The sequence below is a fragment of the Heteronotia binoei genome, chromosome 9, assembly GCF_032191835.1.
Source record: "Heteronotia binoei isolate CCM8104 ecotype False Entrance Well chromosome 9, APGP_CSIRO_Hbin_v1, whole genome shotgun sequence".
Lineage (NCBI taxonomy): Eukaryota > Metazoa > Chordata > Lepidosauria > Squamata > Gekkonidae > Heteronotia > Heteronotia binoei.
In genome coordinates, this window is record NC_083231.1 from 84098218 (window position 1) to 84599998 (window position 501781).

The 501781-nt window shown below is 42.3% G+C and overlaps 2 protein-coding genes across 21 annotated transcripts; both read left to right on the top strand.

Moving 5' to 3' along the window:
• The first annotated feature begins 152794 nt into the window (after positions 1-152794).
• On the top strand, positions 152795-227268 carry ARSJ (arylsulfatase family member J). 2 transcript variants are annotated; one of them, XM_060246871.1, is made up of 3 exons: positions 152795-152854; positions 153515-153753; positions 225743-227268. In XM_060246871.1, exons 2-3 carry the CDS (start codon positions 153716-153718, stop codon positions 227127-227129), a joined length of 1425 nt encoding a protein of 474 aa, XP_060102854.1. In that variant the 5' UTR covers positions 152795-152854; positions 153515-153715; the 3' UTR covers positions 227130-227268. The 2 variants fall into 2 exon arrangements, with proteins under 2 accessions (XP_060102854.1, XP_060102853.1); XM_060246870.1 differs by lacking the exon at positions 152795-152854 and having other exon boundaries at positions 153233-153753.
• Positions 227269-263636: 36368 nt separating this feature from the next.
• Positions 263637-479790, top strand: CAMK2D (calcium/calmodulin dependent protein kinase II delta). Of its 19 annotated transcripts, none has more exons than XM_060246872.1 (21): positions 263637-263840; positions 265285-265379; positions 337229-337288; positions 387470-387524; positions 395994-396059; positions 401713-401785; positions 412757-412859; positions 413418-413501; positions 415018-415112; positions 417109-417231; positions 419069-419152; positions 420291-420333; positions 435907-435944; positions 437602-437634; positions 444741-444800; positions 446288-446329; positions 449741-449789; positions 465733-465808; positions 466578-466672; positions 469323-469551; positions 477796-479790. In XM_060246872.1, exons 1-21 carry the CDS (start codon positions 263776-263778, stop codon positions 477797-477799), a joined length of 1572 nt encoding a protein of 523 aa, XP_060102855.1. In that variant the 5' UTR covers positions 263637-263775; the 3' UTR covers positions 477800-479790. The 19 variants fall into 19 exon arrangements, with proteins under 19 accessions (XP_060102855.1, XP_060102857.1, XP_060102856.1 ...); XM_060246874.1 differs by having other exon boundaries at positions 435910-435944; XM_060246873.1 differs by lacking the exon at positions 401713-401785 and adding an exon at positions 402716-402788.
• Positions 479791-501781: the final 21991 nt, after the last annotated feature.

Below are 501781 nucleotides of genomic sequence, written 5' to 3' on the forward strand. Positions count from 1 at the left end.
GCTTCGATAATCGGATCACACCCAACCCGGTCACAGGGGTTAGTCCGGCAGAGCTCCTCATGGGGCGCAAGCTCATAACCCGACTGGACAGACTACATCCTGACCGGGCTTCAGACACCCGCGAGAGCCCCGAGGTCCGGGACGCAGTTAGGGGTTTCTTTGCGGGCGACCCGGTTTACGCCCGGAACTACGCAAAGGGGCCCGATTGGGTGGCGGGCCGAGTGCTATGGGTGACCGGGTCCCGCCACTACGATATATCAACCGAGGGGGGCCAGGTACTACGACGGCACATAGACCAGTTGCGGCGCCGCACGCTACCGGAGGAACCGGCGGACACAGAAGAGGCAAGATCCGGGGAGGAGCCAACCAGGGGCCGACCTGAGGACGCGGCCCCAACACCCATAATGCCGGCGCAGGAAGCACCGAAACCGACAGAGCCCGAAGGATCCGCAGAACCAGTCCCGCCGCCTCCGTCCGCACCAGGGCCCACCGAAGCACCAGCCATGGTAGCCGCGCCTCCCCCACAGGACCTCCCTAGACGGTCCACCCGGGAGCGCCGTCCTCCCGCGTATCTGCAAGACTATGTTCATTAACCAGGGGGGAGGGGTGTAGTGTATCAGTAACAACATGCGACCAGGAGCGGGGGCAACTGGGCTGTCCCAGACGCCCCCGCGCCGGGCGCGGAATCCCCCGCCAATCAACAGCTGTGGTGGGAAGTTCAACCGGTCAGGATTGGCCTGACCGGCCCAATAGGCTGTACCGGGAATTGTATATAAGTGGGACCCGGCCCGCGTGTTCCCTCTCTTGCAACGTGCTCCTAATAAACTATGTTGCCCTACTCTCGTCTCCGCTTCGAGTACGTTACATTTTTAAACCTGCCCAAGATCTAGAGCTGCATGGTGGCTATGGGGTGGGGCTTTCCCCACTGGCAAGCTGGCTGTGGGCAGAGGGGAAGTCTGTAAAACCAGGAGATCCCCCGCTGGGACCTGGGAATTGGGAAGCCTTGTATCAGGCCTGTACAGCCAGTTTCCCAGCCAATTAGTCAGTCAGTTTAGAGAGGAGGAGGAAGGAGAGGAGGAGGGTTGGTTTTGTACCTCCATCCTTCACTATCCAAAGAATCTCAAAGTGTCTTACTTTGGGTCCATTCAAGGAATCCCATTAGGGAATCCTCAGTTCATAGCCAAAAGCATGAATGTCTTCAAAATCCTCCAAATTCAATCTTCCATGGATCCAGCTTTCATAACAATGAGTTGGTACTCCTTTTTTCTAATTTCACTTAAATGCTTTGTCCAAGCTCTCCACTACAAGATAATTTCTCTGGCAAGAATGCTAACTGACACGTTACAGTCTCCTGCGCAGTAACTCAGTTCCTTGGGCTCTGAAATTTTAATAATATTGGTAATCCCAGTCATAGTGATGTGGTGAATGTTCTGTTATCAGAGTATGTATTATAAAATGAGTTGTATTGTAACCACAGAGAAATTTTATTGGTTTGATATATACTGCCGTTATTTTTTGTGAAGGCTGGTGCAATATGGGTAGGGACGGTGGCTCAGTGGTGGAGCATCTGCTTGGGAAGCAGAAGGTCCCAGGTTCAATCCCTGGCATCTCCAAAAAAGGGTCCAGGCAAATAGGTGTGAAAAAAACTCAGCTTGAGACCCTGGAGAGCCGCTGCCAGTCTGAGAAGACAATACTGACTTTGATGGACCAAAGGTTCAATATGAAGGCTAGTGCAATATGTGGTGGCACACCTGCTAACTACAATGTCTATGCAGGCACACATTCAGCCTGTTTTACACCAATTGCACTGGCTACTGATTGAACACTGGATCCATTTCAAGGGTTTGGTAGTGACCTTTAAAGCCCTATGCATCCTGGGACCAACAAATCTAAGGGACCACTTCTCCCCATATGTGTTCCAGAGAGCCTTGTGCTCAGCGGACAATCATTTACTGGTTGCCCCTGAGCCAAAGGATGTCAGCTTAGTTTCAACCATGGCCTTCTCCATCCTGGCCCAGTTTGGTGAAATATGCTCCCATCTGAGGTCAGGACCCTGCTGGACCTATTACAGTTTCACAGGGCCATAAAACAGAGCTGTTCTGCTGAGCCTTCAGTTGAGGCAGTGGGCACCCAATTATTCGGCCTCCCTTGCTGAAGCTTCCAATTGCACACTGCCCACATTAATAAGATCGTTACTCTTTTTTTTTTGTTATGGCCTCGTTGCTTCAAAATATTTGGGCTTGTTAAATTTATTAACTTACTTTTAATTGTTTTAATTATTTATTTGGTATAACTGTTTTAATGGCTTTGTAAATTATTGTTGTGATCCACCCCGAGCCTACTTTTCAGAGGGCAGCAAATAAATGGAAATGAATAAATAATACTATATAATTAATCTGTAAATTTGCTAATCTTCAATTTTATTTTTAAATATCAAATAAATACAGATACGAAGAGAGAATCAAAGGTAGGATGAGGTGCCTGGAAATGGATACAGAGAAAATGGTTTTGCCATGCAGAGTATTAACAGATTGCAAATGCCCAGGGGAGAAGAGGGGGGTTATAAATCAGCTCTGCTCACCTTTTAAAGCTCACCTGGGCTTTGGCTATAATTGTGGAAGTTTACTTCTACCCACTATTCTCCATGGCTAAATCATGGCAAATCTCTAAGAGTGCAAATCATTTAGGGTTTTATAGATTAAAGCCAGAATTTGGGAATGGTGGGTTTTCATATTTGATTTATCTGTCTTATTGATTTTAATTAGAGTCTTTGGCAGAAATTCAGAGCCTCATGAGTGCAGGGGTTTCCAGGGCTGGATGGCATTCACCCAAGAATTCTTGAAGAACTCAGATGAGAAATTGTTGATCTTTTCACTAAAATATGTAATTTATCGCAAAAAAGCAGCCTCATTACAAGAGAACTGGAAAGCAGCCAAAGCAATACCAATCTTTTTTAAAGAATTCACACGAGATCCAGGAAATTACAGACCTGTCAACTTAACTTTTGTCCTGGATAAATTGGTGGAAAGCATTAAGATTAGAATGGAAAAACTTGCAGAAGAATGAGCTTTGGTTAGAAAAATCAGCATGAATTCCAAAAGGGGAAGTCATATCACACCATCTTTTTAGAATTCACTGAGAGTATCAACAAGACGTTGATAAGGGTTTGTGTAGTGGCATTATAATTAGGATTCTCAAAAAGCTTTCCTTAATGCCAGATCAAACATCCACGAAGAAAGATTTGTGCTACTCTGGAGAAAATTATTTCAAGTGCATTGTGTCCCTTTCCACAAAAAATAGCCCACCACATGGTATCAGCTTCCACACTGAGCAATTTATAGTGGATTTCCACACACCACAAACTGATTGTTCAGCAATGGATTTTATGGTTTTGTTATGCTCCAGAAGAAATTAAAAAGAAGAGTTTCAGTGATCTGCATACATAAATCATGTAGTTTACAAGTAAAACAGATTATGGAGTATGTGACAAGTGGAGTGCCTCAAGGATCTGTCCTGTGGCCTGTTTTGTTCAACATCTTTATACATGATTTGGATGAAAGAATAGAGGAAATGCTTATTAAATCTGCAGATTATACTAAAGTGGGAGGGGTTGCAAATACAGTAGAAGACAGAAACAGGATATAGGATGATCCTGACAGGCTGGAAAACTGGGCTAAAACCAATAAAATGAATTTTAACAGGGATAAATGTAAAGTTCTACATTTAGGAAGGGAAAATCTAATATAGGACGGTGAAGACTTGGCAAGCGGGTTATGTCGCCTTGAGCTCAGTGGGGGTCCGTGGAACTTGTCTCTAGTGGCCCCTCTGAATCAGGCAGTTGGAGAGGTGCCACAGATGTGGCATCTCCTGGGAGACCCTGAAGGGGTTTCCTTTTGGCATGGGGTTTTGCAAGAAGCCAGGGGCACAGCGGCAGCTGTTCCTGTCTTTCTTGTATGCCCCAAAACTCCGCCGCCATGATCACCATCACAGCAGTAAGAGGTGAACACCCGACCGCTTGCTCTTTTTTCTCTTAACATGCTTCTGATGCATCACTTTCCTACCTCAAGCACAGCAATTCTACTTGGCAAGTAAGTTTGTTTTCAATACCACTGGCTAATGGGTCGTTTTACATAACAACAAATGAAACAGTTCAAAGGAAGGGAAATGAGGGAAACGAGACAGTTCAAAGGAAGGGAAAGAGGCGAATTCCCCCCACACACACACTTTCCCATGAATGAGGCTTTGAAAAGACAAAGAACAACTTGGCAACAATTTGAATTAGACTGAATATAGATACTCAAATTGACCTGAATTATAATTGAATATGTGTTAATGAGATTATTATCTGGCTATAATATGGTCTGAACAAAAACGAGATATATTTTAGAGAGATTTGTCTTTGCCGCCTGAGTGCAATTGAAATGGCAACAATCAAAACACACGGCTGAAGAGATCTGAGGGACAGACTAACTGGGTCTCTGAGTTACTTTTCAACTTTGATTAATAGACTGAGTTATTTGGTAGAGAAAAATGGCATTACCAAGCGAAATGTTTTATAAAAAAGATATAATGGATACCATAACTTCTCTAAAGCAAGACCTTTGTTCATTAACAGAGTTGATAAAAAAGCAAATGGGAGCTTTTATGTTGAAAGCTAGTGAAATCTCAAATCAACATGAGCAGAGTGTTAAAGAGATCTCGGTGGCGTCTGTGGAATTGGAAATGGAGAGTGATCCGCTGGGAAACGAACAGACCCCCTCAGTCTGGAGGAAGTTGACAGGATTCTTGTATCTGCTCGCCCAACAACTTGTAAATTAGACCCATGCCCTTCCTGGCTTATTAAATCTTGCCAGGGGGACCTTAGATATCCCGTGCGGGATATCATAAATAGATCCCTAACGGAAGGGCACTTTCCAACGCCACTTAAAGAGGCTGTGGTCCGACCCCTCTTAAAAAAGCCATCTTTAGATCCGGCCCAATTGACACACTATCGGCCGGTTTCGAATTTGCCCTTTCTGGGTAAACTTATTGAGAGGGCAGTGGCGAAGCAGTTACAGACCTTCCTGGATGACACTTCCGTCCTCGACCCATTTCAGTCCGGCTTTCGCCCGGGACACGGGACGGAGACAGTGTTGGTTGCCTTAGTGGATGACCTTCAACGGCATCTGGATCGGGGTGGCTCTGCGGTGCTGATGTTGTTAGACCTGTCGGCGGCGTTCAACACGGTCAACCATCGGCTACTGACGTGCCGCCTCGCCGACGCAGGGATTCAGGGGTTGGCCTTACAGTGGCTTTCCTCTTTCCTGGAAGGTCGGGGACAAAGGGTCGCAATTGGGGGGGAGCTGTCTCGGAGGCACTCACTTGATTGTGGCGTGCCCCAAGGGGCGGTTCTCTCCCCGATGTTATTTAACATCTACATGCGGCCTCTTGCCCAGATTGCCCGAAGGTATGGGTTGGGGTGTCACCAGTATGCTGATGACACCCAGCTCTATCTACTGATGGATGGCCAGCCTGTCTGCGCCCCAGAAAATCTTGACCAGGCACTACGGGCCGTGGCTGAGTGGCTCAGACTGAGTGGGCTGAAGTTAAATCCTACGAAGACAGAGGTCCTTTGCTTGGGCCGCCGCGGCCCGGGGAGGGGGATCCCCCTGCCGGCTTTTGATGGTGCGCCGCTCATGGCAGTGGACAGGGTCAGGAGCTTGGGGGTGCTATTGGAGCCTTCTTTAAAGATGGAGGCTCAGATAGCAGCTGCTGCCAAGTCCGCATTTTTTCATCTTAGACGGGCAAGGCAGCTGGCCCCCTTTCTGGAGCGCGACGACCTAGCAACAGTGATCCATGCTACGGTCACCTCAAGGTTGGACTACTGCAACGCCCTCTACATGGGGCTGCCCTTGTCTCGGACCCGGAAACTGCAGCTGGTGCAGAATGCCGCGGCCCGGCTGTTATTGGGTCTCCCAAAGTGGGAACACATTCAGCCGGGTCTCCGGACTCTGCACTGGCTTCCAGTGATATACCGAGTCCGGTACAAGGTGCTGGTTATTACCTTTAAAGCCCTATATGGCCTGGGACCTGCCTACCTGAAGGACCGTCTCTCCCCACATGTTCCCCAGAGAGCACTGAGGTCAGGAACACAAAATCTCCTCACTATCCCCGGGCCAAAAGAAGCCCGTCTGAAAGCCACCAGGGAAAGGGCTTTCTCCATTATGGCCCCCGTATGGTGGAATCAGCTGCCGGAAGAGGTGAGGGCCCTGAGAGACTTGGCGCAGTTCCGCAGGGCCTGTAAGACGACCCTCTTCCGGCTAGCCTATACCTAGCCTACATCTAGCTAGGATAACAACTTGAGGTAACTGGCCAGCCATCTGTTTACAGGAAACTGAATTACTCTGTTTTAATGTTTTTAACTGTTTAACTATTTAACTGTTTTATATTTGAAATTGTTTAATTTTAAGTTTGATTAATTGTTGGAAGCCGCCCTGAGCCATTCGTGGGAAGGGCGGGATATAAATCCCAAATAAATAAATAAATAAATAAATAAAAGAAAACCAAAATGGAACGTTATTGCGCAGTTAAAAAGAAGGACCGGAAATCTAGACTGATTTAAGTGTTTTTGAGAAGAACAAGTGCCGTGGGATCCTTACTATGTTTATCGAGAGGGATGACTGCACTAAGGAGAGAGAAGGTATATCTTAGCAAAAAAAATCAAGATGTGGAAAACTTTCAGGAAGAAGGGTTTTAAAACTGTTTCTCTCTGTGGGTAATTGGATATGGAACTCTCAACAAGAACTGACATGCGATTTTAAAAGGCCAAGTGAGATTTTTGGGACATATTAAGTTGTTCCTCCTAGAGCAATATGGATATAAGAGTTAAAGGATTGAAAAGTTTTGAAAAGAATTTTATATAAATAAATAGTTAACTTGGATTAATTTTTAAGAAGGCAGACAACACAATTATTCTGTAATCTGGTAGATCTGCTCTTAATATGTTTGTTTGGAGAAATTGTTTATACTGAGACAGATAAATTACTGTGTTTTTTCCTGCTTATCACTTTTTTATCTCTCTACGTTTTATGATATTTTAAATCTGATTTCTTTTTCTTTCCGTTTGAAGTAAGTAAGTTAGAAGGATAAAGATATTTGTTTCTTATGCTCATTTTAATGATGACATTGTTAAAATAACAAGTTAGTCTGTATTTTTAATATGGTTAAGCTTAGCCAGTTAGTTCTGTGTTGAGACTTCTCTGACTTTTTTATACTTAAATGTGCTGAAGAATAATAGTTTAGACTTGTATTTTAAGTAATAGTTTAGGAAAAAGTGTATAATGAAAGATAAAGGTGGTAAACTATAAGGGGAAAATTTAATACTTGCAGGTAGAAAGAATTGGGTATTTCATTTGGAGGTAGAAATGTAACTGATATATTTGCATTTTTCTTTGTTTCTCGTCTCCCCCTCTGTATCCACCCCTCCCCCTCTTTAATGCTTCTGTATCTATGCTTATGCTTTTTCTTTTTATAGTTATAGAGGTCTTGGTGGACCATATGCTGAACATGAGTCAACAGTATGATGCGGTGGCTAAAAAGGCAAATGCAATTTTGGGTTGTATTAACAGAAGTATAGCGTCCAGATTCTATGAAGTGATGGTATCTGCTCTGGTAAGACCTCACCTGGAGTATTGCATTCAGTTTTGGGCACCACATTTTAAGAAAAATATAGAAAAGCTGGTCCAGAGGAGGGTGACAAAGATGATGATGAGTCGAGATCAAGTCCTATGAAGAAAGGCTGAAGGAGCTGAGTATGTTTAGCCTGAAGAGGAGGCAGCTGAGAGGTGATATGATCACTATCTTCAAGTACTTGTAGGGCTGTCATATAGAGGATGGTGCAGAATTGTTTTCTGTTGCCTCAGAAGGTTGGACCAGAACCAACGGGTTGAAATTAAATCATAAGAATTTCCAGCTCAACATTCCTGACAGTTAGAGAAGTTTCTCAGTGGAACAGGCTTTCTTCAGAGGTGGTGGGCTCTCCTTCCTTGGAAGTTTTTAAACAGAGGCTAGATGGCCATCTGAAAGCAATGCTGATCCTGTGAACTTAGGGGACTTGTGAATTTCCTGCATTGTGCAGGGGGTTGGACTAGATCACCCTGGGATCCCTTCCAACTCTATGATTCTATGAAATATACTTATATCGGTATTGCCTACTTTGACTGGTAGCAACTCTCCAGAAATCACACAGACTATCTAAAATTCTTTAACTGGAAATGTCAAAAGTGAACTTGGGACCTTCCACATGCAAAGCAATACCATCAAACAATGCTCCTTAGAGTAGGATTGTAAAGGGCAGAGATGCTTTTCCAACATGAAATGTCCTTTCTCTTGCTGTAGTGCTACCCATGTTTTGCTTATAGTGTTCCAGTCAAACAGAGAAGTCTCTTATTTGGATTAGACTGCCAGTTTGGGCTTTCCCCAGAATTTTTGTCTCTTCCTTATGGATGTTAAAATGTCGTAGCACATTACTTCCCTGTCAGTTCTCACGGATCTTACCTATCTGATAAACATAAAGGCATCATTGTTCAAATGTGTTAAATTACCTAGAAGGCATTTGAAATATACACAGGGTTTTTTTCTATTTGAACATCTTTCATGGTTATGGAGATTAGTGTTCAATTTCACTTTTTCAAATGAAGTCAAGCCTTAGCATATTATTTTATGACATTAGCCAACCTGTATTTCACAATCCAACTGTTATTCTGTACTTTGCCTGACTTTTTCTGTGTTATGTGAAGAAACGTATGGTGGGGGGTACAGCAAAAAGTGTGCACATATGCCATCAGAGTGCCAGTAGGGGGGTTTGTAGACAATATGCTACCAGACAAAAGTTTAAAAATAGAGATCAACTTAAATGGTCAAAATTTCTTTTGTGGGTTTTCACAGTATGATATTTTGCTACTGCTGACTAACTATGAGTGGAACTTTCATATGAACAGGCTCTGTTCTCTGGTGATGCTGAGACAGCTGAGTGAGGATAATTGCATATGAAGTACTGGGAAAAGTTGAAAGTGCCTGAAATTGAGGCAGGAGCAATTAGAAAAACCTAGTGAAAGAACTAAACATGGATGCCTCAAGGCAACCACTTTCAAGTGCAACTGTTTATAGGTTGCAAGTGAAGGGCTGAAACCAGAGGCCTATGAGAAGGGAAGTGGGTGCTGGAAAGCAGTAGTTAAGCAATTAATGGCCATGACTACTATGCAATAAATGGGAAGTTTCAAATATAAATTAAAAATTATTAGATAAAATGTTGTCATGTTTGTTTATTAATTTTGATAATTTAAATGCCACCTCTTCAAAGAACCTGTTTCAGGAGCCTCATAAAAAGTAAATTGCAATCAAATAATAAAATAGCATAAAATAAGTACAATGAACAAACCATTAAAACCCAACTAAGCATAAAAAGAGCACAAAACATAGTAGTCTAAGAAGATCTTCATAAAATAGTTCTTATGCTAAAAGCAAACCGAGAAATTATGTAAAAAGATCAATGCCCCTTCATTAAAAGCCTGGGTAAAAAGAAATGTTTTGGCCTGGCACCTAAATGATAGTAGGGTATGCACCAGGCAAGCCTCAATGGAAAGGACATTCCAAAGCAAAGGTGTCACCACTGAAAAAGCCATCTCTGATTGCCACCCAAGTCACATCTGTATGTGAGGACAGATTAGAGTTGCCACCTCCAGGCTAGGAAACAACTGGAGGTTTGGGGGGGTGGGACCTGAGAAAGGAGGGATTTGGGGAGGGGAAGGACTTCAATGGGGCATAATGCCATAGAGCCTACTTTCCTTCTCCAAGTGAAATGATTTCTATCACCTGGAGTTCAGCTGTAATCACAGGAGATCTCCAGCTACCACCTGGATGTTAGCCACCGTACAACAGAGAGTGGAGCTTGTGAGGAGGATCTTAACTGTTTGGCTTAACAATACACATGGTAATCTAGAAAGTGTATTTGTATATAAAAATGAGACAGAGGCATGGAATTAAGAGACCTCCAAGACCAGATGTGATACTGGCTGAGCAACTGAGAATGAATGAATAAAAACTGCATGCTAGAATGGAACATGGCAGAACAAAACTATTTTTAATCCAATGGCAACATTGTACAATTCTATTGTTTGTCCTCAACTTCTGACAAGTTTAAAAACTGAAACAAATACATTCCATATTCTTAGTATGACAAGTGTGGCTTGATAAATGGAATTTTAATAAACCAACATGAGCACTTAAGCCAAATAACGCTAGTTGAGTCGTGTTGATTCATGAGCTTGTCATCAACTGGTACAAAAAAAAATTTCAGGGGCTGTAAATCATCTTATGCCACTTATAAGTTTTGAAACTAAAACTTTTCAAGAGGCCCCTATACCATTCCCCCCCCCCTCCCCACACACACACACAAAAACCCTGATAAAACAAAGTCACAGAAAGATATAGGACCTTTTCCACACAGTCTCCTACTCCATATCAGGTCAGGACGTGTGCCAGATTTAGTGAAGAGTTCCACACATTCTGCTCCTAATCAAATTTTTGGTCCTTCTTTTCTGCCTTTAATGTGGGTTTTCTGGACTCCTGATTTTTGCAGTGTCCAGAAAACCCATGTTAAAGGCAGAAAAGAAGGACCAAAAATTTGATCAGGAGCAGAATGTGCAGAACTCTGCACTAAATCCGGCGCACAATCCTGACCTGATTTAGTGAAGTGTTCCACACATTCTGCTTCTGCACAGTCTCCCACTCCGTAACAGGTTGCATACCAAAGCAGCACAGAAAGCTGCAGTTGCCAAAAGATTTGAATGGCTTCTATTTCTCAAGACTAATGGACAATGAAAACAAAGGAATGGTAGCTATTTTGTGGCCTCAAACTCATCCATCACAGTTAAGGTAATAAGAGTTGGATGGCATGGTGCTATGTTTTGAAAAGGGAAAGTGAAAAATTAGACTATTGACTTGAATTGCTACAAACCTATATTGAGATGTTAATACCAATAGCTTGCCCAAACATTCAGTTATCCTTTGAGGACAACATTTTTTTTCTTGGCTCTCTTGAGTATCAAATTGGTTCATAGAGTGATGAGTTAATCTCAGGCTACATCAGACTGAAAGCATGAAAGAAGAGAAAGAAGTTCCTTGGTATGGATAGGCTCTTGCTTTGGTTCTGATCCACATCAGAGAGGCAAGCTGATCGGATTCACATTAACTTGAAAATAAACTCTACTGTGTTGTAGGGTTTACTCCAAAGTAACAATACATATCCTGGATTGCCCAGGATAGCTTGATTTCATCAGATCTCATAAGCTAAGCAGGGTCAGCCCTAGTCACTTTGGATGGGAGACCGAAAGAGTCACTACCCAGATGCAGACAATGCCAAATCGCCTCTGAATGACTCTTGCCTTGAAAACCCCACAGGTCACCATAAATCAGCTGTGACCTGATGTGGGGGGGGGGAGTGTACATAGATTGGCAACCTCAGTGGTTCACATATCTATCCATTTTAACAATTATAGTGATATGTTAGTGATATATGATGGGTTTTTTTTAAATTTCTGCTTGAAGCTTTCATGTGACCAAGAAGCCCAACGATTCTTGCTAAGTAGTTACTAGTTTTTTGGACTGTGCTTCTCTCCACTACATAAAACAGTGTGCTTAGGTAAGCAAAGAGACATAAAAGTAACATAAAATTGGACTCAAAATATAATTTATTAGGAGTAAGAAAAATCACAGTCAAGGTAATTTATGGGGAATTAATGGCTCATACCTCAAGGCACAAATTCATTCCAGATCTTCACATTAATCCCCAGCAAATGCCATCTCATCTTTAATGTTTAATTAAAATGAAAGCAAGCTTGGCTACCCAATATTGCTGACATGAAACCAGCATTGGTTTTGTCAAGATGGGGGTGACTAGTTGTTAATTCCCAACTGGCACAGCATGCTTGCAATGCAGGACTGAATTAATGCCATTGTGAACCCAATGATTGTAGGAAACTCCTCATTTCTTCTGACAAAGGCAGTCTAATTCTGAGCTGTTCCTTCAGGGGCATAACTAGCCTTCTTTGATTGGTGAGACTGCCATGTTTCCAGATGCAGTTCCAAAGGCACCAGTAATTGCAGGGGGTGGGATGGTTCATCCCATAACCAACAGAAACATGCATAACTGGCAAGATCAAAGAAGGCCAGCTCTATAGTGAGAAGACCAGAGATGGTCTTTACAGATGGCAGACTGGGGTGGGTAACAACCTATTCCCTACGCCAGTCAGCTCGCCCACTTGTCCACCTTCCATCCCTATCCAGAAGGCTAGATGGCTAGATATTGGGGCATAACCTGTTTTTTCTCTAACTAAAGTGATGAGATTAAGTGTAGTCCTACTCTTCTGGCTCTCTTACCTCTTTTTGTGGTAACAGCCAAAACCCAAAAACTTATGCACATGACATATTGAAGGGGGAGTATGTATGAGTGTGCTGACTCTTCTTACTAATGCACAATTGCCCACTTGACTTCTGAGTACACAGTTTACAGGTATAGGAAAGTTATGCACAAAGGCCTGCTCCCTGTGCTCATAAATGCTTTTTCTAAGGTTTCCATTCAGAGAACCTACATATGTACACTTCCTATGAATGTAGACTCCTTGCTAAAGAGCAGACAATTGTGAATAGGGCAGGTGCATTGGAGGAAAGCAGCTGTGGCTTGTAGTGTATCAGTCCCCAATATCTCCTGTTGAAAAGATCATGTAGTAGATGGTTTTTAAGAGTCCCAGGAGAGCTGAGTCCCTGAGAGAGGTGCTGCCAGTCTGAGAAGACAGGGCTGACCTTAACAGACCAATGGTCTGATGCAGAAAGCTTTTTAAGTAAACTCTGAAGTAAACTCAGTATTCATGGCATGAGGACATGTCCTCTTGTGAATTAAAAACTGGTTAATTAACAGGAAATAGAGAATAAGACAATTTTCACAGTGGAAGGTGGTAAGCTGTGGGATACCCAAGGGCTCAGTACTAGATCTGGTGCTTTTTAACTTGTTTGTTAATGGTTTGGAGTTGGGAGTAAGCAGTGAAGTGGCTAAGTTTGCAGATGACACTAAGTTGTTCAGGGTATTGAAAACCAGGGAGGACTGTGAGGTGCTCCAGAGAGATCATTAAGGCTGGACAAGTGGGCATCAATATAGCAAATGAGGTTCAGTGTGAGTAAATACAAAGTAATACACATGGGAGCAAAAAAATCCCAACTATAAATACACATTGATAGGGTTCAAAATGGCAGTAAGTGACCAGAAGAGAGATCTTGGAGTCATGATTAGGGTTGCCAATCCTCAGGTAGAGGCAGGGAATTCCACAGTTTGGAGGCCCTCTCCCCGCTTCAGAGTCATCAGAAAGTGGCAGGGGGGAGGGAGGGAAATGTCTGCTGGGCACTCCATTATTCCCTATGGTGACTGATTCCCATAGGGTATAATGGAGAATTGATCTGTGGGTATCTGGGGCTCTGGGGGGCTGTTTTTTGAGGTAGAAAAACCAAATTTTCAGAATAGTATCCAATGCCTCTCCTCAAAACACCTTCCAAGTTTCAAAAAGATTGGACCATGGGGTCCAATTCTATGACCCCCAAAAGAAGGTGCCCCTATCCATTATTTCCAGTGGAGGGGAGGCATTTAAAAAGTGTGTGGTCCCTTTAAATGTGATGGCCAGAAGTCCCTTTGAAGTTCAATTATGCTTGTCATATCCTTGCTCCTGGCTCCACCCCAAAGTCACCTGGTTCCATCCCCAAGGTCCTCAGATATTTCTTGAGTTGGACTTGGCAAACCTAGTCATGGTAGATAACTCACTGAAAATGTTGATTCAGTGTGTGACTGCAATAAAAAAGGCAAATGATGTGCTGGGAATTATTAGGAAGAGAATTGAAAACAAACCAGCCAGTATCATAATGCCCCTGTATAAATCTGTGGTGTGGCCTTATTTGAAATACTGTGTACAGGTTTGGTCACCGCACCTTAAAAAAAGATATTATAACATTGGAAAAGGTGCAAAAAAGATCAACTAAGAGGGGATAGAATATCTTCCCTGTGAAGAAAAGTTAAAAAGATTAGGACTCTTTAGCTTGGAGAAATGACGACTGAGGAGTGACATGACAGAAGTTTACAAAATAATGAGAAGATACAGAAAGAGGGGGTTTTTTTCCCTTTCTCACAATACAAGAAGTCATGGGCATTCAATGAAATTGATGAGCAGTAGGTTTAGAACAGATGAAAGGTACTTCTTAACCGAAAGAGTAATTAGCACATGGAATTCACGACCACAGGTAGTGGTGGAAGCTACAAGCATAGACAGCTTCAAGAGGGGATTGGATAAACATATGGAGCACAGGTTCATCAATGACTATTAGGCACAATGTACAGCTGGAACAAAATGTCTGGGTCAGTGATGATCTGTATTCTTGGTGCTTGGGGGGCCACAGTGGGAGGGCTTCTAGAGTTCTGGCCCTGCTGGTGGCCCTCCTGATGATAGCTGGGGTTTTGATCACTGTGTGATATAGAGTGTTGGACTGGATGGGCCATTGGCCTGATCCAGCATGGCTTCTCTTATGCTCTTATGTTCAGTATGAAGCAACGTCATACGTTCATGTGGTAGTGCCAGTGTCCTCATGACAACTCCCTCATGCCCACATGTTGATTTTGAGAGTGAGAAAAGAAGATGGTTCCAATTCCAAGAAGTTGTGGGGGGCCGGCGGGATAGAGGCTTGTTGAAAATATTGTACCACCTTAAATGCAGACTATAGACTTTTCCCATGCTTAGCAGGATCCCTTTTTATTTAAAAAAAATACTAAGGCCACATGGATCAAATTCCTTCCACATGTCCCATCCAAGAGAAAGAACGCCCTGAGGGAGAAACAGTGATCTGTGTATATTTTAAACAGTTGCTTTATGGTTTTTTTTGTTTTTTTTTTAAATCACAGATGGGAAATCATTTATGCAGGCAGCTTTACTGTATGAAAATGAACAGATCCACATTAGTCTGAACATGTAAAGTGACTATAGAAAGGTGCCAAAGAAGAAGAAGAATTGCAGATTTATATCCTGCCCTTCTCTGAATCAGAGACTCAGAGCAGTTTACAATCTCCTATCTTCTCTCCCCACAACACACACCCTGCGAGGTGAGTGGGGCTGAGAAGCTCTCACAGCAGCTGCCCTTTCAAGGACAACCTCTGCCAGAGCTATGGCTAACCCAAGGCCATTCCAACAGCTACAAGTGGAAGAGTGGGGAATCAAACCCTGTTCTCCCAGTTAAGAGTCCACACACTTAACCACTACACCAAACTGGCAAAGTTGAACAGGTTGTACAATCAATGTGGCTGTCTTCCCATCTTCACTGCAGAAGGGTCTCAGCGCCTTACAACCAATATTCTTCCTGATACTTACTGTACAATACAATCCTGACCATCTGGATCATCTCAATTAAACTACCTTTTAAGACAATACAAAGAGGCTGATGCCCTTCAATTGTAATTGATTTCAAATCAAAGTATAGTTGATCATCCTTAAGGCTTAGAAGGCCATGTTCCCCACACTGAACTCATTTGGTAGAGGTGTGAATTATACCATGTACTGTGCATTATTACTTGGAAACATGAAAGAGTTTAATGAGGTGTAGAGAGGAATAATATTGGAGGAAAGTCAAGAGGGGGGAGATGAAAGGGTAGCTGCTCAAAGTCTGCCAAAAAATCCACAAACATTTTAAAAACATAGAGCTGAAAAAGCAGAAACTTTTAAAACATTTGATTTGGTGCTCCTAAGTTTATTTCTCATTTGGGATCTCATTTATTCAGCTGATTTCCTTTTTACAGGTTGTGCCCTGGGAATGAGATCAGATTTGACAAGGAAGTTTGAGATTAAAATGATTAAAGGCACTTTATCATTCCCTGTAATTCCCTGTAAGAGTAATAATTATATATTATGTACAGTTGAATAAGAAGAGGGCAGGATGGTGCCCTCTAATTTTCCATCTATGCATTGGCTACCTTGCTGTATTAAGGTATCCAGAACTTCCATCATATATATTCGTGACCTTACTGTTCAGGATAGTTAATTTTCTGTGACTACAGCTGGTGCCCGGTCCTAACAAATAAATGCCCACCACTGCTCTATCTTCCTTAAGGATGTCTCTAGTGATATTGGTATTGGCAAATGTGTCAGAAGGCCATCGTTTATCAGTAGCATGAGCAAGGTTGCCATCAAATATAGTGGAGTCCCAAACTATTTATGACACACATTTGATGCAGGTTAACACAAAATGTATTATTTCTAAAGCCATATTGTAGAAGTAGCCATGATGCTTTCCCAATGGCCATTGGCCATTGTTTTTGAACACAGTTTATGAGCATTGTTCACAGACAGCAACAGGAAGATATCATCAACCTTTCCAGGCTACTGGAAGCAGGAGATCTCCTGCTCCCAATGGGCCTTGCCACTGGCATTTGAGCAGCTGAAGGGAGAAAGATTTTTTAAAAACTGTTGTCAGTGACATCAGTCTCCTCTAGGAATGGAAAGAAAAGGTCCCCTGTGCAAGCACCAGTTGTTTTCTGACTCTGGGGTGACGTTGCTTTCACAACGTTTTCACAGCAGACTTTTTTTTTATGAGGTGGTTTGCCATTGCCTCCCTGTCTTTTACTCCCCCCCCCCAGCAAGCTGGGTACTCATTTTACCGCCCTTGGAAGGATGGAAGGCTGGCTACCTGAATCCAGCTTTCGCCGGAATCGAACTCAGGTCGTGAACAGAGTGTTCAAACTACAATACTTCAGTACTGCTGCTTTACCACTCTGTGCCATGGGGCTGCAAAGACGCACTGATAATTATATGATTTTACAATAGGGTTTCTGGCCAGTCCTAGAGAGGTGTGATGTCACTTCCTGCTGTTCCCAGAAGCGATGTCACATTGTTGCTGACAGCTTCCCCAGTGTCCCTGCCCCACCCCGTCTCCTGCTGGTTGCAAGGCAGGGCCAGGCAAGCCCATAATCAACAGAGCAGACAACGGAATGTGTGCTTTCCTCCCATCTTCTCTTTGTCTACTAAATTCTAAAATCCCTTCAGCTTCATAGAAATGCAATATGCATGTGTGTCTGGTATCATGGAACCCAGAAGCTGGAGTCAGCTGCTTTAGTGCTCTATCACAGGGGTGGCCAAACTTGCTCAATGTAAGTGCCACTAGAATAAATGTCAGATTTTTGAGAGCTGCAAGAAATGAACAAATATTACACGCACATTTTTTTCATATTTTCTTTGCATAGAAAGTTAAAAGGTAAAATACATATGTATGCACTTTCAACATGACTGTACTAGAAGGAGGCTTTTTTAAAAAACAAAAGCTGGGAATAACGGCCCCCATAAAACCAACATCAGGAAAGATTAGGGTTTGTTTGTTTTTGCAACTGTCTTGAGAGTCATTATCAATTGCAATTCAGCAGTCTTTCTAATCTCCTTTTAAAATTCCTGTATAAGAACACTGCTACTCTTAGGTCTGCAACTGAATGTTGTGGTTTGTAATGTCAGACTTATGTCCATTTATTCTGTGCATCCTCCTGGACTGAATCTTCCTGGATGGAAAAGAGACCTAGGTTACCTGTCCTGTTACCAATGCTGGCATCACCACATCTACTACCCTTCTGCATATCACACCTAATCCAATCAAACCAGCTATTGTCATTCACCTGTTAGTGCAATTTAACATCTGAGATCACCTTTATAAAGCTTATATCTCCGATACCTTGTGTTACATTTTATGGCATACATAGTCCAGCCAACAAAGTGGCACTAATGTAAAATCTGGTGCTTGTAACAAATGAGTTCAACATCTCTGACTTAAAGAATCATGAAACTTTCAAAAATCAGATTTCAATCTCTGGACCATAAAATGAAACATAAGTGTCATAAATCTTGGAAATGCCTGACATTATGTTATAAAAGATTGACTATTAGGAACAAGTATGATGAAAATAGATCTTGAAAAACAATGTGTTGAGTCCAAGCTAAACTTTTCTGTGATAGAATGGAATTTACCCCCTCTTACTGCCACCCACTGATCCCCAATAAACACTGTTCCTTGAGGGCAAAGGACCCTGAGGAATGGCATGGGGGGCACAGCAAGAAGAGGGAATCAGCGGAAACTGCAACTTAGTCTGCATATAAGTGTTTATGGGGAGAAATGACAGATATCAGCAGTGTTATCTTACATAGAAATTTGGATTGCACAATGCACACAAAAGCAAATACCCAGAATAAAACTTTGTTGGTCTTAAAGGTGCCACTGGACTCAAACTTTGGGATATGGCCTCTGGAATCAAATCTTAAGAACATAAGAGAAGCCATGTTGGATCAGGCCAATGGCCCATCCAGTCCAACACTCTGTGTCACACAGTGGCAAAAAAAAATTATACACACACACACACACACACACACACACATATATATATATATACACACACACTGTGGCTAATAGCCACTGATGGACCTCTGCTCCATATTTTTATCTAACCCCCTCTTGAAGCTGGCTATGCTTGTAGCCGCTGCCACCTCCTGTGGCAGTGAATTCCACATGTTAATCACCCTTTGGGTGAAGAAGTACTTCCTTTTATCCGTTTTAACCCGACTGCTCAGCAATTTTATCGAATGCCCACGAGTTCTTGTATTGTGAGAAAGGGAGAAAAGGACTTCTTTCTCTACCTTCTCCATCCCATGCATAATCTTGTAAACCTCTATCATGCCACCCCACAGTCGACGTTTCTCCAAGCTAAAGAGCCCCAAGCGTTTTAACCTTTCTTCATAGGGAAAGTGTTCCAACCCTTTAATCATTCTAGTTGCCCTTTTCTGCACTTTTTCCAATGCTGTAATATCCTTTTTGAGGTGCGGTGACCAGAATTGTACACAGTATTCCAAATGAGACCGCACCATCGATTTATACAGGGGCATTATGATACTGGCTGATTTGTTTTCAGTTCCCTTCCTAATAATTCCCAGCATGGCGTTGGCCTTTTTTTTATTGCAGTCGCACACTGTCTTGGCATTTTCATTGAATTATCTACCACGACCCCAAGATCTCTCTCTTGGTCAGTCTCTGCCAGTTCACACCTCATCAACTTGTATTTGTAGCTGGGATTCTTGGCCCCAATGTGCATTACTCTGCCCTTGGCCACATTGAACCTCATCTGCCATGTTGATGCCCACTCACCCAGCCTCAACAGTTCCCTTTGGAGTGCCTCACAATCCTCTCTGGTTCTCACCACCCTGAACAATTTTGGAGCTTGTTGCCCTTGCAATGTGGTAGTCCTGTCCCAGCATACAGCACCTTCAAATAAAAACTAAAAGGAAAGAGTTTTTTTTTCTTTTGAATTGATTTATTAGTTGCTCAGATACTTTCTTAAGCCAAGGTGCATGGCCTGCCTATGAACTTAGGTGGCAAATTTTGCCATCGTTTTTTGCAGTCATTGTCATATGCTGCCAACTGCACAGATACAAAAATCAGGCAACGTATCCGATGTAGGTAATCTAAAATACATCTAACTTTTTAGGCAGAAAGAAGGAGCTCATTAGATGTAACGGAGTGCTTGACAAGTATCACGCTTTAGTGACCTGATTATGACCATGGGAGATACACACCTCCTTCTTTGGTGATGAAGAAGGACACTCACAAGCTGCAAAAGATAACCCAACCATAACCAAGGAGTAGAAGGAATTATTGAATAAATGCAAAGCTACTTAGCAGGGCAATCAAGGCAAGTGTCGAATGATACCACTGAGACAATCAAGTGACTCAACTCCTGTATGAACCAGGAGGTTGATTACAGTAAGTCTGGTTGGTTGTCATGTTTATGCTGAAGGTTGCAGCATCCCTGGGAGGGAACATACACTTGAATTATGCAATCTGTCTTTCTAAACTAAGGAAACCAATACAGACCAAGGAAACCAGTTTGGTGCCGTGGTTAAGTGTGCAGACTCTTAGATGGGAGAACCAGGTTTGATTCCCAATTCCTTCACCGGCAACTGCTGGAGTGACCTTGGGTCAGTCATAACACTGTCAGAACTGTTCTGGACAGTGCCTATGGGATTGTTTTATAATGACTTAAAATATCTGCTTAATCTCGAATGCCTTTAACAGAAAAGTATTAATCTTCTTTTATTGCTGTCTGGCTTCCGATAATCAGTTATTTATCAGAATATGATGTTCTCCTACATAGATTGATTTACAGGCAAATGATGTATTTTTAATTTTCTTTTTTAGGTATTAGCTCCTATAGATATTATGAGCTGTATTAGATTAGTCTATATTTATAAGTTTATTTTGTATATTTTTGAATAATTTCATATTAGATTATTTTATATTGCTGTTATTTTGAGCTTGCTATTGAATTTTTTTTTTTTTAAAAGAACCGTTCTGGAAAGAGCAGCTTATGTCAGAGCTCTCAGCCCCACCTACCTTACAGGGTGTATGTTGTGGTGAGGAGATGGGAAAGGAGATTGTGAGCTGCTCTCTTTCGGGTAGTGAATGGTGGGATATAAATCCAATCTCCTCCTCCTCCTCCTCTTCTTCTTCTTCAGTAACCGTTCACTTGCTTTGTTTATTATCTTTACTTTAAATAATCATTGATTTTTTTATTTCTGTGAACCAGCCAGCTACAATCTTTCAAGTAGCAATCAACCTGAAGATAAGAAGCCTCAAGGTGAAGAACTTTAAAACCGTTTCTTACTTTCTCCTTTCTCCCCCTTTAAATGTACAGTTAAATAACTTGTGAGTGAATATTTCATCTTGGTGCGTTACAGGGAAGTGCCATGTTTTAGACAGGATGTTCTTCCCTCTTCCTTCATATAAAGTTCTTTCCTATGTTAGTTCCTTGAACAGCAGGTTCAAGATCCTGCAATGTGTTGGTTTTCCTTTGTAGACTAGCCATAGGTATTAACACATGGCCTGTGATAAATGTGCCCAGCTCACAGGCAATTGTAACAATAATTCCTTGGTTACTATGTAAACATCATAAATCTGAGCCAATATCCTTTCTTTTTGACAGAAGGGTTTGGGAATTTTATACCGGCAGAGAGCAAATTAGTGGTAAACCTGAAAAAGGAAAGCTGACATTCTGACTTTTTTCACCATTGTTTGAACCATTTGCTCATGCTTCCTACTTGTAGATGATTGAACGATTCTATAGGAAAAAGGCAGGAATTGGTGCAAATTTCATAGTATTTCCTAAAGTTGAATTAGCTCAGCAACTGGTCTCTAATATTCTTTCCTGATCACTCATATGTTCCACAATCTCTACTACCAATCTATTATTTTTAGTGAAACTTTGTTTACATAGAACTTCTCCACACTCAAACTAAATGCTGGTCTTTTTTCATAATATGCTGGAACAGAAGTATTTATACCCACCAGAAGAATTTGGTTTCTTTACATAAGGACATAAGTGGAGTATTGCTGGATCAGATCATCTAGTACAGCATCTTGTTTCACACAGTGGCCAACCAGTTGCTCTGAACAGTGAACAATCAGAGGATAGAGGCCAAGTCTTCCCCCTGATAATGCCTCCTAGCAGTGGTATTCAGAAGATTGCTGCCTTCATACATGGCTTCATGTAGGAGAGCCAGTTTGGTGTAGTGGTTAAGTGTGCGGACTCTTATCTGGGAGAACCGGGTTTGATTCCCCACTCCTCCACTTGCACCTGCTAGCATGGCCTTGGGTCAGCCATAGCTCTGGCAGAGGTTGTCCTTGAACGGGCAGCTGCTGTGAGAGCCCTCTCCAGCCCCACCCACCTCACAGGGTGTCTGTTGTGGGGGAGGAAGGTAAAGGAGATTGTGAGCCGCTCTGAGACTCTTCGGAGTGGAGGGTGGGATATAAATCCAATATCTTCTTCTTCTTCTTCTTCTTCTTCATGGCTCATTAGCTATTCCATGAATCAGTCTAAATCTCTTTGAAAGTATTCTGAGTGTGACCATCACTATATCTATGGACAGTGAATTCCATTATTTAGCAATGTCAACAAGTATTTCCTTATGCTTGGTTTTGAGACTGTTAAATTCAGGGCTTTTTTTCTGGAAAAGGAGATGCCAGAACTGTCAAGAGGAAAATGAAGGAGAAACACATAGTTGTCTTTCATGAACATTTAAACATTTGTTGAGAATTTTGTTTCCACTAAGAGGTTCCAGAACTCCATTCCACCGGGTTCTTCCAGGAAAAAAAAAGCCCTGATTAATTTCTAATATATTAGGGAAGCAGAAAAAACTGCCTCTCTGTATACGTTCTCCATTCCATGCATAATTATGTAAACCCCTCACATATCCCCCATTGGATATCTTTTTTCTAAACTGAGAAGTCCCAAAAATTTCAACCTTTTCTCATAGGAAAGATACTCCAACCCCTTGCTCATCTTCATTGCCCTCTTCTGCACATTTTCCAGCTCTGTAGTGTGCTTCTACGATGATATAGTGACTGGAACTGTACACAGTATTCCAAATGAGGCCACACAGGAGTATTACAATATTGACCATTTTATTTTCCCCATTCTAATAATTCTCATCATTTGTGTATCAGTTTACACTTCCCAACACTGGGCTTTATTGCCATGCTATTGGAAAGTCCTTCCTGGAGCTCTTCAAAACCAACTTTGGTTAAGAACATAAGAGAAGCCATGTTGGATCAGGCCAACGGCCCATCCAGTCCAACCTCTGCTCCATATTTTTACCTAACCCCCTCTTGAAGCTGGCTATGCTTGTAGCTGCCACCACCTCCTGTGGCAGTGACTTCCACATGTTAATCACCCTTTGGGTGAAGAAGTACCTCCTTTTATCCATTCTAACCCGACTGTTCAGCAATTTCATTGAATGCCCACGAGTTCTTGTATTGTGAGAAAGGGAGAAAAGTACTTCTTTCTCTACCTTCTCCATCCCATGCATAATCTTGTAAACCTCTATCATGTCATCCCGCAGTCGACGTTTCTCCAAGCTAAAGAGCCCCAAGTGTTTTAACCTTTCATCATAGGAGTTCCAAACCTGTAATCATTCTCGTTGCCCTTTTCTGCACTTTTTCCAGTGCTATAATATCCTTTTAGAGGTGCGGTGACCAGAATTGCACACAGTATTCCAAATGAGACCGCACCATCGATTTATACAGGGGCATTATGATACTGGCTGATTTGTTTTCAGTTCCCTTTCCTAATAATTCCCAGCATGGCGTTGGCCTTTTTCATCGCAATTGCACACTGTCTTGACATTTTCAGTGAGTTATCTACCACGACCCCAAGATCTCTCTCTTGGTCAGTCTCTGCCAGTTCACACCCCATCAACTTGTATTTGCAGCTGGGATTCTTGGCCCCAATGTGCATTACTTTGCACTTGTCCACATTGAACCTCATCTGCCACGTTGACGCCCACTCACCCAGCCTCAACAGATCCCTTTGGAGTTCCTCACAATCCTCTCTGGTTCTTACCACCCTGAACAATTTAGTGTCATCCGCAAACTTGGCCACTTCACTACTTACTCTCAACTCCAAATCATTTATGAACAAGTTAAAGAGCATGGGACCCATTACTGAGCCCTGCGGCAACCCACAGCTTACCATCCTCCACTGCGAAGACTGCCCATTTATACTCACTCTCTGCTTCCTATAGATTAGCCAGTTTTTGATCCACAAGAGGACCTGTCCTTTTACTCCATAACTCTTGAGCTTACTAAGGAGCCTTTGATGAGGAACTTTATCAAAAGCTTTCTGGAAGTCAAGGTAAACAATATCTATCGGGTCTCCTTTGTCTACATGTTTGTTCAGCCCCTCAAAGAAATGTAACAGGTTAGTGAGGCAAGATCTTCCCTTACAGAACCCATGCTGAGTCTTCCTCAATAACTCGTGTTCATCAATGTGCCTACTCATTCTGCCCTTGATAATGGCTTCTACCAACTTTCCCGATATTGAAGTCAGACTGACTGGCCTGTAGTTACCCAGATCTCCTATGGAACCCTTTTTAAAGATGGGGGTGACATTTGCTACCTTCCAGTCCTCAGGAACGGAGGCAGATGTCAATGAAAGAGTACATATTTTTGTCAGAAGATCCACAAGTTCAATTTTGAGTTCTTTCAGAACTCTTGGATGTATGCCATCCGGACTTGGTGACTTATTAGTTTTTAATTCGTCCATCAGTTGTAGGACCTTCTCTCTTATCACCTCAATCTGGCTCAGGTCTTTCAACACCCCTTCCAATAGAAGTGGTTCCGGAGCAGGCAAACACTTCTCATCTTCCACAGTGAAGACGGAGGCAAAAAATTCATTTAGCTTCTCAGCCATTTCCCTATCCTCCTTCTGTAATCCTTTGACCCCTTGGTCATCCAAGGGCCCCACTGCCTCCCTCGCTGGTTTCCTGCTTCTAATATATTTGAAGAGATTTTTATTCAGCATCCTGACTTGCATGATACTACCTTAAAATTTAATCACTATACTGCTCACCCCAATTACAACTCACTTTCCCCTGCATCCACTTCCCCACACTATTTTATTTTTTCCCTTTCCCTGTTGCCTTCCTTCCTTCTCACCCACCCACCAACCAACCATTTATCTGCCCTTCTATCTTCAGCTGTATTTTTTATTTATTTCTTCATTTATTTTATTATTTACTTCATTCAATTGAAACTGGATCTGCTGAGGCACAAATTACTGCTGCTGAATTTTCTGGATGTTTTAATGAAGTAATTTTAATATGTTGTGTTCACACCCTGACCCTGCTTGCAGGAAGGGTGGGATACAAATCTAAATAAATAAATAAATATTATCATGCCTCTGCAATGGGGACCTAAAGCAGTTTACATCATTCTCTCATTGTACCATAGAGTTTTACCTCCCAAATGGCTATAGTGTCTGGGAAAACCATAGAGTTTTCCTGGAAATGCCTAGAGTGGCCCTGCACAGGGTGCCACCATTTAGATGACATCACTTCCGGGTGACATCATCATGCCAGCGATTCAGGGGGAGGTTCCCGTCACCGGCCCAATGTTCCCCCCCCTCCGGACTGGGGGCTTGGCAGCCCTAGCACTTAAGTAGCCATATAGATAATTAGCTAAGTAGATAGAAACTGACCACCTTTGGACTTGCTGAGCTTCTGGATCATAATTTATGACCATTCATATGTTGCAGTTGAGAGAGGTTGTGTCTGGATTTCTGAGCTTTGCCTATCAGTCAGAGGTGACTTTCAGGTTCCCTTCCGTTCCTGAATGCACACTATAGAGCCCAATTCAGATTAGGACCATAATACATGGAAGAAAGGGCTTAAGCTTTCCCTTTGTGCCATTTTCCTGAAATAATCACTATTTGCCCCATTGGAGAGTTCCCAGTGGGACAAATAGCATGTTCTATGGCTATTTCAGATTGCAAAAACTGTTGGTGGAGAATAGATCCTCTTTTCCCTATGCATCATGGTTCCACTCAGGCAATGGGAAATTGGGGGGGGGGGCAGCAAATAATGCTTAATTGAATAGGAAATCAAGACACAACTTATGTAGACCATAACATGTGATTCTACTGCTCTGGTATCATAATACTAAGTTACTCCCTTGACCCTCATCTTTATCCTTCATATTCCTTTTCCTGCAGTGAAACTATGTATATAGTTAACTCTGAAGAAGATTTCTGGATCCTGAGATTCAAGAGCCTCAAAAATACTATCTGGATGTTATTGCCAAATGCTGACTCACCCAGAGTGTCATTTTCATTCATTACAACGGATGGTCCTGGGAGTCAATAGAGCCGTGATATAGTTCTTTAAAGAGAAGCGGGTGGGGGGGGGGAGTGCTGCAACTGTGTTCTGATGACGTATGTTTGAGTCCATATCTCTTGACTTTCAGCTTTATCTCTGCGTTCTGAGCTGTCAGTTCCATTAATCTTTCCTTAACAAACAAGCGAGCTGACTGCATTTCCATCCATAACCTACATACTTCAAGCACCTTAGCTATTGTGTAGAATATTCTATTTGGCAGAAAATAGACTGATATCAAGCTTCAATTGTACTATCACTATGCAAAGTTCATACAGTCTGAAAGACACACACTTTGTAAAACCAGGTTTAACACACTATTTGCTCTCTGCTGATTACAACTGGCTGTCGTTAGCTACTTAACATGTTCTTAAATATAAGCTGCACCAGGCCATTCAACTTCGGTGTTTGCATAGTTTCTCCATAACATTCTGTTTCTGCAAAAGATATAGTCTGGAAAAAGATTCCCAGAGCATCAATGATAACATCAATGACTCAAGGATGGTATTTTTCCAAGCTGGTGTTAATACAAGGCATATTTCACTCCTGAAAATTTTATTTTTCAAGCATTAAAGGCTTAAATTGACTCACCTCCTGGGCTTTTGCATGTCTAAAAGTGGCTTCTGATAGGAAGGAGTCAAGCCCAATATTGTAATGCAGCCTCATCTGAAGATGGGTAATCCTGCAAAGTTCTCAGCATCAGGTATGCCTGAATGGTCACATCATTTCTGAGATAGATCATAATCAGCCACTCCCAATGGATTGTTAGAATGAAGACACACACACCTGTTTGAAAGAAAGAGTCTTCACCTTACAAATGAAACTGGAGACCAGTACTTGGATAAAAGCATTATTCCATTCATACATTCAGCTGTACACGAATTGAACGTAACATGAGAATTATTCAGGTGGGTAGCTGTGTTGGTCTGAAGCAGCAGAATAAAGTTTGAGTCCAGTGGCATCATTAAGATCAACAAAGTTTTATTCTGGGTATAAGCTTTTGCATACATGCACAGTTCTTCAGATATATTGAAACAGAAGTAACTAACATATAGTTAGAGGATAAAGAGGTTATTGCCAAAAAGGGCCAAGAAGAGTCAAGATTCATAAGTCACTGAGCAGTATATATAGCTAAGACGGAATGAAGGCAATGGGTAAGATCTGTGAATAGCAGCAAATTAACATAATAAAGAAGTTTAAAAGATGCAGTAATTTAATGATGTTAGCATGTGTAGTGAGATTTTTATCTCACTACCCATGCTAATGTCATTCAGTTCTCACATCCTTTCACATAACATTCTAGGGCTGAATGCATATAGGGGGAAAGTAGGCTACTACAGTCTCCAAAAAATATCTGGACCACCTCTAGCAATCTGCTCCATATAGAACATCTGGACCACTAAGATATGCTTCACAGAGAACACCCAGCTGGAATAACAAGACAACACACTTAAGATCATAGCACCTGAAATGTCAATGTCTATGTTTTAAATTGTTTTTACTGTTTTAAAGTTTTATTGTATGTTTATATTCATGCATATGCATGACCATGTGAACTGCCCTGAGCCTGCCTCAGCAGGGAGGGCAGGATATAAATTGAATTAAATAAATAAAAATGTTAAAAATTATCTTAAAGTCCCTAAATGCATCCAAGAACATCTGCATGGGGATCAGGAATCCTGAAAAAGCAGAGATCTGGAGACACCACACTTATACCCACATAAGACCTTTTTGGATTTTTAAATAAAATGCATGTGAGTCCAAGGAGGAACTTGCCACCATGATGTTACTCCACCACCACCATCTACGTCCATGCAGCCTCCCTGGAATATTGTGCAGAAAGATCTAGTTGGGCATTCTTATGCAAATCCTGCAAGACAGCTAATTTTTTTTTGTCTTGAAGCAAATACTTCATATCAATTCTGCTCCACAAACAGACATAATATTCAAATCAGCCCTCAGATTAGACCTAGAAATAATAACACCTGTCCAACTGGTGTCACTGTCAACCCATGTCTACAGAGACATGGATTTCTAAGGCACTAGTCTCCTTTCTAAATGTCAGCTGATAAGGTTACAGACATCTGTAGTCTGTCTGATCGTTCTCCCCCCATCAGATCTGGTTTATCACCATAAGAATAGTGACAAACAGTTCCACTATGACCTTTTGTTAAGAAAGAGTTCAGAAATGTGTTATCAGCCCACACACAGCTTTCCACTCCTTCTGATGCTGCTTCCTATACTGGTTTAATATTGGGGCGGGGGGGGGAGAATGTTTGTGATAGAGGGAAAGAAGTGCAAAGAGCTCATGGGTGTTTCATTCAGTTTTCTGAGTTAGTAAAAATAGCATGGGGTATTCTAAAAGGACCTGATCATGTGGCTTGAGTTATCCAGGGCCTTCTCAATTAGCTCCTTGGAATCAATACACAGGCCTTTGGCAATCTTAGATCTCTTTTGATATCAGGCAGTGGAAACACTTTCATAATGTGGCTGTTTAGGAGGCAAATGATTCAAAAGTTTGTTCTGCCATCCACTTAAGTTTCCCAGGATGGTTTCTGTAATCTGTGAGATGGTTTGGTACTTCCTTCTTACAATGGACATGAAACAAAAATATAATGAAGAAATGCATATGTTGGCAGGAAGGAAACTCAGAAGGCAGAAAATACGCACATGATTGCAAATATTCAAAATCTAGTGACCACTGACACATAAATGCTGACAATTCCAGGTAAATGTCATAAATGCTCCAAACAGACATATTATCCTAACTTTTCAGATATTCATCTATGGCTTCTGACAATCAAGTTTAGGTGACTGCCAATTTTCACAGTGGTATAGTTGTGTTCGCATTTGTCTGGGATTGTCAAATTCACGCATTCACACTTCCCAAATTCACAGCATGCGACAAAGACAGATAGGTACACTGTAGGATTAACCAAGTTAGTAATGTAAGAACTGAAGATAGACTTGCCAATGCTGCAATAACATTGAATTCCAATATCAAGCAAATGGTCTCCATGTTTTCCAAAAGATACCACACAGCATCATAAAGCAGTCAATTTATGTCTCTCATTTTAAACATGCATCTATAAGTTGTGTTGTGTGGGGCTTCCATATGTCTCAATCAATTCGAAATTTTGAAATAGTAATGGAGCTTTCATTCCTTTATTGCTTGAGGATACTTTGTGTGACCTTTTTTTTAAACAGAATGAATATGTGCTAAGGTAACTGAAAAGAGGATAGATTTGGTTGTGGGGATCCATATTTTGAATGCCCTACTGTAGTGGTTTTCAGTCCTCGGAAAGGTGCTTCAGTTGTGAGCCTCTAGAAAGTTTTCATTGTTGCTTGCTTTTCGAAAGGGCCTGTGGCTAGCATACCTGTGCACAGGGCAATAACACTACACTTCATTTCTCTTCTTGGGTTTACACTAAGAAGAACAGCAAGACAGTAAGGCATCATCATCATCATCATCATCATCATATTTTATTTGTATCCCGCCCTCCCCGCCGAAGCAGGCTCAGGGCGGCTAACAGCAAGAATTCAATACATACATTGTATAATATAACATTTTAACTACAATTAATTAAAATCCATTAAAATTCTAAAAACAATAAAATTAATATTTTTGTGCTATTACCCGGATGGCAAGTTTTATTTAGCAGTTCTACTCAGTGAAGGCCATTTGGAACAGGATGGTTTTGCAGGCCCTGCGGAACTGTTCAAAGTCCCGCAGGGCCCGCATCTCTTCTGGAAGCTGATTCCACAGCTGTGGAGCCATGACAGAGAAAGCCCGAGTACGGGTACTCTGGAGTTTTGCCTCTTTTGGCCCGGGGATAGTCAGCAGGGTCTTCCCTGCTGACCTCAGTGCTCTCTGGGGTTCGTGCGGGGAGAGACGGTCCCTAAGGTAGGCAGGTCCTTGGCCATATAGGGCTTTAAAGGTAATGACCAGCACTTTGTAACGAATCCAGTATATAACTGGCAGCCAGTGCAGTTCACGCAGCCCCGGCTGTATGTGCTCCCACTTTGGGAGCCCCAGCAGCAGTCTAGCAGCCGCGTTCTGCACTAGCTGCAGCTTCCGGGTTCAGCACAGAGGCAGCCCCATGTAGAGGGCATTACAGTAATCTAATCTCGAGGTGACCGTTGCATGGATCACTGTTGCCAGGTCCCGACGCTCTAGGAAGGGAGCTAACTGCCTCGCCCGCCTCAGGTGAAAAAAGGCTGATTTGGCAGTGGCTGCTATCTGGGCCTCCATCTCTCAGAATTACAACTGATCTCCAACTACAGAGATCAGTTCCCTGGATGAAATGACAGCTAGAGAGAGCAAACTCCATGGCAACACACCCCTTCTGAGTTCCCCCCTTTCCCCAAACTCCACTTCCCAAAATCTCCAGGAGTTGGCAACACTATTGCACAACCCAGAGTGATCTACTTCAGATCAGGTTTTGAGGCTGTTTTCAGTATATTTTAATCCAGATACTTTTTAGGTGTCATCATGAATTTTGAATAAATTTAATAGCCCATTTTGCCATCTTACAATTCATATCATTAAAAATAATTGCACCCTGAGGGTTTAGAAAGCACAACCTATACCCACAGGTACTATCTAGCTGCAGTCTTTCAACGGGCAAATATGTGCACAAACCAATTACACTTTAAAAGGTACAGAAAATTGCTATACGCAGAAAGGGAAAAAAGCAAAAGAAATCCTCAGCTTCTAGATAAATCCCCAAGTGGCAGGCACCTTGGGAACTGTGAGTGAATGTGTCTAAAGAAGGTGTGTGTATCATGCAAGAGTAATTTAACTATAAAATGAAACAGGAGACACTTTTGGTCTCTCTTTCATGTACACAAAAGAATAATACAACCTAGATTTCTACTGCTTCTCTGATCTCCTGCCTAAGTTATGACATATGACTCAACAGCAGGGGTCATTTTGTAGAAAAAGAGGTGCTGAACCCATTGGCACAACTCATTTGCAAATGCCACACACCCCTGTCATCACTAGAAGATGTACTAAATTATATCAGCTCAGCATCTACCTTAAAATGCTTCTTGAATTATAATTGCCATAATAATAATAATAATAATAATAATAATAATAATAATAATAATAATAATAATAATAATAATAAGAAGAAGAAGAAGAAGAAGAAGAAGAAGAAGATGATGATGATGATATTGGATTTATATCCCGCCCTCCACTCCGAAGAGTCTCAGAGCGGCTCACAATCTCCTTTACCTTCCTTCCCCACAACAAACACCCTGTGAGGTGGGTGGGGCTGGAGAGGGCTCTCACAGCAGCTGCCCTTTCAAGGACAACTTCTGCCAGAGCTATGGCTGACCCAAGGCCATTCCAGCAGGTGCAAGTGGAGGAGTGGAGAATCAAACCCGGTTCTCCCAGATAAGAGTCCGCACACTTAACCACTACACCAAACTGGCTCTCCTAAAACCTTACTCCATCATACTTTTTACATTACTTTCTCCTATGTGGCCACAGTGGCATAAGGAAGATTTCCATTTGTTTGCTTTATATGTTTTGGTTATTTCCCCATTTTTGTGGGGGGGGGGAGTTAAAAAGTTTTCAGATCTTAGAGTTCAGCAAAATTCTCACAGGGGGTTTGAACAATGGAGCCCAGAAGCAAGTATTTTTTTTGTGGGGGGGGGGCAATAAGAAAGAAAGAGCACAATAAAATTTGGGTTCCAGAGCTCAACTCCTGTGAGCTGCTGCCCAAAATGAGGTCCCCTCAACAGTATTATTGGCAATGAGCTGTGTGACAAACAGGAGATTTCATCTAATCCAACTTGGCTTTGGAATTTTTTAAAAAAAAAAATTATTTATGTTATTTATCATCCACCTTTCTCACAGGGACTCAAGGCAGATTACACATAGTGCTGTCAACACAATGGGACATTCAGTAACCAATGCATTAGGATTTCAGAAGTCTGGAATCACCAGAAAGGACTGAAGCATAGCTAAGTATTTGCATGATACATTAAGTGGTACAGAAATTAATAAATAGGATCCTACTTACAATAAGCTATACACAGCAGTATAGACCACAGTTCCAATCATTTATCCAAGTAATTTTATGAACCAATTTGTATGGTGCAACCCTGTTACCTGAGCAGAAAGGCCCTCTTGGATAGTTCAGTTTTGCATAGTTTGCAGAAAGCCAGGAGACCAGGAGCATTCCTGATCTCTTCAGGCAGGTCATTCCACAAGGCAGGTGCCACAATGAAGAAAGCACATGTACAGCCAGTTGTTAATTTTGCCCATTTGCAAGATGGTATCTGCAGAAGCCCCTGCTGACATATGCCAAGTTGTCACGGTGGAGCATAAGGAGAGAGGCATCCCTGCAAATGAGAGGGAATAAGTACATGAAGGTCTTTGTATGTGATAGTTCATACCTTAAACTGAAAGCATATTGATGACAACCAACCCCTCAAACCGCAAGCCTTTTCCTTGTTAAATATGAGACTCCACATATACATAGAGTTACTGAACCAGACCTTTGCCCATCAAAGTCACTCACTATTGTCTATTCAGACTGACAGGAGCTCTCAAGAATCTTAGGCAGAAGTCTATCACATTACCTGCCGCCTGGATCTTTTAAATGGAGATGCTGGGGATTGAACTTGAGACCTTCTGCATGCCAAGCAGCAACTCTTCCACTGAGCCACACTCCTTCCCACTATGTTATAGAATAATGTACCCAGACATCTTTGGCTTTTGAGGGTAGATAGCTTTGTGGGTTAAGGGTGGAGAGACAGTCTTTTCAAAGGAGTACAATAGTCAGGTGAGGAGACTCTTGAAGATGCTTACATACACATTTCTCTTTTTTGACTTACTCAGTTTTCCAGGGATGGTAAATCACATAGAGATTACAGTTTCTATCTGCTGAGAACAGAATATTTTGTTCTTCAAAGCTGTTCCATATGGTCAGCCTTGAGACTGTTGATTGACTGAATTTAACTAATTAATCTGAAGTCATGTTCTGCATGCACTGGAGTCTGTACTGGGAAGATGCTGAGCATATTAATAAACTGACATTTCTAATATACAATCCGGAAACCATCTCTCTCTGTGTGAATAAACTATCACTTCCAGGAAACCCATTTTCATTGCTCAAGCAGTCCATAAGAGCTTTGCACAAGAGGAATCAAGCTGTGTCCAGATAATCTCTTCTATGTGTAGAATCCTATTCTCTACAACTTGCTGTGTATAAAGGTTCACATGGAACTACACATTTTTCTTAATGTCAGTGGTGATTAACCTGCAGTCCGATCCATAGTGGTGTCAGTTGGTTGTAAGCTTGTACAGCCATGGGCCTTGTTATATTAAATGGAAGGCCTGAAATTCTGAGGCATCCATTCACAGAATGTACAGAATTTCATTTACAAAGAAATCTTGGGTGGGGATGTAACATGTCATGCCCTGAATATTAGCGCCTTTAGCTAATCCCTTTGGGGCAGATAAATGATTCACATGCTTTTCAGTCCAGTGGAACAGCATCTTAATCTGCAGTTTGATTTAGTTACTTGGCATAGGTCATTGAAAGCAACCTCTGTGTGTACAGGTAGCATACAATAATCAAAACAGGACTAACAGGCTTTCAGGAGAGGATGTAGAAAACAAAAATGGTTTCATAAAGCAAGATGCAATATCCTAAAGCAAAGAACTAAGCTGAGGGGAGCAGGTTTTAAATTGAGGTGAATAAATAGAACATCTTCATAAATCTTCTCTATGTCTTACCATTATCAGAATAATTGGTAAATCAAAAGTGGCTTATTTAAAATAGATCAAATTTGGCATTTATATGATTGCCTTTTGATTTCTTGAAGAGTTTTACATTGACCAATTTAAATATCTTCACACCACATTTCCTTTCCTAAATTCCTTTTCCAAAGGCTGTTTCTGCAGCATGTTCGCTTCACCTGCTTCCAGAACCCTTACTGGGGAGGTGTTCTAAGCTCTCCAAGTGAGTTGTGGAGAGATCTAGGTGATATGTTTGGGATAGCCGGGGCTTTTTTTTTAGCAGGAACCTCTGCATATTAGGGAACACACCCTCGGATGTAGCCAATCCTCCAAGAGCTTACAGGGTTCTTAGTACAGGGCCTACTGTAAGCTCCAGGAGGATTGGCTATATCTGGGGTGTGCAGCCTAATATGCAAAGGAGTTCCTGCTACAAAAAAATGCCCTGGGAATAACCATGCTTCTTTCCCCCATATTTCCTTCCACCTGCTAATAGGTATGTGTTGCAAAAAAGGATTCAGACCACTATCCATGGGGCATGGTAGTTACAGGGTTTGGGGCATGCCACAGCCCTCTAAATAGACCTTCTGTTTCATTTTGTGAGTGGCTGGGAGCAGAATGACCTCAGGAAAGTATGCTAGCATTGTAGCACATTGGTGCTAACAGGGGAGGATGCATTAGTATTGTGCCCTGTGAATTAAAGCTGATGGCTGGAGAGCTCCTGGGATTACAACTGATTTCCAAGTGACAGAGATCAGTTCACCTGGAAAAAAATGGCAACTTTGGTAAGTAGATTCTATGGCATTATATCCCATTGAAGTCCCACCCCACCCTAAACCCGATCCTTCTTTGGCTTCACACCCCCCCAAAAAAAATCTCCAGGTATTTCCCAATCAGGAGATGGCAACCCAACCTGTGAATAGCAGATGTGGACAGATGTGAACTCCAATGTAGTTGCAAAGTTACCATCCCAGCTCCTTAAGACTGGACCGGGGATGGAGTCCATTTATTTTCACTACTGATAGGATATTAGTAAACTACATGAGTTCTGAACTGGCAGAAGGGACATTGCACTGTCTTCCAGTTGCTTTCAAGTTAGCAAGAAATTTTTCCTAGACTTCTGCACGAAAAAATGCAGCCTGAGAATCACCTGCTTATAAACTTAAAGAACAAAAGAAAAAAACATGTTTGCCTGTCAGCCAACTCTTTGTTTAAAGTCAGTCTTGGTAAATAGATGCCTAAACAAGATTTAAATTGAGTAGGCTATGGAATGCTGAGATGTGTGAATTCCTGCAATAACTCATTTGCAAAATGTGAAATGCTGACTATCAGAAATACTCCATCAATCAACAATTCTGTACGTAATTTTCCAGAATGCATTGTAAGCAGTTGGCATGAAGCTAGTTGTATTTATTCTACAATCACATTTCTTGCTGTACCTCTCTTTTGTTTCTTCCCTTAATGAATGACTGGTAGTTTTTCCAGCTTGTTCAAGTGCCTTTTCCGAACACATTCAGTGCCAGCAGTAAGTGGCCTTTTTCAGTGACATTTTTTCAGGCTCCTTCTAATTCTTTATTCAAATGAGAATCCAGAACCAAAGGCAGGGAGCCATGCAAAGGGAGCTCTTCTTGCTGGCCTCACCCCCTGCTTTGTCCTAGGAAAGCTCGATATCAGAAGCTTCAAAAATGTCAGTGCACAAAACAAGGGTGGAATGACATAGGCATGCCCTGTGTCATCCCCGAATGGGGCAACCCTGGGCAGAGACACCAACTAAAATCAGGAAAACTCTGCAGCAGATTTGTGGATAATATGATTCCATATTGGACATTCATAGAAAACTGGGAGTTTAAATGTAAACTGTGGAAACTTTCTCCACTTTCCTCAATTCTCCACAGCAATGGAGTCAAGCAATGGATTTGTATCTCATACACACCACCAAGAAAGAAGTCACTCGGGGTCGGCCTTAGACTGTCTGGCACTGTAGGCAAGGCTAACTTCTGGCATCACCACCACACTGCACTGAAAATGTTACTGAGTAACATGGGGTTTGTGTGTCCAATTTGGTGCCCCCAGAAGGCCGGTGCTCTAGGACATCACCTAGTTTGCCTAGTGGCAGGGCTGGCCCTGGAGTCACCAGATGGTGCCATTTCACTGTCTACCAATGCTCTTTTCCCTCAATGTGGCAAACAAATCCAGTCTTAAAATACAACTATTATTTGCTAGTTCTGATATATGGATTATGCCAAGGGAAGCTGTAGGATGCAGCAGAGCTTTCTCTTGGATTTGTGACATCTTGCCACTTTCAAGCTGCAGTTCCTGCAGAACTATCCAATCTGTACCCATTCCTTTTTGCAAAGAAGAGCATATACGGTGTAGGTGGGGGGAGCCATCTTTCAGCCTGCTTTCTTACTCCTTAAACAATCTTTATCCTGTCATTTCAAGAAACCTTGATTCTTGCTCCTTTGCTCACTGGATTTGTTCTTAGTCTTTGATGTTTATATGTATTGTAATGAGGACAATATATAGGAATACTTTTGTGATTTATAAATGAAGATGTGCCAAGGATGATATGAAAGTTTCTAAGATTTGTGATCAGAAAGCTGGGTTTTCTAGAGCCAGTTTGGTGTAGTGGTTAAGTGCGTGGACTCTTATCTGGGAGAACCGGGTTTGATTCCCCACTCCTCCACTTGCAGCTGCTGGAATGGCCTTGGGTCAGCCATAGCTCTCATAGGAGTTGTCCTTGAAAGGGCAGCTGCTGTGAGAGCCCTCTCCAGCCCCACCAACATCACAGGGTGTTTGTTGTGGGGGGAGAAGATATAGGAGATTGTAAACTGCTCTGAGTCTCTGATTTAGAGAGAAGGGTGGAGTATAAATCTGCAATTCTTCTTCTTTGTGAACAGCCTTAAATGAACAACTGCCACTTGGCATTTTCTCAGGCTTCTCAGCTGAAACTAAACAGATAGGGTCTGTTCACGGCCTTCATAGTTTCCCATGGAATTTCTAGGTAGGTCATCTTATTTAATTTTTATCCTACTTTGCTTCCAAGCAGCACAGGGTGAGGCAAGTGGTTCTTGCTGCCTCCATTTTTTTTCCCACTAGGCTACCAGACTATTTTCAAGGTGGTTCCTTCATGAAGCCTCAGTGCTTGTATCCAGTATGTATGGAGAGTGTTTTGGCCAGCAATGGAGTGGAAGGCTTCGCTCATGCTTCTAGTAAAAGGAACTGGCTTACTCCCTTGTAATATACAGCACAAGTGGAAGATATTATAATACTGATGAAGTGGGAACACGAAACGTGTCTATTATATTATTGTAACTAGTTACTTGTATGCTGTATTAGTAAATTACTATGGGCTCTGTTTATAAGGATTTAATTGTATCTTATGGTTGCCAATGTGGACTTTTGTGTCAAATACTTTGATTAAGTCTGAAGCAGTAAAAAGCATGTAAATATATTTTAAAAGTATTTAAAAGTCTGGTAGCCTTTTCATATCACAGACATGTTGTGTGTTTTTTGCATCTATCCTCACTGTGATCCCCTTGTTGATTATGCTAATCCCCAGGTGGGGGCAGAGGATCCCCCAGTTTGGAGGCCCTTCCTCATCTTCAGGGTCATCAGAAAGCGGGGGGAGGGGAGAGAAATATCTGCTGGGAACTCTATTATTCCCTATGGAGACTTATTCCCAAAGGAAATAATGGAGAATTGATCTGTGGGTACCTGGGGCAATGGGGGGGCTGTTTTTTTAGGTAGAAGCACTACATTTTCAGTATTGCATCCAGTGCCTCTCCCCAAAATACCCCCCAAGTTTCAAAAAGATTGGAGCAGGGGATCCAATTCTATGACCCCCAAAGGAAGGTGCCACTATCCCTTATTATTTCCTATGGAAGGAAGGCATTTACAAAGGTCTGTAGTCCCTTTAAATGTGATGGCCAGAACTCCCTTTGGAGTTCAGTTATGCTTGTCACACCCCCAAAGTCTCCTGGCTCCACCCCCAAAGTCCCCAGATATTTATTGAATTGAACTTGGCAACCCTAAATCACACACACTAAATAATGCACTTTCAGTGCACTTTCCAACTGGATTTTGCCAGTTCACACAGTAAAATCCAGTTGGAAAGTTCACTAAAAGTGGATTGAAAGTCGATTATTTAGTGTGTGTGATCACAGCCTCGAAGTTCCACATAAGAAAAGGAGGATACACACGTCATAAATAAATACTTCTCAAACTTGGAAAAGTTTCTTTCTCTTTCCTTCCAGTTTTGAACCTTTCTCTTTGCTTTCCTTTTGGTCTATCCCATTCTCCACTTCTCAGATCTTTAAGAAAGTATCTGGTAGGCTGTTCAAGGCTATCTGACCGCATATACTTCCCATTTTGACTGATCTTGGGTCATTCCTTTTCATTCACACATCTTTGTCATGTTCTCTACTGATAGCAGGAAATTATTGTCATTTTAGAATTTATACCTCTTTGATTATTTCCAAACATTTTACGTACATTATCTCACTGTAATCCTTAAAATTTGAAAAGACAAGGCTCACTGGAAAACAAAATAATGCTGAGAAAAGTTGAACAGAATACCTAAACCAACTTGTAATCAAATTACCATGAAACCAATATAATAATTTATTCAATGAACTTTATAAATATTGTTATGCATATTCATCCATAAGACAAAATTAATTCATTAATCAAGAAACCATATATACAAAATTGTGAACAGTTCAAAAATGGCATTAAGTCCAATATCTGTACCTGATTCTTGACTCAAAGATCGCAAACATGGACAGAATCCCAACTCTTTATAATAATGAAGTCCAATCCAAAAGTGTGCATATAATGGAGAATCATGAATAATTCAATATTTCACCTAAAGTCAGTCTCATTTCTTATGTGGATTCCCAGAGATCTATATTTCATATGGAATCCTCCTTTCTTATGCAATTATACACCACATCCATCAAAAACAATGCTCCAACTTTATGGGGCTGCTAGCATGAGTCAGCCATTTCACTATGCCACTTCATCAGGAGGTGGAACAGGACTGGTAATGTGTCAACTTCACTATCACACTTCCATAGACATTGAGTACAAGAACATACACACATTTCTTTCAAGTGCCCTGTGTCATTATTGCAGCTGGGACAACTGGAACTGGTACACACAACTTACTGAGCTAACAGCAGAGGTAAAATTCGCCACTACCTAGACTACCTTAAGCAGGACTTGTTTTGTAAAAAAACAAAGCAGGAACACATTTGCATATTGAAGAAGAAGAAGAAGTTATTGGATTTATATCCCGCCCTCCACTCCGAAGAGTCTCAGAGCAGCTCACAATCTCCTTTACCTTCCTCCCCCACAACAGACAACAGGGTGGGGCTGGAAAAGGTTCTCATAGCAGCTGCCCTTTCAAGGACAACCTCTGCCAGAGCTATGGCTGACCCAAGGCCATGCTAGCAAGTGGAAGTGGAGAAGTGGGGAATCAAACCTGGTTCTCCCAGATAAGAGTCCGCACACTTAACCACTACACCAAACTGGTTCTCCAGATCCCCTGACACCAAGCCAGCTGGAGCTACGTTCCTGTGCATTCCTGCTCAAAAAAAGAAGCCCTGCCCTTAAGCATTCCCTTTAGGGACATAACTACAATGCAGAATAATGTCTCTTGTTCTGTCCCAGGTCCTATCAACCAGACATAGGGTGTTCCATGTTGACACTTAATTCTTGAAGGCCAAATTCAGATCAGAACCACAGTGCATGGAAACAAAGTCTTAAGCCTACCCCATGCTGTTCTCCTTAACACAAAGCCCCAGGGAGATACTATTTTCCCCACTGAGGAAACTTACAAGTAGCCCATTTGTACATGTAGGTTTCCTTAATGGTGTAAATTGCCACTCTCTGAGGCCATTTCAGGTAACAAAAATGACATGGAGAAAAGGTTTACATTCCTCCCCAGATGACATAGTCCCAATCTGAATTACCCCACAGTCACACATGGTCAGGCAATCTGAATCAGAGTGAGAAAAGGGCTGCATTAGACTGGTGGGGAAAGGGCCACATTCAGCGTCCCCCATACCTAATATCAATTATGGAAGAGTTTCAAAATTCCAGTCCCCAGTCATCCAATTATAAATTACATAGTGAAATCCCAGAGACTAACTGTGCAATTTTATGCAGAATTACTCCAGTTTAAGATTAGACTAGAGCAACCTGTAGACTGGAGATTAGACTGAAGATCAGACTGAGAGCCAGTCTGGTGTAGTGGTTAAATGTGCAAACTCTTATCTGGGAGAATCGGGTTTGATTCCCCACTCCTCCACATGCAACTGATGGAGTGACCCTGGGTCAGTTATAACTCTCTCTGAGCTGTTCTGGAAAGAGCAGTTTCTGTCAGAGCTCTCAGGCCTACCCTACCTCACAGGGTGTCTGTTGTGGGGAGGGGAAGGGAAGGGAGATTGTAAACTACTCTGAGACTCCTTTGGGTAGTGAAGGGCAGGATATAAATCCAATCTCCTCCTCCTCCTCTTCTAACCTGTAGAAGCACTTCCAGGCATCACCTTTGCTAGATATTGTAGAACCAGGCCTAGAAATGGACCAGAACCACCCTGTAACAGATATAGCTATTGTCACACATGTTGGGATAGTGAGATGGATCATACACCTATCCTGCCACTTACTGAACAAGGTTTATTCATGTATTCATTTATGTTTGTAAATATTTATAGCCCAACTTTGGTTTTGGCTCAAGTTTGAAGTCCTCCTCCAATCTAAGGAGACTTCCTCCATCTTAAGTGACTCTTCCATTGGAGGAAAAGTCACTTATGTTGAAGGAAGAGCCACTTACTTGGAGGATGGCTACTTTAAAGGATGGCTACTTTAAAGGATGGCTACTTTAAAGGATGCCTGAATTCACCTGGATATTAATCATTTCAAGCAATGGTTGCTGCTTCCCTCCCATGCAGTTATTGCTAGCATGTTTGGTCTAGTGACAATAAGTATGGCGCTGACAGCTGGCTGGCAGGTGATCAAGACACTGAATCTTTATGCCACTAACTCCCATGGACATCTGAAAGAGTAAACATTAAAAGTAAGCATGATGGTCATATTCACTTCTGGTAAGAAATGTGCAACAAAAATGTGCCTTTTCCTTTGGTGATGTGAATTCAAATGAAATAACTTGTACTTAATGTTATTTCCATGCATTTAGAAACAAGACAGACTAGAACTGTATTAATTTCATTCAAGAAGAATATAGAACAGTGCAAAACTATCATGAATGCAAGAAAATATGCCCATTTTGAAATAACATTTGCATGAACACATAGTTCTGGAGCTCTGTTTTGATAATGTGTTTCTTGTTACTTCTAAACCGTCAGGCCTCTTAATTTCCTGAGAGCACTGAGGTTAATGATTTACATGAGTTTCTCCCCATCTGTGTAATAAACTAGACAGGAAAGGGGGGAGCACATACCCAAAAATTGAACATGAAAGCGCTGGGTTTTTTGATACCAGAAGTGGAACCATCATTACAGAAGTTTAATGCATCTGGATAAAATGTACTTGCTTGTATCACCAAGTAAATGGTGTAATCTTTTCTTTCACATAGCTAATAGGGAATCACAACATTCACTTAGGCTGATCTCTTATGATAGCTAAAATGTATTGCCACAATTGGGGCTAAACTGTTTATAACTAAATCTAGGTAACATGAGCTGCAGCTCTTCTGCTATTAGATATTAATGCCCTCAGTGTCCCACACATTCACCTTCCTGTGGAGGAAGGTGCATGCGGACTGGAAGTACATGCATAGGTTATCCACAAACATCATGGATGCAGATATGCTGGTTCTTTTTCAAGAACTTCTCTTTCTGTAGCACCATTTCAGAGAGTAGTTCTACAAGCAAGCATGAATCCTGGGCAAATGTTCATTTGTCAGAAATGTGGTAGCATTATTTCAACTGCAAATCAGCCCTAAGTATTAGGGTTGCCAATTTCCAGATGAGCCCTGCCAAAATTATGACTGATTTCCAGACTACACAAATCAGTTTCTCTGGACAAAGTGGCTGCTTTGGGGCATGAGCTTTATGGCATTTTACCTTGCCCAGGTCCCTCCTCTCCTCCAACCCTGTCTTACCCGAGGAATTTCTCAAAATAGAGTTGGCAATCCTATTAAATAGGGCAGATTAAGTGGTCTGTGGGTTACAGTTCTGCATTACAGTGGCTCATGTTTTCATGACCCATTGTGAACTGCCCTGCTGCTTCTCCTCCTTGCCATTCGTGCAGCTGCCACTCACCACCCTTCTTCCTCCCTCTGGCCCAGTAGAAGAATGCAAGCAAGCAAGCTGTACTAGGAATGAAGGGAGAGACCAGTGCTACTCACTCACTGTCTGCTCATACATTTGCCTGAGCAGGCCAGGAAGACCCCCATTCATCATTCCACAGAACATGCAGAAATGTTCAAGAGGGCAAGGGATTAGAACTGTAGTAGAAAAGAAGTCCAGAAGGGCATTTTAATAATGGAACAGGATTGGAGTCTACTGCAATTATTATTGTAGATATTGTCTTGATTTTTCCCAATGTCTTACACCTTTGTAATTCCACTTTCTGCATTATTTATAGCACACCACCTTACCTTAGGCAGTTTGTTTTTTTTCATTGTTTTCTAATTCTCTAATCCTGGCCCTATTGTGCAAGGGGTTGGAGTAGATGACCCTGGAAGTTCCTTCCAGCTCTATGATTCTATTGCGCTGTTTATTGGATGTCTTAGGCTGCCTCATTGTATTGTTTTATATTCTGCAATCTAGTTTAAGTCTTAGGGCAAAAGCAGGCTATAAATAAAGTCAACTAATCAATTAATCAGTCAAACAATCAATGTAAGAGTGCACTATAAGAATGCAAAGAACATGGAGGATTCCATATTATATGCACATGTTTAACAAGAAACACACAGAAACAGAAATGCATAGCTGGAAAGGGAAATGCAAATAAGAAACATCTTAGAAAAACAATACTCCATTAAGTCATTGCTGAAACAGCAGAATGAAATTGGACAGAGAGAAGGGAGCACTTTCAGCTGGAATAGGTCATACAGATAGGACAGACTGTCCACATGCACTTCATTTATTACTTTAAAGTCAACCGGGAGTAAGAAACAGCTGTAGGAATCTACAAAACAGGAAGAATTTGTAATTTTTTGCAGAGACAAGTTACCTAAATGCATGTCTATGAGATCCTGGACATTGTAAAGAGAAACAATGTTGAGTGTAGCCCCCTTGAGAGTGTTTAAACCAAGGGCATGGGGTGTAAACATTTTAAGCCAAATAAATACTTTTGTTAAGGTGTCAAAGCAAAGAAACTCCTCCTATTACAAGTGAAAGTTCTAAAGATATAGTTAATATTCTGATCGATTGTCTTATTCTGAAATATGTTCCATGTAAAGTACTGATGTAAGGTAGATATCACCAGGAATTCCCCGCCCCCTTCTAAAGGTCTATGTTTTCCACCCTCTTCTAGCAAGATGATCTTTGCTAACTTTTGACATCTACAGCAACTATTGCTGCATCTTTTGGTAGGTGTATATCTATACATACATAATTGTATTGTATCTAGAGACTCTGATTTTCTATATATATCCACTCCCTACTCCCCTGATTCTCACCACCAGGTGCTGTCTCTGTCCTGGTCCATATCCCTATCCATATCACTCACTCACTCATACACAGAGAGAGAGAGAGAGAGCTGTGTGACAAACTGTTTTTCAAATCAAGGAGTGCTTCAAAAGCAGCTGGAGCCATAGCATGGTGATCTACTGTTCAAAGAAAAAGAAAAGTAAAACAAATCCCATTTGATATACCTGAAGTAGATCTCTGAATACTGTCCAAGAACTGCAGTAGCTCTGATTTCCCATACACACATGAGTTTGGATCTTTCTTTCTTTCTTTCTTTCTTTCTTTCTTTCTTTCTTTCTTTCTTTCTTTCTTTCTTTCTTTCTTTCTTTCTTTCTTTCTTTCTTTCAGAACCCAGCATTCAGAAAATAGGAAATGCCCATTCAAATGCTATAATATAGTGGGTCCAACGTAATAAGGAGGTGAGATGGTAGTGATCGTAGCTTTTTTTGTCATCACAGCATAGTATAGGGCTGTGCTTTAAAACTACCTACTTGGCCAACAGGGCCAACTATACACTAAAGGTTCCCACACTAGCATGCTATTGGACCATTCAAACCAGCAGGGGGCCCGTGATTGAAGCAGGACAGCAGGGATTTGGATCCTACTGTCCATTGTTCCCAAGTCCCCAAGCTCAGTCCTACAGGCTCCAATGAACCAGGCAAAAACACTGTACATCATACACATTTCAGATCACATATACAACAAATGCAGAAAGTAAATGCAGTTTCTAGACCTCCAATAAATAAGGCTGTGTTTGTACCCTCCTTGATGTACTAGCCCTTAAAATCTTACCGTCCCCTTGTTCCTTTCCCCCAGTTTGCTCGTTCTGACTCTTGGTTTTCTTAAGCCTACCATAACTGTGTGATTGTTTTGAGGTCTTGAGAAGTGACTCCTATACTAATGAGGCCATATATGTCTGGCAGCCAGGACCTTCTGACCCACAGGTGTTTGGTGTGCTAGGCTGCATGAAGACAAGCATCAGAGCCCTGTTGCTGAAGAAGGAGACAGGAAAAGAAACTTGGTAACAAAAGGCACAGCGCTCTCTGGCTGCAGAAACAGCTCATTCTTGTTCAGCCATGTTTTTTGCTTTGTGAATATCTAGAAAAATAGCAGCCTATACTTGCTACAACTATTTAGAGAAGCAGAGATGTCCTAGAGTAGAAGCAAACATACCCATAATGGACCCCACTTGGATGTGAGATATAAGCAGTTTTAATAAATAAGTAATAAAATCCTTTGGACATATTATTGATGCTATTTGTCTAACAAAGAGAATGCAGTCCTTCACCAGAGAATATTTTACAGCTGTACATCTTCTTAGGACTGCTTAAGTATCATGGTATTGCTTCCAAAATTTATTCACTGGCCCTCTTCCAAAAACTGTTCTAAGCAAAAGCAAATTAATTGCCCCTAAGATTGTATATCAGCATTTGAAAAAGCCTAGAAACAGCTTCCAGGTATTTTTCTTCCTCCCCCCCCCCTTTTTTTTCTTTTTGCTCCTGGTCTGGGATTTTTTCCTTACATTTTTTCCTGATGGAACAGAGAAAACAATTGGGTTTACTTTTTGTACACTCAGCTCTGCTGAAAGAAATGATGCATAAATTGGACAAGAGGCCCTAAGTGTTATTTGGGGGGTACAGAACTTTCATATCTAACTATTTAGTAGACATTTTGATTGATCATTACTTAATGTTTTTTGGCCAATATTAGGGCATTTCCCTTTAATACTCCAATGGATTGGTCAAAAAATAGCTTGGTGAATTGTTGTGTTGGAGGATAAAAATATAAGGCATAATCCAGCCCGCACTTGGAAATCTCTTTATTATTAACATTAGAAAATTCAGCATGTGGTTAACTTTTGGTGGATTGTGTCCTAGTGTTTTAAAGTTTACTTTGTTAAATTCATCTGCTGCTTATATTGTTTATATTAATGAAAGGCAAAATTCCACGTGATGAGTCAAAGTGTGTTCTCAGTTATGCCCAGAATGCCATTACACTGGGCAGGAATGTACTGGCACTCTTTTCAGAAGATAGAGAACTCCAAATGTACTTTAGAACAGAGAAATGTATGATTCATGAATAGGTCCAGTGGATAATGGATTATAAAATCTAATTTGGATTTCACACTTAACTCACTTAATGCTCTTCTGCAACAGTTTCTACATGGCATCTGTACAGCTGTGCAACAACATACAAATTCCACTCTTTGACTCACATTTTAATTTCTGCATGCACTTCCAGCTGGCCGGTGCCTAGTCTGAAGGGGATTGGAGTCCCAGCCAATTTTACTTGGCTCAGATCAGAAAAGGCAAAGACTGAATGAGCAAAAAATGTGTACGCTAGGCAGAAGAGAAAATAAAGGTTATTATTCACTGTTATTTTTTCCCCTATTATGATCACTACTTTGAATTCTCCCCCCGCCCCCTTTTCTTTTTTTTACTGCTGAACAAGTGATGACAGCTACTAGGGATAACAGAACTATACAGAGGGGATAAATTTCTCTGTAAAAAGGTTTTGTGCCTACTTTCTTCTTTCCAAATGAATCTATCTCTATTTTTATTTTTACTTAATTTACATTCTACTGTACTTTAGAAAGTACAGAGCAGCTGGACACATTAATCAAGGCACACTCCATGTATCTTATAATAATAAAAGCAATAACCACCTATGGAAGAACGTGCCTGCTCTGGCCTGCAGATCCTATTCCACTCTGCTCTCCTAGGTGTTTCTTCACACCTGGAAGGACTTTTATTTCACTCTCTGGGTAACTCACCATCACCACTTGACCTTTTTCAGAAATTACCCACTGGGAGGGTCAGGACTCTCAGCTTTCTTTCCAAGATTGGAGGCCTTGCTTCTGTGTCTCCTGCTGCCCAGTCTCTGGTCACCATGGGGACAGTTTACTGTCTTGCATGCCCCAGGAGGAATAGCAACTTGACAACCACCTGCCTTCCCCTCAGTGCTCCTTTTAAAATAGACCTCCACAGGGCTTTTTTTGTAATAGGAACTCCTCTGCATATTAGGCCACACATCCCTGATGTAGCCAATCCTCCAAGAGCTTACAGTAGGCCCTGTACTAAGAGCCCTGTAAGCTCTTGAAGCATTGGCTGCATCAGGGGTGTATGGCCTAATAGGCAAAGGAGTTCCTGCTGCAAAAAAAGCCCAGGACCTCCACCATCTTGGACACACTATGGTACAGAGAACCATGAATAGCATAAAAAGTTATCAAGTATTTATTTAAAAGAAAATGTTTACAAGCGTATTTTCACACAGCACCAAAATGAGCAAGGAATACAAAAGAAATTGGTAAAACACAAATCCTCTGTCCCTCTCACTGTACATGCCCTAACCAGATGTTGAAATATAGGACAGGGTCTTTAAGCTTTGGAGTTACAAATCTGTACAGTTGCCATTACCTTGAAACATGCTTCAGCTCTTGAGGCAAGCATATGGTCAATAATTGCCTGGTTCCCAGTGGAGAGGTGTGTGTGTGTGTTCACGGATGCAGCAGCCAAGGAAATGACACAGCACTCTGTGGCAAGGTGGTTTTATCACATCTGTTTCTTCTCCCCTTGACCCCAGTCAGGCCAGGTCAAGGAAATATTTCATGCAGCTTCTTCCTGGAGATTATTCCTGGAGCCTTGCTAGCCTAAAGTTCTCCAAACCTCTGTTTCATGTTTGCAAGAAGAAAATTTTGACCTACTCATTATCTATCCTGCTAAATCTATTAGCATTCAAATGGAGGTAATCTGAGACTGGAAAGCAATTGTTCAGACTTCCCTCCCATGCCTGTTCTCCAACAAAAAAAAAATTGCTAAAACGCACAGTGGAGACTTTGCTCATCTCAAACTTCCCAAAAGGAACAACATTTCTTCACACCACCAAATTAAAAGACTCCCTATGACAGACAGGAGGCTGTCTGGACCCTGGAAGGAAAAACAGGCACTCAGTTGATTCATCCCTGAGCCTATGAGAGTGCTGTTCCAGCGTCCAATCATCTTTCGTGGGGGGGGGGGGGCGTGGAATGTTGTGGAGAAGTACAAAGTCAGTCTTAAATGAAGTCTGCCTCAGGGAGACTGCAATTTGAAGGGAAGCTATGCTTGGCAGCATGGCAAAATAGTTTACCTCTGGGAGGTAAGTACTAAGCTGTGAGTCCCATCTGTCATGATGAGCAGATCTCATACTATCTAGTCTGACTCTTGGGCAAGGACAGGCTGGCTTGAGTGGAATCCTGTGTGTAGTGGCTAATCAGTGAAGGCCTCTCTCTCTCTCTTTCTCACTTGCTCTCTCACACACAAGCAAGCACCAAAATTTCTTCTGGGATCCCCCTTGCTCCACCCAGATCCAACCCAAACATTATTATTTTAAAAAAAAACACCAGTGATTTTAAAATCAAAACTTTTTTTAAAAAAAATTGTGCTGACATATTACAAGATTTTAGGTACCAGGTGTGGGAGTTGCTAAGATACTCCTCCAAGATGCTCTGGGGAGGGGCAGACAGAATTTTAAAAATATATATTTGCTTTATTTACTGCCTTTTTCACTAAGAAGCAAGGTAGATTACACAGTGTAGTCAAATAGCATGAGGTATCTGACAAACAAGGATCACAAAATTTAGAAACAATGCCAACAAGTATCTGAAATATGTTATAAACAATGCAAAAAGAAGAATGGAATTACAAAAGTAGAAAGTAAGACAATAAGAGCAAAAGAATATATACAATAAACAATGGAATTGACTACAATTACCATATTTTTTGCTCCATAAGACGCACCTGACTATAAGACGCACCCCTTTTTTGCCCGCTGGTGTGCGATCTCCGGCTTTTTGGGGGAGGGAACGTCGGGCTATAGCACTATAACGCTATAGCCCGACGTTCCGAGAAAAAAAAAAAGCCGGCGATCGCGTGCCGGCGGGCGAAAACGGCTGGCACTGGTGGAAGAAAGATAACGTGCTCTTTTTGCAGTATTTGCTCCATAAAACGCACACACTTTTCCCCCCACTTTTTTGGGGGGGGGGAATGCGTCTTATGGAGCAAAAAATACAGTATGTACCTAGGTGAGTGTCCATCATTCTGTTATATTACAGCCTTTTCCCTTTATAAAATGCCCTCCTGAACAATTATGTTTTATACAGTTTATGGAAGGACAAAAGGCAGCTGGGAAAGGTAGGTACTGAGCACCAGTGGAACACTGTCCTCCCTTCCCTCTGCCACCTCATTCCCACCAACATCATTACCTCCTCCTCAATGCTAAAAGGGAAAGAGCAGTGTAGCCAGGACAGGTAGACATTGAGTGCTGCTGCCCTTCCATATATCTGCTTTCTGTTTCCCTGCATTTCCTCATCCTGGCTTCCAGGAGAGAAAGAAGAGGTTGGCAGAAGATGGTAGGCACTGAAAAACAGCTCTGTTTGGGCTGGGAGGGAGCCTTGCCATTTGCAGTTTGTGTGGGATATTTATTGTACATATGTAATGGAACAGCCTGCTCCTCGTCTAATATCTGTGTGACTTGATTTGGTCCCACTGGGTGAAGCTCTAGTTTCAGTTTCCAGGTTTTGTTTGCTAGCTGAAGTTGCTGGTGTTGGAGTTGTCTCGCATATTAATGGTTGATATTTTGAGCCAGCTTGTCTCTGCTGAATGGACCTAAGAACGAGTGCCTGCCTTAATATGGGAACCCACAGCCAACGGGGAACATTACAGTCAGCCTCCAAATCCCAGCAGTCCCTTCCTCTTCTGGGACTATGAAAGGATCTTGAGTCAGTTGAGTGCTGGCAATTTCTCAAAGGTCACTGCCAATGTTCCCTCTAAACTGCAGAGTCCTGTGAGCAAAAATTCTACTTTGTGAGCTACTGGCATTAATTTTGTGAGCTACTGCATAAATTAGTGTGATCTGGGGTCATCGTTCCTGAGCTAAGTCAAAAATGTGTGAGCTGGAAGCTAAAGATCTGTGAGCTAGCTTGTGCTAACTCAGCATAGAGGGAACACTGGTCACTGCTTATATAAGGCACTGGAAACTTGTGCTAGAAATTCCTCTAACTGGGAAAGGCCAAGAGCTTGGTATGTTCAAGTGGATGGCAGCTGGGTAAAATGGACTACTGAAGAAAGAGCTGAGATGTTTTTCCTGAGGAAGTAGAGGGTTTCTGTGGAAGAAGACATTCTTCCTGTAGAGCAATGGGAACAACAATTTGCAGAAGAGAAGCCATCTTTAGGCATAGAGTTGCCAGACCCTCTGGTGGAGGCAGGGGTTCCGTGCTGTCAGGCTCCACCTCCCCACTTCCAATCAGACAGCCAGTGGTGGGGAACTTACCTCAAAAAAAATGGAGATGCAGCAACAGCAATATGTCCATTTCACTACCCACAAGATCTAGAAGAAATGTCATCAAGTCCAGGTCATTGAGGCGACACTCTGGTATTTGGGCAAAAATTATCTGCTAAAAGCCAAATTTACCATAGAGATTTTGCCCAAATACCAGAGTGTCACCCCGAAGTCCCAGAAGTGATACTGTCACTGCTGGCTCACAAGGGCAGTGACATAGACATGTTGCTGCACATCAGATGCGCCTACTTGCTGCTCCCAGTAAGCCCCACCCCCCATCCCTTGCTTGTTGCCAGAATGGACCTAGTAACTCTAGGCATGTGCTTTTTGTTTTGGAATGTTCTGCTGCTGTGAGGAACAATTACTACTACATCCAGGCCTTCCTGGAGTATGTCAGATAGAGTCCAGAGACTGAGACATACATACTACCTTACTGTAGATTTAGGACAACTGTAGATTTAGGAGCGCTCTGCACTCCCCCCCGCCAGCCAAACCGAGGCTGCTTCTTACCAGCTTCAATGCTTCTTACCAGCCCTTGAAGGGCCCACGAGAGGAGACTTTGCTTCCCCTCGCTACCGGTTCCAGGAAGGAGGGGGAGTGAACTCTCCTTTCACAGGCCCTTCAAAGGCTTAGAAGCTGCACCAGCCACATTGAAGCTGGTAAGGAGCAGCCTTGGCTTGGCAAGAGGGCGGGGCAGAGCGTGGCGCTGGCTTGCAGTGCCGCAAAGGGAGGGAGGGCTGGGGTAGCGGGAGGGTAAGGATCAGCCTGGGGGCGTGGGTGATGGAGCATGGTGCTGGCTTGCAGCACCATGAAGGGAAGGAGGGAGGCAGGAGGGTAAAGATCAGCCTTGGTGGAGGGGGCAACAGAGCGTGGCACTGCCTTGCAGCACCACGAATGGAAGGAGGGTGGTCGTGGAGGGAGAGTGGCAGCCAAGAAGCCTGCCTGGGGCGCCACATGCCCACAGGCCAGCACTGGTTGCCAGTGAAATATGTACAGTACTATCACATTTTCCCCTTTTATTTATCTCATCTCAGAACACACAGAGGGTAACTGGCAATTATGAATGCGTACTGTTTACTCATTTAATTCAACTGTTGGCGTCCACTGTGTGTGCTTTTATTGAGATGTTCTCTTCATGGGTGGCTTTGTTTTTTTAAAATTCATCAGCATGATCTGGATAAATTCCCTATGCAGGTGCAACCAGCAAAGAACGTTTTTAAAATCAAAGTTACATTTTATGGCCTAAATTCATATTTGTCAGAGTTGGTTAGCATTATAACTGGAAGCAATTTGGTCTGACAGAGCCAAAAATAAAATGTTTCTCCATCTGGTACAGTGACTCCAAATTCCATCCCCTTGTTATTGTTAGGCTTATTAATTAAACAGCTAAGGAAGCTTTTTTCTCTTTAACCTTGGTCAAGTGGTCCTATAGAATGCACTAGGTTATTCCAAGTCTTTAATTGGTTAATGACAGATCAACAGGATTGCTTCAGGTCAATACACATCCTAGCTTAATGTGTTTTATTGTTTGGCTGCCAAAAATGGTGAAGACTACAGAGGCAATTTCAGAGGTCTGGGCCACCTTGAGTGTGCCAAGAAGCCAGGTGAGTGATGTGATTTATTTTCAAATGATGTTTTGGTTTGGTCTGTTGTAGTTATGAGCACAAACCACATTTTTGCAGTCCATGAACTCATATGAACTGAGAGGTTGATTCACAAACTGACCCAGTTTGTATAGGTTCATGGGCCATTTAAAGTTTAAACCACTGCTTTCTGCTCCCCATGGCTTTTTGAGGAGAGCAGAAAGCAGGGGTTTAAATGGCTTTCAGTAATTTAAACCAAACAGCTGTTTTTTCATGAAGAGCATTGCAACAAACTGCATCAAAATTGATGAAAGTTTGTGGCAGTTCTTCAGTTGGTGAACATTATTTCACAAGTCATGAACCGGCCAAAATTTGTGATGAACTTTAGTTCATCAGCTAGTTCATGCCTATCCTTAGTCTGGTGTGAAGGCGATCTGGAGGCAATAAATAGCCCTCAACAGCCCACGTTTTTTTGTAATATCTTTTGTAATATCACTGACATGTTTCTGACTGAATGTGTCTGTTTTTTGTAAATAGGCAGAAACAGAATGCAACTGCTAGTGATTGAAGTGAAACTGTGACACATATTCTTGCGAACTCACACTTTTGATAAAATGTGCCATCAAGTTTTGTGTAAAATGGGGAAGTGGGTTCTTCAAGCAAAAAGTCTGAGAAAATTTTAGTGGAAGCCAAAAGAGTTTTACAAAAACCAAAATATTCTCGGAGAATTCCACCTTAAGCAAAATTCAAAACAATTTTGGACATTTCTGATGATCAGATAATGCATAAGAAATTAAAGAGCTCAGTAAAACCTAGGGATGCCAGCCTCCAGATGGGACCTGGGCATATCCTGGAATTTCAGCTCATCTTCAAACTACAGAGATCAGTTCCCCTGTGGAAAAATTGATGCTTTGTAGGGTTGGCTCTATGGCATTGTACCCTACTAAGGTCCCTGTCCTCCCCAGACTCCACCCCCAAATCTCCACAAGTTTCCCAACCTGGATCTGGCAATGCTGCCCCCCCACCCCCCACTGATGGCCACCAGAAACTGTTTTCAGGGATATTTTGCTCACCCTTAAAGGGTTTGCAGCAATTTACTTTCTTTTAAAAATACACTTGGATGGAAAATAAACCCCATATAATCTAACAAAGTCTGAGTCCAATATACCTTTAAGACCAACAAAGTTTAATTCTGGGTATAAGCTTTCCCAGAAGAGAGTTTGAAGGTTAAAATTATTGTTAGTAGTGTATGGCAAAATATAGTTGATTGTTATAGCATTATACCTTCTTTTTACTGAAAATGAAAAAAAGCCCATGAGGAGTGGGGGAAGGAAAACAGTGGGCAGGAAAAGAAAGAACAAGGAATCACCCAGAGGTTGCAGTGGTAGTGAGTCCAAACTGGGAGATCAGACCCATCCAGAAGTCTTCAGAATGGTGAAACTGGCTCCCAAGGAAGTTCAGGTAACAAGTAATGATTGACACAGGAGCTCTAATCTCCAACATCATTCTAGAATGCACACCTTCATTAAAGGCATAATCCAAATGCCTTTTCTTTTGCCAGTCTCATACAACACCAATTGGACTGAGTCTTCATCACTTCTATAATACTTATTTAAACTAGACATTCATCCTTTTTTGTAGTTAGCTGTCATTGATGATTTCTTGGGGTTTGTTGCAGGCTAGTAAGTAATAAGCAGTGGTGTACCAAGGATGGGATGGAGGATGCAGTTCACCCCCGGTGCAACTTGCAGAACGCCTTTAAACAGGTGCCGTGCTGCAGCCAGCTGAATGTCTCTCCTTTTATTTTTAAAATGTGGTTCTGGCTGCAGCTACTAGTGACACAGGAAACTATAAACATAGCAAAAAGCATATTAGGATTGGCTAAATTTCCCATTCTCTGAGACTGAAGCAAACTTGCTTAACAACAACCGACCCAGCACACTGATGGCTGCTACAGTAACTGCCAGCCTTCAGGTCATTTTCTCAAGTAGTCTAGCCTTTTTCTTTCCCTTTCCTTGGATCAAGCTCAGCCAAATATTGCAAAGCAGTAGTTAGGGTGCTACAATAAGATAAAACAACTTTCTCCTCCTTTAATATCTTTCCCTCTTTTCCACATTTTTCTCATTCATTTCTGCCTCCACCTGATTTTTCCATGTCTCCCCCTCCACCCTTTATATTCACTTCTTGGTTTCAAGACCTTCTCATTCCTATCCTGCTTGGTGACACAATGTATTTAAGATTAGTATAGCAACAATCCTTTGTTATATTATGAACAGAAGGTGCTGGGTTTTCTGGGTACTGAACATTGCACTGGTTCTGCTGGGCTTCCACCACTACCCCCTGCTTGGACTATGATTCTGTGCTTGACATCAGACCTGTTGAGTTGGCATTGCCATAATGGCAATGGGTTCTTCTGGGCACCTTGTGACTGCACTGGGTGTTCTGGGTTTGCAAAAATGCTCCCCGTCAGTTTCTACTATAGAGATTCTCTGGTTTGACTTTAGTCCTTTGGTAATAATGGGGGCACCTTATTTAGGGGTAGTGTGTTTTTTTAACATCCAGTCTGGTGAAACTTGCAATCAGTATTTTATGATGCTTTGGCTAGTGCTAGTTAGTAAAATTTAGTACAAAGACAGACTCCTAGCTCTCAAAAATGCTTTGTAGATGTTTGAGATTGTAAGCTCTTGGGGTTCAAATGGAGAACAGAAGCCTTCCCAAGTGCATGTTCAGAACATGCATGGTGTGATGGAATTTTTTTCTGCCATCAAATTACAGCTGACTTATGGTGACCCTACAGGCAAGAGACTTCAAAGGTGATTTGCCATTGCCTGCCTCCACCTTGGCCCTGGTGATATCAGGCTGTCCTGGAGCTATCCAGGTCAGAGCTAGGCTGAAAGTAAAGTGAAGGTCAAGCTTCCATGGCAAGAGTGGGGATTTGTGAATTTCCTGCATTGTGCAGGTGGTTGGACTAAATGACCCTGAAGGTCCCTTCCAACTCTATGATTCTATGAACCTAGATTTCCTGAACTTTTCAGATCCTAGTCTGGCACTTTAACCACTCCACCACACTGGCTCTCATGACGAAATAGTGTGTTGAAATTGGATTTTTTTTTTCTGGCATGATTATATGTACAAAGTTAAAGAAAAAAACATTTTCACTGTGTTTCTTTTCTGGCCATTATTATTATTCATTTTATTTCATGATGATTACTAAAAATAATTTTGTCATATAGAAGAGGGACCCTGACCTTGTCAGATCTCAAAAGCTAAGCAGGGCTGGACTTCTGGGGCTGGAAAATACTGAGCTGAACTGCTTCTCAGAAGGGGAGCAGGCTGGAACTTCTGTTCGGGGTAGTGAAAGACAATCTAATGTCTACTGCCTACTTTTCTCAGTCAGAGATCAGTCCAAGATATGCACAAGAAACTTTGAGGAGATTTACCTTGGCTAAAAGGGAGTCCCGGGGAGGGCTCCTTTGAGGGGTCTCCGAGACGAGTTGCATTTTCATCATCTGCAGAAGTTTCCAGGGTCATTTATTTGACATAAGCTTGACAGGATCCTAATCTTCTTTGATACTGCTAAACATTTAAAGCTATACAAGACTGGTGTTGATCTGGATAACTACAAAAAAAATACAGATTGCTGTCTTTCATTCCGGGACTAATTAAAGTTAAACAAAATAAAATCAGAAGGTGGGAAATTGAAATCTAGAAAGCTTGGAAGAAGAAGGGGAGAAGGAGCGAAATTTAGACTTTGTAAATTTAAAGGACAGTGCTAAAAAGTGGAAAGGAATTTATTGTTTTGTCTAGATGTGGTTTTGGAGGAAAAGCCCCATTGTCATAGATTTGCAGCTCCCACAGCCAACACAGGAAATACGTCAAGTATCGTGAGATCTCTCTACCAGCGAAAACGGGATTTGGTGGCAAGTAAAGCAGGAAGTATCGGATGCAAAAGGGAAATCATTGAAGCAGTCAGCCTACTCTAGGACTATAATATCATAGAAAAACATTGGCGGCCATTGCTAGGAGGCTAAAATTTAAATAAAATTTTTAAAGTGTTCAGGACATTAAAAATTGGTGGAGCTGACAGAGGTGATGATTTTAAGGTAAATACTATTGGACATTACTGTTAATAACCATTTTAGAAGCCTCTAGAGGAAAAAGGAAATTTTTTTTAAAGTGAGGCAGAAAGTCGCGACCACCATTTTGAAAAAAATAAAAACTTTAAAAATTAATATCTGAGCCCAGGAGGCTCTGAGGACAGTGAAATTAGGCTTATTGAAAAGAGCAAGCCTCACTCTTTTAAATCTGATAGTTGAAATTTAATTTGGTGAGAAAAATTTCCAAAAGAAGATAGAACTATAATTTGGTACTTGCTTTCAGCTGCTAGGACATTATATGCGCAGTTGTGGAAGCAAGAAAAAATACCAGAGAAATGGGATTGGATTGTCAAAGTTATGACATGGAGTGAAATGGACAAATTAACAAGAATTTTAAGAGACTATGACTTAGAAGTTTTTAAGATGGAGTGGGAAAAGTTCAGAAGATATGTAGAAAAAGAGTGGAAAATAAAAGGACATTGGACAATTTTTGATAATGATTAAGTCTTAGAAGGAAGAAGAATGTAAAAAAAAAAAATTTATTAGTTAAGGGTACCTTTTAATATTAGTATTATAAGTAAATAACACCGGCGGGGGTCAACCGGGGGAGGGGTGGTTAGAAAGTAATATATGGGATAGATAAAAAGAAGTTATTAATGATGCAGTTATAAGATATTGTTACCATATGTTACTAAATAAAAATTGTTTTAACCTTAAAAGCTAAGCAGGGCCAACACAGAGACAGGCAATGGTAAACCATCTCTGAACATCTCTTGCCTTGAAAACCCTACAGTGATACCATAAGCCAGCTGTGACTTGATGGCAAAAAAAAATAGAGAGGGGTGTTAAAAATCATCTATCCCAGGTGATTAGGTTAGGTACACCACTGGCAAGAACATAAGAGAAGCCATGTTGGATCAGTCCAATGGCCCATCCAGTCCAACACTCTGTGTCACACAGTGGCCACAGTGCCATGAGGAGGTCCACCAGTGGGGCCAGGACACTAGAAGACCTCCCACTGTGCCCCCCCAAGCACCAAGAATACAGAGCATCACTGCCCCAAACAGAGAGTTCCAACAATATGCTGTGGCTAATAGCCACTGTTGGACCTCTGTTCCATATGCTTATCCAATCCCCTCTGGAAGCTGTCTATGCAGACTCTTCATTTGAAGCTGTCTACGCTGACTCTTCATTTTGTTAAAAAGCGTCAGTAAGCAGCTGTAGTAAGTCCCTGCTTAATACCACTGCTTACTCCATTCTATGATAGAAACTTTCCTTCAGGGGTAATTTTTAGTGAGACCCAAGCTAGTGTCTGTAAACCAAGTACTCCAGAGTCAGTGGTTCCTCATTACCAACTGTAATGCATATTGTGTCATGGCTTCAGAAGCAATTCTCAAAGGAACTCACATTAACCCAACAGTTTCATTTTACTGAACTAAGAGTTATACATCCAATAAACTCCCCACTGGAGTATGATTCCCAGGAACAGTTAGTGAGAGTTCCCTTTTGAATATGCCTATATTATGCATGCATTTATAAACAAGTTTGTCATATTGCGGCTCCCATCCGGAGGCAGGCTGCACAGCCTTGTCTCTGGGGGCCGTTTTGCTCCTCCATAAGGAGGAGGAGCAGGCAGGGCATTATGGGAGGTGAGGGTGGAGCAGGCACGCCATAATGGCTGCCTCCCAGTCTTTGCTTCGTGCTCGGTCCACCCTCCCACCCTTGAGGCAGTGTGGGCAATAGCTGGTTGCTCTTAATTTATAGGGGACCGGGTAGGAATTTTTTCATCTCTTCCTGTTTGGCTGTTGGAAGTGGTGTTTTTCATCTACCTCACACTGCTTGTAGAAGGGATTGTGGAATTGGGTAGGGTGTGGCTGGTTTAAGTAGGCTGGTCACTTTCAGGTTGACTGGGTTTTTTGCCTAACTTCCATTATGCAGCTCGGTGAGCACCAATAGCACCCCACTTTTGGGGCATGGGGTCTAGCTAAATCATTCCTGGCCCGTGTGGACTAGGTGAGTGATGAAGCGGATTGCCTCAGGTTTGCATGGATTGATCTGCCCTTCAGCCATGCGGATGGGGGCTGGAACTCCAGGGCATAACCTTTGCTAGGCCGGCCAGGTAAGAGCCATGCATTTTGGCTATATCTAGGGGCAGGGTGGCTCGCCCATCATGCGGCAGGGGAGGGGTATCTCGTCCCCTGGCCCTGCCGTGCTGCCTGTTATGTTTATAGCCCTTGTTGTTAATTTAATAATAAAGAAAGTGGTCCTTAGTTACCCAAACCCTTGTGTCCGTCTCTTCCTTCCGTCTGTGGGGGCAAATACATGCTAACATTTGATGTGTGTGCATAAAACATTTCATGCTGATACCTTCAAAACTATAACGAGTAACTGTATATCCACATAGACCCTGAAAGTAGATTAAAGTGGAGAATGAATAGGTCATGGTTTACTTTGGGCATATGGTTTAGCAGACTGCTGTTGCTTTGCTATGAACCCAAAATGCAAAAAGTCTTTGTACAAGCTGGCATTTAGCGGCCCCATTGTCATGGGTCAACTGGCAATTCTGAAAAACTGTTGTGAACTGTTCAGCTGTACTATACAAGTTTGCTTCTTGGTATATATAGGTTGTGTCAAATCAGCCTGCTTGGATTTGTTATGGCTACTTGTGTTTCAAATTATGTCAAGCATCAATGTGTCTACTGCTTGATTTTTTAATATTGGATTTTAGAGGAATACAATCAATAATGACGTTTTTGTACTAAGGAAGTTGGAATAGCCTGTTTCTTTTAATTTGGATAATACAGTGTTAGCCCACAGTAAAAAGTTAGGACTTGGCAGACAGTAAGACGTTCAGTCAACCAGATGGTTGCATGCTCAAACTTAACCCACATTCATTCTACCAGCATTTTAAGTTTTGTGTATTGAACTAGGCAAGCAGCAGGAATGTTCAGGGCTTCTTGGAAATGAGATGCAAGGGCTTTTTGGCAGGAATGGTATTTTGCCATGTACTTGGGCCTTAAATTCATATAAAATAAACTTGCTGTACTATAGAGAGAGAAACGCTGTACTTTAATGTATCCCTTTTGATTCTGTGACTAATAGCCTGGCACAGACATTAAGGAGGCCTGGGGAAAGCATGGAGAACTCCTTGGGGGCTTTGATGATGCATGGCCAGCCACAGTAATTAACATCCTCACCATTCTCAATTTTTTTTTTCTAAATCAGATGTAGGGAGCTTCCTTTGCAATAACAGCCACTCTCCTTGCCAGTTTCCTAAACACGTCTACTGTGTGGTCTGTGGCTTGTAAGAAGAACATTCTCGCTGACTCTTCATTTTGTCAGTATCCGACCAAAAATGTCAATCTGTGCAATGAACATGGATTAATTACATGTTCAAACTGTATTTGTACTATTTTCTGGTAAAAAGGAGTCAGTCTTAGCAACATTATAAATCATCTGAATGTATTCCTTGATCCATGTAATGAGTTTATGATAACAGCACAAGAGCTATGCCATTTTTAAAAAATATACTGCCTTGAGCCTCCCTTTCATTCCAGTGTCCCACCCCTATAGAACAAAGTTAGAGTCCAATGGGAACTTTTAAGTCCAACAAAATTGTATTCAAGGTATCAGCTTTCATGTGCATGCACATTTCTTCAGATACATAGAAATAGAAGATAACCAATTTTTTTTAGCAGGAACGCACAGGAATGTAGTTCCAGATGGCTTGGCATCAGGGGGTGTGGCCTAACATGCAAATGAGTTCCTGATCGGCTTTTTATACAAAAAGCCCTGTGTGAAACAATGGTGATGTCAGGGGTGTGGCCTAATATGCAAATGAGATCCTGATGGGTTTTTTTTCCCTTTTTAAAAGCCCTGATTAAGGGGGAACAAGAGTGGAGCAATAAATATGTCAAAATAGGACATGAATATGTAAAATAATCCTTTCTAATTGTGGGAAGTTAACTGAGACTCAGTTGCAATACTCCATTAGTCTACTTTCAAGCATGAGGGTAACAAACAGCATTTTTTCTTTTGTTGGAGCAGGGTTCAGAAAAAAAACTACTTTTTTCCTATTTTGACACATTTATTGCTTTACTGTTGTTCCTCCTTAAGTAAACACAAAAAACTGTTGGCCCTATAGATTTAACTTGTTCCTGTTTTGTCTCTGCATATCTTAAAATATCTTAATCGTTACATGCTAATAAGCTCATACCTTGAATAAAACTTTGTTGGTCTTAATGGCGCCACTGGATTCTTACTTTGTTCTAACCAACACAGCTGCCCACCTGGATCAACCCTATCCGTATGCTCTCCTTTCTTCTTCTTGTCCATGAGGAAACCAAGAAAAGCAGCTGCTCCTGGGCCAGTTGATTACTCAGGCTTCAAACTACCAGTACTAAGTCTGAAGTTCTTTTCAGTCATTATGATTTTGGCACCTTGCATATCAGGAGAATATGCTACATGTGATCCTCTCAATATGCACAGCTTTGGTGTGTGCAAATGCATACCCTCAAAAACCTAGCTTTCTGATCATGTATACCAAGAATGGAAAATACATGTGTTAGACTATTCACATACAATGCTAACCACATGTATCATCTCTCGGTACATGAGGCAAGACTACAATGAATGAATGAATGCAACCTTTGTAAAATATTTATTTACTTAATTAAATTTTCACTGCCCTTCCTGATAGCTGGGCTCAGGGCGGTTCACAACAAGCCAAAGTTCAAAACAGATTAAAAACCAGTTTGTAAATAGTAAAAACACTATAGTTCCCTAAAAGTAAGATGGCATCAAGTCCAGGTGGTGCCATTATCTCATGGGGGGAGTGAAAGTGGGAGTGCCAGATATAAACGGTAGCTGTCATCAGCCAAATGCCTGGCAGGTTTCTCTGCCTTGCAGGCCCTGTGGAACCTGCAGGGCCTGAATGGGCCTGAATGGAAGTTCTACCAGGTTGGGACCAGGGCAGAAAATGCCCTGGCCCTGATCAAGGACAGCCGGATATCTCTTGGGCCAGGGACCACCAGCAGATGTTGGTCACTGCAGCGCAAGACTCTCTTGGGGATATATGAGGTGGTTCCAAAGGTACGTGGGTCCTTGGCCATTAAGGGCCGTAACGGTTAATACCAACACCTTAAACCCAATCTGGTACTACACTGGTAGCCAATGCAGCTTCCACAGCACAGGAAAGATATGAGCTGAGCGTGGGGTCCCCAAAAGGACCTGGGCCACTGCATTCTGCACCAGCTGGAGTTTCTGGATAGGTCCACATAAAGCAATTTACAGTAGTCCAGCCTGGAGGTGACCTGGATACAGTGACCAAATAGGGGTGAGACAGGTACAGGGCCAGCTGCCTGACTTGGTGTGAACAGTTTTGCATTTTCTATCTATTCCTTCTTTCACCAACAGAAATAGAGAAAGCAACTGCAAGTAAGCCCCAGTGTATTTGCAGAAGTGGTTACACTGTGCTTGCTTGATTCACAGAGAAAGATAACTCCTTCACACATGGTCTCTGTGTCTCTTGACATGCTATTAAAAGGATTTGGGTTTGCATTTTCAGGAATCAGTTTCAGAGTAACTGCTGAAGAGATTCACTTAAAATCTCCTTCACAGCTCCTGTGGCTCAGGATTGTAGTCCAATGAAATAGTTCACCTTCATTTTCAAAGCAGTCAGACTTGTAAGTGATAAGACATCTTGCTTTAACTCTGGCTGCAGAAACTATTTTTGTCAGCAGCATGCTGTGAGTACACTTCTGCTTCCCAGAAAATATTTCCCCCCTGTTTCTTGGCAATTTAGTGATCTCTTACAATCCAGATTTTCATCTGCCAGGCAGGGCTACAGATCTATCTTTATCCACAGAACAGTCACCATGTGCAGGTCTCTTTATTCCTTCATCACTGCCAGGAAGAAGTGATACACAAGTTCTTTCCAAGAATAATCAGGCAGATGTGTCTCCTTATATGCATATATTTATATGAACATACAGCTGGTTTGTTAATTTATAGTGTGATCTGCTTTAAAGCCAGACTGTGTGGAACCCAGTTTTCAAAAGCCCCAATAGGAGCTGATTTAGGTTGCAATTTTAAGCACTCTAACTTTGACATATATGAGGCTTGGGTCTGGTGTTATTAATCAGAACTGGGAGTCAGTTTCTCTCCTGGTCAAGATTCATCCTCCACTCCTTTGTCACATGACCTTGCACATGAGGTGCAAATCAAGAAATCCATGGGATATATATTAATGTTGTGCACTTATTCAGATGATATCCCTATATTTATGTAGGAGGAGACATGCTATCTTGTTCCATCACAGATTGAAGTCTTCTACTTTTTGTATAATGCTGTGTCCAGACCTTGGTATCTCTCCCTAAGGTTGCTAGGGAATGAACTAGGATTTTGCAATTTTTTTTAATACACTTCACCTAATAAATACACCAAGAGGCAGAGAGAGCTGTCTTTGAAACTATGAGGACTAGTTACATTCTTAATACAGGGTTTGAATCTAAAGAGTCTTTAAAATACTGTTTTCTGGACCCTGTGACCATGTTGCTAACCCAAATCAAAGGGTTTTTAATGGAATATAGGCATTAAAAAGATAAACATAGTTTTAAAAATGTACGTAATAGGTACAAGGCCAATATGTCTACCTGGACCATAAAATCCTGTGATATTATAAACTCTATTTATCACACTTTTCTGCAAGATCTATTCTCAGCACAAACTTTGACCATATTAATTTCATCTGGAAGTATCTCTATTTGCTGGTAGGCTGTCAGTTTCTCTATTACGCAGGTCTCTTATTTCCATCAGCTAGTCATGAATTTGGGGCTCCCCCCACCCACCCTAGCAAAGACCAATCTCGCTGTGATAATCATATGCACAGCTTGAAGATTTTTAGGCATTTGGGGCATTTGGTTTATAGGGAATCTTTCTCTCCAACCCAAATTATATAATTTCTACCACTTGCTTCCAATAAGATATTGGATTTATATCCTGCCCTCCACTCCGAAGAGTCTCAGAGCAGCTCACAATCTCCTTTATCTTCCTCCCCCACAACAGACACCCTGTGAGGTGGGTGGGGCTGGAGAGGGCTCTCACAGCAGCTGCCCTTTCAAGGACAACCTCTGCCAGAGCTATGGCTGACCCAAGGCCGTGCTAGCAGGTACAAGTGGAGGAGTGGGGAATCAAACTCGGTTCTCCCAGATAAGAGTCCGCACACTTAACCACTACACCAAACTGGCTCTCCTATAATCTGTTGCCTGTTTACAAATCCACTACACGTGGAAAAAAATCTGCCCTCTCTTCCTCACAAAACCAGTACATACAAATCCCACTTCCATAGATCTCTGCTAGCCTGAAAATGGTTAGATGCCACTAACAGGTCATTTTCATGTGATCCTACCTCAAAGGGTTTTTGTGAGGATAAAATGGAGGAAATGTGGACCAATTCCTCAATAGCAGTTGTTCCACCCCTAGGTTTCTGCTTTCCCCGGCTAAAATGATCAGTTCCCCACCAGTTGCTGCATGGACACATTTTGATTCACAGCTCCCTCCAGTTTCCCTCATGACTTCCAGATATCTAAAAAAAAAGAAGAGCAGGAGGTGCAGGAAGCTTCAAGGGAAACTGGAGGGAGCTGCAGCTGTGCAGCAACTGGTGGGGCAATTGATTGCTTCAACTGGGGAAAGCAGAAGCCTGAGGATAGAGCAACTACTAGTGAGGAATCAATAGTGATATTGTAAGACACTTTTCTCCCACTGAGAAGAAAAACAGAGTATGACATTAGGTGGACAGATGGACAAATGGATGGATGGATCACCAAAGCCACTGCCAGAATTTGAAAATATGAACTGGGTGCAATCAGTGGATTCTTTTTTGACAGTGCCCCATCAAATATTTCAGGGAGCTTCACAAAGAGGACATGATGCCCATTTCCTGTACTTGATTCCTGAGGTAAATTTAAAAAAGCATTCTAGAATACATACATATTAACTTGAACAGTAAATGCTTCATTTCTTACATTTCATAAGGTGTTACATGACTGAACAAGGGTGTATTGACAGATGCTTATTGGATTATGCAATGGAGTCTACATTCTGTGTGTTCTGCTACATAAATGCATGCATTTCAGAAATGCATTTTATTTCCATCCAGGAAGTCTTGACATGTAAGGCATTTATAATTCAGAATGGAGTAATAATTTCAAAGTAAGAAAACTCGCTTCCTAATAAAATGAATGTTACAACCTGGGGAAGTTCAGGTTACAAGTCTATTTATTCAAGATTCAGCAACATTACTAGTTGGTACATTACAGTCCAGAACTGTCCACACTTTGTCTTTCAAAACAAAGGAAAAGAGAATAAAATACTGCTGGATCTCCAAGGAATAACTAACAAAACAAAAAACCTTAACAAGTGCTAGAGACAAGTTCCAGCATTAAGCTGCCAATAGGAAAATGTGTTTACTTTATATTAAACCTAATTCTTCAGAAGATATTTTATCATTTGAATTGGCTGGTTATGCAAAATTTACATTCCATAGAAAGGCCACAATAAAACTATTTTTAAAAATATTCATTATCATCAGGTAATTTGGGATTTGTCAAGATATCTTGATCCACACAAGTGGCAATTTCTTAAACAAAGTTGAATCCTTTAAGAGAACTGGTATGCTGCCTAAAAGTGTTTATTTTCATGCTTAAGCCATGACTTCATGTTCAGATTTTATTGCACAGTCTGGGAATTAAAAGGAAAGGACCAATATTAGAAAGTAATGTGAAAAACAGGCTTATTATGGATTAGCTATCTTCTTGATCTCAAGAAAAAGTCAGGGTTAGCATTTTGGGGCAGGGTTGTCACTGTCTTGCCATATCTGAAAAACTTTTAATTGTGCAGGGAGTGATATTTTTAACCCTCCATTTTATTTTAAGTTTTAAAAATTGTTAAAGACCTGATTTGTGTAGAAGCAAAGGCTTCTGTTGGGAATTGGGCTAAATCCCCAAATCTCAAAATGTCACCAAAGTAGCAGGATAGCTTCAGTTTAATCATTTCAGCTTCTAGGGGGAGTTTAAGCTTCATTTGATCTAGAATCATTGATTTGTCTTTTGATGGTCCATGGTATCTATACAACTCTCCTCCAATGCCACATTTCAAATGAATATACTCTCTTTCTGTCAGCTTTCTTTATTGTCCTTTTAACACCCATAAGAACATCAGAGAAGCCATGTTGGATCAGGCCAATGTCCCATCCAGTCCAACACTCTGTGTCACACAATGGCCTAAAAAGCAGGTGTCATCAGGAGGTCCATCAGTGGAGGCAGGACACTAGAAGCCACTGTTGCCCCCCTGCCCCCCGCAAGCACCAAGAATATAGAGCATCACTGCCCCAGACAGAGAGTTCCATATATGGTAATGGGGAATACTAAGGCATAAATTATCTTGGTCTTGGTCACCAGCAATACATCTTTATAATAATATGTACTAGCTCCATGGCCACCATTCCCAGTCTCAGCCTCCTTCTGATTTCTTGATTGTCTCCCTTTTGTTTGATGATGGAGCTAAGGGATAGAAAATCTTGAATACAGGCCTCTTTTTGGACAGGAGCTCACAGGCGTGGTGTTCCGGAACTTCTACATTTTATTGTGCTCTTTCTTTCTTAACCCTCCCCCCCCCCCGTACTTGCTTCTGAGCTCCATTGTTCAAACCCCCTGTGAGAATCTTCCTGAGTGCTGACAAACTTTCTAATTTTTTCCCCGCAAAAAATGGGAAAATAACCAAAACATAAAGCAGACAGATGAAAATCTTCATCATGCCAGTGTGGCCAAATAAGAGAAAGTAATTTGAAATGTATGATGGGAGTAAAGTTTTATTATAACCATTATAATTCAAGAAGCATTTTAAGGTAGATGTTGAGCTGATATAATTTAGTACACCTTCCCATGGTGTCAGGGGTATGTGGCATTTGCAAGTTAATCATCAAATGAGTTGTGCTAATGAGCTCCAGCAGCTTTTTTTCTACAAAATGACCCCTGCTTGAATTATTTCAATTTCTTCATTAACCTGAACACTGTGTCATTCCTCAGTAGTCATTACTTTGGTCTTCTTGAAGTTCAGCTGTAATTCTGCTTTGATACTTTCTGCTTTGAAATTCATCAGTAGTTATTTCAAGGCTTCACTATTTTATGCCAGTAAGAAATCCATACCCATAGTTGAATGTATAATGGTTTTAAAATAGGCTCCATCATCATTATGTATAACCTTGTTTGTTTTTTTAAAGACCACAGGAGAATAATATTACAGTATGATGGCTACAGGCCCTAGAGTGCATTCCTTTTAGCTGTCTGGGACCCACTTAAAAATTCCAAGAAATTTTATTCTTCCAAAAGCAAAGCTCTAGGGTGTGCATAGGAAACATTTTGGGAATGATTTTAATCAGGGCTTTTGTTCTGGAAAAGGAGGTGTCAGAGCTCTCAAGAGAGAAAATGAAGGAGAAACAACTCAAACATTTTTTGAGAATTTTGTTTCCACAAAGAGGTTCTGGAAACAGTGTTCCCTCTAAGCTGAGCTAGCGTGAGCTAGCTCACAGATTTTTAGCCCTCAGCTCACACATCTTTGTCTTAGCTCAGGAAGGATGACCCCAGAGCACACACTAATTTATACAGTAGCTCACAACTTTAATGCCAGTAGCTCACAACTTTAATGTTAGTAGCTCACAAAGTGCAATTTTTGCTCACAAGACTCTGCAGTTAGAGGGAACACTGTCTGGAACTCCATTCTGTCATGTACCCTCAGGGGGGAAAGCCCTGATTTTAGCTAAGATTAAGAGTAATGACTTGTTTTTTCCTTGAAAGATTGTCTTGTGCTATAGTCCTCAGGGTGATGTAGTGGCTAGAATATGAAGACACAGATTCACACATGCAACTCAGTGGGTGACTTTCAACCAGTCTCTCTCAGCCTAACCAACTCACAGCTTGGTTGTAAGCAAGGCTTTTTTTGTAGCAGGAACTCCTTTGCATATTAGCCAACACACCCCTGAGGTAGCCAATCCTCCCAAAGCTTACAGGGCTCTTAATACAGAGCCTGCTGTAAACTCTTGGAGGATTGGCTACCACAGGGGTGTGTGGCCTAATATGCAAAGGAGTTTCTGCTACAAACCCCCCCCCCCCTGGTTGTAAGGATAAAATGGAGGAGGAGATAGAATTGTGTATACTGCCTGAGCTCCTTGGAAGGAAGTGTAAGGTAAAATGTACTAAATAAACAAATAAGGAACTATTGAGAGAGCTTTTTAAAAATCCTGCAGAATATGCAGAAGATTGACAGTGAGAACTTTTAAAAAACATTTGCAGTAATACAGAAGTCGAGCACCTTGTGAAGCTGACAAACAGTAGATTCAAAACAGACACAAGGACACACTTCTTCACATAACAGTTAATTAAATAAAGCCCGACCTCCACTATATCTTTTCATTTGGTTTTTGGCCCCATGGGGTTTTCTGTTACTTTAAAAGGCCTTAGCACTGCCGGCCTCTATCATTATTGTATTGTCAATTATGTCTTGTACATAATCCTTATAACATATTTTTGCAAACTGAAAGATGGTGTAATACTTGGTGGCTTTGATCAGTTGACTAATTGCACCAAGTGCCCTTCAAGCAGCACACATTTTCTCCAGGGGAGCTGATCTCTGCCAGCTGGAGATCAGTTGTAAAAGTGGGAGATCTCCAGGCTCCACCTGGAGGCTTGTAACCCTAGGGCTGGGGGGGGGGGCTCTTTTGACACTTGGCACAGGCAAAAAAAAAAGATCACCTGGCCCTAATCACAATTAGTGTCAGGCTCTGTAACTCTATCATACTGAAATTATAGAATACTAACCAAATGGACTCTCCATACTAACCCACAGCCTTTTGTTATATTGTAGCTAGCATGCATATCAAAGGGGGGACGTTTGAAGTGTTAACTTTGTTTAGGTTGTAAAAGGAGCAAAGGAATGTGACCGTTAATAGATACCACTGTTGGCTAGCATCTTCCCAGAGGCAAAGAGATAAGCAGAAGCTCTCATGTGAAAGTTTGCACCTTCACTCCCTGTTGTTTTGAGAATAGTGTCTTTGTTTAGATATCACTTTGATGTAGATTCCATAAGACTAAGAGACACCCATTCCCAGGTATTAGTCTCAACTTTTGTTTCCAGCTATGAGTTTCCAATAAAGTATTACATTGTCTCAATGAATACCGCCTTGAGTTTCCATCGCCTGGCATCACTCTTGCAGCACTTTAAAATGGCCAAATCCTTCTTTAAAAGAACCCATGGATGCCATGTCTAGTTTGGTCTTCAGTCTTGCCCAATTTCCCTGCATACTACAGCTCTCAACTCACATGGCTTTTGTGCATCAATCAGTTTTTCTTGATTCTCAACAAAGATTTTTTGCAGGACAAAGAGGACCTTTCTTTTCTGTTTTCACCAGCAGAAAAGTGGGTTGCATCCAATCCTATGATCTTCTCATTGAAATCAGTGGCTTATTTAAGTATTCGAACAGCTGGCATGAAGAGTTAAAGTCACAACTAAACCAAGCCTCAAAGAACACAATTGGGGATCAAGTTGATGCTTTATTTTTATATCTTTGCTTGAAGAACAGTTTTAAAGGTACATGAAATTTTCCCCTTTTTTTCCCCTACTGACCCTATCTTGCCCCAAATACTTTTGTGCCGAGAATTTCAAGACAGTCATACAGAACTTGATGAAAGAAATTTGGCATATATTTGAAATGGAGAAGTGGACAGCTGTATTCAGGTATAATATAAGCTTGTTCTATGAGGGACCCAGTTTTAAATTCCTCCTTTTCTTCCTAAGCCCTTCTTAAAATACTGCCCATTATTTGTTTAGCTGCTTCTGATACAATGTGATCTGTAGTCTTTATTGCCAGAGGTTGCTATAGGATTCCTAGCTACCAAGTTGCTTTCTCATTGAATCACATTGCACCACCAGGCACTGGGAGACTTATAAATTCAGGGAGAAGTTTTAGGGAGATGTAAAAAGTTGGGGGAATGGAGAAGAAATACATTACTGCAGTCAGTTGCCATAACGTTGTCTCTCTAAATTATTAGAGTTCAATGTAAATTTTTCCAAGTTTTGGATGCAGATTGGGAATTTCAGATAAAAATAAAAATTTGGCAGATTCTATGAACCATGGTTCCAACATGCAACGTCTCTGTTGATACTGGGTTGGTGCCATGCTTCTCATTTCTATACTTTGAGATTAGCTACGGTTGCCTGGTGTGACAGGGACAGAGTCCATGTATTATTGCAGAAGATGATTTTGGCTGGTGCAGATCATTCTCTCATTGTGCAATAGGGAAAAGGCAACACCTGCCGAAATTACATGCATACATGAAACTCCCTTCTACTGAATCAATATGGGTCCACCAAGACCTAAACCATTGGTCTATCAAGTATGTTCAATATTGCCTACTCTGTCCAGCTGTGGCTCTTCAGAGTTTCCCATCACCCTACTACCTGATCTTTTTTTCTAATAGGAAATGGTGCCATGATTCCTCCCTCTTATTTGCAACTGAATACAGGAGTCTTGTCCTAGATAGATAAATAGCACCATATAGTGTTATAGGCCTGGGAAGACCCATACCAAAAACCTCACAGAGCTATAAAGCTTGCTGGACACTACTATCTCTTAGCCTAGCCTACATAGTTGTTGTAAAGATGAAATGGAGGAACAGCAAATTTTGTACACTTTGGGGGGGTGGGATAAAATGTAATAGATAGATGCCTGCATCTGAGCTCACTATTGACTTCTTTAAAAACATGCCATTCTCATCATGCTGCATCTTCAGATTGTCCTTTCATCTTGATCCTTATCTTTCTCATGAGAATACAGTAATGAGATCAGGTCTCTCTCACTGGCACTGTTGGCTTCCCTCCATCACTGTCTCTGCTTTTGCACCTGATTTTGTTGGTATTGCTTCTCTACCTGATCCTTGACTACTATGCTATTAAAGTCAAGCAAGGTATGAGAGATATCTCATTAATGCACAAGACATGGTTCTTTGACATAAAGATACAGGCCATAGCAACATCTTTTGAAAATTACCAGGATTTCAGAGAAAGGAGAGCAGGTAGCAAATAATATTTGATTTCAACGGAAGCAGGTTGCTAAATAAACAGGAGGAAACAATGAATGATCACTCATGGCCTAACAGTGACACTGAAGAATGTGGTGGAATAAATAAAACTGAGAGCTACCAGCAGGGCTGGCATTAACAGCTGTTATGCTTGAGCATCTGCTGAGACCAAAAGAATGAGTCTTGATACATGTGAACTCATGAAGTTTGTAAGCCAAAATGCCCTCAAAACGAGGTTGGGGAATTGTCAGGTGGGCACCTGGCTCACTCAGGATTTTTTTACCAGTGTATACAGGATTTCATGTCCAGAAAAGTAATGCTTAAAATATTGCGGACTCTAATTAAGTAAAACAATTAAGAAAAATATAGGCTTCCATACAAGATAAAATACTCACAAAAACACACATTCAGTCCTAGGAAACATAGATAGAGAGATAGAGGAACACATCGGTAGACAAAGAAGGGCAATATTTACCTATCGTAGTCTTCAAGGAAGGCTCCAATGGCGACGAGCAAGGAAGTGGGAGAAGGAACCCGAAACTTGGCCTTAGAATCGGGGATGGATCTATACAGCGGAAATTGGGATATGCTAGAAGCACACCTGTGGGTAGCTAGTCCACAGATTATAAGGACTCTCTTGAGCCCTTAGGGGATGGGAGGTACGAGGGAGGAGAAAGGTAGTCAGCTGGTTCATGACCTCACGAAAAGGGGAGGTTTCGCAGTGACCATAAGGGCTGGACTACTGTGACAACCAATAGAAAGTTCATTGGTGTCACCTAATTGGGTGCTTGCTCTTGACCAATGGACTTGCTTGGATCCTGGATACCTGAGTGAACTTTCAGGTTGAAATGGACCAGGGGGAGGCTCCAAAAATGACAGTTGGGAAGAAGAATAGAGAGATTACTTGGGTGGGGAGATACTTAATACTAATGGACTTATCTAAAAGGGTGACATTAGAGAGTCAAATTATGGCCTAGGTAACACCCAGTTCGTACAAAGAAACTTGGCTCCGGCTGAAGATGGTCTTCCTCTTCTTCTGTCTTCTTCTGGGCACCAGTCTTTGTCTAGAGTTCCGTTAAACAAAGAAAGTGGCAGTTGGACAATTAACCACTACTGGGGTGGGTAGGTTGCTTGCAGGCATAGGTGACATCTGGTGTGTGCATGAGCCATCCGCTTCGCTGTAATGGAGTCAAGCCTGGTAGGAAGATGGCTGCATGTGGTATTAAACCTCCATGGTGGATTCCATGGTCAGAACTTCAAAACCGTTCGCCTGGATAGCTCCTGGCGGCACAGTCTCTTCTGCTCCATGGCTGAAATGGATGTCATATGGAACGACGGGAAACCTTCCGTTCTCCTGGTGGGCACTCTTGTACTGGTCTAGAGTGCCTTTGTAGCGTTATGGCTGCTAGTACTTTTGCCCCTGGATAGGTTTACCCACACTCTCTGGCCAGATGTGTGTGAGTCACTTCTCCAGGTGCTCTGGCAACCAAGCTGGTAATCACAATATTCTGTAAGGGGGTTTTTCCTCACAAGTTGTCTTATACTGTGTAAAACCATTTGTATATCAAGATTAGAGTTTATTCAGACTGGCAGCAGCAGCTCTATGGAGTCCCAGGCAGAAGTCTGTTGCATTTCCTACTAATTTATCCTTCTAAGAAACCAAAGATGCCACAGACTGGAGCTGGGACCTTTGGCTTTTAAAATAGATTCCCTGTCATGGAGTTACAGTTCCCACCCCAACCCCCTGGGCTGAGAAGATTAAAGGATGAAGGATCCATTGCTTCCTGCAGACGATTGCTCCAGCAAGAAAGCTGGAAGAAGCAGAACATGATTCTTTTGCACTCTTTTAAGCCCTAAAATTATCATTGGGCTTCCTCTGCCTGCAGGACTGCTTGTGCATGCATGAGGGACTCAGTGGTAGAGCATCAGCTTAGCATTCAGGAGGTCCCAAGTTCAATCCCCTGTATATCCAGTTAAAAGAAGTAGTTACCAGGTGATATGAAAGACCTATATCTCAGACCTTGGAGAGCTTCTGTCAGTCTGAGTAGACAATATTGACCTTGACGGAGCAAAGAAAATTAATAGAATAAAGCATATGATGGTCCTGACCTGGGTAGCCAGGCAAACTGAATCTTTTCAGATCTCTGAAGCTAAGCAGGGTCAACCTTGGCTAGTATCAGAATGAAGGAAGTCCAGGATCTCAATACAGAAGCAGGAAATGGCAAACCACCTCTGTTAATTTCTTGCCCTGAAAATCCCAGAGTCACCATAAATCAACTGTGACCTGACAGCAAAAAAGTGCATGAATGCAAGCTGAATCACTGCCAACATTAAGTTCCCCTTAATCAATACACTGGAGAGCCCCCATCAGGTTGTAGGTGGGCTGACTATACTTAGGATGCCAGGTTCTTCCTAGCAACTGGCAGGGGAAAGGGAGGACTTATCAGGAGCTGGAGGGAGGCCCAAGCAATGTCACCGGCAATGTGTCAAAAGTGATGTCATCACATTGCAACATCAGTTTGGACAAACACTATAGTAAAAATGGCTTCTACTGCGTAGTTTTTGTCCAAGTACCATATAATCACCTGGACATCACCAACACGATGATGTCACTTCTGATGTATGCTGTAAGTGACATCACCACATTGATGATGATGTAGCTTGGGCCTCACACTCTTTCCTGGTAAGTCCCCCTGCTGGCCAGCTGACTGGTGGTTGGAGTACGTCCTGGTGGTAGAGGACCTCTGCCTCCACTGGAGGCCTGGTAACCCTAACTACCTCTTCTGGACAACCAAGCCAGTTCTAGCTAGTAGCTCCATTCCCTGTATATTCAGTCAGTAAAGTTAAAAGGAAGATCTAGTCAGGAGTGTCAAACATATGGCCCAAGAGATGGATCTGGCCCCTGCAGGGCTCGTATCTGTCTTGTAAGCTCACATATTCTTCCTCCTCCATAGCTGCTGCTGCTACCGCACCTAAGATCACTTTTCTCCAGTTCCCTCAATGGCTTCTTGCTTTCTGCATCCCTTCCCCCTTTCTCTCTCTGCCTCACACACAGACACGCACATGCACACACACACAGAGGGAGAGCATTCCCTCAGTGGCTCACACTTTCTGCTCTCTCTTTCTCTCTCTGTCACACTAACATATACACAGCTCTCTCCTGCTTCATGCGGGACAGACATAAAGCCAAGCCCTCCCTCATGCACAGGCACACTGTTCCTTCAATGGCTCCCTCCCCCTCAATAGAAGGAGAGGGAAAGATAGAGAGAACAAAGTTGGACTTCCATGCAACATTTTATTCCAGGCGTAAGCTTTCAAATGCATACACACTTTTTCAGAGAAAGGGTAGGAGGATGGATGGATTCTTCTGACAAGCACAATTTACATTGAGGAAATTATTTTGGTTTATTCTGGAAAGTTTTTCTTCAGATTAGATTGTGCCTATCTGGAAGTTTATTTTCTTTCAAAAAGACCCTGATTATGAATTAGAACACTTGGACTGGTCCTTCTATCTTGGGGAGTGCAGTGTTCAGATGCCAAATGACAATAGCACACAATAGAAGTCTTGAGCTTCATTATCAGTCACAATTCAGCAGTCTCTCTTTCTAATCTTCCTTTGAAATTCCTTTGTAAGAGAACTGCTACTCTTAGGTCAGCAGCTGAATGTCCTGGAAGGTTAAATGTTCCCCCACTGGTTTTTGAATGTTGTGGTTTCTAATGTCAGATTTATATGTCCATTTATTCCTTTCATCCTCCTGTACTGAATCCTCTGGGAATCCTAGCTTTCCTGTCTCATTAGCAGTGCTAGTATCTCCAAGTCTACTACCCTTCTACATATCACACCTAATGCAATCAAGCCTGCAATTGTCAGTCACCTGCTATTGCCATTCAACATCTGAAATCACTTTTATAAAGTTGTTATCTCTGGTACTCCATGTTACATTTTATGGCACACATGGTCCAGCCCAACAAAGTATAATTTATGTCAGATCTGGCCCTCGTAACAAATGAGTTTGACACCTCTTCAAGTCTGAGTTTTTCATACCACCACCCAGGTTTTTGTAGCAAATCATCAAGAAGATATTTTGTTTTTGCTTTCATCCAGAGAAGAAGTGCAGCCCTAGCACCTCATGAAGATGGATTGTCACCAACATATGCTTGGCAAGGGGACAAAATTGGACCCCATAGAGGTGTTCTGACACTGCCATAGGGTTGGATCCATATTTGTCTTGGAATCATATTGCACAAAAAAGATGTCGTATTCATCTAGCAGATGAGCTTTGTGTTAATTCTATAATGTTTACTTGAAAGTGTTCAATATGTCTTTTAAAGTAGAGAGAAAATACTATGGTGCCATTCCTAACACTGCAATTAAGATGGGATCAGCTTTTCCATTATATAAAACACTTTTTTGTGAGGCTGCAAATTCAGCTGTAAAATTCATTCCAGTTTGAAACTTGGCAAATGAAGCCTATGCATGGGGTGTATTTCTATTCATGAAATATGAGAAAAATGCAATTATTTGCCTTTATAATTTAAAAGGCCATGTAAAACACCACAGGTTAGGCTTTTAGGAAGACTATATATTTTGAAAGGAGAAATTTCAAAGTCAAATGGACCACCAGATCAACTGGAAATAAGGATGCCCAGTATGCTTTGAAAACCAGCCCTTCTAGACTCTGTTCTACAGCTGCTGCTGTTAAAGCCTCACAGATTTATGTCAATGTGACAAAACATCTGGGCAGCATTCAATCTATTTGCCCTTTATATAAAAGGAAAGAAAACTGATTCAACAATTCAAGTACTATGAACTGGATATAAAGTGTGATTATCTTCACCCACCTCAGGGGTACAACACACTACAAAGAGGAAGAGCCATGATACTGCAGCCTGACTTTTTGCCTAGGAATCTCCCTGAGACAATTCTTTTCCCTTTCTAGCTGCTGCTTCTTCTCCCTTCTGTCCCTAGCTGGCTTGGCTTTCCTTTCTGCTCTTGTGCCTTCTCTCTCCAACCAGCCTCCTCCCATTTCCCTTTCCTCTGTTTTTAAAACCTCCGGTTTCTCACCTGGACCTCCTTTTCTCCACCATCCTCTTCTCTGTTCCCTGCACTGCATGACCCTGTCCTGCCTTGAAACACCTGGGCGGGCCCAGAGAGCCATTGTTCTCCCATCCTTCCTTGCTCACTGACTCCATACCTTTTTGTCCTGTCCTGTATAGCCCAGGCTAGCCTGAACTTATTAGATCTCAGAAGGTAAGCAGGGTTGGCCTTGGAATACCAGGATCATGACGCAGATGCAGTCAATGGCAAACCACATCTGAAACATCTTTTGCTTTAAAAAAAGAATCTAGCACACCACCTAGTGGTGCATAATGCTAAAAGAGCTAGAACCTCTGGCTGCCAGACAATCTTAGGATCTGGCACACAATGCCATAAGATAATAACAATAATAACCCCCTTAAGGCCTTATATACATATGCTGGCTGCCAGTCTGTTTACGAGTTCAAATCAAGGTGCTGGTTATGACTTTCAAATCTCCTCTTGACTGGGACCTACATTCTTGAAGGACCATCTCCTTCCACATGTTCCTGCATGCCACCTACAGTTAGGGCTGCCAATCCCCTGTTGGGTAAAATAAACAACAAACACCATGTAATTATATGCTGCAAATAAATGCTTTAAACATTTGACTTTCCACACAAACTTCTAATAAATCCAAAGTTCATAACCACAATTCCAGTGCTTAATCCAACTCTGGAAATTTGAAAATAAAGTAACAAATTCTGCTGTCCATTACATCCTTCTCGTTGACAGACACAGGCAGTACCAATTATTAATATTCCTTCCTGAGGCAGCATTCAATCCAACAGGTACGGCTACACGAGTCCCAGGTTCATTGCCACTTCTACTGGAACTTATCTTTAATTCTGGAACCCATGCTTATGTCACAGCTCACAACTGCTTTCTGAACGTCTTTCTCATTTGCAAATGGAAGCAAATGCACAGATTATTTCACTAACCTGTACACTGTGGCTTCCGGTTTGTCTAATCCCCAGTTGGGGGCAAGGGATCTTCCATTTGGAGGCCCTCCCCCTGCTTCAGGATTGTAAAAAAGTGGGGGGCATGGAAATGTCTGCTGGGCACTCCATTATATCCTATGGAGACTGGTTCCCATAGAGTATAATGGAGAATAAATCTGTGGGTGTCTGGGGCTCTGAAGGTGTTTGTGTTGTTGTTTTTTTGAGATACAGGCACCAAAATTTCCAGTATAATATCTGGTGCCTCTCCTCAAAAAAAAACCCCACCCAGGTTTCAAAAAGATTGGATCAGGGGGATCCAATTCTATGAGCCCCCAAAAAAGGTGACTTTATCCTCCATTATTTCCAAATGGAGGGAAGGTATTTAAAAGGCCCTGGTCCCTTTAAATGTGATGGCCAGAACTCCCTTTGGAGTTCAATCATGGTAGTTATAACCTTGCTCCTGGCTCCACCCCCAAAGTCCCCAGATATTTCTTGAGTCAGACCTGGCAACCTACCTACAGCAATCTGGCAACCATCTGTTTCCTATCCCACCGTTAGGATAGCCCATCTGGCATCAACCAGAGTCCATGAGTTTTCTATATTGGCTCTTGCTCTGTGGGATGGGTTCTTTGAACAGGTGACGGGGGTCCTTCTTGGAGGCCTGCTTGTTACCAGGTCTTTTGAGGGGGTTGACTGGCAGGCATATTTCAACGGAGGGGGGAGATTTGGAGTTTACTATTTTATTATGGTTTTAACTGAAAATATTTTAAAATTATTATTGTAAGTTGTGTTAAATCATGAAGAAAAGTGGGATATGAATGCTTTAATTAATAAATAAATTATAGCATCAAAAGAAGATTTCTCCATTGACAAAGCAGAGTTGATGTGTTCAGAACACTGAGAGCTGAATGAAAACAAATTTGAGATTATCAAGGGTTAGACTATATCGTTTAGCAATGATAACCATTAATTTATTTTGAACATTTGAACAGACTTGGGGGCCCAAAGAACATAGCAGCAGTTTCCAGAATTTACTATCCCGTCCTAAGAAGGTCTATTCAGAATCTTGCTTAGGTTTATTCACCAGGACTTACTTCAAGCAAAGAGTTTATGGATTGCATTGGATTGAAGTACTTGGACTGCATTCTTATTTGGCAACTTAATATGGCTGTATATTACCTCACAGCACTATTGTGAGAATAAAATGGAAGACAGAACAATGTAAGCTGCTTTGGATCTCCACTGGGAAGAAAAGTGGAGCATAAATAAACGAAATATAAATATAAATGACCTAATGTTCAAAGCAGCCATTTTCTCCAGAGGAGTTGATCTCTGCCAACTGGAGATCGGTTGTAAAAGCTGGAGATCCCCAGTCTTCTCTTGGAGGCTGGCAACCCTACGTTATTATCTTTCTATATTTTATTATTACTTAGTGTAAATTAAGTACTCATTCCATAGTTCATAGCCTCCCTCTAAGCTTTTCATTTTTTAAAAAAACCCCACTTCCATAGACATGTCTGTTGAGTGCATGCCTTTTGACCATCTCTCTGATACATAAAGGACATACAAGTACTTGGATTGCACTCTTATTTGACAGCTTAATATAGTTGTATATTACCTCACAGCACTATTGTGAGAATAAAATGGAAGACAGAACAATGTAAACAGCTTGAAAGCAGCAAATATTCACTAAATGTATTGTGGGTTTCTGCCATCTCCCCCCCCCCCCAATTAATAGGCTTAAAAATAATTTATTTTTATCTAATACAGGTTTATCAAACTATCAGGCCCTGGGCATAATTCAGCACACCACCATCATCTATGCTTTGTTTCTTTGGTCTCATGGAGGAATAATAAAATTATAGTTGGAAGAGACCTCCAGGGTCATCTAGTCCAACCCCCTGCACAATGCAAGAAATGGACAGTCCATCCTACACTATTGAGGAACTATGATTATAGGATCATCGTCAGAAGAAAGAAAGATCCCTCCTATAGTGAAGTTGAATCAGCACCATAAAATGTTTTAAAATTGTGTTTTATTGGTTTTAAATTATAATTATAGATATCTGAACTGATTGTTAGTTGCCCTGAGTCCGCTTGTGGAGAGGGTGGGATAAAAATCTAAATAAATAAATAAGTTGAGGTTTTTTAAATGGGACAAAAATAAACATTTGCAAACAGCTGCCATGCAATCTAACTGTTCACCTGGTGGTGAAAAGGTGATCTTCTGAGAGATGTTGGAATGTGATAAAACTCAGAACAAACAAATTTGCTCTTGTCTTGTGCTCACTGCCACAGAATCACAAGTGAATAAATGTTCCATTTTTATACCAGACATTTTATATCTTCTATATTTCCTCAATATTTATTTATGAGTGATTGTAAATCTTTTGATATTATATTTTGATAAAAAAGTCCCCAAGACAACTTATAAAACATTTTTGAAATTTTGAAACAATAAAATTTTAAAAATCACACTTAGCCTAAATGACAAAACAAGAATTATCATAGGAAAAGCACTAATTAATTAGATATTGTTACATGCCTATGAGAAAATCCAAGGTTAACCTGGCATCCATATGCTGGGGTCATAGTATGCCACTCCTGAGGCCCTTCACCATCTGCTGGGATTTGCCTTTATTTCTCTATATGGCAGTTTTGCACTTCTCAGCAGGGTTTATTGCAACTATCTCTTCTATCTAGGGTTTCCTCTTCAACAGTACAGGCTTGGACCGTATTTGTGCAACAAGCTCCCAGAAGAGGTCAGAACAGCTCACACACCCATCTGACTTTTGGCAGGGCTGCAAAACTGAATTATTCCACAGAGCCTGAAGGGGAAGTTTGAGATTTTGGTATAAATTGAATGTTTTCTGGCTGCTGATACTATATTTATATGGGTTAGTTTAATGTGGTCTTAAAGTGTTTGATGCATATTGTATTTGAATTTTTTCTCTGGTTGTTAATTGCCTTGGGTCCTAACTTGTCAAGAGAAAGGCAGCTCTATAAATGTTTTAAATAAATACATAAATGAACACACGGCTTTTTCTGTGTGAATAGGGCTCATGAAAAATTATTAAAGTTTATGAAAATAATGATGACAGGAGAATAATAAGGAACAGTACTCATGGAAGTTAGAAACAAGCTTAGCATTATACTAGAATAGGAAAACCAAACATATCTTTCTCTGTTGTAGACACATTTTTCAAATAAAAACTTCTCAGTCTTTCAGTCCTTTGGTGATATCCCACAATGAAACCATAAAATTGTATTTCTGATAACTCTGCCTGTTGCTATGGAAACAATAATATTAATTCTTTGTCTTCAGCTGAGAATCCAGCTATGTCCATATGTACTGTACAAATGTGAATTAATTTAGTCTCACATCAACCATAGGCAGAAGGGAAGGATTTTGCAGATGGGAAGTATTAGGCACAGAGGAAGTTTGTGGCAGAGTTGGGAATAAAATTGCCAACTATGGCGTGTCTCTCAGCCCTCTCCTTTAACCACTAAATTATTGTCTTCCTTACCCTACAAATGTCAGACTATTATGTTAGTACAGGCTGAACATGAAATTTTGTATTGGTTAAAAATCTTTTTTAAAAATAAAGTTATATCTATAATATTCAGTTTTCTTTGTTTAACAAAACACAGCTTCTTAAGCCCTTTGGCTACCCTAAAGTCATGTGGTTGCTTTTTTTCCCCAAATAAGTTTCTGGATGAGACCACAAAAGCTATAAATTAAATTGTTCAGAAAAAATATACTGTCTGCCAAAAATCTTATTGTTTTAACCCTGCATCTCATGTTTCAGCTTTTATGCAAACAATACAACCAACACATTGGAGATGACAACTCAGTGACACAAATTGGTAATAGATAACTTAATCATTAGGACATGAAGAATACTCTACATAAGGCATGTAAGTTTAAGAATTCTGTGCTAGTCAGATCAGTGATGGCTTATAGTTTTGAAAAATTTAGGACCAGGAAGTGAAGAACATACTCTAGGACAGCCTTGGTTAACAGGAGGTAGATAATGGTTGCTGACTTCAGGGCTGATTTGTTTGTTAAGCGACAACAACCAAAGTTAAACTGACAACAGCCTAAACTGTGCCTTTAAGCCATTTAGAAATTTTTTTGCATCTCTGATCTAACCAAAGCTCTCTGGGCAGTTTACAACAAATATAAAACAATAAAATACAATAGATAAAACATTAAACATTAGAAATTAATTTAAGATAACATAAAAACATTAAAGAATGATAGACCTGACCCAAAAAGATCTGACCCAAAGTGAACAAAAAACACCTGGCGAATCATATTGGACCCCTGCATAACCTGTATAACCCCTGCATTAAAGGCCTCCACAGAGGGCTGTCTTAACCTGGCGCTGAAAAGATGGCAAATTTGGCATCAGGCAGGCCACAGCAGGGAGGCTGTTAGCAATGAATGTACCTCACTAAATTTCATTAGTGGATACCATATGGATTCCATATGGCCAATGAGCTTTAGTATTGCACCTTTTTCTATCTCACACCATCTACAGGATATAGTTGTGGCAATTTTGAACATTGTCTCTCTTGAAGTTGTCTAATAAAATAACAGATGGGAAGGAGGATTTGGATGTAAGAAAGATTATTGCTTCTACCACCTACAAGCTATATTAACCAGGGACATAAGGCAGGCTGCATTACAGCAGTGTGCATGATAGCCACAGTATAAGGAATTAATTCATCATCACTCATCACACATTACAATACAGTCCTAAGCAGAGTTACACCCCTTTGAAGTCCTAGGTGGACTGGCCATTATAGCCATGATGGAATTTCCCAATGCGCCAATGGCATGCCCCTGGGGTTGCCAACTCTGGGTTGGGAAATTCCTGGATATTTGGGTGGCAGAGCTTGGGGAAGGGAGGGACCTCAGTGGAGTATAATGCTATTTTCTACAGGCAAATTCATTTCTGTAGTCTGGTGATCAGTTGTAGTTCCAGGAGAACCACTTGGAGGTTAGCAGCTCTAACAAACCTATGTTGTAACCTACCCTGAGCCTGTCTGTGGAAATGGTGGAATAGATATTGAATCTAATAATTTAATAATACCTGCCCTCCACTTGGGCAGACCCAGTCTAGGGAAGAAGGGCCATGCATGGCCCAGAGAAGACCATTCTCAGCCCAGATAAACTGAGAGCAGTTCAAGTCAAGTTGCCAGCTCTGGGTTGGGAAATAACCTGGATATTTGGGGGGGGGGGTGGAGCCCTAGGAGGGCAGGGTTTGAGCAGGGGAGGGACTTCAGTGAGGTATAGTGTCATATAGTTAATCTTCTGAAATGGCCATTTTTTCCAATTGAACTAATTTCTGTCTCCTGGAGATCAGTTGTATTCCAGGAGAGCTCCAGCTAACACATGGAGGTTGAACACAGGAAAAATGAACAAACTGTGTAGCAAAGTCTCAAAATTACATTAATAACCCAATCCAAAAATTATACCAATCCACATGGAGGTTGGCAACCCTTAACTCAGAGAATGTATCACATGAGAGCTAGTCTGGTGTAGTGGTTAGGAGCATGGACTCTAATCTGGGAAAACCAGGTTTGATTCCCTACTCCTCCACATACACCTGCTGGTATGACCTTGAGTCAGTCACAGTTCTCTCAGAGCAGTTATCTAAAGAGTAGTTTATATCAGAGCTCTCTCAGCTCCACTTGCCTCACAGAGTTTCTGTTGTGGGGAGGGGAAGGGAAAGGAGATTATAAGCCAATCTGAGACATTGGGTGTTTTTACATTCAGTTTGATCCAGAGTTTTAGAGTCTTCAAATCACCTGCCACCGTTCCACTTTAATTATTTTCCTTTTACATTGGTGGATTTGCTCTGCTCATTTTGCATAGCCAAACTTCTATATTTCCTGCTGAAATCGTTTTGATTGGGGGGCGGGGGTCTCTGATCAGAGGGCAGATGGAATATCAGTGTTTAGTTAAATGTATACAATTGCTTGGAAATCATGTCAACACTGCAAAAACAATACAAATTTTAATTACAAGATGAGGCAAGCCATGATATGTAAAAATTTCAAGTGTTGTCAGTTCTCATGCAAATTACTGCACCTTGTAGCTTTTGGAGGAGTTTTTTAAAACACATGAAAACTTCTACAATACAAGTTTGAAACGCCTGTAGAGAAATTACCAGATCAAAACTAGTTTCGAGAAAAATGTTGCAGCAGCAGCTCCAGAACTCATCTCACTAAAACAAATGTAGATGCTTCGGGCAGCAACAATGCAAAACAGTTGTGAGAATGTTAGGTAATGTAAAAAGTGAGTTTCCAATGCGGTGATAGAGAGTCACAAGCTGTCTGTGTAAAAACACCCTCTGAGTGAAGAAGTCATCTCTTCTTCTTCTTCTTCTTCTTCTTCTTCTTCTTCTTCTTCTTCTTCTTCTTCTTCTTCTTCTTCTTCTTCTTCTTCTTCTTCTTCTTCTTCTTCTTCTTCTTCTTCTTCTTCTTCTTCACTCAGAATTGGTGAGATACACCCTGCCTGGCAACACCTGACCTAGGCAAGCCTCACATAGATACACCAGCCCAACAGGGCCAGGAGCAGCACACACCCAGGCCTGAAGAGCTCTTTTGCCCTCCCTCCTTTGTAGGCTGGGAGGCAGGGCCCTAGTTCGAGGCTATTTTGTCCTTCCAGTCCACCCTGACCTTGATTGGATTAAATGGATTTACAAGAATCTGACTGCTCTCTTTTTTTCTACAAAAGAGAATAAACAGTGCTCTCATTTTGTCCTGCACCAAAAAAATTATACCAACCAATTAGTTTCCCTAACAAACCTGACCATTTGAAACACAAACACACACACTTCCAGAACATGTCAATGGAAGAAGGCATGAAAAGATTTCAAAGCAGTGTTTAAATGTAGTTACAGAACATGAATTTGGCTTGAATCCAAACTACAATCTGTTAGCTATTCTAGAATGCTGTGGATAACTTCCCAGAACAGAGTGGGGAGGATTGAGACCCTACTAATGGCTGGGAAAGCAATAATTTCATTCTGTACATCATGACTAAAGTCTGTGGATGGTGTGTAAATGTCTATAGGGGGGAAAAACTCTTCTTGGAGAGATCACAGTTTACAATGACCTCATCTAGGAGAAATCTAAGTGCCATATGTTCTGTTGGCCTGGTTTTGATTCAGTGAAACCTTTTTTTCAAATGTGAATATTCTTGGAAGAACAACATTTTAGTAAAGTACTTGCAAGAATGCCTGTTCCTATGCCTCGTTTTGCTCGTGCTAATTTTTAAGCAGTTCCAGATACTTGCTATGATCTAGAAACAGAAGCCCCATATTTTCTTTTTTAAAAAAGAGAGGACCCAATTATGTAGTTTAACTGTTCTTTCTATGCCAGCAATACACTTTCTAATGTGAGGCCAGAAATGAAGGAAGATCAAGTCACCTAGAACCAAGAGCAAAACATCCAAATGCAAAACATCCTGAAATATCCAAATGATGCTGCCTAGGGCTTTTTTTGAGCTGGAATGCACCGGAATGCCATTCCGGCTGGCATCAGCAGCGTTCTGGCAAAGCCCAGGGAGCTTTGGGGGGGTTCAGCCACATGTGTGCAGCAGCCTTCCACCATCACGCTGTCCGGCGGGGGTCAGGAGGCCCAGCCGCGTGCACACAGCAGCCTTTCAGCCTCGCGCTGTCTGTAGGGAGTTGGGAGGCCCAGCCATGTGTGCATGGTAGCCTCCCACCCTTGCGCTGGCCAGCGGAGGTTGGGAGGCCCAGCTGCACATGTGCAGCAGCCTCCTGCCCTCGGGCTGGCCAGCAGGGGTCCAGAGGCCCAGCCATGCATGCGCGGCAGCCTCTCGCGCTGACTGGCGGGATTCAGGAGGCCCAGCTGCACCAGCGTGGCAGCCTCCCGATGATGCTGGGGTTCAGGAGGCCAAGCTGTACTGAGTTCAGGTAAGTTGCTCCCATCCCCTCTCTTTCCCCTCTTTCTTCCCCCTCTTTCTTTCCTTCCTTCCTTCTCTTTTTTCTTTCTTTCTTTCCAACTCTCTCTCCCCCTGAAGGCAAGAACACTATTGTGCATTTCATCCTGGTATAACTTGTTAGCAAGGACAGGGGTGAACATTGCTCACCTCAAACACTACTGCCATCAAAGGCAACCTTAACAGCACCAGGCAGCTCTATTTACTGGCTACCTGCTGGAATTACTGAACAGGAAGAATTGGCCAGATTTGCTGGTGGAAAGGGCTCTCAAGAGATTGTTTGCCATTGCCTGCCTCTGTGTTACTGTTTTGAAAGGTTGGCTTTTGTTTTTAACACTCAGTTGCTGTGGCTGTATTTCAATGTTTATTTTTCAAACTGTAGGCTGACATTGGTGTTTCAGCATAATAGCTAATGAGAAGACTTGTTCAGTTTAGTAAATAATTCGAACAGGCTGAATGTTATTTTCCAGGATACAAGCCAAGGTGATAAAAGCCTCAACCCTCTCTGAATCCTTTACCACTTCTCTTGAGAAACTGTAGGCTGACCCTGGTGTTCCAGAATAAAACCCATCTGCTGAGGAGGTCCCATAACCCCAGAAGATGAATCTACAAACAACAGCACAGTACTTTAAGGATAGGAATTTGAATCAGTCTGTCCATCAGCTCTGTGGTCCACATTGTAAGATGGTTAGGGTATCAAACTGGGAGAAACGTCAAATGCCCACTCAGCCATGAAGCCCCCTGAGTGACTTTGGGCCAATCATAGTTTGCTTGACATCACCAGCCTCACAGGATTGCTGTGAGAATAAAATTATGCACATATAAGCAACCCTGAGCTCCTGGGTAGGGGGACAGGAGAGCAATGGAGACAGAAGACACAAAAGAGGAAAGTCAAAGCACAGGCCCCGTCAGTTCCTTTCACTTGAGAGACAGGGTTCTGGCAACCAATTTATCTTTGGAGTTTGAGAATTTTGTTGGAGTAGCAAATACTGTTCCTGGATAACTTCCAAAAACCTGCAGTTTGTGAATCTACTTGTAACCAGCTCTCTGGAATCTCTTGCTCCTTGTGCTTTCCTCACAGCCCTCATTTTGAGATAGGTTCTCCATCCCTATACTTTGTCCTCCATTCCATAGACTTCAGTGTTATCAGAATTTGGTTCTTAAGACTGAGGTTCTGGGGTGCATTCTTAGGGCCCTCAGAATAGCTGTCATGAAATCAGGACCTCATGCGTGACAACTTCTTCTGAGGGACTTCAGTTGCTGCCTGCTTGCAATAACTTGCTCATGTGAGTTAGAAATAGGAGGTACTGATCTCACACAAAAAGCTCAGTTTGGAGCACAGTTACTTTCTATGGGTTGGATCCCACAATTTGTCCATGGGAGGGATAAGAATATGGGTTCTCATTAGGGTTGCCAATCCCCAGTTTGGAGCAGGAGACCCCTGGTTTGGAGGCCTTCCACCTGCTTCAAGGTTATCAGAAAGCAGGGGTAGGGAAGGGAAATGTTTGCTGGGCACTCCATTATTCCCTATGGAGACTGATTCCCATAGCGTATAATGGAGAATTGATTCACGGGTTTCTGGGGCTTGAGGGCAATGTTCTTCTAAGCTGAGTTAATGTGAGCTAGCTCACAGTTTTTTAGCTTCTGGCTCACACATTTTTGTCTTAGCTCAGGAAAAATCACCCCAGAGCAAACTAATTTATGTAGCAGCTCACAACTTTAATGCCAGTAGCTCATGAAGTAGAATTTTTGCTCACAAAACTCCACAGTTTAATAATAATAATAAATTTTATTCGTATCCCGCCCTCCCCGCCTAGGCAGGCTCAGGGCGGCTGACAACATTTTATACATATACAGTTTAGAGGGAGTATTGCTTGGAAGGGCTGGGTTTCTTTAGGTAGAGGCACCAAATTTTCAGCATAGCATCCAGTGCCTCTCCTGAAAACACCCCCGAACTTTCAAAAAGATTGGGCCAGGGGGTCCAATTCTATGAGCCCCCAAAGAAGGTATACCTATCCTTCATTATTTCCGAATGGAGGGAAGGCATTTAAAAGGTGTGTGGTCCCTTTAAATGTGATTGCCAGAACTCCCTTTTGACATAAATTGTGCTTGTCACACCATTGCTCCTGGCTTCACCCCCAAAATTTCCAGATATTTCTTGAGTCAGACCTGGCAACCCTAATTCTCATGGATTAGAAGCGAACTAAACAACAGGATTCAAGGAACAGGAGGAAATGGACAGTTCTTACAACAGTGGAAAGGCAATAGGCCTGTATGGAAAAGCTGAAATGCTGGAGAATTGGGATTAGATGTCAAGAAAGATAATTAGCTCCTTCATAAGCAATATGATACAGCAGCCCAGAGTGGTTCAAACTGGCCGTTACAATTTAATTTATCTCTGGCTGTGAAAGTTCATCTCTTTTTGTGCAGCTCTTCAGAATATAAGGAACAGTTCTTGATGTTCATTTAATCAGATGTATAAACTTTTAACTCTGGTATTTCAGGTCAAAGGGGGAGAAAGTTATTCAGAAGCATGAAAACAACTCTAAAATAAACCTTGCTGATTATCAAAAGGTCATTCAGAGCTGACTGTGGAGTTTGTGAGCTACCACAGGGAAAGAAGAAGAAGAAGATATTGGATTTATATCCCACCCTCCACTCCGAAGAGTCTCAGAGCAGCTCACAATCTCCTTTACCTTCCTCCCCCACAACAGACACCCTGTGAGGTGGGTGGGGCTGGAGAGGGCTCTCACAGCAGCTGCCCTTTCAAGGACAATCTCTGCCAGAGCTATGGCTGACCCAAGGCCATGCTAGCAGGTGCAAGTGGAGGAGTGGGGAATCAAACCCGGTTCTCCCAGATAAGAGTCCGCACACTTAACCACTACACCAAACTGGAAAGAGGTTGCATCTAAGGTATACAAAGCTCAACTTGCACATTAGCCATGGTATCATGCCCTAAATGTTTGACAGTGTTCTGTTATCCCTTTGTACATGATTTTCTGTTGCAGCATTAGTTGAGGGCATAGTTCATATAGCAAAGCATACCATTCCATTTCATTACATTACACTCTTAGGTCTTGTTAGTGTCAAGTCTGATGTTTCAATAACGAGACCTTCTTGATAAAAAAGTTTCTAGTTTATTGCAACATGTTGCAAGACTGTAGAAGCAGATTGAGAGACTGGCGAGCATGCACAAAGAGCAAACATTTAACGTATACATCAAAGGAATTCCTGAGGGTGGGGGCACTCTATGCAGGGCACATTCACACATTGTTATTATTTTATCGTTCTCAAGCACCGGCTGGCCTTGGGCGCTTTCTTAGCACCGGCTATCTCTGAGAAGGCACCACAATCTTGTTCCCATATTCTCATTTCCAAGCACTGCTACATAACAAAGGAGGGGAAGGAGGGGAGGAGAGTTTAAGCTAGCAGCATCTGAATACAGAGTGGTTTTACCCAGGATCCTTTTCCTGAACCAGAGTTTGGGTCTAAGCTACTCAAGCACCATAGCAGACTTGACAGTTAGGGGATAAACTGAACCTGAGGAATCCAGCATCTACTTCTGTTATGGTGAATGGTTTCCCATAGTTACCTTTGTTTTCTATAGAATCTGACTAAGCATCCACCCATGTTCTCCAAACTCTTTCACCTTGTTGCTCTAATGTTGTACTGGAGCATTTCCAGTTGCAGATTAAATTGTATACAAGTTGCTGTGGACACAGATACATAACTGAAAGGACTGATGATTGCAGACAGTGGCTAAGGTAAAACTGCTTTTTTCCCCTTAAAAAATTTAAATATTTCTTGCCCAGGATATTCAACAGACTTTTGGCCCTGGTCTACAACTAGAGGCCCACCTTTTGAGATGTGAGTGGTGGGTAGCAGGTCAAGCTCATAAAATAAAACAGGTAGCCACTCCTTTGTGGCCATAGCAACGCCTCTTTTTATAGATACACACTTACACTACTGGAATGGTGGCTGGTAATAGGGTTGCCAACTCCGAGTTGGGAAATTCCTGGAAATTTTGGTGTGGAGCCTGAGGATGGCAAGGGTTGAGGAAGTAGTTTAGTACCATAGCATCCATCCTCCAAAGCAGCCATTTTCTCCAGAGGAATTGATCTTTGTAGTCTGAGATCAGCTGTAATTCACAGAGATCTCTAGGCCCCACCTAGAAGTTGGCAACCCTGTCTGGTGAACCAGACTGTACTCCATTTGTAGGGGGTTGTGTGATGATGTTATTGAAGTGATTATGATGGGTAATCCCAACCTCTAGCAAAGTGTACAAATGGAGTGGGAATGAATAAATCATGATTCCTTTGTCATGCAAGCCTTGTCATTAAAGTCAATCTTTTTGAAAATGCATGGGGTGCTACAAAGTGAAAGATGGATTATCCAAAGTATCAAAGGCCAGTATCAAAGATTGGCATGATCTGCCCACCACTGACCAAAGACACTTGAGCCATCAACTCTCCAGGGAAGAGAGATTGCCTCAAAGACCCCACAATGTGGAAGTGGTCTCCCATTTCCCACAGAAAAGGCACCTAGAGGAAGCTATGGATAGCCCAGGTTAAACTGATCTCATCAGATCTCAGAAACTAAGGGTTGGCTTTGCTTAGTATTTGTATGGGAGACCATCCAGGATTGTGCTGCAGAGGCAAGCAATAGCACTCTATCCTTTGGGAGGGTTGTGTGAGTGCTTTTCTGTGTGCACAGAAGTGTGCCCTCATGTGCACAAGCATTTAACACACTTAGAGGGAGCACCAATGAAGAGTGTCTTACTAAGAGCTCCCCAAAAGCCTCTGGCTGGCCCCGTTTGATCCATTGTTGACAATCAAAGCCATCATATCAAACTTTCTTCCATTTTCTTTCTAAATCTTCTCTGACTACTGTATGGCTCAATTAAATCCATCTAAGCTAAACTTATGCAATTACATTACATTATATTATTAGTCATCATTATCAAAATTAAGTTTAGGCATTTTAATAATTATTTATAGATTGTCCAAACCTCTGGATGATAAATCTTCACTGGATACTGCTCCTTGTTGGAGCTGGCAAGAATGCCCCATGTTCTGGTTGTTTCATTATTACCCTTTGCCTAGCGCTTGCCTCTTTTAATTTAATGTGCACTTCCTTCCTTTCTTGCAATTTAGGACAGCCGATTTATTAAAACAGGGTGTGGTACATCATTTCTTGGCTGGTAGTACAGAGAAAAGTTAAGTACCTGCCCAGGAGCTGTTGGCTGCCACATGGAGGGGGATCCAGGCAACGGGTTTAGCTGAAGATTCAGTTTGCAACCAAACTGTGCAGGCAGGTTGCAACGAAGGAAACTAGAGGAAGGTCTGGCAAGACAGGGAGTGTCATGACTTCCCAAGAGTCACCTGCCAAGTTGCAACCTGAAGATCATGTCTGCTTCTTTAATAGATCCATACCTGTGAAAGAGGATGCAGTCATAGCTTCCCTTGACTTGCTCTGTACCCCCCAGTCCCTACAGTCACACTCCTGACCAGCTCTGGGGCAAAATGAGAGTGCTGTTTTTATCTAGCATAAAAGTGGGAGGAGCTGTGCTTGTATAACCTTTGCCAGAGTAGGCTCTATAGGCTACATTAGTAACAGAACTTGCAAGACAATGTAAGTTAATATTTTTTTAAGTCAAAACCCTCCAATGTACAGAACAATAGAACTGGAATTGTATAACTAAACACATAGGTGTAACAAAGAAAGTGAAACTTGCAGAGGATGATGTCTTTGAATTCAGTTAAACAACTGGTTATTGCTTGATACAACTTTGTGGTGAGCAAAGTCCAACATTTCTGGTCCATCAGGTGCTGAAGTCTTTCAGAACAGTCCTTTTGGAACAAGGAACCAACTAGGCATCAGACAAACCAGGCTTCAACATGAAACATACAGCCCTTCTAAAAAAAAAAAAAAAAGAAGAAGCCTAGAGCACAACTCCCTGGCAAAGCAACTCTTCCTCAGTTGCTAGCCTCATCCACAGGCTTCACTACTGCTGGGCTGACCCAATTAATTCCTGGGGGTTACCCTTGCATCAAGTGTGTCTCAGCTGTCTATATGATTGTTTCAAATACATTTTTATCCCTCCCTTCTTCCAAGGAGCTCAGGATAGTTCTCTCTCATTTCCTCCTCATAACCACCCTGTGAATAAAATGAGATTTTTTAAGTTATTAAAATACTTATACCTGTCCCCTGTCTTTTTATGCATGTAGCTCAACTTATGATTCATAATGAAAACTACATAATTCAACTGAAAACCATTTAAATTCCCCAAAATGTCTCTAGCAAATAAAATATGCCTCGTAAAAACCTCCTAAATGCCTCCTAAAAACCTCTAAGGATACTTTCCCCTCACCTCTTCAGAGACCCTATTTGGTATAGTGGAAACCATTATAGAGAAGGCATGAGTTTCCGCAAATGCTAAGCAGGCCACCTTAAGAAGGTGCTAAACCTACTAGACAACAGGATTGTCAGATTTTTATTTATTTATTTTTATTTATTTATTTATTTGGGATTTATATCCCGCCCTTCCCACGAATGGCTCAGGGCGGCTTCCAACAATTAATCAACTTAAAAGTAAACAATTTCAAATGTAAAACAATTAAATAATTTAAGCAGTTAAAACATTAAAACAGAGTAATTCAGTTTCCTGTGAACAGATGGCTGGCCAGTTTCCTCAGGTTGTTATCCTAGCTAAATGTAGGCTAGGTATAGGTATATTGGGTGGGTGGGGGGTGGGCTCCCTCTGGGAATCCTACCCCCCCCCCAGGGAAAGTGCATGCGCAATACATAGCCTCTCCTCTCCCGGTGTAGTGAACGCCGCGTGGTCACTGTCTGGCTATGCCTGGCAGATGGTCACTGCAATGGCCTCTCCTGCATTACTGCATCCGTAGCAACACCTTCTCGCTGGTCCCCCCCGTTTTCACAGAGTTTGCTACGTCATGGTGCGACCGAATGTCCGGCGGTATAACCGGATGGGCAGGCTGGGCCCACCAACCTCGCCAGCCTAAGAGAAGGAAAACTCTAACATCAAACCCGGGCAGATAGAGCTCGTTAATGTAACACCTACCACCTGGAGGACTCGCTGCCGGCGTCCCGGCTTACTGGGCCATGGCAGATGACCCCCAGGTGAAAGGGTGGAGCCAGTACCACGCACACTGCGCTTCACCTAAAAAATTCCTCTGCGCAGGCCTGAAGGGCATATCCACACACACAACACACAACGCATCAAGTCCTGCAGCGATGGGCAAGGGGCGAAACGGCAGGTGGAAGGTGCCACTGGAAGCCGCAGTCCCGATCCTGCATGTAGGCGGTTCAGGGTATTGGTCGCCTAATGCTAACCCGGAGACGAAAGCATTTTTCGGCAGCACCCTGAACGACCAAGCAGCCTTATCTAGGGACAGCACTGCTTGCTCCACACGGAGAGGGGCCTAGAAAAGGTGGCCTAAACAAAGCTCGTCTCCCCCACCCCAGTTGGCTAGCCACGGTCAACGGGCATCCTTACTTGCGGTCGAAAAATAACAACAAAGAAAAGGCATGCACCTGCCTCACAAAGTGTGCAAAGACTAAAGCTTGCGTGTTGGAACATCAGAACCATGCTTGACACAGTAGGCAGTGGTCGCCCTGAACGACGCTCTGCTCTAGTTGCCCACGAACTTCTCAGGTTGAATATCGACATAGCAGCTCTCAGTGAGGTCCGTTTCCCTGAGGAAGGTAGTCTTCAAGAACACGGTGCTGGCTATACCCTCTACTGGTCGGGTAAGTCAAAGGCTGAGAGCCGCCTTTCTGGCGTTGGCTTCATGGTCAGGAAATCCATTGCCTCCAAACTCGAAAACCTGCCAACAGGTCACTCAGATCGCATCATGTCCATGCGCCTCCCACTTCAAAACAAGCAGCATGCAACACTCTTCAGTGTGTATGCCCCAACCCTTCAAGCAGATCCTGCAGAAAAGAACAAGTTCTATGCTGATCTACGCAACCTCGTACGGAAGACCCCTACAGAGGACAAGGTGATCATCCTTGGCGACTTCAATGCCAGAGTAGGTAAAGACTCGGAAGCCTGGAAAGGAGTACTTGGCAAACACGGCATTGGCAACTGCAATGACAACGGGCGCCTCCTACTAGAATTCTGCATGGAGCACCAGCTCACCATCACCAACACTATCTTCCAGCAGAAGAACAGTCTGAAGACAACCTGGATGCACCCACGGTCCAAGCATTGGCACCTTATCGACTACATTCTGGTGCGCCAGAGAGACCTTCGAGATGTCTTACACACCCGAGTAATGCCCAGCGCAGAATGTCATACGGATCATCGTCTTGTACGCTGCAATCTCCGTCTTCACTTTAAACCCACACCCAGGAGAGGAGGTATCCCTCGGAGGAAGTTTCAGGTTGGCAGCCTCCAGTCAGCTGAAGTTAAAGCTGCCTTCCAGGCAAAACTCCAGTCAAGAATTGAGGACCCCAGTTGCCCCACAGACCCTTCTCCAGAAGCACTCTGGGAACACCTAAAAACTACTGTCCTGCAGATCTCTGAAGAAGTCCTCGGGTTCTCCACAAGGAAGAACAAGGACTGGTTTGATGAGAACAATCAAGAGATCCAAGAATTACTGGCAAAAAAGAGATCTGCCTACCAAGCACATCTTGCTCAGCCCTCCTGTCCTGGGAAAAAAGCAACCTTTCACGCTGCATGTAGCAACCTCCAGCGCAAGCTTCGAGACATTCAGAACGAGTGGTGGACCAAGCTTGCAGAGAGAACCCAGCTGTGTGCAGACACTGGTGATTTAAGAGGGTTCTACGAAGCCCTGAAGGCAGTATATGGTCCATCATATCAGGCTCAGAGTCCCTTGCATAGTGCAGACGGCCAAGTGCTCCTCACAGACAAGGCATCCATACTGAACCGGTGGTCGGAGTATTTTCAGGTTCTCTTCAGTGCCAACCGTGTAGTTCAAGATTCAGCAATCCACCTCACCCCACTTCAACCGGTGAAAACAGAGTTGGATGAGATCCCCACCCTAGAAGAGACTGTTAAAGCCATCAAGCAACTGAAAAGTGGCAAGGCAGCGGGAGTTGATGGAATTCCACCAGAGATCTGGAAGCATGGGGGCACAGTACTACATAGCTCACTTCACAAAGTACTTGTCACCTGCTGGGAACAAGGCAAATTACCACAGGACTTTCGCGATGCAATCATCATCACCCTATACAAGAACAAAGGGGGAAAGTCAGACTGCTCCAACTACCGGGGGATAACCCTGCTCTCCATCGCAGGCAAAATCCTTGCCAGAATACTCCTGAACAGACTGGTGCCCGCCATTGCAGAAGAACTCCTCCCAGAGAGCCAGTGCGGCTTCAGAGCTAACAGGAGCACCACCGACATGGTATTTGTTCTCAGGCAGCTCCAAGAGAAATGCAGAGAACAGAACAAGGCTCTGTATGTGACTTTTGTCGACCTTACCAAAGCTTTCAATACCGTTAGCAGGAAAGGCCTGTGGCAAATCTTGGAACGTTTAGGATGTCCCCCAAGGTTCCTCAGCATGATCATCCAGCTACACGAAGACCAGCGAGGCCAAGTCAGACACTGCAACGACCTCTCAGAGCCCTTCCCAATAGGCACAGGTGTAAAGCAAGGCTGCGTTCTCGCGCCAACTCTCTTTACGATCTTCTTTAGCATGATGCTTCAAAGAGCCGCAGTAGATCTAGATGATGACGACGGTGTATACATCCGCTATCGCACCGATGGCAGCCTGTTCAACCTGAGGCGACTAAAGGCACACTCCAAGACAATGGAAAAACTCATCCGAGAGCTACTGTTTGCTGATGATGCTGCACTCGTCTCCCACTCGGTATCAGCTCTGCAGCATATGACGTCCTGCTTTGCAGAGGCTGCCAAGCTATTCGGCCTAGAAGTTAGTCTGAAGAAGACAGAAGTTCTCCACCAGCCTGCACCCCAGGAAGATTATCACCCCCCCTGCATCACTGTGGGTGAATCAGTTCTGAAGACAGTCCAGCAGTTCAGCTACCTGGGGTGCATCATCTCCTCAGATGCCAAGATCGACAAGGAGATTGACAACAGGCTGGCAAAGGCAAACCGTGCATTTGGCCGACTGCACAAAAGAGTGTGGAGCAACAAGCATCTGAAAAAAGGCACAAAGATCAATGTTTACAAAGCGGTTGTGATGACAACCCTCATCTACGGCTCCGAATCGTGGGTTTTATACCGTCATCACCTGCGACTCCTTGAGCGCTTTCATCAGCGCTGCCTTCGCACCATCCTCAACATCCACTGGAGTGACTTTGTGACCAACACTGAAGTCCTCAAGCGGGCGGAGGTTACCAGCATTGAGGCACTGCTGTTGAAGACGCAGCTGCGCTGGGCAGGGCATATTTCTAGGATGGAAAACCACCGCCTTCCCAAGATTGCCCTGTATGGCGAACTCTCCACCGGTCATCGAAATAGAGGGGCACCGAAGAAGAGGTACAAGGACTCCTTGAAGAAATCCCTTAGCACCTGTCACATCAACCATCACCAGTGGTCTGACCTAGCCTCAGATCGCAAAGCATGGAGGCACACCATCCACCAGGCTGTCTCTTCCTTTGAGAACGCACGCATAGCTGGTCTTGAGGACAAAAGGAGATTGAGGAAGAATCGCACTGCTACAGGACCAACCCTAAATCAGACTTTTCCCTGCAGCCGCTGTGGCCGGACCTGCCTGTCCCACATTGGTCTTGTCAGCCACCAGCGAGCCTGCAGCAAACGTGGACTATTGCACCCTTCTTAAATCTTCGTTCGCGAAGCCAAGCTGAGAGAGAGAGATAGGCTAGCCGGAAGAGGGTCGTCTTACAGGCCCTGCGGAACTGCGCTAAGTCCCGCAGGGCCCTCACCTCTTCCGGCAGCTGATTCCACCATACGGGGGCCATAACGGAGAAAGCCCTTTCCCTGGTGGCTTTCAGGCGGGCTTCTTTTGGCCCGGGGATAGTGAGGAGATTTTGTGTTCCTGACCTCAGTGCTCTCTGGGGAACATGTGGGGAGAGACGGTCCTTCAGGTAGGCAGGTCCCAGGCCATATAGGGCTTTAAAGGTAATAACCAGCACCTTGTACCGGACTCGGTATATCACTGGAAGCCAGTGCAGAGTCCGAAGACCCGGCTGAATGTGTTCCCACTTTGGGAGACCCAATAACAGCCGGGCCGCGGCATTCTGCACCAGCTGCAGTTTCCGGGTCCGAGACAAGGGCAGCCCCATGTAGAGGGCGTTGCAGTAGTCCAACCTTGAGGTGACCGTAGCATGGATCACTGTTGCTAGGTCGTCGCGCTCCAGAAAGGGGGCCAGCTGCCTTGCCCGTCTAAGATGAAAAAATGCAGACTTGGCAGCGGCTGCTATCTGAGCCTCCATCTTTAAAGAAGGCTCCAATAGCACCCCCAAGCTCCTGACCCTGTCCGCCGCCATAAGCGGCGCACCATCAAAAGTCGGCAGGGGGATCCCCCTCCCCGGGCCGCGGCGGCCCAAGCAAAGGACCTCTGTCTTCGTAGGATTTAACTTCAGCCCACTCAGTCTGAGCCACTCAGCCACGGCCCGTAGTGCCTGGTCAAGGTTTTCCGGAGCGCAGACAGGCTGGCCATCCATCAGCAGATAGAGCTGGGTGTCATCAGCATACTGGTGACACCCCAACCCATACCTTCGGGCAATCTGGGCAAGAGGCCGCATGTAGATGTTAAATAACATCGGGGAGAGAACCGCCCCTTGGGGCACACCACAATCAAGTGGGCGCCTCCGAGACAGCTCCCCCCCAATTGCGACCCTTTGTCCCCGACCTTCCAGGAAAGAGGAAAGCCACTGTAAGGCCAACCCCTGAATCCCTGCGTCGGCGAGGCGGCACGTCAGTAGCCGATGGTCGACCATGTCGAACGCCGCCGACAGGTCTAACAACATCAGCACCGCCGAGCCACCCCGATCCAGATGCCGTTGAAGGTCATCCACTAAGGCAACCAGCACTGTCTCCGTCCCGTGTCCCGGGCGAAAGCCGGACTGAAATGGGTCGAGGACGGAAGTGTCATCCAGGAAGGTCTGTAACTGCTTCGCCACTGCCCTCTCAATAAGTTTACCCAGAAAGGGCAAATTTGAGACCGGCCGTTGCTCTGAAACACGCCTAGTTACCGGAAGCATGTCACATATCTTTTGAAGGCAACATCAACATACTATTGAAAATAACATCAGCATCATCTAAGCACCTCCTGAAATTGTGTCCTCACATACTGAAGAAATTTTCATCTTTCATGAACTTTATGAACAGATATGAGTATTACTTGAAAATTTCTACTCGATATATATGCCATCATTGAAGTCCTAGTTTTGTTATTATCAGTATGATTGTTACTAGCATCTTTAAAACATTGATTTGTTCAATTTGAAGCTATTATCCATAGCATTAAGGAAATCAGTACTGTGTGTTAAGTTTATTAAGTGGTTGTTTATGCTTGTTTATTAAGTGGTGTGTCTCAGCACAGTTATCTCTAGGGTCTCGACCTCACCGTGTTTTTTCCCCTTTATTTGCCACCCCTTAAGAAGGTGGCAACTTGAAGATTGTAATTGGCACACTGGTATATACGAAGAAAGAAGCTCCTTTAGATATGTGGGTCCTATGCTGTAAGGGTTTTATACTGACACCTTGAACTGAACTTGGAAATACTGATAGCCAATTTAACTGTTTTAAAATAGACATATCCAGGTGGGTAGCCATGTTGATCTGAAGCAACAGAATAAAGTAAGAGTCCAGTAGCACCTTTAAGACCAACAAAGTTTTACCTTGAATAAAAGTTATTGGTCTTAAAGGTGTTAACAGACTCTTACTTTATTTTTTATTTATTTTTTGTTTTAGTATATTTCTATTCCACCCATTTCCCGTAGGGCTCAGGGTGGAGCACAACATATAATAAAACAATAAAATACAATAAAAATATTTTATGAACAGACAACTCAGCAGCACTCAGAAAATTTCCAGATCATCACAATATTGTCCAGCCTGGCCATCTCACGTAATGACAAGATGTTATCCCATAAAGATAGCAGATATTATTCCATTTTATAGCACAGGTGACAATGCCAACAGGGGAGGCCAACCAGATCAAGAAATAGACAGCCTCAACTAAAACCCTGGCGGAACAGCTCCATTTTACAGGCCCTACGGAAAGCTAATAAGCCAAATGGGGCCCAGATCTCTGTAGGAAGCTGATTCCACCAGGATGGAGCCAGGACTGAAAAAGCCCTGGCCCTAGTTGAGGCAAGGCAGGCATCTCTTCGGCCGGGGACAGCCAACAGATGTTGGGAGGCCGAATGTAATGACCTCCTGGGCATATATGGTAGGAGATGGTCCCACAGGCATTCTGGTCCCAGGCTGCGTAAGGCTTTAAACATTAAAATTAAAACCTTGAAGTGGACCTGGTACTCAATAGACAGCCAGTGCAGATAACGGAGCACCAGCTGAATAACCACCTGTAAAGGTGATGCAGTCAGCAGGTGAGCTGCCGCATTCTACACCAGCTGCAGTTTCCAGATCAGTCTCAAGTGCAAGCCAGCATAGTCTGGAAGTGACCATTGAATGGATCACTGTAGCCAGGTCCTGGGGGGATAGATATGGTGCTAGCTGCCTGATTTGCTGAAGATAACAAAAGGCAGACCTGGCAAACATCGTGATCTGGGCCTTCATGGAAAGGGAGACATCCAAGATAACTCTCAAGCTCTTCACCTGTTGGGCCGGCACCAATGTGGGCACCATCCAAGGCTGGGAGCTGGATGCACATATCCACCCACCCATCCCCGACCCAGGTACATCTTAGCTGGATTCAGCTTCAGCCAGCTCTGTTGTAACCACCCAGCCATGTCTCCCAATGCCTCGGACAGCTGATCAGGGGCGGCGACTGGCCAGCCACTCATCAACAGATAGAGCTGGGTTTCATCATCATACCCAGCCCAAAACCTCAGGCAATCTGTGCAAGGGGTCACATATAGATGTTAAATAATATTCTGTTAAAATAGATATAAATAATATTCTGTTAAATATAAATAATAAATTATAAGTTATAAATAATATTCTGTTGAAATATATATGTTCCTGTCAGTTGTTTCTAATAATAATCAGGCAGTCTGATCCTGAATTCATTGATGTTTTGAGGTGGTCTTCAAGGGCAGCCCCACATAGAACAGAATCTGCGGGATTTACTTAAGTTTCGCAGGGCTGTAGCTCTTCCACCAGGCTTTCCCCAGCACTTTACTATCCTTGTGCTTGAGTTGGTCAAGGGTCTGAGTGGTGTCAATGACCTGAAGCTGTGTTAACCAGCTGAAGTCGTACCAACTGCTGAATGGTGGCTTCTGGCTGTGTTATTGTTGGAGTCGTGACCCTCTATTCTATGTATTATGTTTATGAGATATTTTAAATTTGTTGTGTTTAATTGGATGTTTTATTGTTACTGCAATGTTTTAATGTTGTAAGCCGCCCTGAGCCCACCTAGCGGGATAGGGCGGGGTATAAATCACAAATTAAATTAAATAGTCATTGCAGTAGTCCAGCAAGGTCCCTAAGGGTTGATTAATGTGGCCAGGTAAGCTGAACCTTAAAAAAGAGAGAGCAGGTGAAGCAAATACAGGTAATAGAAGGCCACTTGGCCACTACAGGGAACCTGCTTTTCAGACCTCAGGGATGGGTCCATGAACACTCCCAAGCTTTTAATGTCTCGTGACCATTGCATACTGGCTGCATTCTGAATCCCTGATACTGGTTCGTGCTTCTGCTGTGTTGCAGACAAGATATCACAAAATACAAGTTGTTGTTCTGCATAGGCAAAGTGTGATACTGTAGAAGGAATTTAACAAGATTTGAGAGGGGAGACCTTTCGTTCATTCCACATTTGTTACCATGCTTAACTAGAACAGCCATCTACTTTGTTCTACTGAAAGCAATGGGATACTTCGAAATAAATTCTGGAGGGGAAAAAATTCTACCTACTGAAAAGGGCTATTTATTGAGCAATGCCAGCAGTAGTAGCTATATTTTATAGGATGTTTGTGGTCACTTGGACAGCTAGCAAGTTACAACATACAAGCTGCTTCCACATCCTTCCTTTTTATTCATTGGCCCCAAATCTCCATGAACATTATTAATCTAATCAAGAACACTATTTGACTTATCAGTCATAGTTTTTACTAAATATACCGTAGCATTATTTTACAGGAAGCTTTGAATGGTGTTCTTTCTACTTTGTTGGCTACCTCCCATTTGACTTACTCTGACCATGACTGAATCTAAGAAGATCTTTGCCCTTAAGCTCTCCAAATTTATATAGTACAGAACTGTAAAAACTGCTATAGGCCTGTTGGTTGATCTTTGGCTCAGGACTTCAGACATTTCAGCACAATCCACATCTACTGAATTTAATTTTGACTTGCATAGACCCAGCTGTATCTTGAAGCTATATGAAACAGTGTTGGCAAAGGGTGAGGAGCATTTTCCTGCCAGTCTCCAATTTTAGGGTTGCCAACCTGAAGTTTCGGGGAGGCAGAACCTTGGAAAAACAGTATTGTGTACATCACAGCATTGCCTCCTGTGAAACCCCCAAAGGGGAATAATGGAATCTCACCAGTATTTGGAGAAGTCCTTGGTTTGCAGTTTGTTAATAGCTACAATTCAAAGGGCTGGTTTTTACCTTTAAAGTTCCAAATGGTATAAAGCTAGGATATGAGCCAGCACAGTGTAGCAGTCAGAGTACCTGTCAGTAAAACCCCATGTACCTCTAGACATCTGTGCAAGGATGAGAAGGCCTCAAACACAATGAATTAAGATTATTTTCTAAAAATTATCTTCCAAGCTGATCCAAACTTAGTAGTAAGAAGTACAATCTAGGGATCAAGTGGGAAAGGAGCAACTCTTTGTTAAACCCACAAAAGGGAATTTTATTCAGAACTCAGAGTGGTAAAATATCTTTCAGTGACATACACCATTTCCCATGAGAATTTAAAATCTGCCTAGAAAAGGAAGCAACCAACCAAACACTCCATGGACATGATGCTGTGAGGTACCAGTGAGATTTGCAAACACGCAACCAAGTGTGTCTGAAATTTTGATTTGTGTTACTACCAGGGCTTTTTTTTGAGCAGGAACACATGGGAACACAGTTCCAGCTGGCTTGGCATCAGGGGGTATCGCTTAATATGCAAATAAGTCCCTGCTGGGCTTTTCCTACAAAAAACAATGGTTACATCATGGGGTGTGGCCTAATATGCAAATGAGTTCCTGCTGGGCTTTTTCTACAAAAAAAGCCCTGGTTACTACAAAGCACAAACCATTTACTCTGCAGTATGTCTTGGCCCTGACCTGGATAGCCCAGGCTGGCCCAGTTTTGTCAGATCTCAAGCTAAGCAGGGTTGGCCCTGGTTTAGTATTCGGATGGGAACCATCAAGAAAAAGCCCAGGGTTGCTACACAGAGGCAGGCAGCGACAAAACCACCTCTGAAGTTTCTTGCCTTGAAAACCCTACAGAATTGTCATATGTTGGCTGCGACAACAACAAAAAATGTATCACTGATGATCAACTAATAATTCTAGGATTGCTCCAGGGTAATTGATCTGTAAAATGCAGCAGAGATAATATTCCTTGGAACTTTTGTTTCTTTAGGTGATAACAGTCTCATTACAAGTATAAGTGCAAGATTTGACTCACCTTTAAAATATGGGAGCACCCAAATTTACAAGCTGTAATGCTACAGAAGGAAGTAAAATAGAGTTCTTTCTCTAAGTTACAAGCCCTAGCAAAAGAAAATTACTGCCATGTGCAGTATACATTAGCTTTTAACAATGGAAGCCTTGAAAGTTCTGCCTTATATGTATTTTTTCCTACATAGGATAGGTGCCCACCTCCTAACACAACATGCAGTGTTAGGCATGCCACAAAACTCATTTTGCAGCATAAAAGTATCACTGTTCCATGTGTAAAATGATTTGTCCCTGGTGGGACCAAGCTTAATGACACTGTCAGTAACACAGTGTTGGCGACAAAGTATCTATGTGGGTAATTCATCCCAAATGGGAAGTGAGGCGACATGAGGTTTTCATTTCAATTACTGGCTATCCACACTGAAGGAAATACAAGCCCGCCTGGGAAGGTGGTGTGATTTTATTGCATGAGCATGTCTATCCAAGCCCCTCTCTATGGAATAAGTTTGCACATAAGTAACAATTCTTTGGTGCTGAATGTTTTGTGTATGGAGATCTTTAGTGAGGGATTGATAAGAAGTAATCCATGCTAAGGACTGTGGATGGGGAAGAATAATAGACCTTTATTGATGAATCCAGAATATATTTAAATTGGATTGTGGGTTTTTTAAAGTAAATCTGGAAAATGGCATACAGTTTCAGAGCAGCGAACAAGAGGACTAGATTAAAGTAAATCTGGATCCAGTTTTTTTAAATATAATTATGGCCAGAAAATTAACTAGATAACATTGCAGTTAACATTTGGATTTTTAGAAATGCCTTCATTTTTTCCTAGGTTACAAGGAGTCCTCCAATTAGTTTATATTCTCATAACACTAATGCTTGTTAATGTCTGAAACGCCCAGGTCTTCTGAAGCAACAGATAGAATCTCACAACTTAAGTAATTTAAAGCACTATTGTTATTATTTATAGCAATGTGGATTCAGGTTTCACTTAGAGAGAGAAATACTCTCAGTCTGTAGTCCAGAGCAGGGGTGGGCAAACTGCAGCTCAGGAGCCACATCTGGCTCTTTCACACATGTGTGACTCTCAAAGCCCCCACTGCCCTGTCAGCCAGCTTGGAAAAGGCATTTCTCTCTTTAAATAACTTCTCCAAGCCAAGCCAGCTAGCAGCTTGGAGAAGGCATTAAAAGTTGCTACCTCTACCTTCCCCATCTAGTTTCCTTCCTTCCTTCCTTGCAACTCTGATGTTTATTGTGGCTCTTACGTTCAGCAAGTTTGGCCATTCCTGGTCTAGAGTTACTAGCTCTGGCTTTAGAAATTCCTGGAGATTTAGGATGGCAGAAAGCAGAAGGGTTGGGGGCAGGGACATGCAAAGGTGTGTGATGTCATCTACACTACTAGATCACTTCCAGGATTTAGTAGATCTAGCAATTGCAGGAAACTCTGTGGTAAACCCATAGCATTTCTGGAAATTCCAAGAGCTACTCTATGTCACTTCTGGGTTTTCTTCAAAAGTGACATAGCTGTCCCTTGGAGTTGTTGTTGTTATTCAGTGCAATGCACATCATCTAGTTATCAATGACCTACAAAAATTATCCTCAGGAATTGGACATAGGGAAGGCCAAGAGAACCATAGCTGTCCTCAACCATTGGCCTGGTAGACCATCTCTGTTTTGCACACTCTGAAGAACTGAACTAAGTCCCACAGGATGCTGATGTTACTAGAAAAGGATGAATAGGTGACAACATTGGGGCACCCATAAGCACCCATGGTACTTCTGGGCAAGCTGTAATTTCCAGATCAGCCTCAAGGGCAGCCCTATATAGAGTGAGTTGCAGTAATCCAATCCTGAGGTGACCATTCCATGGATCACTGTGGCCAGATCCAGATTAGCGAGGAAGAGAAAGATGCTGGAAAAATACCAGCCTGGCAACGTTTGCAACCCATGTCTCCACAGATAGAGAGGAGTCCAGGAGCACACCCAGGCTCTTGATGGTCAGCACTGATGTCAGTGGTGCACCTCAGGTCACCCTCCCTGCCACAGGACCTCTGTCTTTGATGGATTCAGTCTCAGCAGATCTGTTTCAACCATCCAGTCATGGCCTCCAAACCCTCAATCAAAATAGATGGGGTGGCAGCTAGGCAGCCATCCATCAACAGATACAGCTGAGTGACATCAGCATACTAGTGGCAACCCAGCCCAAAAATCCACACCAGCTGGGCAAGAGGGTGCATAGGAGAGAGGACTGCCCTTGGGGTACCCTGCACATCAAAGAGCCGTAGGACAATACCCACTATCCTAGTGCCACCTCTGTCCCCAAATTTAGAGGAATGAAGTAAACCAATCCATTTAATTTCCTCCCAGCTCCCTTCCAGCTCTTGTTTTTTCAAGATCTGGAAGCTGCAAAGGAAATTGGAGAGAGCTTTGAATCAAAATGCACATGTGCAGCAACTGGTGGGGAATTGATCACTTGAGCCAGGAAAGCAGAAGTCCGGGGTAGAGCAACTGCTAGTGAGGAATCGGTCAAGGTGTGGTCACACTTTCACTTACAATTTGACTTGTAAAGAAAAGTAATAACTATACCCTGCTTCAGGGCCTTTTAAAAGAAAAAGTCCAGCAGGAACTCATTTGCATACTAGGCCACACCCCCTGATGTCACCATTGTTTTGTGCAAGGCTTTTTTGTAGAAAATGCCCAGCAGAAACTCATTTGTGTATTAGGCCACACCCCCTGACACCAAGCCAGCTGGAACTGTGTTCCTGTGCGTTCCTACTCAAAAAAAGTCCTGCCCTGCTTCATATACTTTCTGGAAAGAGAAAGCACGACAGCCAATCTGGTTTTTGAAGGTACTTTTTAGGAAGCTTAAATATTTCAGTTCTCCCTTCCTCAATTCATATTAGGTCATAATCATAATTACATACCTTGATGCCTTTACTGCTAAGAGATACCAGGGACAAAGTCCCTGTAAATCTAGACCAGGCGTTGCAAGCCGTGGCAGGTTGGCTTAGGCTGAGTGGGCTGAAGTTAAATCCAGCGAGGCAGAGGTCCTTTGCCTGGGTCACGATGGTCTGGGAGGGGAAATCCCCTTACCAGCCTTTGACAGTGTATCACTGGTAGCAGTGCGCAGGGTCAAGAACTTGGGAGTGCTACTGGAGTCTTCCCTGACAATGGAAGCCCAGATAGCAGCCACCGCAAAATCCGCCTTTTTTCATCTTAGGCGGGCGAGACAGTTGGCTTGCTTCCTGGAGCGTGGCAACCTGGCAACAGTGATCCATGCAATGGTCGCTTCGAGGTTAGACTACTATGATGCCCTCTACATGGGGCTGCCCCTGTGCCGAACTCGGAAACTGCAGCTAGTGCAGAACACGGCAGCCAGGCTGTTAATGGAACTACAGGGGGGAACATGTGCGGCCTAGGCTGCGGGAACTGCACTGGCTGTCAATTGTGTACAAGGTGCTGGTTAATACCTTTAAAGCACTATATGGCCGAGGACTTGCCTACCTTGTCTCTTTCCATATGTTCCCCAGAGAGTACTGAGATCTAGTTCACAAAATCTGCTGAAAATCCCTGGGCCAAAGGAGGCCATACTAAAATCAACAAGGGAGCGGATCTTCTTGATAACAGCACCCCAATGGTGGAACCAGCTACCAGAGGAGGTGTGGGCCCTGTGGGACCTTAATCAGTTCCATAGGGCTTGCAAAACCGTCCTCTTCCAGCTTGCTTTTTAAGGTGGAATTGTTGCATCAACATAAAACCATGTTCACATGTACATCAAGACTGTAGCACCATATTAAGTTATATTGTGGTTTAAAATTATTTAACTTAAATGTTGTTTTATATGTAATTGTATTTTAATTGTTATTGCTTTGAATTTTATTGTTGTATCATGGTACAAAGTACTATGTCTTGTGAGCCGCCCTAAGCCTGCTTCAGCGGGGAAGGCGGGGTATATATAAAAATTTATTATTATTATTATTATTATTATTATTATTATTATTATTATTATTATTATTAGAATATACCGTACTTGTTGCTTCCAAAAGGTTACCAGGTCCTGGGTGGGAGCTATATGGGAGTCTCAATCAGCCTGCTCCCTAGGTGGAAGTGACTCTGCTAGAACTCAGGGCTGAGAGATCTGAAGCATTGGCGTGCCTCATGTCTTTTCTCTGAAAGTTTTTTCCGGAGCCTGCATTGAACTCTTGAGATGGGAGGAGGAAAGCTTGGAGGAGATTGATCGTCAACAGTTGACACTGGTGCCTGGAGAGTGATTGATGGGCCAGCTGCTGTTTTTTCAGCTGAGGAACTGGCTGGCAACTCTTCCAGGTCTGTTAACCCTTCCAGCTCCTCCTCGCCAGGGCCCATGAAACCGAAGACCTCCAAAAATGTATATTTTTTACCAAGAGAGAGATCTTGGGGTCGTGGTAGATAACACTGAAAATGTCAAGACAGTGTGCGTTTGCAATAAAAAAGGCCAACGCCATGCTGGGAATTATTGGGAAGGGAACTGAAAATAAATCAGCCAGTATCATAATGCCCCTGTATAAACCGATGGTGCGGTCTCATTTGGAGTACTGTATGCAGTTCTGGTCGCCGCACCTCAAAAAGGATATTATAGCATTGGAGAAAGTCCAGAAAAGGGCAACTAGAATGATTAAAGGGATGGAACACTTTCCCTATGAAGAAAGGTTGAAACGCTTGGGACTCTTTAGCTTGGAGAAACGTCGACTGCGGGGTGACATAATAGAGGTTTACAAGATAATGCATGGGATGGAGAAAGTAGAGAAAGAAGTACTTTTCTCCCTTTCTCACAATACAAGAACTCGTGGGCATTCGATGAAATTGCTGAGCAGACAGGTTAAAACAGATAAAAGGAAGTACTTCTTCACCCAAAGGGTGATTAACATGTGGAATTCACTGCCACAGGAGGTGGTGGTGGCCGCAAGCATAGCCACCTTCAAGAGGGGTTTAGATAAAAATATGGAGCAGAGGTCCATCAGTGGCTATTAGCCACAGGGTGTGTATGTGTGTGTATGTATGTATGTATGTATGTGTATATATATATATATATATATATATATATATATATATATATATATATATATATATATATATATATATATATATATATATATATATATATGTGTGTGTGTGTGTGTGTGTGTGTGTGTGTGTGTGTGTGTATGTATGTATATATAAATTTTGCCACTGTGTGACAGAGTTTTGGACTGGATGGGCCATTGGCCTGATCTAACATGGCTTCTCTTATGTTCTTATGTATATACTTCTGTCATGATCCTGAGCCTAGCAAGACCTGAAGGTCCCAGGGAAGCCTGCTTAGGAGTTACTGGGGAAAGCCTACATCTCCCAGGAACCCCTCTGTCCCTCTGATTGGGTAGTAAGGGGTTTGGAGGGAAACAGGCTCAAAGAGGGGTGGGAAGAGGATATAAAGGCCAAGCCCAGGAAGTGGGTGTTTTTCCCTGGAAGGCTGAGCTGGAGGTAGGCTGTGCCTGAAGCGCTTGAGCCGGGGAAAGCTCCCTCACCCAAGGGAAGGGGTGAGTGCTGGTTAGTAGTTTAGGGACTGTAAATTCAGATGCGTTAGGACTTTCTTTTATTTTCCCTTCACCTTTTTACTGTTTCATGCACCTTGTTAATTTATATTGCACTGCAATAAACCTTTTTTTTGTTGTTCACTCTGCCTGGTCCTCTCACCTATTATTTGGCCTGAGCTACAGGAGGCCTGAAGGGCTTGGGAGGGGACTCTGGGCCTTCTCAAGGGAAACCCTTAACCCAGAGTGGTGGCAGCAATTGGTAAGACCCCCCTGAGTCCTGACAACTTCATACACAGAGTGCATATATCTATTCCATACATACAGCCAGGGCAGGCAAGGAGTACAATAGCACAGAGTACCAAGGAGTACCATAGAGATTTCAAGGATTCCTAGAATGTTGCCCAGAAGTGGTATCACGTCCAGGTTTTGCAGCAATCTGTCCCATCACTGTCCCACCGCATCTATGGTAGGTAAGCCCTGAACTACTGAGCTGGTCAGTGTCTCAGGGAAAGCCTGGCCTAGCCAGTGAAGGGGCACTTGGTCAAGCCCACCTAAAGCTGAAAAGAACCTATGCTGGATCAGACTACTAGTCCAGCTTCCTGTCCCAGAAAGTGGCTGACCAGTTACTCTGGAACTATCACTTTAGGGTTTAGAGGATAATACCTTCCCCTGATGTTGCCTCCTAGCACTGGTATTTAAAGATTTTCTGCCTCTGAACATAGAGTAGGCTTCCCAACCCCCCCCCCACCCTGCTGGGGGACCCCTGGATCAGCAGCCTTTTCCCCCAATCTCCAAAAACATGGAAGCGGGAGGGGTGGGGGGTGGGAAACGACGCGGCCTCCCTTCGCGAGGTGCATGCTGGGACTCGTAGTCCTTGAGTACAGACATCTCCTCGAGGAGTCTGGCCGGCGGAGGGGGGGAGCTCCGCCCCCAGAGGACCATGTGCGTTTCTACCTCCGGAGGCTTCAGTCGCTAATTGAAAGGCTTCCTCTTGGGATGGGGTTCTGTGTTACTTTGAAGAAGTTGGCAGCAACTCATGAGTAGAGAGGCCAGTCCCCCTTCAGTGTTGCCAGAAATGGGGGGGGGAGTCTGCTGAGAACATTATTCTCTATGTGGAGATCGATTCTCATAGGGTATAATGGGGAATTGATCTGGAGGTTTTGGGGGCTCTGGGGGCGCTGTTTTTTGAGGTAGAGGCACCAAAATTTCAGTATTGTTTTTAGTGACTCTCCCCAAAGTATCCTCCAATTTTCAAAACGATTGGACCATGGGGTCCAATTCTATGAGCCCCAAAAGAAGGTGCCCCTATCCTTCATTATTTCCTATGGAAGGAAGACATTTAAAAAGGTGTGCGGTCCCTTTAAATGTGATGGCCAGAACTCACTTGGAGTTCAATTATGCTTGTCACACCCTTGTTCCTGGCTCCGCCCCGATGTCTCCTGGCTCCACCCCCAAAGTCCCCAGATATTTCTTGAATTGCACGTGGCAACCCTAACATAGAGGTTCATTTTCGTTAGCATGGCCAATAGCCACTAATGCATAGGTTCTTCCCTCTGAACTAGACTATTACAAGCAAATACAAGTGGAGCTCATCAAGCAGAGCTCTAGCCAAAGGACCAAACAGTAGGCATATCCCATTAGCTCTGCTCCCACTGAGCTCTTCCAGGGTCTGCCCCCACTTTGTCCCTAGCTCACACAGGTACCAGAATTTTTGAAATAAAAAGCTAGCAACTTGATTTTTAATTAATACTGCTTGCATGTATGGATAACTTTGTAATTTTGTCATATTCTTCATGCACTCTGGAATTTTGTTTAAATTCAGCCATAAGCGTGTCAGAAAGCCACTGCCTCACATAATTTATACCATATTTTTTTAAAAAAAAATTAATCCACAACTTGGCAAAGATTAATAAGGGTGTAGGCAAGGTGGAGTAGAAAGGTGGAATGAAAGCTAGTAAAGAAACAAGTTACTGTGCATGTATTGTCTTGAAAGCACGCATTGCTCAAAGAGGCCCCAAGACATCTCTGACTTACGACTGGTACTTACACAGCTGAGGGAGTTGGTTATCGGCACCTTGAACAGAATCCCAGTGGTTGTATTTCATGTCTTGAAATAATTTATTGAAATAATTTATTTTTTGAAAAAGAAAAAACTCTCTAGAACATAAAACTGCATGCAGATATCATATTTATCTGTGACAACTCTATTAGCCTTCAGCCAGAATTGGAGAGACATTGTTAGCTATATCAGTCATTTTTTAGATGTTTCGCCCACCCTATTCTAAGTACTTCAGATGGATAAACATGCTTGTAAAGAAAGGTGAGGGGAACACATTTTAAACATGGGCACAATCCACTAGGACAAGGGCAAACAATCCCAGGATGCATACAAAATAATGGCACATCAGACCACCCTGCATTGTATGAAGAAGACCAGTTCTTCACTCAAGGGACCGAGGTCATCTCCTGAAGCACTGGGAGTCCTCCTGGGGCTAGGCTTGCTAAGTCCATCTCAGGAAATATCTGGTTCCTTTGAGGTGGAGCCAGGAGCCAGAATGTAACAAGCATGATTGAACTCTGAAGGGAGTTCTGGCCATTAGGGTGTGTTCACACTACATTAAATAATGTGTTTGGAACTGGATTTTTACCATGTGGGATAGGGCAGGATATGTTAAATAAAATAAAAAATATAAATAGATGTGTGTATGTGTGTGTGTGTGTGTGTGAGAGAGAGAGAGAGAGAGAGAAATAGAATAGAATAGAAATCAGGTTGCTAGAGATGAAGAAAAGGGATGATGATGAAAAGGGGTTTACATCTTGTGTGGAAAGAAGAGTTTGAGGGTTTTTGAGTTTAGATGTGCTTTAACAGATGTTTATAAAATTATGCATAGTGCAGAGAGAATGTACTGACAGAGATTTTTCTTCCTCTCTTATAGTTCTAGAACTTGCAGGTCACTCATTGAATGTGAACAGCAGTAAATTTTGAGGAGAAAAAAGGAAGCATTTCTCATAATTAACTTGAAGGTCACTGCCTCAAGATGTTGTAAAAAACATTAGTTCATGCCTTTGAAAAAAGATTATACAGATTTTTGCAGAACAGATCTTTCAACAACTACTGACCATGCTCATTAAATAAAACTTCAAAGCACAGGGGCAATGTCTCACTGAATGCCAGTTGCTAGAAAGTAAGAAGGCCAGGGCCCTCATGCCAGCTTGTGGGTTTCCTGGGAGCATCAAGGTGGAGTATTGTCAGGTCTTTTTACATTCTTGTGTAATAAAACCAAGGTTAAAATTTAAAACTTAAATTGCCTTTTTGTGATTGTTTTCTTTCTGATAATATCTGAGGTAATGTTATCCTGACAGGTCAAATAAGTTTTCCTCCTTTAGCTGACATACAGATAACATTGGTTCATTTCATTCCTTACACTAACCATCACACTGCCAGCAACCTGAGCAAAGAGACAGGTGTTTCTGAGGGACAGCCCACCTGTGAAGGGCCAGGGATCTCACCTCCCTTGCATGTAGGACACAAGCTATGCAAGGACATTATACACCAAGCCACTGAGATAATCACAGCAGCCTGTGCAGAGCTGGAATGCAGTAATAACTGTATGTACTCCTGGTAACCTGCTTGGTTTTACAGCAGGATTTTTCTTGTAAGCTCACTCCAGCAGGGCTGCAGAGATGAGCTAAATAAATAAATCAGATGGCATGCTACATTCTGCAGGGTCTTGCAGAATGCAGCAGTCAAGGGAACTATATTATTTATTTATTATCACTTTAAATTTCTATTCCGCCCTCTCTGCAAGTGGACTCAGGGCGGTTGACAACATTCATATTCTCAAGTTAAAACCAATAAAAACCAATAAAACATAATTACAATTACAATTTAAACTTTTAAAAACCATTTTGTGGTGCTGTGTCACTACAATATAAGCGAGTTCTTATTTTCTGACGGTGATCACCTGTATGATGTCGGGTGGCAGTTCTCTCTCGGTTAGAAATCAAAGGCCTATTGAAACAATTCTGTCTTACAGACCTTGCGGAAAGTGGAGAGATCCCACAGGGCCCTTATGGCCTCCAGGAGAGCATTCTACAATTCTGGTGCTGCCACCAAGAAGGCCCTAGCTCGCATCGAATGCAACCTAGTTTCCTTTGGTCCAAGGATGGACAATAGATTTTTTTTGTCCCTGAATGAAGTGCTCTCTAGGGAACATGTGGAGAAAGGGGGTCCTGCAAATAGACGGGTCCCTGACCATAAAGGGCTTTAAAGGTCAATACCAACACCTTGAAATGGACTCGGAACACAATAGGTAGCCAGTGCAGCTCTTTCAGCACTGGCCGAATGTGCTCCCATCGGGGGAGCCCCATTAACAGCCGTGCTGCAGCGTTCTGCACTAGCTGTAGTTTCTGAGTCAGTGTCAAGGGTAGCCCCATGTAGAGAGCATTACAGTGTTCTATTCTTGAGATGACCAAGGCATGGATCACCATTGCTAAGTCGTCATGCTCCAGGAAAGGGGCCAACTGCTGCACCCGGCAAAGATGAAAAAAGCAGATTTAGTAGTGGCTGCTACCTGGGCCTCCATTGTAAAAGAGGACTCCAGGAGCACACCCAAGCTCTTGACCTTAGGGGCCAGTATTAGTGACACCCCGTCAAGAGCCAGCAGAAGGATCTCCCCTCCCGGACCACCCCGGCTCAGGTAGAGAACCTCCGTCTTCGTCGGATTCAGCTTCAGCCGACTCAGCCTGAGCCAAGATGCTATGGCTTGAAGAGCCAGGTCTAGGTTTTCCAGGGTACAGTTGGGCTGATCACCCATCAATAGATAGAGCTGGGTGTCATCTGCATATTGGTGACAGCCCAGCCCATACCTCCTGACAATCTGGGCAAGGGGGCGCATATAGATGTTGAATAACATCGGGGACAGAACCGCACCCTGTGGCACACCACATATAAGCGGGTGCCTTTGGGATGATTCTTCCCCTATCACCACCCTTTGTCCCCAATCTTGGAGAAAAGAGGCCAACCACTGCAAGGCGAATCCCCATGTCAGCAAGGTGGCTAGTCAGTAGCTGATGGTCAACCGTATCAAACGCAGCTGACAGATCTAATAATAACAGCACTGCTGATCTGCCCCAATCCAGATGTCACATGAGGTCATCTATGAGGGCGACCAGAACCGTCTCCGTCCTGTGACCTGGTCGAAAGCCAGACTGGAATGGATCCAATGCAGAAGTGTCATACAGGAATCCTTGTAGCTGAGTTTCCACTGCCCGCTCTATAACCTTACCCAAAAAGGGAAGGTTTGATACCGGCCGATAGTTCACCAATATAGTTCGACCAGAAGATGCGCTCGGTGCCCCAAGTTCTTTCACTGTATCAATTATGGCGGGAAGGTCGCATCGGAGTGACAAGGCCTTATCTGCGAAAAAACTCGCAAAAGCCTCACAGGCAATTTCCAATTCTCTAACATTTGGTTTACCTTGCAGAAAAGTTGACCAAATTATACTAAACAATTGTGCTGAGCGCGAGGTCACAGACGCAATCCAGGACACAAATAATAATAATAATAATAATAAAATTTTATTTATATCATGCCCTCCTCGCCTAGGCAGGCTCAGGGCGGCTAACAACATATCCATACAACAGTTATACAAAACTTTTAAAATCAGCATTAGTCTTAAAAACCATTCTAATTTGCATTTAACAATAAATTAGCAATAACAGTAGGCATTTCTGGTGCTATTCTGTCAGTTAACATGATGGCGAAAGTCACTTAGGCGAATCCAGCAATCCTTCAATCAGCAGTCCACAAAGGCCATCCTGAAAAGGATGGTCTTGCAGGCCCTGCGGAATCAGTCAAGACTCTGCAGGGCCCACACCTCTTCCGGGAGCTGGTTCCATAGGTGTGGAGCTACAATAGAGAAGGCCCGTGTGCGGGTGTTCTGCAGTTTCACCTCCTTTGGCCTGGGGATAGCCAGCTTGTTCTTCCCTGCTGACCTCAGTGCTCTCTGGGGCTCATATGGGGAAAGTCGGTCCCTCAGGTAGCCAGGTCCTCGACCATATAGGGCTTTAAAGGTAATAACCAGGACTTTGTAGCAAACCCAGTATGTAACTGGCAGCCAGTGCAGTCCACGCAGCTCTGGCTGTATGTGCTCCCACTTCGGGAGCCCTAGTTAACAACCTAGCCGCCACGTTCTGCACCAGCTGCAGCTTCCAGGTTTGACACAGAGGCAGCCCCATGTAGAGGGCATTACAGTAGTCCAATCTTGAGGTGACCGTAGCATGAATCACTGTTGCTAGGTCCCAACGCTCTAGGAAAAAGGCCAGCTGCCTTGCCCGTTTCAGATGAAAAAACGCTGACTTGGCAGTGGCTGCTATCTAGGCCTCCATTGATAATTAAGGCTCCAGTAGAACTCCCAGGCTCCAGACTTGGTGCGCCGCTTTCAGCGGTACACCGTCAAAAACTGGGAGAGGTATTTCCCTCCCCAGAGCGCCGTGGCCCACGCAAAGGACCTCTGTCTTCGTCGGGTTCAACTTCAACCCACTCAGACTAAGCCAAATTGCCATGGCCTGCAGTGCTGGTCCAGATTCCCTGGGACGCAGTCAGGCCGGCCATCTATTAGCAGATAGAGCTGGGTGTCATCTGCGTATTGATGACAACCAAGTGCAAACCTCCGGGCAATCTGGGCAAGGGGGCGCATGTAGATGTTAAATAACATCGGGGAGAGAACTGCTCCCTGGGGCACCCCACAATCTAGTGTGCGCCTCTGGGACAGCTCCCTCCCGATTGCCACCCTTTGTCCCCGTTTTCTTTGTGACTCCGACTGCCATCTCATAGGTTCGCATAAATGACCTATAAGATGTTCTTGTAGCTTCATCACGAGCACGTCACCATTGTCTCTCTAGTCATCTTAATCGGCGTTTCATCGATCGCAGCTCCAGGGTATACCACAGAGCGGATCGTGAACGAGGATGAAGAGGACATCAGGGAGCAATCTCGTCGATGGCTGTAGAGAGCTGGTTATTCCAGATGTCCACCAGCTCATCCAGCGAGTCACCAGAGGGCCAGGGATCCCATAAAGCCATTTGAAGCCGCAAAGGGTCCATCTGGCTTTTCAGGAGAGTTAAAACTTGCTCACCGCCTAAACGGGGTAGGGGTGGGATATCTACACAGGCCCTCAGGGCATAGTGGTCAGACCATGGCACTGCCTCAGCAGAAATCTGATCCACTACAACTCCCGCCGCAAAGATCAGGTCTAATGTGTGTCTAGCCCGATGCGGGGGCGCTGTTAAATATTGGGAGAGTCCCAGTGCTGCCATGGAAACCACTAGGTCCGTTGCCCAAGTGGAAGCCATGTCCTCGGCATGGACATTGAAGTCACCCAGGTCTATAAGCCGAGGATTCTCCAATGCCCAGCCTGCTACAGCCTCCATCAGGGATGGTAAGGCACTGGCTGGTGCGTTAGGTGGATGGTACACCAGCAAGATTGACAAACTCTCCCCAACATCCCACATCAGGCCAACACACTCCATGCCCATGATCTTTGGCCGCAGAAGCACCCTGAAGGAGCAATCCTCCCATATGAAAAAGGCCACCCCTCCCCCCCGCCTGCTAGTCCGAGCCTGGTGAAGAACAGAGAACCCAGGCGGGGCTACTTGGGAGAGAGCAACCATCTCCCCGTCCCGCACCCAGGTCTCCATCACGCAAGCCAGATTCATGCCCTGCCTGATAAAAAAAAAATCCTGCAGGACTGAGGTTATATTATTTATGGACCTGGCATTGCACAGTACCAGGGATGGAGGCGAGTGTTTCCACTTGGCCCCCATACCTGCTATCCTTGGGATGGGACACAGGCTGGAAGGGGAGCGAGCCCTCTTGTGTCTCAGTCTCCTTCCATTCCAACTTTGCCTGCTCCCACCGCTGTACTTTCCCCTCCACAGGAGCACTGGAATCCCCTGACCAGACATCTCTTTCTGATGGTCTTCACAGAGTCTCAGATCACCAGCAGTGTGCACATCAGTGTATCCTGCTCCTCCCACTCACTCACTTAATCCAATACTCTATCCACTAATATTTCCTATGACCTAACTAAAACTTATTCTTACCACTACTAATTTTAACCTAGTCAATTAATTTAAAAACCCTCTCCCCCCCCCAATCTAATTAATCGGCAAAATTTATATATCAATTCAATTTAGCAGATAAAATATTCAATTAGGTCCAAATATAATCAATTTTTCCAAAGAAAAAAAGAGGGGGGGGGGAAGTAGCCAAGCTGCTTACAGGCAGTTTTTAGTCATGAAACTATTGGAAGCTATGGTCACACATATCACATACACAGACTAAAGACCAAATGCACAAGTGTAGTTTCCAGGACAATTATCAAGATTCTGTAAGCAAAGGAATGGGCTGGGGATTCCAATGCTCCTGGGGTGGGGAAAGTACAGTGGTGAGAACAGTTGTTTATCTAAGGGAAGTAGACTGAGATGCCAGAATGCTTAGCCTCCTTCCAGCCTGCGTCCCATCCCAATGGTGGCAGACAGTGCGGCCAAGCTGAACTACCTGCCTCTGACATTGGTGTTGTGTAACACCAGGTCTATTAATAATGAGACCTCAGTCCTTCAGGACTTTCTGCTGGAGCAGAATGCAGACCTGGCTTGCGTGATCGAGACCTGGGTGAGAGACAGAGAGACAGTTGCCCAGTTAGCTCCATCTGGGTTCTCGGTCCTTCACCAATCACAGATTAGTGGGCAGGGGGAGGGGTGGTTGTATTCATTTGGGAGGCTTACTCTTTTGGGGCTCTTCCGGCCCCTAAGATCACTGGCATTGAATGTGTCAGTATGGTGTGTGATGTTGCAAAGAGTTTGGCTATCTGGCTGGTGTACCGGCCACCCAACGCACCAGCCAGTGCCTTACCATCCCTTGTGGAGACTGTAGTAGACTGGGCGCTGGAACACCCAAGGCTTTTGGTCCTGGGTGATTTCAAAGTCCATGCCGATGATGGACCTGGTGTCATCCATGGTGGCATTGGGACTCTCTCAATGTGTAACAACTTCCACTCACCAGGCTGGACACATGCTGGATTTGATCTTTACAGCAAAAGTGACAGTGGACCGCATTGCTGCTAATGCAGTGCCATGGTTGGACCACTATGCCCTGGTCTGCATGAATGTTCCACTCCGACCCTGTTTGGGTGGCGAGCGCATTTTAGCTTGCCTGCGGAGCCAAATGGACCCTATGCAGCATCAGATGGCTCTTTGGGACCCTTGGCCCCCTGGTGACTCACTAGATGAACTGGTGAAGACCTGGCATACCAGGCTCTTCATGGCCATTGATGAGATCACTCCCAGGCACCCTCTCTACCTCCATCTCTGCTCAGGCGGCTAGAGAGGCAGTGACGGCATGCCCACAATGAAGTGACAAGAACAACTTATAGATCGTTTATGAGAACCTATGAGATGGCAGTCAAGGCTGCTAAGAAAGTCTATCTTACAGCTACAATTGCATCTGCGAACTCACACTCAGCGCAATTGTTTAGAACAATTTGGTATTTAACTACCCTACCACAGGGTAAATCAAATGCTAGGGAATTGGATATAGGCTGTGAGGCTTTTGCAAGTTTTTTCGCAGATAAGGTCTTGTCACTCTGCTGTGACCTGTCTGACACAGTTGAAACAGTACACGAACTCAAGGCTCTGTGTGCATCTGCTAGTCAGATTTTGGATTATTTCACTCCTCTCAGCCTGGAGGAAGTCGACAGAACACTCTCCACTGTACACTCAACCACATGTAGTCTGGACCGGTGCCTATACTGGCTAATAAAAGCAGACTGGGTTCCCTTGAGGGAAATTGTTAACTGGTCCCTATCTGAAGGGACCTTCCCTCAGTCTCTTAAGAAGGCAGTGGTCCACCCTCTTCTAAAGAAACCATCATTGGACCCAGCCATATTGGGAAACTATTGGCTGGTGTCTAACCTAACTTTTTTGGGCAAGATTATTGAGAGGCCAGTAGCAGTGCAGTTACAGAGCTTTCTGGATGACACTTCTGTGCTCAACCCTTTTCAATCCAGTTTTCGTCCAGGTCATGGGATGGAGATGTTTCTGGTCACCCTCACAGATGACCTCCAGAGGCATCTGGATAGAGGTGGTTTGGTGGTACTGATGCTTTTAGACCTGTCGGCTGCGTTCGACATGGTTGATCATCAGTTACTGACCCACTGCGTTGCTGACATTGGGATACAGGGATTGGCCTTACAGTGACTTTCCTCCTTTCTACAGGGTCGGGGACAAAGGGTGGCAATAGGGGAGGAGCTATCCTGACTGCACCCACTTGCGTGTGGTGTGCCACAAGGGGTGGTTCTCTCCCCGATGTTGCTCAACATTTACATATGCCCCCTTGCCCAGATTGCCCAGAGGTTTGGGCTGGGGTGCCATCAGTATGCAGATGACACCCAGCTCTATCTGTTGATTGGTGGCCAATTCAACTTCTCACTGGAAGATCAGACCATGGCATTACAAGCTGTGGCAGAGTGGCTCAGGCTGAGTCGGCTGAAATTGAATCCAAAGAAGACAGAGGTCCTGTATCTAAGTCATGGTGGTCTGGGAACAGAGGTCTCATTACCAACCTTCGATGGAGCACCACTTACGTTGGCGCCAAAGGTTAAAAGCTTAGGGGTGGAGGCCCAGGTGACAGCTACTGCCAACTCAGCCTTTTACCACCTTCAGCAGATAAGGCAGTTGGTCCCCTACCTTGAGCGCAATGACTTGGCGAAAGTGATCCATGCCATGGTCACCTCGAGACTGGATTACTGTAATGCCCACTACATGGGGCTGCCCTTGTCTCAAACTCAGAAGCTTCAACTAGTGTAGAATGCTGCAGCCAGGCTGTTAATGGGCCTACCCCTAAAGGAGCACATTTAAGCTGTGCTGAAAGCACTGCACTGGTTACCCATCACATACTGGATTTGCTTCAAGGTGCTGGTTCTTACCTTTAAAGTCCTATATGGCCAGGGACCTGCATATCTTTGGGACTGCCTTTCCCCACATGTTCCCCAGAGAGCACTTCAGTCAGGGTCACATAGGCTTCCCAACCCCCCCGCCCCGCCCTGCCGGGGGACCCCTGGATTAGCAGCCTTTTCCCCCGATCTCCAAAAACGTGGAAGCGGGAGGGGGGGAACGGCGCAGCCTCCCTTCGCGAGGTGCATGCTGGGACTCATAGTCCTTGCATCCTCTCCGGCTGCTACAGGCGTCTCCTCGGGGAGTCTGGCCGGCGGAGGGGGGGGAGCTCCGCCTCCAGAGGACCATGTGCGTTTCTACCTCCAGAGGCTTCAGTCGCTGATTGAAAGGCTTCCTCTTGGGATGGGGTGTCTGTGTTGCTTTGAAGAAGTTGGCAGCAACTCATGAGTAGAGAGGCCGATCCCCCTTCAGTGTTGCCAGAAATGGGGAGGGGGGGGAGTCTGCTGAGTACTTCATTATTCTCTATGTGGAGATTGATTCTCATAGGGTATAATGGGAAATTGATCTGGAGGTTTTGGGGGCTCTGGGGGTGCTGTTTTTTGAGGTAGAGGCACCAAATTTTCAGTATAGTATCTAGTGACTCTCTCCAAAGTATCCGCCAAGTTTCAAAACGATTGGACCATGGGGTCCAATTCTATGAGCCCCAAAAGAAGGTGCCCCTATCCTTCATTATTTCCTATGGAAGGAAGACATTTAAAAAGGTGTGCTGTCCCTTTAAATGTGATGGCCAGAACTCCCTTTGAGTTCAATTATGCTTGTCACACCCTTGTTCCTGGCTCCGCCCCGATGTCTCCTGGCTCCACCCCCAAAGTCCCCAGATATTTCTTGAATTGGACTTGGCAACCCTAGGGTCACAAAACCTGCTCTCAGTCCCTAGCCTCAAAGACACCAGGCTCATGATGACCTTAGCCAGGGCCTTTTCTGTTGTAGCTCCAAGCTGGTGGAACAAGTTCCCTGAGGAGGTTAGGGCCCTGTGAGAGCTCGCACAGTTCCGCAGGGCCTGCAAGATGGTGCTCTTCCACCAGGCATTTGTTAATTAGATCACATGCTACAACACACCTCGAAATATCTGGACCACCTCTAGCATGAACCTAAGGTCTGTTTTATATAGAACATCCTGCTGGAACAGGATAGGCAGCCATCCATTTTATTAAACAGATTACCATCTAAAGATCAATAGCACCTGAAATGTTTTTATATTTTCATGTCTACGCATTAATATGTAAGTCGCCCTGAGCCTGCTTCTGGCGGGGAAGGCGAGATATAAATCAAAATAAATAAATAAAATATAATTTTACTGTTTAGTGATCCTTTCTTCATTATAACCAGGCAGTATAAGTTACTGTGATTTTCAACTGTGTGGTATGCACACATTTCCCTTGTCTCACTAGTTCTTGACAGTTGTTTAATGTGTGTAGAATGAATGCACCAAGGAGTTGAGTGGGCTTGTGGCTGCAAGCTCTCCTCCTGATCTTCCCTGAGTCCCCTATTGTATATAAAGAGTCATATGTATGTCCTTAAACATATGTTTATATGTTCCCATGAACATATGTCAAGGTGGAATTTACCACCATATTTCTGATACCCCTCTCCCTATTTATGCCATTCTACTGTTCCCAAGAGGCTACTGTGACCTCCCTTCAAACGGGTTTTTCAAATTCTGAAAGCTCTTCAAAAGCTAATAGAAATGGTGAGGAATGAGTGTTTACACTCAAAGCCATGAATTTTCATATTAGCTTCCACTCTCTAAAATAACTATGATTCATCTGTCCCCCGATAGTAACTTACTGTGGGTGTTTAAAGATGTGTAATTGTGACCTTTTGAAAACTACTATAATTCCAGAAGAGTTTACTTCTAAAATTTGTGACCTTACCACCACCTCCAAGGTCTGATCCCCCCGCCCCTCCCTGCTGCTTTCAACATTGTGGTTCCTTACGAAAAGGGAGGACAGAATGGCCGCTGTGCTCAGTACATCTGTCTTGCATTTGAGCTCCATATCAAACTGTAGGCTGTGCACAACAGTCTTCCTCCACTCCCTGTCCCATTAAGAACCCCTTTGCAGGAAAGGGTGAGGCATGATTACTTTTCAGCCCTGATTGATTTTAAATAGATCTCTGGACAGTTGAATAAGAGCAGGAATGAGATAAGTGTTTGAAAAATATATGGAACTTTTTACACAATGGGCTTGTTTATTTTACCTTTAAGTAAATTCCAGTGGGTCAGAGTGCATTACTAGTGCTGTGGCAAAACTGGGAGACAAAACATTGATTGTCTCATATCTGTATCTTTTTAGCTAATGTATGTAATGCAAATCATGTTTGGCCACTAATTCAAACTCAATTTTCTTATTCTTGGTATATCACAGAGCAAGGGTGGTCAAATTTGCTTAACATAAGAGAGACATAGAATAAATGTCAGATGTTTGAGAGCCACAAGATATGAATGTCAGATGTTTGAGAGATGAATGGATGGGAGGAAGGAAGGAAAATAGATTGGAGAGGGAGGGGAGGAAGAGGTGGAAAGAAATGCATTCTCCAAGCCACCAGCTGGGTTGACTTGGAGAAATGATTTAAAGATATAAATGCTTTTTCCAAGTCAGCTGATTGGGGCAGTGGGGACTTCAAGAGCCACACAATATGTGTGAAAGAGCCACATGTGGCTACTGAGCTGCAGTTTGGTTGCCCCGTCACAGAGCATTTAAAGTTATAATTTCATGGAATGGTAGGTCTATCAATGGCTGCCATAATGGCTAGATAAAACTCAGGTGACACACCTTTGAACAGCATTGCTAGGGAAGACTATTCACTCCATACTTGTGGGATTCCTAGGATGTCTGATATGAGAAAGAGGATGCTGGACTGGATGTCCCTTTAGTCTGATCACCAGGGTTTTTCTTATGGTCTTAATACTATTAACCCAAGGTAGAGTTAAAATGGCCTCAAATTAACAGAAATAGATCTTGAATTGGGCCGTAACCCTCAAATACAAATGTGTAGACAGCTTGACACTGAATTGTACCAAGTTGACCCAGTGATCCACCTAAGTCAGAATTGTCTATTTAAATGGACAGTTGCTCTCCTGGATCTCAGACGCAAACAGGTCTTTCCCAGTAATTGTTACTTAAGATCATTTTAAAAGGCTATGTCAGTAGGGTTGCCAGGTCTATGTTGGGAAAATACCTGGGGATGTTGGGAGTGGATCTGGGGGAGGGTGGAGTTTGGGGAGGGGAAGGGGCCTCAGAATGTTACAATGCCATAGAGTCCAACCTTCAAAGCAGCCATTTTCTCTAGAAAAACTTATCTCTGTCAGCTAGAGATAAGTTCTAATTCTAGAGGATCTCCAGGCCCTACCTGGAGGCTGGAAAGCCTGCTTGGAAATCCTAACATTTTTTATATCTTCCAAGTGTTATGTGATTGGACCTGCTAGTCCTCATAGCAGTCATTTTGCCTTGGTGCCCACTACCTGTTCTCAACATTCCAAAAGTGTCCACATGTTCAACAGGATTGGGGGCCCTATTATAGATGCCAGGCAATGATCTAACAAAAAAAGGCAATGAGCTAACGAAAAGTGATGGTCATGGGGCAACATTAAAAAAGAGGCAGTCTTCAGGTATTGGTTCCAGTAAATGAAGGACTTTAGAGGTAAAATAATAATAGCTTAAATTGAACCTAGAAAGGAGCAGACAAGCAGTGCAAGTTGTGCAGCTATTATAACATTAGAATAATGAATGTGTATTTCCCATGCTGCTGCATTCCACGTAGTGTGTTAGGACAGGCTAGCCCACTCTGGACTTACATGGACATGTCCTTCTTTTCAATTTTTTAAAAGGGCAGGTTTTCCCCAGCAGGAAGACTTAGGGGTCCCAAATCCCCCGGTAGGCCTGGAGACTCCCGATTTGGAGCCTCCTCCCCCCGCTGGCCATAAAAGGGAAAGCGGGGGGGGGAGGGGGAGAATGGCAGCCCTTCCCACCCAGCCCCAATCGCAGCAGCCAGAGCTCTTCCGTTTTCTCAGGCTGCTTCCTGCCCCCAGTCAGCTGGCCGGTGAAGGGAGGGGAGCCCAGCCACGCCCCCAAAGGACCATGTGCCTTTGCACCTCCGGAGGTGAGTGAGTTCTGTCTCCTGCATCAGATTTCCCAGAAAGGGGGGGCGGGGGGGAGGGGGGTGGAGAGGGAAACGTCTTCTCATAGGGTATAATGGGGAATTGATCTGGAGGTTTCGGGGGCTCTGGGGGAGCTGTTTTTTGAGGTAGAGGCACCAAATTTTCAATATAGTATCTAGTGCCTCTCCCCAAAGTATCCCCCAAATTTCAAAACGATTGGACCAGGGGGTCCAATTCTATGAGCCCCAAAAGAAGGTGCCCTTATCCTTCATTATTTCCTATGGAAGGAAGACATTTAAAAAGGTGTGCTGTCCCTTTAAATGTGATGGCCAGAACTCTCTTGGAGTTCAATTATGCTTGTCACACTCTTGTTCCTGGCTCCGCCCCAATGTCTCCTGGCTCCACCCCCAAAGTCTCCTGGCTCCACCCCCAAAGTCCCCAGATATTTCTTGAATTGGACTTGGCAACCCTAGGAAGACTCCTGTCCTTGCTCCTTTCGTCACACTTACTCTCTTCCTTCTAGTGGGGAAGAGGGGCTTGAACAATTGGTGTGCTAAACGGGAAAGCCGGAATTATCCCCTCACTAAGTTATAATTCTTGTGCACAGATTTAGTTTCTTCTGTGCTGATCACTATTTCTCATTTTAAAAAGAGTACTTTATTTCCCTCTGACTGAGGGAAAATGTATGGGTATAATTAATCTTCCCTTAGTAAACAGAACAACATGTGCATACAGATAAGACAAGCAGGCCTGCCCCCTTATAATTAATTCCCACAAACCAGTAATCAGCAACTAATTGGGTTTTTTTTTAGTTTCTAGAACACAGGAGGCATCTTTCACTTAGCAGTTCCCTGTTTTCTAGGATAAAGTGTCTAAACTTAGATAATTTTCACCTTAGGACCAATGTTCCCTCAAAGCTGCAGAGTCTTGTGAGCAAAAATTCTACTTTGTGAGCTACTGGCATTAAAGTTGTGAGCTACTGGCTTAAAAGCTGTGAGCTGCTCAAACTTTTTATCTGTCTTTCAACTAGCCACAATAGTCTTTATTCTCTTACTAACTATGCTATTGGGGAAGTTGAATGCTGTAAGAGCAGCCTGATCTTGTCAGATCTTGAAATCTAGGCAGGGTTAGTATATGGATGGGAGATCACCAAGGAAGTCTTTGCAGAGGAAAGCAATGGCAAACTACCTCTGGTTCTCAATTGACTTAAAGACCCTATGGGGTTGCCATAAATCAGCTGCAACTACGTAGATGGCACTTTACACTCACAACTATGCTGTTAGTTTCTAGTACACTATATCAATAAACTATATCAGAATAGCAACATGGAAGAAATTTCATTGTACTGGAATATTCTGCTGCTGACCTCAGACATCATTTTCCACCTGGGACTTCAGTGGGAAACTCCAACATGAAATTTCTGAATTAAATTTAGAATGTATCAATAGGGTTAATTGCATTATGCTGGACTTAAACGTCAACATATTTCTTACACATTAATGGTATTTAATTAGCTTAATATAACTACTGTTATCACCAGTTATGTTGTGAATTATCACTGTGTTTATCTAGTAAAGTTTTTACTGAAATTTCAGAAAGTGCATTCCATGTCATTCTATCATCAGAGTTCACAATCCCCCACACCTCTGTATCCATGTATTGTAAGCTATGTCTGTAGACTAGGGGTGCTAGGTTCCACCTTGTCACCAGTGGGGGGATGACAGGTAAGGTTGCAAGGTCTAGGTAAGAAAACTCCTGAAGATTTGGGGACAGAGCCTATGGAGGATTGGGACCTTGGTGGGATACAATACCATAAACTCCACATACAACGCATCCATTTACTCCAAGGAAGCTGATCTCAGTAGTCTAGAGATCAGCTGTAATTCCAGGGGATCCCCAGGTCCCACCTGGAGTCTGGCATCCCTACCTGAGAATTCACTTCACATATTTGATGAACTGGGTATGCTTTGATAAATCTTTAATGAGCTGCAATTATTTTTATTTATTTATTTATTTTTGCTACAATAGAGTACCACCTGGAGAACTGGTAAGCACTTGTGGGGACACCTTATTTTCTTCTCCCACTTTCCTGAAAGCCCCCATAGCCTCTCCTCTTCTTTTTCTTCCTTCTCTCCTCCCACCCACCAGCCAACTTACCGTACCTATTTGTTGTGCTGTCTTCAGCTTTCCCTCTTGTCTTGACTGTTCATGTCTCCAATCTCTGGGTTTAAGTATGCACAGATTTGGTTATGTTGAGAATTAGATATACTGATGATCAACTGCTAATTTCAGCCTAGGAAATTCCTGGAGATTGGGGAACAGTGCTTGTGAGGGGGGGGGGGGATTTGGGGAGGGATTTCACCTAGAACCTACGGTATATTGAAGAGTTTGTCCTCTGAAGATACCATGTTCTCCAGGGTTCTATGGTGTCCTGCTGGTGCTTTTTAATATATGCAACCTTTGAAATAAGGTGTTACTTGTATGCTGCTGACCCAGGGTTGCCAGGCTGCAGTCTTGACTCCAGAAGAGCATTGTGGGGGAGGCACACTGGAATCATTAAGTAAGCAGCAGCTACTGGGCCAAATTAAAAGGTTGCGTACCAACACCAAGCTTTAACTAAGATTAGAAATCTCCAGCAAATTGTTCAACCCAATTCCAACTTCAAAAGGTGTACAGCAGGACTGTTTCCTGGTGCCTTTGCTCTTCAATTGTCAGGAACACAATATTTTCCAGTTAGGCTTGGAGAGAAAGTCATTTCAATACTCCTTTATGCCAATGACTCATTCGTTCACACAGGGTCTTGCACTGCCCATTGCCCGTTTTAAGATTACAGCAGTTATATTCTGCATAGAATGTGAACTTCTCTTTTAAATAGGGGGAAAAATAGAAGGAATGTTGCTGGCAACCCTATATGACATCCAGTTAGGTATTTTGCTGTCTAAAGTCAGCAGAGGCAGATGTCTCCATCTTAGGCTGCTATGTTGTCTGTGGTGAAGTGTCTGAAAGTAAACAAATAGAAGCTGAACCGAGGCAAAGTTAATATGGTGCTGATCGGTCAAGCTGAGGTTGGTAACACTGAGGGTATTATGTTCCTCACCTTGTGCTGAATTGTGTTGGATCCAAATCTTTTGATGGAAAAATAGGTCAATGTGCCAGCAAAAAAGTACCTAGCACAGATATTGGCCCCCTATTTGGACTCAGCGCATTGACCTCAGAGATCTAAGAAGGTAAATCTGCAAACAATGGCATTGTAAAACATGTTTTCTCTGGCTTCATAACTAGATCCTGAAGCTCTTGTCTACGAGTAACAAAACAAAAACAAATGAGAGTTGCATTTAAATATGTAGCAAAGACAGCTATTGGGAAGCAATCAGTTGCTGAGAAGCAATTTGTAGGTTTTCTGGGAAATGAAAAAAGTTCCCATACTACACATATACCCTTCCTCTTCCCATCAGTGTTCATTTAAATGTAAAGCATGGATATAAATGCATTTTGCTGTCCCTTCCATCACTGTCTAACTGAAATTTCAAATGCAGACCAATTAAAAGTGCCTTTAACAACTTTTGGCAGATCGATTTCAATGCATGTTAATATAATTATCATTATTTAAAAATAAGATGTCATTTTAGAACTCATTCTTTCTTCTTCTAGCTCACATTTTAGAATGTGAGATGATTACTCACTTTTGATACCATAGCTTTTTGTATATGCATTGTATCCAATTATTTCAAAAGGTGTCCTTGAAGCCCAAATTATTCCATTCTAAATTGAGGCGAGATATGTAAGGACCGCTGGAGCACTACAGCTGGCTATTGATGTAGAGATGACTCAGTGTGGTGCAGAGGTTTGATTAATACTGGGGGACCGTGGCCAGAAATCCTCACTTGGCTGTGAAGTTTGTGGATGATTGCCAGACACCGTTTTTTACCTTTGCTTTTTTTAAAAAAATAGGATTGTTGTGAGGATAAAATTGAGATGAGATAGATCATATGTCTGGGCACACAGCCTTTTTGAGCTAGCGGGCCCATTTGGAATTCTGTGGTAGACATATGGTTGCCAGGTCCCTCTGGGAAGCTGGCAGGGGATAGGGGGTGAGCTTACCAGGAGCTAGAACTTTCTTTGCATTTTCCAGCAACATGTCCATGTGACATCCAATGTGACCCAGAAATGACGTAGGGACATTGGGGTGATGCTCTGGTTTCTGGACAAAAAACTCTATCATAGAATTAGCTTCTCCCAAAGAGTTTTTGCCCAAAAACCAGAGTGTTGCCCTAATGTCCCTGATGGGCCTAAGTCACTTCCAGGTCACGTTGAAGTCACATAGGCATGTTGCTGAAATGCTAGCTATTCCTTCCTCATGGGGGAGGGGGTAATTTTCCCCCACTGGCCAGGTGATCTGTGGTAGAGAGGTGGGGCCTGACAGCAGAGGAACTTCTGCCATATACTCTGCCCTGAGTTTCTCAGAGGAACAGATGTATGATAATCTATCACTAGTTCAGGTGTTCAGATGGTGGATAAGAAGTACTCAACTGCCAGGCTTATGCCAAATGGTTCTTTACTGATTACTGAATTAGTTATTTACTGATTATCTTGATGTGGTGTGATGGCCATGTTGCCTTGAGCATTTATCTGTTTGCATATATAACAGAAGTGAGGGCTAGTTTTAGAGCTGTAAATGGGTGAATGAAGCTGAACCACATGTTCTCTTCCCTAAGTCTATTGCCCAAATATCTCTTCTCCCAAACCTCCTCTGATACTAGACATGGGCTAGTCTGAGATGAAAATGCTGGGAGCAATTACCACAACAAGATAAAGTGGGGTAAAAGGCATCCAGATCCCCAATCCATCTCTTTGAGGTTAAAATCAATTCTCCCTCTTCTGCCTTATAAATGAATGCCAAAAATTGATTAAATAAACATGGCTGCCAACATTTTGATCTAGTTTGGTCTTGAGAACATCCAATTGTCCTGGGCCATGTAACACTTGTAACAAAAGTACATGAGGTCCCATATCTTCCAAGCAGGCTTTGCTGGGGATTTAGCTTCTGAAATTCATCTGTGTGTTTATTGCTAGGCATATGAATAATATAAAAATACAGTGAGCATGTCATTGCATGACCACTATTGCAGGGGATTGGTACTGGCAAGCTCAGGAAATTTAGCAAAGTAATCTCTCACCATCACCTCTGCTGCATCCTCCACCAGGCATCAGGGAAAACATTTTACTGACACACCCTGGCATACAGTCAGTGTTACAGAGTGATGAGGAGCAAAACAATGCTGTTCATGAATTCGTACTGATCACTGGGTGGGCCTAGCAGACAGAGATAGATGTTTTGTGTTCACTGCTATGACTACAGGCAGTGCAGCATATGAAAGGATGGATAGAGGCAAATGCAACTCTTGCATTGTCACCCTACTGCCAGGCTGAATCTGCCATCTTTTTTCAATATTTTGAAACATTACAATCCATAAAACATAGGGAGACAGCCCAGGGGGCACAGCTGCATTAAGTTTCAAAGAAACACAAAACATGCATTGAAAGGATTTACACAGAATCTGTAGCTCTAGATCAGATGTGGCCAAACTTACTTAACATAAGAGCCGCATAGAATAAACGTCAGATGTCTGAAAGCCACAAGATGGGAGGGAGGGAGGGAGGGAGGGAGGGAGGGAGGAAGGAAGGAAGGAAGGAAGGAAGGAAGGAAGGAAGGAAGGAAGGAAGGAAGGAAGGAAGGAAGGAAGGAAGGAAGGAAGGAAGGAAGGAAGGAAGGAAGGAAGGAAGGAAGGAAGGAAGGAAGGAGGGAGAGGTGGGAAAAAGGCAACTTTAACTTTAAATGCATTCTCCAAGCCACTCACTGGCTGGGCTTGGATAAGTGTGGTTTTTGTGTGTTTGTGAATTAAGATTTTATTGAATTTTATATAAAAAAAGAACCATGCACCAAAACATAACCAGATTTTAAATAGTATAGCAGGGGTGGCCATCGGTAGCTCTCCAGATGTTTTTTTGCCTACAACTCCCTTCAGCCCCAGCCAGCATGGCCAATGGCTGGGGCTGATGGGAGTTGTAGGCAAAAACCTTCTGGAGAGCTACCGTTGGCCACCCCTGTAGTATAGCATAACAACATCAACAATTAGAACCAAATATGAAAAATAATAGCATGTAAAACTGCGAAGCAAAAATAGAGCATACCAATTTCATAACAAAGGGTAACTTTAACATAAACGAAAATCAAGATGTACAAAAATCACAGTTAAAGAAGTTACCATAGGTTCATATCACTGACTATATTAGGGCATTCATGATGACTCAATAAGTACTCTAAAATTGGATACCATATGGAAATTAAATATGAAGGTGAAGTGGGTTTTTCAAGAGATTTGACATGATCAGTAAGTTTCACTAAAATATATAGATCCCACAGCTTCTTGTGCCGCATAAAGAAGGTAGGTGTTGACGCAGATTTCCAGGTTTTTGCTGTAACACATTTGGCTGCAAACAAAAGAAAGGAGACCCTAGAAATTAAAGTATATGAGTGGAGTGTAGAAGCCCATCTATGTAAAAAGAGAGCCTCTGTGGATGGTGAAAGAGACATATCTAAAATTGTTTGAATTTGAGTAAGCACTGATGACCAAAAATTTGCAATCAAGGGACAGTGGAGCCAGCAATGAAGATAGTCACTAGTACCCCCACATTTCTTCCAACACAAAGGTCTTGAAGGGGGGGGGGGGGGTTGCGTGAGCTAGTTTAACTGGTGTGAGATACCAAAAAGAGATTTGTTTAAAATGTTGCAGCCTTACTTCAACAATGTTGGAATGAAACAGTGGTGATTACCACATAGAGCCCCAAAGATTCATAGGGAGAGTTGTGCCACATAATTTATTCCAGTTGAGTTTTATCCAACAATTTCTTAACTGTTCTACTGATCATTAAAATAGTTTACCCGGCCTTTCCAAGGAAGGTTCAAAGCATCTTACAAATGCAGGTGTGTGCCACATCACATAATCACATTGTGGGAAATGCTGTTAGGTCACAGCCAACCTATGGCGACCCCATAGAGTTTTCAAGGCAAGAGACATTTAGAGGTAGTTTGCCATTTCTTGCCTCTTTAGCAACCCTGGGCTTCCTTGGTAGCAGGGCTGGCCCTAGACTGTCTGGCACCCTAAGTAAGGCAAACTTCTGGTACCCTCCCCCCCCCGCACTGATAATGTAACCAAGCAACATGGGGGACACCCAATTTGGTGCCCCCAGAAGACCGTGCCCTAGGCAGTTGCCTAGTTTGCCAAGTGGCAGGGCCGGTCCTGCTTGGTGGTCTCCCATCCAAGTACTAACCAGGGGTAACCCTGCTTAGCTTCATGAGATCTCACAATAGGTTAGCTTGAGCCGTCGAGGTCAAGGTACAAACTCATTAAGCCATCATCAATTTAAGAACAAAAGTCAAAGAAGACATAAAACAGCTCAAAATATCAGTTGCCCCAGAGTGTCCCCTAAAGCCTTCTTTAACAAAAAGGCTTTGCAACGCCTTTGGAACTGGACCAAAATGGAAATCCTCCTTATCTCTTCTAGGAGCTTGTTACAAAGAACAAGTACCACTGCCAAGATAGACCTTGCTTGAGGAGTTGAAGATCTAATGGATTTCAGTGATGCAGCACTCAATACAAAGCTCTGGGAAGATTTGTTGGTGCTGCATAGGCTCTTACCAAGAAAGAAAGGCTGTGCTTCAGGTATATGTGTGTGAATTTATAGGTAAGAGCTATCATCCTAAATTTTATTTAGAAGTAAATAGGCAGCCACTGTTGTTAACAAATAATCAAGGTAATATGTGCAGTGTATGAACTCTAGCTAAAAAACCAACTGATTATTACACAACTATTGTAACATTATTTTAGCCATAAAACATGTAAGATTACTAATCCTTTTGGGCTTTTGAATTTAGACCAGTGGAAACTTATCTCACCATCATCACCAAGCTACTGAAAATAGCCATTGGTGTCTAGTGGCACCTTAAAACAGGGGTGTCAAACATATGGAGCAGCTGCAGGTATTCCTGGATGAAATATCCACCCTAGACCCATTCCAGTCCGGTTTCCGCCCGGGCCATGGGATGAAGATGGTATTAGTCGCCCTCACAGATGACCTAAGAAGACATCTGGACCAAGGTGGGTCAGCGCTGCTGATTCTTCTTGATCTATCAGCAGCATTTGACACAGTCATCTATGACCTATTGACCCACCACCTCGCTGTTGCCGGGGTGCGGGGAGTAGCCTTGCAATGGTTTTCTTCCTTCCTCCAGGGACAAAGGGTGATGCTTGGCAAGCAGACCTCCCTGCGACACTCACTTATATGTGGAGTGCCCAGGGGCGTAGCTAGGGCTTTGGGGTCCTGGGGCCCAAGATTTATATGGGCCCCCCTATGTGTGTGCACGCCGCCAGAAACAGGATATGATGTCACCTCCGGTGATGTCACTTCCGCAGGATGGCCACCACTTGCGAGGGAGCCCTGCTGGAAACAGGAAGTGATGGAGGTGGAGGTGGAAAGAAAGCAACTTCAACTTTAAATGTGTTCTCTGAGCTGGCTGATGGGGGGGGGGCTTTAAGAGCCACGCAATGTGTGCGAAAGAGCCAACATATCATATATATGTTTTAAACACCTGCAACGATGAAGGTTCCAGACCAAAATCCTGGCAGACTTGCGCAATGGCAGATCTACCGGCTGGCTGCACCGGCGGGGCCAGAGAGACCGGCTCCGCGGTCGGGAGGCACCGGCGCCACAGCCACCCCCGCCCCGGCTCCCACTCTATGACCTCGGCGGCTGGCAGCAGCGCAGGCCCCTTGCGCACCGCGTGGAGCGCAACAGCGCGCTCCCCGGGCTGCCTCGCCGGAGGCAAGGACCAGCTCGCCCTAGCAACTGGCGGCGCCTCCTCGTGGCACGCAGGGCAGGGAGGCCCTTGGGCTAGCAGGCGGGCGGAGAGAGCCCCCCTGTTGGAGCGGCGCAGCATGGCCCCGGCAGCCGCCCGTCTCGGCCCCGGCTGCCTCCGGCGCTAGGCGGCGGCAGCGCCCAGCTCCTCTCCTCACCTATGATCACCAGCATGAATGTGGCGCTCCAGTGCATTACACAATGTCCCATTATCTATCTATCTGTCTCTCTCACTCTCTCACTCACACGCACACATCTAAACTGAAAAGACCAAAATGGTGCAGTCTTTTCTAGTAGGGAAAACTCTTTGGCTTAGGTGGGAAAAATGGACCTAGTACTGGATTCTTTTTGAAAGGGAAACAATCTTCCTTTTTTGCAATGGCCAGGACTTCCTTCCGTCCAGAACATTTGATGTGGCTAGGGAAAGCTGACCCTCCCTTCCCTCTAACTCCATTCCAGCCTCTCTTTGGCTTCCTCTTCCCCCATTTTTCCCGTCCGGGGTGAAGGGGGAATTGACCCTGTCACTGCCGGGTAGGCATGAATCAAAGAGATTCAAAGAGCCGGTGGGAAGGGTAGCCTGACCCTTCCTACTGGGCTGCGTGCCATGCCCCCCACTCGGTTGCCCATGCTAAATCTCAGCCATGTAATAGGCTTCTAATGAAGCGGGCGAGGGGGGGGAAGGAGGGCTAGAAGCGCAATCTGTTTGGTTTAAAGTCACACCTCCGGGAGGTTTCCTTCACTACCGGGTTGGGAGAGGGAAAGGGAGAATACGAGCATATGGTTTGTGTGTGTGTGTGTGTGCAGGGGACTAATGTTTCGATCGGTTCACAGGAAGAGAGGAGTCACAGATCATCTCGGTAGCAACGTGAGTGGTGGCGGCGGGGACGCCAGGGAGCCGGCTTCTGAGGGGCTCCTTGGCATTGCCAAGGGGCCCCCCAGACCCTCCAGACCTGGGGCGACCCACCCCACCCCCCACCCCCCCTCCCTACACCACTGGGAGTGCCGCATAGAGATATTCTCTTTTCCATATTATTTAACACCTATATGCGTCCCCTTTCCCAGACTGCCTGAGGTTTTGGACTGGGCTGTCACCAGCTCTATCTGTAGATGGAAAGCAGACTGTCTTCCACCCCTGAACAGTTGTCCAAGGCATTAGGAGCCATGGTTGGATGGTTGCAGCAGAGTCGACTGAAGTTAAATCCAACTAAGATGGAGGTCCTGTACCTGAGTCAAGGGTGGGGGGTTGATGCATCCAGCTCCCAGCCCTGGGTGATGCCATTCTGGTACTGGCCCAACAAGTGAAGAGTCTGGGGGTGATTCTGGATGCCTCCCTCTCCATGGAGGCCCAGATCAGAGTGGCTGCTGGGTCTCCCTTTTTCCATCTACGGCAGATCAGGCAGCTAGCACCATACCTATCCCCCCCAAGACTTGGGTACAGTGACCCATGCAATGGTTACTTCCAGGCTGGACTACTGTAACTCGCTCTACGCTGGCCTACCCCTGAAACTGATCCAGAAACTGCAGCGGGTGCAGCTCGCCTGCTGACTGCATCACCTGTAAGGGTGAGCATACGGTCGGCACTCCATGACTTGCACTGGCTGCCTATAGAGTACCGGATCCATTTCAAGGTGTTAGTTTTGACTTTTAAGGCCTTGCGCGGTCTGGTACCAACATACCTACGGAGCTGTTCCACCAAGTCTTTAGACGAGGCAGCGGGCATCTATTTATCGATGGGTTGGCCTCCCCCCTACTGTTCTGCTGCTCTACTGCACTACTGTACTGTGATGCTGTATTGTGGTACTATTTTGTGCTCTACTACCTTGCTGTCGTACTTCACTCTGAGCCCCCAATGGGGGAATGGGAATAATAATAATAATAATAATAATAATAATAATAATAATAATAATAATAATAATAATAATAATAATAATAATAATAATAATAATAATAATAATAATAATACAGCCCAAATCCAGCTGAAATCCGGCCCCTGAGCAACTACCTTCTTCTGCTTCCTTTCCAGGGCTGCAGCTGCACTGTACTTGCTTTTCCCCCAGCTCCCTCAGTGGCACTTTGTTTCCTGCTTCCAGGGCTGGATTAACAAATAGGCCAAGTATGCACTGGCCTATGGGCTCCCATCCCTTTAAGGGCCCCGGGCTGGCTTCTCACCCTGGTTTCCCCCCTGCTTGCAGCACTCCCAGCCTGCATGCACAGCCAGCAATTGAGCCTCTCTTTGCCCAACTTGCCTGGTGCAACTGATGCTGGCATCATCGTCAAGGTTGCCTCTCTCCACCTCTCTTCCACAGTTCTGTCAAAGGGGCTTTAGAGAAGGTGCCTGCAGGTTGCAGCAGGTGCCGCAGGCTGCTCCAACTCTGAGATAATTTGCGAGGGGTGCCCCAAGAGTTTGACCTCCTAGGGGCCTCCACAGGGTTTAATCCACCCCTGCCTACTTCCTGCCTCTTGCCCCCCCTCTCTCTTACACACACACACAACTCCATGGCTGCTTCCTGCTTTGTGTAGAAGAGATAGAAAACAAGCCTCTTTCTCTCACTCTCTCTCACACAGACACACACACACATAAACTCATACAGAGAAAGCTTCTGTTTCCTTCTTCAGAGCTGCTCCTTCTTTTTTGGGGAGGAAGGAGGGGGAGAAATTTGGAGTCCCATCATGGCAGCTTTAAGACCAACAACATTTTATTCCATGTATTAACTTTCGTATGAAAGCATCAGGGATTTTTTTGTTGAAAAAAACCCAGCAGGAACTAATTTGCATATTAGGTCACACACCCCTGACACCAAACCAGTCAGAACCGTGTTCCTGTGCGTTCCTGCTCAGAAAAAAAGCCTTGGTTGTTTTCATAATTCTGTTTTTGTTATTATTTACCATTGGTTTCAATAGAAGACAATCCCCTTAAGTCTGTAGCTTCATGGTTTTCCATCCAAATCGGACAAAACTCAATAGGATTGCAACATTTCTAGGATATGCACACTGCCAAACTTCAGAGTAGACGCCCTTCTTTTTGAGGTTTTGAAGGCATCTGTGTTTAATATTAAAGTGTACAGGACAGAAAAGATTCCAGATAACACAAAGATTCCAGATAACACAAGCACAGCATTCAGTGAAGGAATTTGATGTTGCAGAAGCATCAAGAAGAGGCAGACTGACAAGACATGGACATTTGATGGTACAAGGAGGGCAAGGTATCTGGGTAAGAAGGCAGTAGCAGGAGGATCTTGAGATAGATTTGCTTGGGTGAAGGATAAAATTACAGTGAAAAAGAAAGGGAACACACTGAAAGGGGAAATTTGGCATAGCAAGGCAAGTAAAGTCCTACTCCATGTCCTTCAGGACTGGAATCCCTCACACATATACGTAATCCTAGTGGCTATAGCAGGGTTTTTTTAATAGAAAAAACCAGCAGGAACTCATTTGCATATTAGATCACATCCACCAATATCAACATTGTTTTACACCGGAATTTTTTGCAGGAAAAGCCCAGCAGGAACTTATTTGCATATTAGGCCACATCCTTATGTCACCATTGCTTCACACATGACTTTTTTGCAGAAATTCATTTGCATATTAGGCCACACACCCTGACACCAGGCCAGCCAGAACTGTGTTCCTGTGTGTTCCTGCTCAAAAAAAAGCCCTGGGCTACAGTTTATAGTCAGTCAAGAAAGTTCAGAGCCTTCCTCCTCCCACTTGACTTAAGGAATATGCCCGTATGCCATGAGTAGGAATGTGTTGGCTGGCTTATAAAAGTCAAAGTAGTTGAGTGGGTGGGGGGAAGATTTCCATAATGAAAAAAAACAGAACAAAACTAAAGACAATCATGGTGGTCTTTTCCTTCATATGCTGTTTACATTTGGGATTTTGTTTCATTTTTGTATTAATTATTATTATTAATCATATTAATTTCAAAACATCCCATTTTCATAATTATTGTGATTAATAACAAATGAAATACACAAATCAACTGAGGATATACATATATTTGCTAAAGTGGTCCATGAAAGCTTCTGCATAATAAATACGCTAGCCTTTAAGGTGTCACAAGACTCCATTGCCTTTTTTTCTGTAACACTCTGGCACTGCAATCTTAACCAGTTACACTGTACTAAATCCATTCAAGTCAATGGGTTTAGAACAAGTCAGTGTGTTGCACTTGAGAATTGTGCTCTTACACAGCTCCCCCTCTAGAATGTAATTTAAGGAATCAATGATTGTGAGACTTCCAAGTCAGTGGGTAGAACTAATAGGTAGGCCTTGAATAAACAGTTATTTTATAGCTCTCACCCAGAAAAAGCTTGGAAGCCACTCCTATATTTTGTAGACAGCTAATCTGACAAGCTGGCATCATATTGCATTCTTCTGTCAAATTACAGCAACTCCTTCAGGACCTAACACCTCTCTTTGCATACCCACAAAGGGGGGGGGGGATTCTCAAACTATAGAGCATCAGTGCATTGCTGCTTCTCTGAATTGATCTAATGAACATCAACCCAATGACTTTATCTTGCTAGAAATTATTATGGACTGCAGACAGACTCTTGAACCAGTATACCAAACCAGAAGTTTACTGCTAGGCATGGAACAGTTCATAATTTGGTGAATGTATCAAAATATAAATAATAGTGTAGACTTCCTTTGATATGGTAAGTGTTCTGCAGAGACAATGGGTTGGATCCCAATGTTTCCTACCGCTTGTGGAAAGTGTCTCCCACTCCCAACAAAACAGCTGTTTCATACCTTGCAAGTAGAAAATATACCCAAAGATGATCTTTCTTGAGCAAAAGAGTTTGCATATAGTTTTGCTCAGAAGGAAACATTTTTTTTAAAAAGTTAGCTCTGTGACCTTTTAGACACTATATGGGACAAAGAAAATAATCATTTTCCTTCTGTTCAGTGATCCAACTCAATATTTATAAAATAAGTAGAATTAAATTAAATCTGTAGAATAGCTTGTATCAGAAACATTTTGGTCTCAGTTAAATACAGAGGGAAAATCCAACAGACTTGTGTTAAGTTCTTCCATATTTATGCCTCTTTCTGCTGCTTACATCAAAATCTGGCCTGTAAATATCTATAGGGAATTGCAGAACTATGCAATACTGTATTAAATTTTTTAAAAGTACACGTTATGTCATAAACTTTAAAGCAGTTCACCAGTGGAACCTGGTAATTCATGAATATCTCTTCTAGGAATTACCATGTTCTGTCGGCAGCAAAAAGAATGAAATCACTCCCATGAATCATCAGATTTTTACTCATACTTGTAATATGCTGTTTTCTGCAATGACTGTTTGGCAGAAAGCAGAGCATCCACTTGGGAAATAGGTTTCTCTGTGAAATCCTTGAGTCCAGTTTCAATTTCTGTGTAAGGGAAGATCAAAGACAAATGGTGTGGAGCAACTGGAAAAAATGTTAACAAGCAATGAAGAAAAGAAAGACATCTCCAGTGTTGTTCACATTTTCAAAGTTTAAAAAAATCCAGCATGAGATTCATTCAGAGCTGATGCTGCATTATGTTTATGCATTTCAATAAGGCTGTCAGGAAAAAGCTCCATCAACTGAGGCTAAATAAGAACAGAGACTAATACATTGTACCCAGAGAGTTTTTATGCCCAGAACATTTGCACCTCATTACAAAATAGTCCGATTTATTAGAGCTGTTTTTTGACAAATCAAATCTGAACACATCAGGAAAACACTTCATCATTCTTGTTAAATAACTATCAAATAGCTCAAACTGGTTTTTTTCTATGTTGTGCAAAAAAAAAGTTTTCTGCAAAAAAGAGTTTTGAGAAAGTACCAAATGACTGCATCAGTACCCACTAATATGATTTAATTTTTAAAAAAGAAATGTGCATTTCTATGAATAATCCTTACAGAGTTGTAGACATAACACAAAAGTATTGCCAACATTTTTGGGAATTCCTGCTCGAGCAGGATATGGACCTGGGTGCGCGAAGGGGAGACCGTAGCTCTCTCCCAGATGGCGCCCCCAGGATACTCGGTCTTTCACCAGTCGCGGACTAGCGAGTGGGGGGGAGGAGTGGCACTATTCATACGAGAGGCTTACTCCTTTCAGTCTCTCCTGGCCATGGAGATCAAAGGCATTGAATGTGCCGGTCTGATGTGGGACGTTGGGAAGGGGTTGGCGATCTGGCTGGTGTACCGTACGCCTAATGCACCAGCTGACACCTTACCATCCCTGATGGAGGCTGCGGCAAGCTGCGCATTGGAGTTCCCAAGGCTTTTAATCTTGGGCGACTTCAATGTTCATGCCAATGACGCAGCCTCCAATCAGGCGATGGACCTGGTGTCATCCATGGTGACACTAGGACTCACCCAAATTGTTACAACACCCACTCATCAGGCAGGGCACGTTAGACTTGGTCTTCACGGCGGGAGTTTTAGTGAATGATATTACTGCTAAAGCAGTGCCATGGTCAGATCACTATGCCCTTAAGGCTCATGTGGATGTGCCACCCCAAGCCTGTTTAGGCGGTGAGCGTATTTTAGCTCGCCCGCGGAGCCTGATTGACCCAGAACGGTTCCTGATGGCACTGCAGGATCCCTGACCCCCTGGCGATTCCTTAGATGATCTGGTGGAGTCTTGGAATGATAGGCTCTCCAGAGCCATTGATGAGATCGCACCTAGGTGTCCTCTGCGCCCTCGTTTAAAGCTGACAACTTGGTACAACCAAGAGTTGCGGCAATTAAAACAGGGACTCAGATGACTAGAGAGGCAATGGCGGCATACTCGAGACAAAGCAACTCGAACATCCTATAGAGAGATTATGAAGTCCTATGAGATGGCAGTCAAAACCGCAAAGAAAACATATTTGCGACTAATATTGCGTCTGCAATTTCACGCCTGGCACAACTGTTCAATATAATTCGGACTCTTACAATGCTGCCACAAGGCAGACCAAATTCTAATGAAATGGAAATTGGCTGTGAGGCTTTTGCAAATTTTTTTGCGGATAAGATCGCGTCGCTCCGCTGTGACCTCCCTGCCATATTAGAGACAGTTTGCAAACCTGAGGCACCATGCCTGTCTTCGGATCATGTTCTGGATGGTTTCAGTGCTCTCAGCCTGGAGGAAGTTGACAGGATCCTCTTATCTGCATGCCCAACAACTTCCAATCCGGACCCCTGCCCCTCCTGGCTTATTAAAACCTGCCAGAAGGAGCATAGATATCCTGTGCGGGATATCATAAATAGATCCCTGATGGAATGGCACTTTCCAACACCGCTTAAAGAGGTGGTGGTCCATCCCCTCTTGAAAAAAACAACGTTAGACCCGGCCGAATTGGCACACTACCGGCCGGTCTCGAATTTGCCCTTTTGGGGCAAACTTATCGAGAGGGCAGTGGCAATGCAGCTACAGAAGGTATGGGTTGGGTTGTCATCAGTACATCCATGACACCCAGCTCTATCTGCTTATGGATGGTCGGCCTGCCTGCGCCCCAGAAAGTTTGGACTGGGCATTACAGGCCGTGGCTAGGTAGCTCAGGCTGAGTGGGCTGAAGCTAAATCTGGTGAAGACAGAGGTCCTTTGCTTGGGCCGTTGTGGCCCGGGAGGGGAAATCCCCCTGCCAGTTTTTGACAGTGCGCCACTAACAGCGGCGCACAAGGTCAAGAGTTTGGGGGTACTATTGGAGCCTTCCCTAATGATGGAGGCTCAAATAGCAGCCACTGCTAAGTCCGCATTTTTTCATCTTAGGTGGGCAAGGCAGTTGGCTCCTTTCCTGGAGCATGACGATCTAGCTATGGTGATTCATGCAACCGTCACCTCGAGGTTGGACTACTGTAATGCCCTCTACATGGGGTTGCCCCTGTTCCGAACCCAGAAGCTGCAGTTAGTGAAGAATGCCGCTGCCCGGCTGTTATTAGGGCTCCCAAGATGGGAGCACATTCGTCCAGGGCTCTGGGGTCTGCACTGGCTGCCAATAATATACCAAGTCCGGTACAAGGTGCTGGTTATTACCTTTAAAGCTCTATATGGCCTAGGACCTGCCTACCTTAGGGACCGTCTCTCCCCACATGTTCCCAGAGAGTACTGAGATCGGGCTCCCAAAATCTGCTTGTTATCCCCGGGCCAAAGGAGGCCCGTCTGAAATCCACCAGGGACAGGGCCTTTTCTGTAATGGCTCCTTACTGGTGGAACCAGCTGCCGGAAGAGGTGAGGGCCCTGCGGGACCTTGGCCAGTTCCGCAGGGCCTGTAAGACAGCCCTCTTCTGGCTGGCCTATAACTAACTGGCATTGGAAACTCTATAGAAGGTTGTAGTGTAGTATTCTGATAGATCGTTTGTTTTATATGTTTTATTATTTTACTGTTTTAACTGCTGTAACTTGATGTATTTTAAATTTAAAATTTATGTTAGATATTATATGTTGTGAGCCACCCTGAGCCACTTTGGTGGGAAGGGCGGGCTATAAATTGAAATAAACTGAAACTGAAACATTTTATTTATAATTAATTTGTTAGATTTCGCTTGCAAATGATTATTCAAATCCTCTTTGATTTCATCACCTCCCTGACCCTGCTTAGCTTCCGAGATTTGATGAGATTTTGTGCCTTCTCTCCACGGATAGATGTACCCTCCATGAATTCATCCAGCACCCTTTAAAACCATCTAAATATTTAAAGTGGACCTAGCTTACAGCAAGTACTCAGAACAGAGAACAGAGACAGCTTTCTGGTAGAAACAAAGTTAATAATGTTTTAACCCCACTCCTAACAACAGGAGATTAACCCTCAGGTTACCACACTAAACCAATTGCTAGAACCACATCTTGATAGTGTGAAGTCCTGTCTTCTCTCTGTCCTAAATACACTGCTACTCAATTTTATTGGAATACTAGAGTTCTAGTAGGGAGAGGGACCACACATGCAGTTTCTTTTGGTCCTCTTACTGCAACCTAATCCTTTTATAAACCTCCATCATGTCTGTTCATAGGATAGAATTACACATTAAATGTATCCATTTTGTAAAAGATATATGGTATATTTATTTCTCCTGATATCGGAGCTCAGATATTGCCACAGTGACAAATTATCTGCAAGTTGATCAAATATAAAGAGAAATGTTGTTCCAAGACCTTTGGCACTGATTTCCATGGAATGTTTCAAAGGCCGTGAAAGAGCCACTAGCATATGGCAGAACAGGAAAAAGTTCTAGGTGGGATCTCCTGTCATTGTTTCCATATACACCAAACTAACCCAGCTAACTGTAGAACAGAATAATAAAATGCATTAGGTTCACTGTATCTCAAATGTCTTTTATCAGGATCTCAGGAATAATTCGATGGTATTTCTTTGGTCGACATGTAAACATGAAAAACTGCATGCTTATTCCCACTACAGAGCCAGTATGGCATGAAATTTTATCACCATGTTGAGAGAACTGCAGGAATATTCCTATGTTTGAATTGTGCAGGAGGAAATACACATGAAAACATATGTGTTTTGAAGATCTCTTATAAAGCTTAAAGAATGCAAAATGTTGTATAACAACTCCAGTCTCATTCATTACTGTAACAAATTGGAACACTGACATCCTAGACTAAGTTTCATATGTCAAACTTCTGAGCTGCTACATCAGATCAGTTTGGATGTTTTTTTTTTCTTGATCTCCAGCCTAGCCAGCATCATTTTAGATGTCCTAAAAGTCAGGACAAAGGGTGCAATCTAGCAGAAGATGAAGGGGGTGATTTTTACTGCTTCCCCATTTCCCCTGCAGTTTTTTCACTCACCCTGGTACTGTTTGTGGGTGTCTCCTGTTCCCCCACCCATTTCAAGGAACATTTTGGGCCATTGCAGAATGGAAAAAGTGAGAAAGTTCAGTTCCATTGACAGAAATCCCTTATAATAACAGAAATCCTTCTAATAACAGAAATTACCCAATGCAAAATTCTCTCAGAAGAAACATTGAACCCGTTTTCCTTAGCATACACAGTTGTAATCAGAATCTGCATGACTATACGTATTCAACCCATGCATATTTGAGGCTTTTATTTTATGTTATATATATTGAAATATCAGGAAATGTAGAAAGACTGGTGTCATGCAAAACAGGAGTCCAACTATGCTCATGGGTAGTGTCATGAATTGAAAACTATCACAGAACAAGTGGGGTTCCATGATGCATCCACAGAAAGCACTGATAGCTGCTGGTGGACTGTGCTCTTCCCACCCCCTCACCTGCCATTTCCAGCTCTTGAAAGTTTATTTTTGGGGCTGCAGAATCTGTATGGAGTAACAGCCATGCTGGTTGGATGGCTGCAGTGAAAAGGGAGAAGGGGCTGAAAAGGCTCCTTGTCTTGCATGTGTGGACCTCCACGGACAGAAGGAGGAGGAAGAAAGGCATTTTGTGCCCCCCTTTCCCATTGCAGCCTCCTAACTAGGGATGCCAACCTCTAGGTGGGATCTGGGGATCCTCCAGAATTACAACTAATCTTAAAACTACAGAGATCAGTTCCTCTGGAGAGAATTGATGCTTTGGATGGTATCCTGCAGAGTTCCCTGTCCTGCCCAGACATCATCCCCAAATCCTAAGGAATTTCCCAACCAGGATCTGGCAGTTCTATGCCCCATCCCCTGCCAGTGGCAAGGGGGACCCGGCAACCCTACTCCCAACCTGCATGGCTATTACTTCATGTGGGACCTGCATTGCTGGGAATAAACTTTCTGGGTATTGGAAATGGTTATGGGGTGGGGGAGAAAGCTAGGAAGATCATTGTGCAGACCTCACAAGGGATTTGCACTGGATCCAACCCAAGATTTACTTAATTTGAAGCTGTCATTGAGAAATTCACAGTCATACCATTTTTAGAAGTTTCTGGAAATATTTTGGTGCATATACAAATTGTTAATCCAGAATAAATAGATGGCATTAGTTAATGCCTTTCATGTCTTATCAGCCATGTGGTATGTCAATGAATATAGGTTATTTTGTCCATGCATGCTTGCTCCAGTTTTTGTGAAAGTAACTTAAGTCCTTTCTCTTATTATTCTAAGATTTGACATGTATTTTCCAAGGGTTTTTTTTTTAATTCCAGTGTATAAGCCAAATAATTTTCGATGTGTGTTTTGGAAACTTCCCCAGTTATTCCTGATGGAGGTTCTTGCATTTTCCTACAAAATAATTACACATAGCAACATTAGTCAAAGGATCTAGACTGGGTTCATGATAGTGGAATCAGGGATTTTTTTTTAGCAGAAACACACAGGAACGCCGTTCCAGCTAGTTTGACATCAGGGTGTGTGGCCTACTATGCAAATGAGTTCCTGCTGGGCTTTTTCTACAAAAAAAAAAACCCTGAGTGGAATAATTATACTTATCTTAGCTATCCTCATGGTTTCAAATAGTAGCAGTTCATAGAATATTATTAGAAGCTTTGATTAAGTTTGCAGCAATTACAATTCCTTACAAAAATGCAAGGCTTTTTATTATAGGTGCAACCAATTAATTGAAATTGATTCAATAACATGGCTTAGTGTGAGGTTTTGCCAAATAACACTCAGATAGACTTCTACTATGAAGATATAAGAAAGTTTTATTGGTGTGTTACAAGTCCACACTTCTTCCTTGGAAGGCTTTGCCTGAAGTGAGAACATGAAGCATGGACAGCATTAAGTAATTCCAACTGACCTTGGTGCAGTTGGAAAAATGTCCGCCTGGCAACATTTGCAACCTGGGCCTCCATAGATAAAAAGGAATCCAAGACCACATCAAGGCTCTTGACAGTCAATGCCAGTGTTATGTGGAATATGTTCTGTTTTACTACTACTACTATTACTACTACTACTTTACTTTGGAACCTTCACAGCTGCTAACAACTTCTTTCCCTAGGAACAGTAAGTGGAGTTCATAGCTGACTAAGATCTCAATTAGGCCTTCCAACTTACAGCTAATTCGGTCCTTAACAATGGGTGCATTCACACTACACTAAATAATGCATTTTGCAAATGGATTTTTGCTTTACGTACACAGTAAAAATCCAGTTGCAAAATGCATTTTTAGTGTGGTATGAACATATCCATTGACTCTGTGCTGCCAGTTAAGAGGTATCTGCTGCAATCAGTGATGTGTTAACCATAATAGTAAATTAACAGCGCAATTCTAAGAACACTTTCCCAGGAGTAAGCACTATTGTGTAGACTTAGTAAGATTATGAGTAGACCTGTTTAGGATTGCACTGTAAATCTGCTACATCTAATTTACATCTTTCAGTAGTTTGATGTAAACAAGAAACCAGGTTGCTAATGTTATTGCTACATTTTCCAAGAATGTTTTTCATCGGCACCCGAAAGGGTGACAGTAAATCAAGCTGCTTTGTGGTTGAAAACAAATCCTGTACATTCATATTTTCCAGGTTGTGTGATGATATTTCATATACTGCAAACAAGATTTTTTCAGACTCCAGAAAAGGATGCTAAAATGATGTCAAGAGACATGGCACAATCAACTTCTACCAAGAAGAGAGAAGTGAGAACAGTTTGATGTTTACGCACAACGAAAATTAAACTAAATAGATATGAAAGGGGTTTGTAAAGGCATATGCTAGATCCACGTGACAGAAAGGAAAGGAACATAAAGGATTATTCAAGAATGCTAGCAAGATGCAAGAGTTATGTCTGCTCAGAAGACACAGCACAATCAAACAGAATGTGCAGCTCAACACGGTCTGCCTTGGAAACTATGATTACATGATCTCTCATTCTATTTAAAATATTGTATAATCCGAAAGCTATGAGTTCAGTTCAGCCAGTATTGGACTAAGATCTGAGAGACTCAGGCTTTTTCTGCACTCACCTATCTCCGAGCCAGGCTTCCATTTCTGGGCGGAGCAAACTGGCGATTTCGCACCAGTTGCTCCTCACCGGCATTTTGCACGGGGCAAACCTGCGATTTGCCCCACTGTTTTTTCAGGTTTACACTGCGGCAGGGCAAATTGCAGGTTTGCCCCGTGCAAAATGCTGGCGCGGAGCAACTGGTGCAAAATCACCAGTTTGCTCCATCCAGAAACAGAAGCCTACCCCGGAGAAAGGTGACTGTGGAATCAGCCTCAGGTTCAGATTCCCACTCTGCCACAGAAACTTGCTGGATGACCTTGCGCCAGTCACACACTCTCAGCCTAGCCTACCTCACAGGGATATAGTGAGAATAGAGGAGATGAGAACAATGGAAGCTCCTTTGGGTCCCCATTTTGGGAGAACAGTGGGGTAAAATTGAGTAAGCTCCTTCCTATATAGCTTGTTAGATGCAGGTGTAAGGTTTTGCCCAGTATCTTTCGCAAGACTTCTTGAGTAACTGCAGAAGCTTTAATGAAGAAACATATAGAAAACACTAGTAGCGTGTACATGCAAGGCTTGCTAGACTGATATAAAAACAAAACTTACAATACAAATATAGGTTACAAGTTAACGGCCCATCATACCTCCCGCCTAATTCTCCTGCTTAAAAGTCTTTGAATTATTTCTCAGGCTGCAGTGTTATTTTCTCTACAGCCACATTCCAACTTACAGACATCTTCTGTTGGTACCTATCTTCTGTTACTAGGGAGACGAGATTAGGCCCTTACTTCCCACAGTGGCTTACCCTTCACAGTGACCTCCCTTGTTACCAATACTATTCTACATCAAACCTTAAAAGAATACAAGGAGCATATCTAAGGGTTAGTGAATACTGATATTCTAATACATGGGTTACTGCAGTCATGAATATATGTGTATAGATACATGTATAACTACAAACAATACAGTTGTGGTTATATGAGTGCATTTTGGATAACTGGCTCTTCTTCAGCAATAACAATACTATTAGGAAAATCAGCAACATAAGCTTGAAACAAATCCTTGTCAGGGACTTGTACCTGACAGCAAATCTCATGATTTTCAGCTTCGTCTTTTTTATTAGGGTTTTTTTTTGTTTAGGGAAAAGAAAAGCTGGTTGGATCCAAACCCATCGCCTATTTTATTCCCTATAGCAGGAGTCTCCAACCCCTGGGCCGTGGACTGGTCCTGGTCCGTGGCCTTTTAGCAACCGGACTGTAGGAACGTCACATGACTCAGAGATGAGGTTCACGCACCAGTCTGTTCGATCAGTCTGATCTACAGTGGGTGCGTTGCTTTATTATACATTCTTTCTTACACAATCATTTACCAGCAACGTGCAGATTTAAGGAGACCAATGTTTACTTTAGCTGTCTACCCCAGATGGATATTCCAGGAAGGAGGTGAAAGGTCAGCACATTCCAAGACCCTCAGCATTTTTACGTAGGTCAAAGTACATGAAGGCTTTAATGCTGTCTTCTGAGTCTTAAGATGGAGGCAGAACAAGGTTGGCCAGGACGTTGCCCTTCCTTCATCTCACTCTTTTTTGGTTTTTGTTAAAAGGTATCTGACCCCTCACCATCACTCTCTGGAATCGATTGTATTAAAAGAGCGTATTGTCCCAGTTGCTTCACTAATACATATGCATGATTGGCTTGCAAGGTATATTCTTCTCTTGACGGTTTACATATTTTTGTACACAAGACACATAATCACCCTGAGATAACAATGCCGTATCAGAAGAATCACAGGTAGAGTCCAAGGGGACAGTTTCTCTGCTAATGCGTGAGGCAGAGAGTTCCATAAGCCAGGATCTTTGAGGGAACACCACAGCAAGGTGACTTAAACAACATACAGAAAGAGATATATTAGCAGGAATATAACTAAAAGTTTAATGGAAGCAAGAGAAAAACCAATCAGGTGATAAAGGAATATAGCCATAATTACTGGTTACATTAATTGTTGCATTAGAATTCCACAAAGGGGCACCTGTTTGCAGGCAACTGTACAATGGAATGCCCTAATTGGGTAAAGGTGCATAAGAGATCTGGGATTCATTTAAACATTTACCAAAAGCTGTATCAGTTCCTGGAGCCTTGCAAACAGGAATTAGACTTCTAATAACATATGTAAATCAGTGTGTTGTGTCAAACAAGATGTGAAACATTGTTAATGTTAGCTAAGTGTTCCCAAATATTAAACTGAAGATGATCTCCAAAACTAATAGCCTTGACAGGAGACAAAATACATAAACAAAAACAACGTTTGTTAGCTGTGCAAATACAGCAGCAACCAAGTTATCCAGGGATGGCTCTCGTCCAGCCTCTTCCAACGTTTGTTGAGCTGGGTTAGTTAGACGCTTCACATTCCCCCATGTGACATCATGTGTGTGTGGATTTCACCATCTCCTTTTTGAGGCTGAGATTGAAATTGGGAATCGGATTTGGGAGATCCTGATGCCATGCCATCTTTAGCTGGGCAAGCACAACGTGCCAGAACCCGCAAAGGACCTGTAAGAGAGAACACAGCAGCATGCCGGCACCCCTAGTTAACAAGGGGAACTGGACCATGCCAAGTTAATAAGACCAAATTCAATTGTTCCTGAACCTGCATTTGGGTAGGAACCTTCATTTTCACTCCTTTTACTTGTTTTTGAAGAGTGGTTTTCAATGTCTGATTAGCATGTTCCACAATAGCTTGACCTGTGGAGTTGTATGCATAGAAGAAGACATTGGATTTATATTCTGCCCTCCACTCAAGAGCTGCAGAGCGGCTCACAATCTCCTTTATCTCCCTCCCCCACAACAGACACCCTGTGAGGTGTGTGGGGCTGAGAGGATTCTCACAGCAGCTGCCCTTTCAAGGACAACCTCTGCCAGAGTTATGACTGACCCAAAGACATTCCAGCAGTTACAAGGGGAGGAGCGGGGAATCAAACCCGTTTCTCCCAGATAAGAGTCCACACACTTAACCACTACACCAAACTCTCACATATATTGGTCACTGTATGACACAGAGTGCTGGACTGGATGGACCATTGTCCTGATCAAAAGGTAATGAGAACTGTTTGACAAATGCTTTGGCGTTCTGGTGAAAATAGCTATGACTAAGTCAGGAAAGGTAAATAGAGACGTAACACCTTTTAAACCTTATCAGCATGCATCGCCCTGAGCAAGCACACCAGGAAGATTAGAATGGCTTGGAATGTGATCAATGAAAAAAGTTAACTCACAGCCAGAAATTAAAAACTGCAAGATTAAAAATATAGCCAATCAAATCAGAGGCAATTTGAGATATTATACATGCACCAGGAAGTCGATGAATCAAATTTAATGCATATAAGGTGTCAACTGTTAAGTTGAAAGACCTTTGTGAATAGAGTTTTTCTAGCAGCAACTTCAGCCTGTTGCACTGAGCGCTGTTGCAAAGTAAAGTGTGTTTTTTACACTTTCCCTCCAGCAAACTGGGTACTCATTTTACCAACCTAGGAAGGATAGAAGGCTGAGTAACCTTGAGGCAGCTACCTGAATCTAGCCTCCACCAGGATCAAATTCAGGCCGTGAGCAGAGCTCAAGACTGCAGTACTGCGCCACGGGGCTCTTTCTGAAGCCAAATTAGCATTTTCCTTGGCCAATTTCATCATCAATTCTCCTGCTACATCAAGATTATCACCCTGTCTTCTGATTGCTGCCTGAAGACAATTGATAAGGTCTAAATAGAGCTCTTGTGGTTTTTGACAGATAGTTGCAAAACTATGGGCTGCTCGCCCTGTAGGTACTTTGGCAAAGGTCTGTAAAGCATATTTAGACACAACAGCAAGGGTTGCAACAGGGAGCGCAGATTGCGCTTCAATAGTACTGAACTGTCCAGATCCATATAGTTGTTCAACAGTATAAGTCCCATTGGAGCCACACCCTTGAGCATTAGCCAGATTACAATATTCACTGTCCCATATTGTACAGGAGTTAACATCAGTCCCACCATATTTTCCCACTCTTGAGAAATCACAGTGTATCCATTAGAGAGTCCTCCTAAAAGACTCTGCACATCGGTTCCTCTTATGCCCACATCTCTGATAGCCTTTTGAATTTCACTCAAAGCAGAGTGGGGCAACACAGTACAGTTAACAACCTGTTGCCTATTCTCATTCTCTGCATATGCTACTGGGCATACCGATAAAAGGCCAGGCAACTCTTCCCCTGTCAAATGTTTAGAGCAAATAGACAACATTTCTGCCAAATCTGGGACATTTTCCAATTTAGCCTGATCAAATTCCTTCTCCAAAACTTCACAGACCATTTGTCCTGGGGCATTAGATAGTGGGCCCATGGATGGATCCGTTGGTGGAGGAGGAGGAGAAGGAGGAGGAAGAAGAGGAGGGGGAAAAGGGGCAGGGGGCACAAGTTGGACACCAGTAAGTGACAATCTTTAGAGAGCTGGCTTGTGTTAGAAACAGGCATAAATTTCTCTACTGCATACCTGCATTTATGCCAGGCTTGAAGCAATTCAACAGAAGCTCGAGGCTCTGTATGAAGGGTCTTCCCTATCTTCTCCCAGTCCCGAAGTTTAAAAGAACCTCCCTCAGGATACCAGGGGCATTGTTTACCGATCTCTTGTAAGAGAGTCTTAAGTTGCCCAGAAGTCATAGACCCGCCGGACTTCTGAATGAGGAACCGCAGCTCCTCCAAGTGTTTCCGCTGGGTCTGCAAGAACTGTCCTCCCATACTCACAAATGAAGGGGTTGTTTAGAACGACGGAGTGCACTCAAGGGGTCTGTTCCAGACGTTTGTGAGAGGGGTCCCTGCTCGCTGCGCCACATGTAGTAACATCATACGACTCAGAGATGAGGTTCACGCACCAGTCTGTTTGGTCTGTTCGATCAGTCTGATCCACAGTGGGTGCGTTGCTTTATTAAACATTCTTTCTTACACAATCATTTACCAGCAATGTGCAGATTTAAGGAGATCAATGTTTACTTTAGCTGTCTACCTCAGATGGGTATTCCAGGAAGGAGGTGAAAGGTCAGCACATTCCAAGACCCTCAGCATTCTTACGTAGGTCAAAGTACATGAAGGCTTTAATGCTGCCTTCTGAGTCTTAAGATGGAGGCAGAACAAGGTTGGCCAGGACGTTGCCCTTCCTTCACCAGGCCGCGGAGTGAGGCAGAGACCTTTGTCTACTCCTTATTTAAAGACCTCCATGGGGGGCAGGGATGGGGGTGTGGGGGCAGTCTGGGGCAGCAAAAACCCCAGTATTCCCACCCCCACCAGTCCATGGAAAAATTGTCTTCCACAAAACCAGTCCTTGGTCCCAAAAAGGTTGGGGACCACTATGTTGGGGACAACATAGTATTAGCACTTTTATCAATCTAATTTAACTTAATTTTAAACTTAACAAGAATTTTAACTGAAATGTTTATAATGTTTAAATGTAATTTTATTCATCTTTGTATAATTGAAACTTGAATGATGCTGTTAGCCGCCCTGAGCCTTCTCCGGCGGGGAGGGCAGGATACAAATAAAATGTTGTTGTTGTTGTTGTTGTCCTACAGCAACTGCAATTTTAAATTAATTTGACTGTTGTAGTCTTTTCTGGTTTTAATTTTCTGTTTAATTGATCAAGGTGAATTTCGTAAATGATACATTATTAGTTGCTTTTTGTTATTTTTAATTTTTTAAAAAACTGAAGCATGAGGATAAATGTATTTCAGGAACTAAAGAAATACATTGTCATAGCACTTTGAAAACTTCTTGATATGGTTACATATAATCTGCACACAAAGAAAAAGCATTTATTTACTCTTCAATCTTTGTCTCAAGTTATAAGCATCATGAGCTGATGGATTCTTCCCCAATGGAACTAGGGAGGAAAATGAAATTGTAATGGATTGATTGTATACTACCTTGTAAACTTTTGTGGAGAAACAGTCTATAAGTGTTTCAAATGTACATTAATATAAACATAAATGCATATACATATTACAAATTATTAACAAACAAGTGGATGTCTCTCTTATTGTTTGTGTAACTCAAAGGAAACTACTTATATCATGAATAGCAGTGGGATTTGCAAAATTCAACACTTCGCTATACTGAGTAGTGCCTTAAATACCCAATTGTTTACTCCAGCTTTTGATGTTTGCTGCTTTAATCTTCTGTAACATAACTGTCATTCTTCTTACAGCATTACTATTAAACACTGTTATCTACCTTAATTATTCAACTTTATCATTCCTATCATGGACATTATTGACCTCCTGTTCCATTAGTTTCACAGCCATCTCCAGCTATGCTAATTGTTTCCATTGCAAATCATTCTTTATCTTGTGGCATTCCTCTGCTTAATCTGGGCCTCTTGCTAACTCTCCTCCACATGCAACAAATTTGACTTCTTTCTTCCCTCCCCTCCCCTTTTTCATAGTCTACCTTTATTAGAATTATAGAATCATAGAGTTGGAGGTGACCTCCACGGTCATCTAGTCCAACCCCCTGTACAATGCAGGAAATTTACAAATACCTCCCACCACATCTACAGTGACCCCTGCTGCATGCCCAGAAGATGGCAAAAAGCCTCCAGGATCCCTGGTCAAACTGCCATAAAGAAAATTGCTTCCAGGCCCCAAAGTGGCAATCAGCATTTCTCTGGGCATGTAAGAAGGGGCCACAAGAACTAAGCACCGATGCAACCCTTCCTGCCCTTTTTCTCATGATCTGCCTAATTTCACAGAATCAGCATTGTTGTCAGATAGCCATCTAACCTCAGTTTAAAAACCTCCAAAGGAGAGCCCACCACCTCCTGAGGAAGCCTGTTCCACTGAGATACTACTCTGTTAGGAAGTACTTCCTAATGTTTAGCCAAAAATTCTTTTGATTTAATTTCAACCCATTGGTGTCAGGTTCCCTGACAATTGGGTTAGAAGGTCAGGTGGTTGTACTGCATTGTGGTGTTCATGCATGTTCAGTCATTCTTGGAATCTGATCTGAAAACAACTCCACACCATCCTCTATATCATAGCCCTTCAAGTATTTGAAGATGGTGATCATATCACCTCTCAGTTGTCTTCTCTTTCTTCTTTATGAGACTTCAGGCAGATCACACAACATTGTGCAGAACACATGCACAATGCAATATGGCCAAGATTACAGAATTAGTTAGAATTAGAAAAAAATGTGAATAACAAACTTGTGTTATCATCTATTTTTATGTAGTTAGAATCATAGAGTTGGGACCTCTAGGGTCATCTAGTCCAACCCCCTGCTCTCTCTCGGCTTGACTTCGCGAACGAAGATTTAAGAAGGGTGCAGTAGTCCACGTCTGCTGCAGGCTCGCTGGTGGCTGACAAGACCAATGCGGGACAGGCAGATCCGGCCACAGTGGCTGCAGGGAAAAGTCTGATTTGCGGTTGGTGCTGTAGCAGTGCGATTCTTCCTCAATCTCCTTTTGTCCTCAAGACCAGCTATGCGTGCGTTCTCAAAGGAAGAGACAGCCTGGTGGATGGTGTGCCTCCATGCTTTGTGATCTGAGGCTAGGTCAGACCACTGGTGATGGTTGATGCGACAGGTGCCAAGGGATTTCTTCAAGGAGTCCTTGTACCTCTTCTTTGGTGCCCCTCTATTTCGATGGCCGGTGGAAAGTTCGCCATACAGAGCAATCTTGGGAAGGCGGTGGTTTTCCATCCTAGAAATATGCCCTGCCCAGCGCAGCGCACAATGCAGGAAACTCACAAACACTTCCCCCTAAATTCACAGGATCTTCATTGCTGTCAGATGGCCATCTACCCTCTGTTTAAAATTGTTCTATCACCCCCTGGTTTGAAATTGTTGGGGTTTTTCCAGTAACCATTTGATTTTCTGACATTCCTTTTATAGGATAGCCAGCCCAGATGTAAGAGGACAGGTACTCACTTTTCAAAAAATGCATTCTCAAAGTGAGTCTAAACAGTTTTTCAAATGCATGAATAGAAAATACTTCTAAATTTGGGTTTAAAGTGGGGGGGATCGAGTATGACTCTTGAATGGAAATATAGTGTGGATTGGTAAAGAAATATGCTAGAAGGGAAGATGGTTGACATTTGAATCAGACAAGATGGGATTCTGCAGGTAGTGCCAGGTCTGGAATATTAAAAATTACTATCTTAGATGGGATCACAATTTGTTGCAAAGACCAGGCTTGTAGTTTGGGAGAGTTCTTCAACACAGACCTGCTTTAGGGTGGTTATATTGAAGCAATGACCGAGAGGATGTCTTATGAGCTTCAGCTGAGTTGTCTACCACACCTTATCCTGAAACAGAAAGTCATTATCTTGTTGGTGCCTGCCTGCGCTAGTAAACCTCTTGTTTGGACTATCGTAATGTGTTTTACCTGGGGCTTATAGGTTGGAAGCTACATTTGGTTCAGAATGCAGCAACCAGGTGAATTTGGGATGTCAGCAACTAATAGCATATGACACGAGCTCTTTAACGAATTTCACAGTTTGTAAATAGGTGTCTGGATTGAAGCCAACACACCGATAATGATTTTTTAAAGTTCTTTGTGCTTCTGACTGAATGCATTTGAGGGAAAGCCTTCACACATGTGTACATTCCAAGTCACAATTGGTGGGAGTAAGTTGCAGGTGGTTCCATCTTTCACCAGACTAGTGGCTCGCTTTTAAGCAGGCATTCTGTTTTAGGGACAGTAGCTTATGGAGGTTTGGGACTTCATTTTTTTTTATGGTCTTAAAAACCTATTTGTTTACTTAGACTTTTGATGTTTAAGTTATCTGTTGAATTATGGTTTGCTGACAAAAAATTATTTTAACTATTGATTTTGTTACTGTATTATACTGTTTAAGAATACTCTCTTGTTTTGAGAATACTCTCTTGAACTGTCATACATTTTTACTTGCCAAAGTCTTTTATCCTGCACAATAGAAAGGGGACGCACTGAAATGATAATAAAGAGAGATGGTGCTTTCATGGCATAAAGGTCTAAATAATATTTTTCTACAAAATTACAAAGTTTTGTTGCATTGGTACCTAACACCGCTTCATCTTTCACACATGTTCTCTACCATCTTCCCTTGGTGTTGGAAGGGCTGTGGTGAAAGGGGTGGTTCTGCTCAGTTGTGCAAAGGCTTTGGGCCTCTATATTGTCTGAAATAAAAAATATAACGGGTATTGCATTACCCCTTGAGCCACATATTCTCCTTTTGAATATATAGAAAGGTTTTAAAATTCATAATTCACTAAAAGAATTATGTTGACGTTGACAGCAGCAAAATGCACCATGGCTATAGGGTGGAAGGCAGTTGAGCCGCCAAGTTTAAGAACTTGGCGTACTAAACTTTGGAAGTACTTTGTTTGGGATAAGTTGGCTGATTCTATTGTTACTGTTAAAAAATCTGGACTGCATTCGTTATTAGATAAATGGGTGCCCTTCTTGAATTATGTGTTGGGCAAGGAGTGTCTGGGTGTGATGTACATTTAGATAGTACTGTATTATCATTATTGGTGTTTCATTAATTGTCAATACTTGGTCGCTTATTGTTTTTTCTGTACACTGTTCCATGTGTATTAATTCTGTAACTATTTATTTTTCAATAAAGCTGTTGAACAGGGTGTGTGTGTGTGTGTGTGTGTGTGTGTGTGTGTGTGGAAATAAAGGTCTAAATAAGGTCCCTTGACAAATATTCCCTCTGACCCCTCCTTCACATCATCACTACGGAAACCAAAATATCACCTGAAAGCTAACTGCATGACTAGCCCTCAATGGGCCTTCACAGTCACATTTTGTCCCACAGACTTACATTTACAGCCATAGTTCTAAATGATGACTCTTGTTGATGCCAACAAGATTTCGGGAGTATAAGCTTTCCAGAATTAAATCTCCCTTCCTCAGATAGGCCTCTGTATCTGACCGAGGACTCTCCAAACCTCTTCTTCTGAAAATCTTGTCAGTCTCTAAGATGCTACAGGATTTGAATTTAGCTGTTCTACTGTAGACCAATAGGGCTATCCTCTGAAACCACATTAAGTCTGTTGCAGCAAAATTAAACAGGAGTCCAGGGGCACTTTAGGGACTATAATATTTATTTCAGCAGAACCTTTCGCCAGGCAGAGCTCTCTTGGTTGCTGCTGCCATTGGCCTCTCCTTTAGCGTGCATCGCCTAGAGCGCTCTTGATAGAAAGACGACCAAAAATGCAGCTAGATAGAGGATGATTTCTCAGGCACGCAGCCGCAGTCAAGGGAATGGCGGAAGGAGGAGGGACAGTTGACCGCGAGAGGCCACCTCTCTCTCCCTCTCTCAGCGCCGGGACTTTCTGGCGGGTCAGGTCTAGCAGGGAGGCGTGCGCGTGCGCGCGGGGCCGAGGCGGGCAGGTAGGTTGGAGTTTTGCTTGGCGTGCTGGTCCGGGATGGGTGGGAGAAAGAGAGGCGGGAGAGAAGCGGAGCCTAGCAAATGAGAGTTGCCGGCTGGCCGGCGTTCAGGCAGGGTCCCCTCGGCTCTTTTCCTCCAGCCCGCAAGGACCCGGCGGCTTGTCTGGGGTTGGTCCCGCTGTGGGAGACGGAGCCAGGCGAAGGGGCGTTACTGAGGCGCTGAGCTCTCCGCGTCTGGCTCCCAGCAGCAGTAGCCGCCGCAGCGTATCTGCCAGAGCCAGCCTGCCCGGTCTGGGGCAAACGAGGGCGCCTTCCCTGCCTCTTCTAGGGTTAGGATGGAGAGGGACCTGGGTAACGTGGCTGGCCGGAGGCTGGCGGCCGTCCCGGGCATGCTCTGAGAGACCCTGGGCCGCCCCGTCCTCCCTCTTGCAGCTGACCTCGCACTCGGGGGCGCCTGGCATGGGCTCGCCACCCCTCCACAGCCCCAACGGGGCGTCGTCCCCGTAGTTTCGAGCCAACACCTCAGCCGAGCTTTGCTCCCCCGAGGCAGGGGGAGGCGTCCAGGGGTTGACCTGGCTTTGCCGAAGGAAAATGCTAGCCGGGGGGTTCCTGGCCGGCTTTTCCGTGCTCAACCTCCTCGCCTTTGGTTACCTGGCGTGGGAGCCAGAAGGCGTGAGCACAGCCGCCCGGCTGAAGGACAGGGCTGAGAGCGACCCCCCCACCTCCCAGCCGCACCTCATCTTCATCCTGGCGGACGACCAAGGGTTCCGGGACGTCGGCTACCACGGCTCGGAGATCAGGACGCCCACTTTGGATAAGCTGGCGGCTGAAGGCGTGAAGTTGGAGAATTACTACGTCCAGCCGATGTGCACGCCCTCCCGGAGTCAGTTCATCACTGGAAAGTAAGGCGGTTTTCTATTCGGAAGATAGGCTTTTCTTTCTTTCTGTCAGCTATGCTATTTAAGCTGATTCACTTTCCCTCTGTCATACAGCACGAGATGAAATGGCCCTTTTCACACTGAACATTGCTTGAAAGTTTTATTCGTAATGCAGGTTTGGAGGATTGTGGCTTCATATGAAATAAATCGAAATCTGTGCTCTGTTAAGCCGTCAGCCAATAAGGATTTGGCACAGAGAACTACCCACTTCATAATATTATGATAGCAGTTGATTAACGTGGATCTTGCACAAAGGCTTCTTGTCATTTCTTTCAGATAGAAACTGCCAGCAAGTGAGCATCTAGATCCCTTTCAGGGACTGTTTAACACAGCTGGGTGGAGGCGAAATTAATTTATACCAGAAGGACCTTGTTTGCAAAACTTCCCAGTAAATGAATGAAGTTAAAGTTCGTTGCCACAACATCTTTGCAAGTCATCAAAACACACTTCTGACAACTATAATTGGCCAAAGTTAATGAAGCTGAAATTGCTGGCCAAGATAGTTCTAATTTTAGTAGAAAGTTAGGGTCACTTTGACAAGAAAGCCTTAAAATGCATTTTTAATGCCCCTGCCTGTGAACTCATATTGTGCCATGCATTCAGATGTCAATGTTGTCAACATCTTAAACATTCCTTCTTGCCCTGTTCTGGCACACGTTTTTTAAAAGTAAGATTGGTTTCATTTCATAACGTATTAACCACATTACAAATGCTCATATTAAGAGCAAAATATTACTTTATTTGCCTGTGAAAGGACATTAATATGCAGCAGTTTATATAGAAATCATATTAGGTTCTATTTACCATGTATTTATTTACTTTATTTATAGGCCACCTTATTGAGACTATCACTTTCTCTATCTGAACCCTGTAAACTGCATTCTTATGTTTGCAGATTTCTAACTAGTTAAGATGTTTTCTGCAGTTTTTCTGAATAAATTCCATTTTAGGGTATTCAAAATTCTTAATCCGTCTCCTTATTGAAAATTATAACTATATTACCACTGTCACCGGAATTATAACAGGCAACCGCTCTGTTATAACAACAACATTTTAAATGTGTTGCATTTGACAACTTTTACCATTCATCCCAAAAACTGTGTGAAGTAGGTTGGTTCCTGTATCACTCTGCATGGCTTTGAGTTTAGGACATCCTGGTCTAATGTGATATTAATCAATCCACACTAGCTTCAGATAATCACCTACAAAACTGAATTTAATCTTGTTTGGGCAACTTCCTATAGAAGAAAAGCAGTATTATTTAAATGACTCTGTGAAATTGAAAACCTTGACATTCATTACTAATCCGAATCTCATTTCCAAGACTGTAGGGATTCAGAGTTATGTAGAGAGACCATATTAATATTCAAAAGCTATCTTTCCCCCTTTGTATTTTATTATTTATAACATGTCTGTCACTATAGCAGCTGCTATAAAATAAGAAAATGATGTCCCTTCCTGCAATTTAAAATCTAATTTTTTTTCTTCCAAACAATTCCTGTTCACAATTGAAATATCCCACCTTGTGGTAACTTTAGTAATTACTTATATTTACCTTGTCCACTCATTTTTGTGCCCTGGGCCAGAATCCCATTGCACTGAAAAGCAAGTTATCAGTATCTTTATATACTGTGTCCAGGAATGACTCCTTTGAATGTGTTTAGTGTTGTATAGAGTACAAAACATGAAGAACCATGGTAGTGACATGGTGCATAAATGTAACAATTTGTTGTCATATTACTATTAGTTGGGATATTTTAATAAATCAGAAACTGCTTTTACTTTTGTTGGAACAGCTGGAGACAAAATGAGAGCCAGTATTGTTAAACTATGAATAAATTCTCTGCAGATTGGATCCACAAGTCACAGTGTGGAAGGCAGCCTTTTCAGACTGTATCATAGTGATTTGTTCATGTAGCTATGCAGTATTTGAGGCTAGCTAATAATCTATCCATTTCAAATTTGTAGGAGGGTCAGGGCTCGGAAGAGAAGTGAATTGAAATGCAAAGGGATTTAGTCTGCCAATATAAATTGGTAACTATAAGCCACATACTGTTTAAATTAGACAAAGAGAGAACTAAAACAAATTGAAGGGTGGGGAATCATGATTTTAAAAATGAACTGTTCTATAAGTTATTCTGAAATTCCAGTTGGCGTACTTTTGGAAAATATTACAGGAAAACAGATTTCTCTATACTTAGTTCTCATTTTCTTTGCCGTTTGCTATATTGGCATGAGCCAAACTTCTTTGCCACTATTAGAACAAGGGTGAGTCTAGAAAAAAGCCACTGCTTGTACTGTTGTAGATCACAAGGCACATTAGTAGAAGAAAGTAGTGAAAGGGTGTGGTTGGAGAAGGTGTGACCTGATTAGTGAATTAACAGTATAGAACATGCTATTTTGTATGAATCCTAGGAAAGGGCAGAAATAATTCTTCTATTTTCTTCCACAACAGAGAAAAATAAAAATGTAGTAGACACCATTTTATTTTTGTTGACTATCTAGTTCACCTCACAGACTAAACTAAATTATGTACCATACCTATTTTTCTATTTGAAAGCCAGTGTTGCGTAGAGGATATAATATCAGACTAGAATACTGGAAGACCCTGTGTTGCATCCTTACTTCTTCTGGAACAGATCTTGAAACAGTTACATACTCTCAGCCTAACTCACTGCACAGGGTAGTTATTGTAAGAAAATGGAGGAACAGAGAGTGATGTTCTAAACTTCTTTGAGTCCTCATTGGGGAGAAAAGCAAGAAATAAAAAAATGCAAATTTCCTAAATCCCCATGATATATTCAGCCTCTCTAAGAACAGTCATATGGAATTCATACAAGATGCTCATGTACTAAGACTACTTTGATGACTAGACTCGTGCTTGCTCCCAATGAGAAATAATGATTATGGTAATGAAGGTCCCCATGGGATTAAGTGTTGTAGACACTATAACTCAGGGGTGTCTAATGTCTGCTCAGGGTTTTAATCAGGCCCATAGGGCCTGATGAAGTTCCCTCCTCTTTCAGTTCCTGGGTTCTTTCTGCCTTGTCTTTACTGGCTGTAGCGGGCATCAAAGATGCAAGGGAAATGTGGAATGGATTTTCTATTAAGGTCTCTGTGCCCATATAGACAGGGCCCATTTGTGTCAGATCTGACCCTTCTGACACATGAGTTTGACAGCCCTGCTATAACTAGTACCTTAAATTCAGTTTGAAAGGGATTCAGTTTAGATATTGTCAGGCAGCTACATGTGACATCAGTTCAGGCTACAGATCTCTGACATGCTAATTTATCACATATAGTGACTGAGGATCCAGTGTAAGTGAGATGTTGTGTCATACAGGTAACATTTTCTGTCCCACTAGCATGACATATAGGTCCCAGCTAATATACTTTCTGGAAGGGTTTGGGCTGCCAACATATCCTAGCTGAGACTTCTGAACAGTTCAAATAAATCTAGGACAATCCTACATAGAACTAATCATAGGTGAGGTCCACTTGGCTGAGTTCTAAATTAGTGTTGTTGTGCTTGTTTTTGCAGTGAGAGTTTGGAATAGATTGTTTCTCTTGAGAGAGAGGAAAGGAAAGGTCCCCTGTACAAGCACCAGTCGTTTCTGACTCTGGGGTGACGTTGCTTTCACAATGTTTTCACGGCAGACTTTTTACAGGGTGGTTTGCCATTGCCTTCCCCAGTCTTTTACACTTTCCCGCCAGCAAGTTCGGTACTCATTTTACCGACCCTTGGAAGGATGGAAGGCTGGGTCAACCTTGGACCGGCTACCTGAATCCAGCTTCCGCTGGAATCGAACTCAGGTTGTGAGCAGAGAGTTCAGACCACAGTACTGCTGCTTTACCACTCTGCGCCATGGGGCTGCTTGAGAGAGAAGAGGTGGTCAAATCACATAAATTATGAGCTTTCTGTTGAAGGTTGGTGGGAATCTGTCTTGAATGGGGATGTAGTTGGCTGTTAATTGTCAGATCTCTCTGTAGATACATTTTACCTACCTTTTCTTAAATTCTTTAGGGTTTCTCTTACCAAAGTTAGGATGTGATTTGGGGTAGAGGGGGACAATGTAAGGTTTTATATAGGGACAGTACTAGCTGTGTGATAAATAGAATCTGGGACAGGGATAGATACTGATTCCATTCCCAATCAGTATCTATGCCAAGGCTGTGATATCCAGAGCTGCACAGAATTCCTGACAACCATGGCCCTGCCTCAGTTTACATCTATATACTAATAAGCAAGTCAGCCAAATCTTTGGATATCTAAATCCGGCAATTTACAAGAGAGATCTTTCTACAAACCTGAAAAGAACCCCAGGTTTTCGGGGGGGGAGGGGGGTTGAAATCTAAAAAACACTGGGGGTTTAAAAAACTTGAAAATGATAAAAGGAGTGCTAATAGCTTTAAAAATGGTTTCCCTTGGTGGCTGTTGCTAGGCAACCACAGTATTCCAAGCTGTGTTCTGTCAGTAAAAGGGAAGGGGAGGGCCCTTTCCAGGCCTGTCTCAGCTTTTGAGAGAAGACTCCTTGAGATCAGGCCTGACTAGGATTGCCAGTGGCAAGTTAGGAAATTCCTGGAGAGTTTGTGGTGGAGTCTGAGGAGGGCAAGGTTAGGGGAGAGGAGAAGCCTCTGTAAGATGTATTGCCATAAAGTCCACCCTCCAAAGCAGTCATTTACTCCAGGGGACAGAACTGTGTTGTCTATGGAGTTCCATTGTAATTCTGGAAGATCTCCAGTCGCTCCTGGCAACCATAGACCTAGCAGCAACCTCTGAGTGACTTGCTACCACCCAACTTGCATGACTCAACTAGGCCTAGCTTCTTGCTGCTGTTTAACAGCAGCAAGCCACCCTATGAAAGCCAGTGTTCCAGATCAGACAGAACACAGAGTGGAGTCACACTGCAAAGGTACAAGCCAGCCAAGATGCAGGCACAATCTGTTGTAGCGTGGTCAGAATCCAGTCCCTAGATCATACACAGAGTCATTGACAGAAGCAGGCTCAGGGCAAATCCAAGAGTCTAGGTCTTGTTATAGTCCATGAGTCAGACTCACGGTCTGGAGATAGCCTAAGTGGCAGCAAGGTCAGGAGTGATTAGATGGTATTGCTTCCATAGCCTCTCGTTCCTTTCTCTGCCCCTATAGGAGAGACACTCGTCTCACAGCTGGGTTGCATTATGTAGGTGTGTGCGCTTGTCCTCCTTACTAATTCTAGACTCAGTAGTCTGGGCTGTGTCTGCTTTTCTGCATGTCATGGTGAACCCTCTTTCAAGCCTATGCTGTAATGGCTTTGGAGGCAAGGTGGATAGTGGAGCACTCTCTGGATTTGGGCCATGGGCTTGAACAACTGGGGAGCTACTGTCAGACTGTGAGTCACTTCTTGGCAGGTTGCAGTAGCTTTCTGCAGCAAGTCATACTCACATAACTGTGAACTGAGACCTTCTTTGCCTGTGCATTCTTCCTCAGAGACCTCTGTCTCTTTGGAGATGGCTGCGTCTGACTGATTTGTGACACCCAGTGAGGTATTGTGGTTAGAGGTCTCAGAAACCCAGGTTTGAATCCCCATCTTCCTGCAGAAACTGACTAAGTGATTTTGGACCAGTCACAAACTTTCAACCTAATCTACCTCACAGGGTTGTTGTGAGGATAAAAAGGAAAAGAGAATAATATAAGCGACTGTGTTCCCCACTATGGAGAAAAGTGGGGCATAAATAAAGCAAATAAATAATAAATATAGCTCAGGATAGGAGGCAGATGAAAGGCAGGTTGGTGAATGGCTGAGGAGGAAAGAATGAGGCAGGAAAAGTGAAGAGGATATGGGGATTGCCAGGGGGAAAAGAAGCAATAGTGTGGGGAAGGGGATACAGGAAAAAGTGAGGCACACCCCCCCCCCCCCCGCACAAGTCCTCGAGGGTTCCTTACTATGCAAGTGGCTGGCACCATATAATTGGGCAATAGTTTTCTTAGGCAGAGGCTGTTGGAGTGGAGAAAGGAACAGCTTATGACAGATGGACAGGTAAAGGTAGGTTGGTTGTTGGGTGGGAAGAAAACAGGATTGCCAACTCCAAGTTAGGAAATTCCTAGAGATTTTTAGGGAGGAGCCTGGGGACATTGGGGTTTGTGGAGGGGTGGGACCTCAGAAGAGTATAATGAAATAGACTTTACCCTCCAAAGCAGCCATTTCCTCCTAGGGCTAGGGTTGCTAATCTCCTGGTGCAGAATTAGATTGATCTCAAGATGACAGAGATTAGTTTTTCTGGAGAAAATGGCTGCTGTGGATGGTGGACTTTATAGCATTATATTTTGCTGAGGTCATTTCTTTCCCCAAACCTCATTGTCCCCCAAATCTCTAGGAATTTCCCAACCTGGAGCTGGCAACCCTAAGGCTTTGTAGTTGGGAGTCTGTTGTGATTGCACAAGATCTCCAGGCCCCACCTGGAGGTTGACAGTCTTAGAAGAGAGATAGAAGTGGGTGAGGGTAGGCTATGGGAGCTTTTAGGAAAGGGAAAGAGGAAATAGTGCAAGAGGTGGGGAAAATGAGATGCCTCCTGCAAGTCGTTGCAGGTACCCACATGTCAGCTGTAAATGTGTAGCAGCATACTCTTTGAATTTGGTGTTCTGTACATGTTGGGAGAACAATGTGGAGGCATTCTGTATGATGCTTTTGCCATGGATGAATGTCTGCCTGGTATGGTTTAGAATGAATAATGAAGATCAATGCTTCAGAAAAGAATAGTCTCAAAGCTAAAGGTGTGTAAAAAAAAATCCTCACCAACAGTTCTTTGGGGGTTTCTACCATCTGCTATGATTCTTGGAAGAAAGTTAAAACTTTTAAATCCCATTTTATAACATCTGTAAAATTTCAGCTTTAAAGATCACTATATAAGCACAAACTTTTTAGAAGACTGTCCCACACAATCATACAAAGAACACAAACACAGAAATAATAAAAATAACAAAGACAAAGTCCAATAGACAATGATCAGGACTACTACAGTTGTCCATTAAGTACTCAGTGAACATATTGACTACTGCATATTATATTATTGTCTCCAGCTTTCTGTAGTCCAAGTCATGAGTCCATTCTTAAGCATATTTCTTCTGTCCCCAGGTGTTTTTAACACAGAGAAAATGAATTCACTAATCAGAACTCACGCCTGTATTATATCACAAATGTAGTAGTATTATTAATACAAATGATCAGTCTCCAAACATATGAACATATGAAGCTGCCTTCTACTGAATCAGACCTTCAGTCTATCAAAGTCAGTATTGTCTTCTCAGACTGGCAGCGGCTCTCCAGGGTCTCTCAAGCTGAGGTTTTTCACACCTATTCGCCTGGACTCTTTTTTGGAGATGCCAGGGATTGAACCTGGGACCTTCCCTGCAGATGCTCTACCACTGAGCCACCGTCCTCCCCTTGAAACATGAAGACATGTGGTTACCATCATGCTGAGTTTAGTTTTTTTTTTATTAAATCTTTTATAGCTCTCATAAATGCTTCTTATGGCACAAGGTGCCTTCTGACAACTTCACTGCACAAGATCGTTTTGTCTTATTCCAGAAATTAAGACATTGTCTTAATTTTTTAAATTATGCACCTGTTATGGGAAAGAGTTGTTATTAATATGCTATGAGAACAGGCTGAAATAACCAGAGAGCCAGTTTGATGAAGTGGTAAAGAGCAGCAGACTCTAATCTGGAAAGCAGAGTTTGATTCCCCACTCCTCCACATGCTGGGTGATTTTGGGTCATTCAGTTTCTCTCAGAGCTTTCTCAGCCCCACCTACCTCACAAGATGTCTGTTGTGGGGAGAGGAAGGGAAGGAGACTTTAAGCTGCTCTGAGACTCCAAGTGCAGGGCAGGGTACAAATCCAACTCTTCTTCTTATAACAAAGCTCAAATTCAGTGGCACCTTTAAGACCAGCAATTTTTATTCAAGGTATTGTGCATGCACACTTTTTCTGATATACTGAAATAGAAGCTACTAGTCCATACATATAGGAAGAGGGTGAGCAGCAAATTAGCATGCACCAGAATAAAACCCAGTCTACGTTTGCTGCGCAAAAGCCACAGCACTACCTGTAAATCTGGCGCAGATAATGGGAAATCTGAAAGACGCTGCGGAGAGAACAGGAATGTGACCGTGTGGTAAGCTGTGTGCGAAAACGGTATGACTGTTCACCTTATGTAGAGAACTGCAGGGCATTGTTGGCATTTAGTGTTGTACAACAGAACAACACTGGACTCTGTTCTATTGCTTCAGAGTTCAGACCAACACAGCTACCTACTTTGATCTAGAATTATGCAATGCTTAATGTTAGAGTAATATAACTGTAATTATACAATGTTAGAAGATGAACAAGTGAATGAGCCTGAGATGCTCCAAGAGATCCTCATAAGTTGACTTGGAGCAATGCTCCCTAAACTCCTGCCCACTCATACTTGTCTTATACCTGCATTACACAGATGCCAGCTTGTTGTCTGGACATATGTTAAAGAAGCCCTGGACAAATTCCACCAGGTGTTCAAAAACTTTCACCCCACCATCAAGCTATCAAGTAACAAATCTATGCAAGAAATACATTTTCTGGACACTGTATAAATACATGAAGGATGCATGGACACTACCTTATAGTGGATACCTACTGATAAACAAACATATCTATGTGCATCCAGCTACCATCCTAAACATACCAAACAATCTATTTCCACAACCAGGCTCTCCATTACAACCCCATCTGTTCCAGTCATACAGACATAAATTCTCACCTTAGGAATCTACAAAAAACCTTTCTGGAATTAAAACATCCACCTGTGAAATCAAGAAATAGACTTACCAAAGCCAGAATGATACCCAGAGGAAGCCTGTTATAAGACAAGCCCAAAAGAGACAATAACACAACACCAGTAATAGTCACATACACTCTCAAGACAGTTCTCTTTAACAAGCACTGGGGGACATTTTCTTTCACACAGTCTTAAACAACTCTTCACTCATAATAATACAACATCTAATTTGAACGTGGACAATAGTATCAGAGCTTACAATAAACCCAGATGCCAACTTTGCTGCCACATGAGATCACAGGACCTAACAACATCAACGACACCATCTCAGGGTCATTCACTTGCTCACCTTTCCTATGCTAATTTGATGCTCAGTTTCTGCCTATATATGTATGGACTGGTAACTTCCATTCAATGCATCTGAAGAAGTGTGCATGCACAGAAAAGCTTATACCTTGAATACAATTTTGTTGGTCTTTAAGGTGCCACTGGACTTGAATTTTGTTCTGCTGCTTCAGACCAACAAAGCTACCCACCTGTATCTGTCTTCAGACTGGTTTAGCTTAGGAAAAAGATTATGAAGGCATACCTGCTCACAATTTTGAGGTATTTTGGAGACAAACAACTGCTTGGTATCATAACTGTAACAAAACAGCAGTTTTATGCTCATTGTGGTGAGCTTAGAATTCTGGCTGACACATTCCGTACCAAATTAACTTCAAAGGCAGTCCTACATCCAGCATGTTACAATATCCAGCCATATCATCAAGGCAGCCAGCTGCACTTTTTGCAGGCATTGCTGCAGCTGGTGAACCAACCTAAGCTGTCCCAAAGCAATCCTAGCCACCTCTGCGGCCTGTATAGCAATACTCAAAAGAATCCAGGAGCATTCCAAAACTGTAAGCATACTTTTTCAAGAAAGAGCACTTCGGAGCACTTTGTATCTATCACCTGTGCAGACTCGGAGGTACAGCAGTCAGACAGCTCTGCAGCTCTCCCAGCCATGCCAACTGGAAAATCCCTCAGAGCCGTCAGAAAACAATTCAAATTCATTTTCACAGGGGACATGTCTTTCTAGCCAATATTTTTTACTACCTTTATTCCTGGCTGATCAGAGAATAAACTTCAGATAGCAGTAATAAGGAACAGGGAGTTAAGAAGGAATGAAGCAATTTATTAAGAGCTTTAGAAGACAGCTGAATTATTAATTCACTGTAATATCAGTAGTATGTGGATCGGCTTCAGCAGTATGTGGATCGGGAACTGCCAGAAGTAAAAGCTGGGTTTTGGAGAGGTAGAGAAACTAGAGATGAAATTGCCAACATTCGCTGGATTATGGAGAAAGCACAGAAGTACCAGAAAAACGTCCATTTCTGTTTCATTGACTACACTAAAGCATTTGATTGTGTGGATCACAACAAACTGTGACAAGTCCTAAAAGAGATGGGAGTACCAGACCACCTCACATGTCTCCTGAGAAACCTCTAAAAGGGTCAAGAAGCAACTGTCAGAACAGGATATGGAACAACTGATTGGTTTAGAATAGGAAAAGGAGTTTAACAAGGATGTATATTGTCGCCCTACTTATTTAATTTATATGCAGAGTACATTTGCAGAATCACAAGCCGGAATTAAGATTGCTGGGAAAAACATCAACAGCTTCAGATATGCAGACAACACCACTGTAATGGCGGAAAGTGAAGAGGACCTAAAGAACCTCTTGTTGTGGGTGAAAGAGGAAAGCATAAAAGTTGGCTTGAAACTCAGCATCAAAAAAACTAAGATCATGACATCCAGCCCCATTACTCCTTACTAAATAGAAAGGGAATGGAAAATTACTACCAAAAAATATGAATTTATACACGATAAGCATGAATGAACAACATCAACAATTCATATGCACAAAATTGACAATATTGCCTCGAACCAAAAGTCATTAATCATGCCGCTCCACTGTTAGAAGCAAATTCCATATTTAAAGAACAATTGCTCTATTCCTTCATTCTCTTTGCTTGCGTGGAGAAAATGGCGACTGGGTGCGCAGTTCTTGAAACAGATGATAATTTCCAATGGTTGTTGTCTCCAAAGGGAAAACTAGTGCAACGGTGAACCAATAGTCAATCCGTTTTCCACAAATGCTTCATCTGGCACATACACACTGAATGGGACTAAATTTCCAGTGATACAATCGCATTGATTTACTCAAGTCAAATCTACAAAGTTGGCGTACAAAGCTTTTTTGTAGTAAAAGCCCAGCAGGAGTTCATTTGCATATTAGGCCACACCCCCTGACACCAAGCCAGCCGAAACTGTGTTCCTGTGCATTCTGCTCAAAAAAGCCTTCAGAACTGTAGTTCAGTATGAAAGTTCTAGTTATGGAATCAAATCATTATCCAGCTCATGTCACCAATGGCCAGGATGCATGTTGGTTATGTGAATTTCCCAGCCATGTACTAGTGTACAAAGAATGATAGGAAGATAGATTTTATGTTATAAGTGGACTGGTTCATTATTACAGTTCCTTTCCTAGGCCTCTTAATAGTCCCCACCCTAAGCCCTGGTAATGTTTATTTTTAACATCTCAACTGACAACTTTTCATGTTGGGAGCAAATGGGTAAGACCAACAGCTAGTATCCTGGTTTTCTCTCTTTTTGCTGCCACCTCATGGAATGGCTTGCCTGACAAGGTCAAGAAGGCTCCCACTCTCCTATTGTTCTGCAGAGTGTATAAAATGGATTTATTCAAGAGAGCATTTTGGCACATGAATATGGTTGTAGTTAACGTCAGTGGAATTGTCTTCGTTGTGTTTATTAGGCGGTGTGTATGGCATTCTAATATTGTTTTCTAATATTGCAATCTAGCTTTGTTTTGTTGTTCTATTGGAGTTGTGTATAGTACGTTTCATTGCTCTGTTCTCCCATCTTATAACTCTTGTTTTACTGTGTGTTTTTGCGCACTATTCTCTAATTTGATTTGCAGTTACTAATAGTCGGTTGCATGTACAGAATTGTACAGGAGCATCAAACTCATTTGTTACGAGGGCTGGATTGATATCTCTTCTCTCCTGTCTTCATGTCTACTCAGAGTGGGAGTGGCTCTCCAGGGTCTCAGGGTGTGTGTGTGTGTGTTTTTTTTAAAGGGCGGTTTGAGATAATTCTGGTTGTCCTCTTCTGCTAGGGTTTCCAATCCCCAGTTGGGGGCAACAGATCCCTGGTTTGGAGGCCCTCTCCCACTTCAGGGTTATCAGAAGGGAGGGGGGTTGAATGTCCACTGTGCATTCCATTATACCACGTGGAGACTGGTCCTCGTAGGGTATAATGGGGAATCGATCCATATCTGGGGCTTTGGGGGATGTTTTTTGAGGTAGAGGCTTCAGATTTTCAGCATAGCATGTGGTGCCTCTCCTCAAAAAAAACTCACCAAGTTTCAAAAAGATTGGACCAAGGGGTCGAATTCTATCAGTCCCCAAAGAAGGTACCCCTATCCTTCATTATTTCCAATGAAGGGAAGGCATTTAAAAGGAGTGTGGTACCTTTAAATGTGATGGCCAAAACCCCCTTCTGAGTTCAGTCATGCTTGTCACTCACAACCTTTCTAAGAGGCAGCTCAAGCTCAGAAAAGCAAGGACGGGCAGGGGAGGAGGGAGAGAAGAGAGCCCCACTTTCCAGGATTAAAGGCCTGGGCAGGCTGGTTGCGGGCTGTAGGTTTGACACCCCTGGTCTGTTATACTGTTCTTACTACATTGTTTTAGTTGCAGTTCACACTGGGTCTCAGCAAAAAAGAAAGACAATTTATGAAGTAGGTAGGAAACAAGGTGCTTCTGTATCCCTTTTATATTTGTGTACAGTCCATCATTCTCCATAGTCTGTCAATACATGAACAATTGAAAGGATTACAATATTTGACTCAAATGTAAAGCAGCAGTTACCCGCAAGATGTTTCTACCACCTTTCTAATTCTGTATTCTGTGAACAGTATTATGACACGTGGTTTCCCTGACTGATTCCACCCCTGAAGCTGAAACCTGATTTTGAACCAAAAGAGGTCCATATTAATACACAATATATGTCTAATAGTATAAGGTGTGTAACTTAATCAAGTCAGCAGACATCCTTTTAGCTTGCATAAGATTTAGTATCAAGGAGTGAATGGGAAATAGGTTTTCTGTTGTATTATAAATAGCTTAAAAATTGAGTGAGCTTGGTGTAGGGTTGCCAACTCTGGATTGGGAAATCTGGAGAGTTGTGTTGGAGCCTGAGGAGGGACCTCAGCATAGTATAATGCCATAGATTGTATCCTCTAAAGCAGGGGTGTCAAACTCATTTGTTATGAGGGCCAGATATGACATAAATGAGACCTTATTGGGCTGTGCCATGTGTGTCATAAAATGCCATGGCAGGTAGCAAAGATATAAACTTTTAAAAGAACACAGACAAACACAATTAAAGATTTTTAAACAAAACTTAAAACATGCTTAAAATACTAGCATGCTTGCAATATTTTGCTTATTTAACAGTCTTTGAGAACTGATACCGCTTGCTCTGAATTATTGCATCAAAATCAGGAGACAATGTCTGTGTTCTAGCAATTTTGAGTATGTTGTTCAGGTGTGTATCTTAAAATTGCAAACCTACTTGTGATTTATTGACATTCATTACAGAAATGTCATGGTCAATGTTTTGAACCTAAGACTCAGAGGAAAACATGAAATAGCTGGGCATTGTGAGCTTTTGTACATAAATTGCTTCTTGTGCTGGTCAGCGAATGGAGCAAATAGAGAGGCTTTGCTCTGTAGCTCTGTGTGTAGGGTTGCCAATCCCCAGGTGGGGCAAGGGATCCCCCAGTTTGGAGGCCCTTCCCCACTTCAGGGTCATCAGAAAGTGGGGGGGATGTCTGCTGGGTACTCCATTATTCCCTATGGAGACCAGTTCCCATAGAGTATAATGGAAAATTGATCTGCAGATATCTGGGGCTCCTGGGGATTGTTTTTAGAGATACAGGCACCACAGCATCTGGTGCCTCTCTTCAAAACACCCTCCAAGTTTCAAAATGATTGGACCAGGTAGTCCAATTCTATGAGCCCCAAAAGAAGGTGCCTTCTGATGGCACCTGTGTGTGTGGGGGGGGTTTTTGGTGGGGGGGTTGCTACTGTGTGACAGAGTATTGGACTGGATCGGCCATTGACCTGATCCGACATGGCTTCTCTTATGTTCTTATGTGCCCATATGCTTCATTATTTCCAGTGGAGGGAAGGCATTTAAATGGTGTGTGGTCCCTTTAAATGTGTGGGCCAGAACTCCCTTTGAAGTTCAGTTGTGCTTGTTACAACCTTGTCTCCTGACTCCATGCCCAAAGTCCCCAGATATTTCTTGAATTTGGACTTGGCAACCCTACTTGTGCGATTGAGCAAGCCTGGCAAAGCAAGCTGTGATGCAGAAGGAAGCATGAGAGGGAGAAGGAAGCTGATGACAGTGAGTTGCTCACAGGCCTCATAAGAGACCTCTGGGGTCCTGATACAGCCATTAGGCTGCACATTTGACATGCCTGCTCTAAAGCATGTTTTCTCTAGGGGAACTGGTCTCTATATTCTACACTCTGTTGGAATTCTGGGAGGTCTCTAGGCCCTATGGAGACTGGCAATCCTTGTTTGTTGAAATAAAGTAGCTGTGACCAGGAGCCATACAAAATGCCAGAGGTATACTCAAGAACAGGATTTGTGCATTAGAGTCCTTGGGATCAATCCTAACATTTTGACTTTTTAAAATATTTATTATATGCATTCCTCACCATCAAATAATTCTGACTGAAACAAAGTTTTGGATGGCTTACGATAAGTCTCTTATGAATCTACTGAGGATTAAATTTCTTTATATTGGCATTTAAAAAGCTTTGCAGAATTATGTGCTTCCATGGTTTATGTGGGAGTTCTTTAGATCATCTGGTAGGCTAATTCTGTTAGGAATTCCTGGAGTCATGTTAGACTATCCAAGCTTCTTATATTTGAGTGTGTTTTCGTGGCAAGGGGAGGAGGTAAAGACAAGGTAACATGACTAATACAAATATACTGTGCAGAATTTTAGCAGGTTTCTTCATTGTAGTTTTTTTAGGCATTTAAGGAGCACCAGAACATTTCAGCCCTGGCTTTTACTGTTGTCTTTCCATTTATACTTTCAACTAGCAGACTCAAATCTGTTTTCTCTCCTACACAATCTTTTTGATGTCAGTCTGAACAAATGTACTTCTGCCCTGAAAAGTTTTCTGAAGTTAAAAATAATATTTTCTTAATCAACAAACAGTAGCTGATGAATCATTTCTGCTTATCAAAAAAACCCAAACAAACCAATTAGCGTTATTCATAGGGCTAAAAGGACACATTTTAAAAATGTATTTTTATTTATGTTGAGTGAAATACAGGATATCTAAACAAAAGATGGTAATAGTAATAAATATAACAGCACTGAAGGTGATAACTTCAAATTAAGTTTTTTTCTAGTTCAAAAAATTTATTAAAATTAAATAAATAATTATAAAGTTATCACATTTAAATTATAGACAAAACAATTACCAATTCAAAAATGACAATGAATGAAACACCAGAAGTGATAACACATTATTATCTAGGTGTACATCCTGACCAGATACAAACTCCTTGCCTAATGTATAATTCAAGAAAGGCAACCGTTTTTCTAATAGTGAATACATTCCACATTTTTTCACAGTAGCAATAGTATCAGTTAATTTATCTAAAACAAAATATTCCCAAAGTTTAGAGCACCAAGTTGCCAATCGTGGCAATTCAACTGACTTCCACCCTACAGCCATTATACATTTTGCTGCTGCTAACATCAATATAACATACAATGAAGTTAGGACTGATTTATACTTTTTTAAGATTTTACAGAGTTTGTAAAATTCAGTGCACTGAATTTTTAATTTTTTTAGTAAACATATAACGTGGAGTGGAGATGGGGCAATAGACAAAGACCCCAGTGCAAAGATGGTGACAGGCAACTAGTAGCATGAGATTGGTAGGTGTTAAAAGGATTGCTTAGCTTTACATACCTGGCAGTTAAGATGGAAATTCTGTTGGATATTTTTCATTAGGTCACAGTGCTGATTTCCATCCAGATGTACATCTGTATTCAATTTGCATATTTGATTCTTAGTCCATCAAGGGAATCTGCACATGGAAGTGTGCGCCTTTGGACATATCCTTGGTTTATACATGAAAGGCTTGTGGGAGAGATCTGTGTGTTAGCACTTCATGCATTACAGTTTTTCCAGTTAGAAGCTCATATAAAGGGGGGGGAAATGGGTGTAAGGCCTGACTGGGATTGGTTTTACCTGAATATAACAGAAATTATATTAGCACACCAGTGAACACAGCCTAATGCAAGTGTATGCATATCTCCGTTTATGTGGGAATGGATCAGCTTCTTTGACATGGGGCATACTTAACAAAAACAACTTATGTCTGTTCTTTGAACACCCCCCCCCCTTCAGTTAAAAATGAGCTAGAAAGGGGAGACTTTTGCTGTCTTTAATAAATTTAGGTGAAAGACAAGTAGCTTGAACACCTGAAAATGCTCAGAACTATTTATTTATTAGCTGCCTTTCTTTCTTACAGAGCTTGACCGTAAGCCCACAACCATAGATATCCCATAGAATTAAATACATAAAACCACAATTTAAAATAACTAATCAGGACTGCTACTAAATTATCTAACTAAATAAATATTGAAAGTGTGTGATAGAAAAAAATATCTATCTTTTGAGGCTACAGTGTAAGATCATGTGACCCAGTTTGGTTCACCTTTTCTTCAAATCAATCAATGCTTCATTGATTTACTACAAGTGCTTGAATTCAGGTCTTTAGTTACTATAAGCTTTTCTTTGCCTTAACAATGTAATACAGTACTCTATACTTTGCAACCTGATATGAGATGGAAATTTGATGGGGGTTTTTTGAAAGGCAGATGTTTGGTTCACATGTATTGTATCTTAGATTCAAATCTGTTCAAACAATGAGTACGTTTGTTGGACCCTTCTTGTTAGAAATAGCCAGTGTGCCATTAAGCTGGGTAAAACAAATCAGGTTGATGGCAAGGGAGCCATTTAAGCACACTATTTAGCTCCTTCATATAGCACTCCCTGCATTTATATGTGTGCATGCCTATAAAAAAGAAATATATAGTACAGAAGAGATGTGTGTGTATGTTGGAATATATGAGGCAATGATACTGGGCATATATGGAATGTAGTACTACTTTATTTCTGTTAGTATTTCATGCTTCCTCAAAGCCTAGGGCTTGCAGTGAGATGAATAAAAAGTTATTGCAGTGTGCTAATGCAGAATGTAAAAATAGGTGATTTAAAATAAACACCTCTCTCTCCCTCAGCACAGCTTCGTGATAGTACTGCCAAAAATGGTGGAGGGCAAAGGAAGGGCATGGAAAGCGGAGGCCAGTCTTTTTTACCTGTGACGTCTTAGGGGTGGGGTACAGCAAACTTTCTTAGCCTCTGCATTTCTACTTGTGTTAAGCTTTCAGGTGTCAATTTCTGCCCTTCTTTCCAATGGGGACCAGTCTCCATAAAGTATAATGGAGTGCCCAGAGGACATTCAACACCTCCCTGATGCTTTTTTAAAACCCTGAAGTGGGGGGAGGGCCTCCAAACCAGGCAATAGTAGACTGTTTGGGCGTTCTTACCCTGTATCTGAAAAAGATTATGTGACGCTCATAGAAGCAAACATGAAATAAGGGCATAAGTACAACCTTGTTGCATTTATTGGACTGCTGGCTGCATCCCATAAGAGAGATTGGACTGCACTGACATCATCCTTTTACCTTGCTTTCTTCTACTTCACCACTGAACTTCCCGGCAAGAGACGGCATTGCGTTGCATTAAGAATCTTGGGACTTGTTTTTCTGGTGGTCTTCAAGACATTCCATTTGTTTTGTGTGAGAGACTGATTAGGTTTAATATTTATATTTGTATTTAACAATATATAAGTATTTCTTAGAGTTTCTTGCTGTTTAATTTTTTGAGGCCAGTAATCACGGAAGCCTTGTGCTTTTTCCCCTGTGACCCAACTGTAGATTGGCAACCCTAAGCAGAAAACACAGCAAATTACTCACAATCTCAGCTGTGCACATCACCAGAGTCTAAATGCCCAGTCTCTGTGAGAACAGTACTTGCAGAGGCAAAATAACCATATGAATTTACTGCTAATACATAATCAAGAAATCTCTCCCCCCACCCCCCAACCCCAGCCAGATATTGTTGATGGGAATAGTGAGAACAGAAAGTCCTGTAAAGAAAAATCCATTTTGTTGCACAATTGGAAATGTTCCTACCACTTTCACTGTCCATGATTCTCCCTGTTTTTACAAATTAACTTTCTAAACCAAATAGCCAGATGCTGTAATATATAAGGAATGGTAACTATAGGGATGGGCACAGACCCGAACCCAAACGAAAGTCCAGGCTGGACTTTGCCTGGTTTGGAGTTTGCAAACTGAGGTCTGGGAAAGTACGATCCCTAAACAACCTTTTCTGCTCTGCTTGTGGATTGACAAGCCGCTTCTGGGTGGCACTGGAACCTGCCACCATCAAGTCTGCATCATCTGTAAGCAATGCTTGTCATCCGCCCTGAGCCCATTTTTGGGAAAAGGCAGATTATAAATTGCCTAAATAAATAAATAAATGCAAGCATGTAGGCTACTTATAGGTAGTAGCACTTCTGGGTAACGCAGGCACACCAGGGCGGGGCTCAATGCCACCAGGAAATGATGCAGCTTGTGTCACTTCTGAACAATGTGGGTACTTCAGGGGCAAGGCCCAGTGCCACCTGCACTGGTTCAGTATGGACTTATTTGGGGGGGGGGGGTCTGGAACCACCTGGGTTCGGTCTGGGGCCACCTGGGTTCGAGTTCTTGGCCAAACTGGGCTTTTCTGGTCTGTGCCAACCCTAGTTAACTGTTTTTTTAAAAAAAAAATTATATACGTGTTTTAATAATATAATTATTATACCACCAGAAGTTACTGAGAGGACTGCAGTTGATTCATTTGGATTCTAACATTTTCCAGAGCAGCTAGTAACACAAGAACTCTTTGAGTATTTAATACCCAGGCATTCCTCCAGTGACTGTTTCAGTCTATCCATTTTGTAAGTCATTGTGAGAGTTTTTTTAAAGTTGAAAGAGATTAATAAATGTATTTTAAATGAATTTGACACTTGTGTCGTATTTTGATAAATTAGTCAGTGAATGGGTGTCCCTATCAGTAAGGGACTGGTGAATTGTATTTCTGATGTGAGCTGATGTAAATGCAAAAGCACCGGCTTCTGTAGTAGCTTTTAAATAATATGAGGAAAATGCTAGAAGCAGGATTTTATAAGTAGAAAGTGCCGAAAAGATTAATTTGGTAGTAAAAACATTTTATATAAGGAAATTATTTTAGTTTGGCTCAACATGACCTACATAAGTTTATGTCTAGCAGCTGATAAGCAAACAGCATAAGGCTTATGGAAAGTATTTTAATTCCACTGTTCTCTGACCTGTGTTATACCAGCAGTGCCTGTCACAGATAGCTTTGTAATGTGGTAATAATTACAATTTTTCTTCTGGATCAGCTGCTGTTTGAAATTATAAATTATATTATTCAATAGCTCCCAAGCAAAATAGGATCACATCAGCTTCTTAAATACAAAGTGTCCTACTTGCTGGTCTGGAGAAGTGGGTGACACATTGTTGTTTATTTTATATGATACCTTTTCTAACAAGCTATCTGAGCAATGATGGTACTAAACAACAAATTAAACTTTCAGCCTAGAACATCAGAATTGGTGAACTAAAGTATGTGTGTGGGGTCAATAAGGCAAAATCAAGAATTGTGAATAAAAAATATAATATAAAATTCTGGGGTTTTTTTCCAGTCAGAAGTATGTTATAAAAATCCCTGGCACATTTTGAAAATCATCCTAAGCCCCCCCCCCCCCCCCCCGCCCGCCGGCCGATAAAAGTAGCTTCTCCTTTCAGTCCAACAGAAGAGTTGTCTCCTTGGATAAAGAGGAAGTTTCATATCAGATTTTAATAACATCATTTTTGGCTGTATCTTTCACCTCTACACATGGTACTAATGGTGGACTGTCAAAAGGAGGGGAATAAGAGCTGAAGTAACAGATACCAAACTAGGAAAATTGCCAACATTCCGTTACACTTTAGGGTATCTTAAGAAACAGAACTTGGCATGGGTCTATGTAAAAAGCAGGGGGATTCCCCAAAGGCATAATAGATTTAGCACCCACCTTTGTGTTCTCACTGAGTTCATTCCTTTACTGCCTCCTACAGAAGTTATTCATTCTTACAGTGGAAAGTGAGCATTGAACTTAGGGACACAAACAAGAGAATGGGAGGAGTACTACAGAGAAATAAAACAGTCAGGAGCCTGAGGACAAACCAGCACCAGAGAAGTGTTGTGTCAGGGAAACAGAGAAACAGAATGGTGGTAGATGACAGTATCCTATAGCTTTAAGGCCTATTGGAACTGTAACAATGATTGTGTAACTCTTGCAAGCAGGTGTTAGGATGTAAGCATGTGAGAATCATGTGAGAATCATGTGAATACCATAAACCAATAAACAATGTGATTGGTTGAGGGGATATAAAAGCAGTAGCCCAATGTCTATCTAGTGTGGAGCTGATCAGACGGAGATAGAGAGTGGTGTGCTGTTGGCTTGATGATAAAGGACTGTGACTTGACTATTCTATTTGGACTGTGTATCTGTACCTTTGCCTGGCAGGACTGATTGTAAGTGAATGATTCTTGGACTGTGACTTGACTATGATATATGCCTAATCCCCATACAACTTTGTTGAACTAGCTGTATTTGTGAGTGTCTTCATTAGAGCAACAACTGAGACTGGTCTGACCAGAGTGGCCCTGAAGGACGCTTCCACTTTTACTCTGTCAGTAGAGAGGAGAAAAAGTCAGGTAAACATTCTGTGGGTGAGATTAGAAATCAGTATCATTTCCCATTACAAAAACATGGAAGTATGTATGCTTTGTGGGATTCAACTTGTACCCTCAGAAGATTCCAAAAGAAATCTTTTAAAAATTACACTAAAAATGGTAGCTACAACTCCAAATACGCTTTTTAAAAATCCTTGTGGACATTTGGAGCACCTTTATTTCTTTTACAAACCAAAACTTCTGTTTCTCAGTAAAGTAAAACAGAATGCTTCAGAAGGATAGATAGGTGTAAATGTTTAAATACAGAGGCAGATTATTGCAGTATCCAGGCATGATTGTTATTTAAGAAATGAGAATCACTTGCCATTTACATTATAAAAGGAAAGGTTATTTATTTAAAAATTTCTTGGGGAATAAGACACATACTTGCATAATTACATAATTTCAAGATATTTGAAGGGTTACCAGGTCAATGTTGGGAAATACCTGGAGACTTTGGGGTTGGATCTAGGAGAGGGTGGGATTTGGGGAGCAGCCATTTTCTCCAGGGGAGCTGATCTCTGCCAGGTGGAGATCAGCTCTAAAAGCTGGAGATATCCAGGCCCCATTTGGGGACTGGCAACCTTATAAAATGGATAAAGGGAGAATGCAGTAAGCCATTTTGGGCTTCCAATGAAAAGAAGCTTACTATATGTAAACTACCTCTTTAAGAGACTTGCTTAGGCCCTAAGTAGAACTCCCTCTCTTCACATGAATTGGTATGTCATCTGGAGTAAAATAGTTAGGACTGGTTTTTTGGTAGTTAGGGCTCCAGCCCTTGTTAAGTCTAAGTTGCTCCTTGCCTTGCTGTTCTGCACATTAAAGAAGGTTTTAAAGATATCTGATCCTGCCTGCTTAATCTCTCTGGCCACCTCCACAATGAGCCAGACCTTAAGGAGGAGCCAAACATTGCAAAGGCCAGGTATAAATTATGTAAGTAAACAAATTTCTAGAGCCAGATTTCAAAGTCTGGCAAGTGCCAAGACAAAAATTTTAGGATCAAGAGATATATCTCCATTGCATCACATTCCTGAAAAAATGAGTTCCAAGCTGGATCTGAAAATGTGAATCTCTTGAGCACTAGGAATTCCTACTACAAAAAACAAAAATAACAACAAAAACCTCTAGCCTCACACATTAATAAAAATATATATAAATATTGGGGAAAGGGTATCTACCCATATTGGATTGTGAACTATTACTTTTTCTAGACATAAGCAAGGGACAAGGTTTGTGAAAATTGGGAAATCTTACATTAAGAAGACACCATTTCATCCCAATTGATCTAAAATATATATCTGTTGAAAACATGTTTTGACGTGATCTATAAAACTTAATTCTATCTAGCTGAAATTTAGTATTCATCATCCCTCTGGTGGGGGGGCAAACTATGAACATTTCATTCAGATTGGAAAAACAATTTATAGCTTGAATCATGTAGCTCAGTACAAAAAAAAAGAAATTAACATATGTTACAACAAAAATGAATGGAATTTTGGAAACAAATGTTCAGTTTTAAAAAATTGCATGCCCCTATGTACTATTAAATAGTTCTGGAGTAATCCAGTAGATTAAATTGATTTTTAATTACAGAATTCAAAGAGAGGGATGTTTGTGTAATAGTCTACATATACCCCGATACAAGTCATAAATGGTAACAGAGTTCCATTGCTATCAGCAGTATTAGCAGGGCTTGTTTTGTAGAAAAATAGGTGGTGGTTTCTTTTTTTTCCCCCCCAGGCTATGTTGCCTTGAGCTCAGCAGGGTCCAGGGGTTCTCCTGCCTGCGGCCCCTCTGAATCAGGCAGGTGGAGGGGTGCCACGGATGTGACACCCCCAAAGAGACCCTGAAGGGGTCTCCTTTCAGCATGGGGCTTTTACAGTAAGACAGGAGTGCAGCGGCAGCTGTTCCTGTTCTCCCTGTATGCCCCGAAGCTCCCCCCGTCGTGATCGCCAATACAGCAGAAAGAGGTGAACGCCCGATCTCTTACTTCACTTCTTTTCAATAAGCTTTTGATCTATCGCTTCTCTACCTCAAGCATGACAATTGTATGTGGCAAGTAAGTGTGCTTTCAATACCACTGGCTAATGGGTCATTTTACATTACAACAAGTGGGCAGTTCAAAAGAAGGGAAAGAGGTCGATATCTCCAATTTCCCTGTGAATGAGGCTTCGAAAAGCTAAAGAACATTTTTAAGTACTGGAAATAATTTGAATTAATCTGAATATGGATACTTAAATCGACCCAGATTATAATTGGATATTTGTTAAAGAGACTATTATTTGGCTGCAATACAGTCTGAACAAAACGAGATATTTGTTAGAGAGATTTCTCCTTGTCATCTGATTGAAACTGAACACTCAAAACTCCAGCTGGAGGAGATTGGGAAGGATGGACTATCTGGGACTCTGAGCTACTTTTCAGCTTGGATTAATAGACTGAGTTTGTTGACAGAGAAAAATGGCTTTGCTAAGCGAAACCTTCTACAAAAAGGATATTTTAAGCAGTTTAAATTTTCTGAAGCAGGAACTTGGTTTATTAACAGAGTTGATTAAGAAACAAATGGGAGCTTTTGTGCTGAAAGCTAACGAAATCTCAAATCTACATGAGCAGAGTGCTAAAGAGAACCTGGTGACATCTGTGAAACTGAAATGGGAGAGTGAGTCAAACGAACAAAAGAAAATCAAAATGGAACCCTATAGCGCAGTTTAAAAAGACCGGAAATGGAGATTGACTGATGCTATGCTGAGAGGAACAAAGGCTGTGGAATTATTCCCACATTCTTCGAGAGGGATGATTGCATTAAGGAGTAAGAAGGTGCATCTTAACCAGAAAATCATGATGTGGAAATCTTTCAGGAAGAATGGCTTCTTGAACTAGATCTCTCTCCGTGGATAGTCGGATATGGACCTTGCAAGAAAATCTGATATGTGATATTAAAAGGCTAAGTGAGATTTTTTTTGGGGGGGGGGCTATAACAAGTTATGGACATAAAAGCTAAAGGACTGAAAAGAATTTCATGTAAAAATAGTTAACTTAGATTAATTTTTAAGGAGGCAGACAGCATAATTATTTTGTAATTTGGTAAACTTAAGTGAGATTTTTTGGTTATATTAAGTTGTTTTTTCTAGAGCGATAGGGATATAAGAGTTGGATTAATTGTTAAAAAGGCAGACAGCACAATTATTTTGTAATCTGGCAGATTTGCTTTTAATACACTTCTCTGGAGAAACGGTTTATATTGAGACAGACAAATTACTATGCTGTATTTTTTTAGCTTGTTAAGGATAAAGATATGAATTTTATGTGCTTATTCTAATGAGGATATTGTTAAACTAACAAATTAGTCTGTGCTTTCAACATGGTTAAGCTAAACCAGCCAGTTTTGTGTTGAGATTGCTCTGACTTTTTTATACTTATTTGTGTTGAAGAAGAATCGTTTAGACTTGTATTGCAAGTAATAGTTCAGTAAAAAAAAATTTATAATGAAAGACAAAGATGGTAAAATATATGGAGAACTTTATACTTGCAGGTAGAACGAATTGGGTATTTTATTTGGAGGTAGAATTATAACTAATATATTTGTATTTTTCTTTGTTTCTGTTTTTTTCCCATTCTGTATATGCCCTTCCCCCCTTTTATGTATCTATGCTTCTGCTTCTTCTTTTTGTAGTTAAAATCAATAAAAAGGTTCTAAAGGTTTTTATCTACTATTGTATGTTTTTATAAAATGTTGTTAGCCGCCCTGAGCCTGCCGAGGTGGGGAGGGCGGGATATAAATAAAATTTATTATTATTATTAAAAATTATAAATACCAGAAAAATATTTATGGTGGTGGAGCTCATCCAGGTGGTGGAACTCATCCAGGGATTGCCATGCAGCTGCAGATACTATTCAATGGACAAGGAGGTGGAACTCTCAGAAGGAGGAGTGGAACTCTCAGAAAGGTTCAGGAGCTGTGCTCCTGTGAGCGCCTACTGAATCTGAGGCCTGAGTATTAGTAAAAAAAAAAATCCCGCTGCGTGAGTAGGGGTGATGAAATATTCTTCAGAGATATTAAGCTCACAGTACCTCAACTGTAAATCCTGTGGCCATAACTCTTGGCTGCTCTCTTTGTTGGTGTACATTGTAAATAAGGTAAAAGGTAAAGGTAGTCCCCTGTGCAAGCACTGAGTCGTTACTTATCCATGGGGTGACGTCACATCGTGACATTTTCTTGGTATACTTTTTATGGGGTGGTTTGCCATTGCCTTCCCCAGTCATCTACACTTAACCCCCAGCAAGCTAGGTACTCATTTTACTGACCTCAGAAGGATGGAAGGCTTGAGCCGGCTACCTGAAACCAGTTTCCGCCAGGATTGAACTCAGGTCGTGAGCAGAGCTTGGACTGCAATACTGCAGCTTACCACTCTGCGTCACAGGGCTCCTTCATATTGTAGTGAGGTCTATCTCCCAAAGCTGCTCACTCAGGGTACTGACACAATCATGAATTACCCAGCTTTGCTGAAGTGATGTTTAATGTATTATTCTTATTTAGAAGCTCTTGTCTCTCATTCTTTTGTGCTTTTAGCTGCATAGTATCTTTCAAAGCATTGTGCACTTGCACTGAATTCCTTGTCCTGACCTGGATGGCCTAGGATAGGCTGATGTCAGAAGCTAAGCAGGGTCAGCCCTGGTTAGTATTTGGATGGCAGATCACCAAAGTCCAGAGTTGCTACACAGAAACAGGCAGAGGCAGAGCACTTCTGAACATCTCTTGCCTAGACACCCTGTGGGGTCACCATAGGTTAGCTGCGACTTGATGACAATTTCCACCACCAAATTCCATATTCCCGGTATCTGCAGTGCTGCTTCCCCACGTGTTCATATTTTCAGGGGGGTTTTTTCTGCTGCCTCTGGTACTTACCCTGGTGAAAAAGTTGGTATGCTTCCCCTGATGAACCTCTTTTCCATTGCTGTTAAAGTGCATTTGTGCAATGTCTCAGCTTTGCTGTAGTAGTGCTAAATAGTGGTTTAGTGATGGATGAATAATTCTTTTGTTCCCTCTCCCACTACCTCTTTCTTTTGCATACTCAAGGTCAATCAGTAACCACCAGTCTATCAGAGACCATAATTTGCCATTGTATCCAAAATGACAAACTAATTTGTGCTTCCACTCCAATCCAAGATTGCAGAACAGATTTATGATGTGGCCTTTGTTTCTCAATTGGAAGGGGGAAACACAAACCATGGTTTGCTGCTTCTGATGTAACGAACTGGTCTGCGCTAAAGCAGAAGTAACAAATTCAACAGCACTGAAGAAGAGGGAACATGTGAGCACATTGCTTGTTTTCATATTTTATTTATTAGGAAATCTCTGCCCTCATAATAGTTCAGCACAGCTTACAATAAACACTAAAACTACATTTATTTTGCAAGTTTCAATCCCAATATAAATAATCATTTTACAAAGAGAATACAGTCATCATTACGCATGACTTCAACATACTGCCCTCTCACTTGCATAGTTCTCTAAGTGCTGGGAGGGAAGGAGTTTCTCTCGCCACTTTTGGAAGTTCCAAAGGGTTGAATGACCATGGAAAAGACTCTTGAACATTTAATAGTAAGATGATGTAGTTGTGATCAATCTTCACTGAGAATGATGAGCTTTTCTCCCTTGAGTTCATGTTTAGAGTTGCAAGCACTCACATTCAATATTCTGGAAAGGAACTGGTCTATCCCAATTTTAAATTATGCTTTTTTAAAAAAGTAAAAATAATGTTTTGAGAAAAATTGTGAACAAATGGAAGAAAGCAATTGGACAATATTGCACAGATGAAATCTTAAAAGGCTAAATAACATTGGTTTCCATAGTAACTATAACTGTCTACAAATAAGGTTTAGGTAGTGTTTTTTTAAGTTTGTGTAATGGTTGAGAAAACATTTGGAAACATAAAATGTAGACATAAAGCTGATACACATGTATTTCCTGGGAAATTATGGATTTTCTGGTTCCCTTAACTTGACTTTATTTCTGCTATTTTTTTTAATAAACTATATTTGAAAGTCAAATATATAGACTGTATAGTCCATGTAGTTTAGTGTAATAGGGAATTGTGAGGGGAAATCATAGGTATATTTTAGGGTCCTTTTAATCCTTTTTTTTACTCTTCACTCTGAAGTACAAAGCAGAAAGGTTAGATCAGCAGAAGATTCCTGTATACTAGAGTCCTTGTATAGGCAAAAGTGTATTAGAAAGACTGCACTGGCAGCTTGTGCTAAATTAAAAATTATTGTATCCCTATATACATTTTCACTTGGCTCAAGACATTGTGTGCATCATTGCAGGTATTTCAGTATATCTAGTACTAGATCTCGTCAGAGCTTGGAAGTTACTTAGGGTCACTGCTGTTGGTATTTGGATGGGAAGCTGTCCTGATAGCAGCTTCTGCTGCCACCAACACTGTTGCTTGTGCAAGCGGAACTGCGCTGACTGTTTCTATTCCTGCATCGCTGGAATGTTTGGGTGCTTACCATCAGAAGCAGCTGATGATGATGATCCTTTTCCTCCACTGCTGCCAAGACCCATGTCTACTGCTCTGAGCTGGACAATATTTTCAGAGGGTTTCTTTTATTTATGTAAAACATTTATGTGCCATATTTCCAACCAAACAGGGTACTCAAAGCAGTGAACAATAAACATTTAAAACATTTCAATAAATTATATATTCAAATAAAAACATAAACTGACACAACACCAAAGATCAGGGAAGAGGCCAGTAACAGTTATTGGAGGTATTCCAAACAGAACAAAATTTCTTCACTTACTGTGGAAGACAGCAACAGAGGGGAGACAGACAAATATCTCAGGGGTGGGTGTCAAGTCTGCTGTACTTTCTCTAGAATGTATCTTTGGTTCAGGGAAAAGGATCCTGGGTAAAAACCACACTGTATACCAATGCTGCTAGCTTGATCTCTCCTTTCCCCCCTCCTTCCCTTTGTTGTGTAACAATGCTTTGAAATGGGAACAAGATAGTAGTGCCTTCTCAGGAGAGCGTGAGGGGAACTGGTGCCAAGAAGGCGCCCAAGGCCGACCAGGCCTGAGAACAAAATAGTAACAGCAATGTGTGAATGTTCCCTGCATAGAGTACCCCTCCCTCAAGAATCCCTTTGATGTATACCTTAAATGCTTGCCTTGATCGTATACTTGCCAGTCTTTCAATCTAACGCTATAGTCTAACAACATGTTACAATAAACTAGAAACTTTTATCAAGAAGGTCTCATTATTGAAACATCAGACTTGACAGTGGGGGGGGGGGGAGTTCCAAAGTTTAGGCACCACAACCAAGAAGGCCCTTTCTTGGGTTGCCACCTGTATAGCCTTAGATATTGTTCATTGCATTTTATTGGAGTATTTTTTTTGCAAGGTAGCTTTCTTCAGCCTTACCATTGTAACACTGGGGGTGATCATCATGGTTCTTCCCAATTGTTGTCCGTTCTGCTGGCCAGCTAACAGCTGAGTGGAAAGGATCCACACAATTCACCCATGTGGTTCTGATTTCCAGATGTGGCAGTGGCATGGAATGGAATAGAATGGAAATGTAGAAAAGCAGTTCTTATACTGATCATTAACAACTGAAAGAGGCCTAGTCTGAGAAAGGCACTCAATGTTATAAAAAAAATTGGTTCTTGATGATGGGGTGGGAACTAAAAGTGTTATTTGCAATGAACAAAAGTTCATAGACCTTTTATCTATAGACTTTGCATCCTACCAATATAATTTTGTTCCATGAAGGCTTCAGGAGATATCCATTTTTAAGTCACATCAGACTATTAACCACAGTTTATAAAACAAATGGGAAAAATCACCATAACCGAAAGAGTTTGACCTGGAGTTTCTGAGACATCTTGTAAGTGCATTCCTCAAGAGCTAAATAGGAGTGAGTTGAGTGGGAGGAAGCATTTTGTTTGGAAGCTAGATAAAAATTATACATATATATTATACTTTACATAACAGACTTCTTTCAGGAGGTGTCCTTTGTTCTCTGTGGTAAAAGAAACCTTTTCAGATCTGCTGTTCAGCTTGACTGACAACATGCACTGTGATACACTCCCACTTACACATGTTCTTTTGTTTCCAGAGAGATTGTCTTGCTGTAGCTTTCCTTTACTGTCTCATTAACACACTCTAAAAGTTTTTGGAAATTTAAGTGTCCTCTTGGAATTAGCCATTTTATACCTTATCTTAATAGCATGTCAGTGCCAAAAATCCATTTAAGCATAAGCAGTGTGGCACAAATAATTATCCACTATTCAAGTTTATAAAGATATTTTACATTTACTGTTAGGAAAAGGAAGAGGTATGGTACATAAGAAAAACTGAAAACTTTTTTTCATAATTGCACAGAGATTCATTATAACTATCTGTCGTGCCCCTGGCACCCCCCGGGGTTCCTTGACACGGCCGTATCCCCTCTGACTGCGACTGCCCCTTTTAGGTCTCTCCCTGATGTCTCTTGAGGTCTCAGAAATGGGGGGAGTGAGCCGGGTTACCGCACCTCAGGCTCCAAGTCCCCTCCGGCTGTACTTGAGCTCCTGTCTCTTTCTGTTGGCAGCCCCTCTACAGCATCAGCCAGCTTCCTCCCCGACCTCTTGGCCCTTGGGCCTTTTATCCCTCCTGGAGTTCCCTCCACTCTCCCCAGGTCCCACCCCTGGTTGGCTCTGCCTCTGTTGATAAGCCTGGACGCCGAAGAGAGGCGTTCTGGGGCTGCTGGGGCATCCATGGCCATAACGAAGCATCGGGGCGGCTCGGTCTGCAGACCCCTTTCTCTTTCCCTGCTGAGCTCCATCCACGTCTCTCTTCCCTCACCACCGCTGGTGCTGCAGGGTGGCCAATCTCTCTGCGCCTGGGGATGGGCATGCTGATGGTGTGGGCTGGTGGGTGTTGCAGTTGGTGTCACTCCACTCGCTGCCCTAGAGGTATGTTGGGGCTCGGCTGTGGGGGCTGCCAGCGTCGCCCTGAGTAACCCCCCGGTTGCCTGTGGGTGGGGAAGGGGACTAGCGGGCGGGGGGGCTCCCCACAGAGTCCTGGCCCAGACTGGGCGAGACATTATCCTCTTGAGAATGGAGTCTGATCAGATGTTTACTAAACCTAGTGTCAAAAGGGAATATCCCACTGCACCCCTTTGTCCTAGGTAGAAACCTGCTGGATAAAGTTTTAAAGACCTTGCTGAACCCACAGTTGGTGCCCAGATTGGATTTCTCAGGAGTATCCCACATACCAATAAATCTGGCAAAAGTCATCTGCTGTTCAACCACATCAGATACTGCCAATGGAGATGCAATCGGGAAAACAAGCAACAATGGTGATCCACTGAAAGAGTGCCAGTGCCAGTGTAGGAGAAAGTAGCAAACATGATTTATGCTTTTTATCACTTTATAGATGCATGCAGTCACCAACCATGTTCATGGTGAACCCCTGATATGCTTGGTGGCTGTGCCACTGAAGGTCAGCTTGCTCTTAGTGTGTCTGGCAAAATTCAACCTCCCCCCACACTTTGTTTGCTAGCCCACCAATACCTTTACCAACATTTGCAGATTTGACTGTATTTAATAGTCTCTATGTTTTTTTAAAAAAATCTTGAGTGCTTTTAAATTTGTAATTTATGCATTTTAATCTGTGTTAGAATCTTGTTAATTGGACTGTTATAATTTGTGTTCTCACAGGTACTCTTAGCCGCCTTGAATTGAAGGAGGGGCTATTGTTACCCCAAGAGGCAGTCTCATATTTAATTGGGAAAATTAGCTTTATGGAGACAGAGTGAGAAGCAGGTAACTGGGATTTCCACCTTTGTATGCAGGGATCTTTCCCTTGGAAAACTTAAAATAAAGCAATCTGATGTTAAATTGAACTAAGAATAAAAGGACAAAACGCATAGGCTAGCTAAGAGGAAATCAGGGAGAAAATGTCAGGGAAGGCAGTAGTTACTAATCTCAGACAGCAAGGTCCACAGAAGATTGCAGCAACACAGCAAGCATTTTCACAGAGTGAAGAGAGGTCTGAGGTTTGATGTTCAAACACACACCTGCTACAGTGCAGAGGGCTGACAGTTATAGGAAAATGTTCCCTGGGGCAATCTGACAATTTGATTGCTGTTTTGGAAATTAATAGTGATATGGGCAAAATCTTGAGTATACCTGAGGCTAACTAAAGATGTTAACATATCTTGATGACCATTTGAGTACTGGAAAGGAAAACTACCAGTTTGTGTTAATAGGGCTATTAGGGTAAATGGGTGAGGGAAAAACAAGGCTGACCTTATGAGAGCAGTCCAAGGGTGGGGAGATCTATCTTGGAAGACCCATTGTTCCCTAGTTATGCATCTCCTCAGAGAGGAGAGAGGGTCATTAGCAATGCTCCCTCTAAGATCCACAGTGTGGTGAACAAAAATTCTAACCTTGTGTGGAAGCGAAAATGCCTGATCAGCCAGCAAAAATTTTGTGCACCAGTGCCCCCTAGCACAACTTAGAGGGAACACTTATCATTAATCAGCTGCTTCTGACTCACCTCAGACATATTTTTCCCAGGCTTGTCTCTGACTTGGCATCCATTTTGTGTGTCCTTTTTAGGCCAGTTCAGTAACTGCTAAAATATAAAATCAAAAGTTAGTGAAACTGCCTTCAGATCAAGGCAAGGAGCTTCAAAGGACTTTCTAAATCACTTTCTATAGAATTGTTCATTTTAAAAAGAGGCAATAAAACTATGCTACTCATTCTTTCACAGGATGATGCTTGAAATATGTGGTGCTATGAGTCTATGGAGAGGCTGTTACGGTGGGTGAAGGACGAACTAATAAAATGTGCACTTTCTGGAAAAACTGTTGCTGGAAATGGACATGTATGATGGGCATGTTTATTATAAACATTTTTAATTTAACTCTGTAATGCATTTTAAAATTGTGGCATTTTTTAAAAGGTTGTGTTTACTCTTTGAATACTGTTGATAGGATGGATACATTGTATCCCAAGCAGGATGTTAACCTACTTTCTTTATATTAACTCTGGTTTGTTTTTCATCTAAACCATTTGCTGACATACATTAGACAAACCTGTTGTCAATTTGCATCATCATCACCATCAGCTGTAAATTAAAAGCCCTACAATGGTGGCAGTTCTGAGGATTTTCATTTGTTGGACGTGTAGGCTTCCCAATCCCCAGGTCCCAGCGGGGAAGAGGAGAGGAGAATGATGTACACCAGGGGTGGCCAACAGTAGTTCTCCAGATGTTTTCTGCCTACAACTCCCATCAGCTCCAGCCAGCATAGCCAATGGCTGGGGCTGATGGGACTTGTAGGCAAAAAACATCTGGAGAGCTACTGTTGGCCACCCCTGATGTACGCTGATGGCTGACGATTCCTCCCTATTAAACAGAACTGTTGGTCTGAAAGACCTCACTACAGACTTCTGAGGCAGAACTCATTGGCCACTCCAGGTTGGTGAGAAATTCCTGGAGATTCTGTTGTGGAGTTTGAGGAGGGCATAGGAGTTAGGGCTTCAGAGTGGGGTCTGCCAAACACATGTTCTTGCTGTGGAAGCTCTCTGAGTGATTTTGGACCAGTCACAGACTTTTAGCCTAACCCACCTCAAAAGGTTGTGAGAGGAGAATGATGCAAGCTGCTTTTGTCCCCCACCCCACCCCACACACACACACTGTGGGGAAAGGCAGTCTATGTAGAGGCTGCAAGGAGGCAGAAGGAGATGGAAAGCTGAAGTCAGATGAGCAGATAAAGGGAAAGAGATAGGTTGGCAACACATAGGCTTCCCAATCCCCAGGTCCCAGCGAGGTATCCCCTGGTTTTACAGGCTTCCCCCCTCCCCCAGCCAGCTGGCCGGCGGGGGAAGCTCCACCCCCACAGCCATTATGCACCTCCAGGAACGATTCCCATAGGGAATGATGGGGAATTGATCTGCGGGTGTCAGGGGCTCTGGGGGGGCTGTTTTTTGAGGTAGAGGTGCCAAATTTTCCGTATAGCATCTAGTGCCTCTCCCCAAAATACCTCCCAAGTTACAAAAGGATTGGACCAGGGGGTCCAATTCTATGAGCCCCAAAAGAAGGCGCCCCTATCTTTCATTATTTTCTATGGAAGGAAGGCATTCTAAAAGGTGTGCTGTCCCTTTAAATGTGATGGCCAGAACTCCCTTGGAGTTCAATTATGCTTGTCACACCCTTGCTCCTGGCTCCACCCCCAAAGTCTCCTGGCTTCACCCCCAAAGTCCCCAGATATTTCTTGAATTGGACTTGGCAACCCTAGCAACACCAGGTTAGGAAATTCCTGGATATTTAAGGGATGAGGCCTGGAGAGGGTGGGGTTTGAGGAGGGGTGGAACCTAGACAGGTAAAATGCCATTTCCTCCTGGGGAACCACTGGAGATCACTCAGATTTACGACTGCTTTCTAGATAGCAGCGATAAGTCTCCTTGAGGTGGGGGGAAGTTAATGCCTTCACTTGGGTGGATGAGAAGACAGCAAGGGTGGCGGGCACTTGCCCAAAGCCTCCTTCTAGAGCCCATTGTATTTTTCTTCACAACGAGCCTTACTTCTAGTCTCTTCCTAAAATTAAAACTCAGGTTATTGATGCTACACTATCTGTAGTTAATAAGGGCACCCTTGCCAAATAGCACTAAAGATGTTGTGTTTTTATTGTATTCTCGTTACATGCAATGTAACTCCATGAAAATATTTATGAAATGTTCCTGTCCCATTGCGGGTACAGTGCCTGCAGTATGGCACTCTTCTACCCCAGTGCACGTTCTAAAGCATTACCATCAGACATTAGAAAGAGAATTCCTGTTCACATATTTCATATCCACATCCAGCCTTCTTCTCTATTGCTTGCAACTTACACATTCAACACCACCTGAGTAACTTGTACCATACTGAGAGGGAGAGCAAGAGATGGCCATAGCCTCCTGTTTCCTATAATGGGTTGCTATAGCAACTGCATGCTTACTAAGGGGGAAAATGTTGCTCCATTGAGCTCTGTGAGTATTTTGTATGTGCAAGAGTACTGCATCCACAGTGAAAAAATATTTTATGGGCTTTTTATCATGTGGAATTGTGTTATACCAAGTAGAAGGAAAAGTAAGCAACATCTTTGATGTGCAGCAGTTGTTTTTTCAAAGAAAAGGTATTTGTTGCCTTTTGGGGGGGCTTCCTTTCCCCCCCATCCCCACTGGAAACCGTTCTGCTTTACCTTCAACTGAACATTGGCGTAGGTGAACCATAAATAAATATACTACAGTATTGTAGAGTTCAGATGAAAATTTCCATTTTCCCCACTGTATGATTTAACACAACATGTAGCATGGCTGAAGCTTTAATTGAGAGTTGTCATGTATAGATTGTCAGTACTGAATTATAATGTACACTGCTGTTTGTTCATTTCTTTTTTTATCAGAATTATTGTAGTAAAAAAGCAGAATACCCACCTGAGCAGCCACTAATTCATAGGATGGCAATATGTTCACTTAGTTGTTATGCTGTACATTTTCAGTGAATTAAAAAAAAAAAGAAATTTAGTGTCTTCCTCTTCAGTTAAACATTAGTATTCTCCCTCTTCAATGACCACCCATTTGCTGTACAATAAAAAAATCATGTGCAACACTGCTAGTCCTTACTGCATTGCTGAATCTTCATGGTCACCATCATTCTAGTGAAAACAAGTTAAAAAAAATAATCAGCAAGTGCTAGAACAGTGGAAACATAAGGTAGCCAGGAATTATCCCCACTGTGGTCATGACACATAGTGTGAGTCATGTATCATTCTGGTACATTATGGAGAAAGTTCCCATATGAGTGCTGTGAAACCCAAAATATGGCTTATGCTACATGGAAACTGTACCAAGAATCAACATGTGTTGGCCAGAAGTACTACATGTTTTAGCTGTGGTGTCATTCATCTGTCTGCATATAATGCCTCTACTGCGCCCTTCCAGATATAATAGAACAGCTCAACAGAGAAAGAAGAAAGTCAAATGTATGTTAGACAGCATCTAAGTTTTTGGTTTGGAGGGTGGATTCAGGCTTCATGTCAGGGCTGGTGCTAGGGTTTTTTGTGCCTAGGCGAGCTGCCCACTAGTGCCCCCCCCATTTTTTTAAAAACAGAGAATGGTAGGAGAAATGAAGAAACTTGAAAGTATTTACATTTTTAATTTACAGTTTTTTATTTTAAATTTTGATTTAAAAAAAAATAATTGTGAGATTAAGCAGAAAATTTGAGAATACTACTTGATCCTTTTAGCTGGAGGTGCCAGGGACAAGACTTTCACATGACCATTTCTACTTGATCCTTTTAGTTGGAGGTGCCAATGACAAGACCTTGTGCATGTGAGAAAGATGCTTACTGTAGAGATATGGCTCCCACTCCAAGGCTTTGTTAAAAAGCAGAGTAGAAAGAATGAGTGGCAGCAGGGGTCATTTTGTAGAAAAATACGTAGTGGAGTTCATTAGTATAACTCATTAGCTGATGCCACCCCCAGCCAAAAGCAACCCAATGCAAGAAAGGAGAGCCCTGGTCGAGCGAGTCCTGCTTGGGCTGACTAGAGATCCAGCCAGCCCAAGCAGGCCTCACTTGCCTGGGACTCTCCTGGGCTGCCCCACCCCCAGTCAAAAGGCCAGCAAGCTACCTGCCACCCAAAATCACATAAGAAGTGGAGAAAGGGTGGCGTGGGCTTTTCCAGGGGTTGATGAGAGCTGCTGGGGACGTGGCAAAGCTCCCGGAGGCTGGCTGGCTGCCCGCTCTCCTAATCCAGGGATTGTTATGCAGCTGTACCTACTATTCAATGGAAAAGGCAGGTGGAGAGCAGGAGGGGGAACCCTCAGAAAGGTTCAAGAGCTGTGCTCCTGTGAGCTCCTGCAGAATCTGAGGTCTGAGTGGCAGCATACAACTTCAGCAGGAGCCAGTTTTTAGAAACTGTAATTGGCTCTTCTTCAGCTTTTACAATTGGTTAATTTATCCCTACTGGGCTCCAAGGAGCACACTGCACAGGCACCATCCACTTTTGCATTTTCTGGGTCTGAAACAGACCCAGGGATTGAGAAACCAGCCAGGCAGTGTCTGCGCTCCATTGAGCCTGCTTTCCATTGAGGAAGGCAGACTCCAAGGAGCACACATGCTGCGCGTGGGGAGAGGGGGCTCCTGGCAATGACCCCTAGGTCAGGTGCTGCCCTGGGTGGCCGCCGACTTGGTGTACTCCCACGCACTGGCCATGCTTCATGCTAAACCAAGGTTTATTGTGACATCCCAGTGCTGGCCACCCCACTAACTCTGACTTGGATTCTTACTCAGTTTGTGAATCCTAATTTGTAGTAATTATGGTCAGTTGTTATGTCCAAACACAGGAAAACTGGCTTAATCTCAACCAGTCTGTTACCACTATCCCTAGAAAGCAGAATGGCCCAAAAAACACCCCTACCCTTACAGCTCCTGCTGCAGTCAGCTTTCATTGGCAATAAACAAATGTAGCTTTGAAGCCCCTTCCCAAGGCCAAGGTGAGGCAGAAGAGGTGGGACTTGCTGCAGCTACTGAAAAAAGAGCCAGCCAGCCTGTTGTATGTGCCCTCAGACATAAGAGTGTATGTGCCCTCAGACATAAGGGTGGAGCAGGGGAAAGCCATTTTGATAGTCTGGTATCTGCCTCCACACCTGTTTGTTGGAAATAGCATCACTTGCCCTCCTATAATTTTCGGAATAACCTCATCAGATAGTCACCCTGTTGGGGCCTATGTAGGGTTTGTTGTTTTTGATGGGGAGAGCAATGGTTTCCATCACACCTGTCCCTCCCTCCACGGTGCCAGCTGTCCTCCTTTTTGCCCTCCCCCCTATGGGGTAAGGTTAGAAATCAGTTTTAAGTGCCATCCTGTTATTGGAATTCTAACAGTTTACTGATTGATTGTGTTTTATTGAAATGTTGTAAACTGCCATGTGCAGGGAAGGGTGGTCTGCAAATTGAATTACTAAATAAATGTGTTTATAAGGTAAAGGGGCAATCCTTAGACCAGAGGTCTGGGTCATGCTGCCTTCATGGGGATGGGACAGTAATCCCTTGAGAGATGCCTCAATTCATAGACATCTCAGCTGGGGTAAAGGGCATGCTACACATCCCTCTAGCACTAAAGAATGCTTGGCAAAGTGGAATCTGAGCTGTAGACACTTGTTAGTGCTAAGAGCCAGGGCGGCCTTGCTTATAAAAATTAGGGATGAAATGAGATATGGAATTGGCTTGTTGCATGCTGCTGCTCTTTATGGATGTAAAATAAATAAAATAAACTTGGTTCTTGAATTATCTCATCCAGCAGTGTCTGATCTCCGTATTCTGCATCTACTTGCATCCAGGATTTCTGAGCAGACAAGTTAAATGTACTTATTTAAATTTGGGCATCTGCTGCCACTAACTGCAGTGTATTTAAATAATATCTGGAGGCTTTCTCAGGGTTACTTAATATAAAAGCCTGTAAGTACACTTCAACCATCCTATGAAATCTATAGCCAAGAGCAGAAAAGACTGAATGTTCTGGGTGACACACTGTGATATTACACAGCTTTTCAGTCCTCCCTTTGCTTCTTCTAATGAGGAGAACTTTTTGCTTATTGGCTGGTTTATGGCTTTGGCCTTATATTGTTTGGTATTTTAGGGGAGCAATCCAGTTCAATCAGTTCTATTTAATGTGGTTTATCCCAGGAAAGTGATTTTATAATTATAACAATGGGTAATGTAAATTAATACACTTTATATTATTGGTTTTAATTTTGCACACTTGTTGGAACACCTTTTGGAGTGGTGGTTAACAAATAGCTGGAATAGGGTTTTTTTCTTCTTCAGAAAATGAAAGAAAAGAAAGCAAATGGTGGTGGCTGCAGAAGAGAGCAGCTGATGGTGGGCTGGGGCAGGGGCACTTTGGCTACATTGTTTAAAAATCTTGTTAGGTAACTGGGACCTTTGATAACAAAATAGATTAAAAGTCTGGAGTTGATTGTTATTTATGAAGTTCAAAAGTAGATAGGGAAGGTGACATCCCATATTTCATGAAGGACATGGTACTAATATTGCAAGCTTTTATTACTTTGTCCCACACTGATGCGCCTCCCGTTCTATGATGTTCAACTGAGTATCCTGTTTGTATCCTTGTTGTCACAATAATGGATACACAGGTGAAAAGTATGAGTGTTGGCTTGAAAAGCAATATACTTTTTGTCAGAGAGCTTTGAAATAGTTCTATTCATGTTTAATCTTTTCTTGGAACAAAGTTCCGTTTCTTCAGAAGATTATGAACTAAATTCTGGCATGCATCCATCCCTGGGCATCTGTTGTAATAGCACAATGAAAGGGCATCTTCCTATATTGCAGTGCCAAGAATGTAGTAAAAAAATTACAGAAGCTTGGGTGGACATGATAATCTGGGGCATCAACCTTTATTAGCTTGTGCTAATGTTTTCCTAGTTTAGAATAAAAGCTTACTACATGATTTCATTATTTGCAAAACAAGGCAAATCCTACAATATGTCACCGACAGGTAGGATTAAACAGCATGTAAGGGTTCTGTTCTGACACATACTCCTTTGCTGATCCACCCATAAGCAGCTGCTGATATATGTAAACACAGGCAACTTATTTGGTCCACTGATTGAAAAAAAAAATACATCATCATCTTGTGAAGATGTTGGTATACTGGCAACAAAACTGGAAGGAGGAACAGGAGAACCTGGAGGACACCCTTAGGAAAAACAACAACAAACCTTCGCAGTACTGCCAGCATATCAGAGGTGCACCTTGGGCTTGGCTAGTGGATGTGCAGGTACAGAAGAAGATGATAAGCTGATAAGCTGTGCCTGTTGCCTTTCCCTGCACTTCTAGCCTGAGCAGTGGTAGCAGTGCCTTGGTTGCTCAGGTGGAGATGTGACCTTCAGTGCCAAGCAAAATGATCTGTTGTGCCATTTTTGGCATACATGCTGGGGGCTGTCTTCTCTGAAGTAACATTTGTAATGTTGGCCAGACCCTGAGTGAAACATCAGTTAGAATGTTAGGCTTTGATCAGAGAGATATGGGTTCCCCTGCCCATCCTTGCTTTTCTGAGCTTGAGCTGCCTCTTAGAAAGGTTGTGAGTGACAAGCACGACTGAACTCAGAAGGGAGTTCTGGCCATCACATTTAAAAGTACCACACACCTTTTAAATGCCTTCCCTCCATTGGAAAAAATGAAGGATAGAGGCACCTTCTTTTGGGGCTCATAGAATTGGGCCCCCTGATTCAATCTTTTCAAAACTTGGAGGGTGTTTTGAGGAGAGGCACCAGATGCTATGCTGAAAACTTGGTGCCTCTACATAAAAAAACCCAGCCCCCCAGAGCCCCAGATACCCACGTATCAATTCTCCATAATATCCTATGGGAATCGGTCTCCATAGGGAATAATGCTCAGCAGACATTCTTCCCTCCGCCCCGCTTTCTGATGACCTTGAAGCAGGGGAAGGGCCTCTAAACCAAGGGATCCCCTACCCCCACCTGGGGATTGGCAACCCTATTCCCACATAAGGAGAAAGTAAAAAAAAAGACTGAATATGATGGCAGCTTCTTCTTGTCAGCTCTTCCTCAGTTGTCCCTGTATAAAGTCTTCATTGGTTCATCCTTCCATTTAGAAGGCCAGGAAGAACAGCTAAGCAAAAAAATCAAGCCTTAATTCAGTTCAGCTGCTCTCCTGATCAGGCAGCAGTAAAATAATTGAAGCCTTATGAATAACGTTAGTTTAGTTACTGAGTCTTTTTATTGTGATGAAATGGTTGCATTGTTTTCATGATCAGCAATTTTGTTTTAAAAATTGCTGTATATTTAAAATATTTAACACTTTGTGACATCTTAGTGTGTGCTAATATTGTGTTATCTCATTTTTCTATTGCATCCTGCCTCCAGTGAGTTCAGGGTGGTGTATAATGGTACTGCTTTCCTCCATTTCATCATCACAACAGTTTCATAAGTTAGGTAGACGTTTTCTGTAGAAGTGAGATTGTTAGACATCATAAGTATCTGCACTGGAACAACTGGTAACAGAGCTAACCAAAAGGAAAGTGATCTTGGCCTTGATAGATATCATTGTAGCGTTTGGAAACTGCAGCTACAATGCTGCTAAGTTCAGCATTAATGTCAATGAAACATTACCTCTAAAGGCCAAAAGAGTAACATTTTATTTCAGTAGAGAGAATTTTCCCATAGGGGCTCAGAGCATCACGTATAGGGTATTTGAGCACCTCATAGTTTAATTCATATTTTAATCACCATTTGTGAGCAGAGATAAGGCCAATTTGATAGATTGTCTGGCTGCACAGGCCAATTTGATATATTGTTTGGCTGGAGTCCATCTTGCAAGTTACTTTTTTAATGTACTCGGGGCTTTTTTTGTAGAAAAAGCCCAGCAGGAACTCATTTGCATATTAGGCCACACTCCCTGATGCCAAGCCAGCCAGAACTGCATTCCTGCTAAAAAAAAAGCCCTGTAGATAACAGTAACCTGGTGGACTACTTGTACTTTCAAAAGGTTTTTGATAAGATGCCTCATTCAAAACTCCTGAGTAAACTTTGCAATTCTCTTATGGATTAAAAATTTGTTAGGAAGCAGAAAGTAGTTATAAATGGAAAGTTCTCACAATGGACGGAAGTAAGCAGTGTGGTCCTACAAGTATTGGAGTATTATTATTAATTTGTTCATAAGTGATCTGTAGCTCAAGGTGAGTAGTCAGTAAATTTGCAGATGGCACAGAATTATTCAGAATGATGATGAAGTTCATTGTTGGTAAGCATAAGGCGGTGCACAGTGGAACAAAAAAAAAAATCCCAGCTTTTGATACAAAACATGTGCTTCAAAACTAAGGTCACTCTGTGTTTTTATACTGCAGCCTCACATACATACATTATGCCCACAATATTACATAGTCACAACTAGAGGTGTGCAAAAACAAAACAAAACAATTTTTCTTCTCAGGCCTATTGGACTTGAAAAAAATGTTATGATTTCCAAAAAATCCCAGATCTGAATACCAGTACGGTATTTGGAGCTGGGATTTTTGGGAAACCTGATTTTTTTTTCAGATCCAGTGGACCTGAGAAGAAAAATAATAATGGCTTCTCCTAGCCAGGAGAGCCAGTTTGGTGTAGTGGTTAAGTGTGTGGACTCTTATCTGGGAGAACCGGGTTTGATTCCCCACTCCTCCACTTGCACCTGCTGGCATGGCCTTGGGTCAGCCATAGCTCTGGCAGAGGTTGTCCTTGAAAGGGCAGCTGCTGGGAGAGCCCTCTCCAGCCCCACCCACCTCACAGGGTGTCTGTTGTGGGGGAGGAAGGTAAAGGAGATTGTGAGCCGCTCTGAGACTCTTCGGAGTGGAGGGCGGGATATAAATCCAATATCTTCTTATCTTCTTCTTCTTCTACAGCTGTTCAAACTATGAGCCAGGAGGAGCTGGCCCCAGGAACTGCATGCGGCAGAGAGGTCTCTCACTGCTGCACACACACCTGGCTGGAAGGCTTCTCCTGCCCAGCAATTTAAATTGCAAGCCAGGAAAAGCTGGCCCCAGGATCTGTGTCCAGCAAGGAGGTCTCTCACCACCACATGCAGAACTGGCAGGAAGGCTTCTCCTGCCCTGCAGTTTAAAAATTCAGCTTTTATTTGGGCTCATCAATATTGATAGCCAATCAGATTATCTGATCTGATTTTGGCTTAAATAATACCTGAAAAGCTCAGTTTATGCTGAATGCACAAGCCTAGTCACAACCAACTTACAACAATGCTAGCAAGAGGCTTTCAAGGCAAGCAAGAATCTAGGTGGTTTGCCATTGCTTTTCTCTACAGGGGCTTCCTTGGTGGTCTCCCATTCAAGTCGTGATCCTACTTAGCTTCCAAGATCTAACAAGAGTGGGCTATACTATGCCACCTTCTCACTTGTATGAACTAAATTAGACTCTGTAAGCCTTTTGTAGAGTATTATGACTTCCTAACATGTTAATTAAGTTACAAATGTTATCTGTGAGATAATTCAGCAAAACATTCACACATACCCATAGTAATTTTTAAATTCTTTTTGTATAAATTATGAAGTTGTCAAAATTGGCTCCTTTATTATTTCAGCTAGAATGCCTCCAGAGGCATGCATTAATTTAAATTCCTAATGAGCCATATTTCTTGGCTGTGCAACCCAATCCTACACATGTTTACTCAGAAATAAATTGCACTAAGATCCCTTTTCACATCACAGCTTTTATCCTGTTTTTGAATCTGTTGTTGCCCCAAATTTTCTGATGCAAGATAGGAATGGTGGGGATGGTAATATATGACAACATTTAAATCTGTTTTGCAAGTGCCTGTAGATCACCATTTCCTTTTCAGACCACAGAGCTATTTGAATGTGAAGCTTAGAGATTTTTTTTTTCCTTTACCCCATATTGCCAAAAGGTCAAGGGTTTTCCCATCACTTCTTTCACTTTGCTGGTTGAAGCCATATATGTTTTCTTCTCAGGAGACAGACTCCAAGACACCTACTGTGCTTGGAATTTAGTTGTTATTTAGTCCATTTGTCTTTGTGTAGAAATGTCAATTTCTGTTACCAAAGAAAAATGGCCAAAGAAAGAAGTGGCACTTTAAAAGTGCAGCAGACCTTTCAATTGACAGTCTGCCAAGACTCAACAGTACAACAACGAAACCTTGGATCAAAGCAGGGTTTGAAAAACCTAGATTAAGACTTCATTAACTTTAGGAAGAAGCAATTTACCATTAAGGGTTGTGAAACCTTTTAAAAAAGGTTTTTGGCTTCAGAAACCAAAGCAGGTTAAAGAGACTGCATGAAAGTGCCCTAAATTCAACAGGGCTTATTCCCAAGAAAGTGAATCTAGGATTGCATAGGAAATTATGATGATGATAACAATGACGACGACGATGATGATGTTACAGTCTTGGGCCATCCAAATATTAACAGTTTCATTCTAGCATAAACTTTGGTGGATTACAGCCCCCTTAATCATACCTTTTAACTCAAGAGTTCATAGATTTTTCCCATTTTTATCTGTGTATAAAATCTTGATAACTAAGAATTTACTTCACTGCATCTGATAAAACTGACAGAATCTGCCATTTATTTTACAATAAATTTGTTAGTCTTTGAAGATGCCATGATTTTTGCTTATTATTGGCTGTAGCAGGCTAACATGGCTGCCCCTTCAGAATTGTTCATAATGTCTTTTCAAAAATACTAAAAATACAGATCAAAGATATACAACTTAAATTTTCTTAAACTAATTTTTGGCAATGCAAAGGATGTTTGATAAATCTAACATTGTTTGTGGAAAATTCCTGTGCTTCCTAGTTTACCAGTTCAGAATAATATATTCCCAAGACTAGAGAGCATCTGCTAAAAGCACCCTTTTCTAGCCTTATTTAATTTTGCTTTCAGAATCAATAGCAAGAGAAATTAAGGAATGAGCCTGTAAGTAATGCTAGTAAGCCACATCCTGAACTATGTTTGCAAGACAAGTCTGCGCATCCCTTAAACTCTGGAGTGGTGAGATCCTAGCAGTATACTCAGTTCCCATGAAGTATTGTTTCCTCATCAGCCAGAGATTCCAGACACTTGGTGCTGATATAGAGCTCATTAGAGAAGACTGATAATGGTTTCTAGATCTATATCTAATATATAGACTTACTAGCTGGAATTGGTATTTGCCCCCACAGATAGAAGGAAGAGATGGACACAAAGGTTTGGGTAACTAAGGACCACTTTCTTTATTAATAGATTAACAACAAGGGCTATAAACATAACAGGCAGCACGGCAGGGCCAGGGGACGAAATACCCCTCCCCTGCCGCATGACGGGCGAGCCACCCTGCCCCTAGGTATAGCCAAAATGCATGGCTCGTACCCGGTCGGCTAGCAAAGGTTATGCCCTGGAGTTCCAGCCCCCATCTGCACGGCTGAAAGGTGGATCAATCCATGCAAACCCGAGGCAGTCCGCTTCATCACTCAACTAGTCCACATGGGCCAGGAATGATTTAGCTAGACCCCGTGCCCCAAAACTGGGGTGCTATTGGTGCTCACCGAGCTGTATAACAGAAGTTAGGCAAAAAGCCCAGCCAACCTGAAAGTGACCAGCCTACTTAAACCAGCCACACCCTAGCCAATTCCACAATCCCTTCTACAAGCAGTGAAAGTTAGGCGAAAAACACCACTTCCAACAGCCAAACAGGAAGAGATGAAAAAATTCCTACCTGGTCCCATATAAATTAAGAGCAACCAGCTATCGCCCACACTGCCTCAAGGGGGGGAGGGTGGGCTGAGCACGAGGTGAAGACTGGGAGGCAGAAGTGGAGACAGCTGTTAAGGCGTGCCTGCTTTCCCCTCACCTCCCATAATGCCCTGCCCGCTCCTCCTCCTTACGAAGGGGCAAAATGGCCCCCGGAGACAAGGCTGTGCAGCCTGCCTCCGGTTGGGAGCCGCATTCTTGTTGATATTTCTTAGCCATTGCCATAACATAAACTTCCACTGAAGGATCAAAGGCTATAGAAAGAAGGAGGAAGAAGACTATAGAAAGGAGGAATAATTTTTTTAAATCATGGAACTTTCATTTGAAATGTCACCTGAGCTGAGGGGTATGGTATGGACGTGGATAATTAGCTAGAGGACAGCATGCCAAAAAACAAATTAGATTATTTTCAGATCCAGATTGGGGTAGCATTGGTTTCATCTCAGATTTTCAGGGGTGTCCTTACCAATCTACCATTTCATTTTCATTTGTTTGTTTCACATTCCAGAACTTCAGACCCATTTTTAAAATTCTCTCCCAGGGGTAGCAGGAGTGGAGAGGGAGAAAGAGAATTGGGAAGCTGATCTTGGCAAGCAGCTATTACATTTCTGTTCTCTCTAAATTTTAAAGGGTCATTAGTTTCTATGGGAAGGAGGAGGCCAGGTCTACTCCCATAGAAAATAATTGCCCTTTAAAATTTAAAAGGACCAGAGGAACGCCCTCATTGCACATACACACCAACAACTAAGCCAACTAAAAGCAAGCCAGGTCTATCCTCATATCTCTTTTAAGTTTAACAGGAAAGGAGGGATTTATCTGGCTGTATTAGCCTACTGGCAGCTCCAAGACTATGTTGCAAGCCTTTCTCCCAGTTATAGTCCCTACTGCTGGCAATGGAGGTTGGCAGAGCCTGCCCCAGTTGCTGGAAAATAGCAGGTGGACTCCTGCAAGATAAATTTCTGTTACTCTTGGAATTTCAGAATATCAGGAATTTTAGCTCATTTCAGATATCTCCAAGCTGACCTGAAACAGTGAATTTCAGGTACCGTATTTGCTGGCGTATAAGACGACTTTTTTGCCCTGAAAAACATGCCTCCAAGTGGGGGGGTCGTCTTATACGCCCAGTCGTTTTATACGCCGGCAAATACGCCGGCAAATATCTGCCCAAGTGTGCTTGCGCATGAAAACTTGGGCGCAGAATCAAACTTCCTTGGTCTTAAAGGTGCCACCAGCCTCGCCTGCTGCTCTTGAGCCAGTCTGTGCTGAATCTCCTCCAGGAACACTGACTTTTGAGCAAGCATGCTCACCACCAGCCTCTTTTAGCCCCGCGCTTCACCATTTAGTTTATTGGAGGTGAGGATAAGGAAGAGAGAAAACTCCACGGCGACCAGGAGGCGAGCGAGGGGTGTGGCGGTCGTTGCCCTCTCCAGGCATTCCTCGCGGGGCGGCGGCCCCTTTAAGAGCCGGGCTGGGCTCTCCTGGAGCGGCCGCGAGGAAACCAACCCCGCCGCCGGCCCTGTTTGGCCCTTCTCAGCACCTCCCTCCATTCCTCTTCCCCACCGCCCCCTCCACTGATTTCCCACAGCGCGGCAGCAGGAGCGCGCTCGCAAGGGCTGAGGAGAAGGCAAAGGAGCAGCAGAAGGGGCGCGGGGAACGAGGTGAAACCATCACCTCGGGGGCGCGCATTGAGCGGTGGGGTTCTTCTCCCATCCCCGGAGAGGCGCTAGGGCGGCTAGGGCAGCGCGGCCTGCGTGGTTTTTTTTCTCCCCCCCCCGCCTTTTCTTTCCCCCCTTCCTGCTTTTGCCGCCGCCTGAGGGGAAGCACCTGAGGAGAAGGAGGAGGGTCGATGAGATGAAAGTGACAGTGTGTTTTGGCAAGACGGGGATAGTGGTTCCCTGTAAGGATGGACAGATCCGGGTCAGAGAGTTAACCCAGCAGGCTCTTCAGAGATACTTACCATATTTGCCGGCGTACAAGATGACTTTTTTGCCCTGGAAAACATGCCACCAAGTGGGGGGGTCGTCTTATACGCCCAGTCATCTTGTACGCCGGCAAATACGGTATATTTTCAGTTCAGGAGCATCTGACCCTTCCCCCCCCCCCCAAAAAAAAAAACCTGGAAAAGCTGGCTGAGATACAACCCCATGAGTGAAAAGGCTGGCTGAATACAACCCCATGTATCTTTGTAGTGACAGTAGCTGGTTAATTGAAACCACAATGTAGTGGCAGCTGTTTAATTGAAACCACAATGACCCTGAAGGATGGATCCTGATTACATCCTGATGGATCACTCATTCCAGCCTCACCAGTAAGATCCCACAGTTGTTTCACAAATGGCTTCTATGTAATGTTCTTATTATAAGAAAAAAAAATCATCTCTTTACTCAGTAGAGCAACCAGTTAAAACTACTAAGTTGATCAATAGGTAGAGTCAAACCTTATTTTAGTGGAACCAATACAACAATGCTGTTGTTTTAAAGGTACATTTAGGACTGTAATAGGAAATGAAACTGAGAACTCTCTTTGTTTGCTGGAGCCTATGTAGGATCATTGAGAAAGCAGCAGAAGTCTGCCAAAGATACCCATAACCTTGCTCAGAGGAAGTGGGAATAGATTAATAGATGAGAGATTTCTTGGTGATGTGGGTAGAAAATAGTTATCCTTTGAGGTTTTGCCTCCTACTGATAAATCAGAAGTCCAACGGGACTATTCTGACAGCTTTTGTTATAAGCTGAAAGTTGTTTGACACTTCCTTCCATATCTGAAATAAGGTCATTGAGATTTTTGTAAATTGCACATTTATTTAAATATAATCAGTTGAAAGTCAGATTATACCCCTTCCTTTCCCTTTAATTAGGCAGTCATAGGAAAGGTGAAACTGGCCAAAAGAAATGCTATCTGGACACCACTTTTCAAAGTTATGGGTACCTTTGTTGAATAAATAGGCAAGTATACAAATAGGGTATCCTTCTCCATGAAGAAAGTTGGTAAATGACTTAATTTTATTCCATAGATTCCTTCTAATGGAAAAGCTCCTTGCAGCAGAGTAAAATGTAACCATTAGCTCCTGGAATCCAACCTCTGTGCTTACTATGAAGTTTCAGACCTCTTAGATACTAAAAGTGCTCTGGTTGATAGGAAGCAAGACTTGGCCATAGTGACCCATGCAATTGTCACTTCCAGATTAGATTACTATAACTCGCTCTACGCGAGCTTGCCCTTGAAGCTGATCTGGAAACTGCAGCAGGTACAGAACACGGCAGCTCACCTTCTGACTGCATCACCTATACCGGTGAGGATGCGGCCAGTGCTCCGTGCCGTGCACTGGCTGCCTATAGAGTACTGGATCCACTTCAAGGTGTTAGTTCTGACTTTCAAAGCCTTACGCGGCCTGGGACCACCATATATCTTCTTCCAGATTTTATTTGTGTGCTCCACCCTGAGCCCCCACGGGGGAATGGGCGGAATATAAATAAACTATTAATAATAATTAATAATAATAATAGGAGCAGTACCGTAGCCTGACCTCCATGCTGTTAAAAGCCCTCAGTTGTTATGTTGAATTATGACAGAGCTATACTTTTAAATAAAGATATGTATCTCTCCAAGTGCAGACACACATGTTGATAATTAAGGAAAGAAGTTCTTTTGAATCACTGTAGACATGCCAACACATTTATAAGACTTTCTATTCATGTGATTACCGCACAAGGACTACATAACAGAGCACTTTCTCTCTCAGACTGCATTTCTCATACTGAACAGAAAAGAAGATCTGCTTTCATTCAGAGTTCAGATTTCAGAGGAAAAGGGCCTGTACATGACAGACAAATATAAGTTTCTATACAAATTTCTCGGTTGTGTCATGTACATGTGTGTTCCATCTATATAGATTTTAAAATAAGTTAAGAGTGCTGATCGTGCAATCAGATATTTTTATTTTCAGAAAATGAACAATATTATTGGTAATGCTGTGAATGTTAGCTCCAGTTTCACAGATGAGACATACTTATGACAAATGAAACAATAACTGCTACCCTCTGTACACACATGCTTTCTATCTGTTCAACCAATACCATTTACATTGTCATCAAAGCTCTAAAGGGCTCTGAAACAGCTCTGAACAAACAGGGACTGCACGATTTTCACATCAGTGTTGTGGTAATGCATGTTCATGTACTGCTGCAGATATGGAACATTCCCCAATTAAAGCATTAACATGCCTGCTCTGGCACAGCTTTGTATATATATTGGAAGCCCTTTCTCTTGAACTGCTGGGTTGAGGAAATAGTTGGAGTTTCATCAGCCTTTGTTAGTAATGCACAAACAGGAGGATCCTATTAGGGTCTGGAAAGTCTCAAGGTGTTTTTAGTTATTAGTTGCAGATTGCTTATAAGGTGCAAATTAAATTTTTAATGCATGATAAGAATGAATACCAAAATCATTATGGAAACAGAAGAGGGGACTGTGGTACAAAACTCATTTGCATTTTTATTTGCAGATTTTGATTTATTGTCATGCAAATAAGTTTATATTGATTTTCATGAATGTAGTACAGCCTCAAGCATAAACTGGCATTCTTTCCTGCCTTAAATTCTTCAAGATACAGTATTCCAAAGCACTGCAAAGATAACAACCATTGAAGGATGCTTGCCTGTTGTGGGGAGAGGAAGGGAGGGAGATTTTAAGCCACTTTATGACTCTGAGTAAAGGGCGGGTTATAAATCCCACTCTCCTCCTCCTCCTCCAGATATCTAAAAATAAGTCCATACACAATTGTTGTCTATATGCCATGTTAATAATAATATTGAGAAGGTTCTAAGGTCTTCAGTTCATTGATTTTCAGGAGGTGGCATTTATCTCTCCAGTGTTGCAATACAAGTTTTTTTTTCACTGTAGTAAGGGCACAGAGAGTCCATTTTTGTTGACCATCTGTTAGCATCCAATAACCAGATAGATCATTTAAAAGTACATAAGAATCCTCAAGAGTTAATGACTATTCCAATAAAGAATTGATATAAGTAATAGCTTCCAGGAAAAAAATGAATGAATGGACATTTGCCAACAAGTAGACACAAATATCTTTTACTGAAGTGTTCCTATGGTCTCCAGTATATCCTAAACACTTTTTTTTTTTTTTGCTGAATAAGTTCCAACTGAAGATCCTTAGAGACAGCAGGTATAAACTTTAAGGCTGTATCCCATTGCTTTGGGGTGATCCCACTCCTTATTCCATTAATTCCTAAGACTGTGCCTATTGTATTTATTAATTGACAATATCATAGGTTTTGTTTTCTGCATTATTATTATTATTAATTATTATTATTATTATTATTTCTATTCCGCCCATTCCCCCATTTGGGGGCTCAGAGCGAAATACAACATAAATAGTAATAAAATCACAATTAAATTACAGTTTCCAGGAGCAAAGGGGACTCTGAGTCTCTTATTACTGCAGGATAATTTTTAGATACAAACAGATGTTGCACTTGTAAATACTGCCATTTAACATAAATTGATAAATCATACCTAGACCTCAGCTAAGAGAAGAACAAAAAAAAATCATCATTATAGTCTTATCAGCTGGTCCACTATAAAAATCATCCAGTCAGCCCAAGCCTTCAATGAAAAAGATTTCTTCCCCATTTTAATGTATAGATTGGTCATAATGTTAATTTAGCATGTAAAAATTTATCAGATTATATTGTTGTAACTTAATGCACCATAGTTCTCTAGCTGCAGATGTTGCAGGAGGAATGGGATCCACACTAGCATACATAGACTCCATGCATTCCACCTAAAGAGGGCCACCAGACAAGCAGCCTCCCAAAAATGTCCAAGATGGATATGTCATTATCTAAGACCTAGTGCAGCCTAGACAGCAGGGAGAAGCCTGCCTAGGAGTTGCTAGTGGGCCTACATCTCCCAGGACCCTTATGTCCCTCTGATTGTGTAGTACAGTTTCAGAGGGAAAAGTAGCCTAGATAGGGTTGCCAATCCCCAGGTGGGGGCAGGAGATCCCCCAGTTTGGAGGCCCTCCCCCCGCTTCAGGGTCGTCAGAAAGCGGGGGGAGGGGAGAGAAATGTCTGCTGGGAACTCTGTTATTCCCTATGGAGATTTATTCCCATAGAAAATCATGGAGAATTGATCCATGGGTATCTGGGGCTCTGGGGAGGGGCTGTTTTTTTGGGATAGAGGCACCAAATTTTCAGTATAGCATCTAGTGCCTCTCCCCAAAATATCCTCCAAGTTTCAAAATGATTGGACCAGGGGGTCCAATTCTAAGAGCCCCAAAAGAAGGTGCCACTATCCTTCATGATTTCCTATGGAAGGAAGGCATTGAAAAGGTGTGCCATCCCTTTAAATGTGATGGCCAGAACTCCCTTTAGAGTTCAATTATGCTTGTCACAGCCTTGATCCTGGCTCCACCCCTAATGTCTCCTGGCTCCACCCCCAAAGTCTCCTGGCTCCACCCCCAAAGTCCCCAGATATTTCTTGAATTGGACTTGGCAACCCTAAGCCTAGAGGGGGTGGGCCCTGGGAGGGGAAGCATAAAAGGCCTGGCTGGGAAGGAAGACCATTCTCTTGTTGGAAGGGCTGCAGTCTGGAGAAAAGGCTGTAGCTGTAGGAAGAGATCCCTTAGCTAAAGGGGGTGGTGAGTTTTTTATATTAGTAGTCAGTTGTGTTAGGGCTGTTTACTTATTTGTATTAACCGTTACTGTTTCTTTATTCACTGGTGCACTGAAAGTCTTTACTACTCACTTATTGTTTGAGTACTATAAATAAACTGTTGCTGTTATTGTAAAACTGCCTGGGTCCTCATGTCTCCCTCGTTATGATTAAATGGTATCTATTAATAAGGAAGACACAGGGGTTGGGTGGTTGCTCTGGGCCCCCCAGACAGACACCAGAGTGGTGGCAACCAGTAGAAGGCCCTTCCTGGTCCCCTGCTGTATGACATGACATACAACTGTGAAGACCAATCCCAAACAAGTTAAAATGCACCTGATGATACAAACTAAGCTCAGGGAAACCAAATCTGCCTTCATTGAATGGGAATTGCATCCTCATCAAAGAAATCCAAAGTGGTAAGAACCCCACATAAATTTCTGAAACAAAAATATTAATTCCATCTTGTTGAGGTGCTTGGAGGCAGAAGAAAGTGTTAGGATGTATGCTGAACTGGTTCAAGACATTCTTCATTAATTGCACTCAAAGGGTTGCTGTTGGAGACCAGTTGTCATCAGTGTGGAACATATCCTGAGGACTTCCACAAGGTGCAATTCTATTTCCCCTTCTCTTCAATCTCTATGTAAAAACCCTTAAGGCAAACCATTCCCAGCTTTGGGGTTGGATATCATTTATAAGCACATGATACCCAGCTCTATATATCCTTATCCAAATTCCTTGGCAGTGTGGTAGAGGTCCTGAATCGCTGTCTGGATGCTGTGGTTAAATTGATCTTGAAAGACGTTCTGCTCCCCATTTTTGATGAAATTCAGCTGACCCCTGCTGACTCAGTTAAAATCCTTGGAATTATACTAGATCCATCCTTATCATTGGACAAGGAAGTTAATGCAGCTGCAAAAAAGGCCGTCTTCCCTCTTAGCTTTGCCCAAAACATGGCTCCTTGCCTCAATACAGCTGATCTGGCCACCTGGATCCATGCCACAGTTAGATCAAGATGAGACAGCTGTAATGCACTGTACATTGGTCCCCCATCAAAATCAATTCAGAAACTCCAAATGATGTAGAATGTTGCAGCTCAGCTATTATTGGGAGCTAGATGGAGTACACATATTACTTCCATCTTGCAGGCTATCTGTTACTGGGCTCAATTTAAGTATTAGCTGCTGCTCATGGCCTTTGACCCTCATATCTGCAAGAAACCTCTCCCCTATGCTCTTCTGTGACAACTTTGCTCATCAAAGCAGGGTCTTCTGCAGCTGCCAACATGCAAATGGGCAAAACCAACAACTGCCCATACACATGCCTTCTCTGTTGTGGCCCCCACCTTATGCAATGGCTTGCCTGAGGAGGTCAGGAAGGTTCCCACTCTCCTGGATTTCTGCAAACTATGTAAAACTGAATTATTCAAGAGGGCTTTTCTACACAGGCAGTAGAGTTGAATTGTACTAAATAACAGTTTCACAAAGTTACTTAGATAAATTATTAGGACTGTGGTCTATATTACTGTATATAGTTTGCTGAATTAAGGATCCTACTATGTACTTTTTAATCATTTACTATGTCATGCTAATACTTATAATAATAATAAAAAATTTATTTTTGTATCCCCCCCCCGCCGCCAAAGGCAGGCTCAGGGCGGCTAACACGACACGGTATATACCATGATAATAAATACAATATTACAACAAACAATTGAGCGATTAAAACAAATAAAATTACATTCATACGTTAAGTTAAAATTAAATAAACAGTTAGACCATTGTAAAGGACCATTATCCTTTGCTTCAGTTCTGCTTTTATAATTCTGGTTGGTTCTGCAACACTATTCATATTGCATTGTTCACTGAATGTCCCAATGATTGTATTGATTCAGTGTGATCTGCCTTGAATCCAAGTGAGAAAGGTATACTATAAATAAGGTACAGCTTTTTAAAAAAAAATTATGAATGTATCTACAAGGTATATAAAAAAGAATTGTACATAAAATATAAATAATCCTATATATAATCATTTTAGTATATTTACTTTGCCCCATAAATAGAAGTTTAAAGTTGATCATCTGCCCAAATACAAAGATATATCACTTTATGCTTGTTAAAGTTTAGCATAATCATATGTGTAATATCTCCAGGATTGCTATTCAAAAATAAGTAATGACATCAGGATACCACCAAAAATATCCATAGGGATATAAACTCCATGATATATTGTCTCCCAGTGACATCAACACAGATTTTGTCCAAATGATCGAATAGCCAGACAAGTCTCCCAGTCCCAAAAGGTATCAGTCATATTCATTAATGCAGGAATGGAAAACACTGGTTCCAAAATAAACATTAAAAGATTCTCTCTGTGAAGAATAATTTTAAATTCCAAAGAATTACATACAGAGCTTATGAATATTAATATTTTGTCTGATGTAGGGTTGCCAGGTCCAACTCAGGAAATATATTTGGACTTCGGGGATGGAGACAGGAAACTTTGGGGATGGAGACAGGAACAAGGTTGTGACAAGCATGATTCAACTCCAAAGGGAGTTCTGGCCATCACATTTAAAGGGACTGCACACCTTTTACATGCCTTTCCTTCATTGGAAATAATGAAGGATGGAGCTCATAAAATTGGACCTCCTGGTCCAATCTTTTCAAAAATTTGGGGGGGGGGGTGCAGGAGAGGCACCAGGTGCTATGCTGAAAATTTGGTGCCTGTCCCTCAAAAATCAGTCCCTGCAGAGCCCGAGATAGCCATGGATTGGTTCTCCATTATACCCTGTGGGGGTTGGGGAGGGCCTCCAAACTGAGGGATACTCTGCCCCTAACTGGGGACTGGCAACTCTAGGATGGCACAAACCAGAAGTTTCAGATGTAGATGACACAGAAAATATACCGTTAGTCAGCACCCCAAATCTGGGAGATGAACAGAGAATTCTAATCCATGAGTAAAATTGAATTTAGTCAGTGTAGCAAAGATAAATATGCAGTATATTTTAACAAAACCCTTTTCAGCATTAAAGAATGACAATTTGATCAGATTTAATACCATTTAAAACAATCAAATCAGCGACAAGCCTAAAATTATCCATGTCTTGCCTACCTCATAAATCCTATCCGGTCTACATATATCATAGTTCTAACAACTTTTTGAAGTCTGTTAGCAAGAATAGCAGTTAGCATCCTAGCATCTGCATTCAGTTTGCACACTGAGTATATTATTTGCCAGGTTTTGGAATTGTAATAATATATGTATTGTAATGGCAATGAGTCAGAGTTGAAAATCTTATTATGCAATTCATATGGTTTGGGAATTAAAAAATCTGAAAAGGTTTTATACCATTCAGGAGGCAACCTATCTTGTCATGGAGACTCAGATTCATTATCGCTGCCTTAATTTCATTTATGTGCAAAGGTTTAGCAAGAAGCTGTTGCTGAATAATATCTAAACAAGGAAGGTCAAGGTAAGAGAAAAACGTTTCCAAATCTATTTCTGAATTCCCCCCCCCCCTTTACGATACAATTCAGAATACAGCTTATGGTTGTAAATTTATTTCAGAAAAGGCAGTATGTATTGTGTTCTTCTCAGCTTTGATCAAAGAAATATTCATATTCTTTTGCTGCCTTAAATGATATGCTAAAATTTTACCTGTTAAAGCATGTTCTGCCTTCACTGATGGTATATTATTTAATTCATACTTAACCTTTTTCAGTTTTCAATAAAGATCTGACTTGGAAGATAATAGCAAACTGACTTAACAAATATTTCAATCTATTTTTCAAAGTTTCTTCTTTCATCTAAGTTTCTTCTTATGAGAAGCATATGCAATCATTCTATCTTTAATAAAAATTTTACAAGCATCCCATTCAATAGCACAAGCACTAGCTGTTCCTTGCTTCATATTAAAATATTATGATAACCTACCTATCATGTGAATTTTAAAAGTCTAATCCAAGGGTGTCAAAGATGCGGCCCACAGGTCACATCCAGCCCAATCAACTGGCTGTGTCTTGCTTCCTTCTCCAGGCCACTATTGTCACCATGCTTCTCTTACTCCTTTAGGGAGGAAGTGAAGGGAAAGCAAAAAGAGAGCATAAACACTTGCAGCAGAGAAAGGTTCCCTCCACTGTGGCTGCTCTCTTCCAAGCCCCTCCTTTGGGGAGGAAACTAGAATTAGGGTTAGGGAGAAGGAAAAAGAGAGTGCATGTGCAACACTAGGACAAATCTCTCCCTGTTCTCTCCTTCCTCCACTGGGGCTGCTGCTGCAAGAAAAAGGACCTTAAGACCAACAAAGTTTTATTCCAGGTATTTCCTGTGCATGCATGCGTCTTTAGAGTGGGGGGAGGGGGAGGGAGATTCTTCTGACAAGCCCTGCTCTACTGTTTACTTTGAGACCTGATCACACACACAAGCACATTAAAAAAGGAAGGGGGGGAAGGAAAGAGATGTATCTGGGACAAGGGGAATTAAATGGAAATTATTTTGGATTATTCTGAAAAGTCCCCCCCAAGGGCCTATATGGAATTTTATTTTCTTTTAAAAACACCCTGATTAGGAATTACAATAGCTGGATTGGATTTCATGTTTTAATGACTGGAAATAGATGGCTAAGTATTTTAAAATACATTTATGGTTCCATATATTCCAGTTCAACACATGATATCCCTCTCTCCCCTTCCTCCTCACTGGCTGCCTTTTTCACATTAACCCCCTCCCTTCCATTTTTTTGAATTTTTTATTATCACTAGCAGCAAGTGGATTTTGTCCAGTCTGGAAGCACACATTATTTCACTTGGAGAGATCCCCCTTTCCAGTTTTAACAGATTAAAAATAACAATAAAAGAAACCTAACACCATAGCTTGTAATTATTATTGTAATTATTAGTAGAAGGGAGCAAGATCACCTTAATAACTAACAAAATTTGTGGCAGGGCATGAGTTCTCATGAGTCACTGCTCACTTCTTCAGGTACAGCTAGAATATGAGTCCATATGTCCTTATATCTTGGAGAGTGAAGTTATTTCAGGTGCCAAATAACATTAGTGTTGATACTTTCCTTGTGGCCACATAGTTTTCTTTTAATTGCTTCAAACTGTGAAGCAAAGTTATATTCAAACTGTGGTTCTTATATTTGGTTAGGGGTCCCAATCCCCCCGCTTTAGCGGGAGACTTCTGGGTCCCCAGCTTAATCTCCCGGTCTTCAAAAATTGAGAACCGGGGGGGTGGAGGGGGGGAGAACATACCTATAGAGCTCCTGAGCAGTTTGTAAAATCCCTGTCCCTTTAAGGCTGGGCAGGAAGGAGGAAACAGGAAGGGCTTCGGAGAACGGCCCCTCCCTTCTTTGCTTTCGTTTTCACACAGGCACAGTTCTCCGGAAGAAGACCAAGTAAGTATTTGTGTGTGTGTGTGTGAGAGAGAGGGAGGGGGCAGGGAGGGGGATTCCCTCGTATGGAGGCCCTCCCCCCCTTTAGAAAGCGTGGGGGGGGAGGGAAATGTCTACTGGGCACTCTATTATTCCCTATGGAGAATGATTCCCATAGGGAATAATAGGGAATTGATCCGTGGGTATTGGGGGCTCTGGGGGGGCTATTTTTTGAGGTAGAGGCACCAGATTTTTAGTATAGCATCTAGTGCCTCTCCCCAAAATACCCCCCAAGTTTCAAAACGATTGGACCAGAGGGTCCAATTCTATGAGCCCCAAAAGATGGTGCCCCTATCCTTAATTATTTCCTATGGAAGAAAGGCATTTAAAAAGGTGAGCTGTCCCTTTAAATGTGATGGCCAGAACTCCCTTGGAGTTCAATTATGCTTGTCACACCCTTGTTCCTGGCTCCACCCCCAGTGTCTCCTGGCTCCACCCCCAAAGTCTCCTGGCTCCGCCCCCAAAGTCCCCAGATTTTTCTTTAATTGGACTTGGCAACCCTATATTTGGTATATAGGTAAATCCCATAATGCCTGATGAAAGTAGAAAATGACAACCAGATGGCCTCCCTACAGACCTTGTCTATGGCTGCTGTGGTAGTGAAAGCTGCCGACGTGGCCACCATCCTTGTGGAATGGGTAGTAACACCCTGTGGTGTCCATAAGCCCATGACTTCATAGGTTGTTTGAATGCATAGTTTTACGCAAAGGGCTATGGTTTAACCCAAAGGGCATTCTAGCTTCCCATGCTAGCAGTGCCATGTGACACAAATAGGCTTTCTGTCAGTCTCAGTTTTGCTGTTCTGTTAATATATATAAGCGCAGGGCCCTGCACATGTCCAGCTTATGCCAGTCCTTTCCTTTCAGATGTGAAGGCTTGAGGCAAAAGGAGGGAAAAACTAGTTCCTGGTTTAAGTGGTAAAATAAATTCACTTTCGGAATAAGAGATGGGTCTGTTTTAAGCACCATGGAGTGTTTGTGGAACAATTATAGTTCTGACAAGGGCCCTAAATCTGAGATCCTCTTAGTGGAGGTAACTGCGACCAGAAAGGCACTCTTTCAAAATTGAAATTTTAATTCCATGGATTTTAGTGGCTAGAATGACAATGGTCAAGATGTATTTTAAGAAATAGCACATGCCATGCTAGTTCCATTACAGACAGTACTTATATTGATGAAAGCTGCAAAACTGTTGTAAAGTTTGCCATAGAAACATTGGTTAGCATTTCCTTGTTCTTTATAATCAATACCTAATTATGTAGCTCAGGCAATTCATCATAATATAGATTTTCATACTGGTGACTAATGTTTATCCAGTGCTTTATGGGACATCTAAATGTAAATAGTGTATTTAGATCTTAGCAAAAAAAAGATATGGTGTTTACCTCCAATTACACACAAAAATCAAGTTGTCAATAACTTTTAAAACTCATGAAGCCCATCATTTTAGAGGTATTTCTGTGGCTGTTGAAAATTTCTTCAGATGACCAGATCTGTGGAAATTGAGATTGCAGTGTTCTATACACAGTTGGTAGTAGGTTTCATTGAACTCAGTGCCAAGTAAATATTGAGCTGCAGTTCCCTTTCATTCTTAGGTTTTACGCCAGATAATTACATCACACCCATGTTGGATTACTGTAATTCCTTCTACACAGGGCTACCCTTGAGACTGACCCAGAAATTACAACTGGTTCAAAATGCAGCTGTGTGGGTACTTACTTAGAGCACATATTCAACCACTGCTCTACCAGCTGCATGGCTCCTGGTTGAAGACCAGATCAGGTTCAAGGTTTTGGTGTTAACCTTCAAAGCCCTAAACAGCCCGGGAACAGCATTCCTTCAGGACTGCTTCTCCTGGTGTCCTCCCCAGAGAGCATTGCACTCTATTGACCAAAATTTGATGCTGATCCCTGATCCAAAGAGCATCCAGCTGTCCTCAGCCGGAACCAGGGCCTTTTTGGCACTGGCTCCAGCCTGGTAGAACACTATTCCAGCTGAGATTTGGGCCCTGCGGGATCTGATACAATTCTGCAAGGCCTGTAAAACAGAGTTGTTTTGCTGGGCCTATGGTTGAGGACACTGATGGGTTCCATCTCTGATTGGCCGCCTCCTCTCCACTCTCCTTTTCAGGTCAGATTATACATCATTCCTCCCTGAATTTTATGCCATTTTTAAATTATGTACTGGTTTATAATATTATGTATTTTATTATATATTATTCAGTATTTTTATTGTATTTGCGTATTAGGAATGTTAAAACTGAACTGTCAAAAGTTTTTATCAGTGATGTTACCCACTTTGAGCCTGGACACAAGGTAGAGCAGGATACAAATCTAATAAGTCAATGCATGTTTTTCACTACTACATGTTTCTTTCCCACACTTACTTGTAGGGAGGCCAGGCACCCATCATCCCAGATTCATGGGGCAGGATCTAATGATGTCACATTAAATAATAGCAGTAGAAGTAAGGTAAAACTTCCACATACCATTAAGAATTGTATCATATGAAAAATAATACTTGCATAATCCTGGAGTTTGTTTAGATCATTAGACTGCCAATAATTTCACTGTATTCTGTCTCAATCTCATGTCTAATTTATGTTCCTTATATTTACTTTGTATATGCTTTGCTACATCAATAAACTTATTTTGAATTTTAAAAATTGTATTATATGTACTATTTATTTACTTACTTGCTAACTTACTTACTACTTCATTTATTCCCCAGCCTCCCGCTCCAATGAAAACCCCAAGTTGCTTATATTATTTTCCTCTGCTACATGTTATCTTTACAACAACCCTGTGAGGTAGGTTAAGCTGAGAGTATATGACTAGTCCAAGGTCACCCAACAAGCTCCCATGGCAGAGTGAGCATTCGATCCTGGGTCTCCAAGATCCTAGTCTGGCTCTCTAGACCGTATACTGGCTACACGCTATGACTGTCAGTAATCACAATTATGGTTTTGAAAAGATGGGCTATTCACCACATACTTTTAAAAATATGAAAATTTATTATACACCATGCATTAAACATAAAAAAATAGTTCAGCAGATAGTACTGAATTATTGCTACCATCTCCTGAATATTCAGTAGTTACTACAAGCAGGCATGCACAGAGGTCTTAAGTTTAAAACTGTGTAAGCCAGCTGATAGCCCTGAGGTTCCAGCCTACCGCCTTGAGGCCCTCAGAATAAACCCCCAAAACCTGAGCCTCAGGGCTAGGGCTGAGCACAAACCAACTTACAAACCAATGTTTATGATGAAGTGGGCCAGTTTGTTGGTTCATGAACCACAATTCTGGCAATCATGTTGATCATGACCACCCACAAACCACCATGTTTTTGTGGAGGTTAGTTTGGTTTGTATATCTGTTTAAATACCTTTCCTTCCCTCATGTGAGACCTGCATGCCTTCCCTCCACTCGCTGAGGCACACCACTGCAGCACACCTCAGCAAGGGAAGAGAAGGCTTTTAAAGAAACATACATGCCTTCCCCTTACCTGCTAAAGTGTGCTACCACCGTGCAATGTTCCCTCTAAGCTGCAGAGTCTTGTGAACAAAAATTCTAGTTTGTGAGCTACTGGCATTACAGTTGTGAGCTACTGGCATTAAAGTTGTGAGCTACTGCATAAATTATTGTGCTCTGGGGTCATCCTTCCAAAGCTAAGACAAAAATGTGTGAGCTGGAGGCTAAAAATCTATGAGCTAGCTCACGTTAACTCAGCTTAGAGAGAACACTGCCACTGTAATGCAGTTCAGTGAATGAAGGGAAGGCATGTAGGTCTCTTCCCTTACTTTTACTCCCTGAGTCACGCTGCCATGGTGGCACACCTCAGCAAGTGAAGGGAAGGCGTTTAAAGAGATGTCACACAGCAGGGGCCTAGGAGGGTCTTCTACCAGCTGCCACCACTCAGGTTAGTGTTGCCAATCCCCAGGTGAGGGCAGGGGATCCCCCGGTTTGGAGGCCCTCCCCCCGCTTCAGGGTCATCAGAAAGCGGGGGAAGGGGAGGGAAATGTCTGCTGGGAACTCTATTATTCCCTTTGGAGACTTATTCCCATAGGAAATACTGGAGAATTGACCCGCGGGTATCTGGGGGGGGCTATTTTTTGAGGGAGAGGCATCAGATTTTCAGTATAGCATGCAGTGTCTCTCCCCAAAATACCCTCCAAGTTCTAAAAATATTGAACCAGGGGGTCCAATTCTAGGAGCCCCCAAAGAAGGTGCACCTATCCTTCATTATTTCCTATGGAAGGAAGGCATTTAAAAAGGTGTGCAGTCCCTTTAAATGTGATGACCAGAACTCCCTTTGGAGTTCAATTATGGTTGTCACATCCTTGCTCCTGGCTCCACCCCAATGTCTCCTGGCTCCACCCCCAAAGTCCCCAGATATTTCTTGAATTGGACTTGGCAACCCTAACTCAGGTAAAGGTCTGCATGGGAGGACCCAGAGGACCCAACTACCCCTGTCTTCCTTATTAGTAAATTCTCTTAACAATGACCAAGGAGATGTGAGGACCCAGGCAGGATAACCACAAAAGGAGTTTATTATTATTGCTCTAAAACAATAAGTGGGTGATAAAAATTTAGTGCTATAGTGAATATGAAAACAGCAAAGGTTGGTGCAAATAAATAGAAGCCCTGATGCAACTAACTAGATATTCTTTTCCTCTAATATCAGAACTCACCACCTTGGGTAAGGGATCTCTCCTGCTGCCTTCTTTCCTGCAGCCTTTTCCAGAGAGAACCCACCCTGTCTGTGCTTTTGGCCATTTTATGCTTTCCTCCCAGGTTCCACCCTTCTCTGGGCCAGTTTCCCTCCAAAACTTTGCCACCCAATCAGAGGGACAGAGGGGATCCCAGGAGATGTAGGCTTTCTTTAGTAACTCCCAGGCAGGCTTCTCTGGAGACTGTAGGCCTCACTAGGCCCAGTATCATGACAGGAGACATACATACCTTCCCTTTACTGGTTGAGGTGTGCCTCCACTGCACAACTTAGCAAGTGAAGGGAAGGCATTTAAAGAAACCCACATGCTTTTCCTTTACATGCTGAGGCATGCCCCCTGCAGAAGGTCCCCTGAACTCATGAACCACTACCAACCTCCATTTTCCCATTTTGTGCCCATCCCTATTTAGAGCCAAAGCCTGGGACACGGCACCCCTAGATACTGGGAATGCATGCAGTTTTTGCCCATGTGTCTAGTAAAGATTTTAGGATATGTCATGCAGCAACACATCCTCTACATTGACGGTTACTGGTAGATACTCAGAAATTTTTGTTTTGTATTTGTTGGCATTATATTATTTATAGCTTGCCTTTCTCAGTGAGACTCAAAGCAGATTACATAATTGTAAATCAACTCAGTCAATTAATCAATCAAAACCTTTATTGGCATATAATAAAAGAACACATCATAAAAACCTCAAATTTTAAATATACAAAGACAGTCATCCCACCAGAGTTTTAACTTTGTATTCTCTAACCCTCATAGCAACAGAGAGGAACCTAGCCACTGCAAAGGTAATAGGGAGGCAGAGATTGGATAGAAGGAAGGATACAAGTCTCTCTTCTGAGCAATTGTGCCTATTGATCAAAGGGGGGCTAATTAAGACATTCCATATTTTGTTGTAGAATTTGCAACTAAGCAAGATGTGAAAAATCGATTCCGTTTTCCTGCTACTACACAGACAAATCCTTTTAGGGTAGAGAACATTTGCAAATTACTATAAAGAACCGCTGATGGTAAAGCATCAAAGCGAATCAACTCAGTTAATTGGATGATATATCTAAAACATCTAGTAAACAATGTGTAATAGGGCTAGAAAGCTGAAATGGTGTTGTTGTCTAAACATAGCATAAATATCAAACCTGATATGTTAAAGAATTCAGAATGTGGGTATTACATCAATAGAAACAGTAAATTTTACTGGGCAAGTATGATGTTGCCCTATTTCATTTACAAAAATTCTCTCATGAAGAATTCTGTTTTGCATCATTTGCAAAATGACAGGAACTTTGGAGCCTTCTTGACCTCCTCGAGCAGGCTGCTCCACACGGTGGGGGCAAAAATGGAGAATGCATGTGTACAGGCAGTTGTTAATCTTGCCCATCTATGGAGTGGTACCTGCAGAAGACTTTGCTGAGATGAGCAATGTTGTGGTGAGACATAGGTGGTAAGGTAGTCTTGCAGATATGAAGTTCTAAGGCTATGAATGGTTTTGTATGTGATAACCAGTACCTTAAATTGAGCTTGGCGGCCAGTGGAGCTTCTCCTAGCTTCTGTTAATAACCAAGCTTTTCTATTTTGTACCAACTGGAGTCCCCAAATTGATTTTAAGGAGAGGCCTATGTAGAATATATTACAGTAGTCTAGTCTAGTCTACCATGGCATGGATGCAGGTGGTCAGATCAGCCAAGTCAAGGTCAGGAGTCATTTTCCAGGCTAAACTAAGTTGGAAAAAAATGTGGCTGCATCAACTTGCTTCTCCAGCTAGGGTGGCCATAATGTCTGAAGGCCAGCCAGGGACACCTTGGGGAGGGGGAAGGTAGGGGTGCGCGCGCGAAGCGCGCGCGCCGCCGGAAACAGGAAGTGACGTCACTTCCGGTGACGTCATGCCACCGCCGGGAAAAGGAAGTGACATCACTTCCTGTGACATCATCCCCCGCGCCACCTGCCGGAAACAGGAAGTGACATCACTTCCTGTGACATTCCCCCCCCCCCGCGCCACCTGCCGGAAGCAGGAAGTGACATCACTTCCTGTGACATCACTTCCCCCAAATGACATCATTTCCCCCAAATGCCACTGCCGGAAACAGGAAGTGACTTCACAGCACTTCCTGTGACGTCCCCAAAAATCCCCCAAATATCACCGCCGGAAACAATTTTGTTCTCAAATCCTGTATATACTTCATCAGTATATGGGATAAGGCACTTTCTCAACTGTGCTGCATAATGCAGCCTATTTATTTTGTCCTGTTTGCTCTGTTGGCTCTATCTGCGCCACCTTCATCACTTTCGGGGTGTGGATCCCCCAGTGGGGTGGGCTCCCGACTCCCTCCGCCGGCTGTTTCTGATAGCCCTGCGCCCCTCTTTCATTTGATATGCGTCCCGTGCGGGTGCCACCCTCCCGCCGGGAGATGCCGCAAAATGAGCCCCCTTGAGGCTTATGGCGGCAGGGCTCGGGGGAAGCGAGCTAGACTGCTGTTCTTTTGAGGGGTCATAGAGTGTTTCGAGCCCGTCCCTGTGGCATCGGTCCCATCGTTGTGGGACCCAGGGGGCCGGCGCAGCAGCACGCCGAAGCAGCCTGTCACTAATAACACAGGTCGAGATGCAGGACAGGAACCCGGAAGTGACCGACAGGCTGCTTCAGCGTGCCGCTGCGCCGGCCCCCTGGGCCCCACAACGATGGGACCGATGCCACAGGGACGGGCTCGAAACACTCTATGACCCCTCAAAAGAACAGCAGTCTAGCTCGCTTCCCCCAAGCCCTGCCGCCATAAGCCTCAAGGGGGCTCATTTTGCGGCATCTCCCGGCGGGAGGGTGGCATCCGCACGGGACACATATCAAATGAAAGAGGGGGCGCAGGGCTATCAGAAACAGCCGGCGGAGAGAGTCGGGAGACCACGCCACTGGGGGATCCACACCCCGAAAGTGATGAAGGTGGCGCAGATAGAGCCAACAGAGCAAACAGGACAAAATAAATAGGCTGCATTATGCAGCACAGTTGAGAAAGTGCCTTATCCCATATACTGATGAAGTAAATACAGGATTTGAGAACAAAATTGCACTGCAGGCAAACACTGCCCATAACTCCTATCTGGCCTTTGCTGAAAGGATTTGGGTGGTATGTCTGAAAGCACCAGAAGACACAAACACAAAGCTCCCTTACACTGAATCAGTGCTTGGGTCCACCAAAGTCAGTATTGTCTACTCCAGGGGTGGCCAGAGTTGCTTAACAAAAGAGCAACATAGAATAAAGGTCAGATGTTTGAGAGCCGCAAGACATGAACATCGGATATTTGAGAGCGAAGGAAGGAAGGAAGGAAGGAAGGAAGGAAGGAAGGAAGGAAGGAAGGAAGGAAGGATGGATGGATGGATGGATCCTGGGGATAGCTTCTCCAGGAGAAGCACTCCCAGCCAAGTCAGTGTGCAGCAAGGAGTGATCTCCTTCCTTGCCACAAGCAGATCCTGGGGCCAGTTTTTCTTTAAGCACAATTTAAACCATGCTGCAAGGAGAAGCCCCAGAGTCAGGGCGGGTTTTTTTAAAACTACAGATATTTTTCTTCTTGGGTCTATTGGACCCAGAAAAAATTGGGATTTCTGAAGAATCCAGGATCCAAATACCATACCGATTCTGGGATTTTTCAGAAATACTGGATTTTTTTTAATCCTATAGACCTGAACCAAGAAATATGGGGGGAGGGGGTTTGCATACCCTTAATCAAGAGATCCATAGCTGGGAAGCATTTTAACATTTGCAAAGACACTGATATATTTGCACAATCTAGCCAGAGCTAAACACTTCAGTCCTATTAACTTCAATTAAATAGTTAAGCATGGTCTTAAATGGCATGCATCAATGCTTAATTTTAAAGTGCTTAACTTTATTATTGTTACTGACCATACAGAACTTAATGGAGCTTTCTAGACAGTAATTCCAAAGCCACAATCACAAGTAGTAAAACTACATGTCCATTAGTTGCATTCTGTAAGATAACCAACAGATTTCAGTATTATATATACTTTCAGTACATGTCTTCCCTTGCTCCTATAGTGAGCTATCAAGTATCTGAACATGTTCCTTGTTATTTGCCTCCTTTTTTCAACTGAATTTTTCCATCTACTCATGCTCCAAGCACAATAAATTTAGTTCCGCTTTACACACCTTCAGAAATTGCTACTGTAGTACGTTAATGGTATACTGGTACAAATTCTCCAAAACAGTAATTTCTGACTCTGTGGTGACATCACATCACAATGTTTTTCATGGCAGACTTTTTACGGGGTGGTTTGCCACTGCCTTCCCCAGTCATCTACACTTTCCCCCCAGAAAGTACTCATTTTACCGACCTCGGAAGGATGGAAGGCTGAGCCAACCTTGAGCTGGCTACTTGAACCCAGCTTCCGTCAGGATCAAACTCAGGTCGTGAACAGAGGGCTTGGACTGTAGTACTGCAGCTTTACTAATCTGTGCTGCAGGAATACCATATTGGCTGCTGACTTAAAATTTGTGTACAATTCTTAGATGGAATGGCCAATGGAATTACCAAGCAGCAATATTAAAACTCTGGTCAATGTTAATTAGATAACTGGAGTGGATGGGACTTTGCAAATTTCTACCAGGTTTGCAGCTGTAGGAATATGCACTTAAAGTAAAACCTCTGGGGCAAAATTTAAAAGAAGCAGGCAATCTTTTACTTTAAAAATTCATGTTGGAAAAACAACACTTTTTTCTGTTTTGGAAACAGATGTCTGAATCAATTTTATTGACACTAAATTAAAACAAAGCAAATTATAACTCTTATCATGCCACTATGCAAATATGAAAGAAAGGACTTAAGTAATGATCAAATAAAACTGGGATTTTTATTGCATGCCCAATCCATTACCTTTAGTTATGCAAAATTACACACAATGTTTTATAATGAGATGGAAATTCCATGTAAATTATTGTCTAACATATATGTATTTTATGCATCAGAGAAATGCATCTACCATAAGTGCTGGAAAGTTCAGTTAACAAGGAATGCTAAACCAAACACTGCAAATAGGCACATTTAACATATTAGAATATGACTACATTTGTCCCTGCAAAATGCATACCTAAGTGCCATGTTTATAAAAAATGTAGGGTGTGAATTGAGTCACAATACCTCCACCTTCAATGTATGTGCTCCCTGTATGGGCACTTCCTACTGCTGACCCCCTCCCCAGCAATCAAAGACCTCCTAAATCAGCAATCAAAGACCTCCTAAATCTGTGATAGAGCTAGGGTTACCAACTCTGGGTTGGAAATTCCTGGAAATTTGGATGTTGAAGCTTGAAGAGGACTATCCTGAGTGCTATTACACAGCAAGCACACAGAGGTAGTTTCTAGGCATCAGAGCTGATCTGAGTACAGTTCCAAAGTTCATATCAGTGCCAGTTTAAACCCTGTGGAGGCCGGGCCAGCTAGGGTTGCCAAGTCCAATTGAAGAAAAATCTGGGGACTTTGGGGGCGGAGCCAGGAGACTTTGGGGGTGGAACCAGGAGACATTGGGGGTGGAGCCAAGAACAAGGATGTGACAAGCATAATTGAACTCCAAGGGAGTTCTGGCCATCACATTTAAAGGGACAGCTCACCTTTTTAAATGCCTTTCTTCCATAGGAAATAATTAAGGATAGGGGCACCATTTTTGGGGCTCATAGAATTGGACCCTCTGGTCCAATCGTTTTGAAACTTGGGGGGTATTTTGGGGAGAGGCACTAGATGCTATACTAAAAATTTGGTGCCTCTACCTCAAAAAATAGCCCCCCCAGAGCCCCCAATACCCACGGATCAATCCCCCATTATTCCCTATGGGAATTGTTCTCCATAGGGAATAATAGAGTGCCTAGTAGACATTTCCCTCCCCCCCACACACACACGCTTTCTAAAGGGGGGGAAGGGCCTCCATACCAAGGAATCACCCCTCCCTGCCCCGGGGCCCCCTCCCTCTCACACACACACACAAACACCTACCGTACTTGGTCTTCTTCCCTCTGACTGCTGTGAAAACGAAAGCAAAGAAAGGGAGGGGCCGTTCTCCGAAGCCCTTCCTGTTTCCTCCTTCCTGCCCAGGCCAGCCTTAAAGGGGCAGGCATTTTACAAACTGCTACACCTACAGGTATGTTCTCCCCCCCTCCAGCCCCCACCCCCACCCCGCTTCCTGATTTCTGGAGACCCACCGGGGGATGAAGGGGGGGGGTTGGGAAGCCTAGGGCCAGCAGGGAAGGCGAGGAGGGCCTCTCCCTCGGCTACCAGCGCAGCACAGCTCCCCTCCCACCTTCCGCATCACCCCCGGACTTACCAAGTCCTTGGCTCGGAAGGCCAGCGCGCCTCCGCCGCAGCCATGCCGCCTCCTCCTCCTCCGGCCGCCTCCTTCTCCTCCGAGGCCGGCCCAGCATGTCCCTTGCCGCCCGCACAGCAGAGGGGCCGGGCGGAGAAGTGAAGCAGGCCCACGCATGCCGCCTTTGCCCCTGCAGGGAGTGGAGGGGCGGGGCGCAAGTCCGGCCTGCTCCTGCTCCTCCAGCGTTGCTGCTCAGGGTCCTAGAAGGACCCAGATTCGGGGCTTGCCACGCTTCTCCGCAGCTGCTCCTCCGAGATGGGCTCAGGCTGAGCCCATCTCGGAGGAGCAGCTACGGAGAAGAGGCAGCAGCAGCGCAGCCTCCCCCCGCTTCCTGGCCCCGCCCATGCCCGGCTCCTCTCGCTGGGTAAACCGGGACTTGTAATGGTCCCGGTATAGGCAGGCCGGGAGGCGGGAATTAGGACCCAGAAGCGGGACATTCCCGGGTGACCGGGACGGTCTGGCCACCCTATCTCCAGCAGTAATGCTGCGTCCAGTATAACCTTTAGGTTCTCAATTGTCAGCAAGGGTAGGCTGAACACCATCAAAATGGGGAACATAATGTCTTTTAAAACTGCAGACTTTTCTAGCCAACATTACTCCCAACTTAGTTGGATTCAGTTTCAATTTGTTCACTTACAGCCATATAACCACAGCTGTCACACAGTGGCTCAAAACCTCTACTTTATTACTAGGAGATTTTAGTAGAGTGATATAGAAGGTAGCATCAGCATATTGATGACATCCAGTTACAAAGCTATGAATGATTTTGCCAAAAGACTTTACATAGAAGGAGGAGGAGTTGGTTTTTATAGGTCTGGCACAGATATTTATGAAGCTAATGGCAACAGAATTTCACAAAACGCAGTCCTCCCTCATAATATCCCTAAGTTTCAAGCAGATTGAACAAAGGGGTTCAGTTTTACAGACCCTCCTGCGTAGCTGTAGTTTTCTCTACTGATTCCTAAAATTACAGTCAAGCAGCAGACTAGCAGGAGAGCTCCTGCTGGCCACAGCATTCAGCAAAACTGCCTGCATTAATTTCATTTTTCTACTTTTACAGTCACTGACTCACAATAAACATGTTTGCCTATCCACTGAAAACTCTGTATTTGGTGTTGTTCTTGTATGTTTCTTTTCAGAATGTGAAAATGGCTTCCTTGCAGACCCCCCCCCCCCGGTCCCTTTCTGTCAATGTGACATTCCCTTTGTGGGGGGAGTGGCTGTTATTCAACTGAATGACAACAAAATTAAGGCAGATTGGATGCAGTCTGTCTACTAAAGAATCTCTACGTTTAAAGTGAATTGAACCAAATTTTACAAGCCCCTGAACAAGGTCTTTCAGCTCTTTATTTTTTCAGCTTATAGTTATAGTTCTTGTAAGGAACAAAAGGCCTCCACCCCCAAAGAGGAGGGAGAGAAAGATAACTATGTTGCTGTGCTTTGTCTAAGAGGTGGTCGGCTGGAAGCACTCTGTATTCCTCCTTTGCAAGGATCCAGTTGAAAGGGGAAAATGCTATTACCCAGGAAATCAGTAGGTTCAAAGAACAGCATGAGCCCATACTGCAGCCAGGATGGTGGTAGAAAGTGCTATCACGTCTCAGCTGATATATGGTGACCCCATTGAGCCTTCAGGACAGGAGATGTTCAGAGGTGGTTTGCCATTTCCCGCCTTTGTGTAGTGACCCTCAACTTCCTTGGTGGTCTCCCATTTGACCCTTCTTAGCTTCTGAGATCTGAACAGAGAAGCTATTGAGATTTACAAACACCAGCACAACTTTAACAGAAAGGAAGAAGGCATTTCCATCCACCAATCTTGGTATCCAGCTCTGCAAAACGCCCTACAGACTGTAAATTGCAGAAATTCACAGAACAACCAGCATATTCCACAGAACAATCAGCACATTCAACAACCATCTTCCTTTTCTTCACACCTCTTCCAACCCTCCCAGCAATTAACACAGAACAATGGTCACATTCAACAGCCAGTTTCCTTATCACTATCCTTCCAGGAAGCCCCACCAAACAATGGGCACATCCACAAACCTATTGCCCTTTCACCACACCCCCTCCAGCCTAGAAATAGCAGCTCTCCAGCAGCCCTGGCCTCACTCAATGCACAGCAGCCAAGAAGGTCAGAGCACCTGCTCCGGTTGCAATGCCACTGAGGATGTTCTCCGCAGCCGAGAACGAAACGTCTGGAAGAAAAACTTTCTCCAGTAGAACACGGCACTTGAGCCCGAAAGATTCTACAAACCCCAATGATGTTACCAGCCGTAAAAACCTGAAATCTTTGAAAAATTGGAAGCCTTGGAAGGATATTCATCTTTATTAAGGCTATTCTTTCCATTAAGGATAGATTCAAATCATTCCATTTTTCCAAGTCTTTTTTAATTTCTTTAAGTAGTTTATCATAATTGTCTGTTTTTAAATTGCTACATTTATTTGAAATAAGGACACCCAGATATTTGATTCTTTTCTCATACAAAAACCCTGATTTTTGCTGAAAAGAATTTGTTCCATCATCATATTCTTTGTCAGAAATTTTGTTTTGTGGTAATTAACCTGCCCAGTAGCCAAATTGTTTAATCTTGTTTATAAGGCAGTCTATTGAATCTATTGGTTGCTCTAGTATAAAAACTAGGTCATCTGCAAAGGCTCTGAGTTTATATTGTTCATCTTTTATCACAGCTCCTTTAATACTTGTATCTTCCCTTATTTGGTTATTCAGTACCTCTAGGGATAAAATAAAAAGTAAAGGTGACAATGGACAGCCTTGCCTTGTACCTTTTTGAATATTAATTGCATCGGTTAATTCACCGTTCACTGACACCCTTGCACTTTGAGATGAATATATTGCTTCTACTGCTGTCAAAAAATTTTCACCACATTCCATACCTTTCAGTTGCTGTAGCATAAATTGCCAACAAACATTATCGAAGGCCTTCTCAGCATCCAAGCAAATTAGAGCCAATTGTTTCTCTGGGTGAGTTTCATAATATTCCAAGATATTACAAACTGTTCTGACATTATCTTCCAGATATCTTCTAGGAAGGAACCCTACTTGGTCATAATGTATTGTAGACTAAAACTTTCTTCAAACGTTGTGCCAATATCGCGGCAAAAATTTTATAATCCACATTTAAAAGGGAGATTGGATGATAGTTTTTAATATCTTTCAGATCAGTATCTTCTTTTGGAATTAAAGATATTGTAGCTTCTTGCCATGAAACTGGTATTTGGTCTTCCTCTTGAATCTTTTCAATAAGATGCTTAAATGGTAATAGTAAAGACTCCTCATAGGCTTTGTAGAATTCCACAGGCAATCCATCTGGACAACGTACACCCCTACTCACATGACCTCTGTAGTGGTAATCTAGATAATCTGAAAAGTGGTTGCTAATTATTTGGATTTTGCTCAGTTGTGTCTTTATATAGTCTTTGAGTATGGGGATATGTTTATGACTACATGATGCAAAACATAGTTTGGATTTACTAGTAAATTGGTAATAAAAAGTATCCTGATCAGCTTCTATTTCTGTGACTATTTCTGTTGTAGAAATCTCCAAATATTTGAATATCTTTAGCAGCACAGGATTTTTAAAATGAGGAAACATTGAATGATTAATTCAGAAATGATGGTAGGACTTGAAATAAAGATAAAGTTTTATGATCTTACATGGCTTATATTTCAAAAGTTTTTTTCATTAGGAAAGAGACCTATGACATTTAGGGTTTTTTTATTTTAGCCAAGCATATTTTGACTTTTAGTGTTTTACTTGATAATTGTCACATAATGAATCCATTTTTGTATTCATGTGACTGCTGTTTTTAATATAAATCACACACTTCCTGTGATTGCTCTATTTTACTATATAGTCATATGACATACTGTTTCAAAGACAGTAAACCTTTTTACCATTTTGAGATTGTTTGAGTGATGACATTAGGATATAAACTTACCAAATGTATATTTTACTATGAAACAGGCTAAACTTATGCTTAAGTGACAGTGTCTTTCAAGGATTCTCATATTTTATTTCAGTGAATCATCAAACAAACAAACCCCAGTATAAATAATGTTGGATTACTAATGCACTAATGATGTGGCTTAGCCACTGAAGAAGAAAATTGGGGGTGAAGCTTGTACTTGAGTAGGAAAGTCTAATAGATTATAAACACAGCATAAGAAAACAGCCAAGTGGCCTTATATTTTCTAAATTGAACCATTATGATTGTTTCATTTGTGTACAGGTGATGTTTACCTTCATTAGATAACAATTTATGTCAAATGTGGCTTTTGTGTAGCCCAGGCACAGGTAAATGTGATATGTAGACAGCAAAATCAGGAGTTTTCGTTGTGCTCTGCAAGCAAGCCTGAACCAGAGATGTTCACCTGACTCATTATTGCCTAACAATGCAAAAATTGTTCATTTGGTGTGGATCTCCCTGCAATTTCTTTTCTGGTCAGAGCCCAGAGTTGGGATGGCATGCTTACTGTATTTCCTCCTGGCATCTGTCAGGTCTACAATACAAAGCTCATCATGCCCTTGAGTCCTGAGTGTTTTTGAGATATATCCCCTTCATTTCCCCTTCATTTTTCTGCCTTGTCTAAAATGCAGTTTCTTTCTTTGTGTCTCTTTCAGGTATCAAATCCACACAGGTCTTCAGCATTCAGTTATAAGACCCACCCAGCCTAACTGTTTACCCTTGGATAATGCGACACTACCTCAGAAGCTAAAGGAAGTTGGCTACTCAACCCATATGGTTGGCAAATGGCACTTGGGCTTTTACCGCAGAGAATGCATGCCAACACAGCGAGGGTTTGATAGTTTTTTTGGCTCTCTCTTGGGAAGTGGTGATTATTATACTCATTACAAATGTGATAGTCCTCGAATGTGTGGCTATGACTTATATGAGAATGACAATGCTGCTTGGGACCATGATAATGGCATGTACTCAACACAGATGTACACACAAAGAGTGCAACAAATCTTAGCTTCCCATAACCCCAAAAAGCCTATATTTTTATATATTGCATACCAAGCTGTCCACTCACCACTTCAGGCACCAGGAAAGTATTATGAACGCTACAGGTCAATAAATAATGTAAACCGACGCAGGTATGCTGCTATGCTGGCTTGCTTGGATGAAGCTATTTACAATGTGACCTTTGCACTGAAGATATATGGTTATTATAACAACAGTGTTATCATCTATTCATCCGACAATGGAGGGCAGCCAACTGCAGGTGGAAATAACTGGCCTCTCAGAGGAAGCAAAGGGAGTTACTGGGAAGGAGGGATCCGAGCAGTTGGCTTTGTGCATAGCCCTCTACTCAAAAACAAAGGGAGTGTGTGCAAGGAACTTATACATATAACAGACTGGTTTCCTACTTTGATCACATTAGCAGAAGGACAGATTGATGAAGACACCCAATTGGATGGCTATGATGTGTGGGAGACCATTAGTGAAGGCAGACGGTCTCCAAGAGTAGATATTTTACATAATATTGATCCAATCTACACCAAAGCCAAAAATGGTTCTTGGGCAGCTGGCTTTGGAATATGGAATACAGCAATTCAGTCAGCTATCCGAGTGAACCACTGGAAACTACTGACTGGCAATCCAGGATACAGTGACTGGGTCCCTCCTCAGTCATTTAGTAATGTAGGCTCCAGTCGCTGGCACAATGAAAGGGTTTCATGGACTGCTGGTAAAACTGTGTGGCTGTTCAACATAACTGCTGACCCATATGAACGAGTGGACCTTTCCAGTAAGTTTCCAGAGGTAGTAAAGCAGCTGTTGCGCAGGCTTTCACAGTTCAATAAAACTGCTGTGCCTGTTCGATATCCACCAAAAGACCCAAGGAGTAACCCAAATTTTAATGGGGGAGTTTGGGGGCCTTGGTTCAAGGAGGACGAAAAGAAGAAACCAAATAAAAAGGCAGCAGATAAACAGAAGAAAAATAAAACCAAGAAGAAATCTAATAGAAAAAAGGGGCATTCTGTTGATTGTTTTGTGGGTGGATAGTTTCAACTGCTATTGTATGCTGCAGTCATAAACACAGTTGCAAAGAAAGAGCTGACAAAAGAAATCAGTGGAAACTTCTCCAGGTAAATGTGCTTAGGCTCAGGGTGCCATTGCTTAAAGTCAAATGGTCTCTAATAACGTTCCCCGAAGATGTGCCACAAATTGAAATAGAATTTTTACTTCAGTGTCATTTTATTTGGCCTTCTGTTGAGGTATCAGAAACATGTATGATATGCAGTTAATATCACTACCTATCCAGAAAAAAAACATCTATTTATTTTTGGAATTTATATCCTGCCCTACCCTGCTCTCAGCTCACATCTCTCCTATATAATAATTCCTTTAGCAGACTGGTCATGAATCAGATACTCTCCCATTGGCTGAGCTGCCTGTCACTGCTTTGCAGGGGAGAGAAAGAAAGCCTTCCCTCAGTTGGCTGAGGAGGGAGGAGGTGGGAAAGAGCCAGAAAAAACCCTCCCTCGATTGGGTGAGAAAAGAGGGAAAGAGCCAGAGAAAGCCTTCCCTTGTTTGTGTGAGAGCTCCTCCCTCTCCTCCTCTGGAAGGGAAACAGCCAGAGAAATGGTGTCCCATGGCAGCAGAGCAGATACGGGGACAGGGGGGGGGGGGAGGAAATCCAAAGAGAATGAACTCCCATGTTTAAGACTAATGTTATCAGAGAGACAATGTTGGTCTGAAAGGTATCACTAAAGGGAGAACTCATTGGACCCAGTCCTGACTAGGGATGCCAGTTCCAGGTTGGTGGGAAATTCCTGGAGATTTTGTGGTGGAGTTGGAGGAGAGCAGGGTTTGGGGACGGGAGAGACCTCAGTTGAATAAAATGCATAGGGCCCACCCTATGCATTTTATTGCAGTTACACTGAAGTCAGGAACTAGTTTCCAGAAAAGATGTGGTGTCTTGACCCCTTCCAATTCAGCACTTTTCACAGGAAACAGTTTATGAGATGGAATCTTTACACTCTCCACTTTTATACACCATAGTCAGATATTGTTGGGTAAGTGAGGAGTGGGGATAGTCCTGGAGAACTAGGCCTTTCTTTGACCACATGTTTTCCTGCAGAATTCGGCAGAGTGACCAGGGGCAGACACTGGTTTTCATGGCACCTTCTTTGCCTGTGTGTGTGATGGGAGAAAGGGAAGAATCCTGGTCATTCCCAAGCTAAGTGAGATCATGTAGCAGCTGCAGGAAAGATCCCCTGTGCAAGCACCAGTCGTTTCCCACTCTGGGGTGATGTTGCTCTCACAACGTTTTCATGGCAGACTTTTTACAGGGTGGTTTGCCATTGCCTTCCCCAGTAATCTACACTTTCCCCCAGCAAGCTGAGTACTCATTTTACCGACCTTGGAAGGATGGAAGTCTGAGTCAACCTTGGGCCGGCTACCTGAATCCAGCTTCCGCCGGAATCAAACTCAGGTTGTGAGCAAAGAGTTCAGACCACAGTACTGCAGTACTGCTGCTTTACCACTCTGCTCCACTCAGCTGCAACAGATGCCTAATTTCTTTGCACCAGGCCAAGGCAAGGTGGGATGGATTATGTGATAAAGTATTGCAATTTACAAAGCATACATGGCATAATTTATTTTGTCACAATTTATCCAATGACTTTTGTAGTTTTCAAGAGGGTATTCTGTTGTCATTTCTGAGATAACTGTATTTTATGAAACTTCATTTGAAGAGTACTGTAAAATCAAAAGTAACTGTAAAAAGAGGAGTTATTCAGGTGCATTATTTCATTCTGTGTTTGAATCCAAACATATCCTAGGTGACTGTTTCTGTACTCGGAATAGTCAGGTTCAGATTCCTTTACAATAGCAAAATCATATATGTTTGAAAAGGGGGAATGGGAACAGAAAAAAAATAATTTTATTTATATATCTATTAAAATAGTTTATTTTTATGGCAATAATTAAAACAGTCTGCCTTGTCATTCCATCTCACAACATCAAAAATCCAGTTTTAGATACTGAAAAGATCTCACAGTATTTATGTTGAAACAAAGGTTTGTCTTCATGCAATTTTCTTTTAGGCTGAAGTCTCCTTGTGGGTGAAAGTTAAACCTTCAGCTGTTTTTGCAAGTATGGTAATGAAGAATTATGGTATAATAGTTACAAAGTCTGCTCAGCTACCAGTGGGATCTATAAACGGCATTTGATATAGACATTTCCATCTCATTCACTTTTTTTCTGTGCCAGCTCCATAAGTTCTTTCCAGGACCAAGAACTGTTCAGGGTGGTGAGAACCAGAGAGGATTGTGAGGCACTCCAAAGGGATCTGCTGAGGCTGGGTGAATGGGTGTCAAAGTGGCAGATGAGGTTCATTGTGGCCAAGTGCAAAGTAATGCACATTGGGGCCAAAAATCCCAGCTACAAATACAAGTTGATGGGGTGTGAACTGGCAAAGACTGACCAAGAGAGAGATCTTGGGGTCGTGGTAGATAACTCACTGAAAATGTCAAGACAGTGTGCGATTGCAATAAAAAAGGCCAATGCCATGTTGGGAATTATTAGGAAGGGAATTGAAAACAAATCAGCCAGTATCATAATGCCCCTGTATAAATCAATGGTGCGGTCTCATTTGGAATACTGTGTACAGTTCTGGTCACTGCACCTCAAAAAGGATATTATAGCATTGGAAAAAGTCCAGAAAAGGGCAACTAGAATGATTAAAGGGTTGGAACACTTTCCCTATGAAGAAAGGTTAAAACACTTGGGGCTCTTTAGCTTGGAGAAATGTCAACTGCGGGGTGACATGATAGAAGTTTACAAGATTATGCATGGGATGGAGAAAGTAGAGAAAGAAGTACTTTTCTCCCCTTCTTACAAGAACTCGTGGGTATTCAATGAAATTGCTGAGCAGTCAGGTTAAAACGGATAGAAAGAAATACTTCTTCACCCAAAGGGTGATTAACATGTGGAATTCACTGCCACAGGAGGTGGTGGAGGCTAAAAGCATAGCCAGTTTCAAGAGGGGGTTAGATAAAAATATGGATCAGAGGTCCATCAGTGGCTATTAGCCACAGTGTGTGTGTGTGTGTGTGTGTGTATATGTGTGTGTGTGTGTGTATATATATATATATATATATATATATATATATATATATATATATATATATATTTGGCCACTATGTGACACAGAGTGTTGGACTGGATGGGCCATTGGCCTTATCCAACATAACTTCTCTTATGTTCTCTTGAATGTAACATCCATTCTCCAGGTTAAAGTTGCCAAGGCACACAAAAGGTGTTCTTTTTGGTCAGGTCTCAGCTGAGACAAGAAGGGAGAAAAACCCACCCTCACAGGTAAGTTGGCTTGACTCCACTAATATACAGCATTGTTATGCAGGAGTCAGAAGAGCTACACGTGCTGGAATTTCCTTTTCTATATCACCATTAAAAGTACAGTAACTCTGTCTTTGCCATCTTACCCCACGTATACAAGTTTTGTGGCTGGAAATCTCCTATCAACACTACAGTAGTAGCAGTGGAAGAAAAATCTATCAGTGGTGGGAGAATCAAGTGGTTGCTACTTAGTTCTAGCTCCATGCTGAAATTCAACAAATTTCTGCCATGCTAATCAACAAGAATAAAGAAAGAGTTTCCTATTGAGGAAGAGGGCATTGGTACTGGCCTTTAAGAACTGATAACTCCATACACATCATTGTTTTTTGTGTAATAGATGCAGCATTTGATTTAAGGAAGACTAATCAGACATGAAGTTCATGTTCTGTCTACCTAGCATACTTCACATGCATGCTGTTTTAAACTCTTTGGAAGAAGTATGATGATTTTTAAATATTTTTCGTTGTTTTTCTAGGTAGGATGGTGATTTAAGGAAGACTAATCAGACATGAAGTTCATGTTCTGTCTACCTAGCATACTTCACATGCATGCTGTTTTAAACTCTTTGGAAGAAGTATGATGATTTTTAAATATTTTTCGTTGTTTTTCTAGGTAGGATGGTGGCAGAAAGAAGCCCCAGGTACAATATGAATGGAAGTCTGCAAGGAAAGCTTTTCCATTTCTGAGTGTAGGGTTTTTATCATCATCTGAAATTAATGCTTGTCAGATATCTACGCTGAGCATAGAGTCCCCGGGGGTGGGGGGGCTGGTTAACCTGTTTCTGTATAAGAAAAATTAATGTGTGTAAAAGAATGAACTGACATGTTTAAGAGATAACTGATTCAATTCTGTGCTCTAAACTGATTTGACTAGATTCCGCTGCTGAACACTAGCATCCCTCTGGCAGAAGGTCAATGGCTCCAACTTCAGAAGACTCTGAGGAAAAACCACTGCATTAATTAGTATGGAACTCAATAGAAAAATTCACTAGCTCCCGGAGGGGAGGAGTGGCTGGCTGATCTAGATCACAGTAGATTATTATTTGAATAGTAGATTATTAGATTAGAGTAGATTATTATTTGAATAGACCCTGTAGGCTATCAAACTGAATTGTAGTGGAGTATAAACTTTATAACAGTAAAATGCCCTGCATCACGTTTATAATGGACACTCTGGTGCTTGGAGCAACTGACTGCATTGTGAGAGACTGACTTGTTCTCAGGATTATTAGCTCTCTGCTTAATATTGCACATCAGTTAGCAAAAGGCTGAAGTTGTTTTTCAAATATATTTGCCTTTGGACTTGGAGAATGGGCTGATGCTTGTGTTCAAGGGCTAGCAGGCAGTCCCTTGAACCCTGTTGAAGCTCCATCTGACATGAGATGTTAACGTAGAAGTATAGACATATTCTGCTAAAGAATGTTAATTTCTAGCATCTTTTCGAGCCACTGTTCCCTGGGATATATAGATGACAATAGGTCATCCTGACCAGGAGAAGTATATTCTTAGGCAAGTAATTAACTTAAGGCAAAATTCCTTTTTCTTGAGGCACTGCAAGGACCTAGGTTGAATGAGGAGTCAGAAATTGTGCCTTCTAATGCAGGCCAGAGTTCTAAGTGATAATTCCCTCTCATCCTTAGCTGTGCTTCAGTTATATTCTGAAATACACATTTATTTTAAACTGCAATCTGGAACATTTCAAAATCTGCCCTGAGTATATGCATGTTCAGCCATGCAAATGTGCATTTGATGCGGACATATGAAAACAAAAGGATTAAATTTGTTTGCACTGAGCTGTATGTATTTAAACGAATTTCCCAGATGAATCTGGACTTGATTAAGTAACCAAACTCAAGAAACAAGTCTGAAAAATGACATATGGCTTCAATATTGTCAGATGCTTTTCTTAAAACTGCAAATCATTCTTACCATTTAATGTGCTTTAGGTTTTTGACATTAAGGCTTGAAGCCCAAATTGGAAGACAAGGAGATAGTATTGATTTCCACCTAGCCCCAACAGGAAGCACCACATATTCTGTGTAGTCTACAGAGAGAGGAAATGTGGTGATAGCTGGCTGAGCTCCACAGAGGAGTTGTGCCTATGTGCACTACTGGGGTTCTGAGAAAGATAAGTGGAGAGCAGGGCTTTTTTTTGTAGAAAAAGCCCAGCGTGTACTCATTTGCATATTAGGCCACACCCACTGACACCAAGCCTAGTCTTGCAGGTGCTAGAGGACTCCTGGATAATTTTGCTACATCTCTGGAGTTAGTCAACATCTTCAAGACTTGGCCGGATTGTGGTAGGAAGATCCCGTACTGGGCCATCCACAAGCTTCTGTACAGTGGATTTTAAAGCGGGATAGCTAATTCAGGGCAAGCATAAATCCTGCATTGTCCTCTTCATATCTTCCAGCTTTTCTGATACTTACTTTCACTTCTCATAGTGTGTGTCACTCTCCTTTTCAGCAAATTTTGTTGCAGTTAAAGCGTTTCAAGCAAGCACATAAAATTGGAGCTAAGCTGCAAGGTTGGTGCCCATTATATTCAAACTGCACCTATTACTCAAACTTTCTAGAAAGTGACTGGAGTCTGTCCCTCTCTAACCTACCCTAGTGCTACTACTGCAACCCATCATCCATCATCTTCAGTACACCTCAAAGGGTGTGACAGCCACTCAAGGAAGACAAAGAGGAAAGTATGTGAAAGGTGATGGAGGAAAAAGAAGAGGGAATATGAACTAGGTGAGGGGGAACCAGGAACAGAAAGGAACTTGAAAGAGATATGAAGGTACATGTAAAAGAGGAAATAGGGCAGCAGGAAACGTGAAAAGGTGTCATAGCATTCATAGGTACAATACTGGGGATCATTGGCCTAACCCCTTGTATTACTTTCTGTAACATTTGTGCTGCTTTCTGGTAGGCCCAAAAGATAGTTTCCCAGTACAGCAGCAAGCAAAGTAAACTTGGTCATTGATTTCCATTTGTGGGAGCCTTCTATCCCTCAGGGAAAAGATGCTCTTGGTTGTTTCTGTGCTAAACTGGAAGTACAGGAGGCATCCATTCATAAAGGAAGTCTGTTTCCTTGAACAGACACTGAAAACCCCACCATGCAGCTTGCCCAATAGCTCTGATTATTAGTCTTGCATTTGCCCCATACACAGATCACTCATCCCTGCAGAATTTGCTGTGGAGAATCTTTCCCCCCTCTTATTCTTTCTTTTTCTAGTTGTTACAAATGGGTGAACTCCAAAAGCAAAATGTGTGCAATATTAGGCTTAACCCAAAGGTCACAAAGCAGCAGATGCAAGCTTTTGAGATTTCCAGCTCTCTGTATTAGGCTAGATGTTTAATACAATAAAAAGAGAGAGAGAACACTGGTTCCAGGCATGGTGGAATTGCCCATGTGTCTGCAGTTCCAAAGCCTTAAAATGGAATACAGACTGTTGCTGACTTGATTGAATTACTTGGAGCTGTTGTGAAACAGCTTTTGGACATCATCAGGATGGCTAGAACAGAGAAACACACACACACACACACACACCCAAAAAAACCCCTCCATGACCCACTCCTTTTGAAAAATAAAATCACCAGTTAACCAGATGTTTTCCTGCTCAAATCAGACTTCACGGATCCCTTATAAAGCAGTGGTGCAACTTGAAGAGATAGGTGAAAATCACAAAGACTGGTATGAAATTCTATTATAATCTGACATCTCCTATGTATTCCATTTTACCTCCCCTTTCAGGGGGTTGTAGAAGATTATTTTCTAAATTTCATCATCACAATAACCCTTGTGAAGCAGATTAGGCTGAAAGTGAGCAATTGGCCCAAGGTTACCCAACAAACTTCATGGTTGAGTGGGATGATCACAATTGTAGTCCAATACTCTAAGCAGTACACCACTGGATCTTTCATTCTATAGAGAATTAAGTGTATCAACAGTGTGGTGTAGTGGTTAGAAATAAATGAGAATGATGTAAATCACCTTGAGTAACCATTGGGGAGAAAAGATGCATGGAGGCCTGATTTGGATTGGAAGTGTGATGTATGGGAAAAATGGCCTTAAGCTTCCCCTCTATGCCATTTTCCTGACCTGAAATCACCCTTATGAAAAATTCAGGTATGCATTATCACAGGTAAGTAGGAATGGGAATGAATCAAGAAAGTTTGGTTTGTGGATCATGATCTATGGTATGCCTGGTTCATGCACCACTAATTGTCACAGACTTTAAGGACTTAAACAAATTTGTTTGGCTCATGAGGTTCATGATGTCATAGAACACCTCCCCTGGCATACTAAAGACACCAAATTTGCTGGGGATTTCAGGTTGCCCTCCAAATTTGGTGATGACTGGATTTACAGAGTCTAAATTATGGCCCTGCAAAGAAGGTTCCCTATCCTCCATTGTTTCCAATGGAGGGGGAGAACAGTAAAACAAGCAAGGGCAATAGAAGCCCAGCAAAACAGAATCAAAGTCCCAGAGAATCCCTGCAGTAGAAACTGAAGGGAAGAGGCATTTTTGCAAGCCCAACAGAACCAGTGCAATGTACTAATACCCAGCAGAATTAATGTCAGATCAACAGGACTGATGTCAGGTACAGAATCACAATGCAAGCAAGGGGGGCATTTTTGCAAGCCCAGCAGAGCCAGTACAATATACAGAGTTCCCAGCAGTAGCCAACACAAACGCAGAATGCTCAGCAGAACTCAGTGCCAGTGGCATTGCAGGCTTAAAAGGGCTGATCTCAAAGCACAGAATCACAAATTCAACCCAGGGGGAGGGTTCTATTTTGCAAGGTCTGTGCAAGAAAATAGGAAGTGAACACAAAGGAACCCTGGCAAAGGCAGCTGGAACCCTCTTGATACTAACATGACTAGTTTGAAACAGACAACAGTGTTTTGAAGGCTGGAGAATTCCACCTCCTTGCTTTGAAGTTTGGAAACATTTTGTTTGAGTGAAGACTCTTCACTAACCAGTATGACTTTCCTTTCACTAACCAACACAAACCTGCACAAACTGTTTGAAAGTTCATGGAAAGTTCATGCCAGTAAAGCTGCCACTAATTTCAGGTTATAAACCACAAACCAGTCAAAATTCATCGCAAATTTTCATTCATGAGATGGTTCATGCCCATCCCTACCTGTGAGTTTTCTCAAAGGGGCAAGCATCAGCTTTCTGAGCCCATTTTAGGTCAGGAAACTGGTGGGGGTAGGGTTGCCTGTTGAAAAGATATGGGGCAGTAAACACCATAGAGATCTGGGAAATTTCTAGAGCATGGTGCAACACTTCCCCCTTTTGATCCCATTTCTCCACTGCACAAGGGCAGCAGGGGTGGGAGGTTACCATGGTGGGCAACCTGGCAAAACAGGAAAAGCCCATTTTCCCTGGGTGCCATGGTCTGGATCTAAATGAGCCCCCTTGTATGTGTGAACTAAATTCCCAAGATGGGGCTCCACAAAACACAAATGATGCGGTGCCACCAGAGCAAAATCTATTGTGTACTTTTTAACATGGGAATTGATTCAGAGACAAGGTAGTTGATCACTACCCCCAGGCCTCGGATTCAGTGGGAGCTCACAGGAGCACAACTTCTGAACCTTTGTGAGAGTTCCACCTCCCGGAGTTCCACCTCCTTGTCTATTGAATAGTAGGTGCAGCTGCATAACAATCCCTGGATGATCTCCACTACCTATTTTTCTACAAAACGTCCCCTGACTACCCCACATCAAATCCCCAGAGAAAAAGAGGGGTCCTGCCCCATCATATATAACTTCATTCACTCTCTTTCCATAAACCTGCTGTTTGCTCACACACAGGCATGCATTTGCCTCTCTTTAAAGCTTAGAGGCGGTTACTGCCTTCAAGCTCTGACAGGTTCTTCAGTAGACCCATCAGAGAACTTTTTCCTAGATATTTGTTCTTCAGAAAATATCACATGTGGCAAGAAACATTCCCTTTCTTTTGTTATAGTTTGTGCCCCCCCTCCCATTGGTCCCTACCATAGGATGTAGATCATTCGTAGTAATAAGACTACAAACTCATTGTTCTTATGACAGTGAGATTCCAATCTGGAGGTTTACTCCTTCTCTTACAAACCACTAAATAAGAGGAAGACACAACAGCCATGGCTTCTACCACATAATGTTAGCTGCTCCTCACCTCTCCTTTGCTTATTTTGTGACCCATCTAGAGGCCCGTTTGTTTCAGCATGTGGTGGATGGAAAGACTGGGAAAGTAACAGGCAGGAAAGCTTTAAGACATAGGCTGCTGTGCCTCTCTCATGGATGATAGTTTTAAATGGACTACGCAGATACTGAAGTCTCAGCTTGTCATGTGGCAACTATGCACTGCTAGACTGGGAAAACATGGAGGACGCATACATGCAAATGTTGTAAAGGTCCAACTTTTTAAACAAAAATCTGCCTTGAGTGGCTGCTGTTTTTTGAGTAGGACATGCAGGGTTGCCAATCCCCAGGTAGGGGCAGGGGACTACCCAGTTTGAAGGCCCTCCCCCCACTTCAGGGTCATTAGAAAGTGAGGGGGGTGGGAAATGTCTGCTGGTCACTCCATTATTCCCAATGGAGATCGATTCCCATAGAGTATAATGGAGAATTGATCTGTGGTTAACTGGGGGGGGCTGTTTTTTGAGGTAGAAGCACTAGATTGTCACCATATCATCCAATGTCTTTCTTCAAAACACCCTACAAGTTTCAAAAGGATTGGACCAGGGGGTCCACTTCTATGAGCCCCAAAAGAAAGTACCCTTATCCTTCATTATTTCCTATGGAAGGAAGGCATTTAAAAAGGTGTGCAGTTCCTTTAAATGTGATGGCCAGAACTCCCTTTGGAGTTAAATTATGCTTGTCATAACCTTGATCCTGGCTCCTCCCCTAATATATCCTGGCTCCACCTCCAAAGTCTCCTGGCTACCCCCCCAAAGTCCCCAGATATTTCTTGAATTGGACTTGGCAACCCTAGGGACATGGCAAAAGATGACTTGCTCAATTCTTTCACCATTCTAAATCATTCCCTCAGGTTCCTTCCAGATTTGCAATTACCGTTATAAACATTTGTGCAGAAAAACAGCTAACAGGGAGGGAACCTCCCCCACTCTTCCAGTACAAATCATAGCTACCTAAGGCCACTTCATTTTTTTAAAAAAAACTGTCAGAGCTTTCTTACATTTTGTCTAACATGTCCTTTTGTCCCTTAATGGGTAGAAAAGGGGGTGGCAGAGAGAAAGAACCATTAGGAAAACAATTCCATGCTCAGTATCATTGTGCATGGAAATGTTCACAGCAAAAGACATGAAAATAGCCTCAAACACTTAATAGGAACCCTTTCAAATTAATTCCATGACATTTGCAACTGCTGTAATCACAGCTGCCTGGCATATTCTGTAAAGTGGCCCATTTCACTAGTATTCTGTTGCAAGAAAACATAATGTAACCAGCTTGGGTGCCCCACTTCCATAATTATATCTGATGCACCTGAAATATCACACTAACATAATTTGCAAGCACATATTTAAACTACAGCTAGGAAATGTCCATTTGAGTAAAAGTCATGTGTGTAATCAATTTTAAATTATGGCAAACAGAAGGCATGCAGAGAATGCTTGGTAATTTCCAGTATACTTTGTTTTAAGAGTTATTTGCATTAATTATAAATTTTTGTTTTGTTTCTTAAAATAGATTTTTAAACTTCATTTATTTTTGTTTACTTCATTTATATTGTGCCAATCTCCAATAGGGATCCAAGGATCCTTCTCTTTTCCTCTATTTTTAGCCTCACAAGTCTGAGAGGTATGTTAGGCTGAGATAGAATGGTCCAAGGTGACCAAGCAAGATTCCATGGTAGAGCTGGGGTTCCAACCTGGGGCCCCCAGATCCAAGTACAATACTCTTAACTACCGCGCCACAATGGCTTTTGGACTTTTTAAGTGTTCCATAGAAGACAGAACAAGACTAGTTGTTAAGCTGTGATTTAAAAAGCTACAAAGAAAGGGAAGTTGCATCCAACAGACTGTATGGACCTGACAGCTTGAGATAAATCACTTTATGTAATCCTATTACAAATTCATGTTGAGTAGACATAAATAAATCATGGTATCCTGGCTGTGTTCATGTTTACAACATTTTCATTCCCACAAAAGACAACAAGGAAACGTTTCAAGCTGGAATGTCTTGTCTCTTTCTTTGATTCCTTTTAATGTTATATATTTTGTGACCTACTCCACACACACATTCTTCCTGACTCCAGAATATAAAATATTCAGAGTAGAATTATTGGGAAATTAATATTTCTGCCTATCATTTGCTTTCAAAATACAGTTAATGATTTGTGCCATAAAACACTTAAAAGGATTAGGGATCTGACGGAACATAACAATAGGAAGTATTTTCAAATTTTGTTTTTGTTAAATGCAAAGGTAAACATAGTACAGAGTGTAGGAAAAATTATTAGGTCAATGCCAAGAGCACAAAGAAGGGGAAAACACAGCCTAAATCATGGATGGTAACAAAGAAACCCAATAAGCTATACGTATATCCAATTGTACACCTGTTTGACTGACTTTCCCCAGTGGGGCATTCACATGCCAGCTCCAAGGTAATGCCATCTCTGTGGTGGAGGTTTGTACTCCTTGCATAAAGATGCCATGGAATGTATAAACTGGAACTAGGCTTTAAGTGATTTGACCCCAGTGAGCCTCAAAAGCACTCTTTGTCTCAGCAACTCCTTCCCCATCAGATGAAGTCTAAATGTAAAGTACTTAATTTTAGGTCTAGAAAAGGGGACCCAAACGCTAAGCTATTATCTATACATGCACACACATAGGCAGGCAGAGGACCCACAATGACTTGCTGGAGCATCTCATTCTTTTCTGTATCTCTCTTCCATTGTGTCATTTTCCCATCCCTGAAAGCCCCCAGAGCCTTTTCCCTTTTCCTGCTTCCTTCTCTTCTTTCCACTCACCAGTCCACCTATCTACCTTTATCAGTTCCCCTGTCTTCAAATCCCTTTTTCACTGGGTGTACACACAGATGGTTTCAACTCCTGAGTAAATGTACATGTGGCAAGAGATATAGCATTCTTCATCTGTGTTGGTAGATACACCTTGTAGACCCACTACCCTGCAATGTAAAAGAAAAAGAAGACAAGATCAGATATATACCCTGCCCTTAATTTGGAGTCTCAGAATGGCCTACAATTTCCTTTCTCTTCTCCTCCCCACAACATACACTCTTTGAGGTAGATGGAGCTGAGAAGGTTCTGAGAGGACTGCTCTTGAGAGAACAGCTCTGAGAGAATTTGTGACTGGCTCATGGCCACATCAGCAGCTGCATGTAGAGGAGTGGGGAAATCAAACCCAGTTCTCTCAGATTAGAATCTGCGCTCTTAAGCATTACAGCAAACTGGCTCTCCATTTAGAACTTCTTCCCTACACATGCATGTGATGCCACCTTCCCTTTTTTCAAATGCATTCCTTTTTTCCCTAGGAGGACTTAAAATTAACCACTTAGTCCTCATTCCAAATGTAACCAAGTTCACCCTAAAGTAACCAAGTAAATGTGTAACCAAGTACCACCCTAAAGAGTTACAAATTCATTAAAGTCAATGGGTGTAGAAAAGTATATCTCTGTTTAAGGATTTCCCTATAAGCCTATGTAACTGTATTAGTTCACACTCGTTTTTTGCTGACCTTTCTCTCCCTGCTTTGTTCTTTTCCTCATAATTTTTTTTTTAGATTGTAAACTTCTTGGCTGCAGATTTGTTGTTTGGATGATTCTCGGTGAATGTGCAATGTACACAAATGGCACTATGTAAGTATTAGAATATTTGTGTAAGAAAGTGCCACACTCTCTTGTAATTTCTTAAAGACTACTTTATCACTGTTGCCCTCAAAACAATTTTAAAATTTGCAAGGAAATTAATTTAATCTGAAGACTATTTTAAGAATAGCTGCATCTCTTTGACTGAGGTACAAAGTTAGAACATTTGTTTGGAGGTACTTCTCTGGGACTAATATTAAGGGAGGGAAGTATGCTTGGCTTTAGAGAAATAACACCATTGAACTTACAGCACCCCCTACTGTCTGTGTATAGAAATTTCAAGAGAGTTTTTTTTTAAGACAGCCCACCTGCCTGTATGATATGTTGATTTATTACTTTGTAAGTTGGACATTATATTTTACAAAACGAAATATCTCATTTTAAATTGCCATACTATGAGGAGCTTGTTCATATTTTAAGGCAATAGGGAGATGGAAGTTCCTGTGCAAAAGAAATAGAATGGAAGTCGTCAGCGATTCTGTACAAGTTTAGCTTCATTCTGTATGTTACTGAGCAAAGGCAGGTAACCAGGAACTTTTGTGCTGTATCTAAGCATAGCTTTGAGCACATGAAACAGCTTCATTGGTTTATCAAAATAAGTGTTATCTATTCAGACTTGCAATAGTTCTCCAGGTTTTCAGGCAGAAGTTTTTCATGTCACCTACTATTTTTACCCTTTTAACTGGAGATGATAAGGATTGAATCTGGGTTCTTCTGCATGCAAAGTAAACGCTCTAGCATTAAGTCACAGCCCCTTTCCCTCCCATTTCTTAGAATGGTGTGAGAAATAAAAAGTGTGAGTTCTTTAGAGGCCAGGTGAAATGCTTTGGTCAGCTGGGTAAAATCTATAGGAGTTAGCTAACCATTCTGGCTTTTGAGTTCAGTCCAAATCCCAAAGTCAGTGGGGGTAAGGAAGTGTACCAAACAAGAGTCTGAATCCAGTGGTGCACAAGCAGAAATATAAATGGACTTTGCACAGTTCTGCTTGTGATTGAGCTTATGCAACACCTAATACATTTATCCCTTTCGATTATAATGCCCAGAAATTGTTTGCATAATATTTGGAGCAAGGCAAAATCCTAGTTAGGATACTATTTTGCTTGTGCTTTCACTTGTACAAAAGCTCAAGTCTAGTGCAAGCAGAAATTTTGTACTGGATCCAAACTGAAGTTTCCTAGAGCAACACTTGATGCTAGGCTTTGTTTCATACATTACCTGACACCTTTGTGCGATGGAAAAACTATGAGTTCATCCACTGCAACATGATTATCATATAAGTTGCACTTCAACACTAACACCTGAATGTGCAAATAGCCTGTTTACTTGATTCCTCCCCCTTCCTTCAACACAATCATGAATTTGCATAAAGGTTCCATTCAAACAATGTTGCCTACATGGTGGAGACAAAGGTTTGTATAGCTTCTCTACAATGCAAAAATTTCCAGCTATAAACCAGAACAGAGCCTGTAATCACATCCCTCCAATGAATCCAGAAAACACACTTTCACTGAGTTCTGTCAGGATTCTCCCTCCAGTGATCAACTAAGAGTGACGGTTTTAATTCTACACTGTTCCACTGTAGACTTAGGAAAGATTACTGAAGTTCCAAGTAATTTACGGGGTGGGGTGGGGGAGTTCATTATTCAAGAAGGCTCTGTTAACCTTTAGTAAGAGCAACAAGCATTAATTAAATGCATGGCTTTCAGTCTGCTCAGCCTCTCAGATTTCTCCAGCAACTCAAAGCCACCATACAGCAGTGCACCAATTTTGCCAGTCACATCAGCTAATTAGTCATCCAGCTGACCTCCTGGAAGATAAGTAGAGAAATCTCTGCTGTACCTCTCTGAATTCCCCCGCATCAAATACAGCCACAACCACCTTGCCATTGGCATTTCCCAGTTATTTTTCTGACTCTTGCAAGCAGCTACTAGCTATTGTCTTTGGTGACAATGTGTGACACATCTCTCCCCCTGTCATCATTCATGCCTGACTCACTTGATGTTTGTCTTAAAAGCTTACAGTTCCTGTACGTCTTCCTTTCAGAGAAACGCTGGCAATGGAACACTTGCCCAGGCCCATTTAAAATAAATAAATAGAAACATTCCTGTAGGATGCACCCAGAGGAAGGCTGTGCCTATCCAGTATTTTGAGGATGGATCTTGCTTTCAGCACTAATATGAGACTGGCAGGTATAGCACACAGTGCTCATTAGAAAATTTGGAGGAGAGCCTTGATTTTCAATAAATGGCAGTCATCTTGCTCACCTATCTCCCCCACCCTCAAATATGGCTAGCGTTTTCATAATAGCTCTTAGTCTGCAATAAAGCTTTTTTTTCTTTACAGTTTTGAAAGCTAAGTGAGCTCAAGTTTTATATTATTCTGGGCAACTCTAAAGGAAATCTATATGTTGTTAGGGGAAATGGTTTGACCATATATTTGGAAGTGGAAAACATAATAGATAAAGGGTCTAAATTTTAAAATATACTTGCTACTTGTAGGTTTAAATGAATCTGCTGTTAGAAGAGTTCTATCATCCTTTTAAATTGTTTTGGTTGTTTAAAGAGGAATGACTACTGCAAAAAAAAAGTGTCCTTGATACACACACACACACACACATATATATAATAATAATAAATTAATGCTATAGTTGAAATCCTAGGAATACTTTCTTGGGAGTAAACCCCATGGGGGTGGGGAATGAGATTTAGTGGACTTGGTTTAGATAGATCCTTGCCTTTGCTATTTTCATTAACCTAGCACAATACTGGTCTGCAAAATAAAATTGAAATTATTAGGAAAGATGTAGTTTGTGTTATTGGAGTACTTGAGTGGGCTATAATTATTAACAAATAAAATAGTGACTCAAACAGCTTTGAGTTTGTGAATGCCATCAGTGAATGTTAGATTGTTGCTTCTGGCAGTTTGGAGAACTGTGACTTACTAACGAGGAAAGGTTATTATATCTACAGTTCGAGGCATAATCCCTGCTGAAAAAAATATGTGCAGCACCTAAGGCACAACTACATGATATGCCTGACGCATGCTGGGTCATGGAAGTACAACCAGAATTACAGTCAGACATACATAGGGGGAAATCAGTGTTCATTTGCTTGACACTGCAAGGGGGAAGTTTCCCTCGCACCCCCACTTTTGCCAGTGGAAAAGGAGCTTGGAGGCTTTTTGCAGCTTTTTCACTGGCTCCATGTATCCCAGAAGGACCACTACCTCCCTGCCATTTTGTTTCCCTTTCCAGTGGCAAAAGTGTGGTAGAAGGCAAACGGGAAGCTTCTCCTCCTCCTTCAGAGCAAGTTACAAAGCTGCTGAAAGGAACCTAACATAATACTTATATAGAAATAGAAAGCTTTATACAACTCTGCCTTTTAGATATTGTATAAGAAAATACAAGGAAATGGAGCTGATGCTTTATGCACTATTAAAGCAATTATTCAGGATGATGAAAACCAAAGTTGACTGTGAAGAGCTCCAAGAGGATCTCCACAAATTGGGTGAGTTGGCAAATGAAGTTCAATGTTGGTAAGTGTAAGATGACAAACATTAGGACAACCCCCCCCCCCCACACACACACACACTTCAAGAATAGGCTAATGAGGTCTGAACTTGCTGAGACTGAAAGGGAAAAAGATCTTGGGGTTGCTATGGATAGCTCAATAAATGTGCCTATCCTGTGTGCTTTAGCATTGAAAAAATGTGCTAGGGTTTATTAAGAAAGGTTCTGAACATAAAATGCCTGATATGACAATGCCCGTGTAAAGCTCTGTGGTGCAGCCTCCAGGGCTGGATCTAGGGAGGGGTATGAAATCCATTGTATTCTATGGGACCATAAGATAGAATGGCCCATAAGGGGGCATTATTTTTTTAATTTTGCCCCCCCTCAAAAAAAATGTAGATCTGGTCCTGGCAGCCTCATTTGGAGTACCATGAACTGTGATGCACACAGTGATAGTAGGAGTGAGGGTGACATCACTTGCCCAAAGTGCTATATAACCAAAACATAATATTAACTGTATATCTTTGCTAATTAATAAGCTTACATTTCTCTTTCTAGAATGATTGTCTCTCATGCACTTTATAAGCTTCTTGGCTTATTTTTACACACCTCCTGGGACAACTTGAGCTCAGCGGTGTTTTGCTTGAAACTGAGCAGAAGGAGGTTCATTCTATAGAGAAAAAACTGTGTCTGTTTGGTTGATCAGAAACAGAATCTATCTTAAGAAAAATGTTGGCATTGAAGCCTTAGAACTGGCAGGAGATGCAGAAGTTTGATGAGCGAGATCCAACAGAGTCACAGAAATAAAATACTAAGTTCAAGGGATAAAAATCCTTCACTGCCTATGATTCCGCAAACAGCTTTCAGAAGAAGAAGATTGCCTGAGGTAAAATGAATGCCTGTCACACAAACAATGCAGAATGAGGAAGTACTCAAAAAAGAAGGACGCCAAAAATACAACAGTTCTTCCCAGGAAAAAAATGAAAAAAGACAAAAGGAAATAAAAATAAATACTTTAAAATGTTATAATTATTATATTATTAAGTTATAATCTAGTCTCAAAACTAAAAGAGGATTAATGGAACATGGAATACGGAGTACTTAAAATCAACATGCTAAATAAATGTGTGCAGATTTTTATAGCATGCTTTGAAAAAGTTGATTTGCTGTGATGAAGTAAGATGACTGAATTTATCAGAGGCCTCAGAATGCTCAGGTGGATCTGTGGAACATGCAACCACAGAACAGAAATTCATTCAGAAATGTGACTGTGCCTATAGGCCTAAAAACACTTTGCTGGGAATAAGGCTTCCTGATGAGAGCAACCTTGTTTTGTGCCTTTTCCCCATGCATAATCCTCACTGATAAAGATTTCTTCAAGAATCCTTGCATAAACATTCCAGCAATTGCTTTCCCCACCAGGATGAAGCAGCACATCCTAACAGTCCCATTGTGATGAAGTAGCCTGCAAAATAGCCCCAAGCACTATACATTAAAGAAAAAAGCTTTAAAGGTGTGAATGGATTTTCTTAACATTGCTTTCTATAAAGACTAACAAGGTCATACTTGAACAGTTATTTTCATTCAATTATGTGAATAAAAAAAATAAGCTTCCTTCCCAGTATTGGTACTGGTGTCCCCAGAAATTTTGACAACCCTTTACACAGCTACAAATTATCAATGGGAATTATAGTGGCCCTGTTTTATCTAAATTGCTGCTCCCACAAAAATAAAGATAATTAAAACTCAGCAGTGCCTTTGAGGATTGCCTTGGCCAGTGTTGGAGCTGGCAAAATAGCATTCAATACTCAAGGTAACATCACACCTATGTTTTTGCCAGCTGTACAGCTGTTGCTGATAACTTCTGTTGTGCCTCAGTGGTCTTTTTAATGACATAAAAGAAAATGAACAATTATTCTACTTATTGCACCATCAAAACACACCTAGTAACTTCAAAAGCAACTCTTTCTGTCTGTCCATCTAGCTATCAGATTTTCAGGCTGCCTTCCTTCAAAAATAGGGTTCAAGGTGGCTAACAATATTGTACTTGAACACCAAATATTTAAATACAAATATCTGGTGAAGTGTATATGCACATGAAAGCTTATGCCCAGAATTAAACTTTATTGATCTTAAAGCGGCCACGGGGCTCAGCAGCACATATACTAAAATTGAAGCAATACAGAAACAATTTTTGTTGGCATTGCTTTCTATATTGTTAATGCACCAAATCAATATAGTAAGGAACCCAGCTTGGCTGGACTTATCTGTCATTCCAACACATAGAAATGGCATAAGAATACTGGAATTCCCTCTACTGTTCGATAAATTTCATCCCATTAGCCAAACATCGGTTCAGGAAGAAATTCAGCATCTGTTGTGTAAGAAAATAAACTGCATATTCTCAGTGGTTGCATCTGACATTTAAAACCTTTGAATGCCTGCTGTGACAACATTTAATTGAATGTAGTTACACCCTAGGGAGAATTTCACTTTATGGAATGAAGTCAGAAGCTTGCAAATATCACACTAACTAATGTGTTAGCTTGAAAGTACTTCCCCAAGCGTTTTTGTATTTTCATCCACCCAGGCATCCTTGATAAAAATGGCATTCCTTCATTCCTCTAGTGTGAGTACACAGTCCTGATTAGATGTGATTACTTCAATATATCTTTAAAGGCTAGATAGGATATCACATTACTGAGAATAGTTCATTTTAGTTAGAAAAACTGAACAGCTTACTGAGTGGTTATGCACTATCTATAGAAGAATATTTCACTCTCACTTTGAGATTTGCCCCTGACAAATATCAAAGCTCTTTCCTGTATATACAAAGAATTAAACCCAATTTGTAAGGAGGAGAGAAAGGAGTGAGATCTCTCCTCTGTTGTTTCACATTATTATTCTGTGTTCAATAAGCAGAATTCATTAGGGGATGGAATATCCATGATCCATATTTTTGCATGGAACTCATAAAGGCTAGGGTTGTCAGATCCTGCCTCCTCCCCAGCAAGGGACTTTGGGACATGTTCTTGGATTGGTAGGGGACATTCCTAATGTGATGACATTAGGAGGGACGGTGGCTCAGTGGTAGAGCATCTGCTTGGTAAGCAGAAGGTCCCAGGTTCAATCCCCGGCATCTCCAACTAAAAGGGTTCTGGCAAATAGGTGTGAAAAACAGCTTGAGACCCTGGAGAGCCGCTGCCAGTCTGAGTAGACAATACTGACTTTGATGGACCAAGGGTCTGATTCAGTATAAGGCAGCTTCATATGTTCACAGATGACATCATCATGTTGGGGACCAGCACTCTGCATGCCTGAACTCTAAGCGGGGAATTTGGTGCTGGAGTTCAGCCGCTCTACTTTTTGCAAGCAGCATTTAAAAGGACCATTTGAATGTCCTTTTGATCTACATTCTATGTATGTTTTTAATCTGAAGTTTCTGTGCATTGTGTAGTAAACAGATGTATTTTGTTCTATGTTTTAGCTGCTCAACCTTCTAGGTTCATATGGCCGAGGCCCTGTCTACCTTAGGGACCGCCTCTCCCCACATGTTCCCCAGAGAGCACTAAGATCTAGCTCCCAAGGCCTTTTAAGGATCCCTGGACCAAAGGAGGCCAAACTGAAAGTAACAAGAGAGCAGGCCTTCTCCGTAATGGCCCCCCACTGGTGGAATCAATTACCGGAGGAACTGCGAGCCCTGCGGGACTTTAGTCAGTTCTGCAGGGCTTGCAAAACCACCCTCTTTATGCAAGCATATAAGGAGCCCTGAAAACGATATCCAGCCATCAAAACATATCTACTGAACATAGCACCTTAATTTATTGTAGTTTTAACTTTTTATGTAACCGTTTTTAATGTATGTATCAACTGTATTTTAAAATTGTTTTATGTAAATCATGGGATACCATGTCTTGTTAGCCGCCCTGAGCCTGCTTCGGCGGGGAGGGCGGGATACAAATAAAAGTTTATTTTTATTATTATTATTATGTTTTCAAAAATCAGGTGTCATATGCACCTGAGCTCCAGGTTTCATTGCTTGTAGTTCAGGCATGCATTTGATGGCCACCCCTCTTCTGCAAGATTTAAAGGGCCTTCCAGCTGATTGTTGGGCCACATGCTCCCACCAATTAGCTGGAGGCCCTTTAAATCTTGCATGGGGGGTGGTCACTCTTGGGGTTGGAGCCTCACCTACCAGCCAGGTGGCAAGTAAGAGCCCACATAATCAAGGGCAAATCAAATCCTAACGCCATCCCCACCTCAGGATTGGCATCCCTAGTAAAGGCTTTTAGCTGGGACTTTATGTGAGCTCCTGACTGTTTTTATTGTATTTTAACTGAGTATTCATTGTATTTTACTCTTTGATTGTCTTTAGTTGTGTTGTAAACCAACCTGAGAGCTTCTTTTAGCTGAAAGGCAGTCATTAAATTAAATTAAATAGTATCTTGGCTAGGGTTGCAGGCCCCCTGGTGGAGACTGTGGTCCCCTGCCACCAGGCCCTGCCCCCCAACTGCCAATCAGCTGGCAGGCAGGGGGACATACCAGTAGAAAAAGACCTAGGCCACATTGCTTGCATCACTTTTTCAGTTTTGGTTGACACATGGACACACATGGTGAATAGAGCAATGGCCAAGGACAGAATGGTTGTATAAAGCTCTCATCTTTGATGGATGTGTGTGTTTCTCAATGTATATAGGCCTGATTGACATCAGTACTTTGTAACTATTATTTGGAACTACAGTGTTCTGTTGATTCACGCACAACCTGCCTGGCCTGGAACAGATTTTTCATATTTACATTTCTGATGTGTGTTGTTACTTAGATCACTGAAGAAGGCCCTCTAGGCCTTGTTTGTCTGGTGGTTATGGTATGTGTAACCCAATATTCTGGTCTTAGTTATGTGCAACTTACATCTGTTGCTGTATGCTATGTGGATGTAATATGATACCCACTACCACTCTATTTTGATCTACATTCTATGTATGTTTTTAATCTGAAGTTTCTGTGCATTGTGTAGTAAACAGATGTATTTTGTTCTATGTTTTAGCTGCTCAACCTTCTAGGTTCATGTGTCACACAGGAAATGACATCATCATACCAGTGACTTCTGGGTGACATTCTGGTATTTGGGCAAAAATTCTATGGTAGAATCTTGTTTTACTCTAGTGTTTTTGCCCAAATACCAGAATGTTTCCTGGAAGTTGTTGGCTTGATGTCGCTTCCTGTGTGACACTGGCAATTTATTTATTATTTATTACTTTCAATTTATATCCCGCCCTCTCCACAAGCGGACTCAGGGCGGCTTACAACATCATAAAATACAATCAATCCAATAAAACATATAAAACCATAATTTACTTATATCAATTTTAAAACCATTCTATAGCGCTGTTTCAGTACAGTATAGGCAGTATTGAATTCTCGACTGTGATCGCCAGCATTCTATAAGATGTCCGGTGGCAGCCCTTTTTCAGTCAAACAGCAAAGGCCTGTTTAAACAGTTCAGTCTTACAGGCCCTGCGGAACGCAGACAAATCCCGCAGGGCCCTTATGGCTTCTGGAAGGGTGTTCCAAAGTTCTGGTGCTGCCACCGAAAAAGCCCTGGATCTCGTCACACACAGCCTGGCTTCTTTTGGGCCAGGGGCAGACAACAGATTTTTTGTCCCTGATCACAGTGCTCTCTGGGGGATATATGGGGAAAGGCAGTCCCATAGATAGGCAGGTCCCTGACCATAAAGGGCTTTGAAGGTTAATACCAACACCTTGAAGCGAACTCGGAACACAACAGGCAACCAGTGCAGCTCCCTCAGCACTGGCTGAATGTGCTCCCGTCGCAGCAGCCCCATTAACAGCCGTGCCGCAGCATTCTGCACTAGTTGTAGTCTCCAGGTTAGCATCGAGGGTAGCCCCATGTAGACAGCATTACAGTGATCTATTCTTGAGGTGACCGTAGCATGGATTACCATCGCTAAGTTGTTGTACTCCAGGTAAGGGGCCAGCTGCCGCGCCTGCCGAAGATGAAAAAAGGCAGATCTAACAGTGGCTGCTACCTGGACCTCCATTGTAAGGGAGGACTCAAGAAGCACACCTAAGCTCTTGACCTTAGGGGCCGATATTAGTGGTACCCTGTCAAGGGCCGGCAGCTGGATCTCTCCCCCCAGACCGCCTCGACCCAGGTAGAGAACCTCCGTCTTCGTCGGATTCAATTTCAGCTGACTCAGTCTGAGCCGAGAAGCCACGGCTTATAGCGCCAGGTCTAGATTTTCCAGGGTACAGTCAGACTGGCCACCCATCAATAGATAGAGCTGGGTGTCATCCGCATATTGATGGCAACCCAGTCCGTACCTCCTGACAATCTGGGCAAGGGGGCGCATATAGATATTAAATAGCATCGGGGATAGGACCGCTCCCTGCGGCACCCCACAACTAAGAGAGTGCCTCTGGGATGCTTCCTCCCCTATCACCACCCTTTGTCCCCGATCTTGGAGAAAGGAGGTCAGCCACTGTAAGGCAGATCCCTGAATCCCCACATCGGCAAGGCGGCTAGTCAGTAGCTGATGGTCAACCGTGTCAAAAGCGGCTGACAGATCTAATAACAACAGCACCGCAGAGCCGCCCTGATCCAGTGGCAATGTGGCCAAGGCCTTCTTCTTTCTACTGCCAGTTGCCAGGAGGGACCTGGCAGCCTTAATCTAAACCCATTTCAATCTGCCTCCAGTCCTAATTCTGCCTTATTTTCCCTGACTGATGCTGTTCAATAGGGGAGAGATACATTGACTGTGGAAACTTCCAAGTTTCACTGACTGTGATGGATACTGAATGCATTATGAATTCCAGCTCTATCTGTCATACTGATATCAGAAGATGTTACTGGAAGAGTAACAAAAACTTTATTTATGGAACTAACAAACTGGATAGGAAAAAGAAGAGAAAAACCTAGTTGCCTCACTAGGTGAAAGCGGGTTCTAGACAGTTCTGGAGAAAAAAGGCCCAATAATAGTATTCTGCAGTCCAACAATGAGAGTTCCATTTTTGAAGGAAGTTACTCCTCCTACTGTCCTGTCTAGCTCCAGCTTGCTGCCCCCTGAAGGATCTTCTTCTTTGTAAAGTAGGCATTGCTGTATTCTAACACCCTGTGGGCACCTGTTCTATGGGTTTGATCTTTGTGTTTAACATCCACATAAAATTGGTAACCATAATCATCTGTATATTTGGAACATGGTGTTATCAATATGCTAATGCCACCCAACTATTTCTCTTTTATCTGACTCAGCTGAGAGAGTGGCAATCCAGAACAAGTTCTTTGAGCTGACAATGAACTGGATGACAAATAACAAATAGGAACATTGTCTTGATAAATGACGTTTTGTCAGTTTGGTAGTCAATACAGCTAACAGAGGATTCTGAGTAGAGTTGCATTTATCCTAAGGGCACAGATTCACAGCTTCTGGATAGTATAACATTTTGTTTTATAGAGTGAAGCACATTTCTCCTCTGTGATTTATAATGACTCTACTCTAGTTAATCTGATGAATAAATTGCAGCTTTTTATTAATATGCAAAATCTGGTTACAGTTATTCATGTTCTGATCGTGTCCAGCTGAAGACCAGTTTATGTGAGACTGCTCTTAAAGCCTGTTTGGAAGTTTCCATTACTGCAAAACATAGCAACAAGGTTACTGTTTGGTAGGGGCAGGCAGAGACCAGGAAATCGAGGTTTGCGAACTGAACCACCTTGATTCCTGAACCAATTTGCAAACTGAATCCAAACTGGTTCAAATAAAAAATGCTCCCTGGGGACCTAGAGGCTTCAAAATCGCAGGGGATCTCCAGCTGACTCTCCTCTATGTGCACACTGGCTCATAGATTGGACTTTGGGGGTCCAAGTTACAGACACCCAAATAAGTTGTCCCCAGACAGTGTTTTTCAATGAGAGGTCACACGCAGGTTCATGAGTGTACAAAACAGACCTTGTATTAGCTCAGGCAGGTGGGGTAATGACTCAGCCCTACCCCACCTGCCTGAGTAAATATAAATTACCTGCCTACCAACTTCTTCTCAATTTGACCCAGAGAGAACTCCAGTTTTCTGGGTTACACCTCTGAGGATACTAGTTACAATTGCTGGCAAAACGTCAGGTCTCACAGTGCGAAGACCATGGCCACACAGCCCAGAAAATCTACAACAATCAACTTTCTGGAATGGGTTTTCTTCTTTGAGCACATCCAAGCCTCGGCAAAAAGCTCAGATAGGTCTGTGTCAAGCATGTGATTCCCAATCTGTGGGTCATGAACTTGGAACTGGGCAAAGTTTGGCTTAGAGTTCCAAGTCTGAACTGACTCATGCTGCCAATCCTTACTATTTGGTGTTAGATTCTACCAGTAACTAAAAAAGCTTTATTCACTATTGGGGAGGTCTTTCCCTGTGTGCTTCCATCCCCAGAAATGAGGTCAGTGACTCCTAAAGGCTTTCTCTGTGGTGGTGGTTCAACTCTGGAGCAAAATGATTAATATTAACAATCTCAGCTTAACCTACTGCACAGGGCTGTTCTGAGGATAAAATGGAGGAGAGGAGAACAATGGGGTGTAAATGATGTAAATTATACTGTAGCACTAGATATAAGTTTGGGGAGCCTGCCTTTCCTCTTCTAGTGCAACATGGTTGTACAGCCTGACTTTGTACCTTCCCTCTTCTGCCTTCTATTCTTATCCCATACACTGATCTCCACATTTCCTTCTTTATTGAATTACTATTTGTGTTACAAGTATTTGTTTTTGTTGACTATGCTATTAAGAAAACTCAGATTAAAGAAGGCATTATAGTTGTGAAAACATTATTTTAGTGCAGTATATGAATCATGCTTAATATGTTGATTAGATAATTGTCTTGCAGAAATGATTACTTTTTTAAAATGATGCACAAGTTTTAAATTACATTTTACTATTTTATCATTAAACCTTGAAGAAATGTGTTTGTTATTTTATTGTGTTTCATCTTTACCTTTCTCCTGCTTGCCTTTGTACAGAACTGCATTTTGCTGTTGCTCTTAAAAATTGGCTGCTGATTAATCTTGGCCAAATGTTTTCTCTGCCTGACTAATGACTCTCCTGCATTCAGGCAGAACAGGCTTGAACTCATCAATACCTCAAAGACCCGCATCCACAAGCATTCAGACATTTATTCCATTTCCTCTCTGAATCCTGAGCTGATTGTCTCAATATTTCACAGGCAAATGTTCTAACTGCTTTGTCAAGATATCAGTACCAAAATATACTGCAGCAAACAAATCTATTTTTTTAAAAAAAAATCTTGAGAATCCAGCAAGTTAAAAAAAGAGAGAGATGCTTTAGCACAAAGTCTCCTGGCCCACAGCCAGCAAAATGGCATTGCTCACAGGCTCATAAATCTTCATGAAGTTTCTGAATTCCCCTTTTGAGACTGAATAACCAATCTGATGCTCTTTACTACCATTATTGTTTGCCCTCTACACAGTAAAGGTAATTTAGATGAGGAAGTTGCATGCCAGAAGTTGCTAATACTGGCACTGAATGAGGACAGTCTTCAGGCAGCTGTGCAGACAAGTGAACTACCTCCCTTCAACATTTATACAATCTGGAATTTATGCTCTGTGTTCATATTATATAGTAACGAAACTGCAGCAAGATCTTCTTGTTCTTCTACAATAGGATTTTCTTATTCCGTACATTGTTGCCCATCTCCAGAAGAGGGGTTTATGAACAATAACTCCAGGTTAGCATTAGAACAAAGCAGTAGACAAGCTTCACCTTTAAGACCAACTAAGTTTTATTCAGAATGTAAGCTTTCATATGCCCTACGAAAGCTGCTGTGAGAGCCCTCTCAGCCCCACCCACCTCACAGGGTGTCTGTTGTGGCGGGGGAGAAGATATAGGAGATTGTAAGCCGCTCTGAGTCTCTGATTCAGAGAAAAGGGTGGAGTATAAATCTGCAATTCTTCTTTAAGCAGACTTCATCAGACAAAATTGGAATGGCAAGCAGCAGTTCTTAATATAAGTAGGCAATGAGTTAGTATGTAGAATCATGCGAATGTTTTTAGCAGATTAAAAAATCACAAATTGGGGTCTGTGTTTGTCAGTTAATGTAGTTAACTGGGCTGAAAAAACATTGGAGGGTGATAAAAAACAGATTGATGTTGTAGGACAGTCAATACTCAAATAAGGGATATTGGCTGTTTATCTTATTACATATATTAACTCATTCTCCACTGTATATTAATGTATTCCTTTTTTTTCTAATGGAAAGCCATAATGATGTTATAACCTCTTGAGTAACTATGCCCTCTGTTTAAACCCAAAACAAACAAAGCCAAAATCTTACCCAGATTTATGGCACTTCACACCTGATCTACGACATCCATCTGCTTTTTATCACCCTCCAATGTATTTTCAGCCCAGTTAACAACATTAACAAACACAGACCCCAACTTGTGTTTTTTTTAATCTGCTAAAAACATTCCCATGATTCTACATATCAACACACTGCCCACTTATATTAAGAACTGCTGCTTGCCATTCCAATTTTGTCTGATGAAGTCTGCTTAGAGCATACGAAAGCTTACATTCTGAATAAAACTTAGTTGGTCTTAAAGGTGCACTTGTCTACTGCTTTGCTCTATTGTTTCCTTCCTGTTAGTGTGCTACCACAAGTCAAGGCAATTCTCTTAAGGCATTAACATTGTTTTAATATGCTCTTGCTGCAGCTATTGGCTTTCAGCTTTGACCAGTGCTGCGAGTTTCCTACTTTTCATTTATTGCAAATCATGTTTCTACAGGTTTTTGTTAGCTTCCTTGGAAAAACTTGTTTCAAAAGGTGGGGCAGACATATAAAAAAATGTGAATGAATGGAGTAAACCACACAGATAAGAGGCAATGAATTGTGGAAAGGGAGGGGAGAGAAACAGCAGTAATGTGAGGACAGATCCAAACTCAGGGTAACTAAAGACAGTGAAACAAAACTGGGAATAGGCTGAGAAATGAAAATCTGAGGAAACAGTGACAATCTACGGAAAGAAGATAAGTTGAATTGGAACTGTACATTATGAGTAGGGGAAAGGTGGGCAGGCAAAGGAAGGAAATAAGGTCTCATAGGATTGCTAGCCTGGAGTTGATGATGACATTGAATTTATATCCCGCCCTCCACTCCGAATCTCAGAATGGCTCACAATCTCCTTTATCTTCCTCCCCCACAACAGACACCCTGTGAGGTGGGTGAGGCTGAGAGAGCTCTCACAGAAGCTGCCCTTTCAAGGACAACTCTGCAAGAGCTATGGCTGACCCAAGGCCATTCTAACAGCTGCAAGTGGCAGAGTGGAGAATCAAACCCGGTTCTCCTAGTTAAGAGTCCACACATTTAACCACTACACCAAACTGGCTCTTCTCTAACAAGAAATTCTTGTTGATTCCCTAGCAAGAAATTCAGCCAGCTGTGGTGTAACTGGAGCAACCATAAGAGGGAAACATTGGCTAAGAAAAAAAGCAGAGGGGGTGGCTAGGGTTGTCAACTTGGGGACAGGAAAATCCTGGAGATTAGGGGGTGGAGCCTAGGGTTGCTAGGTCCAACTCAAGAAATATCTGGGGACTTTGGGGTGGAGCCAGGGGACTTTAGGCTGGAGTGAGGAATGAGGGTGTGACAAGCATGATTGAACTCCAAATTGAGTTCTGGCCATCACATTTAAAGGAACCATGCTTCTTTTACAAGCCTTCCCTCCATTTGGAAATAAAGGATACGGACTGGTCCAGTCTTTTTGAAACATGGGGGGTGTTTTGAGAAGAGGCACCAGATGCTTTGCTGAAAATTTGGTGTCTCTACTTAAAAAAGCAGCCCCCTCCCCAGAGCCCCAGATACCCGTGGATCAATTCTCCATTGTACCCTATGGGAACTGGTCTTCATAGGGTATAATGGAGTGCCCAGCGGACATTTCCTTCCCCTCCACCTGCTTTTTTGATAATCCTAAAGCAGAGAAAGGCCTCCAAACCAGGGTATCCCCTGCCCCCAGCTGGGGATTGGCAACCCTAGCAGAGCCAGAGGAGGGCAGAAGTTGGAGAGGAGAGGGAGTTCAGCTGGGTGGAATGCCACAGAGTTTTGTCCTCCAAAGCTGCCATTTTCTTCAGAGGAACTAATCTCCATAGTCTGATCAGCTGAGTCTACAATGTTTTAAGTCTAAGGAATAATTTCTTAATCTACCTAACAGATCTCCAGGCCCATCTGCAGGCTGGTAGTCCTAGCACACCCCCCCCCTGAAATTTACATATTGATTTAAATCAAGAGTGTCAAATTCATGTTAGGAGGGCCAGATCTGACACAAATGGGACTTTGTGGGGCCGGGCCATGTGTGTCATAAAATGTAATGTGAGGTAGTGGGGATATAAACTTTATAAAGAACGCAAACACAATTAAATATATTTTATGTCTGACTAATTGTTGGGAGCCGCCCTGAGCCACTCGTGGGAAGGGCGGGATACAAATCATAAATAAATAAATAATTATTTTTTAACTTAAAATACAAACATGCTTAAAATTCTTGCAGTATTTTGTTTAAAAGGTAGGAAATAGTGGGATTTGGCAATGCAATTTTAAAAATAAACATCAAGAAAAAGCACAAGGATCACAGCTTAACTAAAAATATAAAATGTTCTGAGCCTGGGAAAACAATGAAATGACATTGCAAGTTTCTCCCCCCACCCTCCCCGGGTTTAATCAGATTGGCGTGGCTCATCTGTCCAGTGTAATATCCCCCTTTGGCTGTGAGTTCCCAGGTTAGAGTATTCACTAGATCAGATCCATTCAGCAGATACAAGCTGGTTCACAGCATCAACCCTTTATTTGCAAGAACACAACTCCAGGAAGCATGAGTTTCAGCTGGCTATAAGAACATTGAAACTGAGCTCCATTGCATCAAAACTCATTGCAGCACAGAAAAAGTAGCAAGGAAAACGTGGAATGGATTTTCTATTAAGGCCCCTGGGCCCTATATACAGGATCTATCCATTCAATTTTCCTTGCAACTTTGCTTCCTGCTGCAGCCAGCAAAGACAAGGCAGAAAGACCAGGAAACTTCGGCAGCCTTGGAGCTTCAAAGGGTAAAGACAGGAGGTTGGGAGAGAAAGAGCCCTGGGCAGGCTGGTTCTGGCCCATGGGCCTGACATTTGATACCACTGATTTAGAAGAACAAGTTCTTTGTTTGCAAGCATCTAGTATAATCTATTTTCAAAGACTTCTGAGAGCCAGTTTGGTGTAGTGGTTAAGTCCACGGACTCTTATCTGGGAGAACCGGGTTTGATTCCCTGTTCCTCCACTTGCACCTGCTGGAATGGCCTTGGGTTAGCCATAGCTCTTATAAGAGTTGTCCTTGAAAGGGCAGCTTCTGTGAGAGCTCTCTCAGCCCCACCCACCTCACAGGGTGTCTGTTGTGGGGGAAGGAGATAAAGGAGAGTGTAAGCCACTCTGAGACTGATTCAGAGAGAAGGGCGGGGTATAAATCTGCAGTCTTCTTCTTCTTGTGCTATGCAGTCTCAAAATACTGGTGTGGATCCATCAGACAGGATTGTCCAGACAAGATTTCCACCTGCTGAGAGCAACTTTCTCATCTTTCTTCTTATGCCATAGTGTGGACAGCATTTCAAGGAACATTTGGAACTACAAGTCACGCTCTTCATCCATTCATATAAATTACCTTGTATATCCAAGCCTCTATATTTCACTTCAGACATCTCCTTTGATACCTGTTTCATCACGATGATGGACCCATCAAAATGGATCTTGACTTAATCTGGACTTAACCTGACATAGATTCCTAAAAAATATTTCTGGACAATGTCAAATTTTTGGTAACCAATGCAGTTACATGGAAAAGTTATAATTGTCCCTAAATGTATGCTTTTTAATTGTAATGGGTTTTACCATGAACCTACATTTATAGATTGATATGGGCACTTATTGCTGCACAAATAATAGCTATCAGCCTAATGGTATGCCATATACATATTCCTGCTTTGGATATAAATAATTTTATATAGCCTTTCATTAGAATATGAGAAAATATTTCAACTGAGCCAAAAAGTATTGTTAAGAAGCCAAGGATGACTAGACTCATAAGCTGATAATTGCATTCACTTATCTTTTTTTAGTCATCATTACAGAAAGTGTTTAAAAAAATTTAAGTCCAGTTTTTGTTTGCCAGCAAGACAAATATCCACCATTTAAAAGGTTAACATTATAGTCACTTGTCTGTTTGCAAGAGAAAGTTTTTTAAAAGTAAAGTTTTTGCAAATAAATACTGAATGCAGCTTTCCTTCATATCAGAGCATTGTAAGGAACACTGAAACAAATACTTCCTCTTATTGAAATGAATTAGATATTAGACAGATTCATGGAGGATAGGACCATCAGTGGCTACCCATATGTCCCCCAGAGAGTACTGCGATCTGGCTCTCAAAATCTGCTCATAATCCTCGGGCCAAAGGAGGCCCGCTTGAAGTCAACCAGGGACAGGGCCTTCTCAATCACAGCCCCTTGCTGGTGGAACCAGTTACCGGAAGAGGTCAGGGCCCTGTGGGATAGTGGACAGTTCCACAGGGCCTGTAAGACAGTCCTCTTCCGGTTGGCTTATAACTGACCGGCACCAAAATACTGAAGGAAGTCTATAGATAGCACACTGTTGGATTGATGTATTGATATTAATGTTTTAATTATGTAAATTGCTATTGTATTTTTTGTATTTTAATGCTATTGTATTTTAATTTTGAATTTTATTGTTAGAACTTTTATGCTGTGAGCCGCCCTGAGCCCGCTTCGGTGGGGTAGGGCGGGATATAAATAAAAATAAAAAAAAATAAATACTAGCCATGATGACTAAAGGGAACTTCTGCATACAGAGGTGGTAATCTTCTGAATACCAATGTGAGGAAGCAGCAATTGGGGGGAGGCCCTTGGCCTCTATGCCCTGTTGGTTGGCTTTCCAGGACAACTGGTCTGACTCAGCTCTTCTCACCATCCATTTTCAGAACATTCATACTAAAGCAATATTGAAAAACGCCTGTCCTAAAAGTACTGAAAATCATCACAGTGTGGAAAAGGCTTTTGTGCTTCCTGTGAACAGAAATTCAGAAAATGATGAAATCAGTTTATCCTTTGCTACCTAGTTATCCCGTCCACCTCTCTTTTCATCAAGCCAACTTTCATCAGCCTTCCAGGGCCTGTTTCCACCAAAACTTTTGTTGTAACTCCCTCTCTCATTGCTCCTATTGGTGTTGCAAGAGAGCCATAGCCTCCATGCACCAGTCAGTTTCCCTCTACCTTTGTCCTCAATCACTAGATGTAAATGATTGCCTCTACTAGTCTTTGTGGCTAGTCAAATATTTAATGATGCTTTTACACACACACACAATTCATAGCAGCTAGCAACTCATTTTCTGTGCCTCTATGCAAATAAAGTCTCAAAAAGGGGTTGAAAATGTGTACGCTACAACTCACGCTCCATTGGCAGCGCAGAATAAATATTTCTCTTGTCTCCCTCCTGCTCTTCCAGCTTTCCTTCTCCTGCTGTGCCTGAATGTGCGCATCAAGGCTGTCCTATCCAGCTAACATGCAAGTTGGACTTAGCACCCCAGGCAGAACTACACGCTGTGAATAATTCTTGGGATTTTATTACAGTGGCAGGGAGAGATTTTAAAAGGCAGACCATCAGGACAGAGGAGAGACTATTTAACTCCTCTCCTGTTTTCAAGCTGAAAATCACCATTCCCCAAGCTGTTCTACCTATGAGGAAAAAATGTTTTCTCCACTGGGGTAAAAAGTAACTGGCAGATGCTACGTAAAATGTTAAAAATAGAAATTCCATATAAGCCAGATCTGTTCTTACGTAATATTATTTCGATTAGGATGGAAAAAGAAATGAAATATATGATTTTACATATAGTTACTGCGGCCAGAATTTTGTTAGCCCAACATTGAAAGAAAAAAGACATCCCTACCATGGATGAACTTATAGTAAAAATTTAGAAGATTGTGGAGATCGACACTCTGTCAAATCTGATAATGCCAGATAGACAGATAAAATGAAAGTGGAGATGGTTTTATGAATGGATGTGTAAAGTCTAAAATTGAGAAGTATCAAAAGGAGTATTGATTAATTGTGAGTTTTAAGAGAAAAAGGGTATCTTAAGTTATGAATTATGAGAAAAAAGAAAAGGATATATATTAGGGTTTGTAGAATCTTTCGGGCTCAAGTGCCGTGTTCTACTGGAGAAAGTTTTCCTTCCAGACGTTTCGTTCTCAGCTGCGGAGAACATCCTCAGTGGCGTTGCAGCCGGAGCAGGCGCTCTGACCTTCTTAGCTGCTGTGCGTTGAGCCAAGAAGGTCATTTCATCTGGGTTCTATCATTCCAGTCTCAAGACACATCTGCTACCCCCACTGACCATCATTCCACTCCATTCCTGCTACTCCCAGAGGCTGTCATTCCAGTCCCAGAGTGCTGAGCCTATTCCCAGGGGGTTCCATTCCACTCTGCACCCTGGCCTCCCAGTTCCAGAATGCTGGCATTCTACTCTAGGGCCTGTTATTCCAGTCCCAAATTGCACAGGAACGCAGTCATTTCCCATAAACATATGTGATTTTAATTAATACTTTGTTCTGAATGTCTGTATTCTTAAGGTGGAGTTTCTAAGCAGTACTCTAAGAAGGCAAGGTATATAAAATCCTAGATGCCATAACAGAGTTTTCTTTGGGGTTATCATGGCTTTGGGCGTTGTTCTGAATTGCATCAAAATGTACTTATACTCACTTATAGTCTATAAGTTTGAAGTGAGAAGACTGCTACTACTCTGAACTCTCTACATTGTTCAGAAATTTAGTGCACAGCAACTGTTTTGTATTCTGCCCTTGCATTTTAACTGGTACCCAAGGTTCCTTAGGTGCCAGCTGAAATGCAAGAGTAGTCTGTATTGAAAACATTAGCCTAGAGCACTGGTTCCTTTACTAAATACGACTAGAAGATTTTCTAACAGAAACATGCTTTTGAACCTGGGACAAATGTTATCGCATATGTAAATGATGGAATGAAGCGTCTTATTGTTGTCTTCATCACCTGTATCAATTGACACTGACAGCTGTTGCTGAAATCAACAGAGTACCGTACTTAAGCAGGCTGGTCCTCCTGTAGCAATTTCAGGCAACCAGGTGATAGAAAAGAAATTATGAGAGGCACCTCATTTGATTCCCCTGAGCTGCTCCAGGCAAGACAGTGAAAAAAGGGAAGGGAGGGGAGGTGGCCTGGCTGCTCTGGGTGAGCCAACTGACCTCCCCTCCCCTCCCCAGCTGGCTTGCCTAGAGTCGCTCTGGGTGGGTTAGCCAAGCTTTAGGGTTGCCAGGTCTGTGTTGGAAAATACCTAGAGACTTTGGGGGTGGATCTGGGAGAGGGCAGAGTTTGGGGGGGGGGGGGCGCTCATCATGGTACAAGGCCATAGAAGCCACCTTTCAAAGCACCCATTTTCTCCAGGGAAGCTGATCTCTGCCAGCTGGAATTCAGTTGTAAAAGCAGGAGATCTCCAGGCCCCACCTGGAGGCTGACAACCCAACCAAGCTTTGTGGCTCACCTGCAGCTGCTCTGGGCAGGCCCACTGTGGTTCCCCCCTTTACTCTCAACAGGTCACCCAGAGCTTGGCAGCTGGTCTGTGTAGAGCAACTGCTGCTGAGCTGCTGAGAGGGGGTGGGGAGCCTGGCCTCATTAACAAAAAAATTGCCCCCTTACAAAAAAAAATTCTGGATATTTTTGCAACTCTGTCCCCTGTAGGAGGATATACAGTGGTGCTCCATCCAAACAGTGGTTCTGGCACCACAAGCTTTGGAGAACCAAAGCTTCCTTTAAAGACCTAGCATTGGAATGCCTTTGGCCCAGCCCCACCCCGCCCCCATTGGGAAGTCTATGCCTCTGATTCTGGCCCCCCTCTTGAAATGAAAATGCATATTTCTGATTAAGTCTGCTTTAGGGGCCTCTCTGAATCTGGGACTTCCACCCAAGTCTTGCCCTGATGCTGTCAATGTCAGTGGGACCCATGCCAAGCATACAACCTTGCTTAAACACAAATCTAGGCTGCAGTTCAACAATCATGCATGTGGCACTGAAACCCACTGATTCGGGGGGGGGGCAGTGCCAGATTAAACCTTGTGGAGGCCCCCAGGCAGTCAAAATCTTAGGGGGGGGGGCTTGCAAATTATCTGTCAGAGCACCCGCCCCATTGCCATGGCCCCCGCTGCAGCCTGCGGGCACCTTCTCAAAAGTCCCTTTGACAAAGCTGTGGGGGAGAGGCAGAGGGAGACAAACTTGGCAATGATGCTAGCTGCAGCCTCACCAAGGAAATTGCTCAGAATGGCTCAGTTGCTGGCTGCATGTGCAGGCTCTGAGGGCTGCAAGCAGGATAGAAGCTGGAGGGGAGGAAGCCGGGCTGGAGCCCCTAAAGGCATGGGGCCCATAGGCCAGTGCCTACTTGGTCTAATTCTTAATCCAGCCCTGGAGGGGGGGGGATGGGCAATGCATAGCATCAGACTGTAAATCTCATAATAGCAAACTATTATGATAAAGCCATAGCCAAATACAAACCACTTAGCTGTCAGCAGGCTGTTGGTTTTCCTGATAGTTGACATAAAGCAATAAGGGCATCATGTGTAATCTTACCATGCAAGAGTATCTATGTATAGAATGGGATGTGCATATTTAAATGAATGTAGCACTTTACTGGGAACAGGGACACCCTAGCGCTGCCAGAAACCGTGTTCCCAGTTCCCACACGAGAAGCATCGTCCCCCGCATTTCATAAAAAGGTCCATCTGTCTCGCGAGAGTCTGGAAACTCCCCCCCCCCCCATTCCAGCAGTGTGGGACGCACGAGGCAGCGTGTCAGTTATGACGCCACTGAATGGAACGCGGGGCGGGAGGGGGAATCGCCCAGGGGGCGGGGCGGGGCGCCTTCCCTCCCAGCGAAGTGAAAGGGGGGGGGGGGGAGCGGATTCGTAGCGCTTCCCTTCGGGTGGCGAAAAGATGGAGTTGGAAGCCTCAGGCGGGGTCACTTAAAGAGCCAGAGCGGGGCGCGTCGTTTGGCAGAATGTCCCTGTCGTGCTCGGCCTGAGGAAACTGCAACGTGCCTCTCTTCGCATCGGTTCAGGAGAGAGCGCTTGGAGCCCCTCTTGTTGCTGAAGGCGCTCACCAGGGAATGACCCTGTCAATGTTCAGGCCCGTCTCCCCCCTGGGGCGGGGCTGGGGGGATTCTTAGCCCACTCCTTCCCCCCCCCCCTTCACCTTCCTGCTGGGGCGTTTTGTGGCAGGGCAGAAGCTCAGGCAGCTCGCCTTTCCCCGGCCGGCCCGCTCGTCGCTAGAGGGAGGTGTGGCACTGAGAGAGCCGCCGCCGCCGCCGCCAGGAGCAGGAGAGGGCAGGAAGGGGAAGCCTGCCCCGCCACTTCGCTCCCCCGAGCCTCTGGGCTCCAAGCAGCAGCGGCGCGGATCCCGGGAAGCCGTCGGGGAAGGGAGGACCGACCCGTCCTCGCCTCTGCCTCCTCCCCAGCTCCCCTCTCTTGCTTCCTGCCCCGGGTCGGGAACCGCAGCGCCTGCCGTCCTCGGCTGCTTCGGCTTTGGACGACTGCTGCCCGCTCGGGAGCCACTCCGTCGCCCCCAGGAGAGGAGGAGGAGAAGCCCGCCTCTCTCTCTTCCTTCCTTCCCTTCCGCCCCCCGACGAGCCAGCCGGAGAAGTAGCAGGAAGCCTGGCGGGAGCGTGACTGGGACGCGCCCGGAGGTGGAGAAGCGCCTTTGCCCTCCCCTCTCGCATCCTTCCCGCCTCCCTCCCGCCCGTTCCTTCCTCCCTTCCCCGCTTTTCCTCCTTCCCTTCCTGCGAGGCACCAGCAGCGCCCAGCCCGGCTCGACGATGGCTTCAACCACCACCTGCACCCGATTCACCGACGAGTATCAGCTCTTCGAGGAGCTGGGCAAGTGAGTGCGACGGAGGGGGGCGCCGGGGGCTTTGACAGCTGGAGGGAGGGGAAGGAAGCAGCTTGGAGCTGAGCTCTGCCCTAGGCGAGACCTTGGCGGTGGGGCAGGGCATCGCTAATCAGCTTCCCGCTGAAGCTTCCGAGGGGGCTGGGGGGGGGAGGGATTGAACTAAGGAAGGGGTCAATTGTCTGCACACATCCAGGGGGAAGAAATTAGCTTTGACATGAGGGGACACAGCTGTCCTCCCCCCCCCCTCCCAATAGTTTGGCTTGCGATTCTCCTTGAAGCCCTTTCCCAATTAGGTGCCACGTTTATTGAGGCAGAAAGTTCATCTGGGCATATGTACATCTTGCATATGCACACAAAACATCTTGCACTTTTTCACTGGGAGGGAAGGCGACCTGAAGCCCCGTACTCCCGCCCCTTCTTCCCCCCCCTTCCCTGCGATGTTGTTTATGACGAACTGCTCTGGCTGTCCTGAGCTTGCCCATATCAGTCTTATTGGCTGTATCAAGAAAATATAGGCAAGGGTATCCTCCACCATTCTGGTCTCTGCTGGGGTGGAGGGGCCAGAGCAGGGAGCGGAGAGAACCAACCATGACGACATGTGCCCCTGGGCAGCGTGGGTGGCTTACATTTTCATGTTGCCCAGTAAATCAGCAGCCCGAAATCTGGCAGTAGTGAGAGGGGCAACTGTAACTCAAGTCTTCAGAAATATAATATGCTGATTGTTATGTGTCTGGAGTGCATTGACTGGCTTGGCTCATGAGATCCCTTTTATTTGCATCTCCTCCTACCTTCCCCGGCCCCATTGAAAAAATTTAGTACTGTGTAGTTTTGTTATATAAATGACTCGAAAATGCTTGACTGGATGGCAAGAGTAGTATTAACATGGGGAACGTGCGAAGAGCAGTCTAATTCTAGTGCTCTTTTCTCTAGGGAAATAGCAAAGGAATACTCTGGCTCAGAACTGTGCCTATTAAGATTTATTGCATCCTTGGCACTCCAGCGAGGCTCAAGTGTTTATGCTTAAATAAACACCAAGTGGCATGTTTACCGGGCAAGAGCAGGGGGCTTCCCTCCAGAATCTTTTCTCTCTTTTTTTGTACATTCCATCACAAAGAACACATATTCCACACAGCATCCTTTCTCTCTGAGTCAGAGAACTGTAGGGGGAAATGGACACAATTTCTGCACATTATAGCTGTCACTTATAATTAGATGTACATTTCTGTCGTCGATGTAATGATATGGCTTGTGCTCACATTTTTAAATACCGTTTACTGTTCCAGTCCATCACGTTAAAGCTGATTGCCATGTCATGCTCATTCTCCTGTCTCCTGAATTGATCCTCAGATTGGTTAATACAGTAAAAATTAGGAGACCATTTTCTTAGGAGCACAGCCCAGTAGAAACTGACAGGTCTCTGTTTATTGGCTTGCAGGGGGGCGTTCTCAGTGGTGAGAAGATGCATGAAAATCACTACGGGACAAGAATATGCTGCCAAAATTATCAACACTAAAAAACTGTCAGCAAGGGGTGGGTATTCTTCAACTAATCTGGAATATATTTTAGCAGTGTTCAGTGAATTCTTGCATATAAGCATATTGACTAGATGGATACAAAACAGGCCCTGCTTTTTTTTTTTTTTTTTACACTGTGTGTTGGCAGGCCATATTTCCCTTCATTTTTTATATGAAAGCAGTTAGGTTGCTTGTAATACTAGTTAGAGGTTCTGCCTGCTGCATTATTATTCAGAATTCACTTCCCATGTTGTTAAGTTAATAACTTGCTGTACTGTTTTCCTTAAAAGTATAAATACTTGAGAACTTACAACAAATGCCAGATGGTTATGTGTGTGTACCTGTTAGCAGAAAACGTTTTTTTTACAGTCTTATGATATTGACTAGATTGCCTGCAGTGTTAGTTAGATATACTGTTTTGACTTGTAGTGTAGGCTTGAAATAAACCCTGTTATTTTGAAGAAATAAGTTGGTGTGTGTGTTTATCATAAAGCGATAAACGGGAGAAAAGTAGGTCAAATCTTAATTGAATCACTCTCTTCTATTGTATTTACACATGAATTTAATTCATTGCAGCGTATTTAACAAGAAAAAAAAAACCTTGAGAGGGAAATGACCTGTTTCCTTAACTCTTAAATTTTGGTTGAAAGCAGTTATCTGATCGAATTAAACATGTGTCCATGTTTAAAACAAGTATTTTTACCTTTCTTATTATGTGGAACTATTTATTTCTCAGTGATTGTATATGCTAAGTTGTTCTGTACCAGATACAGTATGAAGGGCTCAGTTTGTTTCTCCTGAGGGAGCCCCTTAGAAATGAATGGGCCTTGAGCAAGTATAGGCGCCCTTCTGATTTCAGAGTTGTGTGTACTAGAGAAATTCCCAATGGATTACATCCTATGTATGTATACATTTTGTCTGTCTGGAGTAATGAAAGTAGGTCTCATGGTGATATATTCTTGGAAAATCCACCCTGAAGTGCTTGTATGAGGATGCTGAGGATTTAGGGATTATTCTCTGTTAACATCTGTACTTTCATGTTAATTTCTGGCCTTTTCAGGACCACAGGAATGAGTGAAACTGTCAGTCCATTTGAAAACCTTTTATTTATATTCTGTTTTTGCTTTTTAAATAGCAGCAGCAACCGAGAATGAGCATTTGCTATTTTATGAGTTAGCTTTATGATGATGTTATCTTATACATTTAACCTGTCAAGCAGCTGTGTGTGGAAAGAAGAGTTCCCATGCTGCTGTCTACACTCTGTTCCTAAACATGCAACATTTTACACTTATGCTGAACATGGTTTCCCTGCATCCCACGTATTTTAACTGAGGCAGCTACTGTATGCCACTTGGTTAAAGATTTTGATTGTGAAAACAAATCAACTACAATGTTGTTAACCTCTAGGAATGCACATTTCTGGCCTGTGCTAAAAGGATAAAAGTTGAATAGGGAAGGTCGGTGGGTCAAGAGGAGAATAAAATGGAGATTCTATACAATTTAATGCAGCTGATATAATAACCAGTGAAGGAAGGAAAGTACATTTCAGGGTGTTGCCAGTGGGAGAGAGAAGAAATGAGGCAGATTATGATATGTGTTCAGTTCAGATGTTTGTTCTTCAGTAATACATTTGAGAGCTGTTTATTTTAATCTCTTGCATGACCCTTCCAAAAGAGGTATGAAACTCAAACTAATATGCACTGAATTTTTAAATATACAGTGTTTTTTTGCACAGGAAACACTCTGTGCTATCTCTTGAGTGTGGATGGAAATACAGTGTCTAGTGCCATGAACGCCTTGCATAAAGGCTGAGATAACACACATGAAATAACAAACCACCCTCCTAGGCATGAACACGTTCCCCGATGTCCTTTGTGGTTATGATCTGAAATGGAAGGGACAGCTCCGCACAATGAAGCAAGGAGGCCAGAACGTTCTGTTTGTGTTGCTTGATCAGTGATGGCTCATTCATACGGAGAAGTCATTCCTGGGTCTTAAAGTCATAAAGCGATAAATATGCATGGGTGAACCAGTCTTGAAACATTGTGAATGTTAGCCGTTTCAAGGATGTGTGCGCGTGCGCACAGGCTTACACTCTTCTTTAAAAGAAAAGAGTGCTGCTTCAATCTGAAAAAAATGTCTGTAGCAGCCTCATTTTAAAACTGATTCTTTAATTGACATGCTGTGGCTTTTTCTTTTTTGGAGCACTGTGGAAATAGGTAAAAGCGCCTTGGTCTTGTTGGAGTATTTTCAGTGCTTCTAAAACTGTCGGGTTTGGGTTGTTGTTTTTTCCAATAGGGAAGGGAATAGAATTTGTAGCTTGTTTCTTGGCATCCTGAGGGCATACTTTTCTGTGTCTCCAAATGGCTAGAGGCTACTGTAGGAATCACAAGGGTAAATCAAGGCACTCTGGCTCTGTTCTTCCATCAGTATTCTGTTTTACCTCTAGATTTCAGATGTTGTTTTTTGATCTTGGTAACACCTAGACATTTACAGTTTTGTGCACTTGCTCAAGCACTTGTGCGCATGATCCTCACAGTGTACAATGCTACAAGATGTCTCTCTACCTGTCCTTTGAAGATTTATTTTCAGTTGTTGATAAATAATATGTTCCCAGAAGATTCCTAGTGCTGTTTAATTCATAACATGAGAATACTCAGCCAGGGAAGCTAGCTGGGTGACTCTGGTCCAGTCACTCTCTCTTGGCTTTACCTACATCTCAGTGTTGTTGTGAAGAGGAAATGGGGGAGAAAAATATGTACACTGCTCTGAATTCCTTGGAAAACAGGCAGGATAAAAATGAGCTGAATATATAAATGAGAGTGAGCTTTGTAAAAAGTTGTGACTCACAAAAGCTCATGCTAGAATAAATGTTAGTCTTGAAGGTGACGCTGGACTTTTATTTGATTTGCGCAAAACCAGCCTTTTGAATAATAACCAGAAGGCATATGGATATGATAACAGCTCATGGCTGAATTTTTCTGTGGCACTTACTGATTTCTTGATTGAATGTTATTTCCCCCCACCCTTCCACCAAAGAACTGAGAGCAGCATACATGGTACTCCTGCCATTTTCTCACATCAGTCCTGTGATGGTAGTTTAAGGTGAAGATGAGTAACTGTCCCATTACATTCAACAAGTGGAGCTTCAAAAGATTTGTTGGGGAGGGATAAGAGAAGGGAAGCAAGAGTTCTTTGACTTTAACATTTCTTATTCTCCCCTTTCCAATTTTCCTATCCTCCCCTGCTCCTTGTTTTTTGCCTTCTGTGTTGCCCTTCAGCCTTGGGGAAAAGTTCACCTTTGATGGAAACCAGCTGCAAACCATCCCAGCAGAACAGATAAGAAGGAGAGGTGGGAAGGAGAGATATATATCTTGATTGATTCTGGGGTGTGAGTGGAACATTAGGTAGGCACATGAAACTTCCCAAATGGCAGCTTGTTGTGGAATGTGTTGATCAACTAAGCCCCAAGTGATTTCTTCCCCATTGTCTTTAGAGTAAGAGAAGTGTCTGCTTCAGCCCTGAAACTATCAGTTTGCATTGTCTTGGGCTTGGAGGAAGTGTACCACAGGTTGTGCTTCCTGTGAGACCAGACTGAACACCTGCTTTCAGTGGTTGAGGCTGCTCAGTAAGCACTGGCCTTTGCACCAATCCTTGGGGAAGAAGGGAACTTTTGGGGGGGGGGGCTGGGGAATAGCAATGGGTTTCTTCTGAACCACAAGAACTGCCTGACCAGTTAAGGGGGTTAATAATGCCACGCTGACCTCTATTGCAGTTTGGTGTAGTGGTTAAGTGTGCGGACTCTTATCTGGGAGAACCGGGTTTGATTCCCCACTCCTCCACTTGCACCTGCTGGAATGGCCTTGGGTCAGCCATAGCTCTGGCAGAGGTTGTCCCTGAAAGGGCAGCTGCTGGGAGAGCCCTCTCCAGCCCCACCTACCTCACAGGGTGTCTGTTGTGGGGGAGGAAGGTAAAGGAGATTGTGAGCCACTCTGAGACTCTTCGGAGTGGAGGGCGGGATATAAATCCAATATCTTCTTCTTCTTCTTCTTAAATATTCCATCTAGAATTGTCTGGGAGTTAATGTGAAATGTGATTTATTTTCTGCTGTTTCCCCCTGCCCTTTTCCCAAGGAGGTGAAGATGGCCCACATGCCTCTCCCCTTCATTTTATTCTCACTTTAGCCCTTTGAGGCAGAGCAGGGTGAGAAAGAGCAGTTGACCCAAGGTCACCCAGTCAGTTTCATGGCAAGTGGGGATCTGAACTTGGGTCTCCTTGGTCCTGGTCCAACAGTATAGCCATTGTACCGCACATTCACACAGGTTGGTGACCTCAAAATAGAACACCTTCAGTATTAGAAACATTTTTTGGCTTTCCAAAAACTCTTACAGCAAAGAAGCTTCCTTTCCATCTGTGCAAACAGATGGCACAGAGCAGGGATAGGTTTCTGTTCCAAAGATCCTACAGTTTAGATGTCAACAAGGAAGGAAGACAAGGGACAACAAATGCTGTTGTACACATCGGCATCACTTAATTATGGAACAGAACTCACTCTTCAAAGCAGTCATCCGGGGAAATACAGCTCTGTTCCCCCAAGATATCCTGGAATGAGCTAGAATGATTCAGAGACAATATCCTGGGGCTGCCAACTGATAACTATCTACCCAAATGGGGTTGTGAGAGAGCAGAGGGCTCCCTTGATCTGAGAAGTTTACAGTCTCCAATTTAGACATAAGTGCAAGAGGGGAAGATAGGGGCAGGGATAAATAGGTGAACAACGTATTATTTCTAGATACAGCTACAAAAATTTCACATTATAAAACATGGCACAGAATTTCCTGTGAAGCTAATTCCAGCTCCTCTGCTCTTGTTCACTGGTGCATCTGAGAAAGTGAAGAGCAATTACAGATTGAAGTGGAGGAGGGAGCCCCTCCAAATAAAATGCCTTCCTTTCACTTGCCAGAGCCCAGTGTGCTGTATTTCTCCTCAGAGACCTCTTAGAGTGCAGCGGTTTCACATTTTCTTTGCTGTTTTTACTTAATGCATATTCTCTCGCCTGTCAGGGCTCAGCATTCTCATTAGTTTTCAATTAAAGCAAAGCAACATCTTCATTAGGCTTCCTGTCAGGAAGATCAGTGGAATGCAACCATGTCCTGTTCCTGATGCCAGGGTTTACCTTATTGTGTGAGTTCCAGTTTTCCTAAAAACGAAGATGTGAGTGTGTTATGGAAGAATCCATTAATTACTTGCTGGTAGGCCTGGGCTAGCCTGCTCTTGTCAGATCTTGGAAGATAAGCAGAGTTGGTCCTTATTAGTACTTGTATGGAAGACTACCAAGGAAGTCCAGGGTTGCTGCACAGAGGCAGGCAATGACAAATGACCTCTGGTTGTATCTTGCCATAGGGTCACTGTAAGTTGGTTGCAACTTGATGGGACTTTCCACCACCATGGTTGGCTACTCCAGCCTCAGAAATTCCCAATGATATGGGGGCAATGCCTGTGGAGAATTTGGGGAGGCATTTTACCTGGAATCTATGGTATACCATAGAGTTTGCCTTCTGACCTTGCCACTTGCTCCAGAGGAACTAATTTATGTAGTCTACTGATCAGTTGTAATTTCAAGAGGACACCAGGCCTCACCTGGAGACTGGCCACCTTGCTCTGTGCTGATATTGAACTGGTCTTTTCTTAGACTGTCAACTCTTGAGAATGATTGATCACAATAATGTTGACCTGTGATATAATGTCTCCAAAACCTTGGAAAGAAGTTTGGAGTAAACATTTCAGTCCTTAGGAACCAGCCAGGCACTTTTAGAATACAGTAGGTTGTATCAGTATTGGCAAACGTATAGCAGACTTTGGGTTGGGTCCTATGGTTCTGTTTCTGCAAACAGCAGTGCTTTCCTGGGCACAGGGAATTTGTGCCCAAGCAAGAGACTGTTCTGTCAGTGGAAGAGATACTTGTGTTAGAAATCTCCTTGGGGTGAAGAACACTACCATGAACAGAATAGAGATATTGATTTATAAAATATTAATAATCCATGCTGTTGATTAAAAATGCCAGAGGCAGCAGACTTTAAAAACATATATGTAATCTTAAGAACATATAGCAATAAAACAATTAAGAAGAGCATGAAATAGCATCAGGTAATAGTTTTCCTATAAAACAGCATCTTGCAACATAAAAACAGAACAGAGAATTAAACTGTAATAAAACAAAAGGCCAAGGAAATAATAGTGAGATGGCAAGAAAATAGAGTTCATATGGGAGAGAACAGAACATCTGGGGATTTTTTTTTTTAAAGCTTTCCTCTGGAGTCTAAACTTTATAGCATTGGAGAAAGTCCAGAAAAGGGCAACTAGAATGATTAAAGGGCTGGAACACTTTCCCTATGAAGAAAGGTTGAAACGCTTGGGACTCTTGGAGAAACGTCGACTGTGGGGTGACATGATAGAGGTTTACAAGATAATGCATGGGATGGAGAAAGTAGAGAAAGAGGTACTTTTCTCCCTTTCTCACAATACAAGAACTCGTGGGCATTCGATGAAATTGCTGAGCAGACAGGTTAAAACGGATAAAAGGAAGTACTTCTTCACCCAAAGGGTGATTAACATGTGGAATTCACTGCCACAGGAGGTGGTGGCGGCCACAAGCATGGCCACCTTCAAGAGGGGTTTATATAAATATATGGAGCAGAGGTCCATCAGTGGCTATTAGCCACAGTGTGTGTGTGTGTGTATATATAAATTTGGCCACTGTGTGACACAGTGTTGGACTGGATGCTGGCCTGATCCAACATGGCTTCTCTTATGTTCTTAACTTTAATTAACTTGGTGCTTTGCAAACTAATGAAAGAAAGGAGTTTCAGGGTGTCTCAACAGGCCCTGTATGTGATGCCATCATCATATCTCTGAAGGATGGAAAGTGTAAAACAGGGTTTCTAGAAGTGTTTAACTAGTGGACAGCTCCATCAGTTGCCCTTCAAACGGCAGGCTATTGATATCTTGTTTTCTTCAGTATCAATTTTCTTTTTTCTAGTATTTATTTTCCTCCCCCCCCCCACCCCTTGGGTTAAAGAAATTCTTGGTTCCAAAGCAAATCAGTTTTTTAAATTCCAGTTGTAGCCCAGGAGAGACCCGTGCATTAATCAGGCATGTGTGTATTTATACGTATACTTGTAAGTCCACAAATCACAGATGTGCCTTGAATGCAGGGAAGGCCTTTGTTATGCTTTCCAGACTGTTAGCTTAGAAGCTCAATTTTGAATATCTTGGTATCCCTCCATCTGCTTAAAGCCTAAATGCATATTCCATTTTATGTTTTGTGGGTTCTATAATGAGGATCAGAAACACTCTCAAAGGCTGCTTCATGAATTCGAATTCTACCTGTGTATATTTTGCCATCCGGCAATCTGCATGGTAGTTGCATATTCTGTTTTACATGTGGAAAGTAACAACCAAGCTAAAAGAAATGCATATGCTGTGTAAATATTTCATGTGACGTTTAATATTTTTGAAGCTACTTGTTACAGAGAAGAGAATATTAATAATGGTCTAAGACAAGAGGGGGAAAGCTTTAAATGGGAGACATTTGAGAACAGAAGAGGTGAGAGAGAGTGCACATGTGTATTTTAAGAGCTTTGAGTCTTGTGAGATAAAGATCTTTTGAAGAGCTGAGGGTTTCCTGGCTTTCATGGAGCCAAGAACTCTTGAGGAGCTAGGGATGTTTTGAAAGGTGGTCAGTTTTGTAACAGTTGTGTATTTGCAGAAAAAGATGGTGCAGCTTGAAATACCTGAAGGTGTCTGAAACATGGTGGGGTGGGGGAGGGTGAGAGGGATTTTTGGCGTGTGGGAGCTGCAATGGAGGCGTCCTAGGAAATGAAGACTGATTTCTGAGGTTGTGGCGATATGTAAAACTGGTCTACAGCAGCCCTTGTTTTCAGCTGGTTGCTGGTATTTCTTGTCCCCCCTCTGCCCCCCCCCCATTGCTCCCTTAGCTGCATCTTTCATGGTGGGGGTGGGGGGGACACAAAGGCTTTTGCTGTTGGTCTGAAAGGCAATGGGACAGTTTCCCAAGAATTGTTAAAGATGACAATATGCAAATCTAGGAGTGTGTGTACTGGAGAAATGGGCTTTGGTTCAAATTATAGCTGTTTCTGTTCATACGAAATATTTAGGATACATGTCATAGTTTAGCCCTAAACCTTAGCCTGAGAAGCAAGATGAGTCTGACCAGAGTTTCTTCGTGGTTGTAGTGTCTGCAAAATTGTGGAAGTTTCTTCCTGTGCAAAAGCGTTCCAAACTAGCTGCTTGTCATCCTGCCACAAGGAACTTTCTACCACAAAGTCAGTGATGTGAAAGTTCAGCAAGAAAATATTAGTTTTGATAGTCTCTTGTCTGCTTTTAAAAAAGGAGTCTTGTGTACTGGTCAGTGTTTTTGATTGGTTAAACTATCAAGGGGGAACAAACCTGACTTCCCAGGCCCCCAGACTCAGCTGGAAACCTTACCTACTGTGATCTCTGTTATTATTGTTGCTGTAAATGTTGGACCCGTTAGACAGATAGTATACTTTTGTGAGCGTTTACTTACTGTGCATATAGATTCAGTTGAATAGCCATGTTGGTCTGAAGTAGCAGAATGAAGTCTGAGTCCAGTGGCAATTTTAAGACCAACAAAATTTTATTCAAGGTGCAAGCACAAACTTTTAAGACCAACAAAGTTTTATTCAAGGTGTTAGCACAACGTTTCACGTATAAGCTTTTGTGTGCAAGCACCTTCTTCAGATATATCTGAAGAAGGTGCTTGCACACAAAAGTTTATATCTTGAACAAAACTTTGTTGGTCTTAAAGGTGCCTCTGGACCCAAAACTTTGTTTCGCTGTGCACATATACTCTAATGTAGGCTGCACCATCCAAGCATAGATTTTAATTGCATGTCTGGGAATTGTAGATTCCTGTTTCTAAAGGTAAAGAAACAAAACAAAAAACCTTCAGAATCTCCGGCAGCATTTAGATGCTGCCGTTTTCTGTGAAGTCCTTGAGACTAAGTCCTTGGCTGCTGTTAGGTGGGTTGGCAACAAAGAGTAAAAATTAGTTTGTTGTTCATAAGGTCTAGTTACACAGAAAGAGGTGAAAAAGCAAATGAAGCAACACAATTTGTTATTTGTTGTCAGTTGTGTAAAAATCTATTCTCTTGTGTTATGTCTTCCTCAAGATTTATAGTCAGCCAAGCCTTAGCCAACCAGCTTCCAGGCTCTTTCTGTTGTTTTTGTGGTAGGCTAAAGCATGTGAGGAAAATGAAACCCACAGTCTCTTCCTGTAATTTAAGAGCACCTGCTTTGTTCAACGGCTGCTGATCTTGACAGATGGCCAAAAAATACACACAGTGTTTCCATATTTGCCTGTGCAAATTTAGTCTTTGGCCCATTTCTTCATTTGAACATTCTCCATGATTTAAGTGAGAGACGGCTCCCTTCTGTATTGTTTCTGCACCATTACCTGCCATGGTGTGGCATGTGTTGCGCGGGTAATTTGAGGACTTGGCTGGATTACACAAAAGAGCTGCCACACCCTTTCCTTCTTCAGACAGTTGTATGCTGCAGAATTCAAATATTCATAGCAAGCAGTAACCTCTTGTTTAATTGTTTGTTTTAAGTTAATCATGCCTTGAAGTTAAATGAAACATCTGCTTTGGGTTGAAGGGACTCATAAATCCAGCCTGTCACTTTATGCATGGAAGTGTTGTTATAGAAGCATCTCTGTGCTGATATATGGAAGTGTTTAGACCTCTCTTGCTTTTTGTGTAATTCCAATGGTAGTGAAGATCTTTTGTACATCAAAGTGTTTACGTATTAGCAGTAGATGTTGTCCTATGGATGGAATAATTCATTGTAGGATTTTCCCCATACCTTCTACCATTGCTGGTTTCTATGCTTGAGGTCAGTCTATTCCTTTTTAATAACAGGTTTGGCAGCTTAGCTTTTTCTTCACAAATGTTTTTCAGTGGAAAAGCAGCATTCCCTCATTCTGTGTTTGTAAAGATTGTATTAACTCACTGCTTACCTTTGCCAAATAGATCACAGCAGGAAGTGAGTGTTTCTCCTTGGAGGTGGCTCTTCTGGTCTTTCTTGCATCAGAACTATGCATCTGTTTTGATACCTGAGTTAGTCCCCCTGGGTGGTTAACCATGGAAAATGGGTATTATGTAGCGTTCTTTGCTTTGAATGAGGCTCTCTCTGTATCGTGTTTGATGCATGGGTTAAGGCAAAACAAGGAAATACACTCAGGAAGTGGGCAACAAAGCAGATTTGCATATTTAAATATTATAAGATTTGCACTGATGTATGCCTTGTTATACTGCCATCTGTATGCATTCCAGTGACTTGTCTGAAAATGTTCAGTACTCTAGAGATCTGCTCAAAACATTTGCATGAGCTGCATGAGTACAAATAGCAGCTTTCCTACAGAGGTGGCTGAAAGATTTGCTTTCTACTGTACAGCAGCTTATTTCTTTGAGGTTGCTTTGGTTAATGAGATCAGAAAAGCACTCTGAATGATTATTATTTATTTCTGAAGCTCCTAAAATCTGCTAGTTCTATGGACATAGTAAAAAAAAAAAAGCTGTTATGGGCTGGAATCTAAAGTGTACTGCTCTGCTAGTTACAAATGCATAAAAAGACTTCGAACCTGTGTTTCTAGACCAGCAGCCTCCTCCTGATGCCTGGTAGCAAGCTATTTTTGCCCCATAGTAAACTTTTTTTGGCACCAACGATATCTTCAGACAAACTTGGTGATAAATATGGAGGTCTGTTGTTCAACAAACAGTTGGGGGGATCTTGCTATGAGCTAGGAACTCTGTTATTTATTCATTTATTCCCTGCCTTTGTCCCCAGTGGGGACCCAAAGTGGCTTACATCATTCTCCTCTTCTCCATTTCATCCTCGCAACAACCCTGTGAGGAAGGTTATGAAGAGAGTGTGTGACTGGCCCATGGTCACCAGTCAAGCTTCCATGGCAGAATGGGTAGAACCTTGGTCTCCCATATCTTAGTCTGACATTCTGCATGACACTGGCTAACATAGTGTGACCTATTTAAAGTGTATCTATTTGGAGGTGAGGACTAGTATGTGTATCCAACCCCCCAGTGGAAATCTACATCATAAAACAGGCCTAAAGTTGCCCCTGCCAAACTTTAAAAGGTTGCCAAACTTTAAAATTTTGTGAAATATGAACATCAGTTCATGCCATTCATATGCTTGTATAATATTATGAGTGTGCTCATTTTTAAAAACCTTTTGACATTTTTTTCCTGAATTTAATCACAGGTAGTAGCTGCTTTTTTGGGAAGGTAAGGTCATAGTCTATGTTGTGATTGCAGGTGTTGCTGTGTTGATCACATTGCATATTCATATAGCAGATGGGGCTGCTACATAATATCCATATTTAATGATCTGGTGTGATCTGCAGTACCTAAGTTTTCATCTACATTTTAAACTCTTAAGAGATGGGTTGGTGTTTTAATCAAGGTAAGGAAGGCCTTGGAGAAGAGCTGCATTGCATATCAAGCTGGAATTGTGGTAAGATTTTCTTCTGGGCTTTGCCTAGTTCGTTGGTTGTATGTTTGTATTCAATGGGATTTGAGCATCAGATTGGGATTGTGTTTAGAGTTTCCAGCTCTGGGTTGGAAAATAGTTGGAGTTTTGGGGGGTGGAGCCTGGAAGGGTGAGGTATGGGGAAGAGAGGGACTTCAGTTCACTTTCCAAAGCAGACATTTTTCTCCAGGGGAACAGCTCTCTGTCATCTGGAAACCAGTGGTAATTTTGGGAGATCTTCCAGGCCAAAGGATGCTGGATCATCTGATGGGGGAGCAAGCAGCACATGCATAAGGCTGCATATGTGGCTGAAGTTCCAGCCCATCTAGCAACCAGTGTAACCAGAGATTGCCAGCACTGTCCCCCCACGAGGTAATAGCCTGCCCTCCTATAGCTGAAGGCTTCTGGGTGGCCCACTGGGGAGGGAGGCACAGTCACAGAGTTACAAGCTTGGTTTTGGGACTAGGCCTCTGATGTGTGGAAGAAACTACCAAAAAATCACACACACCCATAGGCCAAAACTCAGCCTCCGCATGGGGGAGCAAATATGGTGCTGGTGCTGGCCGCCAGCAAGCCCCAGCATCTGCACCCCCTATGCACAAAAGCCAATCCCTGTGGTCATCTGGAAGAGCATCTCTGGAGCTGCAGGCCAAGCAGAGAGCAGGGCGACTTCACCTTGGAACCCTGAGTCAGCATGAATGCAGCTGCAATGGCTCCCAAGTTGCCAGTGAGGCTGCCACTGAAGTGAAGGGGTTTTGTTTGACTGCTGCAGAGAAGCCACAATCAGAGTGGCTCAGCCCATTCCCCCCCTCCCCACCCAGCAGCCTCCTATTGCCTCTCTTGTACCAGTTGCTTGCAAGTCAGATGGGCTGGTTCTGGCTTCTGTGCCTAATGTCTGACACTCCTGGGTTAAAAGGTATAACAATATTCTAGTGCCGTTAAAAAAAAATCTCATGGCAGATGGAGGCAAATGGCTGCCACAGGGACCGTGCAGGGAAAATGGCTGTCATAGGTTGGAAATGCCAAACAGCAGCCTGTCAGCTACGTTTTACTGTTATTTTCCCCAGAAAATTGATGGAAGAAAAGCTTGGAAAACCAAGGGAGGGGCTTAAACACTCGATGGCATTGTGGAGAAGCAGAGAAAAAGTTTCCCAATAGCATTGAACCTGGAGTAGATAATCTGTATGGAAGGTCTTTTGCTTAGTAATAAACTGTTTCATTAAGTGCAATTCTAAAAAGAGTTGTGCTTTGCTAAATCCATGGGTTTAGAGGTGTGTTTAGTATTGTTCATTATACAGGTCAAGTGAGATGATCTTTCAGGAGATCATGCCTCACCTCCTAAAAGTTGTGTTACATTTACAAATGCAATTAGGGCAGGACATACCAGTTTAGAATTTATTAAGGCATTGGTGAGTCACCACACATGGTTGATAGGCTGTGTTTGGCTTGGGGGCTAATAAATTGGCCTATTATCTGACTATATTGTGCTGTACAATTGTATTATAGAAAGGTGGTGAATATATTTAGATAGCCATAGCTTCTGATTCAAGTGTTATTTAAACATAGCGTTTTTTTGTTTGTGTTTTTAAAGAAGAGGTGCCAGTATTCATAACTAAGTTGCACCAATTTCTAATTGTCCCCCCTTCAGAATATTGGAGAGCCCTCAAGAAAGGTGCTGGTATTCAGTAAGTATCATCACAAAAAAGCCCTGTATGTGTATATATACGCATACTTACACAGAGAGAAAATTGAGTGTGTAAGTGGAGCATTATTTTACTTCACTGTCTTCAATGCTTGCTTTGAGGCGTTTGAGGGGAACCAAGACAAAAGTAGTTGTTTCCACCACAGAAATGTAATTTGAGATTTGACAGGATAGCTTTCAACAGCCTGGTGCCGGCTGTCACCTCTGCACAAGGTCAAGTGGAACCTGCTGTGAAAACAACCTTGTGAAATACAACTAAATGGGAAGTGCTCCTCCTGCGCTTTGGCCCTCAGTTTGCTGTTTTTGCATTTCAGATAATTTCTGAGGCAGAGGCCAGCAAACTCCTTCTCTTCTCAGGTTTTGAATGCAACAGCATAAACTTTAACGAAATCTGAAGACACAAATATTTCTCAGTTTGGGATTGTAATGTTTTGTCATTTTAAGAGAGCAACTCATGGGTTCATTCCTTTGGATCTGTTGGCAACCTTTTGTTTATGAATGAATACATGTTTGCATGCAACAGCAGGTAAAAGAACTGGAAGGATAGACCTTTCTATGAAATTCTGTAATACATTTTCAGAAGTAAAGACTTCAGCTGTACAAATAATAAAGGGTGACCTGAAAGCTTCTGAGTAAACTAGGAAAAGTTTGGAAATGTGTATGATTTCTAATGTGGCCTTTAGGGAACTGTTGAGTGCTCCAGTCACGGCAAACATCAATAGTAAAGCAGCATCAATAGTAGAATGTGACAAAAGCATTTGGCTTGGATTACTAGTGGGATTCAAGCCAACAGGAGGAAAGTTTATGCCTTGGTTGAACTAAAATTGAAAAGGAAGGTTAAATACCTTGTGGCAAATATTTTCTTCCAAATTAAGGATATCTTAATCCAAATACCTCATAACATTCTAAGAAGTACTAAGAATATTTGCTCAGCACCTCCCACTTTCTTATCAAACTGCCACAGAGATAGAAAATGTGTGCCAAATTTATTTGGCATGAGGACTGAATGCACCCAAGGAAATGTGAGTGGATTCTATCTTTGGCTCCATCAACACTTAAACACACTGAGTTGAACCATTGTTCTATTAAAACCTATTTGCTCTGACTGGCAGCGGGTGTCTCCAGCAGAGAAGTTCTTACATTATCTACCACTTAATCCTTTTGACTGAAGATTGCAGGGATTGAGTGTATATTTTGTATTCAAAGTAGATGCTCAAGCACTGAGCCTCAGTCTCTCCCCATTTTTCAGGTCATCATAAGAACATAAGAGAAGCCATGTTGGATCAGGCCAATGGCCCATCCAGTCCAACACTCTGTATCACACAGTGGCAAATATATATATATATATATATATATATATACACACACACACACACACACACACACACACACACATATACACTGTGGCTGATAGCCACCAATGGACCTCTGCTCCATATTTTTATCCAATCCCCTCTTGAAGCTGGCTATGCTTGTATGCTCCATCCTGTTTTGTTTCCCTCTAGGGTTGCCAGGTCCTACCTAGTTGCTGGTGGGGAAAATTCTCTTGTTCCATTGAGTTTTATACCAAAATGCTAGAGCATCCTCATATGACATGCCCAGAGGAATTATGATACTTCCGAGTGATGTAATTGCACCAGGCATGTCAGGCATGTGCTGACAGAGCTCTTCAGGGGTGGGGCTCCTCTGCTGGCCGATCCTGTGCCGGCAGGTCAGAGCCCCCCAAAATATGGAGAACCCCTGCCCCCAGCAGGAGGTTGGGAACTCTATTTCCCTTTGAAGCAAACTTGAAAATTTAAAGACAGGAGATGAGATGTGAAATGTATTTAAATTTATTTATTTACTAGCTGCATTTCAAAAATTCAAAAGTGGCACTCAGTCAGTAGAAATGAACAATTTCAGAGTTCAGTAGTCACAAAACCTTTTAAAAAACATTAAAAACATGACAGTTAAACAGGCAAACAAAACACCAGTTTTGGCGTTGTTGGTCAGAAAGTACGATCAATTTGCAGCTGACTCATGGCAACCCTGTAGGGTTTCCAAGGCAAGAGACAAAGAGAGGTGGTTTGCCATTGTCTGCCTCCACATTATGACTCTGATATTCCTTGGCAGTCTCCCATCCAAGAATGAACTGAGGCTGAACTTGTTTAGCTTCTGAGATCTGATGGGATCAAGCTATCCATGTCACGGTTTCAAGATTATAAAGGATATAAAATTGTGTAGAAGCTGCATCAGCAGCTCAGTTTAAACCAGTCCTGCTAATTAAGTACCCTGGAAACAATAAAAACAACTCATTATTGGAATGCCTCATTTTTTGAATGGTATATTGAGATCTTGGGCAAAGATTTTCATAGTTCTGGGCAACTACAGAGAAGGCGATAAGGCCACTCCAGAAGAGTTCAATGCATGGGTAGGTCTATATATTAGCAGATGCTGTCTGAAAGGATGACCCTAGGCTGTTTAGGGCTTTAAATGCCAAAGACAATGCCTTAAACCTGACCTGAAAATAAATATAAAGCCAATGCAGTTATTTCAGTATTGGTGTGAGATGTTCATGGCTGCTCACAACAGACAGAAGTCCAGCTGTGGTATTCTTTTCTGGTAGAAAGATCTGATTCATATCAAAAAGCAAGCTAACATAGAGAGTTTACGGTAGTTTAATGCAGATGTCACTAATGCATGGATGACAGTGCCAAGATTTTGGGCTTGAAAGTCAGCCAAAGTTGAAAAGAGGCACACTGGACCACTACTGTTACCTGGTAATCCAGGAGTGACAGAGGATCCAAGATTTTCCCAAGCTGTGAATATCTCTTAAGGAGTGTGATTCCATCTAAGACACACAATTTTGTTCCAGTTGTTTGAAAGTGCTACCCACCAGCACTATTCCATTTTTGTCTGGACTGAGCTTAGGATAGTCAGCCTCCTGGTCCATTGATGATTTCATGGACAGATTTTGGACTGGCCTCATCTCATCTGGAGAACATGAAGTGGAGAAATACAGTTGAGTTGAGCATCATCCATATGTTGATGACACTGAACACCATGCCTTCTGATTACATCACTCAGTATCTCCATGTAGTTGTTGAAGAGTACACGTGGTAAGACTGAATTTGGTAGGCTCCACAGCTTATTTCCCATGAGGCTGATCAGCATTACCCAGCTACCAGAATGCTGCACTGGGGAAAAATAAGAGGTAGAATATTATTTGGGGGGAACAAGTTGTAGCAAAATAAAATGTAGCAAAGTTTCAGTCTTGAACCAGAAGTGAAGAGAGACTCTGAAGAAAAGATGTCAGCCTGGACTCAGCAGCAGAAAGAAGATCTCAGTAATTTCCTTGCTTCAACCATTTTAGGACAAGTGAAAGAAATTATGCTGGAGAATAATTTTTATATTTGGGGTTCCAGCGGCAATTTTCAGGGACCAATTCCTAACCTCTTCCCCTCTCCTTTCTTGCTTTCCTGTGTTTCTTCCTATCCATTGGATCATCTGCTTCAGTTTGTGAATATAGCTAGTTAAAACCAGTCATGCTTAATAATGGATGCTTCACAGAAATCAGGAGCGCTAAGGCCAATCTTTAAAATCTATGAAGTAGAGAAAGCAAATGCCAATTAAAAAGCAGAAGCAAGCAAACTGGTTTAATACTTGTTCCCCCCCCACCCCTGGCAAACCTGAGAACAGGAGTCTGAGGCGGACAGGATGCCCAAGGAGGAGTTGAAAGAATTCTCAGTACCCTCACCAAACTACAGTTCCCAGGATCCTTTGGGGGAAGTCATTCCCACCATGCTAATTTGGGAAGATATGCTCTTGGTTTAGCTTTTAGTGTTTGTTTATCCTTTTAAAAGCATTGTTTATATGTAATTTTCAAAGCATCATTGGTGTCAATACTATGTGCAATTGATTGATGTGAATAAATTTTGGCTACTTTATCAAAGGCTGCAGATGTTTGAAATAAGCATGGAATGTGTTCTCTTCAAAAGCAGATGGCCCTTCCCCAGGCTAGAGACTACTGTCTCCTAAAGTAAAAATCAATGCTCTTTGCTGTATTGTCATCAGGATGCACAAAGATTCTCTTGGAGCTTTCACATTTACTGACTTCCTCATTTGAAAGAGAAAGGCTGCTCGGAAAAGAAGGATGTGAAAAAACAGTCATCAAATACTGCAACTTTCAGAGACGGTGATGCTCTTTCTGCGGCATCCTTCCTTCCCCTCCCCAGAGGACTAGTCTTGTAAAGACAATGTGTAATGAGTCATGTTATTCTTCCAATGCATGAAAAAGATGATAAACTGTCAATTCTTCATAACTGTTTAAAGTTCAGCATTTTTAGTATTATTTCAATTACCATTAATGCTCTAAATTTTATAGGAAAGGTATTTCTTCTATAGGAAAGGTGTTTGTTTCTTCTATACATTTCCTGAGCTTTCATCAGTGTAATACCGTTCTTGTAGATGTACACCAGTATGGTATAGCAGGCCAGTCACACAGTCTAACCTGCCTCACATAGTGATTGTGAGGATAAAGCAGAGGAGAAGAGAGCAATGTAAGCAACTTTGGATCCCCCTTTCAGAGAAAGTCAGAGTATACATGAAATATATACATAATTGTTGGTTCCAGGCTTCCTGGTGTGGAAGGGCTCTCCTCACAGATAATGCTAGCTATCCCTCATTTTTCCTCATTGAGAATTGCTACCAAGTTGTATGATGTGTGTTGCAGTTCCAAGGATAGATGGAGAAATATTTTATGTTGTTGAGGGTTGATGTTTGTCTTACGCACCTTTTGACAATGAAACAATAATGGATGGTGTTCCTATTCCAATTTGTTGAACATAGACATTGCTTATGCCCTAAGATAATTGTCCTTTGTTTCCATAATTTATAGCTAGAACGATAAGAGGACAATACTCACTGGAAGAAAGACCAGCAGAGGACCATAGTTCATTGTAGAATTTATGCTGTTCTGGCATAATATCCTCTGTTCAGTCACAAGCAGTGCTGGGAAACAATCAGGCTAGATATGATTTGGTTACATGGAGTGAATACGTAGAGAAAATGATTATCACCATCTTCATCTGATAACAGAAACACACTGAGGACTAAATCATTGTGAGCTCAGTCATGAACTCTTTGTCATTGATGCTAGCAATGATAACTGTGTAGCTAATCAGTATCTTGTGCTTTCTCAGTACAGAAAAAAAGCCCTAGCTGAGAGTATAACAACCTCAGTGGAGGCCATAGTGATGTTGCTGACATCCACAAATCATGAAGTAGTATGTAGATTATCTTCTCCCCCCCCCCCCCCCCCCCAGTTACAGAAGCAGGCTAATATCACTCAGAATGAACTCGCTTCTCAACTTAGTGCTGGGGTCTCTGCAAATGAATTTTAGAATCTCCTCTTGCAAACATATATGCTTTTAACAGACAGATACCCAGAAGAAAGTGCCATATCATCCAGATATCTCCACAGCTCACTTGGCAGAAAATAAACAAAATGGGTATTCCACAAACTCTTCTGCAAGGGTTTGGATCCTGGTTTGGGGAAGAGACTTCTGAGGAGCAGTTTGTCACTAGTAAAAGGAACACATAAACCAAGGCGGCAGTAAGAGAACACACAACTACAACGTTCACAGAAGGCATTCTTGACATCTTCCCAATGGCTTACTGGGGGGAAAGCACTGAAGTGGGAAATGGGGGTGAGGGGTTTGCATCCCACCAAAGCAGAAGCTGGTAACAAGTCAAAACTTGCCTTTAGGGCAGCACCAACTCATACCTCAGTGCTGCTGAATATTCCACTAGCCACAGAGACTACTCAGGACACCCCAAAAAGCTACATTATGGAGCACTTGGAATCTCTGTTGAAAGATTCCACCTAGTGCCGTTCCTCATTGAGGTGTATCATGCCATTATGATTAATTTTGCATGGTGAACGAAGATTATTTCCAGTGTCGTTTGCTTTGTATATTTACTGCAAGATTCCACAAAAATAAATTGGACACGTAGCCTAATTAAGTTGCAGTTGCACAGGGAAGACTGATTACTGCTACTTTAGCAGAAAGCTAGACTGATCAGAAAAGAAAAATAACCTACTGTTAATATGTAAGAGGAGAACATTTGAAATGCTGAAGATTTAGGAGTTTATATCCCATTATCAACTTGATTTTGATTCTCTCCTCAGTGCATTGGCTATGTGTTGATGCCTAAATGAAAATAATCCAAATCTCTGTTTATTCAGGATATTTTGTATCTTTGCTTAGATTAGATTTGGATACCCTCTATGATGGATCACTGCTTGGAGCTTTAACCTTCCCCCCTCTTTTTTAAAACTCTGTACATCATCTGTTTTGCTGCTCTCCTGCAATGCTGATTCCCTTGCTGGTGTCAACAAAGTGTAAATGCCAGGGGAAATGCCTAGTGCGGTGCTTCCCAAATCAGGGTCGTGATTCTGCACCGGTCCGCGGAGCTCTCAATGCCTCCGCGGGGCCTCCAGTCCCCTGGCCACTCCTCCCTCCGCCTTCCCTCACATTGCACCTCCCTCCCCTGGGTCGCACGCCTCTGCACCTCCTTCTCCTACCCTTCCCCACCTCAGACCACAGGTCAGTTTCATGCTGTGCAAAGTCCTTCTGCCCCGCCCTCCCCATTGCCCAGAAATTGATGTGTAGCTCATTCCACACTAGGCCAAGCCAGTGGCAGCTCAAACAGACCGCAGCGAAAAAGGGTGCCTGGCTCCTCCCTCCCCCCTCCCTGGCACATCCTGGATGGGAAGGAAGTGCCAGGGAGGGAGGAGGAAGGAGCCAGGCACTCTTTCCGGCCGCGGTCTGTTTGAGCTGCTGCCGGCTTGGTCCGGTGTGGAATGAGCTCCGTGCTGATTTCTGAGCGATCAGGCCATCGCATGGGGCGGGGGGCACAACATGAAACTGACTTGCCTGAAGTGGGGAAGGGAGGGAGAAGGAGGCGTGGAGGTGCACAACTAGGAAAGGGAGGCGTGATGCGGGGGAAGGCGGGGGAGCGGCCAGGGGACTGGAGGCCCCGCAGCCCAGCGTTGAGGGCTCCATGGCCGGATTTCCCACCAAGAGTGAGCAGTTTTAAAGGTAAGTTGCTCCCATTTCTTTTTCTTTCTTCCTTTTGTCCCTTCTTTCTTTCACTCTTTCCCTCCCTTTTCCTTCCTTCCTATTTCCTTTCTCTTTTCTCTTTTTTTCTTTTTATCTATATTTGTTTCCAACTATCCCTCCCTCCCTTCCTCTTTCTTTCTTTCTTTCTTTCTTTCTTTCTTTCTTTCTTTCTTTCTTTCTTTCTTTCTTTCTTTCTTTCTTTCTTTCTTTCTTTCTTTCTTTCTTTCTTTCTTTCTTTCTTTCTTTCTTTCTTTCTTTCTTTCTTTCTTTCTTTCTTTCTTTCTTTCTGTCGGTCTCCCGGTCCGTTTCCTGGTCGGTCTCCCTTCCTTCCCTTCTCTTTTCTTTTCTTTTTTCCTTTCATTTTTACTGGATGAAACTTTTCTGTTCATCATACTGTTGTTGCAGCCATAGGAGCTCTGCCAATGAAAAGTTGGCACCCCCAATTGTAGCCAGCTGGCCTTTCTATGAGATTTCTGTGTGAGTGAGTGAGAGTGAGAGGTGTGGGGCAGAAAAAGATTATTAGATATTACTGCTGTATATCTCAACAGCACTGGAAGTGATGGTATTATGAACTTGGTACCATTTTACTGGTCTTGCTTTTTAACAGCTGTCTGACACCAGAATTAAACTCCTCCTGTAGATATTAAAAAGGATGAAAGACGTTCACTGGCTAAATATCTGCACAACAGGTTGCTTTTAAAGGCATGGGAAACACAGCTGGTAAAAAGCTGCAAGCCCCTCATAAATATCCTTTTTGGGATAACTGCAGAAAAGCTTGTATGAACTTCATATAACTTGAAATTAATTCATTAATTGCAGTACAATTCTCTGCTACCTTTCACAGCAATTTCCCAGTATTTCAGCCATGGAAAAATATGAAAAATAGCTGTCAAAAGATTTTCTTGAAACCAAGCAAGCTTGTAGCTTGAGGCAGGTTTCCAGTAGTAGCAGCTGAAGAAAGGGCCTACTAAATGTGTCAGCATATTTTGAGGTAGAGCAGCTGCCAGGGCCAAGAGTGGGTGGTACACAGTACTGGCATTTCTGATGGCAATGGCAACAGCACTTCCAACTACATACACTGGCCAGTGATGTTGAGGAAGGGATGTGTAGGTGGTGCAGGCAATTGAACAGGGGCATTAGGAGTGCTTACAAGCTGGAGAAGCACACAAGCAGATAGGTGCATGCAGGTGAGGGGGTGGAAAGAGAGGACCCTGGGAATGTATGAAAAAGTTGCAGGCCGTCCGCTTTCCAGCACTTTTGGCTCAGCATAAGTTTCAGAGAAATTTTTCTGAAAACGAAGTTACTTCAGAAGAGGCAGGTTTGAGGGAGTGCCCTGGAAGTGACATCACAGGAAAAGATGGAGTTTTGGTTCAGTGTGCCCTGGAAGTGACTTCACTTGGCCCTTGACCTGGAAGTGACACCACAAGAAATGACATAATTCCTGTCTCCCAGCTCCACCCCCAAAGTCTCTGGGCTTCACTCCTGAATTTTAGTGGTCCATGAAGGAGAAGTGTAAAAATAACTGGGCCACGGGAAAGAAAAGTTTGGGAAACCCTGCTCTAGTGCAGTGACCTGGTTGGTGTAGGCTAGGCTGGGCTGATCTCATTAGGTCTCAGAAGCTATACAAGATTGGCCCTAGTTATTTGGATGGGAGACCACCAAGGAATTCCAGGGTCACACTCAACATGCAGAGGAAGTCACTGGCAAAGCACCTCTGTTAGTCTCTTGGATTGAAAATTCTATGGGGACACCATAAATCACCTGTGACTTGATGGCATCTTACATAGTGCAATATATGTGAATTTATTTTAGAGCAAAGATTTCATCCACTTGTAATTGTGTTTACCATCATTTCTCCTTAGGAGAGAGAGAGAATGTGTGTGTGTATATATATTTGTATGTGTATATATGTGTGCACATGCACAGACACACACTGAAATTGCTGATTTGTTAACTATATTTAGAGAATCCAGGCATAAATGATATTTCATCTCTTTTTAAAATCTTGGTAGAGACTAGCAGTGCAATCCTAAACAGAGCTATGTCTTTCTGCATCTACTATTAAAGTTAGTGGCCTTAGAAGAAGTTAACTTTGCTGAGGAATGGTCCATCAAAGTCAATATTGTCTACTCAGACTGGCACTGTCTGTCCAGGGTCTCAGGCTGAGGTCTTCCATTTCACCTCCTAACTGATCTTTAAAAAAACAAAACTGGAGATGCCAGGAATTGAACATGGGACCTTCTGCATGCCTGCCACTGAGCCACAGTCCCTCCCCTGCACCCACATATCATTAAACAGTTTGTTGTCAATTGCACAAGCAGTCATTCGTAACTGGATTCATTATCAATTCACTAGTATGGATGCACCAATCCATATGCAAATGACCTGGAGAAGTGAACAGTGACTCACAAAAGTTCATACCCTACCACAAATTTTGTTTCTTTCTAAGGTGCTACTGGACTCTTACTCTTTTTTACTGCTACAGACAAACAAGGCTATCCATCTCACCAGGTCTAAATGATTACTATAGTGCAATGGAAAAGCAGTATCCTGTGATATGTGGACTCAGCCTTAGTGTGCTTTTGTCTTAAGCCTGCAGTTAAAGTATGGCAGAGCCATGACCTCTTTGCTTGAGTTCTGTCTCCTCCCCTCCTCCCCTGTTCTGCACTTGGCAGATGTTTGGGAACCTTTGTAAAAACTTGCGTGTGCTTTGGACTCTAAAATAGGGTTGTCTTTCTGGAGACAAAGACTGCACAGGGAGTGCTTAGTAAAAGGTATTAGTGCTGAATGAAAGGACTCCATTTAGTGGAAGCGGAAGCCTAGGGGTAACCAAAGAATGGAGCAAAAATTGAAGGGAGTTGGGGAATCTGCTCATCCCCAGTTTAGACCATAGAAAACTAACTGGACTTCTGCAGAAGAATGAGAGGGATAATTGCTTCAAGTCCTGCATTCCAAGTGAACTTTTATAGGATTCACTCTCAAATGTTTGAGCTATTTTTAAAAAGGAAAATGAGCTTGCAGAAAGGGTCACAATGAACTGTTCTGTCCTCCTTAACCATGTGAAGAATCACCAATTGAAATTAATATTTTATTTATTCATTTACCCTAACCTAATTTATAGGGGTGCCATGAGGACAAATGGGGGAGAAGGATTAAGATTTAAAGACAGATTGTGCTTATGTCTGATTAACTTCCAGAACAGCTCTAAATAGAATATGAACATGTGAATTTGCCTTTTGCCATCTCAGACCACTGGCCCAGGTAGCTCAGTATCATTGGAGTGAAAATAAGTCTCCCACTTTTCAAACAAAAGTTGCATGTACTCTGCTGCTAAGCCCCTGCCCTTCCCCAAAAACACCTAGAACCATTTACAAAATAATATAACAAGAACATTAGGTATAATTAAGCAAGCTGGAACCCATGACATACTAATAAGTAGTAGCAATATACAAATTATCCATATTTTAAAGTGGATACAGCAGTCATATTGTTGAGCACAGACTAAAGTCATTTAACGGTAGCAATTTAGAGCAATTAAAAACTTGTCTTATAAGCTTTGGCTCAAAATATGGCAGTCAGTACTCTGCTGTTTATGGGTGCTTTCACACATTCTAAATAATGCAGTTTCAACTTACGTCAGTGACTGTTTGCAAGTGGATTTTCCCATTTCACAGTAGCAAAGTGCATTGAAAGTGGATTGAAAATGTGTTGTTTAGTGTGTGTGAAAGTGTCCTACGAACTTGGAGGTCCTGTCATCATAGTTCTATAAAAAAAAATGCATGCTGTGTCTTTGTTGTCCACTCCTGAACCCTGATACATTTGTGAATAGATCTTGTGATCAGTCCTTGAATAGATACCACAGACTGTGCAGGTGCAAAAAGCAGGTAATAGCCAATGCTGCTCATTTAAAGGAAGTGTATTGCTACACAGGGGGGGTGGGGGGGTGGGCTCCCTCTGGGTATCCTACCCCCCCAGGGAAAGTGTATGCACAATACATAGCCTCTCCTCTCCCGGTGTAGTGAATCCCGCGTGGTCACTGTCTGGCTATGCCTGGCAGATGGTCACTGCAATGGCCTCTCCTGCATTACTGCATCCGTAGCAACACCTTCTCGCTGGTCCCCCCTGTTTTTCACAGAGTTTGCTACGTCATGGTGCGACCGAATTGTCCGGCGGTATAACCAGATGGGCAGGCTGGGCCCACCAACCTTGCCAGCCTAAGAGAAGGAAAACTCTAACATCAAACCCGGGCAGATAGAGCTCGTTAATGTAACACCTACCACCTGGAGGACTCGCTGCCGGCGTCCCGGCTTACTGGGCCATGGCAGATGACCCCCAGGTGAAAGGGTGGAGCCAGTACCGCGCACACTGCGCTTCACTTAAAAAATTCCTCTGCGCAGGCCTGAAGGGCATATCCACATACACAACCCACAACGCATCAAATCCTGCAGCGATGGGCAAGGGGCGAAACGGCAGGTGGAAGGTGCCACTGGAAGCTGCAGTCCCGATCCTGCATGTAGGCGGTTCAGGGTATTGGTCGCCTGATGCTAACCCGGAGACGAAAGCATTTTTCGGCAGCACCCTGAACGACCAAGCAGCCTTATCTAGGGACAGCACTGCTTGCTCCACACGGAGAGGGGCCTAGAAAAGGTGGCCTAAACAAAGCTCGTCTCCTCCACCCCAGTTGGCTAGCCGCGGACAACGGGCATCCTTACTTGCGGTCAAAAAATAACAACAAAGAAAAGGCATGCATCTGCCTCACAAAGTGTGCAAAGACTAAAGCTTGCGTGTTGGAACATCAGAACCATGCTTGACACAGTAGACAGTGGTCGCCCTGAACGACGCTCTGCTCTAGTTGCCCACGAACTCCTCAGGTTGAATATCGACATAGCAGCTCTCAGTGAGGTCCGTTTCCCTGAGGAAGGTAGTCTTCAAGAACACGGTGCTGGCTATACCCTCTACTGGTCAGGTAAGTCAAAGGCTGAGAGCCGCCTTTCTGGCGTTGGCTTCATGGTCAGGAACTCCATTGCTTCCAAACTCGAAAACCTGCCAACAGGTCACTCAGATCGCATCATGTCCATGCGCCTCCCACTTCAAAACAAGCAGCATGCAACACTCTTCAGTGTGTATGCCCCAACCCTTCAAGCAGATCCTGCAGAAAAGAACAAGTTCTATGCTGATCTACACAACCTTGTACGGAAGACCCCTACAGAGGACAAGGTGATCATCCTTGGCGACTTCAATGCCAGAGTAGGTAAAGACTCGGAAGCCTGGAAAGGAGTACTTGGCAAACACGGCATTGGCAACTGCAATGACAACGGGCGCCTCCTGCTAGAATTCTGCATGGAGCACCAGCTCACCATCACCAACACTATCTTCCAGCAGAAGAACAGACTGAAGACAACCTGGATGCACCCACGGTCCAAGCACTGGCACCTTATCGACTACATTCTGGTGCGCCAGAGAGACCTTCGAGATGTCTTACACACCCGAGTAATGCCCAGTGCAGAATGTCATACGGATCATCGTCTTGTACGCTGCAATCTCCGTCTTCACTTTAAACCCACACCCAGGAGAGGAGGTATCCCTCGGAGGAAGTTTCAGGTTGGCAGTCTCCAGTCAGCCGAAGTTAAAGCTGCCTTCCAGGCAAAACTCCAGTTAAGAATTGAGGACCCCAGTTGCCCCACAGACCCTTCTCCAGAAGCACTCTGGGAACACCTAAAAACTACCGTCCTGCAGATCTCTGAAGAAGTCTTCGGGTTCTCCACAAGGAAGAACAAGGACTGGTTTGATGAGAACAATCAAGAGATCCAAGATTTACTGGCGAAAAAGAGATCCGCCTACCAAGCACATCTTGCTCAGCCCTCCTGTCCTGGGAAGAAAGCAACCTTTCGTGCTGTATGTAGCAACCTCCAGTGCAAGCTTCGAGACATTTAGAACGAGTGGTGGACCAAGCTTGCTGAGAGAACCCAGCTGTGTGCAGACACTGGTGATTTAAGAGGGTTCTACGAAGCCCTGAAGGCAGTATATGGTCCATCATATCAGACTCAGAGTCCCTTGCATAGTGCAGACGGCCAAGTGCTCCTCACAGACAAGGCATCCATATTGAACCGGTGGTCGGAGTATTTTCAGGTTCTCTTCAGTGCCAACCGCGTAGTTCAAGATTCAGCAATTCACCTCACCCCACTTCAACCAGTGAAAACAGAGTTGGATGAGATCCCCACTCTAGAAGAGACTGTTAAAGCCATCAAGCAACTGAAAAGTGGCAAGGCAGCAGGAGTTGATGGAATTCCACCAGAGATCTGGAAGCATGGGGGCACAGTACTACATAGCTCACTTCACAAAGTACTTGTCACCTGCTGGGAACAAGGCAAATTACCACAGGACTTTCGCGATGCAATCATCATCACCCTATACAAGAACAAAGGGGAAAAGTCAGACTGCTCCAACTACCGGGGGATAACCCTGCTCTGCATCGCAGGCAAAATCCTTGCCAGAATACTCCTGAACAGACTTGTGCCCGCCATTGCGGAAGAACTCCTCCCAGAGAGCCAGTGCAGCTTCAGAGCTAACAGGAGCACCACCGACATGGTATTTGTTCTCAGGCAGCTCCAAGAGAAATGCAGGGAACAGAACAAGGCTCTGTATGTGACTTTTGTCGACCTTACCAAAGCTTTTGATACCGTTAGCAGGAAAGGCCTGTGGCAAATCTTGGAACGTTTAGGATGTCCCCCAAGGTTCCTCAGCATGATCATCCAGCTACACGAAGACCAGCGAGGCCAAGTCAGACACTGCAACGACCTCTCGGAGACCTTCCCAATAGGCACAGGTGTAAAGCAAGGCTGCGTTCTCGCGCCAACTCTCTTTACGATCTTCTTTAGCATGATGCTTCAAAGAGCCGCAGTAGATCTAGATGATGACGATGGTGTCTACATCCGCTATCGCACCGATGGCAGCCTGTTCAACCTGAGGCGACTAAAGGCCCACTCCAAGACAATGGAAAAACTCATCCGAGAGCTACTTTTTGCTGATGATGCTGCACTCGTCTCCCACTCGGTATCAGCTCTGCAGCATATGACGTCCTGCTTTGCAGAGGCTGCCAAGCTATTCGGCCTAGAAGTGAGTCTGAAGAAGACAGAAGTTCTCCACCAACCTGCACCCCAGGAAGATTATCACCCTCCCTGCATCACTGTGGGTGAATCAGTTCTGAAGACAGTCCAGCAGTTCAGCTACCTGGGGTGCATCATCTCCTCAGATGCTAAGATCGACAAGGAGATTGACAACAGGCTGGCAAAGGCAAACCATGCCTTTGGCCGACTGCACAAAAGAGTGTGGAGCAACAAGCATCTGAAAAAAGGCACAAAGATCAATGTTTACAAAGCGGTTGTGATGACAACCCTCATCTACGGCTCCGAATCGTGGGTTTTATACCGTCATCACCTGCGACTCCTTGAGCGCTTTCATCAGCGCTGCCTTCGCACCATCCTCAACATCCACTGGAGTGACTTTGTGACCAACACTGAAGTTCTCAAGCGAGCGGAGGTTACCAGCATCGAGGCACTGCTGTTGAAGACGCAGCTGCGCTGGGCAGGGCATATTTCTAGGATGGAAAACCACCGCCTTCCCAAGATTGCCCTGTATGGCGAACTCTCCACCGGCCATCGAAATAGAGGGGCACCAAAGAAGAGGTACAAGGACTCCTTGAAGAAATCCCTTGGCACCTGTCGCATCAACCATCACCAGTGGTCTGACCTAGCCTCAGATCGCAAAGCATGGAGGCACACCATCCACCAGGCTGTCTCTTCTTTTGAGAACGCACGCATAGCTGGTCTTGAGGACAAAAGGAGATTGAGGAAGAATCGCACTGCTACAGCACCAACCCTAAATCAGACTTTTCCCTGCAGCCACTGTGGCCGGACCTGCCTGTCCCGCATTGGTCTTGTCAGCCACCAGCGAGCCTGCAGCAGACGTGGACTATTGCACCCTTCTTAAATCTTCGTTCGCGAAGCCAAGCCGAGAGAGAGATTGCTACACAGTACAAATAGGGAACAAACAAGAAGCAATCCCACACTTCAGCAAATCAGTCTGTTTACTCAACTGTGACTTGGGGAAAGAAATTAAAAAACACAAATAAATATAAGTTTACTATCACTTATAATCAGGACTTTTGTAAAAAAAAAAAAAAGCCAGAACACAGTTCCAGTTGGTTTGGTGTCAGGGGTGTGGCCTAATATGCAGATGAGTTCCTGCTGGGCTTTTTCTACAAAAAACCCCCTGCTTGTCATAAATATATATACTGGGAATTTTGACTTTGCCATTGGAGGTAGGATTTAAAGTGGTAAGGTACAACCAGCAACCACATGTAGGGCAATGTTGTGAGCATACATCAGGAATTTTCTTTACATTCTCCAAGTGTATTGATTTGCTAATGTCAAATATGAGATGTTTATCTAATGTATAATATAGAATAAGAATACATCTGAGATTCCCCCCCCCCCCATTTTTAAATATGCTTTCCAGTTCTTTAGAGTTGCTGTGGTCCTTTTTAAAAATTAAGGGTGCGTTCAGCCTAGTATTCACTGAAACTGATTGTGTTCTGCTTGTACAAAGTGAAAGGCTTTCATGTTTTCTGGTATGTTTGGCATTGGCATATTAACTATGAATTTCTATCCATAAAGATTTACTGGCTGGGAGAAAAATGTGTGCATCTGTTTCTTAAGAGTGATGAACAGAGACTTTTAGGCAAGCAACAGAGAACAACAATAGGGGAAATGGTTTTCTGCCTGTATTTGGCCAACTGCAGTAGTCAAAAGTTGATTTAAAAGGATGATTATAATGCAACCTATGCTTTACTTAATTGATTAAACTACCACCTTTTCAACTTCTGCCCTTGTGCTGAAAGAACAATAAATATCTGCATAATTTGTCCTTCTCGTATCAAGGGCTGTGATCACACACTAAATAATGCACTTTCAATCCACTTTCCAACTGTATTTTGCCAGTTCACACACTAAAATCCAGTTGGAAAGTGCATTGAAAGTGGATTGAAAGTGCATTATTTAGTGTGTGTGATAGCAACCGAGATGAATGATTCTCTTTTGAGGCTTCCATGTATGAGGTTTCATTGTGTTTGTATGGAAGGCATAGGATTCCATAACCTCTTGAAGTTTGAATCAGTGAACAAGGGGACGGTACCTGCATTCTTTACTCAACATTTACACCTATACACTCTACTAAAAGCACATATTACTCTCTCTCTGTGATTGTGTATTATCTTAAGAAACAAACAGTGCTGTATTCCAGTAGGTTTATGAGCAAACAGTGGCTGCTGGATTTCTACCAGGCCCTGAGATCCAAAGTTTAGGGGTGGCTGTAACAGACAGAGGCTAGCACTATAGGTGGTAGTTTTTGTGGGGGAGGAAGGGTAGCAACTTCCCATCCTTTCTTGCCACCAGCTCTGCCTCTCATTGCCACCTCTGCTCAGGAACCAGAGCAACTAGTTTTCCTGGCCTATTCTCCCCAAGGCCCTCTTTATAAAACACACATGCCCATGAGGGCTTCCCAAGCACTTGCAAGATTCCTCCTCCTTCTGAGAGTTCAGTCATCATTTTAGGAATCAGCATGGTTGCCAGGGTGACTCAAATGATGACTTGAATGGCTGTGAGAAGAACGGGTCTCATGATCCTTCCAAAAAGCCCTGCAGGGTGCATGGAGCATGTCCTGTTTTTAAAGCATTGGGGGCAAGAGAGATTAGCTGGTCTGACTCTCAGGTGTGTGCCACAGAGTGTGCTTGGCTGCCTGGGAGAGAAGTGGCAGGCCACAGAAATAGTAGGTGGAACATTTTGAACTGTCTTGAGAGGTACTATGGGCAAAGTTCAGACACTTAAAATTACATTGTACGTTCATAAATGCAGAACTTTTTTTTTTGCTATACACTGGTGAGAGTTTTGGAAAATAACGTCAGCTAGGCTAAAGTACTACTTAACGACATTAATTACGTTGCTATAATTATGACTCCCTGATGTTTAATTATTTGCCATAGACAATTTTAACATGCTGCAATAGCATACTTTTGTAACCTTAGAGATGAGAAGGCCAACGCCATGCTGGGAATTATTAGGAAGGGAATTGAAAATAAATCAGCCAGTATCATAATGCCCCTGTATAAATTGATGGTGCGGTCTCATTTGGAGTACTGTGTGCAGTTCTGGTCGCCGCACCTCAAAATGGATATTATAGCATTGGAGAAAGTCCAGAGAAGGGCAACTAGAATGATTAAAGGGCTGGAGCACTTTCCCTATGAAGAAAGGTTGAAACGCTTGGGGCTCTTTTGCTTGGAGAAACGTCGACTGCGGGGTGACATGATAGAGGTTTACAAGATAATGCATGGGATGGAGAAAGTAGAGAAAGAAGTACTTTTCTCCTTTTCTCACAATACAAGAACTCGTGGGCACTCGATGAAATTGCTGAGCAGAAAGGTTAAAACGGATAAAAGGAAGTACTTCTTCACCCAAAGGGTGATTAACATGTGGAATTCACTGCCACAGGAGGTGGTGGCGGCCACAAGTATAGCCACCTTCAAGAAGGGTTTAGATAAAAATATGGAGCACAGGTCCATCAGTGGCTATTAGCCACAGTGTATGTGTGTATATAAATTTTTTTGCCACTGTGTGACACAGAGTGTTGGACTTGATGGGCCGTTGGCCTGATCCAACATGGCTTCTCTTATGTTCTTATGTTCTTAGAAATAACAATTAGAGAAATCTATTCAAGTGTTCTTTTCTGGCATGCGGAACTCAAGTATATGCAGAACAGTGCATTGAATGAGATATTTCTGTAAACTGTGCAGAGAGACTTGGAAAGGAGAAGCATATTTATGTGAATAACTGGAGCCTGTTAAACTTCATATTAATGTTGAGATCTTAATGAAATGATAGTTACTATACACTATTCTGATTTGCTTGGTCAGGTTTAAAATGGTCACATTTGCCTGATAAACTACCAGCATGCTGACCCCAAAACATTTACCTGGGAACCTGTGCCAGACTAATGGTAAAAATGTTTAGTTGATGATATAACATTATTGTTTAATGTAATTATTAAAAATCTCATATTAACTGCACCTGACACAGGAAGTCTTGGCTTTATATTTTGCTAATCTACATTGGCTTTCCCCCCCTTTACTATGATTTTTAGCAAACGAATGTACAGATAGAACATTTACACACCACACTTTCTTACAAGGCTGTTGTTTATTTATATACTTATTTACAGGCAAAGGATTTGGGGTATCATTTAAGTCTTGTTGCAAAATAGCATCTTTTTAGAAATAAGAAATTTGGGCTGGCAAACAATTTGGCTAATGTATGAATTTCTAAGTACAAGAAAACTTTCAGGCTGACCTGTGTCAGTGCCCTTGCATTTGCTCTTTTAGAAGATACTATACCATGAATGTATATGAAAGTGGGGAAATTAAAAAGATTCAGCATGTTCTACTGCTAGGGTTGCCAGATCTGGGTTGGAAAATACCTGGAAAATCCAACAGAGGGTGGGGTTTAGGGAGGGGAGGGACCTCAGCATGCTACAGTGCCACAGAGTCCACCCTTCAAAATGGTGATTTTTTCCAGAGGAAGTGATCTCTGTCAAACTGGAGATCAGTTGTAAAAGCAGGTGATCTCCAGGCCCCACCTGGAGGCTGGCAACCCTATCTTCTGCACTGCCCTTTCTGTGACAATCTTATCACCCCTGTCTTCTAAAAACACCTCTGAAATATTGGAGGAATGGTATATCTTTTTTCTTCTATCAGACCTTGATACTGGAACCTGGACTTGCTAGATTTGATGCAACTGCCAGAGTTGTGGTTTAGTTTTGATTTGGTGAAAAATACTTGTTTTTATGTATTTTTATGTAGTGGTTTCATATATCTTTTCTGTTGCAGGTCTGTGACCATGATAAACAACTGACTAACTACGTATTTAACCATCAAATTCTTCCATATACTCTTCTTCCTATAGTCAAAACTGAACTGTGGGGGGTTGATGTAAGGCACAAATTAATTCCATATAATGGAAACTGAACACACAAATGGCCCAGTTTTGTTGTATGTGCCATTTTGTTTTTGTTTTAAATGTAAATGCATAATTTTAATTTTATTTTTAATACGAATGATTGGGAAATCTGGATCTCCCTTTTAAAATTTTTTTTTAATGTGTTAAATGCGTTTTCTATTTCACTTTCATGCATGAATCCTTCCAGTCATTTCTGAGCTAACAATGTTGCAGGGTTAGATTTTCACTGCTGTTTTAGCTAGCTATAGTAAGCTCCAAACCACAATTTGCAGACCCACTTCTAACCACTCTTGAAAACTATGATTTGGCTAATAACAGCAGATACACTTATGTGGACATACAGCACCATGCTTAACTCAAAAAAATTGAGGGAGGGGAGAAAAGGTCAGGGAAGGAGGCTGCTAGCCTGCAGTGAATGCCATCTCATAACCAGGGCCAGACCTAGACTGTTTCACATCCTAGGCAAAGCTAACTACTTGCACCCCTCTCCCCTGCACTGATAACTAATTCTATCCTAAAGGCCCATAGGATAGAATGGAAAGATTGGGCCACTGCTGCAGTGCGACTCCAGAGAAGGGGTTTAAAGTTTAAAACTCCTTCTCTAGTGTTGCACTGCAGCAATGGTCCAATCTCTCCATTCTGTCCCATGGGCCCATGTCCTATGTGTCTATTCTATCCTATAGGCCCATGAGATAGAATGGAGTCCATTCTACTCCACGGGCCCATAGTAGCAGCCTGATCCCAGGGAAGGGGTTGCCCCACCAGCCCATGCCGCTCGGAGATTTCAAGAGGTGTGTATGCGGGGAGATCTTTTTCCTGCTTTTGCACCCCAGAGTACAAAAGCAGGAAGAAAGCCCTGCTGGTCTGGGGGTCCAGTTCTTTACCCCTGGACCAGCAGTACTCTAGGCAATTGCCTACATCATCTAGTGGAAGGCCCAGCCCTGCTCATAACCATGGTTAGACGACTGAGCTGCATTACCCTTGGCTCGGTAGGTCTTAATGTTGAATTTGAGGCTGCATTTTTCTTTGTCATATATTGTATACAGTTCTGGAATTTCTTATCTGTCTAAAAATAAACAGGGACGTATCTGTTGGTGCCTTCTTCCTCTCCCACCCCCAGTCAGTTGTGACTAAGCATTGAATGCTTAGCCACATACCCTATGGCTAGAACTTACAAACGTCAGTAGTGAAATTTCATAAACATCCTGAGAACTGAAAGAAACTTGAACTTCGAGGGGAGGAGAGCTAACATTTCTCTGTAGCTGTGTCTGTCTTTGTCATAATTATAATATATGCATGAGCATGCATTAAATTTACATACTTACATTACATTTGCATTAAATTTACATATGCAATAATGTCAAAGTATATCAGAAAATTGTTTTAAACCACTATTTTAATAGAAGAAATTAAAATAGACTTAATTTGGCTTGGATACTGCTTGTAGTATACCATTTCAAGCAGTAGCCTTAGTCTAAGAAATCTAAAACTATTTTTTTAAAGGACATGTCATTTACAATAAACATCATTTTACAAATAGCTGAATCAAATTAGGTAGATTGAACTTTATAATGTTCCTTTTTCTCTTTTAGGTCCTTACCCAGGCACCCATTCTAATTCCCCCCTCTCCTAAACTGGTGAGATGGAAAAAACTGAAACAAGAATATCTCCTCAGTTTGTAGCTGCTGAACTGGCTTTTCTGATTGAAATGAACAAGATTTATTTATCAAAAAACAAAGAAAAACTGAGTAACTTCTCATAACATTAAAGAACAGAGACTGCAGTCCTGTGTAAAGTTAGGCATGTTTAATCACAGGGCTTTTTTTGTGTAGAAAAAGCAAAGCAGGAATTTATTTGCATATTAAGTCACACCCCTGACACCAAGCCAGCCAGAACTGCGTTCCTGTATGTTCTTGCTTAAAAAAAACCCCTGCTTAATCCTGTTGATTTCAGTGGGATTGGGTTCATCTAACTTCATGTAGGGTTGAGTTAAAGGTCTTCAGTCCAAATGACATTAAGTAATAAACTTTTGCTGAGTCAGTTATCTTTTGGAAAATGGCTGAGTATTTATTCTGTGCCATCCTAATCAGAGTTATACCTTTCCAAGTCCAGGAGCTTACATGGATGTAAGGATGGCACAGAAGAAGATGTGTCAAAATCTGTACTGAGTCCAGCTTCCTAGCATTCTGTCATCCACTTTCCACACAGACTTTACAGCATTATACATATTCAGTACAATTCCATTCACAGTTACTCTGTCCTACAACCACTGACTCCAGTGATGAAAGCATAAGCCCATACGTGATAAAACTACATAAAGCATGAAATGGTTTAAAGCACAGAGGAGTAAACAACACTGTCCCTATCAGCTTCAACATCAGTGAGCATAAATACGAAAATCTATTCCAAAAGCTTTCTGGAAAGAATGATCCCCAAGGATGGTACCGCTCTCTAGAGGGAGCTGAGAATGGCACTATAAAGTACCTTCTGTTGCATGTAATGGAGGGTGAGGAATGAGCTAAATACACAAATAGTTTTTTTTTCCTTTTTGGCAGCCATATGGTTTGATGTAATGTTTTGTTTGGTGCTGAGGACAAGTTCACATGTGGTCCCTTTGTCCATGGTGAACAGACAGACAGACAGTTTATTTACAGTCCCAAACCAATTGAAATACAAGAATAAAAGCTTCAACACAAAAGATAAAATCTATGCTATAACTAGGATAGACAATTGTCTTAATATGTTCAGTATAAGAGTTACATCAAGACACAAGTTAAAACAGAACATCTTAAAACTGAGAAGCAGTAAAACAAGTCTTTAGAATGCTATAGCAGGCACTGCAGAACTTGGCAACAGCTTCGGAAATAAGTTGGTTTTCATCCAAAAGCATGAGATTGAGACATTTTGATTCCAGCAGCCCAGAATTTGCCCTTAATATAGGCTCTATATATTTCACACGGGCCTCTTTATGCCAGGAACACCTAAGAATTATGCACGTACTGGATTCAACTTCCCCTAAGCATGGTGAGCAATGGTGAGTTGCAGAGGCCTGTTAAGCATAATGTGAGACATGGGGTTAGGCTTGCCAATCCCCAGGTCCCAGCGGGAGTTCTTCTGCTTTCCCAGGCTCCTTCCTGCCCCCAGTCAGCTGGCCGGCAGGGAGAAGCCCTGCCCCCAGAGGACCATGTGCCTTTGCACCTCCAGAGGCTTCAGTCTCCGATTGAAAGGCTTCCTCTTGGGATGGTGTGTCTGTGTGTACTTTGAAGAAGTTGGCAGCAACTCGTGAGTAGAGTGACCAATCCCTCACTTCAGAGTCACCAGAAACGGGGTGGAGCGGGGAGGGAAACGTCTGCTGAGCACTTTGTTATTCCCTATGTGGAGATCGATTCTCATAGGGTATAATGGGGAATTGATCTGGAGGTTTCGGGGGCTCCGGGGGAGCTGTTTTTTGAGGTAGAGGCACCAAATTTTCAGTATAGTATCTAGTGCCTCTCCCCAAAGCACCCCCCAAGTTTCAAAATGATTGAACCGGGGGGTCCAATTCTATGAGCCCCAAAAGAAGGTGCCCCTATCCTTCATTATTTCCTACGGAAGGAAGACATTTGAAAAGGTGTGCTGTCCCTTTAAATGTGATGGCCAGAACTCCCTTGGAGTTCAATTATGCTTGTCACACCCTTGTTCCTGGCTCTGCCCCAATGTCTCCTGGCTCCACCCCCAAAGTCCCCAAATATTTCTTGAATTGGACTTGGCAACCCTAGATGGGGTCCAGAAGTGCAAAGTCATATAACAATTGTTTTATGTGGTTGGCTCGCTTCTGTTTATTTGGGATCAATTTGTGTGTCTGAATCCTTTGTGCATATGAACACATGTGTTTTCTTCATCTTTTTTGTCTGTTGTGGCTCAGTTAGTTGGCAAAGTATCACTTGATGTAGTATTAATCAAGTAATGAACTGACCAATGTTAACAAAAATCCAAAATGTCTAAAATCGAGGATTTTTTTTTGGGGGGGGGGGTAGACAAAAGGAGCAACAGGAAGGTGGATGGAAAAGCAGGAATTGGTGCTGTGGATTTGAAAGGACATATTCATTTATAAATAGCTTGCATTATTCAGTTGTAATGCTTTATTTCCTTGCTTGTGAAACATGGTGCTGAAGTATTTCCCAATCATACATCTTTGTTATTTGGAAAGAACAATTTGAGACCTAACCTATTTCACTGGATTTATGGAGGAGGAGGAGATTGGATTTATACCCCACCCTTCACTACCTGAAGGAATTTCAGGGCAGTTTACAATCTCCTTTCCCTTCCCCTCCTCACAACAGAAACCCTCTGATGTAGATGGGGCTGCTCTGACAGAAACTGTTCTTGAGCAGAACAGCTCTGAGATAATTATGACTGACACAAGGTCACTCCAGCAGTTACATGTGGAGAAGTGGGGACTCAAATCCAATTCTTCCAGATAAGAGTCCATGCACTTGACCACTACATCAACTGGCTCTAGGAAGAGGGTGGAGTTCAAAATGGATAGATGAGTGGGAAATAGTCAGAAGATCACAGATTGCACCAAATTACACTAGGACAAAGACGCAGTTCCTTTGAAAATATAAAAACCAGAACTAACTGAGATCAGTCTCCAATGCTAAACAGAACATATAGGTCTCTTAAAAGGCACAGAGTTCTTACAGTAGTAGGTCTAGAGATAAATTTAGATGATATGTTAAGGGGTGCATTAGATATATGAAGGCTGGACATGAGCTTGGAAGTAATTGATCCTAATAAACATATTCTATAAGTATATCTTTTAGAAAGGTAGCAGAAAGTACCAACCTGGATTTGTGCTCTGTGGTTCTTAGGCCTGTATTTAGTAAGAATTTGGCACATAATTGAAGGCTCATATTTTGAACGTGTGAATGATCAATCCTTTCCTCCTTTTAGAAGGAAAAATATCAACTGCATTTTGACTGCAGTTCCAATAGGAGCAGCAATGGGAAAGGTCCGTTTAATTTTTTTCTAGATTGAACACTTCTAGAATGGCTATAGAAAATGTGTTTGTACCAAGGATAGAGACCCAGAAATCCCATTTAGGCAAAGCTAGCCACAGGAATTGGTGCAGCCCTTTACTTTGCCCTTGGAATAATCCCTAATGTAAATATTTGTTCAGGGGTTGAGTTCTGTAGTCTGCACAGGAGTTCTTGTGTATCTCATAGATGTATGTGAATTGATCCTGCATAACTTATTTTTGTGAATCAGTCTGTAGGAGGTGATTCAAATGTGTTGGAATGTGGCAGTGTCATCTCAGATGTACATACAGGAGGGGGTTGCTTGTTTGGGAATGTTTCCATATGAGAATCTCCCTACATGTATAAAGCAAATACTTTAGGAAATGAGTGAAGAGGTGATATTATCTCTGTATTACTTCATACTGGTGTGTGTGGAGTGATTGAGCACTCCCTCATGAAGAATAAAAATGGACAGTGTGTGTGTATGCAGGGACATTTTTATATAGGGAAATATTCATATTATCCCTCCCACACCTGTTCCCTGAAAAGGCACAATCTAGCTATGTATACATCAGGTGAAGTAGATGCTTGGTGCTGAATTGGTCCTATTTTCTAACATAACAGCGAGTACAAAAATCACCACTCTTATTGACTACTCTCGAGTTCTGGTATTTTTATTGTTTGGGCTCAGTAAAAAGAAATTACATGATGTTGGTTTTTTTCTACAAATTCTGCCATAGTTTGTGCCTGGACATTTCCCAAAAGCTACAAATGGGTTTTATTAGCTAAATGTATACAGCTTTCAAAACGTATTTTTTATTTTTTGTTGTTGTAGATTTTTAAGGGAACTTTTGAAAACCTGGACTTAGAAGAGTAGAACAAAGTTATAAAAGATTATTATTTCATTGAATGTACTAGCCACAATAATTACGTTAACACTGTTTCATACATAGTGTGTGTCTCAGGAAGCAACTGAGGAAAACTAGCATAGATGGATTCTCTAGCTGCCTTTTTGTATCTTGTATACTTTACTTGAGGCATCTTGAATCCTTCTCCTCTGATCTGTTAAAATTTTGAGCTGTTAGTCATTGGGTTGCCAACTCTGGCTTTGGGAATTCCTTGGAAATATTGGGGGTGGAACTGGGGATAGTAGGAGTGGGGAAAAGGGAGGAACCTCTGTGAGACATAATGCTATAGAGGTCACCCTGCAAAGCAGCCATATTCTCCAGGGAAACTGATCTCTATAATATGGATATCAGCAGTAGTTCCAGGAGATCTCCAGGCCCCACCTGGAGGTTGGCAACCCTAGATCTAGGCACTAGACTATTAATACATGACTGGTAGCAAATGATACTTTAAGTTGAGCTAGGAGGCAGCTGTTAAAAGTGCCTTTAAATAAAAATGATATCTTTATACTGGGCACAGAATTGAACTTTTCACAATGTAATCAACAGTCCACTGAGAAGGGCATGAAATTGAGCTAGCTGAAACAGCTTCATTGGGAAAGTGAAATTGTACAAATATGTTAGACATTTATCTGTTTTCAGCCTGGTTGATTAATCTGTTACCCATGACTTGAATGAGAAGTCTGAATCAGTTGTTATGGGGGCCGTGGGCATTGCTCGTTTATAAATGCCAAGATTATTAATGCAAAGGTTACTTCATTGCTCATTAAAAGAAAGCCACAAAGTTTGCTGAGCTTCTCTTTGAATTGTGGCTGTCTGTAAAAGCATTTGTGTGTGTATTACCATTCTTTTTCTAGTTTCATAATGAGAATTGCTATTCATATTGCGGTAATAGCTGCAATTGTCAAGTTCTGTGCAGCAAGTTTCTTGACAACAATCAGGCATTAGTAACAAGCTTTAAGGCTTGGTTCCTATGGATGAGTTCCATATATTACCAAATAGTCTTCTGCAGACCAAATGTCTTCTGCTAAAAGTTCAATTTGCCCAAGATCATTGCTTTTCCATGGGTGCTTGCATGGATGGAAATTTTAGGGCAAGAGGAAGCATGCTGTGCAGCAGAGCCTATCTGGTGCACAGAGTTCATTCTTAGGGTCCAAGCCTATGTATGTTTATGATGAGAATGAGCCTGGTTCATCTGATGATTTATCTACTCCTCTGTTCTCAGCATCAGCTCTTCATTTGAGGCCATAGCCAGGAATTATTTCTTGCCGGGGGGGGGGGGGCAGTTTAGCATGGTGGAGTTTACTTCTAAGGAAACCTGCTAAGAAGATCGGGCTGTGTAAACTAATGGAGAAGCTGCCTTTGTTTTGTTTTGTTTTGACTGAGCAGCTGATATGTATCATTTATAGGTAATTTCATATTAACTTTACTTGTTGAGTGCTTTGGAGGTTTGGATTGTTCAAAACTAACTCATTCATCCTTTTTTTTTTTTTAAGCTAACTCTTTTCAGCCTAACAACACTTTAGAAATGCTTGACCTCTTAGCCAGACAATGATGGTCAGTTCGCACATCTAGACAGCATGGAAATAAAAACAGCTTTTACATACAAAAGGATTTGTTTCCCTCTGTCTCTTCTACCAGAGAAGATGAGGCACCATCAATCTTCTGGCCAGGCTGGACAAATTGGGGAGGGGGCTTTGCCTGGTGAGAGCCCTTTCATAGCTGTGGAAAGAAAACATAATACAGTTTTCTAAAGCACCCCAACACAAACATTGCAATAGATTATATTCTTTCACACTGAGAAGTCTTCCACCCTGGCTTTGTGTGCAAAGGGAAGAGGAAATTGGACCAAAAAGGTTGCCTACCCCAGTAATATGGGAGCAGTTGCTATCTTTAGTAAACCTGTAAAATGGCAAGTGGAAACTCAGATGCCATCAGTTGATGGTGCAAAGTATTTATTTGCTTAATTTATACTCTCCCTTTCTCTCAGGGCCCCGAGGCAGACCACAAAAAATAAAAAGCAGTATGATAACTACTAATAAATATAATTAAACGCTACCTAGAATTTCCCACAAACCTTTAAATGATACAAAATTCCCTTCAAATAGGTGCTGTTACGAACAGTTCAATTTTATCAATTCTCTGGAGTGACGGCATTGTGGGAGACTTCCTGGCCTTCTTGCAACAGGAGCTATCACAAAGAATGCATAACCATGGGTAGCTAGTGTTGATTTCACCCATTTACAGAGCAGTTAAGGTGTTGCAGTGGAACAGCTGGTAAATTCCATTTATATTATTGATAAAACTTAATTTTTTTCATTCAGAAATCTCACACAAATGTGCCCGCATGGTTATATCTGGTTGCTGGATTTCCCCCTTTCTTGTTCAGTGTTTTATTTTCTTTAAAATATTGTTGACCTGCTATTTGAATGCAGCACAATCCGTGAAATCTTACCCTCTTAAGAGGGCTGTGAGTAGGTTACCCAAGATTTTTTACATTTTTTTAAACTGAAGCCTTGTGTGGAAAAACAGCATGGGCAGTCCAGAGCAATGGAATTAGCTTTGTCTTAAGCATACAACATTTTTTTTTAAATGCTGTAAATCAGAAATTGTGAAACGCTGGAAATCTATGACATTTTCAAGACAGTGTACTCTCACTGTTGCATAATTTGCTTAGCTTGTGGCTGCAGTCAACCTGTTTTCCATCCTCTCTTTTTGGGACTTGCTCACATTCAACATTTTTGAGACTTTCAGGATGTGTGTGGACTATAGCTTGCATAGTTTGCATTGCACTTGGTCATCTGTCTAAGGCATCTTTCCCCCAAAAAAATATTTTATACAGTGCTCCCTATATTCAATGTGCTATTTATATATATGCATTAAAATATAGGGTTGGAGCCAGCCTAAAATTTCCTTGCACTGAAGTGTAACTTTTTTGCCTCCTCCCACCATAGCTGTAAATGGCCATTGAAATATTGTAACAGGGGAACAGACTTCCAGGAGCACCATGAGAAGACAGTTGATGGGGGGAGGGACTGCAACAGAAGGGACAAAATCACCCCTCCCCCAAGTGTGTGCAGATATCAACAGGATCCAACCCTCATTTTTATAGGAGAAGATGATATTGGATTTATATCCCGCCCTCCACTCTGAAGAGTCTCAGAGTGGCTCACAATTTCCTTTACCTTCCTCCCCCACAACAGACACCCTGTGAGGTGGGTGGGGCTGGAGAGGGCTCTCACAACAGCTGCCCTTTCAAGGACAACCTCTGCCAGAGCTATGGCTGACCCAAGGCCATTCCAGCAGGTGCAAGTGGAGGAGTGGGGAATCAAATCCGGTTCTCCCAGATAAGAGTCCGAACACTTAACCACTACACCAAACTGGCTCTCCAATTTTTATATTGTGTAGTGTTTTACTTCTAACATGCCTGTATTGTGCTTCATTGGTATTATGTATTATATATTATGCTTCATTCATAGTATACCCAGAAAAATGTGTTTGCCTATGTATGAAGCTGCCTTCTTTAGTTGTTAGAGAAGGGAACCATGAGTGAAATCTTCTGTCATTACCTGAGTACAGAATAATGCATTCCCATAGGAAAAAAGCCACCATTGAGAGAAAGAAAAGTGAAAGCTCTCTTTTCTTTTGTTGTTTCTTCTTTAGCATGGTATTTTGAGTGTATTATTGTTTGTTGTTTAGATATGTTGACAGATTTCTCCCTTCAGCAATGCCTGGCTTGTTTCCCTCTGTTAAACATGTTTCTTCTCAAAATGAAGGAAGAAAAGCATCAATGTGAATAGAATTCTTAATCTAGGTTTACTCCCCAGGAATTATTGGACTGAGCAACGTCTGTTGATAGTAAGATACACAGCCTTTTTTTGTGGAGAGCTTAAAGCTATTTGAGGGTTTGACCCATTGATCTTGCGTTCTGCTAAGGCAGGATGGCCAATTAATTGGCTGAAGAAATCTGATAAACTCCAGTTGCTTGACAACGGGAAAGCAAACAATAACGACCATGTGTTTGAGCTAAGCTCATTTGTATCTAATATAGCCTTAAGCATGTCAAGTGTGGAGTGCAACTAAATGCAGTGCACAAAAGCTGTATCACATATGAGAAACTGTATCATAGATGAGAGAAACATAGGATTGAATCCAGTAAGGTTTTCCATGGGTGAAAAAGAGAGGAGGGGGTCCCCTCAGTCCTCCAAAACATGTCACTATATTCCCACCTTATTGTCATCCCAACATGTAAACATGTACATTCTTTGAAAATCTCAATTTATTTAGGCAACCTATAATATATGCAAATTGCATCATGCTGTGGATGTAGCATTTAGAACCTTTCTTATGTCACTCATTGCACAGATAGTATATTAAGAAAAGCACCCTGTAAGAGTTCTTCCAAGTAGGTAGAGTACCCAGACCTTACTATTGCTTGACTTAAGGATCAGATAATTTCTCTAAACTTGATTGAAATTTATTGAATGGTCTTGCTTCTTTGCCTCCTAAACCACTGTGTCCTAGAAAAGGTTTATGTTTCTCTGTCCTCCTTTCTCTTTTAAAAATGGCATCAGGCTTCTGTGTAGTTTATTTTGTGACTATTGATACACTTTCAGTATGGGGGTGATCTTCATGATTGGAAGTGGTTATAGTCCGTGTGATCAAATGGAAACATGATGCTTAATAAGATCTGTAGTTAAACCTGTATCCCAAGAGCACATGGCCTACATATCTGTAGTTTCACAGATTATCTGTAAGAATAGCAGTGATGATGAAAATGGCAATTGTACAGTCAAATCAAGAATAGATTTGTCCTTTGCAAAAAGAGAGAACCTATTCAAAGATATTTCAGTTTTATGAATTGTGCATATTAACACTGATTTACTAGATTAACTCATTTATAACAAAAAGTATTAGTAGGTGGTTATAGAATAGAATGGAAGAACAAAATTGCACAGTATGTTTTTGCTTGAGAAAAAAGCCAACACTTCATTGTTTGCCTCAGTTTAGTTTTTTATCACATAGCACAGGGTGATAATGAAATTTGTATATTTGGTTTACTGGCTGCCAGGTTTGCCCATATTGCTTTGACTTCTTGAGACAAACTGTTCCTTGAGGAACAAATGGTTTTGAAAAAATTACAGGCTTTTCATAGGCCAAATTAAGTTGGGTGGTCAAAAAACAGTATATTTAAAAACACATATTTATTCCTTAGACTCTTTGAATGAACTTGAGCAAAAGAATCTTGGGGTTTGTATACATCTGCCAAAAAAAAAAAAAGCTCTGGATTTTGTAAAGAGTTGGGACTACTCCCTGTTAGCCAGTGAAGCTTACAACCCAAGGGCCCAACTGAAAAACTTTTTAAAAGTTCACAATCAGAGGGGTGGACATAGGGTTGTCAATTCCCAGTTGGGGGCAGGAGGATCCCCTGGTTGGGAGGCCCTCTCCCTGCTTCAGGGTTATCAGAAAGTGGGGACGGGGGTTGAGCATCCACTGAGCACTCCATTATACCATATGGAGACTGGTCCCCATAGGGTATAATTGAGAATCGACCTATGGGTATCTGGGGCTCTGAGGGGGGGCTGTTTTCTGAGATAGGAGCACCACATTTTCAGTATAGCATCTGGTGCCTTTCCTAACCCCTCCTCCCCAAGTTTCAGAAAGATTGAACCGGGCATCCAATTCTATGAGCCCCCAAAGAAGGTGCCCCCATCCTCCATTATTTTCAATAAAGGGAAAGCATTTAAAAGGTCCCTTTAAATATGATGGCCTGAACTCCCTTTGGCGTTCAATTACACTTGTCACAACCTTGCTCCTGGCTCCATCCCAAAAGTCCCCAGATATTTCCTGTTGGACCTGGCAACCCTAGGTGGAGCAATGGAGAGAAGATGATTGGAAAAGGGAGGAAAATAGAGAAATGGGAAGTGTCAGGGTTTTTTCATGGTCGGTTGACAGTTGGCATCTTGGGGCTGAAAGTGCATCCTTTATGTTTTTAAACTCAAGCCGCTCCCGTCTGGCTGGTGGGGTCTTTGGTGGTGGCTTGATGTTGAAAATGTATCCTGTGCTCACATTCAGCTTCCCATCCATCCTTGCCCCAATCTTCTGGCCAGCTCATCATTGGTACTCTCTGGCCTACTCAATTTGAACCCACCGAATTATTGTGGTCATTCTCGGAGGCCCTGTTTTGGATGCACGTCTTCTGAGATTAGGTGAAAGGAAACCCCCAGACAGGGACTTCTCAGTCATGGCACCAAAACTCTGAAACTCTCTCCCCAAAAAGATTCATCTGTCCTCTTCTGTTGCTGTCTTTCACCAGCATTTCATTTGGTATTCCCTCAGTGATCTTCCTTCCTGACCAATGTTTTAATTGCTGTTTTTCTGCCTTCGTATGTATTTAGCTTTGTTTTTGATTTTGTGTGTGTATGTACTTTTAAATGGCTTTAAAATCTAATTTTGTTATGTATGGTGGTCCTTGTGAGGGCAGAAAGATGGGATATATATGTTCTTAAAATAAAAATAAATAAATAATGGCTTAACAGCTCCTTAGGATATTTGACTATTGGTTGCATGCTGGTATTTAGCCTTATATGGAATTCCACCTTTGGACTTCATTCTCAAGCAACCTGAGGCTGAGAATCCTGATCCATCCTCCATGGGTCTCTATCAGTATCACATCATTTATGGGTTGTGCCTTTAAGGATATGGAGTGGATCTTCTTGTTCATTCAGTAACCTTATTTCTCTACCTAGACTTTGCACATCAGCTGCCCTAGTGTGGCTTTAACATTAATGGCAGTGATCTGTCTCATCTGGATGCTAGTGCTCACAGCAACCACCTTTTCTTCTTGTTCATTTGGCCCTTAAAATAAGGAGAAAGATAATCTTGTTGATTATTCTGTTCAGGGCTTTTTTTGTAGCAGGAACTCCTTTGCATATTAGGCCACACACCCCTGATGTAGCCAATCCTCCTAGAGCTTACAGGGTTCTTCGTACAAGGCCTATTGTGAGCTCCAGGAGGACTGGCCACATCAGGGATGTGTGACCTAATATGCAAAGGAGTTCCTGCTACAAAAAAAGCCCTGGCTCTGTTTCTGTCTCTCATGTTGCCAAATAAATCATCACTTTCCTCTGCATCATCCCAGGGATCTGTCAGCGGTTCTACTGATGGCAGTATGTTTCCCTTGCTATCTATAGAAGCCAGTTACTCCCTTTGGGGCTTTCAATTTCTGTATTTGTGTTTTACTTGCAGTGCAATCAGCAGGAGTTGTGTCTGTTTGTGTGGCTCTAACAGAGCTCAGACAGCTGCCTTTGTGCTTCCTCTTTGCTTTCTGTTTCTACTGATAATTTCAGTTGCACCAGAGCTATGGATTGCTTGCCATGGCACATTCTTGTTTTAACCTGAAGCAATTTGATCTTAATGTAGTGTTGTCAAGTGACAGTGACAGATTCAGAGAGCATCGCTAGTCCAGCTGACACCTGAAAGAATCCACCTTCTGTTGCAGTTGACTTTGCTGATTCTTAGTTAGTCAAGTCAATTCCCTTGCCACAGACAACAACCCCCATCGCACTTCTTTTTTATTTTTGTACTTGGCTCTCTGCCTCTCCCCCACCATCTGGAATTTATTTAAGTCCTGCATCAGTTTTGCTAGTGGATCCCTTGTCCCAGTAAAAGCTTCTGTCATCCAGGGATTACTTCTCATTTTCATTTTCTCCATATATGTCTAAATGTGTTGTTTCAATAGCACATAGGAGCCCTGTTCACACAGCATATTGAGCCCATGTTAAACTGACCTGCTTCTGTTCCGAATATCTTTGTTCCAGATATTATCGATCAGACTGCCGTACTTCAATTCGAATCACTGTCTTCTGCCGTCCACACAATGGCACAATGCAGTTATTTTTTTCTCCACTTTTATGCACATTATGCGCATGCGCACATTATGCACATATGCACATAGGTTAAAACATTATGTGGTTATGCAGTTATGCGCATATCGCTAAGTAGTAAAAAAAAATGGCGACTGTAAACCGGATGTCTGAGGCTCCTTTTGATCCGAGACAGCCTTCAGACAAACGGAAGTTGGTCGAGAACTATCCAGACAGGAAAACTATGAGGTGAAACCGGAGAACTCAAAAAACACCGCAAAGGAGCAGGTAACAAAATACTCCGGTTCCGAGAAGGATTTGGGGGGGGGGGCTACTACGAGTTAATACTGGGAGGCAGATGTTGCTGTCTGATCAGCCAGTTTTAATCCAGTATGAAACAGCAGCGATAACTGATTATACTGTGCGTCTGAACGACCCCTAGGTGTAATAGTCCAGGTGTTAAGATGATCTGTCCATTCTGTAATTGAAAATCTACGTCTTCATAAACCAAAACACAACTGCTGTTGCCTCCTGATTAGGCTTTTTGGACCTCTTTCTGTTGTCATAGAGTCTCGGGCAGGTAGTTGCTACAACCTAATAAATATAAGTGCCTAAGAATGTAATGGAGACCCAAAATTTATTGAAGCCAGAAATACTACTGTGAAAGTCTAGGACATTTACATAAGAGTCCTAAGGTGAGATATTCTGGCACAATGCTTATATGGCCACAATATTGATATAATTAGTTGATATCTCAGCAGCGAAGACTTAAAAAAAAAAAGGAACTAAGATTTAGCAACAGCATTGGAGATCCTAACAATATCACCACCATCCAACAATCAGAGAGCAACACAATTTTCTCCAAGTTACCTGTATATGAAAAGAACCAGCCAATCTACAGTGAAACCACCAAGCTCTGTGACATCACTGCACCACCTCTGTACCAACAGAACAGGAAGATGTGAGGTCCTCCATTCAAGCCTTGTATTTGGCTAGCTACAAAAGTGGCTTGGGATGAGTCCTGAATACATCTGAGATTCTGTACCATCTAGCCCATTCACTAGGGTGGGGACACTTGTGAGGACTGGCTGTCACTGACTTCATCTGTTTTGCTTAATGCCTTCCCATTTAGCAGTCCCTCTGTTGGACTGATGAATAGCCTTCTGCTAATTATCCCAGAAACCCATATTCTCCATCCCATTTTACAGCCTGCAGGGTTTATCATACCATTCTGGGTACTGCCCGTTTTGGTGTCATTTTTTGCCAATTAAAACTGTCATGGGGAGCCAGAGGGGGGAAACAGTCCCGCCGGTGGCCATTTCTGCAGGTGAAAATGCAAACTGATTTAGTTTAGTCCCTGGTCCAGTGTTTTGACTATGAATCAGATCCAGCACCTATGTTCTGACATGTGTGAAACATAATGCATATCTAGGCTTCCCAAACTTCCCGCTCTGGTGGGAGACTTCTGGGTTCGCAGCCTCATCTCCCGCTCTTCAAAACTCTGGAAGCGGGGGTGGGGGGTGGAGGGGGGGAGAACATACCTTTAGGCTTCATGTTGTAGAGCTCCTGAGCCGTTTGCAAAATGTCTGCCCCTTTAAGGCTGGGCAGGAAGCAGGAAGCAGAAAGGGCTTCTGAGAACGGCCCCTCCCTTTCTTTTGCTTTCGTTTTCACAGGAAGTAGAGTTGTCCGGAGGAAGATCTGGTAAGTGTGTGTGTGTGAGAGGGAGGGGGCAGAGGATTCCCTAGTTTGGAGGCCCTCCCCCCCTTTAGAAAGGGGGAGGGAAATGTCTACTAGGCACTCTATTATTCCCTATGGAGAACGATTCCCATAGGGAATAATAGGAAATTGATCCGTGAGTATTGGGGGCTCTGGGGGGGCTATTTTTTGAGGTAGAGGCACCAAATTTTTAGTATAGCATCTAGTGCCTCTCCCCAAAATACCCCCCAAGTTTCAAAACGATTGGATCAGAGGGTCCAATTCTATGAGCCCCAAAATATGGTGCCCCTATCCTTAATTATTTCCTATGGAAGAAAGGCATTTTAAAAGGTGTGCTGTCTCTTTAAATGTGATGGCAAGAACTCCCTTGGAGTTCAATTATGCTTGTCACATCCTTGTTCTTGGCTCCACCCCCAATGTCTCCTGGCTCCACCCCCAAAGTCTCCTGCCTCCACCCCCAAAGTCCCCAGATTTTTCTTTAATTGGACTTGGCAACCCTATGCATATCTTGGCCCTCAGAAGCAAGCTTTCAGTGTTGAGGACATTAATTCTAGTATATATGAGATGTTACAAATAGTTTTCAAAATGTATTTATATAATCGTGAGAATTAATAGTTGAATACATTCAGTTAAAAAGTATCCCACTGCTTCTACTGGGAAGAGATTTATTTGAAACTAGTTAGTTACAAGATGATTAGATCCAGGAGCGATTCTCATCAGTTTAGTTCTCTTCCCTTAATTAGATAATCTCTCCTGATAGGTTTACTTCCAGTATATAACTCTGTCTAGTTAAAGATCAATTCTTCTGGGCTAAAGGAATCAGGGAACAATTTGATCAGAGCTCATGATCTAGTAACTTTTTTAAAAAGTTAGGAATTGTATTAGAAGCCATGACAACAAAAGTAATGTTTGTGCACAAAGTCCTTTGTTTTGTGAAGCTCTGATCTCTCATATGTTTAATACTGAAGAAGTCTTTTGGGGTAGGGAACATATATAAAGATTTATGTTTTCTTGTGTAAATGAACTTTAAAAATAAATGTCAATACTGGCTTGAGTTTGATACGAATGGGGTTAGAAGATCTGGGTTTTTAGAGTTAGGCAGTATCTAAATTGTTTTCCAGGAGAAGACTTGCAAGCAAACGAAAATAGAGTATTTAAACTGGAAGAAGTTTAGCCTTAGTTGTTGGGGGCACCACCATTTGTCCCCCAAGTCGGAATAAAGAGACGGACACAATTAGATTGGTGAAACTATGGGCCACATTATTAAATAACACAGCAACGGCAAGGGCAACCGAACTGCGGCCAGGTCAGGGCCAGGGGTCTCCTCAGACCGCTCCCCTGCCTTTTTCAGCGGGCGAGAGACCCGGCCCCCCAGCTGGAGCTGTGAGCCACAGCTCCCGTTAGGCAGGCCCAGCAGGGAGGTTCGCACCGGAGGGCCCAAACACCAGACGTGAGTCTCAGCGAAAGGCACCCATCCAATCGAGTCTCCAGGACAGTCTGCATTCACACACCTCGGGCCACACCAAAGGTTGATCCTGCCAGACCCCTAACTCCCCAAAAGGGGGAGGCTAACCGGTCCTCCCCAGGCCGCATGGTGCCATAAACCCTGTAAAACCTGCCCTAAAAAGTGACCAATCTAAACAAAGGCGCCAACCCGAAGCCAATTCCTCAATCCACTAGTATGTTATGTGGGGTAGGCAAAAAACACCCTTAGTCCCCAGCCAAACAGCCAGGGAGTAAAAAATTCCTACCCGGCCCCTCAACAAAGAGGTGACCAGCAATTGCCCACATAACAAACAGGGCGGGCGGGAGGGCCAAGCACGACGAGAGGACTGAGGAGACGGGGCGCGGAGGCTTCAGAACAGCCGCAAAAGCCCCGCCTCCTCCAGATGTGCTTGGAAGCGCGCCGAAACGTCCGCTCTCCTCCAGGGGGGCAAAATTCCCCCTGCAGCCAAGCTGCGACGCGTCGGGCTGCAGGAGGCTCCGATCCATCATATACTGCAAAAGTTTTCAGACTGTGTTCTGGATAGCCCTGGGATCTCTCAATAAATGACCACTAATGTTAGACTGCTGAACAGCAGTTTATCCTTCGCCAATCTTCCCCTCTGATATTACAGCTTCTGGATAGAACTGGGTATACTCTAAATCTTAGCAGGCCTGCCTCTTGTGAAGTCAGTGTGCATCAGGAAACATCTCTCACAAGTCTTTACAACATGCTGAGGTTCCACTGGGCATGCAGGGATTCCCCAGGAGATACATTTGTGTAGCAGGGGTTTACTGAAAGTAAAAAGTGAAAAAAACACTCATGCACTGGGAGCAAGCCAATACAGTTCTACGTGGATGTGAGTCTCATGCTATTCAGTAGGTCCTACTCCCAGGAAAGTGTCCTTGGGAATTGCAGTGGCAATCAAGATAAATGTGGGCATTCTTCATAAATGATGTGATTGATGTACATGTAATAATAGATTTCAGTGCGACATTAATGTGTCTGGTGTTATTTATATTGTGTCCAGTGTGTCCATGCAATTGGGTGTCTTTTCATTATTAATACATTTTTGCATGTAAGCTGTACTGCAAAATTAAAAGCAATTTAAATTCACTGGTGATTTGAGATGTTATATCAATTTTACTCTTGGATAAATGCACACTGAATGAAAAACTGAAAAAGGTGTTCAAGAGATTCTAATACTTTTGATTAATAAAATGCATACTATATATAAAGAGCTTTTCCAAAATATATATTCAATACTGAATTATATATTTCTGCATTAGTAGAATATGATTAGGAATGGCCACATGTACACATGGAGCAGACATTATCGAAATTCATTTTGGAATTTCAAATGTTGACATAAGTGGAGTGTTAACTAAAGTTGAATACAAACTTCCCAGCTGCACTGAAATGTTTTTTTCTTGCAGATACTAGTGAAAGTTTCATAGAGCCCAATTTATAAAAAGCCCAAGTTATGAAAATTTTGTTAGAATGTTAAAACTTTTGTGATGCAAAACCTGTGTTTTTCTTTGAGTCTTGACAAGTTCAGTAATTGGAAGGTTGATAAATAAAATGGGTAGCAGTGTTTGTCTGTAGCAGCAGAAAAGGGTAAGAGTCCAGTAGCTCCTTAGGCTACTGGATATACATTGAGTCATCATATATCCAAGGTTAATTAAATGACATAGTATCTAGGTTTCCAATTATTGCATATGTGTTAGAGAAAGTTAGAATAAATTTTTTATTCTAAACACGAGTTACGAATCACTTCAAAATGACAAATCTCAGTCTTATATATAGTGCACTCTCAAAGCCATGTAACTAGAAAGCTGTGATACTAATCTGATTGCTGGGGCAGTGAACTTTGTTTACCCATACATATACAGGAAAGCATTTCAGAAGAACAGCTAGAATTCTTTCTTATCTTCATGGTATAGTTCAATATACATAGATTGAACCCACACATTGTTGATTACGGTACCATTGCAGCCACTCACCATTCTTGAATTTTCCTATCTGGTCAATATCCAGTGCTATTTGGATTTAGGTAGAATGAATACCTTCTCCCATGAAGGATGATGAGCACAGGTCCCCCACTCTCAAGCAAATTAACTTTTCTGAGTAGTAGAAGGTATCATGGGTGGTGTTAAAAAATGGGACCTTTTGGAGAGACAATATTAGAGGTTTATAATTCCTTTTCTGAAATAATTTGCAAATGTACAGGTTGAACATATGGGAAGCAGGAACAATTCCAGTGTGGAGCCTTTGCATGATCTTTCAGCTTCAGTTAAAAAGTTTTCAGTGGTCGGGACTAGGGATGAGAGAGAGACAGTTCTGTGTAAGACCTTGGAGAAGCTATAGCAGTCAAAGGGGACCAGTTGGCCTGGATGGATTACTGGTCTGACTTCGCGTACATGCTCATATATCTATCTGTACCGTATTGAAGGCAGTCTGTCTTGATTTTCAGGCTCAGGGGCAGAAATATGCTGACATTGTTTCAAAGTGTGTAGAGGGAGAGGTGTTCATTCCAGTGCTTTACTGTTGCCCCACCTATGTTGCCATGTGAAGCATTCCAGTAATATACCTGGTGGTGCTTTCTGGCAAAAGGGAATCTAGCCCAATTTATTCCAGTATCACCTGTAGGTTTTGTTGGACTTCCTCCCTGCCTTCAGGTGGAATCTGTTTGGCAGCTGCCAGAAAATACCTCTCCAATCTTTGTTCAGCTGGTTTTGATTTATTGTATAGCATGTGTAAGGAACTGAACTGCTTTCACTCTTGTTTTCATTCCCACTCTTATTCCTGACATCCATTTCAAAACCTTTGGGGAAAAATTTATTTTGATAAGTGAGCACTCATGAGCTTAAGGTCTCAAGTCCTGCAGGTGGAAAACAATAATGGGATCAAGAAAACATAATTTTCACTTTCTCTTCTTCAGTTACTTTGGGAGAACACCAGCACTGGAAACTAAAATAACAAACATATATTTATGTTTTGTATTCATTTGGTGTTCATATGTGTTGTTGATATGCAGAGCTCAAAAGTAGATTACTGCTTTAACTTACTTATTTTTATCTTACCCTTTTTCCTGGACTGGTGACGTACAAGATTCTCCTCTGTTTTATCCTCACAACAGTCTTGTGAGGTAAATTCAGATGAGAAAAAAATAGATTGGCCTTAGGTCACCTGATGAGCTTCTGGGCCAAGTGAGATTTGAACCTTCACAATCCTAGTCTGACACTGAAACCGCTGTACCCTGCTGGCTCTTAATAGTTACCGTAGCAATTAAAACTTCTCTGTGTCAGCTCTGTGTGTGAATATGAATGCCTTGTAGGCTCTGTCTCTACAGAGAGCTGTGGAATACAAAGCATACTGCCCACCAAGATTTCGGAGTAGTTCTGAGAGTGCAATAGCACTCAGTTTGCTGTGGAGCTGAAGCCTACCACTAACATGCTCTCTCCACTATAGCTGCATTGGAGAAGTTGTAAAGCTTTAACCATGTGGTATGACCTTTTAAAATTCCAAGAGAAACGAGGGCTTTTTTAATAGAGAAGGCCCAGCAGCAACTCATTTGCATATTAGGCCATATCCCCTGATGGCACCATTGTTTCACTCAGGGTTTTTTGTAGAAAAAGCCCAGCATGAACTTATTTACATATTAGGCCACACTCCCTGACACCAAGCCAGCCAGAACTGCGTTCCTGTGCATTCCTGCTCAAAAAAAGCCCTGAGAGAAACTATTACAAAACATACTTGTGCATTGGTAGACCAAGGCCAATTGAAAACATTCTGTGCTGCATAACATTTTATTTTCCACTCAAAGAATGCACTGAAAATTATATTCATTCAAGTTTGTGTTTTCAATTTTTCTTTAAAATGTTATACTAATGCTATGCTGGGGCAGTCTAGTCCTTGGGAGCAGCTGCCTGTGCTTTGAATACATGAAACTGCCTTTTAATGAGACTGATCCTTGGTCTGTGAAGGCCAATATTGTCTACACTGACTGGCAGAGATTTTTCACAACACCCGTTACTTTTATAATTGTCGATGTCAGAGATTGAATCCAGGACCTTCTGGATATAAAGCAGACTCTGTACTACTGAGCCATGGCCCTTTCCCAGCTGTCAACATAAAAAAGATATGGATTAAATGGTAACAGAACTTGCCAAACTTTAGAGTATAAGGACCAGAGGCACTATCCAGTATACCTGAGTGCCTTCTCAAAATGGCCTCCCAGAAAACTAGGGTTGTTGAGAATGACTATATTTTATTTATTCATTCATTTAGAAAATGCTTATGTCACTACATCAAGGAATCTGCCCAAGGTGGCAAAACAACTGTGGCAAATTCTAGGCAGTGTAGAGTATGGAATTGTATAGGATCTAGTAAGTAGTACATGCATAATTTTGGAAATTGTGAATTTCACTGTTTTAAAAGTGTATACTAGCCTTCCGACCTGCAAAGGAAAAATTTTTCCAAAGAAATCATGTTGGTTTCTGCTAGGGCCTTGAAAACATTTATTCTGTCTAGGGTTCCTACTGATCATAGACTGGATGTGTTGACTTAGCATAGCTATCAGTCTCTCTTGTTCCTGCTTTCCTTTGTATCTCATCTGTATTTTCCCCTTCTCAGTATTTCTTTCCCATATCTATACAAGTTTAAATATATCAGTTTCCCTAACTTGTTCCCAAATACCAGTGTATTTAACTTTGCATAATATATTAAAATCTCAAATTTTGGTGCAGGTTGTTGTGGCCTCTAGCCCAGTTTATGTGCCAAGGAAGTGATCCAGACCACAATCCAAGAGATGTGATGAGAAATTGTGAGAGCTGGTGTGCATGCATGTTTGTGCATTTGCAAATTTCAGTTAATAAATTTCAGTTAATAAATTTGTCTTTTTGCCCTTCTTCCCCAGCCAGAATCTTTCACAATCCTAAATACACATTTGTGAAAGAAATATTAGTAATCTGTTTACTGCATGATTCTCAGATTTTCTGATCAGCAAGAAAGAGAAATTTCTGTATATCAGCTAATGGCATCTTTCAACAAACTTTGATGGACTAAAGCAGTGGTGAGGTTAAGAAAAAATGCTTTGGAGATCAGTGGTCACAGGGAAAAATGGCGGCGGGGGGGGGGGGTAGTTATTTTTTCTGAAAGCTGCTGGATGAATGCCTGAAGGTCATACCACAGTCAGATGCCCCAGGACATTCTGGCTTGGTAATTGTAGCAGTGTGCTTTTTAAAGACTGACTTCTGAATTACAAGCAATAGTTGGGAGAGGGCAGTCTTACATCTGCACCAGAACAACCCCCACATGTATGCACATGTATGAACATGCACATACTCACACGCCAAATGTGCATGCAAGTCCTGTTAGAATGGATTTCTCAGATGTGTGCAGTTCAGTCTCATTGGAAAGTAATAAAACAGAGAAGCATTACATAAAGTCCACTGAAAGGGGCATTTTGAAACTGGCATCTTTGTAGATCTGAAATGAACACACCATCATGGTTATGTTTGCAAAGTTAAAAAAAAAATCAGTCTCATATTCTACATGATGGGATAGTTTCATTGCAGTGCTGTCAAGTGGTCACGGTGCAGTTGGAAGACTGGCTGCTGGACAACAGATGGTGCATCTGTGAATGACAGCCTAATGTCACTACTAGCCTCTTAAGCTTTTGCCCAGTGACCACTGGAAACCTTTGCAGCATTCCAGATTTGCTTAGTATTTATTAAATTGATTCACAATTTAATTAAGTTTCTGTCAGTAGTTTGCAGTGTTTTAAATTAGTCTCTTCAAAACTAACATTGTTCCATCAATAGCATCTGTTCTGAATTTCTCTGTGTTAAATTTAGTCATATTCTATGCTACAGGTTTTCACACTGCTACTTAAGCACATGTGTAGATTTTTTGAACCAATGTTGCAAATATAAGAGTATGTAAGATAATGTATATATACAATGGAAGTTCAATAAAATATACCTTTATGTGACAAATCCTAAGACACAATGAAAAAGGAAGAATCCTAAAATACAATGAAAAGTCATCAGTTGTGGTTTTCACAGGGTAATATCTGCATATAATGGCAATAGAATTGTGTGTAAGTAATGGGAGTAACCAATGGAATGCTCTATTCCATTTATCACAGGGTAATATCTGCATATAATGGCAATAGAATTGTGTGTAAGTAATGGGAGTAACCAATGGAATGCTCTATTCCAGTTGAATTTGAAACTATTCTGAAAATAAAAGAATTCTATACCAAATGATTAATTAATAACAGTGGTTTTCTGTTTTTTACTCTTTTTCTTGTCAGACAACAACAGCTGTTTTTCTACATCATTAGTCATTTTCCTTATGTCTGTTTTGATGGACTGTGGCTTTGTGCTTCCAGCTATGTGTTCAAAAGAATTTTGGAGAAGCAAGAAATTAATAAGTGAGGATGCCTTTGGAAAAAGTTTGGGGCTAAAGAAAAGTCTGTATAATTAAAACGAAGTTGCATTTAATAAATAAATAAATAATAGTCGTTTAGTTCTGTGCTTTGGTACTCTTGACATTTCTGTGATCATACTGATGGTGTCTTTACTCTTTTGCCTCTTTAAAATGGTTAAGAATTGACAGTCTTGAAATAACTAATAAGAGTAGCTTTAAGGTGGTAGCCCTCAGTTTGTGTGTTTCTTGTGCCTGAGTTGCTTATTATGAGGTATGCCTGTACAGGAGATTCTGATGGCTCCATGCGATAATTCCAGAAGAGTATCCCTGTTAGTCTTTTATAGCAAAACAAAACAAAAGCCCTGTGGGACTTTGAAGACTAGCAAACTCTGTTCCATGATGAATGAGCTTTGGTTAGTCACATAACTCACTTCTTCAGATGCAACTGAAAGAAAAAAATAGTATTCCCCCCATAGTTATACAGAAAATTACAGAAGGAAAGGAAAGAGAGGAAAGAAGTTGAGTGAAGAGTGGCCTGGTATGGACTAAAATGGTTTATGTTGTTCTACATTATGTATGATGAGAGAGGTCAAAGGTTCTAGACTCTATCATTCTATGAATGGATAAAAGTGTAATGAAGATGGGTAAATAACTAGGGAAGAAGCCACTGGAAGCATAAAAATAATGATATTTCTATGAGGTGAAGGAGAAGTGGAGTTGGAGAAAACAGTAAGGTAGGATGAATGTCAAGTTAAATAACCGACTGAGGGAAGTTAGGAGATTATGAATAGCATAGGGAGTTTGAAATCCCAAATATTTGTGCAAGATTTGTTGAGTCTAGCAATCTGCTGAAAAAGCAACCCCCTCCCCCCCAAAAATACTAATTCAATGCAGCCCAGACAAAACACTTACATCAGTTCCTCACTAGCAGTTGCTACCCCCTCCCCAGGGGCTTCTGTTTTCCCCAGCTCAAGTGATCAATTCCTCACCAGTTGCTGTACAGGCATGTTTTGACTCACAGCTCCCTCCAGTTTCTCTCATGGCTTCCTGATCTCTAAAAAACTAGACCAAGAAGCCATGAGGCAAATTGGATGGAGCCATGGGTCAAAATGCGTCTGCGCAGCAACTGATGGGGAATCAATTGCGTGATTTGAGGAAAGCAGAAGTCTGGGGGTGGAGCAACTGCTAATAAGGAATCAGTCTTGGATTCTAATGAAACCAGGACAAAAGCATCTTTGGGGTTGGGGTGGGGTGCAATCATAATTATGTTTGCTGAGTTGCAAGTCCTAGTATGTTCAATGAGGCATGCTCCGTAGTGAGACTGCAGCCCTGGTAAACAGCTTGTGATAAAATAATGGTATTATCAGCCAATTTGCAGCTTTTCTTTAAGAGCAGACTACAAGAAAATATAACAAAAGAAGTTTGGTTTCCATGACTTCTCTCCATGTTGTTCATATACACAGTTTCTTGAAATTCAGTTTGTGAGTCATCTCTTGTATATTATTGTGGTGGGAGCCAGATTTTAGAATGCTGGAATGAATGTTAATTCAGACATGAAAGAAGTAACAAAGCCAAGGTTCTTTAGGAATGACTCATAATTTACAGGCTGCGAACCGTATCATTCAATGGAACTGCTTCCAGAATGAGGTCTTCAGTCAATCAAAGTTTTACCAGAAAGATGATTTAGTGGTTTGTTTCTTCTTTTTTTCTTCTTTTTATTTTAGCTCTCACTGTATATCCCTCCTGAACACAAGTTTGTCCACACTCTGCATACATAGAAAAGAAATTTCTGTGGTTAGACCTGACTTGTATCCAGCTGACCAGTTCTAAAAATTGGAAGCTAGTGTTCTGTTACTGAGAATCTGCTGGCATCCAGAAACAAAATTTTATGGAGCTTTACTGGGTTGCAGTGTGTGAGAGAAATGAAAGTCTCACTCTGTGGGCCAGCCTGTGAGTGGATCTTGATGGATGCAAGCTGGTGAAGTTTGGTGTGCATAAGTAACCAAATGAATAGGACAGCTGTATTACCTTACTCATTCCCTGGGATGCAAAACCATTTCAGGGACTGGGGAACCTATCTCAAGGACTGAGATAGTTGCATAGAAAGTAACAATAGGGGCAGAGCTCACATTCAGCAAGGGAGGAAAGGAATCCTTGTATGCTGCTGGAGAGAAACAGAGAGAGGGATAGAGTACACAAAAGGCATTATACCTAAAATGACTCTTCATGAAGGGACTGACCAGAGTCCAACTTATACATGAATATCTCTTATGCTACTTTTGACTGAGCTCCCCAAAGAACCATTAGACCTGGTAAAAATTATACATGAAAACCATGTTCATATTCTGATACCACTCAGCTATAGAAAACATGGTGAAGATGGACCAACAGAACTGATCTGATACTTCAAAAAAAATGCAACTTAATGCACTGTTTACTATGTATCTTTCTAAGTCCATTGAAGTCAGTGGGTTTAGTGGTGGAAAGTGTCATCCAGTTGCCTCTGACTTGTGGTGGCCCTTCTGAGGGTTTTCAAGGCAAGAGATATTCAGAGGTGGTTTGCCACTGTCTGCCTCTGTTGGAATAAATTTTAATTCAGACATATAAGAAGTAAGAAAGCCAAGGTTTTGTGTTCTCTCATCCAAGTATTAACCAAGGCCAACCCTGCTGAGGTTTTGAGATCTGATGAGCTCACGCTAGCCCAGGCCATTCAGGTTGGCTATAATGCTGCTTTGGATGGCACTCTTATAATGTGTTCACACTACATTCAATAATGCATTTTACATCCAGATTTTTGCTATTCTTACACAGTAAAAACTTGGATGTAAAACACATTATTTAGTATAGTGTGGATGCACCATTAAACTTCTAGCCCTTTTTATCAAGCAGCATCAACTCCACATGTCATATGGAGGAGGTTAATAGTTGCTTACAACAGCTTTGTAATATAGGGTTTAATAACTGCCACCTGTTGTAGCTTTGTGAGTTCCTGTCTCTGCAGTTTTTTTGGTTCCTAGTTCATATTCCAATACATAGTACCTCTCAGTGAAGGCACAGCTGAAAAACTATCAGCAGTCCCTTGCTGTGATGCATAATGAGCCAAACCACAGATTTTAAATCTGCTGGAGGGAGGGAGGAAGTCATCAGGAACACTGGCCTCACATTTTCATCTGTGCAGCACTTATTTTTAGAATCAGTGTCACTGAGAACTATCTTTTTGCTCAGATGTTATTTTTGGAACTGGAAATTGTATTAGTGTTTTGTGAACTGGAATTTGAATCTTCCTTGGTGTGTGAATATGTAGAAGTGGGCTACTGTCATTAAAACTACCAGCAAAGCAAAATGACAAGACAGGTAAACTGAATGGAAGATAAGGAATATTCTATCCTTGTAGTCTTATGGTCAAAATTGTGAATACCTGATGGATAAAATTAGAATAGCAACCAGTTCAATATAAGAAGAAGAAGATATTGGATTTATATCCCGCCCTCCACTCCAAAGAGTCTCAGAGCGGCTCACAATCTCCTTTACCTTCCTCCCCCACAACAAACACCCTGTGAGGTGGGTGGGGCTGAGAGGGCTCTCACAGCAGCTGCCCTTTCAAGGACAACCTCTGCCAGAGCTATGGCTGACCCAAGGCCATGCCAGCAGGTGCAAGTGGAGGAGTGGGGAATCAAACCCGGTTCTCCCAGATAAGAGTCCGCACACTTAACCACTACACCAAACTGGCTACAGTCACACAGTCACTTGCATTGTAGAGAAGTTTTATGGAACTTGTTACAACCTGTGATGTGAGCAGATAGTGTAGACTTGTGCAACATAATTTCAGGATTTGTTTGCTTAAATGTGACTAGTTTTGTCCATAATACACTATGAAGTGTATGATGATTGTCCACAGATGATAATTTCAGTGTGAACTGTCTGAATATGCTGTTATACCTGTGAATGTCTCTGTCCAAATAATACACTTTCTTTTGTTTACTATAGAATTTGTACTCTCCCCTTTGCACTTCTCAAAATTAAGATAACTTGTGCTAAGGTAACATGAGGTGCTGTTTACATACTCTCTCTTTCCCCCTCTAGTTTAGGTCATATTTTTAATTTTGCACATAGAAGAAGAAGATGATATTGGATTTATATCCCGCCCTCCACTCAGAAGAGTCTCAGAGCGTCTCACAATCTCCTTTACCTTCCTCCCCCACAACAGACACCCTGTGAGGTGGGTGGGGCTGGAGAGGGCTCTCACAGCAGTTGCCCTTTCAAGGACAACCTCTGCCAGAGCTATGGCTGACCCAAGGCCATGCTAGCAGGTGCAAGTGGAGGAGTGGGGAATCAAACCCGGTTCTCCCAGATAAGAGTCCACACACTTAACCACTACACCAAACTGCCTCTCATAGAAAAGACAAAGATAATAATAATGGAAAAGACAAAGATAATATTTACTTACTTTATTCAAATACTAGCCCACTCTCCCTGCACAGCAGGCGCAGAGCGGGGAACAGGAAGTATAAACACAGACAATCAACACAGATAGAACATAAAAATAAAGAAGTCATTAAAACCCACAGCATCAGATACTTAATTGACTATCAGTAGATGGTGATCTGTGATACAGTTAACAGATCCCAACCCGTGTGTGCCATGGACGGAATAACACAGGCAAGGGCACAGTAGATGGAACATTAAAGTATCATATATAAGTCAAATACTATCATTATATGTGCTAAGTAAGTTATAAATTGTGCATTTTAAGTTGGTAAAGCAATAAGATAAGTACAAGAAGAAAATAAGTATTACATATATTTCAATTTTTCCCCAAAATTCTGGGGGATCTTTTAAAAAACATTTATTCTAAAAAAAATTATTTGCTTCTCAGATTTTTACGTCTCTGTGTGCAATGGGATTTGTTTGTGTCATGAACTGATTTTTGCTTAAGACATATTCTTTACACTTCCTAAAACAACTCTCAGATTATAAATTTATGACAGTTCCATTTTAATGCATAGAATTTGTTATGATTCGGCAGATATTGTTAACTTCACTACCTGGTTTCATAGCGCTGATCAGCTATGACAAAATGGCTGGGTTTGAGCCAGTGGTCTCAGTGACATCCACCTTAATTCTCTACCAGTCAAACTGGAATAATACAAAGAATATATTTCATAAGGCAATCATAGAGATGATTGCAAGAAGCATGGATAAGCCTTCATTTACTGCTCATAATGCAAAAATTATTATTTTAAACATAGAAAGTAGGTTTGCCACCCTCCTGTCTTGTGCCTTTTCTCTAGATTCTCAGGTTCTGAAGTGTGTGCCAGATCAGCAGCTCTTACAAGAGCTAAATATAGTAAAGGGAGAAAGAGCCACAGGAAAGCATTCAGTGAAGGATAAATGCAATCCTCTTTTAAAATATGTATTGTTGTTTCGGAATCCTTCGGCAGCTGAGCACATATATGCCCTTTTTCATGCCTGTCGGATGAATCGTTAAAGTCAACAGGGTTTTTAAATTATTATTCCATCCTGATCTATTCAGTGATCACAAAGCATCTCAAAAGAATTGGATACATTTTCTTTCTCTTATTTTTCAAAAGGCTGGTTGAACAGAAAGATGATGCAGTGCCCATGCACAGACATAACTCGAGGCACAGTGTGTGTCCTAATTTGGGGTCTGTTGGTGCTCTCATCCTGTGGGCCATTAGAAAAAACTGGATCTTGTTGGGGCATCCTTATATTGCACAGAGGCATCCATTATGCTTTGTATTATCTATGGGAAAGTTGTCCTGGCAGTAACAGCTACCTGACAAGTACTTAAAAACAGGAAACATTAGGAAGATTGGTCTCTGTTGAGGAGGAAAACACTTTTTTTCTTAATGTCCGTAGTAGCTGATATATTAGAACAGAGTCTTTAAACATAAGCCCCCTCTGAGAGAAGAGTAAATAAAGACAACAGTTTCAAATGTTTCCCTAGGAGAAGGTGATGTTTGCTGAAGTATTTGGGTTGAGAAAAAACGTTATTTGTGAAAAGTCCAGGAACCAGTGTTCCCTAGGGGCCTTGTTGAAGATTGGATGGGTGGGATGTGTGGGGAGGGGGGGGGGCTGTTTTTTCCGCTTCAAACAATGTGGGTACTTTCTGTGTGGAACACCTTAAGAAGTACATGCCATGTGATGTGAATAATAAGCTGCTTTTGAATTCTCTGGTGACGTAAACTGAAAAAGGCCCGTCCTTTGAAATGTCAAAGTATCATCATCTCTAGAAAAGAAAATGAGGGCAGCTGTATTTTGGGACAGTTGCTGAGTAACAGACTGAAGCTTGTTAAAAATGTTGTTCCTGATTTAACAATTAGGATGAAGCCATTCTGCGGAGTTCAGCAAAATAATGTGCAGTCCAGGTCACTACATTCAATTGGTGATGTTATTTTAGCATACTGTGAATGGCATCTACCAACAAGAAACCAACAAGAACATCTGATGGTGATTTGTAGCCTTGTTTAAAATTAATCAGTCCACAGGCCTCAATATTTCTTATTGTATATTAGATGCTGTGTAGCTTTGTGATATGTTCTGACAACTTGGCCGGGTAAAGTATTGCTTGGAGAAATTAGTCACATGGTTAGCAGGAACAAGGCATTTTATTCATCCTTTAGAAAGGCCTTAAATCAGGGGTGTCGAACTCATTTGCTATGAGGGCCAGATTTAACATAAATGAGACCCTGTTGGGCCGAGCCATGTGTATCATAAAATGTAATGCCAGGTAGTGGACATATAAACTTTATAAAGGGCACAGACACACAATTAAAGATTTTTTTTTTTGCTTAAAATAAAACATGCTTAAAATATTAGCCCGCTTGCAATATTTTGTTTTATAGTCTCTGATAAATGTCACCTCTTGCTATGAATTATATAAAAAACTGCAGACAATGTCTGTACTGTACCAGTCTAGCTGTTTTGCTGCTCTGGCCTGTCTGGGGAGAAACACAAAATGGCGACCGAAAAAAGCAGGCAACGGAAAATGAAGCAGATGACAGCCAGTTGCTGGAGGCCCTGATTGGAGCCCTCTGCGGGCCTGTTTGTCTGGGACCCACATTTCTTTGGGATAGCCTCTCCTGGTAAACCCCCAGAAGAATATTACACTCAGCAGATAAGAACTTAGTGGTGGTCTCTGGTCTGAGAGACATCTGGCTGTTTTTGACCAGACCCATGGCATTTTCTGTCCTGGCTGCAACCTGGTGGAATGCTCTGCCGAGTACCACCCCATGCCCTGTGGGACCTGTGGCGGTTCTGTGGGGCTTGTCAGGCAGAGATATTCCGACAGGTGTTTGGTTGAGGACAACGGTTTCATCTACTGGCACTCCTTAGTCTCTGCCCCATGAGGCGGTGACACAATTGATTATTTTAGCATCATGTTTTAGGTTGGTTGCTGTTTTACTGTGTTTAACTGTTCTGATTTATGCATTTTTTCATTATGCCTAATTTTGTACATTTCCCTGAGCCCTGTTTTTACAGGAGAGGGAAATATAAAATCTAGATGATGATAACAATGATGATGATCGTCACCATCATCATCATCCATGTGCATGTTTGTGAACTCATTGGTTTCAAAGTAGACTCTGGTGTTCTCGTGGAATTACAATTTATCTCCTAAGTAAAGAGATCTGTTTTCCTTAGGATTGCCAGGTCCCCTTGTCGTGCCAGCAGCAGGATTTTTTTTTGGGGGGGGGGGATTCCAGGAGTGGGTGGAATATCCCCAACACAGTGATATCACCCAGAAATGTTGTCATCACATTGGCAACGTTGCCCGTCACTGGCCTTGCCCACCTCAGTTTCTCCCTGATTCTAAAGCATTTGCAGGCTGGCTTCTTCCCTTTCTGTGTCAAGTGGTGGTGGTGGTGAGTTCCTCTGTTCCTGGCAGTGGGGGTTTTCTTGTTTTTGTTTTGCTTTTGCTTTTGGCTCTTGCTTAGCAGCAGCTATTAGTTACCAAACCTCATGGCAGCAGTTCCCTGTCATTTCACTGCCTGCTGCTCGTGGCTGGCCGCTGAGCTGACTGCAGCTGCCCCATTCCCTTGGCCTCTATGCAAATCACGGAGGTGCTTGGGCTGACATGAGGATTGGTGCTGGGCTGGTTGTGGGGGGGGGGGGGAGAGGCAAAGCAAGGGGACAGCAGCAGGGGAGTGCAAAGGAATGGAGCAACAGTAGCAAGCAGTCCCCCCCCCCCCCCGCTGCTTAGGGTGTACACCTACCTGGCCATTGAGCCTTGCAGCCACCCACTGCCTTGGGCAACCTGTTTCATCAGGCAGCTCCATGTGCTGCATATCCCTCGGTGGAACAAGAGTGTGGGGCAGCCCTTGCCAGGGCTGAGGAACTTTTGAGGGGTGTTGTTTTTCACAGCCCACTTCACTGTTCCAAGCCAAAAGGCACAGTGTGGAAAGCCTCATCATGGACTGCAGAGCCACTGAGTGAGCAGGTTGGCTACTGGTGCTGCCACTGGCACCAAAGGTGCTGGCACATGTGGAGGGGGGGCTGTGCCTAAGGGAAGGCGGGGGTGGGGCAGAGGCACAGGGCAAGACTGCAAAAGCAGGCTGGTCATAACCAAGTCTGGCTTCCCATGTGCCCAGGTGTGATGCAGCTTGTCTTCAGATTATGCTGGCAAGCTGTGCAAAACGGAAGTGGGGGGATGTCCTGAGCAAGATTGAGAGTGAGAATCCTTTTGCTCACAGCTGCTCACAATGGCAAACTAAGTACGTAAGGGGGAGAGCCACAAGAATGAGGATCCCTCTCTCTGTCTGAGCATTATTGCAAGTCCTCAGCTGGCCTTCCTAGCGCAGTGATCAGTACAGTAGGGGAGGAGATTCCTAAATACCTCAGCCTTTATGTGCCCATCTTCCCAGTTTTTGTCCCAGTGCCATGTGCCACTGTGCAGGTAAGAGAGCAGCATAGGGTTGATCCAACACATTGATGTTTGGAGGTGGGGCTTCCTGCTGCCAGCCAGCTGGCCAGCAGCAGGCAGAAGCCCCCCCCCCGCCAAAGCAGGGGAACCCCTACCAGGACCTGGGGAATGACAACCCTACTTCTGACGGAAATGGCAGCTTTAGATGGCTTCTGTATGACATCACTTCCTTACTTTATTTCATCCCAACCCTCCCCAGGCACTGCCTCCCCCCCCCCAGCCTTCCCAAACCTGAGTTGGCAACCCTACTTCAAAGACATCTTTTCTACAAATACCTCTGCCTTGGCTGCCCTTAGAAATCCCATATTAAAGAAGTCTCTTGTATTAATTTGGAAGACTGAACATGCACAGTGGAGACAGCAGGATTACATCCAGTGTATTCAGGATTACATCCTATGTGTATTCAGTATAACTTGTGAACAAAAGCCTACATAGTAGGAGTAGACACATAGTTGGGACCCATTGCTAGTGTTCCTAATCATATGAATGCTTGCTCCATATTTTGTTCACGTCAAAGTCTTTTGTTCACAGGTTATGTTCTGCATCAGTGGAACAAATGTGGGGCCAGCAGGCACTATGTACTCATTCATTATGTCCAGAGATCAATTTATGAAAAGAATCGAAAGAGCTAGGAAAGTAGATCCAAAGGAGACTAAGTAGCCTTGAATCTCATGCATCATGGCAGTCCAGTTTTGAAAAGGAAGGGTGTTTCAAAAGCAGTTTGTGATTTAGTGAGTGTATGCTGATCCAGAGATCTATAGTAGACAATCCTGTTGGGTAGTGCAGGCTTTGGATCCTGACCTAAATATGTAAATAAAATCATTTGCTTACAGTAATATTAATAATATTTGATAGCCATAAGGCTACTGCTTGAATGCACTGTATCAAATTAATCTTAGTAAAAAAGTAAGGTGATTGTATTGTGGGTATCTCGAAACTATCAAGGGGAAAAGAGTTATACTAGAAGTCAGTGTTACTACTTGAGTTTTTCTTCCTGTACACCATTAGTTTTTAAAATTATCTGCATCATAGCTTTGCCTGGTAATATACTGGTATATGGAAGTTATTACAGCAATCTCAACATTCAAATCCAGTTTATATTTTAAAATTCCCAACAGATTATAAAGCAAAGTATATTCAGCTTTACTGTATGTAATATTGTTTCGGTCCACTTCCTCCCATAGCCTAAGTGTCTCTACAGTGTTCCAAGTAAGTTGCTGGTGTATTTTGTGAGTAAAAGCACATGTGATAAGTCACAGCCAGCATTCTGCATTGGTACTGAAGCCACAATGATGGAGAGAGGAAATTGAATGGATGGAGCATAGGTACATTGTCTGCCTCCTTTCTCAAGGGGAGTCCAAGTTTTTGCACACTGTATGCATATATCATTAAGAAGTAATCCATACACATTGGACATATGACATTTCCAATGCTGAACTAGTTCATCAACAAGATAATAAATGTGGATTGCTGTTACTAAATTGGTAATAAAGATAAGAGATTCAACAGTTCAATCCTAACCAAAGTTACATGCTGCTTCTCTATCCCTCTGCCACATCTACTCAGCGTTTTTATTTACCTGATAGGCAATGCTATTAGCCTCACCAGACTCATATCAAATATATGTGATATTAAAAATTTTACATAGTATATAATGGTGATATTTATTTACTCAGGGACCTAAAGGAGTTGTACATATGGCAAACATTAATTGACAGTGCCTTTACACAATGAGAAATAGTGGGCAGAACAGTAGAGAGCGGCTAATATTCTTAAATGATAGTGGTTAAATATTCCCTACAGCCAATATAGGTGGAAGCTTAGCTTTTAACTAGAAGGAGGTGGACTGCTCTGCAGACTGCTGTGATAATTTTACTAAGCACTTGGCAGATAAAATCTCTCACATCTGTTCTGACTTGGACTGTACATTAGCAGCTACAGGATTGGATGGTGCCAGCGTGCCTTGTACGGCCTAAGAATGTGGACAGGATGTTTGGAAGTTTCAGTCTTACCACCTCGTTTGTATGACTCTTGCCCCTCCTGGCTGCTTCAGTTTCAGGAGGAGAGGGAGGGTGGCTGGTAGAGAGTCAGAAAATGCCTCCCTGAGAGATGAGGTAGTTGCTCCTGCAGGTGGTGGTGTGTGTACTCCTAAAGACACCCAGTCTGAACCAGGAAAGTTGAATAACTACTGTCCAGTCTCAAATGTACCATTCTTGAGCAAGGTGATTGCTCACAAGTGGTGGCTGGCCATCTCCAGAGATCCCTGTATGAAGCTGATTATTTAGATTTGTTAGAATCTGGCTTCAGGCCTGGTTGTGGAATTAAAGTGGCCTTGGTTGACCTTGTGGATGACATGCACCAGGAGATGGACAGAGGAAGTGTGTCTCTGTTAATTCTCCTGGATCTCTTGGTAGTTTTTTGGCTCGCCTTTTGGGACTGGGACTGGTAGGCACTGTTCTGCAGTGGTTCCAGTGCTACCTCAAGGGTAGGTTTCAGAGTGTGGTGCTGGGGGACTGCTGCTCTGCCCTTATCCTTTGCCCTACAAGATCCCCCAAGGTTCCATCTTATCCCCTATGTTTTTCATCTATGTAAAGCCACTGGGAGAATTTATCTAGAGATTTGGGCTGAGCTACCACTCATATGCAAATGACACTTGGCTCTATCTTTCAGTACTAGCAGGTCCCAGGAAGACTGGAAATTGTGAATAGGTATCTGGAGGCAGTTTTGGAATGGATGAGGGTAGCTTCTTTGTTGAGGCATCAAAACTTTAAAACTCCCTCCCCAGGGAGATTTGTCTGGTGAAAGATCAGTGTCTTTCACCAGCCAGTGAAGACTTTTTTGTTTGTCCAGCATACCTCCAGTAATTGTAATTGATCTTCCTAGTGTTCTTTGCTTACACTATTTAATGGAATTTTATATTTTTAACTGTATTTACATTGTTTAGATGTTTCTGTGTTATGCCACCTTGTGAACCCTGATTGGGTGGAAAGGTGGTATAAAAATGTTGCAAAGAAATACCTTCATTATAAATGTTATTCATTTGTTTATCTCAATGGGATATCAAGGTCAGAAATGGAGGCTGCTCACTTGGCCTGCAGGAAACAGGGGGGCAAACCTCTCATAAAAGTCTCTTAGGGGCTGTTTGCTGTAACTTCCGAACCGGAAATATTGATCTGTGGCCATTTTAGCACAAATGCCTTTAAAAATGAAAGCTCGTTCCCAGCACTTGCTACCAGACGCTTTGACTGGGGATGCCAGGGATTTAATTTGGTATTGTTTCAAGCAGAGTGCATTTACAATACACACTGACTTGTCCATCAGTACATGCGCTGTATTATGAAGGGCCTGCAGCTCAGTTGTAAAGAGAAGTCAGCCTGAAGGAGTCCTTGAAGAAAACGGGGGTAAGCTTGTTAGAAGCCGACATCACCTCAAGCATGCCCAACTGTACAGAATGGCTGTAGAATTGGCAAAGAGACAGTGATTCTACTTCCTGGCTTGACCACCTGTGAGAATTTAACTAAGGTGCTTGTCACCCTTCTGATTGCCCTCCTCTTCCAAGGTGCTATCCCTTCTCAGTGGCCATTTAAAACCAAACGATTGGTTAATAATAGATGACTCAGAGGAAATCATGAGCTATTCTCCAACAAGCAGAAAATTAGGCTGAAGATCAGAAAATAATTCACTTGTAAATTATTCCTTCAATCACAAGTAATTGCAGCACTCTTTGAGGCCTTTGTTTTGCTAGCTATAATACACTCAGCTTGGTTGTGCTCCAAACTGGCCCGATTTCAAGAACCCAAATTGGCTTGCCGCCTAAACTTAAGGGTTTTATTCTTGCGTTTCAGAAGACTTGTATACTTCAATATTAAGCGATTAACAAGACAATACTAGGCCTGCACTATTCTATTAAATATAGATGGCTTTCAGAATCTTTTAATAATAATCTTTAGCTCACCTTTGCCTACAGATATGAAAACTCTTGAGGAAAGTGAAAACAGTGAGCAGACCTCTCTCCCCCCCCCCATATTTTCTGCGAAAACAGTGAGCAAACTCCCCCCCCCCCCGGTATTTTCTGAGGACCATATTCATTTTTTCAAACAGAAAGATTAGGATTTGGGGTGGGGGGAGGAATCACTGAGCAAAATCCTATAGAATGTTTTCTCTTTTGAAATCAGCAAAATGCTTTTTAAGACAAGATTTACTCAGTCATAATGTAGTATGAAGGGTTTTTTGTGTAGCATGATCTACAGCATTAGAGAATGATAATTCATATGTATGTTGCCAGCACATACAGCAGTTTTTAAGGATATAATGTTATGACAGTTATCAACAGTAAATATGATATAATGTCTGTTATAAAAATGTACAAATGAAGAGGTCAGTATAGGGTTGCCAGTAGGGTTTCTAGGACCAAATCGCCATAGGCAGAGGATGGAGGGGATGTTCCAGGAGTGTGACATGGCCTCACTCCCCATTTCCCCCCAAACAGCAATATCGCATGGAACATACCTGCCTCACCTGAAAGTGATGTGGGCACATTGGTGAGTTGAGGGTGGTGCTGTTTTTTGGACAAAATGCTATGATAAAATCAGTTTCAAATCATAAGAGTTTTGCCCAAAAAACAGTGTCACCCCCCCCCCCCCCCATGTTACCAACATCACTTCCAGGTGACACAGACAAGTCACATGTGATGTAACTGTTTGGAGGAAATGAGGTGGAATTCCTTCCTGTTGACCAGGGGCAGGCAGGGACCTGCAAAATTGGGGGATTGCCTGCCCCCATCAGCCAACTGCTGACTACCTTTGGGAGGCTTGAGACATATAAAACAGCAACACTTTGGCAGTGCAACATAACTTTCAGTATAAATCCAGAAGTGACATTGTTGCATCAGAATTATACTCTAGGACTCCCCTGAAACTTCATGCTTTTACCTGTGGAATTCTAAAAAAATGTTGTACCAAGTGGTGGTATGAGTTGGGGGCTGCTATAGTGGCAGACCTGGCAGCCCAAGTTCAGTATTTAACTCCCCATAAAGTACTTTTGTGACTGCTTTGAGACCATTTTTGTCTAAATAATACAGTTCCTTTTATTTAGAATAAAATGAATATTTTGTTTTCAACTTGTATTTGTTCCTACTTCTTAATTGGCAAAAACACATGCTAAGGTAGCACAGGTTGTATTTGTCTGTCTCACTCATTTATAATTTTTGCTTGTAGAGACATTGTAAATGTCAAGCCTATACCAAATAGTATAATTTTTATTCTGTCTAATGTATAAATGATGCATTTATAATGTTAAAGTAGTAAATAATGTTAAGATGGATAGGAAATAAGTATTGCATATACTTCAGTTTTCCCCTCAATTTAATTTTTTTTTTCTGGGGAGAAAAAAATTAAGAACATTTTCAGTCTCTCTTCCCCCTGACTTTTAAATTTCTGATAATTTTGCTTGTCTACCTAGGCTGTATATTTAAACTACTTTTGACAGTTTATGTTTTTAAAAATCTCCCTCCTGTGCTTTAGTCATTTGGGCATTTTAGGAAGTTGTTTTAACTTTCAACTTTAAAAGCAGTGGCCCTGAAAGAGAACTGTATAGAGGCACTAGAAGCTGAATTAATTCAAATTTAAATTCAGGGTTGTTAAAATATGATGTTGTAGGTCAAGTATGAATGTGGCATAGGATTGCCAGGTCCAACTCAAGAAATATCTGGGGACTTTGGGGTGGAACCAGGAGCAAGGGTGTGACAAGCATAATTGAACTCCAAAGGGAGTTCATCACATTTAAAGGGACCGTGCATCTTTTAAATGTCTTCCCTCCATTTGGAAATAATGGATAAGGGCACCTTCTTTTGGGGCTCAAAAATTTGGACTCCCTGTTCCAATCTTTTTAAAACTTGTGTGGTGTTTTGAGGAGAGGCACCAGATGCTATGCTGAAAATATGGTGCCTCTGTCTCAAAAAGCAGCACCCCCCCCCCCCCGAGCCCCAGATACCCACAGATCGATTCTCCATTACATTTTATGGGAACCATTCTCCATAGGGTATAATGGAGTGCCCAGAAGACATTTTCCTCCCCCCTCCCCACTTTCTGATAGCCTTGAAGCGAGGGGGAGGGCCTCCAAACTGGAACACCCCCTGCCCCCAACTGGGGATTGGCAGGGGGTGTAAATTACCCCTAAATTAGTACAAGAAAAAGACAGTCTTCTCAAATGTCTACTTTTAGGGGCACAGATCTTTTTTTCCTGTCAGTTTTCAAAGCTGTCCTGTTCCCCATGTGATAAAGATTCAGTTCTCTGACTGAATCTACATATTGCCACAGAGGGCCTAATTCCATGAGGATTTTCTCCATACAATGAAGCATTATGCCCACTTTTTCTAAAAGAGATAGCTGACATTATAAGGCAAACCGATAGTAGTAGTAGTAATAATATTTCACATTATGTTGTGCTTCGAAGGTATTTTTATGTTCATCATTCCAGTCATACTTACAAATCCACTACAAAGCACATGAGTCTTATTATCCCCCACATTACAAGTGGTGGTTAAGCAGAGAGGCAGAGCATCTTGTTGAAGACCAAATTGGAAGATCTGAAGTGAGAGCAGCCCAGGTCTAATTCCTAGTGTGTTACAATGATTTTAATAATTGTTTCTGCATGGAATGGCTAATTAACTAACTTAATATGTAAAATAATGAGAGTTCAATTGATCATTTGAAAGTCAATTACTCTCTTATGTTGTATTTCCATCTATTGGTCATATTTTCATCCCACCGGTATTGCTCAGGGTGTAAAAGATTATCATCTCCATTTTATCGTTACAACCTTGCGAGACATTTTAAGGAAAAATAAGAGATTCACTAAAGGCACTCAGCTAGATTGAAGGAGGATTGCGAATCAAGGTCTCTCTGGGTATAGACATGATGGCTCACTGTTCTTTAGTTATTAACATAGAGTCCATATTTCTGCATGTATTACCTCTTGTTTTGTTACACTTTAACAAATAGTCCATCAAATATAAAGCTTCTTGCTAAAATTATGAATCTTAATATTTCCTGCAGATCACCAGAAATTGGAAAGAGAAGCTAGAATCTGCCGCCTCCTGAAACACCCGAACATTGGTAAGGATGTGTAATATATTTAGACTAGGGGTCCCCAATGTGTTATCCTAGGCACCATGACACCTACCAACTGTAAGGTTCTACCAGTTATCGACTCCATAAATCCATGCTCATAGGAATATTGTTAGGATTTATTAATGTCAGATACAAAAGATAACCTTCTGCTAGAAAGCCATTGCCAGGAATGACCAGATAGGCAAAGAGGTTACAATTATACACATCAAAAGACGCAGGCTAACATTATCCCCGCCCCCCTGGGTTCGTTGGTTCCCATAGAAATTCGTGCTGCGCGGCACAAGGCATCTTCCAAGGTTTCCCACCCTAAAGGTCACAATTGCATTCCCAGGCCAAACTGGCCCGTTACTATAACAACTAGATAAAAAAGCTTGTTACAACAATGATATATGTATAACAAGGTCTCTGTCCTCTGTCTCCCTTCTGCACCCACTTAACAAGGTAAAGTTCCAGGTTAGCACTAAAGAAACAAAACTTAACATAGTTCAGAAGAAAGAAATCATGGCAGGCTCAACCTGACACCAACCGGGGAGGGGCATGAACCAGAAAATGAAGTTCATGTCAGTTTGTGGTTTATAGCCAAACCAGTTCTTGGTTTATGGCCCTGCAGACCCCTTTGAAAGGGACCACAGTCCCCTTAAAAAGGGTTTGCAGAAAGTCTGAAAAACAGTTGGACAGTGGGGAGCAGCCTGTTTTGGGCAATCTTAGCAGTCCTTTTAAATTTTAAAGGGACTGCACAATACAGCCTTCAAAAACCTGGAAAACAGCTTAGTGATGGGGAACACATGTTCACTGCCATTCAGCTGTTTGTTAGGCTGTCTTATGTAGTCTCTTTAAAATTCAAAGGGAGAAGGCACTCCCCACCTATCTATTTTTCAGGCATTTTTCTGCACTCTCTTTAAACTTTAAAGAGGCTGCAGAAGACAGCCTGAAAAAGCTATTTTTTGCAGCTTTCCTGGGGAACAGAATGAGTTTAAAGGGAGTCCCTTTAAATTCCTGCTTTCTGCTTTGTCCACAAGCCACCACTAACTGCTTTAAAAGTTTGTGGTAGTTCGTGACGGTAGACCCATCACGAATTTTGGTTTTCAAGCCATGAACAAGGTGAAATTTTTGACAATTTTTGGTTTGTGGTTCAGTTCATGACCATTGCTACTGCCAATACCTTTCCTGTTGCTTGCTAAGTATTTTTAGAAAGTGGCTAGGGCCAGGTGGGACTTTGGTCCAGCAGGGCTTCTGATTGACCATTGGAGTTCTAATTGGCTGTGCAGATTAAAAAAAAAAAATCTTTGTTAGCAGCTGACACCATAGCATAAGGGTCTTCAGTGTGTGACTGAAGGTAAGCTATGTATATTCTTTTAAAAAGGCTTCTTGTAAGGGTCTTCAGTGTGTGACTGAAGGTAAGCTATGTATATGCTTTTAAAAAGGCTTCTTGTTAAGCAGAGCTTCTGCATGAAACACTGAAAAGGTGATGTTATAAGTTATGCATAACCTCATCTCCTGACATTTTGTGGTTGGCTCCACTTCTTTGTCTCAGCTGTTTTGTGGTTGTCTCTGCCTTCATTGGCAGCCTTGAGGAGGGAGTTCCAAAGTTTTGCTGCCACGGCTGAGAAGGCCCTTTCTCAGGCTGCCAGCTTTCAGATGGTGAGACACTTGAATCAGGGCCTCCAAAATGACCAAAGTGGATGGGTAGGTTCATTTGGAAGATGGTGGTTCTTAAAGTATGTTGGCCCCAGGCCATATAGTTTTAAAGGTCAATACAAGCTAGGGATGCCAGCCTCCAGGTATCTCCTGGAATTATACCTCATCTCCAGATTATAGAGATCAGCTCTCCTGGATAAAATGGAAGCATTGGAGGTTGGATTTTATTGGCATCATGTCTCATGGAAGTCCCTCTCCTCTCTAGGCCCAATCCCCAAATCTCCAAGAGGTTCCCAACATAGATCTGGTAACCATACCCACCCCATCCCCTGCTGGTGGTCAGAGGGCACCTAGCAACCCTAATACCAGTACCCTGTAATGAGCCTTGAAGCAAATTGTAGAATTTTTTTTTCAACTTTATAAAATTATCCTTTCCTGCAACTTTTGTTTTTTTAATGGCATTAAATTTTAGTATTATGAACAGAATCCCTCAAGGGCTAAACAGAATGGAAAGCACCCTGATTTTCCCTTACTAATTAAGTTTTCATTTTCTAGCCTGCTTCCTTTTGGAAAGGGCTCACTTTTCCATGTTTGATTAATAACCACTCTGCACTAACACGCTTTTTTCATTTTCATTATGAATGCTGCTCCCCAAATACTTTTCTCCCTATAGCTTTGTGTTGGTATGGAACACTTTATTTCTTTGGTAATGACAGAAACCCTGTGGATCTCTTTAATTATTCCAGCAGCTATCCATGGTTTTAAGTCACTCCCCTCTCTTTAAATATAATGCGTGACTAGTGCAACAGTACATATCCTAGTTGTAAGTAGCTGTAAAACTATTGATGTTCATATAAAATGGGGAAAGTACCATTGCTTGTAGCCTGCATGCTACAGAGGATGGCAAATGTTTTTATTCATTTTATTATTTCCAGATTTCATTTTTATCTCACTTTTCTTCCATCATTGAATTCAGGGTGGTATCTGTGAGGCCTCCAGGAGATTTCCTGCGCCTTTGCTTGGTTTAAGCAGGGTTCATGTATCAGAAACTTTTAAACCATATTCTAGGATAGTATTTTTAAAATAAAAATATTCCCATTTCAGAATGGTGAGATTAAATTGTTTTGTGTTGTGTCATTTACATCACGGGAATGTATCAGTATCCAGATAGTTTTATATTTAATAAAACTCTGGTGTTTTGAGTCTGATTATATTAAAATCAGTTGAAGCAAACAAAGGTGAATGTCTTATGCCAGTAGAAGGAATGAAAACCTGGGCCTGGAGTTCTACCAGAAGTACAGTTGATCTCCAGGCTATAGCAATCAGGCTATGTCCAGGCTATAGTGGGGGGTTTTGCAAGGTGGATATAAATAAATCTGTGTTCCTCCAATAATACAACATCACTTCTGTCAGAAAACTAGAACTGACATTATTGCATCATGGTGATACTCTAGGAGCCCACCAAAACTCAATGGGGAAACAACACTGTCGATCAGAATAGGGTTGCCAGGTTGGTTGTATCAGCAGGCAGAGGATGGGGCTTATTTTTCTAGGAGCAAGAAGGGAGAAGCAGGAAATCAACATGATGTGTTTACATCGCCAGAGAATGGAGCCTGCTGGGGAGAAAGTCTCCCTTCAGTGCAGAAGACTTGGCAGCTCTTCCTGGAGAAAATGAAACCTATTTAGTGTGGATTCTGTAACATCACATCACCACTGATCTTCTTCCCTGGCACAGCTCCCAAATCTTCAGAAATTTTCCAAGCCGAAATTGGCAACCATAATTGCCCAATGTGAATTTCCTGCATTGTGCAGGGGGTTGGACGAGAGGATCCTGAAGGTCCCTTCCAACTCTGTAATTCTATTATTCTATCCTATTCTATTCAGGCGCAGTGATGGGTTCTATTTTCAGGTGTTGCTGCAAGAAAGTAAACATTTCCTCTGAGAAAAGCCTGTTTGAGAGAAATCTTGGAATTTTCTATTTTTCACTGGTAGAAGTTCTAGTTGGATGCAATCCATAACTTTTTTTTTAAAAGCTGTACTTTACATATATATCATATTTTCAAGAGTGCTAAAAAGCTAACACACCCTCAAAGTTGCCCCTGTTTACCAGGACAGTTCCTGTTTTTGTGATATTTGGTTCCAGAAAATATTTTATTTATTTATTGTTATTTATAGTCCACCTTTGTCACAGGGACTCAAGACGCATTAATAATAATAATAAATTTATTTTTATATCCCGCCCTCCCCTGCCAAAGGCAGTCTCAGGGCAGCTAACACGACACGGTATACACCATGATTACAATAAAATACAATATTACTACAGAACAATTAAACAATTAAAATAGTTAAAATTACATTCATAAATTAAGTTAAAATTAAATAGACAGTTAGACCATTATAAATTATAAATTCCAGTGCTACAGTTCAGACTATGTATAAGATGGCTAGATGTCATTTCCCGGGTTTCATCTTAATGCGAGCTGAAAGAGGGCAGTTTTGCAAGCCCTGCGAAACTGATTTAGGTCTCGCAGGGCTTGCACCTCTTCTGGTAGTTGATTCCACCATTGGGGAGCCATTGTTGAGAAGGCTTACTCCCTTGTCGTTTTCAATCTAACCTCCCTTGGTCCAGGGACTTTTAAAAGATTTTGTGAACTAGATCTCAGTGCTCTCTGAGGAACATATGGGGAGAGGCGGTCCCTAAGGTAGGCAGGTCCTCGACCATATAGGGCTTTAAAGGTAATAACCAGCACCTTATAGCGAACTCGGTACACAATCAGCAGCCAGTGCAGGTCCCTCAGCCTAGGCTGCACATGTTCCCACCGAGGTAGTCCCACTAACAGCCTGGCCGCCGCATTCTGCACTAGCTGCAGTTTCCGCGTTCGGTATAAGGGCAGCCCCATGTAGAGGGCATTACAGTAGTCTAGCCTCGAGGTGACCGTTGCGTGGATCACAGCTGCCAGGTCTCTACGTTCCAGGAAGGGGGCCAACTGCCTCGCCCTCCTAAGATGGAAGAAGGCGGATTTAGCAGTGGCAGCTATCTGGGCCTCCATTGTCAAGGAAGGCTCCAGTAGCACTCCCAAACTCTTGACCCTGCGCACTGGAATCAGTGACGCACCGTCAAAGGTTGGTAGGGAGATCTCCCCTCCTGCCCCCCCGCGACCTACGCAAAGGACCTCAGTCTTCGCTGGATTCAGCTTCAGCCCACTCAGCCTGAGCCAATCTGCCACGGCTTGCAACGCCCGGTCCAGATTTTTAGGGACATCGTCAGTCCGGCCGTCCATCAATAGATAAAGCTGGGTGTCATCAGCATACTGGTGGCAGCCCAGCCTATACCTCCGGGCAATCTGGGCAAGGGGGCGCATGTAGATGTTAAATAACATCGGGGAGAGAACTGCCCCCTGAGGCACCCCACAGTTAAGTGGGTGTCTCTGGGACAGCTCTCCTCCAATCGCCACCCTCTGTTCCCGATCTTCAAGGAAGGAGGAGAGCCACTGTAAGGCTAGCCCCCAAATTCCTGCATCGGCGAGGCGACGGGTCAGCAGCCGGTGGTCGACCATGTCGAACGCCGCTGAGAGGTCTAACAACAGCAATACTGCCAAGCCGCCTCGATCCAGATGTCGCCGGAGGTCATCCATGAGGGCGACCAGAACTGTCTCCATCCCATGGCCCGGGCGGAAGCCGGACTGATATGGATCTAAGGTGGAAGCATCATCCAAAAAGTCCTGCAACTGCAACACCACAGCCCTCTCTATAATTTTGCCCAAAAAGGGCAAATTTGAGACCGACCGGTAATGAGCCGATTCGGCCGGGTCTGATGTAGCCTTTTTCAGGAGAGGGCGGACCACTGCCTCTTTCAGGGGTGTTGGAAAGAGACCCTCTGAAAGAGATCTATTTATGATGTCCCGTATAGGACATCTTAGCTCCTCCTGGCAAGCTCTAATTAGCCAGGAGGGGCATGGGTCCAGATCACAAGTTGTTGGGCGTGCTGTGACAAGAATTCTGTCGACTTCCTCCAAGCTGAGTGGGTCAAAGCAGTCCAAGATCAAACTAGAAGACACGCATTGGGTCTCGAGTTCACTTACTGTGTCTAAATTGGCAGGGCAGTCGTGGTGGAGCGACTGGATCTTGTCTGCAAAAAATTTCGCGAAAGCCTCACAGCCTATCTCCAATTCTTTAGCGTTTGGATTGCCCTGTGGCAATGTAGTAAAATTCCGAATTACCCTAAACAATTGTGCTGGGCACGAGTTTGCAGACGCAATCTTGGCCGCAAAGTATGTTTTCTTTGCAGCCTTGACTGCCATCTCATAGAACTTCATAAACTTCCTATAAGATGTTCTAGCCGCTTCATCATGGGTACGCCGCCATTGCCTCTCTAGCCGTCTGAGACCTTGTTTCAGCTGGCGTAACTCTGGGGTATACCACGAGGCCAGCCTAGTCCGAGGTCGTAGAGGGCGTCGAGGAGTGATCTCATCGATGGGCCTAGAGAGCCGGGTATTCCGGGTCTCAACCAGGCCATTGAGGGAATCGCCAGAGGGCCAGGAATCCCGCAGAGCCATTTGGAACCGTTCCGGGTCCATCAGGCTCCGCGGGCGAGCCATAATACGCTCGTCGCCTAAATAGGTTTGGGGTGGCATATCTACACGACCCCTGAGGGCGAAGTGGTCCGACCACGGCACCGCTTCAGTGGTTATATCGTCCACTGTAACCCCGGCCGGAAAGTTCAGGTCTAACGTGTGCCCAGCCTGGTGAGTGGGGGTTGTAACAAATTGAGGGAGTTCTAGCATCGCCATGGAAGACACTAGGTCCGTCGCCTGACTGGAGGTGGGGTCATCAGCATGGACGTTGAAGTCACCCTGGATTACCAGCCTTGGGTGCTCCAGCGCCCAGCCTGTCGCCGCCTCGAGCAGGGACGGTAAGGCGCTAGCTGGTGTGTTAGGCATACGGTAAAACCAGCCAGATCACCAACCCCTCTCCAGCCTCCCATGCCAGACCGGCACATTCAATACCCTCGATCCTTGGGGCCGGGAGCGCCCTAAGGGGGTAAGCCTCTCGTATAAATACTGCCACTCCTCCCCCCCGCCCGCTAGTCCGCAATTGGTGGAAGACTGAATAACCTGGGGGAGCTGTTTGTGAGAGGGCTACTGTATCACCCTCTCGGTTCCAGGTTTCAGTCACGCAAGCCAGGTCCGTGTCCTATTTGAGTAAAAACTCTCGAAGGACTGAGGTCTTGTTATTAATGGACCTGGCATTGGATAGCACCAATGACGGAGACGGGTTATTCAACCTGGCCCTGCAACTTGTCACCCTTGGGATGGGACACAGATTGGAGGAGGACTGAGCACTATCCTGTCTCAGTCTTCCTCCCTTACTCCATCTGTTCCCACCACCATACCTCCCCCTTCCTAGGAGCACTGGAATCCCTGGACCAGTCATTCCCCGCTGGTGGCAGCCGCTGTCTTAGCCACCCTCAAGCACTACTGTCACTACTACCCCCCAAACCACTCCGCCCTACTAGGTCCCAGTGTTCGAATTAACCCAATTAATACCCCAACCCTCAATTTCCTATGTATATTAATTGGTAAAAATACAAATCGAATAGCCTAATTAATTATAGTCCCGCCCTATTAGTCATCATTAAATTAATTAGCTAAAAATTTATATACGGTTCAATCCAATATATACAATGAATAGATCAAATGAGTTAATTAATAAAAATTTTCCTTTTAAAACTAGTAGTCCAAGAGTAGGTGGAGGTAGGCTGTTATTGAGTGCAGTATATGCTCTTCTATTTAAAGTTATGCAAGGCAGATTATTAGAGATGATAAAGTTTACATTACATATAGTGAGTCAGTACAATCAACAAAATGGGACATTCAATGGCCAGTATATTAGGATTTTAGAAGTCTGGAACAACCAGAAGGTACTGAAGCATAGCATAGATATTGACATAACATATTAAGCAGTTTTCATCCCAGTTTTTGAGTTTTGAGTCCCCCCGCCACCAAAAAAAAAAGCTAGTATGCGGTAGAGAGCCCTTGCTGTCCTTCTACCTTTCCTCTCAAATTGACGGACCTTATCTTAAAAGTTGAACACTCTTTGAGTTGCACCTATTCTATAAGAAGTATACCTACCTCAGTTGTAAAATCAAACATTGTGTTTTTAATTTTCCAAAGTTTTTGAAAAGGGAAACTTTTGTCTGGTCATTTTACCAACCTTTTTGTTGCAGGTAAAAAGATAGTTGAAATGAGAGGAAGTAAAAAAAACAGTATCTTAATTTTTTGTCATCTATGAAGAAGACATTGTTGACCAAGATAGAGGCAGCATTACAGTATTAGCTATGCATGGAAAATATGTATTATAAAAAGACAAGTGGCAATAAGGGTGTACAAAGTTAACTTATTTTCTGATAAATATGACCTCCTAGGCTTCTTATCCATGTACCAGGAGGCATTTTATATCATTGGTTACTAAGTCTTACATTTTGGTCTATGTATTTTTAGAAGATGTTATACACATTTATCAAAGAAGACTGGACACATTTAATGAGTCAGTGTGAGGATTGCCAGCCTCCAGGGAGAACAGGAAATCTCTTAGAATTACAACTGATCTCCTGATGACAGAGATCAGTTTTCCTGGAGAAACTTGCAACTTCATAGGATGCTATACATAAGCTGTTATACTTTACGGAGGTCTCTTCCCTTCATGATTTTCTTAACTTAGAATTTGACAACCATATGAGACTTACCTCTTCCTTGACTCATCCCCAAGGAAATAATCATGTAAACAATATTAAGGAATATTAACTCTGGATATTAACAATATCTAAGGTTGCCAACTCTAGATTGGGAACCTTGCCTGGGTAGAGTTTGGAGAACAGGGGACCTCGGCAGGGATGTTCTGCCATACAGTCTACCCTCCAGTACAGTCTGTCCTCCAAAGCAGCCATTTTTTTCCAGTGGAACTGATTTCTGTAGTCTGGAGATTTCTTGTAATTCTGAAAGAACCCCAGACCTTTCCTGGAGGTTAGCAACCATAACAACATCTCTCTGTACATAAGAACATAAGAGAAGGCATGTTGGATCAGGCCAATGGCACATCCAGTCCAACACTCTGTGTCACAGTGGCCAAAAAAATTATACACACACACACACACACACACACATATATATACACAGACTGTGGCTAATAGCCACTGATGGACTTCTGCTCCATATTTTTATCTAACCCTCTCTTGAAGCTGGCTATGCTTGTAGCCGCCACCACCTCTGGTGGCAGTGAATTCCACATGTTAATCACCCTTTGGGTGAAGAAGTACTTCCTTTTATCCGTTTTAACCTGACTGCTCAGCAATTTCATTGAATGCCCACAAGTTCTTGTATTGTGAGAAAGGGAGAAAAGTACTTCTTTCTCTATTTTCTCCATCCCATGCATAATCTTGTAAACCTCTATCATGTCACCCTGCAGTCAACGTTTCTCCAAGCTAAAGAGCCCCAAGCGTTTCAACCTTTCTTCATAGGGAAAGTGTTCCAACCCTTTAATCATTCTAGTTGCCCTTTTCTAGACTTTTTCCAATGCTATAATATCCTTTTTGAGGTGCAATGACCAGAATTGTACACAGTATTCTAAATGAGACCGCACCATCGATTTATACAGGGGCATTATGATACTGGCTGATTTGTTTTCAATTCCCTTCCTAATAATTCCCAGCATGCCGTTGGCCTTTTTTATTGCAATCACACACTGTCTTGACATTTTCAGTGAGTTATCTACCACAATCCCAAGATCTCTCTCTTGGTCAGGCTCTGCCAGTTCACACCCCATCAACTTGTATTTGTAGCTGGGATTTTTGGCCCCAATGTGCATTCCTTTGCACTTGGCCACATTGAACCTCATCTGCCATGTTGACGCCCACTCACCCAGCCTCAACAGATCCCTTTGGAGTGCCTCACAATCCTCTCTGGTTCTCACCACCCTAAACAATTTAGTGTCATCTGCAAACTTGGCCACTTCACTGCTTATTCCCAACTCCATATCATTTATAAACAAGTTAAAGAGCATGGGACCCAGTACTGAGCCCTGCGGCACCCCACTGCTTACCATCCTCCACTGCAAAGACTGCCCATTTATACTCACTCTCTGCTTCCTATTAATTAGCCAGTTTTTGATCCACAAGAGGACCTGTCCTTTTACTCCATGACTCTCGAGCTTACTAAGGAGCCTTTGATGAGGAACTTTATTTAAAGCTTTCTGGAAGTCAAGGTTAATAACATCTATTGGGTCTCCTTTGTCCACATATTTATTCACCCCCTCAAAGAACTGTAACAGTTTAGTGAGGCAAGATCTTCCCTTACCTAACCCATGCTGAGTCTTCCTCAATAACTCGTGTTCATCAATGTGCCTACTCATTCTGTCCTTGATAATGGTTTCTACCAACTTTCCCGGTATTGAAGTCAGACTGACTGGCCTGTAATTTCCTGGATCTCCCCTGGAACCCTTTTTAAAGATGAGGGTGACATTTGCTACCTTCCAGTCCTCAGGAACAGAGGCAGATTTCAATGAAAGATTACATATTTTTGTCAGAAGATCCACAAGTTCAACTTTGAGTTCTTTCAGAACTCTTGGATGTATGCCATCTGGACCTGGTGACTTATTAGTTTTTAATTCGTCTATCAGTTGTAGGACCTCCTCTCTTGTCACCTCAATCTGACTCAGGTCTTTCAACACCCCTTCCAAAATAAGTGGTTCTGGAGCAGGCAAACACTTCTCATCTTCCACAGTGGAGGCAAAAAATGCATTCAGCTTCTCAGCCATTTCCCTATCCTCCTTCAGTAATCCTTTTACCCCTTGTTCATCCAAGGGCCCCACTGCCTCCCTGGCTGGTTTCCTTCATCTAATATATTTGAAGAAATGTTTATTGTTGGTCTTTATTTTTTTCCCCAATATGCTCCTCATAGTCCCTTTTTGCCTGCCTGATCACAGTCTTCCATTTGATTTGCCACAGCCTGTGTTCCCTTTTATTAATCTCACTTGGACTAGCTTTCCACCGCTTAAAGGAGTCCTTCTTACCTTTTACAACTTCCATTACTTTGTTTGTTAACCATGCAGGCCTTTTCTTATACCTGTTTGTGCCTTTCCTAACTTGTGGTATATATTTTATCTGAGCTTCTAGGATTGTAGTTTTAAATAGCCTCCAAGCTTCCCCAAGGGTTTTCACTGTATTTACCTTTCCTTTCAGTTTCCTCTTCACATACCTACTCATCTCAGAGAGTTTACCCCTTTTAAAGTTAAACGTGGTCGTGCTGGTCTTTTGGGGCAACTCTCTATTTATACAAATGGTGAAATCAAATAACGTTATGGTCACTGCTCCCAAGCGGTGCGATCACTTTTACATCTCTCACCAGGTGTTAGGCATTACTTAGGACCAAATCCAGGATCGCCGCACCCCTGGTAGGTTCTGTGACCATGTGCTCCATAGCACAGTCATTGAGAGCATCCAGAAACTCAATCTCTTTCTCTCGACCTGAACACACATTGACCCAATCAATATGCGGGTAGTTAAAATCACCTATTACAACACAGTTTTTACGTTTAGCCGCTATCTTTAATCCTTCCATCATATTATAATCATCCTCTGTCTTTTGATTTGGTAGGCGATAACAAACTCCCATAGTTAAATTACCTTTTGGGCCCTCTATTTTGACCCAAAGCATTTCTAGAAGGGAATCTAATTCTTTGACCTCAGTCTTACTGGACTGTATATCCTCTCTGACCTACAGAGCCACCCCACCTCCAACGCTTCCCTCCCTATCCTTCCAATATAACTTATATCCAGGAGTCACTGTGTCCCACTGATTCTTCTCATTCCATCAAGTTTCTGAAATTCACACAATGTCTATGTTTTCCCCCAACACTAAACATTCCAACTCACCAATTTTACTTTGAACACTTCTAGCATTTGTATACAAACATCTATAATTTCCCAGGCAAGTTAGGCCCACAACCTTCCTCCTGCCGCCTTGAGACTTTGGCAGACACTCCATACTGTTTGTCACCAACTCAGTGGACAACTCTGATCCATTACCCGGTAGAAAAGTAACAGCTAACCCTTCATCTCTTTGAGATGAGTCCTCCCAAACCAGAGACATTTCATCTCCTGTCAGCTTTCCCCCAAGATTTAGTTTAAAAACTGCTCTGCCACCTTTTTGATTTTAAGCGCCAGCAGCCTGGTTCCATCTGGGGACAAGTGGAGACCGTCTCTTTTGTACAGCTCCCGCTTGTTCCAGAAAGCATCCCAGTGCCTAACAAACTTAAACCCTTCCTCCTTACACCATCGTCTCATCCACACATTGAGACTTCTAATTTGTGCCTGTCTCTCCAGCCCTGCACGTGGAACAGATAGCACTTCTGAGAAGGCTACCTTGGCGGTCCTGGCCTTAAGTCTCCCGCCTAGCAGCCTAAATTTTTCCTCCAAGACCTCACGACTGCATTTCCCCACATCATTGGTGCCAACATGCACCACGACCACTGGCTCCTCCCTAGCACTATCAGCCTATCTACTACATGCGTAATATCTGCTACCTTTGCACCAGGCCGGCAAGTCACCATACAGTCAGTACGTGGTTTTGCCACCCAGCTGTCTACTTGCCTAAAGATCGAATCACCAACTACCAAGACCCCCCCCCCCTCCCTGTCCAGGGATGGTTCCTTGGCGCGAAAGGATACCCGCTCACCAACTGAAGAAGAGGTCTCTTCTGAGGGCGCATTCCCCTTATCCTCAACATGGTGCCGTATTCCCTCTCAACCCTCATGCTCCCTGGCAGCAATGGGGCTGCCACGTTTGGAGCAGGGCTCATCTAATATGTCCCCGAGAGTCTTCCCTGAGTGCCTGACTGTCTCTGCTTCTCCAGGTCAGTCACCTTGGCCTCAAGGGTACGAACTCGTTCCCTGAGGACCAGGAGCTCCTTGCATCGAGAACACACCCAAGTCTTCTGTCCTGTGGGCAGATAGTCATACATGTGACACTCAGTGCAAAACACTGGAAAGCTCCCACCCCCTTGCTGGCATTCTACCTTCATGATAGCTTTTTAAAAAAATATACAGTCCCCTTTTAAATCCTGTTTGTAATATATGTAGCATATGTAATACCTGTGTGAAAGGCCAACATGTACGGAGGTAGAAGAGAAACAAGCATGGTGACCCTGTCCCCTCCTATACATGTTCCCTCAAATGTGGGCAAACCGGTTATATGTGCACAAGCTGTATGCATCAGCTTCATCCTCATGATCATGGATGAGCCAATACACACATATATTATGCCCATGTTTGGGTGAATGCATGTAGGATAGCACAGGGCCATTGTTCTCTGTTGCAAATATGGACAGTATCAACATATTCATTTCTGCACTTCAACAATACACATTGAGCCCTGTACACAGATATGTTGTATCAGCAGGTCTAGCTTCATAGGGAAATGAATGTGATTCATGCATGTGTTTCCTCCACTGCTGTTGACTGTTCCCAAACCATTTTTGTTCATATGCCTGCAAATTCCCTGGAGAAATAAAAGTGTGAAGCTGGTTATGGTTGGGGGGTGGTTGCAAAGAATGGATAGTAACTTTGTGAACTGGGCCACAGAAATCTCTGAATAACCCAAAATAAACAACAGAGGTTTGACTGAAACAGCTTCAAATTCTGTATTCATGGAGACTGTAGAACATATATTGCAGATAGTGTTAGATCATTGCAAAATGGCTCTCACTTTGCTATGATCTGTTATTTGCCAGCAGTGTGTTTTTTAAGGGAAGACAATGGCAATTGACCACTTAGCCTATCAACAGGGTTGGGCAGTCAGACCAGGACTGCAACACACTTTAATGAGCCTTCTTGTTGAGGCTAGCCATTTGCTGGCTAAAGCTTCCTACCATCATTAAACTGTGTGGGATTTGCTAGTCTCTGTATGACTGAGAAGGGTTTTGTGGTTCTTCTCATATTGGCTAGGAGAAGTTCCTTACTTTTGCCTGCTTGATACCATTTGAGTAAAGGTTTTACATTAAGGTTAAATAGGCTGGCTTAGTCTGGATGAGCCCTAGCCTGACAAATAGGCAGGATTTGTGTAGGTTAGGTACATCAACCTAATTAGATTAACCAGGATTGTGAGGAATCTGTGCCTGGAGTAGAAGTAACCAAACCAGGTACTGCATCCTGACCATCCCAAGTGACTGGGTAGAGAATTGTCTTGGCATTGAGCATTTTCCTATGAACTTGCACTGTCACCAGAATAGGGAGCATCTCTTGACACGTTTTTTGTGTCCAAGCCAGAAAAAGCAAGCTATGGTTATATAGAACAGTGGCAACCTTTGACTCAGGATGTTTCTGCCCAAATGCTAGTAGACACATTAGATAGTTTCATGACAAACCTGTGCTAATAAAATGTAATCTAAACTGCAGCTAAGTTTAGCTTCTCCTACATGTTTTCTGATATCTTCATCGATGGTGTGTGGTAGTACACCTGGGGGCAGAAATTTGGATTGTATAGACAAGTCCAAATGTTTGCAGTATTTCTAAGGGTGATTGCTGCAACCAACTTTTAAATGCTTTTGTGAAGTTGGACTGCAAGTCTAGAGATTGACTAATTTTGTGGCATATGCAGGCCTGTAGCCAGAAAATTTTGCGTGGAGGGGCTCTGGAGATAAAAAAAATTGGGGTGGGGCTTGGCTGCTTCTTCCCTCCAGCAGCCAGCGCTCTCTCGCGTTTTGCTCTTTCCCTTGCTCTCCCTCTCCCTCACTGTTGCTCTCTCACTCTCCACTTCACTGTCACTCTCCCCCTCACTGTTGCTCTCTCCCACCCTCTCTGAGAGCCAGTTTGGTGTAGTGGTTAAGTGTGTGGACTCTTATCTGGGAGAACCAGGTTTGATTCTCCACTTCTTCACTTGCAGCTGCTGGAATGGCCTTGGGTCAGGCATAGCTCTCATAGGAGTTGTCCTTGAAAGGGCAACTGCTGTAAGAGCACTCTCAGCCCCACCGACCTCACCAGGTGTCTGTTGTGGCGGGGGCGGGGAAGGTAAAGTAAACTGTGACCGCTCTGAGATGCTGAGGTTCAGAGTATAGGATGGGATATAAATCCAATATCATCTTCTCCTCCTCCTCTCCCTCCCTCCCTCCCTCTCTCTTCCTCCCTTTTCTTCAGTCCTGCTGGCCTAATTAGAACATACTGTAGTCCATTTTAGGTTGGCAAAGCTCTGCTTTTTGGGCAAAACTCTGGTAAAATCGCTCTCAAACTATAGAGTTTTGTCCAAAGAACTGAGTGTTGCTACAAGATATTTCCAACATGATGATGTCACTTCCACTTGACATCAGCACATCGCATTTGAGGGTGGAATTTTCCCCCAATGGTCAGCCAGCTGGAGGCAGGCAGGCCCAAAAAACTGGGAAATCCCCTGCCCCCAACTGGGGAATGGCATCCCTACTTTGGTTTCAGGCTGAGTTAAATTGTCCTTTATTTTTATCTGCTGTGTATATCCAAACTGTCTTTCTTTAGGTAGAAATGTTAAAATACCCATTGCAAGCTTTACTAGTTGCCTCAGTAGTAAACAATCTGTTTTTGCTAGCTTGTAATTGGAAGTGCTAATGCTTCCATATACTTCTAAACACTCTTGTATCAACAGCGATGCTTCTAAGCATCACACTTAGCCTAAAGTGGTATTGAATAAAACAAATATGCTTGTTAGCTACTGTTTAGAACTCACAGCTAATGTAACCAGAATCTCATTTTACATTCTAAGATGGAAAAGAACTGCTGAGAAAAATACAGCCAACCACTATGTGGTAGAAAAAGTCAAGTTCTAGACCTTGCAATTACAAACTCAGGCAATATTTCTATATTAAAATTAATTGGGATAGTGTGGTTTAGCACAACCAACAACTTGCTAATCCTTTAGAATTATTTTTAAAGTCTATGAATTGTTGAGCTCCCATTCCATATTACGATTTACTTTTTAAAATTCTGTCATTTTCTAGCAAGGCTTGGTGCACAGGAGGACAGGGGGGACTACAATTCAAGAAGCAGAAGTGCAAAGATCTCTTCGGCTTACAGAATTCATTATCTGGTTCTTAAGCTCTTGTTCTGCATTTCCAGTGCTTTGAATACTGGATAGTGAGAAGTGATGTGTGTCTTCAGCTGAAGCTTGGATGAATTTTTTTCAGTTTTTTTTTTAAAGATACTATTATAGTATAAAGCTACTTCAGCATTTATGGCACATTGCTTTCATCCCCAATGTATGGTGGGTGTGAGCCAAAGGTTAAAACCACATGATTTCACCCTATATTTTCCTCCTCCTCAAAACATTTGAATCATGTCTGAATAAACCTTTAGAGGGTGATGAAGCAGCATATGTGGAAGGTCAGAAAATGCTAAACAAGTATGAGATAACAGTAAGTCTGTGCCTTTTAAGTACTTATCAGGCTATATTTTTTATGTACTAAGATTCAGTCTTAAGCACAGAGACTAGGAAGGAATACCCACTGAAATAAGTAGAATGTCAACCCATATGAATGTGTTAGCCTGTGACCTTATGCCATATATGTAGATATCAAAGCTCCCACAGAAACAACAGATGTTCCTTTTTTCCACTATAACTTTTACTTTCTAAAAAATACAGCATTGATTTAAAAATGCTTAACATTTCATTCTTCTCACGACGTGGTGCTTAAAATGCCCTGCTGGCAAAAGACTCCATTGAATTCACTTCAATAGTGTTTGTGCCCTTGGAGCATTTTGAAGGTCAAGCTGCTTGTTGGTAGAAAGTTGTGTATTTGGAGCAGTAGTTCCCAAGCTTCATATTCGTTTCCAGGATGTAATAGGCTGCTACTCTAACTCTACTTGTTGAGTTGCTATACACTATCTAAACTGAGACTGGATCATAAACTGTGGATTAGCGCTGGGAATGTGATACATTCTAGTTTGTGTGGACATGTATTATTACTATTAGTTAATTCATGATAGTATCTCTTAAAACAAAAGGGAGGCTTGAGGAAAGACTTAACAGATTTACAGTGGATTCCTCAACAGATCTTCACAGAATCCTGTTCAGGTCCATTTAATGGAGTATATTCCCACAAAAGTGTCTTTAGGATTACACTTCTATCATAGGTAAGCTTTTGTGAGTTAGAGCCCTTTCCTCAGGTGTATGACCTCAGTCAACAGATGGATATGGCAAGGAAAAAAATGTGAACAGTGGCACTACAAGGCTACAAAATGCAAGCAGTAGTCTGTTGCATTTTGATGCAAAACTCAAAAAGCCATCTAAGATTACTACAGTAACTTTAAATGTTTTTATTGTTGTTTTATTATGAATTACGAGCCGCCCTGGGCAGGATATAAATCCAGTAAACCTAAACTATTCACAATATATGTAAGTGATGATAAAACAGCCTCCTTCTCCAGTAGTCCCAGTAGTGGGTCAGTCCTGACCAATGGGAATATAGCTCCTCCTCTCCGTAGGCAGGGCCAGCAAAACAAGTTCCTTCCAGGAGGGGGTGCTATTCCCCTTAACTTTGAGTTTTGCTTGGCCAGCTGAGCTTCGGCTCAACTTTGCAAAAAAATAAAGTAAAAAAATAAATAATAATAGTAATAAGACTGCAGAAGCAGCGAGGAAAGGGACGGGGCAGCTTACTCTTCCCCCTTCCCTTGGCACCTGAAGCTTTCTGGAGTCCGGCAGAAGCCGGGAGACCCAGAAACATGGCTGCAGTTTTCCCCACGCCTCCCTGAACAGTGGCAAGCGGCAGAGACTGCAGATGACCGGGGCGGAGATAGCAGCACATGCATCGGTGGCCCCACGAACATCCTAAGCCTCTGTACGGATCTGGCAGCACGCACAAGGCAGACAGGATGGCGACGAACTCCTCCTCCCTCCTGAGGAACAGGTAGGGTCCCAGAGACCCATGGAATGGGGGTTTTGATGGAGGAGGAAGTTCAAGAATGGGGAAAGTAGGGCGGCCTGTGCAAGGCTGCCTGGGGGAGGACTTAATGAATAGTCTGCCCCCCAAAAAACCCTTCCTCTCGCTGGCAAAACTGAGCCTCAAGGGCCCCTAGTGCCAGGGTTTTTCCAGAAGGCACAACAGCACTAGTCCAGAAGCTGATTACTTCCATAAAGGAAGAACAGGCAGAGAGGAGGTCCAGAGCATGAAAGGGAGTCCCACAGCCCAGTAGCAAGGCCTAAACAGGGCCTACAGGGTGTGGAAGGGGAAGGAAAATTTAGGCGGGAAAAGCGGCCAATTTGTGTCTTTGCTTTTTACAGTATCCTGGGCACTTCAAAATGGCTACCCTATCTGAATCCCTCAAGGCCAAGGACACAGCTATATGTGATTTGGACTTGTCTGACTCCCCCTCTCAAGAGGACCAGACAGAAAGCCCAATAGTGGATTTATCTGGAACAGAGGCCAAGGCAAATCTCTTTGCCTGGATCCAACAGATAGTTAAACAAGAAGTACAGTCTAGCAAAGAGGATCCTAGTCAGACCCCCAAGCTGAAGTCTAAAAAATGCACAAAAAAGGCTAAGCATCTGGTGGAGGAGGAAGTTGAGACTGCCCCTTCACAGAGAAAGAAGAGACACATAGATTTGGAAAGTTTTCAAGCATCTGAGCTAGGGGAAGACTCTGAGGACTCAGAACTATCTTCCTCAAAGGAAGAAGGAGAGCTTTCTGAGGAAGAAGTGGAGATAATTCAACCATCTCAGAATAAGTTGTTTCCCCCTGACATTTATTCACGGCTCTTTGTCAGAGCCTTGGAACTGAATTATGACCCTAAACTTAAAGAGGAAGAGGAAACAGATTTCCCAATGGGGTCAGAGAAAACTATTCCTAAGGCCAGATCTAAGCCACAGCTGGTACCACTGCCATCAGGGTTTTTCTCCATTATGAAGGCAGAATGGGAACATCCAGCCAAACCAAAGGCAACCCATTCAGTTTTTTCCATGTTTTACACTCTTATTCCAGAGGCCATGAAACGGCTCAAGCTGCCCAGAGTGGATGACCCAGTTAACAGCCTTGCCTCCTCTTTCATCCTACCATTGGATGCCAGTGGCACACCAAAGGACCCCACGGATAAAAGGATTGAACAAGCCCTACGAAGGGATTTTGAAGCTTCAGCCACCTCTTTGCAGGCATCAGTGTCGGCTTCTTTGGCTGTCAGAGCCATTTATTCGTGGGCTTCAGAATTGGCCAAGGCGGAACAAGACTTGCCCAAGGAAGTTAAAGATGAGCTAAAGAAGATTGCCTTGTCTGCGGCCTTTGTGGTGGACACCACTCTGGACGCTATGCAACAATCTGCGAGAGCCATAGCCTCGAGCGTGATGGTTCGACGGAACGCTTAGCTGTGAAACTGGGACGCAGATCCGTCTGCAAGATCCAAAGTAGCAGCAGTCCCTTTTAAAGGCGATTTACTCTTCGGCCAAGGCCTAGAGCGCTACCTGGTGGAGGATAAGGATAAGAATAAGGTTCTTCTATCCAAAAAGCGGGACAGATATAAGAGATGCTTCCAGCTCTTTCGGGATCAAAGGAGGGACTCCAAGTCGAATTACTCCAAATCCTATAGGGGAAGATGGCAACAGAGGCCCGCGGTTCCAGATCTTCATCTTTCAATATCAAAGGGCAGTCCTCCAAAGGCCCGAGGAAAGGCAATACCACCTGACTATGCCCAGAACAGTCCCCCAGGGGCTATAGGGGGCTGTCTCCAATTCTTTGCCAAAGTGTGGAGACAGACAATAACAGACAGATAGGTGGTGGAGACGGTGTCCAAGGGCTACAGTATAGAATTCAATACAGTTCCACGAGACAGATTCCTGGAAGTTCTCAGGAACAAGTCTCCTCAAAAACATCAGCTTTTGCTATTAGCCATCCTCCATCTCCTCGAGATAGGGGCTATACAACCGGTGCCGGAAGAGGAGAGGACCCAGGGTGTCTACTCGATCTTCTTCATCATCCCAAAAAAAGATTGGGGATGTGAGAGCAATCTTAGACCTGAAATGGCTCAACAGAAAGGTGGAGACGAAGAAGTTTCGGATGGAAACCTTGTGGTCGATCCTCCTAGTCCTACAAAAAGGGGACTTTCTGGCATCGATAGATCTATCCGAGGCCTATTTACATATACCAATTCAGCAGGGGCACCACCGTTTTCTGAGATTCTCGTACGACAGCAGCCACTACCAATATAAGGCATTGCCATTCGGCTTAAAGTCCTCACCCAGAGTCTTCACAAAGATACCGGTGACTCTAGTGGCTGCCCTGTGTCTCAGGGGAGTGTCATTGTTTCCATACTGGACGACATCCTAGTCAAGGCACCATCATTTACGCAGACGAAGGCGACCCTGAAGGAGACAATGGATGTTCCATCCTCCCACAGGTTTGTCATAAATCGGGAGAAGAGTTCCCTCATACTGGCTCAATCCATCCTTCACCTGAAGGCACAGATCAATACCAGGGAGGACAGAGTCTTCCTCTCCCAGGAAAGACAAGCGAAACTGACACAACTCATTCAGTGTTGCAGGCGAAAACCACGCAAGTGATGACTCTAGCAAAATTGGTGGGACTCTTAGTCTTGTGCCAGGACCTTGTGCAATGGGCACATTCCCATACATAACCCATCCAGCCCTTCCTACATCCCTTCCAGACAGCCATTGCTCAGAGGATACCGCTCCAGGTAGGAGTGCCAAAACGGGTGAAAGTGGCCTTGCAATGGTGGTTGTCGCCACGGCGGTTCTAAGCTGGACAGGTTCTGTGAGAACCAATTCGAACAGTCGTGATGACGGATGCCAGCTTGTTTGGCTGGGGGGCACATGCGAAAGGACAGATGGTTCAAGGGCGCTGGTCCTGTCAGGAGACCTCCAACGGTATAAATGTCCTGAAACTGAGGGCGATCAGACTAGCTCTGCTCCACCTTTCGGACATAGTGAAAGGCCAACATGTTCTCGTTCAAACGGACAATATGATGGTGAAAGCCTTCGTGAACAAGCAAGGGGGGACATGATCGAGACTCTTGCGGCGAGAAGCAACTCTGCTGATGGACTGGGCGGAGACAAATCTTTGGTCCCTGAAGGTGACACACGTTGCGGGAAAGGACAACGTGTTAGCAGACTGGCTCAGCCGTCAGATCCTAGATCCAGTGGTCGCTGAACAAGATGGTCTTCCATCAAGTTTGCCAGAGGTTCGGGTTTCCAAAGGTGGACTTGATCGTGTCGGAACTAAACCATCAAGTTCCAAACTTCCTGTCAAGAACAAAAACTCAAAAGGCCATGGGCACAGATGCATTGCACACAGAGTGGCCCAAGACTCTTCTTTATGCCTTTCCCCCAGTCCAGGTGCTGCAGAGGTTCTTGCTCAGGGTACAGGAACTGGGGGCGGAGGTAATAGTAATAGCACCTTTTTGGCTGAGAAGGGTCTGGTTCCAGGAGCTGATGTGTCTCAGGGTAGCCGAACCCTGGATACTTCTGCTAAGGAAGGATCTTCTGCTACAGGGAGAGGCGCTGTGTCCACGACTGGAGATGCTAAGACTCACAGCGTGGAAGTTGAATGGAGGCAACTGACTGAGTTGCGGTACCAAAAAGGGGTTGTAGATACCATGCTGGCCTCTAGATGAATGTCTACTAATGGAGTGTATGATGCCACTTGGCAGACCTTTGTATCCTAGTGTCAGGAGAATAGTGCAGACCCAATGGCTGCTAAGATAGCATACGTGCTAGCCTTTCTTCAGGCGGGGTTGGAGAAGGGACTTAGTACCAACACCCTCCAAAGGCAGGTAGTGGCCATTTCAGCGGTGAGAAGTGATAGGAAGCGCAAGTTGCTGTCCAAACATTTACATATCAAATGCTTTTTAAGAGGGGTGTCTCTCCGTAATCCACTGCAGGCACACAGGTTCCCTTCTTGGAATTTGAATCTAGTGCTTGAGGCATTAAGTCACAAGCCTTTTGAACCTATGGCTTCATGCAGTTTAAAAGATGCTTACTTTTAAAACGATTTACCTGGTGGGGATTACTTCGGCACGCAGGGTGTCTGAGATTAAGGCATTGTCTATACACAAAGGTCTTTGTGTTTTCCACCGAGATAAGGTGGTCTTGAGACCTGACCCGGCCTTTGTCCCAAAAGTTAATTCACTGTTTCATAGATTGGAAGAGCTTATTCTTCCTTCCTTTTGTCCCAATCCTCAGCACGAAAAGGAGAGACTATGGCACTGTTTAGACGTTCCCAGAGCCTTAAGCTTTTACTTGGACAGAACTAAACCTCTAAGGTCTTCTGATTCCTTATTTGTTTCTTTTAGTGCCAGAGCCCTGGGTAAAGCAGTTTCTAAATCTACAATTGGTAGATGGTTGCGAGGCTGCATCATTGGGGCGTATAAGGCCAGGGGATTGGAGCATCCATTAGGCATCACAGCTCACTCCTTAAGGGGAGCAGCCATTTCGTCACCTTACAGAGCTTTTCCTTCTATGGAGGTGGTGTGTAGAGCGTCCACTTGGCGCTCCATTCATTCCTTTACGAAGCACTACCGTATTTATAAGCTCGCTTCAGCTGAGGCAGCATTCGGTAGGAGGGTGTTGCAGGCTGCTATTTTATCCAAAGGACTGAGTGGGCCCACCCTCAGGAACTGCTGTTATAAGTCCCATAGGTCAGGACTGACCCGCTACTGGGACCACTGGAGAACGGAAGATTCTGTTCACTTACCATGAAGTCTTCCTTCTTGGTGGTCCCAGAGTGGGTCAGTCCTCCCCGCCCAGTTTGGGATTGACTCAGTCTTTGCATCAGTACACTGGGAGTCCCGGGAGTTCGGGCATTTGTCTTTCTGCTGAGTTTACTGTGGACCATGTAATTGCACATGGGGAGTTATTGGTTATGGGCATTCTGGTTTGGTTGTACCAAACTGTCCAGTTCCACCGTTATGAATAAAGGAAGTTGGATGATTCTGTGTATGCTTCCTTGATTCCGGGTCTGGGAGGGGACAGCAGATATTACTGTGGTGTTTCTTCTCTCGGTTGCAGTTTGTTTTCTAGTTTCTAGTTGAGAGTCGACTGGCTTGAAGACGAACTGAAAGTTAAGGGGAGTAGCACCCCCTCCTGGAAGGGACTTGTTTTGCTGGCCCTGACTATGGAGTGGAGGAGCTATATTCCCATAGGTCAGGACTGACCCACTCTGGGACCACCGAGAAGGAAGACTTCATGGTAAGTGAACAGAATCTTCCGTTCTGCAGTTATTAATTCTTGAGTTTTTCATAGACTCGCTCGCTACAGTAAAAACAAAACCTCTGCATACTTTGCTTCCCAGATTCCAAATATAAATGAAAACCCCACTCAAGTAACACCTTTGCTGTTAGCTAAAATACAAGAATATGGAGAAATGGCGGGATTTTATATAAATAAAGAAAAATCAAACAATTTATGTAAAAATATGCAAGTGAGTAAACAAAAAGAGCTACAAAAGCTAACAGGTTGCGAAGTTACCTCGAAGGTAAAATATTTGGGTGTGGAGATAACAATGAAGAATATTGATTTGTTTAAAAATAATTATGAGAAGCTATGGCGTAAAATGGATGAAGATATGATAAAATGGAATAAACTTAATTTGTCATTGCTGGGAAGCAATAAAATGGAATAAACTTAATTTGTCATTGCAATTAAAATGAATATTTTACCAAGAATAATGTATTTATTTCAAACTATTCCGATTGTGAAGGACAGCAAACAGTTTAACAGATTGCAGAGGAAGAGCTCAGAATTTGTGTGGGCTGGGAAGAAACCATGAATTAAAATGAAAATATTAACAGATGCAAAAGAGAGAGAAGGATTCCAATTACCAGATTTAAAACTATATCATGAAGCAGTCTACTTAGTGTGGATAAAAGAATGGGTGATGCGACTAAGCAGAAAACTTTTGGCGTTGGAAGGTCATGGAAATAAATTCAGCTGGCACACTTATATGTACTATGGGAAAAAAGATGGATGGTTTTTTCTCTCACCATTATAGAAGAAATAATTTGTTGAATACGTGGATGAAATATAAGAAATATGGTGATGAGAGAAAACCATTATGAATAGTGCCAGCAGAAGTGATAAAAATAACAGCTGAAGCGGGTGAAGAAAAGTGGTTGTCATATAATCATCTATTAAAAATACAAGGCGGTAAAATAGAGCTGAAAACTGCGAAAGAGTTGAATAATAAATATGATTGGTTTCAAATGCAACAAATAAAGAGCTTGGTGATGATTCTATTACTTCAGTGATTCATAAAGGTGTAACTGTAATTAGGGTATAAGTTCAATTCAGAAAAATCCCAGATTTTTATTTTGGCGGGGGGGGGGGGGGGGCTCCTGGTCAATCACAACAACATTGTCAGCTTTCAAGCCTTGGTTTTTGTGAGTAAAGGGGGCAAAATCTTTTCCAGGGCTGTTGGCATTTGAAGGAGCATTCATTGGGGCCAAGCCCAGCAGCAACCACTGGCAGGCTGGGCTGTTCTCTACTATTCAGCAACAGCCACAACCCAAAAGCCAATGTGATATAGTGGTTACAGTTTCATACTAGGCGCTGGAAGACCAAATATGAATCCTCACTTGTCACAAGTGCTCACCGGGTAACTTTGGGAAAGTCACTGCTCTGAGGATAAAAGGGAGGTCAGACAAACTGTATAAGCTTTTTAGGGTCTACAGTAGGGAGAACAACAGGATATAAATATAGTAAATAAATAATAAATATAGCTGAAAATGGGGAACCCAAAAAAGTCAAGTTGACTAGTGAATGGGAAGGCAAGAAAGAAGACAAGAAAGGGCAGAGGATATGGACGCTGCCAGTAGAAAGGAAAGTGGAAATAGTGGGAAAAGGGTATACAGAGGAAATGAGATCCTCCCCCCACAACTTATTGCAGGTCCCCCCATTTGTATTATAAAAAGTTACAAATACTTTTAACTTTTTCCTTGAAAAATTTATATATTGCATGCTTAATTTACACTGAAACTTTTTTAAAAAAACCCAGTCTTATACTACTTTTTAAAATCATCTGTTCTGTACAAGCCTGTGCTTTTGATTTCTAGAATTTTCAATACAACATTAAGTAATGAGAGAACCTTTAACAATTTTCCATATACATAACAACCTACACAATGTTTGTTACTGTGAAGTGCACCACTATTATTTTATTATTTGTTTTAAAAGGTTAATTGGTCTCATTCAGGGCTTTTTTCCAGAAAAAGCCCAACAGGAGCTCATTTGCATATTAGACCACATCCCCTGACATCAGAATTGTTTTGCGTGGGGCGGGTTTTATAGAAAAAGCTCAGCAGGAACTCATTTGTATATTAGGCCACACCTCCTGATGCATTCCTGTGCGTTCCTGCTCAAAAAAAGCACTTGTCTCATTTATAGGCCCCTGAATTCAGAGAAGAAATTTCAGGAAGAAATTTAATTTCTGTGTTTGGAAATCTGCTGGTGTCACAAAGCAGTGCTCTGGGACTTAGTTTTTCTAAACCCGCAGACATGGTTCTGACATCAATATAGTTTCCACTTCTGAGAAAGTATTAATTTTATTCTGCAATTGGTACTCCAACACACTGACCACCTGGGAGGGTGTGTGAATACTGGAAATCATGAGCCAGTAAAACATCTGTCCCTCCAAGGAAGAAATACTTTGTACTGAAAGTGAACCCAGTTTGTGAGGTTAATGTTTCCAGTATACTGTGTTTGATTGTGAAGTGTTCTTTGTCCTGAGTTGTTGATTTGATGGTGTTCTATAAAGCATAGATGTTTGTTCAAGTAGAAATAGATATTGTGCTTTTGTATCTAGCTGTTTTCAGGTAGGTTCAAGGTTAACCACTGACTCCAGGAACTCTGACCGGACACAGGCTTGGATCCTACCTAGAATTTCCATGTGGAAGGGGTTAGTTTTTATGAATTTCCTTTCCTGTGGAAACCTAAAATGGCTTCCAAAATACTTATCCTGTGAAACTGCATACAAATTACTTGGGGGAACCAGGGGTCACCCACAGAATGGGAGAACAGGCACATTTTTAAACTTCATTTATACCCCCAAAGTAGCCTCCATTTTTCTTCTGTCCTCTCAACCCTAATACCCACCTTCCCTACCAGCCCAGGATGCTCAAAACTTTTTAAAGAACTGTGACAACTTTAAAGCTGAAAGAGCCCTAGAAAGGGGAGAAGGGCCAACTGGAATGTGAGAGCAATTTTTGAGCTGTGAAGAGGCAAAGCCCTGAATTTTGATACAATGCTGAGGTTCAAAGTAGGGGTGTGCATTCGGTTCGGCTGAACCGAATCAACCCCTGATTCGGCTTTATACGGAATCGCATAAGCCGAATCCAATTGGGGCCCATTATGCGGGAGCAGAGTATGGCTCCCCATATACTTCCGTATAGATATTCGGAAGTATACGGAAATCCATGGAAAAGGCGGGAAAGGGGCTTCTGCAGCCTCAGGGGAGCTGCTTGCCTCCTTTCCCGCCTTTGGTAGCCTTTTCCCGCCTCTCCCATAGCCTCCCTGGGATCAGGGAGGGGGGAGGGGGAAGAGGAGCCCCAGCAGCCAATCCAAAGCATGCATTTGCAAAATGCATTGCAAATGCATGCTTTGCAGGGCTGTTGTGTAGCTGATCCCCCAGCCATCAGCAACATTGTTGTTCTTTTGATCTTTTGCTTACTTGGGTATCCAAGTAAGCACTGTTGTCTGGCCAATCACAGAGCAGTGCTCTTTTTTGAAACTGCTCTCTGTAGGGCCAGGGAACCTTTTTCAGGAGTCTGCCTGGCTGGACTCCTCCATTGCTGCTGTGTTGGTGTGAGAGAGAGATTGTGCTGTGCTGGCCCTTGGCCTCAGCTGCTGCTGCTCTCTCTCAGCCTTACCAGACTTGCCTGGAGTAGAGAAGACATCTAAGGTAAGACAGTCTTGGGGTTCTTGTTTTTATTTTAGTTGGTAAAAGGACTTTTTAAGACTCAGAGTCCCTTTACTTATCCAGATTTGGGTGGTGGGTAGCTTATTTGGGGTTAGGGGGTTCTGCTGGGGGAGGGGGCCTGGGGTGGGTGTTTTTTGCCAATTTGCCCATATCTTACTTTAGTGAGAGGACTTTTAAAAGTGCAGTGTCCTTTTACTTTTCCTGACTTGGGTGGCTTGGATTTCTTGGGGTTAGGGTGAAGGTGTTTTTTGGGGGGAGGGGTTGGAAAAGTTTCTGTATTGTTAAAAGTTAAGTTTTTTACTGTTTTAAAAGGATTCTGTGTTTGATTTGTTGTTGCTGTGTTGTGCTGCTGTTGTTCCTTTTCTCTTCTGGTTCTGGTTCTTGGGGGGGGGGTGCTGTTTGGCCTAATTCTCATTGTTTTAAAGGCCACTTTTTAACAGTTGAGTTTGTGTTGGCCTTCTGTTTAGATCTATTCTCTATTGTGCAGGTTTTGCATCCTCCTGTCCTGTTGTCCCCCTTTTCCTGGTTCTGGTTTGGGGGGGGGGGTGTTGTTGACTGATTTGGCCTGAGGTTTCTTATTGGTGAAAAGGCCACTTTTTAAACAGTTGAGTTTCTTGGCCTTCTCCTGTTGTCCCTTTTCTTGGTTCTGGGGGGTTTTTTTTTGGGGGGGGAAGCTGGCACCTGGGTGAGAGACCCAGAACCAGCAGGCTTGTTGTGCTTGGCCAGCTCTTCCCGTGTTGTTTGGGGCAGGGCTGGAGAGCTGGCATCTATAGATTGTGTGTTCTGTGGCAGGGAAGCTGGCACCTGTGTGAGAGACCCAGAAGCAGTAGGCTTGTTGTGCTTGGCCAGCTCTCCCCGCGTTCTTTGGGGCAGGGCTGGAGAGCTGGCATCTGTAGATTGTGTGTTCTGTGGCAGGGAAGCTGGCACCTGGGTGAGAGACCCAGAACCAGCAGGCTTGTTGTGCTTTGCCAGCTCTCCCCGTGTGGTTTGGGGCAGGGCTGGAGAGCTGGCATCTGTAGATTGTGTGTTCTGTGGCAGGGAAGCTGGCACTTGGGTGAGAGACCCAGAAGCAGCAGGCTTGTTGTGCTTGGCCAGATCTCCCTGTGTTCTTTGGGGCAGGGCTGGAGAGCTGGCATCTGGGTTTGCTGCAGCCTTGAGCAGATTGTGTTTTGTGTGGCAGGGTTCATAGAGTAGATAGATGTATATAGTGCATTTGGGTCCTATAGGGTTGGCTTTGGGTGCCCCAGAAATTGGACCCCCTGGCCCAATCTTTTTGGGACTTGGGGGGTTTGTAGGGGAGGGTCCCCTGCAAATTTGGGGGCTCTCCCTCAAACCCCTTCCCCTCCAGGTGGCTTCAAATATACCCTATTTGCCATTGATTTCAATGGCCCATAGGGTATAATAGGGCCGTATATTCGGAAATAGCTGTGCATCTACCATATATGCGGCTATTCCGACTACGGAATTCAGAAATATACGGGATTCTGTATTTTTCCCCCTGTATATTTCTGAATATGTGTACTACCGATTTTTTTTTTTTTTTGCACATCCCTAGTTCAGAGCAAGGAGGTTGAAGCCCTAGAGCTCCACAGCCTGATGCTATTGGATTGCAATTGATGGGAGAGGGATTTCCCATCTGCTTATCCCCCACTCCACCATCCTCTCTTACGTTCCTAACTTCTAACTAAATTGAAGATCATTCAGATTGAAGAACAGGATGTCTTATTTTCAATTGGATCAGTAGTTCCAAAAATTGTATTAGCAAGTCAGTGAAAGTTACTTGTCTTGCATAGTGAAACAACTGCAAGATGTTTGGCAGCTAGCCAAAAAAAAGAGAAATTGACAACTCTTATTCTCATTAGGAAGGGACTTGCAGTCAGTCACTCAAAATTATTCAGATAGACAGTGGAAATGTGCTAATTGCTGGTATGGAAACTAAGTGCAGACATGTTGCAAATTATCTATTTTTCCATTTGGTGAAAAGAGAACATAATACAACACTGGCCACATTTGACTCATCAGCCAGCATGTTCAGTGGAATGTTCTAAACTAGAACCTGTCAGGAGAAGTGCCAGCTCAGTGTGTGCTTGATATCTGTCACCCTGACACTTGATTAAGTTACTGAAAACTGTGACTGCCAGGGTCTATTTGATTGATTATAAAAACACTTGGTTATCTGGTCTAGTGAAAAATAACTTTCTCTCTGCTTCTTTCTTTTTCTTTCTCTCTCTCTCAACATTGTTATACGGAAGTTGGTTTCCCGGCATTGATGACTGGAAGTCCAGTACCAAATATAGCAACACTTTTCCCCTCCCCCTTTTTTTTAAAAAACAGAAAGACTGCTTTCTCTGAGTAGGGTTTAAGATATGTCAGAGGAATTTTCGGTGAATGTTTCTGAGCTAAATTGTTTCTGAGCTAAATTTTACTCCATTCATGGGAAAGTAAATGTGTCAGCAATTTCTCTTTGGGAGTTTTCGCACTCACCTTCAGCCGGCGCGACCCCCCTCTTCACCGCGCAGGATCTGCGTGGATTTCACACTAAATGCCGCGGAGCAGCCGGAAGAGCCGGAAACTCCCGGCGCAAAAGCCGCTCAAACGTAAACCGCCAAAAAGCAGTTTCCGTTTGCGCGGCTTTTGCGACGGGAGTTTCCAGCTCTTCCGGCTGCTCCGCGGCATTTAGTGCGAAATCCGTGCAGATCCTGCGCGGTGAAGAGGGGGGTTGCGCCGGCTGAAGGTGAGTGCGAAAACGCCCTTTGTGTTGCTGTCTAAAGGCTTCCTGGTGGATAAAAATCTTAACCTTCCCATAGCATAGGATTGTATCTTTATGCTGCTTCTGTAGAAATGCCTATGGATGTATATCTTAGCACTTAGCATCTTAGCATTCTGCTCAGCCTGCCTCCAGTCTAAACATTCTTCCTTCAGCTTAAACAGCTGAGACAAATTAACGTTCAGCTTAAACAGTGGATGAAGAATCCTTATTGCTGAATGCAGTAATAGTATATGGGCCATGATTTTTCCTCCTTTGTCTTTTATGCATTCATCCTTCTCAGTCTCTGCTCACAAGTTTTTCAATGTGGAGTTGGCAAGCCTAGTTAAAAATCCTGCTCTGCTAGGAAAATCACTGGGTAACTTTTGTCAAGCCACAGTCTCTCACTCTGATCACAGCACAAGGTTAAGTCAAATTGAATATTTATTTACCTTAAATTTCTATCCCACCCTCTCTGCAAGCAGACTCAGGGTGGCTAACAGTCAATTTAGATATTTACATTTACAATTTAAAAACCAATAAAATACAATTACAATTAAAACATTCTAAAAAACATTCTATGGTGCTCTCTTTAATATAGGTGGATTCTTTTCCTGATGGTGATCAGGTAGTAATCATAGCTCTTTAGAGATGTGGGGTTGCAGAGATTGATTAGGGCTGCCAGGTTCCAGTGGGGGTTCCTTCCACCCCCAAACGGATGCATCACTGTGTGACATCCCCAGTGCGATGATGTCACTTCCAGATGATGTCATTGCACTGGGAACGCTCTGGTATTTGGGTAAACTCTAGTTGTTTTAACGGTGAAAAAACCATAAAGTTTCCACCCAAATACCAGCGCATCAACGCACAATGTTGTAGCATCGATCCCAGGACAATACCAATACCTAATCAATATAGCAATGTTAGAAATATGTAAGAGTGCTTTTGAGAAATAATCTTCTAGAGCAGCTTGAAACATAGGAGTGTTAGCTTAGAGAGAGAAAAAGGGAACTGTGACAGGTCATTGACCTTGTTAAAACCACAAGCTGAAAAACATAGAACGAAACCTGAAATGTTTCTAGAGAAAGAGGAACCAGGGTTTACAGAGGCCCTAGGAAAGGCCCTAATAGAGGCCCTGACGGTTGAAAAACAACCCGAATTGTGGTGAAAAATGTGACGTAGTATATTTGTGACGTAGTATATTGAGTTGGCAATTGGGGAGAAGAAACCCAATAAAAGGTGGCAGGCAATTGTAATTAGCTGCTCAGAGCTGAGAGTTCAGACCCTCTCTCTGATGCCCGTGTATAGAGCGCTTATGCACGTTAAATAAAGAAGCTGTTTTCCTGATCCCTCGTGTCCGCGGCCTCCGTTATTGATCCGGCAGAATTTGGTAATGTATAAATAGGGTTCCCCTGCTACATATTTTGGTGCATTGGGCCGGTTCTGTTAGCCTGGCCGACTGCGGCTGCTGCTGACTGGTGGGACTAGAGCAACGGTAGTGGCGCCACCAGCCCACTTTTGGGCTGACCGTCCTCAGTCTCCCCCGTCGCCGGCTGCCTTCGACCACGCCTAATCGACCTAGCGGAACGGGGCACCAGGAACCAGCCCTGCTTAGAAGACCCCGGGGCGTGAGTCTTGAACCCCAACCTAGAACCTTGACCACAAGGCCGTGGCCACTTTGTTTTCGGCCCTTGTGCTCAACGTAGCTTTTCTCTGTATCATACTCTGACTGCAGTAACGAACCTCTTCGAGATGGTCGGGTAGGTGACCATACCGGGTCGCCTGACAGCCCACCTCCGTTGAGGGGCGGGCAGGAACACCCCGCTTCAGCAGCGCTCGCAGGACCCACAGCGCGGGATGGGACATAGCCGCCTTCCGCCTGCGGCCTCCTAACAGTGTCTGATCGACGGAGAAGGGAAGGTATTAGCCCCTTCTGCCAGCGGGCCTTAGTCGGTTCCGCATGCAGCCGCTGCGCTAGGCTACGGGCTGCATTCGAAGAGGGGAAGGGACGATTTCGACCCTTCTGCTTCCTATAGGTAGGGTACTGGGTGAAGAAGAAAAATAAAACGGCTGAGTCACCCGCCAGGGAGAGGCCGCCTCTTCTTCCATTTGGGGAAAATTCTGTGTTTAATGTTTAGGGAAACTGTGTGTCCAATATGTCTTACATGTTTTGCCTGTTTGGTTAACCATAACTGCACTTCTACTCTGGGGGACGCCCCTGCTGTTTTTGTGTTTGCCATCCTGCTGTAGGTTTTTGGCAGGGTGCCCCACTCTTCTTTCAGAGCTTTCGAAAAAGTGGGGAAAGAAAGGAGGGTTTTTGTGCCTCATCATTACTTAAGAAGGGATAGTGGATCTGTCAGTACCGCGTTTCCCGCCTGCGTAAGCACGGTGGGCCGGGACCACAGAGAAGTGGCTGAATAGGCTCCCATATGTGTTCTCCCTCCCTTACCAGGGAAGAGGGGAGGCATTTCTACGATTGGGAAGATTGTGACTTTCGGGCTCCAGGCGATAAGTTCTATTATATAGTTCGTCCCTGGGTGCGCACCCCAAATAAATTGTCCCTCTGCTGGGAAGAGGCCCTTTGCCCCTACCTTCGGGTCCAATTGTGGGAAGGGTCCAACGATACAACCACTGGGTGGCTGCTTAAGCGACGGGCGAAGACTCTCACTGGAAGTGGCACCTGGGCGCGGTGGTATTTTCTTAGACAAAAAGAGGGGGGCCGCATCTGTGCCTGGGAGATTAGGTCCCAAACTGCCCATCCTGTAATCAGTAAGAGGGCGGTGAATTGGTCCCCCCTGATTGCCCAGCACCCATTAGCTGTGAAGGATTTTCACTCACGAAATTGTAAGCGCTGCTCTGAAGGAGAGAGCTCACTTAGCCTTAGCCCACAGGGCGAGCCTGAACTGGCCTGGTACATAGCGACTTTGGATGCTGGATGGGACCCCTTTAATACCAAAGCGGTGGTCTGCCAGTTAGTCGGCCAGTACCTCGACGATACCTCGCTAATACAACCACATGAATCCCTCCCCAGACTTTCAGTTGCAGGATCAGCCTCACTGGAGCCCCCGTCGGAGGTTCCATAGGTTGGTAGGACCCTGGGTCTACACTCCAGGATTACTGACCCTCTGCTGGCGCACTCCAGCGCCCCGTAGGCACAGGCATAATATCTGCCTGTGGGTAGGAGAACAGGGGGAGACGACTGCTTGGTTGCTGGGAGGTCAAATCAGGGGCCCGACTGGAGGCGTAGGACACACGAGGTGGTGCTTCCTAAGGAAAACTGGGGAGGGTCCCCTACTGGTTTGGAAGATCAAAGGTCGGACAGCCACCCCAGGGAGCTTAGAGGTTGAATTACCACCCAGCCTTGGGCCGCCCCTGAGGATTTGACGAGTCGCCTTTTTGGTTTAGACTAATGCAGCCAAGGGCAGCGCGTCAAATCATTGGTCTGAGTGTGCGATAGATTATAAATAGGACTGTGGCATAGATAGACTCCTGGAGGAAAATGAGGAGTCTGGATTTTTTAGATGTCCCAGAAGGGTCCCCGCAGCAGCGTACAGCAGCTGTGGGCTCCCGAAGTGTATTGTGGAAGAAATTGTTAGCAGTCCCCGTAGTGGGTGCAGTTCTGCTTATAACTATCATTGTAATGGCTGTCCAAAAGACACAGCCTTGCTCACCATGCCCCTTTCTTGGCATCACTGCCTGCCCACAACATTGGATTGGGTACCATGGGAAATGTTATTATAAATCTGAAGATGAAAGGGATTGGAATGGCAGTGAGACTAAATGCTCTGCATTTGGTGCCACTTTGGCATTGATTGATTCACAATGGGATCTGAGTTTCCTAGTGAACCTGACTCGCCCTGTACACCACTGGATTGGCCTCTCCAAACAGACAGGCCTAGTGTGGAAATGGCAAAATGGCACAGAGTTTGCTGATCAGTTTCTTGTGCGAGGAGATAATGCATGTGCGTATTTAGATGACACTGGTGTGAGTAGTACCAGGTGTTCCCTGGAGAAAAACTTCCTCTGTAGCCAGGCGGATGCCTGTGCTGGAAGTGTAGGGAGACATTAAGATCAGAGTCAACCTCACATTACTAGAAGCAGCAGGGCAGTGTAAAAGGCCGCTTGTGGTGATGTGAAATATTTCTGCAGTATTGCGTAACCCTCCCTTAGAAAAACGGGAAGTGCCAGTGTGAATCAGTTATCTAGCAACTGGCAATGAAAATGTATGTGTTTTTACCCCAGGAGATTCCTGGAGAACCCCAAAGATGCTATCTGTTAACCAGGAAAACTATGCTTTACTTTGTTTTATGATTGTAATGGGATTGCCATGCTCATGTCATAGGGATCCGGCGGCTGCGTATTACTTGAACTTGCACATCATTAATTGAATATGGGTGTGTAGCTTGAGTGGTATGCAATTGCCGGGTGTGGCATCTCTGAATGGTCACCTCTTGGACAAGGCACTGTAGTTAAGGAACCCCTTGGGAATCAAATTTAAGACATGGAGCAGTGTTTTCTGCCGCCCTCAGTTGTAGGGAGCTGGTCCTTTAAGCCCAATGCAAGGCTCCCCGCCTTTTTGGTCCTTCAGACCCCTGCCCCTTGCATCAGTTGGCACAGGAAACCCACGGTAGTCATGTGATGCCCTTTCCCAACTTTCGACCCATGATTAGGCTTGGAGGCATTCAGGGCAACCTCTATCTCCGTTAGGCATGTATCAGGAGGTGAAGGAAGCCTTGAGTGTTATCACCTTTTACCTGTACGATTGGCTCCCACGGAGAAGGGTTGACCATTTTAGGGAAGAATTGGAGCAGTTACTTGAGAGGAAATATGAAGGCCACTGGTACCCAGAGACACCCCTAAGGGGGTCCGCCTATCGCTGTATTTGGATAGGGAAGACCAGAGACTCTGTAGTAGAATTGGCTGCCAGAAGAAGTGGACTGACTGTAGAGGATGTCCAGGACAGTATTCCTGCAGAATTGACTGTGTGGATTGACCCATTTGAAGTCTCCTACCGATTTGGGGAAGAAGGGCCAGTCGAGACCGTGTATCTGAAAGACAATAAAGGCTGCAGCACAGCCAAGGGACAGAGCAAAAGCAGAAGCAGGCTCAACCCTGAGGCTCCGGCTTTTGTCCCCGCTAGGAGTCAGACAACCTTCTTGTCCGGCTCCCCACCTCCATCTGCTGACCAATCTTCTGGTCTGACTTTCACCGTGGCTACTTTTGCAGCTACCAAGTTTGGCTCCACAAAAGTGAAGAAAAGCAGCAAAAGGCTGAATTGGGGTCTTGCTTGCCCAGGAAAATAAAGGGCTGACTGTGAGAATTGTTTAAATAAGCTTCTTCTCTTGTACAGTTGCTAAACGCCATTGCTGGAGGAGTGAGAGGAGATGGCATCGTCCCCTCCACCGCAGGAGGCCCAGATTGACGTCTGCCTCAACTGGAGCCAGGAGCTGGAGGAAGATAGTCCCCCTAAAGTTGGTCGTAAGGGACGAGCCAGAAAGACAGCGGCTCCAGCTGGGAAGAAGCACTGGAAGAAGACCATTGCGAAGACCTTCGGCACTCACAAGGGTACCTATAACCTCGAAGTCAAGGGTCGTGAACGGTTTCTGATGTTTAAGGAGCTGAATGAAGCCCTAGAGTTTAAAGATGCCCAGGAAGACCTTAAAACGGGGAAGAAGACCTCAAAGGGTCGTGGTAGAGGCAGAAGACCCCCAGACGATCAAGAAGAAAAGATGCCCCGACCTCCGGGTAGGCCCAGGGCTATGAGACCATCATTGGCACGCGACGAGTGCGCCTTTTGCCGCGGGAGGGGGCACTGGATCCATTCGTGCCCAGACGCCCCTCCCCAATTCCGCGACAGAGGAAGAGGCCGAAGGGGAGTGCTCGACCACCACTGGCATGCGATGCGTGAACCAAGAGTCATGAGAGTGGCCACAGGATGGTATCTAGCCCCCTACAAGCAAAACCACACAGCTTGGAACGAGGTCTCAGACGTAAGAGCTGCAATTGAGGCGATACCAGAGAGAGACGAGCACGGAAACGGAGAAGACATAGACGAAGCAGCCGGCCTGGCCCCCGAGATAGATGTGAGTCCACAAGAGCCTCTCCAGGAAGAAGCAGCGGCTTCTGCCCTTTTGAACCTCAAGAAGCTTTTCCAAGAAGAAGAAGGCTTGGAAGAGGATCCCACCTGTTAAAACCCTGATGTGAAGTCACGAAGAGAGGACCCCTTTTGAAGTAGTTTTGAGTTATTTGCTTTCTGCGCTTAAAAGAAATATTGCCTTTCCTTTGTTAGCAAGAGCTCGCCACAGAAGAAGGGAAAAGGTAGGTTGGTCCCTGGGAAGAGTTAGGTAGTTGAATGTGCTCTAAGCTAGTTTTAGCTTGACACATTGCTTAGTGCCTTGCTCATATCTTGTGATGCTTAAGTAAGAAAGAAGGTTTAGTTCTTTGTGATTTTATTCATGAAAGGCCCTTTGGAAGATTGTTAAGATGAGAAAACCCAGCCCTGGAAAGAAATGTTACGATGATAGGATAGGCTTGTATTGAACTAGATTTTGTTTTACTATGCAATTTTAACCAAAGCTTTCCTAGATAGGCTTTCTAGGTGCAGCTTCGGCCCCAGACGTGATTGCTTGAAGCCCGACCTCTGGACCTCACTCACCGGCAGTAGTGAGGTTCCACAGGCAACGCCCTCTGGATCCTGGCCTACCGGGGACGGCAGGATTCCACAGGCATCGGAATGACTCTCCCTGGACGTGGAGCGGTCAACTCCTGTGCGGTTGCAGCTAGGGAGCTCGATTGCTCTACACTCCGGGAAGAAGAAGAAATTCCTCGAGCAACAGCCAGCTGATTGATTATCAAATGTATTATGGGTTTGATGTTTGGCTTTAAGTAGGTTGATTTTAGTATGTGTGTGATGGTTTGTGGATGTAATGATAAGTAATCAAACTCCGTTTGAAAGAGGGGAAATGTAGCATCGATCCCAGGACAATACCAATACCTAATCAATATAGCAATGTTAGAAATATGTAAGAGTGCTTTTGAGAAATAATCTTCTAGAGCAGCTTGAAACATAGGAGTGTTAGCTTAGAGAGAGAAAAAGGGAACTGTGACAGGTCATTGACCTTGTTAAAACCACAAGCTGAAAAACATAGAACGAAACCTGAAATGTTTCTAGAGAAAGAGGAACCAGGGTTTACAGAGGCCCTAGGAAAGGCCCTAATAGAGGCCCTGACGGTTGAAAAACAACCCGAATTGTGGTGAAAAATGTGACGTAGTATATTTGTGACGTAGTATATTGAGTTGGCAATTGGGGAGAAGAAACCCAATAAAAGGTGGCAGGCAATTGTAATTAGCTGCTCAGAGCTGAGAGTTCAGACCCTCTCTCTGATGCCCGTGTATAGAGCGCTTATGCACGTTAAATAAAGAAGCTGTTTTCCTGATCCCTCGTGTCCGCGGCCTCCGTTATTGATCCGGCAGAATTTGGTAATGTATAAATAGGGTTCCCCTGCTACAATGTCCCTAACAGAATGATGCCACTATGCTCCCCAAATCCCCCTACCAGGTGGGCAAAAGGACCTGGCAACTCTAAAAGCAGTCCTTGATGCCCTCTGTTTTCGAAGGAGGTACAGAGGTACAAAAACAATACTTAAATCTGAATAATTTTTAAAAGTTTCTGTTTAAAAGTGACCGTTGTTGAAACAAATGTAATTAGCTTCTGTTGTTTCCTTTACTAGGATCCTCAGTCTGATTTTGAGCATATATTTTTCAGTAACATCCAAATACCTGAGATTTGGAATTTTATCTGTTTTTAGCCCTTGAGTTTCTGCTTTAGACTTTAGGTTGTGGGAAAGGATCATGGCCTAGATCTGTTTCAAGGGTATCTCCATGAACTTCCTCACATACTGGATGCTACAGCCTTTTAAAAAGCAATAACAACATCTTGATTTTGAGGCTTATGCTTTCTTTTTGTTCATGAAAAATATCTTGCTAAAATCCACAGGACTTCCTCTTGAGTCATTGCTTTTAGAATGTCAATGCTTCCACCTGATGAGAAGGTAATTGTGTATGAGAGTATGCCTTACGTACATAGTTAAATTGTATTGAAAGGAAAACCCAAAAGTGCTGAAGTTTTAACTTGAAAGTGGATCAACAAATGGGCAGTTATTATGAAGCAAGCACATTTCCTGGGATTTGGAGGCACTTAGCTTTTTGACTGATACCCAAGGAAGCCAATTATCTCCCACTGATAATATACTCAAGAATGTAATTATTCTTCATGCAGGTATATATACTTAGAAAAAATATTTTTAGTGAGCTGAGTTGTTGCCCAGAATACTTAGTGTGCTGATTTAAAATGTGAACTGTCTGTAGATGAAAGGCTTGTATAGATAAAGGAGATTTCTGCATGAAAATGCTTTGTGTGTACATATAAGTACTTTACAATGCTTTCTGTTCAGAAGAAATATCCTCCATTGCAATACGATATTGCCTGCCCAGGACCTTAAGTTCACTAGTAAAATCTCCTGGGTCATGGTTCGTGAACCAAAGTTCAGTCAGTCTCACCACCATGACCCTCCATGTGGTTTTTCAGGGATTCATGCAGCTCATGGTGGAAAGTGGGGGGGGGGGGGGAGCGAGAGGGATTGCTGAAACAGCTTGGATTTCAGCCTAGCAGCTAGGCTGAAATGGATGCAAGCCATTTCAGCTATCCCTTTTACTCCCTCCACTTCCAAGCAGAGAGGAGCAAAATGGATGGGTTTAATGGCTCTTCTCCCCACCCCAAGCTACAGGTTGCCATGGCCAGGAAAAAGACAACCCGAACTTTCCAGTTCAGTTCAGGCATTATTTGCTCAGTTCAGTTCAGGGTTCAGTTCAGGGAGCCAGAATTTTCTGTTTTGAGCCCATCCCTAATAGTAATATGTTTTCTTCTTCCCCGAAGAAACGTTGGCTGTCCCACCCTGTGTCAGTAATATATATTGGCTATTTGCTCAGCCCAGGAACCTGAGGAAAGAGATATGATTGCCCTTAAACCCTTGAAAATGTCACTTAAGATGCTTTGAAATTCAAAAATAACAAAAGGTTTTATTTAACATTGAGGGGAAAGGCCAGGTGAAATCAGGGTTAAAACTAGTACAAGCGCAGACTTCTGTCCTTATATACCAGGCTAATGAGAGATTCTTGAATTAATCTTTCGCTTTTCCTTTTAGCCTGAATGGGAGTCTTCTCTATTACCCAAACTTCCTTCACAAACTTTCCCCCAGTTCTCTGTCTGGGTTCAAACTGCTCACAGTTAATACTGAGAGTCAGTTAGCTGGTATATTTATACAATTGTAATCAAAAAAGCAATCTGTATTTTATGTTCCAGCTTATCTATTTTAATAAAGAATTGATTGACTGAAAATTCAGACTTTAGTCAAGGTAGAAATCTGACTCTGTCAGGGCTGTTCTCAGGTGGTCTCAGTACATATCTCTTCTCAGTTACGGCAGCTCTCTCAATATATATATTTTACTTAGCTGATGCCAACTAATGAGATTGCCTGGAGTAGCCCGTCACTTAAGTCTTAAGGTTCTCTGGTTCTGCAAAGAATTAACCCTTCACAGTTCTTTAGCAGTTGATGTGGCACTTCTAAGCCTATTTAAAAGTGCAATCCGTCACAGTTCCTGTCAGTAAAATGCAGATAAAGAGAGCAGGGCCTTTTCCAGGGCTATTTTTGGCCTTTGAGGAAGGACTTATCATGGCAAGACCTGGCAGCAACTACTGGGTAACCTGCGGTCATGAAGTTCATGTGAGTCACCTAAGCTGGCTACTTGCTACTGTTCAACAGCAGGCACTCCATGAAAGCCAGTGTAGTATAGAGGTTCAGATTTAAGACTAGGATCTGGAAGATCAAGGTATCTATGAGCCAGTCACATGCTGTCAGCCTAAACTACCTCATAGAACTGTTGTGTAGTTAGAACTGAGTACAGGAAAACGATATACACTTTGGATCCCCATTGTAAAGAAAGGCAAGGTATAAATGAGGTTAATAAATAATAAATATAGGTAACAATGGGGGAAATAAAAGGCAGGTTTGTTGGTGGGTGGAAAGGAGAGAAGAAATTAGAAAAAAGAAAGGAGGAAGTAGTGTGGAAAAAGGAATAAAGGGAAAAATGAAGTGCCCTATGCAAGTCCTTTGTAAGTTTCCCCACTGCACAATAGCACAGCTTGGTAGCTAGCACAGTGCAACTGGGTCACAATTTTCCAAGGGACGTTGCCAGGAGGAAGAAAGGAGAGATAGCTGAAGACATAGGGTTCAATAAAAATAGATTTGCAGATGGGTGAGAAGGAGGAAAAGAAGCAGGAAGGGGGGAGGCTTTTGGGGCTTTCAAGGGAGGGATATTAGGAGGGAGCGTTCGACATAGTCGATCATCAGTTACTGACCCACGGCCTCGCTGACACTGGGATACAGAGGTTGGCCTTACAGTGGCTTTCCTCCAGGGTCAGTGACAAAGGGTGGCAATAGGGGAGGAGCTATCCCAATGGCACCCACTTGTATGTGATGCGCCACAAGGGGTGGTTCTCTCCCTGATGTTGTTTAACATCTACATGTGCCCCCTTGCCCAGATTGCCCAGAGGTTTGGGGTGGGATGTTGCAATCTCCAGGTGAGGGCTGGAGATTACTTAGAATTTCAACTGCTCTCCAGATGGCAGAAATCAGCTCCCCTGGGGGGGGGGGGGAGTGAATGTCTTCACTTGGGTGGGTGGGAAGACAGCAGGGGGTGGGGGAGCAATTGCCCAGAGCCTCCTTCTAGAGCCCATTGTATATTTCTTCACAACAGGCCTTATTCCTAGTTTTTTATATTTGAAAATGAGCTTGATACTGTAACATCTCTCTCTTTTTAAATTAATAATATAATTTATTTACAAAGGAGGAAAGCATGCATATAGGGTCATTTGTCAACAATTCAAAAATACAGTAACATCTCAAACCTTAGCTGACTTTGGGTTATATAGACTGAAATAGGTGGATTAGTTCAGAGTAGCCTAGGAAACAGTCTTCTATTGACCCTATTAGGGATATCCTGTGCATTTTAGATTCAGAGGGTCTGCAGTAGGACAACAAGATTTTCAGGGTACAAGTTTTCAAGAATCACAGATCCATTTGTCATACCCTGAAAATCTTGTTGGTCACTAAGGTCCTACTGGATTTGAATCCAGCTGTCCTTTGCATTTTGGTGCTGATATAGGGAAAGGAGAGCCCACAAAAACTGCCACCCAGGTGACCCTCCCCTTGGGGGAGGTCAGACAGCACTGCTGTGCACAGAAGTAAACAATATAATTCTTTGTTGCTTTAGCCACTTTTTTTTCTGACAGTTGGGAAGTGTAGGTGCTGCTCTTCTCTGTGCATACAATTATTCAATTGAAGCTGCCTAAAACTGCACCCATGTGGTAAACCATTTGTGTGTCATTGGGTAGCCTTGGGGACTCTCCTGCATATACATGTTTTGTTTCCCAACAGCACTTTCTGAACACTGGTTTTAATACTCTCACGTCTCCTTAATGATGTTCACTTCATACATACCAGGTTTGTAGCTTTAAAAAAAAAACTTGCACATTCTCTGGCAGTATTTCATTATTTATGCAGTTTTGGGAAATCTTTAATGTTAAAGATGTATGGGAGTTGCCCTTCATTCCCTTTGCATGACAGCCATACAAAAAATGGCGATAACTTGGATGATTTTTTTAAAAAATGTTGTTTTATGTCAGCTATTTTATAGGATCTTTAAACATGTTCAAGATGTATTCGTATAAAAATATTTATTTAGAAAATTTATATGCCTTCTCTCTGGAGACTTGTTCATATAATTGAGAATGCAATCCTTGGCTGCTATATTGACACTTGTATTTCATTTGGAAGCACAAATAACAACAATACCCTAGTTTTCGCTGTTTTATTCTTGGAACATGCTTCTTTCCCTATTCTCACTTAGTCTGTTCTACTAGCACAGGGGTATTGAACATGCGACCCAGGGGCCAAATCAGGCCCCTGAGCAACTGGCTGTAATCTGCTTTCTTCTCCCTCTCTCTTGCTTTCTTCTGAATAACAGCTTGCTTTGCAAGGGTTGCTCAGTTGCACAGGAGCTATAGAGCAAAACCTCTATTTTTCTCCATTGGCTGTGGCGCCTCCCTTGGGGAGGAAGGGGGGGGAGAGCTTCCTTTGCCAGGCTCTCTCAATTGCAAAGCAGAGCTACTGAGCCACGCCTCTCTTCCTTCTGTTGGCTGAGGTTCCTCCCCATCCTGGTCCCCTGGGGAAGGAAGAAAAGAGCCAGAGCTTCCTTTGTCCAGCTCCCTGGATCCCATGGGAGAAATACAAAGAAAGTGCTAATCTTTTAAGCATGTTTTGTTTTAAGGGTTTTTTAAAAAAAATGTTTAATTTTGTTTGTCTGCATCCTTTATAAAGTTTATATCTCTGCTACCTAATATTGAATAGGTACACACATGGCCCAGCCCAACACGGTCTCATTTATGTCAGATCCGGCCCTCATAACAAATGAGTTCGACACCCCTGACATGTTATACTAGGTGGTCTATAAGATAGGGACAAATCCCTCCTCCACTGTGGCGCTCACTTACTGTATGTCCTAAGATCCTTCTAACTGGAGATGCCATGGATCTGAGTCTTTGTTAGGGTTGCCAACACTGGGTTGGAAAATTTCTGGAAATTTTGGGGTGAAGCCTGGGGAGAGAAGGGCCCTCACTGAAATATGATGCCATAGAGTCTACTCACCAAAGCTGCCATTTTCCTCAGGCGAAACTGATCTCTGTAGTCTGGATATTCACTGTAATTTTGAGAGATCCTCAGGCCTCACCTGGAGGTTGTGTAACCAAAAAAGAAAATCACGGCAAAGAAAGGCAGAGGAAAACAAAGCAAAAGCTCCCGTGAAATCCAGCCTCCAATAAGTCAAAATATTCTGTACATTGTAACAAATATATAATATATTTAAATTCCACAAAGTAGTCAATTCAGTCTTTTATACAGTCCAAGGAACAATTCAGTCGGAACACCAGTCCCTCCTCTTTCAACAAAACAATGCTCAGACATCTTCAGGGAAGTTCCGATGAAAATAATGGATGTTCAAGCAGTCCAATTCATAAACAAGTGCAGCCAGCAATCCATAAGGCAACAGGTTTGTACTTGTGCCCCTGTTTCGCATAAGCTCTTCAGGCTGAACCCCATTTGGTCACAACCTTCACACGCTGAACGAGAGTAGCATACAAGAGGATTAAGGGAGGAATAGGAGCTTTCTTCTTCCAGTTCTCCAAGGTTGTTCCAACTTACACCAGATGGGTATCTTGATACTGTGCAAAGTGAAATGCTGATTAGTGACTTTTGTTGTCTCCATTTAAACACATGAAGTTATCATTCTTCTTGGTCTTTTGTACCCCAAAATCTGCATTACATCTTTCCAGATCCACATTTACTTTGCTAACATACAACCTTTAAAAAAGACTCTACCCAACACACTATCTTGGCTTATGTTTAAGAGTCTGAAGGTTGTGACCAAACGGGGTTCAGCTTGAAGAAGCTTATGCAAAACAGGGGCACTAGTACAAACCTGTTGCCTTATGGATTGCTGGCTGCACTTGTTTATGAATTGGACTGCTTGAACATCAATTGTTTCCATCGGAACTTCCTTGAAGAAGTCTGAGCATTGTTTTGTTGAAAGAGGAGGGACTGGTGTTCCAACTGAATTGTTCCTTGGACTGTATAAAGAACTGAATTTATTACTTTGTGGAATTGAAATATATATTTTTACTGAGGAAGGCAATGGCAAACCACCCCGTGAAAAGTCTGCTGTGAAAGCAATGTCACCCCAGAGACGAAAACAACTGGTGCTTGCACAGGGGACTACCTTTACCTTTTTTTACAGAATCTTTTGACTTATTGGAGGCTGGATTTCACAGGAGCTTTTGCTTTGTTTTCCTCTGCCCACCTGGAGGTTAGCAACTCTATTGTGCATGCAAGGCAACTACACTATTCAAAATCGGAATTTATTTCCTTAACTTTTATTTCAGTAACTTATGATATTTGCATCCCTTCTCTGGAAACAATAAGGTACCTCTGAATTTGGGAGACCTAATATTTATTCTGCCTATATAAGACAATATTTCCCCTTCTGTTAAGCATACATAGTATCTGCAATTTATTGTTTACCATTATTAGCAGAAGCCTACTGCACATATCATATATAATCTTTTTAATTTTCATGAATGAGAATTGCAAAACAGCCCAACTTGTAGAAGGAATTAAACTAATTGCAGCAGAGAGTTTCTGCCGTCTGGGATTCACAGTACAATGAAACATTGCTTTTAGGTAGACAATTCAAAATAATATATTAATAACTAGAGAGTATTGTCTGCCTTAGGCAGGTTGCCATTACTGAAAATATATGAACAAAATACTACATGCGATAAAAATGAGGAAGAAATTCAGTACCTTCTTTAGCTTGAGGTGAATGTCAGATGTATCTTTAATTAAATTTCAATTTTATACTGCTAGGACACAGTCTATCAAAGATGCGTTGCAATCGAGGCTGTATCACTAATGTAGCTTTTTTTGCATGTCAGTCTCTTTGACCTCATTCATACTTAATAAGCATAGAATTATGCCTCATATTCCACAGAAATCATAGGCAATATGGGTAGTTTCCACTAAATTCCTATTCTGTTACTTTCAGTAGAGCATGCTTCATTAAAAGAAGCTTAAATCCTGCTGACTTCTATTACTTCATATTATGGGCAATTAAACTGCAACCTTAGACCAGGGGTGTCAAACATGTGGTCCCGGGAGCCAAATGAGGCCCCCAGAGGGCTCCCATCAGGTCCCCAAGCAAGTGCTTGTCATCTACTTCCTTCTCTCTCTCTTGCTTCCTTCCTTCGGCATAGCAGCTTTCTTTGCCAGACTTGCTCAATCGCACAGGAGCAAAATCTCTTATTTTTTCCATTGGCTGAGTCTCCTCCCTTGGGGAGAAAGGGGGAAAAGTAGAGCTTGCTTTGCTCTCTCAATCACACAGCAGAGCTACTGAGCCAAGCCTCTCTTCCTTCTATTGGCTGAAGCTCCCTCCCTCCTGGTCCCCTGGGGAGGGAGAGATAGAGCCAGAGCTTCCTTGGATCAGTTCTCTGGATCCTATGGGAGAAATACAAAGAAAGCACCTTTAAAACCAGTGACTGCCAGTGTTTTAAGCATATTTTAAGTTTTTTTTAAAAAAAATATTTAATTGTGTTTGTCTCTGTCCTTTATAAAGTTTATATCTTTGCTGCCTATCTCAAATAGGTACGCATATGGCCCAGCCCAACATGATCCAGCCCAACAAGATCTCATTTATGTCAGTTCTGACCCTCATAACAAATTAGTTTGACACCCCTGCCTTAGACTTTTTGTGGGATTGTGACATTATTCCAATAAAAGTTGTTAAGCCTCCTTATTATCAACTATGTGGTTAGTTATCTAATTATGCCCATTGTGTACCAACTTGTATTTTAATATTGATTTTCTTCTGTAGGACAGAATCTGTAGGAAGGAGAGAGAGAGAGAGGGAGAGAATGTGGTCTTCTGTCCCTTACTTCTTTAAACAGTGATCATTCATTATAACACACATGAAAGACATTGTAGAGTACCCAGCTCTGATAATTGGTCAGTAAGCCTTAATAGAGTCCTAGGAACCAATTTATTTATTTTTATTTATTTAATTTAATTTATATCCCGCCCTCCCTACCAAAGGCAGGTTCACAGCGACTCACAGGTTAGGGTCATACAATGGCCAAACAAGATGAAACAGTAATAAAAATAAGATGTGAAGCAATTATTAAAACATCAATCTCAATAGGTGCTAGGGCAATAATTCATACAGACAATTGGAATTTCAGTGATAGCAGATGGTGAGTTGGTCAGTATTAGGTCAGTTGGTCAGTACCAAGACAAACAGAGTTTCACTGTTCTGGATGGGGAGTTTCTCTTTTGGGAGAAGATAAATATGTTTCAGCACTTCATTCTGTTAACTTGGCTTTGCGACAGAAGATTTTACTATCTTTTCCTCAGCCAGATTACTTGGTCTCAGAAGGTCTTTCTTTCTTTCTTTCTTTCTTTCTTTCTTTCTTTCTTTCTTTCTTTCTTTCTTTCTTTCTTTCTTTCTTTCTTTCTTTCTTTCTTTCTTTCTTTCTTTCTTTCTTTCTTCCCTCCCTTAGTTTAGATGAATCATAGTCCTAATATGGAAGAAGGCAGCTTCCTGTGCTAATTTACCAAAACAAAACTTGCTTGTTATTTTATCTGATTCTGTTGTTTTTTTTAAAAAACAACAACAACAACTATAAGCTGCTTTTATTATGCTGGACAATTTTTGAAGGGCTATGTGGGAAAAGAGAAGACGGATTTATTATAATGATATTTTCTTCAGGCTTGCTCAATCACACAGGAGCAAAATCTCTCATTTTTTCCATTGGCTGAGAGCCAGTTTGGTGTAGTGATTAAGTGTGTGGACTCTTACCTGGGAGAACCAGGTTTGATTCCCAACTCCTCCTCTTGCAACTGCTGGAATGGTCTTGGGTCAATCATAGCTCTGGCAGAGGTTGTCCTTGAAAGGACAGCTGCTGTGAGAGCCCTCTCCACCCCACCCACCTCACAGGGTGTTTTTTGTGAAGGAGGAAGATAAAGGAGATTGTGAGCCACTCTGAGACTCTGAGATTCAGAGTGGAGGGTGGGATATAAATCCAATGTCTTCTTCCTCCTCCCTTGGGGAAGAAGGGGGAGAGGCAGAGCTTGCTTTGCTAGGCTCTCTCAATTGCACAGCGGAGCTACTGAGACATGTATAGCATGGCCCTGGTTCTTACTGATACATTCTCTTCTTTGAAAGAAACTGGACCCATTTTGTCTTTGCTAGGAAAACTCTCTCCTATTTACAGTAAATTCACATGAGACTTGTGGCATGATGAATTTGAAGGTAGCATATAAATTTAGTGTTCTGGCAATCCCTTGTACTACTCTGAAAAGTCTTTTGTGCTTATAAAAAAATGGTAGTGTTTTTATGAAACCGACTATACATGTTCATTTGTGACCCTCCAGTATGCTCCAGTATGCTCTTATGGAGAGCCGGTTTGGTGTAGTGGTTAAGTGTGCGGACTCTTATCTGGGAGAACCGAGTTTGATTCCCCACTCCTCCACTTGCACCTGCTGAAATGGCCTTGGGTCAGCCATAGCTCTGGCAGAGGTTGTCCTTGAAAGGGCAGCTGCTGTGAGAGCCCTCTCCAGCCCCACCCACCTCACAGGGTGTCTGTTGTGGGGGAGGAAGGTAAAGGAGATTGTGAGCCGCTCTGAGACTCTTTGGAGTGGAGGGCGGGATATAAATCCAATATCTTCTTCTTCTTCTTCTTCTTCTTCTTCTTCTTCTTCTTACAAACCTGTAATCTTCCAAAATAATTGCTCCTTTTCCTGTGAAATAACCTGCATATTCCAAACCATCTTAAACACCACAAATGGCAAGTTATATTATTTTTGGCAAATTCACACATGCATCAGTATATCTGGTATATTTATGAGCATTGTAAAACAAACATCAGGAAAATAGCTTTTAATTGCTTTTTTGATGGGCTTGGCTGGCATTTGTTGTATTTCAGCCCTCTTCCCATATATTCTGTCCTGGAGCTCAGGCCAGAGTACGTATATGGCTCTCGCATCCTCCATTGCACCCTCACATCAGTTCTGTATGATAGGTTAGGGTGTGAGAGAGTATGTAGCCTAAATCCTGAGCAGAGTCATCCCGTTCTAAGTCTGTTGAAATCAGTGGACTTTTAAGATTTAACCTTTAGCTTAGGTTTCATGGTGGCTTTCATTTTTTGCTCAGATGTATTACTCTGACATAGTTGGCTGGTTCTGACCAATCTGAAAAACCCACTGGATTTTATGTCTGGACTCCTCAACAACATGGTACAAGTTTCCTTCCTTAGCACGGCTATGCTACCTTAGTGCAAGGAGGAATCACTGGACTGTTGTGTAGCAATGAACCTAGGATTAACTCTTGAATGCAGCATATGGCGTGTTGTCAAGCTCTTGTTGTTAGGTGTTTTAATATGAGCAACGATTAGTAGGAAAATGAGACTTTGGGTTGTTTAGTTAAGGAATGAATTAATTTAAATCCAAAAGTGCAAAAAAATCCAGACACAGTATATGTAAACCATCCAGGTGGCAATCTTAATCTGTTCTTGTTTACTGTCAAATTCAAAGAAAACTACCAAACAGGGAGAAATGTAATTTGATCTGTATCCTACGATGAATTCTCCTGATTTATGCTTACAATTATTCTTTTAAAACCTATTTCCTACTAAAACTGAAACTAAAGGAGGAGCTGCATCAATTTGGCACAGTAAAAGCAACATATTTGCCTTATACAAATAAGATCTAAAGATTTATTGCAGCTCCAGAGAATGCACAGGAGTTCCTTTCACTCCAAAATTGTTTTGAATGGAAGTTCTGAGTTTCTTAAAAAACTAAAAAATATTGACCTTTAAAAAAATAATAAAATTGCTTTAAGATTATAGGTGAATCCAGTATTCCTTTTCAAACTATTTGTTGAGTTTTTTAATGCATACAGAACAAACACAAGTCTATAAAGAGTGAATGCAGTGATGGATGGCAAAGAATAAATATTTGATGTGGAAATGGAATTGGAAGATGCAGGCTAGGAGGGAATATACAGACACAAAGAACAAAGGGTGAGGATATTGCCTTTCAGCACACAGATTTTCAAAATGTTATCCACATGTAAAATGCATTGGAATAAGCATACTGATTCCTTAGCAAGCCTAAAAGTCTTCAGCCTAAAAGTAGGTTCGAAAACCCAGTGATGCTGCTTTTGGAAGCGCATCCCAAAATGGGAGCTGCTCCTGTGCATTTATAATTTAATTAATTTACAGCCTTATGGGCTGAGATGATACCCATATGGGTACATGGTGATCAACGTTCCCCCTAAGCTGCAGAGTTTTGTGAGCAAAAATTCTACTTTGTGAGCTACTGGTATTAAAGTTGTGAGCTACTGCATAAATTATTGTGTTCTGGGGCCATTTTTCCTGAGCTAAGACAAAAATCTGTGAGCTGGAGGCTAAAAATCTGTGAGCTAGCTCACACTAACTCAATTTAGAGGGAACACTGATGGTGATATGTATCTTATTTCTGCAAGCAATCTAGAAACAGCTCTTATCTTTGGAAATAAGAAGAGTCTTGCTGGATTAGACGGATACAGCCAACATCTGTTTCCAGTGGTGGTTAAACAGAAACCTTGAAGCAGGGATGAAGGCAAATAGCCCTCTCTTGTCATATGTTCTGTTGTATCCAATAGCGAATAATCTGAGATACATGAAGGTATCTTTGTATCTTGTGTGACTTTTCGAATTTCCTAAGAAAACCATCATCACATCCTTTGGCGGAGAACCATGGCTTAATTGTGAATTGTGTGGAATAGTACTTCCTTTTGTCTGTTCTGAATCTACTGAACCTTAACTTCATCAGAGAAAGTTTTTAAAAATGGACTGACTGTGGTATTGCATCATCAAAGCCAATGTGCAGGTATTCAATGAACAACTCCCATTTATAGAAACTTATGAAAAGTTATAATTCATTGTGTTGATTTAGAGTTGATTTTATCATTCATAATGGTAACTAGTTTTTGTTGCATAAGAACTACACCCATCCCAGTATAAGTAACTATCTTGGCCATATTTGACCAATCAAATGACCCAAGCCCACTTCGCACTTTGTGGTCTGCTTCAATGGCAGGAGACTGCGTCAGTCAGTGGCAGTGGCAGTCTGTTGTAAGGCTTAGACTAGCACTGCGAGCAAGTGTCCTCAGCTCATGTGTCCTCCATTAGAGTATTGAGAGAGTACAGTAATTGCCTTCCTGACTCTGTGTTTTTGTTGTCATCTGCAAGCTCTTCAAGCAGGTTCCACTTCTTTCCAAAGTGCCCTCTTTTTATATCTTGAAAGCATTGCCATTTAAATAGAAGTGGGCTTTGCAAATGAAAGTGTGTGCCTTTCTGTTGACATATTAATTGCTTATTGTCAACTTGAGATCAGTTGCTTGGGTACTGAAATGAAGCCTGGACTGAAAGTTGAAGCTAGGCCTTGAAAAGTGGGGAAAAGAACATCACTATAAATTATCTTTCTACATGATAGCTCTTCCACAGGCAGCTAATATGTGCTGATGGGAGTTTCCTAATATTATACAAAGGCATTGTGTTCTGTATCTGTTTCTTTCTTTATCAAAGTGCTTTTGATTTATTCACAGTTAAGCCTTTGAAAGATAACATGCCCTTGTTTCTCTATCTGCTGAGTCTTTAGGTTGTTAAGGATAATGGTTAAAATACCATTTTCTATTTGCTCTCTAGCATTTGTTGACACTTGAAACATTGTATGTGGTGATATCCATTTAATGGGTTCTGTGGGGAAAAACACTTTTCGCCTCATTTATCTAGTTACTCTGCACTACTAAGGTACAACTGCAGCCTTTCCTACAAAGATTTATGTGTTCACAAACTATTTGAATAAATTAGGCTAGTCACAAGATATGGCTGGGACTGTACAAACAGCTGTAATGTATGGTATTGATAGTAGCGTTGCCAAGCATATGTGTAAGCTGAGGAAGGGAACAGGGTGCTCCCTGCCTAACATGAGAGAGGCTTTTGTCTTGTCATGTTCAATGAAGGACAATGGGGAAACAAAAAGAGTTCTAAAGGAGTGGTGGGAATAGCTTGATGAGAAATGTGCATATGGGACAAAGGAGAAAAGAGGAAGAATTCAATATACAAATTTCATTTTATTCTTTTTTTCATAGTGCGACTTCATGACAGCATATCAGAAGAAGGGTTCCATTACTTAGTCTTTGATTTGTAAGTATACGTGCTAAATACATTTTGAATAATAATCTATTTTAAGGGATAAAATGCAAAAAAAGAAAAGAAAGAATGAAAAAGCCATAAGGTGTATACCTGTTTTGTGCGCTCCAATACTGGACTTACATAAAGGATTTCATAGTATTACTAATCCACAGTAACTTGTATGGAATCATGAAAATCTGAAGACTTAATTTCCACTGATTCTACCCTCCTGCTGTAAGCCACTCAGCCCCACCCCTGAGGTTTTTTTGCCTGTGGATCAGCAGCCCCTAAAGAACAGAATGGAACAGTTCAGCAGGTGATAAAAGTGCCTTTAAATCTTCAAAACTGTGATTGGATAAAGGCCAGTATGGCACAGAATGAGTGAATTCTATTTATTTTCATATCCAGATCTGGTTTGACTGCACAGTGCAACTTTATAGTCAGTCTGGGATTTCAGTTCAAATCCTTCCTGACCATACAGTGATTGTGCGGTTGGATCCAATTACTCTTTCTGGTAAGTGTTCCTCTTCCAGATACAGCCTATGAAGAGTTCTGTAGTTCATGAAAGCTTATAGCTACTCTAAAGGCTTGTTTCTTTTTAAGGTGTTACAAGAGTACTGTTTGTTTTTTCTCCTGTGGAAAAATTGACTGGAAATGAGTCATTCAGTCCAGTTCATCAGCTGTACCCAAACACTACAAACAATCTCCAGTTATTTGTGATTAGAATAAGCCAGGAGTTCATATGTATCCTCTCCTTGAATAAAACTGAAGACTTCTTGCTTTGAAAGAAAACACAGATGGTTGTGACAATCAGACTGATCACTTCAACAAAATGTGGGCTATTTCTTGCTTACGCTCTGGGATTTTAACCATGATTTAATCCTGGTTTAGAATCCCAATTTGAAGCGAAGGAAAAAAATAATGTGCTGTGATTTGGATGTTGTCTTTCTGAAGTTCTCAATCTCTGCTGTTCATGAAAATATGAAGGAATGTGGGCTTGTACGCTGAGATATTTCTGTTTCCTCACCTCACTGTTTTATTGTTGTCAAATAAGACCTTGTTTTGCAGTTTTGCTTACTTTTTGGTGTGAGGCTGAATCAGCTTTCACTGAGGTAGGCAGATAATTAAATTCTGCAAAGTGATAGTTGTGTATTTAATGTATGTTTTTAGTTATATTAGTTGTTTGGACTACTGCAGTTTAAAGATTGCATAATCATATTTAAGATGTTTTTCAAAACATGTACAGCAGCACTACAAAATGATTCAAGGAGGAATGGGAGACCATTGCTATGTTGCAGTTTAATGGCCTAAATTCAGGAAAAGGGTAAGAACATCAATAAAGGTTAGAAGGGAGCACAGAAATATTTCTTGTTGCTTATCTATATTTATGAAGGATTGCTATACCAGCATCTTATGCACTGAAGCACTATGCATAGAGAGAAAAGGGTCACTGATAAATTTAAAAACATGAAGTTCCAGAAAGTCTCAGTGCTGCTGGTTTTTCCAATTATAACCCATAACAAAACCAATTTTTATAAAGACAGTGGGCTTTTTCTTATGGAGTACAGTTCTGTTTACTTAAAACAGTATTGAGTAAAATGTTAAGGTCATGAATGTGGGTTTCTAATTGCTTTAAAATTGCTCCATTTAAATCTTCTAGGACAAACACAACTTCAAAATATTATTTTTAAAAAATTGCACCACACCTCCAAAAACCGATTTTAGATTGGTTTTAGTAAACAGATTGGATTCAGTCTAAAAAATGTTCTTTCTCTGTGAGTGTATAGTTACACCTTTTGGTTAGGAAAACTGCTTTCATAACAAAATATTTAAAAAGTATTTAAAAGAACACATTATGCCATCTCTCTGTATAAAGTTCTTCACAAGCCAAACTGCTGTAGAAAAAAGCCAACAGTAGCAGACTACGAAGGCGGCGCCTCTCTGCCTCCGTTTCTCTGAAGCTTCCACAGGCTTAATGCAAAAGATTACAAAGTTGACAATGGAAATCAATCCTTCAAGTACAGTGAAAGTTATGTTTATAATGAGGTGCTCCCCAGGTGGAGGCAGAGGATACCCCAGTTTGGAGGCCCTTCCCCCACTTCAGGGTCATCAGAAAGTGGGGAGGAAAATGTCTGCTGAGCACTCCATTATTCCCTATGGAGAGCAATTCCCATAGGGTATAATGGAGAATTGATCTGTGGGTATCTGGGGCTGGGGGGGGGGCTGTCTTTTGAGGTAGAGGCACCCAATTTTCAGCATAGCATCTGGTGCCTCTCCTCAAAGCACCCTCCAAGTTTCAAAAAGATTGACCTGGGGGTCCAGTTTTATGAGCCCCAAAAGAAGGTGCTCCTATCCATTATTTCCAATTGAGTGAAGGCATTTAAAAAGTGAGTGGTCCCTTTAAATGTGATGGCCAGAACTCCCTTTGGAGTTCAATTATGCTAGTCACAACCTTGCTCCTGGCTCCATCCCTAAAGTCTCCTGGCTCTGCCCCCAGAGTCCCCAGATATTTATTGAATTGGATTTGGCAACCCTACATTACTGTGATCCTGTCTGGCAGGTAGTACATGGATTTTTTTCTTTTGTCCCCCCTCCCCCCACAATGCATGTAAGCTGTCTAGCACTGCTCTCTGTCATCGATACCATAGCCCTGTGTTTCTGTTAATACATCTATCATGTCTGCTTGCCAGTAGATGCATGCAAAGTGTTTCCGCTGCCTGCTTAAAATGTTCATGAACTGCAAATAACAAAGTAGGTCAGTTATCTGGACCCATGATTATATAGAATCAAAAAGCTATCCTAAAGTCAGTGTTAGAGCACAGTGATTGGTGGAAAGAGGACACATGAGCACAAAAATGTCAATTGGGATTATTCAATTCAGTGGGAAGTCTTTTTGTCATATGCACATCTGATAATGCTTAGTCTTCCTCAGTGTTTCAAGTCTTCCCGCTATTTGGAAAACTGAAACAAGATAGCAAGGCAGCAGAATAGCCTTCAGATCAGAAGTCTTCTTCCTGCTCTCGAATGCTGGAAATAATTCTGTTTGAACTGAGGGTCATTATGGTTTTTCCAAATGGGATATTATTTAAGTCAGGTAACACTAAACTCCCAGCTGCACATCTCTAATCACAGTCTCTGGCTTTGTGTGGATATTGCAAGTTGGCTAAGATTGTTGTTGCGCACAGCAATGCAAAATTGGACTTGTGCTGTAGTACTTTTCATCAGCAGATGTGATAGAAGGATGCTCCGCAATGCTATATCCCAGGGGTGGCCAAACTTGTTTAATGTAAGAGCCACATAGAATAAACGTCAGATATTTGAGAGCTGGACCATAAAGAAGGCCGAGCACAGAAGAATAGATGCTTTCAAGTTGTGGTTCTGGAGAAGACTCTTGAGAGTCCCTTGGATTGCATGATCAAATCAATCAGTCCTAAGGGAAATCAACCCAGACTGGTCAGATGCTGAAGCTGAAGCTCAAATACTTTGGTCAACAAATGAGAAGGGAGCACTCACTGGAGAAGATCCTGATGCTGGGAAAGACAGAAGGCAAAAGAAGAGGATAGCAAAAGATGAGATGGCTGGACAGCGTTACTGATGTAACAAACACAAATTTGAGCGGACTTTGGAGGATGGTGGAAGACAGGAGGACCTGGCGTGATTTTGTCCATTGGGGCACAACGAGTCAGACTCGACTGCGTGACTGAACAACAAAAATTTGAGAGCTGCAAGACATGAACAAATATTACACACATATCTTTATTTAAAATCTTAATTTTTCCTTTGTACAGAAAGATAAAATGCATATGTATGCACTTTACAACACAGTCATGCTAGGAGACTTTTTTTAAAAACAAAAGCTGAGAATAACAGTCTCCATAAGACCAGAAGAGGGAAAGGTTGGGGAATTATTTTTTGGCATCAGTGGGAGAAGGAAACATGCATACCATATAAATCACTGACCATCATTATGCATCTCTCTTTGCCTTAGCACCAAGGTTAGTAAATACAACTCCTACAAGAGCTGTGAAACTAAGGGGGAACCCTGTGCCACCCTCTTTAATTCTGTCCCTCCTTCTGTGGCTCCCTTAGCTCTTGTGAACTTATGAACATATGAAGCTGCCTTATACTGAATCAGACCCTTGGTCCATCAAAGTCAGTATTGTCCATTCAGACTGGCAGCGGCTCTCCAGGGTCTCAGGCAGAGGTTTTTCATGCCTATTTGCCTGGACCCTTTTTAGTTGGAGATGCCAGGGATTGAACCTGGGACCTTCTGCTTGCCAAGCAGATGCGCTACCACTGAGCTACCATCCCTCCCCAAACTCTTCCCCTTGTGCTCTCTTTCCCCACTCTAAGTCTCTGGGCAACCTCTGTGGTGGAGGAGAAGAGTTTGCAAGCCTGCCTATTTCCCCCTTTTCTGCCTCACACACAGTGGACATAGTCACCTACCTAGGGGTCAGTGCTCAGAGGCTAACTGAGGTCCTGATGCTAAGCACACTTACTTGAGACTAAGCCTGCATTAAGTTCCTCCTTGACTTCTGGAAACCACACAATATGTGTGAAAGAGTTGCATGTGGCTTCCGAGCTGCAGTTTGGCCATCCCTGCTACAACCTGAGAGAGTTGGACTCAGTCACACAGTGCCACTAAGGATCACTTACCCTGTGTAGCATCCAAAAGATATCTCTGCTGTCATTCAGCCCACTACTTTAACATAAATTTCAGATCCAGATGTTTCATGGCATGCATTTATGAGGAACTGCAGTTAAAAATTAGCATTGTTATCTGGACTTGATATATATAGCTCATGATACAGTTTTAGTATTGTCAGAACAAGCAACAGTGGACATTTTTAAAAATGTGTGTTTGTGATATCAGAGGGCTTGCTACTTTGAAGATGAAGGTTTGTTGTTTTTTTAATTGGCAAGGATCATTGATCTCTCAGTTAAACTAACAAGTATGTACTTGTTTTTGCATCTTTTGCACTTGAAGATGCCAACTCAGCCTGCAGTGTCAGCAAACAAAGAGATACGTCTTTTCACTTTTTAAATTAAATGTCATAGCAGTCATCTTTCCCCCCCTGACATTAAAAATAGGAATATCTCTAGCAGCACAGTAAAATTATGATTTTGATAAAAGTTTTACATCAAAGACTTTGAATTCATTCTGTGTAAAAGTATTAGGTCAAATAATGCCAGGTTTTCCGTGAAGTTCTACTTTGATTGTATATTGACTTTTTAATTACATAATTGTATCCCTTCATAATTTCATGTTTAGAAGTACAATTAAAATATAACATGGCAAATGTAGTGATCAAATGACGAGGAACAAGATGGGAAAAAATACAGGCCACAACCCTGCCTTCCTTCAGTTTTCACCCCTCCCCATGGCTCTCGTAAGCCACATATCCCAGCTGTTTTCCTACAAGGTGTTGTGCAAATTATTGATACTGAATGTTTTCCATTATGGAGGGAAGTAAGGAGACATCTGCCTACAGCCTCTACCTTCTTGTTGTTCTTACTATTCTTGGGATGGGAGGGGGGACAGGCCCAGGAAGGGAAGCGGGATTGCAGTTCTGGGTTCACCACAACAGATTCCCACTGAGAAACAGCAGGATGATTGACCTGGGATCATGCTGATGCACACTGGATAATTCCTGTTAATTTCTCAATAATCAGTCTTTTGTTAAATCAAAAGTTGCTTTATTGTAGAAACTCTGAAGCTTTACCAAGGACAAAATCCTTGGAAGTAATGACATATACATGATTATACTGTTACTATATAGGATTAGTTCAAAGGATAACATACAGATGCATTTTGAGTCACGGGTTCAAAGGTTAGTACATAGTATATATTTTACTACTAAGGAATTTAGGTTATTAAAAACATCTCTGTTTCTCACACTTCTTCCAGACCTGATAAGACCTGTCTGTGTGAATGTGGAGGAGAGGCACCTCACAGCCAGGCTGCAGTGGAAACATCCTTGGGCTAGATGGATTTATTATTTGCCCAACCTTTGGGAAAAGGGACAGAGGCGGTGCATACTAACGGCCTCATTTCTGTCTAACAACCCACCATTGTACTTGAAATATGCATGCTTGACAATTCCTTTCATTAGTAACACTCCCCCTGGCTGGTGAAATTTGTGTTTGCTCTTCATAGTGTGACAAATATGAAGCTGCTTGAACTTGTCATGGGCTGGAATTGCTTCCCTCTTAATGACAGAAAGGAGTGTTCAAAAATGTCTTCATACCTTTCATTCCCCATTTGGATCTTCACAAAGCAGAGAGACCAGTTAGTCTTAACTGTTCCTTTAAGGACAGAAGTCCGATACAGACAGTGCCTCCCTTGGGTATTCAGCCAATGCTTGAAGAGTGGGAGCAGGTACCTCCCCTTCCCTCTGCCATGTGATTACTGGCTTATAGTGCCTGTGTGCAGAGGAAGTGTACATGTTTACCCTCCTTCCCTACGATCAGGAGCATTTGGAAAGCAGCATATACATAGATTTTTATTAACAGACCACCATGCAGATGAGTTGATGCTCACACAGATAAAGTGCCAACACACTTGTACTCCATCTCTTCTACACATTGAGGTATTATATGCAGAGAACTAGTAAGTTCTGCCCTACCCATAGACTTCTCTTTTATATGGTGCCTGATGACCATTTAAATTTAGTTGCCCTAGAGTGGTTCAGGAATATGCACTGCTCCCTCGAGGGTGAGCCAGATTCTTTTGGATCCTGGCACTGCATCAGGTGTAAGGGAAGTTTTAATGAAGTTATTGAGGAACTTGCCCTGACCTGGATCAGCTATTCCCCCTGGCTAGGCCAATCTTGTAAAATTTCAGGAGCCAACCAGGGTCGGCCTTGGTTAGTATTTGGATGAGAGACCTCCAGGGAAATCCAGAGTCACAACACAAAGGCAGGCAGTGGCAAACCACCTCTGAATCTCTCTTGTCATGGGGTCACCATAAGTAGTGAGGAACTTTCCCCTTTGCTGGACAATTTCCTCAGCTAATGAGTTTAGTAGACTCTGACACAGCTAGGCATCTGGTATGTGTGGCAAGAGCCTCTGACTGACAGGAGGGATTATCTGATCAGACTATGAAGTGACACAGACCAGAAGGCAGGCAACCAGCAGGACAGAGAGAAATCCTCCATGGAGTTATAACAAGGGTGTCTCTGAATATAGTAAACAAAGCAATGTGCATTAACAATATGTCCTCCTTAGTAGACACTAGGGATGGGCACAAACCAGGAAAATGGTGGTTTGTGAGAAACCATGAATCACTGTTCATGAGCCTCCATAAACTCCTTACACAGCAACAGAAAGAGGCTGCCTGGGCCAGATATGTAAGAAAATGGGTGAGCTGGGGGTACACAATCATGATATCCAGGGGTTTTTTTGAGCAGGAGTGCACAGGAACGCAGTTCTAGCTGGCTTGGAGTCAGGGGGTATGGCCTAGTATGCAAATGAGTTCTTGCTGGGCCCTGTGTGAAACAATGGTGACATCAGGGGATGTAGCCTAATATGCAAATGAGTTCCTGCTGGACTTTTCCTACAGAAAAAGCCCTTCCCAGGATGAACTCAAAGCTTTTCTAATTAATAAGCTGGTACTGAAGGACCTAAAGCCTCCCTGTTTTTGTTTTCACCATGAAATGCTTTGGATTTTATTCCCAAGATTCAAGAATCAGCTATTCACCAAGAAGCACACCAGCAGATGCCACATTGGGGAATCACTAGATTTGATTTTATGACAAGAACACATACTGCAGAACAGCAGTATCACTAACGGCTACATCAGGCTTAATGGCTATATTCATAGGCTTGCCAGCTCTGGGTTGGAAAATACTTGGAGATTATGGGAGTGGAGCCTGAGGAGGGTGAGGTTTGGGGAGGGAAGGGACTTCAGTAGTATATATAATGCCATAGAGTCCACCTTCCGAAGCAGCCATTTTCTCCAGGTGAACTGATTTCTGTCTGTTGGAGAGAAATTGTAATCCCATGGGATCTCCAGCCACCACTTGGAGGTTGGCAGTCATTTGTATTCAGAAACTCCCATTTGAAGGCAAGCCAGGAAGTTTGCAGACTCTTCCCTTCTTCCCTTCCCCAGCTGTGTCCTGATCTCAGAGCTGTGCACAAAGAAAGTAGGGAACAGGCATGAGTACAAGGACTTCTTGGCTTGTTATTGGCTGAATATAATCTATGTTATAAATACATGCCCCCCAAAAATCACAATTTACATGTCTGAAACTCTTGCATGTGCAAGAAATGTACATGAACCTCCTGTGGTATCAGGCAGATCTACACCCCAAAGTACTGTGGCTCCCAACTGTGTTGACTTGTGCTTGCCAGTGCATAATATAGGAAGTGGCTCTACTTGTGATGTGATTCTTATAAAATGCTGGCAGCTATTTTTAAGTGTGCAAACAGATGTCTCTCGTTTGTTTTATCCTGACTTAAAATTCTTTATATCATTAACAGAGTCACTGGAGGTGAATTGTTTGAGGACATTGTTGCAAGGGAGTATTACAGTGAAGCAGATGCAAGGTAAGTGCTGGATTTCTAAGCTATTAATTGGCATGAGGATTTTGGTTTTTTTAACCCTTTTCTTTGTTAAGTTGTAGTTTATGTAATATTGCAGCATTTGGCACCCAGATTTGGCACAGAGCAGCAACTTGCTCACTCATTTATCCTGCTCTTTCTCAAGGAGCTTGGGACGGCAAGAGTGGTTCTCTTTTGGGTCACCTATTTCCTAAGCCAACACTTAGAAAGCCAGGATAGTGTAGTGGATAAAGTATTGGACTAAGATCCTGAGAATCTTGGGTTCAAGTCCTTGATCCCTGGGTGACCTTGGGCACATCACAAACTCTCAGTCTAGGGTTGCCAAGTCCAATTCAAGAAATATCTGGGGACTTTGGGGGTGGAGCCAGGAGACTTTGGGGCAGAGCCAGGAACAAGAGTGTGACAAGCATATTGAACTCCAAGAGAGTTCTGGCCATCACATTTAAAGGGACAGCACACCTTTTTAAATGTCTTCCTTCCATAGGAAATAATGAAGGATAAGGGCACCTTCTTTTGGGGCTCATAGAATTGGACCCCCTGGTCCAATCGTTTTGAAATTTGGGGGATACTTTGGGGAGAGGCACTAGATACTATATTGAAAATTTGGTGCCTCTACCTCAAAAAACAGCTCCCCCAGAGCCCCCGAAACCTCCAGATCAATTCCCCGTTATACCCTATGAGAAGACGTTTCCCTCTCCCCCCCCCCCCCCGTTTCTGGCAAATCTGATGCAGGGGACTCTGTACTCACGAGTTGCTGCCAGCTTCTCACAGCAACACAGGCACACCAGCTGGGCACTTTATGGCATGGAATAGGAAACCGGCAGAACTCACTCACCTCCGGAGGTGCAAAGGCACATGGTCCTTTGGGGGCGTGGCTGGGCTCCCCTCCCTTCACCGGCCAGCTGACTGGGGGCGGGAAGCAGCCTGAGAAAACGGAAGAGCTCTGGCTGCTGCGATCGGGGCTGGGTGGGAAGGGCTGCCGTTCTCCCCCTCCCCTCCCCCCGCTTTCCCTTTTATGGCCAGCGGGGGGAGGAGGCTCCAAATCGGGGGTCTCCAGGCCTAGCGGGGGATTTGGGAACCCTATCTCAGTCTGATCTATCTCAGAGGGTTGCTGTTAGAAAATGGAGGAGAGGAGATTGAGTCCTAACTGGGGAGAAAAACTGGAATATATAGATACATAAATAAATGTGAATACAGTCCTTACCCGATTACTAGGAAGTAGGCCCCATTTTATTCAGTGGAGCTTGTGCCCAGGAAAGTGTTGTTAGGATTACAGAGTCTGACTGCTGCACAGTGGTGGCTCACTGAAACTTAGAAGTAAGTTTTAACTTGACAGGTAATAGTTCCAGTGGCATCTTGGGGAAATCCAGCTTTAAATATGACAAGCAGAGGCCTGCGAAGAAATCACAGTGGGGTGTATGTAGAGTTGCCGCCCTCCTCCTGCTCACCTCTTCACTTTAACGTTGGGCAGCAAGTAGGGAAAGAAGCCACATTCTCCCAGCCACTGCTTCTTGTTCCCCTGCTCACCTGGGCAAATGAAGCCAAAAATAATAGAGCCACCTCCCTCTCACCTTTTCCCCACCACTACTGCTGTTCCTTGCACCTATGGAAGGAAGAGGAAAGTTACACTCTTTCTTGTTCCATCACCACCACTGCCTTTTTTGTCCATCCAACTGTCTGCCCTCTCATCCACCTCATCCAGGTTCTTCCTTTTTTTATTCAGCCCCTGTTACCTCTGCTTGCAGCAGCATCCTGAGAGCTGTTTCTTTTATGATATCTGCACCTATGCAGACAAAACGCCATAGTTTGGGTTTTTTACCTCCTTCCCCTCAATTTTTCCTATTTTTAGATTTCCTCCCACCAACAAACCTGGAAAGGGGGGTGGGTCTTGACATTTTTAGAGAAATCTCTCTCCTCTCTACATGGCCCTGATCCGCATATTTAAGTATCCATAGATGGGACTATGTTAAGAATTAGATATATTGACAAGCAGGAGACTCAGAAGGCCTTGGAGAAGGGGACATCTCATTTCCTGCTCCCCCACTGTTTCTTGTTTCTTTTCCCTGAAAGTCCCCAACAGCCAGCCTTCCTTTATATGCCTCTTTTGCTCCTTACCTTCCCTAGCAGCCTGTATGCAGGAAAATATAGTTCAGTAGTGCGCTTCCCAGTTGCAAGGTGCGGAACCTTCAAGAACTTGCATAAGGGGCAGCTCACTTACCCCCATGTTCAGTATCCTTCACTATTTCTGCTCCTCATCTTCAGCTACATTTATTATTATCCTCCACCTTTTATCCACAATGGGGGGGACCCAAAGCAGCATACATTATTCTTCAGTACACCATTTTCACAAAAAATCCTGTAAGGCAGGTAAGGCTGAGAATGTGTGACTGGCCCAAGGTCACTACTGAGTACCATGCCAAAATGGGAATGCAGACCTAGGTCTCCCAGATGCTATTCTGAAACTCTAACCACTGGCTTTCGTGGGTGAACAGTAGTAAGCAGCCAATCCAGGGTAAGGCACACAATTTGCATTATGTCCAGTTGTTGGATGGTTGTTGCTGGGCTTGGCTGCAGTGAATCCTTCCTCAGAGGCCAGAACAACTCTGGAAATGTCCCTGTGCCTGATCCCTCTGCCTTTTACTGACAGAAGCAAAGACTTGAATCTCTGGCAATACTGTCATGGTGGCCTAACAACAAGTCCCTGAGACTATTCATTTCATAAAGCCACAAATGCTGCTTCTGTCATTTTCAAGGGTTTTTAACTCCCTAGTGCTTGTTTGTTTTTTAATATTTCAGATTTTTCTGCAAACCTGATGCTTTCCTCATGTTTTTAATTAGATCCGTCCTATCTGTCCATGGCCCCATTCTGTAGATTTAAGTATCTACATGTGGGAGCACATTGAGAATTATTATTTATTTATTTTTATTAGGTTTATACCCCACCCTATCCCAAAAGCTTTCAACAAGTGCGGCTTACAATTAGATATATTGATATGCAGCTCCACAGGAAATCTTGCTTAGGGACTTGCTAGACAATATTTTATTGTTCAGGAAAATGCACAGTTATGGAGGATCCACTCATTTGTTACAGGAGATCCAAGCAGCTTTCCTTCATCTGATGGATCTGTTATGAGAAAAGCATCATATGCTTAGATGCTGGGAAATGTGGTTTTCACACATACACAGAACTAGCCCATGGAATGAAATTTAATGGAATGAAAACATTCTGAATGTTACAGCATTTTCAGATGGTCACAGCACTGATATGCCATTTGCTGTACAGATTGGCCTGATCATATGGGGAGGCTTCATGCTGAGCGCTTTTTATCATTTTGTGGTGGACTTCCAGAGGGTTAAAATCCAAACCAAATTTTCATCCTAAAGGATTTTGCCTACCAGAAGCATATAGGCAACCAAGCCCTTTCAAAGTCTGTTTCGGCACTGACGAAACCAGTACTCTTGGATTGCAGCTCTCTGACCTCTCTGATCCTGACACTAGTTATTTTTCTTGTGGAGGAGGAAGAAAATTATTTCTGAATTTAGGTCCCAGTGCCCTGTCCATTGGGTAAAAACCACTCCATTATTCCTTTCTACTCATTGCTGCTCAGAAGAGATGGTCAGAGGCATTTCTTCCTTTGGAGAGCATTTTTGAGATTACATCATATCACTCATGTCCTTGGAAGAGTGCACAGTGTATAAATGCTGTTCCACATTCTAAAGAATGTTCACAATTATTCTTGATGGCATTGAAAACTGTGGCCACAATCAAGAGTTTCAAAACAGTCTCTCCCCCACCCCCTAGGTTACAAAATAATTGTAAAAAGCTTTTTGTGGTTTGCTGGATTTAGGTATGAGAGAAATGGGCAAGGACTCAAATATTGCTTACTACTTTTTGACCTCTGTCTGGAAATCTTTCTCTATTAATATGAATTATTGGGCATACTCATAAAGTACTTTACAGACAGCAAAGAGATCGCATGTGACCTCCTGAAGATAAGCTGAAAGCATCAGAATGCTTTCAGCCTTAGGTGCCTGTAGAGTGGGCTAAAATTTTCAGACGTGATTGCATAAAATGGAGAACTGTGGTGGTGCTGGGGGGGAGGGGCTTATTTCTATATTTGCCCTTGAATTCTGGTCTTTGTCTGAAGGGCTACAGATATTTGTTTTGTAGGTATAGGGTTAGCAAATGTGTTTTATTCAACCAGTGTAAAAGAATAAAGTGTTTAGCCTTCCATTTGTATGTGTCTTCTAAACATACAGCTGTTTCTGATTATATTTTTTTCAAACCTTCAGTGGTTTGTACTGATTTTTCCAGTTGGTTTTGCCCTTTAAGAGCCTGTTTGGGTTTCAGTACTAACATCTTGTGGCTTTCTTTATGTTTTTGTGTCATTTGTACTTTCTTGTCTTTTCCTCATGTACAAATGTTGACTTTATATTCATGTGATTGTTCTTAAATATGTTTGAGCTAATGTGAGTGGAATGGAAAATATGTATAAAAACCAAGCATTGTACACATTCAACCAGCATGATGCAGAACATGCACATATTAACAAGATGCACAGGGAATTGTATATGTTGTCCAGTCAATAAGCATAATTTCCAAGGGGGCTGCATTAATCAGTAAATAACCTCCAAGGATGCAATATACCTGTTCTGTGGGAAGAATGGGCTAAAAATCGAATAAAATAGAAGAAATAGTAACAAGAAAATATGGTGACTTGTTGATGGGTGTTCTCTGTACTCCTCAATTTCATGGGCACTTTGACCGGGCAATATGAAACATACAAACCTAGTTAGCCATTACAATCATTTTTGGAGGCTTTGTTTTGGGTGCCCTCACCATCTGAGTCCAGATAGGTTGTAACCCAAGAAAGGGCCTGCTGTGTTGTGACACCAACATTATGGAATTATCTCTACAGACTATTTGACTGTCTCTTTCTATTGTGGTCTTCATTATTGGGTGAAGACTTTTTGTTTCATTTGCTGTTCCCTCACTGTTCTCATTGACTCTTTCTGCAGTTCAAGTGTTTTATATGTTTTGTTTTAATTGTGTTGTATGTGTTTAAACTTGTTTTAATGGTTTTACTGTTTGCCAGCTTTGGAGCCTAAGTTGGGTGGAAAGGTGGCTTAGAATTTTTTTTTAAAAAAATGATATTTAAACAAATCAGTGTGCAAAAGCACCCTTATTGTATGTGTTCTATACAACATTTAATAATTATGCATAGTACAGCTAGCTGGTTTTTATTCACATTCTGCTCTCATTAAGACAACATATGTAATGTTCTCAAGGGATACAAGGAATCCTATACATCTTACTGTGCTTTCCCTTTTATCTGTGGATATATATTTCTCCCAACACTTTAATATTTCCATCCACTAAATAACACAGAGATGAATCTGTTGAATGATGGCCCATATGTGTTAAATGTCATTTGTTTTCAGTAGACTTTAAAATAACTTTCTGTATGAAGCATTGCTGTGTTCTAGTTCAGTGTATTAAGTAAAAACATATCCAAAATGTGATTTGATTGTTTTTATTTCTTATTATTTAAGTTCTTTTTATTTATTTTTTGCATTGAATGTGATTATGTGCCTTTAAAATGTTTTTCCCTTCCAATCTGCCCTTGTATCTTTACAGTCATTGTATACAGCAGATTCTAGAAAGTGTTAATCATTGTCACCTAAATGGCATAGTTCACAGAGACCTAAAGGTCAGTATCTGGTCCTGTAGGTTGCCTAAGAAGTGTTTTTTTTATTTCCTTCTGGCTTGAGGGTAAAGGGTGGGTTGGCTAAGAAGTTCCCTTGGCTATCCTTCCTCACCCTCAACATGACAAAATGAACAATGCATGGTGCTGCTTTCCAGTTTGCTAGTGTCACAGGTCTAACATACATCACGTTAAAGACAAGGTAGTCTCTGCAAGATGGGTGACCTTCCAGAATTTTTGCCACTCATCCGAAGTGGTATGGTATGGCTTAATGGACATTACCATACATTTTGGAAGGAGGTTGCAGCTGAACTTTAACTGTGATGTATGTCAGCCTGAAGACCTAAAACACCACTTCTGTTCAGAGACTGTGGGTTGCAGTAGCAGAACAACTTGGCTGTGCATCACTCTGCTAGAGTATGCTGAACCCTCCAATGAGCTCAAGCAAGTAATTGGTCAGCTAAATGAAACCATGAAGAATGAATAATTTATTTCCAAAGCATTGCTACTTAATTTTATCTTCAGGGCTTCTGGTGTGACAGAACCACAAACGAGGAGGAGAAGGAACAAGCAGCTCAGTGCAAGCTAAATTGTTTTGATTGGGTCTTTTCAGCTTCCATTAGCTAGATGTTGGTGTACAAAACAACATCTTTTTCCAGAATTCACCCATGTATTAAAATGGAGTTCACATCAATCTGTTCTCCCTTCCATTAATATCATGTACATCAAAGGGAGTAAACGGAGCCCTTCACACTGGCATTATGACTGAGGCAGCAGCTGCTCTAGCTGAGGATTGTGTCTACATTTCCAAAGGTTGTATACATGACAATCTTGAGTCCTTTGCCCGTTTTGCACTCTAACCCAGTCTCGCTGAGGGTATACAGACGTGAGTGTATAGCTTGGAACTAACACACGCCCCCTGGTGTTTGCATGCAGTCATTGCATTCAGCAGATCCTGGAGGCTGTGCTCCACTGCCATCAGATGGGTGTAGTCCATCGGGACTTGAAGGTGAGTAATGCCATTGAGGAAGATAACCACACTACACAGTGTCAAGGCACCATTTAGCTGCATTGATGCATGCAGAGACAGAAAAATGGCCACGTTAATTTGCAGGTTAATTGGACAATTATATGGTTTGCACCTAAGGAACTGCACAGCCACCCTTCTATGGAAAACTTGGATAGGCTTTCTTTTCTTTTTTCCAGGGGCGTGAATACCCCTGAAATTATAAACTCACATGCCTCTCAAAAGCTGTAAAAGTTAAAAGTTGAGTTTACCAGGATGGTCCTTATCACTAGGATGGAAGCAGGAGGAAGAAGGTGGGAGCCATAGCAGATGCTTCTCCACTCAGACCTTGCCCCCACTTCTGTTTATCATGCTTTTTTTGATTTGGCCATGATTCAAAATATGCATCACCTTAAGATTCAGAGATGTCGTAGACAGTGGAGAGAATGTGAAAGAGCCTGAACTTGGCACAGGGAAGGTTGCAGGTTCAGTCACTGGCCACTGTGACTGAAGGATCCCACACATCTCTTCCCTAGACTCTGGAGAACCACTGCCAGTTTAAATAATAATAAACGAGAAGAAATGATCATGTGATTCATTGAAAATCAGAACTGTGTTTAAGTACTGATCTCTGGCACTTGTAACATTTCAGTTCTACTGGCCATCCATCAAGTATAAATTTAGTTGTGTCAGTGGGTCAACTTTCTACTTTATGTCTTGGACCCAGAATTAATTTTTTCCACTAATGAAAGAAGACGTATAAGTTCCACCAGCTCTCCCGTCTTTCTTGAGGTGCCTGATTTGTCCCTCAAGTCATTCTTGAGAGTCCCCTGTTCTCCAGGAAGAGCATTTCAGGAAGATCAGTGGGCTACAGGGGAGGGGAAGAGGAACAAATATTCTGTTTTGCTTACAGAAGTGTCTTCAGTTAGTGGGGAACATAGTCTGGATCCCAACCCTATGTATTGGAAAAGGAAAGGTCCCCTGTGCAAGCACCAGTCGTTTCCGACTCTGGGGTGACGTTGCTTTCACAACGTTTTCACAGCAGACTTTTTACGGGATGGTTCACCATTGCCTTCCCCAGTCATCTACACTTTCCCCGCAGCAAGCTGGGTACTCATTTTACCGACCTCGGAAGGATGGAAGACTGAGTCAACCTCGTATTGACATTTAAATATTTAAATTCTATCATCTATACACAAATACACACAGACAAACACAAGGGGAGCTCTAGGGAGCCCTCCAGATAATTACTTACCTTGGCTTCTTCCTAACTTTCTTTTCTTGACCTATTTTCAGACCAAAGACAGAAGGGGAGATTTTTAAGCCCTTATTTCTCAGTACATAATTTCTTGCACTTTGGCAAATAAACAGAAATTAAGTCAGTACGATAATGAACGCTCTCACAAAACATATACTAATATTTCCAATAATCATTTTTGCCCCAAATAATGGAGGACTCCCTGTTCTCTTTGAAATTAATATAGGCACATATTATTTTCACATGAACATTTGTAAGGTGTTACTTTGATCCTAAGTCACTCAAATTAGTAAGGCAACACTTTCATCTTCCAGGATTTTCTGTACAAGAACTTTACTCCAAAAGAAGTTTTAGACTGAGGCTCCAAAGTACAGCTGACCAAGTAGAATTCATTAACCAATTGACACTGCTAAATTTGGTCTCATTCCTGAGAGTGGGTTGGATCCAGCTGGGTTTTTTGCTCAATCTTGTTCAATTCTTCTTCTTATTTCAGACAGTCTTTCATGGTGGCTTTTGTTAATTAAGGTCCCATGATCCCCAGCATAGCCTTTTGCATAGTCAGAGGGGACTCCCTCCCCCTTTCTTCACCTGTAGAAAAATTTAGACTAATAGAGGTTGAAAGGGACCTCCAGGGGCATCTTGTCCAGTCCCCTGCACAAAGCAGGAAATTCACAAATACCTCCCCCCACACACACACACCTGTAACCCCCCCCCCCTCATTCCATGCCCAGAAGATGGCAATAAACCCCCAGGATCCCTGGAAAAACTGGCCTGGAGAAAATTGTGTCCTGATCCCAAAGTGGTGATAAGCATTTTCCTGGGCATGTAAGAAAGGGCCCAGGGAAATGCTATACTTCCTGCCCTCCCTCTCATAATCTGCCTTAATAGGACTAAAAATATAACATCTTTCTGTACAGCATTCGACGTGGCAAAATGTTTTGTTCAGATAAGTAAGTTATCACCGGGTACCATACAACAATAAAAAATGTTTCATAATTTTCCGTCAAAGGGGTTTGAGTCTGAACAGAAATCTTAGACATTATGAAATATTCCCATGGTCTTTGTTGCCAAGCTAGGATAGATGGGGATATATTTATCCTTGTTAAAATTCATTTTATTGATTTTAGCCCAGTTTTCCAGTCTGTCAAGGTCATCCTGTATCCTGTTTCTGTCTTATTCTGTGTGCAACCCCTCCCAATTTAGTAATCTGCAAATTTAATAAGCATTCCCTCTATTCCTTCATCCAAATCATTGATAAAGATGTTGAACAAAACAGATTCCAGGACAGATCCTTGAGGCATTCCACTTGTCACTCCTCTCCAAGAGGATGAGGAGCCATTCACAAGCATGCTTTGGGTGCAATCTGTCAACCAGTTACAGATCCACCTAATGGTAACAGGATCCAAACCACATTTTACCAACTTGTCAACAAGGATACTATGTGGAACCTTATCAAAAGCCTTACTGAAATCAAGATAAACAATGTCTACAGCATTCCTCTGATCCAGCAAAGTAGTCAAAATAAGAGATCAGGTTAGTCTGACTTGACTTGTTCTTGAGAAACCCATACTGGCTTTTACTAATCACATCCATTCTTTCTAAATGTTCCAAGACCGACTGTTTGATGATTTGTTCTAAAACTTTTCCAGGTATCGACGCCAAGCTGATGGGTCAGTACTTACCCAGATCGTCTTTTTTCCCCTTCTTGAAGATGGGGACAACATTCGCCGGCCTCCAGTCTTCCAGCACCTCTCCTGTTCTCTTGTTCTCCATTGTTGATTCTGGTCTGCCTTCTAAGGCAACAGAAAACAATTCCATGCCATCTCCTATATGACAGCCCTTCAAGTACTTCATGGTGATCATATCACCTCTCAGTCATCTCTTCTCCAGGCTAAACATACCCAGCTCCTTCAATCTTTCCTCATAGGACTTGGTCTCCAGACTCCTCACCATCTTAATTGCCTTCTTCTGGGCATGTTCCAGATTGTCTATATCCCTCTTAAATGGTAGTGCCCAAAACTGAACACAGTATTCTAGGTGAGGTCTAACTAGAGCAAAGCAATACCATCACTTTTTGTGATCTGGATACTATACTTCTGTTGATACAACCCAAAATCACATTTGCCTTTTTAGCTATGACTCATGTTCAGTGTGTGGTCTACTAAGACCCCTAGATCCTTTTCACACCTAGTACTGCCAAGACAAGTCTCCCTTATCCTATAATTATGTGTTTGATTTTTCCTATTTAAATGCAGGATTTTACATTAATCCGTGTTAAAATTCATTTCATTTATTTTAGCACAATTTTTCAGCCTGTCAAGATCATTCTGCATCCTGACTCTGTCTTCTTCTGTATTTGCTATCCCCTCCCAATTTGTCAGATCCAACCCAATGGGTAGTATGCCACATGATATATTTTCCTTTCTTTAAATATTGATCTATTGTTCTTGCTGTTTCTTCTAATCACTAGGGCTAGTTAACATAAGAACATAAGAGAAGCCATGTTGGATCAGGCCAACAGCCCATCCAGTCCAACACTCTGTGTCACACAATGGCAAAAAAAAATTATATATACACACACACTGTGGCTAATAGCGACTGATGGACCTGTGCTCCATATTTTTATCTAAACCCCTCTTGAAGGTGGCTATACTTGTGGCCGCCACCACCTCCTGTGGCAGTGAATTCCACATGTTAATCACCCTTTGGGTGAAGAAGTACTTCCTTTTATCCGTTTTAACCTGTCTGCTCAGCAATTTCATTGAATGTCCACGAGTTCTTGTATTGTGAGAAAGGGAGAAAAGTACTTTCTCCATCCCATGCATTATTTTGTAAACCTCTATCATGTCACCCCACAGTCAACGTTTCTCCAAGCTAAAGAGTCCCAAGCGTTTCAACCTTTCTTCATAGGGAAAGTGCTCCAGCCCTTTAATCATTCTAGTTGCCCTTCTCTGGACTTTCTCCAATGCTATAATATCCTTTTTGAGGTGCGGCGACCAGAACTGCACACAGTACTCCAAATGAGACCGCACCATCGATTTATACAGGGGCATTATGATACTGGCTGATTTGTTTTCAATTCCCTTCCTAATAATTCCCAGCATGGCGTTGGCCTTTTTTATTGCAAACGCACACTGTCTTGACATTTTCAGTGAGTTATCTACCACGACCCCAAGATCTCTCTCTTGGTCAGTCTCTGCCAGTTCACACCCCATCAACTTGTATTTGTAGCTGGGATTCTTGGCCCCAATGTGCATTACTTTGCACTTGGCCACATTGAAACTCATCTGCCACGTTGACGCCCACTCACCCAGCCTCAACAGATCCCTTTGGAGTTCCTCACAATCCTCTCTGGTTCTCACTACCCTGAACAATTTAGTGTAATCCGCAAACTTGGCCACTTCACTGCTCACTCCCAACTCTAAATCATTTATGAACAAGTTAAAGAGTATGGGACCCAGTACCGAGCCCTGCGGCACCCCACTGCTTACCGTCCTCCACTGCGAAGACTGCCCATTTATACTCACTCTCTGCTTCCTATTACTCAGCCAGTTTTTGATCCACAAGAGGACCTGTCCTTTTACTCCATGACTCTCAAGCTTTCTAAGGAGCCTTTGATGAGGAACTTTATCAAAAGCTTTCTGGAAGTTAAGGTAAACAACATCTATCGGGTCTCCTTCATCCACATGTTTGTTCACCCCCTCAAAGAAATGTAACAGGTTAGTGAGGCAAGATCTTCCCTTGCAGAACCCATGCTGAGTCTTCCTCAATAACCCGTGTTCATCAATGTGCATACTCATTCTGTCCTTGATAATGGTTTCTACCAACTTTCCCGGTATTGAAGTCAGACTGACTGGCCTGTAATTTCCCGGATCTCCTCTGGAACCCTTTTTAAAGATGGGGGTGACATTTGCTACCTTCCAGTCCTCAGCAACGGAGGCAGTTTTCAATGAAAGATTACAGATTTTTGTTAGAAGATCCACAAGTTAAGAGGGAACCACTTCCACACTAATTGGAAACTGGATCTTTTTATTAATTTGACTGGATTCTGAATCCATGTGTTTTCTACAGCTGTCTCTTGCATTGCTTGGCCTTTTAGCTGCACCTTATAAGAAATACAATAGCCCTATGCCTCACAATCCCTCTGTACATTCTGGATGCATGAAGAAGAGTAGATGTAAGCATTCTGGACCTGTGTCCATGTGATTTCCAGCTCTTGAGCTCAGCACATACATTTGTATGCTTCCTCCTCATGTGTGGTAAGAAGGCTTTCTGAATGCTGCCAGTCATACGGTGTGAAGGTTTACTCAGACACTTCTTTGGTGCATTCTCACATTGCAGATGACTTAGTGTGCTCATCCCTGCTCTTCCTTCCCACAATTTAAATCAGTGTGCAGAGGAGTCATGTGAAGAGGTGTAAAGTTTTTCTTTCTGTGTTCAGTACCTACTCGCTTGGGTGATCAGTTCACAAAATTAAGGAAGTGAGCTGCCACCAGGTTCTTTTTTGGTGGTGGTGAGGGAAATGGGGTGGGTTATTTTAAAAAGAGATGAAAATGCATGCTTAAATCTCTCCCAATAAGTGATGGGATGTAATCAGTCAGCAGTTGAGCACTTTTATGGCCACAGAACTCTTAATTGAACCTGCAGGTTATCTCAGGGTAAGACATGCTAAGAGTCTTTGGTACAACCCTTCCAGACATGCAACTCAACCTCTGTGGAGGTTATTTTTTACAGTGTCCTTCAAAAGGGAGTACAGAATTTACTGCTGTTTTTAACTCATCACTGCCAGGGACGTGTGGTAATGAATTATTTATGTACCATTCGGCCTTGTGCTGCTCTTGTCTCAATCTGTCAGTATCACTGACAAAATGAAAAAGGGAGCAATTTTTGAAGTATTTGTGCAATCCGTCTGTGCTGTTACATAACCAGTATTCCCCCGTGGCCTCAGAGCTGAGTGGAGGTTCCTTGACTGTAGAATTTAGAATATAGCATTGTCTTTTTTGATGACATCTATCTGATTATAGTAATATTCTCTTTTCTACATGCATTGAAGGTTAAATTACAATACACAATAAAACAGAAGAAAATCTTAGAATAAAGAACAGTCTTCTGTCATCCATCAACCAGCCAAAAATAATTCTTTAAATCATATGCCATAACTCTTAAATGCCTTCCTAAACATCTCTCCTATCCCTCTCAAATCCCATTTTATCTCACCAAAGAACTCGGAGAGACAAACATGGCTCTCCTTCCCACCACTTTGATCTTCAGAACAACCCTATGAGGTAGGCTAGGCTGATGGAGAGATTGTATGAACCAAAGAGTGGCTAAAGGATTGTTTTCTCTCTATGCATGACTGCAGCTAAGAGTGCAACTTTGTGATCCAGACATTGACTTTTTCCTTTCCTGGATGAATGCTCCAGACTGTGCTGTTAAATCTCCCATATCCTTCTTCAGTCATGCCCATTTGCCCCACCTCTTCAGATTTCATGCATGATAAACATGTTGACGTTTTCTGTTGTCCTGAAATGGCTAATGCATGTTGTTTTATGGGCATAGTCCAGCTGCCCAGAAATTTATTGAGTTTGCTATTAAAGTATGTGGTTGTTTTCTAATGAAGCATATTTACTTCCTTGTGACAGTGGTATATACTTTACAGTTCTTTGAGTACAAGTATATTTGGTGACAGATGCTAAGTACTTCCAGCAGAGCAGGAAAAAGATTAGCCGTTTTGCTAGCTGCATACTGTAAAAGAAAGTAGGTCCTTACTCACATGTGTATGACACCTAACAGCCTACACTTCATTGTATTAGAATTAGATGGTTGATAAATAGGATCATCTGGTGTTGCAGACTAGTTTACATAAGCAGGGCTTGCCAGGAAATAAAAATTTCCTGCTTTTCTCTCACTGAAAAAAAAATTCTGTTAAGTACATTTGACTGGCCTGTTTTACAAGCTACGCATGAACTTACATGGGAGGATGGGGAAAGTGAGACTATGCCCAGTAACCTCATCCAGAAGTACACTTAGCAGAACCTGCAGACAGAACATCTGCACTGGAAACTTTGTTCATGTTATCTGCAGCCTCAAACAAGTGGTCTTCAATCATGCACAGTATTTCTGGGCATACTTTTGATCCATATGTGACTCTGATCACAAATTATGTCAAATGTGACTGGACAAGGCCAGCACACATGCCTCTCACGTCCTCCTCCTTACATATGGTCACTCTCCCTTACTGTAACTTCTGAAGAGTGGGGAGATGGTAAGCAAATATGGGTGACATTGTTCTGATTTATACCAAGCAATTCAGATGTGCTTGGAAAGATTGCGGAAAAAAGACTGAAATCCTCGATAGATTGGACAAGCCTTGACAAGCCATACAAAGTTATTTATTTAAAAAAATTAACCTGCCATTAAGGAATCCTCAACGTGTCTTACATCCATAAAACTGTAATAATCAAAACAGCAGTCAGAGACAAAGCACTAATTCAACAGCCAAGAATTAGTAACAGTCCAGAACTATGTGAAATGTACTGGAAAAGTAAATTACTTCTCAAAGCACAGAAAAATACAGCTGCTTGAGCACAATGCCTTCTATGACCCCAAACTATCTTCTGTGGAAAGAAGTTCCCAGGTCAGGTTGCCACCACAGTAAGGAACATCTCTCCTGTAGCCAGTCACCTGATTTGGTATGTGATATCCCTCAAGGGGCAGTCCTATTCCCAATGTTGTTTAACATCTGTATGTGCTCCTTGCCCAGCTGCTGTGGAGTTTCAAGGTGGGTTGCCATCAATATGCTGATGATACCCAGCTATACCTGTTGATGGACAGATGGACAGACACCACCCCAAATAATATGGCTGAAGGGTTGGAGGCTGTGGTTGGATGGCTGAAGCAGAGCTGTCTGAGACTGAATGTACAAAAGATGGTGGCTCTGTGGCTGGTGTAGGTGATTCAGGGTTGGGGCAGCAACTCCTGATTCTGGACATGTGCCACTAATGTAGAGCCTGAGTGTGTTCCTGAATGCCTCCATCAATGGAGGCCCAGATCACAAATGTTGCCAGACTGGTGTTTCTTCAGCTGCACCAGGTCAGGCAACTGGCCCCCTTCTTGTCTTGCCCTGACCTAGCCACAATAATCCATGCAATGGTCACCTCTAAACTAGACTTTAGTAACTTGCTGTACACAGGACTATCCTTGAGTCTGTCCTGGAAGTTGCAACTGGTTCAGAACACTGAACCTGCAGACAGGTTCTACTCTGGAAATTTTGTTCATGAAACTTTGTTCATGTTATCCACAGCTGCTAGCAAGTGGTCTTCAATCATACACAGTATTCCTAAGCATACTCTTGATCCATATGTGGCTCTGACTTGGAAGTTGCAACTGGTTCAGAACACAGAGACGTGGTTCTCACTGGAACCTTATTAATTAACAGCACATATCTAACCGGTGCTTCACCAGCTTCACTGGCTCCAGATTGAATACCAGATCAGATTCATGGTTTGATATTAAACTTTAAGACCCTATCCATCCTACCTTCCAGACTGCCTTTCCTGGCATTACCTCCCCCCCCCCCCCGCCCAAAGAGCATTACACTCAGCAGAGAAAAATGTCCTGTTGATCCCTGGCCCAAAAAATATCTGGCTGTCCTCAACTGTGTGGATTCATTATTTCATTGGTACATCTCATACATATATCACTGCAATGATTCAATAGTGATTTATAACACAGAGCATTTATTAAAGTAACAACGATCCAAACTGTTGTTATTACAGTTTGAATTTTTGTTATTTTTATGAATGTTTTGTGTTATAAATCACTGTTGAATCACTGCAGTGATATATGTATGAGAAACACCAATGAAATAATCTACAGTTAAATTATTTTTGTTGTATTTTTGTTATTGTATGTTAAGTTATGGGTTATATAGGTTATAACACTAATTGCACGTGTCTTCTCTTTTATATTATGTCCTCAACCAGAGCCAGGGGGCTTTTTTTGGCCCTGGCTCCAACCTAGTGGAACTCTCTGCCAAACGACATCTGTGCCCGACAGAACCTAGTCTAGTTCCACAGGGTCTGTAAGGCAGAGATGTTCCACCAGGCATACAGCTGAGAACAGCAACGGTCTTCATTTGCTTGTCCTTCCTATCTTTCTCTCCCCCTTCGGATAAGGACAAATCTGATTTTTTAGACAGCATCTCAAATGGTTATTGTACCTATTTGATTGTTTTAACTTGTTTTAAATTCACTAATTATTGTATATCTTTGAATGTTTGTACTCCACCCTGGGCCCCAAGTATGGGGAAGGGTGGTTTAGAAATCAAATTTATAAATTTAATGTAAGTGAAGGAAAATTTAAATATAGGAAAAGATTTTGATATGAGTTCCCCAAGGTGGTGCTGGTTGTGCTTTCCAATAATTTGCCCAATAAGTAAAACAGCTGTTTCAAATAATAACAGTAATAATAATAAAGCATAGACACTTTTGACCTTACAAATATAATAAATGTAGCATTTATGTGCTACAAAAGTAAGGGAGAGACATGTTTTTCCACAAAATGGAAGTGACATGCAAGTGACAGGCCCATTCTGTAATCAAACCTTTTTGTCAGTTTTCAGCAGATCCTCTAGTGGGGCGGGGGCATTTCAAGAAATGCAGACTTATGTGTTTTCTCATGTTTCTTCCCCTTCCTCTTCCTTTGCATGAAGCCCGAGAACTTGCTTCTAGCAAGCAAGTCCAAGGGGGCAGCCGTAAAACTGGCAGATTTTGGATTGGCTATAGAAGTGCAAGGTGAACAGCAGGCCTGGTTTGGTAAGGAAACTGTTTTACACATTTCCCCTTTTTTCCTGCCTTCTCCTGTGATCTCTGCAGCATACATAAACCAAATGTAACAATGCTGATGCTGCAGCAGATGGGCATATTGTGAGGATACCCTGTTTGTGTCTGTGGTCAAGGCTGTTTTCACACATCATTGTATAATGCATTGCATTGTGTGTGTTACGCTATTACACTGTATTAATTCACTGTTTTAGTGCATGGTTCTCTAACTTTGTAATCCAGTTTTAACCACTGTTAGTTGTATTGCCGTAGTGCATATTCTTCCTTTAATGGAGAATAAAAGCTTTTCCCCAGTGTGTCTTCAGGCATTCTCTGAATGACTTTGATCATTTTTCCCCCTCTGAAGAAGGCTTGGAATAAATGTCTGCATTGCAAATGAGGTAACCAGAAAGGTAGATCTTTTTCTACAGATGAGTAAAGACTGAAGGGTTAAACATCTAGCTCACCAAACAGAATTTTAAGGGCATTTTATAAATATCTCTGATACTGTATGACTACTCTCCAGTTACTAGAATCATGGTTTCTGTTCAGGTTTTGCTGGCACACCAGGATATCTCTCTCCAGAGGTGCTACGAAAAGATCCATATGGAAAGCCAGTGGACATGTGGGCATGTGGTAAGATCATGTTTATTCCTGTGCTGAGAACAGTCTTGTGACTGTCCTCCTCTAAATGCCTCAGTATAAAGAAAAATTGAAATGTATTTCCAGTGCTTTGTTGCACCTCAAAGCTCTCTACTCAGCTTATTTCCACATTAAGTGTGGATGGGGTTTTTTTATAATTGTTTTCATTCATTCTCTCTCTCTCTCTCTCTCTTTCTCTCTCTCTGCCTTCATAGTCTGTTAATATTAGCAGCTTCTGTCTCCTCTAGGCATATCTAAGCTCTACAGAACAAAACCAATGTGGAAACACTAAGAACAAATGTACTTTAAGGAGAGGTCACTATGCAAACCACTGGTCAGCTACCAATATAACAGCTCATAGACCAACCTCTATTTCAGGGTTCTAATGTGTAAAGTAGAAGATAATCATGACCTGCCTTGCAGGATTGCCAGGATGATAAGCAAGAAAAAGACAGGAAAGCATTTTTCAATAATAGATCAGGGATGATTAATATTCTTTACTTAATGTTTACCTTAGTGGTCTCAAATGATGGTCTCAAGCTAAGTGATGTTAATGTGTGGCTGTGTGTGTTATGCACCTTCAAGTCACTTCCAAATTATGGTGACCCTATGAATTAATAACCTCTAAAACATCCTATCTTTAACAACCTTGCTCCCATCTTGCAAATTGAGAGTCATGGCTTCTTTGATTAAGTCAGTCCATCTCATGTTGAGTTGACTGAGACAATTAGTGTTCCTCTTTTCCTGCTGCCATTTTAACCAAAACATTTCAGTTAAAGGGATTAGGTAGTGGGTGATATAAAATACTTTTACTTGAGACCCTAGAGAGCCACTGCCAGTCAGAGCAGGCAGTTCTGACCAGTGGTCTGACTCAGTATAAAGCAGCTTCATGTGTTCAAATCACCATGTATTAAACTTTCTCTCAGGAGAGTCGGAGCATCTTTGGTCCATATGCCTTTTGTACAGCTGTCTCAGGGTCACAAATGTAGAAAAACTCAAAGAGTTTCCTGTACATAACAGATTCTGTAATCTAGCAACAGAACGTCATTGGAGGAGTACACAGAAGTGTGGTACAGTGTGTCATTTAAGCCCTGCCTGTTGCAGTTTTAAAGTATTTCAGATCTCATATTAGTTGTTAGTCATTTCTCTTCATTTGAAAATTTTGGTGTAGGAGTATTAGAAGTTGCTAACATTCATAGACAATGAATGGCCATGGCGGGGGTGAGTGGGAATTATGATCATTTCATCACTTTAAAAGAGGGAGTTTAGGACCGTAACCCACCATGCTGTGCGCCAAATCAGGGACAGGCTCTTTTAGCATTTTTAAAATCCCTTTAAAATGATGGTGAGTTGGACCTATGGAGGCTGTTGTGTCTAGTTGGGCCTTCACAGACATGGTTTTGTGGGCAATACATTTTCACACTTGTGTAATTATCACATCCAGTTGGCCCTACCTAAGATGATACTTGGTTGAGTCATTTTAGCTGAATGCTGATTTGGATTTTCCCAGGCGTTATTCTCTATATTCTCTTGGTGGGATACCCTCCATTTTGGGATGAAGATCAACATAGACTCTACCAACAAATCAAGGCTGGCGCTTATGATGTAAGTACAAAAAAAGGCTGTCCCTGAGTACCTCTATTCAAAGCCATTTAGCACTTTAAAGGTAAACACCAGTGCTTTGAATTGTGCCCATTAGCCAGCCAGTGCAGATCTTTCAACATGGAAGTGATACAATCCATGTGGCCACCATATTTTGAACCAGCTGAGATTCTTGGACACTCTTCAAAGACAGCTGCCATGTATAGCACATGGCAGTAATCTACAGCATAAAAAAAACCCTCCTGAATAATAAATCTGCAATACTAAAATTACAGATCTTCAGGTATGGAAAGAAACTAGAAATGTATTATTGATTTTTGTGACTGATTGAAGTAAAAAGTCTCTGAACTGATCATACTTGGAATAACTTCTGGTAAGGCCACCAAGAATCTGTCCTGACTCTGCTGCCATTCAAAATCACCAGATGATTCCCAGTCATTTGAGTTTGCCCAGCATGTTGACAAACTAAAAGCTGAACTGAGATCAGAGATTAATCACATCAAGATAACAGATCATAGAAGCAGACTCTGCCTCACACACCAAGATAACAGATCATAGAAGCAGACTCTGCCGCACACACCAATAAAAGAACTGTCCCCTTCCTTTTCTATGTTTCCTCATTTTACTATTCAGTTTGATTGGTTACAGATTCTCACAGCTGTGATCTCTCTTGGTTCCCTTACAAGTTTGCATGCGTGTGACCAGGACTGAGAATTGTGAAATGAGCTGTGGAGATACTGGTACCACCTACAGTATTAGTATCATATTTTCTCACAGGCCAGAGACTCTTTGAGACTGGCAGCTGCAGCAGCCAGAAGTCATTTCAGATTGATGGAAGCTTTTCTCCTGTCAGATTCATTCCAATATAGTACCTGTGGTAATATATTTCCAAACAGATAAATGTCTGTGTTCTTCAGTATGATTATACTCACCGTCTTGGAGGACTCTTTCTTGCAAATTGCCATTCATACAGTAATAGGCTGTTTTCAGTAGCAAAGCCAGTCTTGCAGACTTAACAGGTGAAGCAGTGCTCGCCATCACAATGACACTTAGATTTCAGTGAACAGCAATCAATGACATGCAGTTAGTCATCCAGAAGTGGATGGCCCTTCCCACTTGTTTAGGAGACAAATGTATCTTCACCCCAGCCCCTCTTTTCATATACCCCATTTAAAAAATCTGGACATCATTTTAATAATTTAATTTTGTAGTCTGCCAGTCTATATTACATGTAATTATTTCATCAACTCAGTAAAAGAAATGGGGTAATGCTTGTATCCTAGTAATTGTTAGGCTCAGGTGGTTTTTTCCACTTCCTCCTCCTTCCCCAGCTGGTGCAAGCTGTTAGCAGAAGAGAGGAGAGAAGTGATTTTACCTAATTTCCTCTATCTCAGTTGCTGCAGCACCCCTCTATTGTCTGGCATTTTGTTTGTGATGCTCTCCCAAGAGGTTTTTCAAAGCAAACAAGGTGCTTGGGGAAGAGGAAGATGGGGACAGATTCACATCAACAACTCCTTCCATAATTTTTTTTCCCCACTGGATTGAACCCAATACTCTTGTTGTATTGTACTAGAAGAAGAAGAAGATATTGGATTTATATCCCGCCCTCCACTCCGAAGAGTCTCAGAGCGGCTCACAATCTCCTTTACCTTCCTCCCCCACAACAGACACCCTGTGAGGTGGGTGGGGCTGAGAGGGCTCTCACCGCAGCTGCCCTTTCAAAGACAACTTCTGCCAGAGCTATGGCTGACCCAAGGCCATGCCAGCAGGTGCAAGTGGAGGATTGGGGAATCAAACCCGGTTCTCCCAGATAAGAGTCCGCACACTTAACCACTACACCAAACTGGCTCTCCGTACTCACCTTGTGCTTTGATTTTAAATAAACTTGTTCAGGAGGAGTGATCAAGCAATGTTGAAATAGTTCTTCCACATTCTTCTTGTTTGACTCCTACCTACTTATTTTACTTTGAGTGATGTGATTTTTTTTTCTTGTTCCAAGTTTCCTTCACCAGAATGGGACACGGTGACTCCAGAAGCCAAAGACCTTATCAACAAAATGCTTACAATCAACCCTGCCAAACGTATCAATGCATCAGAGGCTCTCAAACATCCATGGATCTGTGTAAGTACTTTCCACTTGAGTGACAGTATTACTGGTAGCAGCTTTCTTTGAAAATCCAAGGTGCAGAATCTGAAGTTCAACAGTTGACTTTCTTCTATTGTACTGTAGAGTAGATAGATAATTTTAATTTATTTATTTTTAAAAATAATTATAAGCCCACTTTTCCCAACAATGACTGCTTAAAAAAATGTCAGCTCAGTGTTGTGGCTGGGACTACAGCAAATGAATCCTGTTGCATTATAGTTTTCTTTTCATTACATTTTTCATATCCCATCCTTCCTTCGTGGAGCTCACTTAAGTAGGCATACATGCACCTCTCCTACATTTTACCTTCACAATATACTTGTGAGATGGATTAGACTGAGAGAAAATGACTGACCCATTGTAACACTGGGCTTTATTGCAAAGTAGGGATTTGAATTTATAGCTTCTCCACTGAGGTCTGATGCTCTAACTACCTCACTGCTCAGCTCCCATTTAAGCAGTCTTTATATGCTCACTTTGAGCACTGTTATGAATTTTTGGCATATGAATACATAGGCAGAGAGTTCCCAGTTCATGTATTAATTCCTTCAACTGAGCTACATTGAGTTCCACTGGTTTCTCGATATAAAGTTGTACAATTAGCAGTGGTGATTGTAGCTTTGTCCTGTCATCTCCATCCCCCATCCCTTTAAAGGCAATGTGGTGTCATGGTTAGAGCATAGGACTAGGATATGGGAAACTTGGCTTCAAATCCATACTGTGTGATGAAGATTCCTAAGTGATCTCAGGCCAGTCTATACTCTCTTAACAAGGAAGGGGGAATCCTTGGAGGAAGGATGAGATAAAAATGTACTAGATAGGCAGGGCAGTGGCCTACCACTCTGTGCACAAAATGTGGAATTCCCTCCCATCCCACAGCCCCTTCTGACCTCCAGAAAGATCATTTCCAGAACTGTGGGCCCAGCAGGGAGGAATAGCTGTGCGGCGGGGGGGGTGTGGAGCTGGAGTGAGGAAGGATAAAGGGGTGAAATTGCTTCTCCTTCCTTTTCTGAAGTAAGGGTTGAATTCATCCCCTATTCCCTCCTCATCCCAGCACTCCCAACGACTGTCTATTCCTCCACACATATCCTGCAGCTTTAAGAATGGATCTTTTGAGGATTGGAAAGGGTTAGTAGAATGGGAAAGAGCAAAGGAAAACTTCTCCTAGGCATGGTTGGATACACACAATTGTTATGTGTTCTCTTCTTCACTGGCAATTTATGTTCAACTTGGCAACAAGTCTCCAAAAGGGGTTTAGTTTATCTCTGCCCATCTTTCAGAAGTCACTGGCTTGTGTCATAGAATCAATATTCATTTTTAGAAAGGATAATGAGGAAACCACAATTGCATAAAACTTATAATTAGAGAAAATTGTGCATTTCAGCTTTTTATCTTCAGTTTAATTAGACAGCAAAGCATCTCTTCATTCAAATAACAGAGCTTTTTCCATTGGTCAAAGTTTTGATAAGAGTTTTACAGTACCTCCAAATGATATGCTTTTTTAAAAGCAGAGTTCTTTCATTGACATCCCAACCTCTTTTAACTGAATGCTCTTCAAAGAACAGTTTTATTTTTATACACACCTCTGATCAGCTCAGAGGCAAAATACTGCAACATATCAAACTTTGTTGTTAAGTGGTGAAGCAATGGAATTGAACCTGTGTAGTGATAGGAGCTTCTGATGTGAGACCCCAGAGCTCACACAGACATCTGGAGGAGGTTCCAGAAAACATTCGTGAACAGGAATAATATTGAGTAATCTTGTGAGTATAAATCCTTTTATTGAAACAGCTTTTCTTTTCTTTACCTTTAGCAACGTTCTACTGTTGCTTCTATGATGCACAGACAGGAGACTGTAGACTGCCTGAAGAAATTCAATGCAAGAAGGAAACTTAAGGTAAGTAAGAAAGACTTCTTCATTCTGGATGCTTCTTGTAACCCTTAATTAGAACTAAATTGAAAATTCAATTTAAAAATATCATAAATTTACCCCAGGCAAGCATGATCTTGTCAGATCTCGGAAACTAAGCAGGGCTGATCTTGGCAAGTACTTGCATGGGAGATCTCCCTAGAATACCCGGAGTGGAAGGCAGAGGCAGGCTGTATCAAGTCATTTCTCTGAATGTCCTCCATGCCCCAGTAGGGGTCACCAGAAGTCACCATGACTTCTAGGTATGCTTGCTTGCACATACACACAAATACAGAAAATACCCCAAACCCCCTCATAAATTTACATGAATTGACAGTCTTGATTAAAAAGTATATTTGTGTATGTTTGCAAGCAGTTTTGTTTTCCTGCTGATACTACTGCAAATTTTGTTGATAATTTTGTCTCTGGAAAATTAAAAAAAAATAGTTTGATCCTGCTCTCAAAATTTAAATAATCAACCTAATCCAACAATTCCAGTGCACCTGCAAGTTGTCCCCTGTTCTATGTAATGTCCTAGAATGCCTGCATTGATCATTAAAGCAAATGGAGAAGCCCCAGTGCATGCATTTGAGCTCTCCAATGCTTTGAATTGCAGCCAGTATTTTTTCCCCTGTTGACCTCCAATGGTAGAGTCCATGCCCCACTTTCATGTTAGCATGTTTCATTAATACAATGAAACCTGATTTCCAAATCCTCTTAACTTCTTTTTTTTTAAAAAAAGAGAACATTCACATTTGGAAAAGAGTGATATAAACATTGCATTAGTCAGTATTAATGTGACATAATTTTTCTTGGAGCAGATGTTTTTGTCTGGTGGCGCAAAAAAAGGAGACAAGAGTGGAAATACAGAACAGCTCAGAATACAGAATAATGGATCTCAGAGTTCCTTGAGGCAATCTGTTCTTAACACACTTTATGGGTCTTCTCATATAGGACTCTGTTTCACCCACACAGTATAAACCTGTTACATATTCATTTTGAATGAACATTTAGGAACTATTTGCTTGTCCAGGCAAATAGCATTTGAAATCACAGATATAGGCTTTTGTTCACCTTTGGAAATGTCGCATAGGGTATTGATCTGTTCTGCTGAATGTGTTTTCAGGGGGCCATTTTGACAACTATGCTGGCTACAAGAAACTTCTCAGGTACATTTGCCACACTGTGATCGCTATATTGTTGGATGCTTAAAATGTGATTATTGTAATTGTAACTTTTCCTTCTGGTGGGTATGTTAAAATATTTAATATGCTCAGGTGCCATGTTTTAGGTGTTTAACATACATGTTAATTACCTTTGCTGTGTAATGGCCAGCAGTAATTACAATGAATTAACAATTCCAAGTGGGCACCTTGTGAACTTCATAGGATAATATAGTGTGAGGCCCAAACAATTAATGGATATAGATACAGCTATCCAAAAGTAATTCTAATGACTGTGGCAGCTGTAAAATATCCTGCCACAGGTTTTTTTTTTGAAGTTATAAATTGTCTTTATTAAACGATTTCAAACATACAGAATGTGAAGGCATCCTTACATGTATTCATTACATACAAAATTAAAACAACATTAAACAAAATTAAACAAGAAATCATATAAAACCAAAATATACCCAACTAAACAAAAATCAAACATCTTCCCTAATGTACAATGAGTTAAGCTTTTACAGATAAATTAGTTTTTTGTAATACTGTTTACTGGGAAGGATATTTTTCTCACAAATAAGAAACAGAGGGAACCACACTGATACCACGTGCTTTTCATACTGTTCATATTTTATATCATACGAATTGTAAGCTAATTTTATTAAGATAAAGATTTCCCATACCTTCTGGTGCCACATGTCCACTGTCGGAATAATTTTGCCCTTCCACCAAGTAGCAATAGTAAGTCTCGCTGTTGCTATTAAAATATGGACTAACTCTTTAGTACTAGAACTCACTTCCGGAACTGACCAATTATGGACTAAAAATATATCAGGTTCTAGAGGCAGGTCTATTTGAGTGATTAAGTAAATTTGCTCTTTGATTTGTTGCCAGTATGTGGTAATGAATTTACATTTCCACCAACCGTGGAAAAAGTCAGATTGAACACCACAAGATTTCTTGCAAAGCGGGTCTATTGAAGGAAATATTTTGCTTACTCTTTTTGGAGACCAATAGCATCTTAGGAGAGTCTTATGAAATTGGAATTTTAGATTAAAAACCTTTGATTTGTTACAATAGGGACTCCAAATTATTTCCCAATGATTATCTGGAATAACCTTTTGACAATCTTCATTCCACCTCTTTTGGTATTGGAGTTCTTGTTCACTAAAAAGAAGTTGGCATAACTTGTATGTTTTGGAGAATATACCCTTAGTATTGTCCTTAAGGTTTTTGATAAAATTTTCATATTCTGCCAATGGACGCTTAAAAGCTTCCCTCACTTTGACTGAGACAAACATGTCTTCTAACCTGTTGATATTGGAACCATTTGATCTCATGATCAAGTTTCTTTTCCAGTTGTTGTTTTTTTCAAGAAAGGTGTTGTTAACACATAGATCTATTAATCTAGAATAACCTCTTTCCCTCCATATTAGGTATTCATTATTCTTTTGTCCAGGTGGGAACCATCTCTGATTTAGGAAGGAAGAGTATCTTGAAAGTTCAGGAACTAGTTTACTCCATTTGTACCTCCAGAAAGTTAGTAAGGGGTGTAAAAAAAATTGTTTTTATACCTGGTTTTAGAAAGTAAATTGCTGTTCCAAATCACGTCTGACACGTGATATGGTGTTAAATAAGTTGCCTCAATCTACTCCCAGTCTGATGTAGACTTCCCCACTATATATTTAGTAATTTGTGCAAGTAAAGCTGCCCTATAATAGGTTAATAAGTTAGGGTAATCCATTCCACCACGTGACGAAGGTTGAGAGATAATGTTTATTCCAATCCTTGACTTTTTGTATGACCACAGAAATTTATTAAGATCTGCTTGCCACTTGATTAGTGTAGAATTGGGTAAATAAATAGGTAAAGTACAAAAAAGAAAGAGATATTTTGGGATTATGAAATTCTTTACAAGATGAAATCTGTCAGGCCATGAGAATTTTTTCTTATCCCAGTTTTTCAATTGTTGTAAAATCGTTTTATGTAAGGTGTCATAGTTGTATTGTTTGAGCTTTGTAATATCCCTAGGGATATAAACTCCTAATAGTCTCCAGGAACTTACTGTCCAGTTTCCATGTCCTATTATAGTCAATTGTTGATATGTAGATGTAGTAAGATTTATAGGATAGGCTTCGGACTTCTTATTGTTAAAGGTAATGCCAGAGATTAAACTGAATGACTTAAGAAATGTTTGAAGTGCTGTAAGAGACTCTACTGGTGAAGATAAATATAAGGTTAAGTCATCAGTGTAAACAGCCAATTTTGTGGATTGAGTGTCCTATATCTATCCCTTTTATGTCTTCATTTTGTCTTATTGCCTCCATTAGGGGTTCAAAGGCCATAAGAAAAAGAAGAGGAGACATGGGACATCCTTGTCATCCTTTTTGAATTGAGATGGGTTGAGAGGAGTTGCCATTTATGTAGAGTCTGGCCGAAGGGCAATTGTATATTGCCTCAATTGCATTTTTGAAATTTGGACCAAATCCCATAAGATTTATGACAGCTTTTAAATAGTGGAATTCAACACTGTCAAAAGCCTTCTCTGCGTCTAGTGACAGTCCTAAAGCTTCTTTTTTATTTTGAGTGCAGTGCTGTATTACGTTTATAGTCTTTCTAATTGTATCTGTAATGTTGCAGTGTGGAAGGAAACCGGATTGTTCTATCTGTACATAGTTGTGAAGAATGGATTTTAGTCTGTTGGCCAGGATTTTTGTAAAAATTTTAGTGTCTAAGTTCAAAAGTGAAATAGGGCGGTAAGAGACCGGAAGCATAGGATCTTTATTTGGTTTAGGAATGACAATAATATTGGCTTGAGCCCATGAAGAAGGCATAATCCCTGTATCTAGTATTGAGTTGCACAGATCTTTCAATGGTTCAACTAAGTCTTGTTTGAAAGTTTTGAAAAATTCTGGAGGGTACCCATCATTGCCGGGGGAGGTTTGATTTTTTAATTGGCTGATCACTGTATCTATTTCTTGTGAAGTTATTTCTGACTCCATGAATTGGTGGTGTTCTATCGATATTTTATTGACCAGTTTGTTGTGTTATAAGAATGTATAGATCTTCTGTGTGTCAGGCGATTTGGTTGAATATAGATCTGAATAATATTTTGCAAAACTATTGATAATTTGGTCTGTGGAGGTATGAATTTTCCCTGTGTCATCTTTTAAGGAATGGAGAAATCTAGATCTTTTTTGCTCTTTCACTCTCCAAGCAAGGAAGCGGAGTGACTTTTTGGATCTTATATTGTATTTCTGTTTTGTATAAATTAGTTTTTTTTTATTGCTTCATTTTCTAGAGATTCCAATATTATGAACATATGAAGCTGCCTTATACTGAATCAGACCCCTGGTCCATCAAAGTCAGTATTGTTTTCTCAGACTGGCAGCGGCTCTCCAGGGTCTCAAGCGGAGGTTTTTCACACCTATTTGCCTGGACCCTTTTTTGGAGATGCCGGGGATTGAACCTGGGACCTTCTGCTTCCCAAGCAGATGCTCTACCACTCCCCTCACCGTCCCTCCCCAAAATATTCTTCTTTCCGCCGGTAATTTCTGATAGATTTGATTATTTCCTGTGTTTTTATGTGCTAACTCCAGATTTTTTATTGAAGTGTGCAGCAATTTAATTGTTTCTTTCGCTCTTTTTGCAAGTGTGCCGTTATTGAAATGCATTGACCTCTGAGGGTTGCTTTAAAGGCTTTAAAGGCTTCCCATCGAGTCGAGTGGGATGTGTGTTCTGGCAAATTTTCTTTGAAATAAAGTTGAATGTGTTTAGATAATTGTGATCTGACCGCCTCTTGTCTTAGAATTGAGGTCCTGAGTGACCATCTTCTTTCTGAAGAGGTCTGTTTGGTATTATTAAGCATGCATGTTACTGGTGAGCGATCTGACCATGCTTTGATCTCTATCTCCGCTGATGAAATGTTCTCTGCTAGAAGGCGTGATGCTAAAATATAGTCTATATGGGAGTAAGAATTAAATCTGTGAGAAATACGTATAGTCTCTTGTTATTGGGTTTTTAACTCTCCATATGTCAATTAGTGAGTGTGCATCAAATAAAGATTGCAACTGAGTAAAGGGGTTTCTTTGGTGTGAGGTGAGATGTTTCGAACCTGATCTATCCATTTTCTTATCTGCAATATAATAAAGGTCTCCACCTAATAGCACTTCTCCTTCAGCAAAATTTTGCAGCTCTTTGAAAGTGTGCTTTAAGAAGGTGATCAGGGCAGAGTTGGGGGCATATATAGAGCCCAACGTTAACAGTTGCCCTTCTAGCCAGCCCTTTACGAAAATAAACCTGCCTTGTGGGTCTGTCAATTGCGCTTTGAGATCAAATCTGATATTTTTTGCAATTATTATTGCTGTACCCCTGGCTTTTGAGGAGCCTGGGGCTAAAAATTGGGATCCAAACCATGCTGATTTGAAAAGTGCCTGGTCCGTGGATTTGATGTGGGTCTCTTGAAGAAATGTAATATGTGGTTTAAGCTTGAGTAAGTGAGATTGAAATCTTTTTTGTTTTATGCAATTATTAAGGCCACGGACATTGAGCGAAACAATTTGAAATCCTGAGGACATTCCCTAATTACATTCCCTAGTAATTAGATGTTACCGTAACACTAGGCAATGAGAAGCAGAAGAAACTGCAAAACAAAACTTTTCGTTTTCTGCTTTAAACAATATCAGTATACAACAAATTCTGTATAATCTTCTTATTGAGTATATTTGCAGTGAAGCTAGCCAATCTATCTGCAGTTGTGTTTGCTACCAAACAGTTGTAATCCAAAATAACAACAAATAAAAAGTTACAAAATTTAACCAAAGAAAGCCTAAATAAAAGGAAACTTATTCAAAATATTCTAAAGTTCTTAACTCAACAATCTACAACTTATTTCCCCTTACCCCCCTTGCTAACTGTGAATCTATTTTCTACAGATTCTAAAGTAATAAGTTTGTGTATAAAAACTATTTTTGGAGCTTAGGTCCTAACTTACTAAACCTCCCTCGCCCCCTCCCTTACAAAGGTAAAATTTTTGCAATTCTAAAACGGCTGTGCATAAAGTAACTCTAATAACCATTTAACCCTTATTGCAATTATAAACTTTGCACCATTCCACCCTACAACATACCCCTTTAGTTAACCAAAAGGCAGGTGATGGCATAACCATATTAATTATTGAATCTGTCCACTGTCAGCTCACCACTGGTATTCAGACACAGACATGCACTAATGTTGGCTGGAACTCTTTATCCTGGAATCTAGTTTGACTTCAGTGGAGGAGAAGAAAAGGACAATTTCCTTTTATGTGTTTTTGTTGGTTGATCTGGATTAGTGTCCAGTTTTAAAGCTTTAAGTAGTAGCATATCCGACTGCTCATCAAATGCCTGAAAAGTCTTGCCTTGGTAACACACAGAAAGTTTCCCTGTTGGGTACCAACGATATTTTACTTGAGCTTCTTGCAAACACTTGGTGACTGGCTTCAGTGATTTCCTGATGTTGAGAGCCTCTGCAGGTACATCAGGGAGGACAAGAATATGGGAGCCTTTATAATCCAAGAAACCTTTTTCTCTTGCCACCTGCATTATAGCATTTCTGATGCTTAAATCCTGCAAAGTTATTAAGACATCTCTTGGGAGAGGCTTATTTGCAGCTTTAATAGATCCCAGCCTGTATGCCTTAGTAATAGCTATTGGGAAGGATTTATCAACATGGAACACTGAGGAAAGCCATTGGGACATAAAGTCAGTAATATTTGAGTCTTGTTCTAATCCTTCCTCCAGCCCCCTGAATTTTAAATTGTTCTGTCTTACCGTTGATTCCAGTGTGACCATTCTGTCCTTCATAGTCATTATGTCTTCCTGAGTTTGTTTGCAGTCATCTTTAAGGATCATGCTAAGGTTCAAGGCTGATTCTGCAGTCTGTGCTGTGAGAGTCAGAGCTTCTGATATTTCCTGTAGCTTCTGTGTTGTTGGTCTTAAAATTTCTTCCATTTTTTCAGTCAGAGTCTTTAGCAGAGTTGCTTCCATTTCTTTAAAAGAGCTCTGGAAGAAAGAGTGGAGAGACTCTTGAAGGGTGTCTTGTAATGATTTGATAGTAGAGGCTTCCATGGGCATCTCCTCTGTTGTTTCTGCCTCACCTGATTTTGCGGCAACCATTTGAACTCCGTTTAGTATCCCGACTGTTTTACAGGCCGGGTTTTTGCTCTCAAATTTAGAGTGGTATGGGAGCTCTATTGCCTCAAACACGTAACTGCTACGACTGTAAAGGCTTTAGAAATTGTCTTCAGGTAAGGACGCTGTTTTATTTTCAATCTTACCGTCCGTTTTAGTGAGTTTTGGGAGGGGGTTGAAGGAGCAGCAGGATCATGCGTCCACCATTACTCGTGGCTATGCTCCACCCCCTGCTGCAGTTAATGAACATTGCCACTGGAAAGATATTTTCACACAGACATGTTCCCAAGATCAATCAAGATACACCATGTAAAAATCTAGAATGTGAATAGTTAGAACATCTACAATACTTATGAATCCAACCTATGTGTCCAAAACTAATAATCTGGGTGAATCAGGTGACATGTTTGTAATGCATCAATGGCAGCTAAGTTGCTTGAAGCCTCTGTTGTTATAGGTGCTTAGGATCTTAGCTTGGTTGTCTGAAGTAATTCATGTCATTAAAATATTCATTGATTTGTCAAAAACATTATTTTGACCCCGCCGGTGTTATATACTTAAAATCTTAATATTACAGGTACCCTTAATTAATAAGAACCAAAATTAATATCCTCCACCCTCTTGTACTTAGTCATTATTAAAAATTGTCCAATGTCCTTTTATTTTCCACTCTTTTTCTACGTATCTTCTGAACTTTTTCCACTCCATCTTAAATACTTCTAAATCATAGTCTCTTAAGGTCCTTGTTAACTTGTCCATTTCACTCCATGTCATAACTTTTACAATCCAATCCCATTTCTCTGGTATTTTTTCTTGCTTCCACAACTGCGCATACAATGTCCTAGCAGCTGAGAGCAAGTACCAAATTAAAGTTCTATCTTCTTTTGGAAATTTTTCCATTTGTAATTCCAACAGAAAAGTCTCTGCAACTTTGTTTAATTTGTATCCCAAGATCTTAGAAATCTCTTGTTGAATCATCTGCCAGTACTTTTTCGCTCTTTCACAAGTCCACCACATATGGTAGAAAGAACCTTCATGTTTTTTACATTTTCAACATCTATCTGGCATCTTTTTTTAATACTCTGACATGTTGAGAGTTTCATAGAGTTCTTCCACAAATATTCCCATGTGTCCATCTGTATTTCTTTATTTACCTTAATTGCCCACTTAATCATTTGAGATTTCACTACTTCATCTTCCATAGACAATTTTAAAAGTAACTTATAGATTTTCAAAATTAATTTTTCATTATCTCCAAGCAGAACTTTTTCCATTTCTGTATGTTCTCTTCTTATTCCTTCAGTTTTAACATCGCTTTCCACCAAACTTTTTATTTGCTGCATTTGAAACCAATCATACTTATTATTCAACTCTTCAGCAGTTTTCAATTCTATTTTACCGCTTTGTATTTTTAATAATTGATTATATGACATCCCTTTTTCCTCTCCTGTCTCAGCTGTTATTACTTCTGCTGGCACTATCCATAGTGGTTTTCTCTCATCGCCATATTTCTTATACTTCATCCAAACATTTAGTAGATTATTTCTTATATAATGGTGAGAAAAAAAAACATCGCCTTTTTTTCCATAGTACATATAAGCGTGCGAGTGAATTTATTTCCATGACCTTCCAACGTTAAAAGTTTTTTATTCAACAGCGTCACCCAGTCTTTTATCCACACTAGACGAACTGCTTCATGATATAATCTTAAATCTGGTAGTTGAAATCCTCCTCTTTCTTTAGCATCTGTTAAAACTTTCATTTTAATCCTTGGTTTTCTCCTGGCCCATACACATTCTGAAATCTTTCTTTGCCATTTATTAAATTGTTCACTGTCTTTCACAATCGGAATAGTTTGAAACAAATACATTATTCTCGGCAAAATGTTCATCTTAATTGCAGCTATTCTACCAAGCAGTGAAAAATTAAGTTTGTTCCATTTTATCATATCTTCGTCCATTTTACGCTATAACTTTTCATAATTGTTTTAAAACAAATCAATATTCTTCATTGTTATTTCCACGCCCAAATATTTTACTTTAGGGGTAACTTCACATCCCGTTAATCTCTGCAATTCCTTTTGTTTACTTACTTGCATATTTTTACACAACATTTTTTACTTTTCTTTATTAACATAAAGTCCCACCAATTCTCCAAAATCTTGTATTTTGGCTAACAACAAAGGTGTTACTTGCATAGGATTTTCATTTATAAACATTATATCATCTGCAAATGCTCTATATTTATAGGAAAATCCTTTAATTCTCGTTCCTTCGATTTCTTCATCATCTTGTATTTGCATCAATAAGATTTCAAAAGTCATTATAAACAACGATGGTGAAAGCGGACAACCTTGCCTTGTACCTTTGCTGATTATCATTTCTTCTGTAAGATCTGCATTTATACATAACCTTGCACGTTGTTCAGTATAAATTGCTTTTATCATTCTTATAAAGTTTTCCCCAAACTTTATTTTCTCCATTACTGCAAACATAAAGTCCCAATTCAAATGATCAAAAGCTTTCTCTGCGTCCGCAAAGAATAATGCAACTTCCTTCTCTGGATGTCTTTCATAGTATTCTACAATATTTACAACAGTTCTAATATTGTCTCTTATTTCCTTTTAGGGAGAAAACCCGCTTGGTCTTCCTTTATAAAATTGATTAGATATTGTTTAAGCCGTTCTGCTAAGATTCTTGTGCATATCTTATAATCATTGTTTAATAATGAGATTGGTCTATAGTTCTTTACATTAGTGACATCTCTACCTTCCTTTGGAATCAATGAATTTACTGCTCCCTTCCATGTATTTGGTATTTTCCCATTTATTCTTATCACATTCATTAATTTTTGAAGTTTCGGTATTAATTCTAATTTAAACGTTTTAAAAATTTTTGCTGTAAATCCATCTGGTCCAGGAGCCTTTCCAATTTTCATTGCATTAATCGCTACTTTAATTTCTATTTTTTCAATTGGATCATTCAAAACTTTTTCCATATAATCAGTTAAGGGCAAAACTAAGAAGACTCCAGACCATAAAACTTATGCCAGTCTGGGTTGAGAGTGCTTTTCTAGATGAATTACTGGTCTAAAGTTACTTCATTTATGCTGCCCATTTACATACCACCTCTGAATAAAATGGACCCAAGGTAGCTTCCTGCAACTGTAAGGCAGCTCCTTTTATATATTAAATTGTTCAGTTATGAAGAGCAAATACATATATCCAACCTGAAAGAAATTTCATCATAATCATAGAATGAGTATTGACTTTTCCATTTCATAAAAATATTGTGAACAAAACCCACCATCTTGAAAACTGTTTTAATTTAAGCCTCATTTTGTTTGTTGATGATATAGCAAACCTGTCTTGAGATCTGAGTGTGTTCTAAAGGTGTGAAAGTTTCTGAAATATTTTGCCTATGTAATGTTGCATTTCTGCACATAGGAAAAAATACCATCTTTTAGACTACTTTTCAATGTAACCATCATTTCCTTTGCTAATGATACAGCCCACCTCATGTCTCTGATAGCTGATAATGTTCTAATGTTATGAAAGATATTGAAAATGTGTTGCCAGTCTAAGGTTGTTGTTCTGCACATACATGGCTTAAACCACAGTGGGATTTAACAATTGTAACTGTGCACAGGATTGCACCTTAAATCTACTCTGGCGGTGTTAATACAGAATATATTTCAACATTAACCCTTGGAGTCTGCAATCTTAATTTAAAAGCTCTTTTAAAAGCTATGCAAATGAAATACATAGAGAATAGCTTTTTAAAAATAAAAAAAATCATCCCTCTGATTGGCTCATTTCCCTCTTTTCCTCTGATAAAAAGCAATACATGTACAGAGGCTTTTCACTCTTTACACTTCTTTAGATTTGAAATTGGTGTTCCTAGCCCCACACAAGGGACATAGTTAAAAAACGGTAAATATTGTGAGAGCTTATAATATAAAAATTAAAAATACAATAGATTCTGATGGAAAACCAAAATCATGAATAGTATCTACTGTCAATCTATAAAATGTGGTTAATTCTTTTTCTTGCACATACTCTTCTGTATTTCTGTAAAAGCACTAGTCTTGATGCTCTGTCAGTCACTGGAGAGTCATCCAGGAGTAGATTATCTCCCAACAGCATCTCCTGGTCCCATGACAGTTTCTTTATAAAGAATTTCTGTGTATTTCCTAGTGTGATATCTGTTGTCATCCCAATCCATGGGCCCTAGTTAAGCATGGTATTGGAGGACGCTGTAGTTGTTGTACTCTGGACACCTGGAGGCTAAGGTCTACAGGACAGGACAGCCACTGCAATCTTCTGGGACATAATCAGTAAATTTTCCCTTTTTACAAAGTTGCATCAAGTCACAATTGGTTAAAAGTGGAGATAACTTGGGTGGGTCAAGCATAGCATAGAGGAAAGTGTTGAAAGTCTTAAGATAATAGTTAATAAATTCCCTCACGTTTTGATTAAATTCCATTCAAGAGTTGTGTGAAAATTAGTTCTCAGATAAATATTCTTTAGATTCAGTTTTTGACTTAAAAGTTGTGTTGGGAGCATTCCTACCTTGTTTTGTGGTGGTTCATAATCACTGTCTGTGGCTGTTTCGGCTCTGTAATCAGAGCTCATGTACCAAACATTAAGACATCATAACACTCTATAGCTCATCAGAGTTAATTGCATACTACCTCATTAGGGCAGATCCAGCCCATACGCATAGGGGCTGTGCTTCTTCTATTGGTTACCTATGCAGTCCTAGGTGATATCTTTATTTATTTTTGCAATAATAGCCATTAAAAATTGTCATGGAAGAAGGTTTTTAGATTTTAATAAAACTTTTCTGAAACTGTTTTCTCTCTCTTATGTCCACCTTATTATTCCTGAATACCTTTTCAACTAAAGGAGCTCAAACTGTGATGTTTGTGTACATGTGCAATCAACATCAGTATAGTCTTTGTTCTACATACTAATGCCACTTTCATATTCAGGTTTTAATCTTCTACACTTCCTTTAACAAGCATAAGTAATCATTTTGATTTTTAATTGATTTAATTCATTAATTTGCCAGTTGTATTTGTTGCATTCCTTCCAACTGTCCTGGCGTGGCAGTTGTCTGCCTTCACTATGCTTATGGAAAACTTTCATTCATTTGTGAGGGTTTTTGAGCTGTTTGTTAAATTTTTGTTGCAAGGCATTTTTTAAAGTAACTTGTCCATAATAATGTATTTATTAAAGTGTTTTGCTTCCCCTCCTTTTTGTTCCTGTTATGTGGAATGTATGTTTCTTGTGAGGTAAGCCCCTCAGGAGCTGAAAGAAATGTTTTTTCTTCTGTCTCCTAAGCAACATGCTGCCTGTCCCAAATCACCTTGATTTTCTTCCACAGTGCTTGAGGATAGAACTAGATGTTAAGGAGGCAATTTGATTTCATCATGCTCTGAGTTCTTCCCACCACTGAGCGACTTTTTGGGTGCCAATTGTGTGGCCAAGGAAACTCAGGGTGGTGACATCATGCTAGGTTTTGGAGAAATGGACGTTACCAGAGAGATAGAGAGATAAGTAAAAATGGGGGTGCTGCCTTTGTGCCAGCAATGCAGCTCTGTAGTATCTAACTCTAGTCTCAATTTGATTTCTTATTCTCACTGGTGGCAGGGCCTTTTCTGTCTTTGGGTATCTTTGTGTGCTGCCCATTGTGGCAGCCATTGAGTTCTGGTAATGTCTAGTTCTATCCTCAATTCTATTTCTTTGGGTTTACTCACTAATTCAATGGCATTTTCAAAATTTCTGGCCTTTGAAAGAATTGTATATGAAAACAAGTCAGATTCTTCATACTTAATGTGACTGGAAGTGTGTATCTGTTTAAACTGGTACTGTGCTAGACAAACCTTTATTATATCTTTAATTGGCAAAAAGACATCTGAACATTGCATCACAGTACCTTCTGTTACTGTGGTACCTTCCCCAACAGCTTGGAACATGATGAGTATTGAATGCTTGAATATTGAGTACTGAATGGCTAGCAACAGTAGTAACTGTAGTAACTCTGCCTGTTGGTTTCCAAAGAACGCTTACATTAGAATAAAAGGGACTGGTTCAAGGGACCAGTTCAATTTAGAGCTAACCTGACATTTGAACTGGGGTATCCTAGCCAGCTGAGCCATTTTTGAAACAGTGCTTACAGCAGAAGGAGACCATTCGAACTTGCTGTCTTCAGAGTATTTCTGTTGATGTACAATGGAATAGAACCCAAAGAATTATCTAAAGCCAATGTGGCTTCCCCACATCACATCCAAGCTAAAATGTTGCAAGTTCACCGGTTATAGCTATTAGTAAAGTCACCAGTATTTTCATTTGTGCTTGTATCCATATGTTGTAAATGTCTATGTGGTCCGGTTTTTGAGGCATACTTATTGCAGATGAAGTACACTGCCACAGATTGTGATATTACTTTGGCAGGGCGAGGATATTACCTTTTTTTCAGACAGGTATTCAACCCAGGTATATATTGGGGCTGTGCTTTCCTTTCAATAGGAAATGTTTCTTCTTGAAAAGTTAAATGATCTTGTTACAAAGATGAGGTCAACTGCAAATAAAGTGGGGTATAATATTCCCTTTTGTCTCACCCTCCTATATTGACAATAACATTCTGTAAGCAACATGCACAAATAATTTCCACAAGTTCTTGAAAAGATGATATACATGAGAAAAGGGTCTCCCAAATTGTGTGTGCAGATAAATGCATATCCCACTCATTGCACAAATGGGGCAGTCCCTGCCATGTTCCTCTGCTGGTAAGTGTATGAATAGGACTTTGGTTTCCCTGTTTTTCATTCTTAGCTGAATGAAGTGGCCTAAGTAAGTGTTCTGCAACTGTATTGATATTCAGATACATATGTCTTTATTGATAACTAGGAATAAGACCTGTTGTAATGGAAATACAAAGGGCTCTAGAAACAGCCTGTGGGCGAGTGCCCCCACCTTTGCTGTCTTCCCACCCACTCACCCAAGTGAAGGCATTTGCTCCCCCCAACCTTGGTGTCTTCCCACCCACTCAAGGCAGTCATTTTCTGTAAGGGAATTTATCTGACTTCAGCTTTCCATCTCCTCCTGTCCCTACAGCCGCTACCTAAGAAAAGCACAGTCTTTCTCCACAATGTGGACCAAAGCAGCTCACATCATTCTCCTCCCCCCCTTTTGATCTGCACAATAACCCCATAAGGTAGGTTAGGCTGAAAGTCTGTGACTGGTCTGAAATCACAATGTAGACCAAAGCAGGCGAGAAGCAACCTCAGCAGGGTATAATGACACAGAGTCCACCCTGTAAAGCAGCCATTTTCTCCAGAGGAGCTGATCTCTGCCATCTGGAGAGCAGTTGTAAATGTGAGTGACCCCCAGCCCTCACTTGGAAACTGGCAGGAATGGTTCCCCAGAAGGAAATAACTTGTTTGGAAAGTGAAATCTATGGCATTGTACCTGAGGTCCCATCCCTCCTCAAACCCTATTCTCTCTAGGCTCCACCCCTCAAGTCTCCAGGAATTTCCCAACCTGGAGTTGGTAACCCCATCGCCTTCCATGCAGCAGTAGCAAGCAGTCAGGCCTAGGTTAGCCAGCCTCCAGGTGGAGCCTGAAGATCTCCTTGCATCACAACTGAACTCTAGACAATGGATTTGTCTCCCCCTGGAGAAAATAACTACTTTGGAAGGTGGACTGTATGGCATTCAGCTGATGCCTCTACTCTCCCCAAACCCTGCCTTCCTCAAACTCTGCAGCAAAATCTTCAAGAATTCCCCTCCAACCTGGACTGACAGCCCTAGTCTGGACTGGGCCCAATGAGTTCTCTCTCAAAGACCAAAAGAGGCCTAGCAAGGGCCTCTTCCCCTACACCTTTTAGTGAGAGAACTAAGGCTGGTTGTGTTTTACTAACAGAAGCAAACTTGGTTGCCTAGCAACAGCTACTGAGCAGGTTCCCCAATGGCCCAGTCCTCATTTGTCCTGGGGCCAGCAGTAGGAAGGGGAGAGGAGCAGACCTAGCCAATGGCACACAAGTTGTCTTGACTGGCTGTTTACGGGCCAATAGCTACGCACTGCAGCCAATGAGAGAGCTGGAAAATGCCAGAACATTAGACTTTTTAAATATATAAGATACCATAAAACAACTGAAGGATCTGCAAGGACTTGCAGAGTGGCCATTTTTCCCTTCCCCTACTATTTTCTCTTTTCTCTCCTTGAAAACCCCTCCAACCTCTTATCTTTTCCTGCATCCTTCTCCTTCCCACCCACCAGCCAATCTACATTTATCTGCTCCTCTGTCTTCAGCATTCTCACTCTCTTTCCCCCTGGAAGCTTTTCTCTAGGAAAAATCTGGCTCAGTTGTGCAGTGGCAGCCTGGTTGCCAGGCTGGACCTAGTTACACATTGGAGAACCTACAAAAACTTGTGGAGAGCATGTTACTTGACCTGTACCCACCTCCCCACATTATTTCCTCTTTCTATCCTGGCGGCTCTTATATCATCTTCCCCCACTTCCTTCTTTCCTTCCCACTCACAAATTGTCCTTCCTTTACTCTGCACCCCCAATCTTCAGCTTCATTTTTTACCTATTAACTTCATTTATATCCCACCTTTGACTACAATGTTTACAATATTCCCAATTTAAGAAGGAATGTATGTTGACTTCACTTTGTTGTATTACTCCTTTTTTTGTTCAGATTATATTTACATAGTAACTTCTCAGCCATTACAGTTTAAGGCATACGACATCTGCAACATGGTGTAATGCTGGTGCCCTAGGCATTATTACCAGCAAATAATTTAAAATAAATTTAAATTTAATGTGCCAATAATGAATTATTCTTTGTATTTGTACCTGGGAACTAAACAATCTGTCTTCTAAAGTAATGTTTGGAATATTTATATTTATATTGTGCACAAATAAGTGCACAACTTAGTTTTTACATGCACAACTACGTGCATGGCCAGATAAATCCCATAAAATAAGTCTTCAAGCCAGTCACATGCAAAATGGAAGTTTAATTTTGATGGTGATAAAACCTGACTGCCAGTATACTCACGTACTTAATCCTGATACATGCATTGGGACACATGCCTTTTACAGGTCCTGATAATACAGTGGTTAATAGTCTGTATTGTACAATATAGCTTTTACTAATTCAACTGCATACAGTTGAAAGCAAAAGCTTAACCCCCCCCACCCCACCCCCAGAACTGCTAGCTGCTTAAAGAACACCCTAAGGATATGACAAGGTATAATGTTTTAAACATGAAACTGACTCCATGGTAGGCAATAAACATAAAATATGAGGATTAGAAAATGAAAGACTGCCTCTCTTATTTAATCTTTGCTGGATTATGCCAATTGATGTGTTTCTTTCCTTTCAATTTGTAGCAGCCAAGAGTTTACTGAAGAAACCCGATGGAGTGAAGGTAAGTTACACATTCTAGGGATACCTAACAATGTATCTTGTTCACTTTTCATTACCATGTGATCTTCTAAATTATCTTTTACTTTGGCACTGAAATAACGCATTCTCTTCTTCATTATGTTTTTAAAACATATATATATGCATATATTCTTGTATAAACTGACCCCTTTGCAGATGACTGTGGTGTGGCCATTTTGAAATGGCAGCCTTCTTGTGTGTTTGATATTCCATTTGAGTTGGTGGAATGTCAGAAGATAACCACAGGGCGTGGCAGCTCTTGAGCTTCATTCTGCCAGAAGTAGTTGGTTATTTTGGCAGAATATAATGAGTTTATGATCTCTGCTAATAAACTCCGACTGAATAAGAGATGTAGGTAAGAAACAGAATGATGTTGCAATTTTCCCAGATGATTTAGATTTTCTAAACTTAGGCCACCAGATTCCATAAGAGGGAAGAGATGCTTCACAAACTAATGTTTGAGATAAACATTTTTTAAAAGCGGCTAAGGAACAATGCAATTTATCATTGAAAAAAACCCGCTGTATTTCTCCCCACCTCTACCAAACGATTTACAAGATAAAATAAACCATCTCAGCTGTCATTAGAAAATGTAACTTTTTTTTTCTATTTTGCTAGATTTCTGTGGACTCTTTACTTGGTTGCAGCTATTATCCTTGCACCTTTAAAAATATTTACTTTAAGTACCTAAATGACAGTCTGTTTGTCTTTGACTTGTTAACATGTACAGTATTTGCACATTGAATGGGGAAACACCCTAGCAACCCAGGTCCAGTCAATATAGGTCAAAGTCCTTCTTCCAGAGGCAATGTGATTCTCCCATGGACTTGGCACATATCATATTACTTGCCACACTAAGGTAGAATAGTGCTTACATCCTATTCCTTTCTCCATTTATTCCCCACATAAAGTTGCCATCCTCCAGGTAGCACCTGGAGATCCCCTGCTATTACAGTTGATCTCCAGATGACCAAGATCAGTTCCCCTGGAGAAAACAGCTGCTTTGGAGGGTGGACTCTATGGCACTATACCCTGCTGAGGTCCTTCCTTTCCCCAGATCCCACCTTTTCCAGGCTTCACCTGCAGAATCTCCAGATAGCTCCCAACCCAGAGCAGGCTGCCTATTCCTATGTCAGAACGAGACCCTGCTTATTTGAATACTATATGAAAAGTAGCTATCTAAAGTGAATTTATTTGGCTGTTGGTAGTGTTTATTACTGGGTGATTTCAGTAGATCTCTTAACACAATTCTGTTGTGTTAGAGTTTGTTCTGTTAGAGTTTGTTCAGTGCCATTTTCTCTTGCAGGTCTGTAATTGTCTCTGTTAAAACTAGTGTGTTTAAACCTTAATGCTGGTGACAGCTGTCAGAATCTGCTATGCCTGGTGTGCAGGACTTTCTAATGTATTCTCAAGTAGTTATCTGAGCATGTGGGTGGGAAATGTATTTTTCTTACCAGTGTCCAAACTATTTGTTTTCACCATTATTCTCATGTAGAAGATCCAACTCCCACCCCATAATTTCCCCCCCTCCTGCATATTAGGCCTTTAAAAACAAACATTACTGTTCTCCATGCATTAATACTTCAAATCCAACCAGTCACATTTTCTTCTTTTCCTTTCTTTCTGACTGGTCAATTCAGAAAAGGAAGTCCAGTTCGAGTGTTCAGATGATGGTGAGGATCTTTATCTGCCCGATTTTTCCTCCTATGAAACGTTCACACTTAGAGATGAAATAGTTGCATTCAGATTTGTTAACATAACAATGGAAGCTGCAGGGCTTTCAGAATGCAGGCTTCTGTAATAAGTGTTATGTGACATCCTGAATTAATGGTTGGCATTCTTCTGGAGCAAAGTCATCAATTGTACAAATACTGGTGCAAAGCAGACATAATGTTGGCCACTGTAACAATTTTAGTACAGTAGCAATCTTCTTAGAAAACCTTTCATATGTTTCCTATAATCTTTGTGTATTAAAATTAGTTGAGATTTTAAAAAATCAAATGTAGTTCCTTGGCTACCCCTTCATAAGTACTTAGAGGAGCTTATAATTTGTTCAGATAGGTATGGTGCAGTATTTTTAACAAACAATAATAATAAAACGGATCTGTTTACACACAAAGACAAAATTATACTCTTTTCTCTGAATACCTTTGTATGTATCAGATGATTTTAAAAATTTATTCTGTTATTGTCTCCATGATATGAAAGGCATTCAAGGAATTAGATTTTATTTCGCATTTAAAGAGCACAAGCACTTTCAAGTGACTGCTGTTGAGTGTCTTCTCTCTAGCTATGCATTTCTGCTATGGGATAGTAGTTATCTTAATGCCACATTCAAACATGAAGCCTATGGGATAGTAGTTATCTTAATGCCACATTCAAACATGAAGCCAAGCTGGCATTGAACCTAAATGTGAACAGACCTCTTCCGATGCTCGTGCCTTGCTCTTCTCTACTTGCACAGAAATCCTGGTTTAAAACTAACGCTGGTTACTCACGATACATGAATGCATGTGTTTTAACCACAGTTAAACAGCACCACTCTTGCAAACTAGTTCTAAACCAGATTTTAATCCAAGTTTAAAATCCTGCCTTGTGGTGAGAAAATAACTTTTGTTAAGTTGTGTGCCTACATTCATATGGCATGGTTAAAAGGGAAGAAAGGAGGAAGAGCTAGGCAGCTAGGGCAAGCAAGGCAGCAAGCCTGGAACTGTGTATGTTTGGGCTTAATCTTGGCTTGAACATTGGAATACACCTGAAGTGGTTTATTGTTAGGACTGGAGATCCACATTCACTGGTATTGAGCTTCCACTATGCCATGCTAAACTGCAGCACAAAGTCCTTACAAAAATTGTGATATGCATATTATACCCATTTAGGTCTCCAATGGAGAAAAGAAATGGGTTGAATCCAACCAGCTTTTTGCTGCTGAAAAGGGATGGAACGAATCCCTTTTGACCACCAAAATGGCTACTCTGGGAATCACGGTACCTGCCTGGACAAAAACCATGTGGGACTGGGGTTGCAGTAAGAAAAGGAACTGGAGTCAGATTGAGTAGAAAAGCTGGCTGGATCCAAACCATTGTAAGCAAACAAGACAGCCAAACCAAAGATACATGAAAATAAATACCAGTTGGGTTCACATTTTGGTAGGTGAACAAAGCGAACACAAAGCCTAATTGCCAGTTTGCCCAACAAACTGTCTTCATCATATGTTTAGAAACTGTCATTCAACCTAAATATTTTGTCCTTGCCAACCAGTCATCATCTTCTGTTTTGAATGGTGTTAATCTTAATCTTGGAAAGATGGCTGAAGGTCAGCATGAAGCCCCATCCTCCCTAGTTATCTGGAGTAGAAAGAAGAATGTAAGAATTGCTCTGTTGCATCAGTTCAACCAACCAGCTCAGCCTCCTTCCTCTGACTGTGGCCAAGTAGATGCCCTCATCCAAAGTTGAAATAAAGGTCACAATCGGCAGGTATTCCTTTGTAGATGGAAGAAATGTTATATTGGTGAATAGCGGATTCTGAACAGTGCCCGGCTCTGTAAAAGTCTGTTCCATTTACAAAGTTTGGATTCGTGTTTTTAAATTCTGAACATACAGAGGCTACCATCCAACTACATTAAAATCGGTGGAAGTTTTTCAAAGCCAGTGGCTTGAGTAGGAAATGGACTGTGGCCAACAAGTCAACAGGAAGTGTTTATATTTTGAAAAATGTTTTTTTTATAACTTGATGCAATTGTTCAGAGAAATTTGGAGAGAAATACTTCTGTGTAGTTGCTTCCTCTAGCTGTCCATCTATAGGCATTCATATCACTTTTAAAAAGAGAGGAAAATGGGTCAGTTTCTTTTTCTCAAAGCAAATAGAGGCACCCAACTGTTCCTAGATCGCAAAGGTGATTTTTGTGTGAACTCAAATTACTCTATCTGTATGTCTTAAGAAGTTGTATATTTGCACAGAGGGTTTTGGTTTTGTGTGTGTGTGTTTGTTTAAATCTTAGAACTATCTTGGCATGCACTATGCTCTCCTCCCCACCCAAAAGAACTCTAGAAGCAGTTCATGTGTTTTACTTTTCTGTGTCTAAGTGGCGTGTACTTTTGGAAAGTCTCTTCCATCAGTACAGAGAAGGCAGTATTGTGCATATGTATGTATGAGGGGATTTCCTGTATATTTATGGTGAAAGGTATCCCAAGGCTTGGGTCACCTTCAGGTACCATCTCTGCACCAGTGATGCACAAGTGAAGGTTTTGACCCCAACACCTGTTGAAAAGGTGTCCTTTCAGTAATAATAATTGCTCAAATAATATTTGATTCCTGATCAGTTTTCCCATATTTCATAACTTTTCCTTCTGTGTATCATCATCTTCTTTTTCTTTTGGTTTTTGTGGAAGGTCTAATTGAATTTACATATGGGGGGAGGGTTTGTGTCAGGGGTGTAGTTTTTCAGAGAGTGAGCCACTTTTATTGGTACACAAAGTAAAAAATGGTGCATTTCCCCCTCCTTCATGTACTCTTTTTGTAATTTCACATCTGTTCTAGCCAATATTCAGTAAGAACAAATGATGTATTGAAGGCAGATGGGATGTTCCTGAAGAAAATCAGTGACTTTGACACATCATACATTTCTAAAACGTGCTTGTGATAATTATATTAAAAAGTATTCAAAGTATTTATGAATGTGAATGTGTCCTTTGTATACATGACAGAGCAGGGGTGTCAGATGTCTGGCCCATGGGCCAGAACTGGCCCATGCAGGGCTTTAATCAGACCCATGGGGCTCTTTTCCTCCCCCTCTCCCCCCTCCTATCCTCACCCTTTGAAGCTCTGAGGCTGCCAAAGTTCCCAGCTCCTTCTGCCTTGTCATTGCAGGCTGACACAGGAAGCAATTCTAGCTTACAGAGCTGCAAAGAAAATGCAGAGTGAACTTGCCATTAAGGTCTCTGTGCCCAGATAGACTACTCTGGGCCTTAATGGAAATTTCATTCTATGTTTTCCTTGCAGCTTTGTCTGTGCTGCAATGTATTTTAATGGAGTGGAGCTCAGTTTCACTTTTCAGCATTTATATGGACAGTTAGAAGCTGTTCCTTGCTGGACCTTGTGTGACTTTGCAAATAAAGGGTTGATATGTTGAGCAAACTTGTCTCTGCTGAATAGACCTGAGAACTGGTGCCTAGTGAATACTGTAATCTGAGAACTGACAGCCAAAAGGGGATATTACACTGAAGAGCCATTGCCAATCTAAGTAAACCTGGGGGCAGGGAGAGAAGCTTGCAAAGTCCAGCCATTTCATGTTTTCCTAAGCCCAGAGCATTTTATATTTTTGGTTTATATTTTAGTTTCTTCTGTGAGCCTTCTGCTTTTTCTTGATGTTTTATTTTTAAAATTGTTTCACTAAATCCAACTATTCCTCCACCTTTCCATTTTAAACAAAACATTGCATGAGTTTTAAGAACATTTGGATTTTAAGTAAAAAATAATATCCTTAATTGTGTTTCTCTGTAGCCTTTATAAAGTTTATATCTACACTGCCTGGCATTACATTTTATGATATGCATTGCCTGGCCCCACAAAGTCCCATTTATGTCAGATCCACCCCTCGTAACAAACGAGTTCAACACCCTTGACGTTGAGTATACTGGGTTTTTAAAATTATTATTATTTATCATATTTTACCCCTCTTTTCTGCCAAGCTGCTCAGGGTGGTATACACAGTTCTCACCTCTCTCATTTTATCTTCATAGCAACCCTATTAGGCCAAGAGGGAATGACGGGCTCAGGATCACCCAGTGAATTTTCATAACAAGCAGTTATTTGAATGGGATTTGGTCAATCCCAATTCAGCACTTGAAACCCTACAGTACGCTGACTCTTTGTCAGACCTCATTATTAATGTGTGTATTGCATAGTACTGTGACAGCCAGATGAAATTATATTAGCAAGTACCCAAATATAACACTGTTTATTTCCTAGTGTTGCCTGGAGTCCTGAAGTTTATTTCATACAAGAACATTCCATATTACTAGGAACACCATTACAATCATATTTCAGAACCCATTTGTTTTTATTGCTGTCCTTTAACTACATTTGAGAAGCCTCCCCTTTAATGTGCATTAAATCTTGCTCTCATTTGGAGCAAAAGAATAAATGAGAGTCATGCTACTGGCCTATGCGACAAGATTATTCTACAGATCACTGGGCAGTTGTAAGGATTTTTAATGGTATATATACAAAAGCTAAGTGTTGATTGATGCTGATGATATTTAGGATGAGAATGAAGTATGAGACCAAGAATCCTCCAGCATGGTACTTTGTCTCAGCATGCATGATTTTTGCTGTACCATGCACCAAGTTTATTTAACTTACAAAAATTCTTCAAGGAACATAGTTAACATTTTGTGGAGGAGTAATCAAAGCTGATTACATCTGATTGCTAAGGTTGCCTTGAGATTTCCATGTCAATGTTAGGAGAGACACAGGGGAAAAGCTATAAGAAATATACAAAAGATTCATGCTATCGTAACAAATGCAAGGTTAAAGAATACTGAAAAGCAATTCATTGTGTTTACAACAGATTCTGTGATAAAGACTTTTTATAAATGACTCCTTGCAAATTACTATCCTCAACATAAAGTTACAAATTGATCCCACACACTGAAATTTCCACTAGCTGTCAAACCAGTTTCAATCCATAGCATGAGACAATTCCTTTGATTTCTTGAGAGTAGAGTCAACAAATTTTCATATCCTGAGGAACAGGAACCATAGGAAGAAATTTTCTGTCATTATCCACCTTCAACATCTTGCACCTAGTCTTAGGCACACCTGATACCTTGATCGTGTAGTGCTTCCTGTCCCTCAGGATGTGATAATTTGTTGACTCTACTTTCAAGAAGTCAAAGGAATTATTTTATTCTATGGATTGAAATTGCTTTGGCAGCTCACAGAAATTTCAGTGTATAGAATCAAGTTGTAACTTCATTGATATGTTGAGGATGGTAATTAGCATAGTTTGTATTCTGTGGCTAGTAATTAGTACAAAGCCACTTTTATTTAAGAAGTCTTTATTATAGAAACTGTTGTAAACACAATGAATTGCTTTTCAGTATTCTTTAACTTTGCATTTGTTACGATAGCACAGATCTTTTGTATGTTTGTTATTGAGATTTCCATGAGCAACCTTCGACAAAATACATTCAATATACATTAGGATTTTAGTGTTCTGACTCAAACTTGTGTGTTCAAACAGTTGCTGCCATTATTTGACACATTCACCTCTCTTCAGGGCTTCAGTGATTTTTTAATGAGAATAATTTAATATGATAAGTGGAAGTTCCATGCCACAAGTGAAATTTATTTATTAACAAAATGGATGAATGAATTCTTCTGTTTTATTTTATAAGTTATAGTTGAGTTTGCTTTTTACAGTCACCTGAGGCAAGTTTCTAGTTCCATTTCTGGGTTTGTTTGTGTTTAATTTTCTGTATGTAACGCTTTACCTTCTTGATCAGCACAACTTTCCATCTACTTTACCTTCTTGATCAGCACAACTTTCCATCTTGATCAGCACAACTCAAGTATTTTACATGTTATGACCAGAACTGTTAAAAGCAATGCAGTTTTTTTAAATCAAACATCAAGTTTTAGTTATAGCTAAATCTGATGTTGATATTTTTAAAATAAGTTTTAGAAATGATATCTTTATTATTTTAAGGACACAGCTTACTTATTATTTTCATAGCACAGTTCTTACTTAGTTCAACATGTTAGGCTGTGAGATAATATTTTTATCCAGAAGCTGCAGTTAGTTTAAGAAAGTATCTCTCACACAAATATGCAGTCCTCACAGAATATCAAGTGCTCTTTGAAAATATATAAGTATCATAACCTGTACTTACATAATCTGCACTCTGCCTAAAATTGTAGTTTAAGAACTTATCCATTGTTTTGCATTGATTTTTAAAGGACATGGGATTTAACCCCACAAGGTGCTAGAATTGTTTGGTTTTAAGCCATAGAGATATTGGTCTGATTCAGGTAGAGTTTCAGCTGTGCCCAGAGAAACAGAAATGTATTGTGTCATGCTGTAAAATCGACCGCTGAACTGGAAAATTGAGGATATTTTTGAAACAGCTGTTTTATTGATTCTTTGACATCAATATCCTGCTTGTGCTGCCGACTGCAGAATATATTTCTTATGACATAATGAAATGAATATGCTGGATCTGAAATACTATAAGCATTATTATATAAATGTGATTTGGGTAGGTTTGGGGTTTATTTCCCAGCTAGCAAGGAGACACTTCACTGTAGCCATGGCAGCACCTTGAGATTCACATGACTATCGTGAATATATGAATCTCCAGTGCTGCTGGCTTCCACATAAAACCCAATGAGGTGCATTTGATTTCACAGTGTCACATGCAAATGGGGAGATGGCCAATGGATCCCTGGAAATGTAGGCCTTTTTTTCTCTCAACTCTGCATTATCTGCCTGTTTCTTGGTTTTAAGCTACTTTCAGAGAATCTCTTAGTAAAAACCATGCACAGGCCTATACTGGACCTCCTAGAGCATTTCTGAACTGCCTTGGGAGAAGCTGCTATAGTTCCTTACCAAATCTGTTGCCATTGCTCCTTTTGAGTTTTATAACTTAATTCTTCTGTAAGTCTTTATTTCCATATCTATATCTGTATATAGGTGTTCTATATAGGGAGGTATAGATATGATTATACGCTGAGAGGTCTAAGGCTTGTCTGTTTCTATTTTCTGCATACCTACAGATAAACAACAAAACCAACGTGGTAACCAGCCCCAAAGAAAATATTCCTACCCCGGCGCTGGTATACCTGGATTTTTCCTATAACTTACCTTTTGAGTTCCATTTCTGGTTTTTCTCTCTTTATTTGCTTTCCAAAACTTTGAAGCTTTCCCCCTCTGTTCCTTGAGAAATGAGGGACTGCATTTTAAAGAGGCAGTTCATTGTGAAAAGTGTGTGTTTATGGTTAGCCAGTGTGACATGGTAAATTGATGTCATTGTACAGTAGCATTGGTAGCCATAGCCGGACTTTATTGCATGCTGTGTGTCAGAAATTGACTAGATTGCGCTTTTTGTGTTGCCCTTAGCTCTTCTCCTGATGATTTTCAGAATTTACAATGTGCTGTTTTTTTTTTAAAAAAAAATCATATATATGAATGTCAAAATCAAGGAGAGCTAACAAGATTATTGCTAGGCAACCACCTAATAGACCTTATTCCGCTTTTCTATCCCTGCTTCCTCAGAAAGCCCAGCAGGACTTTGCAAGACTCAATTGAGATCAAGAGACATCTAGTCCTAAGGCTTGTTATGAGCTATGGCTACCTTTCTGATATACAGGAATGATTACACCATAATAGACTCTGCAGGAAATTTATAGTTAATGAGTCAGGCTACTTATGCATCATAATTTTGCTTTTTTGTACTTATTTCCATTTCTCAGGGCTGTGCAAGAAAAGTTTAAAAATAAATTCTCTTCCATGTTTTGACAAATAGAGTTGAAGAATTGCCTTTTTAGATGCAAGGTACTGAAGGACAAAATCTGACCTCAGTTGTATGCCCAAAGTTCCCATAGCCAAGTGTTTTAAAAAGCTCTGGCTTGAAAGAGTCTTCTGTCAGGTATTCCCTCTAATTCCTTTGCATGAATTATGAAGCCATCCTCTTCCAACCCATGTCCTTAAATGACAGTATGTGCTTGTGTGCCACCAAGCCTTGCAATATTTTGGCTAATGGAAAGGCAAATTAAAATGCTGAAATTGTGCCATCTCCCATTGTTACTCTTTATGAGTTTTCATTAATTTCTGTGGGACAAAATGGATCATAGACTGATGCCTCTTCATGCTTCTAATGTTATCTGACCCTGCTAAACTTGGCGTGCTTCCTTTTTTTAATTTAGAGTGCATCTTATTGTATTAGTCAAGTAATTAATATAGATTGCCATGTTTTCTGTAGAAGCTATGATCTAAAAAGCAAGGGGTGGGAGTCCATTTTGAAAGAAAGTAGCCGGCAGTTTGAGATAGGACACTGTGAAACAGTGAATGCCTCTTTTGATCTCCAGAGCTTCAAAGTCCTGTGTGTGTATTAATCATGAATAAGGTCTTGCATGCTGCTGCAATAGATATGGCAGTCTCTCTTGCTGGCTTGCCAGTTTCATCCTCTGGCACCAGCTAACATTGCTTTAGCTTTTGTCAGTGCTTAGCACTTGTCATCGGGCTCTTCTTGTTCTCCCTCTTGGTACTGAGAAAACTGTTTACCTAGAACTGTTTTTTCTCTCTCTATTTTGTTCTCACTCAGGAGCCCCAAACTACCGTAATCCACAACCCAGATGGAAATAAGGTATACAGATCAAAAGCAAAGCAAAACAAACAAACCACTGTTCTTCTCATTCAAATTCCCTTCAGTATTCCAAGACACTGTGTGCTTAGTATGCAGAACTTCACTAGGGGATTCACCCATTAAAAGACTTCCTTCTGTAGAGTACTTTTTCTGCACACTTGCCAAGTTCCCTCTGCTGTAGCAGAGGTCTATTGAAGTCAAGGGCTTGTAACTTCTGGCAGGAGCCATTCTCTGCTACTGGTGTTCATCTCTGGCTTCTGACCTGCTGCCTAACATTCTTAAGGAGAAAAAGAAGGTTGACCTCAGATGCTGACCTTATATTAAGAAGAAAGGCACTACCAGAGATTCGTTCCATCTTGTGTTTCTCAGCATGCTCATTCTTTGCTTTAAAAGAGAGGTGGGACCTTGGTTTGGTTTTTGTCTGGCACATATTTCAGATTTTAAATTGTGCAGTGAGCGGCACCCAGATTTCTGTACTGTATCCACATACTAGCTCATGTATCTCCCCACTTACTTGTTTTAACACCCAAACATATCTTATAAGGACATACCTCCTCTCTTTCGAACACCCATTCACCTTACTGTCTGCTCTTCCCACCCATTTTCTGCATAAGATGGGGCCAGACAAAAACAGTATGGTCCATGAGCTTTGTAAAGGGCTCTGTGGAAGGAGAACCTTACTGACCTATGGACCAGAAGCTCCCCACCCCCTTTTTGTCACTTGATTTCTGTAAGGAACGTCAGCCTTTGAGAACATCATTCAGCTGCTCATACTTGGGGTGTGATATTTGGATTTCATGGGTATTATTGTAATACATTTTAGCCACTTATTTTCTTTACTCCGTTCTTCATGACAGCAAAGCATTTTTTTAATTACATTGTCGATTCCCCCTTTCCCCTTTGCATGATCTTGGAAATGAACTAAGCCAGGAGAGGGCAACTTGCAGTGGTTGAGCTGCTACCAGTTCATTCTTGCAAGACTCTTGGGAATAGCAGCTTTCCTTTACAAAACAAAAACCTAGCTTTTTGTCATTGTTGCACAGTTAAATCTTGTCATTGCCAATACAATTTCTGATATAGTTTTCAGTGCTGAACAAGTTGCCTTTTCCTGGACTGGGAAATAGTATAATTAGTGTTTCATAATCCACTAATCAAAGAAAATGTCTCTGTGTGCTCAGACATCAGTATCCGTGTCTGATTGATCTCATATAATTTATTTGTGGTGACACCATTTTATGTTTTTAGACTGTGTTTGAACAGCAACATAAGGTCACTGGCCTTTCTCAAGCATGCGTCCTGGGCTGTATTGTATTTACATCTCTCCTTCATTGTCCATACTTAGTTTATAATCTCTGGCCTATTTTACATAAGGTAGATTGTGACATTTACTTTGCTACCATGTGCCTGTGAATCATGTTTTGTCTTTCATGTTGGGCTAATATGCAGTTGATAGCCTACATTTTCACTAGCATCAGATTTTTGACCACAAAGCAGCAAAACCAAAGGAAATGAAACACAATGGCTTTTTTGGCATGACTACATTGGTAAAATAGTGGCAAATTGATATATAACTGTCCCCTGTACCGTAAAATGAAAACATAACCTAGACAAGGAAATCACTTGCTAGGGGAATTGCTGTTAAGGTCCATTATTCCTCCCCTTGGCCCCCCAAAAGGTATGTTTACATGGTGGGAGAAATGAATGCTTCCATGGATCCGGCTACTTCTGTAAGCTAGCATATGGTATTTCTTCTTGTACATGTGTGGACTTCGTAAACATTTTCAACTGTGTGTTATATAACCTATGACGCATGATACATCTGTGTATGTGGCTCAACTCTTGAGCGTTCTAACACCAGATGGAGCATGATGATCTGTTTGGATAAAGACATTGATGTTTAAGGATGGGTGTAAGGGCTGGGCTTAGTGATATATCCATTGGTTCACATACATCTTGTCTTTTTAATTGTTAATATCCTTTTCAGAACTTTAATTTGACTCAACCTTGTGAAAACACACAAAGGACATTGTTGAAGTATGTTGGTTAGGTTAGGATAGCCCTTTTATTCTACCAAGCTGAACACTGATCAGATCTTGCAAACAAGCCCACAGATATTACTAGCCCTTAAAGAGTTTTCATACCCTACTTTTTCACACATACCTGTGATAACATTTGTGGCCAAAAAGGGGAAACAACTGTTTCCTACCTGGAGGCAATTTATACTGAGACCCGTTCCAGTGACTGTTTACAACCTTATTATTAGCTATACCTTATTGTCTCTTGAATGAAGTGATGTGCCTGTCTTCTTATTGATAGGCTACTGAATTTTTTTTAATGTGAAAGAACCTTTTAAAAGTTTGTTTAGTAACCAGTAGGTATATGAAGAAAGCGCTATTATACTTTTTATCAGCTTTGACAGTGTCCTTCTGGGTGTACAAACCTAATTTTCTCATTATTTGTAATGCATAAAACTCTGAAAGCAATCAGAGATGCTTGCCTTTTTGACAGTGGTGGTGACTTAAAAATAGCTGCCCAGTGAACCACTGAATTTGTAAATTGGCAGCAAATGCTGTATCCAAAGAAAAATAAAAACCAGCTCTCATTTTGAGCTAATGTCTTTCCTTTTAACAAGTAGCCAATAACTCGCTGTGTCTTTGATTTGACTTACCATTAAAATGGTGGCCAAGATTCAAAGTACAGTTCTGCATGACTTCCTTTCTTGGAACTGAAATCTGCTATGCCATCTCACAGACTACCTCGGAAATTCTCTTCTTGACAGTGTTTTGTCATATGGCATAGAATGGCTATAGTCTGAGGACTACAACCCAAAGCTTCTTGGGGGAATAAGACATTCAGTTGTAAGTATGGATTTTTGAAACTGAAACAAAACACATCTATCTAAAACAAACATTTATTGGAAACCACAGATTGGATTTTAGCCATATAAAATCAGTGGGGTCTGATTGTGTTTATTTCATTAATGTAATAAACATCAGGATGCAAGTATGTTCAGATTTCTGCATGACATGATTTTTCTGCCATGCATACTTACTGGGTTTACAGTGGGTTGTTCTGCTTGCCAGCTAATGTAATTCACCATTATCTGTCTAAAAAGTACCATCAAAGGGCTTCAAACAGCCCATTTTTACAGTAATATTTCCATTATATTCCTGTGAAGTTCAAAGGAGGACAACAGGAAATATGTGGGATTTTTTTTTAATGTTCCCTTTTGGAACTGCTTGACCTTTGGTTTCAGGTAGAAGCAGTCACTCTTTGTGATTGTTTGTGTGTGCCTTGCAGTCACGCGGTCTGCTTCTGGGCTTTGCATGATTTGTACCACAACTGTAAATCCTGTAAGGAGGAAACCAAGAACAGGGGATCGATTAATGAATTTCCATTATTTCTCAACAGGAATCAACAGAGAGCTCCAACACAACCATTGAAGATGAAGATGTCAAGGGTATGTTTAAAAAAGAGATTTTCAAACACAATTTTGTTTATAATTCCAGCAGCTAACGTCTGATTTTATTTGATGTCAGTGTTTTATGCATTTTGTACATTTATGCATAGAGCTTCTGAATGATCTTGGGAAAATGTGTTCATAAAGGTTGAGTAGGTCCAGCATTCTCTCTCTTGCTCACTGGAGCAGAGGTGGCATATCAGAACTCCCTCTTCTTAATAATTTTTAAGAGTGGCTGGGCAAAAACTAGCAGCGAGAAACAGATGCAGACCAGTCGATTGCCCAAGAGCTCAACCATCAGTCACTGGCCCCACTGCTCCAATTTAGCCATGCTGTGTAGGAATTGTAGTGTTGGAATTATAGTATATAGGAAGAATTATTCTATGCCACAGCCTTTACAGGGATATCAAACTGATTTTTAGTATCATCAGTGATATTTGTTATTCTAGTGCCATATTCTTTACTGAACCAGTGGAAAGTTGGGTAAGCAGACTGTCATGGATTGGGTCATATGTTTCCTCCATGAATGACAGCAGAACTAGGCTATGAATTCCTTTCCCATCTACCTAGGACTCTTGACTTTGATCCAAAGCCCCTGTATGTCTATGCATGGACATAATCCTTAGTATAGGCCTGAACAAGGCAAACATTACCCATGGAGAACTGATCTGGACCTTCTCACATGAAGTATCATAAACTTATACCCCCTTATTGACACATTTATCCCCACATTTGAAGGTCCTGTGGACTTGGAGATGAGTCAGACATGCTAAGTGACAAAGAGGGAGGTATGTTCAGGGTTACTTTCATACATGTTCTGGATTTCATTCCTCCCAGGAATCCATATTGACAATTGTGGTAAACAGGGAGAAAGTACTTATAATTTCCTTGCTGCACTATTTTTCGGACCTGAAACAGCTCCTGTTTGCTCCTTTGGAGAAATGTGCATGCACAGTACATATAAGTTTCCCCACTTAGGTAAATAGCACTCCTTGTTTTGGGTTTGGAAAATGGTATAGGGAAGGAAGGCTTAAACACCCTCTTCCCATATGCCATGGGTCCCAGTTCAGAACCAAAACACATTGGAATCATGGAATGATAGAACATGTGAATCATATGAATCAGTCTTCCTATTTACCCCATTTCTGGGATAAATGTAAGTCAGACATTAGTGCAGGTTCCGTTCAATTCCCGCTTATATAGTGCCCAGTTTTGTATCAGGACTGGGACATGCATGGAGAAGAGAATTCTACCTCCTGCTTCCATGCTGTTAGTTTCTTGACCTTCAGTGGTCTCAGGGATATTTGATCTGTTGGAAAAATCCATATTTATGCCAAGGAACATATAGGCTTCCCTAAACAGTGCCCCTCCAAGACTGTTTCAAACTGGGGAAATTGTTGGCTAAGACTCCTCTCCAATGCACACCACAGTCCTGATTTGAAGCAGGCACAACACTAGACCTGAGGAAAACCTGTACTTCATCTCTGATTGTCACGTCTGACACAGAGTGGACCCCTCCTATGTACCCCCCACCCCAGCCTGTGTACTCTGAAATGCATAGCTCTCACTACATGTAGAGGAAGAGTATTGTCCAAATCAGGCATCTGATTAATTAAAGCTACAGTCCTGTGCATGAGTACCTTGCAATAAGCCACACTTAATGCAGTGGGACTTCTGAATAAATATGTGTTGCATTGCCCCGTAAATAAAACTGCAGAAATAGAAATTATTAATAAATTGTAATTTTATGTTGCAGTCATAATTACATATGCCTTCTCATTTTCTGTTTCAAATCATGTCTTTTCATTGCAGTATTAATAAACAGCATTTTGGGAAATCTGTTCAGATGCCAGGTTTGGGGTTTTCTGGCCCAGTTACTGTTTTTCATTTCAGTTTCCCCACTTCTTCCTTCTTCTTTAACACTCTTTCATATTCTCTAAGGACATGATCAATCTAAATTAAACCCTCTCATGTCCCACTAAGCTCAAAGAAGAAAATAAATGTTGGCATTTTTTCACTGAAATCAGTAGTAGGACTTAGTGTTTACTTTGGTTGGGTTCTGTTTTGTGATACATGTTAGTAAAATAGTATTTTATGAATATGAAGGAAATACTAAAGTAGTAGCTTAACAAGAAGGAAGATTTTCTTCTACTTTAATATTTTTGGGGAAAAGGAAACTGAGCATCATAGATACAAGAGTTTCATGGAAAGCTGGTAAACAGTCAATAAATGGGATATTGGGAAATTGCACACGATAATAAAGATAGAGTTTTTGATATCTTTTCTGAACATGAAACAAGTTTCAGTGAGTTCCAGCACTCACATTATATTTTGTATTGCAAAGACCTGTTTTTCAGATTAATGGAACTTCTTGTATGTTTGTTCGATAATGCCTTTTTATGTTATTACAGCAGGAATCAAATAATATGAGGCAATTGAACTCACCATTAAATGCAAGTCAGAAACTTTATTAGTCAAGAAAAGATAAGATGATGTTTCATGGGTACTTCAGATTTCAAGATGAAATGTGAATACATAGAAATAACCTGGCTTCTTTTTCCCTATCTTTATTATAGGCAAGCTAATATGTTTACTGCAGAAAGGTTGCCTCAGCTAGTGTTTCCCAAGGATCTGATTTGTGGTGCATGCCATTGAATCCTTTGTCTTCCTTTATCATAATGAGATCAATGCCCCTAGATATGATTGTGTGGTGTTTATCCTTTATCTAAACATAGCACAAAAATGAACCCTACAGGGAGAACACACACGGCTGGCCATTTCTCTTCTGTCAGTCTGAAAATGCTCCCCATGTGGCATGGGGACTTGTATAGAGCATTTTCCCCTAATCCACAGTGATATTTTTTTCTGCATCATAGGATTTCCTTCTGGATCAAAATCTTACATATGCTCTGGAACCCCTAGATAACTCCAATTTAACTTGTAGCCCTAATTTTAAAGGGACTTGCTTCCAAGTAGCCAAATTGACACAGTTGGTGAAAAGAAAAATCTTTTCAATATCTGGTTGAACCAATATCCTAACCTGTTTTGCATATTTATTTAAAAATGTATACCTTACCTCTTCTGAAAGTTCAGAGCAGCCTAAATAACAACAAACTTAAAAAGGCAGTATTGTCTGTTTAAAAATTAAAGTCTGTTAACAATAGTAACCATTGTTACTATTGTGACATTGGTTATTATTACTATTACTGTTATTAAGTCTCAGTTCGTTGAGCACTGACTATCCCTTGAAATCCTATTTAACTTGTTTCTAGTATCTGAGATTACTCTAGACCAGATGGCGAGCCAAATTTCTTTGCAAGAATCAGATGTGCAGGAATTATCTATCAATAGGTCTTAAAATAATGACCATATTTGTAGACTCAAGCCACATAATGTGGACTATCTTTCCTGAAGTTTTTAGGGCTTATCTCAGTGGTTTATGTATTGTATTTATCTGCATGTATTGTATTTATCAGGTGTCTTGTAAATGCAATCTATCAGTTATATTCAAAATCATTCTGACTGATTTGCATTGACAATAGGTGAACCACAGTGTTACAATCAAAGTAACTTAAGACATACTGATTCATTTGGGAAGAAGAGAGGATAATTATTATTTAATGTTTTATTATGGGATTCAAAAGTGATTGTGCTCCTGTGCTGGCATCTGAACAGAAACAATTGTGATGAATACCTTTCCCTTAATCTCTTTGCTGAGCTTCTTTTCCACAAGAGTTCTTGTTGATGTATTCAGAGATGTTTGTTTGTATGTGATTAAATTCCTCATTTTGTTTTCTTTTTGTTTTGGCCTTCTTTCTGTTCTTTCCTCACATCTGCATGCTCACATACAGCTGTCAGAAAGGAGGGTGACATGGAGGTGTCCTCATGTTCTGCTCACCATTCCTCTTCTCCCATTGCTTCTTCATCTTACCGGTTACCATCCTTCTTGTGTCCCAGCGGCCACTCCTGCTGCCTATGGCTTCTGAGGATTCTGATCATACTCTACCTCCTCATCTTTGTTTGTTCATATGTTGTGTTTCTTTCCATGAATTCGGCGACAAAGTCCAAGAAAATCTCACATTCACAGAATCATTTGCATGAATCTGAGTCCTTCCCGTTCACTCCTTCCTCTCTTTTGTGTAAGTTGAGAGACAGACAACTCACTTGCTTCCCCTTACCCCCACTTCTACATACAGTGGCATGGACAATCCATGGCTTGGATCCCACCTAAAATTTTTATGAAGCATTATGCCCCTGCCTTCCCCTTCCTGTTGAAGCCCAAAATGCCTTCTGAAATGCTGCTCCTGGAGGATGAGCTGGGGAGAGGGGAGGGAAATAGCTTGGGGAGGTCAGCCCCAGGAGGGTGGGAATAGATTAAACTCTCCTCCCTTCTACTGCAGATCTTTTTTTAAAAAAAATTCAGGATCCAAATCCATATTTAGAGCTGGCCTAAAAATGCAGCTTATTGAAATCTGATAGCATGTTATTTCTCTAATGAAATTGGTGAATAACTTGTTTCCATGAATGATTCAAAAGTTGGTTGATGTGCTGTGGTATGCATAGGTAAAGAGAGGGCTTGCCAGCAAAAATTCTGATTTTGTCATGTTAATTCAAAAGCAGGAAAGAAAAAATCTTGTGAGTGGTGTTATGTAGAAAAACTAGAAACAGTTTAAGAATGTTTGCATTGATGTTGTTGAATCTGTGGTCTGGTTTTCTTTCTGTAGTTTGGAGGCTTTCTCTTTAAAACAGTACTGACCAGAAACAGTCCTTGTGGACTCACTGGACCAGCCCCAGTGAGATGGATGAGAGCAAAGCCATCCTCTTAAACATTTCCGTTAATTTCTAAGGATCATGGGAGAATAAAATGGCTAACTATGCTATAAATCAGACTTTGTGACACAGGTCTTGCTGTGCATGGATGTTGCATGAATACATCTATACAATGTAGTGTCCTGTCACTGGAGCTGTAATATTTGTGTAGATACTTCACCAGGTAGGAAGGGGATGATTGGAGACAAGCCAACAGTATATCGAATTCTTGTACAAAGGTCAGAAGATTTACACTACAGAAGCTTCTGTTTGTATCCACTTCCCCCAAATAATTCTGGGAATTGTATGGTGGCACTACTGAGGCTTCTCGTTTATAGAGTTGCCATCCCCTTCAGGAAACTTCCTTTTGACTGTGGCCTCTCTGTGTGAACACTTGCCCCTTTTCTGCACATCATTTGGAATGCTTCATACTCCACCATTTCTACTATTCTAGATTGTTGTTAGACACAGTATAATTGTAAACAGAGGTCCATCCTTCTAAGTCCATTGAAAGTTGATAGGATGCAATTAGTTTTTGCTGTAATGGTTTTATGTGGAGTATATTCCTAAAAAACTGGAAAGGGGGGTTGCCTACCAAATCATTGATGAATTCGAACATTTCTTTAAGGAACCAGTTTGGTTGTATAGGAGTTCAGGATGTAAAGTAAGATTATTCAAAAAAGGTTAGGCATGAAGAAAATGGCGAATGCTGAAAGTAATTACCTCAAGTTTTTTTTAAAAAAGTGATTGAAGTAGAAGATGTTATATTGCTACATCCATAATCAAAAGCAGAAATTGCATACAGGAGAAGCAATTTAATGTAAGGTACTGTTGTTTTAATATATCTTAAAATAAACAGATTGATGTATCGTAATCAAAAGCAGAAATTGCATACAGGAGAAGCAACTTAATGTAAGGTGCTGTTGTTTTAATATATCTTAAAATAAACAGATTGCCATGGCGGGGAGGGTGGGGTATAAATCAAATTAAACAAACATAAATGTATTTAAGAAAAATAAGATTTTCACTGTTATGGAACTATACCAGCATGATCTACAGTAAAGCATGGTCTCAATGTCACATGGTTATCCTATAAAGAGTCTGAATCAGAATTCTTTAACAGTTGTAGTGGACCTGGCAGTTACTGGTTATCTGCATTCATGATAGACAAAAATAAAGTACATTACTTTTAAATATGGGAATGTATGAGCTTTATAATCCCTATTCTGTATATTATAGGCACAGTCTGTTAGGAAGTCCTCCTAAAAAGGCCCATCAAAATGAATCTTAGCTATGTTAGAGCATAAAAGCATAGCTCCCATTTATCATAATGGAGTTCGCACCAGAGAACTTAATGATCTTTATAGAATTTACTTAAAACATACATTAGCACACATGAGTATGTCTCCCGGCCACTTTGGCAAAACTCTTCCATTTCTTTCAGTGGGGACATTCCCTCAGACTTTGCTCTTTTAAGCTTTCAAATGTTCCCTGAGATTCCACAGTTCCTCTTCCCAGTCACAGTTTTTAGTGGCTGAAGTTTTAAGGGTCACTCCCCTCCTCATTTAAAGGTAGTAATTATGTTAGAAAAGGACCACAGTTTTATGTGAGAGAGCCATGTGTACATAAAATGTAATTTGTAAGAACCATCCATGGAGCAAAATACCTTAAAGGCTGTCTTTTATTGCTGCAGACAAAATCACTGTTTTTATACTGTAATCAAGCTTGGTTTTTTTTAAAATTCACTGGCAATAAAATTACCCAGGATATTTATGGATACTTTAAATGCCCACCTTTGGTAAACGAGTAGACTGTGGACCTTAGAACTTTATCCATATTTGTCATATAGCAACAATTGTGTATGATATTTGGAAACCTTTTATAGAAACTTATGTGTAGATCTGCCACCACTGTTATATTTTTGCCTTTATATATGCTTTTTTCCCTTTCCCTTTAAAATATTTAGTGGCCAAATGTTCTTTTTTTAATGGATGGACGGATGGACAGACAGATAAGAGATGGATGGATGGATGGATGGATGGATAGATAGATAGATAGATAGATAGATAGATAGATAGATAGATAGATAGATAGATAGATAGATAGATAGATAGATAGATAGATAGATCCTTTGTTTTCCAAATACATAAACTGTAATCTAAAGCAAATGCTAAAAAGGATTTGGAAGCCATTCTAAACTTTTTTCATCTTTCTGAGACAAGAATATAACACTAGCTTAGATTAAAAGAAGGAAAAATATTATCCTGTGTAGCATTAAAATATCCTATGTAACCTCTGTGAAGGCCATGCATTACAAAGCTTGAACCTCGCTTGTTCTTTCTCTTTTAATTTTATTATCATTGGGGCTATGAATCTTATCAACTTTTAAGTAAAATCCACCATTTGTGGTGTAAAGAAAATGCTGAAATTACAGTCATGTTAGCTTGTTGCAGAAACAAAATTACAAAAAATAGACTTGAAGCTGCAGCCTTTGACATTTGTTTGGGAGTAAGTCCCATGTCTAGTATCAGGCCACGAGATACTATGTTAAAGCCTGGCTGAGTTGTAGAATTCGCTGGCCTGGGCAAAAGGTAGCTTCACCAGATGCATGGACACATGGGTCGCTTTGTAGAAAAATAGGTGGTGGAGCTCATCCAGGGATTGTTATGCAGCTGCACCTACTATTCAATGGACAAAATGGGGAGGAGGAGGGGGAGCCCTCAGAAAGGTTCAGGAGCTGCTCCTGTGAGCTCCTGCTGAATCCGAGGCCTGCATGGACAGCAAGTAAATGTAATGCAGGTCTCCTTGTCCTGTTCAGAAAAAAACGCTACTAATTACTAGATAAACTGTGATGACTGGGAATCACCTTTGAATCTTTCTGAAGCCCTTAATGGATGGAGTATGTGCAAATGTGTTTTTTAAATTTATGCCCCCCCCCCTCTTTCAAATGTGCTGTCTGACTCAGAAGCGGGGAACAGCAAGGACACAAGCTTCTCTCCCTTCTGTCTACCAAGTATAAAATTACCAGCATCACGGCCTGGAAGAATAATGCTGTAAATCAGCCATCTGCTGTATGCAAAACAGTTTTATAATCTTATTTCTACTATAACTGATCTGATTGGTCTCACATGAGAGACAAACATGAATTCATTTATCTGTATTTATGGCTATGATGCTTGAAAACATGATTATGAATGGTAGTCATATCAGTACCTGTTAGTCAATATAATTCTCCCCCCCCCCCTCCTTTTAAGGAAGATTGCATCAGTTAAGAGAAAATTCAGTCACAGCTATTGTCTGAATGATGTGTATGCTTAACCACCTTGTGTGGTTGCTACTTGGATGAACGTAGCATGCTTTCTCCATGAATCTTACCACCCAGCCACATGGTCCTTCTGCTGCTTGGTAACCTAACCCCATTTTGCTACAGATGGAGAAAACAACTGACCGTGCATAATCTGACAAGAATCGAGTTGGATCCAGCTAGCTTTTCCATGGTTCCTTTAAACACCCAGAATGGCTATGCTTGACCTTCATGGGACCTGGGGGACAAAAGCCTTGTGGGACAAGGCTCTAGTAAAGAGGAAGATTGGAGAAGTCTGAGTGAAAAAGTAGCTGGGTCCAACCACATGCTGCTTTCTTTTCCCTTTTCTCAGTACAGTTTCCACTGTCTCCGTTTTGGAAAGACTCAGAACAAAACCTGACAGACTTGGAAATGAGGGATGCTCTCATACATATAGGCATTCACAAATATGCATTCAGGGCTTTTCAGCTGTCCTGAACAAGGGCATCCTCCTACTTGTCGTAGCCGCCATATTCAGATTTCTTGAAATCAAATTGGCACATTCAAGTGCAATAACTGAATGTGAATTAGATGGTTTTACTTCACTGTCATGAACCTCTCTGTGAGTGTTGACGGCATGGTCAGAATTAGTCAGTCCACATAGTGAGCACAGACAATTTGTTGAGTAGCTATGGCTGCCACATAACTTTTTTAAATGCTTCCTTGATGTGACCTTTTGGCTGCCACCCCAGGGACGACAGGCAGACATATCTAAAAAGCTCACATCTGCCTGCTATCCCCGTCCCACATGCACCTGGTCCTGGGCCAGCCAGGAGCTGCCTCAAAGGTACCACTGTCAAAGTGGTACCTAAATTCCAAGGTGGCTCAGAGGCACCTTCCCAGCCATCTGGATGGCTAGATGGGCAGGGTCAGATCTGGGGGGGGGGGGGGCAGAGGGGGGTGCTTGCCCCAGGCACAGACAGAGAGGGGGCACCAAATTGGGTATGGAGTCATTGTATTCTGTAGGACCATAAGATAGAATGGCTCATAAGGGGGAGTCATTTTTTAATTTTGCACCCCCCTCAAAAAAACATGTAGATCCGGTCCTGCACCAGGGAGGCTGATAGGCACACAAGCTCTGTGGACACTTGTCCACGACACATGCAGCCTGTCCCTGTTCTGGGGGCGAACCATGAGCCATTGGGACACTCCTGAGCACTCCTTTTCTGGCTGGCTTACTTCCGGGGCGGCTTGATGCCACCCTGAGCCAGCTTTCTATAATCAGCTTTCTGTAATCTTTGTGGTGCACCATTAGGGGAAAGGCACTGCTGCCCTGCAGTAATTGAAGGTAGGGATGGACACAAACTGAATTAAGCATTGAAATTTTTTGGGAACTGGGTCCCTGCAAAGCTCCCAGGTAGTTTGTGTTGGCAGACACCCTGGCGCTAGCAACAGGGGTTGGAGAACTGCAGTCTCTTTAAATGCTTGCACAGCTTGCAAAAAACAATTTAAAGGGATCCCTTTAAATGCCTTCTCAGTTGACTAGCTGAGCCATGCTTGGACTCTACTCCCATGTGGTGCTCACTTGCAAATCCCACTTAAAGGGAACGCTGGAAGATCTCCCGCCCCCTTCTATTCTGCTGGCATCAGGGAGCTGCCTCCAGCGAAAAGGAGGGAGGGAAATCCCACAACTGGTTGGAAAGGGAGGGAGGTTCGTCCTGGTTCATGGGACCTCACAAACCATGAATTGAGCTGAACCTCCATTTCCCTGGTTTGTGCCCATCCCTAGTTGGAGGCTGTCAGTCTTGGCAGTGTTTTAAATTCACCACACATTTGATATCTAAAACTGAAATTAGCTATGTGTGTGTGGGAAATATTAATGGTAATTAATTAATTATTGCTGTGGGATGTGGCAAAGTGCCTAGCATCAGAATGGGCAAACAGTGACAGTTGGGAGTATTTGGCTAGAAGACAGATCATTTGCTGATATTACTGTGTTTCATTTTTCTGTCTATTAGGAATGGAAGTGTTTAATTCTTCGTAGGCATGCAATGAGTCGGGGAGGATCTAAAGTCATTGAAGAGAGAATCAGCTGTTTTACAGACCCTGCCAGATCATTAGTGGGTGAATCAGAGTGAATCACTTGGAGCAGCAGATGCAGAAAAGCCATATCATTCTACAGATGACAGCTTAACTGTTCAGGAGAGGCATAAAGCCATTCAAAACAACTTACAGAAACGTCTCTGACTCCTTTTCTGTGGTAGTTTCACTATACAAAGTATACATAGCCAGCTCTGAAAAAGTTTATTTTTACCTGAAGTTGCATGTTAAGCTTGCACAAGCAGTTGCCAGATCCTCAGGTTTTTTGTTCTGCTGCAGGATAGTTGTGCTGCAGCACACCTTAGAGAGGATGATGCAGTGGTTCATGTGCTTCTAAAGAGGCTGTGCCTAAGCACATTGGAACTGTGGGTGGCATAAAGTTGTATGAAACACTTTATCCAGAGCTTCTTGCCTCTTCAAGGACCTGGATTAAAATAACAGCTGTGCCCTAGTCTTATTAAACAGGAACAGGTTGAAAGAAATAATTCCTGATCCAGAGGCTAAGAACATAATTATGAGCTTTCCGTTGTAGACTTTGAAATTTTTAGATTGCACTCAATGCTTGCATGGCTGCTCAGATTTGAAGTCATGAACGGTACCATTGATTTCTTTAATCTAGTTGCAGATTAAAAAAATAGGCCAGTTACTTAGCATCATGTGGCTATATGTACGGGTCATTCTGTTGTTTGTTCACAGGAATTTCCATGTCTGGTTCATAAGAACAGAAATGAATTCATTTCATGTGCATAACAGACAAACTCATGCACACAGCCAGGAAACTGAAATACTTGGATTTATACATATTTAGCTCACACACATCTAGCTCCTTGTCTTCATTAATCTGAGATTAGACATTGGTCATGAGAGTAATGGCTAAGGAATATGAAACTCTCAGCTTGGTCCAAGAGGCTCTTGGATGACTGTGTGAACAGACTATGCTGGATTCCCAGTGACATGGTCCCACCAGTATTGTGGGAGGTTTGTCTCCAGTCCTAAAGTTGGGCTAGCTGCAAGCAGTAGTTATTAAAACTAGTGAGATTAATCATGCACAGCTGTCTTCAGTGTTACTAACTTTTTAAGAGAAGTAAAAGAAAGTTAATTATTAAAAGTAACATAAGGTATATACATGTAAAAGATCATGAGGGGAAAAGCCAACTGCTGCATTGCCAATAGAAGTTTGGTGTCAGAGTGGAAAGGAAACAGAATGGAGTTGAACAATGGGATACCTCAGCACAAACGGCCATGGTCATGTTAGAACTTTTTTAAAAAGTTCAACAAATTGGAAATAAACTAGAAGAGAGCTGCAAGAAAAAGAATAGATAGCCAAGGCAGAAGCTATATGGCTCTGATACATCAGACTGGGAAAGAAGGCTGGGTCTGCCTTGAGTTTTGAAGTTATTGAAATTATCGTAAATCGCATGTCCCTGAAGTCATTTCACAAGCTCATCTGCACTTTCTCTTTATTTCTGGTCCTATTTCAGATAGGAAATCCTAGGTCAGTGTATTAATAGCCTGCAACATACCTCAGTAAAAGCCAAGGCACATAAAGGAAGAGTAGACATTAAGTGTTCAGGCCTCACCCCTGCCTATACATACTCACTGGAATGTGGGCAGAAGATGTCTGTGTGTTTCTAAACTGTTTGTGTGTCATCTCAGTACCTGCGATCAGGAACATTACAAAAACTATAGCATTCCTGTTCACAAGATCAAGCTTACCAAAGTTTGTATTGCTGTGGGCACTATGCCTACCTTCTAGCAACTGCACAGCCAGCACCCACTCAATCCTGCTTCCTTTAGGCACACGTTGTCTTCTGCCTATATATGGGATCTGAAGAGGAATCATGACAAAACATGTCATTGTTTTGCTTGTTCTCAAAGGTAAAAATGAATCTTCTCATATCCAACCTACTCTGGAGCATCTCAAGCTTAAGAGCAGTGCTTTTTGAGCTCATAGACTTGCATAGCAGCCTGAACAGACAAAACTTACCCATGTCTTTTCAGAGTTTGAAAGCTAAGCAGCTGGTTAGTATTTAGATCAGAGGCCACCAAGAAAGACCAGGGTTGCTATGCAGAGGAAAGCAATGACAAACCACATCTGCCAATCTCTTGCCTTGAGTGGATTATCAAAAAATGGTTGTAACTTGATGGCACCTAATTATTATTTTAGATTTGCATACATTTATTGAATATGAAACAAATTCTATTCTTTGTCTGTACCCAGACAGCTAGAAGAAAGGGATGGCCTATGTATTATAACATAATTCATGCTATAAAATATATACATTATGCACCATTATGAGTGGGCTGCAGTTGATGCTTGACATGCAGACGGTTTACAAATAAACCAGAAAGTTGATCACTTAGCTGCAGGACCAGATCTACATGTTTTTGAGGCGGGGGCAAAATTAAAAAAATGGTGTCCCCTTTGGGCCCATTCTGTTTTATGGGCTCATAGAATAGAATGGATTTCATACCCAATTTGGCGCCCCCCCCCCCCTCCAGCGGCACCCAAGACAAGCGCTCCCCTCTGCCTCTCCCTGGATCCAGCCCTGCTTAGCTGTCTTTTCCTTCTCCTGTCAAACCCATGTCCATTGAAATGGCCGTCCATAGATATGAGTGCTGGAAGAGATTTTGCCAGTCTTGAAACAAGGACAGCTGTGTAAGGCTGTAAAATTTTCTTAATCTCATTTCCTGATGTTGTTGGGACTGCTTGGGCTCTAGCTGGATGTATTCTGTGTTCTAGTAAACAGGCCAGCCAACTTAGTTCTATCAAATGTTTGTGTGGTTGAAGCTACAGAAATACAAGACCAATTCAGTTATTGTACAACAAAATAAAGCTCACACCATTCATAGTGTTCCTTTGAAAAGATGGCTGCCATTTCTGGCTTTCCTGGATGTCTATGTTGTAGCAAAGTATACTGCAACGTGTGTGGAGACAGTGAAGCTATGAAAGCAAGCTTGCATTTATAATAAATTTTGAGTATGGTCAAATGGTGCACAGAGACACAGGGTGGTGGTTAGCTAATGTATACATTAGTATTTGTTTTACAGGAACATCTGGTGAGCAAGACCTGTATTAGTGTTTTCAAATAACACAAAGTTGCGTGCGTGAAGTGCTTCAAACAGAAATGGTTCTTAATATGTATAATGTTAGGAGAACTAATTGTGGTTTCCAGTTTACAAGTGAAGGATTAAGAGAGAGTAACATCATCTGTTCAGTGCCTTGGTAGCCAGCCTTTTTACAAGTGTGTCAGATGTGGAGTCCAAACTTTGAAGCAAGAATAACATAATTCATGCTATAAAATATATACATTATGCACCTATTCCCCACCTCCATGGTTTGCATGGTTTTGCCTTTTATCTCATGAGGTGAAAGGAAGTGGAGAAACTTATAGGCTTGGCTGTATGCCATCAGCAGACCTCAGAGACTCCCCTGTTCCCATCAGAGGAGCCAAAAATACAGCCTTTGAGACTTGTGTCATAAATTGGTCACCCGTGAGTCAAAGCTATCTAAGAGTCTACTGTTGAACAGACATTTTAATTCAGCATATCTATATCCAAATCTTTTCAAATATTTGTCAGGTGTATTCACTCATAATGTAATTTGTAGGAATAGGTAGCTATTTATGCTACAATTTCAGATTGGCAAGAATCACTCCAGTTTGAATATTTTTAAGTATTTAAAATTTTCTGCTGTATTGTCCAAACTGCATACTGTGCACTTAAGATTTTTGTGTAATGTGATATGCTTTAGGCATGTCAAGGATGAATTTCCACATTTTGCTTCTTCAGAAACATCCTGTCACTCTCATAGACTTCCTGCATCCCACCACCAAGAGCTCTTAGTACTGTTCCGAACCAGATGGTTCTCAAAATCAAGTTTCAGAGTCACAAACAGTTTGTTTTAGGAACAGATTTCTTTTAGCTCCATGGTCTCACTTTTTAAATATATTCTCAATTCCTCATAAATGCAGTTATTTAAAATCTCCTGTCTTATCTACTACCCACCCACAGCCATTTTATTATTTCTAAGTGTCCTCATACATGAACTATGCCAAACAGTTTGCTGTTTGCAAGCCTTAGCTTCCTGTGCCGATAGACCACAATTTCCCCAGTGTCTTCAGCTCCCACAAGCACTTCTAGCACCCAGGATCACCGTTCTGTCCAAAATTTGCATTTGATATCACTTGTTTGCAAGCAGCAATGGCAAGCATGTCTCTTGTATATCTGACAATGAGTGGTAATGTATTTTAGTCCATGAACATACATTCACAAATTGTGATAATAAAGATACTACTTTGCTCTTTTCTCAGGGTCTTAAATCAGTTGGATTTGGGTCAGTTGGACCTGGGCTTTTTTTATCAAGATATTTGTAGTGCCCAAAACTTTAATCATTATATGGAATGCATCTTCCTTTCTTATATCCAATGCATCATATTTAAGACACTTCTTCAGAGTGCCTCCTCTTCCTCCTAGACTATTTTACTATGATGGACAGGAGAATATTATTGAACAGCTAAGAAAGATAAGGAAAGTTACTTCACTGCATTTGAGGAATTCATTCCCCTTGGGAGCAGGATTGGCAGAAAGGCTTGAGGAAATGTACTTTCCCTTTAATTGAAGCATAATGAAATGTTAATGTATTAAAACACTTATATCCCAACTTCCCTAGTGGTTCATGTTCAGTTTATTAGGTTATGTTATTTAGTACCATCCCATTAAATGCTTCAGCTGCCCCAAACCACACATTAAGCTTCTAGTAAAGGAACAGGACATTTTTCTCCAGTACTCATGGCAACACTGCTTGGGAGAGAGTCCCGCAAGTACCATTTCACCTTAAAAATTAGCAAAGGTAATGGGGCTGCTTTGCTTCGCATTAAGTAGTCTGTATCCCCTTTATATAATCAGCAGTCTTTACTCCAGTGAGCCCTCTCACGTGATGTATGCCTAGCAACCAATAGATATCACAATAAGGAGCAAGGACACTACTTCTCAACACTTAATAGGATGAGAAGGAAGATGAAGGAAGAACGTGAACATAAGAAATGTGAGACATATCCAAACCCGCTACTGCTGGGAACCACAGCTGTATGGCAGAGCTGGAATTGGGAGGCAGGGCAAGAGATAAATACCCCATGAGATGGAGGCAGGAGACCCAGGTCCAGGTGTGACAAGACCAATTTGGCTACTCCATCTTTATGATAAAAGTCTCCATCATGTCCCCACAATTTTGTGAGGCTATTAATAGTTTACATTTCCAGTTAAATTACATTTCTGCAGCTCAGGGAAATTCTTATTTCTTGTCATTGAGTTTAAGTGGAAGATGAAGCCGGGTAGTGAGCATAGCTCTTGGAGTTCAGGTTCAAGTGGCCTCTTCTGCTGGATCCATGTGGCTCACAAAAGGTTTGTTCATATAATGCCAACTCACTTCTTTTACAAATCTCTCTAAAGGTTTAGAGCTTGAAAAGCTTCTCTACAAATAGAAAATGGATCTCTGACATAATGCAACATATATATATCTCTGTAAACAGACAGGTGCGCCAAGACCATTCAGTTATAATGCAAGCAGCATAACATTTTGCCGGTGGGAATGAGTGGAAGGTATTTATGAATGAATGGCAATCACATTGATCAGGCAGAAATCTCAGTGACTTTAGCTCTGTTACTGTGATGGCCTTTTCTTCTGCTGGTTTCCATAATGCTTTTCATCTCATGTTACAATTGTATTCCTCCTTTTTATCTTGTCTGTAGCTCGTAAGCAGGAGATTATCAAGGTTACCGAGCAGCTAATTGAAGCTATCAATAATGGGGATTTTGAAGCCTACACGTAAGTTGCAATTTTTTTAACAGTAGAAGGGATATGAATGCTTGTAGCCTTGCAAAGCTGTTTTCCAGAGAGGGATGGTGGCTTGTTTGCAGTGACACAAGGATGTAGAATTCCTTAAATGGTAACTCATAGACTCTTGATGAAATAATATGCATGTGCTTCATGTTCAAGATCCCTCACACATTCATGAATCTGCTAGTAGGGTCACAACCAAATTTGGATTACGTTGTCATGCCAGTTGCATGATTTGTATGTTCATGTTAGAATTTTCACTGGGTTGTATCCAACCAATATTTCCACTGCTGGAAAGAAGTAGTCCTTCCTTGAGCTCAGCCAAGAGTCTGTGGTGAGGATTGAGGGTCCTGCCTGGACAAAAGCCATATGAGATGGGGGCTATATAGTATGAAAGGAAATTGAATGGGATTGAGTGAAAGTTGCCTGAATTCAGTCCAGTAGGATCACAGAAACTGGCCTTGCCCCACTGAGTTGTGTACCCAGCAGATGCTATGTGGAGGGAATAAAATTTCTGTAATGATTTCCTGTCACCCAAATTCAACCATAGTTACATCAGTAAAGATGCAGATCTACCTCACCTTAAGTCTGTCAATTGAGACCTGCAGCATCAAAGAGATAAACCTTAGCAAATTATACATTTCAACTTGGTGTGGATTCCTTTGATTTTGGAAGAAAACAGCCTAGTGCTGGATTTGGTATATCAATAATCTAATCTGTACAGCCATTGTGATGAGAGTTTTTTCCTGCCCTACAGGAAGATATGTGACCCAGGCCTTACCTCATTTGAACCAGAAGCTTTGGGAAATCTTGTAGAGGGGATGGACTTCCACCGATTTTACTTTGAGAATGGTACGTCTTCACTAGTAGCTGTGCCTTTCAAACGAATAAGTTGAGATCATCACAGTGGGCTATCTATTTAGTTAAATACTCAGATTGTTTAATTCATTTTCATCCTGCTCTTGTTCTAAGGAGTTTGTGGTGTTGTATTTTATTCTCTCCTCCATTTTATCACAGTCCTATAAAGTTGATTAATCTGAAAGAGAGTTACGTGGCCAAGGCTGTTGCACCCAACAACATTGGGCTATTTGAACACCCAGTGAGCTTCCATGGCAGAATATGAATTTGAAGCTGGGTCTCCCAGATCCTAGTCCAACACTACATCAGGCCGTGTCTGTCTGCTCCATGGTATTTAGAATGTTCTTTAAATGAGTTTAGTAGGTGCCAGATTCCAGCTGGTACCTTGAATGATGAAGCTATGATGGAGTTACTTCAGTATTTTATGGAAACATTTATACCACAATTCAGAAAGCTCAGCCCAGTATGACCACTTCTTGTTTGTTTGAACAGCAGCCTCATTTGCTAGGACTGCAGATTGAATCTGAAACTCCCTTGAACTCCAAAAATGACGTGTTATAGAATCATGTGCAACAGTATATGAGAAATGCTTTTTGGAGATGGTGTGATGTTTCTGATGTTCACAGTAGGTGTGGAGGAGCTCATGATGTTCTTGGAATATATTGCTCCCATATGCCGCCACGTCTGTTTCAATCAAAACCTATTTTGAATATATATTTTAAAAATTAGGAAAGTGAAGTAAAAATTGCTAGAGGGGATCCAATAAAGCAACTATTCATCCTGTCATGCTGGAAATCCTTAAACAATTTTATTTATTTGTCTCGATAGAAATATGGTAGAGCACAGTGCTCTACCTGAAACTGCTGAATGTATTGTGAGGCATGTAATAAAAACAGCTAATTCAAGATTCTGTTTCACATGCTGATGAAAGGCCATTGTATGTCTGCTCAGGTGCAAGACAGTGAATCAGCCAGACATGTCCTGAACCTGTTCCCAAGATAGAGTCCATATGACCTCTCTGCTATGAGATGACATCAGAGCAGAGTTAGCTCACAGAAGCAGCTGTCCCAAGTAACAAATTCTTATCTGATTCTCACACTGCTTTCTTGACGTGGTAAAGTTGTTACAAGTAGACTTTTACCATGCCAGTTTTGTATGGTGAGCATTTTCTTTCAGTATCATCCCACATAACAATAGACAGTACTTTGCTGCCCCACGTAAATGAATTGATTGCAAGACTCAGTGGTCCATACCACTTCTTGCCACATGCAATAGTTCTTATGAAATGTCCATTGTGGGGAAAACTGTCATGATTCACTTCATGATTCACCGTATTGTTAGCCGCCCTGAGCCTGCTTCGGCGGGGGAGGGCGGGGTACAAATAAAATTTATTATTATTATTATTATTATTATTCATGAAGATTTTACTTTAAATCATGTATAGCAAGGTATCATGGCAGTGTGATTGGCTTTGACATCTTTGTGCTAAATAAATAGATTATTGTAACTGTAATGAAATGCCAAATTGGTAAAAAGAAGGAATTCTATTCAGATATCAAGTGGAACATGAGAAATTCTGTGTAACTATATGCCTTCAGAAAAGCAGCCATTTATTGGATTGATACCAATTGATTTTTGTACATATTACTATCAGGTATTGGCCTATTTCCTTCATGTATGCACCAATTTTTTTAAATCTGTTTTTCCACAAGCAACAAGGAAGGGGAGAAAGAAATTTATTAGACAATAAATCGCAGATGTGTTCTCATGGCTCCTTCTGAAATTATTTTGAAATATGTTACAACAGGATTCTCATGGCCTTTTTAGTACCAGCTCACCATTAAAAGACTTTGCGATTGTTAAAAGTGGTAAGAAGACTGCTTGCTCTTCTGTACTGAGGCATATAACTCCTGTTGCTTGAGCCAACCATAATAAGGAACACAGGCTTCATTTTTTATTTTTAATCCCAAGGAAGGCACATCTTGTTTCTCCCTTTATCTCAAGGAAGTCAGTGATAACAACATCGTGTTCCTGTTCAGATAATACCTCAGTATACAGTAATGAAAATCAATAGTGTTTTGATGGTAGCAAAGGAAAAAAAAATACAGGGCTTGCATACAGACAAACCCCTTGTGTGAAGCAGGAATTCAGTTCAAGAGCTTCAACCATGACTGAGCTGCTGGTCTCTGACAGTTATCATGAACTCACTGTGGACTTGGATAAGGTACTGTCAGCCATAGTTAATCTTGCCTTAATCATAGTCTTGCCTTAGATATCAGAATAATACCAGGATAACAATATTGGCCCGCTTCAGCAGGCTTGTTGTAATGTACATGGAACACTTCAAACACTCTAACGTGTTGTGTTTGATCCAAGGGTAAAGTGAGTTCTTACTGGTCTGAGCTATGAATCCCTGTGTCACCAATTGAGATCTCAGGCTTCTTCAAAAACCTATTACACTACGACATGGTATCTGATGCTGTTACTCTGTGGATCCTTTCCAAAAAACATTAAATGTGTTTATGATCCATTCATCATACCATTAGTGATCAAGTCTTGTATTTAACTGGAACTTTTAGTACTGCCTTGGCTGCACCTATTTGTGCCTTATCAGTTTATAAAACCTGCATTTTTCCCCCCATAGCTTTGTCTAAAAGCAACAAGCCAATCCACACCATTATTCTGAATCCTCATGTCCACCTTGTGGGTGATGATGCTGCCTGCATCGCATATATACGGTTGACACAATACATGGATGGAAGTGGAATGCCAAAGACTATGCAGTCCGAAGAGACACGGGTCTGGCATCGCCGTGATGGAAAATGGCAAAATGTTCACTTTCACCGTTCAGGATCACCAACAGTACCTATCAAGTAAATAATAGATTCCCATCTTTGTATTCTTCCCTGATCAGCCATCCTGAATTTCCTTCCTTTCCTACTTGCTCCAACTGCTCTTCCACTCTGTCTTTCTGCGCATCCTTTGTAGCCATCCTTCTCTTAGTGCAAGTTTCTGGTAGAATTCACTACTAGCCATGTTTGAATGAAGTTTGGAGCCTAGGCCTATTTCAAGCCCAACAATTCTATTCTCTAAGAAGGCATTTTCAGGCTCTTTATTACAAAGAGAGTAAAGACCATTAGAGGCACAATTGACATGGCCAAGCAGAACAATATAAAGCTTTATAGGTTAAAATCCAGCACCCAGAATTGTGTCCAGGCACAAACTGGAAGACAGTTAATATGTTAAATGTTGCCCATTCAACAGTCCATTTAGATGAAGTATTGACACTGTATAATACCATCTGTCTTCATTTTACTGCTCAACTAAGGGCTTATATTGTGAAATTTGCTGCTGCCTTGAATTGTTCTAATTGACTTGTTCTAATCGTTGAAAAAAATTCTTTTAAATTGGTTACTGTTCAATTGACTAACTTTAAATTGATGTACCTGGTTTTTAATGCTTTGTTATATTGTTACCTGCCCTGTGCCTGCTTGAAGGGGAGGGATAGATAGATAGATAGATAGATAGATAGATAGATAGATAGATAGATAGATAGATAGATAGATAGATAGATAGATAGATAGATAGATAGGTAGGTATTATGGGAAGCCCAAAATGGGGCCTACATTGTCTTTTGGATCCTTGAAGTTTCTAAACACTTTGCAAGAATTGTCTTATGCAATAGTCAAACTTGAATATCACCAAATGTCAAGAACTAAGGTATCTCTTCTCTAAAAGAGACATTGCTGATACAACCAACCAAAGTTAGTGAAAAATACTTCCTGCTACAGAACTGCTGGAACTTTTATAAACAAAACAGGATCTTAAAAGCATCACCAGTCTGCTAATTTGATCTTGACACCGCCTTCTTGGTCTGATTAAGTAGTTAGCCACAGTACTTCTGCTTTATCTGGATTGAGTTTACATAATTCAGCCAATTACTGCTTCCTAGCAGTTGGCTCAGGGCACTACCAGCCACCCCTGTAGTGGATGAAAACAAGAAACTGTGTTTGGTGTCAACGGCATATAATGGCACCTCATCCCAAGTCTCTGAATGAGCTCGCCCAGTTTAATTTAGATGATAAATAGCAAAGGGGAATAGTATAAATGCATTAGATGGGACAAAGTTCAGATCTTCTTCGTGGTCTCTGTGCAGTCCCACACATGGGTTTTCCTATCAGGACGAACCCTACCTCGGAGATTTTAAATAGCTAGCCTAGGCGTTATTTTTGGCGCGCACTCCCTCCCGCTCTGGGGAGCAGGCATCCACTGCGCATGCCTGTAGCGCGAGGGAGGCGCCCAACCCACTCAGTTTCTTTCCAACCGCCGCCCGGGATAGTCCTACCTCGTTGCGCTCCTCACTTACCTCAGATATCTAGCCTTCGTTTTCCTCAAGTTTCCTCTTCTTTCATCCTTCGCTATTTCTTCATATTCTTATCTTCAAAAAAAAAAAAAAAAAAAAAAGATTTAGATAAATATCTTCCCCGCTTTTTCCTCAGACCTCCCTTCCCCCACCCCCACCCCCCCCCCCGGGCGTATGGAAGGAAGGGACAGTAAAATAACTTTCAAAAGGTGCTCGCGCTGTAGGGCGAAAATCCCTACATCGGACGGGCATTCGCTTTGCTTGTTCTGTTTGGGAGAATCCCATAAAGTGGACGCCTGTGCGCACTGCCTTCAATTTTGCAAACAGGCGCGAAAAAACAGAGCCGCTAGACTCAGAAGCCACTTAATGGAGTCTGTGCTCCAGCCTGATATGTCGCAATCTTCGTCAGCAAGTAAGTCGCCTCCCCTACTGACTCCCCAAGGGGACGGCGCAAGGTCGGCAGCTTCAGTGGCCATTGCTCCCAGCAAGCATAAGTCCGGCGATGCCGCGAAAGCCGGCGACGGCGCGAGAACGTCAGAACAAACGGCCGCGGCGACTAAACCAAAGGGCGGGAAGCACACTAAGAAACATAAGCATTCCGACCCGAAGGGCCAGAAGGATTCGAGAAAACCGTCCGATCCGAAGGCTCCGCGGAAACCGACAGACCCGAAGGACCCGAAGATTCCGAAGGACTCGAGAAAATCCTCCGAACAACAGAATGAGCCTGAGACGCAATGCGAGCCTTCCACTCCCGGATCCGACACCCAGGAAGTGACCACCCCGGCTACGGAGTCGCCGCACCAGCAGACGGAAGAAGTTATTCCCATTCCGTCCCGATCCCCTTCCCCGCATGGATCCATGCTAGACCCTGCGCTGGAGCCGATTCGAGACCCGCAACAGTGGACTCGACACCACATCAATCCTAGATCGTTCCGCGATATGTCGAATCCCATCCAGCACAAACATGATGCTTACAGGTACTTCGATGCGCATCGGTTCCCAGCCAGGTCTCCCAGCATGGAGAGATATAGGTACCATCATGCGCGTTTCCCGGAGAGATCCCCTAGTAGAGGGAGGGACCGCCATCGCTACAACCCGAGATCTCGGTCCCCATCCATGTCCCCGAGGCGACGCCATTATGCTTCAAGGTCTCCTTCCATCGAATCCCATGCATGCTGCGGATACCATCATTCTCGGTACCGAACCGATTATCACATGAACCCATCCAAGGAAGCGACTCCTGTCCAACGGAGCAAGCAACCACCGAGACAGCCGTCTCCGACTCCTTCCACTTCGACTTCTAAACCTAGGGGTGCGATTCCAGTGGAACCCAAAAGCACGACTCCAACCAGACCGGACCTACCTGAACCCGAACCTGACTCTGATGCTGAATCCGAAGCTCAATCATCGGATTCGATACAGTCCATGTCCCCTGGGTCCCCTGCTTCAGATATCGCCAAGCCCGCGGATTTGTCACCTTCCGAAGGGGCAAAGACATACCTGGACTTGATTGCCAATATGGCCTCTGCACTTAACGTAACTCTGACTTCGGATGCACCCAAGGTGACAGACGTGGTACACGACCTGGTGCACTCAGATTTACCTGCTGGTTCCTTTCTGCCGATGCTGCCGGTACACCTAGAAGCCATCAAAGAAGCTTGGGACAACCCAGCCTCCATTCCCCCGACTTCAAAACGAATCGAATCCCTTTATAGGATCCAAGCACCGGATTCGAAATTTTTATTTAGCCATCCAGCACCGAATTCTCTGATAGTGCATTCATCTTCTAAAACCAAACAGACCCGCCACCCGGTACCCCCTGAGAAGGAAGGCAGGAAGTTAGATACTCTTGGAAGGAAAATGTATTCAATCTCGACGGCAACTGCCAAGATCAACAATTACCTAGCATACTTCGCCGCGTATTCCCACAATATCTCCTCCCAACTGAATACGCTAGTCTCTGCCCTGCCTGAGCCCTCCCAGAAACAAGCCTGCAAGCTACTTCAGGAGCTCAACAGGATTTCAAAGCAACAGATAAACACCATCCGTCACTCTGTGGGGTGCACTTCCAAGGCGATGGCCGCCTCCATTGCCCTAAGGCGACATGCTTGGCTTCGATCCTCTTCGTTGCAGCCTGATCTAAAATTCAAGATAGAAGACCTTCCCTTCGATGGCCAAGGTCTCTTTAATGCCACAACGGACGATATACTGTCCACCGTGGATGACAGCCGCAAACGAGCGAAAAGATTGGGGGTAGCCCAACAGCAACAACAACAACAGAGCTATAAGCCCAGATCATGGAAACCAACCCCCTTCAAACGTTCCAGATCCCCTCGACAATCTGAATACTGGAAACGTAAAGCTCCTCCTCCAAAGCAATCCTTTAACCAGAGACAGCAGAGACCACAACCACCTAAAAAGGCTGCATCTTCATCGAAGCAGTCTCTTTGACTTTCTACCTCTACCACTTCAGCACGTCTCCAGGCTTCTTCCATTTCTCGACAATTGGCAACAAATAACCACAGACAAATGGGTTCTGAACATTATTTTGAGGGGCTACTCCATAGAGTTCCAAGCACCACCAAAAAGACATCATTTTGTTTCCACTCCCCCATCACCTTCCCTTCAGGAAGAAATAGACACCTTAACAGCCAAAGCGGCTATAGAGCCTGTCCCAGTCCAGTATCATCGGACAGGTTTTTATTCCAGGTACTTTCTAGTCCCGAAAAGGGATGGGGGACAGCGCCCGATTCTGGATCTAAGAGCCCTAAACAAATTCATCCGCCACAGAAAATTCAGAATGATCACCTTACAATCGATTCTGCCATTAATCCCCAGAAACTCCTGGATGGCACTGGTAGATTTACAGGACGCATACTTCCACCTGACAATACACCAATGCCACAGGAAGTTTCTGCGTTTCGCCGTTGGCAACAACCACTACCAGTTCCGAGCTCTGCCCTTCGGACTTTCCACGGCACCACGGACATTCACAAAATGTATGGCGGTTATTGCAGCGTACCTCAGGCAACGCGGCGTTGCAACCTACCCATACATAGACGATTGGCTCCTTGTGGGAGCTTCAAGGACACAGTTGATGAAGGACATTTCCATCACACTTGCGCTCCTAGCAAACCTGGGCCTCCAGGTCAATCATCAAAAGTCACACCTTACCCCAACTCAAGACATTCAGTTTATTGGGGCTCGTTTGTGCACCACGGACCACAAGGCGTATCTTCCTGTGGACAGGATATCCTCCATTCAGACGCTGGCCACACAAATAATGCAACAACCCAAACAAGCGGCCTTCAACATTCAGCGCATGTTAGGACTTATGGCAGCCACAACGGCAGTTCTGACACACGCAAGACTACGCATGCGAACCCTACAAATCTGGTTCGTCCGCGCGTTTCGACCCCAACACCAATCTCAAGGAACGGTCCTCACTGTTCCGAGCCACATCCTCCCTTCGCTCGAATGGTGGACAGTTCGAGCTCACCTGCTTGCGGGAATGCCCTTTTTACGGCCAAGTCCATCAGCAGTGGTTACAACAGACGCCTCGAGATGGGGCTGGGGAGCTCATCTCGACGTACTCACGGTCCAGGGGCAATGGACACCGTACGAACAGTCGCTCCACATCAATTGCTTAGAGCTTCTAGCTGTTCACAGAGCGTTAAAATCGTTCCTTCCATCTCTTCAAGGCCTACACGTACAGATCGCCTCAGACAATGTGGCGACGGTTTTTTATATAAACAGGCAAGGAGGGACAGCATCCACCCGCCTTTGCAAAAGAGCAATGCACCTGTGGCATTGGAGTATTGCCCATCAGATTCACCTCACTGCGGTACATCTTCCTGGCATACAGAATGTTCAAGCGGACAGACTGAGCAGATATTCCATCAACGACCACGAGTGGTCACTCCACCGGTCATACCTTCTGCCAGTATTCCGGAAATTCGGAACTCCGTCAATAGATGCGTTTGCTGCACCAGACAATGCACAGTGTGCGATCTTTTTTATGAGAGGTCCGCCCTCACAACAGTCTGCAGGGGATGCCTTCATACAGACGTGGACCGGTCCACTACACTTCCTCTTCCCTCCCTTTCCGTTAATAACACGGTGCATACAGAAAATTCAACTGGACAACACAGATTGCATTCTCGTGACGCCATGGTGGCCACGTCAGCCATGGTTCACAACCCTTCTCCTCCTGTCAGAAAGCACTTACCATCACTTCCCTCTGGCACACAACCTCCTGTCCCAACAGAACGGCAGGGTTCTGCACCACGACCCGAACAGACTTCGCCTGACGGCCTGGAGGATATGTTCTCAGACTTTCCTGAAGGAGTAAGACACGTTCTCCTTAATGCAAGGAAACCGTCAACAAGGAAGTCATATTCCATGAAATGGAAAAGGTTTTCCATCTACGCTACCAAGCATAATTTCAGACCCTCCTCGGCTTCCATGCCTCAAATCTTAGCATATACACTGCATTTGTCAGAAAAGGGCCTTACGTACTCCTCTCTGAAGGTGCACCTGGCAGCAATCTCAGCTTTTCACCCGCATGTACAGGGTCGAACTGTCTTCTCACACCCTGCTGCGAAATCCTTCTTAAAGGGAATCTTACATTTGCACCCACCACTACGGCAAATGTATCCTAGCTGGAGTTTGTCACTAGTGCTTAGCCAACTAGTAAAACCACCTTTTGAACCTATGGCTACGATACCACTTCACCTCCTCTCATGGAAAACGGCTCTTTTAGTTGCACTCACCTCTGCTAAAAGAGCAAGTGATCTCTGCGCGTTCAGAGCGGACTCGCCTTACACCATGTTTCACCATGATAAGGTGGTGTTACGGCCAGATCCCGCTTTCTTACCGAAGGTGGTCTCCGCATTCCATCTGCATAGAACCACTACCTTACCTGCCTTTTTCCAACGGCCTACGGATAAGGGCCAAGAAGCTCTACACTGTCTAGACGTGAGAAGAGCACTCGCCTACTATATAGATCGAACTGCATCGTTCCGCACAGACTCCAGACTTTTCGTGGCCTACGGCCGCCGTCATAAGGGAAAAAAGATATCTACGCAGAGACTATCAAAGTGGTTGGTTGCTGCTATAGAGCTGTGCTACAAGCTCGCGAAGCAACCAGTTCCATCTGCCATAAGAGCTCATTCTACAAGAGCTTTGTCAACGTCATCTGCCCTTGCCAGGGGTGTATCCATGGAGGACATTTGCGCTGCTGCCGCTTGGTCTTCCTCCTCGACCTTCGCCACGCACTACGCTTTGGACGTTCGTGCTAGGCGGGATGCATCCTTTGGACAGGCAGTTCTTCGCTCCATCTTTGACTAAGAAGCTGGTCCGGGCTTGGTGAGTAGTTACTTACCTTATAGCCTATAATGTGCTGCCTATGTTGCACTAACCTTTGCACTATTTTTTCCTCCAACTCTAGTGCCAGCACCCACCGCCTTGCAGATCAGCTTATCAGTCACCCATGTGTGGGACTGCACAGAGACCACGAAGAAGATAAACAGGTTACTCACCTGTAATTGATGATCTTCGAGTGGTCATCTGTGCAGTCACACACGCCCGCCCAGCCGTCCCCGCTGCTGGCTACTTGTCTTATATATCCGCGCTCCTATTATGTCAGCGGCGGGGAAAGAAACTGAGTGGGTTGGGCGCCTCCCTCGCGCTACAGGCATGCGCAGTGGATGCCTGCTCCCCAGAGCGGGAGGGAGTGCGCGCCAAAAATAACGCCTAGGCTAGCTATTTAAAATCTCCGAGGTAGGGTTCGTCCTGATAGGAAAACCCATGTGTGTGACTGCACAGATGACCACTCGAAGATCATCAATTACAGGTGAGTAACCTGTTTATCTTAATGCAATTTAGTGGCATGAACAGTCAAGAAGACTCATTATTTTAACAAGGCGTTCACATGCATTTTATTTTATTTACATTATTAATAGTCTGCCTTTCTCACTTGGACTTTTCTCACTTGGACAAGGTAGTTTATACAGATTAGGTCTACCTACAGTGAGGGATCCAGAGAGGCAATTTCATGGTACAGTTTTCCTCACTATTTGACAGAACATTAAAAACATGTTGAGTAGCTGTATATACAAAAAGCAGTTAGATGGCATACTTAAGTAGAAGGCAAAAAGGGAAGTAAACATTATTGATGTCCCCATTCCCTTCCCAAGTGGGTATGGTGCCATTCCACTCTCAGTGCACTGACTTCTAGCTGGTTACATTGTCTGAAGAGAGCTGGTGTATTCACTAGATGCAGTGGTTGAGTAGCCATTTATATGAATTGTCTGGTGCGTCACAGACAAATGGCATCACTGCATGCTACCTCCTGGTACTTCCTTGAACCAGATTTGGAATCTGTGGCATCTAGGATGTGGGTATGAACTGTCATTGTACCAAAGCAAAAGCAGATTAATAAGTAATGGCTTTACTCCCTCAATTATTAGCCCAAGATAAGCATAGACAATCTTAGAACAATTTCTATAATATACCCACATCTAGTTGCCAAACAGTGCTCCAACTTGCATCAGTTTCTCTTTAACGTACAGTAACATACAGTAATTTGAATATGAAAGTTGTGTGTGTGTGATTTATTGGGGAGGGGGCTTGAATTAAAAAGATGACTGTCCATTTTCAGCTGTGGGTTTTTTTGGAACATATTTGGTAATTAGCATAAAATTATATCATCTCTAAAATAATCCTATCTCATTTTTCTCTTTTGTCATTCTAGCTAAATGTCCATGGTGCCACATCTGTATCTTCTGCACTCTGCACTCAGTTGGCTACCATCTGGGCCACCCCATTGTCCTCTTCATGCATGTTTTTGAGTGCATGAAGCTGTGAAGTTTCTACATGTGATACATTGATGATGAATCATTTTGTTATATATTCCATATTGGTACCTTTTGTTTACACTTCTGTAAAGGGGATGTTCCGTACAAATTAAAAATGGCAGAAAAAAGCAGGAAGTGGCAGGGGGATCAAAATGTGAGAATGTACACAGAGTATAACTCTCATGCCAAAATATAAATATCATCACACACAACCTATGAAGGGTTTCGTTTTTAAGTATCATTTTCAATTTGTTTTCTGGCTGATGTTTAAAAAGACTGTGGCATTGGCCATAGTGAAAATAATGAAATTTCTACAAACAGCAGCTTCACTATTGTAGGATGTATGGGTGGAAGTCCTGAAGCATTTCAGTGGGTGAGATGAGGACGCTCATCTTGGCGTTGAGCTTGAGCTGGGAAAAGGACATAATTTGCTAGTGGAACCTCAATAGAATTATCTGTCACTGTTCTCATCCAGCCAGAAAAAAAACTTTTTAACATATATATATATGTTTCTTTAGCTTTGTTTTAACTGCAGAAAACCCATATTTGAAGTAGCACTTGTAATTTGAGAGCTGATCAGTGAACAGGTATAAAATGGCTTTTAATGAATAAAGTGAAAGGGTAAAATTAAAAAAAAACCCACCTTTTTATCATTTTCTGGATGTACAGTTACATTTATTAAAACAAGCTGTAGAGGATTTTTTAAAAATTGATGCTCTAGTCAAGATGTGTGGTAACTTAGGACAATTAGGCCTTAAAAGCTTAGCGTCAAGAGTTTACTTGTCTACATTTTGTTTATAGCAATTTCTTACGTTAAAAAAATAAAACTGCCAGGAAGAAATAAGTTTTTAAATAGTACTGTCTCAGTTCTACCACAATAACGTTACCATTTTCTCATGGCTTATTGACATCCTTGAACAGTGTGGAATAAAATAATAAATGCTGCTTTATTAACTCTTTTGTTCATTGCTGCATATATTATACCTGTAAAATTAACAGGAAATATATTCAGTGTTGATATAGAACAGATTGCTCAATTGCTATCAGATTGTTGACGTGTAATGATATTCCTGCAAGCATTTGGTCCTCTTGGTTTTTTTCTTTAAAAGAAAAATAATGGCGGGGGGGCTTTTTTGTTTTCTTTTTTTAGATGTTATTTGTTTATTCACTCTGGTTAACAGTGGACCTAAAAGTTTTCTGTAATATTGTATAGCGCATGATATTTTGATCAATGTTCTTTTTAGTAATTAAAAATTTACAACTTGCAGCAACCTGACATTTTTAAAGCAGAGGGGGAAATTTTCCCAGTTTATATAACTTCCAAGTATCTGCATTGATTGTTAATCAAAAGCAGAACTTATTCTGTACACTTTGATGTTGTTCCTAGTCAGCATATGTTAACGAGTTAAGGGAAACTAAATCTTTTTCAGCCCACAGAAATATTTTTAGCAGGCATACACAATAAATGACTTGAGCCATATTAACCTGCCAATGGGATCTGTGGAAAAGCAATGGCCTCGTGCATTTCGTTTTTTAAAAAAACTAATAAATTTCTTTTTTGTGAAGCAGCTTTAAGCGGTGTAAGTGTATTTTACATTTAACAAACATTAGGTGTAGAAGGGTTTTTATTAAAAAAAACACTTTTAACATAGCATGTGGTGTTGCCATATTACTCTAGATCAAGTCTGTTTTCCACACTGAGATGTGAGAAAAAATCATGTGAGTAGCTTTCTATGCTCCAAATGAATTACACACCTAACCTTTTGTCATTTTAAAACACCACAGTTTACCATGGGACAATGTGTATATATATAAATATATATATTTCTTGCCATAATGGTAAAGAACTGACTGATATATTTAAGAATTAATAAATTTGTGATTTCTGCTGAGAGATCTGGTTGTCATTGTTTTCATTGTGACATGGGGTCAGATTCAAACCATGGGACTGAATCCACAGATGCTCTTCCTCTCACAGTTTGGTAAAGTGCTTAAGTGAGTGGACTCTTATCTGGTTTGATTCCCCACTCTTCCACTTGTAGCCTTGGTTCAGCCATAGCTATCACAGAGCTGTCCTTGAAAGGGCAGCTTCTAGGAGAGCTCTCTCAACCCCTCCTAACTCAAAGGGTGTCTGTTGTGTGGGGGGTGGAGAGGTAAAGGAGATTGTAAGCTGCTCTGAGATTCAGGGTGTAGGTAGGGTGACCATAATGTCTGAAGGCCAGCCAGGGACACCTTGGGGGGGGGGAGGTAGGGGTGCGCGCGCGCGTCGCCGGAAACAGGAAGTGACGTCACTTCCGGTGACGTCACTTCCGGTGATGTCATGCCACCGCTGGAAACAGGAAGTGACATCACTTCCTGTGACATCATTTCCCCGCGTCACCTGCCGGAAACGGGAAGTGACATCACTTCCTGTGACATCACTTCCCCCAAATGACATCATTTCCCCCAAGTGCCACTGCCGGAAACAGGAAGTGACTTCACAGCACTTCCTGTGACGTCCCCAAAAATCCCCCAAATATCACCGCCGGAAACAATTTTGTTCTCAAATCCTGTATATACTTCATCAGTATATGGGATAAGGCACTTTCTCAACTGTGCTGCATAATGCAGCCTATTTATTTTGTCCTGTTTATTCTGTTGGCTCTATCTGCGCCACCTTCATCACTTTCGGGGTGTGGATCCCCCAGTGGGGTGGTCTCGCGACTCCCTCCGCCGGCTGTTTCTGATAGCCCTGCGCCCCCTCTTTCATTTGATATGTGTCCCGTGCGGATGCCACCCTCCCGCCGGGAGATGCCGCAAAATGAGCCCCCTTGAGGCTTATGGCGGCAGGGCTCGGGGGAAGCGAGCTAGACTGCTGTTCTTTTGAGGGGTTATAGAGTGTTTCGAGCCCGTCCCTGTGGCATCGGTCCCATCGTTGTGGAGCCCAGGGGGCTGGCGCAGCGGCACGCTGAAGCAGCCTGTCGGTCACTTCCAGGTTCCTGTCCTGCATCTCGACCTGTGTTATTAGTGACAGGCTGCTTCGGCGTGCCGCTGCGCCGGCCCCCTGGGCCCCACAACGATGGGACCGATGCCACAGGGACGGGCTCGAAACACTCTATAACACCTCAAAAGAACTGCAGTCTAGCTCGCTTCCCCCGAGCCCTGCCGCCATAAGCCTCAAGGGGGCTCATTTTGCGGCATCTCCCGGCGGGAGGGTGGCATCCGCACGGGACACATATCAAATGAAAGAGGGGGCGCAGGGCTATCAGAAACAGCCGGCGGAGGGAGTCGCGAGACCACCCCACTGGGGGATCCACACCTTGAAAGTGATGAAGGTGGCGCAGATAGAGCCAACAGAGCAAACAGGACAAAATAAATAGGCTGCATTATGCAGCACAGTTGAGAAAGTGCCTTATCCCATATACTGATGAAGTAAATACAGGATCTGAGAACAAAATTGCACCAGAAGACACAAACACAAAGCTCCCTTACACTGAATCAGTGCTTGGGTCCACCAAAGTCAGTATTGTCCACTCCAGTCACAAACACAAAGCTCCCTTACACTGAATCAGTGTTTGGGTCCACCAAAATCAGTATTGTCCACTCCAGTCACAAACACAAAGCTCCCTTACACTGAATCAGTGCTTGGGTCCACCAAAGTCAGTATTGTCACATAAGAGAAGCCCTGTTGGATCAGGCCAGTCGCCCATCCAGTCCAACACTCTGCGTCACATAACAACATGAGAGAAGCCCTGTTGGATCAGGCCAGTGGCCCATCCAGTCCAACACTCTGCGTCACATAACAACATAAGAGAAGCCCTGTTGGATCAGGCCAGTGGCCCATCCAGTCCAACACTCTGCGTCACATAACAACATAAGAGAAGCCCTGTTGGATCAGGCCAGTGGCCCATCCAGTCCAACACTCTGCGTCACATAAGAACATAAGAGAAGCCCTGTTGGATCAGGCCAGTGGCCCATCCAGTCCAACACTCTGCGTCACATAAGAACATAAGGAGGGAGGGAGGGAAGGAAGGAAGGGAGAAAGGGAGGGAAGAAGGGAAGAAGGGAAGAAAGGAAGGAGGGAGGGAAGGAAGGGAGGAAGGAAGGAAGGAGGGAAGGAAGGAAGGGGGAGGGAGGGAAGGAAGGAAGGAAGGGGGGAGGGAGGGAAGGAAGGAAGGGGGGAGGGAGGGAGGGAAGGAAGGAAGGGGGGAGGGAAGGGAGGAGGGAGGGAAGGAAGGAAGGAAGGCAAGGGAGTGAGGGAAGGAAGGAAGAAAGGAAGGGAGGAGGGAGGGAAGGAAGGAAGGGAAGGGAGTGAGGGAAGGAAGGAAGAAAGGAAGGGAGGAGGGAGGGAAGGAAGGAAGGAGGGAAGGAAGGGGGAGGGAGGGAAGGAAGAAAGGAAGGGAGGGAGGAGGGAGGGAAGGAAGGAAGGCAAGGGAGTGAGGGAAGGAAGGAAGAAAGGAAGGGAGGAGGGAGGGAAGGAAGGAAGGGAAGGGAGTGAGGGAAGGAAGGAAGAAAGGAAGGAAGGGAGGAGGGAGGGAAGGAAAGAAGGGAAGGGAGTGAGGGAAGGAAGGGAGGGAGGGAGGAGGGAGGGAGGGAAGAAAGGAAGGCCGCCCCCCGCCCCCCCCCCCGCTTTCGGCCCCCTTACCTTATTCCAGGGCGGCGGAGTCCAGCGGCGGCGGGGAGTCCTCCGGCGGTGTCCTCGCGGCGAGGGAGGGAGGGAGCTGCCGGCGCTGGCCTCTGGAGGCCTCCAGGGACCAGCGCCGGCTGCTCCGCGGCTTCCCCGCGGCCTCCGCTGGTCCCTGGAGGCCCTCCAGAGACTCTGGAGGGCCTCCAGGGACCAGCGGAGGCCGCGGGGAAGCCTTTCGCTGTCCGGCGCTGGTCCCCGAAGGCCTTCCAGAGGCTCTGGAAGGCCTTCCGGGACCAGCGCCGGGTGCCCCGCGGCCTCCCTGCGGCCTCCGCTGGTCCCTGGAGGCCCTCCAGAGACTCTGGAGGGCCTCCAGGGACCAGCGGAGGCCGCAGGGAAGCCTTCGCTGGCCGGCGCTGGTCCCGGAAGGCCTTCCAGAGGCTCTGGAAGGCCTTCCGGGACCAGCGCCGGGTGCCCCGCGGCCTCCCCGCGGCCTCCGCTGGTCCCTGGAGGCCCTCCAGAGACTCTGGAGGGCCTCCAGGGACCAGCGGAGGCCGCGGGGAAGCCTTCGCTGGCCGGCGCTGGTCCCGGAAGGCCTTCCAGAGGCTCTGGAAGGCCTTCCGGGACCAGCGCCTGGTGCCCCGCGGCCTCCCCGCGGCCTCCGCTGGTCCCTGGAGGCCCTCCAGAGACTCTGGAGGGCCTCCAGGGACCAGCGGAGGCCGCGGGGAAGCCTTCGCTGGCCGACGCTGGTCCCCGAAGGCCTTCCAGAGGCTCTGGAAGGCCTTCCGGGACCAGCGCCGGGTGCCCCGCGGCCTCTCCGCGGCCTCCGCTGGTCGCTGGAGGCCCTCCAGAGTCTCTGGAGGGCTTCCAGCGACCAGCGGAGGCCACGGAGAGGCCTCCACCACTGCCGCCGGGCCCCGCGCGCGGGCGGGGAAGGCAGCCAGTGAGGGAGGGAGCGTCCCTGCGCGTGCGCAGGGGCCCTGCGCAGGCGCAGGGACGCTCCCTCCCTCCCTCGCCGCCTTCCCCGCCGGCGCCCGCGGCCCACCGGCTCCGGGGCTGCCTAAACCGGGACCTTTAATGGTCCCGGTATAGGCAGCCCGGGATCCGGGATTGGGTGGCCAGAACCGGGAATGTCCCGGGAGACCGGGACGGTCTGGCCACCCTAGGTGTAGGGCAGGATATAAATCCAATATCTTCAATATCTTCTTCTTCAAGATGCACTTATCTGCACATGTAAAGTGTCTTCCACTGATGGAAAGACTCCTTCCATTCATCAAATAGCCCTTTGGGATCTAGATACAGGGGTTTTTAAAACCCAGCAACTGCACCCATTTCCATGTCTATTGCTGTTTATCACTGCATCGACAAAATGTCATAGGTATGAAAGCAAGAGTATCTAAAGAGGGAGAGCTTGTATACACACGAACACATAGAGCTGCCTTATCCTGAATCAAACAATTGATCTATCACGCTCACTATTGGCTATTCTGACTCAAGCAGTTCTCCAGGGTTATCCCAAGCCAATAATATGATTATTTTAAATGGTGATGCCAGAGATTGAACCTGGTACCTGCTGTGCACAAAGCAGAAGGCCACAGACGCTTTCCAAGGACCTCTGAGACTGAAGATGCAACACAATAGAATCATAGGATTGGAAGGGATCTCCAGGGTTATCTAGTCCAACCCCTGCACAATGCAGTAAATTCACATATACCCCCCTCCAATTCACAGGATCTGCATTGGTGTCAGATGGCCATCCTGCCTCTGTGTAAAAACCTCCAAAGGTCCACCTCCCAAGGAATCCTGTTCCACTGAGAAACCACTCTGTCAGGAAGTTCTTTCTAATGTTGAGCCGGAAACTCTTTTGATTTAATTTCAACCCATTTGTTCTGGTCCTACCTTCTGAGGCCACAGAAAACAATAGAAAGACCTAGACCACTCACCATTTGGGGGGAGGGGGGTTGGAGAGCAGGTTGTGGCCTCACCACACAGTTGCCCCCAAGTGCATGGCGACTCATGGGTTTATATAGGAGAAAATGTACTAGGGAACCAAGGTGGAACCTGCTTGTTTCCCCAGTGACCCAACCTCCAAAGGATGAAGCCTAATCCTGTCTGCACTGCCCATTTTTTTGTGTGTGGGGGGGGGGGGAAACACATGATGAAATGTTGAGAGAGTGAGATGAAAGAGATAAGCAAAATGGCCATTATGTCAAGTGCATCTAGGTGAGATGAACGGTGTATTAGAAGAAGAATCTGGATTTATATCCTGCCCTACACTCTGAATCTCAGAGTCTCAGAGCAGTCACAATCTCCTCTACCTCCCCACCCCACCCCACAACTAACACCCTCTGGGGTAGGTGGGGCTAAGAGTGTTTTTACAGCAGCTGCCCTTTCAAGGACAACCTCTGCCAGAGCTATGACTGACCCAAGGCCATCTCAGCAGGTGCAAGTGGAGGAGTGGGGAATCAAACCCGGTTCTCCCAGATAAGAGTCCACGCACTTAACCACTACACCAAATTGGCTCTCACTATTACAGTGACATGTGCATCTATATTTTACTGCATCCTTGTAGCCTAGTCTGTAGGGTGCAGGCCAGACAGGAACTTTTAAGCAGCTTTGCAGGGAGAGGGAATGTGCCAAAGTAAGTATTTTATTTTTGCTTTTTCCTCCTAGAAGAGAATGGCAGCCTTCATGTCTCATAGAACTCTATGGTAATTATTTAGAATGGAATGTCACCACCTTTCATCCTGTCTTCTGCGTAGCCCTCTCCTGGCTTCTGTCTCATAATCACAGAATCTTGAAAACTGGCTCACTCTGTAAACCCTGCAATATTTCTGATTTGCAAACCAGTTTCACCATTTTTCTAGGGGCCTTCATAAAAGCCCCATGACGGCAGAAGGAGAAGAGCTGGTTTTCATACTGCACTTTTCCCTACCCAGAGGAAACTCAGAGCAGTTTATAATTGCCTTCCCTTCTTCTCCCCACAAACAGGCACCTTGTGAGGCAAGTGGGGCTGAGAGAGCTCTTAAAGAACTGTGACTAGCCCACGGTCACCCAACAAGCTTCATGGGAAGGAGTGGGGAATCAAACCCAGTTCTCCAGATTAGAGTCCACTGCTCTTAACCACTACATCATGCTGGCTCTCATGCTAGTAGATTTTGGCTGTGATGTGTTTCCTCCTGCATGAATGAATGGCCTCAAAGTAACATTCAGCCTTTCTTTTCCTCCAAGGCTTATGTTGAAATAGATAGTCAGATAGTCTTTAAAGTGTTGGGCAAGGATCTGGAAGACCCAGGTTCAAACCCCAACTCTGTCATGGAAATTTCCTTAGTGACCTTGAGCCAGGGATTCTTACTCAGCCTAAGTACCTGACCAAGTTGTTGCAAGGGTGAAATGAAAGACAGGAGAATGATGTTGTAAGCCACTTGGGACCCTATTGGGAAGAAGAATGTTGTCTAAATAAAGTACCCTGCTTCTGTCAGAAATAATGTCAACAATTAGAACAAAGCTGGGTGATACAGTGGTACAAAGAATACATTCATCTGAAGTTTTAAAATGCAACAATGACGAGTTTCTCATCTACAACAACAACACTGAGAAAACCAAAGGACATATATTTGCTTAAAATGAAGAGAGATTATGAATCCTGACATTATACTGGTTGACATCTAAGGGGTTACTTGAAGAGGTGTCTTTGTCTTCATTGGAGTGTTTGTTTCCATTGGAGTTGGAAATAAAAGCTGCTTCAGAAAGTCTTTAAATGTTAGTGGGAAAAGGTTTGGGCACAAGCTGCTTGTAAGAATTCTATAGGTTGGATCCAGACTAAATGCCAATTTCCACCCAATCCCCCTACTCATTTCCCCCAGGAGCAGCATTTTGTGGGGGTCAGTGGCAACAGTAGGAGGGGGAAGGGAGGAAAGTTCCTTTTTGTAATTAGAAGATTTAGTCTGGTGACTTTTGTGTAGTGCGAAGGAACTTCTGAATACTGTGTAAAGAATTCTTTGATTTCTTGACTACTTGGTGGGAAAGGACTTTCCTATTTTGACTTTCGCTTACCAATTAATCTTTCCATTATAAAACTGTTTCATTATGAAACAGCTACAAGAATGCCATGTACTTTTAACTGGACACTGGGAATATCCCAAATGAGCCTGAAGAACATTGTGTTCCCCACTTTGATGGAGTTCACTTATTCTTGCTGGCTAAATTAAAAACTTTGGGGTTATACTGAATCCAGCGTCAACATTATTGCATTGTTTATTGAATGTCCAATTTTGTTGATTGTATTGACTCTGTGTAATCCACCTTGAGCTCCTATGGGGAAGGTGGACTATAAATAACTTAAGTAAATCCACAAAATAAAAATACCTGTTGGTTTTATAATATGGAGGTACCACCTGTCTTGGGTCATAAAATAAATGTGTGTAATTAAAGACAATAGTCTCAATTGATATTTTATGTAGCTCTCAGCAGTATGAATGCATAGATTTTCACCCCACAGGGATATGTTTTCAACAATTCACTTTGTGTATTATTGCCAGAGATCAAAATCCATGTGGTGTGGACGAAAGTGGGTGTGTTCTGCTTTGGAAACATCACAGAATTCTTCATTTGGGAAGGGGCTTTGAAAATCAAATGATTGTTTTTACACTTAGCATAGAATAAATGCTTTAAAAGCCCTGGTTGGCATGCCAACAACTGGCAATGGCATCAGGTGAATATCTACAAACCACTGAAAATGAATGCCCAATTTTCTGTTTATTTTAACTGATCTCAGTCTTAAGGCTACAGTTCACATTAGGCTTACCAGATTGCCCGGCAACCTCCTGCCCTGCCAGCTCTCCCTTGCCATCTCAAGAGGAGAAAACAGGGAAAGGACACTGCAGGTGCAGCAGCATCATTTCTGGTTACTGTGTTGGCAACACTCGAGGAATTTCCCCAATTCATTGATTCCATAGAGAAATGTGCAATGTGGTGGCAACACTTCTGGATTTTCACCCAGAATTGACATATCATGTGATACTTTACCATTTATCCATTGGGATGGGTGGGGAATCTCCCACTCCAAGCTCTCTTTTCCCACTGCCACTCCGCCAGCCAGTGGGAGGGGGAGGAAATCACTGTTCATGCAAGGACATTACATCACTTCCATGGAAAAATAGGGAGGGACGGTGGCTCAGTGGTAGAGCATCTGCTTGGTAAGCAGAACGTCCCAGATTCAATCCCGGGCATATCCCACTAAAAAGGGTCCAGGCAAATAGGCATGTCACCAGTATGCAGATGACACTCAGCTCTATCTGTTGATGGATGGCCACTCAGACTCTGCCCCAGACCATCTAACCAGGGCATTGGAAGCAGTGGCTGGTTGGCTGCAGTTGAGCCAACTGAAGCTTAATCTTATCAAGGCAGAGGTCCTGTATATGAGTTGGGGTGGCTAGGATTGGGCATTCGGCTCCCCACCCTGGATGGTGCATTCCTTGTGCCATCTCAGAAGGTGAGGAGTCTGGGTGTGATACTGGATGCCACCCTCTCTATGGAGGCCCAGGTCACAGCAGTTGCACGATCTGCCTTTTACCATCTGCGGCAGGTCAAACAACTAGCACCCTATCTGGCTCCCCGGGACATAGCTACAGTGATCCATGCAACAGTCACTTCCAGGTTGGACTACTGTAACTCACTGTATGCAGGCTTGCCCTTGAGGCTGACCTGGAAACTCCAGCTGGTGCAGAATGCAGCAGCACATTTGCTGACTGAATCGCCTGTACGGGCAAGCAGTCGGCTGATGCTGCACAGCCTGCACTGACTGCCAATCGAGTACCGGATCCGCTTCAAGGTATTAATACTGACGTTTAAAGCCTTGTGCGGCCTGGGACCAGCATACCTGAGGGACCATCTCTTCCCATATGAGCCCCGGAGGCCATTTGGATCGGCCACTAAACATCTTCTGACCATCCCTGGCCCAAGGGACGTTCACCTTGCCTCAACCAGGGCCAGGGCTTTTTCAGCCCTGGCCCCAATCTGGTGGAATTAGCTCCCCATAGAGGTCCAGGCCCTCTCGGATCTGTTGCCATTTCAGAGGGCCTGTAAGACGTAGCGTCTTTTCTTGCTATACCATCTAACTGGCCTCCCAACACAGACAACACTGAAACCACTGACTACCAATACTGATTACTGTCTGGACTGAGGAGAAAATCGGGCCGATATAGTTGGCATCTTTGGACTCCAGGCTGTGTTTTTAAGTGTCCACACCATCCACGCTGTTACTGGCTTAACTATTTTAATTTTTAATGTTTTTAATTGTTTTCCTATTTTATTGTAATAGTGTAATTATTGGTTTTACTGTTTGATATGTTGGAATCTGTTCTGAGCCCAATTTGGGAAAGGGTGGAATATAAATTCACAGAAATAAAATAAATAAATAAACCTCAGCTTGAGACCCTGGAGAGCCACTGCCAGTCTGAGTAGACAATACTGACTTTGATGAACCGAGGGTCTGATTCAGTATAAGGCAGCTTCATATGTTCATATACAACTGAGAAGAGACATCACACCATGTAGGAATCACCAGAAACTCTATGGTAAAGCCTTTATGGTAAAAACTATGAGAACAACTGTTGCCAATCTCCAGGTGAGGGCTGGAAATCACTCAGAATTATAACTGCTCTCCAGATGGCATAGATAAGCTCCCCTTGAGATGGGTGGGGAGTAAATGCTTTCACTTGTGTAGGTGGGAAGACAGCAAGGGTGGGGGAGCACTCACACAGAGCATGTTTCTAGAGCCCATTATAGTTTTCTCCACAACAGGCCTTATTCCTAGTAACTTTATATTTATTCATTTTGTTCAAGTCTCTCCTTGACGCCTCTTAGATAAGTAAAACTTTAAGTTTGCTGCCATCTGGTGGTCACTACTGTACGAGTAAGTTTGGGAGCTTCTCAGCAAAACTCCCAAGTTCAGTTTAGTAAAGTGGCCATTTTTGCACTGTATCATAATCCTAGAGAGAGGATTACATGAACTAGTTCTCATTTTTCTTAAGGTGGAAACACCTTCCAGATTTACTGTTAGGGTTGCCAATCCCCAGGTGGGGGCAGGGGATCCCCCGCTTTGGAGGCCCTTCCCCCGCTTCAGGGTCGTCAGAAAGCGGGGGGAGGGGAGGGAAATGTCTGCTGGGAACTCAGTTATTCCCTATGGAGATTTATTCCCATAGAAAATCATGGAGAATTGATCCGTGGGTATCTGGGGCTCTGGGGGGCTGTTTTTTGGGGTAGAGGCACCAAATTTTCAGTATAGCATCTAATGCCTCTCCCCAAAATACCCCCCAAGTTTCAAAAAGATTGGACCAGGGGGTCCAATTCTATGAGCCCCAAAAGAAGGTGCCCCTATCCTTCATTATTTCCTATGGAAGGAAGGAATTGAAAAGGTGTGCCGCCCCTTTAAATGTGACGGCCAGAACTCCCTTAGAGTTCAATGATGCTTGTCACAGCCTTGATCTTGGCTCCACCCCTAATGTCTCCTGGTTCCACCCCCAAAGTCTCCTGGCTCCACCCCCAAAGTCCCCAGATATTTCTTGAATTGGACTTGGCAACCCTATTTACTGTACTTTTGTGAACACACTTCTAAATTTAGTATACATCTGCAAAGTAATTTCATGCTCCTCTGCAATGTAAAATTTATTTATGTATTTCAAGCATTTTAATGCCACCTTTATTCTGCACAAACAGGGTCTACCAGGTGACAAATATCAAAGCATGAAAATATTTAAACAATTAAAATACAGTTACAATGATAAAAGTCAAATTTAAAACACTTAAACACACAGCACTAGAAGGAGGGCCAATTGTTATTGGAATATGTCAGATAAAACAAAAAAGTCTTAACCTCCTGGCAAAAGAAACTGATAGAGGGAGACAGATGAGTCTCCTTGGGGAGGAAGCTCCAGAGACTCTTCTCGGGCCACCACCTATCAAGCAACCAAAGCAAGGCCCCTTAAGATGACCAGAGTGAGCAGGTCATATAAAAGAAGGTGGTCCTTGAGATATGTTGATCCCAGGCTGTACAGGGCTTTAAAGATCAATACCAGCACCCTGAATTGAGCGCAGAAACAAATTGTAAGTGGAACAGGGCTAGAATGACATGGTTTCTACAAACCGCTCCAGTCAACATTCTGCCTGCAACATCCTGTACCAACTGTAGCTTCCAGATAGTTTTCAAGGGCAGCCCCGTGCAGGATATATTTCAGTAAGATAATCAAGATTTACCAGAACAAGTACCACAGTGGCAAGATATTTTCTGCTCAGAAAAAGCCAAAGCTGGCTCCCCAGTCAAAATTGGTGAAAGGCACCACTAGCCACTGTTGCCACCTCTTTATCCAATAGGAGGCCCAAATCCAGGAGAACACCCCAGGGTGTCAGCCTGCCCCTTTAGGGCCAGTGCAACCCATCCAGAAGAGGGGATGATTGCATTTTTCTGGGTCAGACCTTCCCACCACCATTAGCACTTCCATTTTTTTGGGATTAGGTTTTACTTTGTTAGCCCTCATTAATTCAACAACGATTAATCACCCTATTCCAGCTTTTGCTGGGTTCTGGGTACAACATGTATTATAAACCAGTATACAAGTTTAAAACCAATATGACAATTTCAATTTTAAAAATCATTTAAAAGCCCAGATGGCTTATCTAAATTACTGGATACCAAGGTGTCATCCTCAGGAGTGGGTGGCAGGGGGAAGAAAACTTACAAAGTATCTTGGGAAGGTGGAAAATGAAAGGTACCAGCTGGGCGGCAAACTGTCGCTGTCCTCAGCCAAAAGCCTGGTGGAACATCTCTGCCTTACAGGCCCTGTGAACTTGCATAAGATCTTGCAGGGCCCTGATGTTATCTGGCAGAGAGTTCCACCAGGTTGGGGTCAAGAAGGCCCTGTCACTAGTTGAGTACAGCCAAACTTCCCTAGGACCAGAGATCACCAGAAAGTTGTTACTAGTAGAGCACAATGCTCTTCCAGAGACATAGCAGAGGAGACAGCCCCGCAGATACTTTGGTCCCAGACTGCTCAAGGCCTTAAAGGTGAAATCAGAACCTTGAATCTGACTTGGTATTCCACTGGGAGCCAGTGTAGCCAGCGCAGTACAGGTAGGATATGTGCCACCTGTGGCATTACCATCAAGACTTGCGCTGCCACATTCTGGGCCAGTTTGGAGTTTCTGGATCAGTCTTATATAGCAAGTTACAGTAGTCTAGTTTGGAGGTAACTATTGCATGGATCACTGTAACTAGGTCTTAGCGCAACAGGAAAAGAGCCAATTGCCAAGCTTGGCAAAAATGGAAATAAGCCACCTTGGCAATATGCCTCCCTTGGGCCTACTGGTAGTGCGAAGACAGAGCTGCGTGCCATCTGCATAGTGGTGGCAAATGACCTCTCCAAGTGGCTTTACATAGATGTTGAAAAGCATGGGGAACCCTACAGCCCAAGCAGCAGAGCAGCAGTCCCCCAACACCACACTCTGAAATCTACCCTCAAGATAGGACCAGAACCACCACAAAACAGTGTCTTCCAGGCCCAGTCTCAAAATGAAGTAGCCTTGCATCAGTGGACACTTAATATGTTTAGACTTTATATTCCTGAATAGATAGCACTAGTGATCAACAGACTTTATTTCATGTCAATTTTGTACATTATGCAGAGGGAAATCCAAATCTGCTGTAGAATCTTGTCTTCCAGCTTGCTCTGTTCCTTAGTTTGAGATCCACTTAACACAAACCAGTGATGTCTGCATACATTTTGCAGATACTACCATAATTGTGTTAGTTCTTTTTAGAAACACCACAAGTGTGCAGCATACAATGATACTTCATGGGGGAGGGGGGGACAAAATGATCATGTAATAAGTCCTTCTAGTCCTTGCACTCTTCCTGCTGATTCCATGTCTTGCAGACGTCCCACATTATTTTTTTTATTTTATTCACAGCCCGCCCTTCCCATAGATCAGGCTCAGGGCTGGTTTAGCCCCAGTGAAATGGAAGAAAGTTGGGCAGTAGCAGCACTTGGTGGCTCATGTTTTGCTAACCACTTTTTGACTGCTAGAAACACAGGCAGTCTCAGTCACAATCCAATGAAACTGAAACAAAGTGCTTCCTCTTCATGTACTTGTTGCTTTGATTGGAAGACTATTTGCATTTAAAAGTAATTTTACTGCGATCAACTGCTTTATTTCTTGCTGTCCTTCTGTATTCTCTTGGGACGCTACTGCAAGTATACTGATTCAGTTAGTTCACTTACCATGCCTTCTAGCAAGGCAACCTTCTTGTAAGAAGTAGGAAATTCTCATTTCTTACTGGTATCTGACACAGGGATTCTCAAAAGCTTAACCCCCTCCCCTCCCAAATCGTGTTTGTCTCTGATGTGCTACACGGCTATAATATAGCTTTTCTACTGCAGACTAATGCAGCTACCCTTTGACAATGCCTCTTTTTTTTTTGTGAGGATGCTAAAGATTCCTCTCATTCCTTTCCCATGGTTTCTTACATGAGAAGTGAACTTATTCAGATTTGTAAAGGTGTTTTTTTTTTAAAGCAAGCCCTCAGACATGGGGGCAGTATCATGATGGATGGATCAGGGGCAGCCAAACTTGCTTAACATAAGAGCCACATAGAATAAACACCAGATATTTGAAAGCCACAAGGCATGAACATCAGGTGTTTGAGAGCTGCAAGACAGGAAGGGAGGGAGAGAAGTGAAAGTGGTGGAAAGAAAGCAACTAACTTTAAATGTATTCTCCAAGCCACCAGCTGGCTTGGCCTAGAGAAATTATTTAAAGAGAGAAATGACAGGGCAGTGAGGGTTTTGAGAGCCACACAATATGTGTGAAATACCACATGTGGCTCCCAAGCTGCAGTTTGGCCAACCCTAGGATGGATATTCCTGGGTGTTAAGATGCTTTTTTGTTTTTGTTTTGGGATCTTTATTGCCTCAGTTTGTTACCCCACCAAGTAAATATCAGCAGCAGAATTTCACCATGAAGCTGTATTCTAATTATGGGATTGCAGAAAATTATTGTGTTTGAGGATGAGAATACTGACATTTGTAAATATACCACAAATGTATATCTAGTGTATATATATATAAATATAGATAAATGTATATCTAGTATATATATCTATAACCTCTAGTCTGGGCCAAAATCCCACTGTTCAGAGTGCCTTATTTTCTTGGGTCAGCAAAGAAAATGTTACATCTAGCTAAATTCTGGTCATCCTTTCAAGTTTGCAAACAAAGTTGGTGTCATGAAACTGAGTGGCCCACATTTAGCTTCTTGGAAACCAATTTAAATGATGAGAAACCCTCCAATGACTTTGAGAAGCTGAGTGAAGATGTTTGCTGAACTCCAGTTAGTTCACATGTGTACAATATTTTTTGTTCACTAAGCAAAATGTACTGGTTTAATTGCTCACAGGTAATTTCCACAGAAACAATATTCTTTTCCTAGGGAAGACTCTCTGGGACCATTTATTGTGGAATGAGCTATCATCTGGGTTGGATGCAGCAGACATCCTTTAGAGCTGACTCCCTTATTCCTGAACTCAGCATAATTAGTCTCTCTCCTACATGAAAACATTAAAGGAAACAGACATAATTCAGGAGATCATTTATCACACAGTCTCTGTTTTTATTGCCCACAGCAATATGACAGAGTTATTAATTTTGTTTCTGCACACAGCACCCATAAATACATTGATAAATATGTGTGCTTTCACAGAAGAACTTGATGAACATCAGTTACAGGTAAAGCAACCATGTCTTTCCATGAATTTTTCTCTGCTTTGCTGGCAGCCAGTCTGATGTCTATCTTTGCATTATATTGGACTCAACCAAGTAAATAATGAATTGCTCCTGTTTCAGATATTTGGTAAAATCTCTGCAAAACTGGAAATATTTCCTTGAGCTGAATTAGAGATGGGTAAAACTAAGTGAGAGACGAAGAGATTTAGGGAGCTAACCAGCATAAAGTTTAAGGAGGACATTAACAGAAAAGAAGAGTCCTGCTGGATCAGACCAAATCTAGTCCAATATCCTGATTCCAATAGTGTCCAGCCAAGTCTTTCTGGGGATCTTACAAGCATGGCACAAAAACAACAGCCTTTCCTATTTGTTGTCAACCTTTGCTAGTCAACTGGCATAGAACGATGTGGCATCATTGAATGTTGATCGTGTCTTGTCTGCTTGTCCAGGAATACTGAATTCCTCCTTCACTTTGTAAACTCCCAACTAGTAGAAATTGTAAGGTTCTGCCAGTTATTGACCCGCATGACCAGTTCTTATATTAAAAGAGTAAAAGGTTTATTGGAATCATATACAGAGCATAGTTATGTGCTGTAGACAGCCAAAGCCAGGAATGATGAAAGTAATATGGTTACTTTAAATTATAGTCAAAAAAGTGTGTGCAAAACTTGCTGGCTCCCATGAGAGCTGGTGACTAGACATATTTAGAGCATCAGGGTCAATGGCTAGTCTTACTACCCCATTGTCAAAGCAATGCTGTAACTGAGCTAGACAAATCAACTGCAAAGCATCCTTTCTCCCCATCCTTCCTGCAAATGTCTTAGCAGTTAGATATCCATTTCTTCAAGTACCAGCAGGAAATGAAAGTTATAGAATTCAATGCAACATCACCAGTTCATGTCCATTGCAAGTCCATCCTTACAGAAGTGGCTTAAATTAAAGCCCCCTCTTTGTTATCAAAGTACTTATGGGAAGCAGCTAGGCACTGGTGGCTGTTTGTTCAGAAGACTCCTGTCTTCGGAGCACTCAAGGCAGCTAACAACTGATGAAAACACAACAACAAAGCAAGCAAATCCAATACATGCCAAGTAATGTAGTTTACTGGTGCTCACAGTGAGCTATAGATGAGTAATTGTATACAGATGTTTATTACACAATGAATATTCAGAAAATAGACTTTACCCGTCTTGCTTAGGCAGAAGATCCAGCTTCTGTACAGGTGTTGTTGCTGGGCCAGTCTTGAATCAATGGGTTCTAACCATGGCTGGTTAATGATTACATAGTTGGGTAACCTACCTGCCTGCCTGCCTTCCTTCCTTCCCAAATAAAATAACATTCTACATGATTAAGCACATCCATGCCTCTCTTTGAGTTTGTAAGTTGGATCAACAAGAATAATTTCTCTTACAGCAAAATTTATAAGATCTTTCTTTTTAAAAAGCCTTTTGATTGCAGTTTGGAGCATATATATTCCCAAGAATAATTTTTTGTTGATAAACACAACTTTTTAATAACAAACATTTAACATTCCTATATAAGAATATGTTAATTCTACATTGGTGTTTTTAATGTGAACAGTTTCTCCCTTTTTTAAAAAAAAAATATTAGCTGCTACATATAATTTTCCTAATTTTGGAAAATAATATCTGTTCTTCCTTTATACAATTTGTGGGATTTGCCCCTTCTTTTATGTAGTTCATTTAAGCTGTTGTATTGACACAAATCAACTTTAATTTATTTGTTCAACACAGCAATCTCACTATAAAATTTCTAATAAAATTCACTCAGCAAATATATGAGTAACTGATTCTTCAGCTTCTTATATGGTCCTAATGGTATAATATTTACCACTATACCTAAAGTTCAGTCTAAAGTCGAAGCCTCACTGAAATGTATAATGGAAAGTTAAGCGAAGCCTGTATTGAAAACAGTTTTCGCTTAACTTTCCATTATACATTTCAAACTTGACTTTCTGCAAAATTATCGACAATATATCATAATACATTTGAACTATCTTGTCATGAAGCATAAGTGGATCACCGTGTAATTTCATACACTACTTCCTTCATTAGACTAGTCAAGCATCACAACTATATCCTTGCAAGTTTGTCTGTTACAAGCAGCTTGTGAATTGACCTTAAAAACACAAGTAATTGTAATTGTTTCAATGTAATCTGAACCAAGGATCCCTATGAATAGCTCTTCTAAACAGGTGTATAAAATTTCTCTTTCTTTCTCTTTTAGTCCCCTAAGCTTTAGGCACATGCTTCACTTTTATTGTCAAGTTTTTCAACCTCTTCCTCTAGTTCTGACAATGTATCATTATTTCAATGGTGGATAGCTTCATTTAGCATATATTTAGTTTCTAACATATCAGATTTATTATTAATTGATCGAACTCTTTTTTCTGCCCAATTAATTTAATTAAACCATGTTAAACTTGTTCTGTTTTCCTTGCATTATTTTGAAACATCTTTTTCAATTGATTCTACCCTTTCCTCTACTTGTGCATCATTTTTTCATAGAATGTTCTCTTCAAAAGCCTTAAACTTGCTTCATGAGAGAGCTTTCAAAAAAGCTTCTTAATTCAATACTTGAGATTCTTCCCAGAGGAAGAAAATATTTTTCTTAGGCCTTTTTTTTTCAGGAAACAAACAAGATCTTGCAATGATCTTCCCTTAAAAGTCACGTATAGTTACTTCCATATATCACCTACCTTCTAAATATATTCCAGTCTAACAGAACTTATGTAAACTCTACTGTTTTTAATTGTCTATCTATTCTATGACAAAATTTGAGACTATCTACAGTTATTGCCTAAATAGATTTTAACCATAAATTCATAAATTCAAACTTGCAAGGATATCTACAGTTATTGGAGAGCCAGTTTGGTGTGTGGAGAGCCAGTTTGGTGTAGTGGACTCTTATCTGGGAGAACCAGGTTTGATTCCCCACTCCTCCACTTGCACCTGCTGGAATGGCCTTGGGTCAGCCATAGCTCTGGCAGAGGTTGTCCTTGAAAGGGCAGCTGCTGTGAGAGCCCTCTCCAGCCCCACCCACCTCACAGGGTGTCTGTTGTGGGGGAGGAAGATAAAGGAGATTGTGAGCCGCTCTGAGACTCTTCAGAGTGGAGGGCGGGATATAAATCCAATATCTTCTTCTTATCTTCAGTTATTGCCTAAATAGATTTTAACCATAAATTCAAAAATTTTTATTGTGGGCGGGGGTGGAGAGAGAAGAGAAGTTTTTAGCCTGTTTAAAACAATCAGTGTTCTCTGCCCAGTTCAGCCTTCAGTCAGGCTGAGCTAGAGAGTAATGCCCTTCTGATGTCACCCTTCTGGTGTTGCCCTTAGCACACAAGAAATAGAATAAGCCCAGGGAGAGCATTTGTTGCCTTCCTCCTCCTGCTGCTAAATAGCAGGCATGGGAAGCATCACTCTGCACAGGCATCCCTAGGTGAGCCCAGATGAAGTGGCTCCTTGATCAGTGGTTTAGGTTTTCTCCCAGCTGAGTTTTACTATTCCTTCCCAGATTAGTTAAGGCTGCAGCTGCAAGACATAAAAGGAGCTCCAGAAAAGCTGAAGCCATCCAAGTAGAGTGTTTGTTGCCTTCCTCCTTTGCTGCTGAAAGAGCCCCATGGCGCAGAGTGTTAAAGCTGCAGTACTGCAGTCCTAAGCTCTGCTCATGACCTGAGTTTGATCCCCGGTGGAAACTGGGTTTTCAGGTAGCTGGCTCAAGGTTGACTCAGCCTTCCATCCTTCCGAGGTCGGTAAAATGAGTACCCAGCTTGCTGGGGGGAAAGCGTAGAAGACCGGGGAAGGCACACCACCCCGTAAAAAGTCTACCATGAAAACATTGGGAAAGCAACGTCACCCCAGAGTTGGAAACGACTGGTGCTTACACAGGGGACCTTTCCTTTTCCCTTTGCTGCTAAATGCTGGGTAGGAAGAGGCCTCAGTCTGTGCATGCATCCTTGGGGGAGTCAAAATGAACTGACTGCTTGCTCAGTGGTTCTGGTTTTTGTCCCTGACAGGTTCTCCTGCTGCTTTCCCATTGTGAATTTGTAATGGCATACTCTAGAAATATTTTCTTTAAATAGGAACTGGTCCCCAACAGATTTGTTACATAAAATCTGATTTGCTGGTCCAGAAGATGTCAGACTTTTTTTTTTTTTTGGTCAAAGAAACATTACGGTATGCTTTTATGATGGGATATCCCTTACAGTTGATTTTTATATAATGGGAACAGCAGTGCTGCTGTTTCACCATGGCTACAGTTCATATCTCTTCAGTGAGAGGATGTAGAATGGGTAAACAATGTGGAAAGTAACGTGTAGGCACTGCCGGGCCATAAGGAAATATGTTACTCATGTGAGTACTTTCCACACAAAACAGTGTTATTGAGATAATGTGGGATCCAGCCATGGGGAAGTGGTAGAAACTCTGATTATTATATTAATTGGGTCCAAGAAATATTATGTCGATGTAAGATTTAATGGATAGGTATAATGCTTCTTTTCATGGTTTCAATCTCCATATTTGAGTATTGTTAGGGTTTCTGTAATACATGCAAAATGCATTGTCGGCAGAAGTTAATGAAGACAAAATCCATTTTCTGGGTGAAAGTTGTACTGGTCTTTTAAATATGCTGCTATTTTCTCCCCTGCCTTGACACGGAGACAATAAAATGAACCTGCCATGAAAATTAAGAGCAGGCCTCAAGACAAAAGGTGGTCATAAATCAATCGGAAACAACCACTTGGCACTAATGGCTCATTTGTTTAGATATATTTCAATGGCAGCTGCCTTCTGCAGAGAAGAGGGCAAGAGAAACAACGTCTGCCAAAGGGTATCATTAGAACCGGCCAATAATGAGCACCATTGGTCTGCAGCGGACAATCCCCTCAAAGTATGCCTTGTAAAACAGAGAGAGCTGCAGGGAAAGGTTAAGCCTATTGGAAAGGCAATGCACATAGCTTGGCTGTTCCACCTGCTTGCAGAAGGACTCATTAACTGATCTGATAAGGTCTGTAAATATTGTTCATGGAAAGAAAATGGCTAGTTCTAGTTTGTAGTTACAGACTGGTGCCAGAAAGCAGTCTACTAACTGAAAGATATGGGTAGGAGAGTGGCTTAGTGTGGCTTTGTTTGGACTGTAGCTGGGGAGTTGCATATTTAAATGCTCACACTCATGTATATATATAAAAAAATGCAAAATGAATGGCTTTTTTGTAGCAGGAACGCTTTTGCAAATTAGGTCACACACCCCTGATGTAGCCAATCCTCCAGGAGCTTGCAGGGCTCTTATTACAAAGCCTACTGTAAGCTCTTGGAGGATGGGCTACATTAGGGGTGTGTGGCCTAATATGCAAAAGAGTTTCTGCTACAAAAAAAAGCCCTGGACAAGCCTTTCTTCTCCAGAGTGCCCGGAGAGCTACTGGCAGCCTGAGTACACAATACAGAGCTAGATGAAAAAAGGAAAGGAAAGGTCCCCTGTGCAAGCACCAGTCGTTTCCGACTCTGGATGAACCAATTGATTATTTTGGTCTAAGGCTACTTCCATGTTCAGCCAATGTGGTTAAGAAATACCAGTTTCTACAGTCTTGTTGCAATGTGCAATGATACAGCATTATTTTGATAGTTCAATTCACAAACATTTTGCATGTTGAAACATATCACCCCTAAACATTTGGCTTTTTAAATTATGCTATTTATTGTTAAGAAGCAATAGAGGGTTGATGTCTGTGATTTTGTGGCCAATAAGTTGCCCCTTGAAAGCATTTGTCCTACTATGTCCTACTTTGTGAAGAACAAGTAGGCACAGCTAGGGCAATGAACTAGAGCAGATTTGGTTCCCAAGAAGTCCCCATGATTTGCTGAACTGAACTCCATCTTATGCAGTGAACGCTTCCACTATCCTTTTTTTAAATGGATAATTTCATAGAGGGAACAAGTTCATGTTTAATCAGTCAGAGAAATAATTGAACTAATGCAGCTTCACACACCACAATGCAAATATGTTTTCAACTTTCACAGTCTTTTAGCCTCCCACCTTTTGATCTCTCAAAACTTGAAAAATTCTAAGCTATAATCTCATTTACAAATTTTGGAGCTCCTGGAACATATCATGGAAGTGATAGGGGATGCCTAAATTATGCTAAAATGAAAGCAGTTTTGTGATTTAATCCTTTTGCACATAACAAAAGAAGCCTCCAGGTAATGTTGATCTTCCTGGCCAATTTTTGTGTCTACACTTAATAATAACACTGGTACAAACTGTGAGAATGATGTGTTTCATTTCTGAAAGCTGTTAGGCATGCAATCCAAGGGCTATTTGTTTAAAATAGCTGATTTATTTCCAGTGACTTGGAGCTGATTGCTTTCCTATGACAAATGTGCTATTGTTAACATTTTTCTGCCATGGAAATATGGTTTTATAATAGTAGCAGTCATGATGAGGAGTTCATACACACAAAAACAACCAGAATTAAATGTTGTTGGTTTTAAAGGTGCCACTGGTCTCAAGCTTTGTTCTATCACTTCAGACCAACATGTCTACCCACCTAAATCTAGTGTTGTTTTAGCTTACATTCTACTGTCCCTGCAAGTGGCAGTATTGTTACTATTTGGCTCAGGTTGTCATAGTTGTGCCATTAAAACTTAAGAGGTGTTCCCTCATCCATGTGCTAGGCAGACAATCACCTTTTCCAGCTCTGGAATACAAATGGAACATTTAGCAAGGTTCAAGATCCTGCTCAAAATTGCATTCGAGGTCAATCTGTGAAACACTAACTGTTTTTGAAAGTATTGTGTGTGATTTACTTCCGACTTTTACAATGTTTCCCTGCAATTCAGTTGAGACAGGAACTCCATTTGTGCTGAACTGGTTTGGTATTCAGTACAAAGAGCTGTAGAGATTTCTGTAACTTGGCAGTTAGAAAGAGGACATGCCCAGGAAAGAATCAATTCTGCAATAGCTGACACTTATACTGGCTGTGTTGTTTTCTATGAAGGAGTATTCAGAGCTCTTACCTCCTCTCCCCCCCCTCAAGAAAATTGAAGAGTGCCAAGGTGGAAGGGAGCCTAGAGAGATGGAAACTGTAGGTGGGGAAAGAGGAATTTGTGATATCAGGAGCTCTCAGCAGCATCACTAAGGCCAGGAACAAACAGTCAACATGATGCAGGGGTGGGGTTTGTGTGTGTTGGTTTGTTGAGAAACACTGAGGGAGAAAGCAACAAGATTCCCCTCCCCCACCTCCTCTCTGTGCTTTCCCTTTAATTTCATCCAAACACTTATGCCCTTTTGGGCCTTTATTCTACTCCGCACTAGAATCTTCTAGAAACAAAGTTCAGATAATGCAATGCCCATGATTTTATAGCCATTTCCCATCCATTACATCCCCCAGAATAGGTCACTTACTCTGACCATTAAAAAAAAACCTGCTGCTTTTGCACTGTTGCAGTAGAGCAAGATGGTAATCAGCTGCAGCCATTCCTTAAAAAG

What these genes read in the sequence shown, in the direction of transcription:
- CAMK2D (XM_060246872.1), top strand. Translation starts at nt 263,776, where the DNA reads ATGGCTTCAACCACCACCTGCACCCGATTCACCGACGAGTATCAGCTC. An exon ending in AGAAACCCGATGGAGTGAAG is followed by an intron (nt 435,945 to 437,601) that starts GTAAGTTACACA and finishes TGGTCAATTCAG; the next exon opens with AAAAGGAAGTCCAGTTCGAG. An exon ending in GTTCGAGTGTTCAGATGATG is followed by an intron (nt 437,635 to 444,740) that starts GTGAGGATCTTT and finishes GCATACCTACAG; the next exon opens with ATAAACAACAAAACCAACGT.
- ARSJ (XM_060246870.1), top strand. Translation starts at nt 153,443, where the DNA reads ATGCTAGCCGGGGGGTTCCTGGCCGGCTTTTCCGTGCTCAACCTCCTC. An exon ending in AGTCAGTTCATCACTGGAAA is followed by an intron (nt 153,754 to 225,742) that starts GTAAGGCGGTTT and finishes TGTCTCTTTCAG; the next exon opens with GTATCAAATCCACACAGGTC.